The 449775-nt window shown below is 43.4% G+C and overlaps 5 protein-coding genes, 1 long non-coding RNA gene and 1 pseudogene across 55 annotated transcripts; 4 read left to right on the forward strand and 3 right to left on the reverse strand.

Moving 5' to 3' along the window:
- The first annotated feature begins 9017 nt into the window (after window positions 1–9017).
- On the forward strand, window positions 9018–23986 carry LOC110507704 (annotated as a pseudogene).
- Window positions 23987–28664: 4678 nt separating this feature from the next.
- Window positions 28665–57994, forward strand: LOC110507705 (max-binding protein MNT). Of its 3 annotated transcripts, none has more exons than XM_021587866.2 (6): window positions 28666–28949; window positions 35086–35758; window positions 36235–36276; window positions 36836–36947; window positions 51935–52127; window positions 54821–57994. In XM_021587866.2, the coding sequence occupies exons 1-6, from the start codon at window positions 28877–28879 to the stop codon at window positions 55636–55638; spliced, it is 1911 nt and encodes a 636-aa protein (XP_021443541.1). In that variant the 5' UTR covers window positions 28666–28876; the 3' UTR covers window positions 55639–57994. The 3 variants fall into 3 exon arrangements, with proteins under 3 accessions (XP_021443542.1, XP_021443541.1, XP_036821487.1); XM_036965592.1 differs by lacking the exon at window positions 28666–28949 and adding an exon at window positions 29112–29450; XM_021587867.2 differs by lacking the exon at window positions 36235–36276 and having other exon boundaries at window positions 28665–28949.
- A 480-nt stretch (window positions 57995–58474) lies between these two features.
- On the reverse strand, window positions 58475–128718 carry LOC110507706 (septin-4). Of its 7 annotated transcripts, XM_036965595.1 has the most exons (12): window positions 77931–78026; window positions 76469–76593; window positions 72667–73056; window positions 72051–72234; window positions 71834–71957; window positions 71473–71607; window positions 70636–70753; window positions 68906–69007; window positions 66582–66678; window positions 64568–64730; window positions 62732–62831; window positions 58475–60401 (listed from the first exon to the last, which is right to left on the reverse strand). In XM_036965595.1, the coding sequence occupies exons 2-12, from the start codon at window positions 76568–76570 to the stop codon at window positions 60333–60335; spliced, it is 1584 nt and encodes a 527-aa protein (XP_036821490.1). In that variant the 5' UTR covers window positions 76571–76593; window positions 77931–78026; the 3' UTR covers window positions 58475–60332. The 7 variants fall into 7 exon arrangements, with proteins under 7 accessions (XP_036821490.1, XP_036821492.1, XP_036821491.1 ...); XM_036965597.1 differs by lacking the exons at window positions 72667–73056; window positions 76469–76593; window positions 77931–78026 and adding exons at window positions 121385–121392; window positions 128348–128718; XM_036965596.1 differs by lacking the exons at window positions 76469–76593; window positions 77931–78026 and adding an exon at window positions 84587–84712.
- Window positions 76632–78134, forward strand: LOC110507707. Its single transcript, XR_002471169.2, has 3 exons — window positions 76632–76730; window positions 77156–77220; window positions 78009–78134. It is a non-coding gene; the product is annotated as an uncharacterized LOC110507707 (long non-coding RNA).
- A 971-nt stretch (window positions 128719–129689) lies between the features above and the next one.
- LOC110507118 (LIM domain kinase 1) lies at window positions 129690–212720 on the reverse strand. Of its 5 annotated transcripts, none has more exons than XM_036964951.1 (16): window positions 212487–212720; window positions 203106–203205; window positions 165674–165812; window positions 146899–147008; window positions 146079–146270; window positions 143571–143676; window positions 143101–143297; window positions 140737–140926; window positions 140174–140260; window positions 138551–138682; window positions 138175–138234; window positions 137599–137664; window positions 136147–136720; window positions 135304–135359; window positions 133997–134154; window positions 129690–133689 (listed from the first exon to the last, which is right to left on the reverse strand). In XM_036964951.1, exons 1-16 carry the CDS (start codon window positions 212542–212544, stop codon window positions 133500–133502), a joined length of 2415 nt encoding a protein of 804 aa, XP_036820846.1. In that variant the 5' UTR covers window positions 212545–212720; the 3' UTR covers window positions 129690–133499. The 5 variants fall into 5 exon arrangements, with proteins under 5 accessions (XP_036820846.1, XP_036820849.1, XP_036820850.1 ...); XM_036964954.1 differs by having other exon boundaries at window positions 136147–136405; window positions 212487–212717; XM_036964955.1 differs by having other exon boundaries at window positions 136147–136300; window positions 212487–212716.
- A 325-nt stretch (window positions 212721–213045) lies between these two features.
- LOC110507708 (elastin) lies at window positions 213046–331192 on the reverse strand. 38 transcript variants are annotated; one of them, XM_036965321.1, is made up of 59 exons: window positions 330846–331191; window positions 314743–314811; window positions 311840–311890; window positions 310099–310194; window positions 309880–309906; window positions 289581–289718; window positions 288697–288729; window positions 286712–286798; window positions 286570–286617; window positions 286333–286395; window positions 286037–286147; window positions 274353–274400; window positions 274142–274231; window positions 273962–274018; window positions 273779–273874; window positions 273463–273498; window positions 273284–273376; window positions 273115–273150; window positions 267462–267644; window positions 265614–265649; window positions 265354–265452; window positions 265202–265237; window positions 265045–265086; window positions 263314–263346; window positions 263076–263129; window positions 262789–262830; window positions 262605–262691; window positions 262274–262390; window positions 262037–262174; window positions 261837–261908; window positions 261565–261588; window positions 261388–261423; window positions 261190–261279; window positions 260988–261053; window positions 258469–258675; window positions 257777–257812; window positions 257534–257662; window positions 257255–257380; window positions 257070–257159; window positions 256896–256928; window positions 256551–256706; window positions 256347–256388; window positions 254971–255021; window positions 247900–247920; window positions 247698–247724; window positions 247414–247437; window positions 246834–246881; window positions 245239–245268; window positions 244797–244832; window positions 244337–244372; window positions 244033–244089; window positions 243086–243175; window positions 242752–242799; window positions 242182–242253; window positions 241658–241699; window positions 237731–237823; window positions 233994–234038; window positions 214999–215067; window positions 213046–214900 (listed from the first exon to the last, which is right to left on the reverse strand). In XM_036965321.1, the coding sequence occupies exons 1-59, from the start codon at window positions 330919–330921 to the stop codon at window positions 214851–214853; spliced, it is 4068 nt and encodes a 1355-aa protein (XP_036821216.1). In that variant the 5' UTR covers window positions 330922–331191; the 3' UTR covers window positions 213046–214850. The 38 variants fall into 38 exon arrangements, with proteins under 38 accessions (XP_036821216.1, XP_036821217.1, XP_036821214.1 ...); XM_036965322.1 differs by having other exon boundaries at window positions 257534–257653; window positions 261190–261285; XM_036965319.1 differs by having other exon boundaries at window positions 244797–244829; window positions 261190–261285.
- A 107880-nt stretch (window positions 331193–439072) lies between these two features.
- Window positions 439073–447748, forward strand: LOC110507712 (protein NipSnap homolog 2). The gene is made up of 10 exons (XM_021587911.2): window positions 439073–439386; window positions 441312–441451; window positions 441678–441723; window positions 442786–442880; window positions 443922–443992; window positions 444281–444421; window positions 444726–444757; window positions 445765–445859; window positions 446048–446131; window positions 446235–447748. Exons 1-10 carry the CDS (start codon window positions 439265–439267, stop codon window positions 446297–446299), a joined length of 891 nt encoding a protein of 296 aa, XP_021443586.1. The 5' UTR covers window positions 439073–439264; the 3' UTR covers window positions 446300–447748.
- Window positions 447749–449775: the final 2027 nt, after the last annotated feature.

Here is a 449775-nt window from a genome sequence, read left to right on the forward strand (position 1 = left end):
GGCGCACCTATCTACAGGGTCCGTAAAATCTTGGACATGCGTCCTCGGGGCCGTGGTCATCAGTACCTAGTTGACTGGGAGGGGTACGGTCCTGAGGAGAGGAGTTGGGTTCCCTCTCGGGACGTGCTGGACCGTGCGCTGATTGATGATTTCCTCCGTTGCCGCCAGGTTTCCTCCTCGAGTGCGCCAGGAGGCGCTCGGTGAGTGGGGGGGTACTGTCATGTACTGTCATGTTGTCTTGTCTCTGTCCTTTCCCTTCACCCTGTCTCCCTCTGCTGGTCGTGTTAGGTTACCTTTTCTCCCCCGCTTTCCCCCAGCTGTCCCTTGTCTCCTCTAACTACCCATTCACCCCGTTCCCCACCTGTTCCCTTTTTCCCTCTGATTAGGTCCCTATATCTCTCTCTGTTTCTGCTCCTGTCCTTGTCGGATTCTTGTTTGTTTGTGTCATTCATGCCTGAACCAGACTGCCGTCATGTTTGCTGTAACCTTGTCCTGTCCTGTCGGAATCTGCCGGTCCATCTGAGCCTACCTATGTTTGGTAATTAAAGAAGCTCTGTTTAAGTTGATTCGCTTTTGGGTCCTCATTCACGCACCGTAACAGAACCAGCTTCAGTGGGGGATGGACACCTTGGCTCTGGGGGCTCCCATTCGGAGTAGGTGTCACTGAGCCCTGTATCAACAGGTATAATAAACAGATATATATAGAGTACAGGGAACATAAGGTTTAATATATTATGACAGACCTGCTAGATATACTGTCTCATTTATATTATGACATTTCATCTAGCTCTACTGTCTCTATTATATTATGACAGACCAGCTAGATCTACTGTCTTTATTATATTACAACAGACCAGCTGTATCCACTGTCTCCATTTCACTTTGGCCATTGTTGTGGGCCTGAACTCCCCTCAACAGCCTCAAATAGGCTATTTCATGTCATAAATAATATTTTATATTATTAATTTCAAACAACGGCATTAGCATGAGAAGAACCAGTCCAAAACTATGTCCTCTCCGTTCAAAAAATATTCCTCCATTTGGGAATCGCTAAATTAGTCGTCCTCGATCAATTTCTTCTAAATTGTGTGTACATCTGTATATCTAGACTTAGATTTAGCTTTCCCTGACTTAGTCTCCATGCTGATTGATATATAAACAGCTGAATATGCGCTTTACCAAAACAATGCTGTGCGCAACATGCGTTGCTCCTTCCGGTATGAAACTTCAATGGCGAATAACCCTCTCTACGCCGGAGTTTACTACATGGGTTGGTCTTCCAACACATAAACATTACATATTGCCGTTTACCTCAGCTCATTGGCTATCTACCCAGCTAGATTTCAAGTCGATCAGTGGTCATTGGGTTAAAATACAGTCAATCAACAGCGGGCAAATCATTGGTGCACAATGATGTCATTACTTGTTGTCTTCAAATCGGTTTCTTTCAGTCAATACGTCCCCCGAAATGACCCATCAGGTTTGGTTGTGTTACAAACAAACCAGTTGATTGCAATGAAACCAAATATGACTGGAAAAGTCACGTTTTGCGTGTGTATTTACCTCGAGTGTGTCGTCGAAAATGGAATGAGACGGAATTCACGACACAAGCGGTTCACAAAATGTTTCGTGTTAGGCTATAAAAATTGATTTTATCAAACAATAGACCATTCATTGTGTAAAAATGAGCATTGGGATTGCAAACCGGAAGATCGTCAAAGGTAAACAATTTATTTTATTGCAGTTTGTGATTTTGTTACGCTTGTGCTGGTTGAAATAGTTTTTTTTTTTATGGGGCTCTATCCTCAGATAATCGCATTGTATTCTTTCGCAGTAAATCCTTTTTTAAATCTGACAACGCAGTTGGATTAGCAAGATTCTAGGCTTTCGAAACATGTGAGACACTTGTATTTTCATTCATGTTTAATATTACTATTTATGTAGCGATCACCGTTTGTTGTCGAATTTCATCCCGCTACCGGGTTCCGTGCACAGAGAGGTTAAATAAAGGTGTTAAAAAATATTTTAAAAATCGGCGTCCAAAATTACCGATTGTTATGAAAACTTAAAATCGGCCCTAATTAATCGGCCATTCCGATTAATCGGTCGACCTCTAGTGTGTACACCCCTCTCATTCGTACTTCAGGAAATTATTATCCAGCCTCGTCTTTGTGGTGAAATTGCCAACGGTCTGTTCAGTGTGAAAATGACATTGTGTAAATGCAGATGATTGCAGACACATATGCCGATGTCACCACCAGGTGCAAGCATCTACTGTGTGAGTGAAAGCATATTGGCATGGGTTGTGGGTATTTTCATTGTGAATGTGCAGCGCGTGTGAGGTAGTTAGTTTATCAGCAATCTGGCGTGGCTTTTTTCGTGAATATCTGGGGGAGCAGTGAGGCAGAGGAGAGTTGTTTAAATGTGCTTGATGTCCATCTGCAACAGCCAGGTGTTGATTACAGAAGAGAGAATCATTACTATACAGTACATGACAAACTGACAGAAGGACAGACGGATAGAGATGACTCGCTGACAGAACTAAAGACACTGACAGACAGAAAGAGCTTCAATACCATACTGATGGACAAAACGACAGACCCGAGAGGGAGACGACAAACGACCTCTTTCTCTAGAGTTTGCTCACTACCAGACCCGCATGGGTTCAAATATTATTTGTTTTCTTTCAAATATTTCAGCTGTGCCTTTTTGAGCTGGCCTGGTGCAATGGAACAAATGTAATAGTCATAAAAGTGCAAGATCCTTCAACTGAAAAAAGACCTACCAGTGAGACAAGTCTTCATCCTGAACAGGGATGGGTGGGAGATGATTGAAAGAAGTTGAAAGGGGGATGTGGGGAGGGTGGGAGTGAGAACTTTGGCGAGAGGGATGCGAGAGAATTAGCCTTTAGAAGTGAAAGTAGATATACACTGCTCAAAAAAATAAAGGGAACACTTAAACAACACAATGTAACTCCAAGTCAATCACACTTCTGTGAAATCAAACTGTCCACTTAGGAAGCAACACTGATTGACAATAAATTTCACATGCTGTTGTGCAAATGGAATAGACAACAGGTGGAAATTATAGGAAATTAGCAAGACACCCCCAATAAAGGAGTGGTTCTGCAGGTGGTGACCACAGACCACTTCTCAGTTCCTATGCTTCGTGGCTGATGTTTTGGTCACTTTTGAATGCTGGCGGTGCTTTCACTCTAGTGGTAGCATGAGACGGAGTCTACAACCCACACAAGTGGCTCAGGTAGTGCAGCTCATCCAGGATGGCACATCAATGCGAGCTGTGGCAAGAAGGTTTGCTGTGTCTGTCAGCGTAGTGTCCAGAGCATGGAGGCGCTACCAGGAGACAGGCCAGTACATCAGGAGACGTGGAGGAGGCCGTAGGAGGGCAACAAACCAGCAGCAGGACCGCTACCTCCGCCTTTGTGCAAGGAGGAGCAGGAGGAGCACTGCCAGAGCCCTGCAAAATGACCTCCAGCAGGCCACAAATGTGCATGTGTCTGCTCAAACGGTCAGAAACAGACTCCATGGGTGGGTCCGACGGGAGGGTGGTATGAGGGCCCGACGTCCACAGGTGGGGGTTGTGATTACAGCCCAACACCGTGCAGGACGTTTGGCATTTGCCAGAGAACACCAAGATTGGCAAATTCGCCACTGGCGCCCTGTGCTCTTCACAGATGAAAGCAGGTTCACACTGAGCACATGTGACAGACGTGACAGTCTGGAGACGCATGTCTCGCTCCTTCCACCAACGCCACGTTGCACCACAGACAGTCCAGGAGTTGGCAGATGCTTTAGTCCAGGTCTGGGAGGAAATCCCTCAGGAGACCATCCACCACCTCATCAGGAGCATGCTCAGGCGTTGTAGGGAGGTCATACAGGCACGTGGAGGCCACACACACTACTGAGCCCCATTTTGACTTGTTTTAAGGACATTACATCAAAGTTGGATCAGCCTGTAGTGTGTTTTTCCACTTTAATTTTGAGTGTGAATCCAAATCCAGACCTCCATGGGTTGATAAATTTGATTTCCATTGATAATTTTTGTGTGATTTTGTTGTCAGCACATTCAACTATGTAAAGAAAAAAGTATTTAATAAGAATATTTAATTAATTCAGATCTAGGATGTGTTATTTTAGTGTTCCCTTTATTTTTTTGAGCAGTATATTTTGGGGGTTCTCGTCAAGGAGAGGGAGGGAGGGAGAGCAATAGAAGATACATGGACAGTAAAAAGACCAAGACCACAGAGCAAAATTTGTATGAATGGAGTGAATAGTAAAGGGGAGATGAGAGAGGGGTGAAGATGAGTACAGAGGAGATGGATAGATGGGACTCAGATGGCAGAGAGAGATGGGATTAGGAATCATGAACCAGAAAGATGACCCAGCCCAGGCGTTCCATCATGGCTGTCTCTGGCTGGCTGACGACCCTTGATGCCACGGCAGTAGGGGGAGGAGGGGACATTAAAAATTCAACGCTCTCTGGGTGACATTTCATTTGGCTGTCATTCTTTTTTTGGGGGGTGGGGGCAGATATTACCAGCAGAGAAATCATCCATGGTGGGTAGAGGAGTTTTTCCCTTCCTTTAATAAATGGAGTAATTGAACTTTCCATCTCACAGTGGGTTCCTTCCTGGTGCTCTGCTTGCTCTGCATTATTAACACAGTGGAAGGCAGGAGGAGGTGAAATGAGAAATATGTATGGATCAGTCTGAAAACGAGCCCCTAGCTAGACCAAATATGGTACCTTCAGAAAGTATTCACACCCCTTTGCTTTCTCCATATTTTGTTGTTAATCAGAATTTAAATTTAAGGTTGTGTCACTAATCTATACACAATACCCCATAATGTCAAAGTGGAATTTTGTTAGTACATCTCTAAGATGAAATGTCTTGTCAATAAGTATTCGACCCCTTTTGTTATGGCAAGCCTAAATATGTTCAGGAGTAAAAATGTGCTTAACAAATCTCATAAGTTGTGTGGACTCATTCTGTGTTTAATAATAGTGGTTACATGGTTTTTGAATGACTTCCCCCATCTCTGTACCCCACACAGAATTATCTATATAGATCCCTCTATCGAGTAGTGAATTTCAAGCACAGATTCAACCACAAAGACCAGGGAGGTATTTCAATGCCTCGCAAAGAAGGGCACTGATTGGTAGATGTGTTTAAAATAGAAAAGCAGACTCTTAATATCCCTTTGAGCATGGCGAAGTTATCAATTAGATTTTGGATGGCGTATCAATACACCCAGTCGTTAAAAATATTCAGGAGTCCTTCCTACTGTAACTCAGTTGCCGGAGAGGAAGGAAACTGCTCGGGGATTTTACCATGAGGCCAATACTGATTTTAAAAAGGTTATATGGTTGTGATAGGAGATTACTGAGGATGGATAAACAAACATAAATGAGTGAAAAGATGGAAGCCTGTACAGAATAAAAATATTACAAAACACGTATCCTGCAAAAAATGTGGTAGACAAATTCACTTTTTGTCCTGAATACAACGTGTTTGGGGCTAATCATCAAAATCAAATCAAATGTATTTATATAGCCCTTCGTACATCAGCTGATATCTCAAAGTGCTGTACAGAAACCCAGCCTAAAACCCCAAACAGCAAGCAATGCAGGTGTAGAAGCACGGTGGCTAGGAAAAACTCCCTAGAAAGGCCAAAACCTAGGAAGAAACCTAGAGAGGAATCAGGCTATGTGGGGTGGCCAGTCCTCTTCTGGCTGTGCCGGGTGGAGATTATAACAGAACATGGCCAAGATGTTCAAATGTTCATAAATGACCAGCATGGTCGAATAATAATAAGGCAGAACAGTTGAAACTGGAGCAGCAGCACGGCCAGGTGGACTGGGGACAGCAAGGAGTCATCATGTCAGGTAGTCCTGAGGCATGGTCCTAGGGCTCAGGTCCTCCGAAAGAGAGAATTAGAGAGAGCACACTTAAATTCACACAGGACACCGAATAGGACAGGAGAAGTACTCCAGATATAACAAACTGACCCTAGCCCCCCGACACACAAACTACTGCAGCATAAATACTGGAGGTTGAGACAGGAGGGGTCAGGAGACACTGTGGCCCCATCCGAGGACACCCCCGGACAGGGCCAAACAGGAAGGATATAACCCCACCCACTTTGCCAAAGCACGGCCCCCACACCACTAGAGGGATATCTTCAACCACCAACTTACCATCCTGAGACAAGGCTGAGTATAGCCCACAAAGATCTCCGCCACGGCACAACCCAAGGGGGGCTAATCCAACTCAACACATCACTGAGTACCACTCTTCATATTTTTAAGGAAGCTGATGGCTGCATCATGTTATGGGTATTGTCATTGGCCAGGATTAGGGATTTGTTTATTGATTACAAATAAACATAATACAGCTGTGAGAACAGGGAAATCTTGTTCAATCTGCTTTCCAACAGACACTGGGAGACAAATTTGCCTTTCAGCAGGACAATAACCTTAAACACAAGGCCAAATCTACATTGGAGTTGCTTACCAAGGCGACATTGAATGTTCCAGAGTGGCCTAGTTACAGTTTTGACTGAAATTGGCTTAAATCTATGGCAATAGTTGAAAATGGCTGTCTAGCAATGATCAACAATCTTGACAGAGCATGAATAATTTTTAAAAGAATAACGGGCAAAAAATGTTCAATCCAGGTGTGCAAAGCTCTTAGAGACGTACCCCAAAAGACTCACAGCTGCTTCTACTAAGTATTGACTCAGGTGTGTGAATATCTAAATTTGATATTTCTCCATTTCATTTTCAATAAATGTGCTAACATTTTTAAAAACATGTTTTAACTTTGTCATTATGAGTTATTGTGTGAAGATGGGTGGAAAATTATATATTTAATCCATTTTGAATTCGGGCTGCAACATAACAAAATGTGGAATAAATCAAGGGGTATGAATACTTTCTGAAGGCAATGTACTAACCTTTCAGATTTGAATGAACTGGATAGGTAGCTTATATGGTGGAAGTGCACTAAATCACCTCAACCTCCTTGATTGGTCGACTGGGTTACTGATTACAGCCAACTGATTACCAGGACCTCTCTGATTGGTTCGCTCGTTAACCGATGATACCCCCTGATCCGCATGGGCTTGGATTGGTAGAGCGCTTTACTGAAGATAAATGTGGCTTCTTTGAATGGCTTCAACTTCCCCTTGGAATATTTTTTTCGTTATACCTAATGAGCTCTTCTACATACTTAGAAGTGCCTTAATTTAAAGTGCAGTCTTGGCTACACCTCTGAATGAGGAACAGTCAATACAGTTTGTGTTCAGTGCACAACCTGAAGTGGGAAGAGGAGCTGCTAATCTGTAAAATAATTATACTGTGCATTCAGAATAAAAATGAGTTTGCCCTGAAGGTCACCTCTCCATCTCTCTCTGTGCTGATGGACTACGCTAGCGGAGGGTGGAGGCGTGGGGCTTACTTGCTGCTGGCTTCTTCAGCTGCGGCAGTTGGTTCCCTAGGTAGATATGGGTTTGTTCATCTCACTGCCCTAGGACTGTTCTAGTGCTCATCAGTTTCACTTCCCTCATATTTTTCTTTGTCTCCCTCTGCTGTTATTTTGCTCTCTCTCACACTTTCTGTCTCACACACACACACACCATCCCACCCCCCTCCCTTCTAATTGATGTACTCCCTCTTTCTCTTTGTTACTGTCATCTGTTTCTCACAATCTGTATTTCCTAATGCAGAGAGAAATTGCTGAGTTTGCCTCTCTGCCCAGGCAGTTTGGAGTCCGTAGGGAGACCAGAACTCTCCCTGTCCACTCATCCACCACAGCCCACAACCTTCCGAAGATTTCAACCTACCTCCCTCGCACAACCTTTCTCTGTTTTCATTACGAAAAGTTCCCTTAGGCCTCCCTTATCATTTGCCATCCACCTCACTCATCTTATTCCTGTAACACCTGCACACCTACAAGATTAATTCTCTCATAAACATGTTTTACCGGGTTTGTCCCATGCCCCACACCGTCCATCGCCACCACCGCCTGGTGCACAAACATCCACCCTACAATGTGTGTCTCGATCTCGTGCACGCTCACGCTTCTTCCGGTATCAGCCATATTGCTCCAGCGTGGCTGGATTTACGTGAGCTGACTGCCTGTGTGTGCCGGTGGGACCGGGTGGTTGCCATGGAGACCTGCCGTTGTAGTGTTCTGCAGTACATACGTGCACACTCGTCACGGTCTAAAAATAGGGGGCTGGGCAGGCAGGCTCTGAACGGCCTCGTTCTCTGCATGTTGATCATTAGACTCTGAGAAGAGCGGAACTGTGAGACCTGAAGACACTCTGAGCTAGTGGATAGGCTTTAGCTCAGCGGGCTAACACCATCTTGAGGGACACGGGTTCGATCCCCGGTCTGTCACATATGTACTATATAACTCAGGCTATGTGCCTTTTGGGGAAACTAACTCGTCCTCGCCCTGTAGTGCTGCTCGTCATCAGTGATAGTCTCTCCTCTCCGCCGTAGTTGTGGTGGATACACTCTCCTTCTTGTCCCCCAAACCCAGCAAGGAGGTGCCAGACAACCTATCACCAGGAGGTGTCTAATTGCTGTCTGTGGAGGTGTGAATGCAGACAGACTGGTTAATTACACATCTGTCCCTTCTCTTTGTCTCTCAAACCCAAAACATGCTTTCCAGGCAGTGTCTCTGTCTGTGTGTTTCCCAAACCCAAAACGTGCTTTCCAGTCAGTGAAAATCATAGAAATGTAGAGAAGGAGGTGTGGGGGTCTGTTTGGTGGGGGTCTGGTTAATGCTGGAAAATATTATTTCTGTATCATTAAGTGAGGAAGTGTATATTGATAAGCTCCTTATTTAATTTGTCATCGGGTTTCATTGTGGTGGTTGACGTGCGATGAGCAGTAATTAGGGGGGAATGGACGATATGGAGCACTGGGCTATGGGCGATCTGGGGATATGGGCGATATGGAGCTATGGGCGATATGGGGCTATGGGCGATATGGAGCTATGGGCGCTATGGGCGATATGGAGCTATGGGCGATATGGAGCTATGGGCGATATGGAGCACTGGGCTATGAGTGATATGGAGCTATGGGCGATATGGAGCTATGGGCAATATGGAGCTATGGGCGATATGGAGCACTGGGCTATGAGTGATATGGAGCTACGGGCGATATGGGGCTATGGGCGATATGGAGCTATGGGCGCTATGGGCGATATGGAGCTATGGGCGATATGGAGCTATGGGCGATATGGAGCACTGGGCTATGAGTGATATGGAGCTATGGGCGATATGGAGCACTGGGCTATGAGTGATATGGAGCTACGGGCGATATGGAGCACTGGGCTATGAGTGATATGGGGCGATATGGAGCTATGGGCGCTATGGGCGATATGGGGCGATGTGGAGCTATGGGCGATATGGAGCACTGGGTTATGAGTGATATGGAGCTACGGGTGATATGAAGCACTGGGCTATGAGTGATATGGGGCGATATGGAGCTATGGGCAATATGGGGATATGGGCGATATGGAGCTATGGGCGATATGGGGCTATGGGCGATATGGAGCTATGGGCGATATGGAGCTATGGGCGATATGGAGCACTGGGCTATGAGTGATATGGAGCTATGGGCGATATGGAGCTATGGGTGATATGGAGCACTGGGCTATGAGTGATATGGAGCTACGGGCGATATGGAGCACTGGGCTATGAGTGATATGGGGCAATATGGAGCTATGGGCGATATGGGGCGATATGGAGCTATGGGCGATATGGAGCACTGGGCTATGAGTGATATGGAGCTACGGGCGATATGAAGCACTGGGCTATGAGTGATATGGGGCTATGGGCGATATGGAGCTATGGGGCTATGGGCGATATGGAGCTATGGAGCACTGGGCTATTGGGTGATATGGAGCTATGAGTGATATGGAGCTATGGGTGATATGGAGCACTGGGCTATTGGGTGATATGGAGCTATGAGTGATATGGAGCTATGGGTGATATGGAGCTATGAGTGATATGGAGCTATGGGTGATATGGAGCTATGAGTGATATGGAGCTATGGGTGATATGGAGCTATGAGTGATATGGAGCTATGGGTGATATGGCGCACTGGGCTATGAGTGATATGGAGCACTGGGCTATGAGTGATATGGAGCTATGGGTGATATGGAGCACTGGGCTATGAGGGATATGGAGCTATGGGTGATATGGAGCACTGGGCTATGAGTGATATGGAGGAAGGTGTGAATGCAGTCTAGTGCTGCCTGGAAGATTGGTGGTTTATGTGACATTGTGTCAGTGGAAGCCTGTAGGGTGGTCTTTAGGAGAAGCAGCAGTGGCAGGGTAGTCACTGTTGGGGTAGAATTGATTTGCCATTTCTATTTAGGGCTTGTGGTTAGTAGCTCTTTGTGAGTTTCCAAAAAATGTGTTACGGCTGGGTTTATAGGTGTAGTTACTTGTGGTTTTGGTTTATAGGGGTAGATACTTTAGCATTGTAACTGTTCCCCCCCTCTCCTGCAGGCTGAACTTCAAGGAGCCAGAGGCGGTGCGAGCCCTGACCTGTACCCTGCTGAAGGAAGACTTTGGGCTGACCATGGACATCCCTCTGGAGCGTCTCATCCCCACCGTGCCTCAGACTCAACTACATCCACTGGGTGGAGAACCTGGTCGGAGGCCAAGGGGAACCACGCAGGGGCATCGACATCGGTAGAATTATGACCTCCAATAACCACTATAAATATGGCCCCTCTGCCGATCCTGTTCTCTCTCCCTTGAAATGAACCCAAATGAACCATCCATGTTGGTTCAACCATAATTGCTAGGATGCATAATTACCACCACTCCGATCCTATGTCCTGTTTCTGTAGAAGAATAGATGGCTTTTATATGGCCTGTCCCTTTAATCCCTCCACTGGTTCTTAGTTGTTACATCAGACGGTGGACGGATAAAGGTATTTAATGTGTGATCGTGTTTGTTTGCTCAGGGTATATTCCTCCAGCAGTAATCTTTCTGGGTATGACTCATCGTGGTTGCATCCCAAATCGCACCCTATTCCCTACAATGTGCATTGACCAAAGCCCAATGGGTCCTGGTCAAAAGTAGTGTGCTGTATAGTGATTGGGGTGCCATTTGGGACATAGCCTATAAGGGCAGCTGCCTGACGATGCACTTTTCAGGCCGGGAGAGAGGTGCTGCCTGGCGCAGGTCTAGCCCAAGACACATATTTGAAGTCTTAGAGTAGTGCTGATATAAGATAGGTTTTGCCTTTGAGATCATAATAAGATTGATCCTAGATCTGTACTCCTACTCTGAGACATGTTTTTAATACAGGCTGACTCTAACTAGTCCCAGAGCAGCTGGCTGCCAGTTGGCATTACAGACTGGCAGAGAGGGGCTGCATGATTGTTGGCACGTCCACCTTCAGATCCCACATCTATTTCCTGTTGATCACTGGCCAAATCCCCATCCACATGTCATGGCTGGTTTCCTGCTCTATCAAAGACTGTGATGTGTGTCAGTTAGCTCATTAGAGAGAGAAACAGGTTAGTGATTGGTGACCCTGGTCCATTCTGTAAGCTGATTGGAGATGTCACTCTCCTGATGGATATCCACAGGGAATTACTCTCCCAAGCCTTAACCTGGCCGGGGGCCATCTCACCCATCTCTACTGTCCCAGGGGACCTCACTGTGGTCAGTTAGATTAGAGGCCCTGGTCTCTGTTAGGCCTGGATGATCTGATCATGGCTGTCTGGCTCACCTCTTATTATTCTGTTATGGACAATAGGAGACAGCGGGATTGGCATTAAAAAGACTGCCACAGACACTAACACTCAGACACACACCCTGTTCCTCACGTAGTGTGTTATATCCCCAGATACTGGAGCGTCCTGTATCTACCCCCTGCTGGGAGCCTCTATGAATGGCTGGCATTACCTGGCTACTGAGGTAGATGACATCTGCTTTGATTACGCCACCAGGAACGTGGAGCAGAACAACCTCTCAGACCTCATCAAAGGTGAACTGTTTCATTATGTAGTGCTATGAGAGGCTATAACTGATTTATAGCTTATAGACACTAGGAGCATAGAGCAGAACAACCTCTATGACCTCATCAAATGTCAACTGTTTCATTATGTAGTGCTATGAGAGGCTATAACTGATTTATAGCTTATAGACACTAGGAGCATAGAGCAGAACAACCTCTCGGACCTCATCAAAGGTCAACTGTTTCATTATGTGGTGCTATGAGAGGCTATAACTGATTTATAGCTTATAGACACTAGGAGCATAGAGCAGAACAACCTCTATGACCTCCTCAAAGGTCAGTGGCAAGTTGGCCATTGGTAGCCGTAATGTAATGTACTACTGAAAGGAAGATGGCTTGAAACCTTGTTGATAACGTGTCCTTGCCCTGTCTCAAGTTCCCCAGAAGACCCTATTAATGGACGCTCTAAAGTCAGCCATTGTCTATGACTTCTGCATTTGTAACCCTCCCCTCTTCGCCAACCAACTAGAGGCTAAGGTAAGGCCTATTTTAGATTGAAAGTGTTTTGAGTATCTGGACTAACTGCTTTATTCATCTCCTTTTCACAGATCATTTTTTTCTCATTTTCCTTCTTTTCCTTTCTTTTCCTGTCACGTTTCCTCTTTCTCTTACCCTTTATTTCTCTCCCCATGACCCTCTTTTTTTCCCCTCCCTTCTTCCTCCCCTCCCTTTCTGTCCTCCTCTCCCCAGGGGGTAAATTCCAGGAACCCTCGTCGTCCTCCCCCCAGCTCAGTGAACACAGGTGGGGTGACAGAGATCATGGCTGAGGGCGGAGAGCTGGAGTTTGTCAAGAGGATCATCCATGACAGCCTGCAACTCAAGACACGCCTACTTGTCACGCACGCGCATATTGTGTTCACAAACACAACATTTTGGTCCCCATCAGTACACTGAGCATTCACAGAAGGAAGTGGGGTAGCGTTCAAGATCGTTTCAGATTGGTTTCGGATTGCTCATGCTTCATATCTGCGCCACTTTCCTAAACCCCAAATATAATATAGAACAAGCTGATGGTTATGTGTTGGTGTTGTTGGGTGTTTGTTCATTACCTTCTGTTACAAATGCACCTTTTCCATTTTGGATGAGAGGAAAAGTGAGAGATTGAAGAATGAGAGGACTACTGATGGAGGAGAGCAGGACAGATGGGATGCAGGGATGGAGCTGTCACCCAGAGTTTGTTTAATGAATTGGCACCAGGAGTAAACAGTCACCCACCCCCTGGCAGTATCCGCACGCCCACAGGGAACAGCTGTGTGTGGGGCGTGCAGATCTCTTCCACACACCACCACCACCATTACAAGGCCTGTCAGTGGTGCAGTGGAGTGAGACATGGATGCAGTGGGAGAGATACGCACTATTAGAGTTAATCAGACCGCACGCATGCGTGGTGACTGGGAGACAAGTGGCTGACATGAAAGGTGTGTGTCACTACCATATTTTTGTGTGGAAAGATGATTGTCAACCATGTGTGTGTGTGCGCGTCGGTGTGCACATATGTTTCAGTGGAAAGATGAGTGGCCCTCACAGGGGGAAAAGTGTCTGTCTCCCTCTGTCTGTTTGCCTGGCTGTGCATGTGTCTGTGTGTTCACACTTGGTGGTGCGCTTGGCTTGTGTAAAGACCATAGATGAGTGTCTGCCACAGGGGAAGGCGTGCCCGCCCTAGTCTCCCTCTCTTCCGACTTTTGTTCTTTCCTGTCCTCCCTCTCTCCTCTCCTGCCATGTGTGTAGTGTGTTTGGGGCCAAGGCAGCAGTAAGCAGGCTGTCACTCCACACACTGCATGCTGGGACAGCAGAGCTACTGCCAGGTGTCCACGGAAACCAAGCCAGTCCCTCTGATTGGTCCTCTGAGACCCACCATCCCCTCAACCAACCCCCCCCCCCTCCCTTTCAACAACACTGAGCTGTAATTACTCTCACCAGACTATCACACACAGATATACACACACACACACACACACACACACACAGTCAAGCACACCCCAACCACCAGCCAGGAAAAGGAGCTGATTTCCCCCTTGTCAAAGTGATGCCCTCTGCTAATTATTGTCTTTTATTGATATGATAATCACTCTTGGAGGGGTTTGCTTGAAAATAAATTTAAAAAGAAATATACGACTTTGCCAAGAATCTAAATGCTTTTGTCTGACCCCCATGAGAGTTTTGTTTTTTGGGGTGGGAAGATCTTTCTGGAGGAAGGAAGTGAGGAAGCTGTTTGTGTGTTAACATGAATGTTCAGCCCCTCCTCGCTGCATGACAAAGTGGGGAACATCTGGGGATATTACAGGTCCTCAATATTTCATAGTGCCACTTGAGGCGAGGCTTTTGCCCCCCAACCCTACCCAAAATCCTCTCACCCCCAACATTCCCACCCTTACCTCCATTCTGCGGGCGCTTCTCTGAGTGGGCTCTTCCCCAATCTTTCAAGGCTTTTAGTGAATGCCATCAAGCTCATCCGGCTTTTTTTGTTAGTTGATATTTATCTAGCCAGATTGGTTTTTGTGTTGTGTTGCCCTCAAACACAGTGGACACTTTTCAGAGAGGGCTTGTTTCCTGTTCCCATTCCCAAACCTTTCAGTGCTTTCAATGAATGGCATTTAGGTCACCAAATTCTTATTTCATTTTATTAAACCTTTATTCAAAACCTTGTTCAAATCTGGTTGGCTGTAGTAGTCTGTGCTGTATAAAGGTGTTCTCTCTCATTTCAACCCTTTAAACTTGTGAGAATTGGCCTATATGGATAGGGCTACATTGAAATATTTTTTACAGAAGAAATATTAAAATAATATGCATAACTATGGTAGCAATTGATTAGGAGCAGTTTGGAGAGAATGTGTTAATTAATACACAACAGTTCACCTGACAAGACTGAATCCAAACATTACACTGATTATATCTGCATTTTACAATTACTGTACTTTTTGCGAAATTTGTTGATAACAAAATAATCTGGATACCTTGAGTAACATAAGAATATTCCTGGTAAATGTGGGGTATCATAAGACTAAACAATGACAAGTGTTTGAGTGAGAGGACTAACTGGTGTCTCCAAGTGGTCACACAGGACACAGTTTCTAAGTAATTGTAATCCACTTTTATGACTCAAAGAAGAGTCTCAACTATAAGGTGCTTTTTTGAGCTCTCCTAGCTGTGCAAACACACTTGTAGTTGTTTCATTTGGAACACAACACTATCCCCGCCATCACACAGTTACAGTTGTTAACGCAATCGAAAAACTGTCAATTATAAATCGCAATCTGGGTCACTGGGCATGACAAGGATTTGAAAGCTTGTTCTATTGCCAACATGACTAGCTAAGTTATAAAATATGTTCTTAGTGTTAAGCATTCACAAGGAAATTCAGAGAAACGGATCTTAATTTAGGTGAGCATTGAAAGGAGTCATGAGTGCATTCAGGTGTGTGCACCCCGGCGAATTCTCTTCACAATAAACAAACACAGCCTCATTCTGTTCAGGACAACTCGGGGTGTGACGACATGTCATCTTGTACATTAAACACAGTGATACATTTTTCAAGACATTCTTTTTTTTGTATACTTTTTGGCCAATAGTTCTTTAAGTAGTGCTCTGCTCTGTGTGCATGATGTGTTGACACTTGACATTCACATAACAAACACTCCATCCTCACCATACATAGCATTGCTCATAGATATATACTATCTAGGCCTAATTAATCTAGACAGGAAGGAAGGCAACCTAACCAGACAAGGTTTGTCATGCATTGTTAGTTTTCCTATCCAGATTGACTCCCTGCTAGGTTTCTCTTTCTCCTTGCTGGTTAATACTGAAGCTCTATATGCTGTTGTATCGATTACAATAGACTCATCTCTTCATTGCAGAGGAGATATTGATCTGCTCTCCTGCTCAGGGCCAAGACATCAAAGCTCTGCACCTCCATAGAGACTCATACTGGTCTCGTTGTTGTTCTAGCCCTCTCTCTTTCGCTCTCTCATTTTTTATATATATATATATATAAAATAAGAGGGAGAGCTAGAACAACAATGAGACCAGTATGAGTCTCTATGGAGGAGCAGAGCTTTGATGTCTAAAAATATATATATTAAAACTACAGTTGAAATCGTAGTTACCCACTCTGCCTCAGAACTACAAAAACAGAAAGTCCGTTAGGCTCTTTTTCCCATAGAGTCAAGGAGGGAGATCCAATATCTGCGGCTTGTTTGATCTTAGACAGGAGTTCATACCCAGGCTGCTGGACACACACTCCTAAGATTATTTTTCTTCCAGATGGTACAGTTGCATGTTGGGAAAGAAGTGCAGCCTGGCACCTTTGAAGGAGGAGTTGAGACACTTGTCAGAATGGGAGCTCCGACGAGACGACATTAGATGCTCATACATGGTCTTATACACACAGCTCACGCAAATGGATACAAAACACATATGCACTGTACCAAGCCCTGGCGTGAGTTAACATACTTGAATACCCCATACATACCCAATGACAAGGTGAGGTAATGGAGGGTTGAATGAGTTCCCTCCTACCATCTAATACCTCCTCTGAGACGGAAGAGGGGGATCAGATACCTTCTGAACCGTAACGGATCAAGCCTGGCTAATACGCTGGCTAAACAATGTCACAGCCCAGACCTGATTGAGCTGATTTCTATTAGTGTTGCATGACTGAAACGCATGGCAGGGCCCACACACACACAGTAGGTCAGCGCCGCTAATGTTCATTAGCGCCATTATCCTAGCTATTAGCCCCTAGCGCATGACTGCTAACTGACTTGACTATCTGACTATAGAGGTTAGTCTCCAGCCTGTACCAGTCGCTTACCTCAGATTATCAGACCAATTCAGTGGGGATGACTGGCAGCTGGCACCAGAATGGCATCACAGCAGCTCCCAAGGGTGTTAACCACACACACACCATGTCAATCACTGGGGGAGGACCATCCCACAATCCTCCAGAGGTGTCAGAGGGCTGTCGCTGCGTGTCACTGCTCATTAGTGTGAGTGCATCCTTGGCCAACGTCCAGCGCAGGCAAGAGGGTGGGGGTGGAATAGGAGACCTAATTAATATGCTAATGATATTTGCACCTTATCTCTCTCGCGCACTTTTCTCTATCTTCCTCGTTCTCTCTCGCTGCTTGGTTAATTTGGTGAGTGTTTAGGGGTCAACATGGCGCTCTCATAGAGGGATGTGTCTTCTTTCCTCTGGGATCCATTTCCCTGACCTTTGACATGTATCTCTGGGGCACTGAAACCCACCACATATTGATTGTGAGTGTGAAGGGAGGTGGTATCAAGTGGATAGTGAATACTATTGAAGAGTCTTTTACACTGGTCTCACCCCCCCACGTTCTTCATGCTTATTGGAGGCTCTTCACACAAGTGCTCAGCTCTGGCACTGTGTGTAAATGTGTGCTGTTCACACCTTGAAGGACGTAGTGCAGCTCTCCATCACCTGGACATGCTGGAAATGTGCCTCTGCAGAGCTACGTGTGTATTGCTAACGCTTGTTGGTGTTGTCTTCTCTATTAGTGGTGTCTAATGTTCTGTATCGGTCTGTTTCTGTTCCCAGGTGCCCAAAGTGAACCACACAGAGTTCTGCCAGGGACGGACAATGCACTGGGCTCTGGCCTGGAATTTCTATGATGACGTTACTGTTCTGGTAAGCTGGCTCTGGTGGGCGGTGTGGGCAGTACCCCTCGGGTCCTCTCCCAACCAGTTCATCTATAGTGGGAGAGTAGAAGAGGAAGGCATAATCATGGCATCTCGCTCTCTCTAATGTTCTCGCTCTCTCTTCCCCAGTCATCTAAGGGCATGTCCTAACTATACCCCTGCTGCTTTTCCAGACGTTCCCAACCTCCACACACTTCCTTAATAATGCATTTGCGGCCCATCCCACTCCACTCTCCAGCCCATTCCTTTAGAGAACGCAGGCAGCACTCAACCCGCCCTCTGTGTCCCTACCCTAATTTGCTGTATCCAGGCAACCATTGCTGGGGCAGGAGTGTGTGCACATGCACGCCATGCCATTAGGCTTTTGGGCCGCTGAAGGAGTGATAGAATGAGATGAGAGAGAGCATCATAGAGATCAATGTGAGAGTGTGGAAGCTGGTAATATTGGGAATAAGAGCGAGAGTTAAAGGGAGCTAGAGAGGTGTGGGGGTGGGAAGTGGAGTGTTACAGTATCTGAAGGACTTTGGTCTTTGTGTAATCTCGTTTGCCTTTCACCACAAAGGCAGTTGAGCAGAAAGATTGGCCTACATTTTACTGCCCTCTCCTCTTCTCTCTTTACACAGTGGAGCACTGCATCATTACCAGGCAGACTGGGGAGGAGTGTGTGGATGACCCCACACCTGAGGGAGGGGGGTCTGTCTGTCTGTCTATGTATGAATTGTGCATATGACTGGGTGTTGGTGAGTGTACATGTGTCTGTGGCCTACTTAACCCATGGATTACTAGAGCAGACACCTGTGTACTAGTAACTAGCTCCTCTCTGGCATCACAGCCTGTGTTTTTAACACATCCTGGTGATTCAATAAATAGCTCTGAGATCACACATCTGACTGATGTGTAATGCAGTAAGTGAGTCTCACCAGGCACATGGACAGAATCAGATCCCTTCACAACAGAGCGAGGGAGGGGGAGAGAGACAGATCGAGGATGATGGAGAGAGAGTGAATGAAGGTACAAAGACCATAAAAGGAAACTTGGGGAGAGAATTAGAGGGAACAAGACATGAGAGAATCAAAGAGAGAGCGTTAAGGGGAGGCCAGGCTATTTCATGGCCTTCTAGCTTCTGTTGTTGGTCTCTATTCTCTGACTGTCATGTGACACTGTGGGCCCAGTACAGGGGGGGGGTGTCTGGCATGCAGCCAGTCAGAAGATTTACAGCAGGGGTCAGAGGTCAACAGGAACAAGAGACCCTGGTATTGAGGTTCTGGTGGCCCCACAGGGAGAGGAAAAGTGGGGTGGGGCTATCCCTATCTAGGTTAAATGGTTAAATGGCCATCTCTCTTCTGCTGATCTGTCTGTTTGTGGTCAGTAATTGAATAATGGCCTATTATCTGGGGAGCCATGCTGAGGCTCTGTTCAGCTGATTTCCCAGGCTTGAGTCCTAGTTGGACAAATGGGGCTGACTGGCTGCTAGAGAGGGAGAAACAGACAGACTGGCTACGCTAGACGACTAGAGCGAGGTGTGGTCAAAACAGAATACAGAAAGCCATCTTTCTTGTGTGTGTGGACTGAGCACACATTTGAGTGCATGTGGGAGTGGGTGAGTCAGATTAATAATAGAGAGAAAGACTGAAAGGGAGGGAGAGAAAGAGTAAAGATGAATCAATGGAGACCGAGAGTGGATTTAAAGCTGTACACACATCAGACTAGATGAGGAGAGGTGTCCTTTCCTGTCTGTGCTTTCTGTTTATTTGCTTGTGGGCATGTGTAAGTGTTTTCCTGTGTGTGCTTTTGTCTGGGAGTGTATGTTTATTTCTTTGTGTATAAATCTGTGTGTGTACGTGCATATGAGTGCGTGTACTGCGTTGATGTGTGTGTATCTATGTCAACGATGTGCTGTACAGACAGGCTGCAATCCTTGATGGATTGTATAGATTTTTTTCCTCTTCCTTTGAGCTGCAGGGGCTTACTGAGCAGAGGGAGAAGGGCTGGGAAACAATCAGAAACACACGAAGCAGCTATAACAAGGCCTGGCTGGTATAGACTCACTAGACAGACCTGGGTTCAAACACTATTTGAAATCTTTTGTTTGCTTTAGCTTTCCTGGAGTGCCAGATGGGCGGGGGCTTGTAGTTTTGCGAATGTTCTATTGGTTCCTTTGATCCATGCAATCTTAATAGAGCCCAACTAAATTATAAAAAATGATTACATTTTTTTTTTATGTATTTGAACCCAGGTCTGAGTCTAGACTAGACACATTCCATTTTTTTCTTCTATTGACCAGTCTGCTACCTTTTTTCTATGGAAAGAGAATATGTGAATTAAACATGACTGTCTTCATTAGTCTTTAATACAGTAAGTATACCACCACACAAATTACATTATCTCATAGGATAACAGAGAACTGATCTAGGACCAGTCTGAAGGTCGTAGTCCAGTCCTCCATTCCGTGCAGGTCAGTTCGCCATGTTGTCTGACTGATTACAATGTCATTGTTGCATTGTTTCATTGCAGACCCGATCTGGCAATTGGGTGCATTTAAATAAAATGTTATGGACCAATACGGTATGTTTGTATAAGGTAGAGCCCCGTGGCATCATTATGTGTGGACTTGCTTAGATAAGGAATGCTTCCACCATAGCAGCATGGCACCAGTAGCAGCTCTGAGGCAAGGCACAGCAGGGCCAATGTCATTGCAGGGACGTAGGACTAAATCATGTGGAAGGAGCGCCCCTTTGTGGTGTATTTTGATATTGCATTTACAATTCAATGTGTTGACAATAAGATGAGCAGCAGATGAAAAAGAGCAGAGTCACGGGGAAGGACAGAAGAGACCGAGAGAGAAAAGCAGTGAGAGAGGTATGCAGGCCGTGACTCATCCGTGGCGTGAGCTGGTCTAAACAGACAGGAGTCCTCATAATGGTTCCAGGAATCCAAGACTCTCTCCCTCTCTCTTCACTTCCTCTGGCTCTCCATCAAGCCCCCTTTCATTCACTCATTGTCACACAGAATGAGTGAGCTGAAGTATTTTACTTCCTCTCTTCTCCTCCCGCTCTGTTTTTCTCTCCTCACTTCATCATCATACCCCAGGCGTCCAGAGGGGTTTCCATGGTGAATAGGACAGTGAGACTTTTACTAGCTCACGTTGTCAATGTCTAAGCTTGTTTGTGTGTGCGTGTTTGGTCAGAGTGAACTTGAGTGCCTCAGGTGTATAATGACATGCAGTATGAGTGTGGAACTGGGACAAACTTGTCTTTTAGCACCTTCAGGTTCAGGAATGCTGTCCCAGTGAACTCGTTTATGACTAACATGCCTGTCTGAACAACATACTGTACGTGTGGGTATTGATATTGTGCATTTACCAGCAGTCTCCACACTGTCATCATGAATCACCCTTTATTAGTCTGGGCAGGTGGATTCACATTTTCCAAATAAGTGTTTTACATACTTCAATGTATGTGAATACATCTTCACCGGAAGAGAGGAATATTATGACAATGGTACCTGGGTAAATCCCACATACTCTGTCAATGGATATTTCATTATTTCCAGCTCCCTCATCTCAGTCTCCCCCCAGTAAGGAGAGGAAACTGGAGAAGTCTCGTAAGCCACTGTCCTTCATGCTGCTGCAGTCCCAGGCCTCCTCTATAGGCTGACCCTCCAACCCCAGGCCCGTGGAGGCCATCACTGCCTGGCTAGAGAAGACACTCAGTGACCTAAAAGGTAAACACACACAGGGTTGTTTCTGGATTAAAAAGGGGCTTAGGTGGTGGTCGTTCCGTCCATGCATACCTGCGGGCAAGAATTTAAAGCACCAATCTTGGCAGGGGAGAGCAAATGTAGCTGTTTTTTTAAAGCAAATTTTCTGCAGCTCAATACACACTTTGCCATGGAGCTGAGAGAATTTTGCTGTTTTAAAATTATTTTCCTGCAATTCTATGCATTTTGCCCTGGCTTATTAGTGCTTTCTGAGGTCTGTTCCGGTTAATTATTTTGTCACATTTTGGATTCGATTTGGTTTTAAATTACATTAAATGCTATAACACAATAGAACCACGAATGAATGTCCCATAATGGTAGTGACTGCCCATTAACCATCAGTTACTCAAATTACTTGAATAAAATATTTCAGTTGTGTATACCTATAGTCCACACCCCCTTTAGCTTTTTTCACATTTTGTTGCATTAGTGGGATTAATGTACTATACACATATGGACCCCTTCAAATTAGTGGATTCAGCTTTTTCAGCCACACCTGTTGCTGACAGGTGTATAAAATTGAGTGCACAGCCATGCAATCTCCATAGACAAACATTTGCAGGATGCCAACTTTCCAACAAGTCAGTTTGTTAAATGTCTGCTCTGCTAGAGCTGTCCTGGTCAACTGTAAGTGGTGTTATTGTGAAGTGACAACGGCTCAGCCACGAAGTGGCAGGCCACACGAGCTTGTTCTCATGCTCAAACATTAAGGAAATGTCATTAAGTTTTCAATGTTGATCTTATACAACAAATATAGGTCCCTTATCTATCTGGTTTTAGTCATTTCATATTTACGCTGAAAAACCATTTTCCACCCCCCCCCAAAAAAATGTTTGGTTCACATACACTTTTGTATTACTGTTTGGACTTAGTCCACCCGAAAAAAACACTTAGGTGACCCGCCCAATACTTTTATGTGCAGAAAAAACCCTGACACATACAGCAAGCACCACACACACTTAGGAGCCACACACAGACAACTAAGCATTTACATGTACACAACTCATTCATGGACATACTTTTTCTGCAAGCACACACCCTAACCCAATTTCTCCAACAGAGGTATACAAATCATAGATTGTAGACTCAAAATACACAGCAACTGTGTCATCTGTGTTCTGCAGGTGCTACACAAGCGTGTCCCTTGTGGGAGGAAGGAGCAGAGTCTGTTCCTGACATCTGTGGAGAACACCTGGATCCACAGGAGACAGAGATGCAGAGACCAAGGCTGACACCTCAGCTGCCCAGAGCGCCCCCCAGTGGTACTTCCACCACTCTTTCCTCAGCCACAGCCCAGCACCCACAGAGCCTGCAGCACTCCACTACACACATCCCATATAGCTCACACTCAGATTTACACTCCCACAGCAGCACAGGGGCCAGGCAGTGTTCCACAGTCCGGGACCAACAGGGCAGATGGAGTCAACTCTCAGGGGGTCAGCTGTGTCCCAATAGAGGACAGCGGAGGATGTCATCATGGAGTCTTCTCCTACCTCTACAACACCCAATATCACATTGGCACAGACAGCACTACCCACCACGACACAAACAGGAAACCACGCCACAGGAAGTACCTGCTGAAACACAGGAAGAGGAAGTCGGTACCACTGGATAGGAAGTGATGCAGCCACAGAGCCCCAGTGTTGTACAACACTTCCTATTCAAGTGCTTGGTGAACATGAAGGCTGAGGAGCAGGACGTTGCTGTGGAGATCCACTGGGTGGAAGGCCAAAACAAGGACATGCTGAACCAACTGGACCTACCTGAAGAACACTGCTTAGAGTGGTGGCCAAGCCACTGGGGATATAATGGAATATAGTTGACCTGTAGTACTGGGTCGCGTTCACTCAGCGAGAAAATAGAAAAACAGGCAGGGACTTTGAGAACATAATTTACCGATATTGTTCTGTCGTGTCCAGTGTTTGTGTAAGATATACTTATTTGCAGGTCCAGTACAGTTTCACTGCAAGTCTCCTTGTAAAGGTTGTAATGACTAGAGCAATGTTTTTGATAAATGTATGTTTTAGTACCATGTTGTGTATTTCCATGTTCAGTCAGTGTTTACACACAGGTAGTCTATCCCAGACATTTGTCTAGGATGCAGCTTCCATAAGCAACCACAAGAGGGCAGTCCATAGCTGCAGCTCATCCACTTGTATCCTGTTGATGAAATATAGCTTTTCTGGGTAGCCACCTATTAGTGGCCTGTCTTAGTATCACAATTAGACGGTCGGTCGTATTGACTTGAGTCGGTAATGAATGAACTTTGCATACACACACTTTAGCTAAAACAAAACCTAATGCAGGATGCCCAGTATTTCGTGTGCCTGTACGCACAATTGTCACATGAGGTCGCAGCCGAACAGACAAACTTCCTGAAAAGGGATTTAGTGGTAAATACCAGGAAAAGTGGACCCAAAGTTCATTTGCCACGTGCACAGGATACCACGGGTGTTAAACACTTCCATGAAATTCTTACCTTGAGAGCTCATTCCCAACAATGCAGTGATAGTAATAATATATAAATCAATGAACAGCAGCGTTATGGTAGTAATAAATGTAATCATTATAGCAGCAGCATAGGTGTGAGGGGGTGTGTGCGTGTGGCTGTAAGTGTATTGTGTCAGTTGGTAGAGTCCTGTGGATCACCTGAGGGAGAGCAGTAGTTAGCCATTTACCAGTCTTATGGCCAGGGGATATTAGCTGTTTAGGAGTCTGTTGGTCTGAGCCTTGAAGCACCGGTACTGCCTGTCTGACGTGAACATGGTAAACAGTCCATGTCTCTGGTGGCTGGAGTCCATGGCAATTTTTCTGGCCTCTCAGACACCGCCTGGCATGTACGTCCTAGGTGGCTGGGAACTCGCCCCCAGTGATGCGCTGGGCCGTCCGCACCACCATCTGTAGGGCCTTCCGGGCAGTTGCCATACCAGACAGGATACAACCAGTCAGGATGTGCTCCATGGTGCAGTTGAAAAGACAGTGTATATGTATGTTTGAGTTCACAGCTCTGTGAGTGCAACTGTCACTATCACAGTAGTGCTTTAAAAAAAAATATATATATATATATATATATATACACATACATACATTTTAAGGCCATTATTGACTTCCTGCTCGATTTTAGCATCTTGGGGGGGGGTTGTAACTTGGGATGCATGCCAGCAAAGCCACTAAACAATACAATAATTGCACTATAGTGGTGACAAACGGTGCCCACAAACTGTTAGGGCCTCCATAAAGCTGTCCCAACACCTTACTACTGCTACACCAGGCTTTCAGCGGAGCCTTGTCTCAAATCAAAGTTTATTTGTCACGTGCGCCGAATACAACAGGTTCTAACCAATAGTGCGGAGAAAATTTTTAAAAAACTGTTTGTAGGTAAGTAAAGAAATAAAACAACAGTAAAAAGACATTTGAAAATAAGAGTAGCAAGGCTATATACAGACACCGGTTAGTCAGGCTTATTGAGGTAGTATGTACATGTAGGTATGGTTAAAGTGACTATGCATATATGATGAACAGAGAGTAGCAGTAGTGTAAAAAGAGGGGTTGGCAGGTGGTGGGACACAATGCAGATAGCCCGGTTAGCCAATGTGCGGGAGCACTGGTTGGTCGGGCCAATTGAGGTAGTTTGAACCTGAATGTATAGTTAAAGTGACTATGCATATAAGATAAACAGAGAGTAGCAGTAGTGTAAAAGAGTGGTTAGGGGGGCACACAATGCAAATAGTCCGGGTAACCATTTGGTTACCTGTTCAGGAGTTTTAAGGTTTGGTGGTAAAAACTGTTGAGAAGCCTTTTTGTCCTAGACTTGGCACTCCGGTACTGCTTGCCATGTGGTAGAAGAGAGAACAGTCTACGACTGGGGTGGCCGGGGTCTTTGACAATTTTCAGGGTCTTCCTCTGACACACGCCTGGTGTAGAGGTCCTGGATGGCAGGCAGCTTTGCCCCAGTGATGTACTGGGCCGTAGGCACTACCTTCTGTAGTGCCTTGCGGTCGGAGGCCGAGCAATTGCAGTACCAGGCAGTGATGCTCTCAATGTTGCAGCTGTAGAACCTTTTGAGGATCTCAGGACCCATGCCAAATCTTTTTAGTTTCCTGAGGGGGAATAGGCTTTGTCATGCCCTCTTCATGACTGTCTTGATGTGTTTGGACCATTCTAGTTTGTTGTTGATGTGGACACCAATGAATTTGAAGCTCTCAACCTGCTCCACTACAGCCCCGTCGATGAGAATGGGGACGTACTCGGTGCTCCTTTTCCTGTAGTCCACAATAATCTCTGTAGTCTTGGTTACGTTGAGGGATAGGTTGTTATTCTGGCACCACCCGGCCAGGTCTCTGACCTCCTCCCTATTGGCTGTCTCATTGTTGTCGGTGATCAGGCTTACCATTGGCAGAGAAACAATTAATTCAGCCTCATTTATGGACTTAAAAAAAAACATGGCTGACTTGCTTAATCAAATGTGGTTTCTACTGACAATTGAGATGTACAAACTATGGCATAAGGGAACGACAAGCAGATGAGGCAATCTGTAATTTCAATTAAGACATTAATGAGCGAGCGACGATGGACATAGTCATAACTATTTGTTCAACACTTTTACAACGACAGAATTCAGAACATGGGCCGTTCTTACAGTGTACTCCCTGTACAACAAGTCAGAACCGTAAGATAAGTAAAGGGGGCATATAAACATTGAAAGCTCTTACAATATTCAATGATTACATTTCTCTAAAACAGGTGAAATTAAGGTGAAAATAGACTATTTAGGGTGAGGCACATTGACATGCAAAGACCCAAATGGCGTTCAAAAAAGGTACGTCGTAATAACATTTGACGCGTTAAATAATGTGTACTGAATTTGCACGCCCCCACTACTATCAGTAGCACTAAAAGCTGTTCAAAAAAAGTTAGCAAACAAGCAGACACCGGCCACGAACGATGTTTACAATACCGCATTGGTGAAAATAGACAATTATTAGGCTAAGGCACATGGGCTACTAACATCTTACTACACAACATACACTTAGTATTACTTTCTTAGCTACAGTATACATATCTCCCTTGCATATTACATAATTTATGCAACAGCATACAGGTCATTTTTGGACTCACCTTGTGAAGGTGGCGTGGTGGTCTTTTGTGGGCCATCAGTCTGGCAATCTCTGGATTTATTGTGGGAACTTGTGGGGGGGACACAGCCACTCCATTGAATAGCAGGCTCACATTAGTAGTTACTTTACAATGCATGCAGTTAGCCACTGATTCCTTCCAGACGACTGATTGATGAACTTGCAATTTCCAATTTGTTGTGTAATCTTTGACCGATGAGCACAGATATGTTTTATCTATCATTTCTCTTCATATGACAAGGATTTAAAAGGATTTGCCAGTAGATTATCGACTTGATTCATGATGACTGCTAGTTAAGACTTTGAAAGTAAGATGTTGACATGATCAGTCCAATCAAAGCTGCTGTACATAACTTGATTTGATGTCATTTCATCTGTGGTCAATGACAATGAGCCTTCTTGGAATGGCACTTGTAATAATTATATGGCAGGACCCAAAGGGCTGAAATTTTGGATGTCTACCCTTACTGAGGACTAAAACTTGGTGATGAAGTACTGTCCCCATGAGTGACAGAACACTGAGCCAATCACGGTGCAATGCTCCCATTTTCTGCTGGCTCTCTACCACCACAGAAAGCACTGAGCTAGGCTGAAACACCTGCCTTTTGGAGCTGCCTTACTCAAGAAAACAGTGTGTGTATGCAGCTTTATTAACAATTATATATATATATTTTTTACATTGTTTGCAAACTGATGTGACATGTATTAATGCCAAAATAACATGCAAAACAGGCAAGCCCCCCAAAATGTGGTGTGTATGTGTAACAGTTTAGCCTCTGTCTCTCTCCTCGCCTGGGCTTGATTTCACATTGGTTACATACATATAATTTTATTTTTTGCCCTACACATGTGGGGCTCAAAACAGGTGACCTGCCCTGAATGAGAGGTCACCACTGCATACACAGCAGGACTTTGACTTGATCAGTTCCTGTGTGTGAGAATCATGGGAGGTCAGTGATTTTTGATACATCATGGTTGCTTCCATTCACAAGAGGTGCCACTTAAATTATTGGTTTGGATTTATGGTACCCTTGGTCTTGGAAAACAGTTAAAAATAGCTGTCAATCCAGTAAAACCCACAAACAAGCATAAAGATACATGATTGTTAATTACCTAAGTGCAAGAGGTATGCTGTCCACAAAGTAACAGAGCAGTTACTGCTCAGAGTTAAACTGAGGAAAATTACTACTCACCCAACAGCCAGCCAGTTGGCCGAGTGTCCACGACCTTGCGCCATGTGGAGAGAAAAGCGTACCATCTCTTTATATAGCAAACGTTTTAATTGCTCTTGTTTCAAGCCGCTCTGCCCAGTACCACCTTGTTTATTAATGAACCATTCCACCATGCCCTTTGTCTGACTACTTGTACCTTTATGATGGCAACTACAGCAAATGTTTGCAATACGGTCAATAAATGACATGTTTCCCTTTACATTACTTTAAACAGACATTTCTGATGACTAATACATGTATGGTGGTAAATATTTGGTATTTTATTAGGATCCCCATTAGGCTGTTGCAAAAGCAGCAGCTACTCTTCCTGGAGTCCACACAAAACAGGAAACATTACATAATACAGAACATCATTAGACTAGAACAGCTGAAGGACAGAACTACATTAAAAAAAAATGGCACACGTAGCCTACATATCAATGCATACACACAAAGTATCTCGGTCAATGATGGCTGGTTGCTAAGGCCACTGACCCAGAGACCGGATCATAATATGAGAATGATGGCTACTCTACTAGTTTGCAAGCTCAATACTTTGTTGTTCTCGGCTGGTGATTAGCTATTAGGCAATGATATGTTAATAATATATAAACGTGTTGTCGTGAACGGACACAGACAAATCGTGGATTAGGAGTCTATGAGAAAACGTGTAGTTTGTGATGAGAAAACGTGTAGTTTGTGTTGTAGCATTATGAAATTCAATGCCTGTATGTCAAGTCATTGCAATACTCCATGTCGTGTTTTATTTGTTATTTTAGTGTATGGGAGGGAATACATGTGTGGGCGGTCTTATGTTGTATGCTTTTGGCCCTGATTTGTTACCTACTATACTCAGCGCCATCTTGTTGCAACTCCTCTACGTATGTGGAAGAGTTTCTACGAGGGGTATCCGATTACCTTTTTCTTCAATTTTGCTGACTGAAGTACTGGATCCTTACACTGAAAAATAAAGTGCATAGCCTGTAACATTCGCTTAATTTTTGCTTGTAACGTTTAGTTTCCAATACGTAGAAGAAATGAGCATCGAGACGCTTTTAGAAGCAGCCAAGTTTTTGGAATTGCAAGCCCAGCAACAACAGAAGGCACGTGGTATGTAAAGGTTACAATCAATTATCTTTTTTTTTTTTTAGATGCTTTCAACGTTACGATTGGAAAGGATCAAACTAATTCGTTATTTAGATGTGTCAAATCTATAAGATTATTCTCCTGGGAAAAGATCATCTGCATGCATTTAACCTCAGTCATTTTTTTCTTCATAATTAAACATTTGGTTCATAATGTAAGATTAAGTGCACAGTTGATTTGTATTGCCTTTGTTTGCGTTGGGGGTCGTGACTAATCAGACGTCCTTGTCTCAAATGTCTTGAGCAATTGGAGGTGTGATTTCAAATAGTAGTCTATTTCAGATTGGATCGTTGTGCTAAGAAGTTGGCTACAAATATATCATTTGGATGTGTGACAGGACACAATGTAGCCATGTGAATTCTACTGCATTACAAACTCGTCGATCGACGCGCCTCCTATCAAATCTTGAAACGATCGTGTTTATTTGCAGCACTGTTTCCAACTATGAGCTTTCGGCCAAACCATGTAAGTTTAACATCTAGCGACGACTTTTAAAGTCGTATAGCAACCTTCTTCATTATTCTACATAAAAATGTAAAAAACTCATCTCAGTAAAGGGCGGTGGCGACGCGAGTGCTGAAGACGTTTTACATCATCTGACCTGACATATCAGGGGATCATATGGCAGATTCAGGTTTCCCTCTGTCTTGTGGCGCTCATTCTTTTGAATTCCTAAAATTGCTGTATGAATACACCATTACATGTATGTGATTTCGTACATGACACTTTTTAAACTGATATGTAGGCTAGATAGAACATGCCTAGTAAAGAAACCTTCGGCTAATCGCTGAATGTTTTTTTTGCTTGTTGCTGGTGACGTGTCCAAGTTGACCACGCCCCATCTGCAACGGGGACCGCCCCTTTCACCACGTGCATGCTTGGCACTCCTACACTCGGAGGCCCCCTCGTTCCCTCCCTGTTCTCTTCTCTTTAGTGCTGCTGCTAGATCAGTATGGAAGAAAGTAGGGCAGTGTTTCTCCCCTTCTACTGTACTCACTCCTCTGCTATGTGCTTTGGTTATATAAGCGGAACTACACATGTTTTTATCCCCAACCTATCAAGGCCATAGAGCTAAACACAACCAGACAACATTTCAATAGATCTTTAGTAGTAAGTCAAGCAAGCAGTGCAAACATTAATCAAGTTTTTCCTGTACCTTGAAAGGGTGTATGTTATTAGATAAGAACACGTGGTAGGTAGTCTTGAGTCAACCAATTTACCAATGAAAATAGTGTTTTAATTGACACACTAATGCAGTAACGTTATACCAGACTTGACTCTCGCCTGGATTCACAAAAGTATCTTTATAAATAGCACGAGAACGAGGCTATCCTCAACTATGCCCCCGATCTTACCGGAAACCATGGAGTGGGTGTCATTCTCTCACACCTTAGGTCAATGCTTTCACATCTGATTACTCTTTGGTTGAGAACCAAAATGGTGAAAGAAACGAAAACCCCTTCCTCTACCTTATCCATAGCTGTGTATTCACCAGTCATTCATTTGCAGAGAGAGGACAGGAGTTATGACCTGTGTACATAGTCAATAGTCATTAAAAGCTGGTGACTTTAATGTTTCCATAGTGTTTTACCCACTTCATACTGTAACCAAGTCAAGACTCATCCTATATAACTACTGTTGTACACACCATTTATATTAATATGTCTATACACACCATCATATACACTGACCAGAAATATCAACGCCACATGCAACAATTTCAAAGATTTTACTGAGTTACAGTTCATTTAAGGAAATCAGTCAATTTAAATCAATTCATTAGGCCCTTATCTATGGATTTCAAATGATTGGGAATACAGTTACCCCAGAGAGGGGTGTGGATCAGAAAACCAGTCAGTATCTGGTGTGACCACAATTTGCCTCATGCAGCACAACACATCTCCTTCACATAGAGTTGATCAGGCTGTTGATTGTGTAATGTTGTCCCACTCCTCTTCAATGGCTGTGCGAAGTTACTGGATATTACTGGAACACACTGTCATACACGTCGATCCAGAGCACCCTAAACATGCTCAATGGGTGACATGTCTGAGTATGCAGGCCATGGAAGAACTGGGACATTGTAGCTAATGCATGTCCATACCATAACCCCACCACCACCATGGCGCACTCTGTTCACAACATTGAGATTGGCTAACTGCTCGCCTACACAATGCCATACACGCGGTCTGCCATCTGCAAAGTACAGTTGAAACCGGGATTCATCTGTAAAAGCACACTTCTCCAGAGTGCCAGTGGGAAAATGCTCACCTTCAATGAAGTTGGTTTCGTCTCTGAACTGCAGTCAGGTCAAGACCCTGGTGAGGATGACAAGCACGCAGATGAGCTTCCCTGATACGTTTTCTGACAGTTTGCGCAGAAATTCTTTGATTGTGCAAACCCACAGTTTCATCAGTGGGCAGAGTGGCTGGTCTCAGACAGATGTGGAGGTCCTGGGCTGGTGTGGTTTCACATAGTCTGCGCTTGAGACCAGTTGGACGTACAGACAGATTCTCTAAAATGAAGTTAGTGGAGAAATTGACATCCAATTCTCTGGCAACAGCTCTGGCGGACATTCCTGCAGTCAGCATGCCAATTGCACACTCCATCAACTTGAGACTTCTGTGACCATTGGGTTGTGTGACACAACTGCACATTTTTCGTGACTTTTTATTGTCCCCTGCACAGGGTGCAATTGTGTAATGATCATGCTTCTTGATATGCCACACCTGTCAGGTGGATGGATTATCTTGGCAATGGAGAAATGCTCACTAACAGGGATGTGAACAAATTTGTGCATACAATTTGAGAGAATATTTTTGAGTTTTGGAAACTTCCTGGGCTCTTTTATTTTAGTTCATGAAACATGGGAGCAACACTTTATGTGTTGTGTTTTTCAAATATTTTTGTTCCGTGTATATTTATATTCTCGGACTCTGACATTTCTCATTCTGATATGTGTGTATTGTTAGGTATCACTGCACTGTTGGAGCTAGGAACATAAACATTTCGCTACACTCGTGATAACATCTGGAAAATATGCGACCGATACAATTTGATTTAGGAGTTTTGACACCACTGCCTGTTCAACAAATGACAAGCTCACGACACTCTGCACTTAAACGATGGTTTAAGTATGTCATGGGTTTTTAAAGGACCATCCTTCTCAGATGCATGTAGAGGAGGACTTATTCCTGTCTCTGTTGTTAACTAATACTGTGTTTGACCTTTGAATCCTACCCTGGGACTGTGACCGAGCAAGGCCTAACCAATCCAGTCCTTCGGGGGTTTGGCCTAACCAATCCAGTCCTTCGGGGGTTTGGCCTAACCAATCCAGGCCTCCTGGGTTTTTATGGGTTGTTCTTGAATGTGGGAGAAGAGCACTTAATGGACTGAATCTTCTCAGGGCTGCTGAACTTTGAACTCTGACTGCACTTTGTCACTATTGAGTGTACCAGATATGCCTGAGGTAGAGGTTAAACACTGATGACTGTGTTTACACTGATGACAGTGCTACAGTGTGCACTAATGAATACAACCCCGGGTCTTGGACATTTTCATTTTCACTAACTTAAGTAGATCTAGTTCAGGTCAGTATAAAGGCAAATTGTTTCTTTCTAGACAAGGAACAAACATACGAAGACCTCTTCTGATCAACAATTTACTAGTGTTATAAAAGGCCAACCAAAATGTAGTTTCAGTTTGAGCCGTTCTGTTTAATCTTAGTAGGCAGTATGTAGAACATCATCAACTCTTCATATCTAAGACCGAGGGGGCTTTCAATGTCACCGTGACGATCTAGCCTCTGCTGTGCTGGGGAGAGTAGAGCTGTTGCTTGTTCCTATTGCCTGGCTCTGAACAACAAATGACCAATGTCTGTGTTAACTGCAAAATCATGTTCCGTGTGTGCCTTGGCCTCTTTTGGAAGATGCACAGCCAGATAGCATTATTATGACAGACACACACACACACTGTTATTTATTCTTTGAGACTTTTTGCTTTTGTCAATATCTTCGACTACATGTAGCTTCACCCTCCCTGTAATCAGGTAAATTACCACAGCTTGGGCCCAATCCACACACTGTTGCATGTCCTCAATTTATCCCACGCTTCTGAGAAGTTCTCTGAACAACCCAATTGAATCAAGTCTCCCACTGAACTGGATATGGTGGTCTTGTGTAGCTAACGTGCTGTAATGGCCATGTTTAGCTCGGATCTGCTCAGCCTCTTATCGATGTAAAGGGTGGCTGTAAAGCTCTCTTGTGTCTGACGGGTTCTAACACCACTGTTACCATAGCAACTGGACAACCCCCTTCCCCCGCCCCCATAGTATCTACACATTGAAACGCATGCTGTTGGTGATTCTCCAATCCGATTGGATGAAGAGAGATAAGGTCGTTGCTAGAACTCAGGGATTCAACCCCCCTCTCTTCCTTTGTCTCTCTGGCTTGTCCAGGTTGTCGTCTTTTCTCCCCCACTCTAAGACGGGAATGTGTTGAAGGAGCTAGGAAAACGCAATTGGAGCTCATTCTCCAGGACCGCACGTGGACCTAATGTTAAGAGCATCAGTACTGAAACGTTCTAACAAACCAGTTGCTTCCTAAATAACAGACGAGTTCACGGAGCGTTTTGCGCTTCAATTGTTCAATGTCTTCAATCTCAGTACTGCGCTAACATCAACACAATGTGTTTGTTCAGTTTTCAGTCACAACATTGGGTTAGAGGGCTGAATAAAAGCTTTGTCTAATTGATTTGCTGCCACAATACATTTTCTGATGTGTTTCCAACCGCGTCCTGCAGCTCTCTCTCTGAGGGCTTTCAAAAGATGTGGAGATATCCCACATGGAAGTTTCTCAGAAAAAACTATTCTGCTTCAGCTCAAAGTTACAAATACTTCATTACAGTATTTAGGCCTACACATATTACAGTCGTTGCATATGGGTCCCCAGTAAGAAGATTAGTTTGGGGAATTACGGAAGCTTGCAATGTCCCAACAGAACATATCCCTTTTTACATGCCAGTATGACCTGGATTGGGCAAGAGGCATAAAACCTGCTTTTACTTGAACACACTGACCTTGGAATATACCCCACTTCCTCTTCAAAAAAAAAAATGTCTCGCACTGAGCTCAGCCCAGCTTTTACCACACATATTGTCAGTCCTCCTGTCATGCTGCAGACCTGTAAGTGTGTAAATCCACTCATAAAAATAATAAACAGAATTTGAGTTTTGTCTTGTAGCCAGCCAGTGCCAACAAGAGCAACGTTGTATAAATATAGGACTTTGGCTGCCTCGGAAATGGCACCTATTCACTATATAGTGCACTACTTTTGACCAGGGCCCACAGGATTCCCTCAAAGACGAGCTGCTTTAATATGTCAATTCTTCTAACTAGTCTCAAGGTTCTGGCTGGCAAGGCATTGCGGCTGCATTATACGGCTCTTATAAGCTGGCAGAGGTCCAGGAGGCAGGATGAGGTCTGGCTGCAGGTCTGGTATGAATGTATGTCAGCATTGTAAAATCCCTATTTAGGTGTCTGGCATCATATTTCATTTCAGAACATGCAACATAAGCTGTAAACATAGTGTGCTAGCTAGGTGAATGGATGGCAGAATGCTTCCTTCCAGCCACCCCTAGTGTTCCTCCCCTGTTTTTGTTTATTGATTGTAGTATTCATTGGGAGTGAACCTGGCTCACTAGATGGAGATTAGTCAAATGACTCTGGAAATGTTGTCAGACATGTTTCTGCTGGTACCTAACCTATGCTGCTTGACCTATTTGAAAACGATGTTCTCTGGTCATGGCAGAGGTTAGGGGTCATTGCTTTCAACCCAGTGGGTGGTGAAGTCTACGTTACCAGTGGGTGGTGAAGTCTACGTTACCAGAGCTAACCTAACTGCAGTCCCAGAGCTATGGAGGAGTTTCCTTTTTTAGACGGTCAAATGTTTTTGCACTTACTTTTCAGATGTTCCTTTGTTGACGAAGCTAGTACAATCAAAATATTTATTGATAAATTGAATGAAATTCTGGTAACATTCTTGGCTCTTACGGTTGCTAACGTGCTCTAGCCTGTAACCATGCCTTCTTTCTCTCCCCACAGAGGAGAATGAGCTGGGGGAGAAGCTTCGCCTCCAACAGCTGTCTGACCACACCCACAGGCGCAATGATGTCACTTCCTACTCCCCCATCCAGATGAACCATGTGACCCGAGCAGAAGAGCCCTGCCCCCATTCGGAGCGCCGCCCCGCCCCTGTCCTGCCCCCACTGCCACCCCCCTCCATGCCCATTACTGTCATCCCTATCCCCATGATGACCTCCAACCACACAGGTCTGCCCCCCACTGTCCCAACCCCCTCCTCCACCACCCTGTCCCCCCAGGCCGGGGCAGCACCCTACCTGGCCTCCCCCAGGAGGGACCCTCACTCCCCAGGGCACGACCACCAGGGACAGGGTGCACTTTTGGCTCTCTCTCCTCAGGTGAAGACAGACCACTCCCACCACTTGCCTTTGACCCAATCTGGCAACCACAAGCAGAATCGCCACCACCATCACCTTCCGCAGATGGTTTCCCCCAAATCTGGCAACCATAAACTGCTGCAGCAGCAGTCGCCCCAGCTGGTGCAGCCCTACCCTGGCTCCATCGTCTCAGCCCCCCAGCTGCATGCCTTACTTCCCCAGCCAGGGCCCCCCCAGACACCCCGTGGGGCCCAGACCAGCCCTTTTGGGGGCCGAGGCAGCCCCCCTGACCTGGATGGGAAGAAGAGGCCTGGAGGGTAAGTGGCCAATTTTGTTATTTATAGGAGAGATGGTTTGCACTTTGGTTAGATTTTTTTTTTTATCTCCTTTTGCATTTTTAGTTTTCCTGTTTTTGAGGGGGGGGGGGGGGGGGGGGGCTATTTTGTAGCAAAGAGTATGTGTAGATGTGATTGTAAGTCACATGTTGAGTGGTAAGATAAAACGGTATCAGAAATCACAAACCATGAAAAGTCCCTACACTGAAAGATTTTTGGACTAAATAACTCTTGGATTATGTACTCTATAATGAGTGTCCTGATTGGTCAATTGAGCGGTAATCAGATCCAATTAGCTGCCTGTGCATATTATACAGTATATTGTTAAAGTAAAGTAACAGAGATGATGGAGTACTTTTATATTTGTTGGTTGATTTGATTCTTGTTCAGTGAGTCTCGTCGTCTTGCCCATTCTGGACACCCAATCTTATAATGTGCTCCGATCTGTGCTTTTACAGGGCAGGGACAAGAGAAGTACATAACAAGCTTGAGAAAAACAGGTGGGTGCATCTCTCTCCCATGGTCACCTTTTATTAAACAGTGGATTGAGCTCTTTGCACAGGGCAGTTTAAGGTTACGGTGAGATTAGGTGTACACTATTATTGCCCACGTCTTTTTCCAACCGACTTGCTTGCTTACTTCTCTGTCCTGTTCTAAGAAAAAAATGATACTCTCATTTATTCACTGTCTAATCTATAGATATGGCATTTGTCAGACAATAATTGGTCATATCTTGGACTTTTTTTAATGGCTTTCAATATTCTGATTGTACTTCCCTGTACTGTAGTATTAGGGTTATAATGTCCAAAAACAGGACCAAGCAGAGGAGTTGTTGCCTTACCCCTGCCTGTATCCTTTAACACAGACGTTTTACCACGAAAACAGAAACCTGTTCAATATGTCTCATGTTAGTAGTAATTATTTATTAGCCCTAAATGGGAAATTGGTTTGCAACATTTATTTCTTTAAAGAAGCTGAATGTGTGAAATCAGACCTCATCCTCCCTCTCACTAAGACTTCTCTCTCTACCCTTCTTTCATCCCTCCATCCCTTACGCAGACGGGCTCACCTGAAGGAGTGCTTTGATACCCTGAAGAAAAACATCCCCAATGCAGATGAGAAGAAGACCTCTAACCTCAGTGTCCTGAGGAGCGCCCTCCGATATATACAGGTAAGCAAGCTAAAATAACTGCATGGTTGAGCAAAGGACTACGATGGAATTGAATTCGCTGTTGAATTAAGTGTAGATTTTCACTCTGCGTTTTCACCATCTGAATGTGTGGATTTTCCAGTTTTCTAATGTTACTTCTTTCCCTGTCATGGGAAGTAGAGTCAGTTTTGTGTCGTATCTCGTAGGCTTTGTTTGAAGAAAGTTGAGTGTAATCATTAGTGGTTTCGACTATTTCAGCCACACCCATTCTTGACAGGTGTATAAAATAGAGCACACAGCCATGCACTCTCCATAGACAAACATTGGCAGTAGAATGGCCGAACTGAAGAGCTCAGTGACTTTCAACGTGGCACCATCATAGGATGCCACCATTCCAACAAGTCAGTTTGTCAAATTTCTGCCCTACTAGTGCTGCCCCGGTCAACTGTAAGTGCTGTAATTGTGAAGTGAAAACGCCTAGGAGCAACAATGGCTCAGCCCCGAAGTGGTAGGCCACACAAGCTCACAGAACGTGACCGTTGTCTCATTTACGCGTAAAAATCGCCTGTCCTCGGTTGCAACACTCACTACTGAGTTTCAAACTGCCTCTGGAAGCAACTGTAGCTTGGCTACTCAGCAACATTCACTGTCTTCTTGATAAGCAAATCCAGTGTAGATTTGGCTTTATGTTGTAAGTTATTGTCCTGCTGAAAAGTGAATTTCTCTCCCAGTGTCTGGTGTAAAGCAGGTTTTCCTCTAGTGCTTAGCTCCATTCTGTTACTTTTCATCTTGTAAAACTCCCCAGTCTTTGCTTATGTCAAGCATACACATACCATGAGGCAGTTGCTCATTGATTGGTTGTTGGCTTTGCATTTAGGCCAGGTTATTATTTTTTTTACAATATTACTTCAGTGCCTTTTACACACGTTATTCTGTATATTTTAGTTTTTTTCACGCTGTCATTTAGGTCATTATTTTGGAGTCACTACAATGTCGTTGATCCATCCTCCGTGGTCTCCCATCACAGCCATTGAACTCAGTAGCTGTTTTAAAATCACCAATGGCCTCATGGTGACATCCCTGAGCAGTTTCCTTCCTGTCCTGCAGCTCAGTTCAAAAGGACGACTGCATATTTGATGTGTCTGGGTGGTTTAATACATCATCCAAAGCATAATTATTAACTTAACCTTGATAAAGATATATTTAATGTCCTTGATTTTGGAATGAGATATTCGACAAGCCGGTGTCCACATACTGTTGGTCATGTAATGTGCCTTTTTTTATGTGTGTGAATACTTGAACAAATTTACTAAATTAAACCCATTTTTTTGCATAATTCCTAGTGATATTTGTAACCTACTTTTATGTCATTTTTCTTTTTCAGGTACAAACTTTTTACACTAACTAACCCCCCCCCCCCCCCCCCCAACCGGGACAGTTTTGTCCCTGTTGCTGACCCTTGGTTCACTGTCTGGTGGTGTTGCTAGGAACCATCTGAGCATTGAACTTTTCTGTTGCTTCTTCATTGTCAAGTGAAGATTGCCTAGCCCTTTGTCTCCTGCTGATTGTGTGTGAACTACTGTATGCCTGATCCACCACTCCTACAGGCTTGTGTGGGAAAACTGCCTGGGACAAAATTGGTATAAACGGCAATTCATTTCAGATTAACTAAGATGATAACAATTCTTATTTGTTTTAGTGCCAGTAGGCTATTGGAGCTGCTTTGTATATCCTTAGCTCCTTGGTGTTCTTGGCAATGTCATTAGGTCTGGTCAGGTTAGTCCAGGTGAGGACTGGGGAGGAAAGGGAGTTTCTAGTCTCTAGCAGAAGGCTAAACTGCCTGGGGTATAGACAGACCAGAGTCTCCAAAATGTACCAAGAGTTCATTAAAACCCCTTTGAAAAAGTATTAAAGCTCATTTTTTATATACACTTTTTATTTACATTATTTTTACGTGATTAAAACCTTTTTAATAGACTTTTGTGGTTGAAAAGGAATGGCTGTAAGTGGTTCAATGATGTGTGATACAGGCAGGTAGCATATCGAAAGCTATGTGCGAGCAGGGGACTGGTGTACAAAGGTCTTGAACAAACCTAATTTAACTCTGGAGTGATGTGATGGAGTTCCTGTTGCTATGTTCGCTGTGTGTGTGCTTGTTCAAAATATATGCAGTACCAGTCAGACATTTGGACACACCTACTCATTCAAGGGTTTTCTTTATTTGTAATAGTTTCTACATTGTAGAATAATAGGGAAGACATCAACTATGAAATAACATTAACTATGAAATAACACATGGAATCATGCACCAAAAAAGTGTTATACAAATCAAAATATATTTTAGATTCTTCAAAGCAGCCAGGCTTTGCCTTGATGACAGCTTTGCACAGGCTTGGCATTCTCTCAACCAGCTTCACCTGGAATGCTTTTCCAACAGTCTTGAAGGATTTCCCACATGCTGAGCACTTGTTGGCTGCTTTTCCTTCACTCTGTGGTCAAACTCATCCCAAAGCATCTCATTTGGGTTGAGGTCTGGTGATGGTGGAGTCCAGGTCATCTGATGCAGCACTCCATCACTCTCCTTTTTGGTCAAATAGCCCTTACACAGCCTGGAGGTGTAATGTGTCATTGTCCTGTTAAAAAAACAAATGGTAGTCCCACTAAGTGCAAACCAGATGGCATGGTGTATCGCTGCAGACCGCTGTGATAGCCATGCTGGTTAAGTGTGCCTTGAATTCTAAATCAATCAGACAGGGTCACCAGCAAAGCACCATCACACCACGACCTCATGCTTCACTGTGGGAACCACACGTGCAGGAGATCATCCATTCACCTGCTCCGCGTCTCACAAAGACACGGCGGTTGGAACCGAAAAATCTCATTTGTACTCGTCAGACCAAAGGACAGATTTCCACCAGTCTAATGTCCTTTGCTCGTGTTTCTTGCCCCAAGCAAGTCTCTTCTTATCATTAGTGTCCTTTAGTAGTGGTTTCTTTGCAGCAATTTGACATTGAAGGCCTGATTCATGCAGTCTCCTCTGAACAGTTGATGTTGAGATGTGTCTGTTACTTGAACTCTGCAGCACAAATAAATGCTACAATCTGAATTTGGTAACTCTAATGAACTTATCCTCTGCAGCAGAGGTAACTCTGGGTCTTCCTTTCCTGTTGTGGAAAGCGCTTGATGGGTTTTGCGACTGCACTTGAAGAAACTTTCAAAGTTCTTAATTTTCCGCACTGACTGACCTTCATGTCTTAAAGTAATGGTGGACTGTCGTTTGTCTTTGCTTATTTGAGTTGTTCCTGCCATAATATGGACTTGGCCCTATTTGGTAAAATACCATCTTCTGTATACCACGCCTACCTTGATTGGCTCAAATGCATTAAGAAGCATAGAAATTCCACAAATTAACAAGGCACACCTGTTTTAATTTAAATGCATTCCAGATGACTACCTCATGAAGCTGGTTGAGAGAATGCCAAGAGTGTGCAAAGCTTTCATCAAGGTAAAGGGTGTCTACATTGAAGAATCTCAAATATAAAATATTAACTCAGCAAAAAAAATAAATGTCCTTTTTTTCAGGACTCTGTCTTTCAAAGATAATTCGTAAAAATCCAAATAACTTCACAGATCTTCATTGTAAAGGGTTTAAACATGGTTTCACATGCTTCATTAATGAACATGCACCTGTGGAACGGTCGTTAAGACACTAACAGCTTAGATGGTAGACAATGAAGGTCACAGTTATGAAAACTTAGGACACTAAAGAGGCCTTTCTACTGACTCTGAAAAACACAAAAAGAAAGATGCCCAGGGTCCCTGCTCATCTGCATGAATGTGCCTTAGGCATGCTGCAAGGAGGCATGAGGACTGCAGATGTGGCCAGGGCAATAAATTGCAATGTCCGTACTTTGAGACGCCTAAGACAGCACTACAGGGAGACCGGATGAACAGCTGATCATCCTCACAGTGGCAGACAACGTGTAACAACACCTGCACAGGATCGGTACATCTGAACATCACACCTGCGGGACCGGTACAGGATGGCAACAACAACTGCCCGAGTTACACCAGGAAAGCACAATCCTTCCATCAGTGCTCAGACTGTCCGCAGTAGGCTGAGAGAGGCTGGACTGAGGGCTTGTAGGCCTGTTGTAAGGCAGGTCCTCACCAGACATCACCAGCAACAACGTCGCCTATGGGCACAAACCCACCGTCGCTGGACCAGACAGGACTGGCAAAAAGTGCTATTCTCTGACGAGTCGCGTTTTTGTCTCACCAGGGGTGATGGTCGGATACGCGTTTTATCGACGAAGGAACAAGCGTTACACAGAGGCCTGTACTCTGGAGGGGGATAGAGGTGGAGGATCCGTTATGGTCTGGGGCGGTGTGTCACAGCATCATCGGACTGAGCTTGTTGTCATTGCAGGCAATCTCAACGCTGTGCATTACAGGGAAGACATCCTCCTCCCTCATGTGGTATCCTTCCTGCAGGTTCATCCTGACATGACCCTCCAGCATGGCAATGCCACCAGACACACTGCTTGTTTTGTGTGTGATTTCCTGCAAGACAGGAATGTCAGCGTTCTGCCATGGCCAGCAAAGAGCCCGGATCTCAATCACATTGAGCACGTCTGGGACCTGTTGGATCAGAGGGTGAGGACTAGGGCCATTCTCCCCAGTAATGTCTGGGAACTTGCAGTTGCCTTGGTGGAAGAGTGGGGTAACATCTCACAGCAAGAACTGGCAAATGTGTTGCAGTCCATGAGGAGGAGATGCACTGCAGTAATTAATGCAGCTGGTGGCCACACCAGATACTGACTGTTACTTTTGATGTTTATTCTCCCCCCCTCCTTTGTTCAGGGACACATTATTCCATTTCTCTTAGTCATATGTCTCAAATCGATCAATTTTATTGGTCACATACACGCGGTTAGCAGATGTTAATGTGAGTGTAGCGAAATGCTTGTGCTTCTAGTTCTGACTGTGCAGTAATATTCCACAACTACCTTATACACACAAGTGTAAAGGAATTAATATGTATATATGGATGAGCGATGGCTGTGCGGCGTAGGCAAGATGCAGTAGGTGGTATAGAGTACAGTATATACATATGAGATGAGTAGCAGCCACTCAATGTTAGTGATGGCTGTTTACCAGTCTGATGGCCTTGAGATTGAAAAACAGCTTCTGTCTCTCAGTCCCATCTTTGATGCACCTGTACTGACCTCGCCTTCTGGATGATAGCGGGGTGAACATGCAGTGGCTCGGGTGGTTGTTGTCCTTGATGATCTTTTTGGCCTTCCTGTGACATCAGGTGCTGTAGGTGTCCTGGAGGGCAGGTAGTTTGCCCCCGGTGATGCGTTGTGCAGACCTCACTACCCTCTGGAGAGCCTTACGGTTGTGGGCGGAACAGTTGCGGTACCAAGCGGTGATACAGCCCGACAGGATGCTCTCAATTGTGCATCTGTAAAAGTTTGAGGGTTTTAAGTGTTAAGCCACATTTCTTTAGCCTCCTGAGGTTGTTGAGGCTCTGTTGCGCCGCCTTCACCACGCTGTCGGTGTGGAGGACCATTTCAGTTTGTCCGTGATGTGTACGCCGAGAAACTTAACTTTCCACCTTCTCCACTACTGTCCCATCGATGTGGATAGGGGGGTGCTCCCTTTGCTGTTTCCTGAAGTCCACTATCATCTCCTTTGTTTTGTTGATGTTGAGTGTGAGGTTATTTTCCTTTGCACAGGGCGGAACTTGTCTGTGGAACTTGTTCAGTTTGTTTCCATTGTTGAATCTTATGTTCATACAAATATTTACACGTTAAATTAAATGCAGTTGACAGAGGACGTTTTTCTTTTTTTTTTGTTGAGTTTATTTGGATTTAACACTTTTTTTTTGGTTACTACATGATTCCATATGTGTGATTTTCATACTTTTGATGTCTTCACTATTATTCTACAATTTTAGAATATAGTAAAAATAAAGAAGAACCCTATGAGTAGGTGTGTCCACACTTTTGACTGGTACTGTACACACACACACACACACACACACACACACACCCCTATCCTCTGCTGGTGAGAATCTGATCCTGTGTGTGACAGCAGTGGGGTTTTACTCCCTGGGAGGCAGGGTTAGGAGCGCGGGAAACTAGGGCAGTGTGGGTCCACAGAACTCATGTCACCCAATCTCCCTCCTCCCCCTGCCTCCCTCTCTAGTGTGTCGTGCTCGACTAGCAGACTGACCCAGCACCCCCACCCCTTCTCGACAGCCAAGCTGGATTTAGGGTGTATTTAAAGCACATGTACCGGCCGGGAAACAAACAACTACAGACATTTTCCACTCGTGATGTATTTGCACTGCAGGGCAGTCTCCATTTTTAGCCGTAGGAATTTAGCTTGAGCTTATTTAGTGAAGAGGGAAGTCAGAATTTTGTTTTTTTGGATGGGGGAGATTGAGTTTATTTCCAGCTTAAATATTGAATGTTTGCTGGACCGAAATACTGGTTAAAATTTTTGAATTACTTGAATTACTTTTGAAGTTATAAGTATGTGACACAGGCCAAAATGTGTGTAGTTGCTTCATGTTTCCAGTGCTACAACACACCCACATTCTTTGGTCTTCCCTTTATTCATCAGTTTACTGTAAGTGGCTCCTTCTCAGTACTCATATCTATGGACGTCAGACTGAGACCAGGGTTTCCTGATAGACGAGCTGAGTACACACACTAACCTATTGCGGGCCTCTCTTCTTGGTAACAGTTGAGTTGTAGAAGTCGTGCTGAGTCACGCAGTTCTCTTCCCTAATAGTTATTGGTTGAGCTCCAATAGTGGTGGGTTGGGGGAGAGCGAGGGAGGGGTGAGAAGAAAAGGAGATGGAGAGGTGTTTAAAAGTGCAGCGTGTGATCGCTGTCGTTCAGACATGGACAGTACGGTGCAGGACAGACACGATTCCCGACTGCACGCACCTCTCTCCCCGCATGCTCCTTCCTGATCCCCTCTCTTCAACCTTTTTTGTTATTTAGGCTAGGGGCAGCATAGCGGCGGTATAGTCTGCTAATGTGACCAATGAGGGACCAGACCAGAGAGGTTGAATAAGAGGATTTGGGCAAAGGATTACTTTTCATTTGATTCATCTTTGGGCAGTGATGCTGGCAGCCCTGTGTGTCTGTCACCTTTGTTGAACAACATGGCCTCCTGGGTAGGAGTGCTGATCTAGGATCAGTTTAGCCTTTTGGATCATAATGAATTACTTATTTTGGTCAGAAGGGACTTGATCCTGGATCAGCACTCCTACTAGGATACACTTTATGAATACAGACTCTTATCTTCAGGCCGGGTGTCTTATCAGAGCATGTCTCTTGTTTTGCACTGAGGTTAGTGTCACTGTGAGGCTACTTCTCGCCAACAGCCACTCTGCTGAGAAGTCAAGTCACACTTCTGTTTAATTTCTTCCTCCTTTCATAGAAGTGACTGAGAGTGAGTAAGCTAGCAAGACCAAACCGAACGAGGAACTTGAATTTAACGCTGCCTGCCTGCATCACGTGTTAGAGGGAATCTTGTGGTATCTAAACCAACACTGGTGTGTAATGTTTCAAAGATTCTGCTACTTGCAAGCATTACTTCCGTATGCTTCACGGTTTGATGTTTTTCTCAATACTTTATCCTACAGTAGTTTGTTGTCCTATGTGTTACGCTATATTTTTAGATTTTACGACTGTCTAACGTGGGATGTGTTTCTCTATCTGACCTCATTGCTGCTGTCGTGTGTGTGTGTGTGTGTGTGTGAGAGGGAGAGAGAGCGGCTTTGTACTCTCTTCTGCGCCATGGCTGGGACTCATAAACGCTAACGTGCTCAGCACTGGGGCTCCTCCCTCTTCTTTCATCCCTCCCTCCATCCTGCCTCACTCTGCTCACAGGGCCACATGAGCAGAGAGCACATGGCTAGCCAGAGCGATATGATGTCACCCCGTGATGGGCCCCCCTCTTCGCCCCGCCCACAGCTACAGCCACAGCTCAGTGCTAGAGCTAGCTAGCTCCTCTCCTGGAACTGCCTGGGAGGGAGGCTTAGCCACTAACTGAAGGGAGAGAGGGAGGGTGAAAAGGGAGGGAGGGGACACGCGTAAACACCAGGCTCGTTTTAACCAGCCTATTAGATTTCACTGGCGGCAGAACGACTCTGACGGAACCTGTTTGGGATGCAGAATAGCTGTGTGTTGGAGGGCAAGTGTGCTTTTCCATGTGGTGGGGAAGCTGCTCATGTCTGCTACAAATCATATATTATAAATGTAATACAAAGTAATTGATTTAGCAAATATGTTTTAAAGAGTAGCTCATGTTTTGAGTTCGTCACAGGCAGAGATTTTAACCTAGTTAAAATCCAATTCTTTGACTCAATGATTTCAGTTGACATTTTTCTAATTAATTCAGTCTAAAGGAGAAATAACTGTTCTATTTAGAGGAAATCACAGGATTTGAAGTGTTAGTGTTTTATTTGTAAGGATTTACGTCATCAAAAGAAGTCTCTATAATACTGAAGTGGGTCACCTAGTTGGTCATTTCTGATTCTGAAAGACACGTCCTTTTAAAGCAGCACCAGATCCCAAGCTGGAATAGTGAACTATTACTTCCACTGGTCTGTCCTCATTGGGGTTTGTGTGTTTATTTGTTCCTTGGTCAGCTCCTATTCCATCTGTAAGTGGTTTAACACAGAGGGGAATTAACCCTGGCTGAACATTAATGCTATTTACTAGGACCTGGGGGAGCCTGGGAATGAACTCGGGGCACTTTGGAAATTCTTTGTTGGTGTTGATTTAGACTCCAATGAGGCTACTTGTTGAGGTAATGTAGGCAGGTACTCAAGGCAGACTTAGGTGTGTGTCCCAAATGACACCTTATTCCCTATATAGTACACTACTTTTGACCAGAGCTACTATGGGACCTGGTCAAAAGTATTCCCTGGTAGTCCTGTGTGGTGCTTGCAATGCCAAGGGTCGCGGGTTCGATTTCCCCCTGGGGTCACCCATACGAAAATGTATGCACACATGACTAAGTCACTTTGGATAAAAGCGTCTTCTAAATGGCATATTCTATTAGTGCACTATATAGGGAATAGAGGGCCATTTGGGACTGAGCATTCAGTATCTTCTGTTTGAAGCATTTCTATTGCAGTGTTGAAACCACATCTTGGTCAGGTCTGAGCCATCAATTTTCAAGAGCAACAGAATTGTTCTGCTCTTTTCAGTTTTATGAAAAGGTGCTGTTCCTTTACCCAAGCTGTCACAGCAATCTTACATGTTTTGTCATTTCCTCCAGCTCTGTCTGTATAAAGTACATTTTGACTCACAGGTTGCATATAACGGATGTTAGAGAAGTGTGTTTCCAGTTCAGTTCCACACAGCCGGTAATTACCACTCCATCCCCTGCCAACCGCTGAGGAGGTGAGAAGAGGGCACAGTTGCTGTCTGCAATGTTTGTATTGTTCATGGTGCTCTCATTCTAGCAAAGTACAGTGCCAGTCAAAGATTGATACGAATTTTGATAGTGGCCTTTCCTCCTCAGCAACTCTTCCTCATAGTGACTGACAACACTGCAGCAAGGTCTGGAACACTACGACTGTATAACTCATTACATGGCAAGCATTCTCAAATTAGGCCACTTACCACCCAGTTTGAACACAGATGCACGCACACAGCGCTTGCGCACACACACCCTAAAGTAGGTATTTTCCACTAAAAAGCGACTCCTTTGTTGTTTTTGCCTAGAGCAACTTGAAGTTTTCTATTCCAACTTGGGATCTAGAGAGAAGACAACACACAGGTTTACGGTTACTGATGATCACAACAAACGCTAGTGAAAAGACCGTTGTCCCCCAGGCTAATTACCAAGCGCCGTGCACTGAAGGAGTAGTTTGTCTGCAATGTGGTTGGCTGCCTGCTGCTCACGCTATCTAGCTTAGGCTAGCCTAGCGCAATCTGTCTCCGCTGTTCTGCAAAAGTGATTCAGTGAGTACAGCCTGGCTGCTCCCTCCTCCCCCGCTACTCTCCCTCCCCCTCGGTCTCCTCTCTCTGCGGGGCCATGTGCTCAGCTCCCGCATTGCATGTCATGCCGCCTGAGCTGTGTTTATACACACACACACACACACACACACACACACGGCACAGTGAAACCTGCTCTACTTTCTTTCACAAAAACAGATCTAAACGAGGCCCCACTACTCCTCGAAGGAAGGGCGGGGGGAAGGGAGGGAGTCATGTTTGTCACGTGCGAATGAAACAAAAGCTAATTGTAACCTCATCTCCCTTTCTCCCCCTCTTCCCTCGTCGTAGTGTGGACTGCCTTGTCGTAGCTGCAGAGCTCTTTTTCAGTGTTTTTTAAGGATGGTAGGGACTTAAGTGCTTTCGGAAAGTATTCAGACCCCTTCTCTCTCTCACACACACACACATTACCAGTTAAACGTTTGGACACCTACTCATTCCAGGGTTTTTCTTTGTTTTGACTATTTTCTACATTGTTCTACAACTATGAAATACCACATATGGAATCATGTAGTGACCAAAAATGGGTCAAACAAACAAGTAACAATATATTTGAGATTTTTCAAAGTTGCCACCCTCTGTCTTGATGATAGCGTTGCATACGCTTGGCATTGTCTCAACCAGCTTCACCTGGAATGTGTTTCCAACAGTCACCAGCAAAGCAACCACACACCATCATACCTCCTCCTCCATGCGTCACGGTGGGAAACACACATGCAGAGATCATCCATTCACCTACTCTGTGTCTCAAAGACACGGCGGTTGGAACCAAAAATCTCAAATTTGGACTCCTCATACCAAAGGACAGATTTCCACCGGTCTAATGTCCTTTGCTCGTGTTTCTTGGCCCAAGCAAGTCTTCCACATGCTGAGCACTTGTTGGCTGCTTTTCCTTCAGTGTGCGGCCCAACTCATCCCAAACCATCTCAATTGGTTTGAGTTTGGTTGATTGTGGAGGCCAGGTCATATGAGCTTTCTTGGTCAAATAGCCCTTACACAGCCTGGAGGTGTGTTGGGTCATTGTCCTGTTGAAAGGTACCAAAACAATTCTGCAGCATTGAAGGTCCCCAAGAACACACTGGCCTCCATTATTCTTAAATGGAAGAAGTTTACCAAGACTCTTCCTAGAGCTGCCCCCCCCCCCCCGGTCAAACTGAGCAATCGGGGGAGAAGGGCCTTGGTAAGGTTGGTGAACAAGAACCTGATGGTCTCTCTGAATGAGCTCCAGAATTCCTATGTGGAGATGGGAGAACCTTCCAGAATGACAACTATCTCTGCAGCACTCCAACAATCAGGTCAGATGTGAAAGGCACATGACAGCCCGCTTGGAGTTTTCCAAAAGGCACCTAAAGGACTCTAACCACGAGAGACAAGATGCTCTTGTCTGATTTAACTTTTTGGCCTGAATACCAAATACCATGTCTGGAGGAAACCAGGCACCACTCATCACCTGGCCAATACCAATGTTATTCAGTGGTAGGGACTGGGAGACTAGTCCGCATAGAGGGGAAAGATGAACGGAGCAAAGTACAGAGATATTTGATGAAAATCTGCTCCAGAGCGCTCAGGCGACGGTTCACCTTCCAACAGGACAACGACCCTAAGCACACAGCCAAGACAGCGCAGGAATGACTTCGGGACACGTCTCAATGTCTGGCCCAGCCAGACCCTGGACTTGAACCCGATCAAACATCTCTGGGAAGACCTGACAATAGCTGTGCAGCAACGCTCCCCATCCAACCTGACAGAGCTTGAGAGGATCTGCAGAGAAGAATGGGAGAAACTCCCCACTTAAGGTGTGCCAAGCTTGTAGCGTCATATCGAAATAGACTCTAGGCTGTAATCGCTGCCAAAGGTGCTTCAATAGAGTACTGAGTAAAGGGTCTGAGTACTTATGTAAATGTGACATTTCATTTTTTTATTTTCTTTATACACTTGCAAAAATGTCTAATCCATTTTTTTTTGCTTTTTCTTTATGGTCTATTGTGTGTAGATTGAGCGGGAAAACATATATTTTATCCATTTTAGAATAAGGCTGTAACTTTGTAAAAAAAAGTCTAAGTGGTCTGAATATTTTCCGAATGCACTGTAGTAGTAGGTGGATCAGTACAGGCTGATGCTGAAGAGGTGCGTCCATGCTTTCTCTGGTTTCTTGTCCTGTGTTCTGTAGTATCCATCTGCTGTTCTTGGCCTGTTTCAGGTACACTGTTCTTAGCTTGTCTCACCCTAGCTGTTGCTGTGTGTTCTCTGTTCTTGAATGGGGGCTGGGGCAGATATCCTTGCTTGTGTCGACTACGGTTCTAGGTGGTGGTGGTAGTGGTACATCTTGCCTGGCAGAGTGTTTTGACTTTCTCCAAGGACAGTATTGAACAGCCAAGTGCATACAAATGGCAACTACAGCTATTATAGCAAGCAGATGGAGGTGTATTAATGGCTAGAAGCAGCTAGCTACTAGATCGTGTAGTGACAGGGGTGGGGCCATAGTGGGTGTTGGTGTTTGTAGAGCAGTGAGTAGTACATACAGCATCTTTCTCACGGGTGCTCACTGTCTCTCTGTCTGTATGAGTCATAGCACTAGGCCCAGAATTCCACCGTGTGTTCATGAGCATGCTTGCAAAAGACATGCCCCCACACTCGCATTCACATATGACTGTCTCCGTGTTACAGCATGGGCTTTATGACTGCATTCTTCAACCGTTTTTTAAAACTTTGTTATAGCATTGTTTATTTGGTCGCTGATGTATGTTTCTGATGCCTTTTTAATATTCTACCACTGTACAACTGACGCACTGGGACAATGTGCTGCTTATCACCTGACATGTTGCCATGGAAACAATGGCGGTTTTCAGCTGTTGCCGTGACAACAAAACGAGGGGGGCGGTCTGATTGGAGCAGAGTGCTGTCATTATTCATACAGTTATGTTGGTGGTGAAGACCACCCAGACCGGCTGGGGTCTGTCTAGGACCATAGGTGACTCACCACCAGCCAGTCAGGGGAGTCTGCAGCAGTACTCCTTCTACTGGACTGATAGAGCCTATAACAACACCAGACTGGCTGTCTTAATCGTTTTCACTCTACCCTAACATTTAAATCAAGACCGAATGAAAGATCTGGTCTTCTTTAGCTTTAGTCTGCACAACAGTCTCATCTCATTATATATTACACACACACACACATATCTCCTTTCTGCCTTCCAAGGTAAGGAGCAGTTCACACGTAGATTTAGACAGGTCATAGGGTTTGGGTTGTGTTTCAGTGTGAGGGCCCTGAGTTTGTGTGAGTGACAGCACAGCAGAGCATCTTATCTGATCCTGGTTGAAGACCCGCAATTGGCCTTACATCTGTTTATACTTACATACTGAAAAGCAATTGTACAAATGTATGTGTACCTAGTCTCTCACACAGCTACATTATACACAGATACAGGAAGTCCAGGTCTGTGAGCACACAGCTTTATGGCTCTGAGTCAGCCTTGTTAGCCTTGTCGTGATTCTAGTCTTCTTAGTTTCGTCCCGATTGGCTAGTCGTGATTCCATGGTCTTCTGAACCTAGTCGATTGGGCAATACCCACTGGAGGAGGGGGAATGAAACTCAATGTCTTTGTCTCTCATAAAGTCAATGTAAAGGTTTCCTGTCCTGGCAGACTTCTTCCTAGTTGTTTTCTGTTTCCCAGGCAGCCTGACAGTATAATCTCTCTGTCCCGGCTGCGCTCCCTCCGTACAGACCTGCCCCGCCCACTACAGCCTGTTTTGTCAGGCCTTTGTCAGCTGACCAGGAAAAGATAAACTGGGTCAGAGAGCCACTGCCCAGCACCTCCCTCTTTCTGTACTCCTTCCCTCTATCCAGGTCTCTCTGTCTGTTTTTTCTTTCACACAGTCATGCTGCCTGCCCGGTCATGGTGTAGGTTAATGTCTGTTGCTTCTGCTCGTCCAGTCAAAGGAAGCAACAGACATGGAAATGGCTCTCCCAACACTTTATTTTAGACTGCTGTCAGTCCTATGAAATGGTCTTGATTAATGCTTCCAGAGTAGTAAATGAGTGTCCATGTGGTTTAGAAAGAACATTTTGTGGGGACTAGCAAGGTGAGCAAAGAGGATAATGGAAGGGACCCACATAAGGAGGCATACCCAAGCAGTCTCTAAGAGGATGTTGATGCTTGCGTCCAACAGTAGTACTACACTCCGAGTACTAGTTAGTGTTCCCAGAGGGGATTGTCCTTTGCTCCTCTGGAATCCTGCTCAGCCTACCGTGGAAGTGAAGTAGAGGCAGCAATGACCTTCTGAAGAAACTCTATCTATCGGCTGTTGTAAACACTCAGGATGTGGCCGTGGTGTCGTTTTGACAGTAATGTAACATTTGACATGTTTCTGTACAGGGAGAGAGAAGGATCTCTTGGTCAGTGTGTGTGTGTGTGTATAGCCCTGTCGCTGTCTCAACATTGACGGATGAAGTAGAGATCATGGGGTCAGGAAATCGTGTTGGTGTTATTGTTGGTTGTGTGACGTACTGTCACAGATAAGGAAGTGACCAGCATAACGAATACACTAAGGGATTAGAAGAGAAATGTTTTGTGCATGTGGTTCCGCGGATGTTGCTAAAACAACACAGGTCTGGATAGCAGCTTTTACTTTACATGAACGCAAATGGGGAGGTTTATGACATTGGTAGGTATGATTTTAATTATGACTAGGTAAACTCAATGTACACATTGAGGACCAATGACACCTGGGATAGAATCCAGCCAATATATTTAAATGTTTTAAACTAGGCAAGTCCGTTAAGAACAAAATCTTATTTACAATGACGGCCTATTACTGGTTCTATTGAAGAACTTGTGTGAAACTTCAGTTGAAAGTTTTATTATAGTCAAATTGCAGAATGCAGGCTCTCTCTGAAATATATTTGATTGCCCCATTTATAAATGGGTGTGTTCAAACTGTACTGAGCACTTTTCTCTCTCCCTCTGTGTCTTACAGACGTTGAAGCGCAAGGAGAAGGAGTACGAGCATGAGATGGAGAGACTGGCGCGGGAGAAAATCGCTACTCAGCAGCGATTGGCTGAGCTGAAGAACGAGCTGAGCCAATGGATGAATGTCATGGAGATAGACCGTGTTCTCAGACAGACGGTTCAACCAGAAGACGACCAGGCTTCTACCTCTACTGCCTCAGGTACGCTCAATCAATCGATTTAACCAAGCTATCAAATTAATTAAGAAAACCGTTTTGCTTATGAATAGATCTATGGACACACCGATCAAAATTGTTTGCATTGAACGAGAACCCTGATTCTCACCGACACAGGAGTAGGTCTCTTTTGCCTGTGTGAAGCAGGATGTGAATTCTGACACCACTTGAAGCTGGGATGTCCCTAGTATTTAATTTGCTCTTCCGACTGTCCAGAAACTCCTTGCTGAACCCTACATCTCAGCCACTAACAACACATATGCCTGGAATCCTTACATCATAGTGCAGCAGGAGAGAGGGGGTTTGTCGCAGTAGCGATCCGAGATCGATTTAGAGCCAGTAATCAAAAATAATTTTAAACAAATAGATTTCAAACAATTTTTGTCATATATGGCCACGATTTTAATATGAGATGAAAGGAGAGTTCAAGAAGCCAAACTAGAGCTCTGTGAAGTTCACAGCGATGGGGGCAGACGTTTTGCTCGAGACCGTTAGAAAATATGTATTTTACAGTTAAGGTGAAATCTTATAGTTAGTATATTCTAATTATAAAAACGACTATTTGTAGAAAGCATAAGTCATTTCAAGCCTTATTCAAACATTTTTTTTGTTGAAATAGGAAATAAACCCAGCAACAACAACAAAAAAAGTCCCTTTTTAAGGACCCTGTCTTTCAAAGATAATTTGTGAAAATCCAAATAACTTCACAGATCTTTATTGTAAAGGGTTTAAACACTGTTTCCCATGCTTGTTCAATGAACCATAAACAATTAATGAACATGCACCAATGGAACGGTCGTTAAGACACTAACAGCTTACAGACGGTAGGCAATTAAGGTCAAGGTTATGAAAACTTAGGATGCTAAAGAGGCCTTTCTACTGACTCTGATAAACACCAAAAGAAAGATTCCCAGGGTCCCTGCTCATCTGTGTGAATGTGCCTTAGGCATGCTGCAAGGAGGCATGAGGACTGCAGATGTGGCCAGGGCAATAAATTGCAATGTCCGTACTGTGAGATGCCTAAGACGGTGCTACAGGGAGACAGGACGCACAGCTGATCGTCCTCGCAGTGGCAGACCACGTGTAACAACACCTGTACAGGATCGGTACAGCCGAACATCACACCTGCGGGATAGGTATAGGATGGCAACAACAACTGCCCGAGTTACACCAGGAACGCACAATCCCTCCAACAGTGCTCAGACTGTCTGCAATAGGCTGAGAGAGGCTGGACTGAGGGCTTGTAGGCCTGTTGTAAAGGCAGGTCCTCACCAGACATCACCAGCAACAACATCGCCTATGGGCACAAACCCACCATCGCTGGACCAGACAGGACTGGCAAAAAGTGCTCTTCACTGACAAGGTGCGGTTTTATCTGATGGTCGGATTCGTGTTTATCATCAAAGGAATGAGCGTTACACTTGAAGCGGGATCGAAGTGGAGGGTCCGTCATGGTCTGGGGCAGTGCGTCACAGCGTCATCGGACTGCGCTTGTCATTGCAGGCAATCTCAACGCTATGCGTTACAGGGAAGACATCCTCCTCCCTCATATGGTACCCTTCCTGCAGGCTCATCCTGACATGACCCTCCAGCATGACAATGCCACCACGCACAGAATGAGCTGTATGGCTGATTTCCTGCAAGACAGGAATGTCAGTGTTCTGCCATGGCCAGTGAAGAGACCGGATCTCAATCCCATGTGAGCACGTCTGGGACCCGTTGGATCGGAGGGTGAGGACTAGGGCCATTCCCCCCAGAAATTTCCGGGAACTTGCAGGTGACTTGGTGGAAGAGTGGGGTAAACTCTCACAGCAAGACCTGGGAAATGTGCTGCAGCACTTAATGCAGCTGGTGGCCACTGACTGTTACTTTTGATTTTGACCCCCCCCCCTTTGTTCAGGGACACATTAGTCCATTTCTGTTAGTCACATGTCTGTGGAACTTGTTCAGTTTGTCTGTTGAATCTTATGTTCATACAAAATGTGTAAATATACGTTTGCTGAAAATAAATCCTCTCACTGTCAACGGAGTTTATCTTTTTTTGCTGAGTTTTCATATTTGTACTTAAACTTCTTCAAAAGTGATTATACCTCCAGCAATTGTTTTTATAAATGACCAGAAAGGTGATATTTGAACCTTTGTTGGAGTATGCAGCATTACTAGTTATTGTTTATGGCCCTCCTGATAAATAATTACCTTAAGGGATTATGTAGATCACATTTAACTGGTTTAAGATATAAGGGGGATCATAGCTATATAGTTCTATATTGGACCTTATAATTATAATCATTATAAATTGTATACCGTTTGAGGTTCTTGACAATTGCAATTAATTACTTGTAAAAAGTCCCTGAAAGTCCTTGAATTTGACTTGCCGGTGTCTGTATAAACCCTGTTTTAAAGGTTGTATAGTCCTAAACCTAGGTTGTTGTATAGGTGGAGTTATGGGCCAATTTGCACATATTCACTTTCATTCCTAAGTACACATGTAGAACTTCATGAAAATCCTTGTTGTTTTTGTTTCAAACTATTTTGAAATGTTGATCCCAATGTCACACTATTTATAGAAAGACCAAACGACACTAGTTCCTACACAGTGTTTTAAGAATGTACAAAGCGGTCATATCTGTGACGTTATCAAGCGTAAAGTTAATGTGTTCTTTCTGTCTGTCACACAGAGGGTGAAGACATCATGGATGACGACATGGATGAGGAGAATGTTCCGGCAGCCTTACCCACCGTGCCTCAACAAGCCATGCAACCCGAGTTGTACAAGACTGTGACCACCACTCCCATAACCCCCACCACCTCCATCCTCACCCAACACATCTCCAGCCAACACAAGGCCCAAACGTACCCCCACCCGCTGTCACCCCTGGCTGTCTCAGCTACATTCTCCACCCCAGCATCCAACATCACCACCACCACCCCTATCCAGGCACTCCTATCGCCTCACACACACATCGTAACCTCCCCTAGCACCCTCTTCCCGGCTCACACACACATGGTGACTGCCCACGCTCATACTCACATGGTAAAGGCCCCCAGCCTCCAGCCCACAGTCATTGCCCACGCCTCGGCTTCCCACGCCTCTGTCATCCAGGCCGTCAACCACGTCATCCAGGCTTCATCTGGAGGAGCCAAGCACATCACCCATCTAGCTCCCTCCTCCTCAGCCCCCATGCAGCTGGCCCCAGGGCACCACCACCAGCCCATCGGAGACATCTCCATCCACCCTGTTACCCACCTGGGCCAGCACCATCTACCCACCATCTACCCCCAGTCCGTGGCTGTCACCCAGCCAGCCATGGTGGGCCACATCACCCATACTCTCGCCCAGGTCAATGGTACTGCCCCCAGCCAGAGCACAACCACCATCATGGGAAAGCAGACGGCAGTTGGTGCCCAGGTGGTGACACATCACCAACAGCTGCTGAACCCTGTAACTATGGTGACCTTGCCTTCATTCCCCGTTAGCACTCTGAAGCTAGCCTGATCTCTGAACCAGGCCAGAGCCATCCTGAAGCTAGCCTGAGAACCAAGCTACATGAACAGGCCACACCCACCCTGAGGTGGCCAGAGTCAGGCTGAAGTCGGAGACAGACCTCCAGATCTGGAGACCATCGGCCTCAGAGCAGACCAGCCGGACAGGAACCAGCCCAGACTCCGAGCCCAGGGCGACTGAAGCAGGCCCAGAGTGAGGCAGGCACCAGGACTACTGTACTGACAAACAAATGTAAAAGCCTTCATACTGGACGCAAATCCTCATATTCACTGATGATTCTCAAACTGCATTATTAACTAACCTGATGCATTACAGCTGTCAATAAGAAGTAACTCAGAACATTCCCAAAAGAAACTATAAAAATGTAATTTTTTAAAAACATATATCTTTATAATGGTTATGAGAGGTGAAAGACAGCCTATGTTGTTGTTGTTGGGCTGAGTATGATGTCCAGGATGGTAATGTTGATAGAGTGTGATATTGTATAGGATGCAGTGGAGAGAATCACATGGAGACATTCTCTGTCTGGCCCTCCTCTGTGTTCATATCTACAGTAGCTAATAGTGCGAGACATCCAATGTCCAAGGCAGACAGACCTGCATATTTTCATTCAGGACCGGTTTTTATATTTCTGGTACAGGGTCACGTATTCCACAGCCAAGAGTATTTACAAACCACACTGCTAATGACTGTGGTGGTGCCACTATTTGCTATTATGAAAGCACCAAGGTTTTAGATTTAACCTACCAGAGTCTACCAGAGGCCAGGGCCTGTATTCACAAATCACCTAAATAGTTGTGCTGATCTAGGATCTGCCCGTATAATCTCATTCATTATGATTTTAGTCTAAACTGATACTAGATAAGCACTCCTACTCTGAGGCACTTTGTGGATACGGGCCTTGATGTGACCAGAAGGCAAAGCATCCAATTTCAGACCGCTGAATCGGGGTCAGAGAGACTGGCTCTCTGGCTGTGTGATTGGTAGGTGTTGGCACGTCAGCGTCAGCATGGGATCAGTGTGTGTGTGTGTGTGTGTGTGTGTGTGCGCGCGCTAACAACTAAGCGCCATAAAGGAGCACATTGAGGACATAATTGCTGGGACCTCCCCTTCCCACTACCCAGGCACATGGCTGTGAAGTGAAACCTAAAACACGGCCTGGCCGTTCTTCTCCCACTGCAGCGCTGTCATATTACTGCATGTTCCACAGGCTTCCCCTGCTGGTGGTAAACCACAACGGCATGTAAAATGGTCATTGAGTGTACTAGTTTGTAATAACATATATTGTGTGTGTGTGTGGCCCAAGCAGGAATCAAACCCAAATGCTGGCATTACCAGTTCCACCATGCACATCTGAAGCAGGTGATGTAAGTATAACTGTGATGACTTTTCACAAAACTGAACAACCACTCAGTTTAGCACAGGAGTAAAACTACAATACTCAAGTGGCTACATATTACCACGATTTATATATATTTTTTACTAATGGCAGAGCAGGAGCCATAGCAGGCACAATCACTGTAAATTGTTCCTGGAGTATCTATGTATGTGTAATAAAGTAGCTATATAGTGAGGCATATCTTGTTTGTGTTGCAGCAGTGATCTTGTTTAACTAAGGCCTTCGGCAGTGTCACGGTAGACCATTGAAGTGAATGTGGCAGTTTGGGGTTAAACGGCATGGTCAGGCAGTCACCTACGCCATTTTATCCTCTTTTTCCACCAACCATATGAATTATCTGGTATATCAATTCTTATCTAGATTCTCGTGTTGGCCGTCCACTGCACTATTACACGTAGCTGAGATTCAACTTTTAACTTCTAGCACTTTGATATGCTACTTAATAACCCCAATTAAAGCAAAACTGGTTTACAACTGTACATAGCACTCGCAAAGACAGCACGTGACTGTGTTCCTCTTCACTTAATCTGAATGGTTTTGTCTTTGGGAGGAAGAATGGACATGGTAGTCATAACATTTAAAAATATGTATTTGATCAATCTTTGTGTGGAATGGAACAGTATGTATGTATGTATGTACACATTCAATAATGGTTTTAGTGTATTTTAAAGATTTGCCTGTTTTTGCATGTAGATTGGTGATTTTGGTTCATATGTAGATTTTTATGCCAGCTGTTTTCTGAGACCATGTACAGTACTGTATACTGCGGGAGAGCTTTCAGAGCCCTTTCCACAAAGTTTGTTTTCCCTATGGAGAAAGTGGAAGTTCTATATTGCCTGTACATTTTGGGCTGCGTTTAGATTTAATTGTCCATTATGTAAAAAGAGAAATCATTTAAATGCATAAGTGGAAAATGCTTAAGATACTTAATAAATCTTATTACATTTATAACTTCTTGCTTTGGTCAATTTATTTGATCTACATTTTTAGGGTGTGTGTAGGCTCGCTTAGCAAGACTCTATCGCAATACAAAGTAGGAGTAGTAGAAAATGGCTAGAATGGAGAGACGAGATGTTACTTCCTTTATTGTATTACAATTCATTGCATCCTTTCTCTTCCTCAATGACTTTATAAAGTGCTGGATTCAATCCGAGCGAGCTTTGTCCACAATGCACTTTTTCAGAGCCCACATTCACGGTAAACGCTGCATATGTTGGCTCAATGGGAAAGTGCGTTTATTGGAGCGTTGCCAATCTGTGCTCAGATTGAATCCTGACAAGTTATTTATTACAAATGTATTCAGAAAAAGTAGTATGACAACATTCTTATTTCCTACTTTTGTTCTAGTGTGATTTTGGACTGGGTCTGTAGGTGAATCTCTAAGCTTTTGATGGATCAGAATAGAACAGGTCAATTGAACAATGTTGCTTACAATGTGAAATAAAAATATTTTATTCTGATTATTTCAAATCAATTTCTGGCACTCATACTAATAATCCAAACAAATGTATATTTTTGTCTCATGACTTGTTCCTTGTGAATGAACTGACATTTACACCTGAGGAAAATAAATACATATGCACAACTATTCATCTTCTTCATGAAAAAAAAAAGTGTTAAGTCAAAATTCTTGGGAGGAAACACGTAAATGATAAGTAATTATAATTTCTTGTGTTGAGTGCATAAAATCATCCACTCATACATATCTACTTAATGTACTTCAAAATAGAGGGTGCATACTTACTGTCCACAAACATAATCAAGAAAAATATCACCCATGAATGAAGGCCTGCTACATCAGGCTATAACAGACACTATACCCACAAACAACCTTACTGAAGTGACCCTGTCATTCTCTAGCCCCCTGACCGAATAAGGGCCTTGTCCTGTCTGCTTGGCTGGCACAGTTAGCTCAAGGCTTCTATTTTCTCCTCTTGGGTCATGTTCAGTGAAAAAAAAAATTAAATGGGGAGTTAATGCTGGAACTTGTCCATTTGAGCCAGGATTTAGTCAGATCGCAGGTTTTGCACTGCGGCTTTTAAAAGGCAATGTTCTCTGCGTTTGCAGAGATCCCATCACGTATGTCAGCTTAATCTGAAATTGCCTTTAAAAGTCGCAACGTCTATACTCGGATTGTATCCCAGTCTAAGAACTCATTTTCGCTGCAAAATGTTTTACTACGACCTGAGGACGAACCTGCAAGTCAACAATATTCCAGCAAACTCTCAAACTATCATTACAGATATCAGAACTGTAAGTAGTGGGTTTCCTTTTTAAGTAAAATACAAGAATGAACAACCCATGGTTGAGCATGCTGGAATTGGGAGAGTGAAGGACATTAGTTAGCCCTATTAACATACATGTCAAAAAAACACAACAGTACTTCAGTAACATTTGTTGAAATTAAAAATAAAAATGGTGAAAAAATTACTCATTCCACGCTATTCTGTGTAGCAATGCAAATAAAAGCAATAACAAGTGATAGATGCAACCCCGTAACAAAAACATTTACAAATGTAACATTGTAGTAAAAAAAGTATCACATTTTATCTGTATGACCATCTATAGTATTGACCTTTAACAAAAATGCTCTTGGGAAAAAATTGTGCATGACAAAAAAATTTATTTGGGCAGGCCAACCTCCTTCCCAACAGACCTTGTCTAGGGTGGTTAAGACCACACAACTACATTTGTTATGATAGACTTTCAAACACCTAGCAGAGGGACAGGACAACACATTCCCTACAGTCTACCCCTTAACCAATGTCAGGGTTAGAGTTCACTAAGGAGAAACATCAATGAACATTGAAGTGTTAACTTTTTGCCTTCCAGTTCATTGCTATCTTGAGAAGACCACAGGTAAACTATGAGTGGAAAGAGGGCAGGCAGGACCCGGCCGTAACCCTTTAAGGACAAGCAGGTGGTTAGGTCGGTGCTGTCCGGCCCGGTGTTGTGCTCCAGCAATGGCACTCGAAAGGAGTGCCCGTTGTTACTGTTAGAGTTTCCACAACATGTGTGGAGACACAGGACTTCCATGTTGTTGGAAGAGAAGGCAAATTCTCTCCACGCCACCTCCCGTCTGTGAATACCTCATGCCTGGTCGTGGATCAGTCTCTGATAGTGAGGGTTATTGACTAAATGAGGAGTGGTGGCTGTTGGGGTTGGATGAGCTGGAGTTGACAATGTTTGTGGACTAGAGTAGAGTGGTACTAGAGGTGCCCACCCTAGTAGTGGAAAGAGGGGGCCTGCATTTACAGAGGGGCAGTGGTTCTAGTAGTAGCCTGGGTTAATAGGCCTCCTTCTGCGTGTGCATTTGTTCCTGGATCTTTGTGAGCATCTCTTGCATTCGCCGCAACTGTGGAGAAAAGAGACAAGAGGCCGCTGTCAGTCAAACACCTGGGACATGAAGCAAAACACAAAAACACAGAATGAAGTAGGGACTGGGGAGATGCTCACAGGCTTTAGGAACTCTCATACCAATAACCAAGCGCTATCCAATCACAACAAAGCCAGCTATGTGACAACAGATAAATAGGATTCCCCATACCAGTCTACTCTCACCAGACTATCAGATTATTAAGTAATATTGATGGATTCCTATAATGCTAAACACTACTTCTGCATTTGCAGAGATCTGACACAGATCTGATTGTCTCAGAACAGTACACATGCGGAAGAAGTGATTGTCTACATTTCATGACTGCAATGTAGGTGGCCTGGAACGCAACCACTACTAGCACTGCTGGCTTAGTTGTGAATTGGATAGGGCTGCATGACTGCACCAATAACCAAGCCCTATCCAATTCACAACTAAGCCAGCAGTGCTGACAGACAACCGATCGATACCATTTGCCACCCCAGTCTATTCTGACTTTAGACCATGTGACCTGATGATGATGACGGATGCGTGTGTGTTCAGTCATGTATACAGTTGTAGTCTAATGAGTGAAAGACAGGCTGAAGGTGGCCTGGAACATGACCATTACTTCTACATCACTGCACCAATGACCATATCCAATGACTAACAAGCCAGCAGAGGACAACTGATTGATACAATTTGCCACCCCATTCTACTACTGTCTGGAGACCATGTGGCTGAGGCTGGTGACTGTGTGTGTGTTCAGTCATAATAGTAAATAATAGTAATAATAGTAAATAATAATAGTATTTCTGCAAGTGCCATATCTTTCACACTTATACGTCATATCACAGTATTGAATTATTAGGCTCTGTGTGTAGCAATTACAGAAATTAATGTGTATACCTGTATACACATTAATAGCATCCCCCCAATCCCACAAACATATCAAAATAGGATGAAATTAAGGTGACAGTTTTGTGTTTCCAACGTTTTAATAATGGGAAGGGTTACATACCAAAAATGAGGAAATAGCAGAAAATAATGTATTATGTTTTTATGGCTCATGTCATTCAGGGGGGGACCTAGCTTGAGATGCACAAGCTTAACTTTATTTTTGAGTAAATTATGTATTGATATCAATGGAAGATCTGCGCCAAAACTCAAGCTGCACAAGTGGGTTTCAGGGTAGGCTTCATGCATCAGATTCAAACCTCAGGTGAGGGTATTTTTGTTAAAGTATTGTTAAGGTTCTTTAAAGTCATCAGCTTTTAATCAGAAAATATATACAGTACCCGTCAAAAGTTTGGACACACCTACTCATTCAAGGGGTTTTCTTTATTTGTACTATTTTCTACATTTTAGAATAATAGTGAAGACATCAAAACCATTAAATAAAACATATGGAATCATGTAGTAACCAAAAAGTATTAAACAAATCAAAATATATGTAATATTTTAGATTCTTCAAAGCAGCCAGCCTTTGCCTTGATGACAGCTTTGCACATTCTTGGCATTTTCTCAACCAGCTTCACCTGGAATGCTTTTCCAACAGTCTTGAAGGAGTTCCCATATATGCTAAGCACTTGTTCGCTGCTTTTCCTTCACTTTGCAGTCCAACTCATCCCAAACCATCTCAATTGGGTTAAGGTCAGGTAATTGTGGAGGCCAGGTCATCTGATGCAGCACTCCATATGTGTTATTTCATGGTTTTGATGTCTTCACTATTATTCTACAATGTAGAAAATAGTAAAAATAAAAACCCTTGATTGAGTCGGTGTCCAAACTTTTGACTGGTACTGTATATAAATAATATAAATAAATAACTATATGAAATTGGCACGATGGTGCTTTTGGACAGGGACAGACTCAAACAGGGAGAAGAGAACCACACGAGAGCTTCTTTCCATTTACAACACTACTCTACCCAGGCAGCGTGACCTGGCATATTATATTCTACTGCCAGACCTGGGTTCAAACAGTATTTGAATATAAAACATTATTTGTACCCAGATCTAATCATCTCTTACAGGTCATGTGCACCTCATGGCTGGGTGCTGTTTTAGGGGTGCTGATGTAGGGGCCAACTGTCACCCCTCACCCTTCCTCAGACCAGAATTACCACACCTGACTGGGGTCCTCAGGGGCACCTGCATGTATTAATGGAATGTATATAAAATATGATTGACAGCCTGGAGGACTCAAGAGGCCTCAGGTTCAGGCCCTGGGTCTAGGCCTGGGTCAGAGTGGGGTTCTAGGGGTCGGTCTGAGTGCTCATCGTGACTGTGCTCTTGCTCTGGTTCATGCTCTGATTGTCGTCGTTGTACCTCTTCATCTTTCTCTCGGATCAGCTTCTCCGTCTCGGTGTCTGTGGTACTTGGTATCACAGGGATGGGGAAGTCTGTGCCGCTCTCCCTGGTCAGTTTACTACGGGAGTAGAGTGGAAAAAGACAACATGGTTGACAGTATGTGGGTGTATATTTTGTTAGAGTTTGTGACTATACAGTACCAGTCAAAAGTTAGAACACCTACTCATTCAAGTGTTTTTCTTTATATTATAGAATAATAGTGAAGACAACAAAACTATGGAATAACACATATGGAATTATGTAATAACGAAAAAAAGCGCTAAACAAATCAAAATATATTTTAGATTCTTCAAAGTAGCCACCCTTTACCTTGATGACAGCTTTGCACATTCTTGGCATTCTCTCAACCAGCTTCACCTGGAATGCTTTTCCAACAGTCTTAAAGGAGATCCCACAAATGCTGAGCACTTGTTGGCTGCTTTTCTTTCACTCCGCGTTTAACTCATTCCAAACCATCTCAATTGGGTTGAGGTCAGGTGATTGTGGAGGCCAAGTCATCTGATGCAGCACTACATCACTCTCCTTCTTGGTCAAATAGCCCTTACACAGACTGAAGTTGTGTTGAGTTATTGTTCTGTTTAAAAACACCAAGCACAAACCAGATGGGATGGCGTATTGCTGCAGAATGCTGTGGTAGCCATGCTGGTTAAGTGTGCCTTGAATTCTAAATAAATCCATCACAGGCCGTGTCACCAGCAAAGCACCCCCACACCTCCTCCTCCATGTTTCACGGTGGGAACCACACATGCAGAGATCATCCGTTCACTTACTCTGCGTCTCACAAAGACACGGTGGTTGGAAGCAAAAATCTCAAATTTGGACTCATCAGACCAAAGGACAGATTTCCACCGGTCTAATGTCCTTTGCTGGTGTATTTCTTGGCCTAAGCGAGTCTCTCCCTCTTATTGATGTCCTTTAGTAGTGGTTTATTTGAAGCAATTTGACCATGAAGGCCTGATTCACGGAGTCTCCTCTAAACAGTTGATGTTGCGATGGGTCTGTAACTTGTTCTTTGTGAAGCATTTATTTTGGCTGTAATTTCTGAGGCTGGTAACTAAACTTATCCTCTGCAGCAGAGGTAACTCTGGTTCTTCCTTTCTTGTGGCGGTCCTCATGAAAGTCAGTTTCTTCACAGCGCTTGATGGTTTTTGCGACTGCACTTGAAGAAACTTTCAAAGTTCTTGACATTTTCCGCACTGACTGACCTTCAGGTCTTAAAGCCATCATGGACTGTCATTTCTCTATGCTTATTTGAGCTGTTCTTGCCATAATATAGACTTCGTCTTTTACCAAATAGAGCTATCTTCTCTACACCCCCCTTCCTTGTCACAACACAACTGATTGACTTTTAAGGAGGAAAGAAATTCCATAAATGAACTTTTAACAAGGCACACCTGTTAATTGAAATGCATTCCAGGTGACTACCTCATGAAGCTGGTTGAGAGAATGCCAAGAGTGTGCAAAGCTGTCATCAAGGCAAAGTGTGGCTACTTTGATGAATCTCAAACATTTTTGTTTAACACTTTTTTGGTTACTACATGAGTCCATGTTATTTCATAGTTTTGATGTCTTCACTATTATTCTACAATGTAGAAAATAGTACAAATAAAGAAAACCCTGGAATGAGTATGTGTCCAAACTTTTGACTGGTACTGTATGTTAGTGTGAATTGTAGTTGAGCTACATTATGTTTGTATATGAGTAACAATACATGCAGTATTAAGATACCTGATCCAAGCTATAAACAACACGAGCTACAGTGAGTGAGATACTGGTCTGTGTGTGTGTCCATACTTGCGGTTGCGTTCTTTCACCACCATGCGGGTCATGCTCTGGATGCAGTGAGCCCTATAGTTCTCATAGTGGGTCTCCCGTGTCACATCCTTCAGGTCCTGCATGTGTGTCCTCACCAACATGTTCCTCAGCTTCACAAAGTCACAGTGTGCCGAGTTCTCCACTGTCAAAAGTAACAGTGTTATGTTAGGACAGTGTTTTTTTCTAAACCGTTCATGGCCACATCCCGGATTCAACCCCAACCCGAACCTAAACCCTAACCCTAGCATCATGTCCACATCCAGGTTCAACCACAAACCTAACCCTCAACCACAACTTCAACTCTAACTTCACGTCCACATCCCGGTTCACCCCTAAACCCCAACCCTAGCCACAACCCTAGGTTCATGCCTACATCCCAGTTCAACCCTAACCTCAACTATAACCCTAACCCTAGCTTCATGTCCACATCCCAGTACAACCCTAACCCTAGCTTCATGTCCACATCCCAGTACAACCCTAACCCCAGCTTCATGTCCACATCCCAGTACAACCCTAACCCCAGCTTCATGTCCACATCCCAGTACAACCCTAACCCCAGCTTCATGTCCACATCCCAGTACAACCCTAACCCCAGCTTCATGTCCACATCCCAGTACAACCCTAACCCCAGCTTCATGTCCACATCCCAGTACAACCCTAACCCTAGCTTCATGTCCACATCCCAGTACAACCCTAACCCCAGCTTCATGTCCACATCCCAGTACAACCCTAACCCTAGCTTCATGTCCACATCCCAGTACAACCCCAGCTTCATGTCCACATCCCAGTACAACCCTAACCCTAGCTTCATGTCCACATCCCAGTACAACCCTAACCCTAGCTTCATGTCCACATCCCAGTACAACCCTAACCCCAGCTTCATGTCCACATCCCAGTACAACCCTAACCCTAGCTTCATGTCCACATCCCAGTACAACCCTAACCCTAGTTTCATGTCCACATCCCAGTACAACCCTAACCCTAGCTTCATGTCCACATCCCAGTACAACCCTAGCCCCAGCTTCATGTCCACATCCCAGTACAACCCTAACCCTAGCTTCATGTCCACATCCCAGTACAACCCTAGCCCCAGCTTCATGTCCACATCCCAGTACAACCCTAACCCTAGCTTCATGTCCACATCCCAGTACAACCCTAGCCCCAGCTTCATGTCCACATCCCAGTACAACCCTAACCCCAGCTTCATGTCCACATCCCAGTACAACCGTAACCCTAGCTTCATGTCCACATCCCAGTACAACCCTAACCCCAGCTTCATGTCCACATCCCAGTACAACCCTAGCCCCAGCTTCCTGTCCACATCCCAGTACAACCCTAGCCCCAGCTTCATGTCCACATCCCAGTACAACCCTAACCCCAGCTTCATGTCCACATCCCAGTACAACCCTAACCCTAGCTTCATGTCCACATCCCAGTACAACCCTAACCCCAGCTTCATGTCCACATCCCAGTACAACCCTAACCCTAGCTTCATGTCCACATCCCAGTACAACCCCAGCTTCATGTCCACATCCCAGTACAACCCTAACCCTAGCTTCATGTCCACATCCCAGTACAACCCTAGCCCCAGCTTCATGTCCACATCCCAGTACAACCCTAGCCCCAGCTTCCTGTCCACATCCCAGTACAACCCTAGCCCCAGCTTCATGTCCACATCCCAGTACAACCCTAACCCCAGCTTCATGTCCACATCCCAGTACAACCCTAACCCTAGCTTCATGTCCACATCCCAGTACAACCCTAACCCCAGCTTCATGTCCACATCCCAGTACAACCCTAACCCTAGCTTCATGTCCACATCCCAGTACAACCCCAGCTTCATGTCCACATCCCAGTACAACCCTAACCCTAGCTTCATGTCCACATCCCAGTACAACCCTAGCCCCAGCTTCATGTCCACATCCCAGTACAACCCTAACATATTAAGACCCCCACACACAAGAGCTACATAACAATGGTGTAACAGGGTTACCTTCCACGATGCCCCAGGGGTAGAGACGACCCCGGACCCTCTTCCCTTTGGCCTCCACCACCGTGTTGCTGCCGATCACCGCAAAAGGTATACTGTCCTGGAGGAGGGAGACGGGGGAGGGAGAGAGAGCAAGAGAGGTGAATATGAATGACGTGAATAAAGTACAAAGTGGGGGGAATATATCTGTGGTTACGATGAGGTAATGCAGAGAGGGGAAAATGCTGCAATGCAGATCTACCCATTTCTCCATCTCTCGCTCTCTCAAATCAAATTATTGTTATTTGACACATGCAACGAATACAACAGGTGTAGACCTTACAGTGAAATGCTTACTTACAAGCCCTTAACTAACAATGCAGTTTTAAGAAAAATACAAAAAAAATGTTAATAAAAGTAACAAAAAATTAAAGAGCAAGGCTATATACAGGGGGTACCGGTACAGAGTCAATGTGGAGGCTATATACAGGGGGTACCGGTACAGAGTCAATGTGGAGGCTATATACAGGGGGTACCGGTACAGAGTCAATGTGGAGGCTATATACAGGGGGTACCGGTACAGAGTCAATGTGGAGGCTATATACAGGGGGTACCGGTACAGAGTCAATGTGGAGGCTATATACAGGGGGTACCGGTACAGAGTCAATGTGGAGGTTATATACAGGGGGTACCGGTACAGAGTCAATGTGGAGGCTATATACAGGGGGTACCGGTACAGAGTCAATGTGGAGGCTATATACAGGGGGTACCGGTACAGAGTCAATGTGGAGGCTATATACAGGGGGTACCGGTACAGAGTCAATGTGGAGGTTATATACAGGGGGTACCGGTACAGAGTCAATGTGGAGGTTATATACAGGGGGTACCGGTACAGAGTCAATGTGGAGGCTATATACAGGGGGTACCGGTACAGAGTCAATGTGGAGGCTATATACAGGGGGTACCGGTACAGAGTCAATGTGGAGGTTATATATACAGGGGGTACCGGTACAGAGTCAATGTGGAGGTTATATACAGGGGGTACCGGTACAGAGTCAATGTGGAGGCTATATACAGGGGGTACCGGTACAGAGTCAATGTGGAGGCTATATACAGGGGGTACCGGTACAGAGTCAATGTGGAGGCTATATACAGGGGGTACCGGTACAGAGTCAATGTGGAGGCTATATACAGGGGGTACCGGTACAGAGTCAATGTGTGGGGGCACCGGTTAGTCGAGGTAATATGTACATGTAGATAACAAGCAGAATGTAGCAGCAGTGTAAAAGTGTGGTGGGGTGGACAATGCAAATAGTCTGGGTAGCCATTTCATTAGATGTTCAGGAGTCTTATGGTTTGGGGGTAGAAGTTGTTTTAGAAGCCTCTTGGACCTCGACTTGGCGCTCCGGTACCGCTTGCGTGTGGCAGCAGAGAGAACAGTCTATGAGTAGGGTGGCTGGAGTCTTTGACAATTTTTAGGCCTTCCTCTGACACCAACTGGTATAGAGGTCCTGGATTGCAGGAAGCTTGGCCCTGGTGATGTACTGGGCTGTTCACACTACCCTCTGTAGTGACTTGCGGTCGGAGGCAGAGCAGTTGCCATACCAGGCAGTGATGCTCTCTGCTGTAGAACCTTTTGAGGATCTGAGGACCCATGCCAAATCTTTTCAGTCTCCTGAGTTGGAAAAGGTTTTGTCGTGCCCTCTTCACGACTGTCTTGGTGTGCTTGGACCATGTTAGTTTGTTGGTGATGTGGACACCAAGGAACTTGAAGCGCTCAACCTGCTCCACTACAGACCCGTTGATGAGAATGGGGACGTTCTCTGTCCTCCTCCTGTAGTCCACAATCATCTCCATTGTCTTGATCACGTTGAGGGAGAGGTTGTTGTGCTGACACCACATGGCCAGGTCTCTGACCTCCTCCCTATAGGCGGTCTCGTCGTCGTCAGTGATCAGGCCTACTACTGTTGTGTCATCGGCAAACTTAACAATGGTGTTGGAGTCTACTTAGAAATGAACAGAGCACATGAGGTCACAGACACGGTTCTATGAGGGGGAGTGACTGAGACACATTTATCTACCAAAATGCCATTCAGGCCTGGTCTGGATGCACAGCCACACCCTGCCCTCTAGTGCGCCAGTGCACACACACATCAATAGAATTCACAAACAGATAACTATTCAAGGCTGTGTGCTCAATAACAACACGGGTATGGACATTATCTCTAATCTAGGTTTCCTATCCCAGCATTTCTGTATTGCAGACAGGTTGCTTATGATGACCAGTGTCCTTTATGTTGTCATACTTCCTCAACTAGTGATGTGAGGTTTGGATAAATGTGGTTCACCTTGAGCTCCTGATCCTGCTGTTTGAAGTCCTCATCCTCATCAGAGTCACAGTCTGGGAACTGGTAGATCTTAATCCCATACTGCTGGATCTCCTCTCGGATCTACAGGAAGTTGGAGGGAGGGACAGAGAGAAGCAGATGGAACGAGGGAGGGACAGCGGGAGGGACAGAGAGAAGAAGATGGAACGAGGGAGGGAGGGAGGGACAGAGAGGAGAAGATGGAACCAGGGAGGGACAGAGGGAGGGACAGATAGAAGAAGATGGAATGAGGGAGGGACAGAGAGAAGAAGATGGAATGAGGGAGGGACAGAGAGAAGAAGATGGAATGAGGGAGGGACAGAGAGAAGAAGATGGAATGAGGGAGGGACAGAGGGAGGGACAGAGAGAAGAAGATGGAAGCAGGGACAGAAAGATGAACATGGAGGGAGGGAAAGAGAGAAGAAGATGGAGGGAGAGACAGAGAGAAGAAGATGGAGGGAGAGACAGAGAGAAGATGGAGGGAGAGACAGAGAGAAGAAGATGGAGGGAGAGACAGAGAGAAGATGGAGGGAGAGACAGAGAGAAGAAGATGGAGGGAGAGAGAGAGAATAAGATGGAGGGAAGGACAGAGAGAAGAAGATGGAGGGAAGGACAGAGAGAAGAAGATGGAGGGAAGGACAGAGAGAAGAAGATGGAGGGAGAGACAGAGAGAAGAAGATGGAGGGAGAGACAGAGAGAAGAAGATGGAGGGAGAGACAGAGAGAAGAAGATGGAGGGAAGGACAGAGAGAAGAAGATGGAGGGAGAGACAGAGAGAAGAAGATGGAGGGAGAGACAGAGAGAAGAAGATGGAGGGAGAGAGAGAGAAGAAGATGGAGGGAGGGAAAGAGAGAAGAAGATGGAGGGAGAGACAGAGAGAAGAAGATGGAGGGAGAGACAGAGAGAATAAGATGGAGGGAGAGACAGAGAAGAAGATGGAGGGAGAGACAGAGAGAATAAGATGGAGGGAGAGACAGAGAGAATAAGATGGAGGGAGAGACAGAGAGAAGAAGATGGAGGGAGAGACAGAGAGAAGAAGATGGAGGGAAGGACAGAGAGAATAAGATGGAGGGAAGGACAGAGAGAAGAAGATGGAGGGAGAGACAGAGAAGAAGATGGAGGGAAGGACAGAGAGAAGAAGATGGAGGGAAGGACAGAGAGAAGAAGATGGAGGGAGAGACAGAGAGAAGAAGATGGAGGGAGAGACAGAGAGAAGAAGATGGAGGGAGAGACAGAGAGAAGAAGATGGAGGGAAGGACAGAGAGAATAAGATGGAGGGAGAGACAGAGAGAAGAAGATGTAGGGAAGGACAGAGAAGAAGATGGAGGGAGAGACAGAGAGAAGAAGATGGAGGGAGAGACAGAGAGAAGAAGATGGAGGGAGAGACAGAGAGAATAAGATGGAGGGAAGGACAGAGAGAAGAAGATGGAGGGAGGGACAGAGAAGAATATGGAGGGAGGGACAGAGAGAAGAAGATGGAGGTAGTGACAGAGAGAAGAAGATGGAGGGAGGGACAGAGAGAAGAGGAGAACAATAAACTACTGTTTGGAATCCTGTGATTGAGGATGGAGCAAAAGCAAATCCATCAAAACAGTCACCTAGAAATCTAAATGATTTTAGAAACCAATGAACCCTGTCCATTTCTTATCTGTACACACCCACGGTATTCAGACAAGCAGACACAGATAGAAAAGCGAGTTTGAGAGGGCTTGCCTTGAATTTCTTTTTCTTGACCTCAGTGGGTGTGAGTGTGTCTGCCTTGGCCAGGATGGGCACAATGTTGACCTTCTCATGAAGGGCCTTCATAAACTCCACATCCAGAGGCCTCAGACTGAGACAGATACAAGACAACAAAATATGACATATATTTTTTGTGATTTAGTAGACTAAATGACCAGAGCAACATACAATTAGGGACAACAACTCAACACTAAGAAAACAACCAAAACACACTGTACATGTGGAAACACTGATAAAACTTGGATATGGTTAAGAGCTAAAGGGATAATTACGGTAATCCAAATGAAGGTAATCCTCATTAACCCATATTTTCAAGGATAGTAGTAGTATCCAATAGTGGTCAGCAGAGGGAGCTATCTCCTTATTACAGGTTTGCAGCAGTGCTTCAATGCTACTGATGGTGCAACTTACACACTGGTGTGAAACAGACCGTAAACTCAGACAAAAGTACCGCATCAGCATTTACCCCAACGATTGGAGAGAAAGTTTCGTATTGTAGCATCTGCCCTCAAAATGGATAGAACGTTGAAGGTTTAGCACTGCACGAGATGCAGATTTCCCTGGAGGCAGCAGAGCAAGGTGGTTCTAGATTCCAGGGAAACCCAATGCATTTAGAATGCATGGGACATGGTGCAAACCAACATGGTGCATAGTGGAAACCCTATCAGTGGTAGTGAAGGAAGGAAGGTAGAAGGGGAAAGGAAACTAATCTAAGAGTATTGAGACACAGCCAATATGTTTATCTCAACAGAAGAAAGGACTCCATTTAAAGAGTATTGAGACAGAGACGACATGTCGTAGCTGATGTACCCGTGTCCAAAGGGAGAGATGAAGTAGAGGCAGCAGTGGACTCTGTTATCCTGGATGTTCTTCCTGTTCAGTCCACTCTCGTCCCTGAAGTACTGCTCAAACTGCTGGTCGATGTAGTCCGCCACTGACTTCCAGCTAGGGCGGTGGGGGAGACACAGAGACACACCAGCACTGAGGCAATACTGCAGACACAGCCACCCTACAACCACTAATCATACCAACCCTAACCCACTGACCTCACGCTAGGGCGGTGGGGGAGACACAGACATCAGTCATTCTCCTACTATATACTGAGCTATACTGCAACTGTACCTCAAACTGACATCAAGAGTCCTATGGAGGAAGGATGTTTGACATATACCATTCAGTGTTATTGACAGCGTCTCCAAAGCCAGGGGTGTCTACGATGGTGAGCTTCAGCTTGACCCCCTTCTCCTCAATGTCCACTGTGTGTTTAGTGATCTCCACTGTCTGAGTGATCCGCTCTGGAGTTAAAACACACATTTCCTCAGCAGCTGGCCATTTAAAATCATGCATTCATTTATTCAGAAGATGAGACACCAAAATGGCCGCCTCACCCTCAGCGTTGAGTAGCTTCCTGTCCTTGTAGAGGTCTGTGAGGAAGAGGCTGTTGACCAGGGTGGACTTGCCCAGGCCAGACTCCCCTGCTACCATCAGGGTGAAGTCAAAGCCCTTCTTGACAGACTTACGGTGCACCTGGTTTGGCAGTGTGGCAAATCCCACATATTCCTTGTCTTGGTCCTAAGAAAGCAGGAGAAACACAAAGAGGCGCCATTTTAAACAATCTGCTAAATTCTGGTGGCGGCACATTGCGAGTTACAGTAATCTTTCCAAATAAAAAGGTAACACCTACCACACATAAATACATGTCTTTCAAACTTAAAGCCATTTTACCAGATGTAGGGTATTGAATGAATCCATTGTCAACACAACAGAACACACTACTGTCTTTGACCAACATACATTTTCAAAGCGAAAGCCACAAACTGAGTCATCGGTCAGACACAATCAAAGTTCCCAAGTAAACATCACTGGAAATGGCCTGAACCTGATGCTAAGTGCTCCTCTGAGGCTAAAGCACATACTATTTGGACTGGAGAGCTGATAACCCAACCCATGTTGCCCATAGTGTTGCCTCTGGTCTCTACACGGTCCCCCTGGCCTGAAGTTTACCTCTGGAAAGTCGTAGGGATCAAAGCGGCCCCAGGGGCTCTTGGGCCTGGTGGGACTGAGGGGAGACTGCATGTCATAATGATCCATCATCCCACCTCCACCCAGCTGCAGCCTCCCTACGCACTGGTTGTCTGACTGGGCCCTGCCACCTGCCGTGGGGGGGCGCAAAAACGGTGGGGTCCCAGAGGTGGGCGTCCCGGGGGTGTTCGGGGGGCTGTCGCCACCCTCCGCCTCCCTGTCCACCGGGTGGGGGTGCTCATGGTCGGGGCTGTGCTCATAGCCGGGAAGAGGCAGGTGGGGGTGTGGATGGCCCCCGTTGTGGTGGGGGTCTTGTTGCATAATGTTCTCCAACTCAGAGTCTTCAGAGTCGTCCTTGGAATGGCTTGAGTGCTAAGGGGGAGGGGGGCCAGGGAACGGTGCGGGTGGGTGTTTTCCGGGTGGGTGGGAGAGGTGATGCAGAGAAGAGTGGACAGAGGGGAGTAAAGGTTGACGCAGGAAGGAGGATAATATAGATCGGAAGGAAAACAAGGAGGAAGGTAACAGGGGCAACATAAGGATCAACAGAAAAGAAGAAAGTAGTGGTTAGAATCACTGAATGTTTTGATGGAGAGAAGGTACGAAAAAACAACCTAAGAAATCATTATAATAAGTGCAAGATAGGCCTAGTTCTCTAGGGGTTCGAGAAGATTTACACTAAGAGACAGTGAGGAAAGAAGATATTGATTGACTGATTCACTAGAGAGACCACCAGAGAAGCTACAAGATTAACAACATAAGAGGGTAAATATTTGTGCTGATTTGTGGAATGCCGATGTCAAATGCCGGGGAAGAAGAGATCCGTGATGTCCATCAAACTGATAACAAGCACATGGTCCTCCACTAGAGTAGATAACTCGTATCATAATTGTAGTATTAGTATTTTAATAGGATCCCCATTAGCTATTGCTGAAGCAGCAGCTACTCTTCCTGGGGTCCACACAAAACATGACATAACACAGAACATTCATAGACGAGCACAGCTCAAGGACAGAACTACATAATTGACCTTCATGAACTTGTAGGAAATGGGAGGATATATCTTGTTTAAAGTTCAGTGTCTTGGCAGCTGGCTGAAAAGATTCTCCCTGCTCAGCAGATTCAGACTTGGTGGCACCCTATTCCCTATGGACCCTGGTCAAAAGTAGTGCACTATATAATGAATAGGGTGCCATTTGGGACACAGGCTGGGACAACACAATTCAATAGAATATACGGTATTGTAGCCACGTGGATGATAAAGAGTGGAGGGAACCGTTTAATGGGTTACATCAGAAGTTCCACCACAGCAGAAGGACAGGAGGTACTGCCAGACTGCACAGATCACAGAAACATGTCGTGACACCACATCTGGGTGGCATTTGTGTGCACTTCGCTCTCCACAACCAAATGATAGAGTAGAGCTAAAGCAAATTAACCTCTAAGCGATTAATGAACCCTCTTGATTACTAGATGACTACTCAAATGAACTGCTGTAATGCATAGTGTGATACAACTTCAAACATTCACGAAAACACACTTTATTACATCAACAAGGACTTAACCTTGACATTATCTAATGGGTGTCTCTCTCAACATACTGGTATACAAAGGAAACCTGATAAAAACCTGTTGGTGTTAAACATGTCACCTCAAATGTCATTTACACAATGACTGATCAATTTGTGGCCCCAAGGTGGTGATTAGTAACAGTACTCTCATTTTCAAATCTACCTAAATCTGTCAATCATAATTACATTTTTCTTCCCTTCTCTGCTTTTTCCCAAACCACAAGAGTAAACCATCTACCTTACCTGATGACAATACCTACAATTCATGAGACCAACAAAGGCAGAGCCCCTGTGTGTAGCTGAACTTGTAAAGGGAATTCTGTCCCCGGAGTTCCCAGACTAGAGACGGGTGCTCATGTTACCACAGCTCTCCCTGTAGTTCCCAGACTAGAGACGGGTGCTCATGTTACCACAGCTCTCCCTGTAGTTCCCAGACTAGAGACTGGTGCTCATGTTACCACAGCTCTCCCTGTAGTTCCCAGACTAGAGACGGGTGCTCATGTTACCACAGCTCGCCCTGTAGTTCCCAGACTAGAGACTGGTGCTCATGTTACCACAGCTCTCCCTGTAGTTCCCAGACTAGAGACGGGTGCTCATGTTACCACAGCTCTCCCTGTAGTTCCCAGACTAGAGACGGGTGCTCATGTTACCACAGCTCTCCCTGTAGTTCCCAGACTAGAGACTGGTGCTCATGTTACCACAGCTCTCCCTGTAGTTCCCAGACTAGAGACTGGTGCTCATGTTACCACAGCTCTCCCTGTAGTTCCCAGACTAGAGACGGGTGCTCATGTTACCACAGCTCTCCCTGTAGTTCCCAGACTAGAGACTGGTGCTCATGTTACCACAGCTCTCCCTGTAGTTCCCAGACTAGAGACGGGTGCTCATGTTACCACAGCTCTCCCTGTAGTTCCCAGACTAGAGACTGGTGCTCATGTTACCACAGCTCTCCCTGTAGTTCCCAGACTAGAGACGGGTGCTCATGTTACCACAGCTCTCCCTGTAGTTCCCAGACTAGACTGGTGCTCATGTTACCACAGCTCTCCCTGTAGTTCCCAGACTAGACTGGAGCTCATGTTACCACAGCTCTCCCTGTAGTTCCCAGACTAGAGACTGGTGCTCATGTTACCACAGCTCTCCCTGTAGTTCCCAGACTAGAGACTGGTGCTCATGTTACCACAGCTCTCTCTGCCATGCGCCAGCCTGTGTAAAGAATCACCAGCCTGCTCCACTATAAATAATATAGTGGTTTTGAAAGGGCTAGGAGGCTGTTTTAGTTCTAAAGGAACAATAGTAATGAGTGTAAACTGGAGTTATGGTACCATATCTCTGCTCAATAGTGATATTACATTTTGAAAGCGGACAGTCATGATGATACATTGCTGTTCTTCCAGCTTTTAGCTCTGTGAACAGACACACAGCCCATTGGGCCTCCTTTCTTTGGATCAATAGTAAAGCACTCTGAACTTTTTTGCACAAATATCTGGTTCAAACAGGAACTAGTAAACTAGGAAGTAAACTAGTGAACTACAAAAGGGGTTCTAAAGCATGGGGACAATTAACTTAAACATTTTCATGTACGTGGTTGCCAGTCCTTGGTATGTATGAAAGTTAGATTGTCCTTCCACATAGTTCTAAGGATAATAACAGGAGATTATCCCTGCATGCCGACAATGGGCTGATTGTGGTTCCATATTTCTTTAAACTTTATTTAACTAGGCAAGTCAGTTAAGAACAAATTCTTATTTTCAATGACGGCCTAGGAACAGTGGGTTAACTGCCTTGTTCAGGGGCAGAACGACAGATTTGTACCTTGTCAGCTTGGGGATTCGATCTTGCAACTTTTCGGTTACTAGTCCAACACTCTAACCACTAGGCTACCTGCAAGGCAGGTAACAGGGGCAACATAAGAGCGCAGCGGTATGAAACATCCTGCCACAACAACATCACTGTGTTGTGTATGACACTTAAGAGTGGATAGGGCTTAGGAGGGGGGCGATGGGGATTTCTGGGGACGTCACTGAGAGACCTATACAAATATGTAAAATACTTCAAAGTATTTGAGGTGCACTTGATTTAGCTTAGAATTTTGAACTTTTTGGACTATTCCATTTGTTCCATTCATTGTGCCAGTCCAACTAAATCAAGCACAGCAGCTCAAATATTTGGAAAGTACTTGGCATATTTATTTGACCCATATCTGGTCTGATCACTGGTACCTGTTCGGTCTGATGGTGGTGGTCCCTGGTGTGGCCAGGGGATGGCGGGGCAGAGTCCTGGTCATCTGATGATGAGTGAGCCTCACGGTCACTGTCCTCCATTGCTACTGGGGCTACAGTGCACTCTGCAATCTCCAACCAGGAGAGAACATGTATTTGGAGTGGAGAGGGGCAGGGCAAGGAGCAGGGGCAACAGGGAAGTAAGGATTGGAAGGACCAAACAGAACGAGGCATGGGGAATGGGGATGGAGGAAGTGGAAGGGTAGGTTGGCGTGACAGCAGGATAGCGTTGCGTGATGGTGTTTTGTGTAGAACAGACCAGTACAAAAGGGTTGAAAGAAAAAAAATAATAATAATAAATAAATGAAATGATTAAATAAACTTGAATTAAATGAACAACGAGTGTGTAGTGAGACACAGACGTCTGGATCCAGCTGTAGAAAATGACATGGCTGTTGGATGCCAGAGTAAGCAACATGGCTGTCCGCTGGAGTAGCCCACAGGGTGATTGAGTTGTATTCAGAGTGGTGTGTGGAAAGAATTGTTTCAGCAATGTCCAGAAATAATGTTGGTATGGGCAGGGATCTATTCTGTCTGGTCATTCCACTCCAGCAGTACTCTCAGCCTAATGTTGTTTATTTGTCCAGCTGCACTTAGTTTAACTGATTCTGACATCTTCCCATTCAGGGGGTCTAACAAAGCACTGTTACTGAAGCAGATGACATGAACTGATCCGGCTGCAGTTGCATCAGGTAGAGTGGAAATGTCTTTACTGAAAGTAAAAACTGAAATACGCATGCATACTAACACTCAAAGTTCACAGCAAGGCCATGCAGGGTTTTCAAGACAAGGATTTCCAAGTCATCCCAACAAGGTTTTCAAAGTCATCCCAACAAGGTTTTAATTACACAGGGATTGGGATTAGGAGCAGAGAGGACAGAGAGGAAAGGAAATTAATAGTCTCACAGATTAGAGGACAATTGACCTGTTTTCCTCTGGTCTGCTTTTCTCTGACCAAACCACATGGATCAATGTCCAATCTATTGCCCAACATGGACAACCCACCATGTGACCCAGTTAACAGCGTCCCAGGTCAATAACAACCAACACTATCAACTCTGGAGCAGAGATGTGTGTGGAATGGTTTTCAGATCAAACATTTCTAAATCTTTTACTTGCCACACAGAGAGGATAATTGTCAGATTCTGAACACTTCTCTGCTCTACCATTTAAAAACCTGAAGGACAAGTCTGATTGATGACATATATCTAAAGATAATGCAGTCTTTGTAATCAATCTTTAAACAATTAAAAGACAATCCAAACTTACAAAAAAGTTTACTTTATAAGAAATGAACTAATCCTGGGTGTACTCCAACTAGACTACATTTATATGATGTCCTTAACAACAACAAAAAACTCAGACTCAATTTTAAAAAATCATCTTCAGAACAATAACTCACCTGTTCTCCTGCAGTACCTCACCTGTGTTACCCTGTATGAGATGTAACAGCCTTGCTCTCTTGCCACCTCTCAACCAGCTCTTCATGCCCTCACCGGGAAATGGTCCGGAGTGCCCAGCATCCCCTGCCTATATACCCCCTCTGAACCAGGACACTGTGTCCTTCAGCCCCATCGAGCTGCCTGGCTGTCCCACCGCCCTGGGGCTCCTAGTCCTATCAGCCACATAGACATGAAATCCATCCACGGCCCACGCACCCATCACGGTTCACAGGATCAGGCTGTCCAAACCACACCATCCCAATAACACCAACTTCCTAACTTTTGAGGCCACTCATCTCTGGTTACACTGCCTGAAAAGCCCAGGTGTATCAGTTGGGCTGTCAAACACTGGATTGTGTGATTATCTTTAGCATTAAAGTCTTAAGAGACCGCAGCCACAGCTGAAAGGATTTAAGGGATGATGATCAAGGAATTCCCCTGTAGATGGATGGAACTCTCCTCTCTTTACCGGCCTGCATGGCTGGCTGCCTCGCTTCCAAAAGAACACTGTCTCATGAGCTCTTTATTCAACAGTTTGACATAAAGTGAGAAGAAAAGAGATGGCATATCAAGGGAGGGAGAGAGAGAAAACAGATAGAAACCAATAGTGAGAGAAGAGAGATAAAGAGAGGGATAAAGAGGAGGAATCTCAGATTATACTGAATATAAGAGCCTTAACACAGACAGCAAAACAATAGTGGTAGTGACGGTCAGGGAGCAGAGTTGGACTGGTGACATCACCCAGTCAGTCAGCCTGGGCAGCATGTCCATCAGGGCTACTTGGCATGCCTGGCACAGAGTACTCTGGAGTGGGTTAACCTTGGGATTACTGGCCCCCTTTCACCCTCTTGCATTGCTGCAGGATATGAGGATGGAGGGAGGAGAGAGGGCGAACAGGATCATGTATCCTGCTCTCTGTTAATGAACAGCTCAATCTAGAGAGGTAGGGTAGCATCAGTCACAAATACAGTTCCAAGTGTTTCGTCACCCACGCATGCTTTCCTTCTGAGCCTTCATCTCCCGATTCTCTACCCTGTCCCAAGTGTGTACTTATTCACTTGCCTTCATGGGAGACACACATACACTAATGACTTTACAGAGTTATGCATTGAACTGCTGCAACCTCCCTAACATAACACTAGGCCTATTACGCAACTGTGTTTAGAATTATTCCATCCATTTATCTCATGTACGTACCGTGCTTTGTTGGGAAAATACGCTGGACATTTATTTCTCATGGGACTTTCCATTAGATCACTTTGATGTGCTTATCATGGGTTCAACATAATAAGACAACCTCAAATCCTTAAGAAAGAAAGGAAGGGAGAGCAGACTACATACAGTCATACATACAGTCAGAGAGAATCAGTCAAACTGAATTCATCACAACTAACAAGAATAGACAAAGAGGCTGTCATAATGAAAATGATAGTCACGTTGACCAAAATTTGTCTTGGTAAATTAAGTCACATAACTCTACAGTTTACATCTTCATTTAACTTCTTATTCCATTGCATTCCATTTGATTTAAATCACATTATTCCTGGGAAAAGGAGAGGAGAAATCTAAAGCATACAGCCAGAAACAAATTAGGCTATATATCTGAACGCTCTCTTGACGTATACCTGAAACAACCCAGTCAGCCAACAGGGCTACAGCTGAGCATCTGAACTCAACATAGTTCCAGAGGCTGATGCACCAATAAGCTTAGGAAAAAACACTGTCGACTAGCTATAAAACACCCAACCTATGGTGGAGCTGAGCCAGACCAACACAGAAATCACACCACAGGAAACTAATACAATGACACCTCCAGTAAGATTAGCCTGGTGGTCTCATATGCTGTACTGAGTGCCTTCGGAAAGTATTCAGACCCCTTGACTTTTTCAAAATGTTTAGGTTACAGCCTTATTCTAAAATGTATTAGATTGTTGTTGTTTTTTCACCTCAATCTACACACAATACCCCATAATGACAAAGAAAAAAATAGGTTTTTATAAATGGCTAAAAACAGAAATATCACATTTACATAAGTATTCAGACCATTTACTCAGTACTTTGTTGAAGCACCTTTGGCAGTGATTACAGTCTCAAGTCTTCTTGGGTATGACGCTACAAGCTTGGGACACTTGTATTTGGGGAGTTTCTCACATTCTTCTCTGCAGATCCTCTCAAGCTCTGTCATGTTGGATGGGGAGCGTTGGGGCACAGCGATTTTCAGGTCTCTCCAGAGATGGTTGATCGGTTCAAGTCAGGGCTCTGGCTGGGCCACTCAATGACATTGTCCCGAAGCCACTCATTGTTGTCGTTGTCCTGTCGGAAGGTGAACCGTCGCCCCAGTCGCCCCAGTCTAAAGTCCTGAGCACTCTGGAGCAGGATTTCATCAAGGATCTCTCTGACTTTGCTCCGTTCATCTTTGCCTCGATCCCGACTAGTCTCCCAGGACCCTGCCAATGAAAAACCTCCCCACAGCATGATGCTGCCACCACCATGCTTCACCATAGGGATGGTGCCTTGTTTCCTCCAGACGTGACACTTGGCATTCAGGCCAAAGAGTTCAACATTGGTTTCATCAGACCAGAGAATCTTGTTTCTCATGGACAGAGTCTTCAGGTGTCTTTTGGCAAACTCCAAGCAGGCTGTCATGTGCCTTTTACTGAGGAGTGGCTTCCGTCTAGCCACTCTACCATAAAGGCCTGATTGGTAGAGTGCTGCAGAGATGGTTGTTTTCCCATCTCCACAGAGGAACCCTCCCTGAGCAAGGCCCTTCTCCCCCGATTACGCAGTTAGGCTGGGCGGCCAGCTCTAGGAAGAGTCTTGGTGGTTCCAAACGTCTTCCATCTAAGAATGATTGAGGTCACAGTGTTCTTGGGGACCTTCAATGCTGCAGAAATGTTTTGGTACTCTTCCCCAGATCTGTGCCTCGACACAATCCGGTCTCGGGGCTCTATGAACAATTCCTTCGACCTCGTGGCTTGGTTTTTGCTCTGACATGCACTGTCAACTGTGGGACCTTATAGACAAGTGTGTGCCTTTCCAAATCATATCCAATCAATTTAATGTATCACAGGTGGACTCCAATCAAATTGTAGAAACATCTCAAGGATGATCAATGGAAACAGAATGCACCAGAGCTAAACTTAGAGTCTCATAGTAAAGGGTCTGAATACTTATAAATAAGGTATTCAATTATTTTATTATTGGCAAAAATTTCTTAAAACCGGTTTTGGCTTTGTCATTATGGGGTATTGTGTGTAGATTGCTGAGGATTTTATTGTATTTAATCCATTTTAGAATAAGGCTGTAACGTAACAAAATGTGGAAAAAGTCAAGGGGTCTGAATACTTTCCGAATGCACTGTATATAGTGCAGTCGGTGCATACCAACCAGATGAAACCAGAAAGTTTCTGGTTCAAGTCCAAGGTGGCATACTGCTGCAGTGGCCAGCCCCTTGAGCAATAACTAAGGCACTTAACTGCAAAATACTTCCACAGATGTTGTGGAAAACTCAACAGCTGCAGTCAGAAACGTGTAGTATGTCAGCTGTTTATGATTTGTATGAAGGTTTGTGATCTTGTGATCTTATCTTAAAAGTTTCATTCCACAGATTTTACAGAGCAGTCAGTCCAACACAACAAAATATTTCTCTGCTCTAAAGAAAATGTCATGGGTAAAAATCTCTACAGTACAGAATCAGACTTCTCAGCCAGGCAATGTCCTGTCACAATAACTACACGTGACAACAATTGGTGATCTCAAACTTTTCTATCTGTATAGTTCAGGTCATTACGAGTAACAACATGCCATAATGAAGCCAGCATATAACAATTCCACTCTGGTCCGTGGGCACATGATGCATTTTACTCTGCACCCACTTTGGTGGAAGGTACTTAACTCTTGAATGAGTTGTTATAAGCCCTTTTGAATGGCATGTTATGGGGTTCCTTCACATGCTTATTGAAGAAGCTAATGTTCACCTTTAGGAGGGTACTTCAATCAACTCACTGTCTGTCTGCCCTCAAAGGGCCCATTGTCAACATACCACCAACTCCAAAAAAGGGCAAGTCCAAAAAAGGGGAAGAAATGATGGGTTGTGGGAACAAACTTTTTCCCCTGACCGACGGACTAAAAGGTGGATGGTTGGTTAGACTATATAATACAGTCTCAGAGAAACAATAAAAGGACATGAAACCAAATTGAACATAACAGTAGTTGTGGTTGGCAACAATACCCTGCTTTGTTACTGATGGAGCGAGGTAGAGGGTTTACCTGCCACTGTGCTGACCTGCCACTGTGCTGACCTGCCACTGTGCTGACCTGCCACTGTGCTGACCTGCCACTGTGTTGACCTGCCACTGTGTTGAGAGATGAGGAGGAGTAGCATGTAATGTTACACTCAGGGGACCAGGCAGCTAAGTGCTTTACATAGGACATGGTGTGTGTGTGTGTGTGTGTGTCTTTTCCTGGAAACAGAACCAAGACATTTCTCTTTAGATAGGCCAGCTGCAAAGTCGAAATTGGCTATATCGTAAAAATGTATAGAAACAAAAATGTGCTTTTTGGTCTTAAAGGTTAGGGCATTAGGGTGTGTGGTTACGGTTAAGATCAGATTTTATGACTTTGTGGCTGTGCCAGCTATTGACCACTCTGCAGAAGTGTGTGCAGACATGGGAATTGCTATCACAAGCCCCAGAGAGCCATAAAAAAAAACTGTACAGTATGTTGTTATTGACCTGGTGTGATGAAAACACATTTCTACTGCAGGAAATTCAAATGTCAGTCTAGTTATTTCTATCTACTAAAACTACAGTATGGTAATTATGGTGTCATCATTCAATGTCCGGTTGTGAAAACAACCTTCTTAAGTGGGAGTATAGTCATAGACTGGGCATTTACTTCAGAACATGTTCATTTCCCCTCCTTCTGGAGGTCGTGCTTTATTTTCCAGTGTCTTCAGTGAAAGGAGAGGCTTCAATGCCCCTGTGAAATCCAAACTGTATTTTACTGGGATGTTCTGCAGACTAGACGGGAGATGCCCCATTGGCCACCCAAGTCCTGCGAGTCTGTTGTGACACATTCAAACATACAGTAGACTCAGAACATCCAAACAACATCTAAATATAATGAGTTCTTGTTCTGTGGGATTCACCTATAAACACTCATTTTGGAACATGGAACAAGGCTATTACCCCAATCTCATTTATGAGCGAATTCCCTTTATAATGTCTGCACATTGTGGAGTGTTTGGTTTCATGTTTGTGTAGAACACCAGTGAGGTTCACCCTTGTGACTCACCCAGGTGCAGGTGGTGATGCAGTGAGCATGTGTGCTTTTCTCTGCTCTATGTGAATGCTGTGGTTGTTTAAATCAGCACAGCAGGGCTCTGTGTGTCTGAGTGAGACTGGGCTATTAATGAGACAGAATGGAGAGATGGAGAGAGCGAGAGAGGCAGGAAGGCAGAGAGATAGATGGGGGGAGGAGAGGAGAGCTGCCAATACATACACACACACACACACACACAGATCTGCCAGAACAGCCAAAGGGAAGTCAGGTGCTCATCTTAGTTGTCATACATACAGAGGGGGCCATGGAGTGTATAAAGTATTGTAATCAGTAACATAACTTTCGGATTACCCAAACTCAGTAACGTAATCTGATTATTTACATTTGGATTACTTTCCCTTTAAAAGGGAATGGAAGACAAAAACGATTCATCAGACACATTTGGTGTGTCATCATAGTGATCTCTGAGATTTAAAACCTTTTTAAATGCAGAATTGAATGTTGAGAAAACAGAAAGATGTCAACTTATTTTTTCAAACAACCTTTCTGAATTTAAAATAATCCAAGAAGTAATCAACTAGTTTTGCAAAAGTATCTAATCTGATTACAATATTTCTGCTGGTAATGTTAAAAAAAAGAAAATTGTAAATCCGATTACATGTAATCAGTTACTCCCCAACCCTGGAAATACCCATATTGACTACAGTACATCTACAGTAGACTGGTGCTCTAAGACTTGAGCAAAATGCCATTCAACTGACACTATCAGACAGGCAGAGAGCCCCAGTGCCCCAGTTAATAACATCTGCAGCATCAGCAGCAGGTAGGCTAACTCTCCAAATCCAAAACACTCACAGTGCATTCAGCTGTTACTACATCTAATCAACATTGACATCCCTATGGAAAAGTGATGGTTCCCCTCTCACAACAGGCAACAAGCACCCAACAATAACACATGGTAACAACAACCAACATGTGTTTACAGTAATAGGAAGCCATGCATATCAAACCAAACACTTCACAGTATAAAGCTGAGTTGAGAAAAAAAAGATCAAGCCTAATGCAGAATTATGTTCACACAGAGAACACACACAGACTGATATTTATACCAAACTGACTGAATGCAACTTGTAGTGTTGTGTTGCAGACTGTGTGATTATAGTGGTGAACTTCAAGTATATACTCAGGGGAGAAACTGGCATTGCTGACAAGACAAATAGTTTCATTACAATACTCTAGCAGAGAATGAAGATGTAAACACTACACACCATTAACTCACTCACTCTCACACATATTTATGCAGAGTGCAACAGACAAACACAACAACACATACCTCGTAGTCGCTGTTTGTTTCAGAGTTTGCTGCCATTTTCTCCTTTAGGACCACAACGACATGCAAATAAAAGCCCCCAATAAGAACAGACAGATCAGAGGAGGAGGAGACAGTAAACAGGCCTTGAAAAGCTCCTCCGTCCTGCGGTCACATCACCTCTCGCAGAATACACCTCATTACATAAACACACCCATTTTTCCTACCCTCATCCAATCAATTGATATCAAATCTGCATAACCAGACCCCTTGCTACAGACTTTAGGTCTCTGTTTTGCATAGACATGCCCCTTGACTCATTGCCAACCACTCTGTGTGGTGTATATTTGAATAATCCCACCCCTTTCTCAGTTCTGACCACAGTGTGCAGCCCATGCAGATTAGATGCAGATGTAGAAGTAGTGATGTCCTCTCCCTTCTTCCTTCAGGAGAGATGCTGCTGGAAGCTTTACAACATCTGCCCTGTCGCCTTTTAAACAAGCCCATGCTGTCCTCATTCTACACAGCCACAGCTGTGCTCCACAATGCACACACAGATGTTGTGCACGCATGTGCATCCACGTGCACACACACACACACGCACACTCTTGTGTATAGTCAAACTGTCAGGAAGGAAGAGTTTAATTTAAGCACAGCTCATCCCTTAGTGCTCACACAGGCTGCAGGCGCCTCATGCTCTGGCACCACTCTCTGCCCCCGTCCAGCCCCCCTAGCTTCTCAGCTGCCAGTACCAGGGCCAGACTGGTACTGCAGCAGGGCAGAAGAGTCTTTCCAGTGTGTGAGTGTGTGTGTGTGTGTGTGTGTGTGTGTGTGTGTGTGTGTGTGTGTGTGTGTGTGCGCGCGCATGTCACAGGCATCTGTGAGGGGACAGGGCATACTGCACAAAGGGATGCACACACTCAAATACTTTTTTGAAATTGGAAGATCCATAAAAATACATGTCTGCAATGTGGACACAATGCACACACACAAAGAGGCTTTAGTCAGTCACCGTACTGGGCCATAGTACAAAGAGTTCCCATAATCTGGCTGGGAGGGTACACATCGCTTGCCCAGTAATAAGAACTCATTCTTAGGGAATTAGGTTTGTCCGATTACGCTATTCCCTCCCATTTTACAGCGAGGTTTAAAGTCAAATGAATGGGAACAGCAGAAAGACTGAGCCACATACATTTTCTCTGTCTTTTGTAATGCCTTAGTAAAGGCAGCCCAGGACTGAAGCAGGAACATGATTCTCTCAGTTCAGCAGCAGTCAGACTGAGATGGTCTCATAGGCTTAACCAGAGTCATTGTTCTAAATATGTAGATTAAGAAGCACAACTCCTCGGGATTTCAGCTAATCTGAGTGAGTGAGTGAGTGAGTGAGTGAGTGAGTGTGAGTGAGGGCAGGGAGTCAGATGATACACATTCATCTTCACTTGACAGATTTGCTGTGTGGAATTCACACAGTCAGCCTCCGAGAGGAAAGACTGTCTGGATTATTATTATTATTGTAGACCACTACCAGATCCCAACCTATATGATAATCACTGTCAGCGACTAACATATAGACAATGTAATGAATACTGTAGGCAGTATCCCCTTTAACAGACCATACAATATGGTAAAAACCCACTAAGATCCTGTTAAGCTCAGAGAAATATGCAGGGCTGGCTGGAGGGAGAATGAGGGGGACATTCCCATTTCCATGCAGACTGGAGTGTCATGCCCAGTTTCCTGTGGTGTCAATAGTATTGTCCTGTAGTATTCAAAATCTGTTGAAAGGAGTCCAGGTCCCGTATTTACGAAGCGTGCTGATCCAGGTCTGCCCTCTTATTCATTATGATTTAACAGGCTGAACTGTTCCTAGATCAGCACTCCTACTCTAAGACACTTTGTGAATATGGGCCCTGGTCCTCTCAAATACTCTCTCAGGGACTGATAATCAGGGTTGTCTGAAGGAGCTGACAGCATGTCCCAAGAGATGGGATGACACACACACACACACACACACACACACACACACACACACACAATAATAAAAAGCTGACTTCGGAGGCTCAGCCGGATCATATTCCCAAACACAATTAAAATGCCTGGCTTCTCCCAGTTTACATTGTAGGGTCAGCCGGCAAGGGGCCAGAGGGTACAGAATGGCTTCCCTGATGATAAAACTACTATTCACAGACAAACAGGGTACATGCTACTGGAACTCCCAAGTCTCCAAAATGGCCTCTGCCGGTTTGTGACAAGAACAGTCTGGTTTCCTAATTGTAACAGTAGGGAACAAGTCAGATGTAAATCAGATGCACTTAGATCAGATAAAAATGTGAGTCATTGACTGTGTAAACTTTTTGTCAACAGACCTCCGTCAACTGGAAGACATATGATATAGGAAAACACATGGTTGCTCCAACTGTGCTGAGGCACGTAGCACTGTAGACATTCGATCCTCAGACTCCCCTGGATACCACAATGACGCCAGTGTGAGCTGGCAGATAGAGGGGGGCGCCATCTGGTGCCCTCCACATGGAACAGCTTGACACACACGAAAGTGACGACAACCCCATGTCATAAAATAACAGCTGATGCCAAAGGCACACACTGTGTTTGTTATAAATAGCAGAGCTTCATTGCATCACACTAGTGGGACAATAATTGTAATGAACACAGCAATCTAACTGTGCTACTGCTCTGTAGACAAGGACAACTACCACCCCAAGCATGATTCAGTCATATGTGTGACAGGGTCTCTCTCTAGGTGCAGCCGTCACTGCAGCCTGGCTCTTATAAAGCCAGGCTTTGCCAAATAGGCTCAAAAAGGCACTGATATTCTCCACGGAGGTTAATTCAGGACAGGAAAAGCATTCTGAGAACATTTCAGCACCAAGGCTGGTGACTGAAAACAGAGTTTTTCACAACAGACACCAAAATGCCTTAACAGCGTCGGCTTTCTCAGAACAACTCAAATAATTGAAACGCATTGATCACAAGATGGAATGTTGCAGAATCTTAAAGCTCTCACTGAACTCCAACATCACCCGTTATCTACCACATCTGCAGGAACAAAAACATCAGTTCACAGCAGCCCTAGCCCCCACATGAGGAGAAGACGTTAGTGCCGAACCTACACTTCCTACACTTCCTCCTCCATTCAATTAAGGTCCTTTATCTGACCCAGCTAAACGTTCCTGTTGGAACCAGGCTGCACAAGCAGCATTCCTCCACCCTCAGTTTGGTTTTATCCTCGACAAGCCGGTGCGGAGAAACAATCGGCTTGTGAGGTCGTGAAAAGGAGGTGTTCCGTCAGAGGGCTGAGGAAACGAAAGGCAGAGGCCATCAGAGATGAAGAGAGAGAGAGATGGATGGATGGAGACCTATAATCAAATGCTTAGCGACAACACCCAGTATATATTCCAGAGGAAAAACAAAGTGGGAAGAAGTGAAAAACGGCACATGCCCTCAGGTCTTTAAATGTATTTCTCTCCTCGAATGCTCAGTTGAATAGTGATCTATGAAAGCAATGGCCTTAAGATGGATGCAGGCTTCTGGATAGTTCCCGCTAGGCAACAATAAACCACTGCACCACAATCAGTGTGCCTACCCAGTCCCTACAGGGAGTGTAACATTTAAGGGCACTCATCCTCCTGTGCAGGGTTGGGTAGTGTGGCTCCTGTCATCCACCCATACCTCCTCTGACCACCACAACATGTCACTGCCCAAAACGGGGGGGGGGGGGGTCTCTCTCCCTCTCTCTCTCCCTCTCTCCCTCCCTCCCTCCAAGCAGAGAGACAAATTATACCTCTACACGGTAGAGCTGTGATTTCCAGCAAGGCAAAAGGCTGTCTGGGCTGTTTTGAGCTGCTTTATTATTTTGCTGACGTCTCGAGAGAGAGAGAGCTACTATGGAATGAGCGGAGAAAGACACACAACTGTATATAATAGGGCAATTACAGTTGGCCATTTGAACTGCATTTGTTACGAGTCTGTTATTCAAAAGATGTATATATTTTTGTGGCTGTTTCTACTGTTTTATGTCCCATCCAATGCTGCGGGTTAAGAAAACAGCACAGCAATCAGAACTGCTCCATTAACAGAAGCATGAACACCGTGCAGCTAACCGGTGGCCTCACAGCATTGAGCCTCTGAAGCTTTTCGTATCATAAAAAGAATCTCACAGAAATTGCACCCATAAGGTATTCATACACAGGCGAGAATGTCTTTATAAATCTTTTGAAATGACATTTAACATCAGTTACAGAAGCCAAGCTGAACAAAAGGTCTGCGTTTCCATTTATCTAGAAATAAATAGTCCTGAATTATCCTCATCCCTACACCTTTAGTCAGACTACTGCTTGACCATTCACTCTACTCTCACCCATTTAGCCAAAGCTGGGGAAACCAGAGATTATTACTTTTATTGGTTTTCAATGAACCCCGGATCACTGTAACGTTTAAACTACAGCTGGATAATTACTTTTAGTTTCAGACAGAAAACAAAACCCTTGATTGTAAACCAGCATGGGAAGGTTTTGTTCAAGTTTATCTAGACTAGCTATGGTCTGTTAGTACCCAAACAGTGATGTTGATGTTTATCTAGACTAGCTAGGGCTGCTTTACCAAAGTACTGCAGGTCTGCTGTACCCAAACAGTGATGTTGATGTTTATCTAGACTAGCTAGGGCTGCTTTACCAAAGTACTGCAGGTCTGCTGTACCCAAACAGTGATGTTGATGTTTATCTAGACTAGCTAGGGCTGCTTTACCAAAGTACTGCAGGTCTGTTGTACCCAAACAGTGATGTTGATGTTTATCTAGACTAGCTAGGGCTGCTTTACCAAAGTACTGCAGGTCTGTTGTACCCAAACAGTGATGTTGATGTTTATCTAGACTAGCTAGGGCTGCTTTACCAAAGTACTGCAGGTCTGCTGTACCCAAACAGTGATGTTGATGTTTATCTAGACTAGCTAGGGCTGCTTTACCAAAGTACTGCAGGTCTGCTGTACCCAAACAGTGATGTTGATGTTTATCTAGACTAGCTAGGGCTGCTTTACCAAAGTACTGCAGGTCTGCTGTACCCAAGCAGTGATGTTGATGTTTATCTAGACTAGCTAGGGCTGCTTTACCAAAGTACTGCAGGTCTGCTGTACCCAAACAGTGATGTTGATGTTTATCTAGACTAGCTAGGGCTGCTTTACCAAAGTACTGCAGGTCTGCTGTACCCAAACAGTGATGTTGATGTTTATCTAGACTAGCTAGGGCTGCTTTACCAAAGTACTGCAGGTCTGTTGTACCCAAACAGTGATGTTGATGTTTATCTAGACTAGCTAGGGCTGCTTTACCAAAGTACTGCAGGTCTGCTGTACCCAAACAGTGATGTTGATGTTTATCTAGACTAGCTAGGGCTGCTTTACCAAAGTACTGCAGGTCTGTTGTACCCAAACAGTGATGTTGATGTTTATCTAGACTAGCTAGGGCTGCTTTACCAAAGTACTGCAGGTCTGTTGTACCCAAACAGTGATGTTGATGTTTATCTAGACTAGCTAGGGCTGCTTTACCAAAGTACTGCAGGTCTGCTGTACCCAAACAGTGATGTTGATGTTTATCTAGACTAGCTAGGGCTGCTTTACCAAAGTACTGCAGGTCTGCTGTACCCAAACAGTGATGTTGATGTTTATCTAGACTAGCTAGGGCTGCTTTACCAAAGTACTGCAGGTCTGCTGTACCCAAACAGTGATGTTGATGTTTATCTAGACTAGCTAGGGCTGCTTTACCAAAGTACTGCAGGTCTGCTGTACCCAAACAGTGGAGGAAGAGAAAATATGCAGCCTAGACGACAGACACCTGAGACTGCAAATAACCACGTCAGACAAAACAATGTATGAACATCTGGTTAGTAGCAAGGCTGTGAACTGTGTGAAAATGTGGACTATTACTAAACTGTTACATTGCATTCCATCCACCCGGTCTGTCGTCCTCATTACATTAACATACTACTTACTACCTTGTGTGATCTCAAGCTCCAAAACCGGCCTTAATACAATGTTGACTCTAAACAGGGGCCAGGAGAGAATTAGGACTGATGGTTGCCGTTGGACACAGTGTTGACATTGTGTGGTGAGCAGATTCAATAAGGGGGGGGGAGTTGATGTCAGCGTCTGGACTGGACTTCCTGTCTTGCTCAGTAGAGGAGGGTCTTGTATAAATGAACTGAAGCACACAGGTATCTGTTGTTGGTCACAACAATAGACAAACACCGTCTGCTTAAACTATTTACACACAAACAATTATACGTTTTCATGTCTTTATTGAAAACGCAGTGTAAACAGTAACAGTGCAGGGTGGGAAAAGTATGTGAACCCTTGGATTTAACTGGTTGACCCTCCTTTGGCAGCAATAACCTCAACCAAACGTTTTCTTTTGTTGCGGATCAGACCTGCACAACGGTCAGGAAGAATTTTGGACCATTCCTCTTTACAAAACTGTTTCAGTTCCGCAATATTCTTGGGATGTCTGGTGTGAACTGCTCTCTTGAGGTCATGCCACAGCATTTCAATTGGGTTGAGGTCAGGACTGACTGGGCCACTCCAGAAGGCGTATTTTCTTCTGTTGAAGCCATTCTGTTGTTGATTTACTTCCATGTTTTGGGTCGTTGTCATTTTTTAAATTTTGCCGTCGATGATAGCAAGCTGTCCAGGCCCTGAGGCAGCAAAGCAAGCCCAAACCATGATGCTCCCTCCACCATACTTTACCGTTGGTATGAGGTTTTGATGTTGGTGTGCTGTGCCTTTTTTTTCTCCACAGACAGTGTTGTGTGTTCCTTCCAAACAACTCAACTAATTTTATCTGTCCACAGAATATTTTGCCAGTAGCGCTGTGGAACATCCATGTGCACTTTTGCAAACTTCAGACGTGCATCAATGTTTTTTTGACAGCAGCTTCCATGGTGTCCTCCCATGAACACCTTTCTTGTTTAGTGTTTTACGTATGGTAGACTCGTCAACAGAGATGTTAGCATGTTCCAGAGATTTCTGTAAGTCTTTAGCTGACACTCTAGGATTCTTCTTAACCTCATTGAGCATTCTGCGCTGTGCTCTTGCCGTCATCTTTGCAGGACAGCTACTCCTAGGGAGAGGAGCAACAGTGCTGAACTTTCTCCATTTATACACAATTTGTCTATCCGTGGATTGATACTTTTGTAACCCTTTCCAGCTTTATGCAAGTCAACAATTGTCACGCCCTGGCCAGAGAGGCTTTTTATTCTCTATTTTGGTTAGGCCAGGGTGTGACTAGGGTGGGCATTCTATGTCCTTTATTCTATGTTTTGTATTTCTATGTCTTGGCCTGGTATGGTTCTCAATCAGGGACAGCTGTCTATCGTTGTCTCTGATTGAGAACCATACTTAGGTACCCTTTTCACCCACCTGTTTTGTGGGAAGTTAACTTTGACTTCTCCAATCTTGTCTCATCGATTGGACTCCAGGTTAGTTGACTCCTGACTCCAATTAGCTTTTGGAGAAGTCATTAGCCTAGGAGTTCACATACTTTTTTCAAACCTACACTGTGAATGTTTAAATTATGTATTCAATATAGACAAGACAAATACAATAGTTTTTGTGTTACTTAGATGAAGATTTTTGACTTAGATGAAGATCAAATTTGATTTCCAATTTATGCAGACATCCAGGTGTTTCCAAAGGGTTCACATACTTTTTCTTGCCACTGTACATATTCATCTCATCCCTGTCATAAGTGGAGGTTGTACCTGCTGACCCAGCATGCTGGCTTTTTCTGTCTGGCCACACATATCTCATTGAATACCTCATCGTATTCGTGGGTCACCCAATCCCTACTAAAGCACTCTTATTAAAAACATGTTTTCCAGGACCAGTATCCAGCTCAGCAGCAAAGCAACTCTGCAAAGTACCAGTCACCCTGGCCTATTACACAGCAGCATGGAAAGACGGATGCTCAGCTAGACGTACAGTAGCCTAGTTATGATCAAATACGTCTGGAGAGGGAATCTGCACTCTTGTGTTTCTCTATTCTGAATGTTGTTCTCTCTGCTCATATGGCCAGCACCCATCCCTCAGTGTATCCTCTCACCGATTATCCCATTATGTCATTAGAGAGAGCGGAGAGATGAGCCCAGATTAGTCTGCTGAAGGCCCGGCCCATCGGGGGGGGCAGGTGAGGTCCTTACTACAACATTATGAAGTGCTTATTACCACTTTATTGGCTTTCTCACCTTCAATTAGAATTAGGCATGCTAGAGTACTTGAATAAACTACAAATCACACTGTAGGTCCGTAGTAAAGCGGTTTGGAACGGAAAATGAACATCTGTGTTCTTATTGGACAAACTCAGGTAGTACCACCCGTTTCCCTTTGCTTCAAAAGGTGTTCTGTCTACTAAACTCATCCCACATTGTGGATCTCCAAGAGGAACAGATAAGAATCCCTGGCAGTGTTTTGTGTCTTGCCACAGCACAGAAAAATAGTTTAGGATTCAGAGCCACACCTTGTCCCTTGACGTCGTCTGTCTGTCTGGGCCAGAGTGTCTGGGCCAGTGTGTCTGGGCCAGTGTGTCTGGGCCTCTGCTGTGCTAGCAGCATCTTCCAGTGAATCAACACATTGACTACATAGACTACTACTATCTCTCATTTCCATTTTTACAAGACAGGCAGTCAGCTCTAGAATGGAAGAAAGGCTTTTAAGAAGGACACTCCAAAAGGAGACAGGAAGAACATGTATATGTTAGAATGGAATCTGTGGGCACGACGTAGAATAGATCCCTTGTCTGTAGACCAGGGCTGTTCAATGTTGTTCCTGGAAGGCCAAAACACTTCTGGTTTTCATCCTCTCCTTCTAATAAGGGACTAATTCAGACCTGGGACACCAGGTGAGTGCAATTAACTAGCAGGTAAAAACAGTTTCGGCCCTTCAGGACTGGAATTGAACAGCCCTCCTATAGACAATGCTGGTAACAGCCTGTGATATGCAAGATAATGTAATAATATCAGGGTTGGTCCGACATATGATTCAATCGAATATTGTGATATTTGACATTGACAATATATTGTGAAGTGCAAGACGATGTATCTTGAAATGCAAGACTACACTTTATTTGAACTTTACAAATCAAAATGGCTCAGTTTTATCAGTTAGGCTCTATCAATATGTTGAAAATTAAGTCTAAATGAATTAACTAAGATTAATTATTTTGCCATACGAAGATAAGGAAATGGTTTTCATTTTCAATGTGGGTGCACATGCATGTTTGTGTGCTATATTATTTAGGGTTGGATGACCTCTTCTACAATATGCTACTCCAAATATCGCGATATCCAATAATTGTTTTGTGCCATTAATGACTAAATTACACCAGTCTGTGCAATTTGTGTGCATATTTCTGATATTATAGTCACATTTTCATTAAATCAACGGCGCAAAACAATTATATTGGATATCGCGATATTTGGAGTAGGATATTGTAGAAGAGGTAATCCAAAATATCACCCAACCCTAAATAATACAGCACACAAACATGCATGTGCACCCACATTGAAAATGAAAACCATTTCCTTTCACAGGAAGACTGAATGTCCGCTGGGATTTTGGTTAACAGGCACAGAGAATAGAAATACACCTAATGGTAGGTTCTCTCTCAGGAAGGGGCCTCAGTCTGTTTGGAATGCCTGCCTTCTAGTGGTGAACAACACTGTATTTCCTCATATAGTACACTAAGTAAGGCCAGAGAAATCAAAGTAAAAGGCAAAAATAAGACAAAAGTTCATATCCGTTCATATAATATTGAGTTCCAACGTGAGGAAATACTTGGTTTGGAGATGAAAGTGATTTGGCTCTGGTGTTTGAATGCTACAGCCTAGTAGTGATTTGGCTCTGGTGTTTGAATGCTACAGCCTAGTAGTGATTTGGCTCTGGTGTTTGAATGCTACAGCCTAGTAGTGATTTGGCTCTGGTGTTTGAATGCTACAGCCTAGTAGTGATTTGGCTCTGGTGTTTGAATGCTACAGCCTAGTAGTGATTTGGCTCTGGTGTTTGAATGCTACAGCCTAGTAGTGATTTGGCTCTGGTGTTTGAATGCTACAGCCTAGTAGTGATTTGGCTCTGGTGTTTGAATGCTACAGCCTAGTAGTGATTTGGCTCTGGTGTTTGAATGCTACAGCCTAGTAGTGATTTGGCTCTGGTGTTTGAATGCTACAGCCTAGTAGTAGAGATGTGCAAAGTCTTGAACGCACACATACACACGCATGTACACAGGCAGACACACACTTCCCCCGGATAAGAACAGGGCAGAACCAAAACAGATGCTGAGATTAGAGAACTTGAAAAGCTCAGTCTCTGCCTCTCTAAACACTCCATAAGAGCTCTTCTGACTCAAACCAACTGCTGCTAGCTCACAGCATTTCATAGAAATACTAAACAAGTGCTAATAATGATATGCTCCTTCATCTAAACAGTAAAATGCATGTGCTCAATGGGCTGAACTGCTCAATGACTAGCCTAACACGAGCTCATAATGTGACTGATTTCTAGTCACACAATATTCAGTTGCACAGATACCTCCATTTAACACAAAGTCATGTAGACTCATTAGCACAGACTCACCCAGTCCCTAATAAAATGACATCCAAATCTGCATCCAATAACTGATTTGTCAAGTATAAGAGGTGTGACATCCGTTGTCCATCTTGTTTTGAACTGGTCACTCATTCCCTCTGACCTCCGACCTCCAGCTTCCTGACGCCCCTCCTGGCTCATCTGCCAAGCGACTGAGTCCATTCAGGGTTCCTCTCCCAGGCGACCGGGGATTTTGTCCATAACAATGTGAGTGACGTTCCTCAGCCTGTGATGAGGCTGTTGGAGTTAATGATTGACAGGTCAGACATTACACGCACGCACGAACACAGACTCCTGGCTTGTGTGATTGACAGGTCAGACACTACAAGATGTACGTCTCTCTCTCTCCCCCCCAGCGACAGCCATTATGAAGCTGTTAGCATAATAAGCAACAGGTCTCAAGTCCAATCCTCCCCTGACCTTTATGTAGTCACAGAGTCTTAGTAAAGACACCAGGCTCAGACATGTAGTAGAGACTCCAGGGTCTTTGACTTAAGACAGAGCAACGACATTTCAGCTGTAAGTCAGGTGCTAAAGACCTCAGGGTATTGGCCTGTTAAGCCTTCACTGGGGAACAGTCATAACATCTGGAGTCTGGGCTTCACCTGTGACTAACCAACTGGAACATTATCCCAAGCTTATGACCCTAGCCAGCAGTCAATTGGTTGTTAAAGTCTTGCTCATATATATTGTGACTGGACAAGCAATATCCTGACCTGTACCCAGAGGAGTTTGCATGCTTGGATTGTTTTCTATGTGCATTCTTCAGACATTGCTGAACTTGCAGATTCATATAATGCTAATGGTAATTTGGCCTACTACTTTTGTGCAACTTTTACCCACAGTAGGCGTATGGGGTCCTCTAGGGAGGCACATCTTTGGCCTGGCCATTTGGACCAAGGCTAATTTTCCAACTTCCTCAGTCACGTTTTCCTCATCAGCCCATCAGTAAACTGTAACATCTACAGTAGACCATTCCACTCCTATAACATCAGAGAACAAATACACAAAAAGCCATTTGGAAAAACACACATGCAAAGAATGCATGCCAACCAACACACTCTAGCAGAGAAACACACATTACACTTGGAACAATTTTACAACTTAAAAAGGCTTTATAGGGCATTCATAGACAACACTTGAAGACTTGGCATCTGTAGTGGTCATGAATCTACGTAAAATTCCCCCACGCACAGACCCTCAAGCATACCAAGTTATCAGCTCCTGCACTAAAACCTCCAATCAATCATCAGACTGCCATATAACAATCAGGTAGCTGCAAATTAACAATGTCCCTTTGACCTTATTTTTAAAACAAGTACCCACAACAGAGACTGACCAGTCATAATGTGACACACAAGCTATATATGGTACACGTTAGGTTCTAGTTCCACACTTCAGCATGGTCCTGTTCCCTGCTGATAGGCAGGCTGAATGCATCGCAGACAGAAACAAGCAGTTAACCAGATGTCAAGCCAGACTACCAGATACAGACATATTTTCAGCTAATAGGTCAGAGCTAGCTTTGTCTCATGCCCTCTATAATAAACAGCTGCAGGTTAAATAGCTGCTGCAGCACCTGCCCCCCCCCCCCCCACCCCCCCTCCCCCCTCCTGTAGCCTAGTTTAGCTGAAGCTCCCTCTTGCTGGCCAACAGAAAGCAGGCTAGTACTTACTTACTTACAGATTGCCAACAGGGACAGTGAGCCGCTCCAGGAATCTTCTGCACCGCTAACTAGTCTATCATGAGCCATCATGTATGCGGTGCGCACACACACACACACACACACACACACACACACACACACACACACACACACTTGGCGATATGGCCCAAAACTCATCTCTTTTTTTCAAAATTATGGGGGATTCAAAATATATATATATAGATTTTAAAAAATATACGTTTTCTCTAAATAAGCTTTGTGGTCCAATTAAATATCAAATCCACTGCATTTAAACAGTCAGCAATACTCCAATGAATTCTGAGCTTGTGTAATTATACCTCAGCTGAATATATTCCTTCCACAACCATAAGACCCACTAATAATGTCATTTTATCAAAATAGTTATACCTGCTTTTTTGCAGCAGCAGCAGTCACTGATCTGTCTTTCAGGTCTTCTATAAAAATGCTTTTTTTGTAACAGTTTTAACCAGAACCATACATAATAATGTAGCAGGCATTGTGGAAAATTACCACCGGTCTCAAATAATCTCTCAAGCACAAGTCCATGTGCTAGTGAGTACCCAGCTAATATTAACCAACTTGGATCTAGGTATAATTTCACAAGATCTAAATTCAGCTAACAAGGCAAAACAGTTGAAATCAAGTGGCCTGCCTTATTTCTCAGAATGAGAACGAGTTGCCAATTCCTTCTATCAATTGTTTTATGCTTATTGCACATTTATAAAACATAGACTAAACAGCTAGCATAACGATATTTATTTTACTAAAATGCTACCAGCAATACGTGGTACCATAATGCACGCATGACAAACTGAGCACTCATTTTCCAGAATCAATGTTTATTGTTTATTATCTGTTTTAGTAGTGTCTGCTCTTCCTGAAATGTGAGGAGTTGAAACATAAACAGGGTATGGTTCGAAAGGTTCACTTCTCCTCTTATTGCAGTAAAATAATGTCTAAATGTTTTTGGTGTCCATATGACCGATGCTGTTGGACCAAACCTCAAATGCAAATAGCGAGTTGAAACCGTTTGTCAGAGAGGAAGAAGTGATCTCTCATCTTTGTTGTTGTGAGTGGTAGGGGAGGGGCTTTGTAGAAAAGAGGCGAATCTGTCCAAAATAAGCCCAATGCGTTTCTATGTGCTTATTTTTAACCTAAGCTTGGTCGCCTGCGTTCCCACCTTTGGGACAACGTCTCCCAATTCTAGGGCGGAGACATGAGCATAGACAGTATATACAGATCTCTGGTGTAAATGGGAAGGTGCACAGCACAGAAGGAGTGAACGAGACCAAAAAGACAACATGAGAACAAGCAGACAAATGCTCATAAAAACAAACAAACTAGATTCTGCAATACAGGAATTTGGAATATTGCGCAAAAACAAATTACTTAAAATTGCCCAGCTAGAGCTGTAGGAAATCAAGCTGCCTACACATGAGGAGTGAGAGAGAAAAACACAGAGGGGAGAGAGAGCAATTCGGGGGGAAAAAAGGGGAGGGAGAGAGAGAAAAAAAAACAGAGGGGAGAGAGTGTGAGTGAAAAGGAAAGAGAGGGAAAGCTCTGGGATGAGAGATCAAGCTTTCCCCAGTACAATAGACTTCAGGAAATTCCATCAGAAGCTGGGAACTCCAGGCAGAGTAGACTGCGAATGTGGCTACAGGGAAGGAGAGAGCGGGTCTACCGGAGGAAGGAGGAAACTACACACGACCATCCACCAATAACCTTAGGGTCGGTCCACTGTCAAATATTATGTTGTGATCTCCATGCTTAGATACAGAGCTAGAGAGAGGGACTATAGGAGGGTCTGTCTGAGGAAAGTACACAGATACAATAACTTCAGGGTCAAATCCTACCCTGATCTCCATATCTCCATGCATAATCCTGACATATCCACATTTACATCAATGCTTGATTTGTGGGAAAGGTCAAGGTATGCATGAGGATTCAACCCGTGTGTGGAAAGTCAGTTGCAGATGTCCAATGATTTTCAGGTTGACTCTTTAATCCAACACAGAACAGTTACCTATAGACAGGTTTTTCCACTTAATGTAGGAGCGGGCATAGATAGCCAATGATGTCATGGTAGTGAGTTGAAAGACCTGGTTAAACGATAACACGGCATTCCTTGAAATATATGTTTTTGTTTTATTATTTCTCTGCCATACTGTGTTGGATCTTGTCTAGCCATCTTGTCTCAAGAGGACCACAATGAGAAAAAAGTCCCAGACTTCATTGTGCGTTATCCTCGATGATTTTGTTAATGTGCATGTATGGCTTTTTCAAGTTTTATGTGTGCTTGTTTTTTTTTAAACGGTCAAATTAATAAACTAAACTAAAAAATGTGGGTTGAAGACCAATCGTTAAAATGGTTGAGATATTGAACAATGGTTCTTCTTGCTTCAGCTGATCCCACTCTAAACTCTGGTAGTATAGTTTACTTGTTTATTTTCTGTAACCTTTATGGAACTAGGCAAGTCAGTTAAGAACAAATTATTATTTACAATGACGGCCTACTCCGCCAAAACTGGATGACGCTGGGTCAATTGTGCGGCGGCCAATGGGACTCCCAATCACGGCCGGTTGTGATACAGCCTGGATGAACTGCAGAAACAACGTGACACGGTAATAAAGTGGTGTTTTTGAGGACCGGGGACACCAGACACTGCTAATACATCACACTCCGTGGTTGACTACTGTGGTTGTAGATCGGGGCAGAGCCCCGTCACCTCACCTCCAGTTTGTTTGTTGAGCTAACTGGTCTGGTACAACAGAGGCCCTGTTTGGGTACATGCAGTGGGGCATGATGGTATTTACTCAGGCCTGCCTGGTCATGGCCTCACTCATACACACCAGTCTCTCTCCCTTGCACGCACTCACAACCACACGCACGGACACACACACACAGGACAGTAGGGTTGTCACGATACCAGTATTGCGATACCCAATTTTCCTTGGCAAAAAGGAAAACACAAAGCAGACTAAACTATGTTGTCCTTTAAAAAAAACGACTGTATGTAACGTGTGCTATAGCTTGTTAAAGAAACTTGTGATTCTGGGTGACAACATAAGACTGCTTGTTTCCAACATTAGGACTGTTATCCTACAGGACAGTGAAACACTCTTCCTACAGGGTTAGTGAGAACACTCTTGATAGTCAGTATAACGCCCATTAGCTCTTTCAGCAAAACTCTCAAACTGTACCCTGAAATGACTGTGTGTGTGCCATGTCTTACGTAAATACATTTCACTTGTGCTTGTTGTTCATCAATCAGCTTTTACAATCCATGCACTATTTCGTCAACGTTTTCTTCAATTAATAATTTATTAAGACGAAACAGAGAAAGTGAGAGAAAGGAAGAAGGCAAAAGGGCACAGAATGTGAGAGAGAGATTGAACACTTACCACACACACACACACACATACACACACTTATAGAGGTATTACAGTTCATCAGTAGAAGGAGAGGAGCCAGCAAGAAGCCTGACATTCAACAGGACCACATAGAGGGTGACATTTACACACCTCCAGGGGGAAAAGCCATACATGCACAATAATTAGGGCCCAGGGGGCCAAAAGAGGGCCCGTCCAACTACATACGTGTAAAATAAAATGAATAGCCTATGATTAGATCTCTGTCAGAAAAAGCTTAAGACATCAACCTTCTCAGAGTATAAGAGCTCAACTTCAGTGACTCACTGCTTATCAGATAGATCAGTGTCTATCAAGCACAGAGAAACTCCAACTGGCTGAATGATAGACTGATATACTGACTCTCATTCAGCTTTCAAGTCAATTAAACTTTTAGTTAGAAAATACATCCTTTCTTTAAAAAGGTCTGGAACAGTTGATTTTCCAAGTGAGTATCAAAGCATAGACATTGGTTCCAAGCAGGACCTTTGATGACATCCAAAGCAGTCCCCAAACCCTTGCTCTGACTAGCGGCCAGCCACTCGCCTGCCAAGGGGTCAGTGGCTGTCATGGCAACCTTTATATTGAGATGGAGGCTCAACTGATTGGAAAAGATCCACAGTGACCTGAGAAGTGGGTCATGGTGCCACTGGTTTGTGTGTGTGTGTGTATGTGAGCTCTGTGCTGGATCACCCCAAACGTGGGAGTGGAAGAGGGCATTGAGGACACACACACACACACAGTCTGAGGGGGAGAGCATGGGTGAGGGGTGGGCTGGGTCTGTGACCGTCAGTTTCGTACACACATTCATGAACCAGCTCTGTTAACTTGTTCAAGGTTCTGCTCTTTCTCCATGTCCCTCTCATCTTTTTTTCTACACCTGCATCATCCCTTCATTGAAAAGCAAAGAATCTCTCTAAATTCATTATTAGATCAATTAAATTCAGCCTGTCCCCTAAGAAACCCCTCTATTAAACAAGTTACACAGACTGCAGTAGATAAGAAGAGTTTCCTATCTGGGTCCAAGAAAAGGCCTGACTACAGAGAGGACACACAGACAATGAAATAGAAAAAAGTGGCGACATGGAGCCTGTGACAGAGAAAGCCTCCAGCTAAACTACTGTTTATATCCATTACATTATACTGTATGTCCTTGTGGATTGTTTTTCTATGGAGGCTGTTTTAACTCCACCACTCCTTTACAGGCAAGACCACACAGGGATGGAAGCTCGATTACCCTGGGCAAAAGAGAGGAGTGTAGGATGGAGGTTGAGAGGGTGGAGAGTGTGGGAGAGAGTAAGAGAGTGTGTGTGTGAGAGAGTAAAATAAAGAGAGAGAGAGAGAGAGAGAGAGAGGAGACCTGGGCCTGTACATATCATCTATACTAGGCCTAACCACAACCTCCTCAATTTCCATCTCCACACATACAGCAGCAGTACCATAAACATATGGAGCATATAAATAGTATACTGAGGCTATATTGTTACTTATCCTCTGTAGCAGAAGTAACCCTGGGTCTTCCTTTCCTGTGGTGGTCCTCATGAGAGCCAGTTTCATCATAGCGCTTGATGGTTGTTGCAACTACACTTGAATAAACTTTCAAAGTTCTGGACATTTTCTGGGTTGACTGACCTTCATGTGTTAAAGTAATGATGGATTGTCATTTCTCTTTACTTATTTGAGCGGCTCTTGCCATAATATGGAATTGGTATTTTATCAAATAGGGCTAGAATCTGTATACCTCCCCTACCTTGTCACAACACAACTGATTGGCTCAAACGGAATTAAGAAGGATTGAAATTCCAAAATTGAAATTAACAGAATCCAGGCTGCATCACATCCGGCCGTGATTGGGAGTCCCATAGGGTGGCAGGAAGCCAAGTGGTTAGAGTGTTGGGCCAGTAACCGAAAAGGTTGCTAGATCGAATCCCCGAGCTGACAAGGTAAAAATCTGTCGTTCTACCCCTGAACAAGGCAGTTAACCCACCGTTCCTAGGCCGTCATTGTAAATACTAATTTGTTCTTAACTGACTTGCCTAGTTAAACAAAAGGTTAAAAAAACAAGGCACACATTTGAATTGAAATGCACTCCAGGTGACTACCACCTGAAGCTGGTTGAGAGAATTCCAAGATTGTGCAAAGCTGTAATCAAGGCAAAAGGGTGGCTACTTTGAAGAATCTCAAATATAAAATATATTTGAATTTGTTTAACACTTTTTTTGGTTACTACGTGTTATTTCATAGTTTTGATGTCTTCACTATTATTCTACAATATAGAAAGTAGTAAAAATAAAGAAACCCTGGAATGAGTAGGTGTGTCCAAACTTTTGACTGGTACTTAAAGTTTATTAGGTACACTACCCCGTTCACGAAAATGGAGGATCACTCCTACAGACATTGAATCACGTGGCCCTGGCTTGCGAAACAAAGCAGGCATTCAGTTATTGTTTGATTAAAAGTTAGAATGGGCAAAACGAGTGACCCAAGGAGACTTAGTATGATCATCGGTGCCAAGAATGCCGGATCCAGTATATCAGAAATTGCGCAGTGTCTAGGGTTTATAGAGAATGGTGAGACAAACAAAAAACATCCAGTCAGTGGGAAGTACTGTGGCGAAAACAGCTTGCTAATGAGCGGTCGAAGGAAAATGGCAAGAATCGTGCAGGCTAACAGACGGGCCACAAACAGGCAAATAACGGCGCAGTACAACAGTGGTGTGTAAAATGAAATCTCGGAACTCATAACTCATCGATCCTTGTCATGGATGGATTATCGCATTAGACGCCCAGAGCGGGTTCCACGCTTATCGGCTAAAAACACAAAGCGTCTCCAGTGGGCACGCGATCACCAACAGTGGACAACTGAGGTTAGGAAAAACATTGCCTGGAACATGAGTTCAGTTTACTTGAGTGGCCTGCACAGTTCTCAGACCTCAACCCAATACAGCATCTTTGGGGTGAGATGGAACAGGCTGTTCGCAGCATGAATGTACCAGCACGTACCAACAATTGGTCAGCACGGACCAACATCCCTGTGGAACATTTTCAACACCTTGTAGAACGCCCCAAATAATTCAGGCTGTTCAGGAGGCAAAGGGGGGTCCGACCACGTACTAGATGGGTGTACCTAATAAACTGTGCACTCAGTGTGTGCATGCATGTATGTATGTAAACTCAGAAAAAAAAGAAACATCCTCTCACTGTCAACTGCGCTTATTTTCAGCAAACTTAACATGTGTAAATATTTGTATGAACATAAGATTCAACAACTGAAACATAAACCGAACAAGTTCCACAGACATATGACTAACAGAAATGGAATAATGTGTTCCTGAACAAAGGGGTGAGGGGTCAAAATCAAAATTAACAGTCAGTATCTGGTGTGGCCAACAGCTGCATTAAGTACTGCAGTGCATCTCCTCCACATGGACTGCACCAGATTTGCACATTCTTGCGATGATAGGTTACCCTACTCTTCCACCAAGGTACCTGCAAGATCCAGGACATTTCTGGGGGAGGGGGGGTGGCCCGAGCCAAGACCCTCCGATCCAACAGGTCCCAGACGTGCTCAATGTGATTGAGATCCGGGCTCTTCGCTGGCCATGGCAGAACACTGACATTCATGTCTTGTAGGAAATCAAGCACAGAATGAGCAGTATGGCTGGTGGCATTGTCATGCTGGAGGGTCATGTCAGGATGAGCCTGCAGGAAGGGTACCACATGAGGGAGGAAGATATCATCCCTGTAACACACAGCGTTGAGATTGCCTGCAATGACAACAAGTTCAGTTTAATGATGCTGTGACACACCGCCCCAGTCCATGACGGACCCTCCACCTCCAAAATCAATCCCACTCCAGAGTACAGGCCTCAATGTAACACTCATTCCTTTGACGATAAACGCGAATCCGACCATCACCCCTGGTGAAACAAAACCGCGACTAGACAGAGAAGATCACTTTTTGCCAGTCCTGTCTGGTCCAGCGATGGTGGGTTTGTGCCCATAGGCGACGTTGTTGCCGGTGATGTCTGGTGAGGACCTGCCTTACAACAGGCCTACAAGCACTCAGTCCAGCCACCCTCAGCCTATTGCGGACAGTCTGAGCACTGATGGAGGGATTGTGCGTTCCTGGTGTAACTCGGGCAGTTGTTGTTGCCATCCTGTACCTGTCCCGCAGGTGTGCACCTATCCTGTGCAGGTGTTGTTACATGTGGTCTGCCATTGCAAGGACGATCAGCTGTCCGTCCTGTCTCCCTATAGTGCTGTCTTAGGCGTCTCACAGTACGGACATTGCAATTTATTGCCCTGACCACATCTGTAGTCCTCTTGCCTCCTTGCAGCATGCCTAAGGCACGTTCACGTAGATGAGCAGGGACCCTGGGCATCTTTCTATTGGTGTTTTTCAGAGTCAGTAGAAAGGCCTCTTCAGTGTCCTAAGATTTAATAACTGACCTTAATTGCCTACCGTCTGTAAGATGTTAGTGTCTTAACGACCGTTCCAGAGGTGCATGTTTTGGGCCATTCCTCCTGACAGAGCTGGTGTAACGGAGTCAGGTCCTTGCTCACACACACCTTTTCAGTTCTGCCCAGAAAATTTCTGGATTAGGATTGAGGATTGATTAGGATTGATTTAGGATTGAGGTCAGGGCTTTGTCATGGCCACTCCAATACCTTGACTTTGTTGTCCTTAAGCCATTTTGCTACAACGTTGGAAGTACGCTTGGGGTCATTGTCCATTTGGAAGACCCATTTGCGACCAAGCTTTAACTGGATGTCTTGAGATGTTGCTTCAATCGATCCACATAATTTTCCTGCCTCATGATGCCATCTATTTTGTGAAGTGCACCAGTCCCTCCTGCAGCAAAGCACCGCCACAACATGATGCTGCCACCCCCGTGCTTCACGATTGGGATGGTGTTCTTCGGCTTGCAAGCCTCCCCCTTTTTCCTCCAAAAATAACAATGGTCAATATGGCCAAACAGTTCTATTTTTGTTTCATCAGACCAGAGGACATTTCTCCAAAAAGTGCGATCTTTGTCCCCATGTGCAGTTGCAAACCGTAGTCTGGCTTTTTTGGCAGTTTTGGAGCAGTGGCTTCTTCCTTACTGAGTGGCCTTTCAGGTTATGTCAATATAGGACTTGTTTTACTGTGGATATAGATACTTCTGTACCGGTTTCCTCCAGCATCTTCACAAGGTCCTTTGCTGTTGTTCTGGGATTGATTTGCACTTTTCGCACCAAAGTACATTAATCTCTAGGAGACAGAGCGTGTCTCCTTCCTGAGTGGTATGATGGCTGCGTGGACCCATGGTGTTTATACTTGCGTACTATTGTTTGTACAGATGAACGTGGTACCTTCAGGCATTTGGAAATTGCTCCCAAGGATCTACCAGACTTGTAGAGGTCTACAATTTTTTGAGGTCTTGGATGATTTCTTTTGATTTTCCCATTATGTCAAGCAAATAGGCACAGAGGTTGAAGGTAGGCCTTGAAAAACATCCACAGGTACACCGCCAATTGACTCAAATTATGTCAATTAGCCTATCAGAATCTTCTAAAGCCATGACATCATTTTCAAGAATTTTCCAAGCAAAGGCACAGTCAACTTAGTGTATGTAAACTTCTGGCCCACTGGAATTGTGATACAGTGAATTATAGGTGAAATAATCTGTCTGTAAACAATTGTTGGAAAAATGACTTGTGTCATGCTCAAAGTAGACGTCCTAACCGACTTGCCAAAACTATAGTTTGTTAACAAGAAATTTGTGGAGTGGTTGAAAAACGAGTTTTAATGACTCCAACCTAAGTGTATGTAAACTCCCGACTTCAACTGTATGTACAGTCTGCATCCCACAGTTGCACTGGATCCTGCTTTAAGTGGATTGTGGTTGCTGTAACTGGGAGGTCGTTGAGCCAAATGGTGAATGAACTAATATGGTACGTAAAGATCAGAACAGGCCATCTGACCAGAGAACACAGAGCTCTCAGACACGGAGATAAAACCATGAGGAACCACTGGAAACAGAAAGGTCTTGCTGGTATGTGTGTGTGTGCTAAACGTGCAATCTCTTTCCCTCACATTATGTGCCTTCTTCCTTTCTCGCACATTCTCCATTTCATCTTAATGAATTATGTATTGTGTGTGTGGAGTGCATGCATGTCTGATTCAACCAGCTAATTCAAAAGGTCACGCTCCCATGCTAAATGTGCATGTAGAGTCAGTACGGGGTCTGTCTGGCTACGAGTGTCTGTTTGTCTGTATTCTGTCAGTATTCACAGTGTTACATTTCCAGTAGAAGAATGCTGATAAAGAAACCCTTGTCTTATTAGCATAACACTGTTCATAGCCAGAGAAATGAAGCAATTCATCCAGGTTCTAACAGCAGGTCAACAGATAAAGAGAACCAGAACTAATTTTAGACAGCGAAATAAATGACATACCATCCCTCTAAGATTAAACAACTACTTGTCTGTCAAACGTCTGGTAACGAGAGGGAAGTTACAGCAGTAAGATCGGAGGGTGTCTACAAGTGTTTTTCTTTCCATTATTAAAATGAAATGTGTTTTAACAAGCTGTTTTTGGACAGGTTAAAAGGGATTAAGTTGGATGTTCAAACAGTCTGCCAACATTCATGATTTTCAGTTCCAGATTTGTCATATTTTCTTACCAACCGACAATGGAAAATCGACAGGGTCTTAGAGGTGCTAAGCTCCACCGTCAGATATAATAATTAACATGACACAAAGTACTGTTAGTTAGTCTTGAACTATCTTCCTTTTCTTGCTTTAAAAAAACCCATTGGAACCCCTTATGTATATAGGCTAGGGATCACTTACAAAATACCTTAGCACACGAAAAAGGGAAGCATTTTGCTTGGTTCTAGGCCACCCGGTGAGTAGACTCCAAAATAAGTACGCTCTGAGAGGGACATCAACTCACTCACTTTGAAATCCATCTCATCTGTAAAGTCTCTCCACAGGCATGGTACAGTACAGGTGAGTAGACTCCAAAATAAGTACGCTCTGAGAGGGACATCAACTCACTCCCTTTGAAATCCATCTCATCTGTAAAGTCTCTCCACAGGCTTGGTACAGGAAGGCACATCCCACACACTTTAAAATCCCTCACCTCAAATTAAAAAGGCATGATTTATTTTCGTCCTTTGAGGACACATAGGCTGAAGTATTTTCCACTGCAGAGGGCTAGTGGGCTGAAGTACTTTCCACTGCAGAGGGCTAGTGGGCTGAAGTATTTTCCACTCAGAGGGCTAGTGGGCTGAAGTATTTTCCACTGCAGAGGGCTAGTGGGCTGAAGTACTTTCCACTGCAGAGGGCTAGTGGGCTGAAGTATTTTCCACTGCAGAGGGCTAGTGGGCTGAAGTATTTTCCACTGCAGAGGGCTAGTGGGCTGAAGTATTTTCCACTGCAGAGGGCTAGTGGGCTGAAGTATTTTCCACTGCAGAGGGCTAGTGGGCTGAAGTATTTTCCACTGCAGAGGGCTAGTGGGCTGAAGTATTTTCCACTGCAGAGGGCTAGTGGGCTGAAGTATTTTCCACTGCAGAGGGCTAGTGGGCTGAAGTACTTTCCACTGCAGAGGGCTAGTGGGCTGAAGTATTTTCCACTGCAGAGGGCTAGTGGGCTGAAGTACTTTCCACTGCAGAGGGCTAGTGGGCTGAAGTATTTTCCACTGCAGAGGGCTAGTGGGCTGAAGTACTTTCCACTGCAGAGGGCTAGTGGGCTGAAGTATTTTCCACTGCAGAGGGCTAGTGGGCTGAAGTATTTTCCACTGCAGAGGGCTAGTGGGCTGAAGTATTTTCCACTGCAGAGGGCTAGTGGGCTGAAGTATTTTCCACTGCAGAGGGCTAGTGGGCTGAAGTATTTTCCACTGCAGAGGGCTAGTGGGCTGAAGTATTTTCCACTGCAGAGGGCTAGTGGGCTGAAGTATTTTCCACTGCAGAGGGCTAGTGGGCTGAAGTACTTTCCACTGCAGAGGGCTAGTGGGCTGAAGTATTTTCCACTGCAGAGGGCTAGTGGGCTGAAGTACTTTCCACTGCAGAGGGCTAGTGGGCTGAAGTATTTTCCACTGCAGAGGGCTAGTGGGCTGAAGTATTTTCCACTGCAGAGGGCTAGTGGGCTGAAGTACTTTCCACTGCAGAGGGCTAGTGGGCTGAAGTATTTTCCACTGCAGAGGGCTAGTGGGCTGAAGTACTTTCCACTGCAGAGGGCTAGTGGGCTGAAGTATTTTCCACTGCAGAGGGCTAGTGGGCTGAAGTACTTTCCACTGCAGAGGGCTAGTGGGCTGAAGTATTTTCCACTGCAGAGGGCTAGTGGGCTGAAGTACTTTCCACTGCAGAGGGCTAGTGGGCTGAAGTACTTTCCACTGCAGAGGGCTAGTGGGCTGAAGTACTTTCCACTGCAGAGGGCTAGTGGGCTGAAGTATTTTCCACTGCAGAGGGCTAGTGGGCTGAAGTACTTTCCACTGCAGAGGGCTAGTGGGCTGAAGTATTTTCCACTGCAGAGGGCTAGTGGGCTGAAGTATTTTCCACTGCAGAGGGCTAGTGGGCTGAAGTATTTTCCACTGCAGAGGGCTAGTGGGCTGAAGTACTTTCCACTGCAGAGGGCTAGTGGGCTGAAGTACTTTCCACTGCAGAGGGCTAGTGGGCTGAAGTACTTTCCACTGCAGAGGGCTAGTGGGCTGAAGTATTTTCCACTGCAGAGGGCTAGTGGGCTGAAGTACTTTCCACTCAGAGGGCTAGTGGGCTGAAGTATTTTCCACTGCAGAGGGCTAGTGGGCTGAAGTACTTTCCACTGCAGAGGGCTAGTGGGCTGAAGTACTTTCCACTGCAGAGGGCTAGTGGGCTGAAGTATTTTCCACTGCAGAGGGCTAGTGGGCTGAAGTACTTTGAACTGCAGAGGGCTAGTGGGCTGAAGTACTTGTGGAACCGGTATGGATTCCGTTGTCTTTCGTCTATGGAGCTATAGTTGCAGGGGCTCTCTCTGCCTACTTGCAAAAAGTATCCTACAACATCATCATGTATAAATAACTCAACAATTTAAAAAATGCATCATATCATATAAGAGTGGGTTTTCCCTCCCTCTCTCGCGCTGCTGGAGGAATCTCAATGCTGCTGACCTCAGTCTGAATTCTCAGGCTTTAACTCTATTAATAGTTTAAAGTCCAGACATTATAGTTTGAGCAAGTCTCTCTCCCAGTCCCAAGCAGACCTGGCACGATGGACCAAGCCAGTCCCGGCCCAAGTAGAGCAGGCAGACGGAAGCAGAAAATCCATCTTGCTAATTCACTCCAAATCTGCCTCACTGTCACACTTATACAGCTGCCGTTTAAAGCCAAAGTGTCATGGTCAAGGAGGGCAGAGAGGGAGGGAGAAGTGCAGAGCAGAGGGCTTTGTGCCTCACATCAAAGGCAAAATAACTTAACACTGCCAAAGGATATTCTGGGAATATGCATAGAAGAATAGCTAGTGGGTAGCTCCAAGTGAAACAGAAGAAACTGTTAAATCAGTTCAACTTAGCCAAAGATGTTAAATTCAGTCAAAGACGTTCAACTTGGCATAGCAAGATGTCCCAAAACAACCTGGGGCCATATTCACAGTCAGGGATGTTTTTGGAACAGAAAAACTTCCCAAACTGTTATTAACGCATAAATCTCCCTCGTTTTATTGTGACAGAATAAATATTTAACTGCTTCTTGGTATCACACAGGAATCTTGGTCATGTATGAGTATGAGGTTTGCTTTGTTTGTGTAATGTGTGGTTGACACCCACCGTCTGTCTTATGATGTGATGTTATGCAATGCCAGGCTCTCTCTCTCCAAGCCAACTCATGCTACAACTATTCAGAGAGAGAACAATGTCACAAGACAAAGCAATAGTTGTAATTTTACAACTATCATTTTACATTAGCATCCAGAGCTGTGTCTTACTATGTTATAAAGAATGCCCAATTGACCAAACCCAACGGTCATTCCTAACCCACAATCAGTAACTCTATTGTCCCCTGTGGTCATGGGACAAAACACACGCACAAAAAATAATAATCAGTGCACAGTAAACTTCTATAGACCCTCCTCCTCTAACTTACTCTGTCCATAATTTATACACGGCTTGCCAGTTGGGTTTCATTCTCTACTCAACACTAACTGGTCACATTCCATGGTTAAATAGATATCGTAGATGGCCCGGGCGGCACAAGGGGGCAGGTGCCAGTCTTCCGTTGTCGTGACAGCAGTGGAACAGAACAGGTGGAGAGAAGTCTGACTGTGGAGAGGAAGAGAGTTGTACTGCAGTAAGATGCTTATGGAATTCTATTTACTTCTCTGCTCATTGAAAGCTTTAATCCTGTTTCCATGATAGAGGAACAGTAGAGGGCATTCCAGAACACTTGAAATACCAGAGTTTCTTGAAATACAGTAACTGAAGGCCGTGTGATGTTATGGTTCTGGATGGCCAGATAGCTAGCAATGACAAGAAACTGCCATGTGGTGAATTGTAAGTGGCTCGATTCAGCTCGTTCGATCATGTTCTTGATAAAAGTCATATTTTGAGGTGTTTTTGACTGATGTCATGTCCATGCTAATATGGCTACAATTTGCTAGCTAGTTAGCTAAACAAAAACTGTAAAGATGAGTTTGAGAGAAGTGCTCACTGTACAACTTTGTTTTTAATAAACATTGGAAACAAAATATTACATGTTGTCAACAATCTAAGCCAACCTAGTCTGTTTTGCCCCATAGTTGCGTACGCATTGGTTTTGTTGATAAACAACCAACTCGTCTATAGGCTAACAAGTTGTACAGCGTTCTTCAGACCAGGTTTAAAATCAAACCAATTTGATCAATCATATTCTATCAAGCTGTTCGTCAAACACTTAACATCATTTGCACTTTCCTAAGACATTCCCTTTGAAACTGACTTGGGAGGACATTGAATTGGACAGAGACCAGAGAACAGCAAAGGTAAGTGAACGCCGGGACCTTTTCTTTGGTAAACAGACAGCGCTCCGCTGCTCTATTCTCTTGATAAATTCATTAAAGGGTTGCCCAGGGCAAGGCCTGACCCTAGACCTAGCAGTCGTTCTCCTCCCCGGATGTTTTCCCAGCTCCCCTTAAATGACCAGAGTCTAAAAGGAGATGGAAGAGGTTTTACTGGTAGAAATGAGGAAGTCATTAGTTGAATATGGTCTTTAGTAGCCGTTTAAAAATGTAAACCCCGGAATGGGCATCCATGGTGTGTCCTCGCTGTACCCTTCAAAGAACCAACATCATCTCACATGAATTTGCGTGCCTACACACACAAGTCTGATAACCGATGTGTGTCTGTAATTAGCTACAGTATACCTCACAGAGAATAAGTAAATGGAGCAACCAAGGACATAAATGAGCTGTTACGTGTGTGTGTGTGTGTGTGTGTGTGTGTGTGTGTGGACCATGAAAGAGGGCTGGAATCTGGGAGTGATATAGAATGTGGTCAGGGTTGTACTACCAGATAACAGGGAGGTTAAGATGCCACAGACATCTCAGGGTGTGTGTGTGTAAAATAATATCTTCCATTTCACACAGGACAAAAAGATTGAGAGGTGGAAATGAAATGAAGAGGGGAGGGAGGAGGACAGGTAAAGAGGAGGACAGGGTTTGGAATGTTGTGTTCCTGGGAGGTAACAGGAGCAACATGTCTCCTCCTCTTTCATCTCTCAATAAGACATGTTGAGTGTTGTTGTTCTGCGCCACAGTCCCTCAGTACCAACACACACACACACACTACGCCCCTGGCTCCATCACACACACAGTCAGTAGGAAAAACATGTGTGTGAATCCAAAGTCTCTTTGGATTCATATGTTCAAATCAGACACCGGGACAGACACAGGACAGGTAAAACTACTAATGTGGTCCTCACTCACATAATGCTAACATCTCATACTTGTCAGCACAGAGCTTCAGACAGGGATGGTGCTATGAAAGATGATACATACAGTATTGTTATTACAGATGAATAGAACAGTAGCCAGAAGGAGCAGATCAAATTCCTATTGATAGTAGAGTTCTGTTGAAATAAAGACTATCATACACTCACAGCTCAAAACTGTCTGTGGCAGGGCATCTGTCCAAGTGAGTAATATAGACAATTACAGTAATGTCAACTATTATGAAAAACCAACTGTTAAATGACAGAAGGACATAGCTGGGACTAGGTTGGCCACTAGCAATTTATGACAAAGTAACCCTGCAGTAGCCTGCCCTGCATGAACACTACATATTGAGACGGCCCTGAATTTTTCTGAACCGTCTCAGTGCTTCTCCTTCTAATAGTGCGCTTTTCCTTTAATTCCCAATTAAATAGCCAGCATCAGCTGTGCAAAAGTGGGGTTGTGATGGAGCAGTGAATGAGGATGTGTTCAACCCTCAGTTCCCGAAGCCTCTCTATTCCGTTTGTTTTGTTGCCGTTAAACGTGTGTTTTGTAGCCTAATAGAGTTTACCCAGGATCGGATATATTAACAAATGATATAAATATTAACAAATGATGGCTTTGTGTTTGTAGTTTGGTTTCGGATGTCAGAATGTGTGTGTGTGTATATAGGTTTCAGAAGTGAAGTGTAAGGTTTAGTATTACAAACCCACAGTCAGTCTCGTACACAGAGACAAACCTACAGTAGTACAGGCAGGGATACAGTTCTGAGACAAACCTACAGTAATACAGACAGGGATACAGTACTGAGACAAACCTACAGTAATACAGGCAGGGATACAGTACTGAGACAAACCTACAGTAATACAGGCAGGGATACAGTACTGAGACAAACCTACAGTAATACAGGCAGGGATACAGTACTGAGACAAACCTACAGTAATACAGGCAGGGATACAGTACTGAGACAAACCTACAGTAATACAGACAGGGATACAGTACTGAGACAAACCTACAGTAATACAGACAGGGATACAGTACTGAGACAAACCTACAGTAATACAGGCAGGGATACAGTACTGAGACAAACCTACAGTAATACAGGCAGGGATACAGTACATGAGACAAACCTACAGTAATACAGACAGGGATACAGTACTGAGACAAACCTACAGTAATACAGGCAGGGATACAGTACTGAGACAAACCTACAGTAATACAGGCAGGGATACAGTACTGAGACAAACCTACAGTAATACAGGCAGGGATACAGTACTGAGACAAACCTACAGTAATACAGACAGGGATACAGTACTGAGACAAACCTACAGTAATACAGGCAGGGATACAGTACTGAGACAAACCTACAGTAGTCCTACAGGAAGAGATAGACTGTTGGAGAGTCATGGACTAGATGTAAACAGTGTGTGAGATCTATCGCATGTATAATGGAATAGTTTTGAGCCGTGTGTTTGAGGGAGTGAGTGGGATGGAGTGGTGTGTGTGTGTGTGTGTGTGTGTGTGGGACGGAGGGTGGGTGTGTGTTTAGAGAGATGCTGGGGTCTCCTGCTTATTTTGGCTGTGTCTAAATGACAGGGTGGGACAGGGAGGGTGGTGTGGTGACTTGAAGGAAATTAAGTATCAAAAGGGCAGCTGTTCAAAGCCCAGGAAATAGGGAACAACACGGATCACACGCACACACCTCACTGACCAACCGTCTGGCTTCTAATACTGCTACCGCTGCGGCCCCGCTACACACCTCACTGACCAACCGTCTGGCTTCTAATACTGCTACCGCTGCGGCCCCGCTACACACCTCACTGACCAACCGTCTGGCTTCTAATACTGCTACCGCTGCGGCCCCGCTACACACCTCACTGACCAACCGTCTGGCTTCTAATACTGCTACCATTGCGGCCCCGCTACACACCTCACTGACCAACCGTCTGGCTTCTAATACTGCTACCGCTGCGGCCCCGCTACACACCTCACTGACCAACCGTCTGGCTTCTAATACTGCTACCGCTGCGGCCCCGCTACACACCTCACTGACCAACCGTCAGGCTTCTAATACTGCTACCGCTGCGGCCCCGCTACACACCTCACTGACCAACCGTCTGGCTTCTAATACTGCTACCGCTGCGGCCCCGCTACACACCTCACTGACCAACCGTCTGGCTTCTAATACTGCTACCGCTGCGGCCCCGCTACACACCTCACTGACCAACCGTCTGGCTTCTAATACTGCTACCGCTGCGGCCCCGCTACACACCTCACTGACCAACCGTCTGGCTTCTAATACTGCTACCGCTGCGGCCCCGCTACACACCTCACTGACCAACCGTCTGGCTTCTAATACTGCTACCGCTGCGGCCCCGCTACACACCTCACTGACCAACCGTCTGGCTTCTAATACTGCTACCGCTGCGGCCCCGCTACACACCTCACTGACCAACCGTCTGGCTTCTAATACTGCTACCGCTGCGGCCCCGCTACACACCTCACTGACCAACCGTCTGGCTTCTAATACTGCTACCGCTGCGGCCCCGCTACACACCTCACTGACCAACCGTCTGGCTTCTAATACTGCTACCGCTGCGGCCCCGCTACACACCTCACTGACCAACCGTCTGGCTTCTAATACTGCTACCGCTGCGGCCCCGCTACACACCTCACTGACCAACCGTCTGGCTTCTAATACTGCTGCCGCTGCGGCCCCGCTACACACCTCACTGACCAACCGTCTGGCTTCTAATACTGCTACCGCTGCGGCCCCGCTACACACCTCACTGACCAACCGTCTGGCTTCTAATACTGCTACCGCTGCGGCCCCGCTACACACCTCACTGACCAACCGTCTGGCTTCTAATACTGCTACCGCTGCGGCCCCGCTACACACCTCACTGACCAACCGTCTGGCTTCTAATACTGCTACCGCTGCGGCCCCGCTACACACCTCACTGACCAACCGTCTGGCTTCTAATACTGCTACCGCTGCGGCCCCGCTACACACCTCACTGACCAACCGTCTGGCTTCTAATACTGCTACCGCTGCGGCCCCGCTACACACCTCACTGACCAACCGTCTGGCTTCTAATACTGCTACCGCTGCGGCCCCGCTACACACCTCACTGACCAACCGTCTGGCTTCTAATACTGCTACCGCTGCGGCCCCGCTACACACCTCACTGACCAACCGTCTGGCTTCTAATACTGCTACCGCTGCGGCCCCGCTACACACCTCACTGACCAACCGTCTGGCTTCTAATACTGCTACCGCTGCGGCCCCGCTACACACCTCACTGACCAACCGTCTGGCTTCTAATACTGCTACCGCTGCGGCCCCGCTACACACCTCACTGACCAACCGTCTGGCTTCTAATACTGCTACCGCTGCGGCCCCGCTACACACCTCACTGGGCTGAGACTCCACGGGAGTTCTGTGGCTGGCCTGTGAATCAGTCTACCCTCCAATACCTGTCATCACATTGAAGACAACATGTTATCTATGTGACTATTGACATGCATCCTAAGTGTGGTAGCTCAACCAATTTCTACCACATCACATCATTCCCATACACCACTTTCCCTCTCACCCCTACCTCCCTCCTGTCATTTAATAAAGAGATGCTCTGCTTTGACACCACATTCCAAAAAGCAAGTTCTGCAGGCTATAGTTTTGTGTTATCTTGATTATTGTCCAGTCGTGTGGTCAAGTGCTTCAAGGAAAGACCTAGTTAGGCTGCAGCTGGCCCAGAACAGAGCGGCACGTCTTGCTCTTCATTGTAATCAGAGGGCTGATATAAATACTATGCATGCCAGTCTCTCTTGGCTAAGAGTTGAGGAGTGGCTGACAGCATCAGAAACATTAATGAATTGAAAATCCCAAATTGTTTGCACAGTCAACTTACACACAGGTCTGACACACACACACACACTTACCCCAGACATGCCACCAGGGGTCTTTTTTTTTTCTCTTCCCCAAATCCAGAACAAATTCAAGAAAGTATACAGTATTATATAGAGCCCTTGTTGCACAACATCCCATCTCATATTGCTCAAATAAACAGCAAACCTGGTTTAAACCCCCCCAGATAAAGCAACACCTCCCGGCACAACGCCTCTCCACTATTTGACCTAGATAGTTTGTGTGTATGCATTGATATGTAGGCTACGTGTGCCTTTTATTTATTTTTTCTGTCCTTGTCTATTAATGTTCTGTATTATGTCATGTTTCATGTGGATCCCAGGAAGAGTAGCTGCTGCTTTTGCAACAGCTAATGGGGTTCCTAATAAAATACCAACCAATTCCATCCGTCAACATGTCACAGCAAGCTACTGCATTCCATGGTACAGTTACTACATCAAGCCTCTAAATCCTCACCATGCAGCAGCAGCCCTCTTGTCTCTCGGTCGGTCTCCGATGGATGGCATGACTATTGAGTAACTAGTGGTTTGGTCCAGTCTAGACACACTGGATGCCAGTGGCTGAGTTGGCGTGGTCCCTTGTCTGTCTCTCCTCTGCCCTTTACTCTTCGTCTCCTTGTCTGTCTCTCCTCTGCCCTTTACTCTTCGTCTCCTTGTCTGTCTCTCCTCTGCCCTTTACTCTTTGTCTCCTTGTCTGTCTCTCCTCTGCTCATCTGCCCTTTACTCTTCGTCTCCTTGTCTATCTACTCTTCTCCTCTCCTATTGCCGTCTCATTTATCATTCCCTCCACTCTTCCCCTCATTTTATTATCCTCTTCTCTTCTACCCTTCTTCTCCTCCTCTTGGCTCGCCTGGTATTTCCTCATGCTGACCTGGTGCATCTTGGGGGCATCTGGAAGAGTTCAGGGGCACAGCTGCACCTGGGTAGCATTAAGCCTCGACCGTTGCGCTGGTTCCAGAAGCACTGTGTCACCTCGTCTCGCACGCCCTTTGGCTGAAGCAGAGACGCCACACTTGGGCTTGTTGTTTTGAGGTTTATTCCCGAGAGGCTGAGACCAAAGAAAAATTCTCAGAGGTCATTGTCACACCGTTGAGTGATCTTTGTGGAGCAATGAAACCTGAGAACATTGTTTGGCTCATGAACAACCATAGAGAAAGATCTCAGTAACGGTTCTACACCAACTGCTAAATCTTCACAAGTCTTATTAGCTAATACAGGATCTCAGACAGTCAGGTGTAGTTACCATACTGCAGATCAGATATACCACTGCCTCAGTCTGACAGGGAGGGACTCAGTCAGTCTGCTCTGCTTCATTTAGTTGGAATGATAAAATGTCTGGATGTTAGAATGCAGAGAGCAGCATTGTAGTTAGTGTTCCATCACACAGCAGACTGACAGGATCGGGTGTCTGTGTCAGAGCCTCAAATTCAGCACAAACACACAAGTCAATCAATCCTCACATCTAGGCTGTGTATCACAGAGAAAGCTAGATGGGAATTCAGTCTACAGTAGATAGAAGTCAGCAGAACTCAGCGATAGCATATAGGCAGGGAGTTTGTCAGAGAGAATGAGAGCCCAGAGCCCAAAGCATGCATGCAAACGATTAGGGATCAGTGTCTGTCTGTTGGTTTGCAGTAAGCATTACATTACAGTTGCTGGGATTGAAAAGGATTCCCCCCCATATCTAGAAGTTACTGGGAATTTAGCATCTGTTGTGTGCGAAAATGCAGCAACTACTAAACAATTGTAACACTCTAGAGAAGAGAATTCAGCTCAACACAGAATAGATGACGATTCACACGCAGACCTGGCATGCTCTTTTTCTGCAGCTCCAAATGCAATCTCGGTGTCAGAAAACTACCCAACATATTGAATGTCAACAGGGATCATCTCTAGGATGGACAGCAGACAGGTTTTAAGGCTCGTCCTTAGAAAAAGGAAAGAAGTTGACCACTAGTCACATTTAAACTGTAGAGGATTTACAGGACCTTTTAATCCTATCTGACCCCATTCAACATCCACCCCTCCCCCATCCTCTTGCCCCAGGAGCCTCATCCTTTCTGAGGTAGTTGGAGCAGGATAGTGGCTTCTCTGGTCCAAGCCTGGTGGTGCCCCCCCCCTCACCCTGGCCAGCTGGGTGACTGCTGGGACCCCAGTAGGGGCCATGGGAATCAATCTGGGGTATATTTATAGCCAGGCCCCTCTCTGTTGGAGGGACAGAGGGGAGAGAGAGGCTTGGCAGGGCCCATTTCTTTGGAGGTTCCGAGGAATGTCCGGGTCACCTTCTGACCGACTGAAAGCTTGGGGAATGGAGGCTTAAGGAGGACCAGAGGGTGGCCACCAACTGACATGGAACATCTGTGGAGCTGGATGGGGACCGAGCCCTGAGTCTGCTGAACTAACAGGACCTAGTCGGGACAGGAAGTAGTGACTGATCACAGGAAGTGAAGTTATAGAGTATTGAGCCTTCGTCTGACTTTACATCCGTCTTGACTTGGAATTTCAAATCTGTAGCGTACCACTTCCATATGGAAACAAATGAGGAACATTTATAAAGACAATGTTTATTGACCATTAGGACGATATTATTTTAGGTGCTAGACACAGCAACATATCCACGACAACAAAACATCCTTCAAGCCGTTGGAAGGTAAAGGGTTAAGTGCTCTAGCATCAAAACAACCTGAGGTGGTTATTAGTGTCAACTCTCATTACCCAGCATCCCCTGGGGTGGATTTATGGGGGGTGGGGGGGGGTAGAGAGAGAGAGAGGAAGAGAGTGGGGGTGTGGGGGGGGGGGGGGGGGGGGGGGGGGGGGGTGAAGAAAGAGAGAGATGGGAGGAAAGAGAAAAGGGAGGAGGGGCAAACAGATAGATGTAGATCTGCACTTAATAAGTGTAGTGCTTTCTCGTAATGGATGAGAATGAACAGCCCATCCTGACTTAAGCAGGGACAGAACATCAGTAACATAGAACCACAGCCACTCTGCTAGATGGAGGCTAGAGGGGCGGACAGGAGACAAGGAATAGTGACGCCCGTGTACTGTAGTGTAGTAGATCATTGTAAGTTCTACATTGACACATTCTTAACTCGTGAGATGAGAGAGGCAGATAACTTCAACTGAGCACCCATTCAGACTCCCGGAGAGCTGATTCGAAGTTCTTCACAGACACTCATTCTTAACTTAGTTTCACTCTGCTCTTGACTTCCGACAGCCTTGGGTGTCGCAGTGGGGTGTTGCGTGTCTTACAGCTCCCTAACTCAATTGTGTCCCTCCCCTCTTGTCAAACTGAGAGCCTGAGGGTGGTCTGTCACAAAATGCCACCGTCACAGCTAGAGACTTGGTGTCCGAATTAAAATGTCACAATCACACACCACATTTCCCCAGCTGAGAGAATAATTAATCCCAAGCACTTCCCCACTGAGCTTAATACACAATGACAACTCTGGTTGCAGTGACACAGTACGCCACCCACTTAGCTAATAACCCAAAGTTTGGTGATATGATGAAGAATGGCTCCATTACTTGGCATGGGTCCTCAGATAAAGGGAAAGCTAGGATAATGTACTGTATTGGATGATATAATTCCATCCATGCAGTGAATCAACTGTACTGTATATAATCTATTATTCTATAACTTTGGATATGAGCATGAATCAATTACACTATAGTGGTTGAGGCTTGATCTAGATCACAAAGTACTTTTGAGTAGTTGAAAAGCATCAAAAGCAAATCATGATATCAAAACCAACCCGTACCACCCATCCCTAGCCAGGCCTGCTTGGTGGCGACACCCCACACATCTATTTTTACAGGCGTTGTCATTGTGTTAACTGGCTTCACTGGCTTACCACGGTCAATCATGCGAGGGATGGACAGGGTGGGGCTACACACACACTTGACGTCCGGAGGATACCCATTGGCACGCATGTAGGCACATACGGGGAAGGAAAACACCCAGCTTCCATCCACTGAAGTAGCTACGTACTAGCTGCTAGTTAATAGGCTAATAAAGTCTAACGATAGCCTCGTCCTTCCACCATGGCCACAGTGAAGGCGAGGGACATAGGCCGAATGCTGGGTTGGCTAAAAGCCACAGACAGACAGAGACAGAGAGAGCGAAACCCTGGTTTCCTCGTTGACAGTGAAGAAATCTGTGATTACAGTTGCTGTGCTTCCCTGCCCAGAACTGGCACTGTCCAGGGACAGTGATGACATCATCACTCAGAGAGAGAGAGAGTGTGTGTGTGTGTGTGTGTGCGTCTTTTTCAGACTAGAGAGAGAGGAAACCACAGCCACCCTCTTTCCCACCACATCCCAGAGTCCAGCATGTGCTGGGCTGAAGCCAGGGATGGTCACAGTGGAAGAGGATAGGCTACACAGAGCTGAAGTTTGCACTTTATGCTTTGTGGTCAAACCATCGGTGACGTTGAATGAACAGGGAAGACATTCATGGATCTGAAGACCTCATTGATCTTCTCTCATATCTACGAGGGGTTGTTACATAAACCTAAACCCCAGTAGATCCAGTGGCTCTCTAGCCTCTAGCCTCATCACTCGATCACGTGGCTCTGTACCCTCTTTGTAGCTCATGACTGGATCCCGTAGAGAACTGAAAATTCCTCTCTGGGCGTTCCCTCTTGGTGCTGCAGCAGTTAGTCGCTTTGTGTCCCAGGGGTAAGGAATGCTGCTTAGAGGAAGGAACAGCTCTGTCACACACCCATACGGATCCACTCCCCTCCTCAGCTACCCGCTACTCTTCTTTCCCTGTCCTCCTCCCTCCTCAGAGATGTTTGTCTGCTGTGTTTGGAGACCAACCTCCCCCTCTTCCCCCAAAATTCCATGGGATGTAGACAACACTGAGATGTGTGTTTGTGTGACAGGGCTCCATCACTCACTGGGTGCCCTCATGGGAAGCTACTGACAGTGGAATTGTAGGAGTGGAAGTTGGCACCGTTAACACACGCGCACACACACACACATATGGGGTCAAAAACAGACCTGTCGCTCCTTCAGTGAGATGTCTCAGCTGTCACTTTGCGTGGGACATGAAACTAGTCAAACTGGGTTCAACAGCAGACCACACCCACTTCCACACAGCAGTACACCTGCTACCCTGTCAGGTATGTGGCGGCCAACACAAATCCTCACAGCAAACATTCATTACCCAACTCAACACCTTTCACTATAACAAAAATAACCTTTTCACAAAGAAAGAAAAATAATGTCTTCTTACCTCATCATCTGTCCAGAGGAAGATCGGATTGGATGGCAGAGCAGGAGATGGTTCCAGATTGCACACACACAGGTTGAAGGAGGTCGATTGGATACAGGAAAAGGAAATACATTATTTACAACACTACAAATTAAAACCATCTGAAATTCCATAAAATCCTGAGATGTCCAAAACATATTACAGCATAACACAATTCTATAAATATTTTATTATCTAAACACTTCATTTCACACCTGTGAGAATGGGCCTTTAAGCGAGTGAGAAATGTGTTAGCAGTGGTCCGGGATGAACAGATGGATGTTAATCTCAATCTGTGTTTGATCTGGCTCATGTATTATACAATCTGGTTAGGTTCAGATTGTGGTGTTGGCTTGGCTGGGAAGTACAGGAGATGAATACCAGGTTATTTCACTGAGATGTTATCATAATACCGATCTACCTCCTAGCCTGGTTTGTTCTTGGATAGCCAGACCCAGGGAGACAAGACGAAAGCATCTTTATCATCGCTATCAAGGTCGCTGACACTGAATGTCTGACTAACCAGCTGTTGATGCCTATTAAAAGACCCCCTGGCTGTTAAAAAACTGCAATGTGTGAGAGTGTGAGTGAGTGAGTGAGTGAGTGAGTGAGTGAGTGAGTGAGTGAGTGAGTGAGTGAGTGAACACAAGGGAGTGCCAGAAAGCAAGTATGTGTTTGTGTGGGTTTGCGTGTGTGTGAAAGAGTGTTTGTGGATCTAGGAGAGTGATTGCGTGCGTGAATACATCAAATGTGTGTTAGAGAGGGAGAGAAAAGTATACACATACTTCCGTGTGTACTAGAGACTGTGCGTGCTTGTACACAGTGCATGCTTACTGCTTATACAATACACAGTATACTACGTCAAAAGGGGCAGTGGCTTGACATAAACCCACAAGTCCTACCTAGGCCTTCTCAGGAGATGTGGCCTGACTGAAAGCAAGGCACTGACAGAAAGGAACATACAGCACACGGGTGATCTAGATACCACATAGATTATATAGAGCATCAACGTCACCAGTGTGCTGGAGATTTTCTATTCAGTACAGTTTTCCCTCCATGCAGTAATACTTTTTCAATGAAAAGCAAGGCAGAGACAGGGCTGCTAGGCTTACAGAGAGGCTCCAGAGCAGAGGGGACATGTGGAGCTGGTATAAGGAGATTATAGACTCACACCACCACCATGTATGTATGCTATGATCACTTCAGACACAGCCATTCCTAATCCACACTCACTTAATTATCCCCACAGCCGACCAAAGGGCTGCATGTTTTCATTATTTTTAAAAGAAGTTACAGTAAAACCCCATTTTAGGTCAAAGACCCTCTGCAATGCCCGGCCAAGTGACTTCCGTAAGTGGCGTCCGTCTACCCTTTCACCGATTGAAATGCATTACTTGAAAATCGGCAATCGGCAATTGGCAAGGCATGTCACAAAATGTCTTCCAAGACAGTAGACAAGTAAAATATATAAGATGGGGAAGCCTATTCAGACCACATTACTTTTCCCACATTTTATTATGTACCAGCCTTATTCTAAAATGGATATAAAAAAAAAATATTGAATCTAAACACAATACCATATTGACAAAGTGAAGAAAAAAAAAAAACAGGCTTAGAAATGTTTGCAAATGTATTTATAAAATTAAATTAAAGTTAAAAATATATATATGTTTTTCTATTAGTATGAGAAACTAAATTGAGCTCAGGTGCATCCTGTTTCCATTGATCATCCTTGAGATGTTTCTACAACTTGATTGGAGTCCACCTGTGATAAATTCAATTGTCTGGACATGATTTGGAAAGGCGCACACATGTCTATATAAAAGGTCCCACAGTTGACAGTGCATGTCAGACCAAAAATCAAGCCATGAGGTTGAACGAATTGTCTGTAGAGCTCCAAGACAGGATTGAGTCAAGGCACAGATCTGGGGAAGGGTACCAAAACATGTCTGCAGCATTGAAGGTCCCCAAGAACACACTGGCCTCCATCATTCTTAAATGGAAGAAGTTTGGAACCACCAAGACTCTTTCTAGAGCTGGCCACCGGTCAAACTGAGCAATCGGGGGAGAAGGGCCTTGTTCAGGGAGGTGACCAAGAACCCGATGGTCAGTCTGACAGAGCTCCAGAATTCTTATGTGGAGATGGGAGAACATTCCAGAAGGACAACCATATCTGCAGCACTCCACCAATCAGGCCTTTATGGTAGAGTGGCCAGACGGAAGCCACTCCTCAGTAAAAGGCACATGACAGCCCGCTTGGAGTTTGCCAAAAGGGACCTAAAGGACTCTGACCATGACAAACAAGATTCTCTGGTCTGATGAAACCAAGATTGAATTATTTGGCCTGAATGCCAAACGTCACATATGGAGGAAACCTGGCACCATCACTATGGTGAAGCATGGTGGTGGCAGCATCATGTGTTGGTGATGTTTTTCAGCAGCAGGGACTGGGAGACTAGTCAGGATTGAGGCAAAGATGAACCGAGCAAAGTACAGAAAGATCCTTGATGAAAACCTGCTCCAGAGCGCTCAGTACCTCAGATTGGGGTGAAGACAACTTAGTAGTGGCTTCGGGACAAGTCTCAATGTCCTTGAGTGGCCCAGCCAGAGCCTGGACTTAAACCCGATCTAACATCTCTGGAGAGACCTGAAAATAACTGTGCAGCGACGCTCCCCATCCAACCTGACAGAGCTTGAGAGGATCTGCAGAGAAGAAAATGGGAGAAATTCCCCAAATACAGGTGTGCCAAGCTTGTAGTGTCATACCAAAGAAGACTTGAGGCTGTAGTCGCTGCCAAAGGTGCTTGAACAATTTACTGAGTAAACCATCTGAATACTTATGTAAATGTAATAATTCAGTTTTTTTTAAATATTTTTTAAACCTGTTTTTGCTTTGTCATTATAGTGTCATTATAGTGTGTAAATTGATGATGGAAAAAAACACAATTTATATTCATTTTAGAATAAGGCTGTAATGTAACAAAATGTGGAAAAAGTCAAGGGGTCTGAATACTTTCAGAATGCACTGTGTGTGTGTAATATATAATATTAGTACCAGTCAAAAGATTGGACACACCTACACATTCAAGGGTTTTTCTTTAATTTTACTATTTTCTACATTGCAGATAATAGTGAAGACATTAAAACTATGAAATAGCACATATGGAATCATGTTGTAACCAATAAAGTGTTCAACAAATCAAAATATATTTTATAGCCACCCTTTGACTTGATGACAGCTTTGCACACTCATGGCATTCTCTCACCCAGCTTCATGAGGTAGTCACCTGGAATGCATTTCAATTAACAGGTGTGCCTTGTTAATGTGTTTGAGCCAATCAGTTGTTGTGACAAGGTAGGGGTGGTATACAGAAGATAGCCTTATTTGGTAAAAGACCAAGTCCATATTATGGCAAGAACAGCTCAAATAAGCAAAGAGGAATGACAGTCCTTCAATACTTTAAGACATGAAGGTCAGTCAATCCTGAAAATTTCAAGAACTTTGAAAGTTTCTTCAAGTGCAGTCACAAAAACCATCAATAGCTATGAGGAAACAGGCTCATGAGGATTGTCATAAGTAAAGAAGACCCAGAGTTACCTCTGCTGCAGAGAATAAGTTCATTAAAGTTACCAGCCTCTGAAATTGCAGCCCAAATAAATGCTTCAGAGTTCAAGTGACAGACACATCTCAACATCAACTGTTCAGAGGAGTTAGGCCTTCATGGTCAAATTGCTGCAAAGAAACCACTACTAGAGGACACCAATAAGAAGAAGAGACTTGCTTGGGCCAAGAAACACAAGCAAAGTACATTAGACTGGTGGAAATCTGTCCTTTGGTCTGATGAGTCCAAATTAGATTTTTGGTTCCAACCGCCGTATCTTTGTGAGACACAGAGTAGGTGAACTGAGGATCTCCCGCATGTGTGGTTCCCATCGTGAAGTATGGAGGAGGTGTGATGATGCTTTGCTGGTGACACTGTCTGTGATTTATTTAGAATTCAAGGCACACTTAACCAGCATGGCTACCATAGCATTCTGCAGCGATAAGCCATCCCATCTGGTTTGTGCTTAGTGGGACTATAATTTGTTTTTCAACAGGACAATGACCCAACACACCTCCAGGCTGTCTAAGGGCTATTTGACCAAGAAGGAGCATGATGGAGTGCTGCATCAGATGACCTGGCATCCACAATCACCTGACCTCAACCCAATTGAGATGGTTTTGGATGAGTTGTACCGCAAAGAGAGGGAAAAGCAGCCAACAAGTTCTCAGTATATGTGGGAAAATCTTCAAGACTGTTGGAAAAGCATTCCAGGTGGAGCTGGTTGAGGAAATGCCAAGAGTGAGCAAAATTGTAATCAAGGAAAAGGGTGGCTACTTTGAAGAATCTAAAATATATTTTGATTTGTTTAACACTTTATTGGTTACTACATGATTTCATGTGTTACTTCATAGTTTATGTCTTTACTATTATTCAACAATTTAGAAAATAGTAAGAATTAAGAAAAACCCTTGAATGAGTAGGTGTGTCCAAACTTGACAGGTACTGTATATAGCTATTTTGTTATAACAATGGCTGTACTGATAATATAATGGCTGGCCTTCTTGATTTCAGTGTGGGTTTTGTGATGATCTACATGGAGTGCCTCTCTAGCCATGATGCTTTTAGTGAAGCCACAGTGGTCTTGGATGGCTGCGTCTCTCCAACAAGCTCTCACTGAGGAATGTCCACCGCTAGCCACTATGACTGGGCCTGGGTTCAAATGGTATTTGTTTAATTACAAATACCTTTAGCCACGCTTGATTGAGCTTGCTTGGTGCAGTGGTCAATGGGAGTCACAAAATTGCCAAATCCTGCCCATATGGCACTTCAGACAGGCTCAATCAAACTCTCAAAGTGTTTGTAAGGTTTGCAATACTATTTGAACCCAAGTCTCTGCTCAGTCTCCTCTGTCTCTACCACTACTGGCTGTTTTCCCAGCTGGACTACAGAGGAGAGCCGCTTTCTCTACTTTAACTTCCTACTGTAAAATAGTAGGGTTCCTTCCCATTGTTTTGGGTATCACAGGTTGGGTTGGTCTGAGATTTGTCCTTGTTTGAGAAAGATACCTTTTTTCATTTGTTAAATCAGTTCAAATGGGTTAATTACACTGGCCTAGATTCCAATTTGAGCTACTATAAACAGGGACAGTCGACAGCTAAAAACGGTAGGAGGAAGGCGACCAAATTAAAAACTTTGCTCAGTCTCAGAAAGTAATAGAATTTAGTGAGGATCGTGGAGTTCACAGAAACCTACAACCTGTATTTGGAAAAGGGACAATGGACACTAAGAAAAAGCCACTGTTTCAGTCTACTTATACCATATAAAAAGGAATACACTACCGTCAGCTGACTGGGCTGGCTGCTGTAAAGTACATCCATATGAGCCAACAGCATGGAGCCCTCCCTCACAAATCAACACACTGATCTGATGTCAGACTTGTGTCTGTCTCTCGCTCTCAAGGGTGGGACTCAGAGGACAGGCTGTTTTTGCTGGTGTAGATCAGGCTCTGTATATCCCCCTTTCTCTCTGTTACCTATTTCTTTGAAGGCTGGACTAACCAGATGTTTATCCGTGGTGGCATCATTGGGGCACAGAGTTAAAAATGAAAATAATTAGTTGGGCACAAGTACACACAATCAGCGTGCAATTGTGAATGGTTCATTCACTCCATGGCTTCTGTTGTATGCAAAATAAAAAAACGTCAGGTCATCGTGGTCAGGCCATCATCATTGGATAAGGCCTTGTCAGACGGCAAGCTACCTGTCACTCAGCAGTAAAAACAATGCTCATCTTGATACAGAGATTATCAGTGTAGACACAGATGAGCCAGTTTCTCAGAGTCTGGCTGAAGAATAAAGCACTTTTATGCAATTGGAGGAAATATATTCTCAGTCAGTGCAAGTGGTCATATAGGTTTGGTCAAACAGCACCATACCTGTGATGGAACTGGACTGGAGGCATGTTGTTTTGTCATTGCTATGACAGAGTTGTGATTATATAAACAGGGTTCATGTAAAGGGTAAACGGAGTCTCAGGTATATATGAGCACTAGCTAGTCCCTGTCAGCCGACCTCATCCTGAGTGAACTATACATGCGCATAGCCTATGAGGTAATTTGCATAACAACATAAATACACACAACAGAAGTAAACTTTTGACCATGAGTTTTGGCTTAGCCCTATAAAACCTTTGGGTTTATCACATCATTTGATGGATGAGGTAACCAATAATGTAATCAATATGCTGATTAGACAAGCAAATTATATATCCACCACCTCTTGTGAACTGCATAGCCTATCACTTGGATGTATGGCTCTTTCATCTACTTTCCTGCCTTAAAGGGTAAAACTCAGCCCAAAAGGACAGCATGGGCCAAAAGTCTGTGCCAAAAGTCTGGTTTGTGACCTCTGTTTAAAGTAAATATGCAACGACTCTGGGAGCAGGTTTTCGCGGGAGTTTGACATGGGCAAACAAACTCCCCTCTATTGTCAAACTGACAGGACACTTTAAAAAAAGATGAGCAAATTATCTTTAGAGCAAAATTATCTAACGTCCACAATATAGACATATCCATTTGGGTTGCACACTGTAGCTGTTTTGGTTACTTTCTCGTCTCCCTGAAACTTCAGCTGACACTGTTTAATCAATTGAGGACACCACTTTAACAAGCAATACTCGTGCGACTTGCAATATGTGCCCCAGCCTAGATAAATACGAGCCCAAAACAAACCAATACGGGAGTGAGAGCGCACGAGATGCTGCAGGGCGCTGAACCCCCTACGATGCAAACCAACCAACACATTTGGAATTGTTTTCCCGACGTTCTCCTCCGAGATAGGATAGGATACTTGCATATGATACTTATTGGCACATTCCTAGAGAGACTAGATTGACTACTCACCGTGGTTGAACATTGTTGTCCTAAACCGGTTGTTGGAAGACGAATTTTCCATTTTGCAATTGCCGTATGAATGAATGTTATGCCAACACTCTTCAAGCCTCCGTTTGGGAGTTACGTGGTGTATTTATTGTGCAGGACAATGGTGATTCTGAGAGGCTTGCGACCAACCTACCCTATATTAAATGTTACTCTTCGTCTTCCACTGCTGTTCCTTGCACCGATGCCTATTCTAAAGTGCAAAAACACTGAATGGCAGCTTCAGATTTTAACAGCGCACTGTTCAGTAGCAGTACTGCCCAGCCAGACTCACCGTGACGTCAAGCGGCACAGCCTGCACCACCATCGGAATGAAAACAATCGCACATGGATGCGCAGGATGGATATGGTCACGTGTGCCTGAGAAAGGTACGGAAGGGAGGAAGGTTGCATTGTCCAGTTTGCGTTCATTACATAATAAGAGAGTGTACATGTAGGTTAGGCTATATTGGGGCGGTAGGTAGCCTAGTGGTTAGAGTGTTGGGCCAGTAACCGACATATTTCTGCATCAAATCCCCGACCCGACAAGGTTAAAATCTATCGTTTTGCCCCCCTAAACAAGGCAGTTAACCCACTGTAGGCCGTCATTGTAAATAATAATACATTTGTTCTTAATCAACTGATTTGCCTAGTTAAATACAATAAAAACTAGCCCGACCGTTCGATTCACACTAACTTATTCCATGCTCGGTCGTTCGCTATATACGAAACCAACGTCCGTGAGCGTGGCATACTGTTTGGCCGGAGTCTGGGTAGCCAGTGTGGCACAATTATTGTCTTATTTTGGATAGTCTATTGACATTTTATAATGACTGCTTCATTATAACAAAATGTTCAATAATGGATATGAAATACTTAATTATCAATCACAGCTGCTCACCAGGAACACGATTACTGTAGCTGAATAAGATGTCTTAGAGCAGGACTAGAACAAAAGCATACACACTCAGTGGCTTTCCAGGAGACATGGCCATCTCTGTGTATGAAAATATAACCTGTTGGTAGAAGAGAATTTTTTTTTCAGCTATTCAGGTCATTTAAAATGAGTTCATTCTTGAGCGCAAAAGCAACATTTATTAATTACATTAAGTCATACAGTAGCCTACTTAACTTCAGTGAGAAAGTGAAAGTATGGCACTGAGGAGGGGATGTCTGATCATCATCATCTGGGGTTGATGGGATGAAAGGTAGGTCTTGTCCTCCATTGCATACACAATCTCCTCCTCCAGTAGTACTTTTTTTGTATATTAGTCATATCAAATGTAAAGGATATAAGTAATTATACAATAAATCACACACTGATCAATTTCATTAAAGGAGCAACACGTTTATTCCAGCTGTGATGAAATACAGTGGTCTCCTAGGGTTCTCAATGTTCACGTTCAGGATTAAAGTGCAGAAAGGTTCACAGCTTGTGTTGTTTTTGTTTTTTAAATAAAAGGAAAATAAAATGAACCATAATCCCTAAGATATCAAAAATGGAGAAATATGGAAAATATAAATATGATATACAACAAGAGGAAAATCTCATAATAAAACAAAAGATCAGCAAGGATGTTAAATCCATTCATTATCATCAGGGTTGAATTTTACACAAAAAATAAGTTCAAACAAACGCGTTTCGAGTCGAGTCGTTGGCAAGGCTAGCTTTAAAACAAAGGCACAGCATATTGTTCAGCGGTAAGGATACTTTGCAAAGAAGTGCTGCTGACACATTCTCATCCATACATCCATACACATGCTTGACAATGTGGCTTTGACATACATGGTGATACATATTTACAAACATGGCAAAGTCCCATACATACTTCAATTGAATTCCCATACATGCCCATTGATAAACACATTAGCAGAAGATGTGCATAAGAGAGATATTTTCTGTACTGATTTATACATTGACAGGTAGGTAGAGGACTGCATGCTCATTGGAGGCTTATTGTACTACTGTGATTTTGGTGATTGAATAGGCCAGTAAGTATACCCTTTTCACACAACTGAGCCGATTCCATGACAAGGCAAACAGATGTGTACTACACTGGCCTTGTTTCACATCCAGCCTAGTTTCTGGAATCGTTTTGGAAAGGAAGATATCTAGCCAGCTCAATACTGTTCGGGTTGGCACAATAATGTGAAAAAGGCACCGTACAAGTGCTCTCTTTTGATGACAGACTAACAGTGGTTTAACCCTCTCTGGACATCACCGTAAGGTGAAACAGTCAAGAAGACACAGAACTTCATTCACAAAGGATCGGTCTATAGGCAGTAGACAGACCATGGTTATCTCATCCCCTCTGTAGCAAACTAGAAGAATTTGAAATAACTAGGCTGAATAGTTTAGACAATTAGAAGGTAGGGCTGGGAGGTATCTCTTTTGAACCCCTCAATGTCGCATGTACCATGTTTTTAAAGTTGAGGATATGTCTGAAATGAGAACCAAGTTAGACACAGACATACTGTGACATAGTTATCTAATAATAAATACCTGCAGGCATCAGAATGGCCACCTAACTCTGGTTTGCTACAAAGAAGGAAGAATTTCCCAGGACACGTTTACAATTTAATTGAAAGGCTCCATCAGTGACTTGCATTCATATTATCAACCGTCATTTTAGTTCTTTATCACAAGTAACCCAAAATTGAAAGTGCAAATCAAAGTACTCAAATCTATACAAAAAGATTTCAGTCATTATATATAAAAAGAGATGCTGTGTTTTTTAAAATGTCTTTTGTCATTTTTCCTGTCTCTGTCTGTACACTCTTTCCTTTCTCTGTCTGTACACTCTTTCCTGTCTCTGTCTGTACACTCTTTCCTTTCTCTGTCTGTACACTCTTTCCTTTCTCTGTCTGTACACTCTTTCCTGTCTCTGTCTGTACACTCTTTCCTTTCTCTGTATGTACACTCTTTCCTTTCTCTGTCTGTACACCCTTTCCTTTCTCTGTCTGTACACTCTTTCCTGTCTCAGTCTGTACACTCTTTCCTGTCTCTGTCTGTACACTCTTTCCTGTCTCTGTCTGTACACTCTTTCCTGACTCTTTCTTTCTTTCCTTTTAATCACAATTTTAGCTTTAAAATGAAAAGAATAGCCTGGTTATACAGCAGAAGTGATCGCAATAGCAAGTACACCATGCAGCTCATCTTCAAGTGGAAAAGAGGGAATAGAGAAAATGTTTGATGGAAAAAGAACACGCGTGAGAGAATGAGAGTGACAATGTGTTCAAGAGAAAGATTCACATACAGTGAGAGATTATTTTCAAGAGAGTGTAGTATGAGATGCATAACAACAGACATACAATATAGATATTATTTACAGCCAGTAGTTTGTGTGTAAACAGAGGGCCTCCCATAGGGAGTTCCATGTAGAGGAGACTTGTGTTGTGACTAAGTTTGTCTCCATGTACTGTAGGACTGAGAGAGGCTTGTGGTCAGAGAGACACTATGATGTGACTGTCTGGCTGTCTCCAACTTCCACAACACATCCACCCTGCTATGGATGACTAAAGAACTCTATAGTAACAACTAACAAATTATCCTCAATTTCTTTTGAGAGGAATAAACGGTAAATGTGGCTTGGCATATAATGCCAAACTACATAACCTTCATTTTGTGACTCTGTGTTGATTCTCTTGTTATGGTTGCATTCAATTGAGGCGATACCCACAGAGTAGTTATATTCAAGGTCATTGTCAGGGCACTCTCTGGAGTCTAGACCAGATCAAAGGCTGCTGTAAACAAAACAACTTGATATGCAGAGAGGAGACGACAGGAGTAAATGGGACACATCACATCACATCGACAGGAAGTCATCATCCCTGTCGAAAGTTATCTGCTCCATATCAGCTACCACTGCCTAACTTTTCTTATTCTCCTTCATTCAACAGGTAGCCCAATAAAAATATGGCAATGTAGCATACATTATAAGTATACAAAATATGTCTGTACATTTAGAATATTTAAAACATTTACAATATGATATTATCACCGGCTATATACATTGGGTGGGTTGAGTTTGAATACATAAGATTTCACCTGGATGTGAATGAGAAGGAAAGAGAGAGTAATAAACATATGAAATGGAAAAATGTATCAAAGGTGTGAAAGAAGTTTACCTCAAAGTCAAGTCAGTGCTGCACAGTGAGAGAAGGAATAGTCATTCATGGACCATATGTTCTACACTACCAGGGGCATCACTTTAAGAATGCATCCCAAATGGCACCCTATAGTGCACTACTTTGGTAATACGCTTTAGCAACTGGTCTTAAGCAGTGCACTATAAAGGGAACAGGATGCCATTTGTGACACAACTGTCACCAGTAGAGGGGGAGGGGAGGAGACAACAGACAAGGCTTACTGGACACAGACAGGGCTATTTACAGTCATGCAGTGTTTAAAAAGCTTTTTGTTTATGCTCAAAAGCGTTTGCTCTATTATATTGTACATCTGCCTGTGCGTCTCAACTTATGTGTTTCGTATTATCCACATAAAAGGCCCCTCCTTTAGCATTTCAAAAAGTGGTTTTGATATCATCAAATTAAATCAAACCAAAGTCACACAGAGGAATACTTTTCAAACACATGATATTGTACAAATACTCTGGAGGAGGGACCCCTACCAATGAGGCTGAAGCATCTTTTTTTTAAAAGTGACATCTGAAAATGCTTGAACACCATCTCAATAAGATAAAGATGACATGAGTGTTAAAATGGATGTTTTTACAGCTGGGATTGACTGATACTGCTAGCTAGCAGTTGCCAGCCTGACATTCAGCTAAGGTACAGCAATCATGAGACTGAAGCTATGATAGTGGTAATGGTAGTCTGAGTGAGTCTCTCTTGGTTGGAGTTGAATGAGTGAGTGCCTTTAGGCAAGGCTGGCTTTTCCCTTCCTCGGTTCCCCCTGAGTCTATACAGCCCATCGACAGCTCACTGTTAGCCTATATGACCACTGTGACTGCTGTGGCATGAGGAGGTACGTACAGAGCTCTTGCCTCACCCCTCCCCGGACAATGCAATGCAACTACTCCATTGCCAGAGGCTCTACTACCCTCCTCAATGACCACCATAACCCCCTCTCTCATGGGCTGAGACCAGCAGCATTCCACTCTGTTACAGATCCCATCTACTCCGGAGTCTCGGGGTGTGGGGGCAGGCCGTTCTCGGACCGCATGGCGGTGCAAGCCATGGTGGGGGCGGTGTGGTTTCCCCAAAACGCTTTGTGTAGCGTGTCGAGCTCGGACACCACCGGCAGGCGGATCTCCAGGTGCATCTTCAGGTTCTCCAGCCACCCCTCCAGCTTGATGAAGGCGGGGCTACAGACAGAAGAGCCAATTAGTCATAGGTTAGTGATGTCAAGCTAGATCACATAAGTCAGTTACCGTGGCAGCAATGGGACAGGAGACTTATAATAAACCAACACTCAACATGTATAGTATTATCAAACAATCAAAGTTAGAATACAGTTTACACTCATAAGTAACTTTATAGACAAATAACTGGAAAAGTGTTCCTGTTTACATAATCCGTGTACAGAAAGTAAACTTGCGTAATCTACACGCCAAAAAATCTCACACAGCATGGTGATACATGACTCAGGTCAGTGTCAGACTACACACTCACCGTTTCTCAGCATCCAGGTCACAGCAGAGGGCAGCCATAGGGAAGAAGGCTGGGGGACAGTCTGGAGGACAGAAGTGCTCTAAGAAGCCTGTCACATTCAGCCCAAAGTCATGGGCCCTGGGCAAGTAGTCTGGGTCTGCATTCACCCTACCGATGATCTGGAGGGGGAGGTAGAGGTAGAGCGAGAGAGAGAGAGAAAGAAAAAGAGAGCGAGAGAGAGCGAGGGAGTGAGGGAGAGGTACACAGTAAGGAAAGGGCAAAAGGCACTGTTGTATATGCTAGGGCAACAACCTCAGACTAGTTATAACAAGCTGGATCATTAGTCATAAACTAATATCAGACATCACGACTGCTCGCCAGATTCTCATTTTATTATAATATTTTTGTTATTTAACCTTTATTTAACTAGGCAAGTCAGTTAAGAACAAATTCTTATTTACAATGACGGCCTAACCCGGCCAAACCCTAACCGGGACGACGCTGGGCCATATGTGCGCCGCCCTATGGGACTCCCAATCACGGCCAGTTGTGATACAGCCCGGAATCAAACCAGGGTCTGTAGTGACACCTCTAGCAATGAGATGCAGTGCCTTACACCACTGCGCCATTCGGGGAGGGCCTACAGATGTAAGATCTTAATTCGATCACTCTTTTGTTGCTGAGATTTTTCATGCACTGTAGGAAATGCAATAGAACTTTGTGATTGACATAAATTCACTGAAAACCCACACTAACAGATCGTTATATTAACAGTATGTCACGTTCCATGTAGCCTGCTTTTGGCCTAGCCACCAATCAAGCAACATTATGGACTAACCGTTCAAATCCTGTTGCTGCAGGATTATTTTTCTGTGACAATATAGGTGAAATTAAGATGCTACATGTACATCTGACTTACTGTTGTGAGACTCCAGGTCCAGGGGAAAGGGAGTCCCCAATAACAGAGTATACCAATCATAGAGGGACTGAGGGTATGCCCAATGGGACCACCAAACGGCATCAGATCAGCTAGCTAGACTACAGGTAGCCCCAGTCCCTATCAGTCACCCACCACATAAAGAGAATTTCCCCTCTGTAATCCTGCCTCTGTGGAGTCCCTGCCTAATGACATCCATGTGGAGATAGACTCACTGCATCTCTGACAACAGAATAGTTCAACCCAGTGCTGCTAGGACCAACCCTAATGGTTACCATACTGATTGGTCTCTCTATTTTAACATAACTAATGAGGAATATGAATACTTTCGACTATTTTACTTTCTCAGCAGCAGGGATTACTTCCATATTCTGCTGTCACGGGCACTCACCTCACAAAGCATGATCCCGAAGGAAAAGATGTCCACTTTTTCATCATAGCTTTTCCCTGTGAGAGAAGACACTTGTGAGGCTATTGGTTTCAGAGTACTGACAATGTACTGAGTACTGACAATGTATTACAGTATGTGGAGTTGAAACAACTGAAGAATTCACATTTTTCTGTTTAAAAGCCATATGGTTGTCATTCGATTTAAGTGCAATTCAAGCAATGGTTAAAATAGGTTGACCCTGAACCAGTGGTGTGAAGTACTTGAGTAAAAACACTTTAAAGTAGTACCTAAGTAGGTTTTGGGGTTATGTGTACTTTACTATTTATATTTTTGACAACATTTACTTTACTACGTTCCTAAAGAAAATAATGTACTTTTTATTCCATACATTTTCCCTGACACCCAAAAGTACTTGTTACATTTTGAATGCTAAGCAGGAAAGGAAAATTGTCCAATTCACACACTTATCAAGAGAACATTCCTGGTCTTCCCTACCGCCTCTGATCTGGCAGACTCACTAAACACACATGCTTCGTTTGTGAATAATGTCGGAGTGTTGGAGTGTGCCTTTGGCTATGTGTAAATAAATATAAAAACAAGAAAATGGTGTTTGCTTAATTATTTGCTTAATAAAAATAATTTGAAATTATTTATACTTTTACTTTTGATACTTAAGTATATTTAAAACCAAATACTTTTACTCAAGTAGTATTTTCTGGGTGACTTTCACTTTTACTTGAGTAGATTTCTATTAAGGTATCTTTACTTTTACTCAAGTATGACAATTGGGTACTTTTCCCACCACTGCCCTGAATACACACACACACACGCCTACATACACACCGTGGATCATCTCCGGGGCCATCCAGTAGGGATTGCCCACTACCGTGTATCTCTTCCTGCGGTCAGGTTTCTTCTGCAGGAGACTCTTGTCCTGGATCTTGTCTTCCACCATCAGCCGAGCCAGCCCAAAGTCTGCCACCACCACACTGTTATTCTGCAGGGAGACAGAGAGGTGACAAACAGAGCAGACAGAGTTACATCTAGTACAACACAATACTAACAACACCAGCCCAAAGTCTGCCACCACCACACTGTTATTCTGCAGGGAGACAGAGAGGGGACAAACAGAGCAGACAGAGTTACATCTAGTACAACACAATACTAACAACACCAGCCCAAAGTCTGCCACTACCACACTGTTATTCTGCAGGGAGACAGAGAGGGGACAAACAGAGCAGACAGAGTTACATCTAGTACAACACAATACTAACAACACCAGCCCAAAGTCTGCCACTACCACACTGTTATTCTGCAGGGAGACAGAGAGGGGACAAACAGAGCAGACAGAGTTACATCTAGTACAACACAATACTAACAACACCAGCCCAAAGTCTGCCACTACCACACTGTTATTCTGCAGGGAGACAGAGAGGGGACAAACAGAGCAGACAGAGTTACATCTAGTACAACACAATACTAACAACACCAGCCCAAAGTCTGCCACCACCATACTCATATTCTACAGGGAGACAGAGGACACACAGACAGTGTCACATCTAATGAATGACAATACTTAGACTACCAAACACACTGCAAACCTACCTACAAGACTATACATCTTACCACAGACATGAAGACAAATGCCAGTTAGAGAGAGAGAGAAAGATAGAGAGGGCACACTCAACAACATAGAGGAATAAAGAGAGTGAATACTATGACTGTTGACTATGAGAGGTAAAAACACAGACAGACAGACAGGAAGACAGTGTGTCAGTGAGATAACAACACCTGTCAATACAGTATACCCCAGAGACCCCAGACTAGTCACCTGCTTATTCAGGTTCAATATAAACCCTATCAGATCTCCGGGTTAGTGTTTTATCAAATACTATACAGGACATAGGAATCCTCATCCTGGTTTGTTTATCTAATACTTTAGGACACAATATCTTTATCCAGTGTTTTCTTCAACATGGATGTTTACCTTGTCAGTTCATAGAAATTGATATATTTTCTACCCTCTATTTGAACAGGTCTAGGTGAAGAAGTGTACAGTACATGGCATGTCACTTGTCCTGTAAGGCCTCTGATTTAAGAAGGGCGGATCTACTGTCCAGTACTTTACCCTAACAAAGGTTTCTCTGTTTTCTAACGTCAAGGAATCTCCATTGTCACATCTCTCTCAACGAGAGACAAACCTGTATGTGATCTAGACATACAGGTGCAAAGTCTTAATCCTCAAAGAAAGCACACACCCTTTAGAGAGAACATACCTAACATCTCTTTACTCACCTCTCTGACAAGACAGTTGTATGAGTTCAGGTCGCGGTGGATTATGTTCACGGAATGCAGATATGACTGGAAGATGGAGAGAAGAGAGAGAGGGATGGAAAGAGAGAGAGAGAAAGAAAGAAAACAAGAGTTGGGTATTAAGCCTAAACCTCAAACCAGTGCCTAGTGGAACAAATATGCATTGTTGTTGCTCCTTCTCTCGAACCCTTTTCAGAGTATAGCCTTTGTAAATTCACTAATCTACAGTCATGTGCTATATTCATCACTGTAAACCCAAATCAAAGGCAACACACTATGACTACCCACGATGCCCTAATCCAGAAGGAATTCAAGATGTAATTTTCATATAGGGAAATTCTTCTACACGTGATCAACACTGCTGTTACTCTTCCTCTAGATCTCCACTAGAGGGCAGTGTGAGCATGGTTAGTTTGACTGCACTGTCTGATATTGTATTCACCACCACTGCACTGCAGTTTCTCTGACTGCAGCAGTGAGCCCATGGTGCCCTGGTCCTGAAAAGACCCATTCTAGAGGCATTCTATACATTTTATTAGGCATGGATCATTCACTCACCATTCCTGCAGCGATGTCTTTAGCAAAGCTCACTCTCTGGTTCCATGGGTAGTTGGTGTCCTGTTAGTAAGACAAAACAAGGATAGAATCAGACTCTGGATGTTTCACAGAACATAAACACCAGTGATTAAAACTAAAGAGAGGCTCTCTAATCCTAAATCCTCTGATGAATCTGAGACACGATGTACAACACGCAACTATGCACTCATGGGGACACATAGCCACCCAACCACACACACACAAGCTGGTGCGATGGCACACCCATACAGAAGTGCATGCAACAAAGTACTACAATCCTACACACACACACACACACACACACACACACACACACACACACACACACACACACACACACACACACACACACAATTACCATTTTCTTGATTGTCTCCCTCAGGGTTCCTCCTTTGATGTACTCTGCGATGAAGTTGAGTCTCTTATCTTTGTAAAGGACACCGATGAACTTCAGCACGTTGGGGTGCTCCAGACAACGCATCACCTTCACCTGGAGAGGGAGGAGGGTATGTTAGTTATTGTCCTAGCCCTGACTCCTCATAAAGATCAATCATCTAGGAGCTGTGGGGAGTGGTTGTGTGGGTTTAGTAAAGGCAGTATTTAGTTAAATGAACTGGGTGGGTAGCTAGATAATTAGTGAACGACCTAGACCTCCTTGTCTCCCGCCCTGAGGGTCTCTGTGAGATAGAACGTCCTCCATCCAGAACTCGATTTTAGTCTGTAACCATTTCTTCCTGGTCTAAAACATACAAGATGTCTCCTCTCTTGTCATTAACTTGACATAATTGTAACAAGAAAGAGGAGTAATATGTGGTTATTACAGCCTCCCAGAGCGAGACGAACTGATTAGCTCCTAAAGCAGGTACACATTACATAAGCTACTGTGAAGTCAAGGAAAGGAGAAAACTCTTTAAAGGCTTTGATTTAAAATGGCCGCCAAGGTTTTAAAAATAACTACTATGTCTCTACCATAAGGACCAGACTCCAATCCATCGATCAAGTTAAAAACATCTTGAACTTAGAAACTCAGGAAACCATTCCCAAGGCAGTGTTTGTGTTTTGTGTGATTAGATTGCGAGAGATTGTAATTGGAGTGTTATGCAGGCTAGACACTAATAAAAGAGTTAGAAAACAAACCGTAGTCTCCATTCCTCTAGCTGTTTGTTTGTGGGTGGTCATGGCCTGATGTTTTTACTGTTTACAGAGCTATTAAAAGGACTACGGGTGTTAACCTGCACACCTCAGTGCTCACATTGTTTCCTGAAGAGGAGAGTAGAATGCAGGGTAGAATAGTGTGTGTGTGCGCGCGAGCGAGCGTGCATGTGATTGTCGATGTAAGTGTCTGTGTATCTGGGAGGGATGCGGCCAAGGGTGTATACCTGTGTATACCTGTAATGACTGTCTGTCCACCCCTCACAGCCTAATTATGGTGGTGTACTTTTTACGAGCTGTAGGGGTATGTATGACGATCATCTAAACATGACATTCAGAGTTTGACAAACTACATTATGTGGTAAACGTAGCCCAGGAGGGTTAACAATAGTGGCCAGGGTTGGAAACATGGTAGGTGATCTCTGTCAGTAAACTAAGCCAAAGCATTGTTGTTGATGACACATGTGCTGTAGACACATAGCAAAGGATTGTATTGTTCTTAGAAGAAGTGGGAGCTCTTTGGGACAAGCACAAAGTTTGTCATTGACTGTGGTGGTTCATTCAAATCATTGGAGTAAGGGAAAGAGATGGATGGTGTGCCTTCATAAACCGTTAATATATAAGACCAATTTAAAATCTTCTGAAATCATTCTTAAGCAAATGGAATTTTGAATATGAATGTATCTTCTGAATTGATCCCGTTGAACCCTGATGGTGACACATCAACAAAGGCAAAAGAAGTCAAGGGTCAAATAGAGTAATGTCACCCACCTCTTTTAGGAATGTCCTCTGTGTCTCATCAAGGGTCAAATAGAGTAATGTCACCCACCTCTTTTAGGAATGTCCTCTGTGTCTCGTCATCAAAACGAATCAGCTCCTTCATCACCATCACCTCCCCTGTCTCTCTGTGGGTCACCTGCAGAAACACACACCCCGTGATGTCATCAGCCTGCGCAACAGGGCATGGGGACACTTTCCGTTCAAAGCTAATTTCACCCCAACAGGCAACGTCTGGGAAGTTGTTAAGAACTGCTACGGTATAAAAACTCTAGCTATATGTTGTCCCCCTCTCAAAGCTGATATTTGCTCCCTGCTTGAGTGCATCTTCCAAGCAGCAGATGCAGACATATAGTACATTCTGGTTACTTCAGAGGCCATTCTGTAAAACACCTCAATGCTGCCATCTTCTGGAACTTTTGAATACAGAACGTTTGACACACATTTAGTAGTGTGAAGTGGGATTTTTAAGGTGTTGGAACTGTCCCCCAAAATTAGTTTCTTTTCCATGGTCATCTTTAACAGAGAGGACAGTTGAACAGACAATGGCCGCGTCATACCCAAGTCATCAGTCAACAAATCAAAACCAGAGTGTGTAGAGGTTGGTGTGTTAACCTTGATGGCCTGTCCAAAGCAGCCTTTTCCGAGCACCTCTCCATGGATGAGGTCTGAAGGCCGGAAGATCCGGTGCATTCGACTATTGGAGACGACTCGCAGTGACTCGGAGCGGTTAAAGTCCTTCCTCTGAGAGAGAGGGGATGCTGCGTTACTGGAGCACGGAGACTTATCAATACTGTAGCTCCGCCTGGAGAGAGAGGGCCGAGAGGAAGATAGAGAAACAGAGAAAGAGAGGGGGAGAAAGAGATAAAATAAGAGTGAGGGAGTGAGTGAGGGGCAGAGAGAAGGAAAAAGAGAGAAAGATGGAACAGGTGGAGACAAAGCAATCATCAGTCAGTCTCACAGTGTAACTGACGCACATCCATATTGTGTTTCACAGTGTTAAATGGTACTGCCAGGCACCATTCTAGCAGCAATTATTTTTATAGACTAATTAGGAAATGGGAGCGACAGCGTGACTGCAGTTACATATGTAATTGCTCATCCATTTCACTGAAGAACTGAAGTTCCTTGAAATGTTCCGGATTGACTGACCTTCATTACCGTAATGATGGACTGTCGTTTCTCTTTGCTTATTTGAGCTGTTCTTACCATAATATGGACTTGGTATTTTACCAAATAGGCCTATCTTCTGTATATAACCCCTACCTTGTCACAACACAACTGATTGTGTTGAACAAGGCACACCTGTTAATTGAAATGCATTCCAGGTAACTACCTCATGAAGCTGGTTGAAAGAATGCCAATAGTGCGCAAAGCTGTCATCAAGGCAAAGGTGTCTACTTTGAAGAATCTAAAATATATTTTGATTTGTTTAACACTTTTTTGGTTACTACATGATTCCATGTGTTATTTCATAGTTTTATTTATTTATTATTATTTTTTATTTAACCTTTATTTAACCAGGTAAGCTAGTTGAGAACAAGTTCTCATTTACAACTGCGACCTGGCGACACAAACAACAACACAGAGTTACACATGGAATAAACAAGCGTATAGTTAAGTTAATAACACAATAGGGGAAAAAAAGTTTATATACAGTGTGTGCAAATGGTGTGAGGAGGTAAGGCAATAAAATAGGCCATAGAGGTGAAGTAATTACAATTTATAAAATTAACATTGGAGTGATAGATGGGCAAATGGTGATGTGCAAGTAGAAATACTGGTGTGCAAAAGAAGAGAAAAGTAAATAAAAACAATATGGGGATGAGGTAGGTAGATTGGGTGGGCTATTTACAGATGGGCTATGTACAGCTGCAGCGATCGGTTAGCTGATGTCTAAAGTTAGTGAGGGAAATATAAGTCTCCAGCTTCAGCGATTTTTTGCAACTCGTTTCAGTCATTGGCTGCAGAGAACTGGAAGGAAAGGCGGCCAAAGAAGGTGCTGGCTTTGGGGATGACCAGTGAGATATACCTGCTGGAGCGCGTGCTAGGGGTGGGTGTGGTTATCGTGACCAGTGAGCTGAGATAAGGAGGAGCTTTACCTAGCATAGACTTATAGATGACCTGGAGCCAGTGGATCTGGCGACGAATATGTAGCGAGGGCCAGCCGACTAGAGCATACAGGTCGCAGTGGTGGGTGGTATAAGGGGCATTGGTGACAAAACGGATGGCACTGTGTTAGACTGCATCCAGTTTGCTGAGTAGAGTATTGGAAGCTATTTTGTAAATGGCATCGCCGAAGTCGAGGATCTGTAGGATAGTCAGTTTTACGAGGGTATGTTTGGCGGCGTGAGTGAAGGAGGCTTTGTTGCGAAATAGGAAGCCGATTCTAGATTGAATTTTGGATTGGAGATGTATAATATGAGTCTGGAAGGAGACTTTACAGTCTAGCCAGACACTTAGGTATTTGTAGTTGTCCACATATTCTAAGTCAGAACCGTCCAGAGTAGTGATGCTAGTCGGGCGGGTGGGTGCGGGCACCGAATGGTTGAAAAGCATGCATTTGGTTTTACTAACGTCTAAGAGCAGTTGGAGGCCACGGAAGGGCATTGAAGCTTGTTTGGAAGTTAGTTAACACAGTGTCCAAAGAAGGACCAGATGTATACAGAATGGTGTCTTCACTATTATTCTACAATGTAGAAAATAGTAAAAAATAAAGAAAAACCCTTGAATGAGTAGGTGTGTCCAAACTTTTGACGGGTACTGTATGTTTAAAATGTGTTTAGTACACGTTGAATGTTTTTATTTATGTATATATCTCATTTAGTTGAAGATTTCATATAAATCTGTATTTTGTTGCGTAATTATTTCCTTTTCTATTCTATTCATACTGTATTTGAGGTTGAAATAAAACAAAACACCATGACTACAACAGCCTGTATTTGTGCGCCTGTAAACGTCACCGAGATTAGTCCTTACGTGATCATTCGTGAGCGCAGGTTGTTGATATCTGGGTGTGGGGGCTGAGTGATGGGGAGGATGGGGCTTGGACCGTCAGACAGGGGGGTGGTCAGGGGTCCGCCCACTGTCTCACCCTCTAAACCCCCCTGGTCGTGGGGGTCGTGCTCTATGGTCAGCTGGAGCAGACGACTGGTCTCCTGGATGAGCAGGTCAATCTGGTGGAGGAAAAATATGATCAGTGTAGCATTAGCATGTAGCATAACATATAGAATGTAAAATAGCATATAGCATAACATGAAGTATGGCTAAGAGTGTTGATGTTTTCCCCTTAGTGTCCATCAACTCCATGCTCTGATGCAGTAGAATAAACAAGAGTAAGGACTTAAACTTGTATCTTGTAACATCAAGACTCAAATTTTATTAACATCTAAAATCAATGTCATTGATGTCTATCAGCAACACAAGTAAAGAGATGTCAGCTAGGTTACCTCATCAAGAGGAACATTCCTGATGGGTGTTCCGTTGATCTCCAGGATCCGGTCTCCGACATGTATGGAGTTCTTCACATCTGGACTGATCAACTCAGAGTCCACCCTGGAGAAGGAATGAGAGAACAGCGATAAGCAGTTGGAAATACAGTTGAAGTCAGAAGTTTACATACACCTTAGCCAAATACATTTAAACTCAGTTTTTCACAATTCCTGACATTTAATCCTAGTAACAATTCCCTGTCCTAGGTCAGTTAGGATCACCACGTTATTTTAAGAATGTGAAATGTCAGAATAATAGTAGAGCGAATTATTTATTTCAGCTTTTATTTCTTTCATCACATTCCCAGTGGGTTAGAAGTTTACATACACTAAATTAGTATTTGGTAGCATTGCCTTTAAATTGTTTAACTTGGGTCAAACGTTTCAGGTAGCCTTCCCACAATAAGTTGGGTGAATTTTGGCCCATTCCTCCTGACAGAGCTGGTGTAACTGAGTCAGGTTTGTAGGCCTCCTTGCTCGCACACACTTTCTCAGTTCTGCCCACAAATGTTCTATGGGATTGAGGTCAGGGCTTTGTCATGGCCACTCCAATACCTTGACTTTGTTGTCCTTAAGCCATTTTGCCACAACTTTGGAAGTATGCTTGGGGTCATTGTCCATTTGGAAGACCCATTTGCGACCACGCTTTAACTTCCTGACTGATGTCTTGTGGTGTTGCTTCAATATATCCACATAATTGTCCTGCGTCATGATGCCATCTATTTTGTGAAGTGCACCAGTCCCTCTTGCAGCAAAGCACCCCCAAAACATGATGCTGCTACCCCCGGGATGGGATGGTGTTCTTCGACTTGCAAGCCTCTCCCTTTTTCCTCCAAACATAACGATGGTCATTATGGCCAAACAGTTCTATTTTTTGTTTCATCGGACCAGAGGACATTTCTCCAAAAAGTACGATCTTTGTTCCATTGTGCAGTTGCAAACTGTAGTCTGGCTTTTTTTATGGCGATTTTGGAGCAGTGACTACTTCCTTGCTGAGCGGCCTCTCAGGTTATGTCGATATAAGACTCCCTTTACGTGACAACGTGTCTCCTTCCTGAGCGGTATGACGGTTGCGTGGTCCCAAGGTGTTTATACTTGCGTACTATTGTTTGTACAGATGAACATGGTACCTTCAGGCGTTTGGAAATTGCTCCCAACCAGACTTGTGGCGGTATACAAAAAAAAAAATCTGAGGTCTTGGCCGATTTCTTTTGATTTTCCAATGATGTCAAGCAAAGAAGCACTGAATTTGAAGGTAGGCCTTGAAATGCATCCACGGGTACACCTCCACTTGACTCAAATGATGTCAATTAGCCTATCAGAAGCTTCTAAAGCCATGACATAATTTTCTGGAATTTTCCAAGCTATTTAAAAAGGCACAGTCAATTTAGTGTATGTAAACTTCTGACCCACTGGAATTGTGATACCTTGAATTATAAGTGAAATAATCTGTCTGTAAACAATTGTTGGAAAAATGACTTATGTCATGCACAAAGTAGATGTCCTAATCAACTTGCCAAAACTATAGTTTGTTAACAAGAAATGTGTGGAGTCGTTGAAAAATTAGTTTTTATGACTCCCACCTAAGTGTATGTAAACTTCCGACTTCAACTGTAGATTTAACCTCGATATCCATCTTTCTCATATTCCATTAGCCGAGTGATTACATCATAAGTCTAGGAAGTATGACAATGTGAGACTATAGAAAATCTAGCATGTACAGAATGGTATACTGGTCCACTGGAAAAATAGAAGACAGAACAGCGTACCTACTGCTAGATCCTTTCCATCCCTTTTGTTGTACAAGGACATGGGTATAGTATTTCATCTACACTGGATTTAAATAACAATGTCCTCACTTTCCCTCACTTCCATTCTGAGTCTCTGACGTCCATGTCTCCCATTCAGTCATCTCCCATACTTCCGTTAGCCTCCCGATCCATCCCCCTCTCCCTCCCCACTCCATCCCCCTCCCCTCCATCCCCCTTCCCTCCCCACTCCATCCCCCTTCCCTCCCCACTCCATCCCCCTCCCCCCTCCATCCCCCTCCCCTCCCCCCTCCATCCCCCTTCCCTCCCCACTCCCTCCCCCTTCCCTCCCCACTCCATCCCCCTCCCCCCTCCATCCCCCTCCCCTCCCCTTCCCTCCCCACTCCCTCCCCCTTCCCTCCCCACTCCCTCCCCCTTCCCTCCCCACTCCATCCCCCTTCCCTCCCCCCTCCATCCCCCTTCCCTCCCCACTCCATCCCCCTTCCCTCCCCACTCCATCCCCCTTCCCTCCCCACTCCATCCCCCTTCCCTCCCCACTCCATTCCTCCCTTGGTGTATTTATTACAATTCTATTCAATAGTTAATTAAACCAGGAAGTCCCACTGAGATAAGGAATATTATTTTCCATCTCTCTCCCTTTCCCACCATATCTCAACCCTCCATCACTCCTACCCCCCTACCCCTTCTCTATACTCACTGTGATACCCTGACAGTGCGTTCGGGGCCGTAGCCATTGGGGCTGACAGGCTGGTTGATGGCGACTGAGATCCCTCTCCGCCCGTCTGTGGAGGCTGGGATGGACACCAGGGTCACCGTGTGGGGAATCCTGGCGCATGGTGAGTCTGGAAGGGACACCGGCGTCACGATAGTCCGGTAGTAACAGAGGCCACTGTCAAGGGAGAAAGGGGAGAGAGGCAGGGGGAGGTCAGCATAGATAGAACAGAAAAGTGTATGAATATCCATAAAGCAATATTAATACGGAGAAATAGGAATGCAAATGTGATATGTTCTTACACAATGTCATGTTCGCATATTACACATTTTATTTTGGACATAAGTGACAATTTACATTTCTGTGTGCATCACCTGATAGAATTAAATTATATTTTTAACATCGTGCCAGAATGTCAAGTGGCAGAATAATGATCTAGTCAGCCTCCCATCACACACACACTTCCATTCAGAGCTGACAGCACAATGACTGCTTTGTATTTCAACATCCCTTCCTCCCTCCTCGTGTCAGTGTGTGTGTGTCATACAGTACCCCCTTCCTCACCTCATGTCAGTTGTTTCTCTATCCAGCACTACCGTTATTTCCACATTTCTAGTTCTGCTTTAGGCTACAGTGGCCAGGCTGCACAGCAATGGTGTTACTGTAATAACATTCTGAACAAATTACAACCTCTCATCTCAATGATAAATAATGCCCTTGCCTTGAGTCTACTGAATCTCTACACCCTACGATTATGTATGAAGACCATTTTATAAATAACGTTTTTATGATCATTATAATGTACCAGTATAGTTTGGACCTCTCCACCAGTGCGTAGGTGTCTCCGTCTCCGATGAAGGCTCTGCAGTTCAGACAGGTGAAGCATTCTGGGTGGTACTTCTGTTCCCCTGCGACCTGGAGGACACACGCAGAGGGAGGGTCAGGGAACGATTCCTAGGTAGGGTTAAGAGTCAGCTAAATAACACAACCTTTATTTCAGCAGGTTGGTCAATTGCGATCCAAATTATTTTCTTGCAATGACCATCTGTCTGACGTCAAGACAGAAAAGCAAGGCAAAGAGAAATCTACAAAACACAACGATAGGTCAAACGTTAAACAAAACAAAGAGAATATACTACAAGTCAACTACAAGTTCACTACTTGTTCAGGTCAGTAGATGCATCACATCACAAAAACAGCAATAAACAGAGCAACAAACTAGGGCAGATGCAGGTTAACCAGTACAAGTAGGGCTAGATTGCTGTGGTTGATATCATCGTTATTAGCTTCCGGGTAGTTTCTATCTAGCGCTATCCAATCACTGGCAGAAGGATAGAGCTGATAATTGAATAACGGCCAAAAACAGCACAACCAACGACCAGATGAATGTAACAGCCAGAGTTAAATTACCGACCACAAACAGATTTGTAAACGAACAGATATCACAATCGATGACCAGATGAATGTAACAGCCAGAGTTAAATTACCGACCACTACCAGATTTGTAAATGAACAGATACCACATTCACACATGCTCCTTATAGATGCTTAACGTAGTAACCAGGTCTAAAATGGTCCCACTTGAGAAAGCTTTTGGCACAGGGTTTACTGGTAATCGATTGAAAGATGTAAGATTCCCACTAGAGGCTGATTTACACATGGAATGCTAATCTATACATAAAATCCCCCCAGGTAAAATGACCTTAAATGCAAATGACCAACATCGCTGGTTGGACAGGTCTAGCAGGGCTTTACTTAAACAAGAAACTGGTGACCTCGTAACTCCTCAGAGACAGATGTTGAAGAGCTCTCTCTCTCTTGCTCTGCTCTGATCAGAGGCACTCAAGAGCTGCAATGATCTGCAATTCAAATTTTACTGGGGGGGAGTTTCAGTTTTCTGGGATGAACAAAGAATAGTAATCTATGAAATATGAGGGGGAAAAAAGAAAAACAATTCAAGGGGGGATTTTTCAGACACTATTAAGGAAACTTTAAAATAATACTGCTCTTATGAGTTTGGAAAATACTAGCAATTCCCTTTAAGAGTGGCACAGTGGTCGATAATATAGATAAAACTACATTCCGGGTAATCAACAAAATCTCAATCTCACATGTTCCATGTTCTCATGGAAACCAGAGAGAGAGACAGAGAGAGAGAGAGAGAGAGAGAGAGACAGAGAGAGAGAGACAGAGAGAGAGACAGAGAGACAGAGAGACAGAGAGCCAGAGACAGAGAGAGAGAGAGAGACAGAGAGAGAGACAGACAGAGACAGAGACAGAGAGACAGAGAGACAGAGAGAGAGAGAGAGAGAGACAGAGACAGAGAGACAGAGACAGAGACAAAGAGACAGAGAGAGAGAGAGAGACAGAGAGAGAGACAGAGAGAGAGACAGAGAGACAGAGAGAGAGAGAGAGAGAGAGAGAGAGAGAGAGGAATGAGAGAAATGGGTTGACTCCCTGACCTAATTGTGTACCTTTTGAATCCTGGTTGTTCATGTTAACAGAGCAGATGGACTCAGATAGTGAATGAGAAGAGAGAAGGTAATGAATGTGTAATTGGTTTCCATTAGCTCTGGAGCAGATGGAACACAGAATGAGTTGGTAAAGAGAAGCAGCCTCAGGGACTTGGTGTGTCACAGTCACTGTATTTTGCAGTAGAGTAGAGTAGGAAGGGTAAAACATGGGCTGTAAACAATGATAAGTGGCTGAGTTCTTTATGTCAGTTATGATCACAGTGTGTGTAAACACCACATCACAGTCACTCAGAGGGACGGAGATGAAATTAAAACGAAGTACAATGAATTACAATTGAAGTACAATGAATGATGAAAGATAGGGGTCAAAATGTCTTCTAGTTGATAATGAATAAGCATACGCTGTAATGTCAACCATGCTATCCTTGTGTTAAGGTATGTTATAGAGTAAAGTAAAATAGTCAAATATGCATGTGCTTGTGTGTGTGTGTGTGTGTGTGTGTGTGTGTGTGTGTGTGTGTGTGTGTGTGTGTGTGTGTGTGTGTGTGTGTGTGTGTGTGTGTGTGTGTGTGTGTGTGTGTGTGTGTGTGTGTGTGTGTGTGTGTGTGTGTGTGTGTGTGTGTGTGTGTGTGTGTGTGTGCGCGCGTCTGCACAAAACATTGGCCAGCGTTACCTAGCGTTGATTTTTCAATAACATTTCTAGTGGTGATTCAGGTGTTGAATTAACTCTGTAAGTGAACCCGTGTTGGTGTTAACCAGTGTTAAACCAAAAGCACAGCCAACATTAGCATATTTCACAGCATGCTCTATTGCAGGTAGATTTAAAAAAATGCTTGTTTCAATATCTATGTTTTTGCAATGGACATTGATTGATTGATCATATGCTACTCAAATATAAATAACATACATTTTTCTAAACTAATCCAATCTATTACTTTATTGCACACGTTATTGCCAAGTCTAGGTCCAAGAGGCTCCTAAATAGCTTCTACCCCCAAGCCATAAGACTAACAGCTAATCAAATGGCTACCCAGACTATTTGCATTGCCAGTGCACCCTGCTCATGAATGATTTGCTATTCTTATCTCTTATTTTCTTAAAACGGCATTGTTGGTTAAGGGCTTGTAAGTAATCATTTCACTGTAAGGTTGTATTCGGCGCATGTGACAAATAACATTTTATTTGACTTGATTTATTGAAATGGTTGTTCCGGTTTAGATAGTCTCATATCTTAGTCTTCCCAGCCCGGCAGTCATTCTGAATACAGGTTGCGGCATTCATGTTGGATATTCCCACTCGAGTTGGATTCCAATAGGAATTACAGAATTACAGTCGCATCATAATGTGGCTTGCAGGCCTGAAAACCATGAGTTTCAGGCCACTGTATAGGGTAAAACTAGGCCCTCAAAATAAGGCCTTATTAAATACTTGTTGTATTTGGTTAAAGAAACATTTTTTATGACAATATATTCACTTAGGATCTCACTTGGTGGAGGCCACTGAACTGAAAATGGAATACAGTCAACAAATACAGTCATGGGTGTTAACTCTGGGTAATATGCAAATAAGGCTTTACACTAAGCGGTGTGTTAATTTAACACTGCAAAGTGTGGACCTGTATAGACACTGGACCAGTGACACATTTAACACTGCCAGTGTTGATTTAACACTGTAGAATTGTGTGTGTGTGTGTGCATGGGTGTGTGTGTAGCAGGCAGTGGCCAGTCTCAGGTGTGAGCCCCCGCGTGGAGGAGAGGAAGGACATCTGGACGTAGAGGAAGAGACAGTGCGACGCCTGACACTCTGACACTGTGGCTACTGCCATTTGTCGACCCCCGAAACCTCTTTCCTACACACAAACACATCTCTCCAACCACATCTGACAACTGCTACTGCCGCACACACACAAAGAAAAAACAGAGCAGAAAGAGAGAAAGAGAGAGAGAGAAAGAAAAGATAGACGCTAACAATAGCCCTGTGCATATCTTATGGGTGGAATGTTCTATTATCTTTCTCTCACTGCTAATTTAGCTCATTTACAATTACTCAGAATGAAACTATGCGGCATGAGACCACCTGATCTGGAAATTCCAAGAAACCTGCCCAAAACATTGGTTAAAAATCTTCCATTTACAAATGAGCGGGGATAACTTACAGCACATACTGTAACCACCCACAGCTGGTGTCCCCCGCCTCTGTAGTCATGCGTATGTGTGTGTATAAGAGAGCAGTGTGGCTTGGCATGTGGCGCACACAGGACCTCTGTGACAACAATCCAAATTATCAGCACGTTTCCTTTGAGGGGGCGGACAGTACCCAGGAAGAACTGGGTCGGTCGCCATGGAGAAGCATCTGGAAACAGTGTGTGGGTCTGTTACCATGGTGAGGTGGAGGGAGGCGGTCACATATTAAGCATGATCCTATAATGAACACTAACTGCACCAGCTGGGGACTTGTGATGAAGATACAGTGGTGAGAAATGCAACTAATCTCAAAATAGAAAGCAGGAACCTGCCTGAAACTACTCATATATATAACCAGGCAAATCTTTACATTTTCTTTGTCCAATAAATCATCTCTCTTCCTCCTCTTTCTACACTGTAAACCAAATTAGTGCAAATAAATAGAAAACAATTCCTTGAGGCCTCTCTCAAAGCACGAGTGATAATGGAAATGAGTTCGCACTAGTGTAATAAACTGAGTTCTGTTACACAAGAATGAGGAAATTCCCCTGGTGATGATGAGACAGCCATTCAGAAGCTGTCATTTCAGTACTTAAATGTGTCATTAAAGTTTCAACTTTAAGTGTTTGACGACCAATAAGTTGGGAGGCTAATCCGTTTAGTGGTGTGTGTGTGTTTTCAGACAGCCTATGGAATGTGTATGGCCCCTGTTGGACCAATCAGAGGTATGTATGACCCCCTGGTGTCACTACGATACTCTCAGGTTCTCTAGTGTAAACAACAGATGAGAGGGGAATTCTCCATATTGAGTTTAGGTCATTTTCAGTTCCCAAAACTATTGCATCTTAGTTTTTTTAGGATTCATTCTAAAAGTTGAGTCCAACCATGTAAACTAGGTGAATTGGAGCCAATGCTACAGTATATTCTAATATCCATACTAGCATACCATTTAGAATGCTTGCCCATTGCCCACTACATTGCTTATTAGTGTGGTGGATATTGGAACTTTAGCCGGTTGCTTACTTCTGTTTCCTGTATGGACTTCCAGTTATACTGATGCATTTTGGGCCTGTAAAGGGTCTTGCCGATTTAGTGATATGGACCATGTGTGGAGGGTCATGGGGACTATAAAAAACTAGTAACATAGGGTATGACCCCTTGCGTCAGTTAACCTGGTATTAACACTACACACGCACACACACGTTGTCAGTTAATCTGATATAAACATTGCACACACACCGCCATGACTTCACTAACCCATCCCAGGCAGGATAAATCTGTAACAGTGATTTAATTGTAACGCACAGCACCTTGAGGTGATGCAGAGCTGGCACAGAGGGGATCTGGTTGGTGTAACTAACCACTTTATGGGAAACCTGGAGATGACTAGCTATTCCAGTGACCTATTGAGGTTCAATGGAACTGTTGCAATAGTTTAGCTCAGGGCGTCAACATGTTCTGTTGTTGAGGCCTACTGAGACTGCCAAGTACACATAAAACCAATGGAAAAGGAGTACTTTTCATGCTACACAAGCTGATGTTGACATCAGGAATTGATTAAATCAGCAGCACATTCAGCAGGTAATAGATACTCCATGAGAGTTAATTCTAGGTCAAATTCCAAAAATGATTCATGGGGGATTCCACATTCTAAATCCATTTGATGAGGTGCTGGGGGATCAGGATCAGTCAAATCTCCATACAACAGATGGGTAGAACGTCTATAATATAGAAACCTGCATTTAAATCAATTCATCACGCAATGAAATTTGGCTTTTCAATTTCCAAACCAAACCTTAACTGTGGAGAGAAGAGAAGTGGAGCATGGCCTGGATCTTGAGTAGAAAAAAGACATCTGTATCCTATCCACACACAAGAGTGTGTGGATAGGATACACAGGCAACACAAAGCCTGTTTTGCCAATTGAGATCTAAGTAGGAAAGAAGGCAGTGAATGGGGAAAGCCTAATGGTGTTTGGAGGTGCTATCTAGAACCATAATGTGTTATTCGGCTATCTCAATAGGATAAACCTTTTTGGTTCCAGGTAGAACCCTCTGTAGAAAGGCACTACAAGGAACCAAAGTGTTATTCAAAGAGTTATCATATGGGGACAGCCCCCCCCAAAAAACATTATGGTTCTATATAGTGCCTCCAATCACCATTAGGCTTCCCCCGTTCACTGCCTTCTTTCCTACTTAGATCTCATTTGGCAACACAGGCTTTCATTTGGTTTCTGATTCCGACTCACTTAGAAAGAATAAACTGGGAAAATATGATTAGACCAGACCAAGTTGCAGAAACAGCACCCAGCAGTCCCAAACAGGGCTAGAATGAAGCGTTGAGTTCCCTCTGATAGATAGGTGGACATCCGGTAGAGGCACACTTGTGTGTACATGATCATGTGTGTTTATACTGTGCATATGTACAGTGCAGGGCTGCAATCATCTCAGCATTACAATCAAGCTTTAACTAGCCTAGCCTACTGTAACTGGGGCTCTGGGCAGGACCTACTCTAAATATAGACCATGTGCCTGCCCCGGCTCATTTCTATTTCATGAAACAAACAAAAAATGTATATCATGGACCCAGTTTCTTAGAGATCATTTCAACCCTTTCAACATGAAGATATCTCTTAACAACATCATTTTAGGGAACGATACAATATCAATACTGATGTTCTATTTCTACTAAAACCATGCAATAGAGAGAGACCTAAAGCACAAACGCAGCAAAATCAAGCCTGCCCACTCAACACAAGCTGAAGCTAGCCAAGCCCTTTCACTCAATCACAGTCTACAGAGGGAAAGCCATTTTACCTTTTTGTCCCTTTTCCACAGCTTGAGACAGCAAAATCCCCAGAAAAATAAATCTGACACCATGGCAGCCTCCCTGCTGCTGCTTTCCTATACAGTCCACTCTACTCCCGGCAAGACTAGTTCATTCTGGTGAGCCCACACCGCTGTCACAACACAGAGGCAGCGGCCAAATTAGAGAGAGCGAGGAGCTGCCCACGCCTTTGCCGCTGAGCTCATCTCTGAAACGACATCACAGGCTGCTCTTCCCCCTCCCTCCCTCGTTCTCTATCTAACTCTAACAAGCGGCAGCCGCTCTCGCTTTCTGTTTTTATGACCTCATCGTTTCCTGCCTGGCCTGGCCCACCCATGCGCCTGCTGGCTGTGTCTCCTCTCTGATGTCTTCAGAAAATACCCCCTCCCATATTTCTTCCTCTCTCTTCCCCATCCCCCTTTCCCTAGTTCCCCTGATTCCAAAGCTCCTCTAGCTGACAGGCAATCATATTTAATCCTCTGTCTGAAATGTCAAATTAAAAAAGGGGGCTAGCCAAAGCCCTCACGCGACACCATCATGTCATCCAACATTGGTTGTTTTAGAGGGCCTACTGTACTAGTGGGGAGGATGACAGACTGATTCTACAAACGTAGGATCTTAATTTGAGCCAGTTTGCTACAGCTGGAAAAGAATCCTGCAGCAACAGGAAATGTGAATTATTATGTGGATTATAATGAATGGACATTTTTGTTGGGGTTGATTCATTTTTCATAAGGGAAAATCAAGTCTGAAATTTCAAAGTGGAAACTACAAACTTCTGAAGCCATTTTAAACCTCAAAATTACAATACACATTTAACATTTCCTCTGTGATAAAATGAAGGTCCTACATCTGTAGCCACTGCTGCGTTGTCTCGGCTGTGTGCTTATGGTGTGCTTATGGTTGTTGTACTGTTTGAAGGTGAACCTTTGTCCCAGTCTGACATCCTGAGACCTCTGGAGCAGGTTTTCATCAAGGATTTCTCTGTATTTTGCTCCGTTCACCTTTGCCTCGATCCTGACTAGTCTCCCAGTCCCTGCCTCTGAAAAACATCCTCACAGCATGATGCTGCCACCTCCATGCTTCACCGTGGGGATGGTACTAGGTTTCCTCCAAACGTGACGCTAGGCATTCAAGTCAGAGAGTTCAATTTTGGTTTCATCAGACCAGAGAATCTTGCTTCTCATGGTCTGAGAGTCTTTAGGTGCCTTTTGACAAACTCCAAGCAGGCTGTCATGTGCCTTTTACTGAGGAGTGGCTTCCGTCTGGCCACTCTTCCATAAAGACCTGATTGGCGGAGTGCTGCAGAGATGGTTGTACTTCTGGAAGGTTTTCCAATCTCCACAGAGAAAATCCATTGCCCTGTTAGAATGACCATCAGGTTCTTGGTCATCTCCCCGACCAAGGCCCTTCTCCCCCGATTGCTCAGTTTGGCCAGGCGGACAGCTCTAGGAAGAGTCTTGGTGGTTCCAAACTTCTTCCATTTAAGAATGATGAAGGGCACTGTGTTCTTGGGGACCTTCAATACTACAGAATTTTTGTTGGTCCCCTTCCCTAGATCTGTGCCTCGACATAATCCTGTCTCAGAGCTCTACAGACAATTCCTTCGACCTCATGGCTTGGTTTTTGCTGTGACATGCACTGTCAACTGTGGGACAGTTGTGTGTGCCTTTCCAAATAATGTCCAATTAATTGAATTTACAACAGGTGGACTCCAATCAAGTTGTAGAAACATCTCAAGGATGATCAATGGAAACAGGATGCACCTGAGCTCAAATTCGAGTCTCATAGCAATGGGTCTGAATACTTATGTAAATAAGATATCCGTTTTTTCTTTTTTATATATTGGATACAATTTCTAAAAACCTGTTTTCGCTTTGTCATTATGGGCTATTGTGTGTATATTGCTGCGATTTTTTTAATTAAAAATAAATAAATTTTAGAATAAGGCTGTAACGTAACACCATTTTTGAAAAAGTTATCTTCAGGGTCAGATGCTTCCAAGAGGAAACAGCATCACTTTTCAATACAGTCTTCTCTTGGAAATGACTGACCCTGAAGAACAATAGAACATTAAGCAAAAATAGAGTGCCAGACAGTATTACAATGGTTGATCAATGGCACCTCAGCCAATAGAAACGCTACATAACAGTGTAGTAAGGTGGCTGTGTTATTGGAGATAGTGTAGGTAACCTAGCGGTTAGAGAGATGAGCCAGCAATCGAAGGGTTGCCAGTTCAAATCCTGGGTCAGACGGGTAAAATCTTTTTGGAAGTCAGCTGGCAACCGGAGGGTTGCAGGTATCAAATCCTACATGCCTGCCGTTGTGCCCTTGAGAAAGGCACTTAAACTAGAATTTCACTAGTAGGGAAATAAAATAATTTCCATGGAGGTCGTTTCTATTTTTAAATAAAGCAGAAGTGGTCAAAAAGTCATTAGATAGAGGTTTCTATTGGGGAGGAATGTGAACATGCCACCACAAGTATAATAGAATTGGAAAACCCCACTAAAAAGCAAAGAATATTGGATCTGAAAAGGTACCAAAATGTTATTAACGATGGAGTTTTCAAGACGTTCATCAAAGTGTCAGACCAGGTTGAAGTTCATATTGTTATGCGTGGATACGTGTGAATATGTAAAGATCTCTCCATTCTATGGTGTGGGATGGAAAATGTTGACAAAGTCATTGTAGGCAGTCAAACAAGACTAGGCAGGCAGGTCATGGTAAATAAATTCCACCTCACTAAAACCTTAGCAGGAAGGAAGTGTAAGCCCCCTTTCTGTAAATACACATTCCTGCTACCTTTCCAATGTTGCTCAACCTCTACGGTGACATGCTGAAACCCTTACAGTAATTCAAGTCTACTTTCCAACACTCACCCCCAGGCATATCTGACCAGACACAAACAAACCAGCTCCCACCCTAATTTCAGAATCTGACATGTTGTTCACTGACTATTGCTCAATCACCATGGTGACAAACTGAAAATCGTACAGTCTTAATGTCTGAAAGTGAGTGTCTTGTGGTCTCACACCAGTGGGAGTTGTTATAAGAAGTTGCTAAACTGTGACTGTCCGTGAAAGGGAGGGACATATCATGTACTGTAAAGTTTCTTGAAAATATGTTAATTTCCCAATATCCATCCACTCATAACAATACTGAAACGACCCTGGCCTTTAAATGCATTATTAACCACCCAAGGGAGTTCATTCTCTTGGGGCTGTGGTTGGCATGCTTGCCTTTGGGTCATGGCGACCCCGTTTGAATACCTGCAGGGACATAGCCTACCTACTCCCGCAGGACACGCCAACACTATACCAGAGTGGAAGAAATTAACCTAAGCGGTTTGAGAAACGGCACAATTCTTTACTGCTAACTAATGTCCAAATTATCTCTGAGGTTTTTCTGTAGTCAGCAGTGAGGGAGGTAGAAACCAGGGAGGCAGGAGAGAGGGAGGCAACGGGGAGGGAGGCAGCAGGACAGTGGATTCAATTACTGCACTTGGCTCTGTATCCAAGTCATAAATCACCTTGAACAGAATAGGCGTTATAAATTACTGGCCCCTAACTCTGACCACTCATCTGATCAAGGCTGCAGAAGTCAATGGCGAAAACAGAGAGATAGAGAGAGAGGTGGCGGGTGGGAGAGAGAGGAGCTCATCCTACATGAGGAGGATTCTGTGATCATGGTTGACAGAGGATAGGGCTTACATAAAGATGTAAGTTCAAGTGTTAAGCTTCTTGAAAATGTACAAGTCCGCCATATAATCTCGTGTGTAGGGTGAGTGGCACTGGTTCGCAAATCCAACCACAAACAGTGGTTGAATGAGGCTTTATGGCTGCTTCCATTGATCTGAGGCTCTGGACTCCTTATAGGAAAACCTCACCGAAAGCAGCGGCACGGTGAGAAATGTCTCAATTCATTCTGTTCTCTTGTCCGACCAAAACGACCTGATCAATGTGACATTTCAATCAGCAGACTGAGTCACAGCCACATTGCATCACACGGTTTTGGAGTGCTTTCTCTATCCCGGCTCCAACAAACAAAACCCAAAATGCAGTCAGCCCTGTTTGGCTGGCCTGATGCCAAGAGAGGGTGTGTGGGATTGGACTGCATCACGTCATATGTCCAAGGCGCAGGGAATGAAAAGCAGCAGAGGAAGTTGACCTTGTCTGCCGTTCGGTTCGGTCGGTCAGTTGGTCCGTCCATCTATAACACCATTGGTCTGACATCTTTGTGATAACGTGATTGCCTGACTGTTTTAGTTGGACTGAACCATGGTCGGACGTCAGTGGGTTCTTTACACTGTAAGGGAAATGTGAGTGATACATCTGGCCCTGTAGAGGACTCTGGGTAATGGGTAGCAGGTGGCAGGGCAGGGAAGGGCGAGCTCTAGCTGCCATCTCTGATTCCCTTTTGGCTCTGCTGGCCTCCGCTGGGTGGGTGGTTAATTACTAAGATTGCACTGCAGAAGCCTGGCTGTGGGTTGAGTGTAAATGAAACACACTCTTGCACGGATGCATAGATACAGAGAAGGACATACACATACAAATCCTGGCTGTAAATGGTAGAGAGCCAAAAACATTGAATGAGTGTGTGTGTGTGTGTGTGTGTGTGTGTGTGTGTGTGTGTGTGTTTGCGCACGTCAAAGAGGTCTGCTCCAGGATATAAAAAATATATATATTTATTCCTAACTAAGCGACCACAACAAGCACTAACTCTCTCTTAGAGTTACTGAACATATTACCTCAAAACAGGGTTCAACATAAGCATTAACAATATAGAGTAGAGTGCCTTTCGGAAAGTAATCAGACCACTTGATTTTTTCCACATTTTGTTAAGTTACAGCCTTATTCTAAAATTGATGAAATATTTTTCCCCCCCCTCATCAATCTACACACAATACCCCATAATGACAAAGCAAAAATAGATTCGTAAAAATGTTAGCTAATATAAAATAAAAATGAAATCACTTTTACTTAAGTATTCAGACCCTTTACTGAGTACTTTGTTGAAGCACCTTTGGCAGAAACTACAGTCTCAAGTCTTCTTGGGTATGATGCTACAAGCTTGGCACATCTGTATTTGGGGAGTTTCTCACATTCTTCTTAGCAGATCCTCTCAAGCTCAGTCAGGTTGGATGTGGAGCGTTGTTGCACAGCTATTTTCAGGTCTCTCCAGAGATGTTTGATCGGATTCAAGTCCGGGCTCTGGCTGGGCTGGGCCACTCTGGCTGGGCCACTCAAGGACATTCAGAGACTTGTCCCGAAGCAACTCCTGCGTTGTCTTGGCTGTGTGTTTAGGGTTGTTGTCCTGTTTGAAGGTGAACCTTCACACCAGTCTGAGGTCCTGAGCGCTCTGGAGCAGGTTTTCATCAAGGAGTTCTCTGTATTTTGCTCTGTTCATCTTTGCCTCAATCCTGACTAGTCTCCAAGTCTCTGCCGCTGAAAAAACATCCCCTCAGCCTGATGCTGCCACCCCCATGCTTGGTGCTAGGTTTCAGCCAGACGTGAAGCTTGGCATTCAAGCCACAGATTTCAATGCTGGTTTCATTAGACCAGATAATCTAGTTTCTCATGGTCTCAGAGTCTTTAGGTGCCTTTTGACAAACTCCAAGCAGGCTGTCATGTGCCTTTTATTGACGAGTGGCTTCCGTCTGGCCACTCTTCCATAAAGACCTGATTGGCGGAGTGCTGCAGAGATGGTTGTACTTCTGGAAGGTTTTCCCATCTCCAAAGGTACTTCTACAAAGTATTGACTCAGTGGTGTGAATACTTATTTAAATTAAATATTTCTGTATTTCATTTACAATAAATTTGCTACATTTCAAAAAACACGTTTTAACTTAGTCATTATTGTGTGTATGAATACTTTCTGAAGGCACTATAGCCTACTCTACGCTCTCTCCTTTTGCGAACAGTTATTGAGTTGCATTATTAGCCAAAATTATGACTATCTACTCTACTCATCACATTAGGAATAGTAGGCTATCTAACATAACTCTGCAAATGTGATGATGCATGGAATGCTTTATTCTAAAGGTGCATTTTCATGGTGAGAATTAGCTTCCCCAAACTTAAAACTCATGTGCTGCCTATGCCGCCTGTCTACTGCTGATTTGCAATACAAAATACCTATTTACATTTTTATCTATCTGGGTTGGAAACCCTGATGGCACACTGAGCATACCACAGCTCATAAACAAGGATTAAGTCACTGTAATATTTCACCCTTTTTGACATACTAAAGAGAGAAACCAGGCGAAATCACACTTCAAATGGCTTGATGGTAAAATACCACATTTCAAAGTGTGACATGCTACTGCTGGGGAGAATACAAATGGTTACCGCACAATTAACATTATTTCTCACAGGCTACACTCACGCGTGGATTTTTCACAATGTAGACTGATATATTTCCAAGAACTCTTAGTGGAAGCTTTAATCTGTCTATTGATAATTCATATTTGACTATGTACTAGGTGTCATGCCCTGATCTTAGTTCCTGTTTTCTGTCTCTGTGTTTCAGTGTTTAGTTATCAAATAAATCTAACATGGACACTTACCACGCTGCATCTTGGTCCTCTCTTTCCAACAGCCTGTTACACTAGGAAACTGTGATGATTACTAGAAGCTAGTGATTACCAATGAAAAATACCTATGTAAAGAAAATTGGAGGTGAATGAACAGCAATGCAGTTAATGCATATTGCAAAGTGTGGAATCATTTTTGTTGAGCATTGAAAGTGCATGAAACAATCATCAACAAAACATGAATGCACTCCCACTAGTGCAGGGGTAGGCAACTAGATTAAGCCACCATTTTGCCTGAGCAGATGGTCGGGTGCCGAAACATAATTATAAACAATTGTACCCAGAAAATTGACCACAAGTAAGCCCAAAAATAGATTGTATTTGAAAATAACATAAAATAACATAAACATGTCATACCTTGATTACATTGAGGCACAATCAGGTCTCTCGTTTTATTTGTAGGAATATTTGGGAACAGATTTTATTAATTAAAATATTTTTTAACTGAATTCTTGGTGATTTAGTATTTAAAAATAAAAAAACAACCACATAAATCGTTCCCTAAATTATAGTTTTAACAGTAAAAAGATATTAAAAAAGAAAACGTCCTCTCAGTGTCAGCTGCGTTTATTTTCAGCAAAATTTACATGTGTAAAAATGTGTATGAACATAACAAGATTCAACAACTGAGACATAAACTAAACAAGTTCAACAGACATGTGACTAACAGAAATGGAATAATGTGTCCCTGAACAAAGGGGGGGTCAAAATCAAAAGTAACAGTCAGTATCTGGTGTGGCCACCAGCTGCATTAAGTACTGCAGTGCATCTCCTCCTCATGGACTGCACCAGATTTGCCAGTTCTTGCTGTGAGATGTTACCCCACTCTTCCACCAAGGCACCTGCAAGTTCCCGGGCATTTCTGGGTAGGAATGGCCCTAGCCCTCACCCTCTGATCCAACAGGTCCCAGACGTGCCCAAAGGGATTGATATCCGGGCTCTTCGCTGGCCATGGCAGATCACTGACATTCCTGTCTTGCAGGAAAACACGCACAGAATGAGCAGTATGGCTGGTGGCATTGTCATGATGGAGGGTCATGTCAGGATGAGCCTGCAGGAAGGGTACCACATGAGGGAGGAGGATGTCTTCCCTGTAACGCACAGCGTTGAGATCGCCAGCAATGACAACAAGCTCAGTCAGATGATGCTGTGACACACCGCCCCAGACCATGATGAACCCTCCACCTTCAAATCGGTCCCGCTCCAGAGTACAGATCTCGGTGTAACACTCATTCCTTCAACGATAAACGCAAATCCGACCATCACCCCTGGTGGGACAAAACCGCGACTCGTCAGTGAAGAGCAATTTTTGCCAGTCCTGTCTGGTCCAGCGACGGTGGGTTTGTGCCCATGTCTGGTGAGGACATGAGCACAAATGATGTCTGGTGAGGACCTGCCTTACAACAGGCCTACAAGCTCTCAGTCTTACAACCGATCCTGTGCAGGTGTTGTTACAAGTGGTCTGCCACTGCGAGGACGATCAGCTGTCCATCCTGTCTCCCTGTAGCGCTGTCTTAGGCTTCTCACAGTACGGAAATTGCAATTTATTGCCCTGGCCACATCTGCAGTCTTCATGCCTCCTTGCAGCATGCTTAAGGCACGTTCACGCAGATGAGCAGGGACCCTTTTGGTGTTTTTCAGAGTCAGTAGAAAGGCCTCTTTAGTGTCCTCAGTTTTCATAACTGTCACCTTAATTGCCTACCGCCTGTAAGCTGTTAGTTTCTTAACGACCGTTCCACAGGTGCATGTTCATTAATTGTTTATGGTTCATTGAACAAGCATGGGAAACAGTGTTTAAACCCTTTACAATGAAGATCGGTGAAGTTATTTTGATTTTTACAATTTATCTTTGAAAGACAGGGTCCTGAAAAAAGGGACTTTCTTTTTTTTGATGAGTTTATATACAGTACCAGTCAAAAGTTTGGACACACCTACTCATTCCAGGGATTTTCTTATTTTCACTATTTTCTACATTGTAGAATGATAGCTTCATGAGGTCGTTACTTGGAAAGCATTTCAATTAACAGGTTTGCCTTGTTAAAAGTTAATTTGTGGAATTTCATTCCTTTTTAATGTGTTTTTTTAAACCTATATTTAACTAGGCAAGCCAGTGGTATACAGAAGATAGCCCTATTTGGTAAAAGACCAAGTACATATTATGTCAAGAACAGCTCAAATAAGCAAAGAGAAACGACAGTCCATCATTACTTTAAGACATGAAGGTCAGTCAAGTGCAGACGGAAAAACCATCATGCGCTATGATGAAACTGGCTCTCATGAGGACTCCCACAGGAGAGAAAGACCCAAAGTTACCTCTGCTGCAGAGGATAAATTCATTAGAGTTACGAGCCTCAGAAATTGCAGCCCAAATAAATGCTTCACAGAGTTCAAGTAACAGACACATCTCAACATCAACTGTTCAGATGTGACTGCTTGAATCAGGCCTTCATGGTCGAATTGCTGCAAAGAAACCACTACTAGAGGACACCAATAAGAAGAAGAGACTTGCTTGGGCCAAGAAACACGAGCAATGACCATTAGACCGGTGGAAATCTGTCCTTTGGTCTGATGATTCCAAATTTGAGATTTTTGGTTCCAACCACCATGTCTTTGTGAGACGCAGAGTAGGGGAACTGGCTTCTGAGTGGCACAGTGTTCTAAGGCACGACATCTCAGTGCAAGAGGTGTCGTTACAGTCCTTGGTTCGAATTCAGGCTGTATAACATCCGGACGTGATTGGGAGTCCCATAGGGCGGTGCACAATTGGCCCAGCGTTGTCAGCAAGACAATGCTCCATGCCACACAGCCAAGACAATCAAGGTGTGGATGGAAGACCACCAGATCAAGACCCTGTCATGGCCAGCCCAATCTCCAGACCTGAACCATTGAAAACCTCTGGAATGTGATCAAGAGGAAGATGGATGGTCACAAGCCATCAAACAAAGCTGAGCTGCTTGAATGTTTGCGCCAAGCGTGCATAAAGTCACCCAACATCAATGTGAAAGACTGGTGGAGAGCCTGCCAAGACAGATGAAAGTTGTGATTGAAATTCATGGTTATTCCACCAAATATTGATTTATGAACTCTTCCTAAGTTAAAACATTAGAATTGTGTTGTTTAAAAATGAATATGAACTTATTTTCATTGCATTATTCGAGGTCTGACAACACTGCATATTTTTTGTTATTTTGACCAGTTGTTATTTTCTGCAAATAAATGCTCTAAATGACAATATTTTTATTTGGGATTTGGGAGAAATGTTGCCAGTAGTTTATAGAATAAAATAAAATTAAATAATAAAACAGAATTTAAAAAAAGTTAATTTTACCCAAACACATACAGTGGGGCAAAAAAGTATTTAGTCAGCCAACAATTGTGCAAGTTCTCCCACTTAAAAAGATGAGAGAGGCCTGTAATTTTCATCATAAGTACACTTCAACTATGACAGACAAAATGAGAAAAAAAATGCAGAAAATCACATTGTAGGATTTATAATGAATTTATTTGCAAATTATGGTGGAAAATAAGTATTTGGTCAATAACAAAAGTTTATCTCAATACTTTGTTATATACCCTTTGTTGGCAATGACAGAGGTCAAACGTTTTCTGTCAGTCTTCACAAGGTTTTCACACACTGTTGCTGGTATTTTGGCCCATTCCTCCATGCAGATCTCCTCTAGAGCAATGATGTTTTGGGGCTGTTGCTGGGCAACACGGATATTCAACTCCCTCCAAAGATTTTCTATGGGGTTGAGATCTGGAGACTGACTAGGCCACTCCAGGACCTTGAAATGCTTCTTATGAAGCCACTCCTTCGTTGCCCGGGCGCGGTGTGTTTGGGATCATTGTCATGCTGAAAGACCTAGCCACGTTTCATCTTCAATGCCCTTGCTGATGGAAGGAGGTTTTCACTCAAAATCTCACGATACATGGCCCCATTCACTCTTTTTTACATAGATCAGTCATCCTGGTCCCTTTGCAGACAAACAGCCCCAAAGCATGATGTTTCCACCCCCATGCTTCACAGAGTAGGTATGGTGTTCTTTGGATGCAACTCAGCATTCTTTGTCCTCCAAACACGATGAGTTGAGTTTTTACCAAAAAGTTTTATTTAGGTTTCATCTGACCATATGACATTCTCCCAATGTTCTTCTGGATCATCCAAATGCTCTCTAGCAAACTTCAGATGGGCCTAGACATGTACTGGCTTAAGCAGGGGGACACGTCTGGCACTGCAGGATTTGAGTCCCTGGCGGCGTAGTGTGTTACTGATGGTAGGCTTTGTTACTTTGGTCCCAGCTCTCTGCAGGTCATTCACTAGGTCCCCCCGTGTGGTTCTGGTATTTTTGCTCACCATTCTTGTGATCATTTTGACCCCACGGGGTGAGATCTTGCGTGGAGCCCCAGATCGAGGGAGATTATCAGTGGTCTTGTATGTCTTCCATTTCCTAATAATTGCTCCCACAGTTGATTTCTTCAAACCAAGCTGGTTACCTATTGCAGATTCAGTCTTCCCAGCCTGGTGCAGGTCTACAATTTTGTTTCTGGTGTCCTTTGACAGCTCTTTGGTCTTGGCCATAGTGGAGTTTGGAGTGTGACTGTTTGAGGTTGTGGACAGGTGTCTTTTATACTGATAACAAGTTCAAACAGGTGCCATTAATACAGGTAACGAGTGGAGGACAGAGGAGCCTCTTAAAGAAGAAGTTACAGGTCTGTGAGAACTAGAAATCTTGCTTGTTTGTAGGTGACCAAATACTTATTTTCCACCATAATTTGCAAATAAATTCATTAAAAATCCTACAATGTGATTTTCTGGATTTTTTTTCTCATTTTGTCTTTCATAGTTGAAGTGTACCTATGATGAAAATTACAGGCCTCTCCCATCTTTTTAAGTGGGAGAACTTGCACAATTGGTGGCTGACTAAATACTTTTTCCCCCACTGTACCTATAAATAGTAAAACTGATAGTTTTGCAGTGGTCTTTAGATTTTTTTCCAGAGCTGTATATACAGGCGGGCTCACAAGTGATTTATATATATAGATCTTTTTTTACTCTTAAGACTTTGCGGGCCCCAAAAAAAATCACTTGCGAGCCCGCCTGTTACCGACCCCTGACTAGTGAAATTCAATTCATTCCACACCAACCCAACACCCTTTATCAGAGAAGGGCAGATCTCATGTACATCCTCCACTGACCCACATGTCCTTTCACACCTCTCCTCTCAGACTGTTCTCTTTACTGAAACAGTTAATGCCTCTCACCGTAAAGCTTATAGGGATGTGTAAAGCATACTGTCTAATTACAGGTAATGTAAAGTGGAGACCAGTGTTTCTGTGTGGATGTTGTTGCGGAAACCATATCCGACAGACTGTAACAGGAGTGTCGTATCAAGTCTGTGGCTGATTGGAGAGATTGACTGGTGAAGACAGAGAGGAGAGGGAGCTCTAGTACTCTAGTCAGGAGGATCTAGTTACTGTGCTCTTTGTGGCGGTAGACTATGTTACCATAATCAGTCCGGTGGTGATGGGGTCATTGCATCCATGGCACAGCTCTCCAAACTTGGCCCAGTAATCCTTCTTGCAGAAGAGCCGGCCCTCCTTCTCATAGTACCAGTGGGACAGGGAGGCACTGCACTCACAGCATCTGAACAAGGGGAGGGGAAGAAAGAGAGAGAGAGAGAAAGAGAAAGAAAGAGAAAGAGAGAAATTTTAAGCACAGCTGACTTCTTAAAACTGGCTAGGTCTTTGAAGTAGGCTACTGCTCACTGTTGGGTAACTCCAAATTGTTTGCTCTAATACAATTGAATGGCAGAGGCCTTCTTTACAGCTTCTGAAGGCCTAACCAATGGCTGGCTGAGTTTGCTAGATTTTTCGACCCAGAAACCACCAAAGAAAAATCTATTTTTAACACAAACTGATGATGGAATCAGAAAATCAGAAAAATTATTCAAAAGATGAAGTAGATATGAAAAATAAATTGTATTTAAAAAATATATATACGTTTTTATATAGTTCCCCACTAATTTTAGCCCATCACGGGGCTAAACCAGTGAGATGCGTCTTACTGAAGGTAATGCAACAGATAAGAACATTTAAGTTGAATAACTTTCAGATCCATGACGCGTTAACCACTAAGACTAAAGGAACACTTTCACATACAATAGGTCTTAGACCAAAGTGAGATCACAGACAAACCCCAACACTGTGACTAATAAATAAACAACAAGGATGTGATGAATGACACCTACACATGTCAATGCTGTCCAAACACAATATCCAACTATAACAACATGGTTGTTACTCCAGTGGCTTTTGATCCACCCGATTGCAAAGTGATTTTATGCGCTCCAATATCATATGATTTAAAATAAAACATCTCAGATATATAACCACGTTTATAAACTGGGTGGTTCAAGCCCTGAATGCGTATACCATCGGTACGACAAAACATGTATTTTTACTGCTCTAATTATGTTGGTAACCAGTTTATAATAGCAATAAGGCACCTCAGGGGTTTGCGGTATATGGTCAATATACCACGGCTAAGGGCTGCATCCAGGTACTCCACGTTGCGTTGTGCATAAGAACAACCCTTAGTCATTGTATATAGGCCATATACGACACCCCCTCGGGGCTTATTACTTAATTATATCATAGACATAAGGGGCTATCTGCATGTGGAGATCTTAAGGAATGAACTTATCGCTGTCAGTAACAGTGGATTAAGAGAGCTGATAGTGAGATATCTCTCTCAAGGAGAGGACAGAGCTGAATGATTGGGTAGTGGTGTCAGGCAGATAGAGATCATTGGCTGATAGACAGGCTGAGGACTGAAGGGGAGAGGAGATGACAGCACAGACGACAACACAGTCAATAATACCAGAGACACACACACCAGAGGAGGCTGATGTTAGAAACTATAGAAGGACATACTCATTGTAATGGCTGGAATGGAATGAATGGAAGGGCTCCAAACACATAAAACACATAGAAACAACGTGTTGACTCCATTCCATTGATTCCATTCCAGCCATTACAATGAGCACGTCCTCCTATAGCTCCTCCCACCAGCCTCCAATGACAAACATGCGCACACACATACACAGACACGCACGATACTGAACATACCAGATAGATGACACAACATTGATCTAGCTCAGGGTGGTAGTCAGCTTTCCAACTCTCTGCAACCATGAATCAAGATAAAACAAGTTCCAGAGGAAGTAGTTTAGTTGGCTATTCTAACCCACAACAATACCACTTTAATTAAAAAATATATATGTTTACCTTTATTTAACTAGGCAAGTCAGTTAAGAACAAATGTTTATTTACAATGACGGCCTACCAGGGAACAGTGGGTTAACTGCCTTGTTCAGGGGCAGAGTGACAGGTTTTTACCTTGTCAGCTCGGGGATTCAATCCAGCAACCTTCCTGTTACTGGCCCAACACTAACCACTAGGCTACCTGCTGCCCCATTTCTGTTCCAGCCAAGCTCTATGTTGAAATAAGACAAACAAATGTCATCAGCTCTCCTTCGCTGAGCTCTTGAAATGAGGACAGGAGTTTGAGACTGCTCTGTGCCTTACCCTTTTCATAGAAATGAGCTGAGCCAAGTTGAGCTGAGCTATAGCCTACTGGGAGGACCTGTTTGCTGGCTGGGGCTATGCTGTATAGGACAAAGTGATGGTCTGAAAAGGCTGTGTGAGACATCCATGACTAACTGAGTGTCTCCACTCCATCCCAGTGGACCATCATCCATCAGCCCTCCTAGTCCTTCCTCTGCCAGACAGCCAGGGATCAATAGGAACAGATCTGGGGGAGTCAGGGGGACTTTTGGTCATCAATCCCCATCTGATGCCTCTCTGCTGGGCTACAGAACATCCAGACCAGAGGCCTAGGAGGGAAAAGGGAATGGGCAGTGGGGTAAGGGTATGGGGTGTAATATTAACAGATTAAGTTTAGGGGCCTGGGAACTGTTGGGAGGGAGGCCTAGGGAGAGGGAAATGAGGATGAGGACGTAGATAGAGGCTGATTGGGGTTAGTGAGTGGAACAGATTGAGCAGGCACTGGAGGAGAGGACAGGTCAATTCTCATGGGTTTCAGCAGTTATCAGACTTCTTGAAGTCAAGCCAGGACACACACGCATGCGCCCATGCAGAGACACACACACACATGTACACACACTAAACCTCCCTCTTTCTGATATGCGCATGTGCTCACATAGTGAACATCTCTGTGTTAAGAGCTCCCACTACTACAGAGCTCCCACTACTACACTCTGATCGTGCTGCATGCAATATGCTGAGCATGTGGTGTGATGATAGGAGGCAGAAGAACTGGGTCAAGGGTAGTCAGAGGACACAGACACACTACTCTACCTAGTCAGCAGTCTTGTCTTCCAGCTACACATCCCCCTCTGCAGAGTCAAAGTCATACCTGGGCCTGCTCTTTACACAGCAGGCATATCAGTCCACACAGGGCTTCAATGCTCTCGAGCTAAATCCAAGCTGAAGTCACCTTATCAGGGAAGGGCATGTAGAGCTGAACTGTACTGTAACAGAAGACCATATGACTATGACTAAACAGTTAGTTCTCCAAATATAGTCTTATGTTACCCACAGTAGCAGGCAACAGTAGTAGGATTACATGCAAGTGAAAGTGTATGTGTTTGTGAGATACCCTTTGACAGGGTCTGTCTGGTGCGACGTTTGGTGGATTTGTGCCTGTGCGCGTGTATGTGTGTGTGTGCACATTCATGCCTGTGTATGTGTGTGTGTACTAGAGGTCGACCGATTAATCGTAATGGCCGATTAATTAGGGCCGATTTCAAGTTTCATAACAATCAGAAATCTGTATTTTTGGGCCGATTTGCCATTTTTTATACTTTTATTTAACTAGGCAAGTCAGTTAAGAACACATTCTTATTTTCAATGACGGCCTAGGAACGGTGGGTTAACTGCCTTGTTCAGGGGCAGAACGACAGATTTTCACCTTGTCTGCTCGGGGGATCCAATCTTGCAACATTACAGTTAACTAGTCCAACGCAATAACGACCTGCCTTTCTCTCGTTGCACTCCACAAGGAGACTGCCTTTACGCGAATGCAGTAAGCCAAGGTAATTTGCTAGCTAGCATTAAAACTTATCTTGTAAAAAACAATCAATCATAATCACTAGTTAACTACACATGGTTGATGATATTACTAGATATTATCTAGCGTGTCCTGCGTTGTATATAATCTGACTGAGCATACAAGTATACAAATATCTAAGTATCTGACTGAGCGGTGGTAGGCAGAAGCAGGCGCGTTAACATTAATTCAAACAGCACTTTCGTGCGTTCAAGAGTAACAACATAACACAAACACTAGGTCATGACCCATATATCTACAGGCTGAACATGAATCCCTGAACAGGACCAGTGGCCCACCATCCACCACAGAGAAAACACAATGGTAAATATAGATGTGATAATGTGAGATGAGTAATAGCAAATGGTCTGTGGTGAAGACCAGAATGAGATAAAATGCTGATGTTAACCACAGGAATGGCTACAGAGAAAAGTGGGTACTGGATATGATACTGATGAACTACAAGGCAGACCTCATATCTATTCATATGAAATGGTCATGCCTTTTTCTTTTCCACGCAGCACAGAGTAAGCTAAATGCAGGGCTCGCTGAAAGCATCGAGAGAGAAAAGAGATAAGAAAAAAAGAGCACACGTAAGGATAGAGTAAAGCAGGAGATGAGAGATGAGAGAAAAAGAGGTTTAGCTCTGCTGAAAGAGATAGGAGAAGGAAAGGATATGCCGGGACAGGGAGAGGAGGCAATGCCTCCCCTCCCTGGATAGATGGGTTTTTACTTGATTAGGTGAGCTTTGGGTGACAAGTTCCTAGGGCTCTGTTATCAGGGCCGGAGGGGAGAGAGGGAGAGAGAGAGGGTGAGGAGGAGAGAAAGAGAGAGAGAGCGAGAGAGAGGGGAAGGGAGAGAGAGAGAGAGAGAGAGAGAGAGAGAGAGAGAGAGAGAGAGAGAGAGGGGAAGGGAGAGAGAGAGATGCAGTGAAAGGAGGGATGAGCTGGGGGAGGAGTGGAAGGATGGAAAGATAAATAAACAAAAAGGATGACAAATGACTATTCCACAAGCGAACAGACAAGCAACTAGGAAAGATCCCAGGTTCTGAGATGTCAGACACCCAGCTGCAACCACCTACGGGCCTAGAAACATCCAAAGAAGGGGGAGGAGAGGTGGAGGGAGTCATAAAATCTGGAGACCCCTCTCTAACCCCTCTATTGCCAAATGGAATCAGCCAAAGTGCCTTGTAATAAAATTCCACTCCACTTCATTCTCCTTGACCCCCCTCCCCAGCCCTAGAGAAACCCATGTCATATTAAATCACCACTCACAGGCAGAGACAGAAAGACTGGTCAAAACACTGCATTCATAGAGACAACTGTTCCACCAAAACACTGGATTCATAGAAAAAGTGAGAAGAAATGTCACTTTTCACATCATCCATTCACTTTAGATATACTGTATATATATATATAAAAAATATCGATATGTAAAACACACTGTGTAATCAACATAGTTCGCCAAATGATTTGCCTAGCATTGACTCTATGATCACAGTGATGCTCTTATTTAGAGATATTAGATTCGGAGATTATTTAATTAGCTTGATGTTTGTATACTGTAATTATCTTTGAACTGCCTGCTGTGTATCTTATTTACAGGGCCGGTTCTAGCCTTTTGGGGGCCCTAAGTGAGATTTGTCACCTCTCTGCAAAACATTTTAGTGGCCCCTATCTTGACAGCGGTTGAGAAAAAAATGTAGTTTTAAAAGTACATTTTCTGCCATTTTACACGTTTTTCCATGGTGGAGAGAAAATGTAGCAATTTCATAAAAACATTGCAATTCTACACATTTTGCCATGGGGTGGCAAGAATTTGTATCAGTTTTAAAGGTCCTTGGTGTCCACATTACCAACAAACTAACACGGTCAAAGCACACCAAGACAGTCATTCCCACGACAAAACCTATTCCCCCTCAGGAGACTGAAAAGATTTGGCATGGGTCCTCGGATTTTCAAAAACTTCTACAGCTGCACCATCGAGAGCCTGGTATGGCTACTGCTTGACCGCCGACCGCTAGGCACTACAGAGGGTAGTGCGTACGTCCCAGGACATCACTGGGGCCAAGTTTCCTGCCATCCAGGACCTCTACACCAGGCGGTGTCAGAGGAAGGCCCTGAAAATCGTTGAAGACTCCAGCCACCCTAGTCATAGACTGTTCTCTCTGCTACCACATGGCAAGTGGTCCTGGAGCGCCAAGTCTAGGTCCAAGAGGCTTCTAAACAGCTTCTACCCCAAGCCATAAGACTCCTGAATATCTAATCAAATGGCTTCCCAGACTATTTGCATTGCCCCCCCCCCCTTTTACACAGCTGCTACTCTTTGTTGTTATCATCACTTGAATAACTCTACCTCCATGTACATATTATGTCAACTAACCGGTGCCCCCACACATTGACTCTGTACAGGTACCACCACCCTGTGTATAGTCTCGCTATTGTTATTTTACTGCTGCCTTTTAATTACTTGTTACTTTTATGTCTTATTCTTACTCATATATGTTTTGTTTACAATAATAAAATGATGCCAATTTGACCTGTCACGACAGTAGGTCACTCTTTGAGTGTATCCTTGTGGGTACTTCCATTCAAAATGATATTTTCCCTAACCCGTAACCCTAACCGTATGCATATCCATATCCATAACCCTAAACCTAACTCTAACCCTAATTGTAACCCTAACCCTAAATCTAACCCCTAAATTTAAAAGATTATTTGTCCTCATAATAAATGTCCCATGATGGAGAAATTTCAATGGTTTACTATCTTTGTGGGGACATTTCCGGTACCCACAAGGATAGTAACACAAGCCCACCCACCAAAGTTTCAGAATGAGTAGACGCACAGATCTCTGTGGTTTCCCCAGTTCTGCAGGGGACAGACACATCTAGCTGGAAAGTTTCCCACACAGAACCACTAACTCCAACACCAACCTGCCATCTCAGCTGTGTACTGTGATGTATTGGTCACCCTCTAAAACCAGTACCATAGTCTCTAACTAAACAACAGCCATACGTTAAGCTGTGTTTCCTGTTTCTTGTATTACTGTTACCGCAGCAGTCAGATCACATAGAATGTGTCGACTTCACTGATAACCCCTCACATGACTGTTGAATGGAGTATTGCTGGAGATGACATTTCAATGCAAAAAGGTATTCATAAAGATTAAAAAATACATCACAAGTCAACCGTGCAAACTATTGAATCCAAAAGGAATTGTCTGTTTAATACTCAGACTTTCTGGTGGGACTCTTCAAAATGTCAGTCTGGTCATCCGCTCTCTCTGTCTGGAAGACAGAGGTCATGGTATGACGTGGGCAGAGACACCTCTGAAGGAAGTGAGTCATGTCTACAGGAAGGACCCTCTGTACTGGGCAGGGGAGGAGAGGACGAGAGGAGAGAACCTCCAACAAGGTGTTGAAAGATTTTAAGTTTGAAATATTTTTTACGATGTAGCATCACGAAAAACGCAAGAAATCATGTGCCATACATGTAGCCTCCAAATCTCTCTCTCAATTTGTTTTTAATCAGTCGGCCGGACTAGTATCTAAAATGTAATTTGTGTCTATATTACATACAGTGCTTGTTGTTCTTGTGAGTGGGTATTGCTGGCAAGACTGCAACCCACACCAAGCATGTGACTATGAGGAAATATGACATATGTCTTATGAGAGGGGGGAAAGAAAAGAGAAAGAGAAAGAATGAGACAGAAAGAGTGAGAGGGCAGATGAAGGCAGAGCGTGAGAGAGAGAGCGAGAGAGAGAGAGAGAGAGAGAGAGAGAGAGAGAGGGAGAGATAAAGAAGAGGCCAGAGGAGAAATGCATAGAGAGAAGAAAGAGAGTGAGAGAAAGAGCGAGAGAGATAAAGATATACAGAGAAAGAGCGAGAGAGATAGTGAAAGATATACAGAGAGAGAAAGTGAGAGCGTTAGAGTATGTAATGGAAAACAAGTTGAGGAAACGATAGCGTCAGGGAGACCAGGGAGACCCCTCTCCTGTTCGCATCTTGTCAACAAGCCAGTGACTATCCCACTGGAAGGGAATACCGAGACAGGAATAGAGGGGGGAATTCCTGGCAGGAGGCAAAGTTTTCCTACAAATCTTCCTCAGTGGAACAAAATAAAATGTTACATTTCCCCAACCAGACAGGGGAAAGGGAATTCAGCAGATTACAACAAGATTAAAACCAGTTCTGATAATAACATAATTTAAACAATATTTGCGCGCTGGGAATAGAGTAGATTCTACAGTGAGATGATTAGGATGGATGTAAGGATTTCCCTACTACTAAGTAGTATACGGATGTGTAGTGAGGTAAGGATGTGCATTATTGGTGCAGAAAGAGAGAGAGCAACCCACAAAATGAGACACATTTATCACGATCCCAACCAACTCCCCCCTCTCTGCACCCCTTTATTATCATTCCAATCTTTTTTTATCATTCCTTCGTTGCTGTCTCCCCAGACCCCCAAGCCCTTGATGTCACTCCCAAGAAAAAGCATGACCTCATTATCTTAGTGGCCCCTCCCCATTGGGTGTTTTCAAATCCTCCCAGGAAATCCCACAGCCAATCAGACGCAGGTCGAACCCCCTCCCCTCGCAATTGCAAGCTCAGTAAAGAGCCGGCATTAACCCCCTCAGTGCCGGACTCAGCCATCCCTGTGTTTTTGTTGTCTGCAGCTCTCAAGAACAAAAAGAGCAGGGGAAAGCTAGTCTGTGCATTTTTAACACAGTAGCTGGTTGGCTGGGTTCAGATCTAAGATGGCTGCTGAACGCTTTTGTCAATGGTGAACAGTTTTTGTTGTAGCACCGGCAGTCTATTGGTCTATTGAGCAGGGGCATGGCAGGTAACGGAGCTTTGTTGAGCCATGTGGTGGCTGTAGGCTGTGGGGTGAATAGTGTAGATGGAGGCAGATTCCTTTGTGCTCGCTAAGCCCTGTCTCTGTCTGGCTTTCAGCACGGCTATCTATGCACATTCTGTCTGTCTGGGGCAGACTGGACTGGAAAAAGAGAAGTTCATTCTCCAATGTTCCATGACCACGGGAAAAACAAGACATGAGTGATGGAGACTATCAGGGGCCCAACAACATTGGCTGTGGTTCTGTCCTAGCATCAGTGAATAGTCACTGTTCAGAGGACCACAACGCATAGAAGAAGTTGTACAACTTTTTGTGTTATCCTCAAATATTTCAAATACAGTGTATCCACTTGTGCAGCTAGAGTTGTGTTTTTAAATTGTCAAATAAAATCTATTTATCTATTCAGTTCAGCATACAAACATTTTGAGTCCTGGATTTTGGACACTGTTGGACTGATATAACTGGTACAGTGAATGAAAAAGTGTAGGAGTGAAATAGTGAATACATTCTATATACATTGAGAAAATGGAGGTGAAATATAATTTCTGAAAGTCTGATTAAAGGCTTTTATTGAGGTCAAAGGTATAAAGCTCGGGAGTTTGAACCTACATGTACATGTCCCCTTTCCTTTGCAAATGTCATCGTCTCAGATTAACAATGGAACGTTGCAGTCGGTTTGCAAAAATACTTAATTAAACTGCACTGTGTGTCCTTGGTTCTGGAGACAGAACAGAGACAGTGTGTCAGTCACTGACCTCAGTCTAAAAATGGGGGGGAGAAATAAACCTGCACCACATTTTCTCTATAATCTTTAAATCCACAAACCAGATGAGTTCCTGAAGTCGATCATTTTATAAGGAGCTTTCTGGCAAGCTAGCCCTGAGCCATAGCCATAACCAGAGCCCTAAGAATACCCAACTGCAACTGCCAAACCTAGCCATTGTCCAACTAGATAAGAACTGTGTGGCAAGCTAGGCCTGGGCTAGGAGATAAGCCAAAAGCTAACCAAAGAATTCATTTGAAATTTGCTCTGGACTAATATAATATATTTAGGTGAGCAAAGCCAGAGAAAGGAAACAGACGGTGTCTCTGACCCCTACAAGCTCCTCAAGGACAAATAGAGTAACGGCAGAAGAGGAGAGAAAGAGTGATGGAATGATGGACGATAAATTTGAGGAGAGGAGAAGAAAGAAAATGTTGATAGAGTGATGGAGGATGAAGAGGAAGAAAGGAAAGAGGGGAAGGAGGGAGTAGAAAAGAGAAGCACCCAGTGTCACTGTCATGTATTGTCATGTTGTGTCTTGTTTCTGTCCTTTCCCTTCACCCTGTCTCCCTCTGCTGGTCGTTATTAGGTTACCTTTTCTCCTCCTCTTTCCCCCAGCTGTTCCTTGTCTCCTCCTAACTACCTCGTCACCCCTTTTCCCACCTGTTCCCTTTTTCCCTCTGATTAGTCCTCTATATCTCTCTCTGTTCCTGCTCCTGTCTTTGTCGGATTCTTGTTTGTGTTATTCATGCCTGAACCAGACTATCGTCATGTTTGCTGCAACCTTGTCCTGTCCTGTCGGAATCTGCCGGTCCATCTGAGCCTACGTTTGTTTTGTTATTAAAGAAGCTCTGTTTACGTTAATTCGCTTTTGGGTCCTCATTCACGCACCGTAACAGAAGAATCCGACCAAGAATGGACCCAGCGACTTCGGATCCTCTCCACTCAGCCGTCGAGATCCAGGGAGCGATGCTAGGCAGACACGAGCAGGAATTGTCTGCTGCTCGACATGCCGTTGAGACCCTGGCCACCCAAGTCTCCAACCTCTCAGAACAGGTTCACCATCTCCGCCTCGATCCACCGGCCACTTCCAGGGCTTTCGAATCTCCGGAGCCCAGAATCAATAACCCGCCGTGTTACTCTGGGGAGCCCACTGAATGCCGCTCGTTCCTCACCCAGTGTGATATTGTGCTTTCTCTCCAGCCCAACACTTACTCCAGGAGCACTGCTCGTGTCGCCTACGTCATATCTCTCCTTACTGGACGGGCTCGTGAGTGGGGCACAGCAATCTGGGAGGCAAGGGCTGAGTGTACTAACCAGTATCAGGACTTTAAGGAGGAGATGATACGGGTTTTTGATCGATCTGTTTTTGGGGAGGAGGCTTCCAGGGCCCTGTCTTCCCTATGTCAAGGTAATCGATCCATAACAGACTACTCTATTGAGTTTCGCACTCTTGCTGCCTCCAGTGGCTGGAACGAGCCGGCTTTGCTCGCTCGTTTTCTGGAGGGTCTCCGCGCAGAGGTAAAGGATGAGATTCTCTCCCGGGAGGTTCCTTCCAGCGTGGATTCCTTGATTGAACTCGCTATTCGCATTGAGCGACGGGTTGATCTTCGTCACCGAGCTCGTGGAAAGGAGCTCGCGTTCTCCGTTGCCCCCCTCTCCGCATCACTACCATCTTCCTCTGCCGGCTCGGGTGCTGAGCCTATGCAGCTGGGAGGTATCCGCATCTCGACTAAGGAGAGGGAACGGAGAATCACCAACCGCCTCTGTCTCTATTGCGGTTCTGCTGGTCATTTTGTCACTTCATGTCCAGTAAAAGCCAGAGCTCATCAGTAAGCGGAGGGCTACTGGTGAGCGCTACTACTCCTGTCTCTCCTTCAAGATCCTGCACTACCTTGTCGGTCCATCTACGCTGGACCGGTTCGTCAGCTTCCTGCAGTGCCTTAATAGACTCTGGGGCGGAGGGCTGTTTTATGGACGAGACCTGGGCTCGGGAACATGACATTCCTCTCAGACAGTTAAGGGAGTCCACGGCCTTGTTCGCCCTGGATGGTAGTCCTCTCCCCAGGATTCAGCGTGAGACGCTACCTTTAACCCTCACTGTTTCTGGTAATCATAGCGAAACCATTTCTTTTTTAATTTTTCGTTCACCTTTTACACCTGTTGTTTTGGGCCATCCCTGGCTAGTTTGTCATAATCCTTCCATTAATTGGTCTAGTAATTCTATCCTCTCCTGGAACGTCTCTTGTCATGTGAAATGTTTAATGTCTGCTATCCCTCCTGTTTCCTCTGTCTCTTCTTCACAGGAGGAGCCTGGTGATTTGACAGGGGTGCCGGAGGAATATCACGATCTGCGCACGGTGTTCAGTCGGTCCAGGGCCACCTCTCTTCCCCCACACCGGTCGTATGATTGTAGTATTGATCTCCTTCCGGGAACCACTCCCCCCCGGGGTAGACTATACTCTCTGTCGGCTCCCGAACGTAAGGCTCTCGAAGATTATTTGTCTGTAGCTCTTGCCGCCGGTACCATAGTCCCCTCCTCCTCTCCCGCCGGAGCGGGGTTTTTTTTTGTTAAGAAGAAGGACGGGTCCCTGCGCCCCTGCATAGATTATCGAGGGCTGAATGACATAACAGTGAAGAATCGTTATCCGCTTCCTCTTATGTCTTCAGCCTTCGAGATCCTGCAGGGAGCCAGGTTTTTCACTAAGTTGGACCTTCGTAACGCTTACCATCTCGTGCGCATCAGGGAGGGGGACGAGTGGAAGACGGCGTTTAACACTCCGTTAGGGCACTTTGAATACCGGGTTCTTCCTTTCGGCCTCGCTAACGCTCCAGCTGTCTTTCAGGCATTAGTCAATGATGTCCTGAGAGACATGCTGAACATCTTTGTTTTCGTTTACCTTGACGATATCCTGATTTTTTCACCGTCACTCCAGATTCATGTTCAGCACGTTCGACGTGTTCTCCAGCGCCTTTTAGAGAATTGTCTTTTTGTGAAGGCTGAGAAGTGCTCTTTTCATGCCTCCTCCGTCACATTTCTCGGTTCTGTTATTTCCGCTGAAGGCATTAAGATGGATCCCGCTAAGGTCCAAGCTGTCATTGATTGGCCCGTCCCTAAGTCACGCGTCGAGCTGCAGCGCTTTCTCGGCTTCGCGAACTTCTATCGTCGTTTCATCCGTAATTTCGGTCAGGTGGCAGCTCCTCTCACAGCCCTTACTTCTGTCAAGACGTGCTTTAAGTGGTCCGTTTCCGCCCAGGGAGCTTTTGATCTCCTCAAGAATCGTTTTACATCCGCACCTATCCTTGTTACACCTGACGTCACTAGACAGTTCGTTGTCGAGGTTGACGCGTCAGAGGTGGGCGTGGGAGCCATTCTTTCTCAGCGCTCCCTCTCTGACGACAAGGTCCACCCTTGCGCGTATTTTTCTCATCGCCTGTCGCCGTCGGAACGTAACTATGATGTGGGAAACCGCGAACTGCTCGCCATCCGCTTAGCCCTAGGCGAATGGCGACAGTGGTTGGAGGGGTCGACCGTTCCTTTTGTCGTTTGGACTGACCATAGGAACCTTGAGTACATCCGTTCTGCCAAACGACTTAATGCGCATCAGGCGCGCTGGGCGCTGTTTTTCGCTCGTTTCGAGTTCGTGATTTCTTATCGTCCGGGCTCTAAGAACACCAAGCCTGATGCTTTATCTCGTCTCTTCAGTTCTTCAGTAGCCTCCACTGACCCCGAGGGGATTCTCCCTGAGGGGCGTGTTGTCGGGTTGACGGTCTGGGGAATTGAGAGGCAGGTAAAGCAAGCACTCACTCAAACTCCGTCGCCGCGCGCTTGTCCTAGGAACCTTCTTTTCGTTCCCGTTCCTACTCGTCTGGCCGTTCTTCAGTGGGCTCACTCTGCCAAGTTAGCCGGCCATCCTGGCGTTCGGGGTACGCTTGCTTCCATTCGCCAGCGTTTTTGGTGGCCCACCCGGGAGCATGACACGCGTCGCTTCGTGGCTGCTTGTTCGGTCTGCGTGCAGACTAAGTCCGGTAACTCCCCTCCTGCCGGCCGTCTCAGGCCGCTTCCCATTCCCTCTCGACCGTGGTCTCACATCGCCTTAGATTTTGTCACCGGACTGCCTTCGTCAGCGGGGAAGACTGTTATTCTTACGGTTGTCGACAGGTTCTCTAAGGCGGCTCATTTTATTCCCCTTGCTAAGCTTCCTTCTGCTAAAGAGACGGCACAAATCATCATCGAGAATGTTTTCAGAATTCATGGCCTTCCGTCAGACGTCGTTTCGGACAGAGGTCCGCAATTCACGTCTCAATTTTGGAGGGAGTTTTGCCGTTTGATTGGGGCTTCCGTCAGTCTCTCTTCCGGCTTTCACCCCCAGTCTAACGGTCAAGCAGAACGGGCCAATCAGACTATTGGTCGCATCTTACGCAGTCTTTCTTTTCGCAACCCTGCGTCTTGGTCAGAACAGCTCCCCTGGGCAGAATACGCCCACAACTCGCTTCCTTCGTCTGCGACCGGGCTATCTCCTTTTCAGAGTAGCCTCGGGTACCAGCCTCCGCTGTTCTCATCTCAGTTCGCCGAGTCCAGCGTCCCCTCCGCTCAGGCTTTTGTCCAACGTTGCGAGCGCACCTGGAAGAGGGTCAGGTCTGCACTTTGCCGTTATAGGGCGCAGACTGTGAGGGCTGCTAATAAGCGTAGAACTAAGAGTCCTAGATATTGTCGCGGTCAGAGAGTTTGGCTCTCCACTCAGAACCTTCCCCTTAAGACCGCTTCTCGCAAGTTGACCCCGCGGTTCATTGGTCCGTTCCGTATTTCTCAGATCATTAATCCTGTCGCAGTTCGACTTCTTCTTCCGCGATATCTTCGTCGCGTCCACCCGGTCTTCCATGTCTCCTGTATCAAGCCCGTTCTTCGCGCCCCCGCTCGTCTTCCCCCCCCCCCCCCCCATCCTTGTCGAGGGCGCACCCATCTACAGGGTCCGTAGGGTTTTGGACATGCGTCCTCGGGGCCGTGGTCATCAGTACCTAGTAGAGTGGGAGGATTGGGAGGGGTACGGTCCTGAGGAGAGGAGTTGGGTTCCCTCTCGGGACGTGCTGGACCGTGCGCTGATCGAGGATTTTCTCCGTTGCCGCCAGGTTTCCTCCTCGAGTGCGCCAGGAGGCGCTCGGTGAGTGGGGGGGTACTGTCATGTATTGTCATGTTGTGTCTTGTTTCTGTCCTTTCCCTTCACCCTGTCTCCCTCTGCTGGTCGTTATTAGGTTACCTTTTCTCCTCCTCTTTCCCCCAGCTGTTCCTTGTCTCCTCCTAACTACCTCGTCACCCCTTTTCCCACCTGTTCCCTTTTTCCCTCTGATTAGTCCTCTATATCTCTCTCTGTTCCTGCTCCTGTCTTTGTCGGATTCTTGTTTGTGTTATTCATGCCTGAACCAGACTATCGTCATGTTTGCTGCAACCTTGTCCTGTCCTGTCGGAATCTGCCGGTCCATCTGAGCCTACGTTTGTTTTGTTATTAAAGAAGCTCTGTTTACGTTAATTCGCTTTTGGGTCCTCATTCACGCACCGTAACAGTCACCCCTTTAAAAGTCATTCCCCTTTCTCCTTTACTCGATATCTCCCCACAGAGTTCTGTCATACTATCCAGGTCTGTGCCAAACAGCTCGAGCTTCTACTTTTAAAAATCCACCTTTCCAGAAATAAGTCTCTCACTTTTGCCGCTTGTTATAGACCCCCCTCAGCCCCCAGCTGAGCCCTGAACACCATATGTGAATTGATTGCCCCCCATCTATCTTCAGAGTTCGTACTGTTAGGTGACATAAACTGGGATAAGCTTAACACCCCGGCCATCCTACAAACTAAACTAGATGCCCTCAATCTCACACAAATGATCAAGTAACCTACCAGGTACAACCCTAAATCCGTAATCATGGGCACCCTCATAGATATCATCCTGACCAACTTGCCCTCTAAATACACCTCTGCTGTCTTCAACTAGGATCTCAGCGATCACTGCCTCATTGCATGCGTTCGTAATGGGTCTGCGGTCAAACGACACCCCACATCACTGTCAAACGCTCCCTAAAACACTTCAGCGAGCAGGCCTTTCTAATCGACCTGGCCCGGGTATCCTGGAAGGATATTGATCCCATCCCGTCAGTAGAGGATGCCTGGTTGTTCTTTAAAAGTGCTTTCCTCACCACCTTAAAAAAGCATGCCCCATTCAAAAAATGTAGAACTAAGAACAGATATAGCCTTTGGTTCACTCCAGACTTGACTGCACTTGACCAGCACAAAAACATCCTGTGGTGTACTGCATTAGCATCAAATAGCTCCCACTTGGCTACCCAGCTTTCCACCTGGCTACCGATACCCCGGCCAACAGCTCTGCACCCCCCGCAGCGTATTGCCCAAGCCACCCCCTGCTTCTCCTTCACCTAAATCCAGATAGCTGATGTTCTGAAATCTGGACCCCTACAAATCAGCTGAGCTAGACAATCTGCATCCTCTCTAAAATTATCTGCCAAAATTGTTGCAACCCCTATTTCTAGCCTGGTCAACCTCTTTTGTATCGTCTGAGATCCCTAAAGATTGTAAAGCTGCCACGGTCATCCCGTGGCAAGGGGGTGACACTCTAGACCCAAACTGTTGTAGACATATATCCATCCTGCCCTGCCTTTCTAAAGTCTTCGAAAGCCAAGTTAACAAACAGATCAGCGACCATTTAGAATCCCACTGTACATTCTCCACTATGCAATCTGGTTTCCGAGCTGGTCATGGGTGCACCTCAGCCACACTCAAGGTCCTATATCATAACCGCCATCGATAAAAGACAGTACTGTGCAGTTGTCTTCATCGGCCTGGCCAAGGTTTTAGACTCTGTCAATCAAAGCATTCTTATCGACAGACTCAATAGCCTTGGTTTCTCAACATGACTGCCTCGCCTGGTTCACCAACTACTTCTCTGATAGAGTTCAGTGTGTCAAATCGGAGGGCCTGTTGTCCAGACCTCTGGCAGTCTCAATGGGGGTGCCACCGGGTTCAATTCTCGGGCCGACTCTTTTCTCTGTATACATCAATGATGTCGCTCTTGCTGCTGGTGATTATCTGAGCCACCTTTACGCAGGAGACACCATTCTGTATACTTCTGGCCCTTCTTTGGACACAGTGTTAACAAACCTCCAAACGAGCTTCAATGCCATGCAACACTCCTTCCATGGTCTCCAACTGCAGTTAAATGTTAGTAAAACTAAAAGCATGCTCTTCAACCGATTGCTGCCTGCACCCGCCCACCAGACTAGCATCACTACTCTGGACGGTTATGACTTAGAATTTGTGGACAACTACAAATACCTAGGTGTCTGGTTAGACTGTAAACTCTCCTTCCAGACTCACATTAAGCATCTCCAATCCAAATTAAATCTAGAATCGGCTTCCTATTTCGCAACAAAGACTCCTTCACTCATGCTGCTAAACACATCCTCGTAAAACTGACTATCCTACCGATCCTTGACTTCGGCGATGTCATTTACAAAATAGCCTCCAACACTCTACTCAGCAAATTGGATATAGTCTATCACAGTGCCATCCGTTTTGTCACCAAAGCCCCATATACTACCCACCACTGCGACCTGCATGCTCTCGTTGGCTGGCCCTCGCTACATATTCGTCGCCAAACCCACTGGCTCCAGGTCATCTATACGTCTTTGCACGGTAAAGCCCCACCTTATCTCAGCTCACCATAGCAACACCCACCCATAGCATGCGCTCCAGCAGGTATATTTCACTGGTCATCCCCAAAGCCAACACCTCCTTTGGCCTTCTTTCCTTCCAATTCTCTACAGCCAATGACTGGAACGAATTGCAAAAATCCCTGAAGCTGGAGACTTTTATCTCCCTCACTAACTTTACGCATCAGCTGTCAGAGCAGCTTACCGATCACTGCACCTGTACACAGCCCATCTGTAAATAGCCCACCCAACTACCTCATCCCCCATATTTGTATTTATTTTTTGCTCTTTTGCACCCCAGTATCTCTACTTGCACATCATCATCTGCACATCTATCACTCCAGTGTTAATGTTAAATTGTAATTATTTCACCTCTATGTCCTATTTATTGCCTTACCTCCCTAATCTTACTGCATTTGCACACACTGTACATAGATTTTTCTATTGTGTTATTGACTGTACGTTTTCTTTACCCTTTGTGTAACTGTGTTGTTTTTGTCACACTGCTTTGCTTTATCATGGCCAGGTCACAGTTGTAAATGAGAACTAGTTCTCAACTGGCCTCCCTGGTTAAATGAAGGTGAAATAAAATGTATCAGGTTTCAGCTCCTAATCTGAGTATTCATGTCTACTTCAAAAGGAATGCACCTGTTGGATTAGAGTGTATGATGTGATTCAAATGAGGAAGCTCCTGCACACAGTTTGGAAATGATCACCGTTATGAACATTCCTACCACAACTAACTTAGCCTACCTCAGTAACACATAAAAGGAGAACTCCACCAAAAAACAATCTTTTGGTATTTGTTTCATTAGTCCATTGTTGATATAGTCCCAAAATGTTTTGCATGTCAGCAATCAAGTTTTCAAGATATATAACTTACAAAATACAGAAATCTGGCTGGTATTATTAATTTTGCATCATATGATGAGAAAGTGACAACGCTAAAGAGTGTTTACACAACATGTGTGAAAATGTGTGAAAGCATGAAGAATAACTCATAAGCTACAGTTCACCATAGTATTCTCCAAAATCCATGGAAGACAACACACCCATTCACAGCTTTGTGATTATAGGACCCACTATTTATAAATGATGAACAATTTCCCCTAAGATGGTCTGGCTGTCGTTCAATAACATGCGTACAGTATCTGACTACTCACACAAGGCAGCACACGCACGCACACACACACACAAGCTGGAGTCAGTGAACACAGGAAAGGTTCTCTACATCCCTAATCCAGTTTATTCATAATGTGGTGTACTCACTGGGCCTGACACACTGCAAACAGCTGAGAGGCTGGGAAATCATGCTTAGGGTGGACAGGGAGTTATGATCAAAGTCAGATATGGTGAGTTAGAGAGACACAGGCAGAGTGAGGGAGAGTCAGTACTGTGACAGCCTGAATACAGTCAACATGTGTACTAGACTCAACAATGTACACTTCTGCACACTGGGTGAGTGGTAGACAAACAAACAGAGATTGTAAACACATACTGTCACATAAAAGGGACGCACAGTAGAGACATGGTCTAAGTTCATAAACACATAGCCTAACAAGCACTTATCAAATTCATTCTGGAATAAGCCATCTGTAATATTTCTGGTCACGAAAGTGAGAAAAGCGGAGATGGAAGTTTTAAAGGTTTAAAAATAAGGAAGTGAAACTTGTAACGGGCCTAACATATTTCACAGACCCACCCAAACCACCCTTCTGTCAGGTCTGCGATGCTAACAACATGCTATCTGCTATCACTTCTCCATCAGTAAGCAAATGCATCCAACTCTAGTCAAGTGAAAGGTATTCATGACTTAACTGCGAGTTGTTTCAATTAAAACATTTAGAAATTCAGAAACATAGTTCATAAACTACAGCCAAGAGGAACCAAGTACCCCAATGAGTCCACTACAGGCCACACAAATCTGCACCATATAACTTCCCATCCTAGCCCTTTATGTACATCCATCCAACAAAAGGACTTACTTCTTGCCCTTAATGCGATTCCTGTATCGCTGGTCCCTTCGTGACATGTCTCCCTTCAGAGACAAGGCCTTGCTATGACAATCAGGAAACAGGCTCATCTTAACAGCAGCGTATTGACCCGATAGGCTATAGCGTAAAGAGGAAACCTGTCACTGCAAACCACACCACCCCACAGCAGCACTGTCACAACCATGAATACCTTTCTCTCTTTCTCTCACGCTGAAGCTGCATTCTGGGGCCTCTTTTTTCTTTTTTAGTCACGTGTTTCCTGTCCCTGCTCTCTCTCCCCCAGCTTCCGTTGGGAGTGGTGGTGACCCTGTGACATCATAGCCTTTCCCATCCCCCCTCCTCCTGTCTGACCTCCCTTCATCCTTCTGTCTGCCAGACGGCTGGCCCCTCAGTCAAATACAACTGGCTTCTCAGTCAGTTAGCTACAACCAGCTCCTCATATTCAACCACAGTGGGATAGCCAATACTACTCAATAAATGGTCCCCCATCTCCCTAACTCTTTCTACTCATTTCCATCTCCTATTCCAGAAAGATGCCATAGGCAGGCAGAAAGGTCATTTTCCAATCGATTAAAACCCTTCTAACACACTCCCTTTTCAGTTTACCAACCTTTTCCTGCGACTCCGGTATTCCATTTTGGATGGAGGAGAGAGACAGAAGCCCCTCAGCGAATCAGGTGAGGGTTTAGAGGGAGATAACATTTCCTTTAGCCAATTAAGATGATCCTTGAAGAGGAGTCTGTGTCCTAATAGGAATCCTAACAACTCAGGTGATCTTTACAAAGGAAATGGTGTCTCTTTGTTAAGAGCTTCTGTGGGCAACCTTGTAGCTACCGCAGCACCGAGAGATAGTGTTATAGGCAGGACACAGAACAGTCCTATCAGGATACGCATGCTGTTCTAGCGCATACTGCTCCCTTCAGGTTTCAAGGTTAGGTGTCACGCTTCTCAGCTCCTTACTGATCCCCCTGCAAAAAATCCCCACTTTTAAAACACAAAAGTTTCACATCAGTGGCATGGTCAGGAGGGAGAGACAATAGAGCCTAACACATTTCAAATGAAGCGATTGGGTGACGTAAATAGTTACCAGAGCCATACATTACAGTTACAGTATACAATATTATATAATACATCATTATGTAGTTAAGAATTTAATCTGCTGTGCTATCCATTAGTTATGATTTAAAACAGATCACGTCACATGAGTCCCATTATAAACTCGGTGGTTCGAGATTTTGATGCGGATTGGCTGACAGTCGTGGCATATCAGATCGTATATCACATGTATGACAAAACACTTATTTTTACGGCTGTAATTACGTTGGTAAACAGTTTATAATAGTAATAACGCACCTCGGGGGTTTGTGATATAAGGCCAATATACCCCGGCTAAGGGCTGTCGAGGCACTCTGTATTGCGTCGTGCTTAAAAAGCATATACCACACTCCCTCGGGCCTTATTGCTTAATTATACTACATCAGTTATATGGGAAATAACACACTGACATCTAAGGCCATGCAGCAAACAGCCTTAATCCTTGTTCTAGACAGAACACTTGTCTCTAAACCCCCTGCTGGCATACTGCACTCCCCGTCACTAGGCACTTGTCAGACTGCAGGCATCAGGCAGAAGTGTTGACTCACTGTGGCTCTTTAACAGAATTCTAGTCCAACAGCATCACGCAGTGCACGGTTCGATTCTCCTACGGAGGAAAACTTCAAGTGTTTTCTCTCTCTCCCCCTCTCTCAAAGACACTCTCTAACCTTCTCTCCTCTCTCTCACCCTCCTTTCCCTCTCCTTAATCATTTCATGGCCTTGAGAAGCTGCAAGCAAAGCGCAAAGTTGATAACAAGAGAATAAAGCTACCGTAATCTAATGCTACGCTAGTAAGGCTATGTGATTGATGTTAGCTTTCAAGCATTTCAGCTTGAATGAGTAAAGCTTTTATTTTCACTTTTAACAGTGTGTCTCTTTCACAGAGATGTCAAAGTCTTTTAAGGTGAGTCTAGCTGTTATAAATTGTTGCATTTGTAAATATTGTAATTATTTCGCCACTATGGCCTATGTATTGCCTTACCTCCCTAATCTTACTACATTTGCACACACTGTATATAGATTTTTTTCTATTGTGTAATTGACTGTACGTTTGTTTATCCCATGTGTAACTCTGTGTTGTTTGTGTCACACTGCTTTGCTTTATCTTGGACAGGTAGCAGTTGTAAATGAGAACTTGTTCTCAACTGGTCTACCTGGTTAAATAAAGGTGAAATAAATAAATAAATACAACATTTAAATACTGTATATGGCTACATACAGTGAATGCATCACTTTTCAAATCAAATGTGTAGACCTTACAATGAAATGTTTACTTACAAGCCCTTAAACAACAATGCAATTTTAAGAAAAATACCCCCCAAAAATGTAAATAATAATAATTAAAGAGCAGCAGTAAAATAACAATAGCAAGGCTATATTGTCACGCCCTGCCAATAGAGAGCCCTTGGTTCTCTATGGTGTAGTAGGTCAGGGCGTGACTAGGGGGTGTTCTAGCTCAATATTTCTATGTTGGTGTTTTGTATGGTTCCCAATTATAGGCAGCTGGTAATCGTTGCCTCGCCTATTGAAATTGAACTTCAGTTCATGAAAATAAATAGCTATCCAGCTACTTAAGCCTGTTGCCCAAAGCTAACGTTATAAGTATCCAGCTAGCTTCATCTGGCTAGTGAGGCTCGACCCGACCGGGTTATGTGTTGTGAATAATAAAAGTATCTCTTTGAATGAGATGCCGACACTTACAATCAGTGGAATCATGCCATATTTAGACTAGATAATGTTAAACAAGGTTGGAATGTGAAGCAATGAAATGGGTTACCAGTCTACTTGATGACACCCACAGAACACAACTATGAAGAGTTTATGCAAATATTAGTGTTGTAGCTCTTATCGCGGGACTGTGACTGTGTGAAATCCCCTCCCCAGTCAGCCTATTGTGTGTATTGACATTCATATTACACTGTACAGCTTTACCTAAGGATTGGGGATCAATGAAAGGGGCTAACAGTCTAATCAATACCCAATATATTTTTTCTCAACGTCCTCCTCAGAGTTATCAGACTCCAAAACATCCACACAGTATTGTTTTTCCTATGGAATAGTGTTCAATACATATAGGTTGACAATAAATGTGGCTCAATTCACAGTTGTTTCAGAGTCCCGCAGTAATAGCTACGATGCTAATGTTCTCTGGGTGTCCCTGAGTAGACTGATACCCCATGTCATTGATCCACAATCCATAGGTAAGGCTGTACAGTGAAATAAGTATGCCCCCAATGCAATTCTAAATTGTAATACATCCAGTGTGATTTCAACAGATTGTTAAATGAACAAATTATTGTCTTTTGCTGATTTTATATAACAACATTCCAACCTCATTTAGCAAGATCTATTCAATTATGGCATAATTATATTATTTGTATAGTAGAATTATAGTAATTATACTATTTGTCATTTGCATCACTGTCAAAGACATACTTTTATTTTGAAGGCTAACCGCAAAGTCCACCATTGTGGCTAGCTTCACATAGATGGGTCCGATCACCATCAATCAAATAAGAACGGTCTTATAAATTAGGGTAATTTTAGATGATGACACCTAGCTATATAGTTAGCTAGTTAACGATAGCTACTGAAACAGATGATGTCATTTTGCTATGTTTTTGGGGAAGAACATTGTTTGCATCCATGAGCTAGCTAGCTTTTTTTTATGACCACCACTGTAGGTGCGCGAGACAACTTTACCAGCAACATAGCATACGTATTGATGATACGAGTGATAGTGTAATCAATGTGTAATAACTACGTAAAAAATGTATGAATGCGTTAAATTATGTGACGTGCAGTCATATTCAGGTCCTGATTGGTCAAAAAGCTTACTTGACACGTCAAATAGTGTTATTTGATGTGTATCTTTTTTGACCCAAATGGCATTCCATTTGAAACAGCACAGCAAGTAAGCTGCTAGTGGCTGGAGACTTTAATGCTGGGAAACTTAAATCAGTTTTTCCCTAATCTCTATCAACATGTTAAATGCGAGAGAGAAAAAATATCACTTGTACACCACACACAGAGACGCGTACAAAGCTCTCCCTTGCCCTCCATTTTGTAAATCTGACCATAATTATATCCTCTTGATTCCTGCTTACAAGCGAAAATTAAAGCAGGAAGCACCAGTGACTCGGTCACCAAATTCCGCCATGCCCTCTGACGAATCATCAAACAGGCAAAGTGTCAATACAGGGCTAAGATTGAATCGTACTACACCGGTGCCAACGCTCGTCCTATGTGGCAGGGTTTGCAAACTATTACAGACTACAAAAGGGAAACACAGTCGCGAGCTGCCCAGTGACAAGAGCCTACCAGACGAGCTAAATCACTTCTATGCTCGCTTCGAGGCAAGCAACACTGAGGCATGCATGAGAGCATCAGCTGTTCCAGACGATGGTGTGAACACAATCTCCGCAGCCGACGTGAGTAAGAACTTTAAACAGGTCAACATACACAAGGCCAGACGGATTACCAGAATGTGTGCTCCGTGCATGTGCTGACCAACTGGCAGATGTCTTCACTGACATTTTCAACATGTCCCTGATTGAGTCTGTAATACCAACATGTTTCAAGCAGACCACCATAGTCCCTGTGCCCAAGAACACTAAGGCAACCTGACGAAATGTCTACAGACCCGTAGCACTCACGTCCGTAGCCATGAAGTGCTTTGAAAGGCTAATAATGGTTCACATGAACACCATTATCTCAGAAACCCTAGACCCACTCCAATTTACATACCGCCCAAACAGATCCACAGATGTAAAATAGAGATTGCATCTCCACACTGCCCTTTCCAACCTGGACAAAAGGAACACCTACGTGTGAATGCTAATCATTGACTACAGCTCAGTGTTCCACACCATAGTGCCCTCAAAGCTCATGACTAAGATCCCTGGGACTTAAACACCTCCCTTTACAACTGGATCCTGTACTTCCTGACATGCCGACCCCAGTTGGTGAGGGTAGGTAGCAACACATGTGCCACGCTTATCCTCAACACTCAGGGGTGCGTGCTCAGTCCCCCCCTGTACTTCCTGTTCACCCACAACTGCGTGGCCAGGCACGACTACAACACAAGTTTGCAGACGACACAACAGTGGTAGGCCTGATCACCGTCAACAACGAGACAGCCTATAGGGAGGAGGTCAGAGACCTGGCCGGGTGGTGCCAGAATAAAAACCTATCCCTCAACGTAACCAAGACTAAGGAGGTGATTGTGGACTACAGGAAAGGGAGGACCGAGCACGCCTCCATTCTCATTGACGTGGCTGTAGTGAAGCAGGTTGAGAGCTTCAAGTTCCTTGGTGTCCACATCACCAACAAGCTGGACTGTCCAAACACACCAAGACAGTCGTGAAGGAGGGCACGACAAAGCCTATTCCCCCTCAGAAAACTAAAAAGATTTGGCATGGGTCATCAGATCCTCAAAAGGTGCTACAGCTGCACCATCGAGAGCATCCTGACCGGTTGCATCACTGCCTGGTACGGCAACTGCTCGGCCTCCGATCGCAAGGCACTACAGAAGGTAGTGGGTATGGCCCAGTACATCACTGGGGCTAAGCTGCCTGCCATCCAGGACCTCTATACCAGGCTGTGTCAGAGGAAGGCCCTAAAAATTGTAAAAGACCCCAGCCACCCCAGCCCTAGACTGTTCTCTCTACTATCGCATGACAAGCAGTACCGGAGCGCCAAGTCTAGGACCAAAAGGCTTCTCAACAGCTTTTACCGCCAAGCCATAAGACTCCTGAAGAGGTAATCAAATGGCTACCCGGACTATTTGCATTGTGTCCCCCCCCAACCCCTCTTTTACACTGCTAGTCACTTTAACTATACATTCTACCTCAATTAGCCCGACTAACCGGTGCCTCCGCAGATTGACTACCCGGATTATCTGCATTGTGTCCACCACCACATTGTGTCCCTCCGCCAAACTCTCTTTTACGCTACTGCTACTCTCTGTTTATCATATTTGTATAGTCACTTTAACCATACCTACATATACATACTACTACCTCAATTAGCCCGACTAACTGGTGCCAGTATTTAGCCTCGCTACTGCATATCGCCTCGCTACTGTTAATTTTCACTGTCTAATACTGTTGTTTTGTATTTCTTTACTTACCTATTGTGAACCTAATACCTATTTGTTAATAAAAAAAATTGCACTGTTGGTTAGGGCCTGTAAGTAAGCACTTCACTGTAAGGTCTACTACACCTGTTATATTCGGCGCATGTGAAAGAAATAGGTTTTGATTATATTTTACTGGTAATGTCGACATATGTAAATGCCAACAAAATAACGTATTGGTTAGTGTGGTGTGTGTGTGTGAGTAACCTTTAGGCAAGTCAGTTAAAAACAATTATTATTTACAATGACGGCCAAACCAGGACGACGCTGGGCGAATTGTGTGCCGCCCTATGGGACTCCCAATCACAGCTGGATGTGATACAGCCTGGATTCGAACCAGGAACTGTAGTGACACCTTTTGCACTGAGATGCAGTGCCTTAGACCACTGCGTCCATGTGTGTGTGTTAACGAATTTAACTAGAATGCTTAGAAGGCCGCTAAAATGTTAAATATTGGATATCGGTATCGGCCTAAAATGTCATATCGGTGCATCACTAGTTAAGAGCCCATAAAACGGCAGCCTCCCCTCTGGAGCCATCTTAATAAGAGGTCTTTTAAGATGAGTCCTCTGTTACACTGTAACAGTCCTTCTAGCGGTGTTGTCCTTGCTGCAGATATGAGTCAGGGTGTAGCCAGATGAGAGAAAGAGAGAGAGACACACAGAGAGAAAGAGATAGAGAAATGAATGTGCCTTATTAAGAATCCCTTACCAACATGAGACAGCATAGTGTAAAGGCTCTGGGGGGCTTTGTGTTGCACATCCTTGAGAAATGTACTTCTTTCAGCCTCGATGTGTGAGTGTACAGGTGTTTGTTAGTGTGTGTTTGTGTACATGAGTGTGTGTGTGGGTGTGTGTCTGCACGTGCATACAGTACCAGTCAAAAGTTTGGACACACCTACTGATTCAAGGGTTTTTCTTTACTTTTACTATTTTCTACATTGTAGAATAATAGTGAAAACATTTTTAAAAAACAGGTAAATGATGATAGCATCATGTGTATGAAAATCATATACAGTATGATGGTTAAAAGCCAAATAATTTGACCCATGTAAAGAGACAAGTTACCATGACTGCAGAGTCATTTATTTTTACAGTATACCTGTGGTGTGCATTCCCAACTTCTCAAGTGTCGAATGCCAAATACAAAACTCACTCCATCTACATTACATTCAACAAAGAAATCCAATTCACCCAAGAGCCAATTTACCTTAAAGTCCTTCCACTGAGGGGTATCCAAAGAGTCAAATAGTAGAGATCCAATTCACGAGGGAGAACTGAAGCTTCAGTCAATGCCATGGATGGCGACCTAACAGACCAAGTACACTACTAGGAGGAATCTTGTCAACTGGACTCTATTATCGATTGTAACATAAAACGCCTCTCTCTGAGTTCTGGGAGTGGGGTCAACAGCGAAATCTCCTTACCGGTTTTTAAAAACATAAATGAAAACTCAATAAAGCATGGTTCTGAACAGTAGGCTCCTTCACTGGCAGTGTTTGGGGAATGCTTTAGCTGCCCTCCTCCCAGGGTGCTTTGCGGTCTCTGGTTTCTCATGGTGAGCCTTGGGACTGCTGGGACGTCCCCATGCTGAGAGAGTTGGAGGATTGATCAATAGGAACAGGTCACTCCGTAAGAGCGCCACAGTATTTTCCCATGAAGCTGCTGTTATAGCTGCCGCTAGCTGCTGTTACAGCTGCCGCTAGCTGCTGTTATAGCTGCCGTGAACAGGGCACACAAACACTCTCTGCTGGCGCTCTGTGAGGACCGTGGAGTTTTTCCAAACCTGAGAATCCCAACAGCCTCCAAATAACCAATTCCAGCTATTTTCCCCCATTTTGCTTTTTTCTTCCTCCTCTTTTTTTAAATGTTTTATCAAAATTGTATAAAAATTAAAACACTCACTGAGCATTCAGTTCTATTCTATTTCAACAAGCTGACGGGACAGTGTGTTTTCATGATTTTCTTATGAAAACCTATTTTTCCTGCTGTGTTGCTTGAGGGTAGAAGGGGGACGCAGGTGGCTTTCCATAGACGTCTCCAATCAGGAAAGCAGTCTTAACACCCCCCCTTTTTCCTTTTCATGACAATCCCTTCCTCACTAAGGAGAAGGATCTGGGTCAGAAATCTATTACCTCCATATTCCAGACAGACAGGGAGAATTAGAATGTGTGACAGCACGCATAGTAAGTACCAGAACACTAAGCACAATTGGCTATAGAATTGGTAAAAAATCCCTAGCTATTCTATCTGAAGGAAGCAATTACTGTTTTTATGTTGTGGTGGTATTGAACGGATAGGACAGTGAAGGGAAGACAGGAAAGGTAAGAGGAATGCAAGTCAGGTTACAAGTTACACAGTTGAAGTAGTGGTAAATCTTGTATCTGACTTGTATGTCCCAAAAAGGTCAATGACAGTCAGATCTTCTCAAAATAACATTCGGTAGAGACTGAAGGATTTCTTACATTCCATCCACACTGGGCTCAGGTGTGAATTACATTCGGTGCTTTACCAAGTGTGAGAGAAATGTGACCTCTTTTCTGTCCTAGCCTCTTCGCAACACACATATTATGAAGATACACACACACACACACCCTACCCCCTCCCTTACCCCCCCCCACTGAAACGCAGCACTGTGGAGTAGCCAGATGTGTCTCTCCCTCTCATCTCCGGCCCATCTGTATTCTCTCTGACTCACACACACGCACACACAAACACACACGCACACACTAGTGCTGTCCCCGACAAAAAAAAAATCTTGGTCGACCGAGAGTCGTCTGCTCATTAAAACAATCGATTGGTCAAACTTTTTAAATGTGTATTTTTCTATATATAGACACACCCTATGTTTGAATAAAATTAACTATATGTAGGCTACTGAGCTTGTCCGATGCTTTAAGCACTGCGATTAAAAATGAAGACACACAAATGATTAAAGAGGGAGCCAGAGACCAACCAGAAGAAAAAAACCTGTTCCTGACCTTCCTCCCCCCACTACTGCTGGCCTTCACAGATTCTGCAGTTATGCTCCTGAAGTTGCTGGTAATAGTCAGTGGTCGGCAACCTGTGTTCGGCAACCTTTTCCATTTTGGAGTGCCAAGTTATCGTACCATTTATACAGTTTTCATATGCACATGATTTTCATATGCACATTTTCATGGAACAGCTTAATTTAATTTATAATAAAGTCTTCATATCTCAAAATATATATCATGTGGTTAATCAAAATTCTAAATTAGGCCTCCCGGGTGGCGCAGTGGTTAAGGGAGCTGTATTGCAGTTGTATTGCAACTGCACTGTTCAATTTACGGTAGCTATTATAGTGAAAGAACACCATCCTATTGTTTGAGGAGAGTGCACAGTTATGAACTTGAAAATGTATTAATAAACCAATTAGGCACATTTGGGTAGTCTTGATACAACATTTTGAACAGAAATACAATGGTTCATAAAATCTGTCTAAAACTTTGCACATACACTGCTGTCATCTAGTGGCCAAAATCTTAATTGCGCCTAGATTCCTAAGTCATATATTGTCCTTTATCTTGCATTTCAAAGATGATGGTACAATTTTTTAAATTTAAGTAGCAATTTGATGACTTGTTTGTTTAATTATTACAAGTTTTGATTTGGTGCATCGGTGGAGAGAAGACCACGAAGTCTCTTTTCCTGTACTATCATCGGATTATAGAGGTGAGTTGTCTTTGCAATGTCTGACAGTGAGAAGTTTTGAGGCAGACTTAACTCATTGCCCAGAGCTATGGTCTTTCCCCCTGTTAGGTATAGCGCCGTGTTCCCACTGGGGGCACGTTGTGCATTGTTTGTTATTTTTGTGTGGTGATAACGGTCAGAGCAGATGTCTCGGAAGCATCTGTGGTTCGGGGTTAGTTACCAGCTGGTTCCACCGTGACAGCAGGCTCTAGTGCATCAATACCCGCCGCAAAGCCACCGAAGACTAGGGTTAAGTTTAACAATAGGATTTGGGGAAACTCAAGTCATACTCATCTGTTTTTGCACTGTTAAGTCAGCTATGTACTTGTTCTGTAGTCAATGTACTCATTAAGGCAGTTCAAAGTTTGGGCTACTAATCTGTTCATTTGATAGCAGCATTATGGCGTCTATTGAGGATTTTGTCCATGCTCCTTCTGAAGAGTTGCTTATGCAGTTTACAAGGAGCAGCTTTTGAAGTTGAGTGAGTATTTTGTTGAGATTAGTGACAAATGTCTCAAGGATACAGTGAAGTCGATTCTGTCAGCTATTTTGCTTTCAGCTGGTATTTTGAAGGCAGAATTGAGTGAACCTAGTCCAGCTGTATTGGATGTACCAATTGTGTCTAGTGCTGGTTTGACATTTGAGTAGAAAAATAGTTACTTTTATTGTAGCTAAATCATGACAAAGATCCGGAAAGGTTGAAGCAGGATACGGAACAAGCTAAACTGTGGTTACAACATCAGTCAGAGAAGGCAAGCTTTCAGGTGAATTTTCTTTTGAGAATGGCTACTCAACCTCCCCAATGGGACGCTCTTCCCTTGGTCGTTCTCCACCATTTGATGTTGCTGGTAATCTCCGGGTGTTGCCTATATTTACAGAAAAATATCCTCATCTATTTTTTATGTTATTTGAATGTGTAGCAGACTCTCGGGCTTGGCCTGATGCAGACCGTACTTTGATGCTACAGTGTGTTTTGACCAATGAGGCTAAGGAGGCTAACTCATCTCTTAGAGCTACAGAGGGTGACGATTACCTAAAGGTTAAAACTGCTGTCCTGCATGCTTACGAGTTGGTCCCTGAAGTGCATCGACAGTATTTCAGAATGTTGAAGAAAGGTGAAAACTCAACATGGGACTGTTTCTCACGGGATTTGTTAACTCAATTCATCGTCACTTGTTTGGAAGATTTGTGCAACCTGGTTGTCCTTGAACAATTTTAAGAATCTGTCCCTGATCGTCTTGCTACCTATATAAATTAGTGCATCTGAAGCTGCTGTTTTGGCAGATGAGTACGTACTGACCCACAAAAGCAGTTTTGGAGCATCCCATATGCGAGATGGGGGCAAAGGAACAGTTCAAGTGGATTTCGGTCAGCAAATTCCTTTGGTTCTGGTAATGACATATACATCTAGATCCGAACGTGGTTCATGTGGACAGAATGATGTAAGTAAAATCTGTAATTATTGTCAAGGTAAAGGCCACTGGAAGAACGAATGTCCTGTCCTTTGGTAAAACGGTCAGCAGATTGGCCAGAACAAATGTAAAACCTGTTGCGTTAGCTGGGCCTGTTCCTCATCTTAATTCAGTTGCGCAAGCTCAAGAATTGTCCAAACCTTTTAGTACTGATTATTCGCCGTTTGTCACAGAGGGCTATGTTTCACTATTGGGAAGTGATGTGCAAGTGCCAGTAAAGATTCTGCGAGACACTGGTGTCTCTGAATCGTTTGTTTTGGAGTCTGTTCTGCCTTTTTCTCTGGAGACAGATACAGCAATCAGTGTCCTGATTCAAGGGATAGGTTTGAATACATTGTCTGTACCCTTGCACAAAGAAAGACATTTCCGCTTCCCTCAAAACATGCCATGTTTGTCAGCTGACTGGGAAGCCTAATCAGATGTTAAGGCCAGTCCCGCTACAACCTATTCCTGTTACAGGCCAGCCATTTGAGCATTTGATTATTGATTGTGTTGGACCCTTAAAGAAGTATCACAAGAGAGCACTGGATTCAGTCCTAATGACCTTGTTTTTTGGTCATACTCTGCGTGGTCCCTTAAAGGATAACTCCTTAAAGGAGGATTAGAAGGTGGTTGAGCCTCCCCCAAATAGGTGTTATATGTTAGTGGTTTCTGACACAGGTTGTATGCAGCTTGTGAAATGGCTTAAGAAAAACTAGAATCCTCTCAGGTGAGGATGAAAAGGTTGTTTGACCGGCGAGCTGAGCCTTGACAATTTAGTGAGACCAAAATGGAGCTCTTTGAATACTTATTTCCCTCATTAAAATGCTAATTTTATCAATTTAAAATCAATTTATAACATTTTTGACATGCGTTTTTCTGGATTTTGTTGTTGTTGCTATTCTGTCTCTCACTGTTCAAATAAACCTACCATTAAATTTTAGACTGATCATTTCTTTGTCAGTGGGCAAATGTACAAAATCAGCAGGGGATCAAATACTTTTTCCCCTCACTGTACGTCCCTTGGACTTAAGTACATGCTAAAGTACATTAAGTGTATGATTAAGTACATGCTAGTTAATGATATCGCTGTTCCATCATTCTCCAGTTAGGCCTCCCCATGTCTCTTGGTGAACAAGTCAGATGGTTCCCTTAGATTTTGCACTGACTACCGGAAGGTTAAGTGTAACAACCTGACTGTTACCCACTCTCAAGGATGGAAGATTGTGTTGACCAGGTTGGTTCTGCCCGGTGTGTCAGCAAGTTTGATTTGCGGAAGGGTTACTGGCAGGTGCCTTTGTCATCAAGAGCTTGTGAAATATGTTTTTATTACTCCTTCAGGTCTTTTCTCCTATACGGTCATGAGTTTTGGCCTACGCAACGCTCCTGCTACGTTTCAGAGTCTTATGAATATGGTGATCTCTGACCTTGAAAGCTGTGCTGTTTATCTAGATGATGTGGTTGTTTAAAGTGACACTTGGGAGTGACATCTGGTGCGGATACGGACTCTGAGTGTTTAGCTGATGCCTGTCCCACTGTGAACATAGCCAAATGTGAGTTTGCCCAGGCAACAGTGACCTACCTCGGCAGAGTGGTCGGGCAGGGTCATGTTGTCCTGGTGCGGGCTAAAGTGGCCGCTATCGACCTGTTTCACCGCCCACCACCAAGAAGGAGCTGCAACGCTTCCTAGGTATGGTTGAGGATTATCGGGGGTTTTGCTGCAACTTCTCCACAGTTGTAGCACCTCTGACTGATCTGTTGAAGAAGAGGGCTGATTTCATTTGGTCTTCCTGCTGTCAGAGTGCTTTTGAAAATGTGAAACTGCTTCTTAGTTCTGACCCTGTGTTGGCTGTCCCACGATTGGTACAGCCTTTCAGCCTATATGTGAATGCCAGTAATGTGGGGGCAGGTGCCGTGTTGCTTGAAGCAGGTGGAGGTGTTGAACATCCTGTTAGCTATTTCTCCTGAACGTTTAACAGCTATCAGTTGAATTATTCAGTGGGGGAGGAGGCCCTTGCCTTAATCTGGGCGTTGCATCATTTTGAGGTACAGTGCCTTGCGAAAGTATTCGGCCTCCTTGAACTTTGCGACCTTTTGCCACATTTCAGGCTTCAAACATAAAGATATAAAACTGTATTTTTTTTGTGAAGAATCAACAACAAGTGGGACACAATCATGAAGTGGAACGACATTTATTGGATATTTCAAACTTTTTTAACAAATAAAAAACTGAAAAATTGGGCGTGCAAAATTATTCAGCCCCCTTAAGTTAATACTTTGTAGCGCCACCTTTTGCTGCGATTACAGCTGTAAGTCGCTTGGGGTATGTCTCTATCAGTTTTGCACATCGAGAGACTGACATTTTTTCCCATTCCTCCTTGCAAAACAGCTCGAGCTCAGTGAGGTTGGATGGAGAGCATTTGTGAACAGCAGTTTTCAGTTCTTTCCACCGATTCTCGATTGGATTCAGGTCTGGACTTTGACTTGGTAATTCTAACACCTGGATATGTTTATTTTTTAACCATTCCATTGTAGATTTTGCTTTATGTTTTGGATCATTGTCTTGTTGGAAGACAAATCTCCGTCCCATCTCAGGTCTTTTGCAGACTCAATCAGGTTTTCTTCCAGAATGGTCCTGTATTTGGCTCCATCCATCTTCCCATCAATTTTAACCATCTTCCCTGTCCCTGCTGAAGAAAAGCAGGCCCAAACCATGATGCTGCCACCACCATGTTTGACAGTGGGGATGGTGTGTTCAGCTGTGTTGCTTTTACGCCAAACATAACGTTTTGCATTGTTGCCAAAAAGTTCAATTTTGGTTTCATCTGACCAGAGCACCTTCTTCCACATGTTTGGTGTGTCTCCCAGGTGGCTTGTGGCAAACTTTAAATGACACTTTTTATGGATATCTTTAAGAAATGGCTTTCTTCTTGCCACTCTTCCATAAAGGCCAGATTTGTGCAATATACGACTGATTGTTGTCCTATGGACAGTCTCCCACCTCAGCTGTAGATCTCTGCAGTTCATCCAGAGTGATCATGGGCCTCTTGGCTGCATCTCTGATCTGTCTTCTCCTTGTATGAGCTGAAAGTTTAGAGGGACGGCCAGGTCTTGGTAGATTTGCAGTGGTCTGATACTCCTTCCATTTCAATATTATCGCTTGCACAGTGCTCCTTGGGATGTTTAAAGCTTGGGAAATCTTTTTGTATCCAAATCCGGCTTTAAACTTCTTCACAACAGTATCTCGGACCTGCCTGGTGTGTTCCTTGTTCTTCATGATGCTCTCTGCGCTTTTAACGGACCTCTGAGACTATCACAGTGCAGGTGCATTTATACGGAGACTTGATTACACACAGGTGGATTGTATTTATCATCATTAGTCATTTAGGTCAACATTGGATCATTCAGAGATCCTCACTGAACTTCTGGAGAGAGTTTGCTGCACTGAAAGTAAAGGGGCTGAATAATTTTGCACGCCCAATTTTTCAGTTTTTGATTTGTTAAAAAAGTTTGAAATATCCAATAAATGTCGTTCCACTTCATGATTGTGTCCCACTTGTTGTTGATTCTTCACAAAAAAATACGGTTTAATATCTTTATGTTTGAAGCCTGAAATGTGGCAAAAGGTCGCAAAGTTCAAGGGGGCCGAATACTTTCGCAAGGCACTGTATATGTGGGGTCGGGTGTGGTCCCTATTGTGGTTTACACTGACCACAACCTCTTTCCTGCACACCATGCTTTCCCAAATGCGCTGGTGTTTGTTCCTGCAGGGCAATAAATTGCAATGTCCATACTGTGAGACGCCTAAGACAGTGCTACAGGGAGAAAGGACAGACAGCTGATCGTCCTCGCAGTGGCAGACCACGTGTAACAACACCTGCACAGGATCAGTACATCCGAACAACACACCTGCGGGACAGGTACAGGATGGAAACAACAACCGCCCGAGTTACACCAGGAACGCACAATCCATCAGTGCTCAGACTGTCCGCAATAAGCTGAGAGAGGCTGGACTGAGGGCTTGTAGGCCTGTTGTAAGGCAGGTCCTCACCAGACATCAACGGCAACAACGTCACCTATGGGCACAAACCCACCGTCGCTGGACCAGACAGGACTGGCAAAAAGTGCTCTTCACTGATGAGTCGCGGTTTAGTTTCATCAGGGGTGATGGTCGGATTCTCGTTTATCGTCAAAGGAATGAGCGTTACACTGAGGCCTGTACTCTGGAGCGGGATCAATTTGGAGGTGGAGGGTCTGTCATGGTCTGGGGCAGTGTGTCACACCATCATTGGACTGAGCTGGTTGTCATTGCAGGCAATCTCAGCGCTGTGCGTTACAGGGAAGACATCCTCCTCCCTTATGTGGTACCCTTCCTGCAGGCTCATCCTCACATGACCCTCAGCATGACAATGCCACCAGCCATACTGCTCATTCTGTGTGTGATTTCCTGCAAGACAGGAATGTCAGTGATCTACCATGGCCAGCAAAGAGCCCGGATCTCAATCCCATTGAGCACATCTGGGACCTGTTGGATCAGAGGGTGAGGGCTAGGGGAGGGCTAGGGCCATTCCCCTCAGAAATGTCTGGGAATTTGCAGGTGCATTGGTGGAAGAGTGGGGTAACATCTCACAGCAAGAACTGGCAAATTTGGTGCAGTCCATGAGGAGGAGATGCACTGCAGTACTTAATCTCGCTGGACGCTAGCGTCCCACCTCGACAACAGCCAGTGAAATTGCAGGGCGCAAAATTCAAAACAACAGAAATCTCATAATTACAATTCCTCAAATATTATACACCATTTTAAAGAGAAACTTATTGTAAATCCAACCACAGTGTCTGATTTCAAAAAGGCTTTACGGAGAAAGCACACCATGCGATTATGTTAGGTCAGCGCCTTGTCACAGAAAACCATACAGCCATTTTCCAGCCAAGGAGAGGGCTCACAAAAGTCAGAAATAGCGATTAAATGAATCACTAACCTTTGATGATCTTCATCAGATGGCACTCACAGGACTTCAAGTTACACAATAAATGTGTGTTTTGTTCGATAAAGTTAATCTTTATGTCCAAAAACCTCAGTTGAAATTGGGGAGTTATGTACAGTAATCATTGTCTCAAACAAACATCCGGTGAAAATGCAGAGAGCCACATCAAATTACAGAAATACTCATCATAAACATTGATGAAAGATACAAGTGTTTAACATACATTTAAAGATAAACTTCTCCTTAATGCAACCGCTGTGTCAGATTTCAAAAAGGCATTACCACGAAAGCACACTATGCGAATATGTTAGGTCAGCGCCTAGCCACAAAACCATACAGCCATTTTCCAACCAAGGAGAAGTGTCACAAAAGTCAGAAATAGCGTTACAATTAATCACTTACCTTTGATGATCTTCATCTGGTGGCACTCCCAGGTCTCCATGTTAGACAATAAATGTTTGTTTTGTTCGATAATGTCCCTCTTTATGCCCAAAAACCTCAGTTTTGTTGGTGCGTTTAGTTCAGAAATCCAAAGGCACAATACGCACTCTCAACATCAAGACGAAAAGTTTAAAAAGTACAATAAAAGTTAGCAGAAACATGTCAAACGATGTTTAAAATCAATCCTCAGGTTGTTTTTTGTCATAAATAATCAATAATATTTCAACCGGACAAAAGCTTCGTCAATAGAAAAGGAGATACAAGAAAGGCGTGTTCCCGATCACGCGCGTTCCAGATCCACTGGCCTCTCATTGAAAGTGCTGTATCTCCCTCATTTTTTCAGAGTAAAAGCCTGAAACAATGCCTAAAGACTGGCCACATGTAGAGGAAGCCATAGATATTGTTAACTTGTATGGTGGATAGGCTTTCAATGGAAAAATAATAGTTTTTCCTGGTTGGATTTTCCTCAGGTTTTCGCCTGCCATATAAGTTCTGTTATACTCAGACATTATTTTAACAGTTTTGGAAACTTTAGAGTGTTTTCAATCCAAATCTACTAATTATATGCATATCCTAGCTTCTGGGCCTGAGTAGCAGGCAGTTTAATTTGGGCACGCTTTTCATCCAAAATTCCGAATGATGCCCCCTACATCTTGTTATGTTCATACAAATATTTACACATGTTAAGTTTGCTGAAAATAAACACAGTTGGCAGTGAGAGGATGCTTCTTTTTTTGCTGAGTTTACTTCAGAAATCATTGAGAAATGCTGCTGATCATGTGCTGCTATTTCGACTGCACCCCCTTTGTCTATAACCACCATGGTTATTATCTGCTCCTGCTGGTCATCTTTGAATCTTTGAACGTCTTAAAATATGTACTCTTAAATATCAACCCGCTACAGCCAGAAGAGAACTGTCCACCCCTTGGAGCCTGGTCCTCTCTAGGTTTCTTCCTAGGTTCCTGCCATCGAATGAGTTTTCCTATCAACTGTGCTTCTGCCTCTGCATTGCTTGTTCTTTGGGGTTTTAGGTTGGGTATCTTTAAAGTACTTTATGCTGATGTAAAAAAGGCAATACATTTATTTGATTGATTGATTGATTGAGAAACAAACGTCATGTTATAAACAGCCTTTAAATTATTTGTGAACGCTTTATAAAGTTGTTTCATTTAAAGTAGGACCAGATGGAGTGACTGGACTCATAGGCCAGAACATATTAGTCACAACATCCGTCTCCAGGTAAGACACATGTTCTGACTTTGTTCAATATTGTGATTGGATCAATAAGCATTCCAAGCATGCAATGAGAGACATCAAACAGGTGTGGTTAACTGTAATCCACCGTTAATCAGTAAAGTTTAGATAAATATCCGAGGAGGAATCAGGAGTGTGTGTTTGGTTAGTACTGGAATGCTGGAAAGTGCCATTGCAGTGCATCATGCACATTACCTACTAAAGGAGCAAGTTAAGAAGGATGTATGTAGAGCAATAATGCCACCTGAAAAAACAGAGATCTCATGTCTGTCAAAGACAAATCCAAAACTGGTTATTATGAATAAAACAAGCAGCATGGATATCAGTTGTCTGTTAGAAGATTGACAGGAGAATAGACTGATTGATCAGTGAGAGGACACTGTTGAAGCAGCACTCACCTGAAGCAAACTGTGTGCCAGTCAGTGTTGAGTGCCTGGAGATACTGTTCATCATAGATCCGCTGTCTGCATCCAGCACACACGGGCAAGCTTCTGCCAGCTGTAATACAGTTAGTGGACAGATCAAAGGATGACACATACAGTTGAAGTCGGAAGTTTACAAACACTTAGGCTGGAGTCATTAAAACTAGTTTTTCAACCACTCCACAAATTTCTTGTTAACAAACTATAGTTTGGCAAGTCGGTTAGGACATTACTTTGTGCATGACAAAAGTAATTTTTCCAACAATTGTTTACAAACAGATATTTCACTGTATCACAATTCCAGTGGGTCAATTCCAGTGGGTCAGAAATGTACATACACTAAGTTGACTGTGCCTTTAAACAGCTTGGAAAATTCCAGAAAATGTCATGACTTTAGAAGCTTCTGATTGGCTAATTGACATCATTGGAATCAATTGGAGGTGTACCTGTGGATGTATTCCGAGGCCTACCTTCAAACTCAGTGCCTCTTTGCTTGACATCATGGGAAAATCAAAATAAATCAGCAAAGACCTCAGTCTGGTTCATCCTTGGGAGCAATTTCAAAACGCCTGAAGGTACCACATTCATCTGTACAAACAAGAGTACGCAAGTATAAACACCATGGGACTACGCAGCCGTCATACCGCTCAGGAAGGAGAAGCGTTCTGTCTCCTAGAGATGAACGTACTTTGGTGCGAAAAGTGCAAATCAATCCCAGAACAATAGCAAAGGAACTTGTGAAAGAGGTACAAAAGTATCTATATCCACAGTAAAACGAGTCCTATGTCGACATAACCTGAAAGGCCGCTCAGCAAGGAAGAAGCCACTGCTACAAAACTGCCATAAAAAAGCCAGACTATGGTTTGCAACTGCACATGGGAACAAAGATCGTACCTTTGGAAAAATGTCCTCTGGTCTGATGAAACAAAAATTGAACTGTTTGGCCATAATGACCATCGTTATGTTTGGAGGACAAAGGGAGAGGCTTGCAAGCCGAAGAACACCATCCAAACCGTGAAGCACGGGGGTGGCAGCATCATGTTGTGGGAGTGCTTTGCTGCAAGAGGGACTGGTGCAATTCACAAAATAGATGACATCATGAGGCAGGAAATTTATGTGGATGTATTGAAGCAACATCTCAAGACATCAGTCAGGAAGTTAAAGCTTGGTCGCAAATGGGTCCTCCAAATGGACAATGACCACAAGCATACTTCCAAAGTTGTGGCAAAATGGCTTAAGAACAACAAAGTCAAGGTATTGGAGTGGCCATCACAAAGCCCTGACCTCCATCCCATAGAACATTTGTGGGCAGAACTGAAAAAGTGTGTGTGATCAAGGAGGCCTACAAACCTGACTCAGTTACACCAGCTCTGTCAGGAGGAATGGGCCAAAATTCACCCAACTTATTGTGGGAGCTTGTGGAATGCTACCCGAAACGTTTGAACCAAGTTAAACAATTTAAAGGCAATGCTACCAAATACTAATTGAATGTATGTAAACTTCTGACCCACTGGAAATGTGATGAAAGAAATAAAAGCTGAAATAAATCACTCTACTATTATTCTGAAATTTCACATTTTTAAAATAAAGTTGTGATCCTAACTGACCTAAGACAGGGAATTTTTACGAGGATTAAATGTCAGGAATTGTGAAAAACTGAGTTTAAATGTATTTGGCCAAGGTGTATGTAAACTTCCGACTTCAACTGTACATTAGCTTCACCATTTGCATGGCTCATATACTTCATGATACATCACCACCACCACCAGTGTTATTACATGAGATATGTGATAACCACTTTTAAAGAGGGAGGTGGGAATTAACTAACTGATCAGCTTAGCTTCAGAAATCCAGTAAGAGCAAATTGATGTATCAGACAGCAACCCATCAAATCTCTTATCACTACTGGTGGTAGAGGATGTCAATTGATTATTGATCAAGGGTTGATATCTCTGTTTCAGTAGAAAATTCTGTAAGTCTGAAAAGTACTCTAATACTGTAGGATTGTAATAATGTAAGATCACTGTTGACCCCAAATGACACAAATAGTTTCTATACAAACTAAAACCATAGCATCAGTTAGACAGCAAAAACAAATTCATCAACGGACACTCATTAGCTCAAACGCATACAACCTCCCCAATTTCAAAATGGAGATAAATTTACCTATTCTTAGTTCAACTGAGTATTAGAAGTGTGGGATATTTTCGGGGCATGCAAATGTGGCTTTTTTTCTTTTACTTTAGTTCTTAGAAGTAGAGCTTTGGAGCGGTGCATTAACACAGAACCACATTCATCTATTCTACACTGCTTTTGCTTGTAGGAGGATTTAGGTGTGTGTGTGTGTGTGTGTGTGTGTGTGTGTGTGTGTGTGTGTGTGTGTGTGTGTGTGTGTGTGTGTGTGTGTGTGTGTGTGTGTGTGTGTGTGTGTGTGTGTGTGTGTGTGTGTGTTGAGAAGGATCACAAGAGCATTTGTTATCCCCATGTAAATCCAGAATGGGAGAAGGGTGGTATGCAAACAGGAACATGGTGTCAGAAAAATAAATACTATTAATTTGTATATAGAAGAACCACAATATACGATTCTGTTTCATATGTGAGCAAAAGAAAGTTTTGTCTGAGAGAGAGAAAGAGAGTGAGAAAGCAAGCGAGCAACCGAGTGAGAGAGAAAGATTGACAGAGAGCGAGAGAGCGAGAGCGAGAGAGCAAGAGAACAGCGAGCAAGAGCCAGAAAGCTGCAACAAAGTGCTTGGATCTTTATAAATCAGTTTCCTTGTTTTACATTTGTCAATGTCACTTGTCACTGACTTTTAGGGTTCAGTGAGTCCATTCAACCTTATTTCAGAGGTCTTGGCAGCCCTTATCAAGTCAATGGCTTCATCACAAATAGCACCCTATTATTTATAGTATATAGTGCATAGACCCATAGGGCTGTGGTCAAAAGTGCACTACTCCCTATATCAGTGTTACCTAAACCTGGTCCTCGAGAACACCCAACAGTGCACATTTTTATTGTAACCCTGGACAGTCACTATTGTGCTGGGTTGGGAAACACTGCCCTATATAGTGCACTACTTTGACCAGAGCACTATGGGCCATGGACAAAACGAGTGCTCTATAAATGGAATAGGGTGCCATTTGGGACGCAGTCCCAAGATAGTTGGTTCCAAAATTATTGACATCATTGATAAAAATCAGCAATTGTGACTGTATAAAATAATTTATTAAAATACTGAGCTATATTGTAAAAAACAAAAATAACTCAGGAAATTGTATTCTTTTATACTAATATAATTGCTCAGAGAAAGAGATTTGGTTTAACCCCAAGATATTACCCCTGTTACTGTTAATGGTAATGGTGAGAGGTTAGCATCTTTGGGGTCATTTCATTTGTCACATGCTTTGTAAACAACAGGTGTAGACTAAGAGTGAAATTCTTATTTACAGGTCCATTCCAACAATGCAGAGAGAAAGATAATTGAGAAATAAGAGAGAAGTAATAACACATAATAATAAAAGTAATAATAAATACACAATGAGTAAAGATAACTTGGTTCTATACACGGGGTACCAGTACTGAGTCGATGTGCAGGGGTAACGAGGTAATTGAGTTAGATATGTACATATGACTAGGAATAAAATGACTAGTCAACAGGATAGATAATAAACAGTAGCAGCAGCGTATGTGATGACTAGCAGTAGGGGTAAAAGCTGTTCACTATCCTGTTGGTTCCAGACTTGGTGCATCGGTACCGCTTTCCGTGCGGTAGCAGAGAGAAAAGAAAAGTCTATGATGGGTGGCTGAAACATCATATTTACTTCAGTATTCAGACCCTTTACTCAGTACTTTGTTGAAGCACCTTTGGCAGCGAATACAGCCTTGAGTCTTCTTGAGTACGACGGTACAAGCTTGGCACACCTGTATTTGGGGAGTTTCTCCATTCTTCTCTGCAGATCCTTTCAAGCTCTGTCAGGGTGGATGGGAAGCGTCACTGCCCAGCGATTTACAGGTCTCCAGAGATGTTCGATCATGTTCAAGTCCGGGCTCTGGCTGGGCCACTCAAGGACATTCAGAGGCTTGTCTCGAAGCCACTCCTGCACTGTCTTGGCTGTGTGCTTAGGGTCGTTGTCCTGTTGGAAGGTGAGACTTCGCCCTGGTCTGAGGTCCTGAACGCTCTGAAACGGGATTTCATCAAGGATCTGTACTTTGCTCTGTTTATCTGTCCCTCGATCCTGGCAAGTATCTCAGTGCCTGCTGCTGAAAAACATCCCCACAGCATTTTGCTGCCACCACCATGCTTCACAGTAGGGATGGTGCCAAGTTTCCGCCAGACGTGACCCTTGGCATACAGGCCAAAGAGTTCGATCTTGGTTTCATCAGACCAGAGAATCTTGTTTCTCATGGTGTGAGAGTCCTTTAAGTGCCTTTAGACAAACTCCAAGCGGGCTGTCATGTGCATTTTACTGAGGAGTGGCTTCCGTCTGGCCACTCTACCATAAAGGCCTGATTGGTGGAGTGCTGCAGAGATGGCTGTCCTTCTGGAAGGTTCTCCCAACTCCACAGAGAAACTCTGGAGCTCTCTCAGAGTGGCCATCAGATTCTTGGTCACCCCTCTGACCAAGGCCCTTCTCCCTCTATTTGGCTGGGCGGCCAGCTCCAGGAAGAGTCTTGGTGGTTCCAAATTTATTCCGTTTAAGAATGCTGCAGAAATGTTTTGGTACCCTTCCCCAGGTCTGTGTCTCGACACAATCCTGTCTCTGAGCTCTACGGACAATTCTGTCAACCTCATGGCTTGGTTTTTGCTCTGATATGCACTGTCAACTGTGGGACCTTATATAGACAGGTGTGTGCCTTTTCAAATCATGTCCAATCAATTGAATTTACCCCAGGTGGACTGAAATAAAGTTGTAGAAACATCTCAAGGATGATCAATGAAAACAGGATGCACCGGAGCTCAATTTCGAGTCTCATAGCAAAGGGTCTGAATACTTATGTAAATAATATGTTTTTAATTTTTAATACATTTGCAAAAAATTTGCAAAACCTGTTTTCACTTTGTCATTATGAGGAATTGTGTGTAGACTGATGAGGGGAAGAAATAAATAAATAGATTTTAGAATAAGGTTGTGGAATAAATGCTGAAAAAGTCAAGGGTTCTGAATACTTTCTGAATGCACTGTATACACACAAATTAGGGCTGACCCCAATAAGTCGACTGGTCAATTATTTGGTTGTTAGGCTGTTGGTCAACCAAGATTGTTTTAGTCAAATATATATAATTATGATTTATTTATATATAAATATATATATATATTATTAATGCGTTTGAGCCAATCTGTTGTGTTGTGACAAGGTAGGGGTGGTATACAGAAGATAGGTAAAATACCATATTATGGCAAGAACAGCTCAAATTAACAAAGAGAAACGACAGTCCATCATTACTTTAAGACATGAAGGTCTGTCAATACGGAAAACGTTTGAACATTTCTTCAAGTGCAGTCACAAAAACCATCCCCACAGGAAAGGAAGTCCCAGAGTTACCTATGCTGCAGAGGATATGTACATTAGAGTTACCAGCCTCAGAAATTGCAGCCCAAATAAATGCTTCACAGAGTTCAAGTAACAGACACATCTCAATATCAACTGTTCAGAGGAGACTGTGTGAATCAGGCCTTCAAGGTCAAATTGCTGCAAAGAAATCACTACAAAAGGACACTAATGATAAGAAGAGACTTGCTTGGGCCAAGAAACACAAGCAATGGACCGGTAGAAATCTGTACTTTGGTCTGATGAGTCTACATTTTTAGTTTTTGTTTCCAACCGCTGTGTCTTTGTGAGATGCAGAATAGGTGAACAGTTGATCTCCGTATGTGTAGTTCCCACCGTGAAGTATGGAGGAGGAGGTGTGATGGTGCTTTGCTGGTTACACTGTCAGTGATTTATTTAGAATTCAAGGCACACTTAACCAGCATGGCTACCACAGCATTCTGTGGCAATATGCCATCCCATCTGGTTTGCGCTTAGTGGGACTATCATTTGTTTTTCAACAGGACAATAACCCAACACACCTAGTGTATAAGGGATATTTGAACAAGAAGGAGAGTGAAGCTGAAGGAGGAGAGTGAAGCTGGTTGATAGAATGCCAAGAGTGTGCAAAGCTGTCATCAAGGCAAAAGGTTGCTACTAATTTGGATTTGTTTAACACTTATTTGGATACTACATGATTCCATTTCATATTTCATAGTTTTGATGTCTTCACTATTATTTTACAATGTAGAAATTAGTAAAAATAAAGGAAAACCTTTGACTGGTACTGTATATGTTTGTGCCCATATCAGTGAACCAATCCATTGCGGAGGCCTAAACTTAAAGCCAATTTATGCTTGATTAGAAAATGTGGTCGGAGCCGCATTGCCAGGTGGTTTACCTGATAAAATGACAGCATATCTACTGTGGAAAGACCAAAATGACAGAGTTCCTCAGAGAGTAATTAGAGACAGGTTGAATCCTGTTGAGTTTTATGATAATTATGAGTTTTCAAGGAGATACCACTTCTCCAAGGACTCTGTAATGCAACTGGAAAGAAAGGTTGCACCAACCATTAAGCATGGGAGTGATAGGAGCGCGGCTGTACCCACTACTTCAGCTCTTAGTGGCCCTACGGTTCTATGCAACTGGATGTTTCCAGATGGTGGATGGGGATCTTTTTGGACTCCACAAGTCAACCATCTGCAGGATTGTAGTCCGCGTCTAGTGTTATTGCTGGTCTGAATAATCTGTACATAAGGTTCAATCCCAAAGAGGAATCAGCAGTTGGATTTTACAGGAGAGATAGATTCCCAGGTGTACTAGGGGCAATAGACTGGACACATTCCTATTCCCAACCCTGGTGGCAAGAATGGAGAACTATTCCATAATCGGAAAGGTTACTGCTCCATCAACGTGATGACAAAGGTCAGCTTACCAACATCGTAGCTAGATGGCCAGGATCCACCCATGACAGCAGAATCTTTGACAATAGTCGTCTGTGTGCAATGCTGGAAAGGAGGGGCATTTGAAGGCCACCTACTAGGTGACAATGGATATACTTGTCATGGGCACCTTATAACATCCCTTTTAAAACGCCCAGACACCAGACAAGAGGAAATACAACACCTCTCATCCTGACAAGAGGATAGACTTTTTGGAGTGTGGAAAAAAAAAATTCCCGTGCCTACAGGAGGGGTTCTGCACAAAGATGGACACGACCCTGACAATCATAATTGCAGTGACAGTTCTGTATAACTTTTGCAAGAGACAAGGAGACGAGCTACATAAGGAAGACCTACCTGTCCCCTATCAAAACTTTTTTAAATGTATTTTTTTACTTTTGGTGCCAGCGAGAATGACATTAGAAAATAGTCAAGACAACTAGCTTGATTGAGCCTCCGTCTTGTATAACTCACTAGGTCAGGATATTTAAGCCCCCATATATCCACTAGTTCCAATATATCCATGATATTCGTCATTTCCTTAAGTGCACAAGGGTGCTAGTTTGTAGAGTAATTTCCTTTACGTTCCATTGAGGTATTTAAAACCGTATTATAATCCCCCACCATAATAATAGAGTCTTGTACTGCTTGATCAATTATTATATACATTTTCAAAGAAGTGTGGATCATCATTATTTGGACCGTATAGATTAAAGAGCCAAATCTGTTTATGGTCCAATAACATAATTACAATAATCTGTCTTGCGGATCCGCTTAAACAATTTGCACATTCGAATCAAAAAGGATTGTTTATTAATACCATCACCCCTTTTGAGTTTCTTTACCCATGGGAGAAGTATACCCCCCCATCTAACATTTTTGAATGAGTTTCCTGTAAACAATAGGTATTATATTCCTTCTCTTTTCTTATCTGCTAAGCCATTACAATTATAAACTGGCTATACTTATTTCACCATTTACCATAATGCGATACAAGTTTCAATTCTATTTATCATAATATATGCTTGTAAACTCACCATTAGAAAGTACCATAATGATTGTGTCCATATAGCTGTACCATGATATTTGCACTGCTAAACCTAAACCTCCAATTGTTCTCCACTATTCCACCCTCTAAAACCTACCCCCATCCCAAGTTAGGTTGTCATCCCAGTGACTGGCAGACCACCCTTGTCCCCCTGGATCCTAGGTCCTTTGAGCGATTGGAACACATCCTTTAAAAAGAGCACACAGTGCCAGCCACAAAAACAGATCAACCAACCAAAGCATTTCCAATGCCCTCACCTTGATTGTATTATATACAGTTGTAAAAAATGTATACAGTACCAGTCAAAAGTTTGGACGCACCACCTCATTCAAGGGTTTTTTGTTATTTTAACTATTTTCTACATTGTAGAATAATAGAGAAAACATCAAAACTATTAAATAACACATGGAATCATGTAGGAACACACACATGCTGGTCCCCTGTTGTGACCATTTCCCAAGCATCTCTGTGCAGTCAGACCTCTGATTATTTTGTGCCACCAAGACCACAATATTTTGCCCCCTCTGATTGTCCGAGTGTGACCCTCTTCCCATGGGTTACTGCAGCTAGTGTTGCCAGCACTGACACTGCCTGGGTTGGGGCACCCCACCGGCTAGGTACAAGGTCGTCAGGGTTCTCATTAATAGCTTTGATAAATTCCTTGTATATTATGCTCAACCATCCAGGGGTTTTGGCTTTGAAACAGCTCATGAAACATGGGACCAACAATTTACATTTGCGTTTATATTTTTGTTCAGTGTAGTTACATTGAAAGTAGGTTAAACGAGGTCATGGATTCACAGGAATGGAATGACAAGGAAAGGTATTGTTTCAAAGAAAGTGTAACTGTATCAGTTGTGTTGATCTAGGTTAGAGCAGCGCTGCAGTTTCAACACCCCATTTAATTTTGATTTAATTAGATTGAACTAACCAAAACATTGGCAGTTGAAATAGACACATTATTATACTTCTAAACACCATCCCAGCCTTGTTAGCATTATGCAGCGGGCTTATGTTACTCGGAAATAAAATAGAACGACTAAGGTTACCTACTTGGGTTATTGCAGCAAAACAAGGACATACGGGACATTCTTTATTGATCATTCTCACAGAATACTTTTCATAAAGCTAACCCTCCAAAAACACCCTAACACAATGTATCTATTGTTTATTGTGTATGGTGTCGTTTATTATGAATTCAATGGAGCATCTCTGTTCTCGAGCGCGGAAGGATGCACTGCGCTCGCGCTAATAACATCTCCCGCCCTCACACATGCTTCAAGGCACCCGCTATCATGGTTCCAGAGAAAAACTGCGTATCGAAAACTTAAACTCACCTTCCTCCTCTCCCATACGTTCGTCCTTCCAGTCACAACAGAGCAGCATCAACCTCATTCACTCTCCGATTCCGAGCTCTATGAGAGCCTGACTCTGATGAACAGATAACCGGTCTCACTTCGACCAAAGCCCCGCTATTCGTGTTGTGTGTTTATGAAGCCGGATAGACTAGATCCTCACTGCTGGATACTACTTCGATTCATTCGATGAGGAGAGAATGGGCGATTTGAAACAGTCAGGCTGGGGGACCGGAAAATATGGGTTGGCCAACCGACAACAAACCCTGGAAATTTGGTCTGTGTAGCACAATCAAAAGCAACTGAGGGCAGAGAGACGAAGCAATGCGCAATGCACCCATCACAGAAATAGGAGATGTATCAGAATAGCTGTATTAGAATAGTCATCTAGTCTATGAGAGCATGCTGGAATACGCTAGTGGCAGTAAAAGTCTACATTCAGACATTTTAAAGTTCCTGAATAACATTTGAGCCATTGATTCATTAGATATGTTGGTGCAGTTTGGGTGCAGGTGGAAAAAAGCGGATACCTGGGCACAAATGTGTATTTATTAACCATTTTATTTCGTTATTTTACTTAAGCAAATAAAATGCCGGGATTACCGGGAACAAGTCACATGTGCGTCATGAAAATGTAAAAGTGCAAAACCCCATCGTTCCTCCTTTTTTGCCATTTAAATAAGATTAATACTATCCCACTGCATGGAAGACACGGTGCGGCGTGCCCCGGATCCGAGCGGCTCACACACAGTTCAGAAAAAGCCCTACGGGTAGGAGTGAGAGTCATGATAACCTAGGGCAATTACTACAACATATAGTCCACACAATCCCTAAAGATTCATCGTAGTGTAACTTCATAACAGAGTGAATCCATCTTTGGTCAGTAATGTCTAGTGAGTCTTATTCAACTGTAACTAACTCAAGTAAAGAGTGAAATGGGAGCTCACTCTCACAATTTACACAGACTAGGGGAAGCCTACACACAGACACATATTAAAAAAGCCCTTACACATACAGTATAACAATTCTCATCAGTGATTAAATGCATTACCCAAATATATATATTTTTTTTAACAAACATGTTTTGCCTTATTCAAGATTACACAAATATGGTGATAGTCTACTTTCATGAGCGGAAACATTTGAAACTTGAATAATGAGCGACAACTTGCATAAATGAAACTATAACTGAATGTGAAACTAGAATGATTTCAGATATAGATATGCATAACATTCTGGCCCCTAATCTAGCACACTAGAAAAATTATACGTAATTAATAAAACAAAATGTTCAATTCATACATACATAATCTACAATACATGCCAGAGCAGTATCGAAAGAATTTCAGTTTTACTTTTACATTTTTGTAAAACTAAAAACATACAAATCACTTAAAAAACAAAAAACACTGTTTCAAAGGTATTGAGTACAAACCAACACAATGTATGCTATGAATATCACTCACGATATCACCTACAAATCTTTTGAACACCTTTGGATTGATTGTCATCAGCTTTACCACATTCAGAGCAACACCTGCTCATCATACTTCACAAGTTTGTCAGAAATCAAGGTAAGAAGGCTACTTACACCATGGCCCTTAAAATATAGTCAAAGTTGAAGATGGCAGATGGACTGTGAAACCTGTGCCCACACACACACATGCTATGCCACTGCTATTTCATCCAGGGATATAAATAGCAGCAGAGATGATAGAAAGCCAGAGGAGGCAGTTCTGAAGATACATGGCCAAAGTTTATCAGCACTTTACTAACCACACCCCTTGAAGCTCAACCCTTGGTTTGACATGTCAGTATGCGAAGAGCTCCAACTTTGGTACACACAGACACTAAGCACATGGAGAGGGATGTACAGTTACAGGAATGGTGCGGGTTTTGACTTGGAGCACTTCTCTGCATTCAAAGCATGCTTAATGGCTCTAGTTGGATAATCTTTCATATTCTCCTATATACCCAAACATCTCTGGCAGCATGTGCAAGCTCACAAGCACATAGAGAGACACACAGCCACATATCAACGCCCACACACATGCATGCACACACAAACACTTGGTAACTACTAAAAGGGGAGCATCGTAGGCATGTCAGTAAGAGCTGATGAACACCACGAACAATGATAAAGGCACAATCAAAAACACTAAGTCACATCAAATGTGTGCAAAAGTCTGGGTCGGTGGGTTTGTATAAAAAATATATTGAGTCAAATAAAGTACAACATATCTTTACATACTCTAATGGGGGATTTTGTGCATATAAAATGTACATTCTAGATCATGCAGTAGCACCATTGTTTCTTGAGGTTCAACTTCTTCTGAAGAACACCCTCTACTTCTGCCTTCCACAGTATTTGCTTTGGCATCCAGCAGCAACTCCTCCTGTAGAGAAACAACATTGGAAGAGAGGACATTTTAAATGCATGCATTTGTAAGAGGGTTTGCATTTGTACTTGGTTCGGTATCAGATTTATACCTACCTGGTCTGTAGCCTCCTCCTCCTGCCCCACCAAGGAAGCCCTGGAGTAGGCCATACTTGGCTGCTTTGGCTGCAAAAAAAGTTAGTTAATCACAGGTGTTTTTGTGATCACTAATTATAATTTTTTAAACAGTGTTGGCAAGTCATTTTCTGAGCAGCTTTAATATGTTTTTCTAACCACACTGCACAGATGAGTAAACTTTCTGGAAATCTGTTGCTTGACCACAGCAGCCAAGAGCCCCAGGAAGCCTTGTGAGTGAGTTAGCATATGCTAACAGGTTGTCAAACAAGAAAAATGCTAACAGGTTGTATTTGTATTTATTATGGATCCCCATTAGCTGCTGCCAAAGCAGCAGCTACTCTTCCTGGGGTCCAGCAAAATTAAGGTGTTTATACAATTTTAAAAACATTACAATACATTCACAACACACTATGTGCCCTCAGGCCCCTACTCCACCACTACCACATATCTACAGTACTAAATCAATGTGTATGTATAGTGCATATATTATCGTGTGTGTGTGCATGTGTCTTTGCCAATGTTTGTGTTGCTTCACAGTCCCCGCTGGTCCATAATGTGTTTTTTGATCTGTTTTTTAAATCTGATTTTGCTGCTTGCATCAGTTACTTGATGTGGAATAGAGTTTCATGTAGTCATGGCTCTATGTATAACTGTATGCCTCCCATAGTCTGTGCTGGACTTGGGGACTGTGAAGAGACCTCTTGTGGCATTGTTTGTTGGGTAAGCATGGGTGTCTGAGCTGTGTGCCAGTAGTTTAGACAGACAGCTCGGTGCATTCAACATGTCATACATCTCATGAACAAAAGTAGTGAGGAAGTCAACTTCTCCTCAACTTTCAGCCAGGAGAGATTGACATGCATATTATTAATATTTGCTCTCTGTGTAAATCCAAGGGCCAGCCGTGCTGCCCTGTTCTGAGCCCATTGCAATTTTCCTAAGTCCTTTTTTGTGGCACCTGACCAAATGACTGAACAGTAGTCCAGGTGCGACAAAACTAGGGTCTGTAGGACCTGCCTTGTTGATAGTGTTGTTAAGAAGGTAGAGCATCACTTTATTATAGACAGACTTCTCCCCATCTTAGTTACTACTACTGCATCAATATGTTTTGGCCATGACAGTTTACAAACTAGGGTTACTCCAAGCAGTTTAGTCATCTCAACTTGCTCAATTTCTATATTATTTATTACAATATTTAATTGAGGTTTTGGGTTTAGTGAGTGTTTTGTTCCAAATACAATGCTTTTAGTTTTAGAAATATTTAGGGCTAACTTATTCCTTGCCACACACTCTGAAACTAACTGCAGCTCTTTGTTGAGTGTTGCAGTCATTTCAGTCGCTGTAGTAACTGACGTGTATAGTGTTGAGTCATCCTCATACATAGACACTCTGGCTTTACTCAAAGTCAGTGGCATGTTATTAGTAAAAATTGGAAAAAGCATGGGGCCTAAACAGCTACCCTGGGGAATTCCTGATTCTAACTGGATTATATTTGAGAGGCTTCCATTAAAGAACACCCTCTGTATTCTGTTAGACAAGTAACTCTATATCCACATTATAGCAGGGGGTGTAAAGCCATAACACATACGTTTTTCCAGCAGCAGACTATGATCAATAATGTCAAAAGCTGCAGTGAAGTCTAACAAGACAGCCCCCACAATCATTTTCTCATCAATTTCTCTCAGCCAATCATCAGTCATTTGTGTAAGTTCTGCACTTGTTGAGTGTCCTTCCCTATAAGCATGCTGAAATTCTGTTGTCAATTTGTTTACAGTGAAATAGCATTGTATCTAGTCAAACACAATTTTTTCCAGAAGTTTACTAAGGGTTGGTAACAGGCTGATTGGTCGGCTATTTGAGCCAATAAAGGGAGCTTTACTATTCTTGGGTAGCGGAAAAACTTTAGCTTCCCTCCAGGCCTGAGGGCACACGCACTCTAGTAGGCTTAAATTGAAGATGTGGCAAATAGGAGTGGCAATTTCATCTGCTATTATCCTCAGTAATTTTCCATCCAGATTGTCAGACCTCGGTGGGTTGTCATTGTTGATAGACACTATTTTTTTCACCTCTTCCACACGGACTTTACGGAATTCAAAAGTACAATTATTGTCTTTCATATTTTGGTCCGATATACTTGGATGTGTAGTATCAGCGTTTGTTGCTGGAATGTCATCCCTAAGTTTGCTTATCTTGCCAATGAAAAAGTAATTCAAGTAGTTTGTATTATCAGTGGGCTTTGTGATGAATGAGCCATCTGATCAATGAATGAATGAGCCGAGTTGGCTTTTTTCCAGAAAATGTATTTTAAGGTGCTCCAGAGCTTTTTACTATAATTTTTTATATAATTTATCTTTGTTTCATAGTTTAGTTTATTTTTATTTAGTTTAGTCACATGATTTCTTAATTTGCAGTATGTTTGCCAATCAGTTGGGCTGCCAGACTTAATTGCCACCTTTTGCCTCATACCTCTCAACCATACAATTTTTAAATTCCTCATCAATCCAAGGGGATTTAACCGTTTTTACAGTAATTTTGTTAATGGGTGTGTGCTTATTTGTAACTGGTATAAGTAGTTTATGCGTCAAGTGCAGCGTCTGGTTGTTCCTCATTACAAACCACAGACCAGCAAATTTTGTTTACATGATCAACATATGAATCACTACAAAACTTATTGTATGACCTCATATACACTATATTAGGCCCAGCCTTTGGAACTTTGGTTTTCCTAGATATGGCTATTATATTGTTATCACTACATCCTATGGATTTGGATACTGCTTTAAAGCAAATATTTGTAGCATTAGCAAAGATGTGATCAATACATGTTGATGATTTAATTCCTGTGCTGTTTGTAACTACCCCGGTAGGTTGACTGACAACTTGATCCAGGTTGTAGGCACTGGTTACAGTTTGAAGTTTTTTCCTGAGTGGGCAGCTTGATGATAGCCAGTCAATATTTAAATCACCCAGAATATATACTTCTCTGTTGATATCACATACATTATCAAGCATTTCACACATATTATCCAGACACTGACTGTTAGCACTTAGTGGTCTATAGCAGCTTCCCACAATAATTGGTTGGCTAGCCGCATATGCTAAATATAGAGGAGCTATTGATATTCACTTGTGCTGCGACTGCATAGGATGCCCTAAATCGATAGTGTTAATGAATAATTCTTAGCTATTACAAATGTAATGATTTGAACTGCAGGTCTCCTACAGTAGGGGTGCAGGGTGTACTCAGAGGTGTGATCAGTATGTGTGTAATATAATGTGAATAATACTTGATCTATGCACCATAAAGGGGCCTACATTGATGACTTGATGGCATGAGGGCATGATGACAAGTCATAACAACCAGTCATAATAATTTATGATACTGCATTAGCACAGATTATTGGCAATAGCACATCATTTGGCATTTGTAGATTTGCCATTGTAAATGCGTGAAAGGTTAAAATAGTTATATAAAAACACACCTCCCACCTATGTGAGCAAAAGGCTGACGACTATCTACTAAGTACCAGTCAAAGGTTTGGACATACCTACTCATTCAAGGGTTTTTTCTATTTTTTTTGACTATTTTCTACATTATACAATAATAGTGAAGACATCAAAACTAGGAAATAACACATATGGAATCCTGTAGTAACCAAAAAAGTGTTAAACAAATCAAAATATTTTAGTAGCCACCCTTTGCCTTGATGACAGCTTTGCACACTCTTGGCAATCTCTCAACCAGCTTCACCTGAAATTAGTGATGCACCTATATGACATTTTTGGCCGATACCGGTATCCGATATTGTCCTTGCCAAAGAAATCGATACCGATACCCAATATTTTACATTTTAGCGTCCTTTTAAGCATTCTAATACAGTTAAATAGTTAACACACACACACCCAGCACTCTAAGGCACTGCATCTCAGTGCAAGAGGCATCACTACAGTCCCTGGTTCGAATCCAGGCTGTATCACATCCGGCCGTGATTGGGAGTCCCATTGGGCGGCGCACAATTGACCCAACGTCATCCGGGTTTGGCCGGGGTAGGCCGTCAATGTAAATAAGAATTTAATCTTAATGGTGGTCGGACCCATCTATGTGAAGCTTGCCACAATAAGGATTAGCCACAATAGTGGACTGTGGTTAGCCTTCAAAATAAAAGTATGGCATAATTCTACTATTTGTATTCATTTGCAACACTGTCAATGACATACCTTTGAAGGCAAACCGCAAATTCCACTGTTGTGCCTAATCCTTATTGTGGCTAGCTTCACAACACATAACTAAGTCCGGTCGAGCCTCAATAGCCAGATGACACTAGCTGGTTGCTTATAACATTAGCTTTGGGCAACAGGGTTAAGTAGCTGGCTAGCTATTCATTTTCATGAACTGAAGTTCAATTTCAATAGGCGAACAACAAGTGGCAATCTAGCTAATACTTACTCACAAGGATTCCTAAATCATTGCGAAGAATAATGAAAATGACTGCAGTTTCTACTGGTCATTGTTTTCAGGCTGGTTGTATTGGTGCTAGCTAGGTACCAAGCTAAAGCTACCTACTCCAGAAGTTGCGGTCGAACAAATGATGCTTAATTATCAACGCGGTATTGTAAACACATCGTTCATGACCGGTATTTGCTTGTTTGCAGACTTTTTTGTATAGCTTTGACAGTGCTACTATATATTTTTTGACATGCAAAGACCCAAACGGCATTCCATAGTAGGTGTGTCTTGAAGATAATAGCAGTGACACTATTACTGTATAACTCCGGTAGAACAACATCGGAAAAATAGCGCACTTGGTAGTGTGTACCGGTGCTCGACCAGTCGGCGAAAGCCAACATCATCCACGACAGAGAACGGTTGAGTGTCAAGGGCAATGAATTCCATTATCTTGGCCTTAAAGGATTTCGCCTTTTGAGTCGTCTCGCTGAAATTTTCTTACTCTTTCAAATGACTGCTCGACTTGTTGACTGCTCGATCAACACAGCAGCCATTGTGGGCTAGGTTATGAATGCTGTGTTGCATGTGTAGCGCAACATTTTATGTGGCGTCATTACGGCACGTACCTACGTTATATAGGTATGCACATCAGCTTTGACATTGGTGTTGCACATCGGTGTTAAAGTAGACATCGGCCGATACCGATGTTGGCATTTTTAGCTAATATCGCCCAATTCCAACATTTTCACCGATATATTGTGCATCCCTACATGAAATGCTTTTCCAAAATTCTTGAAGGAGTTCCCACATATGCTCAGCACTTGTTGGCTGCTTTTATTTCAATTTGCGGTCCAACTCATCAAAAAAACATCTCAATTGGGTTGTCGGGTGATTATGGAGGCCAGGTCATCTGATGCATCCCTCCATCATTCTGCTTCTTGGTCAAATTCCCTTACACAGCCTGGAGGTGTGTTTTGGGTCATTGTCCAGTTGAAAAACAAATGATAGTCCCACTATGCGCAAACCAATTGGGATGGGGTATCACTGCAGAATGCTGTGGTAGCCCTGCTAGTTAAGTGTGCCTTGAATTCTAAATAAATCACAGACAGTGTCACCAGCAAAGCAACCCCACACCATCACACCTCCTCCTCCATGTTTCACGGTGGAAACCACACATGCAGAGATCATCCATTCACCTACTCTGCGTCTCACAAAGACACAGCGGTTGGAACCAAAATTCTCAAATTTGGACTCATCAGACCAAAGGACAGATTTCCACCAGTCTAATGTCCATTGATTGTGTTTTTTGGCCCAAGCAAGTCTCTTCTTATTATTGGTATCCTTTAATAGTGGTTTCTTTGCAGAAATTCGACCATGAAGGCCTGATTGACACAGTCTCCTCTGAACAGTTGATGTTGAGATGTGTCTGTTACTTGAAATCTGTGAACCATTTATTTGGGCTGCAATTTGAGGGGCAGTTAACTCTAATGAACTTGTCTTCTGCAGCAGAGGAAACTCTGGGTCTTCCTTTCCTGTGGCGGTCCTCTTGAGAGCCAATTTCATCATAGCGCTTGATGATTTTTGCGACTGCACTTAAAGAAAATGTTATTGAAATGTTCCGGATTGACTGACCATGTCTTAAAGTAATGATGGACTGTAATTTCTCTTTGCTGATTTCAGCTGTTCTTGCCATAATATGGACTTGGTCTTTTACCAAATAGGGCTATCTTCTGTATACCACCCCTACCTTGTCACAAAACAACTGATTGGCTCAAACACATTAAGGAGGAAAGAAATTTCGCGAAGTAACTTTTAACAAGGCACACCTGTTTATTGAAATGCATTCCGAGTGACTACCACATGAAGCTGGTTGAGAGAATGCCAAGAGTGTGCAAAGCTGTCATCGATGCAAAGGGTGGCTACTGTTAAGAATTTCAAATGTAAAATACATTTGGATTTATTCAACACTCTTTTGGTCACTAGATGATTCCATATATGTTATTTCATAGTTTTGATGTAGAAAAGAGTACAAATAAAGAAAAACCCTGGAATGAGTAAGTGTGTCCAAACTTTTGAGTAGGACTGTAGCTGAAAAAGTGGATTCTGATTAGACAAAAACAGTAATACCTTATTTACATAAGTATTCAAACCACTTGCACATACTTCCATTGTGACGCCATTTCCGGTCACAACTTGCAGACTTGTTTACGTGTTGCTGTGCGTTTTGTTGCCAACCTTACTTTGCTACCTGACAACTTTACGGTTTTTACTTTTTAATTACCGTTTATATTTTTGTTTTTTCACTCAACTTTTTATTTTTATTCAACTTTTTCACTCCGGACGCTTTACCTGGACGTGGTTCGTCAGGACCTCCAACAGCCGAAGCTAAGTAGCAACATTAACATGATGCCTTCTAATTGCAGTCGCTGTACTCATAATATACAGGAGAACGATTGCCTTACGGCGAGGATAGCTGTGCTACAAGCCCAGCTTCAGACGCAATCGTTAGGCAAGGGTAATTTCAGTGTAGGAAAGGATGAAACAGCGTCTGTGCCACCAGTAAGTACAGATAGTAACGTTAGTATAAATCCCCTCGCACGGTCCACGCAGCCGGACAACTTTCTCACAGTTTCTGGAGGGAAATGCTGTAGGAATGCTCAACCGGTGTCGCTCATTCAGCCAACCGGTTTTCCACATTAAGCAGCGAGTCTGAGGCCGAGCCTTCTCTGGTCTCTACTCCTCCCGTTACGGGGTCTGAGGCGCCGAAGCTTCCCACCATTAGCTCTGATAAAGTGAAAACTCTAGTCATTGGCGACTCCATTACCCGCAGTATTAGACTTAAAACGAATCATCCAGCGATCATACACTGTTTACCAGGGGGCAGGGCTACCGACGTTAAGGCTAATCTGAAGATGGTGCTGGCTAAAGCTAAAACTGGCGAGTGTAGAGAGTATAGAGATATTGTTATCCACGTCGGCACCAACGATGTTAGGATGAAACAGTCAGAGATCACCATGCGCAACATAGCTTCAGCGTGTAAATCAGCTAGAAAGATGTGTCGGCATCGAGTAATTGTCTTTGGCCCCCTCCCAGTTAGGGGGAGTGATGAGCTCTACAGCAGAGTCTCACAACTCAATCGCTGGTTGAAAACTGTTTTCTGCCCCTCCCAAAAGATAGAATTTGTAGATAATTGGCCCTCTTTCTGGGACTCACCCACAAACAGGACCAAGCCTGACCTGCTGAGGAGTGACGGACTCCATCCTAGCTGGAGGGGTGCTCTCATCTTGTCTACCAACATAGACAGGGCTCTAGCTCCACAATGAAATAGGGTGCAGGTCAGGCGCTACACCAAACTGGAAGTCTTCCGACTAGCTTGGAAAGACAGTACCGTGCAGTATCGAAGAGCCCTTACTGCTGCTCGATCATCCTATTTTTCCAACTTAATTGAGGAAAATAAGAACAATCCGAAATTCCTTTTTGATACTGTCGCAAAGCTAACTAAAAAGCAGCATTCCCCAAGAGAGGATGGCTTTCACTTTAGCAGTGATAAATTCATGAACTTCTTTGAGGAAAAGATCATGATTATTAGAAAGCAAATTACGGACTCCTCTTTAAATCTGCGTATTCCTTCAAAGCTCAGTTGTCCTGAGTCTGCACAACTCTGCCAGGACCTAGGATCAAGAGAGACGCTCAAGTGTTTTAGTACTATATCTCTTGACACAATGATGAAAATAATCATGGCCTCTAAACCATCAACCTGCATACTGGACTCTATTCCAACTAAACTACCGAAAGAGCTGCTTCCTGTGCTTGGCCCTCCTATGTTGAACATAATAAACGGCTCTCTATCCAGCGGATGTGTACCAAACTCACTAAAAGTGGCAGTAATAAAGCCTCTCTTGAAAAAGCCAAACCTTGACCCAGAAAATCTAAAAAACTATCGGCCTATATCGAATCTTCCATTCCTCTCAAAAATTTTAGAAAAGGCTGTTGCGCAGGTTCTGTTCCATAAGGTTCCGTTTTGGGACAACTATTGTTTTCACTATATATTTTACCTCTTGGGGATGTCATTCGAAAACATAATGTTAACTTTCACTGCTATGCAGATGACACACAGCTGTACATTTCAATGAAACATGGTGAAGCCACAAAATTGCCCTCGCTAGAAGCATGTGTTTCAGACATAAGGAAGTGGATGGCTGCAAACTTTCTACTTTTAAACTCGGACAAAACAGAGATGCTCTTTCTAGGTCCCAAGAATCAAAGAGATCTTCTGTTGAATCTGACAATTAATTTTAATGGTTGTACAGTCGTCTCAACTAAAACTGTGAACGAGGCGGTCTTCTGGTCAGACTCCGGAGACGGGCACATCGTGCACCACTCCCTAGCATTCTTCTCGCCAATGTCCAGTCTCTTGACAACAAGGTTGATGAAATCCGAGCAAGGGTAGCATTCCAGAGGGACATCAGAGACTGTAACGTTCTTTTCTTCACGGAAACATGGCTCACTGGAGAGACGCTATCGGAAGCGGTGCAGCCAGCGGGTTTCTCCACGCATCGCGCCGACAGAAACAGACATCTTTCTGGTAAGAAGAGGGGCGGGGGCGTATGCCTTATGGCTAACGAGACATGGTGTGATGAAAGAAACATACAGGAACTCAAATCCTTCTGTTCACCTGATTTAGAATTCCTCACAATCAAATGTAGACCGCATTATCTACCAAGAGAATTCTCTTCGATTACAATCACAGCCGTATATATCCCCCCCAAGCAGACACATCGATGGCTCTGAACGAACTTTATTTGACTCTTTGCAAACTGGAATCCATTTTTCCGGAGGTTGCATTCATTGTAGCTGGGGATTTTAACAAGGCTAATCTGAAAACAAGACTCCCTAAATTTTATCAGCATATCGATTGCGCAACCAGGGGTGGAAAAACCTTGGATCATTGTTACTCTAACTTCCGCGACGCATATAAGGCCCTGCCCCGCCCTCCTTTTGGAAAAGCTGACCACGACTCCATTTTGTTGATCCCTGCCTACAGACAGAAACTAAAACAAGAGGCTCCCACGCTGAGGTCTGTCCAACGCTGGTCCGACCAAGCTGACTCCACACTCCAAGACTGCTTCCATCACGTGGACTGGGACATGTTTCGTATTGCGTCAGATAACAATATTGACGAATACGCTGATTCGGTGTGCGAGTTCATTAGAACGTGCGTTGAAGATGTTGTTCCCATAGCAACGATTAAAACATTCCCTAACCAGAAACCGTGGATTGATGGCAGCATTCGCGTGAAACTGAAAGCGCGAACCACTGCTTTTAATCAGGGCAAGGTGACTGGTAACATGACCGAAAACAAACAGTGCAGCTATTCCCTGCGCAAGGCTATCAAACAAGCTAAGCGTCAGTACAGAGACAAAGTAGAATCTCAATTCAACGGCTCAGACACAAGAGGCATGTGGCAGGGTCTACAGTCAATCACGGACTACAAGAAGAAATCCAGCCCAGTCACGGACCAGGATGTCCTGCTCCCAGGCAGACTAAATAACTTTTTTGCCCGCTTTGAGGACAATACAGTGCCACTGACACGGCCTGCAACGAAAACATGCGGACTCTCCTTCACTGCAGCCGAGGTGAGTAAGACATTTAAACGTGTTAACCCTCGCAAGGCTGCAGACCCAGACGGCATCCCCAGCCGCACCCTCAGAGCATGCGCAGACCAGCTGGCCGGTGTGTTTACGGACATATTCAATCAATCCCTATACCAGTCTGCTGTTCCCACATGCTTCAAGAGGGCCACCATTGTTCCTGTTCCCAAGAAAGCTAAGGTAACTGAGCTAAACGACTACCGCCCCGTAGCACTCACTTCCGTCATCATGAAGTGCTTTGAGAGACTAGTCAAGGACCATATCACCTCCACCCTACCCGACACCCTAGACCCACTCCAATTTGCTTACCGCCCAAATAGGTCCACAGACGATGCAATCTCAACCACACTGCACACTGCCCTAACCCATCTGGACAAGAGGAATACCTATGTGAGAATGCTGTTCATCGACTACAGCTCGGCATTCAACACCATAGTACCCTCCAAGCTCGTCATCAAGCTCGAGACCCTGGGTCTCGACCCCGCCCTGTGCAACTGGGTACTGGACTTCCTGACGGGCCGCCCCCAGGTGGTGAGGGTAGGCAACAACATCTCCACCCCTCTGATCCTCAACACTGGGGCCCCACAAGGGTGCGTTCTAAGCCCTCTCCTGTACTCCCTGTTCACCCACGACTGCGTGGCCACGCACGCCTCCAACTCAATCATCAAGTTTGCTGACGACACAACAGTGGTAGGCTTGATTACCAACAACGACGAGACGGCCTACAGGGAGGAGGTGAGGGCCCTCGGAGTGTGGTGTCAGGAAAATAACCTCACACTCAACGTCAACAAAACTAAGGAGATGATTGTGGACTTCAGGAAACAGCAGAGGGAACACCCCCCTATCCACATCGATGGAACAGTAGTGGAGAGGGTAGCAAGTTTTAAGTTCCTCGGCATACACATCACAGACAAACTGAATTGGTCCACTCACACAGACAGCATCGTGAAGAAGGCGCAGCAGCGCCTCTTCAACCTCAGGAGGCTGAAGAAATTCGGTTTGTCACCAAAAGCACTCACAAACTTCTACAGATGCACAATCGAGAGCATCCTGGCGGGCTGTATCACCGCCTGGTACGGCAACTGCTCCGCCCACAACCGTAAGGCTCTCCAGAGGGTAGTGAGGTCTGCACAACGCATCACCGGGGGCAAACTACCTGCCCTCCAGGACACCTACACCACCCGATGTTACAGGAAGGCCATAAAGATCATCAAGGACATCAACCACCCGAGCCACTGTCGGTTCACCCCGCTATCATCCAGAAGGCGAGGTCAGTACAGGTGCATCAAAGCTGGGACCGAGAGACTGAAAAACAGCTTCTATCTCAAGGCCATCAGACTGTTAAACAGCCACCACTAACATTGAGTGGCTGCTGCCAACACACTGACACTGACACAACTCCAGCCACTTTAATAATGGGAATTGATGGGAAATGATGTAAATATATCACTAGCCACTTTAAACAATGCTACCTTATATAATGTTACTTACGCTACATTATTAATCTCATATGCATACGTATATACTGTACTCTATATCATCGACTGCATCCTTATGTAATACAGGTATCACTAGCCACTTTAACTATGCCACTTTGTTTACATACTCACCTCATGTATATACTGTACTCGATACCATCTACTGTATCCTGCCTATGCTGCTCTGTACCATCACTCATTCATATATCCTTATGTACATATTCTTTATCCCCTTACACTGTGTATAAGACAGTAGTTTTGGAATTGTTAGTTAGATTACTTGTTGGTTATTACTGCATTGTCGGAACTAGAAGCACAAGCATTTCGCTACACTCGCATTAACATCTGCTAACCATGTGTATGTGACAAATACAATTTGATTTGATGATTTGATTTGTCACTTCTAGGTTAGACTACTGCAATGCTCTACTTTCCGGCTACCCGGATAAAGCACTAAATAAACTTCAGTTAGTGCCAAATACGGCTGCTAGAATCCTGACTAGAACCAAAAAACATTGATCATATTACTCCAGTGCTAGCCTCCCTACACTGGCTTCCTGTCAAGGCAAGGGCTGACTTCAAGGTTTTACTGCTAACCCACAAAGCATTACATGGGCTTGCTCCTACCTATCTCTCTGATTTGGTCCTGCCGTACATACCTACACGTACGCTACGGTCACAAGACGCAGGCCTCCTAATTGTCCCTAGAATTTCTAAGCAAACAGCTGGAGGCAGGGCTTTCTCCTATAGAGCTCCATTTTTATGGAATGGTCTGCCTACCCATGTGAGAGACGCAAACTCGGTCTCAACCTTTAAGTCTTTACTGAAGACTCATTTCTTCAGTGGGTCATATGATTGAGTGTAGTCTGGCCCAGGAGTGTGAAGGTGAACGGAAAGGCTCTGGAGCAACGAACCGCCCTTGCTGTCTCTGCCTTCCCCTCTTTCCACTGGGATTCTCTGCCTCAAACCCTATTACAGGGGCTTAGTCACTGGCTTACTAGGGCTCTTTCATACCGTCCCTAGGAGGGGTGCGTCACTTGAGTGGGTTGAGTCACTAATGTGATCTTCCTGTCTGGGTTGGTGCCCCCCCTTGGGTTGTGCCGTGGTGGAAAACTTTGCTGGCTGTACTCGGCCTTGTCTCCGGATGGTAAGTTGGTGGTTGAAGATATCCCTCTAGTGGTGTGGGGGCTGTGCTTTGGCAAAGTGGGTGGGGTTAAATCCTTCCTGTTTGGCCCTGTCCGGGGGTGTCCTCGGATGGGGCCACAGTGTCTCCTGACCCCTCCTGTCTCAGCCTCCAGTATTTATACTGCAGTAGTTTATGTGTCGGGGGGCTAGCTTTGTTATATCTGGAGTACTTCTCCTGTCCTATCCGGTGTCCTGTGTGAATTTAAGTATGCTCTCTCTAATTCTCTTTCTTTCTCTCTCTCGGAGGACCTGATTCCTAGGACCATGCCTCAGGACTACCTGACATGATGACTCCTTGCTGTCCCCAGTCCACCTGGCTGTGCTGCTGCTCCAGTTTCAACTGTTCTGCCTGTGATTATTATTATTTGACCATGCTGGTCATTTATGAACATTTGAACATCTTGGCCATCTTCTGTTATAATCTCCACCCGGCACAGCCAGAAGAGGACTGGCCACCCCACATAGCCTGGTTCCTCTCTAGGTTTCTTCCTAGGTTTTGGCCTTTCTAGGGAGTTTTTCCTAGCCACCGTGCTTCTACACCTGCATTGCTTGCTGTTTGGAGTTTTAGGCTGGGTTTCTGTACAGCACTTTGAGATATCAGCTGATGTACGAAGGGCTATATAAATAAATTTGTTTTGATTTGACTTGCTATGAGACTCAAAATTGAGCTCAGGTGCATCCTGTTTCCATTGATCATCCTTGAGATGTTTCTACAACTTGATTGGAGTTCACCTGTTGTAAATTCAATTGATTGGACATGATTTGGAAAGGGACAGAACTGTCTGTTTAAGGTCCCACAGTTGACAGTGCATGTCAGAGCAAAAACTAAGTGGAGGTCGAAGGAATAGTCTGTAGAGCTCCGAAAAAGGATTGTGTCGAGGCACAGATCTGGGGAAGGGTTTCTGCAGCATTGATGGTCCCCAAGAACACAGTGCCCTTCATCATTCTTAAATGGAAGAAGTTTGGAACCACCAAGACTCTTCCTAGAGCTGATCAATCGGGGGAGGTGGTTAGGGGTCACCAAGAACCCGATGGTTACTCTGACAGAGCTTTAGAGTTCCTCTGTGGATATATGAGAACCTTCCAGAAGGACAACCATCTCTGCAGCACTCCACCAATCAGGCCTTTATGGTAGAGTGACCAAACGGATGCCACTCCTCAGTAAAAGGCACATGACAGTCTGCTTGGAGTTTGCCAAAAAGGCACCTAAAGGACTCTGTGTTACGGTGCGTGAATGAGGACCCAAAAGCGAATTAACTTAAACAGAGCTTCTTTAATTACCAAACATAGGTAGGCTCAGACGGACCGGCAGATTCCGACAGGACAAGACAAGGTTACAGCAAACATGACGACAGTCTGGTTCAGGCATGAAACACAACAAACAAGAATCCGACAAGGACAGGAACAAAAACAGAGAGAGATATAGGGGACTAATCAGAGGGAAAAGGGGAACAGGTGGGAGAAGGGGTGACGAGGTAGTCAAGAGGAGACAAGGAACAGCTGGGGGAAAGCGGGGGAGAAAAGGTAACCTAACAACGACCAGCAGAGGGAGACAGGGTGAAGGGAAAGGACAGAGACAAGACACAACATGACAGTACATGACAGTACCCCCCCACTCACCGAGCGCCTCCTGGCGCACTCGAGGAGGAAACCTGGCGGCAACGGAGGAAATCCTCGATCAGCGCACGGTCCAGCACGTCCCGAGAGGGAACCCAACTCCTCTCCTCAGGACCGTACCCCTCCCAATCTACGAGGTACTGGTGACCACGGCCCCGAGGACGCATGTCCAAAATTCTACGGACCCTGTAGATGGGTGCGCCCTCGACAAGGATGGGGGGGGGGGGGGAAGACGAGCGGGGGCGCGAAGGACGGGCTTGATGCAGGAGACATGGAAGACCGGGTGGACGCGACGAAGGTATCGCGGAAGAAGAAGTCGAACTGCGACAGGATTAATGACCCGAGAAATACGGAACGGACCAATGAACCGCGGGGTCAACTTGCGAGAAGCCGTCTTAAGGGGAAGGTTCTGAGTGGAGAGCCAAACTCTCTGACCGCGACAATATCTAGGACTCTTAGTTCTACGCTTATTAGCAGCCCTCACAGTCTGCGTCCTATAACGGCAAAGTGCAGACCTGACCCTCTTCCAGGTGCGCTCGCAACGTTGGACAAAAGCCTGAGCGGAGGGGACGCTGGACTCGGCGAACTGAGATGAGAAACAAGTGTTGGGTCCATTCTTGGTCGGATTCTTCTGTTACGGTGCGTGAATGAGGACCCAAAAGCGAATTAACTTAAACAGAGCTTCTTTAATTACCAAACATAGGTAGGCTCAGACGGACCGGCAGATTCCGACAGGACAAGACAAGGTTACAGCAAACATGACGACAGTCTGGTTCAGGCATGAAACACAACAAACAAGAATCCGACAAGGACAGGAACAAAAACAGAGAGAGATATAGGGGACTAATCAGAGGGAAAAGGGGAACAGGTGGGAGAAGGGGTGACGAGGTAGTCAAGAGGAGACAAGGAACAGCTGGGGGAAAGCGGGGGAGAAAAGGTAACCTAACAACGACCAGCAGAGGGAGACAGGGTGAAGGGAAAGGACAGAGACAAGACACAACATGACAGTACATGACAGTACCCCCCCACTCACCGAGCGCCTCCTGGCGCACTCGAGGAGGAAACCTGGCGGCAACGGAGGAAATCCTCGATCAGCGCACGGTCCAGCACGTCCCGAGAGGGAACCCAACTCCTCTCCTCAGGACCGTACCCCTCCCAATCTACGAGGTACTGGTGACCACGGCCCCGAGGACGCATGTCCAAAATTCTACGGACCCTGTAGATGGGTGCGCCCTCGACAAGGATGGGGGGGGGGGGGGAAGACGAGCGGGGGCGCGAAGGACGGGCTTGATGCAGGAGACATGGAAGACCGGGTGGACGCGACGAAGGTATCGCGGAAGAAGAAGTCGAACTGCGACAGGATTAATGACCCGAGAAATACGGAACGGACCAATGAACCGCGGGGTCAACTTGCGAGAAGCCGTCTTAAGGGGAAGGTTCTGAGTGGAGAGCCAAACTCTCTGACCGCGACAATATCTAGGACTCTTAGTTCTACGCTTATTAGCAGCCCTCACAGTCTGCGTCCTATAACGGCAAAGTGCAGACCTGACCCTCTTCCAGGTGCGCTCGCAACGTTGGACAAAAGCCTGAGCGGAGGGGACGCTGGACTCGGCGAACTGAGATGAGAAACAAGTGTTGGGTCCATTCTTGGTCGGATTCTTCTGTTACGGTGCGTGAATGAGGACCCAAAAGCGAATTAACTTAAACAGAGCTTCTTTAATTACCAAACATAGGTAGGCTCAGACGGACCGGCAGATTCCGACAGGACAAGACAAGGTTACAGCAAACATGACGACAGTCTGGTTCAGGCATGAAACACAACAAACAAGAATCCGACAAGGACAGGAACAAAAACAGAGAGAGATATAGGGGACTAATCAGAGGGAAAAGGGGAACAGGTGGGAGAAGGGGTGACGAGGTAGTCAAGAGGAGACAAGGAACAGCTGGGGGAAAGCGGGGGAGAAAAGGTAACCTAACAACGACCAGCAGAGGGAGACAGGGTGAAGGGAAAGGACAGAGACAAGACACAACATGACAGTACATGACAGTACCCCCCCACTCACCGAGCGCCTCCTGGCGCACTCGAGGAGGAAACCTGGCGGCAACGGAGGAAATCCTCGATCAGCGCACGGTCCAGCACGTCCCGAGAGGGAACCCAACTCCTCTCCTCAGGACCGTACCCCTCCCAATCTACGAGGTACTGGTGACCACGGCCCCGAGGACGCATGTCCAAAATTCTACGGACCCTGTAGATGGGTGCGCCCTCGACAAGGATGGGGGGGGGGGGGGGAAGACGAGCGGGGGCGCGAAGGACGGGCTTGATGCAGGAGACATGGAAGACCGGGTGGACGCGACGAAGGTATCGCGGAAGAAGAAGTCGAACTGCGACAGGATTAATGACCCGAGAAATACGGAACGGACCAATGAACCGCGGGGTCAACTTGCGAGAAGCCGTCTTAAGGGGAAGGTTCTGAGTGGAGAGCCAAACTCTCTGACCGCGACAATATCTAGGACTCTTAGTTCTACGCTTATTAGCAGCCCTCACAGTCTGCGTCCTATAACGGCAAAGTGCAGACCTGACCCTCTTCCAGGTGCGCTCGCAACGTTGGACAAAAGCCTGAGCGGAGGGGACGCTGGACTCGGCGAACTGAGATGAGAAACAAGTGTTGGGTCCATTCTTGGTCGGATTCTTCTGTTACGGTGCGTGAATGAGGACCCAAAAGCGAATTAACTTAAACAGAGCTTCTTTAATTACCAAACATAGGTAGGCTCAGACGGACCGGCAGATTCCGACAGGACAAGACAAGGTTACAGCAAACATGACGACAGTCTGGTTCAGGCATGAAACACAACAAACAAGAATCCGACAAGGACAGGAACAAAAACAGAGAGAGATATAGGGGACTAATCAGAGGGAAAAGGGGAACAGGTGGGAGAAGGGGTGACGAGGTAGTCAAGAGGAGACAAGGAACAGCTGGGGGAAAGCGGGGGAGAAAAGGTAACCTAACAACGACCAGCAGAGGGAGACAGGGTGAAGGGAAAGGACAGAGACAAGACACAACATGACAGTACATGACACTCTGACCATGAGAAACAAGATTCTCCGGTCTGATGAAACCAAGATTGAACACTTTGGCCTGAATGCCAAGCGTCACATCTGGAGGAAACCTGACACCATTCCTATGGTGAAACATGGTGGTGGCAGCATCATACTGTGGGGATGTTTTTCAGTGGTAGGGACTGGGAGACTAGTCAGGATCGAGGGTAAGATGAACAGAGCAAGGTACAGAAAGATCCTTGATAAAAACCAGCTCCAGAGTGCTCAGGACATGAGACTGGGGCAACGGCTCACCTTCCAACAGGACAACAACCCTAAGCACACAGCCAAGACAGCGCAGGAGTGGCTTTGGGACAAATCTCTGAATGTTCTTGAGTGGCCCAGCCAGAGCTTGGACTTGAACCCGATCAAACATCTCTTCAGAGACCTGAAAATAACTGTGCAGCAACGCTCCCCATCCAACCTGACAGAGCTTGAGAGGATCTGCAGAGAAGAATGGGCTGTACTCCCCAAATACAGGTGTGCCAAGCTTGTATCGGCATATCCAAGATTCGATTCTGTAATTGCTGCCAAAAGGGCTTCAACAAAGTACTGAGTAAAGGGTCTGAATACTTATGTAAAATGTAATATTTCAGTTTTTTTATATAAATTAGCCCCCAAAAATAAAAAACTGTTTGTCATTATGGGTATTGTGTGTAGATTGATGAGGGAAAAAAAACAATTTAATCAATTTTAGAATAAGGCTGAAACGTAACAAAATGTGGAAAAAGTTAAGGGGTCTGAATATTTTCCGAAAAAGCACTGGATGCTGAGCAGTTTCTCTCTTGGCAGTGCTAATATAAAGTGGTGTGCTCTTAGCGAACATATGCACTGACAGAGGAGGCTGGTGGGAGGAGCTATAGGAGAATGGGCTCATTGTAAAGACTAGAATGGTATAAATGCAACGGTATCAAACACAAACTTATGGACTCCATTCCAGCCATTACAATGAGCCCATCTTCCTATAGCTTCTCCCACCAACCTCCCCTGGCTCTGCACTACAAATACAGACGGACAGTGACTTGTGAATTTACATTGGGTTAATATCCCAGAGATTTCCACACGATATCAGCACAGCACCACTGGAGTAGGACAACACATTCTCTAAATCCTGACATGTCATAGGTCTTATTAAACTAGCTCTGAAAAACCTGCCTTACTTTATGAAACATAATCCCACTGTCAGTAATCTTCCCTGTGCTCAGGAAAATTCAGATTATCGGACTTTAATAGACACCGGTTGGTACACCATCTACACTGACGACAAGTACTCACTGTTCTATCAAACCCCATCCTCTCATCACGTAAGATTATTTGGATGAGATTAGAATGTCATCCTCCGCTAAGAACAGACTGATTATAATAAAATAGGAAATGTACTAACAGAAAATCGGATTATTTCAAGCAAATTTCTCTCCCATGCATTGACTGTGTGGTGTAAGGTTTGACTGAGTAGGACGACAGATACCTTACAACAGGGGGGAAAAGGAAGACACCAGTACCTTGTTGAGGAGTCAGTGGTGCCGTCTGGCCTGCTCCATATGCTCCTAGTAGACAGACAAACGTTTAAGAAAAAGTATTTGGAGTTTGGAAGGGATGAGATGATTTTTGCTAAGGGTGTTTCATGTTTAAAATAGCATAATATAGAAGAATCTTGAAAAACTTTGATCAGAGAGTTTTTGGATAGAGAGTGAGAGAGCTGAAGACCATTTCTTCATTGTGCATTGGAACACACAAAGCAACCAAAACACACTTGTTCAGATAGATAGAACACAACCAATGGAAAGTGGCTGTGTTTTGGTGCGTCATGAACTAGGATGATCAGTATGGGTCTATTCTCAGGACTCTCTCAAAACAAGTTTAGTCATAAGCACACTATCGATCTGATCAGAAAACTGCAGACATCGCATAATCACAAGGGGATTTTCCTCATTTAATGAGGTGCTTTGGCAATTACATAATACAAAACTTAAAGACTTTTGAAGAAAGTACAATTACGGTTTAACATTATCTGATAGAGTATCAACCACATACTTTTACTAATACTGCAGTAGCAAAAGACCATGTTTTGGTCTCATTACTGTCTGTGTAAACCAATAGTAAACAAGTAATAGATATCTAGTAAACATATAGCAAATAGTAAACAAGCACACTGCAAGGGTAAAGCGTTCACTGATGCCAGAAATAACATTCGCCATCTGTATCTGTTTTGTCAGTGAACAGTCTGCATTTCAGACTAGACAGGAATATGCAGCAGAGCTAATTAAGTCATCCAAAAAACGTTTAATTATTCCCAAGGGTGGTCACACCATTGAGACATCCTGAATTAAATTATGACGTTTAATCATGTCAAGTGTAAGAAATTGTAAAAGAAAAAAGCCTCTAATAGAGATTTGGTTCATTTCAGATATAATGCTAGACATCATCATGTTGCCAGACAAAAGTCAATGACAATTCAAATTAACTCTATATCATCAGTAATAATAGGAATTGGGACCTTTCCATTTTAACCTATAAATTGAGGAGGTTACCAGGAGTGTTTGATGTTTTCTGTGTACAGTATTTAGTCAGACACCAATTGTGCAAGTTCTCCCACTGAAAAAGATGAGAGGCCTGTAAGTTTCATCATAGGTACACTTCAACTATGACAAACAATGAGAAAAAAAAATCAAAAAAATCACATTTTTCATGAATTTATTTGCAAATTATGGTGGAAAATAAGTATTTGGTCACCTACAAACAAGCAAGATTTCTGGCTCTCACAGACCTGTAACTTCTTCTTTAAGAGGCTCCTCTGTCCTCCACTCGTTACCTGTATTAATGGCACCTGTTTGAACTTGTTATCAGTATAAAAGACACCTGTCCACAACCTCAAACAGTCACACTCCAAACTCCACTATGGCCAAGACCAAAGAGCTGTCAAAGGACACCAGAAACAAAATTGTAGACCTGCACCAGGCTGGGAAGACTGAATCTGCAATAGGTAAGCAACTTGGTTTGAAGAAATCAACTGTGGGAGCAATTATTAGGAAATGGAAGACATACACGTCCACTGATAATCTCCCTCGATCTGGGGCTCCACCCAAGATCTCACCCCGTGGGGTCAAAATGATCACAAGAACGGTGAGCAAAAATCCCAGAACCACACGGGGGACCTAGTGAATGACCTGCAGAGAGCTGGGACCAAAGTAACAAAGCCTACCATCAGTAACACACTACGCCGCCAGGGACTCAAATCCTGCAGTGCCAGAAGTGTCCCCCTGCTTAAGCCAGTACATGTCCAGGCCCGTCTGAAGTTTGCTACAGAGCATTTGGATGATCCAGAAGAAGATTGGGAGAATGTCATATGGTCAGATGAAACCAAAATATAACTTTTTGGTAAAAACTCAACTTGTCGTGTTTGGAGGACAAAGAATGCTGAGTTGCATCCAAAGAACACCATACCTACTGTGAAGCATGAGGGTGGAAACATCATGCTTTGGGACTGTTTTTCTGCAAAAGGACCAGGACGACTGATCCGTGTAAAGGAAATAATGAATGGGGCCATGTATCGTGAGATTTTGAGTGAAAACCTCCTTCCATCAGCAAGGGTATTGAAGATGAAACGTGGCTGGGTCTTTCAGCATGACAATGATCCCAAACACACCGCCCGGGCAACGAAGGAGTGGCTTCGTAAGAAGCATTTTAAGGTCCTGGAGTGGCCTAGCCAGTCTCCAGATCTCAACCCCATAGAAAATCTTTGGAGAGAGTTGAAAGTCTGTGTTGCCCAGCAACAGCCCCAAAACATCACTGCTCTAGAGGAGATCTGCATGGAGGAATGGGCCAAAATACCAGCAACAGTGTGTGAAAACCTTGTGAAGACTTACAGAAAACGTTTGACCTCTGTCATTGCCAACAAAGGGTATATAACAAAGCATTGAGATAAACTTTTGTTATTGACCAAATACTTATTTTCCACCATTTGCATTATTTGCAAATAAATAAATTAAAAGTCCTACAATGTGATTTTTCTGGATTTTTTTTCTCATTTTGTCTGTCATAGTTGAAGTGTACCTATGATGAAAATTACAGGCCTCTCTCATCTTTTTAAGTGGGAGAACTTGCACAATTGGTGGCTGACTAAATACTTTTTTGCCCCACTGTATGTGTGTAATATTTTGCACCATGCTTGTAAAACATTAAAACCTGATTTTCATGGTCAAAGCATGGTCAGAGTAGCTATCGGATTCACAGAAGCTACAGTATAAGTGAGAGTAACTAGCATCTAGTGACTACGCCGAGAGAGCGAGTGAGAGAGAGAGAGAGAGAGAGAGAGAGAGAGAGAGAGACTTACATTCCCAGCATCACCTCAATTCTTTTATTTTCATTGAGTGCTTAGAGCACTCAATGTTCCCCATCAATTAATTTAATGAGGGGAAACTAAACCAGGTATGGGGAAGTTGGCTGTTCCTTTCAATTGTTTCTAGATCTGTTCCCCTCTCTCTTTCTCTCCCAGATGTTAGCTCTAATACCAAAGCAACAGGCCGGAGGCTGCTTGTCTGTCTGTCATTCTGGGTTACCTGTCTGTTGACAATTCAGCTTTAGTCCACCTCCTGATCCAGGCAGAAATGGGGTGAACATGGGCAGTTAAAGAGCCACCAGCGCGTGGAGTAAGGTTGAATTTTTGTTGTTTCGATTTTTGTTTTGTGTTGATCTTTTGTCAGTACAGCAGGAAATGTAGAGAGGGAGACAGATAGTAGGGGCATAGACAGAGGGTAGCCGAGACAAGGCTCAAACCCCTGTCACCAGGGGGCAAACAGTATGTGGTCCGGATAAGGGATCAGGTTAATTTACATCTATTATCTTGATGGTTATGTTGAGTGGCTAGCTTATTTGACCTTGATATAACTGTTGGTGACTATTTCTCAGTATTTAATTCAGTTTGCAAAATGATGTCAAGTTTGCCAAAAGTCTAAACTTATGGCCAATCGACACTTTTCTACATTTACTGTAAGTGAATGATTGGCACATGCTTACAAAGGGGAACTCAAACTACTGAAGTGAATGCCCTTGCTTCCTCTGTCCTCCCTGGACAGTAAAGATGAACAGATATTAACAACTATCAACTTGGTTCTACTCTAAGCTCTTTTTGTTCTACTTTTATCTTCATAGTTCCTGGGTCACAACATCCCATTTTCTATAAAAGCATACTGTACACACACTGCATCTGATTTTCACAGATCGAGGTTCTACACGTTACCTGGGTAGGGTTGCAGTGGGTAGCCGCCACCTTGCTGTGTGTAACCCCGTTGTTGTGGGTAGCCACCTTCGTAACCTGGGAACACACCAGCACCTGCAAGGGTAACACAGCAAAAATGTACAAAACAACAACTACAAACACAACAACACTATACGTATTCATTGTATACATTTACAGTGCCTTGCGAAAGTATTCGGCCCCCTTGAACTTTGCGACCTTTTGCCACATTTCAGGCTTCAAACATAAAGATATAAAACTGTATTTTTTTGTGAAGAATCAACAACAAGTGGGACACAATCATGAAGTGGAACGACATTTATTGGATATTTCAAACTTTTTTAACAAATCAAAAACTGAAAAATTGGGCGTGCAAAATTATTCAGCCCCTTTACTTTCAGTGCAGCAAACTCTCTCCAGAAGTTCAGTGAGGATCTCTGAATGATCCAATGTTGACCTAAATGACTAATGATGATAAATACAATCCACCTGTGTGTAATCAAGTCTCCGTATAAATGCACCTGCACTGTGATAGTCTCAGAGGTCCGTTAAAAGCGCAGAGAGCATCATGAAGAACAAGGAACACACCAGGCAGGTCCGAGATACTGTTGTGAAGAAGTTTAAAGGCAGATTTGGATACAAAAAGATTTCCCAAGCTTTAAACATCCCAAGGTGCACTGTGCAAGCGATAATATTGAAATGGAAGGAGTATCAGACCACTGCAAATCTACCAAGACCTGGCCGTCCCTCTAAACTTTCAGCTCATACAAGGAGAAGACTGATCAGAGATGCAACCAAGAGGCCCATGATCACTCTGGATGAACTGCAGAGATCTACAGCTGAGGTGGGAGACTCTGTCCATAGGACAACAATCAGTCGTATATTGCACAAATCTGGCCTTTATGGAAGAGTGGCAAGAAGAAAGCCATTTCTTAAAGATATCCATAAAAAGTGTCATTTAAAGTTTGCCACAAGACACCTGGGAGACACACCAAACATGTGGAAGAAGGTGCTCTGGTCAGATGAAACCAAAATTGAACTTTTTGGCAACAATGCAAAACGTTATGTTTGGCGTAAAAGCAACACAGCTGAACACACCATCCCCTCTGTCAAACATGGTGGTGGCAGCATCATGGTTTGGGCCTGCTTTTCTTCAGCAGGGACAGGGAAGATGGTTAAAATTGATGGGAAGATGGATGGAGCCAAATACAGGACCATTCTGGAAGAAAACCTGATGGAGTCTGCAAAAGACCTGAGACTGGGACGGAGATTTGTCTTCCAACAAGACAATGATCCAAAACATAAAGCAAAATCTACAATGGAATGGTTCAAAAATAAACATATCCAGGTGTTAGAATGGCCAAGTCAAAGTCCAGACCTGAATCCAATCGAGAATCTGTGGAAAGAACTGAAAACTGCTGTTCACAAATGCTCTCCATCCAACCTCACTGAGCTCGAGCTGTTTTGCAAGGAGGAATGGGAAAAAATTTCAGTCTCTCGATGTGCAAAACTGATAGAGACAGGTGGCGCTACAAAGTATTAACTTAAGGGGGCTGAATAATTTTGCACGCCCAATTTTTCAGTTTTTGATTTGTTAAAGTTTGAAATATCCAATAAATGTCGTTCCACTTCATGATTGTGTCCCACTTGTTGTTGATTCTTCACAAAAAAATACATACATACAATACATACAAAAAAATACATATCTTTATGTTTGAAGCCTGAAATGTGGCAAAAGGTCTCAAAGTTCAAGGGGGCCGAATACTTTCGCAAGGCACTGTAGTCTACATTTAGCTAGGGTTACATACCCTACTGTAGCTTTGGCCACAGACTCAACTTATGCATTACTTTTTTCTGAACAATCAGCCCAGAACACAACCAGTCAAATGTCAACATGCAGTATGAACTGAGAGGTCATATGCATTATGTATGCAAATTTACCAGGCCAGTGTGTTTTTGCAAATATTCTAGCTACAGTATTTATCAAAAGGCTAATGGTGCTGAATTCTCTTTGGGAAACAACATTTGCATACAGTATTAGCAAAGTTGTACCATATCTGATAGCACGAGAAACAGGCAGTATGTTGTACTGTGGGATGCTCTGCTCTCTGTGTCAGTGAATATTTGACCAATGGGAGGTGGATAATAGCCTGCAGGCATTGGCTAGTCTGTATCCATGGGGTCTGGGGCAGAGAGCAGAATCTCTCCACTGCTAGACCAGCGTGATAACACTCCAACCAAACATCAAGGGAGAGGAGGGGATGCTGAAAGCTCCACAGCCTTGGTAATACACTTCCAAGTATAATCCTGAACATAGGTCAAAACCCTGCCAATGTGTTAACATAAACCTACGACGAGGATGTCGATTAAGGCAGCCCACCGCACCTCTCTGATTCAGAGGGATTGGGTTAGATGCAGAAGGCATATTTCAGTTGAATCCATTCAGTTGTACAACTGACTAAGTATCCCCCCTTTCCCTTCCCATATGAAGACATGAATTGTGCCATGCTTGTCTTGCAATGCCTGACTTGTCATAGAAGACTTTCCTTCACAGTGTTTTGACAGTGGGTCTTAGTGGGGTGACACTGTCCTACTACCTACAGTGCATTCGGAAAGTATTCAGACTCCTTGATTTGTCCCCCACATTTTGTTACGTTACAGCCATATTCTAAAATGGATTACATTTCAAAATTCATCAATCTACACACAATACCCCATAATGACAAAGTGAAAACAGGTTTTTAGAACTACCTTATTTACATAAGTATTCAGATCCTTTGCTATGAGACTCGAAATTGAGCTCAGGTGCATCCTGTTTCCATTGATCATCCTTGAGATGTTTCTACAACTTGATTGGAGTCCCACCTGTGGTAAATTCAATTGATCGAACATGATTTGGAAAGGTACACATCTGTCTATATCCCACAGTTGACAGTGCATGTCAGAGCAAAAACCAAGCCTTGAGGTTGAAGGAATTGTCCGTAGAGCTCGGAGACAGGATTGTGTCGAGGCACAGGTCTGGGGAAGAGTACCAAAAAATGTCTGCAGCACTGAAGGTCCTCAAAAACACAGTGGCCTCCATCATTCTTAAATGGAAGAAGTTTCAAAACACCAAGACTTTTCCTAGAGGTGGCTGTCCGGCAGAACTGAGAAATTGGGGGAGAAGGGCCTTGGTCACCATCTCTACGGTGAAGTATGGTGGTGGCAGAAAAATGCTGTGGGGATGTTTTTCAGTGGCAGGGACTGGGAGACTAGTCAGGATCGAGGGAAAGATGAACAGAGAAAAGTACAGATCCTTGATAAAAACCTGCTCCAGAGCGCTTAGGACATCAGACTGGGGCAAAGGTTTTACCTTCCAACAGGACAAAGACTCTAAGCACACAGCCAATACAATGCAGGAGTGGCTTTGGGTGGCCCAGCCAGAGCCCAGATTTGAACCAGATCGAACATCTCTGGAGAGACCTGAAAACAGCTGTGCATTGATGCTCCCCATCCAACCTGACAGAGCTTGAGAGGATCTGCAGAGAAGAATGGGAGAAGCTCCACAAATATAGGTGTGCCAAGCTTGTAGTGTCATACCCAAGGAGACTGTAATCGCTGCCAAAGGTGCTTCAACAAAGTAGAGGGTCTGAATACTTATGTAAATGTAATATCAGTTTGTTATTTGTATTACATTTGCAAAAATTACAATAACCTGTTTTGTCTTTGTCATTATGGGGTATTGTGTGTAGATTGATGAGGAAAAACCACAATTTAATACATTTTAGAATAAGTCTATTACGTAACATTTTCTGGAAAAGTTAAGGGGTCTGAATACTTTCTGAATGCACTGAATGTGTGTGCATTTTTACCAGTTTATGAACATGAGGATGAAACCTCGCAGTTAACTTCAGTAAACTACAGAAATTACAGCAGGACAGTCAGTCTCACCTGGACTATAACCAGCACCACCCGCACCTAGGTTACCATAACCTATTGAACAGGAGAGAGTGGAGCATTACTGAAGAGTTGATATAGTTGAACAATTTCAAATACTATTTGAACCCATGTTTGCTGTTGAAATTGGCTACGCTGTAAGCAGGAACATCTTGTATACAATGACGGAGTCCTACTTCCAATTGCAGAGCACACGCTGTACCGTTATAGGCAGAGTAGGCCAACTCTTCAGAGGTCCATGCTGCTATAGTATCTCTAAACCTTCACTCTGCCTGTGACGGTAATCAGTCTCCACTGGTAGTGTTTGTTGCCTCATTCTTCTGTCTTGCCCTACAGCTCTCTCTGGCTTTGATATGACTTAAAAATCAAGATTTCTCACTACTTTTACGAGAACTCTACTCCAAAATAAAGATAACATCACTATGATATGTTGCTCAGATGTGGTAGTATATGTACATAAAAGTAAGAGTAAAATATGTATTAGTACAAAGCTGGGCTTTAAGTGTCAGGGTTTTTACCTGGGGGTTTGGGTGCTTTTTGACCTGCTCCTGCCCCTGCTCCCAGACCTTCACCAGTGGGATACCTCGCACCTGAAACATGAGACTGGGTTAGTTCTCATATAGCCTCGTACCAGGCCTCTAGTGGGTGACACTAGTCCTCCACTAAGAACATGACTGACATTTCACACACTAGATAGTTATTATCTGTAGCTTTATATGATCAGCTACTGTCGATGACAGTTGAACCTATCTAGCTAGACTTGGCAGTTAAAAACAAGGACAAGACATTTCCCTGGCTATGGTCAAGCTTTGTGTTGTTACAAAGCTACAACCACAGAACGTCCCAGAGGTCGTTGTTTGAGGTGGCATGAGAGTTTCAACGGTTTGGTTTGGAGAGGGTGTTTCTAGCTCAGTTGGCATTGGGGTTTCAGACACAGTCCCATTGGCATCTCATTCCTGGCTCTGGTGTCTGTCACAGTCACCTCTCCAATCGCCTCATTGGTCATAGGAAGTGCAAGTCAATTACATTTCCTGGACAACGGTCACTCTGAAAGGCCAGCTGGCCTGCTTCCCCTCTCTCATACATACCCTGTCCCTGTCCATAACCACCTTGACCATAACCATACGGGTATCCCCCTGAATCATGATGGAAAGAAAAGCAGCTTTATTCCTGACATGATGACTTCATTGCCTAGGGAACACCAGAAATTGTCTCAGCAAGATGTATGTAAAACAATGTTATACAGAGTTGACCTGAGGTAGAGAGTACGGAGTTACAATAAGCCATTGAAGTTATGGGATGGGGTTGAACTCAACATGTCTCTTTGTACGGCACCATTTTGGGGACATTGTGGATATTAATTGTTCAGTTACACAGAAAGCTTATTTATTTCCTAAGACCGGTACGAAAGTGATTCCATACCTGCACCACCACCTGCTCCAGTAAGAGGAATACCTGCTCCTCCAGCCACACCGCCTGCTCCTCCAGCCACACCGCCTGCTCCTCCCACAACTACAGGAGAGATACAAAACACAGTGAGTGAGATCATATACAGTGAGCTCCAAAAGTATTGGGGCAATGGATTTGAAATGATACAATGACCACGAGGTTAAAGTGCAAACTATAAGCTTTAATTTGAGGGTATTTTCATCCATATCGGGTAAATGTTCCGAAATTACAGCACTTTTTGTACATAGCCCTCCCATTTTAGGAGACCAAAAGTATTGGGACAAATTCACTTATATGTGTATTAAAGTAGTCAAACATTTAGTATTTGGTTCCATATTCCTAGCATGCAATGATCACATCACACTTGAGACTCTACAAACTTGTTGGATGAATTAGCTGTTTGTTTTGGTAGTGTTTCAGATTATTTTGTGTCCAATATAAATAAATGGTAAATACTGTATTGTGTCATTTTGGAGTCACTTTTATTGTAAATAAGAACACAATATGTTTCTAAACACTTCTACATTAATGTGGATGCAACCCTAATTATGGATAATCCTGAATAAACCATGAATAATGATGAGTGGGAAAGCATAAATATCATACTACCCCGCCCTCCCCCCCAAAATGCTAACCTCCGCTGTTATTGTAGTGGTGAGAGGTTAGCATGTATTGGGAGTATGATATTTGTGCGTCTAACTTTCTCACTTCTCATTATTTATGATTCATTCAGGACTATCCGTAATCATGGTAGCATCCAAATTAATTAATTTTGAGAAACATATTTTATTCTTATCCAATGTGCTGGAGTACAGAGCCAAAACAACAACAAATGTGTCACTGTCCCAATACTTTTGGAGCTCACCGTACTGTAGCTACATCTTTAATAAACACTTCTTATGGCACACTCTGACACACACCTGGATGTTTCAGGGGCTTGGCTCCAGGAAGTTGTCCAGCTCCTGCTCCGTATGGATCTGAGGAAATACAGAGAACATAAACGTAATTTGCACAGCCTATTTTTACTCTCTACTCAACAGTGACTGTAATGCAATATCACCAGGGATACGGACATGAGATTATATTAATGGACAAATACCTGAATAAACCAATTACAGTGATGGGGATTTAGTCTGAGTAGAAAGTAACCCAAGGCCGCACATGGCCATAGTGAATTAAGTTTGAGACTCCATTACAAGGATGCAGACAGAGAAATTGGCTTACTTCCATATCCTCCTCCATAGGGATATCCACCAGCACCTGTGGAGCAATATATGCCATTAAAACCCCATGGACATAACATATGGTTGGGTGTGGGGCTGTTGGATGGTTCACTGATCTGAATGATGGTCACTGATCTGAATGATGATCTGAATGTCACACTCAAGCTTGTCCTAGCTTGTCCTAGCTCTATCAACAATATTCTCTTCAACATGACCTTGTAATTTGATAGTGAAGACCTACAGACAGTGTGAAGCTTTTAAAGTGATGACATAAGAGGTTTACTGTAAGGTCAGCCTAGAGGTCAGAGTTCATGATCCAGTACATCTGGTATAATTCAAACTAGATTATTTGAATTAGGTTGTTTTCTTTCTTTGTCTAGAATACTAGTTTTAAGAGGCTGTGGTGGAATGGCCTCCTATCATCTCCTCCTATTTCCTTCTCTCCCCTCTCTCATACATACCCTGTCCATAACCTTGACCATACCGGAGTTGTCCTGCTGAATCATGACGGAAAGAAAAGCAGCTTTATTCCTGACAAGGGAGCACCAGTGAGTGGCTCCGTCAGGTCACGTAGCTAACATACTAATTCCAATAAAGCTAGCTGCTTCCTGCTTATATAATAAACTTTAAAATGTCTTAAAACATATCAACATATTACACCACTTATCCCTGGCCTGGCCATACAATCCTTTTTGTTTTTTTTATCAGACCTCTGATTTATTCATTTACAGAGAAGAGGCTAACACAAGCCAAGGTCATATCTCAGTGAAGTCATGCAGTAGTTTGAAATAAAAACAGATATGTGTGTGTGTGTGTGTGTGTGTGTGTGTTTGTGCGTGTGTGTCTGCTACTAGTGTAGAGATGATAAGGTTGTGGTCTGCTCTTCTCCTCTCTCATACATACCCTGTCCATAACCACCATACGGGTATCCCCCTGTATCATGATGACAAAGAAAAGCAGCTTATTTCCTGAAATTATGACCTCATCACCAGGGCACCCAAATGAATGGCTCCGTCAAAAATGTTAGTGAAGACAATAAATCAGAACATCCTAATGCAGATTCAGTCATGCAAGGGGCCTTTCAGGTTTAAGACCTCATACATTTATTTTGCGCTCTCATCTAGTTTAAGATTCTTTGTTGACCAATAGCCATACATCTGCCTCCATTTTATGTTCTAATCAAAATATGTATTTGAATGCTCAATAGAAATGTTTCACAAAGATATATATGCCTGAATTGTTTTCTTTTTGCCTCTAGTGAAGGAACTACCCAGCCAGCTGAGACAGTTATAACATATTCAACACATTCACAGGACTTCAGGTGTTACGCCCCTGAAAAAGGGGAGAAATAATCACGAGAGTGATATGGTGTTGTTTTCTCAATTAAACTTTTAGTGCAATGAGAAAAGACCGCGATTTCCCCGGGAATATGGGTGGAGACCAGAGCAATCGATCTCAGGCTCATAGATTAAGAGCATTTAGTAGATCACAGATTAACACTTTTAGGCACCACAAAATAAAGTAATCAATATAACGTTTACACATTACTCTCACAATTCGTACCCTTTGTACGCTTGACGGATTTGAACTTTAACACAATTATATGAATGTTATCAATCTCTATCAACTAATACTGAATGCATGATCTTTTTAACCTTAGATGTTTTAAGATCCTCACATACTATGAACTTACAAATACTTTTTAATGTATAACAGGTTATGAATATTTCCTTTAACCTGTCACACAGGCAGTTAAATTAATTTGAGATTGATGGTGCAGAACTGTCTATCATCCTGATGCAAATCGCTTCGCCCTAACGCTTTACCTCATACGGCATGGGTTTAAAAAAATGCATATAACATGCATTTGAATGTATATAGATGACTGCTTCCACGTGTCTAGATTCGGTCAATTCTTTAATATTACATGTCCTAACAGCACCTTATAAAGGCCTGAGACTACTAGCAAATCTAACTGCACCTTTTACTATCATATACTGTTGACTTGACCTTATCTCTGTACATTTCTAATCAATATGACTGTCTTGCAATGGCTAACACGTTTTAGGTACGTCAACAAATTTGTGGCCTGGGTTAGCATTATGATCAGTCTTAATTGTATGTTTTGGTGCATTAGACCAGAGAAAAGAGCTGATGCTGCTGTTCATTGTGTGTAAACAACTCTTGCTATTGACTCACATGAAGAAAGTAATAACATCCTTATCTGATCAATAACAAAGCATATTATTCCTAATCGTGTGTGCATAAGGGTTGGAACATCACTGTTATATGAATGTGCATAAGGGTTGGAACATCACTGTTATATGAATGTGCATAGGGGTTTATTAATTATATTTATATTGGCATGTAAAAGTGTTCAATCACATTAATGGATGGGTTATGGATCTGAGTTGATGGTGTCAATTTGAAGTTGTAAACAACCAGTTCTGTAATACTACTGCAATAATATGATATTAGCAGGGTTTCAGAATCCTTACCTGCACCAGGGGGTTTAGGAGCTTTGCCACCTGCTCCGACACCCACACCTGTAAATAATATAAAGCCTAGAGGTTAGAGCGTTGGTCCAGAAACAAAATCGGTCACTAGTTTGAATCCCCAAGACGACAATTTGATAAATCTACCGATGTGCCCTTAAGCAAGGCACTTAACCCTAATTGCTCCAGGGTCGCCGTTGATAATGGCTGACCATGGCAGTGTCCCCACTCTCCAAGGGTGTCTCAGGGGGAGTTGGGATATGCAAAAACACATTTCCAATTCAGACATTTGTATAATGTAAGTGTGAAATTGGACAAATTTAAACATCCACTAAATTAATATTATTAATTATTAATCATGTCACTACACAACTGGAAAACAAACTACTCAACAGCATCGCCTGCAGGAAATTGTCACCATCATGTGGCTAAACAATGTCACATACTCTGCTCCTTATAGTCTCCACTATCGAGACACTTTACCTCAAGGCTGCTGTTCCCCAGTTGCAACTACATGAGAAGTATTTGAAAGTAAACCAATAGTAATTGAACCCAGGTCTGCTTTGGTGGACACAACACTCACCAGGCTGAGCTGGGCCTGTACCAACTGGAAACAAAGAGAAGTTTTTAACACACAGTTACAGAACATATTGGTTCAAATTGATGATAAATGAAAACTCTAATGTTTGATGTACAGTAAATACATTTAAAAAAATCACAGGTCAACAATAAAGATGGAATCTAATATTGCTCTTCAAAGATAAGAAAAGATAGTAAAGTACAGGAATGTTGATAGGTACAAGTAGGACGCCATTTTCATGCAGAAGGATTTTTACATTTTCAGGAGAATCTATTTAAATGACTTACCACTAGGTTGAAGAACCCCAGCCCCAACTGTGAAGGCGATCATGCTAACTATTACCAGTTATAAAAAGTCTCCAAAATAGAATAACTTACCACTCAAAAACCTCTAATAAAATGTTCAGTGATTCTAATGACAAAATGTTGCAAAACTAGTGAGAATAAATAATTGATGTTGGTTCAATAAAAAATATGGTCCAATACATACCTCCAGTTACTCCTGTGGCACCTGCAGCAAACCAAAATAAGGTTAATCAATGACGCGATATGTTAATAATATGAATTTCCATGAAAATGAACAAGAAAGTGCTGTATCAAAGTACTCTATCCGAGATGCAACAAGACAGAGAAAAATCACACAAAATAAAATATCGTAAAGATATATAAACATTTTAGTTTCTAGACTGAAGAACACATCTAAAGCAGGGGCTCCAAAAAAATATGTGCTGGAAGAATGACACAGCAATATGTATTTTTGTGTCCATTTTATCATAAAAACATTTTCAAACAATGTGGGATTTCAAATACAGTACCATAAGTAAACATCAGGTAATAACAAGGATATGATCCCCTGCTGTAGAAGATGCCGCAGAGGTGGACAGTTCCAGTCCTCGAGGGCCTGATTGGTGTCACAGTTTTTCCCCAGCTAACACACCTGACTCCAATCACCTAAACATGTTTAAAATGCAATTTGATTAATCAGCTGTGTTTGCTAGGGATGGAGAAAAAGTGACACCAATCAGGCCCCTGAGGACTAGAGTTTCCCACCCCTGAAGGGAGATAGGACTTTAACTACCAAGGAGAAAGGATGAGTGCATACAGTAAGTATCTACAGGTCTTCCAGGCACAATCTCCATAGGAGCAATCTTTATTGTGGAGGACATTAACAGTAACTAGTAATATTACAGAATACTGTAAGTCAATCAAGTATTGACAAGTGTCAGATGAATCTAATTGGTTAAAAAGCGAAGGGAGGGAGGAGAGAGCAGAAATGGGAGATATTTCAAGAGCAGCAAGTTAGTTGAGGGAAAGAGAGGAAGAGTGTTTAAGAGGACAAACAACTTCTAGAAAAGACCTGAGAGACACTGGCAACACATTATCTTGTCAACACCCACATGAACATTACATTCCTTCATTTTTTTGTTGTTGCAGAAGGCCAAAAAATTACAATGTTTTCACAAAGGAATCTAACCGAATCAACTAAAATGAATTGTTTATCAAAAGCCAATAAGTAATCGTGTCAAATGTTATGAAGTGCTTATGTAAGGAATTGTAAAGAACATACAGTACGAGTCAAAAGTTTGGACACACCTACTCATTGCAGGGTTTTTCTTGATTTTTACTATTTTCTATATTGTAGAATGCTAGTGAAGACATCAAAACTATGAAATAACACATATGGAATCATGTAGTAACCAAAAGAGTGTTAAACAAATCAAAATATATTTTATATTTGAGATTCTTCAAAGGTGCCGCCTTGACAGCTTTGCACACTCTTGGCATTCTCTCTTCATGAGGTAGTCACCTGGATCACATTTCAATTCACAAGTGTGCCTTGTTATAAGTTAATAGTGAAGACCTCAAAACTATGAAATGACACATATGGAATCATGCAGTAACCAAAAAAGTGTTAAACAAATCAAAATACATGTTAGATTCTTCCAAGTAGCCACCCTTTGTCTTGATGACAGCTTTGCAACCTCTTGACATTCTCTCAACCAGCTTCACCTGGAATGCTTTTCCAACAGTCTTGAAGGAGTTCCACATATGCTCAGCACTCGTAGGCTGCTGTTCCTTCACTCTGCAGTCCAACTCATCCCAAACCATCTCAATTGGGTTGAGGTCAGGTGATGGTGGAGGCCAGGTCATCTGAGGCAACCTGGACAGGAAGATCACATCAGTGACTCAACCCACTCAAGTGACGCACCCCTGATGCAGCACTCCATCACTCTCTTGGTCAAATAGCCCTTAAACATCCTGGAGGTGTGTTGGGTCATTGTCCTGTTGAAAAACAAATGATAGTCACCACTAAGCGCAAACCAGATGGGATGGTGTATCGCTGCAGAATGCTGTGGTAGCCATGGTGGTTAAGTGTGCACCGGAGGAGATGTCTGCCGTTTTACGGTCTCCTAACCAATTGTGCTATTATGTGTTTTTTTTCGCGATATTTGTAAATTATTTTGTACATAATGTTTCTGCAACTGTATCTTTTGGCAGAAAAAAGCTTCTGGATATCAGGACAGCGACACTCACCTCGGATTATACAAAGATTTTTTCAACAAGAAGCAGGACTCACACGACATTCTCCAAACAACCCACAGGGCAGACATCCCAATTATTCGCAAAAGGAAGCGACACAGAGGACAAAGAGCCAGATGCCGCGTCCGGACCCGCAGAAGGCGAGTAGGAAAGCTGCCGTTACCGTCAATATTACTCGCCAACGTGCAATTATTGAACAATAAACTAGACGAGGTACGATCACAAATATCCTACCAACGGGACATCAAAAACTGTAATATCCCATGTTTCACGGAATTGTGGCTGAATGACGACATGAATATTCAGCTAGCGGGATATACGCTGCACCGGCAGGATAGAACAGCACACCGGTAAGACAAGAGGGGCAGTCTGTGCAGATTTGTAAACAACAGCTGGTGCACGAAATCTAAGGAAGTCTCTAGATTTTGCTTGCCTGATGTAGAGTATATTGTGATAAATTGCAGGCCACACTACTTGCCTAGAGAGTTCTCAGCTATACTTTTGTGGCTGTTTATTTACCACCACAAACAGATACGGGCACTAAGACCACACTCAGTCAGCTGTATAAGGAAATAAGGAAAATGGAAACCGCTCACCCAGAGGCCGGAGACTTTAATGCAGGGAAACTTAAATCAGTTCTACCAAATCTCGATCAACATGCTAAATGTGCAACCAGAGGGGAAATAAATTCTAGATCACCTGTACTCCACACACAGAGACGTGTACAAAGCTCTCCCTCGCCCTCCATTTGGTAAATCCGACCACAACTATATCCTCTTGATTCCTGCTAATAAGCAAAAATTAAAGCAGGAAGCACCAGTGACTCGGTCTATAAAAAAGTGGTCAGATGAAGCAGATGCTAAACTACAAGACTGTTTTGCTATCACAGACTGGAACATGTTCCGGGATTCTTCCGATGACATTGAGGAATACACCACATCCGTCACTGGCTTTATCAATAAGTGCATTGAGGACGTCATCCCCACAGTGACTGTTTGCACATACCCCAACCAGAAGCTATGGATTACAGGCAACATTCGCACTGCGCTAAAGGGTAGAGCTGCCGCTTTCGAGGTGCAGGACTCTAACCCGGAAGCTTACAAGAAATCCCGCTGTGCCCTGCGACAAACCATCAAACAGGCAAAGCGTCACTCCAGGGCTAAGATTGAGCATCAGCTGTTCCGGACGTCTGTGTGATCACTCTCTCCATAGCCGACGTGAGTAAGACCTTTAAACAGGTCAACATACACAAGGCTGTGGGGCCAGACGGATTACCAGGACGTGTGCTCCGGGCATGTGCTGACCAACTGGCAGGTGTCTTCACTGACATTTTCAACATGTCCCTGATTGAGTCTGTAATACCAACATGTTTCAAGCAGACCACCATAGTTCCTATGGACAAGAATACAAAGGCAACCTGCCTAAATGACTACAGACCCGAATCACTCACGTCCGTAGCCATGAAGTGCTTTGAAAGGCTGGTCATGGCTCACATCAACACCATTATCCCAGAAACCCTAGACCAACTTCAATTTGCTTACCGCCCAAACAGATCCACAGATGATGCAATCTCTATTGCACTCCACACTGCCCTTTCCGACCTGAACAAAAGGAACACCTATGTGAGAATGCTATTCATTGACTACAGATCAGCGTTCAACACCATAGTACCCTTAAAGCTCATCACTAAGCTAAGGAACCTGGGACTAAACACCGCCCTCTGCAACTGGATCCTGGACTTCCTGATGGGCAGCTCCCAGGTGGCGAGGGTAGGTAGCAACACATCTGCCACACTGATCCTCAACACTGGAGCTCCCCAGGGGTGCGTCCCCAGGGGTGCGTGCTCAGTCCCCTCCTGTACTCCATGTTCACCCACGACTGCATGGCCAGGCACGACTCCAACACCATCATTAAGTTTGCAAACGATACAACAGTGGTAGGCCTGATCACCGACAACGACAAGACAGCCTATACTGAGGAGGTCAGAGACCTGGCCGGGTGGTGCCAGAATAATAACCTATCCCTCAACGTAACCAAGACTAAGGAGATGATTGTGGACTACAAGAAAAGGAGCACCGAGCACGCCCCCATTCTCATCGACGGGGCTGTAGTGGAGCAGGTTGAGAGCTTCAAGTTCCTTGGTGTCTACATCAACAACAAACTAAAATGGCCCAAACACACCAAGACTGTCGTGAAGAGGGCACAACAAAGCCTATTCCCCATCAGGAAACTAAAAATATTTGGCATGGGTCCTGAGATCCTCAAAAGGTTCTACAGCTGCACCATCGAGAGCACCCTGACCGGTTGCATCACTGCCTGCTACGGCAATTGCTCGGCCTCCGACCGCAAGGCACTACAGAGGGTAGTGCGTACGGCCCAGTACATCACTGGGGCAAAGCCGCCTGCCATCCAGGACCTCTACACCAGGCAGTGCCAGAGGAAGGCCCTAAAAATTGTCAAAGACCCCAGCCACCCCAGTCATAGACTGTTCTCTCTACTACCGCATGGCAAGCAGTACCGGAGAGCCAAGTCTAGGACAAAAAGGCTTCTCAACAGTTTTTACCACCAAGCCATAAGACTCCTGAACAGGTACCCAGACTTTTTGCAGTGTTCCCTCCCCCCAACCCCTATTTTATGCTGCTGCTACTCTTTGTTTATCTTATATGCATAGTCACTTTGGCTAACCGGGCTAACCGGGCTATCTGCATTGTGTCCCACCACCCGCCAACCCCTCTTTTTACACTACTGCTACTCTCTGTTCATCATATATGCATAGTCACTTTAACCATACCTACATGTACATACTACCTCAATAAGCCTGACTAACCGGTGTCTGTATATAGCCTTGCTACTCTTATTTTCAAATGTCTTTTTACTGTTGTTTTATTTCTTTACTTACCCACACACATACCTTTTTATAGCACTATTGTTGTATTCGGCGCACGTGACAAATAAACGCTGATTTGATTTGATTTGAATTCTAAATAAATCCCTGACAGTGTCACTAGAAAAGCACCCCCACACCATCACACATCCTCCTCCATGCTTCACGGTGGGAACCACACACATAGAGATCATCAGTTCACCTACTCTGCGTCTCACAAAGACAAAGCGGTTGGAACCAAAAATCTCAAATTTGGACTCATCAGACCAAAGGACAGGTTTCCACCAGTCTTATGTCTATTGCTGGTGTTTTTTTTTAGCCCAAGCAAGTTTCTTCTTCTTATTGATTTCCTTAAGTAGTGGTTTCATTGCAGCAATTCAACCATGAATGCCTGATTCACACAGTCTCCTCTGAACAGTTGATGTTGGGATGTGTCTGTTACTGTACATGTACTCGTTGAAACATTTATTTGGGCTGCAATCTGAGCCTGACAACTCTAATGAACTTATCCTCTGCAGCATAGGTAACTCTGTCTTCCTTTCCTGTGGTGGTCCTCATGAGAGCCAGTTTCATCATAGCGCTTGATGTTTTTTGTGACTGCACTTGAAAAAACGTTTAATGCTCTTGATATTTTCCGTATTTACGGACCTTCATGTCTAATTTCACTAGGGCACTATTTTCACTTCCGGATGAAAAGCATGCCCAAAGTAAACTGCCTGCTACTCAGGCCCAGAAGCTAGAATATGCATATAATTGGTAGACATGGATAGAAAACACTCTAAGGTTTCCAAAACTGTTAGAATAATGTCTGTGAGTATAACAGAACTGATTTGGCAGGCAAAAACCTGAGAAAAATCCATCCAGGAAGTGGGATTTCTTTATGTTTGTAGTTTTCTATTCAATGCCATTACAGTATCCATTGACTTAGGACTCAAATTTCACTTCCTATGGCTTCCACGAGATGTCAGCAGTCTTTCAGGCTTGTATTCTGAAAAATGAGAGAGTAAGACCACTCTGAATGAGTGGACACTGCAGTGTCCCAGAGATTTTTCATGTGCACGACCGAGAGCGCGCCTTTCTTGTTTACCTTTTATATTGATGACGTTATTGTCCGGTTGAAATATTATTGATTATTTAGGCTAAAAACAACATGAGGATTGATTATAAACATTGTTTAAAATGTTTCTACGAACTCTACTGATACTATTTGGATTTTTCATCTTCCTGTTGTGACTGAGTTTGAGCCTGTGGAATACTGAACAAAACGCGCAAACAAAACTGAGGTTTTTGGATATAAACAGGGACTTTATCAAACAAAACGAACATTTATTGAGTAAATGGGAGTCTTGTGAGTGCAACCATATGAAGATCATCAAAGGTAAGGGATTCATGTTATCTCTATTTCTGACTTGAGTAACTTCTCTACTTGGCTGGTAACTGTTTGTAATTTGTCTGTTGGTCGCTGTTCTCAGATAATCGCATGGTATGCTTTCGCCATAAAGCCTTTTTGAAATATGACACCGTGGATGGATTAACAAGAAGTTCATCTTTAAACCGATGTATAACACTTGGATGTTTTATTAATTTTTATAATGAGTATTTCTGTACCCTAGTAAGGTTAAAGTAATCATGGACTATAGTTTCTCTTTGCTTATTTGAGCTGTTCTTGCCATAATATGGACTTGGTCTTTTACCAAATAGGGCTGTCTTCTGTATACCAACTGATTGGCTCAAACACATTAGGGAGAAAATACATTCCACAAATGTACTTTTAGCAAGGCACACTTATTAATTGAAATGCGTTCCAGGTGACTACCTCATGAAGCTGGTTGAGAGAATGCCAAGAGTGTGCAAAGCTGTCATCAAGGCAAAGGGTGGCTACTTTGAAGAATCTAAAATATGCACTTTTATGGTTACTACATGATTCCATGTGTGTTATTTCATAGTTTTGATGTCTTCACTATTATTCTACAATGTAGGAAATAGTACAAATAAAGATTAATCCTTGAATGAGTAGGCTTGTCCAAGCTTTTGACTGGTACTGTATGTGTATATTACACTCTTCAAATGAAGTGTAACTATGTCCTTTGTCAGAAAGGGTTTGATCATGCAAACACAGACAGCAGCAAGTCTTACTGGGCTCTGGCTCTGGGGCCTCTGTGGCCTGTGTGCCAATAGGTGTGGGATCTGCCAAAAGACAACAGGTTCCAGTTTCATCCATTGCAGTTGAAAAGGACACAGGGTAGGGGAAACTAGCATAGGGCAGAAGACATTATGGGGATCCTTGGCACTGCCATGGCAGGAGGGAAGGGGATAAGCTCCAGCTCCAGGTGGTGAATAGCTATTTTGGACTGTACAACAATGCTAAAGGGGACAGCACTAGCAGAACAGACATTAAGCTGTATCTTGTTTGAGGGTTTAGGGAGAAGAGAGGGGGGGCAAAGAGGTTTGGGGTTTGGGAGGAGATAGGGCAGGGGACTGGCTTGCGCGATACTGCCATTGCTGTTTGATACACCTGCAGTGGAGCGCAGTTAGCCAGACAGCAGTGGTAGTGGTAGAAGATGTGGGAGTTAGCTTGGATGCTAAGGCTGTGTCTGTAGGCCATTGAAGTCCTGATGAGGCCTGCTGGAAAAGTCTGATGGGGCTTTGTCGGATTATAAACAGGTTATATACATACAGCTCATGAAACAAAAAAGGAAAAATAAAAAACTATAAACTTGCATTATAATCAGTCTCTATCATTGATTTTTTATTCTATGTCTATGGCATTCCATGGTACAGTAACTACCCCTTTTTTAACAGCTCTGTAAAATACAGTGCATGTTTCAAGTACAGTAACTCAGGGGTTCTCAAAATGGGGTCTGAGGTACTGTAGGGGGATCGCGACCAGATAGTATTTTTTGTTAATGAATAGTACTAACAACAACAGATTAAACTAATTTTGGCCAAGGGATCTGTGGAATAAGTTTAGGGGGTCTAATACAATACAATGTAATATTGTTAATCTACAATGTATTTTCTTAATCCTGGGCAACATGGGCCTGGGAGGCTCACAGGGATATTTGTATCCACAGTGTTCCACCAATTACCAAGTTTTGAACATTATACTTCTTGTATTCCTTTAAAAAAACAAAAACATAAATGGACTGTAATTTAAGCTTTAAAACGGCAAAGTTTTCTCTCTGCCCCATGACAAAATGTGTAGAATTGCAGGAAAATGTTCCTTCCCAGGGTCCGAGACTTGGTTTGTACGGCCATGCACTGCCAACGTCATAGTTTACTACACTTCTTGTATGCTATTCGTAACTCACTCGAGCGGTGTTCTGATTATGAGGGGGTCCCTGATTAATTTTCTATCACATAAGGGGTCCTCGGACCCCAAAAAGTTTGAGAACCCCTGCAGTAACTAAGTCTTACTATGTAGCTTTTGATATACATAATTTGTACTGATCAATGAGAAAACAGGTTAATTAAATCCAAAGTCTTGTTGAGTGCAAAACTTGTGGTTCTACCTGGGATGGGAGTTCCACCGGGTTCTAGAGATGAATCCTCTGCTGTAAAGGTGTCATAGTGTCACATTAGGAGCTTTGTGGATTTTCTTTAAACCCTTCATTTTGGACCTACTTGCGTAGTACTAGCAATTATCCTGAAGGATCTATCTAGGCCAGGTAAAATAAACCAAGCAAGAATCAAAGGTGAAACTAGTATCTATTTACCTGGTTTGCCTGCGATAGGTATCCCTGTGCCCACTGGTATATCAGTGCGCTCAATGGCAGTTCCTCCAACACCACCACCCACGCCCACACCTGGTCTTGGCGTCGCTATAGGCGCTGGAACACCTTCTCCACCGATGCCCGCCCCGCTTGGCATACCTGCGGGTAGGTAAGAACATAGGTGAAGGTATAGTATAATCTGTTGAGCCATAGTGAAAATCTTGATCCAGCTAACAAGAGAGAATAAGTACTGTACAGAGACTGCACAGAACAGACAAACATTATTGTTCTTCCACTGGTCTGCATTACATAGACTAAAAGTTATGATACAACGAGAGAGGCTCTTACCATATTTAGCAGCTTTGGCTGCGGGATCATATCCTGCAATCACAAGCATCACATAATTCATATTCCTATTGCATGTTGCATCACCTTGATATCGCATAGAAGGACAGACTAGACCATGATGCTGTTTGAGCTCTTTCTGATGTCTTTACAATTCATACACATCCTCTGACGTACCTCCAGCTCCTACTCCTCCAGGTACTCCTCCCTGTCCTCCTCCTCCAAGTCCTCCTGCTCCTAGGCCTGTTCCTACACCTCCTGGGACTCCTGTTTAGAGGTTCACAAGGAAATTATATGATTTCAAAACCAGCATGAATGAGCATGAATTCAACCATAATACCAGCTCTGATGAGTAATCTTACCATATTTAGCAGCTTTGGCTGCAGCGGGATTATATCCTCCAGCCCCAGGTACCCCCCCTCCTCCTCCCCCTGGTAATCCTCCTGCTCCTCCAGCTCCTATGCCTGCTCCTGCACCTCCAGGGACTCCTGTGGTAGAGGGCCACAAGAAAACAATTGTCCAACTTCAGAACTGCCAAAGACAGTAGACTTGTTACACCACAATTTAAAAAGCCAAAAATGGATGTAAATTCAACCAATGTACCAACACTGAATTAGATTGATTGTTTTGAGGGATTTTACCATATTTAGCCACTTTGGCCACTGCAGGGTTATATCCTCCAGCCACTGGTACTCCTCCTGCTCCTCCAAGTCCTCCTGCTCCTCCAAGTCCTCCAGCTCCTAGGCCTGCTCCTGCACCTCCTGGTAATCCTGTAGTGGAGTGTCACAAAAAAATTATAATTAGTTAAAAGTGGACAGGGGTTTCAGTATGAATTGAACCAATGTACTAACTCCGATGTTGTTGTTTTGAATGTTTTTCCTCACCATATTTAGCAGCTTTGGCCGCAGCGGGATTATATCCTGATATGCAAAAAGTGTATAAATTAAAATACATCCTCCCTGATTTATGAACTCACTAAAACAATTGGGGGCGGTTACTAAAAAGCAAGCTCAATTGAGAATGTCCAATGAAAAGGTTTTCTATTCCAGGATTAGACTTAATCTGTGTCCAGGAAACCACCCTTTACAGAGATCAATATAATGTGATACATCCACAGGTACACATCCAATTGATTAAAATTATGTCAATTAGCCTATCAGAAGCTTCTAAAGCCATGGCATAATTTTCTGGAATTTTCCAAGCTGTTTAAAGGCACAGTCAACTTAGTGTATGTAAACTTCTGACACACTGGAATTGTGATACAGTGAATTATAAGTGAAATAATCTGTCTGTAAACAATTGTTGGAAAATGTACTTGTGTCATGCACAAAGTAGATGTCCTAACCGACTTACCAAAACTATAGTTTGTTAACAAGAAATTTGTGGAGTGATTGAAAAATGAGTTTTAATGACTCCAACCTGCATGTTAACTTCGGACTTCAACTGTATTTCAATTGAGTGATTTCCTTATATGAACAGTAACTCAGTAAAATTGTTGAAATTGTTGCATGTTGCATTTATAATTTTGTCCAGTATATTACAGTACATTTACATGGCAAAAGCATTTCGGACTCACCTCCATATCCAGCCCCAGGTACCCCTCCATATCCAGCCCCAGGTACCCCTCCATATCCAGCCCCAGGTACCCCTCCATATCCAGGCCCAGGCACCCCTCCATATCCAGCCCCAGGTACCCCTCCATATCCAGCCCCAGGTACCCCTCCATATCCAGCCCCTGGCACTGCTCCTGCTCTCCCCGCCACGCCAGCTCCTCCTGGAACTCCTACAGATCAGGCTCAGGATTCAGTTATTCCTTGGTGGTTTAAACAACAGTAATATCTAATGGTTGCTTCTATGCAACCCAGTGAAAAAAATCTAATATATTTAGGGGGATTGGCACCACCGGCAGTATATCAGTACAGTATATACAGTTGAAGTCGAAAGTTTACATACACTTAGAAAGATGTGCCTTTAAACAGCTTGGAAAATTCCAGAAAATTGTGTCATGGCTTTAGAAGCTTCTGATCTGCTAATTGACATCATTTGAGTCAATTGGAGGTGTAGCTGTTGATGTATTTCAAGGCCTACCTTCAAACTAAGTGCCTCTTTGCTTGACATCATGGGAAAATCAAAAGAAATCAGCCAAGAGCTCAGAAAAAAATTGTAGACCTCACAAGTCTGGTTCATCCTTGGGAGCAATTTCAAAACGTCTGAAGGTACCACGTTCATCTGTACAAACAATAGTATGCAAGTATAAACACCATGGGACCACACAGCTGTCATACCGCTCAGGAAGAAGACGCATTCTGTCTCCTAGAGATGAACGTACTTTGATGAGAAAAGTGCAAATCAATCCCAAAACAACAGCAAAGGACCTTGTGAAGATGCTGGAGGAAACAGGTACAAAAGTATCTATATCCACAGTAAAACGAGTCCTATATTGACATAACCTGAAAGGCCGCTCAGCAAGGAAAAAGCTACTGCTCCAAAACCGCCATAAAAAGCCAGACTATGGTTTGCAACTGCACATGGGGACAAGGATCTTACTTTTTGGAGAAATGTCCTCTGGTCTGATGAAACAAAAATGTAACTATTTGGCCATATTGACCATTGTTATGTTTGGAGGAAAAAGGGGGAGCCTTGCAAGCCGAAGAACACCATCCCAACCGTGAAGCATGGGGGTGGCAGCATCATGTTGTGGGGGTGCTTTGCTGCAGGAGGGACTGGTGCACTTCACAAAATAGATGGCATCATGAGGCAGGAAAATTATGTGGATATATTGAAGCAACATATCAAGACATCAGTTAGGAAGTTAAAGCTTGGTCGCAAATGGGTCTTCCAAATGGACAATGACCACAAGCAAACTTCCAAAGTTATGACAAAATGGCTTAAGGACAACAAAGTCAAGGTATTGGAGTGGCCATCACAAAGCCCTGACCTCAATCCTATAGAAAATCTGTGGGCAGAACTGAAAAAACATGTGCGAGCAAGGAGGCCTGCAAATCTGACTCAGTTACATCAGCTCTGTCAGGAGGAATGGGCCAAAATTACCCCCAACTTATTGTGGGAAGCTTGTGGAAGGCTACCCAAAATGTTTGACCCAAGTTAAACAATTTAAAGGCAATGCTACCAAATACTAATTGAGTGTATGTAAACTTCTGACCCACTGGGAATGTAATCAAATAATTAAAAGCTGAAGTAGATCATTTTCTCTACTATTATTCTGACATTTCACATTCTTAAAATAATGTGGTGATCCTAACTGACCTAAGACAGGGAATTTTTACAAGGATTAAATGTCAGGAATTGTGAAAAACTGAGTTTAAATATATTTGGCTAGGGTGTATGTAAACCTCCGACTTCAACTGTATCAGTCAAAGGTTTGGACACACCTACTTATTCAAGGAAAGGGTGGCTACTTTGAAGAATCTACATTTTTTGTTGTTGATTTTTTTTAAACACTTTTTTGGTTACTATTGTACATGATTCCATATTTGTTATTTCACAGTTTTGATTATTCACTCTTTTTCTACAATGTATAAAGAAAAACTCTTGAATTTGTAGGTGTTTCCAAACTTTTGACTGGTACTGTATATTTGTACTTTTACCACCTTTTTCTCCCCAATTTCGTGATATCCAATTGGTAGTCTTGTCCCATCGCTGCAAGGCGAAGGTCGAGAGCCATGCGTCCTCCGAAACACAACCCTGCCATGCCGCACTCTTCCTTGACACAATGCTCGCTTAACCCGGAAGCCAGACGCACCAATGTGTCGGAGAAAACACTGTACACCTGGCGACCGAAGTCACGCCCGGTCAGCCACAAGGAATTGCTAGAGTACGATGGGACAAGGATATCCTGGCCTGCCAAAACCTCCCATAACGCAGACGACGCTGGGCCAATTGTGTGCTGCCTCATGGGTCACTCAGTGATGGCCTGCTGTGACACAGCCTGGGATCGAACCCGGGTCTGTAGTGACGCCTCAAGCACTGTGATGTAGTACCTTAGACAGCTGCACCACTCGGGAGGACCAGTACAGTATATTAATATAAAGGTTAGGCAATACATTTTTCTAAATCATGGAGAGGATAATGTACCATATTTAGCAGCTTTGGCCGCAGCAGCAGCCCCTCCTGCTGGTACCCCTCCATATCCTCCATAGCCTGCAATACAAAACAAATAGCAATGTTTATAAATGACCTCATAAATAGTTTGATAAGACAGACCAAAGGCTCCCAATCGTAAACCAACAGTATTAACTCTTCCAGATGACATTAGATTTCAACTTCTGGTGCAAACCTCCATATCCTGGTCCAGCCCCAATCCCTGGTACTCCTCCTGCTCCTCCTAAGCCTGCTCCTCCAGCTCCTAGGCCTGCTCCTCCAGCTCCTGGGACTCCACAAGAAGAAAATTATTAATTAAATGAAGTTATTATTTTGAAATAATGTCTCCATTCAGAACTGCTTAAGATACAGTAGACACATCTCTTCTTCTTACCATATTTAGCAGCTTTGGCCGCAGCAGGATTATACACTGAAATTGAAAAATGGAATAAATTAAAAACACCACTCCTGCTCCCCAAGCCTCATAATACAGTAGTATTACTAACACTGGTTTATGCTTATGTTTATCAGTTCATGATATTATATCAAATTGGCGTCATTGGAAACGTACCTCCAGCTCCTGCCCCTCCATAGCCTGTCAATCAAATCATGGAACATCATCAACCTAGTAGCGCTATAAGGCAATGTACCCCACTTTACCTTAAAACCAACCCTCTGCTCAACCCAACTATCTAACTCCACTGCTTAAACCAATATATAAAACCAACTCTACCCCTATGCAAAGTTTGCCAACTACATATTGTGTGTGTGAACACTGCCCTTACTTCCACCCCTCCCCCAGACCCTTCCATCCCACATGGGCATCCCCTTTGGTGTACGTACCCCCAGGCCTGGGATATCCTCCAGCAGGCACGCCACCATATCCACCCCGTGGCCCACCAGCAGCCCCCTGACCTATAACACAGGAGAGGGCATGTCATGAGTTGACACATGGTCATGTAAAGACATTTACAGAAATTTGATAATGTACCAATATGTACAGAAATTTCACCATGAATTCAACCAATGTACATTTTTCTTACCATATTTAGCTGCTTTGGCTGCAGCAGGATTATATCCTCCAGCCCCAGGTACCCCCCCTGCTCCTCCCCCTGGTACTCCTCCCTGAACTCCTCCAAGTCCTCCTGTTCCTAAGCCTGTTCCTAGACCTCCTGGAACTCCTGTGTGTTCACATGGTTTATATGATTTCAAAACCAGAAATGTCAGCATGAATTCAACCAATGTACCAATTCTGATGTTGCTGTTTTGAATGATCTTACCATATTTAGCTGCTTTGGCTGCAGCAGGATTATATCCTCCAGCCCCAGGTACACCCCCTGCTCCTCCTCCTGGTAATCCTCCTGCTCCTAGGCCTGCTGCTGCACCTCCGGGGACTCCTATGGCAGAAAATGTTAGGATTTTGCCATTAAGTCATGGCTAACTTAACTGAAAAGATATAGTACACTTGTCACATTTCTTTGTACCATATTTAGCGGCTTTGGCAGCGGCGGGATTATATCCTACAATGAAATAGGGGTCTTAGATTCAAAACGTGATTTTGGCATACAAAACAGTGTGAAAGCATTGGAGAAGTCAAGCATCATGACTTACCTCCAGCCCCAGCTCCTCCAGCTGGTACCCCTCCTGTTCCTCCAAGACCCCCAGCTCCTAGGCCTGCCCCTGCACCCCCTGGGACCCCTATGGTCAAGGAAAAAATAAAGAACATTGGATTTCAAATTCAACAATTGTACAAACACTGAACGAGACTGGCCTAACATCGAGTGATTTTTCTAACCATATTTAGCAGCTTTGGCGGCGGCGGCGGCAGGATTGTATCCTAAAATAGAAAACAATTCAATTAATTTACAGCCTACCTCCTGATAACTGCGTTTCTAGCCCCATAAAGTAGCAGTAGACAGCACAGTGTCTGGAAGGTAGAAATTACTGTACATCTTTATGATTCAAATGAACATTTGTCTTACCATGAATTTCAGTCTCCTCAAGCAGTAGTTAATGCTATGAATGAATTAATGAAATTGCTACAAGCGTGAGATACTATAGTGCAATGCTTAGATAAGCTACCTCCAGACCCTGGAAAAGCTCCTGCTCCCCCAAATCCAGCACCCCCTGGAACACCTACAGGGAGGGTGACATCCATACAGTATATTATATGATCATTTCTATTATTAAAATAAGGCCAATGTGAGTTGGAGCTGACTAAGCCAATGAACGAAGCCCTTCAGTGAGTGATGGTGTCTTAACAGCATTGTAAAGGCTGTGGCCTGGGCAGCTTTGGGATGTTTTGGTTAGTTATCCTCACCGTAATAGGGAGGCCTGGCTCCCGCTCCATAGCCTGTACAGAGATGATGAAAATGGTGATGTGTTAAAGATATCTGTTACATTGAGTTTAAAGCTGCACTGCTAATCCAGGTTAGTACACTTGATAGGAGTCAAGAAAATACAGTATTATAATGCATGTTTGCACTGGTTACTAACTCTCAGATTGGGGTGTGTTTGAGCAAGGCACATCACCTTCATAACAGCTTCCTGGAGAGCCCAGTGGTTGGCATAATATACAGTGGGGTACATCATTATTGCATCATTATGAGCATCATCATTATGAGCAAAAAATACTATTAAATAAATCATACAAATACTCAGCTATGATGTATGCTTCAAAAAATGGTGGGGATTATACTATTTTATATTAATACAATTGACAATTGCTCAGAGAATTAGATTTTGTTTAACAAGTAATCAAATCAAATAAAAAGATTGGAACCTCTGTTTTCAATAATCTGGCACTGAGTTTTATAACGACACAGAGTTTTATGAGCTTGGAGAACATGTTGGGAGGGATCTTAGACCTTTCCTCCATACGGAATCTTTCTAGATCGTTAATATCCTTTGTCTGCGCTTATAGACGGTGCTCTTCAATTTAAACCACAGGTCTTCAATGGGGTTCGAATGCTTCAGACAGATGGCCATTGCAAAATGCTGATCTTGTGGTCAATTACACATTTCCTTGTGGATTTTGATTAGTGCTTCAGATTATTGTCTAGCCAAAGATAGCAAAGATCCACCACCATATTTTACTGTAGGTATGAGGTACTTTTTTGCATTTGCTTCTGTTTTCAACACTACACCCTCCACTGATGTGCATGGCCAAAGAGCTCTATTATCATGTAATTTGACCATAGCACCAATTCAAATCCAAGTGCCAATGCTGTTTATCAAACTCCAGGTGGTGCTATAGTCATTTGACATGAAAATAGAGCACTTTGGCCATGCACACCACTGGTGGGTTTGGTATCAAAAAACAGAAGCATATGCAGAAAAGCAACTCACCAAATTTTTTATGATATACTAGTCCTGTGGCTCTTGTTAAGGTCAACACCATCGTGAACTTTATCACGTACCAGGACATTTTAGCCAAAAATCTGGTTGCCTCTGCCAGGAGGCTGACGCTTGGCCGTAAGTGGATCTTCCAGCAAGACAATAATCCCAAGCAAACATAAAAATCCACAAAGAAATGCTTAATTGACCACCAATTCAACATTTTGCAATGGCCATCTCAGTCTCCAGACTTGAACCCCATTGAAAACCTATCGTTTGAATAGAAGAGGGCAGTCCATAAACGCAGATGAAGGATATCATGGATCTGGAAAGATTCTGCATGGAGGAATGGTCTAAGATCCCTCCCAATGTCCATTCTTAGAAAATATTTTTGAAAAAGGCTCAATGTCGTTATCCTTGCAAGGGGAGGGTGCTGAAGCATTGAAAACAGGGGTGCCAATACCTTTGATCACTATCTTTTTAAACAAAATCTCTTTCTCTGAGCAATTATATTAACATAAAACAATATAATTGTTTTGAGAATTATTATATGTTTAACAAACGAGTTTGAATGACTTCCGACTTCAACTGTAACTCAATATTTATATTATTTATTTCATACAGTCTTTTTGCTCATCTTTATCAAGGGTGCCAATCATTTTGGGCCTGACTATACCTTAGTTAAATCTATAGGTGTTTGGTTACTATAGCCTACCTCCAGCTCCTCCTAACCCTGCACCTGCTCCACCTGGAACTCCTGTGGTGGAGGTTGACATGAAAACAATGCTTAGTTAAAAGTGGACAGACACTTCAGCATAAGTTACAACCAATGTTGCAACTCTGATGTTGCTGTTACGAGTGACGTTTCTTACCATATTTAGCGGCTTTGGCCGCAGCAGGATTATATCCTGAAATGTAAAACATGAATACATTAAAAAGGAAATTCCGCCAAGCCATTAGGGTACACATACAGTAAAGTCAAACTACATTACATCCTGCACCCCAATGGTGCTCCTTTCTGTACCTCCAGCCCCAACCCCAGCCCCAGCTACTGGTACTCCTCCTGCTCCTCCTGCGACTGAGCCAGCACCTGGGAGCCTGCCTGCACCTCCTCCTGGGAGTCCTGTGTAGAGGGACACAAGGAAACCATTGGATTTCTGAGGCATGTCTAACTAACTTCAGTTAGTTAACAGTGGAACTAAATGAGATAATAGTGGAAGTACATTTCAGCATGAATTCAATCAATGAACCAATTCTGATGTTGTTGTTTGAGTGATGATTTACCATATTTAGCTGCTTTGGCTGCCGCAGGATTATATCCTGAAATGCAAAGCATGAATCACTTGTGATTTTTATAGTCTAAAAATCATTATAGATTTGCCAAATATAACCATCTAGTTCACAATATCATATCTGAATAACGTCCTTAATATACAGTGCCTTGCGAAAGTATTCGGCCCCCTTGAACTTTGCGACCTTTTGCCACATTTCAGGCTTCAAACATAAAGATATAAAACTGTATTTTTTTGTGAAGAATCAACAACAAGTGGGACACAATCATGAAGTGGAACGACATTTATTGGATATTTCAAACTTTTTTAACAAATCAAAAACTGAAAAATTGGGCGTGCAAAATTATTCAGCCCCTTTACTTTCAGTGCAGCAAACTCTCTCCAGAAGTTCAGTGAGGATCTCTGAATGATCCAATGTTGACCTAAATTACTAATGATGATAAATACAATCCACCTGTGTGTAATCAAGTCTCCGTATAAATGCACCTGCACTGTGATAGTCTCAGAGGTCCGTTAAAAGCGCAGAGAGCATCATGAAGAACAAGGAACACACCAGGCAGGTCCGAGATACTGTTGTGAAGAAGTTTAAAGCCGGATTTGGATACGAACAGATTTCCCAAGCTTTAAACATCCCAAGGAGCACTGTGCAAGCGATAATATTGAAATGGAAGGAGTATCAGACCACTGCAAATCTACCAAGACCTGGCCGTCCCTCTAAACTTTCAGCTCATACAAGGAGAAGACAGATCAGAGATGCAGCCAAGAGGCCCATGATCACTCTGGATGAACTGCAGAGATCTACAGCTGAGGTGGGAGACTCTGTCCATAGGACAACAATCAGTCGTATATTGCACAAATCTGGCCTTTATGGAAGAGTGGCAAGAAGAAAGCCATTTCTTAAAGATATCCATAAAAAGTGTTGTTTAAAGTTTGCCACAAGCCACCTGGGAGACACACCAAACATGTGGAAGAAGGTGCTCTGGTCAGATGAAACCAAAATTGAACTTTTTGGCAACAATGCAAAACGTTATGTTTGGCGTAAAAGCAACACAGCTCATCACCCTGAACACACCATCCTCACTGTCAAACATGGTGGTGGCAGCATCATGGTTTGGGCCTGCTTTTCTTCAGCAGGGACAGGGAAGATGGTTAAAATTGATGGGAAGATGGATGGAGCCAAATACAGGACCATTCTGGAAGAAAACCTGATGGAGTCTGCAAAAGACCTGAGACTGGGACGGAGATTTGTCTTCCAACAATGATCCAAAACATAAAGCAAAATCTACAATGGAATGGTTCAAAAACAAACATATCCAGGTGTTAGAATGGCCAAGTCAAAGTCCAGACCTGAATCCAATCGAGATTCTGTGGAAAGAACTGAAAACTGCTGTTCACAAATGCTCTCTATCCAACCTCACTGAGCTCGAGCTGTTTTGCAAGGAGGAATGGGAAAACATTTCAGTCTCTCGATGTGCAAAACTGATAGAGACATACCCCAAGCGACTTACAGCTGTAATCGCAGCAAAAGGTGGCGCTGCAAAGTATTAACTTAAGGGGGCTGAATAATTTTGCACGCCCAATTTTTCAGTTTTTGATTTGTTAAAAAAGTTTGAAATATCCAATAAATGTCGTTCCACTTCATGATTGTGTCCCACTTGTTGTTGATTCTTCACAAAAAAATACAGTTTTATATCTTTATGTTTGAAGCCTGAAATGTGGCAAAAGGTCGCAAAGTTCAAAGGGGGCCGAATACTTTCGCAAGGCACTGTATACACACAGTAAAGAGCAACACTACTGAGATGAGAGTAGTGTTCACTGCGTAGTACACTTTTAGGCTCACCTCCAGCCCCAGGTACACCTCCTCCTCCTCCTGGTACTCCACCAAATCCTCCAGCCCCAGGTACACCTCCTCCTCCTCCTGGTACTCCACCAAATCCTCCAGCCCCAGGTACACCTCCTCCTCCTCCTGGTACTCCACCAAATCCTCCTGCTCCTAGGCTTGCTCCTGCACCCCCTGGAACTCCTGTGTGGCAAGACAAGATAAGAACAGTTAGTTAAAGGGATGATCTGCAGTTCAAACAATAACAAAGCATCAACCCTAACACTTTTTTGGTAAAAAGCTGAGGAATGGGGTTGGAGAAATGTTTGCACTCTCATCTCAAATGTATAGACAGCGATACAGACTGACCATCCATGATATCAACATAATAGTTTTAACTCTGTTCTGAGGATATGCAGTATTTGTTTGCAGTTACAAGGTTCACAAACAAAAGAGTAAAACAAGTTTATATTTGGGATTCTGATGGTACGACAGTTCAACTAAGCTAAGCAGGCAATAAGTTCTATTCTTCAAGAATCAATGGGTATATTTCATTAATTTAAAAGTCTAAACATGAATGTAGCAACTGCTGTTTGCCCCTTTGAAGGTTAACATAAATAAAAAATCTACAGTTGAAGTCGAACGTTTACATACACCCTAGCCAAATACATTTAAACTCGATTTTTAACAATTCCTGACATTTAATCCTAGTAACAATTCCCTGTCTTTGGTCAGTTAGGATCAGCACTTTATTTTAAGAATGTGAAATGTCAGAATAATAATAGAGTGAATGATTTATTTCAGCTTTTATTTTTTTCATCACATTCCAAGTGGATCAGAAGTTTACATACACTCAATTAGTATTTGGTAGCATTGCCTTTAAATTGTATGACTTTTGTCAAACGTTTCGGGTAGCCTTCCACAACCTCCCACAATAAGTTGGGTGAATTTTTGGCCATTCCTCCTGACAGAGCTGGTGTAACTGAGTCAGGTTTTGTAGGCCTCCTTGCTTGCACATGCTTTTTCAGTTCTGCCCACACATTTTCTATAGGATTGAGGTCAGGGATTTGTGATGGCCACTCCAATACCTTGACTTTGTTGTCCTTAAGCCATTTTGCCACAACATTGGATGCATACTTGGGGTCATTGTCCATCTGAAAGACCCATTTGCGACCAAGCTTTAACTTCTTGACTGATGTCTTGAGATGTTGCTTCAATATAGCCAAATAATTTCCTGCCTATGATGCCATCTATTTTGTGAAGTGCACCAGTCCCTCCTGCAGCAAAGCACCTCCACAAAATGATGCAGCCACCCCCGTGCTTCACGGTTGGGATGGTGTTCTTCGACTTGCAAGCCTCCCCCTTTTTCCTCCAAACATAACGATGGTCATTATGGCCAAACAGTTCAATTTTTGTTTCATCAGACCAAAGGACATTTCTCCAAAAAGTATGATCTTTGTCCCCATGTGCAGTTGCAAACTGTAATCTGGCTTTTTTTATGGCGGTTTTGGAGCAGTGGCTTCTTCCTTGCTGAGCAGCCTTTGAGGTTATGTCAATATAGGACTTGTTTTACTGTGGATATAGATACTTTTGTACCTGTTTCCTCCAGCATCTTCACAAGGTCATTTGCCGTGGTTCTGGGGTTGATTTGCACTTTTTGCACCAAAGTACGTTCATCTCTAGGAGACAGAACGCGTCTCCTTCCTGAGCGGTATGACGGCTGTCCCATGGTGTTTATACTTGGGTACTATTGTTTGTACAGATGAACGTGGTACCTTCAGGCATTTGGGAACTGCTCCCAAGGATGAACCAGACTTGTGGAGTTCTCCAATTGTTTTTCTGAGGTCTTGGCTGATTTCTTTTGATTTTCCCATGATGTCAGGCAAAGAGGCACTGGGTTTGAAGGTAGGCCTTGAAATACATCCACAGATACACCTCCAATTGACTCAAATTATATGTCACGCCCTGACCATAGTTTACTTTGTATTTTCTATGTTTTGATTGGTCAGGGTGTGATCTGAGTGGGCATTCTATGTTTCATGTCTTGTTTGTCTATTTCTATGTTCAGCCTGATATGGTTCTCAATCAGAGGCAGGTGTTCATCATTGTCTCTGATTGGGAACCATATTTAGGTAGCCTGGGGTTCACTGTGTGTTTGTGGGTGATTGTTCCTGTCTATGTGTTTTTCACCAGATAGGCTGTTTTAGGTTTTCGTTACGTTCATCACGTTCTTTATTTTTGTAGTGTTTGCATTGATTCGTGTTTTACGTTTGTTTCATTAAAACATGGATCGCAATCTACACGCTGCATTTTGGTCCGACTCTCCTTCTCACGAAGAAAACCGTTACAGAATCACCCACCACAAAAGGACCAAGCAGCGTGTCAACAGGCAGGAGCAGCGCGAGGAGATGCGCAATAAGGATTTCTGGACATGGGAGGAAATCCTCGACGGGAGAGGACACTGGGCTAAACCAGGGGAGTGTAGCCGCCCAAAGGAGCAGCCCAAAGAGGAGGTATGGACATGGGAGGACGAATTAGAAGGAAGAGGACCCTGGGCTCAGCCAGGAGAATATCGCCGCCCCAAAGAAGAACTGGAGGCGGCGAAAGCGGAGAGGCGCAGATATGAGGAGGCAGCACGACGTAGCGGATGGAAGCCTGAGAAGCAGCCCCAAAAATTTCTTGGGGGGGGGCTAACAGGGAGTATGGCTACGCCAGGTAGGAGACCTGGGCAGACTCCCTGTGCTTACCGGGGGGCTAGAGAGACCGGACAGGCACCGTGTTATGCAGTGGTGCGCACGGTGTCTCCAGTGCGGGTGCATAGCCCGGTGCGGTATATTCCAGCTCCGCGTGTCTGCCGGGCTAGATTGAGCGTCGAGCCTAATGCCATGAAGCCGGCTCTACGCAGCTGGTCCCCAGTGCGTCTCCTTGGGCCGGTTTACATGGCACCAGCCTTGCGCTCGGTGTCTCCGGTTCGCCTGCATAGTCCAGTGCGGGCTATTCCACCTCGCCGCACTGGCAGGGCGACCGTGAGCATTCAACCAGGTAAGGTTGGGCAGGCTCGGTGCTCAAGAGCTCCAGTGCGCCTGCACGGTCCGGTTTTTCCAGTACCACCTCCACACCCCAGCCCTCCGGTAGCAGCTCCCCGCACTAGGCTTCCTGTGCGTGTCCTCGGCCCAGTACCACCAGTGCCAGCACCACGCATCAGGCCTATAGTGCGCCTCGCCTGTCCAGCGCTGTCGGAGCCTCCCTTCTCTTCAGCGCTGTCGGAGTCTCCCGCCTGTTTAGCGCTGTTAGAGCCTGCCTTCTCTACAGCGCTGCCGGAGTCTCCCGCCTGTTCAGAACTGCCAGTTAGCATAGAGCTGCCAGTTAGCATAGAGCTGCCAGTTAGCATAGAGCTGCCAGTTAGCATAGAGCTGCCAGTCTGCAAGGAGCTGCCAGTCTGCAAGGAGCTGCCAGTCTGCACGGAGCTGCCAGTCTGCAAGGAGCCGCCAGAGCTGCCAGTCTGCAGGATGCCGCCAAAGCTGCCAGTCTGCAAGGAGCCGCCAGAGCTGCCAGTCTGCAAGGAGCCGCCAGAGCTGCCAGTTAGCATGGAGCAGCCAGGGCCGCCAGTCAGCATGGAGCAGCCAGTCAGCATGGAGCAGCCAGGGCCGCCAGTCAGCATGGAGCAGCCAGTCAGCATGGAGCAGCCAGTCAGCATGGAGCAGCCAGTCAGCATGGAGCAGCCAGAGCAGCCAGTCAGCATGGAGCAGCCAGTCAGCATGGAGCAGCCAGAGCTGCCAGTCAGCATGGAGCAGCCAGTCAGCATGGAGCAGCCAGAGCTACCAGTCATCATGGAGCAGCCAGAGCAGTCTGCCAGCATGGAGCAGCCAGAGCTGTCAGTCAGCATGGAGCAGCCAGAGCAGCCAGTCTGTGTCGACCAGTCTCTTCCAGATCTGCCAGTCGTCCAGACTCTTCCAGATCTGCCAGTCGTCCAGACTCTTCCAGATCTGCCAGTCGACCAGACTCTTCCAGATCTGCCCGTCGTCCAGACTCTTCCAGATCTGCCAGTCGTCCAGACTCTTCCAGATCTGCCAGTCGTCCAGACTCTTCCAGATCTGCCAGTCGTCCAGACTCTTCCAGATCTGCCAGTCGTCCAGACTCTTCCAGATCTGCCAGTCGTCCAGACTCTTCCAGATCTGCCAGTCGTCCAGACTCTTCCAGATCTGCCAGTCGTCCAGACTCTTCCAGATCTGCCAGTCGACCAGACTCTTCCAGATCTGCCAGTCGACCAGACTCTTCCAGATCTGCCAGATTCTCCCAGATCTGCCAGTCGTCCAGATTCTCCCAGATCTGCCAGTCGTCCAGATTCTCCCAGATCTGCCAGTCGTCCAGATTCTCCCAGATCTGCCAGTCGTCCAGATTCTCCCAGATCTGCCAGTCGTCCAGATTCTCCCAGATCTGCCAGTCGTCCAGATTCTCCCAGATCTGCCAGTCGTCCAGATTCTCCCAGATCCGCCAGTCGTCCAGATTCTCCCAGATCCGCCAGTCGTCCAGATTCTCCCAGATCCGCCAGTCAGCCAGGATCTTCCAGAACCGCCAGCCAGCCAGGATCTGCCGGATCTAACCACCTGCCAGCCAGGATCTGCCGGATCTAACCACCTGCCTGAGCTTCTTCTCAGTGCTGAGCTTCTTCTCAGTGCTGAGCTTCTTCTCAGGGCTGAGCTACCCATCTGTCCCGAGTTACCTCTGTCCCGAGCTGTCCCTCTGTCCCATGTTATCATTGTGGTGGGTAACCTATTTAGGGACGTTTAGGAGGGGGATTAAAACTGTCATGGAGTGGGGTCCACGTCCAGCGCCAGAGCCGCCACCGCGGACAGATGCCCACCCAGACCCTCCCCTATAGGTTCAGGTTTTGCGGCCGGAGTCCGCACCTTGGGGGGGGGTACTGTCACGCCCTGACCATAGTTTACTTTGTATTTTCTATGTTTTGATTGGTCAGGGTGTGATCTGAGTGGGCATTCTATGTTTCATGTCTTGTTTGTCTATTTCTATGTTCAGCCTGATATGGTTCTCAATCAGAGGCAGGTGTTCATCATTGTCTCTGATTGGGAACCATATTTAGGTAGCCTGGGGTTCACTGTGTGTTTGTGGGTGATTGTTCCTGTCTGTGTTTTTCACCAGATAGGCTGTTTTAGGTTTTCGTTACGTTCATCACGTTCTTTATTTTTGTAGTGTTTGCATTGATTCGTGTTTTACGTTTGTTTCATTAAAACATGGATCGCAATCTACACGCTGCATTTTGGTCCGACTCTCCTTCTCACGAAGAAAACCGTTACATTATATCAATTAGCCTATCAGAAACTTCTAAAGGATTGAGGTCATCGTTTTCCAGACATCATTTTCTAGGCTTTTTCAAGCTGTTTAAAGGCACAGTCAACTTGGTGTATGTAAACTTCTGACCCACTGGAATTGTGATATAGTGAATAATAAGGGAAATAATTGTTGGGAAAATGACTTGTGTCATGCACAAAACAGATATCCTAACCGACTTGCCAAAAACTATAGTTTGTTAACAAGAAATTTGTGGAGTGGTTGAAAAACTAGTTTTAATGACTCCAACCTAAGTGTATGTAAACTTCCGACTTCAACTGTATGTACCACCTCTGATATTGCTGTTTTGAGAGATCTTTCATACCATATTTAGCAGCTTTGGCGGCAGCAGGGTTATACCCTGAAATGCAAAAGTTTATAGATTAGAAACCCAGATTTTTATAGTCAAACTGCAATCACAAAAAAGCAGAATTTTGAACTCACTGTAAGAGGCCTATCAGATTTTGATGTTGTACAGTTACTTTCATATGTACCTCCAGCTCCTCCGGATAACCCTCCAGGTACTCCTCCTGCTCCTCCTGCTACTGATCCAAAACCTGGGACGCCACCCGCACCTCCTGGGACTCCTACGGTGGAGGGTCACAAGAAAACGACTCAAATTAGTCTTATTAGCTAAAACTCTGATATTGGTGTTCTGAGTGATATTTCTTACCATATTTAGCAGCTTTGGCTGCAGCAGGACTATATCCTGAAATGTAAAAAATGTCAAATCTAATTTAAAAAAAATCTACCTGACCCTTGGCCTTACTCTGAAAATCTTTAGATATACTCTCTCACAAAAAGCTAAATGTTTCACTTGTATTCTCATATTCTCTCGTATTCTCTTTCACTTGTATTCTCTGAATAGTAGTAATTTCAACTGTGGCTGTCCTGTCTAGTAGATTTGTTTGGTGGTACTGTACACTGTCAGGTACTGTCCAGTAGAAGGTCAGAGGTGTCTTTATCACACACTCTCTTTCTCCCCTCACCTCCAGGGTAAGCTCCTCCTGCTCCAGGGTAAGCTCCTCCCGCTCCAGGGTAAGCTCCACCTGCACCGGGCACACCACCCAAACCAGCACCAGCACCTGAGGGTAAACACTTCAAGAGTTAGTACTTGAAGTTAACACTGTGTCAAAAAGTCCAGTTTAATTAGCCCTGATAGCGATCACTACCATATTTAGCAGCTTTTGCCTGAGCCTGGGCCGGGTTAAGACCTCCTGTCCCAACACCTGCAGAGAGTGGGGGAACGCAAACATTAGAGTTACAGTTCTCAATTCAAATTAATTTATGTAATAGAGCGCTCTTAAACATATTTTCCCATATATTTGTGTAAGTGTTCTCCAATTCCCTACCAGTTCCAATGGGGTATCCAGGCTTGGATCCAGGACCACCTTTGCCACCAGGAAGGCCTGCTCCACCACCACCACCAAAGCCCCCATATCCTGAACCAAGTGGAGAGAACCATGTACTGTACCGTACTGCTTATACTACACACACATGTACAATCACACATACATGCAGACACACTACTTAAAACATTTACATATTAAAAACGTTCTGTACCAAATGGAAGTTTGCCTCCAGCTCCTCCAACTTTCGCTCCATAGCCACCTATAGAAACCATGGCGACAAACAAACGGTATCAGTCTTGTATAGAGTAAAGGTTTTGAACTGACACACAGTCAGAAAATCCATTACTACTTAATTGTTTGTGAACGGACCTTCGTTTAAAATTATTGACTTATTACTGATTTATTCAATTTCATTCCAGATCCACCCAAGAAATAAAACCACACAATTTGAATCTATTCTGTTCAGCAGTAAACATTAATACATCTACTGTAGATGGGTTAGTAGTTCTACATCAGTAAGGTTTGAGCCCAGTAGGTCATAGCTGAAGCAGTTTGGGTTTTTATCATGTGTAAACACAGCTACATTTGTTTCTCATCAAGCAGGTGTTGATTTGATTCAGCAGTATAACCTAGCCTGCGCCAAACATCGAGAAATATTCTTAAAACTAACCTACGGAACAGACAGGGAGGATTGGTCAGTCCACTCAGATCTTACTATTGCCCCTGAGTGACTACAGATCTGAGAGGAGGCCAAAGGAAAGCTCTAACTTACTGTATGCTTTTGGCTGCATGACACTCTTTCCTGTGAGGGACCACATACGGTAAATAGCTAACTAAGACCATGTTGTCTTAACACATATAACATTAACTGACATTGATTGAAGTGGTGGTCCCTTACCGGGAGTGGGTGTGAAGCAGCTAACTTACATACAATAAATGACAGAAGCAGTCACAGTTTTAGTGGGTTAAGGTTCAGAGCTTTTGCACTTTTCAGATTTTTAAAGTGTCTTAGAAGGGAAGGTGGTAGAAGCATCGTTCTGATTTTGAGGTCTTCCTAGAACGTGATGATGTGACTGCAACATCACATGGTGAAAAGGGCAACAACTCAGTTTTGAAGAGGAAAGAAAACACCCTTGTTCCAAAGTCAGGACCTGGGCCTCAAAAAGAGAACATTTTGATTCTCAGCAGCCAATTCACATTGATAAACCCACCATACATAACCTGAGGCCTAGGAGGGGGGTAGCCATAGAACTGCCTGTGACCATGGCTGCTCATGTGACCGTGACCGTATATGGGGCTATGCATGTGGCCATAATGGGGGTGATGGGGATAAGACACTGTGCACTGGAGGGAAAGGAACTGTAACGAACTGTCAACATTGTGTCAACTTACAGACCGCAAACGTCTGACGTTTAACATCCATTAAACACTGGGATAAATGACGTTTAGGGACAATAAGATAGTGATTTGTTTTGTTTTTGTGATCAACATTTAATTTTTATTTCACAATATACAACACACAAGGCCGGATCACTTTACAAATACTAGCCAACATGACAACATTAACATTCAATACAACTATTTACATACTCTCAGGAGTCAATTATTTGAGTGCACAATATGACATCTACAGAAAGGAAGTAGAGTTTACAATAAAACATATTCTATATTATTCTCAGAAAATAAAATGTTGTCCCTCCACTCCCCTACCATGTAGGACCATTGCTTGGTCAAGAGTTGTTCATATCTGATCTAATTTTTGCATAATACATCCCATGCCTCAACTATATTTGCCAGAGCTTTGTTTATCACAGCCACTGATCGCTCTATATGAACACTATCTTGAAAATATGATAACCATGTCTGAGGCGAGAGGATTGTAGGGGTAATCAAAGCACTAAGGATAACCCTTTTTACTGCTGTTAACCCCATATATATGATTATTTTCTGAACCAGTTGCAATACAATTGAAGAGTCATCATTCAACAAAAATAAAGGTGAATCTTTGACCAGAGGGAAACCCATAATTGTTGTAAGGAAATCTGAAAAGTGACCAGAACTGGGACCCCACAGGACATTCCCAAAACATGTGACCAGAACTGGGACTCCACAGGACATTCCCAAAACATGTGCATTAGTACTCCAACAGCATTCATACGGCATCTATCACAGATTGGAGTTGGAATCAGCTTAATCTTAAAACGTCTAAATGGGGTTGCATAACTTCTATGTATAGCCTTATAATGTATAAGCTGGTGTACTGGGTTTTTAGAGGAAAAAATACATTTTCCCAAATGGCATCCCAGTTCAGGTCGTGCCCCAATCCCTGCATTTCGCGGTTCTATACTAGAGTGACACCCAATGTAGCGCATTTAACAGACAGCAGGCAATCATAAGTGGCAGAGACTATTTTAGAAGTTAATGAAGGGTCTATCCATGTAAGCATTATGTGGGATGTTAACGGGGCATCCCATGCTACACCATAAGTTTTTAACAAAAATCTTAACTGTAGGAAAAGGAACCATGAAAGCCTGGAAGTGGATACATTTGTTTGAGGTCCTGGAAAGGAATTAGCCCCTTATCATTATACATGTCTCGCAAGGTATGCACACCCTTATCCGCCCACAATGGGTACAGAAAATACTTGTTGTTTGTCAGCAGCTTATAGTTATGCCATATAGGAGAAGAATCACAGAACGTCTTAGTGTTGCCTATGTGTTTCTCAGCATAGTAACATACTTGTAGTGAGTTGGAAATAATTTAACAAAAAAATGTATATGCCATTTTTATCTTGATGCCCCCCAAAAATAGATCTGTAAGTCTATGTGGTGCAACAGGTGCTTCGTCTATGCCTCTCCAAGATGCTGCAATAGAATCATCAGACCATACACTCAATGATTTTATTTGGAAAGATGAGTAGTATAATTTGTAATCTGGAAGAGACAAACCTCCTGTTCCCATTAACCGTGTAGGAGTATCATATCAAATGCATGGCTTTTCGTCATTCCAAATAAACTTGACTTTAATTCCTCAAAGTATTTTGGTGGAGGTGGTATAGGCACCTAACATTTAGTCGACCGAGTACGTTCATTTTTTACTATTGCAATCCTACCTTGTAATGAGATTTAAGGGGAGGACCATCTCTGCAAATCTCCTATTTTAATTTGACATAGTTCCTTCTGCAAACTTGGGAAAATTTGGTGGGTATGCATATGCCCAAATAACTAAAGTCTGCCTCGTGCCACTGCACTGGAGATGCAGCAGGCAAAGTAAGCAATTTCACAGGGTTGTTAAGGGGAACCCGTATAGATTTTTCCAGTTTATTTTATATTCAGAGAATGAACCAAAAATAGTAAATAATGTCAGAATCTGTGGAAGGGAAATTGAGATGTCTGAGAAATACAATAAGGTGTCATCGGCATAGAGTGACACTTTATTCTGGGTACCTTTAATAGTGATGGGTGAAATATGTGGGTCCAATCTAATTGCAGGAACAGGGGGCTACAAAGACAGTGCAAAGAGTGTAGGTGATAATGGACATCCTTGTTATGTGGAACGTTGTATACAGAAAGTCTTGGATAGAATGTTTCCCATCTGCACAACTGCTTGGGATGCAGAATACAATGTTTTTAACATGAAGATAAATCCTTTACCAAAACCAAAGGCCTCCAAAACACACCATAAATAGTTCCATTCTAGCCTATCAAAGGCTTTTTCTGCATCCAAACTAAAAAGTGCAGAAGGGACTGGGTCGTTTTCGGACTCATTTATGATACGGAATACACGTCTAATATTGTCTGAGGCTAAACGACCCTTTATATACCCAGTTTGATCATTGCTAATGAGATGTCCTACAAGCAGTTCTAATCTGATTGCAAGTAACTTTGCAAACAGCTTGAGCTGTGTTGTAATTAAGGCTTAAGGGCCTATAACTTTTACAGTCTAGGGGAGATTTGCCCTTTTTTAAAACAAAACTATAATCAGTGAGGTGTTTTGGTCTCTATGGAATTCTCCATGTTTTAATGCATGATTGATATAACCAAGAATCAGTGGCCCAACAATATCCCATGCTTCAAGAAACAGCTCAGGAGGGAAACCATCAAGTCCTGGTGATTTGCCTCTTTTCATAGACGTTAATGCATTCCTGAGTTCTTCAAGATTAAGTGGGGAGTCAAGGAATCCAGATTGTTCTCTGTCGAGTTTGGGAAGGTCCAATGATGATAAGAAGTGTGTCATCTTACTATGATCAGGGTCCGCCTCTGATGTATATAATTGGGAATAAAACTGCCTAAATGTATCATACATTTCTGACGGGTCATGTGATATCTTACCAGATGGTGTTTTTTAATGTTGTTCAAATCTTCCCCTTTTGCTATGTAAATGTTTGTTTCTGCTCGTTTTCAACCAGAGCAATCTGTATTTCCAGATCTACTACTTTTTTTTTTTACTGCGAGTTGAGTTAAAATGTGAGACAAACGAGGTAGTTTCCCCTCAAAAAACATTTTGCCACCTCTCAAAGTGACCGAGGGGATGTGGCTGTATCTGTATTAAACAATAACAATTATTTCAACTTTGCTGACAGCTGTGTAAAAAATGCCATATTCTGCAGTAATGTTGCTTTGAAGCGCCATCTTCTGGCACCTTTATGTTTGTAGCTGTCAAGTAGGATACTATATACGACAGCTCCATGAACAGAAATGACTATGCGGAGCAGCTCGGTTGTCTGAATACACCTGTTTATATAGGGATATACAAATATGTAGTCTATCTGTGAAAATGTATTATGTATTGAAGAAAAGAAAGTACAATCTTTAACAGTCAAATTCCTTAGACGCCAGGCGTCTAAAATATCAAACTATGCAGTTCCGAGATCACCAGAAGCCTGATCAATTTGAGCGTGCGATGAAACATGAGACCAATCTAACTGAGAATTACATACCTGATTAAAATATCCTCCCACAACAAATTGGTATTCTGATAGATCTAATAATCTTTTCGAGATAGAACTAAGGCAATATGGAATCAGGGGCAATATATTGAGGCAAAACACATCTGCGTGTGATTTATAACTGTAGTTACAAATACGAAACGTCCTACATCGTCATTATCAGAACTGTCAACCAGAACGCGTAGTTTTCTATCAAATAATATTAAAACACCTTTGGTTTTGTTAGTGGCTGAGGAGTGAGCTACACATTTGTAGTTTTTGTAGTATCTGTTTCGGAATCTATTGACATCAGAATGTTTGAGTTGGGTTTCATGTATTAGGGCGATATCAACCTTTTTTGCGTCTAATGTATTCTAAGCATTTGGTAAGCTTGATAACGGAATTCAAACCACTGGGAATTTAGCGACATCTCAATGAGCTCACGGTTCATTAAAAACATCTGTCATATAGAATGTATGGTTAAGTGTAGTACAAAATGAACAATACATTTAATGAACTCCTACTTCAATATAAACAGGGAGAAAAAATGACGCCCCTTTATAAATATGTGTGAACAAACTCTGACAGCTGGGTTTGAACAATAATAGAAACAAATACAGTACACCCGCAAGAGCGGAAGTCTATAGCTTCAACCGCTCTCTTTGGCTGGTAGGAACTCAAATTCGCTAACATCAGGAGGCTCCCAAACAGCGGCGCACGTCCCAAATCCAGTCCCTGGTTGCGGTCCAAACACTGACAAGACACACCCTCGTCCAACTACCCTCGCTTTATGCCCTTGGGTGAATAGCCGTCGCCATCTTGGAGGATGGTCCAAATGATTAGCCAAGCAAAGGAAATTTGCAACGACCCTCAGCCCTCGTTTTTAATCTGCTTTCCAATTGAACAATTATGTTCACTCCGGGCCAGAAAATACCCATAATTCAATTCGCGACAATTGTACATCCACTAAGAAAAGTCTGCAAAAACTTAAAAACAACATAAATGGAGAAGTCAACATACATGTAAGTAAAAAGGAATGCAAATAAGTTGTAATTTTGCAACTGTGTAAAAAGTAAATATGTTTTTGTTTGGTTATCTTTTGGAAATTGTAGAAATAAAATATTTCCCTTCTTCAGAAGTTCCAGCTAGGCAGGCAAACGTTAGTTAGCTAATGAATTTGCTAGCTATCATACAGTAGGCATATATTAATAATTCTATATTTAATATAAGTAGACATGCACTCAATTGATATAAAGCACCCTCAAGACACCAGTGGCTGAAAACACAATCATCGCTGCATGAACGAGTGACGAATTTCCAGCCAAGGGTGTCCATAAAAATCATTCCTTCCACCCTCGCCCCTTGCCCTGCAAGTGTATACTCGTCAGACGTCATGATACTTCATCAGAAGTGTTCACTTAATTTGAGGGACGAGGTGATAGGGTGTGCTTATAAGTGTTTGGACCGTAGCCCCGTTATGATTCACTATATTGGATCACTCCAATATTTTGGTATCACTCCGCGGCGGAGGGATACATCCGAGGTGTGGATTTACAGATTCACTCCCGTGTGTCACGGCTGTGTCACGGCTGGGGTCCGCCCCTATATATAGACAAGATGGTTGCAATACACGCCATAAGGCGCTGTTTTATGCTTGGATATTAAACCGGCTAGGTAATATTGCAGTTGGCGTAAAACAAAAACATATAAATCAAATCCATTACCTGGTTTCTGTGTTGCAGAGGTACTGGGTTATTTATCCATTACCCGGTTGAATTCCTCCAAGCGGGTCAAAACATAGCTCTCCCAGGGCGTCGGACCCCTGCTTCATGGTCTTGTTGGCTTGGCTGAGCTCATGGCTTCCCTTTGTGACAGGTGTGATGGGGGCATCCCCCTGGGGATCCACATACCTTGTCTATGCACGGCCTGGGTTTGAGCCATGCGGAGAGGGTGGTGGAGAGCTCTCCTGTTTTGTGTGGTGTTCTCAGAACGCCTGCACCTGTTACGATTGGAGGCAGGCACGGACTCAGGCTGGGGACGAGCTTACTCCTTCAGGAGAGGTGCAGCAGCGAGCTGTTAGTCCCTCTACTGGGCCCAGTACCCCTCGCAGGAAGAGTGGCCGGAGCCGTCACGGGCAGAGCCCATCTGCTGCCAGTCCTGGATGGGGGCATGACTCGGACCGCTGGGACCACCTTGAATGGAGGGTGCATGCCCTGCTTCAGGAGGTTGATAGCTTCGACAGCGACGACAGCTGTTCCCTGTTGGCCAGTGATAGGCTGTTCCTGGGGGACGATGCTGGCACTGTTCACCACCGTGAGCGGGGCTACCAGGCTGACAGGCCATCAGAAGCCGCCAGCAGGGCTTCATCGCCCCAGCGGCTCGAGAGGCTATGAGGAGCCTACTCACTTGGGTAGCCACTGCACTGGACATCAACTGGTGGAGAGTGATGACTCGCCATCTGTTCCTATCTCTGCTGAGTTCCGCGAGGCCTTGCAGGAGAGCTGGGCCTCTGCCAGGGCGGAACCCGCAACTTTGCGGACTTGAAAGCTACATATGGGCCCCTCTGCTCTCTTGGCCACCTTACCAACATAGCCATGCTGCTGCAGGCCTACCTACAGACTCTGTTTTCCCGGCTGCAGGAGGGCACATAGGAGCTCCTCCGGGAAGAGATGGAGGTCTCTCGCCTGCTCCTCTCTCTGTCTTCAAGCGACGTAATTTTATCCCGCAGTTGCTTCACTGCATCTCGGCAGGTGGCTATGTCGTCTGTAGTAGTCCTGGCGCTAACCTGCATCTCATCACAACGCCACTCCAGAGATTTGCATGTGACAGATTGGCTGGCAATGTCGTTTGAGAGTTTTAAGATAGATGTGTTGGAGGCTTCCACCATATACTTGAGTGATTTAATTTATCCTGAAAGCAGTTCCTCCAGGGATTCCTTAACTGCTTGTTTGACCATTGTCTGCATCAAAGTTTGTTGTTGATTCAGAACATTCAATATGGCGGCGTTGGATGTATCCTCACTGGTATTTTTATTTTCTATTTATTTTTCCTCTGTGGATCAGCTTTAATATTGTGGATAGATTGTTACTTCCATCAATGTAATTGTCTGCATCATTTCCAATCCCCCATATATTATTTTGGTAAATATATACACTACCATTCAAAAGTTTGGGGTCACTTAGAAATGTCCTTGTTTTTGAAAGAAAAGCATTTTTTTGTCCATTAAAATAGCATCAAATTGATCAGAAATACAGTGTAGACATTGTTAATGTTGTAAATTACTATTGTAGCTGGAAACGGCAGATTATTTATGGGATGTCTACATAGGCATACAGAGGCCCATTATCAGCAATCATCACTCCTGTGTTCCAATGGCACGTTGTGTTTGCTAATCCAAGTTTATCATTTTAAAAGGCTAATTGATCATTAGAAAACCCTTTTGAAATTGTTAGCACAGCTGAAAACTGTTGATCTGATTAAAGAAGCAATAAAACTGGCCTTCTTTAGACTAGTTGAGTATCTGGAGCATCAGCATTTGTCAGTTCGATTACAGACTCTAAATGGCCAGAAACAAGACCTTTCTTCTGAAACTCGTCAGTCTATTCTTGTTCTGAGAAATGAAGGCTATTCCATGAGAGAAATTGGCAAGAAACTGAAGATCTCGTACAATGCTGTGTACTACTCCCTTCACAGAACAGCACAAACGGTCTCTAACCAGAATATAAAAAGGAGTGGGAGGCCCCCGGTTCCCAACTGAGCAAGAGGATAAGTACATTAGTGTCTAGTTTGAGAAACAGACACCTCACAAGTCCTCAACTGGCAGCTTCATTAAATGGTAACCGCAAAACACCAGTCTCAATGTCAACAGTGAAGAGGCGACTCCAGGATGCTGGCCTTTTAGGCAGAGTTGGTAAGAAAAAGCCATATTTCAGACTGGCCAATAAAAATAAAAGGTTAAGATAGGCAAAATAACAGACACTGGACAGAGGAACTCTGCCAGTAGTGTATATACAGTGGGGCAAAAAAGTATTTAGTCAGCCAACAATTGTGCAAGTTCTCCCACTTAAAAAGATGAGGCCTGTAATTTTCATCATAGGTACACTTCAACTATGACAGACAAAATTAGAAAAAAAATCCAGAAAATCACATTGTAGGATTTTTAATGAATTTATTTGCAAATTATGGTGGAAAATAAGTATTTGGTCAATAACAAAAGTTTATCTCAATGCTTTGTTATATACCCTTTGTTGGCAATGACAGAGGTCAAACATTTTCTGTAAGTCTTCACAAGGTTTTCACACACTGTTGCTGGTATTTTGGCCCATTACTCCATGCAGATCTCCTCTAGAGCAGTGACGTTTTGGGGCTGTTGCTGGGCAACACGGACTTTCAACTCCCTCCAAAGATTTTCTATGGGGTTGAGATCTGGAGACTGGCTAGGCCACTCCAGGACCTTGAAATGCTTCTTACGAAGCCACTCCTTCGTTGCCCGGGCGGTGTGGATCATTGTCATGCTGAAAGACCCAGCCACGTTTCATCTTCAATGCCCTTGCTGATGGAAGGATGTTTTCACTCAAAATCTCACGATACATGGCCCCATTCATTATTTCCTTTACACGGATCAGTCGTCCTGGTCCGTTTGCAGAAAAACAGACCCAAAGCATGATGTTTCCACCCCCATGCTTCACAGTAGGTATGGTGTTCTCAGCATTCTTTGTCCTCCAAACACGACGAGTTGAGTTTTTACCAAAAAGTTATATTTTGGTTTCATCTGACCATATGACATTCTCCCAATCTTCTTCTGGATCATCCAAATGCTCTCTAGCAAACTTCAGACGGGCCTGAACATGTACTGGCTTAAGCAGGGGGACACTTCTGGCACTGCAGGATTTGAGTCCCTGGCTGCGTAGTGTGTTACTGATGGTAGGCTTTGTTAATTTGGTCCCGGCTCTCTGCAGGTCATTCACTAGGTCCTCCCGTGTGGTTCTGGGATTTTTACTCACCGTTCTTGTGATCATTTTCACCCCACGGGGTGAGATCTTGCGTGGAGCCCCAGATCGAGGGAGATTATCAGTGGTCTTGTATGTCTTCCATTTCCTAATAATTGCTCCCACAGTTGATTTCTTCAAACCAAACTGCTTACCTATTGCAGAATCAGTCTTCCCAGCCTGGTGCAGGTCTACAATTTTGTTTCTGGTGTCCTTTGACAGCTCTTTGGTCTTGGCCATAGTGGAGTTTGGAGTGTGACTGTTTGAGGTTGTGGACAGGTGTCTTTTATACTGATAACAAGTTCAAACAGGTGCCATTAATACAGGTAACGAGTGGAGGACAGAGGAGCCTCTTAAAGAAGAAGTTACAGGTCTGTGAGAGCCAGAAATCTTGCTTGTTTGTAGGTGACCAAATACTTATTTTCCACCATAATTTGCAAATACATTCATTAAAAATCCTACAATGTGATTTTCTGGATTTTTTTTTCTCATTTTGTCTGTGGGAGAACTTGCACAATTGGTGGCTGAGTAAATACTTTTTTGCACCACTGTATATAACATTCTATTGATTGCAAGAATTTAGAATAATCGTTTAAATAGAAAAATGTTTTTTGAACTCGGCGTTGTCTCTGCGTTGTCTCTCAAGACTCTTCCCAACTATTTTGCAATTTATATGGCACAGCTGTCAATTTTTGGGGTCCATAAATTAAATTGGTATATGTTTTTATTTATCACAATTTTCTTCAACCATTTATGGTCTTTAATGCAGGGCCGACAGACAAGGTCCTTACTTTTTCCCCCTTCTACTTGCCTCTTCCATTTTTTGTGGTAATGCTGCAATTAGTTAGTTGTAATTTTGGGTAGAATACACATTTCCATATGTCTGCGTTAGCTGCATGTGTGACAACTCTATGTATGGTATCATTTACAAAAATGTTACCTTTTTTAAACATTTTATCTAAAAATATGTTTTTTAGTATATTTGAGTTCAACCACTATTTGTTGTATTATTTGTTCTGTCTTTTCAGGTGGATTAAAACTGAAATTGCAACAAACTTTCTAAGGCTTGTTTAACAAATAATGATATTTTGGAGATGATTTTGTTTTCGAACAACCAAAAGTGAGCAGTTGTAATCTGAATAAAGGGAAAAGGCCATTGAACATGGGGTAAGACATTCCTACTAATTTACTAGAGAACCATTTCGGATTTAAGTATACTTTTTGTATGACTGATGCCTTTAGTGAGAGGTCTAATGCTTTAATATTTAATCATCTATTCCCTCCGAATTCATATTTGTTGCATAAGTAGGCCCTTTTAATTTTGTCTGGCTTGCCATTCCAAATAAAATTGAATATTTTTTGTTCATATCATTTAAAAAGCAGGTGTTGGCAAAACCATAAGCAAATAGGTAAACTGATATGACTAAAGAGTTAATCAGGGTGATTTTTCCACAAATAGACAGGTATTTTCCTTTCCATGGTAGCAAGATCTTATCTATTTTTGCTAAATTTCTATAAAAATGTATTGGATTGAGAATTTCTTCCTTTCTATCCTCACTGGTATTAGTTGTCTCGGTGTCTTCCTTTGTTTGGGAGGCTTCCCTATACCTTAGTTGAGTGTCCTCAGCCGCGTAGGTCCATGTTATTAAGCATTTTGATGGTTCAAAGGTCAGTTTTCTGGAGTTTATTATGAATTTCGGACTTTTGAGACGGTACTCAGAACTATACGTGCATCTCTGACAAAAGGCCACCAGAAGTGTTATAGTTGTTTTTAAGTAACTAATGGAAGATTGCCACCTCCAGTTTACCTGCACGCGCCAAATGATAATACACTTGTTTTAACACTAGCTATGTGTCCATCTCTATAGATTCCATGATGGCAATGCAAAGACTCAAAAATGTAGCTTCATTATCAACATTTTAGCTGTGAATTGATAGTAGAAAATAAAGTAGTAGTCATTAAATTGTCCGATGACAAACCTTGTGTTTTGGGTGTTTTGAGTGGGTATCCATGGAATACTCCTGGCTGCATTGGTCCTCCATAACCAACACGACCCGAGCCTCCTGGTCCCTGTTGTCCTCCACCTGGCACTGTAGAGGACAAATCATATCAGACAGACAGACAGACAGGTGACAGACAGGCAGGCAGAAAGACAGACAGACAAGACATGAAAACAATGTGATCTGTAGATGCATGCATGTTACAAGTATCCCAATCAAATGTCATGTCATCAAATATGTTATTGCATGTTTTATTAAAAGCATGATTGACTTACATGATTTGGGATTGAGTCCGTTCCCAGTGGCCACACCGGGCAACACTCCACGACCACCAAACCCTGCAGATATGAAAAGGGGATCAGATAATTAGCAAATGAATGGATATCACAGCATGCAAATCCCTGAGTTACATCAACCTGTATTAAATCCATGAAGGGAGGATATGGTTAAACATTATTTGATATAATGTGATTTATGTGGGTTTGACTTTCAGAGAAAGAGAATAGGCACACCTTGTCCTGGCACCTGGCCACCTTGGTAAAGTCCAGGCACCCCCACACCTGCAAAGACCAATGCAATCAATGATTTTATACGGCATCCAATAGCATTCATCATATTTTGTACACGTGCATAGTTATATAAACACTCACTCACCTGGTACTCCTCCTTTTGGAGCCTTTCCTTTTCCGGCACCTGGTCCCAGCCCACCTCCAGGTTGGCCAGTCTGAGGAAAAGCAGGGGCTGAAAGAGACACATAGTAGAGACATTACATACTATAGTAACAACTAATCACATACTAGTGAGTCCCGCGTCAATATTGTGAATCAGCATAGCTAGTGTACATTACACTTCTAGAGGATAATGATAAAACATTGAACATTGTCAAGAGAAAAGGTAGGACTGGATGGCATGATTTCAGCTTTGTGTGTGTCTCTTATTTCCTACGGGCACTGCAGCTCCTGTTCCTGCACCTTCAGGTCCCCTTGAGTTTGTCATCATCATCATCATCATCATCATCATCATCATCATCACAGTGATCAAAGAATGTGGACAATGCAAATGTTTATCCAGAGTTGTTCTGAGAGGCAGAGAGGCTCTATGGCACTCTATTCTGTGTAAAGTGCACAACGTTTGACCAGGGCCCATAGGGCTCTGGTCTAAAGTAGTACACTATGTAGGGAATAGGGTGCCATTTGGGACACAGACCACAATAATGCATGGTATTTGTCTTGCCTCATCAAATGCTTCATTTCTTTGGCTCTTTGGTTATCCCCTACGCAGGAAATTAGCTGTCAGCTCTGGCTCTTGAGGGCTTGGCAGTCGGGATAAAAGTTTTAATTTATTTGTTTAACCTTCTCTTTCTATATTAAAATCCACCAATCCTTCTCTCCAAGGAACAGACATTACGCAGTGCCTTTTGTATGCGGTGAACGAACGAAGGGATTCAGAGAAACAAGGGAAGACTGGCAACAGAGAGAATGGAGAGGAATGCTGCTGTTCTCACTGAAAGGGGTTTGGATGGAATGGGATTGTTTTGTTGGAATGCCATGAAAAGAGTCAAGATAGGGTTGAGGAGCATTGCACGAGCTGTATCGGCCTGTGACTGAGGGCCTTGTCAACTGCCAACCAATATTTAAACACAGGCTCTTTGCCATAATGCTAGGCCATGATACCCTTCATTGAACATACTCTAATAGGCTGACCACACCGCTCGCGTCGCGTGCACGAGCGTTGCAAAATACATTTTGAAATCTGTCATTCAATTATTGCACCCACACTGCTCGCGCACGTCAACGAGCGTCTGCGTTGCCAAGGGCTAAAATAGAATTCCTTTCTATTTCTGATGCAGATCGCGCTGCAAGTCCTGCCTCTCCCATCTCCTCATTGGTTTATTGAATCAGGTACCTACGTGCCATCTCCTCATTGGTTATACCCACGTGGGTGATTGAAAGACGAACTGTGTTGCCAGTTGGTGTAGTAATACTATAAAAGTTTAGATGCCAATCACCATATAAGTTCAAAGATGAAAAAGCCTGGAAGGAGGAGAGATGACTAGAAACGATTTGGTTGACCGTTTTATGTGTGGATTAATTGTCGGAGTAGAGGACCTTGTGCATTTCAGGTAAAATAACAACTCAATGTTTATATCCCAGGACAAATTAGCTAGCAACAGCAAACTAGCTAAATATGACAAATTAGCTAGCAAGTGCAAGCTAACTAGCTAAATTGCCATAAATGTTTAATGCTTTTCGACCTGTCCCCAAATTAATATAATTGGTTCAGAGTTTGTTTTGATATTTTAACCTGCGTGTCCTGATCACGTTTTGGTGTGGGGGAACAAAATAAATGAATGCACGATGGCGCACACGTGCAGCCGGTTTGGGTTCCATGTAAAACAACGTAGTTCAGGCAATATTGTTTAATATTAACAATCTACACCAATCTATAAATCATGTCAAAAGTTTGGATGCAATTGATGTGACATTTTTTCTCACAGCATGTGAGCACACAAACCTATATAAGTTATTGAAAGCTGTACAGTTCGAGAGTGTTAGATCACTAGTTCTAAAATGGCTGCTGCGACTAGGATTTCAATTTCAGTTCACCCTGGGTGCTAACATGGTGCCCATGCCACTCACCAAGACCTGGCTGTAATCCACCACCGCCATAGCCTGTAGAGAAACACAGAAACAAAATGTAGGTTGGTTTATAGTTTGTTGTGATTTATGTGTGTTTGGTTGTTTTATAGCTTTACACAACACAGATAAATCCATAGCAACATTATTGAATGGCAATAAAATGTTTGTTTTTTATACAAAACATCTTACCTAGCTATCTAAAGATGAAAGCACTAATTGTAAGTCACTCTGGATAAGAGTGTCTGCTAAATGGCTAAAACGTAAATTGCAATACTATCACGTAGACAAATGCTGGTCCATCCCTCCCGGAGGACAATGCCTCAGGACTACCTGGCCTGATGACTGGTTGCTGTCCCCAGTCCACCTGGTCGTGATGCTGCGCCAGTTTCAACTGTTCTGCCTGTGACTATGGAACACTGACCTGATCACCTGACGTGCTACCATCTCTACCGCACCTGCTGTCTCTAACTCTGAATGCTCTGCTATGAAAAGCCAACTGACATTTACTCCTGAGGTGCTGACATGTTTCACCCTCTACAACCACTGTGATTATTATTATTTGACCCTGCTGGTCATCTATGAACGTTTGAACAACTTGGCCATGTACTGTTATAATCTCCACCCGGCACAGACAGAAGAGGACTGGCCACCCTTCAGAGCCTGGTTCCTCTCCAGATTTCTTCCTAGGTTCCTGCCTTTCTAGGGAGCTTTTCCTAGCCACCCGGTCTTCTACATCTGCATTGCTTGCTGTTTGGGGTTTTAGGCTGGGTTGCTGTATAGCACTTTGTGACATCTGCTGATGTAAAAAGGGCTTTATAAATACATTTGATTGATTGATTGATAGAGAAGCATGGATTTGAAAATGTCTTCTGTCTGTACAGTACCTGGTTGTAGTCCACCTCCTGCCCCATAGCCTGGCTTGGGTCCTGCCTTCTGTCCCAGCCCACCTCCAGGGAAGTAGCCCCCAGCACCACCTCCTCCATACGGCGAGCCTCCATACGGCGAGCCTCCTCCATAACCAGCTGAGGAGAGGGGAGAGAAGCCATGTGTGGTTATTAATCCAACCCAGTATTAGTGAACATAATTTCAGATCCACATGAAGTGCGTAGGTTGTGCACAGAAAATAGAGGTTTGACTTGGTTGTATATAGTAGGTCTCAAGGAGTGCTGGTGGTGGTAATGTCAGATTGTGCCTACTAGAGGGAGTCAGAGGCTGAGAGAGGAACAGCTAATCTCTAGTGGCTGCTGCAGCAACAGGTTTTTGGCATGCTGCAACAGTCTCTATGGGGATAAAAATGTATTCTTCCCACATGGTAATCATACATAAATTAAGTCATATTCCAGCTTGGGTTTCTTATTGTTGACAAGAACAGCGGGAGAGAAGAGGGGAAAAGGAGGGTAGAGAGGAGGCAGATGATTCCGGACATGGCCCAGCTGTCCGCGGACAGCAGTGGAGAGAGAGAAGAGAGGCGAGGAGGAATGCAAAGGGGTAGCGATAGAACAAGACAGGGTTTCATCCTCTAGTCAAAACAATTGTGGGCAACGTCCTGCCAAGGCCTTGACATCCCCACCACACTAAGCTAGGTCCTCCAGATCTCCTCCTATCCGTGCTCCACCTCCCGTTGCTCAACCAACAGCTGACACGTGGTGATGAGAGTAGAGAAAGAGGAGGAAGAGGCGAGACAGACGCTAAGCTAAACAGCCTCGTACTAATCCACCTCCTTTAAACCTTTTCATTCCATTGCTCAACCAACGACATTCTTAGAAACAAGGAGGTGATGAGGAGGAGGCAGCACAGGGCTGAGGAAGAGGCAAAACCAGGTCGTTCATTAGTCTAAATGGTACAGTACACTCCCTTGGCCTGGGGTTGGACAGCCAGTCTATCTCAAAGCTGTTGGTTTTTCATAGCTCTCAGAGGAGACAAAAGACCAGCACAGAGGGTTGGAATGTCTCACTGGCAGCTCTCTGTTTAGGAGAGGAGCACGGGCCAGTCTGAGGTATGTGTGTGTGTGAGAGAGAGACACACACACATTCTCTCTCTTTCTCTTTGGCTGTGTGAGACTCGCTTAGCGCTCAGGGTTGACCGCCACCTGCTACGCTGCTCTGAACCCTCTGATCACAGACCAGGAGACGAAAGGCAGACACCACCAACCCTTCCTGTTAGGGAACACTGTGTGTGTGTGTGTGTGTGTGTGTGTGTGTGTGAGCAAGAGAAAGCGAGAGAGAGCATCATTACAACACTGTATATATGACATTTGAAATGCATTTTTCTTTTGGAACTTTTGTGAGTGTAATGTTTACTATTCATTTTGTATTGTTTATTTCACTTTTGTTTATTATCTATTTCACTTGCTTTGGCAATGTAAACATTTGTTTCTCATGCCAATAAAGCCCCTTAAATTGAAATTGAGAGAGAGAGAGCACGAGAGAGAGGGGGGAAGGCAAGGAGAAAGAGAAGAAAGAAAGAAAGAGTGGGCAGACTCTCACACCAGGTTCAAAGACAGTAGAGACAGCAAGGCCTTCCCAGTCACCACAGGACTCCATTTTTTTCTGGCTCCAACATCACTGGATCTCACTTGTATAAAACAGCTGAAAGGGAAGCTACTCTACAGTAACTGTAATGCCCTCAAAGTCATGTATTTTTCTCTTTAAGAGAACATGCTCTGTCCGGACCATTGCTCACTGGCAACCCTCTACAAAATGTATCATCGAGACACATACGAGCTCAGTACAAAAGTTGTTTTAGTCATATTTACCCAAAGCTGTCAGCTCCAACAGGCAGGCCTTTGTCTGAGGCATAATATTACAGCATGTCAGTTCACACACATATGCCTGTCTTGGCTCACACATTAACTTGTTGGAAGCAAGTGTACTGCAAGACCCAAGTTTGTTTGCTGTAATGAACCGCACACATGGAAACTCCGTTGACCTGACCTTGACTAGCTGTGAAACACACTGTTTCTCCTCCAAGGTACTGTTATTTGATGTAAAGACATTCAATTAGCAGATTACTGACAGGTCACTATAGTGTACGTGAGACAAAATGGCTGTCTGTCTTGGTGAGACATGCAGAGCCATAGGGCTAATGGAAACCAAACCGGCAGTGGACCCGAGAGCGAGAGAAGCTGTGAAAAGGTCAAAGACATTAAATACAAGACAGATGGGACAGAAAAACAATCCTGCACAGCACAGGAGAGAGAGAGAGTGGCAGAGCCAGAAAATTATAAAGTGATAATAATGCAGTTTAATGCATCATACTTTCGCTCTGTTTGAATGACAAATTGGTCCAATGTCTATGTAGTATGTGATAGGTACATTGGACCAATTTGTCATTCAAACAGAGCGAAAGTATGATGCATTAAACTGCATTATTATCACTGTAGCTGGCCAGACAAACTGGCGAAACAAATGAGTGCTTTCAGGTCATCGATTCTGTTGCTACAGTATGGGTCATGTAACGGAGAACAGTGGGTCTGATTTCAATAGTGTTTCTAAAACGCTGTCCTATTCTCTCCTATCTGTTACCACATAGTTTAGGCAAGGCAATCCAACAATCAAGAGTTCTCGTCTGTCTGTCTGTCTCTGTCTCTGTCTCTCTCATCTAGTCTAGTCTGGTGATCGGGTCACAGCAGCTCTGCAGATCAGGCCTGTTGTGTTAAAAGGGGCAGGCAGAGGGAGGCAAACATGAGAAGGGAAAGAAAGATGGATCCACTCTCTCACTTCTAGCCTGTGATATCCCCCCTCTCCCGGAACCAGCTGGAGCTGGTGAAGAGTTTAATTTAAGAGAGTGGAGAATTCCATGGCAGCGTTCCTCGGTAACTGGCGGCAGGCAGGGCGGTGAGAGCGGAGAGCGAGACCTGGGATAGGAGCTTCAGAACTCCGGAATGCCCAGGAGATCTCTGGGACCTCTTCCTCGCTGTCTCTGTCTCCAGCGGAGTAGAATGACCTCACAAACATGACAAGAGTGTGAGACTGGAGTCATGGTAGATTATCGAGGCCAGAGATTATAAATGTAGAGCCAAACAGAGCTATAGGCTTCTACTTTTCCAGCCCTGGCTCTGTATGAGCATGTTGAGCAGCCCGATCGCTATAGAATAGCTAGAGAATGTGGAAGGATGTGGATAGATGATACGGTAGGATAACCAGGCTTACAGTCAGCCATGATCTAAAACCAACACTAGTAATGACACAGTCTGAGATTGTCCTCTGATGTTCTGATAAGATGTGAGTCTGAAATCATTTGGATGTCTATTACATTAAAGCTACAATCTGCTCTCATGTCCTTGGAGAATCTGTGGTTAGCTGTGACTGACAGGTGGACTCCAGCCCCCAGCCTCAGGTGTGGACTGATGTAAAATTCCACTTTATAGGCACATTACACATCATAATAGATGTCTTGCGCTGTCATTACAGCCGATGGTATCAGTAATCAAATGATCATGATGTAGGATGATGTAGTGGGTATGGTGCATTCTAGCGCACAATGAAGGACAAGGAAGAGTGACGTTAGGTACAAGCGGTGATTCCAGATGGTGTGAGTGGGACACCCCGTAGCTCCCCCATCATCTCTCTTCCCACCCCCCTTCTCTCCTCCTTAATCCCCCTTTCTCTCCCTCTGGTGAACTCCCCTGCTCCTTGTCACTTCCAGGTTCTCCAAGCTGTCAGTCATGAAGAAGCTATGTGGAGCGGATCTAAGAGGCATGCTGGATTGATTAAACACACACGCACACACACACACTACCCTGGTCGGTGACAACAAGCCAGGCTCTTAGTTGGCGGTGAGCCCTTCGTTTTCTCCTTCCTTTCCATGGAGATGTCCCAAAGCCATGTCCCTGCCAGAGGACCCCAAGTACTGAACTGTCAGGGAGTTTTGGCTTCTACAAACAGGCCAGGGTGGTGGTGGTTTCAGACCCAGGGCTCTGGGCATCTCTCATTCAGTTTATGTCTATGCCTTAAGCCAGTGTTTAGGCCCAAATGAATGGAATAAAAGCTGGAGGAATTGGAGGCATTTTTTTGGACCCCCAAGCCTATTTTCTGGTTATTTACATTTGGTCGTTATAAGAATTGGTCCAGGTTCGGATTTGTTTGTCCTGCGGTTGATGTATACTCTGTGCCGAGCCTGGCAGTGACACACGTGTTTGCATAAACTAGCTAATACCCACCCAAATACACCAAGACACACATTTACACACACACTCTGAGGGGGCGAGCAGCTCTTTCGGAATGCTCCAATTTACAGGCTGTTGTAAAACGATCCATTGTACTTATGTGGATTACAGAGAAGCCACCGGGCCAAGCCTAGCCCTGCCTAGTGACATTCACTCGCTCACACACAAACACACACACTTACATATAAACTTTCACGCCAGCACCGCCTGCTTTTAACTAACCTTCCCACCAAACCTCCATCCTCCATTTCACCATGACAACATCTGTCTAATCACATGCCTTCATGTAAAGAAGTTATTACACTTGATTACCGTTTCGCTCATTCACACAGAGCTGCGTGAGTCATGAGTCATGACATATCCACTCATTGAGTTTGCGATGAATGACATCATTGTTTATGCCACAATTCATATAGTATGTCACCCCGTTGCTCTTTTCCCATTCAAACAGACCACACAGCCTCCTGCTCTCCCCCTTTTTTTTTAGCTCTCCTCAGACTTTCTTTAGGCTCTGTACAGGAGAGAGTAAGAGGTTCTGACGTGCCTCTATCCTGGTACGTTTTCATCCTGGTCCAAAGGAATCAAATCAAATCAAATGTATTTATATAGCCCTTCGTGCATCAGCTGATATCTCAAAGTGCTGTACAGAAATGCCAGGAATGCCATAGTTGCTGTGCCAGGGCTGAGCACTGCAATAATATCATAATAAACAGGTAGATGTGTTGGCCAGTATGAGAGATGGGTCTAGGGATATACAGTAGTATACTCCTGAGATATTATTATGACCCATCTCTCATACTGGGTAGCGTGGCCGACCAGTCTAAGGCACTGGATTAATGCTCCAGTCTCTACGGAGGTGTGGGTTCAAATCCCACTGCCACGATCTAGGGGCGGCAGGTAGCCTGGCGGGTAGGAATGTTGGGCCAGTAACTGAAAGGTGATAACATCAAGTTAAATTATCTAGTTTAACTATGATTGATTCATAACATGCTTATTCCAGGCTCCATTGTCTTGCACTTTGTTGATGAGCTAACAGAAGACTCAGGCCTGTGGTTTAGGGCTCTATTTAATCTGGATCGCTGAAGCATTAAAGATTGTGCGATAGAAATGCAAAGGTTATTTCTGATTGAGCTGACATATACACTGTAACGTTGAACTTCAGCGATACGGATTGAATAGAGCCCCTAGTCTGACAGTGACTGTTACCGAGGTCGTTCCAGTGACAATTTAGCTTAATGAACGTCTGGGGAAATGGGAGCAGAGAGATTTCTCCATCTCTGCATAAACAACACTTACGCTGCTCGGCCAGATGGATGTGGAGAGTGCTGCTCGCTTCAGACCAGAGCCACTGGCAGACAATGTGCAGGGGATAGGTTGGGGCTGCACAGACAGACACACTGGCAGGGGTAGGAGAGGGGGAGGGGAGGGAAACAGTAAAGGCAGGGGAGAGGGCTGCTCGCTCCAGACCCACTGGCAGCAAACCGTAAAGACTTGGGAGAGGTGGAGGCTTCAGTCCAGAACCCCTGGCAGACTGTGCATGGGAGAGAGGTTGAGGAGACTTGGCCAGGAGACACATGGGGAGAGTCATCTTCCACTGACCGCAAACTGCTAATAACTGTGAGAACATGGTCAGCACAACGAACAAGACCACAGGAACACAACTACAAAGAGACCATCATGAGAACACAGCTGGTACTGAATATAGTAACTTGTAGCACAAGGAAGTCAACTTTTGTCATAATCCAGCATTCAGTTTCATCTTTAAGATACATTAAAGCAACAGATAAAATTCAGTGAGAAAACTCATCAGAATCGATAGTCCTCTGAATTAAAAGTCCATCTTACTGGGGCTGGACACAGTGGACTCATTCACAAGGATAACAAACAACTTTTGAAATATTTTTTTTACTCATTTATTAAAATGTTCAACGACATCACCCCTGCACAGACCCACATGCTCCCACCGCCTCCATCTCCAGGGTCCAGCCCATTGTGTCTCTCCGCACCCTCATATGCCATGCCTTGAAACTTCTGACAGCCAACTTTCTAACTCTCTAACTAACAACAAACACAACTTGAGGGATGAAAAATATTGGGGCTATGTTCCCTTTTAAGCCTACTGATATGAAAATCTTGTCGTCTCTAGTATTGGCCTCAGTGTCTCAGGGCTGGAGGCCTGGCTCAAGTTCTGGCTGGTGGAAGGCCATTCCAGGAAAAGATAAATAGGGAATGGGGGATGAGGGGAGGGGAGCGGTGGGAGAGGATAGGGAGGTGATGAGAGGGGAAGGAGAAGCAGGGGGTGAGGAAAGGGCTCCTTTAAGGAGGGGACGGAGAGGGGATGGGGTGAGGAGGAGAGGGGAAGGAGGGGTGGGAAGGGTTGGTGGAGAGTAAGTAAGTACAAAGGGGTGAGGAGGGGAATGATGGGAGATAGGGCGAGGTAGGGCCTTCAGGGGGATGTGGTCTGTGACAGTGTGGCCAGGGTGTCTCTGACAAGATGGGCTCATTACACACCCTCAGGGGCCAAAGGCCATCAATGTGTTCCCAAACACGCACATTCCCTATGACAGCTCAGAGGACAGGTCTGAGCTCTGCTAATGTGAAAAATGTGCACCAGGAGACAAAGGATACATCCCAATTCCAATTATAGTGCACACTTTTGACCAGTGCACATAGGGCTCTAGTCAAAAGTGCCCATAGGGCTCTGGTCAAAAGTAGTGCACTATATGGGGAATAGTGTGCCATTTGGGAAGTAAACAAAGCCTAGCATCTCCCAGCTCGTTTTCTGTTGGCTAAGCACTCTCATCCTCAACTCTATTTCTCTCACTCACTTTCTTTTTCTTGGTTTGACTAATTTCTTTAATTTCTTTCTTACTCCCTATGTTATTTTCGTTATTCCGTTATTCTCTCATTTCTCTCTCTCAATCATCCCTCTATCTATGGAACAGCCCCCTGACTCACCTATTTCTGCTCTTTTGACCATATGATCACTCGGCTACACAGCTTATGCCCCCTGGACTGTTTCAATAACACTGTACCTCATTGTGTTTACCTGTCGGCCCCAGCCTCGAACTCAGGTCCTGTATGTACCTAACTGACCCGCTCTGCCCGTTCATCGCCATTTACCAAGTTGTTAATTTAGCTCTCCTGATCAACACCTGTGATTGCCTCATGCTTCTCTCTAATGTCAATATGCCTTGTCTACTGCTGTCTTGGCTAGTTTTTACTGTTTTATTTCACTGTAGAGCCTTCAGTCCCGCTCAAAATGTCTTGGATAGCTCTTTTGTCCCACCCCACACAAATGCAGAGACCTCACCTGGCTTAACTTGTCCCTCTAGAGACGAAACCTCTCTCATCGTCACTCAACGCCTAGATTTACCTCCACTGTACTCACATCCTACCATACCCTTGTCTGTACATTATGCCTTGAATCTATTCTACCATGCCCAGAAATCTGCTCCTTTTATTCACTGTCCCCAATGCACTAGACGACCAGTTCTTATAGCCTTTAGCCGTACCCTTATCCTATACCCCCTCTGTTCCTCTGGTGATGTAGAGGTTAACCCAGGCCGTGTAGCCACTAGTTCCACTCCTATTCCCCAGGCGCAATCATTTGTTGACTTCAGTAACCGTAAAAGCCTTGGTTTCATGCATGTTAACATCAGAAGCCTCCGCCCTAAGTTTTTTTGAATCACTGCTTTAGCACACTCCGCCAACCCTGATGTCCTAGCCGTGTCTGAATCCTGGCTTAGGAAGGTCACCAAAAATTCAAACATTTCCATTCCTAACTATAAAATGTTCCGCCAAGTTAGAACTGCCAAAGGGGAAGGAGTTGCAATCTACTGCAGAGATAGTCTGCAGAGTTCTGTCATGCTATCCAGGTCTGTGCCCACCTTTCCAGAAATAAGTCTCTCAATGTTGCCGCTTGTTATAGACCCCCCTCAGCCCCCAGCTGTGCCCTAGAAACCATATGTGAATTATTTGCCCCACATTTATCTTCAGAGTTTGTACTGTTAGGTGACCTAAACTGGGATAAGCTTAACACCCCGGCCGTCCTACAATTCAAGCTAGATATCGTCAATCTCACACAAATTATCATGGAACCTACCAGGTATAACCCTAAATCGGTAAACACGGGCACCATAGATATCATCCTGACCAACCTGCCCTCTAAATACACGTCTGCTGTCTTCAACCAGGATCTCAGCAATCACTGCCTCATTGCCTGCGTGCGTAATGGGTCCGCGGTCAAACGATCACCTCTCATCACTGTCAAAATCTCCCTAAAACACTTCAGCGAGCAGGCCTTTCTAATCGACCTGGCCCAGGTATCCTGGAAGGTTATTGACCTCATTCCGTCAGTAGAGGATGCCTGGTTATTCTTTAAAAGTGCTTTTCTCGCCATCTTAAATAAGCATGCCCCGTTCAAAAAAGGAACTAAGAACAGATATAGCCATTGGTTCACTCCAGACCTGACTGCCTTGACCAGCACAAAAACATCCTGTGGCGTACTGCATAAGCATCAAATAGCCCCCACGAAATGCAACTTTTCAGGGAAAAGCCCCCACGATATACACAAGCAGTTAGGAAAGCAAAGGCTAGCTTTTTCAAACAGAAATGTGCATCCTGTAGCAAAAACTCCAAAAAGTTCTGGGACACTGTAAAGTCCATGGAGAATAAGAGCACCTCCTCCCTGTGACCCACTGCATTGAGGCTAGGAAACACTGTCACCACCGATAAATCTACGATAATCGAGAATTTCAACATGCCTTTTTCTACGCCTGGCCATGCTTTCCACCTGGCTACCCCTACCCCGGTCAACAGCTCTGCACCCCCCGCAGCAACTTGCCCAAGCCTCGTTTCTCCTTCACCTAAATCCAGATAGCTGATGTTCTGAAAGAGCTGAAAAATCCCTACAAATCAGCTGGGCTAGACAATCTGGACCCTCTCTTTCTAAAATTATCTGCTGCAATTGCTGCAACCCCTAGCCTGTTCAACCTCTCTTTCGTAGTGTCTGAGATCCCTAAAGATTGGAAAGCTGCCGTGGTCATCCCCTTCTTCAAAGAGGGTGACACTCTAGACCTGTTACGGTGAGTGAATGAGGACCCAAAAGCGAATTAACTTAAACAGAGCTTCTTTAATAACCAAACATAGGTAGGCTCAGATAGACCGGCAGATTCCGACAGGACAGGACAAGGTTACAGCAAACATGACGATAGTCTGGTTCAGGCATGAAACACAACAAACAAGAATCCGACAAAGACAGGAGCAGAAACAGAGAGAGATATAGGGACCTAATCAGAGGGAAAAAGGGAACAGGTGGGAAAAGGGGTGGATGAGGTAGTCAGAGGAGACAAGGAACAGCTGGGGGAAAGCGGGGGAGAAAAGGTAACCTAATACGACCAGCAGAGGGAGACAGGGTGAAAGGAAAGGACAGAAAGACACAACATGACAATACATGACAGTACCCCCCCCACTCACCGAGCGCCTCCTGGCGCACTCGAGGAGGAAACCTGGCGGCAACGGAGGAAATCCTCGATCAGCGCACGGTCCAGCACGTCCCGAGAGGGAACCCAACTCCTCTCCTCAGGACCGTACCCCTCCCAATCTACGAGGTACTGGTGACCACGGCCCCGAGGACGCATGTCCAAAATCCTGCGGACCCTGTAGATGGGTGCGCCCTCGACAAGGATGGGGGGGGGGGGGGGGAGACGAGCGGGGGCGCGAAGAACGGGCTTGATACAGGAGACATGGAAGACCGGGTGGACGCGACGAAGGTATCGCGGAAGAAGAAGTCGAACTGCGACAGGATTAATGACCCGAGAAATACGGAACGGACCAATGAACCGCGGGGTCAACTTGCGAGAAGCCGTCTTAAGGGGAAGGTTCTGAGTGGAGAGCCAAACTCTCTGACCGCGACAATATCTAGGACTCTTAGTTCTACGCTTATTAGCAGCCCTCACAGTCTGCGTCCTATAACGGCAAAGTGCAGACCTGACCCTCTTCCAGGTGCGCTCGCAACGTTGGACAAAAGCCTGAGCGGAGGGGACGCTGGACTCGGCGAACTGAGATGAGAACAGCGGAGGCTGGTACCCGAGGCTACTCTGAAAAGGAGATAGCCCGGTCGCAGACGAAGGAAGCGAGTTGTGGGCGTATTCTGCCCAGGGGAGCTGTTCTGACCAAGACGCAGGGTTGCGAAAAGAAAGACTGCGTAAGATGCGACCAATAGTCTGATTGGCCCGTTCTGCTTGACCGTTAGACTGGGGGTGAAAGCCGGAAGAGAGACTGACGGAAGCCCCAATCAAACGGCAAAACTCCCTCCAAAATTGAGACGTGAATTGCGGACCTCTGTCCGAAACGACATCTGACGGAAGGCCATGAATTCTGAAAACATTCTCGATGATGATTTGTGCCGTCTCTTTAGCAGAAGGAAGCTTAGCAAGGGGAATGAAATGAGCCGCCTTAGAGAACCTATCGACAACCGTAAGAATAACAGTCTTCCCCGCTGACGAAGGCAGTCCGGTGACAAAATCTAAGGCGATGTGAGACCACGGTCGAGAGGGAATGGGAAGCGGCCTGAGACGGCCGGCAGGAGGAGAGTTACCGGACTTAGTCTGCGCGCAGACCGAACAAGCAGCCACGAAACGACGCGTGTCATGCTCCCGGGTGGGCCACCAAAAACGCTGGCGAATGGAAGCAAGCGTACCCCGAACGCCAGGGTGGCCGGCTAACTTGGCAGAGTGAGCCCACTGAAGAACGGCCAGACGAGTAGGAACGGGAACGAAAAGAAGGTTCCTAGGACAAGCGCGCGGCGACGGAGTGTGAGTGAGCGCTTGCTTTACCTGCCTCTCAATTCCCCAGACAGTCAACCCGACAACACGCCCCTCAGGGAGAATCCCCTCGGGGTCAGTGGAGGCTACTGAAGAACTGAAGAGACGAGATAAAGCATCAGGCTTGGTGTTCTTAGAGCCCGGACGATAAGAAATCACGAACTCGAAACGAGCGAAAAACAGCGCCCAACGCGCCTGACGCGCATTAAGTCGTTTGGCAGAACGGATGTACTCAAGGTTCCTATGGTCAGTCCAAACGACAAAAGGAACGGTCGCCCCCTCCAACCACTGTCGCCATTCGCCTAGGGCTAACCGGATGGCGAGCAGTTTGCGGTTTCCCACATCATAGTTACGTTCCGACGGCGACAGGCGATGAGAAAAATACGCGCATGGGTGGACCTTGTCGTCAGAGAGGGAGCGCTGAGAAAGAATGGCTCCCACGCCCACCTCTGACGCGTCAACCTCGACAACGAACTGTCTAGAGACGTCAGGTGTAACAAGGATAGGAGCGGATGTAAAACGATTCTTGAGGAGATCAAAAGCTCCCTGGGCGGAAACGGACCACTTAAAGCACGTCTTGACAGAAGTAAGGGCTGTGAGAGGAGCTGCCACCTGACCGAAATTACGGATGAAACGACGATAGAAGTTCGCGAAGCCGAGAAAGCGCTGCAGCTCGATGCGTGACTTAGGGGCGGGCCAATCAATGACAGCTTGGACCTTAGCGGGATCCATCTTAATGCCTTCAGCGGAAATAACAGAACCGAGAAATGTGACGGAGGAGGCATGAAAAGTGCACTTCTCAGCCTTCACAAAAAGACAATTCTCTAAAAGGCGCTGGAGGACACGTCGAACGTGCTGAACATGAATCTGGAGTGACGGTGAAAAAATCAGGATATCGTCAAGGTAAACGAAAACAAAGATGTTCAGCATGTCTCTCAGGACATCATTGACTAATGCCTGAAAGACAGCTGGAGCGTTAGCGAGGCCGAAAGGAAGAACCCGGTATTCAAAGTGCCCTAACGGAGTGTTAAACGCCGTCTTCCACTCGTCCCCCTCCCTGATGCGCACGAGATGGTAAGCGTTACGAAGGTCCAACTTAGTGAAAAACCTGGCTCCCTGCAGGATTTCGAAGGCTGAAGACATAAGAGGAAGCGGATAACGATTCTTCACTGTTATGTCATTCAGCCCTCGATAATCTATGCAGGGGCGCAGAGACCCGTCCTTCTTCTTGACAAAAAAAACCCCCGCTCCGGCGGGAGAGGAGGAGGGGACTATGGTACCGGCGTCAAGAGCTACAGACAAATAATCCTCGAGAGCCTTACGTTCGGGAGCCGACAGAGAGTATAGTCTACCCCGGGGGGGAGTGGTTCCCGGAAGGAGATCAATACTACAATCATACGACCGGTGTGGAGGAAGAGAGGTGGCCCTGGACCGACTGAACACTGTGCGCAGATCGTGATATTCCTCCGGCACCCCTGTCAAATCACCAGGCTCCTCCTGTGAAGAAGAGACAGAGGAAACAGGAGGGATAGCAGACATTAAACATTTCACATGACAAGAGACGTTCCAGGAGAGGATAGAATTACTAGACCAATTAATGGAAGGATTATGACAAACTAGCCAGGGATGGCCCAAAACAACAGGTGTAAAAGGTGAACGAAAAATTAAAAAAGAAATGGTTTCGCTATGATTACCAGAAACAGTGAGGGTTAAAGGTAGCGTCTCACGCTGAATCCTGGGGAGAGGACTACCATCCAGGGCGAACAAGGCCGTGGACTCCCTTAACTGTCTGAGAGGAATGTCATGTTCCCGAGCCCAGGTCTCGTCCATAAAACAGCCCTCCGCCCCAGAGTCTATTAAGGCACTGCAGGAAGCTGAGGAACCGGTCCAGCGTAGATGGACCGACAAGGTAGTGCAGGATCTTGAAGGAGAGACAGGAGTAGTAGCGCTCACCAGTAGCCCTCCGCTTACTGATGAGCTCTGGCTTTTACTGGACATGAAGTGACAAAATGACCAGCAGAACCGCAATAGAGACAGAGGCGGTTGGTGATTCTCCGTTCCCTCTCCTTAGTCGAGATGCGGATACCTCCCAGCTGCATAGGCTCAGCTCCCGAGCCGGCAGAGGAAGATGGTAGTGATGCGGAGAGGGGGACAACGGAGAGCGCGAGCTCCTTTCCACGAGCTCGGTGACGAAGATCAACCCGTCGCTCAATGCGAATAGCGAGTTCAATCAAGGAATCCACGCTGGAAGGAACCTCCCGGGAGAGAATCTCATCCTTTACCTCTGCGCGGAGACCCTCCAGAAGACGAGCGAGCAAAGCCGGCTCGTTCCAGCCACTGGAGGCAGCAAGAGTGCGAAACTCAATAGAGTAGTCTGTTATGGATCGATTGCCTTGACATAGGGAAGACAGGGCCCTGGAAGCCTCCTCCCCAAAAACAGATCGATCAAAAACCCGTATCATCTCCTCCTTAAAGTCCTGATACTGGTTAGTACACTCAGCCCTTGCCTCCCAGATTGCCGTGCCCCACTCACGAGCCCGTCCAGTAAGGAGAGATATGACGTAGGCGACACGAGCAGTGCTCCTGGCGTAAGTGTTGGGCTGGAGAGAAAACACAATATCACACTGGGTGAGGAACGAGCGGCATTCAGTGGGCTCCCCAGAGTAACACGGCGGGTTATTGATTCTGGGCTCCGGAGATTCGAAAGCCCTGGAAGTGGCCGGTGGATCGAGGCGGAGATGGTGAACCTGTTCTGTGAGGTTGGAGACTTGGGTGGCCAGGGTCTCAACGGCATGTCGAGCAGCAGACAATTCCTGCTCGTGTCTGCCTAGCATCGCTCCCTGGATCCCGACGGCTGAGTGGAGAGGATCCGAAGTCGCTGGGTCCATTCTTGGTCGGATTCTTCTGTTACGGTGAGTGAATGAGGACCCAAAAGCGAATTAACTTAAACAGAGCTTCTTTAATAACCAAACATAGGTAGGCTCAGATAGACCGGCAGATTCCGACAGGACAGGACAAGGTTACAGCAAACATGACGATAGTCTGGTTCAGGCATGAAACACAACAAACAAGAATCCGACAAAGACAGGAGCAGAAACAGAGAGAGATATAGGGACCTAATCAGAGGGAAAAAGGGAACAGGTGGGAAAAGGGGTGGATGAGGTAGTCAGAGGAGACAAGGAACAGCTGGGGGAAAGCGGGGGAGAAAAGGTAACCTAATACGACCAGCAGAGGGAGACAGGGTGAAAGGAAAGGACAGAAAGACACAACATGACAATACATGACAAGACCAAAACTGTTACAGACCTATATCTATCCTACCCTGACTTTCTAAAGTCAGGTTAACTGTTTCGAATCCCACCGTACCTTCTCCGCTATGCAATCTGGTTTCCGAGCTGGTCATGGGTGCACCTAAGCCACGTTCAAGGTCCTAAATGATATAATAGCCGCCATCAATAAAAGACAATACTGTGCAGCCGTATTCATCGACCTGGCCAAGGCTTTCGACTCAATCACAGTATTCTTATCGGCAGACTCAACAGCCTTGGTTTCTCAAATGACTGCCTAGCCTGGTTCACCAACTGCTTCTCAGATAGAGTTCAGTGTGTCAAATTGGAGGGCCTGTTGTCTGAACCTTTTTGTATACTTCTGGCCCTTCTTTGGAGACTGTCTTAACAAACCTCCAGACGAGTGTCAATGCCATACAACACTCCTTCAGTGGCCTCCAACTGCTCTTAAATGCTAGCAAAACTAAATGCATGCTCTTCAACCGATCACTGCCCGCACCCGCCAGCCCGTCTAGCATCACTACTCTGGACGGTTCTGACTTATGTGGACAACTACAAATACCTAAGTGTCTAGCTAGACTGTAAACTCTCCTTCCAGACTCAAGTTAAGCATCTCCAATCCAAAATTAAATCTAGAATCTGCTTCCTATTTCGCAACAAATCATTCTTCACTCATGCTGCAAAACATACCCTTGTAAAACTGACTATCCTACCGATCCTCGACTTTGGCGATGTAGTTTACAAAATAGCCTCCAACACTCTACTCAGCAAATTGGATGTAGTCTGTCACAGTGCCATCCGTTTTGTCACCAAAGCCCCAAATACTACCCACCACTGCAACCTGTATTGTCACGTCCTGACCTTAGTTCCTTTATTATGTCTCTATTTTAGTTTGGTCAGGGTGTGAGTTGGGGTGGGCGCTGCCAGAGTCTCCCGCCCGTCAGTCAGGCGCTGCCAGAGTCTCCCGCCCGTCAGTCAGGCGCTGCCAGAGTCTCCCGCCCGTCAGTCAGGCGCTGCCAGAGTCTCCCGCCCGTCAGTCAGGCGCTGCCAGAGTCTCCCGCCCGTCAGTCAGGCGCTGCCAGAGTCTCCCGCCCGTCAGTCAGGCGCTGCCAGAGTCTCCCGCCCGTCAGTCAGGAGCTGCCAGAGTCTCCCGCCCGTCAGTCAGGAGCTGCCAGGGTCGCCCTTCTCTCCGGCGCTGCCAGAGTCGCCCTTCTCTCCGGCGCTGCCAGAGTCGCCCTTCTCTCCGGCGCTGCCAGAGTCGCCCGTCTATTCGGGGCTTAAGTGGGCCAAGACTATGGTGGAGTGGGGTCCACGTCCCGCGCCACCGCGGACAGATGCCCACCCAGACCCTCCCCTATGGGTTTAGGTTTTGCGGCCGAAGTCCGCACCTTTGGGGGGGGGGGGGGTACTGTCACGTCCTGATCTTAGTTCCTTTATTATGTCTCTTTTAGTTTGGTCAGGGCATGAGTTGGGGTGGGCATTCTATGTTTTGTGTTTCTATCTCTATGTGTTTGGCCTGGTATGGTTCCCAATCAGAGGCAGCTGGCAACTTAGGCAGCCTGTTTTCCCACTATGGTTGTGGGTAGTTATTTTCTGGTTAGTGTTTGTTGCACCTGTCAGAACTGTTTGTTTATTGTTTTGTTGTTTTTGTTCGTGTATTGATTTTTGATTAAAAGTATTATGGATACGTACCACGCTGCACTTTGGGTTTCTTCACCTTATTCCACAAATGAAAATCGTTACATGTATGCTCTTGTTGGCTTACCCTTGCTACATATTCGTCGCCAAACCCACTGGCTCCAGGTCATCTATACGTCTTTGCTAGGTAAAGCCCCGCCTTATCTCAGTCACCATAGCAGCACCCACCTGTAGCACGCACTCCAGCAGGTATATTTCACTGGTCACCCCCAAAGTCAACTCCTCTTTTGGCCGCCTTTCCTTCCAGTTCTCTGCTGCCAATGACGGGACCGAAGTGCAAAAATCACTGAAGCTGGAGACTTATATCTCCCTCACTAACTTTAAGCATCAGCGATCAGAGCAGCTTACTGATCATTGCACCTGTACATAGCTCATCTGTAAATAGCCTACCCAACTACCTCATCCCCATATTGTTATTTATTTTTTTGCTCCTTTGCTTCCCAGTAACTCTACTTGCACATTCATTTTCTGTTTAATTGCTGAATTGTAATTATTTCACCCACTATGGCCTATTTATTGCTTTATCTCCCTAACCTTACTACATTTTCACAAACTGTAAACGTACTTTTCTATTTATTGACTGTACGTGTGTTTATCTCATGTGTAACTCTGTTTGTGTCGCACTGCTTTGAACTATCTTGGCCAGGTCGCATTTGTAAATGAGAACTTGTTCTTAACTGGCCTACCTGGTTAAATAAAATATGATAAAAAATATTTTTCTCAAACCCATCCTCTCTCATCTCTCTGAGCCTCTCCTTTTCTCTTCCACCATTAAACTTAGTTTCACATGGAGCTGAAGTCATGTTAGGACACTCATCCCTGCTTCTACAAACATCCCTTCTTCAAAGGATAAAGATAGAGCTTAAGGCCGGTCTTTGTTTTTCAAAACCAAGGAAGCTCACAAGCAGGGAAACACCCTCCAATGTTTCACTGCTTCATTTTGCAATATCATAATGTGGAGTCTTTTGAGTCAGAAGTTCCTTCCAGACTAAAAGAGACAGTAGGTCAGCCCAGCTGTGTACAGTACAGTCTGACCTGCAGCCTTGACCTATGAGGAGTGACCTGCAGCCCTGACCTATGAGTGACCTGCAGCCCTGACCTATGACGAGTGACCTGCAGCTCTGACCTATAAAGAGTGACCTGCAGCCCTGACCTATAAAGAGTGACCTGCAGCCCTGACCTATAAAGAGTGACCTGCAGCTCTGACCTATAAAGAGTGACCTGCAGCCCTGATCTATTAGGAGTGCCTGCGGACCTATGAGGAGTGCCTGCAGCCCTGATCTATTAGTAGGGACCTGCAGCCTTGCCCTATGAGGAGTGCCTGCAGCCCTGATCTATTAGGAGGGACCTGCAGCCCTGACCTATGAGGAGTGACCTGCAGCCCTGACCTATTAAGAGTGACCTGCAGCCCTGACCTATTAGGAGTGACCTGCAGCCCTGACCTATTAAGAGTGACCTGCAGCCCTGACCTATTAGGAGGGACCTGCAGCCCTGACCTATTAAGAGTGACCTGCAGCCCTGACCTATGAGGAGTGATCTGCAGCCTTGCCCTATTAGGAGGGACCTGCAGCCCTGACCTATGAGGAGTGATCTACAGCCTTGCCCTATTAGGAGGGACCTGCAGCCCTGACCTATGAGGAGTGATCTGCAGCCTTGCCCTATTAGGAGGGACCTGCAGCCCTGACCTATGAGGTGTGATCTGCAGCCTTGCCCTATGAAGAGTGACTTGCAGTCCTGACCTACAGTATAAGGAGAGAATATACAGAGAGCCTGCAGCACATCGCTTCCTTCGAGTGTCACCCTTAATCCTTCAGTCCACCGAGAGTTAACCTTTGATAAACATTCTATATTTTTCCCGTAGTGAAATTACAGTACTACTGTAAAAACACCGATGTTGTCCATCTTTCTTGTTATGCAGTCTCAAAACGTGTAAGAAGTTTTGTCCAGGTTTGGCAAAGCAACACGGTATGTAGGAGTAATTCACCTTAGCTTTAGGGGGGAATGATGAGCCCAGGTCCAGGGCCCAGCTGCTCTCTTTTCTCTGGTCCGACTCGTCCAATGCACACACACTCGTCAAATGTTAATGCTGACAGGATTCACAATTCATTTAGTAGTCTAGCGTTTTACAAGGCTTGGCACGCGTCTGACAATGATTCAGCTGTCACGCCACTTTGATCACCAGCTGCTGTTCTCTGTCAGGGCCAAGGTGTGTGTGTGTGTGTGTTGTGTGTGTGTGTGTGTGTGTGTGTGTGTGTGTGTGTGTGTGTGTGTGTGTGTGTGTGTGTGTGTGTGTGTGTGTGTGTGTGTGTGTGTGTGTGTTTGTGTGTGCCTGAGTATGTGCCTGAGTGTGTGCCAGGGCCAAGGTGTGTGTCTGATATGTGCAGCTGATGCTCCACTTCAAGCTTCAATCACCAGAGAGGTTATGATGAGAAATGGGTCTCGGCAGGGGAAAGAATCCACATGAGAATACTAGAAAGCAACAGGTGTCTGGTTTAAAAGCCACATTGTTTTAGCTCAGGATAGAATCATCGTTCAACAGGTCAATGGACAGGGTAACCCTCCCCTTGCCTGCATGCCTTTCTGCGTTCGGTTTCCTTAAACGTTGTCCCTGTTAGTGTGTAGCTACAGTACCTCAGCTAACTATCAGAACACATTACCATCTAAACAAAGGCTAAATGATCTGTATGGATCCAAACCGCCCTGGTTTTGTGAGACCTCAACTTAGGGAAACGTTGCTCTGTGTTTGTAATGGAAACTTGATTTCTTTGTGTAGAAAGTTAGCTGGTTCCAGCCCATGTGCCCTCGAGTGAAACACCAAATCTGGATTGCTTCAGTCAACACCTCAGCTGTTGGAATGGATACATCTCAAATGTAAAAAAGTCACCTTGCATGAAAAGCCCTTGCAGAGCAAAATATTTAACAAATTACAGCTGTAAGGTTGTCTCTTGTTCTCGTTCAAATGGACAGTTCCTGTTCGACCTGCCCCATATATTTTCCCACATTGCCTGTTTGAAGGGACTGGGAGCAATAATCTAATTTCGGCCTTAGATGCCCTGAGAGAGAGGGAGGGAGGGAGGAAGAGAGAGAGAGAGAGAGAGACAGAGAGAGAGAGAGAGAGAAGCGAGAAAGAGCGAGAGAGAACTCTAACTCTTACAAAAGCCAAAGCATTATACTTCCCAAGCCGAGCTCTGCAGCGCTGGCGACCCCAGCCAAAGTCAACTTCTACCTAATATCCAATATTAGGATGCTTTCACAAAACAGATTTCTGAAACTCAATGACTTGTTCGAGAGACGGAGGAAAAAACTCAGTCTTCAAGGAGCCTACAGCAATCTGTTCTAAATCTTATCAGACTTTAAGAATATTATTCTATTCCTTATCTCTCTAAGCACACAGCCGCGGTAGTGGCCTAGATGTAATCACCTCTGGTTTAGGAAATTAAATAATGGCTTAACATGACTAATCCCCTAATACTGTGCTCCACACTGGAATAGCGCAAAAACAATATTTACAGTACACTATCAGTAGAGAGGGCAGTGGCAAAACTTCAACAAGGAGGTTTCCAGATATTGTGTCGGCCTAACGTTACAAAAATATTCATCAACACGTTGGCACCATTGTGTTGGGGCGGCGATGATGGGAGTTCACACCACCAATCATCACTCAGTCTGGGACATCTAGGGGTTGAGGAAAGGGTGATGGGATATAGTGTTGGAGGGATGGAAGTGTGGAGCAGCGGTTGAGGGATGGAGGAGACGTGGAAAGCACCGGGTCACACCCTAGACAGGACTTCCCAAACAGCTGCCAAACCAGGGAGACTCAGCCACGATTAAAACATAGGGGTGATAAGGGAGATGTGGCTGACAGTCCGTCAAGAGAGGTAGCCCTTCATTGAACAACAGTATGCAATACGCTACACTTCAGGTTTCGCCCGTCATTGACATGCACTCTAATGCATTCTATACATACAGTATTAGCAAATAACTACACCACCCACTTCCTCCTATCAGTAATAACTCTAATTCCCTTCCTTTTTAAAACACTTCAGTAAGATTTCTTAGACAACAATGTACTAGAGGAATTTTCCTAGTTAAAAGCATAACAGGATACTCTGACTTGAAACTACCAGAATAGTCTGGTACAGTACTGGTACCTGCCTTGTGACTTCTACAGAACTGTACAAAATGGTTGGAGCAGATAGCTTACCAGGTTTGGGGCCTTTTCCACCGGCTCCTGTTGAACAAAGCACCAAATAATTAATCTACAAATGATCCACTAAAATAAAAATACACTAACGTTGAATAAACATATTTCATTTCATCATTGACACTGCACAGTCAAACATAGTGCTATAGTTGACAGTGCAAGGGCTTTAAAATACATGTTAAAGTCTCAACTTTCAATGTTCTGTAGATGAGTACACACCTCCTCCTCCGAGGCCTAACGCTCCTATGCCTCCAGCCCCGCCACCAGGGACCAGACCTCCAGCACCAACACCACCCCGTCCTCCATATCCACCAGCTAGGGGAAACATAAGGTCTGGTTAGGCAACAGGTTTTTGTAATCACTATCATCTTTGTCACCTTTGTCATCACTATCATCATCATCATCAATAACACTTACAGTATGTAAGCTTATAACTCAACACTTCCCTCACTCCATAGCCATTCCCTGACAGCAACACAGAACACACCCAGATGGGGACCATGACAGCACACTGTGGTTTTATAGGTGTGAGGAGAACAGTCTAACTCCCTGAACACCTTGTTAAACCAGACTTAATGACAGTGGTTGTTTCTGAGCACTGTGTTTACCCAACAACAAGAGTGTCATTAGAACCAACACAATAACTAAACTATTAGCTTAGCTTCTGGCCATGTGGTGGAGTGGAGGAGAACTCACACTGTAGGCTTTCCGAGATGGAACGAGAGTCATTTCGCAGATGTAGGCTAAACCATGCAAAACTATGCCTATTCTATTCCAGCAGTTTTGTGAGATAGCTACACACTGACTTAAAAAGTGTGACGTTGTGGTAGTTAATGTGGTGTACTGTAGTGGTCAGGGTGTTCAGCATGCATGTCACGACTTCTGCCGAAGTTGGTCCCTCTCCTTGTTCGGGCGGTGTTCTGCGTTCGAAGTCACCGACCTTCAAGCCATCGCTGATCCACTTTTCATTTTCCATTGGTTTTGTCTTGTCTTCCATCACACCTGGTTCCAATTCCATCAATTACTTGTTGTGTATTTAACCCTCTTGTTCCCCCCCATGTCCTTGTCGGTAATTGTTTCTTGTAGTGCTTTTGGAAGGCATGCTGGTATTTACCGGGTTTTGTTTGACCCATTTATTGTATTGTTCTGTTGACCGTTGACCGTTGTAAATCGGTTTTCTCTCTCCTGCGCCTGACTTCTCTGCCGCCAGTACGCACCTCACTACAACGCATGCTGCTGTCTCTGTTCTGACAGCGTAATAAGACCAGATATAGTAGCCACTCTCGATATCTCTCTATGTGAGTGGCTGTGATGAGAGTGGCCCTGGTGCATGTAACCCAGTTTAGTCCCCTGGCCTGCACGCAAGACAGGGAGCTAAAGCTCTGTGACAATGTTGTGGTTGTGAAAACCCTAATTACTGTAGGTCTCAGCAGCAGCATAGATGGCGTCTGTCACACCCTGATCTGTTTCACCTGTCTTTGTGCTTGTCTCCACCCCCCTCCCGGTTGTTGTCCATCTTCTTCATTATCCCCAGTGTATTTATACCTGTGTTCTCTGCTTGTCTGTTTCCAGTTCGTCTTGTCAGGTCTTACCAGCGTGTTTTCCTGTCTCCGTGCTTTCTCAAATTCTGTTTCCTAGTTTCCCCGGTTTTGAACATTCTGCCTGCCCTGACCCCGAGCCTGAAAGCCTTTCTGTACCTGGCCGACTCTGACCCATTTACGAACCTCTGCCAGTCCTGATCCCAAGCCTGCCTGCTGTTCTTTACCTTATTGACTGCCCTGGATTACAGACCTCTGCCTGCCTTTGACCTGCATTTTGCCTGCCCCCTGTTTGGGTCAATAAACATCTGTGACTCTAGCTGACTGCATCTGGGTCTTATCCTGAGTTCTGATAGTCTCTCTTAGTCCAGCTAAGTGACAACTATTAGAGGAGGATATTAAAGTAAGTATTTTCTACTCACCCCCAGTTTTAGCTGATTTGTAGCCTGCTCCTGCGGGTATCCCACCAGCACCTGTTGGTAAAACAAGAAAAGAAAAAGAAACAGAAAGAGAAGCAGAAAGAGAGTTGTGATACAATGGATAGGTTGACGTTTGTTTTAGTTCTCCCCCTGGATCCTCTATACCTCCATCAATCCCTCCCTCCTTTCCTCCATTAATCCATCCGTCCTGCTGTTTGGGCCTTAGATCATCTGCTAGCTCTGGGTCCTCCGGTCTCTGACCTGACCAGATACAGTTTCTCTACACAGAGACTAGACCACTGTGGTGGGTAGGAGGCTCTAAATCTCTACAACTCTAAATCTTCAAAACGGTGTCCCAAATGGCACCATATTCCCTATATAGTTGTACTACTTTCGACCAGGGCCCTGGTCAAAAGCAGTGCACCATGTGTGGAATAGGGTGTCATTTGGGACACACTAAATATCCAACAGTATCCCAGAGACACCTTTTAACCTCTCAGAGTGAAGAGAGGAATGCACAGGGTCGGTGTGGCAACTCACGCTTCCTCACACTGTATTTCACTGTAATTTATGGCCTCAATGCTGTTACAGTGAAATCCTACGGTACAGCTATGCTTATGGGAAATAGTATGGAGTACAATGGGAAATAGTATGGAGCGAGAGAGAGAGAAAATACAAGGGATATTGGGTTTCTGTATATGGCAGTAATGATCAAGAGAGCCACATATGAGTCAGCCGTTTAGGACCATTTCAAGTTGCCTGCCTTGTTTAAGGCTGTTTTTAAGGCTGGAGGTGTGTGGTTCAACTGTCCTGGTGATAGTTAATGTTTTACGTGCTGAACACTAGTGAAAGCCAATAGCCACGGGGGGCTCTTAGTGGGTTTGGAGAGGGAGTGCAGTGGTGATCGTTGGTTGGTTTGTGGTTGAGATGGAGACATGGAGTACTGTACACTACAGGCTCATGGCTAATGGTTAAACTGTGGGTTGCAATAGACTGACCCAACATGTGCTTTTTTTTCTTCAGTACGTAATGCTACAGTAATTTAGTTGTACGGGTTTTGTGTTGTATGCTGGGAAACAGGAAAGGTGTATTTGGTACATTATATGATCTATGTTGTGTGTGTTGTATACATATTTATGTGTGTGTTGTATACCTGATTTTGAAATTGAGACATGCTGCCGTTTAATTGATTATGTACTACTTTATCAGTGATGTGTGGTCAGGGTGTGGTCAGGGTAGGCGTCCTACCCTTTGAAAATTAATGATAAATGAATAATAAAGAATATACATGTTACTACATGATTCCATATGTGTTATTTCATAGTTTTTATGTTTTCACTATTATTCTACAATGTAGAAAATAGTAAAAATAAAGAAAAACCCTTGACTAGGTCTGTCTTTTGACTGGTACTGTACATGTATCCCATTCCCAATATGTCCCATTTAATAATAAATGCGCATGCATATTAGCGCAAAAGGCAGAGCACTATTCTGTCTATGGATGACACACATCATCTGCTGCCTTTTGGTGCTTATGTTCATTTTACTGCTAGCTAAAAGTACGCTGATCAGGATGGCTAACACATTGCATCTGAAACATCTGATTTTCTAGCGAAACAAGGGGTGATACGGGATGGAAGACCAACACTTGAGCTTAAGGACTTACATCAAAGGAAGGGACAGAATAATACCAAGATCATTTAAATCTGAGTGGTATCAATGGAAATACTGGCTCTGTGGACAACATCTGTTGAGAGGACATTTTCTGCGCTGAAAGGGAACCTGATCAAGAACAACTCTCATCCCTTGCCATCATCGAGACCGAGAGACTTTTAAAACTGAGGGCCAACAGGGAGGAGTTTTACAGTTCAGTCACTGATGTCTTCAACCAGAAGGATAGACACCAGGCGGTTGGGCTTCGTTTACAAGTAGGCCTAAATGTACAGTAGCGCCGTCTACTATTATTAAATTATGGTGTCTGGCCATTCTACCATGAAGGCCTGATTGGTGGAGTGCTGCAGAGATGGTTGTCTTTCTGTAAAGTTCCCTCATTGCCACAGAGGAACTCTAGAGTTCTGTCAGAAAGACCATTTGGTTCTTGGTCACCTCCCTGACCAAGGCCCTTCTCCCCCGATTGCTCAGTTTGGCCGGGCAGCCAGCTCTAGGAAGAGTCTTGGTGGTTCCAAACTTCATCCATTTAAGAATGATGGAGGCCACTGTGTTCTTGGGGACCTTCAATTTTTGGTACCCTTCCCCAGATCTGTGCCTCGACACAATCCTGTCTCGGAGCCCTACGGACAATTCCTTCGACCTCATGGCTTGGTTTTTGCTCTGACATGCATTGTCAACTGTGGGACCTTATATAGACGGGTGTGTCCCTTTCCAAATCATGTCCAATCAATTGAATTTACCACAGGTGGACTCCAATCAAGTTGTAGAAACATCTCAATTTCAAGTCTCATAGCAAAGGGTCTGAATAGTTATGGAAATACCGTATTTCTGTTAAAAAATATATATCAATTTGCAGACATTTCGAAAACCTGTTTTTGCTTTGTCATTATGGGGGGTATTGTGTGTAGATTGCTGAAAAATGTGGGAAAAGTCAAAGGGTCTGAATACTTTCCGAAGGGAAAGGATTGGGATATAGCTAGCTATATCCCAATCAGTAACGCTGACTACATTTTGTGTAGTCACAGTGTAGCGCTGTGAATGAGTGTATTTTTGAAAGTGCTGTTTTTAGATGGGTTGTGGATGTTTGATGATTATCTTTGAGATCGTGTCATACAGATGAGCATAGTCACAAAAATCTGCTTTATGAGTGCGTGTGTGTGTCACTGTACTTCTATCTAAAGAGACATGTTGTGTAATGAGTTGCGCTGTGCAGTCGTAGGTAGCTGATATATTACCTGGGTAGAGACCAGCACCTGGTCCAGCACCTCCTGCTCCAACTCCAGCACCAGCCGGCACGTACACACCTGGAGAGACAGAGCGGTAACATACCTGGTCAGTGACAGCTCTGTATGACTTCATGACACTAATCTAATGGTCCAACATTTAGACTGTAATCCGTAGTTTTTAAATGACTATATTCCAAACCTCAGTCATGACCAATACTCAAACCCATGACGAAACTACGGAACAGTAAGAGGTCAAGGCAAAGTCGGATTATCAAAAAATGCATTGTTTTAAGCAAGCATTGAGATGAGGTACTGCAGTTGGAGGAACAAGGAACATTTTAGTGCATAGAGGGAGGTTTGGCCATGGTTTTACGTAACATGCTGTGACATTGTAAAACGTTTACTGCCACCATTGCCACATCAATGTTCTCTCTCTCTCAGCCACTAGGAGAACTTTAGCAAGTGATACGTCAGTGCTACTCAACAAGGGAATCAGCAAGAATGTTTGTCTCCTACAGGCTACAGGATTCGGAAATATACTGTAAGAACCCTCTAACTGTAAAGAAAGAATAAGGGAGAGAGAGAAAAAGAGACGGGGAGAGGTGTGTGTGTTAGAAAAGAGAGTGAATTATAATAGAGAAAGAGAGAAAAGGAAAGAGAGAGAAAGAGAGACAGAGACAGAGAGAGAGACAGAGAGAGACAGAGAGAGAGAGAGAGAGAGAGAGAGAGACAGACAGAGACAGAGAGAGAAAGAGAGAGACAGACAGACAGAGAGAGACCGAGAGAGAGAAAGAGAGAGACCGAGAGAGAGAAAGAGAGAGACAGAGCGAGAGTGAGAGAGAGAAAGAGAGAGAGACAGACAGACAGACAGAGACAGAGAGAGACAGACAGACAGAGACAGAGAGAGACAGAGAGAGAGAGAGAGGGAGAGAGAGAGAGAGAGAGAAAGAGAAAGAGAGAAAGAGAAAGAGAGAGAGAGAGAGAGAGAGAGAGAGAGAGAGAGAGAGAGAGAGAGAGAGAAAGAGAAAGAGAAAGAGAAAGAGAAAGAGAAAGAGAAAGAGAAAGAGAGAGAGAGAGAGGAATACAAAAGGGGAGACTTGTGGCATCCCCCAGCCAAAGAAAGCTATGAAGAAATGGAACAAAGCACATTAATAATTCAGCTCATGTAGTCGTGTTTCTGGTGGAAAGTAAACTGTGAAAATCTGCACTGAAGCATGACACTGTGCCTGCCGAAGACCACACTGAGTCACTCATCTGGACAGAGAGGTTAGCGAGGACAACAGAGTCAGTCATATTCACATAAATCCCCCAAATCGCATACCAAAATCTGATTAGCAGAAAGGGAAAATATTTAGTCTATCTGGTCTGTTTTTGTTTAACAGAGAACATCTATTCTCAATCAAACTTAGTACATGCCATCAGGGATTTGTATGGTTATGCTATGAAGCTAGAATTCTTAACATGGTTTTTATGACGGTGCATGTTGTTTTAAAAACACAATGCTTAGGAGTGTAAATAGGGGTCGGTTTGAGTGATGGTTTATTTGAAAGAGTTTGGCGGTCGTGTCCTTGGAAAACAAATGAGCTCACAGTTGAAGCGGTCTGAGACAGATCAGAGAGAGGATGCTCTCTAGCCCAACTGCTCTTAATTGAGACGGTGAGGGAGTTGGATGATGGGAAGAAGAGGCGATCGGGTTTCCTTACAGTTTGGCCTTGTGGTCTTAATGACTGGCTGAGTAGTAAGAACTTGCTAAACAGACAAGGCTCAAGGTCCTAAGGGAAATAAGAGGAAAATGTGCACATGGCTGAATGGTCAGAGAGGGCTGTCCAGGGCACAGCATTACACTCTTAGAAAAAAAGGTGCAATCTAGAACCTTTTACACAGAGGGTTCTACATGGAACTCAAAAGAGTTTTACCTGGAACCAAAAAAGGGTTCTACCTGGAACTAAAAAGTGGGGACAGTCAAAGAACCTATTTGGAACCCTTTTTTCTGAGTGTACAAAGTTTCGCAAAATGACTGCATACTCTGAGGATGATGTACATTACCAGTCAAAAGGTTGGATACGCCTACTCATTCAAGGGTTTTTCTTAATTTTTTACTATTTTCTACATTGTAGAATAATAGTGTAGAATAATAGTGAAGATATCAAAACTATGAAATAACACATTTAATGCATTTGAGACAATCAGTTGTGTTGTGACAAGTTAGGGGTGGTGTACAGAAGATAGCCCTATTTGGTAAAAGACAAAGTCCATATTATGGCAAGAACAGCTCAAATAAGCAAAGAGAAACGACAGCCCATCATTACTTTTAGACATGAAGGTGTCAATGCGAAAAATTTCAAGAACTTTGAAAGTTTCTTCAAGTGCAGTCGCTAAAACCATCAAGCGCTATGATGAAATTGGCTCTCATGAGGACCGCCACAGGAAAGGAAGACCCAGAGTTACCTCTGCTGCAGAGGATCATTTCATTAGAGTTAACTGTACCTCAGATTGTAGCCCAAATAAACTCTTCACAGATTTCAAGTAACAGACTTATCTCAACATCAACTGTTCAGAGGAGACTGCATGAATCAGGCCTTCAAAGAAACCACTACTAAAGAACACCAATAAGAAGACTTGCTTGGCCCAAGAAACACAAGCAATGGACATTAGACCGGTGGAAATCTGTCCTTTGGTCTGATGAGTCCAAATTTGAGATGTTTGGTTCCAACCGTCATGTCTTTGTGAGACACAGAGTAGGTGAACGGATGCTATCCGCATGTGTGGTTCCCACCGTGAAGCATGGAGGAGGAGGTATGATGGTGTGGGGGTGCTTTGCTGGTGACACTTTCTGTGATTTACAGTGCCTTGCGAAAGTATACGGCCCCCTTGAACTTTGCGACCTTTTGCCACATTTCAGGCTTCAAACATAAAGATATAAAACTGTATTTTTTTGTGAAGAATCAACAACAAGTGATTCTTCACAAAAAAATACAGTTTTATATCTTTATGTTTGAAGCCTGAAATGTGGCAAAAGGACGCAAAGTTCAAGGGGGCCGAATACTTTCGCAAGGCACTGTATTTAGACATCAAGGCACACTTAACCAGCATGGCTACCACAGCATTTTGCAGCAATACACTATCTCATCTGGTTTGAGCTTGACTAGCCTTTGTTTTTCAACTGGACAATGACCCAACACACCTCCAGGCTGTGTAAGGGCTATTTGTTCAAGAAGGAGAGTGACTGAGTGCTGCATCAGATGACTTGGCCTCCACAACCTCCCGAACTCAGCCCAATTGAGATGGTTTGGGATGAGTTGGACCGCAGATTGAAGGAAAAGCAGCCAACAAGTACTCAGCATATGTGGGAAATCCTTCAGGACTGTTGGAAAAGCCTTCCAGGTGGAGATGGTTGAGAGAATACCAAGAGTGTGCAAAGCTGTCACCAAGGCAAAGGGTGGCTACTTTGAAGAATCTAAAATATTGTGATTGAACACTTTTTGGGTTACTACATGATTCCTTATGTGTTATTTCACAGTTTGGATGTCTTTACTGTTATTATACAATGTAGAAAATAGTAAAAAATGTCCACTCCAGTCTATTTGGCTATATGAGTGTGTGTTTGTGTTCCACCCTCCTTCCTCAGCTCAGTGGATGCCTTGCCAGCTCCATGACAGAGCCCCCAGGTAGTGTCCTGTACTTTACCAGCAGGGTGGAATGATTGTTCTCCACTTCAACCCAACCTGACAGACTCTCATTTCACAATCAAAGGGAGGATTTCCTGTCCCAGGGTTGAGAGGGAGGGCAGATGGAGTGAATGTAGTGCCTGCTCCAATTTTCCCCTGGTCATAAGCCCATCATATCGTAACTACTGTACTGTAGCTACCCCACCATACTACTGGGCAGGGCGGAACCCAGTAAGGGGCACTGGGTTCACAAGAACCAACCCAATTAGGTATTCATTGACCTGAGCTAAGAAATGTGAACTATGCTGACTTACAGTATCAAGTCATTGATTTCTTATCACTGTCGAGCTCAAACTCAAAGTGTTCTCTAAGAATTTTTTGATCATGGGAGTCTTTTGGAATGCATGTCTTTGTAGGTCATTCCAGAGGCAAAAGAGACTGGCAGAGTTAGAATGCAACATGCAACAATTTCAACGATTTTACTGAGTTACAGTTTATATAAATCAGTCAATAGAAATAAATCAATTAGGCACTGGGAAGGGGTGCAGACATGGGTGGGCCTTGGAGGGCATAGGCCCAGCCACTTGGCAGCCAGGCCCATCCACTGGGGAGCCAGGCACAGCCAATCAGAATGAGTTTTTCCCCACAAAAGGGCTTTATTACAGACAGAAATACTCCTCGGTTTCAATCAGCTCTCTGGGTGACTGGTCTCAAACGATCCCGCAGGTGAAGAAGGCGGATGTGGAGGTCCTGGGCTGGCGTAGTTACACGTGGTCTGCGGTTGTGAGGGCGGTTGGACGTACTGCCAAATTCTCTAAAACTATGTTTGAGGCGACTTATGGTACAGAAATGAACATTAAATTCCCTGGCAACAGCTCTGGTGGACATCCGTGCAGTCAGCATGATAATTGCACGCTCCCTAAAAACTTGAGACATCGGTGTTGTGTGACAAAACTGCACATTTTAGAGTGGCCTTTTATTGCCCCCAGCACAAGGTCCACCTGTGTAATGATCATGCTGTTTAATCTGCTTCTTGATATGCCACACCTGTCAGGTGGATGGATTATCTTGGCAAAGGAGAAATGCTAAATTTAAGGGATGTAAACAAACTTGTGCACAAAATTTGAGAGAAATAAGCTTTTAGTGTCTATGGAACATTTCTGGGATCTTTAACACTTTACATGTTACGTTTATATTTTTGTTCAGTATAAGTAACCATAAAGTTACCAGTAACCTGATTTAAATCCCATATGGGTGGTAAAGTAGTTTCTATCTGGTCTTCACTGTGAACATAACATGCAATATTCTGCATTAGCAATCTATATAGTTTATAAGCCAAACATGGGAGAAACAAAAGCACACGATTTCATGGTTTCCCATGAAACGGATCTGCCTTACCTCTGAGGCACTGGAAAAAACATTTTATTTAGTCTAGAATGTTGAACGATGTTTTGGCATCCTCCGTTAGTCAATAACATTGTTCCGATTGTTTTGAGTTCAAGTTGAATGGGCTCGTTTTGTCCACGAGACTCAAGCGAACAGATTTAACTCTATAGGGCGTTTTTGCTCTGCTTAGTTTACAGTTTGAGTATCAGCCAGAGGAATAAGCACTGACATGTTTACCAACCATTAGCTGGCCATGAATTTTAATAAAACCAGACCAAACAAATCCATAACTCGAGAGCCGAATACAACTGAAAACCTCTTTTACAAGCCTGTGTGTCTGATGGTCTGTTCATTGAAAACCTATGCAGGCCTATTAGGCCCGAGTTTATTGCAAAGTTGTAAAGCAAAAAAATGAACTGTAATGACTGGATGGCAAACAATTAGTGATTTAATAGAGCAGAACTTGTTCTCCAATCCAAAGTCGCACGGAAACACTTAGCTAATTGCTAGTACTCCCCACCACTTGTTAAAACCTTAGTGAACCATTACGACTCCTCTCCCGTCTCCAACCTCTGGCTCTGAGAGCTTTCAGAGATCTTTAGGCTAAGCCTGAACAAGTATCTGGGGAGAGGAGTAGACAATGAATATGACGAGTCTCCTCTCCAGTCCAGTTAGCTACCATTAATTTCCCATTAGACACCTCTGCAAGCTTTATAATGGCAAAATAAGTTTGTTAATTAACAAATAACGTAATTCACTGCCATCATGCCCGGTATGAACTTCCCAAAAAGTTCTAAATGTACAAGCAACCGGAAAAATGTATTGTCTGGAAATAATATATTGTTTTGACCAAGTGCGCACATGCCAAATTCACCTCTTCGGAAAGATCACTATAAAATTGTACCCTATATTGTCTACTTAATCTATAGTGCCGTCAGAAAGACACAGGCATCCTTCTTAATTCAGTTGCCTGAGAGGAATGAAACCACTCAGGGATTTGACCATGAGGACAATGGTGACTTTAAAACAGTTACAGAGTTTAATTCCTGAGATGGGAGAAAAACTGAGGATGGATCAACAACATTGCAGTTACTCCACAATAGTAACCTAAATTAATGAAAATATTCCAAAACATGCATCCTGTTTGCAATAAGGCACTAAAGTAAAACTGCAGAATTGAATACAAAGCATTATGTTTGGGGCAAATCCAACACAAGACATCACCGAGTACCGCTCTTCATATTTTAAAGCATGCTAGTGGCTGCATCATGTTATGGGTATGCTTGTCATTGGCAAGGACTGGGGAGTTTTTGGGGGATAAAAGGAACCAGAATAAAGCTAAGTACAGGAACAAGAGGAAAACCTGGTTCAGTCTGCTTTCCAACAGACACTGGGAGACAAATTCACCTTTCAGCAGGACAATAACCTAAAACACAAGGCCAAATATAGACTGGAGTTGTTTACCAAGACGACATTGAATGTTCCTAATTGACCTAGTTACAGTTTTGACTGAAATTAACTTGAAAATCTATGGCAAGACTTGAAAATGGCTGTCCAGCAATGATCAACAACCAATTTGACAGAGATTGAAGAATTATACAAATTATAAAATGCAAATTTTATGCAATCCAGGTGTGCAAAGCTCTTAGAAACTTACCCAGAAAGACTCACAGCTGTAACCGCTGCCATTGACTCAGGGGTGTGAATACTTATGTCAATTAGATATTTCTGTACTTAATTTCCAATACATTTGCAAAAATGTTGACTTTGTCATTATGGGGTATTGAGTGTAGATGGGTGACCCAAAAAATATATTTAATCGATTTTGAATTCAGGCTGTAACACAACAAATATGGAAAAAGTCAAGGGGTATGAATACTTTCTGAAGGTACAGTATATCACCAAAAAAAAAACAGTTTGTGAATTAAATTAATTATACAATGAATGATGTACCTTAACTCCAGTTGATTTAGTCAATGTGTAATAAAAAATGGATCCTATGAGTATTTGACAGCAATGATCAGACTGGCGTGTTTTCTTCTATTCCCTTTTCCTTGAACGTAAGACAAATGATGTCGAGCTATTTAAACCAACTGGAATTGAAAAAATAAACAACAATTATTGGGCCATATTTTTACTGCAGGCTATGATTAGCGTAACCTTGGGCCTTCACTGAGGCACATTTCATTTCTTCCCAGACCATACATAAAATACACACCTCTACAAATCAGATGGACATGTCTCCATATCACATTTTGTTGATTAGTCAGGGTTTAACAATGAGAAATAAAATAAGCACGCCATAAAGCATTTTTTAAACTAAGCAGTTACACATTTCTTTCAGATTCCTCAATACAATGCTATGAGCTATTCCCAAAAGTGTGATCTACTGCTCAGGTTTCCACACTTCAATTAGTGTATTTATCTAAAATCATTCATGTCTGTCATCATTTTATGCACTGATGTTTAACAGTAAAATGCTTTCTAATGACCTTGGAGAACTGTCTTAGAATCACATTTTAACATCACTTTCCCAGTTTAATGTGAAGAACACTTCAAAACGGAGATATAATTAGATATTTCTCTGTCGGTGTTAAATACACAAAACAAAACAAATAATTGGGTTCAATACGTTTTTGGGGGCCATTTTGGGATGTTGTTGACTTTGCACATGAGTGCCAAATTACTCTCATGTGGAGACAGCGTTTTGCCACATGCCGTCAGAGCAGAATTCCATGACAATGTCAGAGTCATTCATCTGGGAAGACTTCCCATAACCTCCATGGAAAACCCTATCGGACAGGAATTACGTGTCTCTGCAAAAAACACTAACAACCGTAAGAATGTATGAATACTTTCTGAAGGCATTGTAATTACATGAAATATGATTGCATTACGTGTAGCGCATGAAACGACAGGTTGATATGACATTCATCCACTGCTGTAAGTGATAAAATGAATGATCTTTCGGGATACTGTACTGCTGCTGGATCAGCCAACCTGTACATGGAAGTAATGACTGATTTTATCGGAGGCGCCGATGAGGTGGATTTGGCGCATGCACACTCGGTCAAAAACAATACAGATTCTTTCCAGACAAATCATTTTTTCAGTTGCTTGTCAATTTTTATTTAGAACTTTTTTGGGCGGTACATAACAGTGGTAAATGACGATAGTTATCTAAAAACCTAAAAGGGTTCTTCGGCTGTCCCCATAGGAGAACCAGTATCTGGGCAGAGAAACTGGTTCCAGGTACAACACTTTTGTGTACTATGTAGAACCCTTTACACATAGGATTCTACATGGAACTCAAAATATTTCTCCCTGCAACCAAAAGGGTTTCTAGCTGGAACCAAAAAGAGTTATCCTATGGGGACAGCTGAGAACCCTTCTGGGACCATTTTTACTAAGAGTGTGGGCTAGAGAGGAAACTTGTCATATTCGTCATCTCTTTCTTTGCCCAGATACTGGTTCAGGCTTAAATAAACTGTGTCTAAATATGTTTGGAGTGTTCCAGAAACCTGCCATTTACGGAATTAACACCTTCCATCTGTTTATTCATCACACCATCCATCCCTCCTATAAATGAAAGTGTGTCTGTGTCTGTTAAAGCTTGTGCGGCCAGCAGCAGGCCCAGGTCACCCTCCTTCCCAGAAGGTTCTCTTAATATCAGCCTTCCTATTCTGACTGCAGTGAAAAAGGAGGCTGACATCCTGAGACCAAGATCTACAGAGCAGTGCAGCAGAGCAGATTGGAGCAGACTCCCTCGTTCCTGGTACTAAGCATCCACAGCTATCGGACATGTTGCGTCTGGCCTACATTTTGTCACATTTTAGCATTATATTTTCCAAAACATTTAGCGAGAAAAGGGAGGGGGGAGGTGGGTCAAAGAAAGGAAAGTGTGAAAAGAGTACATTTTGATGACAGAGAACTCCCTGCCTCTCTTCCTCCCCTCCCCTCCCCTCCCCTCCCCTCCCCTCCCCTCCCCTCCCTCCTACAGAACTCAAGGCACCAGCCTATCTGACACACACATCTGTGGAGCAGAGCATAAATGTAAAGTATGCAAAGTCAAATAAACAAACGACATACAGACTGTTTTAAATGGAGGCAGAATTCTGATCTCATAATCGCCACTAATTTTCAGCCTTCCAGTGTCTCTTGGCTGAGACAGAACCTACCTACCTACCTACCTACATAATTGCAAAAGGGTTTTCTAATGATCAATTAGCCTTTTAAAACGCTAAACTTGGATTAGCTAACACAACGTGCCATTGGAACACAGGAGTGATGGCTGCTGATAATGGGCCTCTGTGTGCCTATGTAGACATTCCATAAAAAATCAGCTGTTTCCAGCTACAATAGTCATTTACAACATTAACAATATCTACACTGTATTTTTAATCCATTTGCTTTTCTTTCAAAAATGTGCTTTTCTTTCAAAAACAAGGACATTTCTAAGTGACCCCAAACCTTTGAACGGTAGTGTAGGTAAATTGCAGTTGGTCCAGAACAGAGCAGCATTTAGATTTACACTCGGGGCAAATGTCAGTAACATGCAGGTGATCTCTCCTGGCTCAAAGTTGAGGAGAGATTGACTGCATCACTTTTGGTCTTTGTGCAAGGTGTTGATGTGTTGAAGGTACCGGAATGTCTGCTCAAGTAGTTGGCACACAGTTCGGACACTCATCGGTACCACACAAGACATGCAATCATAGTTCCCAGGTCCAGAACAGAGAAACGCATAGTATTAAATAGAGCGATGACTACATAAAACTCTCTGCCAGCCCAGGTAACTCAAGCTAGCAAAAAAACCAGATTAAAAATCAGATAAAAGTACACCGTTACGGCAGAATGGTAACTGTGAAGAGACACAGACATGTTGATATATTTTGAATTGTAATTTTCACTGTATTATATATTGTCTTATGTAGGCGGCTGGCCTTGCACAAGCCTTTGTTTCTGTTAGCCAGAATGGATCATAAGGCAGGAGACATCTGAGTATTATGTAGTATTATGTAGTATTATGTAGTATTATTTAGTGTTATGCATATTATGTATTTTATTTGTTGTTTTGTTTCCTGTTTGGAGCCCAGGAAGAGTAGCCGTTGCCTTAGCAGCCGTTAATTGGGGATCCCAATAAAATACTAAATGCTATTGATTCCATTGCAAAAGGCATGCTCAATCAAGCCCAGCTAAGGTATTGTAAATTATTTGGAACACTATTTGAACCCAGGTTTGGGGGCCGGGCCTGCTACTCACTGTACTGTTCAGTCTGGTCGGAATGAATCATCTGGGTTAACTAAGTATGCTTCATTGTTGAGCATTTAGCACCAGTTGCCAGCAGACCAAACATCTCCAGGGAGATTCTTGTGTGGTTGACATTTACCCACAACCGAAACCATGGTCATAAACAAACCATGTAACAATGCTTGTTCCCTCACCACGGTAAGGACTTATGGGCAGTGATTATGGCAGTGCTGTGTAATGTTGTAGTATTTTTTCCCGAAGATTTCATGTCAAGTCTTTACGATCAACCTGTGACATTACAGTAGTGAGCATGTTAAAGCATAAATAGTATAACGTCAGACATACATTTGTAAGTGGGTTGCATTAAACATCCCATCTGTGTTACATACTGTAGACACACATAATAAAAGTGTGTGTTGCGTACAGAACAGTCAGGGAGCTATGGTACAGCCTGGACATTTCCAGTGCTCTCCTTTTGAAATATGCGTCTATTAAAACAACTCATCCATCCCAAATCTGGTTTGGTTTCTACAACACTCATAGTTACAAAAAATTGTGATGCTCAGAATCTATAACCAGCGTGTAAGTAATCACTCCATGCTACATGTTCTGTAAGCGCTTCAGATGTTTGGATAAGTGATTTCCCAGCCGCAATATCCTGTTCTAAAATGGCTTCGGGAGAGAAAGTGCAGTAGTGAGAGAGCATGTTTTAATATAAAACTGCCAAAGATGGAGAGAATGTCAGAGCAGTTAACAGTCCTGCCAGTGAGTGTGTGAGAGTAATGAATAAACACAGCAGAATGAGAGTCTTATCTCCAGGAGCCCCTGCTCACTCCAGCGCTGAAAGGGGTCATGGAGCAACATTGTACACACGGCCTGGTTCTCAGAGTGTAACTCAAGACCAGGGTTGCGCAAAGGTACCGGTAATTTACCAAAGGTACCGGAACATTCAGTAATTTTGGTTATTAACAAATAATGTATGGCAATCTATTGTAACTTTGGTAATTTATACTTGAACATTTTTGCATTTTTCCCATATTGTACATGAGTGGTAACACTTAGCCTAATGAATAAATAAAAAATAATCTAATCAACAATTGACTTGTTTCACAACTGCCACCAGTTTGGTGCCAAAACATTAACAACAAAGACATATTGACATAGTAAAAAAGTAAATAAAATATATAAATGACATTTCATGCTGAACTCATATTAAACACCAATGATATTCACTAAGTTGATATTTAGGAAAATGTTTTACAGCTTTGTTATTCTATAAAAAAATACATATATCTTATTTTATAATTTTATATATTTGATGTGTGAAAAGGCAACACAGAGGGCCAGAGATAATTACAGACACCTGTGATAATCTGAAGTACCCAAAAGGGCCACTAGATGTCTTGCGACCAATTACATAAAATCCTTGAAAGATACAAAATGTCTGGTAATTTACTGGTAGACTTAGAAAGTTAGCAGTAATATACCCTCCCTTTGAACACTACTCAAGTCCCAATCAAGGTATAATGCAGATGGTGTATCCATTCCTCTAAAGAGTCTAAAACGTCATTTTTTTACTGTTAATAGTTTTAAGTGGATTCAGTTGTTTCAGTTTTGAAGAAGATGTGATCCGATCATATTACTTTTAAGTCTTCCCCTAAGTAGGTGCCCCATGGCACTGAGCAGTAGCCCCTCTGCCAACGGGCCACGAGACACCAGGGTGTCAATTTAATCCTGTTATCCCTTCCTGGCAACCCACCTCATACAAAGGGATTAAGCCCAGAAAGGTGGTTCGCTCACAAACACACGTCTCCAATAAAGAACCAGAGAGCTGCTGCAAAGCTCAACAAAGTAGAGCAGAGTTGAGATAATCAGATTGGGAATCTACCAACCCAACCAGTGGTAAAGCAGGGGCGACACAACACAGCAAGCCAGGGCAATTCATCACCAGTCTGCCCGACTGACAGGCGAGGTGTGCCATTCGATCTGCCATGATTTCCTTCACCTTCAACTGCGGCCAGGAGAGTGTCATTGACGGAGAGAACTAATGGATTAGAATCCTCTGAAGTCCTGAAGGCCTGAGCGTCAACGCCAAAAGAGGCAAACTGGCTTCCAGGGCATCCAGGCAGCACTGCATGCAGGACAAATCTAACCGACTCAGGCTTTTAATTCTATTGAGACTGGCTGGAAGGAAATGAACAGAGTCGGTGGAACTTTTGTTATTTTTAATCCTCTGCAGGCCTCTGCATGCTTGTCAGGGTTATGTCATTAACAGTGTTTGTCATAAAACAGAAACTAATGACTCTGGCACGGTTTTTGAAATCCGTCATTGAATGGAGTTGCCTGGACTAAAGTAACATAGTACACTGAGGTGTGAAATGAAACACTGACATCTGATACCCTTCTTGGCAATTTAACATGCAGAAGAGTGAACAAACTCTGATTACATTACTTTGTGTGACTAAGTACAGAAAAGTATGGGTGAGAGAAGAGTTTGTCGAAGGCCAGGATAGTTATTATTCTCAGAGGGGATTGGCAGTAGGATTGGAAGCTGACAGAATGTTTGGTCTTTCCTTCACAAGCCTCATACTATCCAGACACTTCAAGGTAAACATATGATGGAAGTGGATACCACAGGAAACGCCATTAATGAAAAGATAATTAGCTAATTTACATCAAACAGAATGTGCTCAGAGCAGGCAGTCATACAGAGAGATCTTTATTCAACTGTAGTCTCTGCATTCAATTTAGTCAGACTAGGGTGCATCCCAAATGGAACCCTATGCCCTTTATAGTTCAGTACTTTTGACAAGGGCCCAAAAGTAATGCACTATGTAGGAACTAGGGTGCCATTTGGGACTGTGTCTTTGAGGAAGAGGCCACTTAACCCCAGCTGTCCTCCTCAGATTTATTTTGATCAGAATAACATCCCATCCTCAATCTATTCGTCTGACAGATGGTGTTTGTTTGTGGGAATGTTTAAAAAAAACTTGAAGTAAGACAGAGCAGCAGTCTGCCACAGTACAGTACCTGCTCAGGGATACCAGACAGAGTTATACTGACAAGCTGCATATTTATTAACCAACTCCTTTCCTGACTTTCCCTCATGCATCATAACTCATTTACACTCACAAGAAAACAGTCTCCAATCCCATTCTCATGATAACTGTCCAAAGTATGAGCAAGCAGAGTTTTTTTTTCCGGTGCCGAACCCTCTTAAAAAGGAGATTGGGTGTTAATGGGGTTTGCATTTCTTTCAGATAATTGACACTTATTTGGAACGAGATAGAGAGTGGTTTCTTAACCTTCCACTCACAGGGAGACAGATGGAGCTGGTTTCAGCACCTCAAAACAACTTTGATAGGGATGGATTTTATATTCACTGAAGATCAAAGTTTGGCTCCTAAGCCAATATTGATATTCGCTGGCTCCTCCATCTGTACGCTGTACATTCTGCCTGAGCTGAGCTGCTCTCGAAAGCTGAACTGAGCTCTGTTTGTTTCGGACGAGGCAATTGGCTCACCGGTTTAGGTCAGTGCAAAGAAGAGTTTGAAGAAAACTGCTGTGAGGGCAAAAAGGGAAAACACAATATTAGATGAGTAAATATCTTATCTAAGAGATCCGCTTTCAAATATCAGAGGTGCTTAACAGGAGAATGGGGTTTCTATTGACATGCAAGTTAACTTGCTATCCAATAAAGTCTAATAAAAAGGAGATAGGTTTTCACGTTACTTTGTGGTTTTTCCAACCTATGTATCAAGCATCAGAAATGCTTATGTCGTGTCAAAATGAGATGAATTTGTCATAAGGTGGTTATAACAGGTGTCTGACATGTCACATTAATGATGCATTACTGTATGTAGAGTTTATGATGCATCACCTCAATTAAGTTTGACCATATACTTCCATCACACTTATTAACATTGCACATCCAGCCACCGATTAAGATACAGTTAAATATAAGACTATATAAGGGCAAAATATTCCAGTCATGGGTTTTAATATGGACTGTATCAGCTCCACCATCTATAACTCCATCTGACACAGTTTAGAGAGAATAATAGCTTGGACTCAGACACTAACAGCTGGGGAACAGAAGATGATTTCATTATTTTGAGGGAAAAAAATACATCTTTAAAAGTGCTGTGGAACAGAAGAATGGGAATTCACATGGGAATTCATTATTGGGAATTCACATGGGAATTCATTATTGGGAATTCATTATTGGGAATTCATTATTGGTCAATTCTACATGATGTACTGTAGCTGACTGAGAAGAGCGACCCTCTCATGCACACTGACATGCTGTAGTACTGTAAGGGACTGGGCTTTACATTACACTGGCTAGCTACACAGACAACTCCCCTCCGGGGCCTGACGGAAACCGTTTACCGTTTTTAGAACCAAACGGAAGCAAACAGAGCAAAATGAGAGTTTCTATTGGACAAATTCAGTTAGGTCCCTCCCTGTTTCGTTCCGTTTGCTTCTGTTTTGCCACAGAATCAGCGTAATGAATATGCCCCTGATTTCACTCACACTCAAAAACACTGAAACCTGTTGGAAACTGTCCTGTCTAGAAACCAAACATACGTTACTTTGTACTAAGCCAGGTCGCTTAGATTTCTGTATTTATAAGTGTAGGATGATGACTACATCTTTTATAGTTCACTCCTCCTGAAGAGCACTTCCAACACAAGCCCGTTTTTGGCCAGTTCCTCCTGCTTTATCTGATATCGTATAAATTAAATACAATTTATGTTTGTTTTATAACCTCCACAATCCTTTCATTTCACTTTTAAATTTAAGCTATTATGTTGTTGTTTAAGTCATCAAATAAAATCAAGTTGAAAATATTGCTGGAGATCCAATTATTGGATCAATATTACCATGTGTGACACAAATTTTCGCAATGACTAGCTTTTATATATCCTCAATATAAATCCTTTACAATTCTTAAAAGAGAAATACGTACCTTGGATAGAAACGAGCCAGACTGCATAAAGCACAGTTATGATATCTGTATTTAGACACTGAATCTGCTGACATTGACAATGCTCTCTAAAAATGCCACAACAACCACGCTAAGCCTGCAGGCATAAATACTGTATCTGGTCCAAAACCTGGACAATATTAGCCACAACTACAAGAATTCAAAGCACATGCTAATATGGAGCATATTACCATTGTGTTTTTAATCATAACCGAGACAGTGAGCGGTGCATCTGCAATGCAATGGAACAGAATGTTGTTATCTTGAACTTTAAGTGCAATGGAAAGTTGTGGTTTTTAAAATCTTGTTGCTAACCTTTGACACTTGTACAGACAGTCAGATAGAATAAAGACTACTGAATCGTCATACTGTAAGCGCAGCTTTCAAAAGTAATATTCAGTTAGAATTATGCTATATATTTTAGATGTAAACATTTTAAGGGTATTTGAGAGAGAAACATTTTTGCTTTTATATGGAGAAAAGGTTTTGCATAGGATTTGTGAGAATTATGCCCAGAAATGAGTTATCTGAATTGCTTCCTAGACAGGTCTTCTTCAGCAGGGATTGTAGACAAAATAAACAGACAAGACAGGGTCAGTATATATCAATGCATGCATGACAAATATACCATACACTTTATGAAATAGGCAGAACTGCACACACAACAAATAGGTTGGAGTGATTAAAGTGACTGTGTAACAACTGAGAAGCGTAAAGAGAAACACGGAGACAGACCTGCACCTGTTCTAAAATACCTGCACCCTAAGCCTGCTATCTAGGTAGCAGAGGTCATGGCTGAGTTCACCTAGGCACACACCTACCTCCTTGAAGTGAGGGCTGAATCAGAGCTAGGTAGAAGAATCCATGAAGGAGTGATAGAACCTTTCTGTTAGCCATCTCGCTCCACAATGCACCACCCCTCTCCTGATCGGCTGTTTTTATTCTCCTCAAGCTAATTACCAATAACCAGAGGTCTTTACGTACAGAAGAAAGAAAAAAAAGGAAAAACAAGTGAAAAAAAGAGAAAAGATATGGGACACTACGTAATTAAGAGAGGGCAAAGACTTTCAGTTCAATGGATCACTTCGTTTTTTCCCCTCCCCTATGTCTGGTGTTCCTGTTTTTATTCTAGTGACTCCTGCCAACAGAGCAAGCTCTGCTGCCAGAGAGAGAGAGAAGAGAAGAGGGAGAGAAGAGAAAGAGAGAGGGAAGGAGAGCGAGAGGGAGAGACAGAAGGAGAGACCCCCTCCTTCCCACCCCCCTCATGTCTGCCAGACATTTGCATTGATTCAGGGAAGACTTATCTTTTAAAGTACACAGTGAGAGAGACAGAAAGAGAGAGAGACAGGGAGAAAGAGAAAAAGAGAGACTAAGGAAGAGAAAGAGAGTGAGAGTAAACCAGTGAACAAATCTTGGGAAATTACCTGTTTTCCATGACTGTTTCTTTCAGTAAAAGAGTAGTGAGTTTTCAGCAACACAACATTGCTTCTTGAGTTTTTTTTTCTGCAGGTTCAGTGGTGTACCGATGACCCTAAATCCATTCAGACAGAGGGAACAACTATCAAAGAGTTTAGACCTCATTTCAATAACAAACTTGCACCAAATATCAAGGCAGAAACTTAACAGAGACAGTAGGCAGTCTGCAGAGGCTAGAAATAGCAATGCAGCCTGCCCGCCGGGCCAAGTGTGAAGAGCGGTTCTAGAAGGGCAGTGACAACACCATCAGCGTCACAGATAGAGACATGGCAGTCGGAGAAATGCCTTCTAACAAACATCAGACTGTTGTTCTGAATAGCCTAACAGCTAGGCCGGCCGGGTCAACAGCGTAAATGTTTAAACATACACATACAATTACATCTCCAACTGTGACCCCCTATGGAGAAACGAAGCTTGAAGCAGCCCATTCCGATTCACAACCTTGACATAGTTTGACAATCTACTGTCCTGAGTTACCCTGCCAGGATAAGGACAGACCTCTGAGCTATTAATCAGCTTGAGAGGCATTCCGATAACGTTTTGACGACAGACCCTACCCTATGGGGTCTCCATGGAAGCAGAGAGACTGCTGGGTAGATATCGCCTGTTGCTGCCCCTGGATCTCAGAAAGCATTCTGCTCATGGCCAAAATTCCTCTTTTATGAGAGTTTCCAAAGTCAGCATATTGTACAGGCATTAGGAGAGAAATAATTAACTGAGCTGCCCCCCTTTCTCTTACAGGTAATATATGGATTGCTGTAACACAATCTCAGCGTATCTCCTACCTCCATTGCAAACAGGTTTATTTTAATGGAGTGTGGGGGAGCCCTCTCCATCCCTTTAAGTACTTAATGGTAAACATTTGCGTTCAAGTGCTATGGCTTTAGTGTCACCCGCAATACGAAATGCTTCTTCGGCAATGGAAAAATGTATTTAGCTAGCCAGCTCATAAAGTAAAAGCGGAACCGAACCTCCTGTTTGCTTGGACCTTCCATCCAAAACTTGGGTTGAAATTTCTCACTTTTCAGTCTGCCATGACTCTCAGGTTAGAGCTCTGTGCCATCTCACTAAACCAGTGCTACTAAACCATGACTTTGGCTAGCTCAGCACTGCACCAAAGAGGCCCCTAATGTCAATGATTACCAAATAGGGTCTCATTTCTAGGGTTCACTGTGGGGTCAACATATTCTTCCTACAAGGGGGAGATTACCACAACTCAAGTCGTCGGTTTCAGACTTGTTGTGTCGGTTGGAGTTTGTGTTGGAGGTACAGTAGATCACTGGCAGGTGACTCACAGGTCACTTCCTCTCCAAACACCTGTGAACAGCTTCACTTCAACACAGCAAGTGCAGCCTATTACTTTACAAACAACTCACCGCTGACAAGGCTGCCATTGTCCATCCTTCACTTGTGTCTTGGGACACATATTTTGATTTTGAGGTGGGAAGGGGGGGTTGAACAGGGTCTCTTTCTCTGGCAGGAGTCGGGGCCAACACTCATTATTCTTTCAGAAATAGACTTGACACAAGCTGTAGCACACATGCAAATAGGGCCTGTTGCCCAAGACAAACAGTATTCTTTAAGGTGGCGACATATTCCATTAGCGTCAAGATTCGCTGATGTTGATCCCCTCCAAGTCAGGCTTGCCTCAGGTTACCTACTGTTTTCCAGTTGCAAGGGGCCTTTGGCGATTCACAAACAAACTTATCAACCTCAGTGGATTTAATTGTTCGTTTTTTTCAGATTTCTTTGGGTGCAGAATCATCTTGGCTTGTACTGTATAGAGGCTTCACAATAGAGAACATAAGGTCAACAAATTAGAGAACATAAGGTCAGCAAATAAAGAAGTGTAAAAATCCAGGGGGTTCCTTCAGGTCAGCCAGTGGGAATAACTTGAACAAAACCTATATCAGATAAGACATTTATTTGCTTATAAACAAGTTCTTATCCGCGTAATAATCTTTTTTTGTGGGCGGAATGGTATTTCTCAAAGCCTTTGTGACTAAAATAATAATAATAATCTGTTTTCTTTGTTGCCTCAATGGACTCGGTCATACTGAATAAATAATGTAAAACCCTGTGTTACAGAAAAACAGTTGTACAGTTAGTTCCCTTCTCTCTCATTACAGTAAATCATTAGTTACCACCCTAAGCATTACGAGGACATCTGACCTCATACTGTATCACGAACGACACTATTCTTCCAATGTTTAATTCAAGACTAATAGCCCCAACTGACGAGTCTGTTTGGGAGGTAAAGAGTCTATTCTGCAAGGAAAAAAAATAATTCCCCCAAAAATGTACATGTCTAAATCTCTATTTTAGCTCATGTGTGGTGCTCCTCCTTTGGGCTTGGTTGCTTGGCGATTTTGCCAGAAAGACGGAAGTTGTTTGTAGACAAGTCCTCCTTGGGGGAGGACAACTGGGGGCCACGTAGACCTGAACGTCAAATAAATGAATGAGTGACATACAGTATTAGTCATAAGATTTTCATTTTGGAAGTACAGAGAGATATGTATTTGATTTGACTATGATTTTCAAAAGGTAATGTAGTGTAGTAATGACAATCTTATTCAGGGAACAGCAGTGCATTTACATCTTAGCTAACCATTTCAGACCTCTTTGCATCATCATAGGCAGAAAAACAATACAGAGAAGTTTAACAGGTAATTAAATCTATCATTTGAAAATTAGCTTAGTTAAGCTTAATCAGCTTTATAAGCAAGCATAGCTGACTTTTTAAAAATTAATACATTTATATTTTATTTCAGAGCACTTATGGCAATGAGTGCAATCACAAATAATTTGTTTATCTTAATCGGCATGTGTTCCAACATGTCGTTGATATTTAGAATGATTATGAACGTAGTTGTTTTGGACTAGTTGGCAAAAGTGTATGAAGTATACGAATCAGCCGTTAAACAACTAAGAAATAGATCGGTGAAGAATCTGAAAAACAAACAGACAAAGCTAGATGTGTTAAAATGCAGGTCAATAATCTAGATATTGTCAGTTCTGAATCACCTACATCTTGAGATCAAGCTAATGCCATGCATCATTTAAAAATTCTCTCTACCAAACACAGTCCAGAAGCAACAACTGCTCCATTTGCCCAGGCTCAAAATAATAATAATTAGCTTGGGCTGTCATCTGTTTTCTTTGGCGTTCATTTGTCAGTGTATCTAAAAATATGATTAAGTCATGTCTTTATATGAACATGATAGTTTTGTGAGGGCCCCAAAACCAGAAGGATTTTAACCTTTTAAATGCATATTCAAATGCTTGAAATGGATCTGCGTTAACGTGTGGATACATGGTGATAGATTGTTCACATCGACTCCCCTTCACCCATACACATTTTCTCCACCCCCCTCCCAACTCCAAGATCTAGTCTGTGCTTCTGCACCATTACACTGCACAGCAGACTGGGTGTTAGGTCAGACAGAACGAGTATAGCCCCAGATTCCCATAGTTCAATGCCTCTGAAGTCTGGATAAACTCGTATTTCAATGTTACAAGCTTTTTCTTAATAGCTAGATGCTGTATCTCCAACAGAGAACAAAGAGTGGAATTGAAATAATATGGTGGCACTGTCCTTGTGCTAATACAATGAAAGTCCAGTAGATGATCTATAATGAATAGGCATGAAGCACTATACAGTAAAGCAATGTTATTTTGAACATTTAACACAATCAGAATGACTGCAACAGCATACTGTACTCTCACTCACTTGGATGAGAAAATGACAGCATGATTAAGTGTATTTTGTATAATGATGCCTGTATTAGACTAGACTTGTCCAAACCAAGCATTCAGAGAAAGTTATTACTTTGCTTGAATTGCCTGAAAACCTGCAAACTCTCCGATAGAGCTTGATACACATGTACTTTTTCCACCACTGTAAATTACAAGATACGATTATCTAGCTAGATGTACACAATATACGGTAGTTCAAGACGTTGAGACAATAACAACACACTATATATTAAAGAAAAACTCCACCCAAAAAGTATATTTTGTTATTTGTTTCTGTCACGTTCGTTCTAATGAATGTCGGACCAAGGCACAGCGTACTTTGAGTTCCACATAATTTATTAAAGAAGTGAAACTTTAGAAAAGACAAAACAATAAAGAATAAACGAACCGTGACGACAATGCAGTGCTAACCGGCAACTAAACATAAACAATATCCCATAAACCACAGGTGGAAAAATACAACTTAAATTATGATCCCCAATTAGAGACAACGATTACCAGCTGCCTCTAATTGGGAATCATACACAAACCCCAACATAGAAAATAAAACCTAGAACCCCACATAGAAAATATAAACTAGACTAAAACCCCTAGTCACGCACTGACCTACTCTACCATAGAAAATACAGGCTTTCTATGGTCAGGACGTGACAGTTTCATTAGTCCGTTGTTGATATAGTCCCAAAATGTTTCCCATGTCAGTAAAAAAGTATTCAAGATATATAACTTTCAAAATACCGAAATAAATTTCGAGGCCAACGGAGTTACAGCGTAGGTCATGACTGCACCTTAAAATGACCCGTATCTGGCATATCTTCCTGTGTTGGCTGCTAATGTCCATGCTAGCACAATCAGGATAGCAATGTGATTAATTAGGCTAACAAATGAGTAATTGCAGTGGAATGTAGATGCACTCCAACCTGCGAACAATCCATTACAGATCTTGACCTACACAAGACATCCAACAGGGTGTGTATGTAGCTTCGAGAGGAATAACAATGTTACTGTAGATATTACTTTAGTTATTTGATACATTTTAATATTGTAGTCTAGGAATAGAGTTAAACACTTTGAATGCATTCAGTGTTAATTAATAAATGTACTGGTCATCGCAATAAAATTACTAACACTTCTCAGTCCCAGACATAATCATTACAACGGACAGACCTGTTGAAAGCTTAGTATTATTGTACACAAAAGGTAGAGGTCATAAATGTCTATTTGATGTATGTTTAACCCATACAATATTATGTGAAACAATTGGGCATCCTATGGCCTCTGGGGTCGACAGAGACTTAAACAATATTAGATACATTTCTCAAGTTAAAGTCTACTTAAATATTTAAGCTATGTACAACCCTTGACTATTCTATTCCAAGCCACATACAGTGCCTTGCGAAAGTATTCGCCCCCTTGAACTTTGCGACCTTTTGCCACATTTCAGGCTTCAAACATAAAGATATAAAACTGTATTTTTTTGTGAAGAATCAACAACAAGTGGGACACAATCATGAAGTGGAACGACATTTATTGGATATTTCTAACTTTTTTAACAAATCAAAAACTGAAAAATTGGGCGTGCAAAATTATTCAGCCCCCTTAAGTTAATACTTTGTAGCGCCACCTTTTGCTGCGATTACAGCTGTAAGTCGCTTGGGGTATGTCTCTATCAGTTTTGCACATCGAGAGACTGACATTTTTTCCCATTCCTCCTTGCAAAACAGCTCGAGCTCAGTGAGGTTGGATGGAGAGCATTTGTGAACAGCAGTTTTCAGTTCTTTCCACAGATTCTCGATTGGATTCAGGTCTGGACTTTGACTTGGCCATTCTAACACCTGGATATGGTTATTTTTGAACCATTCCATTGTAGATTTTGCTTTATGTTTTGGATCATTGTCTTGTTGGAAGACAAATCTCTGTCCCAGTCTCAGGTCTTTTGCAGACTCCATCAGGTTTTCTTCCAGAATGGTCCTGTATTTGGCTCCATCCATCTTCCCATCAATTTTAACCATCTTCCCTGTCCCTGCTGAAGAAAAGCAGGCCCAAACCATGATGCTTCCACCACCATGTTTGACAGTGGGGATGGTGTGTTCAGCTGTGTTGCTTTTACGCCAAACTTAACGTTTTGCATTGTTGCCAAAAAGTTCAATTTTGGTTTCATCTGACCAGAGCAGCACCTTCTTCCACATGTTTGGTGTGTCTCCCAGGTGGCTTGTGGCAAACTTTAAACGACACTTTTTATGGATATCTTTAAGAAATGGCTTTCTTCTTGCCACTCTTCCATAAAGGCCAGATTTGTGCAATATACGACTGATTGTTGTCCTATGGACAGAGTCTCCCACCTCAGCTGTAGATCTCTGCAGTTCATCCAGAGTGATCATGGGCCTCTTGGCTGCATCTCTGATCAGTCTTCTCCTTGTATGAGCTGAAAGTTTAGAGGGACGGCCAGGTCTTGGTAGATTTGCAGTGGTCTGATACTCCTTCCATTTCAATATTATCGCTTGCACAGTGCTCCTTGGGATGTTTAAAGCTTGGGAAATATTTTGTATCCAAATCCGGCTTTAAACTTCTTCACAACAGTATCTCGGACCTGCCTGGTGTGTTCCATGTTCTTCATGATGCTCTCTACGCTTTTAACGGACCTCTGAGACTATTACAGTGCAGGTGCATTTATACGGAGACTTGATTACACACAGGTGGATTGTATTTATCATCATTAGTCATTTAGGTCAACATTGGATCATTCAGAGATCCTCACTGAACTTCTGGAGAGAGTTTGCTGTACTGAAAGTAAAGGGGCTGAATAATTTTGCACGCCCAATTTTTCAGTTTTTGATTTGTTAAAAAAGTTTGAAATATCCAATAAATGTCGTTCCACTTCATGATTGTGTCCCACTTGTTGTTGATTCTTCACAAAAAAATACAGTTTTATATCTTTATGTTTGAAGCCTGAAATGTGGCAAAAGGTCACAAAGTTCAAGGGGGCCGAATACTTTCGCAAGGCACTGTATTTTACATGATCATCTTATGATTACTTTAGGGAGGAATTCCTAAGGTCTTGGTCCTACTGAACAATGGAGCTAGTGGTTTCTGTTGGATGGGTTTTCTTTGGCCCGGCCCTAACTGACTGAATCAATTTAAAGAAGTTCAGTAATCATCTGACACCTAAGGCCCCCCCCCCACCCCCTCCCCCCACTCACACAGATCATACAATTGGGCAGCCAGAGTCTCAGTATCCGTTCTCCTATCAGAAACATTTAGGCTTTATCAGTAGCATGTAGAGTGAAGTGGCTCAGCTGCCTTGAAGAAGGATTCAGTTTCAAAGAGATAAAGTACTGACACAGATGGTGTTGTTTTCCTGCGTATTTCTTGAAGCATGAAGGCGAAATTTACGGCTGAATACACTGTTTGCAAAGTGATACAATGATCCTTTGTTCCAGTTGATTGATGGAGAAGTGTTTTACGTCTCTTCTGTGGGGTTCTGCAGCACTGGCTCTGTACTGAGATAGTTATCGGTCCAATAATCACAGATTGGGCTTGGCCGATCCTTTCAGGTTCTCCAGACGTTGCAAATGCGCGCCCTAGTTGCAAGCAGTTTATCTTAATTTGATTCAGTGGTGATGACATTGTCCAGACAGACTTAAAACACATGTATGAGTCGCAATTGACCAACAAAACTGGCAGGATCAATGTCTTCTATTCTATTTGGGATTGAAGGAGGTTGATCACAACCTGATGCTTATAGTTTCTCACAAGGTTCATCTGAAATGTGTTAAAGACTTTCCATTTCAAGCTTTCAAGAATCCACCTCCATGATCCCTGTCCTGTCTCCTGGACTGTCCTGTCAATAAGTAAGACTGGAGAGTAAGTCAGAACCCCACCGGGGTTCTCCCCAGGATTTTTTAACAAGGTGGTACTGTTGAGTACTGTGTTTTTGAACACCTGCAACCACAATTTCCCTCAATCTAGAACCTTACATGATAACAAATAAAACATTTTTATAGATTTTTTACATAGTGGCGTGGGAAGTCCACAAGATGGCGCAGCGCCACTCTTACATTCTTTGGGTAGAACCCTGCCTACACATGTGCAAAGAGTTCCAGAGCTCCAGCAAGTTCCAGAGCCCATGGCCATGGTGCAGATGGTTGTTCCTTCCAGTTAGAATGTCAACATAGAACCCCACTGTCACTGTTGGACGAACACAGCAGAACAGAGCAGACCAGGGCTGAACAGAACAGGGCCCACTGGCAAGCCTCCAGAACTCTCTGGAGACGCCCAGACCACACTCCAGATGTTGTTCCTCTGCAATGACATTACTGCCTCCACAATATAGGGCCCGAAGTGTTTCATCAAGCATCCAAGCCCAGGTGGGCACCATGAAGAGGGCGATGAATACTGGTCAGAGTAGAACCTGGACTAGGCAACAGAATGGGTGAGTCATGTTTGAAAGGAAATTGTACAAGAATTTTAGGTTTAAGTCAATTTCATCCATCTTATCCAATTCAAAGTGCATGTAGCAGCTCATGCTCTTGTTTGAGTTTTTTCCCTCTTCTACTTCAGCCTTTGTGGTTACATTTTGGTCATACTTTCAATGACATGAACATTCAGGTCTAAGCCTCTTAGGGATCATGTTCTCATAAACCAATGGCAGGTGTTGGCCCTCAAAAACATAACCTGAAGGCCTGTAGGCTAATTTATTAATGAAAAGGTTTTCTGAAGAATATCTGAGTATTTCTGCAGTCCAACCTTAGGTTTAGATTAATCTTTGGATAGTAACCACAGTACAAGACTGCTAAACTTTGGGGGGTCGGTGACTGCTATAGTAGGTCACTGTAGTTGATGACCCTGTTTTCCTCTACAGGAAATCCTACTCTGGGTCACATTCAGGGTATTCAAACCTCATCCGTTTCCCAGGGCTATGGGAACTAAATAACGAGCTTATCAACTTCAGATTTCAGCATGGCAGACATTTCTGCCCTATGATTTAACACACTAGTTCCCTTTGAAACAGTCTCTATGAACCGACCAGTCTTTCACATTGTTTTAGCTCAAGAACGAAGCTGCCAGACAAGAGAAGTAGATAAGTGCATTATATGTCATGGTATTACAGTACAACTAATCTGCTCACCTCTGACCTCATAATATACATAATTCCACTTGACCTTTGACATTTCCCGTCTACAAAACCCACAATATTTTCATGGTATTCCGCCTACTTCATACTGCCCTGCCACACGTCTCTCTCTCTCCATCTAGCCTATTCCTCCATCCCATCCCTTCCCAACAAAAATAACATAATTGGCAAACTGAAGCGAAGCGATGATATCAGATTCATAACACTAATAATGATAATATTAGAATGTTTGGGGAATGTTTGAGCTGGGACTTATCAGCAGATTTCTTAGGGCTTCTAGAAGACACGCAGGCATGCTGGTCCGGCAGGGTGCCACCAGAGAGAGGCCAGGAGAGAAAGAGGGAGCGAGGAAGAGAGAGAGGGAGAGGGAATCACTGCTGTATAAAGTACCTCCTGACCCATTATACTGTACCGCCATCCATATGCTTAAGTGGACCTCGTCTCATAGCCTTTCATTTCTGATACATACACACTTCCTGGACATTGTTACTACTTCCTTTTGTCCCCCTTTACAGTCTGCCCCCAGAGCGAGATACAGCGCAATGAATGGATGGCGATGGCTGACTTTCATTAACACCAATGTGGAACAAGAATTTGAAAAACAGACCCAATCACCGGATAAACTGGCATATTCTCACACTAGACCCACTCCAAGAGGAGATACAGTACTTGCCAACAATCTGCCTCACAGAAACAATCACGAAGGAACTGCCACATCCACCTTGGGAACCAATTAAGGCCACACCAACCACAATCCTTCTCTCTCTTTCTTTCCCTCTCTCCCCCATCTCTTTCTCTCTCTTTACCCTCCGGAATGCTGGGGGTGGGTGACTGCTATAGTAGGCCACTGTAGATGACCCTGCTTTTCCTCTACTTCGGAGGAAACTTACAGTACAATAGTCCTTCCAATAAAATAAAAAACAATGGGGGAAGTTGTTTCCTTCTCTCTCTCCACTTATAGTTAGCAGAGGAGGAAAATTATTGGAGGATGAAAAAATTGCAACAGTCCGTTTTGACCCATTTGAGATCTGCATGTCAAATGTTTTAGGATTTTATAAGTTCTGACGAAAGCTTCAGAACAGCCCCTTTATCTGAGAACTTAAGGGATACTATCAATGTTATTACAACCCATCGTTTTAAAGGGCATCAATCTTTGTGAAGTTAGTTGTCCATTGGATGACTGTTGCAGCAATAGGCCATTGATTTCCCGAATTCCCTGTGCACCTTCGTTAATGGTCCAATTTTGTGAGGCTTTTTATTCTGTCATGAGAAATAGATTTAACTGCAGGGGATTGAGCTCTAGGTATATTTTAACTAGCGAAAAACACCCTATTATCATTTTAAATAGGCAAATCTATTTCCTTCTGGCATTGACTTCATATTTCTATTCTCTCCAGAGAAAATATCAAACGAAGGTCAAAACATTGACAACACAGTCTCACGCCATGCCAGTACCAGACCATACAGACCAAGTGAAAGAACCCATGGCAGTATTCCGTTATACTGTATGTACCTCAATATTTGTTATCTGGACTAGCACATGAAAGAAACGAGAAACCCGCACACTGCTTGTGTTACTATCACTGTTCTTTATTAAGCTTTATGTGTAGGCTTCTTGGCCTTCGTCTGAGCTTTTCTCTGGACTGGCACAACAATGATTCCTAGAAATATGACAACCTAATCAAGGCATTGTTGTATTTGGCAAACTAACATAAAAACAGACTTTGAAATTCAATCTATGGTGCAGAAAATAAGTTGGGAATGGCTGGCTTTAAGAGAATTCCCAGGCTCGATTGAGTGATCTCACCAGAGACTGCCATTAAACTCAAGCCAAGTGAAGTGACCAATTTTGTGGCATTGTAAACTGTATTAGTTTAATAATACTGCCCACAGTATTGAGCCACATGTTTCATGGTGACACAAACCCACCACTGTGATGTACTGAAACCACTCTTGGTTATGCTGTTGGACATGTTGATGTCTGATGGCCTTTCAAAGGCTCATCAAAAAGACATTTGATCCCTGACGCCAAGAGGAAAAGGTAACATAAACAAAAGATAACAGGACTCCTAATATTGCCAAATAGATTGGAGTATCAACACAAAGCTAATGATGGTTATAAATCACAGTTTCTTAAAGAGACAGTGATGGACAAAAAGGGTAGGTAGTCTCTGTTGTGACAGAAATTACTCGCTATAATCCAGTGCTCTTATTACATTGGGACATGTTGGCCGCCGCCAATTTACAAACAATAGTTGATGTAGTGTGAAAATAATATGTTGCATATTGCAGGTATTTTTCCTTCAGAGTAGTGTTTCCAATATTATGAAATATAGCCTGGTTTGGCAGCCCTTTTACCATGATGCATCCATTTCTGTCAATCAGTTTATCCCACAGTGCTGGAAGTCTGGTGTTGGATAGTATGATGAAATGGTAATCAAACCTTGACTAATAAGATGGATGCTTAACAGATGAATTGTGGGAGGCCAGCGTCTCATCTGGATATATTTAGAGCCTTTAAATCTTTTGATTCGGACTCTGACAATAGACGAAGGCATTCTGACATGAACTCTGTTTACGTAAGTTGCAAAAACATGATTAGCCCAATGATCACACAATGCAGTTTTTTGGCCATCGGAGGCCAAGATTTCCTGACTGGTTTATCCAGCTGTGCAGACACCTTGAAAAACCTTTTCCTCCCGAGACCTTGGATTAGAGTGAAGGCTGGCTATAGGCCGTGGACCAGTTAGGCTGTTTTAGCCCCCATGGACTACAGAGAAAGGGAGTCAAGAATTTGTGTTTCTTTTGCTTCACGAATCACGAACTACAGGTCCTGTTCCACATAAAACATCTCTCTAACAAGCCCTGATGTTTTATCCAACAGTTGTAAAATTCATGATTTCAGAATTTCACACCACAACCCAGTCAGAAGTGAGGTTAGACTGGAGAGTTTACAGTGTCTGGGGTGATGTTTGGCATGCTACAGCAATGGAAAGGTAAACTACAATAATGATTGTGTGGTTGGCTGTCGGTGACAGACTTATGAGACGGACATGACCATTTGACCCCTTCCCAATCCTTGCAAACCGCTATAAACATGTCAGGAGGGAGCAGGTCTGGTTGGGAAGCATGTCTTCAGGCTTTATCTTGGCTTGAACAGTCCAACCCCCAAAACAGCAGGAATACTGTCCAAAAGCCAACTGTGCTCCCTATTATGTTAGGCCCATTTAAGCTGTCAGGAAGCCCCATGGTGACTAAAATAACTGCCCCAATAACCAATCATTATTAAAAAAAATAACCCAACAGAAACATCTCCCTTCGTATACTCGTGCCAAGGATTGGAAATAGTGGGTATAAAGGGGAAGGTGGAAGGGACAAACGTCATATTGACAGGTGTCACACCCTGACCATAGTTTGCTTTGTATGTTTCTATGTTTTGGTTGGTCAGGGTGTGATCTGAGTGGGCATGTTGTGTGTCTAGTTTGTCTGTTTCTGTGTTTGGCCTGATATGGTTCTCAATCAGAGGCAGGTGTTAGTCATTGTCTCTGATTGGGAACCATATTTAGGTAGCCTGTTTGGTGTTGGGTTTTGTGGGTGATTGTTCCTGTCTCTGTGTTTGTTTGCACCAGATAGGGCTGGTTCGGCACGCTGCATTTTGGTCCTCTCTTTCGACGGAAGAAAACCGTGACAACAGGTGATTGAGTCACTTTTATTTTTCGGGTAATTTAATTAAAGACATACACATTCACATGACATTTTTCATGTTTCTGCCAACTTTTATTTGTATGTAAACTCAAGGGGCCATAGACGGCATGTGTTACATACCAATGCAGTCATCCAACTGTCAAAATTAATAGGCCACATTTCAATACCATTTGATTTCAACTTTGTTGAACTCCATGTGAGCCAAGTTTAACAACCCCTTACAGAATTGAATGAACAACAAAATATACAACATAAATATAAGATGAATCTTATTGCAATAAGATTAATTAATCATAGTGTAATCTATTCGCATAAATATACAGTTGAAGTTAACATACACTTGGGTTGGAGTCATTAAAACTCGTTTTTCAACCACTCCACAAATTTCTTGTTAACAAACTATAGTTTTGGCAAGTCGGTTAGGACATCTACTTTGTGCATGACACATGTAATTTTTCCAACAATCGTTTACAGACAGATTATTTCACTTCCGGTCACAACTTGCAGACTTGTTTACGTGTTGCTGTGCGTTTTGTTGCCAACCTTACTTTGCTACCTGACAACTTTACGGTTTTTACTTTTTAATTACCGTTTATATTTTTGGTTCTCCCCCCCCCCCCAAAAAAAAATAATTCAACTTTTTACTCCGGGCGCTTTATCTGGACATGGTTCTTCAGGACCTCCAACAGCCGAAGCTAAGTAGTAACATTAACATGATGCCTTCTAATTGCAGTCGCTGTACTCATAAAATACAGGAGAATGATCGCCTTACTACGAGGATAGCTGTGCTACAAGCCCAGCTTCAGATGCAATCGTTAGGAAAGGATGAAACAGCGTCTGTGCCACCAGGTTAGTATAAATCCCTTCGCACGGTCCACGCAGCCGGACAACTTTCTCATGGTTTCTGGAGGGAAATGCTGTAGGAATGCTCAACCGGTGTCGCTCATTCAGCCGACAGAAACTTTCAACCGGTTTTCCCCAATAAGAAACGAGTCGGAGTCAGAGGCCGAGCCTTCTCTTGTCTCTACTCCTCCCGTTACTACTCCTCCCGTTACGGGGTCTGAGACGCTGAAGCTTCCCACCATTAGCTCTGACAAATTGAAAACTCTAGTCAGTGGCAGCTCCATTACCCGCAGTATTAGACTTAAAACAAATCATCCAGCGATCATACACTGTTTACCAGGGGGCAGGGCTACCGACTTTATATAGTATAGAGATATTGTTATCCACGTCGCAACATATCCTCTCTAGGTTTCTTCCTAGGTTTTGGCCTTTCTAGGGAGTTTTTCCTAGCCACCGTGCTTCTACACCTGCATTGCTTGCTGTTTGGGGGTTTTAGGCTGGGTTTCTGTACAGCACTTTGAGATATCAGCTGATGTACGAAGGGCTATATAAATAAAATTGATTTGATTTGACTTATAATTCACTGTATCACAATTCCAGTGGGTCGGAAGTTGACTGTGCCTTTAAACAGCTTGGAAAATTCCAGAAAATTATGTCATGGCTTTCGAAGCTTCTGATGGGCTAATTGACATAATTTGAGTAAATTGGAGGTGTACCTGTGGATGTATTTTTAAGGCCTTCCTTCAAACTCAGTGCCTCATTGCTTGACGTCATGGGAAAGTCGAAAGAAATCAGGCAAGACCTCAGAAAATAAATGGTAGACCTCAGTCTGGAAGCAATTTCCAAACTCCTGAAGATACCATGTTCATCTATACAAACAATAGTATGCAAGTCTAAACACCATGGGACCACGCAGCCATCATACCGCTCAGGAAGGAGACGCGCTCTGTCCCCTAGAGATGAGCGTACTTTGGTGCGAAAAGTGAAAATCAATCCCAGAACAAGAGCAAAGGACCTTGTGTAGATGCTGGAGGAAACCGGTACAGAAGTATCTATATCCATAGTAAAATGAGTCCTTTATCGATATAACCTGAAAGGCCGCTCAGCAAGGAAGAAGCCACTGCTTCAAAACCGCTATAAAAAAGCCAGACTACGGTTTGCAACTGCACATTTTAATTTTTTTATTTCACCTTTATTTAACCAGGTAGGCTAGTTGAGAACAAGTTCTCATTTACAACTGCGACCTGGTCAAGATAAAGCATAGCAGTGTGAACAGACAACAACACAGAGTTACACATGGAGTACATAATAAACAAGTCAATAACACAGTAGAAAAATAAAAAAATAGTCTATATACATTGTGTGCAAAAGGCATGAGGAGGTAGGCGAATAATTACAATTTTGCAGATTAACACGAGTGATAAATGATCAGATGTTCATGTGCAGGTAGAGATACTGGTGTGCAAAAGAGCATAAAATAAAATAAATAAAAACAGTATGGGGATGAGGTAGGTAAATTGGGTGGACTATTTACCGATGGACTATGTACAGCTGCAGCGATCGGTTAGCTGCTCAGATAGCAGATGTTTAAAATTGGTGAGGGAAATAAGTCTCCAACTTCAGCGATTTTTGCAATTCGTTCCAGTCACAGGCAGCAGAGAACTGGAAGGAAAGGCGACCAAATGAGGTGTTGGCTTTAGGGATGATCAGTGAGATACACCTGCTGGAGCGCGTGCTACGGGTGGGTGTTGCCATCGTGACCAGTGAACTGAGATAAGGCGGAGCTTTACCTAGCATGGACTTGTAGATGACCTGGAGCCAGTGGGTCTGGCGACGAATATGTAGCGAGGGCCAGCCGACTAGAGCATACAAGTCGCAGTGGTGGGTGGTATAAGGTGCTTTAGTAACAAAACGGATGGCACTGTGATAAATTGCATCCAGTTTGCTGAGTAGAGTATTGGAAGCTATTTTGTAGATGACATCGCCGAAGTCGAGGATCGGTAGGATAGTCAGTTTTACTAGGGGAAGTTTGGCGGCGTGAGTGAAGGAGGCTTTGTTGCGGAATTGAAAGACTCTAGATTTGATTTTAGATTGGAGATGTTTGATATGAGTCTGGAAGGAGAGTTTACAGCTAGCCAGACACCTAGGTACTCATAGATGTCCACATATTCTAGGTCGGAACCATCCAGGGTGGTGATGCTAGTCGTGCGTGCGGGTGCAGGCATTTGGTTTTAATGGCGTTTAAGAGCAGTTGAAGGCCACGGAAGGAGTGTTGTATGGCATTGAAGCTCGTTTGGCGGTTAGATAGCACAGTGTCCAAGGAAGGGCCAGAAGTATACAGAATGGTGTCGTCTGCGTAGAGGTGGATCAGGGAATCGCCCGCAGCAAGAGCAACATCATTGATATATACAGAGAAAAGAGAAAAGAGTCAGCCCGAGAATTGAACCCTGTGGCACCCCCATAGAGACTGGCAGAGGACCGGACAACATGCCCTCCGATTTGACACACTGAACTCTGTCTGCAAAGTAATTGGTGAACCAGGCAAGGCAGTCATCAGAAAAGCCGAGGCTACTGAGTCTGCCGATAAGAATATGGTGATTGACAGAGTCGAAAGCCTTGGCCAGGTCCAGGTTTTGCAGCTCTTTCAGAACATCTGCTACCTGGATGTGGGTAAAGGAGAAGCTGGGGAGGCTTGGGCGAGTAGCTGCGGGGGGGGGAGCTGTTGGCCGAGGTTGGAGTAGCCAGGAGGAAGGCATGGCCAGCCGTTGAGAATTGCTTGTTGAAGGTTTCGATTGTCACGGATTTATCGGTGGTGACCGTGTTACCTAGCCTCAGTGCAGTGGGCAGCTGGGAGGAGGTGCTCTTGTTCTCCATGGACTTTACAGTGTCCCAGAAGTTTTTGGAGTTATAGCTACAGAGCTACATGCAAATTTCTGCTTGAAAAAGCTGGCCTTTGCGTTCCTGACTGACTGCGTGTATTGGTTCCTGACTTCCCTGACCAGTTGCATATCGCGGGGACTATTCGATGCTATTGCAGTCTGCCACAGGATGTTTTTGTACTGGTCGAGGACAGTCAGGTCTGGAGTGAACCAAGGGCTATATCTGTTCTTAGTTCTGCATTTTTTGAACGGAGCATGCTTATCTAAGATGGTGAGGAAGTTACTTTAAAAGAATGACCAGGCATCCTCAACTGACGGGATGAGGTCAATATCCTTCCAGGATACCCGGGCCAGGTCGATTAGAAAGGCCTGCTCGCAGAAGTGTTTTAGGGAGCGTTTGACAGTGATGAGGGGTGGTCGTTTGACTGCGGACCAGTAGCGGATACAGGCAATGAGGCAGTGATCGCTGAGATCCTGGTTGAAGACAGCGGAGGTGTATTTGGAGGGCGAGTTGGTCAGGATAACGTCTATGAGGGTGCCCTTGTTTACAGATTTAGGGTTGTACCTGGTGGGTTCCTTGATGATTTGTGTGAGATTGAGGGCATCTAGCTTAGATTGTAGGACTGCCGGGGTGTTAAAAGCATATCCCAGTTTAGGTCACCTAACAGAACAAACTCTGAAGGAAGATGGGGGGCGATCAATTCACAAATGGTGTCCAGGGCACAGCTGGGAGTTGAGGGGGGTCGGTAGCAGGCGGCAACAGTGAGAGACTTATTTCTGAAGAGAGTAATTTTTAAAATTAGTAGTTCGAACTGTTTGGGTATGGACCTGGAAAGTATGACATTACTTTGCAGGCTATCGCTGCAGTAGACTGCAACTCCTCCCTCTTTGGCAGTTCTATCTTGACGGAAAATGTTATAGTTGGGTATGGAAATCTCAGAATTTTTGGTGGCCTTCCTAAGCCAGGATTCAGACACGGCATGGACATCAGGGTTGGCAGAGTGTGCTAAGCAGTGAGTAAAACAAACTTAGGGAGGAGGCTTCTGATGTTGACATGCATGAAACCAAGGCTTTTTTGATCACAGAAGTCAACAAATGAGGGTGCCTGGGCACATGCAGGGCCTGGGTTTACCTCCACATCACCCGCGGAACAGAGGAGGAGTAGTATGGGGGTGCGGCTAAAGGCTATCAAAACTGGTCGCCTAGAACGTTGGGGACAAAGAATAAAAGGAGCAGATTTCTGGGCATGGTAGAACACACATAATGCACAGACAGGGGTATGGTGGGGTGCGGGTACAACGGAGGTAAGCCCAGGCACTGGGTGATGATAAGAGAGGTTGTATCTCTGGACATGCTGGTTGTAATGGGTGAGGTCACCACATGTGTGGGAGGTGGGACAAAGGAGGTATCAGAGGTATGAAGAGTGTAACTAGGGGCTCCATTGTAAACTAAAACAATGATAACTAACCTGAACAACAGTATACAAGGCCAGTATACAAGGCATATTGACATTTGAGAGAGACATACAGCGAAGCATAAAGTAATCGCAGGTGTTGATTGGGAGAGCTAGCTAAAACAACAGGTGAGACAACAGCAGCTAATCAGCTAACACAACAACAGCAGGTAAAATGGCGATGACTAGGCAGAGAGGGTCGGATTAACTACACACAGAGCCTGAGTTCGCGGCTGGGGCCGACAGATAAAAAAATAAACAGAATGGAGTACCTTGATTAATGGACAGTCCAGCAGGCATCAGCTACTGTATATAGCCAAGTGATCATAGTGTCCAGGTGGCAGCAGTAGATGGAACAGGGAACCCGCCACTATGTTAGCAGGCGACAAGGCGTTTAAAGTTAGTAGCCCTCCGACAGAGGCCGGTTGGAGGCACAGCGGATGGAGTATTCGTCGGCAGACCAGTCGTGGTGGTGCGGCGGGGTGCCGTGTCGACAGAGAATCCAAACGGCGAAAGAGGTATTGTAGAATTTAGTTTGCTGGCCGGGAGATGCGCCTGGCTCACGGCTAACTGGTGCTAGCTTCGTGGCAGTGGCGTTAGCCACTATAGCCAATTGGTAGCAGCGGTGATCCGGTGCCAAGGTCCAGAGTTTACAGCAAGGATCCGGTGGAGTATCGGGCTCTAGCCGTGTATGAGTGGGGTTCGGGTGAACAGCTGAGTAGGCCGGAAGGTGGCTGAATAGCTAATTAGCTGGTTAGCTTCTGGAGGTTCTTGAATGTGTTCTAAAATTAAAAATAATAGCGATACTGTATCATATTGGGTGAGGCAGGTTACCGGAAGGTATAATCAAATTTCAAATCGAAAAGAGATTGAAAATAAAATTGAAATATATATATATACAAAAAATACAAAAGTACACGAGACACGAACAAAATACGTCTTCACTGCTACGCCATCTTGGACAAATGGGGACAAAGATCTTACTTTTTGGAAAAATGTCCTCTGGTCTGATGAAACAAAAATAGAACTGTTTGGCCATAATGACCATCGTTATGTTTGGAGGAAAAAGGGGGAGGCTTACAAACCGAAGAACATCATCCCAACTGTGAATCACGGGGGTAGCAGCATCATGTTGTGGAGGTGCTTTGCTGCAGGAGGGACTGGTGCACTTCATAAAATAGATGGCATCGTGAGGAAGACAAATTATGTGGATATATTGAAGCAACATCTCAAGACACCAGTTAAAGCTTGGTCGCAAATGGGTCCTCCAAATGGACAATGACCCCAAGCATACTTCCAAAGTTGTGGCAAAATGGCTTAAGGACAACAAAGTCAAGGTATTGGAGTGGCCATCACAAAGCCCTGATCTCAATCCTATAGAAAACTTGTGGGCAGAACTGAAAAAGCATGTGTGAGCAAGGAGGCCTACAAACCTGACTCAGTTACACCAGCTCTGTCACGAGGAATGGGCCAAAATTCACCCAACTTATTCCACTGGGAAGCTTGTGGAAGGCTACCCGAAATGTTTGACCAAAGGAAAACAATTTAAAGGCAATACTACCAAATACTAATTGAGTGTGTGTAAACTTCTGACCCACTGGGAATGTGATGAAAGAAATAAAGAAATAAAGAATACAACCTTCATTCTGTTGTGAAGGTTATGTTACAGTGGGAAAACATCTGTACAAATCCTTAGGGTTGCATATCTATCTTGTCATTATGGACAATTAAGCCAACTAAGAACTAATTAACAATTAAGCCAACTAATTAAGCCAACTAACAAAACAATGTTTTGTTCAGTGCGTTTGGCTTTTAGAAACTGAGACTGTCCTCAAAGATTGTAGTTGGAGGTGGATTTATACTAAAATGTTATACAAACTGTCACACCTGTTTCACCTGTCTTTGTGCTTGTCTCCACCCCCCACCAGGTGACTCCCATCTCACCTCATTATCCCCTGTGTATTTATATCTGTGTTCTCTGTTTGTCTGTTGCCAATTTGTTTTGTTCGTCAAGCCTACCAGCGTTTTCCCCCTTGCTCCTGTCTTTTCTAAACTTCCTGTTTTCTACTTTTCCCAGTTTTGACCATTCTGCCTGCCCTGAGTCTGCCTGCCGTTCTGTACCTTGTCCCACCACAACTGGATTATTGACCTCTCCCTGTCCTGACCCTGAGACTGCCTGCCGTTCTGTACCTTTTGGACTCTGATCTTGATTACTGACCTCTGCCTGCCTTTGACCTGTCGTTTTGCCTGCCCCCTGTTCTAGTAATAAACTTTTGTTACTTCGACACATCTGGGTCTTTCCTTAAAACATGGTACAAGCTAAAACCAACTGACTAGCCAGGCCAAAGATAAACATAAAATATGAAATGTTATGTCAAGCAGTGGAGGCTCCTCAGAGGAAGAAGGGGAGGACCATCCTCCTCAGTGAATTTCATAATTCAAAATGTAAAACACTTAAAATTATCCTTTTTCGATCAAACTAAACTAAATATAATATCGTCACCAAATAACTGATTGCGGCCATGCGGCCTCAGATGCCACAGAGTTACCCCAGCCTGAGACAGCAAGTCCGGTCTCAGGGGAAGTTGCCAAGGTGGTGTCCCAGACAACAGGTACAGGAGAAGGCTGAATCAGTGTCATCTGGGCCAGTATGGGGCCATCAGAAGCAGACGATGCTTTGCCATCCTGGTCTTGTCCAGCACAGCATGGATCAAGGGAAAATAGGGAATGCGTAAAGCTCCAGCCCTGGCCAATCATGAGTCAGAACAGCCAAGCCCAGAGGCCGGGGTGGCTCCGACATGGAGTACCACAGGGGGCAGTGTGCATTGTCCAGGGAGGCAAACAGGTCCACCTGGACCCTCCCAAACTTGTCCTACACCTGGGGATGTAGGTTCCAGTCCTAAGGTGGCAGGCCCTCCGTTGCCACACTCAGAATGTCAGGTACGTGCGCTGTGCATAGAGACGCTAGACATCCCTTGAGCCCAGAGAAGGAGCTCCCGTGCTATAAGATTGAGGCGGTGGGACCTCAGTCCACCCTGATGGTTGATGTAAGCCACCACTGTGGTGTTGTTCATTCTCACCAGGACATGTCTTCGTTTCAGATGTGGAAGGAAAGACCGCAGGGCCAGCAGTACAGCTCAGTGCTCTAGTGTATTGATGTGCCTGCGGCTCCTAGAGGGTAGCCAACAGCCGCTGGCCAACCTGCCCTTGGTCACACCCCCCCAGACGATCTGGGAGGCGTCTTTGCTGACCAGCTCCTGGTAGCACATCCTCAGCATCTCCACCCCACCTGATAGAAAGGAGTGAAAGCTCCACCTCAACAATGCCCTGTGTGGTCACCTGCAGCTGGCAGTGACGGTGGTGCTTCGGGTGTAGCCGGGGGGAGTTGAACAACCTTGAAGAGGCCAGAGATGGAGCAGGCCTAGAGGAATCTTCAATGAGGCCGCCGTCAGCAAGCCCAACAGGCGTTGGCAGGTCAGGGCGAATACCACCCGCCCCTGCTGAAAGTGGTCGAGGCAAGATAAGATCGCCTGAACCCTTCTGGTGGGCAGGCATGCTCTCATGAGGACTGAGTCCAGTTCCATGCCAATGAAGGCCACCCTCTGGGTGGGCGTCAGATGACTCTTCTTGTCATTTACAGTAATGTCCAGCCCACCGATGTGGGTCAGGAGCATGTCTCTGTCTGACAGGACCTGGGTCCTGGTCGGGGCACAAATCAGCCAATCGTCCAGGTAATTGAAGATCAACAATCCTCAGGATGTGAGAAGTGCCAGGACAGCATCCATGCACTTTGTGAAAGTGCGGGGTGCCAAGGAGAGGCCGAAGGGAGAACCATGAATTCGTAAACCGTCCCTTTGAAAGTGAATTGGAGGTACTGCCAATGAGCTGGGTGAACAGGAACATGGAAATACGCATCCCTCAGGTCCAGCGTCACAAACTACTGGTCCATGGACACGGCCTGCAACATGCGGCTGGGGAGAACATGTGAAACTTCCGTACCTTCAAGTACCCATTGAGGTTGCAAAGGTCCAGAATCGGTCGAAACCCTCTGTCTATTTATAGGACCACAATATAAGTGGAGTAGAACCCACCTAGCCGTTCTGATGTCTCGATGCTGCAGATGGCATTTTGTTGAGGAGTGAGGACATCTCCAGCCGCAGGGTTTTCTTCAGGGGGGGGGGGGGGGTTGGCCACCGGGGTGACACGAAGGCCCCTGAAGGACGGAGGAATTGGAGTCGGTACCCCTTGGGCATTGTGGACAACAGCCAGGGGGACTCCACACCCTCCTCCCGCTTTGCCCTTTGCGACCGGGAGAAGCGGCCAAGGCCGATGAAAAGTGTGACAGGGGTCCTGCCGGGGCCTGACTCTCCTCTGGCTCCCAGAGCGCCTGGGTCTCCCAGGCACGTCCCTATGCCGGTGACGGTTGACACCATCACACCTGTCACAAAGGGACGCCATAAGCTCAACCAAGCAAACAAGGCCATGGAGCAGGGGTCCAACGCCCTGGGAGATTTTATGTTGTGACCTCCTTGGAGGAATAGGAACCCAGTGAGGGATCAATTGCCCAGTACCTCTGCAAAAACCGGGGAAGACCCGTGTGAGAAAAACAGGCTGTTGCTTCACTTCACGCTGTGCCCCTCCCCGCTCTTGTCCGTTAACATGAGGCAATGTGGCAGGAGAGGGACCCCACCGTTATTCGGATGCAGGTGGGTGGCATTGGACCCGGGGCCTGAGGACGCGGCATGAACCGTCTCAGGGTCTCCCGGTACCTACAAACCTTATCAGTCTGCTCTAGAATGTCATCAACCCCTGGGCCAAATGTCAGCCCTGGGGTGAGGGGGTGAGTGGAAAATATGCTCTGGAGAGCAGGTGTTAGACGGGATTGGGCCAGCCAGAGATGGCATCGGGAGGTTACCACCTGCAACATGGCCCATCCATTGGCGGGGGCCACATCCCTCTGGAGCAGGGAAAGCAGACGAGCACCTCCATCACTTCCTGGAGGAGCTCCTATGTGCCCTCCTGCAGCCTGGAAAGCAGAGTCTACAGGTAGGCCTGCAGCAGCATGGTCGCTTTGGTAAGGCTGGGGGCGATGAAGCACTGCTGGCGTCTTCTGATGGCCTGTCAGCCTGGTAGCCCTGCTCACGGTGGTGAACAGTGCAAGCATCGTCCCCCAGGAACAGCCTATCACTAGCCAACAGAGAACAGCTGTCGTCACAATCAAAGCTATCAACCTCCTGACGCAGGGCATGCGCCCTCCATTCAAGGTGGTCCCAGCGGTCCGACTCATGCCCCCGTCCAGGACTGGCAGCAGATGGGAGGGGGACTGGGCCCAGTAGAGGGACTAACAGCTTGCTGCTGCATCACTCCCGAGAGAGGGAGTTCATCCCCAACCTGAGCTTGAGCCCAGGTGGGCATCTGTCCGCGGTGGCGGCTCTGGCGCGGGACGTGGACCCCACTCCACCATAGTCTTGGCCCACTTAAGTAGCGCCTTTGGAGCGGCGACCCTCGCGGCCGACCTCGGACAAATAGACGGGACCTCGGCCGACCTCGGACCGAATAGACGGGAGACGCCGGCAGCGCCGGACTGAAGGGCGGCTCCGGCGGCCCCAGAATGACGGGCGGCTCCGGCAGCTCCTTACTGACGGGCGGCTCTGGCAGCTCCTGACTGACAAGCGGTTCTGGCAGCTCCTCACTGACGTGTGGCTCTGGCAGAGACAATGATAAACAGCTGCCTCTCATTGGGAACCATACCAGGCCAAACACAGAAATACAAAAACATAGAACAACACATAGAATGCTCACCCCAACTCACGCCCAGACCAAACTAAAATAGAGACATAAAAAAGGAACTAAGGTCAGGACGTGACAATAACTCTGTTTACGTGTTATCAGGCGTGTATTCATTCCGCCGATTCTGTTGAAAAATGTTTCTTAAACGGTAACAAACGGAACAAAACGGGGATAAACATACCTGAATTTGTCCAATAGACTGTTTGCAACTGTTGGACTACTAATTACACTCTATATCAGCTAGATGCAGGCAAGTGTGTGCAAGGCAGTATTGAATGTCATTGTCAAATTTGTCTCTCGACCTGTGTGCACCTATGTTGTAAACTTTCATTCATAGGCTAGGTTGTAGCAACCTCATGAGGGGTATAGGGACAATTTGAGTATCATGTCGTAGCCTAAACCCATCGCTGTTACATTGAACTTGGTGAATGGAATATGATTGAACCATCCAACATGCTGTAATAGAAATAAGGCCATGCTCATGAAAGAAAATCTCCCTCACTGACCACCACTGATGTCAAAGTAAGTAGGTTTTGATATTTTCACCAAAACTGTAGTTGTAATTACTGGTTGACATGACAAATCGAGGGCAGCAAGTTGTTACCTGATTGGTCAGTATTATTGTAACAGTACCATTTTCGTCAGTCTATTTTGGTATAATCAGGAGGTGGTGAGAGGGTGCTTACAGTATCTCTACATCACTGTCTACATGTCACAGGAATCTCTGCTCCAGTGTTAGCATAACCTCCACAAAAGACCTGCTGAATATATTAGAAAAGGCTTTTCTGGCCCTCAAGATGTTTACTACATATCATGCTACTTTCTTCATAGACCAGAGGGAGAAAGCATAGCAGATGCTTGGCAAGCCCCTTATTTCCTTATTTTATCCTCTACTGAGAACGAATCGTGCTGTACTTTTGGTTAGATCTATGCTAGAGTTGAGTTTCAGAGGTCTTCATTTCATAGGGAAGTTTCAGTGATAAACTAAATGATAGACACACAATTGTAAATTTGTGAAATAAAGTATTGATTTACGGCCCTAGTCCGACAACAAGGTCCTTATCATAGAAAGTGGCTTTACTCACTCAGCAGTGCATAAGGAGATCGCAAATTGTTGTTAATAGGTTGAAACAAAGCAGCTATAAAGCTTTGTTCAAAACACGATTACGATAAAATGTACTATATCACATGTCCTTTTAACAGTCTGCTAGCTATTTCCAGTAACACTGGAGCCATTGTCTGTTTGGACCACTTATTGCATTCTTTGGCCAGAAACTTTAAAGTCAGTTGTTGGTCAGTTTAATGTCAGAGAGTAATGAAGGCAAACTGTAAATAAGAAACATAGGAAACATTTCTTGCAGGAAAGATGAATAAGTCAGGAAACTAAAACACCACTGACCATAAAACAACAAATATGCAGAGGACATGATGGAAGAATGGGAGCAGCTGTTGTGCTCTGCAAGTTCTGGACCGCACAGGTGGACTTAAACTGTTAAGTGTGCCGGACTGTTTATCATTAACATCCTGTTAGCATTCACAAACTACACGTCTCATATCAGAGAAAATTTGACAATCATTCGCTTTTTTCACGTTCTGGGAAAACAATGTGAAAACATGAAAGAAAAAAAAACTAATTCCAGGGGAAGTGATCTGATAGCTTGTTTGACTTATCACTCTGAACTATAGGCTATTCCTTGCATATACCGGTGGCAGAACCACAAACATGTAAAGCAGAGCCCCCTGAGCTTCTCTGAGTATTCAACGGCAATGTGAGGGAGAAAAGTGTCTTGAGTAACTGTTGACCAAAACGGGACACTACACGATTGAAGGAAAGGCTGGTAAAATTAGGGTTAGTGCACTAGGAGGAAGTGCATTAGAAGTGCATTAGTGTCAAGTCAAATTCAGAAGTGGAAATATGCTTCAGAAATAACCTTGGAGTTTCTTTCTTTACTTTTCCTGCTTTCCCATCTTCCCCCTTCCCCACTATTCCATCTCCATCTCCTGTATTTTGTCCATTTAAGAAGTCAGAAGTGTCTCTGATGGTGAACCCAAACCTGGCCCAGTTCAGTGCCCATTGTGTATCTGTCTTCCCTCCCTCGGCTCTGCGGGGCAGCAGAACATTCCCTGGGCAGCTGCTAAAAGTCACACGCCAGGTCGGATGTTTGCCTAGAGTCTGAGATCACATCAGATAAAACACTGGCACTCCCTATGCAGCGCTCTCGGGTATCACAGGCTCACACAGCACAGGTCGGCCATCCGCTGTACTTTGAGGATACACAGCCTTTTGAATTGAGATTTCCCCCCTGGTTGCGTATTAACATATGGGTCCGACTCCAATAAAAATTCCACAGGCCCCGATCGACGCCGATGAGCCCCTGGTTTGTGTCAGATCCAGATTCCCACAGCTTTCCTTCAGCAGACCCACCACTCCAGGGAATGCTGGAGCTGGCTGGTGGGATGCCATGCTATGCATTTCCGTGTTAATCTATCTTTATGTTCTGGTTCAACCATAACAACAGAGGTATTTTCCTCCTGTTCTTGCGATCGACTGTGGTCTCTGTCTGTGTGTTCTCTGAAGTCTTGGACGACAGAATAACTATTAAAATTGGTAACGATGTGTTAAGCCTATAGCTGAAACTTTTGTCCAAAAGAAATGCAACCTTTGCTTGCCAAGAGATTGAACTGAACAAAAACAAGAAGTTTGGACGGGCTTTGCCTTGTCAATCCATTTAATGGATACAAATTCAGTGCAGGGCTACAGATAACAGGCACGTTGAGTTGGAATTGAACACTGATCCTCCATAAAGTAGAACTTTTCTCTAGTGCTGCTGATGTGCATTCCAGACAACATCAGCTCTCTCCATATAACCTTCCCCTGTGTCATTTTCCAGACTGCAGACAAAAAAAACAAACAAGACAAACTTTGCAAACACACATCACAGAAATAATGCACTGTTGGCTACGGTATGTATAGGTCTTTCTACCGGTCAAGGTAACCGATTCCCTAACTGAAAAGATTTAGTTGAATCACACTTCCTCTGCAATGGTCGAACACTTATGAGGTAAAAACCAAAACCAATGTTGCATTCGTACAGTAGGTGTTGAGTTCTAATGGCGTATCCAGACACTTGTTACTACAGTTGGCACTCATCCTTCTCCCTAGACTTGTTGTTCTGGCCGCTTGAACATAGTGTAACTCAATATGAATAAAAAACAACACTGTCAGAAAACCAGAGGGTGTCCTCCCAACCCTTTAAGTGGTATTACAGACCTTAAGCTATGAGCTTGTCTTATCTACAACAGTAACTGTGAACGCTAAATGTACTTGACACAGACTGGGATGCATTAAAGGTGCATTTTGTTTATCAGCAGCTGAACAACTCCAACAGTCCGGGAAGGAGTTTTATGTGCCAGCATTCATTTTGGCTTACACCTCAAATCCAAAACCCTCCTGATATAATTGCTTCAATCCCGTGATAAAACCTCCTCACACTCCTGGGTATATTGAGTTGGTGACTGTAGGTTGCCATGAACAGCTGTTGCAGTGGAGATGATGACTGAGTTGGCCAGGAAGTTGGCACAACACCTGCAGTGCTAAATTAATCACCTCTCATATAGTATCACACACCCACACCCACACATATTTGTAAATGAGCTAATTGACAACAGCCACTATCCGTGTAGGTAATACTGTAGCTTATCCAACAGGTATTGAGATTAGTTATGCAGATCACATATTAACACAGGAGGACCGGCCTGCCAGCACCACCAGGAGTTTCTATTTCGTCAGAATATAGAGCGATGCATTAGCTCCTTGGCTGCTTCTCACTGAATATAAATTTAACATTCTCACGGTTCTCTGCAAAAGTGTTCTTGTGCATTCATTTCCAGAACCAGATAAAAAGTCTGAAATAAAATATCTCAAATCATGTGAGAAAGATGGCCTACAAAGCAGCAGGAACCATTGTCTAATTCTACATGGTATACTTTAATTTCAGTCATCATATTGTAGCATGAAAGTCCAAGTTTAAGGCCATGCTCTATGCAACATATCAAATACCGGAAAATAATTTGACAATAGTCCTAAATTAACAGTGTTTATTGACGTAAATACACTACATGACCAAAAGTATGTGGACACCTGCTCGTCGACCACCTCATTCCAAAATCCTGGGCATTAATATGGAGTTGGTCCCCCTTTTGCTGCTATAAAAGCCTTCGACATTCTGGGAAGGCTTTCCACTAGATATTGGAACATTTCTGAGGGGACTTGCTTCCATTCATCCACAAGAGCATTAGTGAGGTTCGGGCACTGATGTTGGGAGATTAGGCCTGGCTCACAGTCAGCAACCATCCAAATCATCTTGGTTTCTGAACTCTGTCCACACATTTCAAGGCTGCGTTGAAACAATGTGTCACGACTTCCACTGAAGTCGGTTCCTCTCCTTGTTTGGGCGGCGTTCAGCGGTCGGCGTCACCGGTCTTCTAGCCATCTCCGATCCACTTTTCATTTTCCATTTGTTTTGTCTTGTTTTCCTACACACCTGGTTTCCATTTCCCTCTGAATTGTTGAGGGAAATGTTCCCTCTGTTCCCCCCATGTCTTTGTGTGGAATTGTTTGTTGTAAGTGCTTGTGCACATGTTTACTGGTGCGCGTCGGGTTTTGTACCCATGTTGGTTATTTCTTTATGCCGTTGGTTTTGCAATTAAACTGCTCCGGTTATTACCTAGTTCTGCTCTCCTGCGTCTGACTTCCCTGCCACCAGTTACGCACCCCTTACACAATGACATATCAATGACCCAAGACCAGCTCATTTAATCACTACCATTGTGACAATGAGTCGTCATAACGCTGCATCAAATGCGCATTATCCTAGGGGCGTTGGCAGACACAATGTCAAGTAAATTAATACATGTCTCCCTGATTACCTCTGTTGATAATAAAGCTATTGTATGTGGTAATCAAGAGTCTGTGAACTAGAGTTACACTGTTAGGACTGAGGCGGTGTGCCCTAGTTGGAAGACCAATGTGTGCAGCTCACCCTGCACTATCAGCTCCAATATAAATAACATGAGCAAGTCTACTTATGATAAGCTTCCAAGTAAAGCATTAAACATAATCAAGCAACCCAGAAAAGTGCTAAAAATAGCCCATATTAACATATGCAGCCTGAGAAACAAGGTCCACTTGTAACAGATGATATTCATATTCTGACTATCTCTGAAACTCACTTAGATAATACCTTTGATGATACAGTGGTAGCATTACGTGGTTGTAACATCTACGAAAAGACAGAAATGCCAACGGCGGCAGTGTTGCGGTCTATAGTCAGAACCACATTCCTGTAAAGTTTGGAGACGATCTTATGTTAAATACTGTTGAAGTAATATGGCTACAGGTTCATCTGCCTCACCTAAAGCCCATTCTTGTGGGAAGCTGCTATAGACCACCAGGTGCTAAAAGTCAGTATCTGGATGATATGTGTGAAATGCTTGATAATGTATGTGATATCAACAGAGAAGTATATTTTCTGGGTGATTTAAATATTGACTGGCTCTCATCAAGCAGCCCATTCAAGAAAAAACTTCAAACTGTAACCAGTGCCTGCAACCTGGTTCAGGTTGTCAGTAAACCTATCAGGGTATTTAATTTAAAAAAGCAAAGGAGTGAAATCATCAACATGTATTAATTACATCTTTACTAATGCTGCAGAAATTTGCTTTAAAGCAGTATCCAAATCCATCGGATGTAGTGATCACAATATAGTAGCCATATCTAGGAAAATCAAAGTTAAAGAGCCTGAGCCTAATGTCCTGTAGTGTATACAATACGTTTTGTAGTTGTAACGATCGTCTGTGGTGGAAGAAGGTGAGGACCAATGCACAGCGCGGTACGTGTTCATCTTTTTAATAAAGTAAACTGAACACTGAATAACAAAACAACAAAGAAACAACCGGAACAGTTCTGTCTGGTGTAGACACACAAAGACTGAAAACAACCACCCACAAAACACAATCGAAAACAGGCTACCTAAATATGGTTCTCAATCAGGGACAACGATTGACAGCTGCCTCTGATTGAGAACTATACCAGGCCAAACACAGAAATAGAAAATCATAGAAAACTAACATAGACAACCCACCCAACCCACGCCCTGACCATACTAAAACAAAAGACAAAAGACAAAACAAAGGAACTAAGGTCAGAACGTGACAGTAGTGATTCATATGTTGATGATGTAAAAAATATTTGCTGGTCTGTGGTGTGTAATGAGGAGCAAGCAGACACTGCACTTTACACATTTATGAAATTGCTTATTCCAGTTACTAATAAGCACGCACACATTAAGAAAATCATGATGAGGAATTGAAAAATGGTATGGTTGAGAGGGTTTAGGCAAAAGGTATGGCAAATAAGTCTGGCAGCCTAGCTGATTGGCAAACGTACTGCAAATTCATGAATCATTTGACTTAAATAAATAAAAATACAAATAAACTATACTATGAAACAAAGATAAATTATAGAAAGAATTATAGAAAAGAGCTTTATGGCACCTTAAATGACATTTTGGGGAAAAAAGCCAACTCGGCCCCATCATTCAGTTATGGAATTTCTTATTCCAGTTACTAATAAGCATGCACCCATTAAGACAATTACTGTAAAAACTGTTACCTCCCCTTGGATCGATGAGGAATTGTTAGACTTGTTAGATTTCAGTGCAGCTTTTAACATTATCAATCATAGTGTGCTGCTGGAAAAACATATGTGTTATGGCTTTGCACCTCCTGCTATAATGTGGATGAAGAGTTACTTCTCTAACAGAACACAGAGGGTCTTCTTTAATGGAAGCCTCTCAAACAATCTAGGTAGAATCAGGAATTCTCCAGGGTAGTTGTTTAGGCCCGTTACTTTTTTCAATAAGTTAGTCCTAAATATTTCCAAAACTTGAAGTATTGTATTTGGGACCAATCATTCACTAAACCCTAAACCTTATTACATCTCATAATTAATAATTTGGAAATTGAGCAAGTTGAGGTGACTAAACTGCTTGGAGTAACCCTGGATTGTAAACTGTCATGATCAAAACATATTGATACAACAGTAGTTAAGAGAGAAGGGAGAAGGGAGAAGTAAAGCACTGTCCATAATACAACTCTGCTCTGCCTTCTTAACAACGCTATCAACAAGGCAGGTCCTACAGGCCCTAGTTTTGTCGCACCTGGACTACTGTTCGGTAATATGGTCAGGTGCCACAAAGAGGGACTTGGGAAAATTGCAGTTGGCTCAGAACAGGGCAGCACAGCTGGCCCTTAAAAGTACACAGAGAGCTAACATTAATGACATGCATGTCAATCTCTCATGGTTCAAAGTGGAAGAGAGATTGACTTCATCACTACTTGTTTTTGTAAGAGGTGTTGACAAACTACATGTACCAAGCTGTCTGTTTAAAATACGAGCACACAGCTCGAACACCCATGCATACCCCACAAGACATGCCACCAGAGGTCTCTTCACAGTCCCCAAGTCCAGAACAGGGAGGCGCACAGTACTACATAGAGTCATGACTACATGGAACTCTATTCCACATCAGGTAACTGATGCAAGAAGTAGAATCAGATTTAAACAACGGGTAAATATACATCTTATGGAACAAAGCGGACTGTGAAAAGATACACGCAAATGCATACGCACACATTGTGATATTGTTGTATGGTGGTATTAAACATTTTGTATTGTAGATATGTAGTGGTGTAATAATGTTATATGATGTACTGTTTTATATTTTGTTTTATATGTAATGTAAGTGCTTAAATATGTTTTGACCCCTGGAAGAGCAGCCGCTGCCTTGGCAGCAGCTAATGGGGTTTCCTAATAAATACAAATATAAATACAAATTCATCCCAAAGGTGTTGGATGGGGTTGAGGTCAGGGCTCTGTGCAGGCCAGTCAAGTTCTTCCACACCGATCTCGACAAACCATTTCTGTTTGGACCTTGCTTTGTCCACGGGGGCATTGTCCTGCTGAAACAGGAAAGGGCCTTCCACAAACTGTTGCCACAAAGTTGGAATCACAAAATAGTCTAGAATGTCATTGTAAGCTGTAGCATTAAAATTTCCCTTCACTGGAACTAAAGGGCCTAGCCCGAACTATTAAAAACAGCCCCAGACCATTATTCCTCCTCCACCAAACTTTACAGTTGGCACTACAGTATGCATTGGGGCAGGTAGCTTACTCCTGGCATCTGCCAAACCCAGAGACACCAGAGAACGCATTTCCACTGCGCCAGAGTCCAATGGCGGCGAGCTTTACACCACTCCAGCCGATGCTTGGCATTGCACATGGTGATCTTAGGCTTGTGTGCCGCAGCTCGGCTATGGAAGCCCATTTCATGAAGCTCCCTGACGAACAGTTCTTGTGCTGACATTGCTTCCAGAGGCAGTTCGGGACTCGGCTTTTATGTGCTATGCACTTCAGCACTCACTGTTCTGTGAGCTTGTGTGGCCTACCACTTCGCGGCTGAGCCGTTGTTGCTCCTAGTCATACCCACAATAACAGCCCTTACAGTTAACCAGTGCAGCTCTAGCAGGGCAGAAATTTGACGAACTGACATGCATGTACTACAGCCTTAGAGAAAGTTAAGTATATTTCTGCTTCTTGGTCCTGAGAACCCAGTTGGATTATTCCCATCTGAGCATTCAGTTATGTAGGTATTACTTAATTTTGGGGGATCAGTTTTCTAGCAAATTAAATAAGTCAGTCAGTAAGGAATGGGGAAGACGCAAAATGACGTCCCGATGTCAAGTGTCAGTGTGCAGCAGGTAGGACGGAGTCAGGCGCAGGACACAGAACTGAGTAACAACGTACTTTACTCGGAAAATCATAAACAAATTCCATACAGGGAAAATATTACAGCTCGACACAACAGAGCGACTACTTAACAAAGAACAAACACGCACAAAACCATGTGGGAACCAGAGGGTTAATAGCGAATATAACGTAATGGAAACCAGGTGTGTACAATCAAGACAAAACAAATGGAAAAAGAAATGTAGATCGGTGGTGGCTAGAAAGCCAGGGGGGTCGACCGCCAACGCTGCCCGAACAAGGAGAGGCACCAATTTCGACGGAAGTTGTGACACCCGAGTACAATGTGACACCAACAATACGGCAGCCACTATCTGTGCTCATTGCAATCCCATAACAAACATGTAATTATTTTGTAATTATCAGATTTAGTCATGGAGAACCTAGGGTAGGTACACTGGCATAACAATATTCCAGTAAAAAAACATTTTTAACCTGCATGAAATTTGTTTGATTATTTCTTAGCAAAGCAGTGAAAACACCTGTAGCACACAGTATACAATGTTTCCATGGCCCAAAGCATTCAATGTCTCAATGGTTTTCAGCATTCTAGTCAGTCTTTAGAGTTTAAAAGTCCAACATCCAGGCATTTCAGATGCAGTATGTGTTGATCCATTTTCCAAGCAGAGGTCTGGTGCTTTTATTAACACAATTAAGAGTTTCTGTTGTGAGAAGACCAATGCCATAATAAAAAAAATATCCAAAGCCAGAGTTAATAGATGCCCAGTTATGCAGCTCAATTTTAATCAGCAAGTAAAAGGTCAGAGGGAAAAAACTTAGGGATTAGACCCATTACAATTCCAAAAACTTGTTCTTCCAAGTTATGGAGTGAGTCATGGAGAATGGTCAAATCAGCCTAAAACTGTCACGCCTGCTCCTGCTCTCCCTCCCTGTCACTCGAGGGTGCCAGGCTGCTCTGCATTACGCACTCCTGCCACCATCATAACGCACACCTGCTCCCCTTGTCACGTGCATCAGCGATTCATTGCACTCACCTGGACTCAATCACCGGTGTAATTTCCTCCCCTATATCTGTCTGTTAGCGTTGTTCCCCGCTTCAGCATTGATTTTCATGTCTTTGTTTTACCCAGTTCTGATGCTGTTCCTGTCCTGTTCCATGTCTGTGTAAATTAAATGTTCACTCTCCGTATCTGTTTCGCATCTCCAGCGTCGGTTCTTACAAAAGTGTATGTTTCATCAACATCATTAAGTCTCAAAGGAGTCAGAAATTTAATTTCTGCCATTGTGTATTATTTCTTGTATTAACTCCAGTTTGCACAACTCAACATTGAGATATATGTAACTCCTGTATTCCAGCCCTGGTGTTAATTACTACCCCTGTTCCTACACGTCCCCAAAAGGAGCTGAGACTGATTTACACCATGTTCATGAAGAACAAGTGGTGCACTGTGCATCATCTACTGTGCTGCTCAGTGTGTCTGGATTAACACCGGCTCTAACAACTACCATCTGTGGGAGGCCAGATTAATCTTTAACAACTTGACCCCACTGAGGAGGGCATTTTAAACATTAGACCAATCAGATCTTAATTACAACATCTGACAGGGTTACTCTATGTTTCTGCAGGGAGCACTTCCCTGATGCATGGTGTTATGATGCAAGTGTGAGCTCTGTACTCCTTCACCAGAACACCAGTGTCTCGCTAATTTCTGAAGCCAAATGAATACTCCCACAATATTTTTACCTTGTTTTCACCTACAGTCCCAGCCACACGCAATTCCTCTTCGTAAATGTTGGGGTTGCAGCAAAGTGGGGGAAAAAACACTTGTGCACAAGCAAGTGGAAAATAAGTCTACTGTATGAAATTCCCAATAAAATATTGTATATCAAAAGTATTAACGGTAAACTGATGACAGGTGCTAAGGGACACAGTAATCTGAGGAACTTTACATGAAGTCTTTAAGTTTTTAGTCTTGCTCTTGCTACCAGCCTAAGGGACTCCACAGTCAAACCTGGCAATTACAGTATCAGATGAGATTGGAATCATCTTTATCCAATAATCACTTTATCTTATTACACATTTATGTGAATTCCAGATACATGCTGAAAATATCTTAAATGGTTCCTGATTATTAATATATATTAGTCATTCCTTGATTTCATCAACTTATGACATCCTAAAGATGGGTTTTTTCAGACACACCTTTGTGGGCCGGCACCCCTACATCCTTCAAAGCTTGGGTTCTGTTCTTCAGAGCTTGACCTCAAATAAAACAGGAAACAAGGGGTTTTAGACTGAACACTTCAGTGCGAAACAGATATGGAACTCAGCGGCCTGCTCCCTGAGGATCCCTTCGGCACATTGCTGAGGAGTGACCTCACTGCAGAGCAAGCCTACATATGGATAGATATAAGACGGGACTTTTTTTTGTTTTTGTGGATCAAGAGATTGTTAATTGCTGGCTGTGGTTCTTGGCGTGAAGCTGTGGGGTTATTTTATGGTGCGAATCCACTGCGTAATGTCTGTAATATGTCCAGTGAACCTGCTAGGCAAGGGCTTGCCATTATTTTTGGTGTGAGAGCTAATGAATCTAACCACTGCCAGCCATGGACACTCACAAAGAAAGAGTGGGTGCACGGGGAAACAAAAACACTCTCCCTCTCTCTTACTCTGTCGCCCAAATCCTCCTGGAGCACCTCCTGTTGCAGCAGCTGTGCTCACTTGGGAAGGAATGAGAAGGGGAAAATTTGAACCGAAGCTGGTGTCTAGGATGTGCCAGCCCTTAACGGTTTTCATTTTCAAACTTTGTGATCCCTTCTCTTTTCACTGTGCCAAATCCCCCAAAGTGCCCGTTGTCATGTATCCTGAATAAGGGCTGTCTACACAACAGGTGGAGGGAGAATGTCTTCTCATTAACATCATCAACTGTTCTGGGAGCTTTGGGAAATTCAGTCTCTTTCAGTTGACTGACAACATAATCACTCAAATCAAAATGCAACATATTTATGTCTCTGCCAATGTCTTTGCCCTCATCATAGAAGTCAGCAATTTCATCACTCACTTCTGAGAGAAACAAAATACCTTAGATTCTTCAAGGACCGTATTAAACCATATGAAGACATTCTCTTGGCAGGGTTCTTAGAATCCTTTTCCATGATGCTGTCTTGGAAAGCATGATGCTCTATCCTTACACACCCTTCCATTCTGGTTCAACAGGTGAGAATTTGAAGGAGGGAGGACCTTAGTGTTATTGGTGTAAAGTCATCACAATAGTTCATGAAGTCACATTGTGACACAAAACATCTGCTCTTCCCTCAACCCACAACAATTACCTGTAGACGTCCGCACTTCAAGGAATGTCTGTAATAGTGTTGATGAAGACTTTCGCGCCTCCGCTTATGGGCCTAGGAATCGAGAAAACATCTGCTCGCTCCTCGCCATGTTTTTCTAATTATGGTGAATGTAAAATGTGACCACACAGTGGCCAGGTCCACTCTCGTATTCTAAGGAAGCTTCATTAAGATAAATGGTAAAGCAGTGTGAGCTCAATGGCATGTAACTGTGGCCAAAACAACTCAAGGAAAGCCATTGTTTTTATGTAAGCATGGTCAGAAAAAAAATTCATTTGGGGATATGGAAGTAAAGAGAGGGCTGTTATGTGGGGACTGGAAGAGAGACAGACTTGTCAGGGGTTTATTGCTCAATGGAAATAATCTAAAAAATAAAAATAAAAAAAATAATTTGATACGCACAAATTTGGACCGTTGTCCAAAAGTAATTATGCCATATATCTAAGGTTCTAGCTGACTGATTGCTGGTCCACAAACACATTTTCATTTTGTCCCATTCTCTGCTCACATCACACAGTCCAGCACACAAAGTGCCATTGGCACGATAGGCCAACCACCGGGCCAGCAACTGAAAGGAGAGACTGTTTGAGTTGTAGGGGGCAGGTGACTTTTCAGCAGACACATGGGAGCTTACTCGTGTCTGTAGTCCTGAAATTCTTTCCACTCCTGCTCATGCATTCCCTTCCCACTTTAGTCTAAGCCAAAGGATAAAACACCATTTGTTTTTGGTATTTATTTTTAATCCACCAGTCCTCCTTTTAATAAAGGATAATTGACTAAAGCGAGGTCAGCCTCTTCTGTGCTCTCTTGTTAAAGAGCATCGTTGATGCCTAAATTTTGTTGCTCCTAGCAGACTTGTTAATGGTGAGGCATGCCAGCGGAGCAGTTTGGCTTGTCCTGCAGGTCGTGTTTGGGCACAAGGTTCTACCTCTTCACGGGACTCAGAGGCAGAGTTAGCTCTCATGCCGGAGTGATAAATCCACAATATCTTTCGGCTGACATTCCGACAGGGAATACTTAACATTTCCATCTTCATCTGTTTCTCAGCAAGGGTGATAAAAACCTTTATACAACCCAAGAAGGTTGGTGTGTTTCGAGACGTGGCGCCGATGCTCGGATCTGTTTTGACATCTCCATGAAAAATTAACTGGTCCATCTCGACCATAGGTGGATGTAATGCTAAGGGACATGGCGTGCTGCTCGAGTCCATTTTCCCATCTCCATTGAAAAACAAGTGGTCCAAAAAAGAATGCAAGCTTGTAAAATATGCTGTGTCTTTTACTGGTCCTTTGAACAATGCTTAATTTTTGTTATCGTTTACTTGGTTTTTGTTTTCCATTCCATTGATGGCCTAGGCATGATTCCAGGTAGTATAAGGGCACAAGGCAAGACCCAGATGCAGACACAGGAGGCAGATGGTCATGGACAGGCAAAAGGTCAAAACCAGTTCAGACTCCAGGAGGTACAGAGTGGCAGGCAGGCTTGAGGTCAGGGCAGTAAGAATGGTCAGGAAGGCGGGTACGGAGTCCAGAAAACATGCAAGGGTCAAAAACCAGGAGGACTAGCAAAAGAGAATTGAAGCAGGAGTACGGGAAAAACGCAGGTTGACTTGAAAAACATATAAGACAAACTGGCACAGAGAGACAGGAAACACAGGGATAATAAGTGACACCTGGAGGGGGTGGAGACAATCACAAGACAGGTGAAACAGATCAGGGTGTGACAGGTAGATTTGGTCTGAGCCAAGTAAGTGCTGTATCAATCAATCAATCAAATATATTTATAAAGCCCTTCCTACATCAGCTGATGTCACAAAGTGCTGTACAGAAACCCAGCCTAAAACCCCAAACAGCAAGCAATGTAGATGTAGAAGCACAGTGGCTAGGAAAATAATCCCTGGAAAGGCCAGAACCTATGAAGAAACCTCGAGAGGAACCAGGCTATGAGGGGTGGCCAGTCCTCTTCTGGCTGTGCCGGGTGGAGATTATAACAGTACATGGCCAAGATGTTCAAATGTTCATAGATGACCAGCAGGGTCAAATAATAATAATCACAGTGGTTGTCGAGGGTGCAACAGGTCAGCACCTCAGAAGTAAATGTCAGTTGGTTTTTCATAGCCGATCATTCAGAGTATCTCTACCGCTCCTGCTGTCTCTAGAGAGTTGAAAACAGCAGGTCTGGGACAGGTCGCACGTCCGGTGAACAGGTCAGTGTTCCATAGCCACAGGCAGAACAGTTGAAACTGGAGCAGCAGCACGGCCAGGTGGACTGGGGACAGCAAGGAGTCATCAGGCCAGGTAGTCCTGAGGCATGGTCCTAGGGCTCAGGTCCTCATCCTCCTCCTCCTCCTCCAGAGACAGAGAGACAGAGAGAGAGAGACAGAGAGAGAGACAGAGACAGACAGACAGACAGACAGACAGACAGACAGACAGACAGACAGACAGACAGACAGACAGACAGAGAGAGAAGAGAGAAGAGAAAAGAGAGAAAGAGAGAGAGAGAGAGAGAGAGAGAGAGAGAGAGAGAGAGAGAGAAAGAAAGAAGAGAGAGCGAATTAGAGAGAGCGTACTTAAATTCACACAGGACACCGGATAAGACAGGAGAAATACTCCAGAAATAACAAACTGACCCTAGCCCGCCGACACAAGCTACAACAGCATAAATACTGGAGGCTGAGACAGGAGGGGTCGGGAGACACTGTGGCCCCATCCGAAGATACCCCCGGACAGGGCCAAACAGGGAGGATATAACCCCACCCACTTTGCCAAAGCACAGCCCCCACACAACTAGAGGGATATCTTCAACCACCAACTTACCATCCTGAGACAAGGCCGAGTATAGCTCTCCACCACGGCACAACCTAAGGGGGGCCATCAACCCGGACATGTAATGCTTTGTAGCAGTAAAACCTTGAACTTAGCCCTTGCCTTATCGGGAAGCCAGTTTAGAGAGGCTAGCACTGGAGTAATATGATACATTTTTTTGGTTCTTGTTAAGATTCTAGCAGCTGTGTTTAGCACTCACTGAAGTTTAACAATTAAGTTGGATAAATAGGATGATCGAGCAGCAGTGAGGGCTCTTCGATACTACACGGTACTGTCTTTCCAAGCTAGTCGGAAGACTTCCAGTTTGGTGTGGCGCCATTTCCTTTCCAATTTTCTGGAAGCTTGCTTCAGAGCTCGGGTATTTTCTGTATGCCAGGGAGCTAGTTTCTTATGACAAATGTTTTTTGTTTTTATGGGTGCGACTGCATCTAGGGTATTGCACAAGGTTAAATTGAGTTCCTCAGTTAGGTGTTTAACCTATTTTTGTACTCTGATGTCCTTGAGTAGGTGGAGGGAGTCTGGAAAGGCATCTAGGAATCTTTGGGTTGTTCGAGAGTTGATAGCATGACTTTGATGATCCTCGGTTGGGGTTTGAGCAGATTATTTGTTGAGATTGCAAACATAATAAAATGGTGGTCCAATAGTCCAGGAAAATGAAGAAAAACATTATGATCCACAACATTTATTCCACGGGACAAAACTAGGTCCAGAGTATGACTGTGTCAGTAAGTAGATCCAGAGACACGTTGGACAAAACCAACGGAGTCGATGATGGCTCCGAAAGCCTTTTGGAGTGGGTCTGTGGACTTTTCCATGTGAATATTAAAGTCACCAAAGATTAGAATATTAACTACAAGGTCTGATAGGAATTCAGGGAACTCAGTGAGGAATGCTGTATATGGTCCAGGAGGCCTGTAAACTGTAGCTATAAAAGGTAATTGAGTAGGCTGCATAGATTTCATGACTAGAAGCTCCGAAGACAAAAACCTCTGGGTTTTTTTGTAAATTGAAATTTGCTATCATAAATGTTATCAACACCTCCGCCTTTGCGGAATGAGTGAGGGATATGGTCACGAGTGTAACCAGGAGGTGAGGCCTCATTTAACACAGTAAATTCATCAGGCTTAAGACATGTTTCAGTCAGTCCAATCACATCAAGATTATGATCAGTGATTAGTTCATTGACTATAACTGCCTTGGAAGTGAGGGATCTAACATTAAGTAGCCCTATATTGAGATGTGAGTTATCACAATGTCTTTCAATAATGGCAGTGTCGTGTCTTTGGCTATGGCAGATTAAGAGATATGACATGCTATTCTATAAAAAAAAATCTCTGTAAATAATATTACCTGATTGAGCTAATCATGTAAATGTAATTAACTAGAGAGTCGGGGCACCACGAAATAATATTTATAGAGCTGTTATCTTCCAAATAAACTCTTAAAGACCTAGTAATATTTTACATCAATATCAGTCAATATTAATCGTCACCTTAATTCAGTCTCATCTGAAAGTTGTAAATTCTTCACGAACCCTGGCTAACAAGTTGAATTAGCAATACAAAATTGGGTTTAATTATTTATTTACTAAATACCTAACTAATCACACAGAATTACACATACACATAATTAATCATAACTTGATTACAAATTACGTAATAAAGGAAAACGTCCCTAGCGGGCGGAACAGATATGGCAGCTTGTTACACAAAAGAAAAGGGCTGGGTTTGACTGAATAAGTGGGAAGACTCAGGAACAAAGGGCGAATCTGTGCTATCGTAAATACAGTATCTTATGCATTCTAAATTACTGCCCATTTGGAAAAGGGAAATAAATATTTACTCTGAGCTGTGCTTCGGTAGGTTGGTGGTAGATGGAAGGCCATGTTGTCCAACCGAGTCCTTTGTCCTTTGAAGAATGCCTCTGCTGGTAAATTGGTTACGTTGTAGTAACGTCATTGTGTGATAGACGGGATACTCTGTCTGTTCCTTCCTAACCTGCGTTTGCAGCTGCTGTTGCTAACTCAACGGCTAGGAGGTATCACTTCTGTAGTGAATAAGAGTTCAAAGTTCAAACCATTCGCAACCAAAGCACACGCTCATGTTGGCTTCGTTCTGTAGTTATTATCTGAACCATTCTGACATCGGACCGTCGTCCTCACGTTCTCGGAACAGGAGGTTACATTGTCGTCAAGGCTTTATATAGGAAGGGAGAGGAGGGCGTGTTTGAACAGTTTTATAGCCCATGTCCCTTCACAGGGGCGGGCCACTGATTGAGCATAGCCCTAACCTTATGAAAACCCAAATCTCACATTTAAGAAGATAAAATCACATTTTATCCCATCACGAAGAATTTCATATTCAAACATTTAAATTGAACAACAATTCCATGTGAATCCGATAACTCTGATGTGTAGACTTTCCACTGTAGAGTTTATGTCATCTTATCATTGATGAGAATGTCCCAGATGACAACCGAACTGACATCATATTCATTAAGTACCACCGCATATGTTCAATTGGTCGGATTACCAGAATATAGTTAATTTCCCCCCACTTTCTGATGTTCCCAGAATCTCTATGTTAACCAAAGGGGTTTGCAAATGTAACATCAGTAGGGTAGAGAGAGGAAAAAGGGGGGAAGAGGTATTTAGGACTGTCATAAACCTACCCCCAGGCCAACGTATTTCGAAGCACAGACACAGTTTCAATGGGGATAGCTGAGCTGACTACACTGTAGGCGGGAATGGGGTAAGTTAAGCCATTTTTTTTTACATTCAGCAGCACTCCGTCAAGGGAAATATATCTTTCTAACAAAGATACACTATATATACAAAAGTATGTGGACACCCTTTCAAATGAATGGATTTGGCTATTTCAGCCACACCAGTTGCTGACAAGTGTATAAAATTGAGCACACAGCCATGCAATCTTCATAGACAAACATTAGCATTAGAATGGCCTTACTTTCAATGTGGCAACGTCATAGGATGTCAAATTTCTGCCCTGCTAGAGCTGCCACGGTCAACTGTAAGTGCTGTTATTGTGAAGTGGAAACGTCTAGGAGCAACAACGGCTCAGCTGCGAAGTAGAAGGCCACACAAGCTCACAGAACAGCGAGTGCTGAAGTGCATAGCACGTACAAATTGTCTGTCTTCGGTTGCAACACTCATTACTGAGTTCCAAACTGCCTCTGGAAGCAACGTCAGCACAAGACATGTTCGTCTGGAGCTTCATGAAATGGGTTTCCATGGCCAAGGAGCCGCACACAAGCCTAAGATCACCATGTGCAATGCCAAGCATCGGTTGGAGTGGTGTAAAGTTCACCGTCATTGGACACTGGAGCAGTGGAAAAGCATTCTCTGGAGTGATAAATCACGCTTCACCATCTGGCAGTCTGACGGACGAATCTGGGTTTGGCGGATGCCAGGAGAACATTATCTGCCCCAATGCATAGCGCCAACTTTAGTGCCAAGTTTGGTGAAGGAGGAATAATGGTCTGGGGCTGTTTTTCATGGTTCGAGCTGGGCCCCTCAGTTCTACTAAACGGAAGTCTTAACGCTATAGCTTACAATGACATTCTAGATGATTCTGTGCTTCCAACTTTGTGGCAACAGTTTGGGGAACGCCCTTTCCTGTTTCAGCATAACAATACCCACGTACACAAAGCAAATTCTTTACAGAAATGGTTTGTCGAGATCGGTGTGGAAGAACTTGACTGGCCTGCACAGAGCCCTGACCTCAACCCCATCAAACACCTTTGGGATGAATTGGAACGCCGACTACGAACCAGGCCTAATCACCCAACATCAGTGCCGACCTCACTAATGCTCTACGCCTGGGAAGAAAACACTTGCCATTGGCTCAACAATCACTCAACTTATCCCATTGCCATTAGCTCAACTTACCCCACGGTAAACATTTTGACTATATTAGTCCACACACCTTCTAGGCAGAGTTCCTCTGTCCAGTGTCTGTTATTTTGCCCATCTTAATCTTTTATTTTTATTGACCAGTCTGAGATATAGCTTTTTCTTTGCAGCTCTTCCTAGAAGGCCAGCATCCCGGAGTCGCCTCTTCACTGTTGGCGTTGAGACTGGTGTTTTGCGGTTACCATTTAATGAAGCTGCCAGTTGACGACTTGTGAGGCGTCTGTTTCTCAAACTAGACACTAATGTATTTGTCCTCTTGCTCAGTTGTGCACTGGGGCCTCCCACTCCTCTTTCTATTCTGGTTAGAGCCAGTTTGCGCTGTTCTGTAAACGGAGTAGTACACATCGTTGTACGAGATCTTCAGTTTCTTGCCAATTTCATGGAATAGCCTTCATTTCTCAGAACAAAAAAAGACTGACAAGTTTCAGAAGAAAGAAAGAAATGTATTTCTGGCCATTTTGAGCCTGTTATTCAAACCCACAAATGCTGATCCACCAGATACTCAACTAGTCTAAAGAAGGCCAGTTTTTATTGCTTCTTTAATCAGAACAGTTTTCAGCTGTGCTAACACAATTGCAAAAGGGTTTTCTGATGATCAATTAGCCTTTTAAAACGATAAACTTGGATTAGTTAACACAACGTCCCATTGGAACACAGGAGTGATGGTTGCTGATAATGGGCCTCTGTATGCCTATGTAGATATTCCATAAAATATCTGCCGTTTCCAGCTACAATAGTCATTTACAACAATAACAATGTCTACACTGTATTTCTGATCAATTTGATGTTATTTTAATGGACAAAAAATGTGATTTTCTTTCAAAAGCAAGGACCCCTATGTTTTGAACGTTAGTGTATGTCCGAACTCAGAATCAAATAGGCATCCGCAAAATCATGTGTGTCATGTCTGTGGCAGAACGTTTATTTTGATTGCCGTTTTTATGCATTTATCAAAATCCTGATTTCAGATGTGTCATGTAAACAAGATAAACCATTATTCTTGCATACAGTAGCATGTAGGCTAACTGTTTAAATTGAAGTAATCTGTCAATTCACAATAATCATACTATTGTGTGCATACTCTGTGGTGGCTGTGTTCCTTCTGGTCATTCACCGGGATCAGCTTGTAACACCAGATACACTACACAATAAAGGCAAACAAATCGGACACTTCTAGAACTTCGTTCGAACCTACGACCGCACATACTGTAGGGGTACTTAATCGGCAGACCTAGACCCTGTCACACTGAACAAGCCAAGACATCCGACAATCGTTTACGACCAAATAACCTGCCCACGATGTGGCAAAATCGTGGCATAAGACGGCTAAAATTGTACAGTCTGCAAAGGTCTTATAACAATTACTTAATTTGACTCTGTGAAAATCACATTTTTACAACTTTTCCCATGTGGTTTCTTCCTTTTTTAAAAATGTTATATGACCTTTTCCGTAGTATTTTGTAAAATTATACATTTTTTGCATGGTTTCCTAAAAACAAGGGCGGCTCAACTTACCCCTTTGGCTCAACTTACCCCATTCTCCCCTATGACTATTTTGTAGGGTATAGAATGAATAAGAAGGAGCAGTGCTCATCAGATCAGAGGGAATTGATTGGTCAGATAGATTAGTCCAACACAACAGTTTGCCTTCATCTTCTTCTACAGAAAAAAAAGCTATAAATGGGTAGATGGACAGAAATCAAATCAAACACATGGTTATGCATACAGAGGAGTGAATTTAAATAATCAGTAAGATTAATCTATCATCATTACCAGCTTCAACTCATTTTGATAAATACAAGTGGAATAACAACAACTCAGAAAAACTATTTTGGGATGAGAGATGAGAGAAACTTTTGCTAAATGTGGTGGAATCACGCAATCTTAAGTCATCCCTAAATGCATATCCAGAAATGCACATGGATTCATTTTCGGTGAAGATGTGATTATTCCTGTCATCACTGTAAAAGTGTCTTCCTTCCAGCTGGATTCAATTTTTGCCTGAGATTTCTGATCACTGTCTCTCTTCCTTCTTGACATCACTCGCACCCAATCAGGTGCGAGTTCTGCTTTGCATTTCTGATAGGATGGCATTTGAGATTGGCGTATAACTGTATATCTAATTAAGAAATGCAAGTTAGTATGTGGTCTGGCCACTAACTAACTTGTTCCCTTGCTCTCGCTTGGTCTGGTGTGCACACTGCACTACCTCTCCACTGAGAGCTGCTCCTGTTCCCTTTATCTTATCGGCTCGGAGCGCTTGGCAGCCTGGGGGGCTGCTGAGGCCTAGCGTCTGTTACACTGTACACTCTTAGAGAAAAGGGTTGCAAAAGGGTTATTTGGCTGTCCATGGGAGAACCCTGCTTGATTCCAGATAGAACCTTTTTGGTTCCAGTGTCACGGATCCCTCCGGAACTTTCATTACGCACACCTGGCCCCTATTCCCAGTGATTAGTAATTGTATAAGTGTGCCCTTGGTTTACCAGTGTCCTGTCGATTATTGTTACAATGTCCGTTGGTTTGTGTGAGTACCTGTGCTGTGTGTTTTGGCTTTCGTGCCATTGTGGATTGCGCAGATGATTGCGGGTCTCATCCTGTGTGTTAATCATTGTGCGCTTGTGTTATTTATTTGAGGCACTCCTCGCTCTTTTGTTTGGGTTTCTAACCTGTGTTTTGTATAGTGTTTGTTTGGTCTTTGTCCCACTGCCTTTACACAGCACGCTATACTTTGGGTATAATAAAAATCCCTATTACGCATTCCTGCACCTGTCTCCCGACCCCATCCAGGTAGAACTCTTTTGGGTTCCATGTAGAACCCAAAAGGGTTCTATGTGGAACCAAAGGGTTCTCCTATGGGGACAGCTGGATAAACCTTCTAGGTTCTAGGTAGCACCTTTTTTCTAAGAGTGTAAGACTCCTTAGAAATGCCTGTAGCTTACGAGGGGGATAGCTCTAATCAGCTCAAGGATACTTGCCTTCCCCTGTGTAGGTCACTATGGAATTTCTTAATATATGTTTAAAAATATATATCTATCAATATATTGTCACATACACCGGATAGGTGCAGTGAAATGTATTGTTTTACAGCGTCAGACATAGTATAACAGCACCCCTGGACCAAATTAGGGTTAAGTGCCTTGCTCAAGGGCACATCAACAGATTTTTTCACCTGTCAGCTCAGGCATTCACCGCTAGTCTACCTGCCACCCTGTAGTTAAGGAGAATGGGAAAACAAACATCGAAGTACAGAAGTCACCCCAGTGACCAATAACTGTTTATCAGTGGGAAAAACATCCCCATTAATTCCTGCTAGTCATTAGCAACTCAGCTTATTATATTTGTGAAACATCTAATACAGATCAAGTTCAAGTTCCTGTTCCCCATCAATTTGTAGGAAGACAATAAACATTTAAAAAACGTCTTTAAAAGGGTCTGAACAATGACCAAACTCCCAATGAAAGGCAATTCCTCTGACAGGAATTATATCTTGCCGAAATGTTGAAACAGCTTGAGAAAATTCATTTTAACTTTCAACATTTCTGTCTGCCATTTTCTAAATTATTTTAGAGTTTGCATTCTCCATTAAACTGATATAGCACACAGCCTATCATAGAGGTATGTTGTGAAGCCAGATTTGGATATTGAGAACAAGCCACCTGGGTTCATTTTTCAATGCAAGATTAAGCAGAACTGATCATGGGCTATGCCAAGTACTCAATTCACAGAGACGCATAGCCATGACAAATGGTGCATGAGCAGTTGCACATTGACACTACTATGATAGCTACAGTATGTGGGCTGTCGCCATGTTAATGAATCCTTTTACACTCTTGTTTTTTCTTTCGCTAATTTCTGACAATTACTTTAAGCTGTTACTTGTGGATGAAAGGTCTATCTCTGAGCATTTGTTTTTCCATAATGTCATAAAGATTGGTTCATTACCAACAAAGTCAGGTACAAGGGTGCTAAGAAATGTAATGAGCTAATATTGAGTCAGATGTCTCTTTTTAATGTTTCTTTCATCATAGATTAAAATGCACTTTTAAAGTGGCAACACTCAGAATGTGTGCTGACAGTGCTGATAGCTAGGAGACATATCTGCTTTCCTTTCCCTTCCACCTTCAACCACCCCTAATTGTATAGCACATGACATTTCACAGGAGAGAAGTAGTACAAGTTTGGACAAGGTTATAGTTTAAGCATTTGTAAGACATTATCTGTATGGTAACTTTGTGGACATATGAATTGAAAGATTAAATCATTTGTTTGTAACTCTGCTTTTACTTCCTCAAATGTACGGACTACATTAACTCTGGGTAAGGACTGGGACGCAATAGGCTCACCTACATTAGCTAAAACTACAGACCCAGCTTATGTAACCACACCAGCTGATACAACATTTACGTGTCTTGATTCAAGAAATGCTTTACCTTGAACAAATTGATTACAGCAGACGAACGTGGCCAAGAGAGAAAAAAAACATAAAACACTGAGAAAAGGCATCAGTTGTTTTCAAGAAAATAGGCCATTCTTGCTACTCAGTCCTCTTCTTATTTTAATTGAATTACCTCTCCTGTCATGTTTGGATCCAGGAAAGTGTTAAGTGTCTCACTACATTCCCCAAGCACTGTGATTCAGAAAAGGCCATGTGTGGGCTCATTTGGATTGACAGCTCTCTGATGTCTGATATTCAGAAGAAAAACATCCTGGCACTTCATTGTCTTACCTCATATAATAAAGATCCCATACAATAAAAGAAGGTGGAGCTTTTAGAGGAATTGAGGAATAGGGATAATAATTGTTTGCAGATGCAATGCAAATCATTGAGAAAACGTGCTCATGTGTTAAACTGTACCGTGAGAGAGGAACAGTGGAAACTGGTCAAAAACATCAGAGAGAGATGGGAGAATAGAAATAGAACAACTGCATCGTTCCTAAACATGTGACATATTTGGCCAGCCGTATATTCTGTAAAGTCTAAAATAAGAAGTTATGTATTTGATGTCAACGTTGTACAATACCCAAGAGTGAGTGCTGCATTGTAGTTTGTCAGTATCACTGTTCACCTAACACTACTGACTCACCTTTTGGCAAGTCTCTCTGTCAGCAATACCATCTGAACAGACATATTAAGGGTAGGATGAATAACGTATGACTAGGCCACTAGGCATCCACCTGGACATGCCTGAGCTCAATCCAAAATGTCTGTCTAATATTTCAAAAGGCTTTGTCAGTGTGTAATTCAGGGAAAGTACAATTGGAGAACTACCAAAGTAACTAGTGCACTGCAAACTGCCACAGAGCAACATATTTTGTTGCACATGATTAAAAACATGAATAAGCAAGAATGAACCACAGTTAGAGGTGTAGAGGCAGACATTTATTTTTTACTAGAATAAAACGAGTTGTTTGGAAAGCCAATCCTTTCTCTAAAGATACTTTGTCAACCCAAAGATACCTGACATATACTGTACATACATTCGAATTTACAAACATTCATTACTCATTATATAAGTCTATAGAATAAAATGCCTTTTACATTCAAATCTCATAAGGTACTCTCATAATAGTTTGTGATAAAAATGAAAGGTTTTTGAACACTAATGACTGCTGTGTTTATGTGAACAGTATGTAATGTAATGTAATGTAATGCTTAAAATGAGGTGTTGGCAATTCTCAACAGTATTCCATCACAATGAAATGTGCACATAGGTCATGTCTGGAGGATATGTGAGTTGGCTATTCCAAGCCAATCAAATGCCATTATTGTCCTGTAACCTAGTGATTGGCCAATACACATTAAAACATGACTAAGGTGTACGGGGGGCAGGGAAAGTGGTGGTGCAGCAAGGCAGGGCACTGGGGCAGCACTGAGACATCATGTTGCCTTTAAGACAGGGAGGAGTGCACACACACACACACCCTTGACAGGTCTTCTTCTTACAGCGACCTACCTCGTAAAAGCTGTCCTTCCTCCTTCTCTGATAAGGCCTCCAGTTTGCTTTGCTCGTTGACATAAATATTTTGGTTTGGCCCAGTGCTGCGCTCTCCATGCCTTCTCCCTTACTCATGCTGTTATCGAGGTGCTTTATAACTGCTTTTAGTCTGGCCTAATCAGTGCCTTCAGCCTCTCCAGACTGATCTGCCAAGAGTGCTGAGCTCCGAGAGGGAGTGGCGACTTGACATAGAGAGAAGAGCTGTTGGCTGACAGACGACTGCGCACGGCTCAGGGTCAGAGACGAGACGGCTCAGTACAAAATATGGCCTGTTAAAGTCTGTCTGTCCATTACCACATCTTTACAGACTGAGTGATGCGATTGCATGTCTACTATTAAACCTGACAACTTGTGTGGAAAGAACCTACAAAGACAAGTTAAATATTTTTATATAATACTATGCTTTTTGAGTGACTGGCTACATAAATGATTGTTGTAAAGTAATGGAGTGGTTCTCTCTTCAAGGGGATTGGGGCGTGAGAATATCTATCAAACTATGTGTTATTTAACTTATATTTTGAAGGAAACATTAGGCATGGAGGAGCCTCCCTCCCAGGAGTGGCACTTCCACAGACATGGCCAGGAAAACAACATCAAATCATTTCTGTGAAACAATGGCGTGTCAGGCACGTGTGTATAGCCTTCGTGCTCAGACAGACGGAGATCAATCTGTTGGAGAGGAGGTGAAGGGTTTGATGGGCCTTGGCAAGCCCCCACGCCCTGTAGTCTTTGGATACCACGTCTGGGAGTTCTCTCTCCCTCATGTGGTTTTGGAGTGTTCTTGTAAAATGTGAAATATTTATTAGTACAGTCCAAAAACCTTAGCCGTAAATATCGTAATTGCCTTGAGATGACGGAAGGGACTGTAAATTCTGTAATGCTGCTTCAGGGGTAAAGACTAATCCAGTCTGGTCCATAGTGGGTTGTGTTTGGCGATATTCTTCTAATTGTAACATTTACTGTATTGTAACCATCACTTACAGGGCACATTCTGAATGAATAGTGGGGGTTGATACACCAGAATCTGCTAATTCGCTAATAAATGTGGCTTGCAGCAGCCACACTTAGAAATTGTAAAAATTTTACTTTTTTGTTCTCCATCCACTTTGATGGGATTTCCTTAGCTTTCCCTATAGCTCCCATTGTGACATCATCACTCCCAACATTCTATTCTATTCACTGTAAACAATAAAACTTTTGATACAAATCCGATACTTTGACCACAAAAAGTTAGAGTGTATGACATCTTGGTCTACTTCTCAATATTCAAATCTGAAGTCGGAAGAAAAATATATCCTACAGATCTAACAATACCGGTGTTTTAGTAACGACATTAAGACTTTTTTTTCAAACTTTTACCAAACAACTGCATTTTTGACCACTTCCAACACTTCAGACCAAAAAGTTGTTACAGCTGTTTGTAGGAGCTTAGAATGATGAAAAGAAGCTAGCTAATGTCAGCTAACAGCTCTCTCATGTCTGAACATCAAGCAGCCCAAACAGAGACATTGCTATGGATAACAATGCATTTCATTAGAAAAAAAGGGCCATAGACTAGAATGGTAAAACAATTAAAAAATCTATTCTTCAAAAATATCTTCTTTCCCCATTTAAACTATCAACTCCAAACCAATGTTGAGATGTTCAGACTTCCCCCACTTTGTTTGTCAAAAGATTGTTGATACTATCTACAGTGGCAGTAAAATGTTTGGACACACCTAATCATTCAACGGTTTTCCTTTATTTTTACTATTTTCTAGATTGTTGAATAATAGTGAAGACATCAAAACTATGAAATAACAGTAACCATATATTTCAGATTTTAGATTCTTCAATGTAGATACCCTTTGCCTTGATGACAGCTTTGCACACTCTTGGCATTCTCTCAACCAGCTTCACCTGGAATGCTTTTCCAACAGTCTTGAAGGAGTTCCCACATATGCTGAGCACTTGTTGGCTGCATTTCCTTCACTCAGCTGTTCGACTCATCCAAAACCACCTCAATTTGGTTGAGGTTGGGTGATTGTGGAGGCCAGGTCATCTGATGTAGCACTCCATCACTCTCCTTCTTGGTTAAATAGCCCTTACACAAATGATAGTGCCACTAAGCACAAACCAGATGGGATAGTGTATCACTGCAGATTGCTGTCACCAGCAAAGCACCCCCACACCATCACACCTCCTGCATGCTTCACTGTGGGAACCGCACATGCGGAGATCATCCGTTCACCTACTCTGTGTCTCACAAAGACACAGCGGTTGGAACCAAAAATCTCAAAGTTGGACTCATCAGACCAAAGGACAGATTTCCACCAGTCTAATGTCCTTTGCTTGTGTAGTTATTGGCCCAAGCAAGTCTCTTCTTATTATTGGTGTCCTTTAGCAGTGGTTTCTTTGCAGCAATTTGACCATGGCCTGATTCACGCAGTCTCCTCTGAACAGTTGATGTTGAGATGTGTCTGTTACTTGAACTCTGTGAAGCATTTATTTGGACTGCAATTTCTGAAGCTGGTAACTCTAATGAACTTATCCTCTGCAGCAGAGGTAACTCTGGGTCTTCCTTTCCTGTGGCGGTCCTCATGAGAGCCAGATTCATCATAGCGCTTGATGGTTTTTGCATCTGCACTTGAAGAAACCTTCAAAGTTCTTGAAAAGTTCCTGATTGACTGACCTTCATGTCCTAAAGTAATGATGGATTGTCATTTCTCTTTGCTTATTGGAGCTGTTCTTGCCATAATATGGACTTGGTCTTTTACCAAATAGGGCTATCTTCTGTATACGACCCTTGCCTTGTCACAACACAACTCATGGTCTCAAATGCATTAAGAAGGAAATAAATTGCACAAATGAACTTTTAACAAGGTACACATGTTAATTAAAATGCATTTCAGGTGACTACCTCATGAAGCTGGTTGAGAGAATGCTAAGAGTGTGCAAAGCTGTCATCAAGGCAAAGAGTGGCGACTGAAGAATCTACAAGATATAAATATATTTGTTTATTAACAGTTTTGGTTACTACATGATTCCATTCATGTTATTTTGGTAGTTTTGAGGTCATCACTATAATTCTACAATGTAGAATATAGTCTAAATAAAATAAAAAACTTGAATGAGTAGGTGTGTCCAAACTTTTGACTGGTATTGTATACTTTTTGAGTTATAAGCATTTCACATTTGCATAAATTAACATGAGTTTGACTGAGAACCATAACTTCAAAATTCTTCTTTCTTAATCAATGATAATGTCCATACATTTGCATAAAATAACTCACCAACATAAATGTTTTAACCGTTCAAGCTAGAGACACCAAACCAACTGTTACATGTTCAGACTAACCTAACTTAAAATAAAAATGCATGAACTATGACTATTAATATGTGTGTAAATTAGCATAAAATAACAAACCAACAGTAACTCTGGAACTGCTCAAGCTACATACACCAAACCAACTTTCACATATTCAGGCTATCCTACATTTTTAAAAAGAAAAACTGAAATGGGCCTATTTTCTACCATCAGCATTTTATTTTCTATTGATGGGGAATTATCAAATGGTATGATTGTTACTGTACCAGTAATTCCAAATACTCTCTACAGGGAAGGATCCCAAACCAAGCAATATTCCCAATCGCCAACTGCAAAACAGTGACCTAAACTTGAGGTTACCAAGTCAAATACTAGAATGCAAGCCTTTTTTAAATCTGACACAGTGGCTGGATTAACAAGAAGTTGAGCTTTATTTTGATGTATAATACTGAATTTTCATGAATGTTAAATATTTATATTTCTGTCATTTGAAATTCGCGCTCTGCAATTTCACCGGATGTTGGCCAGGTGGGATGCTACCGTCCCACCTGCCCAGAAGAAGTTAATCCAACTGCGTTGTTAGATTTCAAAAAGGCTTTACGGCAAAAGCATATCATGCGATTATCTGAGGATAATCCCCCACATCAAAATACTTTTTCAACCAGCACAGGCATCACAAAATCACCAATAGCGATGAAATAAATCACTTACCTTTGAAGATCTTCCTCTGTTTGCAATCCCAAGGGTCCAAGCTACACAATGATTTTTTAAATTTTTTATTTATTTCACCTTTATTTAACCAGGTAGGCAAGTTGAGAACAAGTTCTCATTTACAATTGCCAAGATAAAGCAAAGCAGTTCGACACATACAACAACACAGAGTTACACATGGAGTAAAACAAACATACAGTCAATAATACAGTAGAAAACTAAGTCTATATACGATGTGAGCAAATGAGGCGAGATAAGGGAGGTAAAGGCAAAAAAAAGGCCATGGTGGCGAAGTAAATACAATATAGCAAGTAAAACACTGGAATGGTAGATTTGCAGTGGAAGAGTGTGCAAAGTAGAAATAAAAATAATGGGGTGCAAAGGAGCAAAATAAATAAATAAATAATTACAGTAGGGGAAGAGGTAGTTGTTTGGGATAAATTATAGATGGGCTATGTAGAGGTGCAGTAATCTGTGAGCTGCTCTGACAGCTGGTGCTTAAAGCTAGTGAGGGAGATAAGTGTTTCCAGTTTCAGAGATTTTTGTAGTTTGTTCCAGTCATTGGCAGCAGAGAACTGGAAGGAGAGGCGGCCAAAGGAAGAATTGGTTTTGGGGGTGACCAGAGCGACATACCTGCTGGAGCACATACTACAGGTGGGTGCTGCTATGGTGATCAGCGAGCTGAGATAAGGGGGGACTTTACCTAGCAGGGTCTTGTAGATGACCTGGAGCCAGTGGGTTTGACGATGAGTATGAAGCAAGGGCCAGCCAACGAGAGCGTACAGGTCGCAGTGGTGGGTAGTATATGGGGCTTTGGTGACAAAATGGATGGCACTGTGATAGACTGCATCCAATTTGTTGAGTAGAGTGTTGGAGGCTATTTTGTAAATGACATTGCCGAAGTCGAGGATCGGTAGGATGGTCTGTTTTACGAGGGTATGTTTGGCAGCATGAGTAAAGGATGCTTTGTTGCGAATTAGGAAGCCAATTCTAAATTGAACTTTGAATTGGAGATGTTTGATGTGAGTCTGGAAGGAGAGTTTACAGTCTAACCAGACACCTAGGTATTTGTAGTTTCCACATATTCAGAAGTCAGAACCGTCCAGAGTAGTGATGCTGGACGGGCGGGCAGGTGCAGGCAGCGATCGGTTGAAGAGCATGCATTTAGTTTGTAGGGGTCCAGATTTTGCAGCTCTTTCAGAACATCAGCTGACTGGATTTGGGAGAAGGAGAAATGGGGAAGGTTTGGGCGAGTTGCTGTGGGGGGTACAGTGCAGTTGACCGGGGTAGGGGTAGCCAGGTGGAAAGCATGGCCAGTCGTAGAAAAATGCTTATTGAAATTCTCAATTATAGTGGATTTATCTGTGGTGACAGAGTTTCCTATCTTCAGTGCAGTGGGCAGCTGGGAGGAGGTGTTCTCATTTTCCATGGACTTTGCAGTGTCCCAGAACATTTTTGAGTTTGTGTTGCAGGAAGCAAATTTCTGCTTGAAAAAGCTAGCCTTGGCTTTTCTAACTGCCTGTGTATATTGGTTTCTAACTTCCCTGAAAAGTTGCATAACACGGGGGCTGTTCGATGCTAATGCAGAACGCCATTGGATGTTTTTGTGTTGGTTAAGGGCAGTCAGGTCTGGAAAGAAAAAAAGGCTATATATGTTCCTGGTTCTATATTTCTTGAATGGGGCATGCATATTTAAGATGGTGAGGAAGGCATTTAAAAAAATAAACCAGGCATCCTCTACTGACGGGATGAGGTCAATATCGTTCCAGGATACCCAGGCCAGGTCGATTAGAAAGGCCTGCTCGCTGAAGTGTTTCAGGGAGCGTTTGACAGTGATGAGTGGAGGTCGCTTGACCGCTGACCCATTATGGATGCAGGCAATGAGGCAGTGATCGCTGAGATTTTGCTTGAAAACTGCAGAGGTGTATTTAGAGGGCAAGTTGGTTAGGATGATATCTATGAGGGTGCCCGTGTTTACGGCTTTGGGGTGGTACCTGGTAGGTTCATTGATAATTTGTGTGAGATTGAGGGCATCAAGCTTAGATTGTAGGATGGCTGGGGTGTTAAGCGTGCTCCAGTTTAGGTCCCCTAGCAGCACGAGCTCTGAAGATAGATGGGGGGGAAATCAGTTCACATATGGTGTCCAGAGCACAGCTGGGGCAGAGGGTGGTCTATAGCAGACGGCAAAGGTGAGAGACTTGTTTTTAGAGAGTTGGATTTTTAAAAGTAGAAGTTCAAATTGTTTGGGTACAGACCTGGATAGTAGGACAGAACTCTGCAGGCTATCTCTGCAGTAGATTGCAACACCGCCCCCTTTGGCCGTTCTATCTTGTCTGAAAATGTTGTAGTTAGGGATGGAGATTTCAGAGATTTTGGTGGTCTTCCTAAGCCAGGATTCAGGAACGGCTATGGCATCAAACAAACTTCGGGAGGAGGCTTCTAATGTTAACATGCATGAAACCAAGGCTATTACGGTTACAGAAGTCATCAAAAGAGAGCGCCTGGGGAATAGGAGTGGAGCTAGGCACTACAGGGCCTGGATTCACCTCTACATCACCAGAGGAACAGAGGAGGAGTAGGATAAGGGTACGGCTGAAAGCTATGAGAATTGGTCGTCTAGGATGTCCGGAACAGAGAGTAAAATGAGGTTTCTGGGGGCGATAAAATAGCTTCAAGGTATAATATACAGACAAAGGTATGGTAGGATGTGAATACAGTGGAGGTAAACCTAGGCATTGAGTAATGATGAGAGAGATATTGTCTCTAGAAACATCATTGAAACCTGGTGACCAGGCATGTGTGGGTGGTGGAACTGAGAGGCTGGATAAGGTACAATGAGCAGGGCTAGAGGCTCTACAGTGAAATAAGCCAATAAACACTAACCAGAACAGCAATGGACAAGGCATATTGACATTAAGGAGAGGCATGCTTAGCCGAGTGATCATAAGGGTCCAGTGAGTAGTGAGGTTGTTTGGGGTCACTGCGATTCAGGCAGCTAGCCGGGGCATCTGTAGCAAGCTGGCTACCTCATGCGTTTCCGTCGGTAGATTAGTGGGGTTTCGTTGTGGTAGAGGGGACCAATCCAATTGGCAAAATAGATATAGTTATAGTGACCCAAGAAAATTGTCCGATAGACCTATTCAGATAGCAGCCTAAAATAAAGCTAACGATTAGCGGGTCGCAGATGGGCGTTCAGGTAACATTGCGACGGAGGGGCGATAACGTCGATAGTCCAGTCGTCCGGATAGGTGATTGTAGCCCAGGAGTGGCTGATGGAACTCTTCAGCTGGCTAGCTCCGGAATAATTGATGTTTCCACCGGGACCGACATAAGCAATAGTCACTCGGATAGCAGCTAGCTAGCTGCAAGATCCAGGTATATATGTCCAGAGCTTGCGGTAGAAATCCGGGGATATGTAGAGAAAATGCGTCCAGTATGCTCTGGCGATAGCTTTTCGAGCTAAAGGATAGCTGATGACCACCAACCGTGGTTAGATGAATACTAACATTAGCCAGTAAACTGGCTAGCTTCTGGCTAGCTTCTATTGTGGATTTCAGATTTGAGGTGAATAATACTTCTTTTTTTTCATTGGCGAGGTGGGTTGTAGGAGAGTGTTTTGAAGTTGAGATTTTTAGAAAAAAAAATATATAAAAATAAATGGGCCTATTGGTCGTGTTGTTCGATAAAGTCCTTCTTTTTATCCAAAAAAGTCAGTTTAGTTGGCGCCAATGATCTCAATAATCCACTCGTTCAACATGCATACAAACGAATCCAAAAGGTTACCGGTATAGTTTGTCCAAACAAGTCAAACGATGTTTCTAATTAATCCTCAGGTACTCCAATATCAAAATAAACGATAATATTTAAGATGGAGAATAGTATATTCAATAGGGAAGATAAATAACAAAGAGCGTGCACCTCATTCAGGTGCCAACAAGACTACTTTTCTAATGAGAGACACCTTGTAGTTTTTCCAACTACTTGCTCATTGTTCAAAAAACAAGCCTGAAACCCTTTCTAAAGACTGTTGACATCTAGTGGAAGCCATAAGAACTGCAATCTGGGTCCTATCTATTTGTATTTCCCATAGGCTAGCACTGAAATGGCCTGTGACCTCAAAAAAAAAATTATCTGGATGGATTGTCCTCGGATTTTCGCCTGCCATATCAGACATGATTGCAACAGTTTTAGAAACTTCTGAGTGTTTTCTATCCAATGCTACCAAGTATATGCATATCCTAGCTTCTCGGCCTGAGTAACAGGCAGTTTACTTTGGACACGTCAGTCATCCGAAATTCCGAACAAAAACAGTCTCCAAAACAGGTTAAGGCCATGGGAATGGGTCCATATCAAAAACATGTAAATCACTGTACTAATAGGGATATAAAAATGTGAAAAGCCAGTGAAAGAAAATGCTCGACATAAAGGGAATGTATTTCCCAAGAGTTGGGTAAAATCCCCCTGGTAGTAGGATTAAAAAAGCTATTGTTGTTGAGTGGATATAGGGCAGACTAAGACTGGCATATTGTCAATTCTGCTGGAGTGGGGCAGTCTGGTTAGTGTTGGGCATACTGGCATTGGTAGTGACAGTTCGGGGGAATGTTCGAGAATGAATCCAGACAGACTCTGGGAAGGAACCTTTTTTCAGAACAGTTTCAAAACATGCTGGTATTTAACAGGATGCCTACAGTCTGCAACATGGCAGAACACTTTCGGACAAAGACTTGTTATAGTTTCATGGAGAACGAGGCCAGGAAATGTGGCGACTGCAAATTATTGCATTTGTAATAGAGCAAAGAACCATGAACCATTGCACAGACGGAATTACAGTGGGGCAAAAAAGTATTTAGTCAGCCACCAATTGTGCAAGTTCTCCCTCTTAAAAAGATGAGAGAGGCCTGTAATTTTCATCATAGGTACACTTCAACTATGACAGACAAAATTAGAATAATTCTTCTCCAGAAAATCACATTGTAGGATTTTTAATGAATCATTTTACATTTTTATTTGCAAATTATGGTGGAAAATAAGTATTTGGTCACCTACAAACAAGCAAGATTTCTGGCTCTCACATACCTGTAACTTCTTCTTTAAGAGGCTCCTCTGTCCTCCACTCGTTACCTGTATTAATGGCACCTGTTTGAACTTGTTATCAGTATAAAAGACACCTGTCCACTACCTCAAACAGTCACACTCCAAACTCCACTATGGCCAAGACCAAAGAGCTGTCAAAGGACACCAGAAACAAAATTGTAGACCTGCACCAGGCTGGGAAGACTGAATCTGCAATAGGTAAGCAGCTTGGTTTGAAGAAATCAAATGTGGGAGCAATTATTAGGAAATGGAAGACATACAAGACCACTGATAATCTACCTCGATCTGGGGCTCCACGCAAGATCTCACCCCGTGGGGTCAAATTGATCACAAGAACGGTGAGCAAAAATCCCAGAACCACACGGGGGGACCTAGTGAATGACCTGCAGAGAGCTGGGACCAAAGTAACAAAGCCTACCATCAGTAACACACTACTACACTGCCAGAAGTGTCCCCCTGCTTAAGCCAGTACATGTCCAGGCCCATCTGAAGTTTGCTAGAGAGCATTTGGATGATCCAGAAGAAGATTGCGAGAATGTCATATGGTCAGATGAAACCAAAATATAACTTTTTGGTAAAAACTCAACTCGTCGTGTTTGGAGGACAAAGAATGCTGAGTTGCATCCAAAGAACACCATACCTACTGTGAAGCATGGGGGTGGAAACATCATCCTTTGGGGCTGTTTTTCTGCAAAGGGACCAGGACGACTGATCCGTGTAAAGGAAAGAATGAATGGGGCCATGTATCGTGAGATTTTGAGTGAAAACCTCCTTCCATCAGCAAGGACATTGAAGATGAAACGTGGCTGGGTCTTTTAGCATGACAATGATCCCAAACACACTGCCCGGGCAACGAAGGAGTGGCTTCGTAAGAAGCATTTCAAGGTCCTGCATTCAAAAGTGACCAACAGCATTCAAAAGTGACCAAAACATCAGCCAGGAAGCATAGGAACTGAGAAGTGGTCTGTGTTCACCACCTGCAGAACCACTCCTTTAAGGGGGGTGTCTTGCTAGTTGCCTATAATTTCCACCTGTTGTCTATTCCATTTGCACAACAGCATGTGAAATTTATTGTCAATCAGTGTTGCTTCCTAAGTGGACTGTTTGATTTCACAGAAGTGTGTGCCTTAGACCGCAGTGCCTTAGACCGGAGAGCCACTCGGGAGCCTTTGACATGAGACAAGAAGATGTACTACACTAAGCTCTATCAAACTAACACAACACTACAAGAATGATAAAGCTTCAGTTTGTTTAACCGATGCCTCATATGCAAAGCACGGAGGTATCATCTGAGATAAGACAAGGGAGCAGAAATCATCCTTGATGCATATTTGGTCTCAAGATGGGATGAGATGAACCGTCCACTGAGGCAATGTAAGAAGAATGCAAGAGACCTGATGAAATGTAACATCGTATCAGCCAGTGACAGTATCATGTGCATTTCTCAGTGATTTTGGTAAGAAAATACCACTAAAGCTGCTGTGTATTTACAATTTACTTTGCGTTATAAAAGTAAGATTTACTACGTTAGAAGTGCAGATTGTCACACCAGTCTTACTGGCAGACCAGAGCTGGAATAATGATTTATAGCCCTGATATGTTGGTGTTGGTTTTCAATAATAAAACTCTATGGCAACATAATATTCCTACATATCATTTACCCATGACAGGTTTGGAATTGAGTGGTCTTTTTGAGACCTAGACATTATGTTTTAAAGGTGTCCAAACAAAATGTTTGTGGGCACACATCCCAGCTCTTACTGCAACTTGTCTGAGTGAAAAATGTATTTTCAGTCCTGTTAAGAGTGCTGTTATCAACTCGCAAGACAGCAGCTATACCACCCTGCATATTTCTGTTGGCTTTAGTCTGAAGCAAAGCTGGTTTTTACCTGGTCAATCCCTGGATGGATTGCCTAGGCTAGCCTAAAAAGATAGGTAGTCTTGATCACCTGCCGTGTCGAGAACTTACAGTAGAAGGCTATCCTCAGTTACAGCTGCAGGTGAAGGGGCAGGAAACAATATACCACAGTAATATTTCTGGGAGTATTCAACACTATATACTAATGCCATGTAAATCAAAATATAATTCAGTGAACTATTAAGAAGTGGATTAGTGTCTCATACAGTAAGAATGTGAATTATGCAGTCCCCATTGACGGGAGAAGTCATGAAAACGCATCAACCTTGAAAAGGCACCAATAATGTTACACTATCAGTGTTTACATTAAGCCTACAAATCCAGAGACCCCTCATGTGCCAAAGTAAAGAGTAATTCTAATTAAGGTGTCTCTTGAATGTGAAGTGTTACTGGAACCTAATCCTAACAAACACAGTACAGAGCACAAACTCAAATCCTTTGCTCCAAGCTGTACTAATATTAACAAATCCCTATGGGGCCCTGGTCAAGAGTATTGCATTACATAGGGAATAGGATGCCATTTGGGATGCAACCCTAAAGCTTCATGGTCTTGAGAACAGCAAGGCGGAGGGATATGGACGGTCTCTTGGGCCAAAAAGCCTGAATAGAGACTGCATTACCAGAAAAAAATGTGCAGTTTAGATTGAGATATATGTATATACTAAATGGAAAGATAAATGAGTCCATAAACATGTGATTTAAAACATGCCCATATGATGGGGACATTTCAACAAGTACGATACAGACAACAGTGATTATTAGAGAGAATTATCACCCGGACCTAGAGCACCAGAAAGTCTGAAACGGTTGTCAACTCTGATTGGTGATGGTGGTTTTTCCACACTGCACTTTCAGATGTGTGCTTTATTTGTACAGCAGCGTATTAAGAATGGAGGGATTAGACATGATTTATGAAGCAGAAGTCCTGTTGCATCCACTGGATGTCTTCTTATATAGATGAACAGTTTGAACAAGTCATACCTGGGACTGGAAACTTAATCAACTTGATCAATAATCATCTTTCTCCATCCCAGACAGTTATAAAAGCCCAGTATGAAAAGGTCCTCATCTGCAAAATTTGAATTCCAGTCTATGACTGTGCTCCCATAACAAGCTATCCAATGTGAAGAGTAATGTACTGTAAAGTTAAAACAAATGGGTCTTCTGTGATGATCAAATATGGAGTTTTAGGTTATCTTTGCTGACTTGAATCGATGGAGACAAGACTTAAGTTGCAAAGCTGTCGGTAATTTACAAAAGTTACCAGAATCTTCTGTAATTTTGGTAATAAATAGCAATGGTAACGTTGGTAATTTATTCTTCAATAATGTAAAAAAAAATGTTTTCATGTATACTATTCATTTTTTGTATCTGTTTCCAGATTGTCCATGAGGTTCTAGTGTATAGAACATATGTTTCAGGAGAAAATATTTTAATTAATGAAAAAAGTATTGCATCAACAATGCCATTATTTTCAAATAACTCTGCAACTCTAACTATTGTCTATATCCACAAATTTCACCAGTTTGGCTAACAAAAAACATTTGACCCCTTGACTTTTTCCACATTTTGTTATGTTACAGCCTTATTTCAAAAATAGATAAATCTACACAAAATACCCATAATGAAAAATCAAAAACTGTTTAAAAAAAAAATGTTGCTAATGTAAAAAAAAATAATGATGAAATATCACATTTACATAAGTATTCAAACTATTTACTCAGTACTTTGCTGAAGCACCTTTGGCAGTGATTACAGCCTCGAGTCTACTTGGGTATGACGCTACAAGTGTGACACAACTGTATTTGGGGAGATTCTACCACTTTTCTCAGCAGATCCTCTCAAGCTCTGTCAGGTTGGATGGGGAGCGTCACTGCACAGCTATTTTCAAGTCTCTCCAGACATGTTAGATCGGGTTCAAGTCCAAGCTCTGGCTGGGCCACCCAAGGACATTCAGTGACTTGTCCCGAAACCAACCCTGTGTTGTCTTGGCTGTGTGCTTAGGGTCATTGTACTGTTGGAAAGTGAATCCTCTCCCCAGCCTGAGGTCCTGGAGTAGGTTTTCATCAAGGATCTCTCTGTACTTTGCTCCGTTCATCTTTCGCACATTCCTGACTAGACTCCCAGCCTCTGCCTCTGAAAAACATCCCCACAGCATGATGCTGCCACCACCATGCTTCACCGAAGGGATGGTGCCAGATTTCCTCCAGACGTGATGCTTGGCATTCAGACCAAAGAGTTCAATCTTGGTTTCATCAGACCAGAGAATCTTGTTTCTCATGGACAGAGTCCTTTTGGTGCCTTTTGGCAAACTCCAAGCGGGCTGTCATGTGCCTTTTACTGAGGAGTGGCTTCCGTCTGGCCACTCTACCATAAAGGCCTGATTGGTGGAGTGCTGCAGAGAAGGTTGTCCTTCTGGAAGGTTATCCCATTTCCACAGAGAAACTCAGGAGCTCTGTCAGAGTGACCATCCGGTTGTTGGTCACCTCCCTGACCAAGGCCCTTCTCCCCCGATTGCTCAGTTTGGCCGGGCAACCAGCTCTAGAAAGAGTCTTGGTGGTTCCAAACTTCTTCCATTCAAGAATGATGGAGGCAACTCCTTTTCTTTGTGAATTTCTGAGGGACGTTATATAGACAGAAGCGTGCCTTTCCAAATAAACTCAGTTTTTCACAATTCCTGACATTTAATCCTAGTAAAATATTCCCTGTCTTAGGTCAGTTAGGATCACCACTTTATTTTAAGAATGTGAAACGTCAGAATAATAGCAGAGAAAATTATTTCTTTCAGCTTTTATTTCTTTCATCACATTCCCAGTGTGTCAGAAGTTTACATTTACTCAATTAGTATTTGGTAGCATTGCCTTTAAATTGTTTAACTTGGGTCAAACATTTGGGGTAGCCTTCCAAAAGCTTCCCACACTAAATTGGGTGAATTTTGGCACATTCCTCCTGACAGAGATGGTGTAACTGAGTCAGGTTTGTAGGCCTCCTTGCTCGCACGCGCTTTTTCAGTTCTTTCCATAGGATTGAGGTCAGGGCTTTGTGATGGCCACTCCAATACCTTGACTTTGTTCTTCTTATGCCATTTTGCCACAACTTTGGAAGTATGCTTGGGGTCATTGTCCATTTGGAAGACCCATTTGCGACCAAGCTATAACTTCCTGACTGATGTCTTGAGATGTTGCATCAATATATCCACATAATTTTGATGCCTCATGATGCCATCTATTTTGTGAAGTGCACCAGTCCCTCCTGCAACAAAGCACCAGCACAACATGATGCTACCACCCCCGTGCTTCACGGTTGGGATGGTGTTCTTTGGCTTGCAAACCGCCCCCTTTTTCCTCCAAACATAACAATGGTCATTATGGCCAAACAGTTCTATTTTTGTTTCATCAGACCAGAGGACATTTCTTCAAAAAGTACAATCTTTGTCCCCATGTGCAGTTGCAAACCGTAGTCTGGCTTTTTTTTATGGCGGTTTTGGAGCAGTGGCTTCTTCCTGAGCGGCCTTTCAGGTTATGTCGATACAGGATTGGTTTTACTCTGGATATAGATACTTTTGTGCCTGTTTCCTCCAGCATCTTCACAAGGACCTTTGCTGTTGTTCTGGGATTGATTTGCACTTTGCGCCCCAAAGTACATTCATCTCTAGGAGACAGAATGCATCTCCTTCCTGAGCGGTATGACGGCTGCGTGGTCCCATGGTGTTTATTCTTGCGTACTATTGTTTGTATAGAGGAACGTGATAGCTTCAGGTGTTTGGAAATTGCTCCCAAGGATGAACCAGACTTGTGGAGGTCTACAACTGTTTTTTTCTGAGGTCTTTGCTGATTTCTTTTGATTTTCCCATGATGTCAAGCAAATCACTTAGTTTGAAGGTAGGCCTTGGAATACATCCACAGGTACACCTCCAATTGACTCAAATTATGTCAATTAGCCTATCAGACGCTTTGAACGCCATGACATCATTTTATGGAATTTTCCAAGCTGTTTAAAGGCACAGTCAACTTAATGTATGTAAACTTCTGACCCACTGGAATTGTGACACAGTGAATTATAAGTGAAATAATCTATCTGTAAACAATTGTTGGAAAAATTACTTGTGTCATGCACAAAGTAGATATCCTAACCGACTTGCCAAAACTATAGTTTGTTAACAAGAAATATGTGGAGTGGTTGAAAGCGAGTTTTAATGACTCCAAACTAAGTGTATGTAAACTTCCGACTTCAACTGTATATATATTTATACACACAGTACCAGTCAAAATTTTGGACACACCTACAAATCAAATATATTTTACATTTTATATTCTTCAAAGTAGACACCCTTTGCCTTGATGACAGCTTTGCACACGCTTGGCATTCTCTCAACCAGCATATGAGTTCCCACATATGCTGAGCACTTGTTGGCTGCTTTTCCTTTACTCTGTTCCTTTACTCTCCAACTAATCCCAAACCATCTCAACTGGGTTGAGGTCGGGTGATTGTGGAGGCCAGGTCATCTGATGCAGCACTCCATCACTCTCCTTCTTGGTCAAATAGCCCTTACACAGCCTGGAGGTGTGTTGGTTCATTGTCCTGTTGAAAAACAAATGATAGTCCCACTAAGCGCAAACCAGATGTGATGGCGGATCGCTGCAGAATGCTGTGTTAGCCATTCTGGTTAAGTATACTTTTAATTCTAAATAAATTGCTGACAGTGTCACCAGCAAAGCACCCCCACACCATCCCATCTCATACGCCATGCTTCACGGTGGGAACCACACATGCAGAGATCATCCGTTGACCTACTCTGCATCTCACAAAGACACAGCAGTTGGAACAAAAAATCTCAAATTTTCTACTCATCAAATCAAAGGGCAGATTTCCACCAGTATAATGTCCATTGCTCGTGTTTCTTGGCCCAAGTAAATCTCTCATTATTATTTGTCTTCTTATGTGGTGGTGTCTTTGCAGCAATTTGACCATGAAGGCCTGATTCACGCAGTCTCCTCTGAACAGTTGATGTCTGTTACATGAACTCTGTGAAGCATTTATTTGGGCTGCAATTTCTGAGTCGGGTAACTCTAATGAACTTATACTCTGCAGCAGAGGTAACTCTGGGTCTTCCTTTCCTGTGGCGGTCCTCATGAGAGCCAGATTCATCATAGAGCTTGATGGTTTTGCAGTTGAAGAAACTTTCAAAGTTCTTGAAATTTTCCGGATTGACTGACCTTCATGTCTTAAAGTAATGATGGACTGTGGTTTCTCTTACTTATTTGAGCTCTTTTTGCCATAATATGGACTTGGTCTTTCACCAAATAGGGGTATCTTCTGTATACCACCCCTAACTTGTCACAACACAACTGTTTGGCTCAAATGCATTAACAGGGAAAGAAATTCCACAAATTAACTTTTAACAAAGCACATCTGTTAATTGAAATGCATTCTAGGTTACTACCTCATGAAGATGTTTGAGAGAATGTCAAGAGTGTGCAAAGCTGTCATCAAGGCAAAGGGTGGCTACTTTGAAAAATAATAAATATAAAATATTTATGTAATCTGATAAAAATGTCATATATTCCTTGAAAGTTAACAGGATTATGGCAGTTTACTGGTAAACTTGGTCATTTTTCCATTAATGTACCTACCCTTTCCAACCCTGTCTGTTGTCCCATGTGTCTACTGTGTCTACTGATGGCCAGTGAGTTTTTCAGATATTAAAAGATGACTGTGGCAGAAGATGTTTTCCCAAAATGCATTTGTCATTGTGAGTTAACATTTTTGTGATATAGAGATATATAGAGATGTACATCTCTTTTTCAAGTGAGCCCTGGATGCAGTGCATTTGTTCTGCATCCAACAAGCCATCTAATGTAAAGGTTTACAAAATCCTAAAATGTGCATGTGTAACAGTATAATTTTAGACCGTCCCCTCGCCCATACCCGGGCGCGAACCAGGGACCCTCTGCACACATCAACAACAGTCACCCACGAAGCATCGTTACCCATCGCTCCACAAAAGCCGCAGCCCTTGCAGAGCAAGGGGAACTACTACTTCAAGGTCTCAGAGCAAGTGACATCACCGATTGAAACACTATTTAGCGCACACCACCGCTAACTAAGCTAGCGTTACACATGGAGAAGAACAGTACAGAATTTCTATAATTTTCTGAAAAGGTATGTCACAATGGTCTCCCATTAGAGCACTATAAAATTCAGGAGACTATAAGAGAACGAACCTGCCAAAGTTTGTCTCAGACAAACACGAATAGGCAGAGAATGTATGGCTGTGCTGACATTTTACCACCGACTCAGAGCATGAGGTGGGCATAGGGCGGATGTGATATATTTTCAATGTCAAGCTTTCTTAGCAACGACTAGACTTTTGATTTCAAGTGAAACTTAATCTTGGATAAATCAAATCGTCTGGACCTTGAGCGATGTTTTTTTACAGGGTGTGTGTGTGCGAACGTGTGAGAGGTGTGTGAGGTATGTGTTGTCATAGAGCTAAAAAAGTGAGTAGATATGAGAATCGATGTGCACAATGTTCTTTTGATCGGTGGTCCAAAGTAGTAATGATGACTATGTCCTCGGCATCCAACACTAAGTGAAACAAATGCATTTCATTGAAACTTCCCTGGCAACAGCATCTATAATGACAGTTATGACATATTGCCTCTTTCTGTCCAACTTTCAAAAGTGGATGTGGTAATGTTTCTGTGCATTAGACATGCAAATGTCCACACATTAGAACTACAGCGTCTTCTTCTTCTGATGGACAAGTGAAGTATGGCCTGGAAAGACTTTCTTCTCATCTCTATGGTATTCAAGAAGCATGTTTATTTATGGGAACAGTCCAAGATTGATATCTTGGAAGTGCAGAAGGGCAGTACAGAAGTGCAATATTTTCTGGTTATAATGTCTTCGCGGGATGTCATTGATAGATGTAATTGAGTATTTTCATCTTCAACTGTCGATTAAAATAACTATACTAAGCAGCCTCAGTGGCTGTCAGGTCACGACCAAAGGTTGTCCGGATTTCCTTTTAGCTAGCTATGGTGCAGGCAATCTGGTTATTATGTCTAGCAGGATATTATTGTCAATTTATCTGGTTCTTGTAATGGGTAAATGGGTAAATATATAAAAGCATAATAAATACATAATTCCCACCTGCATTATCCAATTCAATCTCATTTCTAGCATACCAAATTGTTGGCAAAAGCTGACTAAGTAAGCAGTAGACAGATTGACAATGGTGTAATGCTGGCCTACAGAGTACAGTAGAGTTGCTTCTAGAGGGAGAAGTCAAGTGCATGTACAGTCAAAAGTTTGGACACACCTACTCCAGGGTCTACATTGTAGAATAATAGTGAAGACAAAATATATTTGTTTGAGCAGCAACAAGTGCTCAGCATATGTGAGAACTCCTTCAAGACTATTGGAAAATAATTCCAGGTGAAGCTGTTTGAGAGAATGCCAAGAGTGTGCAAAGCAGTCATCAAGGCAAAGGGTGGCTACTTTGAAGAATCTAAAATATAGCATACAATTTCATTTTCAACACTTTTTTGGTTACTACATGATTCCATGTGTTATTTCATAGTGTTGATGTCTTCACTATTATTCTACAATGTAGAAAATAGTCATATAAAGAAAAACCCTTGAGTGAGTAGGTGTGTCCAAACTTTTGATTGGTACTGTATGTAAAGCAAGTAATTTCAACCATGTTCAGTTCCGTGATAACCCACGTTTTTTTCTGGATCACAAAAGGGGCTTAGGTGGTGGGCATGGCAGGGGGCGCGGTTGGCCCATTGGCACGGCTGAGTTCTAGAAAACATTTTGGAGACCCTCCATCTTGGCGTTGAAGAGAAACTTTTGCATTTTTAATTAAGCCCATTTCCAGCAATTCTACAAATTTCTCCATGGAGCTGAGAGAAAAAAGGTTGCAGTTTTAAAGTACATTTCCAAAATTTGGCATTTCATGCGATTCTACATATTATGCCATGGAGCTGAGAGAAAATATTGCAGTTTTAAAATTAATTTCCTGCAGTTCTTTTGCTCAAACATAATAGCACAATGTATACTGCTAAATTCATTGTTTTGGGATTTTTCAATTCTTTGACTGTCTATCTTTTATTTTGGTGACTGTTAGATTATATTATTGAAAATATAAAAGGTCCATTATCTTTTCTACATACAATAAATATGGTTTTAGCCATCTAAGTTTACACTGAAAGTGTTTTTCCATCCAGAAAATTCAAAAACAAAATGTTTGGACTGTTGAAACCGTTTCAAACCATGATGCTAACGCAAGCCTGCTTTCTAATTAAACTTAAACAAATGACACAGGATACATAACACGACAGCCTCTGTATTTTCACATGATCTTTGGCATACCAGAAAATCAATCAATCCTCTCAAAACTATGAAAAGTTCCCATGAAACTCTTGAAGTCAAAGGCAACTTAACAAGAAGCACAGACAGAACAGCACCGCATTGCAGACTCTACCAAAAATTCAACAGCACTGGAGTTTGTCATATCTGTCTTCAAGTTGGCATTCTGACAGGATCCATCATTCTCTTGTTAACGTTAGAGACTAACATTCCCACAGAGGAGCTGCTAAAGAAATGTTTTGCAGACAAGAACATATGAGTGACAGGATAACTCCCAGACTGAGATACAGAGCATCTTAAATCACAGTTCATAGACAGGTATACTGTTTCACTCGCTTGGAGAAGGACTGAACGTACTCCATGTTGAAGGAGAACAGTATAGTACCTCTGGGAACAACACACCCACACCGACGGAAAACTTTGCTCTTAGTTCCTTGTATCTCAGTCATATTAGGACACTCTTAAAAAGTAATAACCAGAAGTCTGTTAAGGGAGATCCAGAGTGATCCCACGCATATTACTTTTAATTGATAATACATATATTACCAGAAGATGAACATTTTCTGTTGAAACCTAGCCTCCACAGACCGCATGTTTCTCAAATATTCTGTCAGACTATGGTGGCCCCAGAAAAGCACTGCTGATGGGATTCGTTAAGAAAACAGAGGAAGCAAGCTTGTCAAACGCTCAGTGATATGTACCCAACACGGGCACCATTGTTTGTTTAATTACATAGGAGAGTACAATGTGATGTATGCTGCCCAGGCCTGGCAGAGGGTAGGTAGGGTGCATCAGACTTCAGAGATCAGACCAAATAATACTTCATCAAAGAGTAGGCCATCTTTCTCGTTTTCCTTTGCCATGACATAATTGAAAAATAAAGGCGTTGTAAGAAATCAAGCCTGCTGTTGTAGCTAAGATGATTGATATAAAGCACATAGACTATAAATAGGATGCTACAGAACTGTGACCGTAGACACATCCTTTCATGATTGGCATCAACCCCTTTGTCTACCTCATCTTGACCAGATGTAGCTGATTATCAACATCACGATGGGTGCCACGAGTTTAAAGCCTTGCAGTTTAGATATTCTTTCTGCTTTCGACTCGATCACATTCATACAACCTGTTCTCTCTCTCTTTGTGCATACATCAACACTGTGAATGTCCCTGTTGGCACAAAATAATCAAAGGTCTGACTGGAGAGAGACGCTTGGGAAAATGATCACAACGGGGGACTCGCGTGTGTGTGTGTGTTTCAGGGCAAGGGGGTGTATCTGAGTGCCATCAGCTAAGACTTGACATTGGTTAGTCAAATCTCCCCATTCTTGCTCAACTTTGCATTCCTTCTCAAACAGCTACAACTGTATATGCATTCGCACATCAAGTCCTTTCTTGAGTTGGGCTCTGGGATGGAACAACTGTTGAACACCTGAGTTTGTTTGTGGGGGAAGGGTGGGGAGTGTGTATGTGTGTTTATTCCACATCTGTTGCTATGTTGGTGACAGCATAGTATGAATCACAATAATTGCTTGCCAAAAATGTAATTTTTGTAATGGCATCCTGGTTATTGGCTACATTGTTATGCATGTCATTTGTTAATTGTGGAAAGATACTCAATATGTTTTGATTTACACTACCGTTAAAAAATTTGGAATCACTTAGAAATGTCCTTGTTTTTGAAAGAAAAGCAAATTCTTTGTAACTTAAAATAACATCAAATTGATCAGAAATACAGTGTAGACGTTGTTAATGTTGTAAATAACCATTGTAGCTGGAAACGTCCGATTTTTTATGGAATATCTACATAGGTGTACAGAGGCCCATTATCAGCAACCATCACTCTTGTGTTCCAATGGAACGTTGTATTAGCTAATCCAAGTTTATCATTTTTAAAGGCTAATTGAACATTAGAAAATCCTTTTGAAATTATGGTAGCACAGATGAAAACTGTTGATCTGATTAAAGAAGCAATACAACTGGCCTTCTTTAGACTAGTTGAGTATCTGGAGCATCAGCATTTGTGGGTTCGATTACAGGCTCAAAATGACCAGAAACAAAGAACTTTCTTCTGAAACTCATCAGTCTTTTCTTGTTCTGAGAAATGAAGGCTATTCCATGCGAGAAATTGGCAAGAAACTGGAGATCTCGTACAACGCTGTGTACTACTCCCTTTACAGAACAGCTCAAACTGGCTCTAACCAGAATAGGAAGAGGAGTGGGAGGCCCCGGTGCACAACTGAGCAAGAGGACAAGTACATTAGAGTGTCTAGTTTGAGAAACAGACGCCTCACAAGTCCTTAACTGGCAGCTTCATTAAATAGTACCAGCAAAACACCAGTCTCAACGTCAACAGTGAAGAGGCAACTCCGGGATTCTGGCCTTTTAGGCAGAGTTGCAAAGAAAAAGCCATATCTCAGACTGGCCAATAAAAAGAAAAGATGGGCAAAACAACACATACACTGGAAAGAGGAACTCTGCCTAGAAGACCAGCATTCCGGAGTCACTTCTTCACTGTTGATTTTGTGATATTCCATTTTTCTTTTTAAATCAGCCGTTTCCAGCTACAGTAGTCATTTCAAATCAAACTTTGTCACAAGCGCCAAATACAAGTGTAGACTTTAACGTAAAACACTTACTTACAAGCGCTTAACCAACAGTGCGGTTCAAGAAGAAAATATTTACAAAGTAGACTAAAATAAAAAGTACTAATAAAAAGTAACACAATAAGAATAACAATAGCGATGCTATATACAGGGGGCACCGGTACCGAGTCAGTGTGTGGGGGTACAGGCTAGTTGAGGTAATCTGTACATGTAGGTGGGGGCGAAGTGACTATGCATAGATAAAAAACAAACCGCGAGTAACAGCAGTGTACAAAAGGGAGGGTCAATGTAAATAGTCTGGTGCCGATTTTATGAATTGTTCAGCAGTCTTATGGCTTGGGGGTAGAAGCTGTTGAGGAGCCTTTTGGGACTAGACTTGGTGCTCTGGTACCGCTTGTAGCAGAGAAAACAGTCCATAACTTGGGTGACTGGAGTCTCTGACAACTTTATGGGCTTTCCCGTCAGGACGTCCAGGATGCAGTTGCAGAGGGAGGTGTTTAGTCCCAGAGTCCTGAGTTTAGGGATGAGCTTCGTGGGCACTATGGTGTTGAATGCTGTAGTCAATGAACAGCATTCTCACATAGGTTTTCCTTTTGTCCAGGTGAGAAAGGGCAGTGTGGAGTGCGATTGAGATTGTGTCATCTGCGGATCAGTTGGGGCGGTATGCAAATTGGAGTGGGTCTAGGGTGTCCGGGAGGATGCTGTTGATGTGAGCCATGACCAGCCTTTCAAAGCACTTCATGGCTACCAACGTGAGTGCCACGGGGCAGTAGTCAGTTAGGCAGGTTGCCTTTGCTTCCTTGGGCACAGGGACTATGGTGGTCTGTTTGAAACATGTAGGTATTACAGACTCGGTCAGGGAGAGGTTGAAAATGTCAGTGAAGATACTTGACAGTTGGTCCGCGCATGCTTTGAGTACATGTCCTGGTAATCTGTCTGGCCCAGTGGCTTTGTGAATGTTGACCTGTTTAAAGGTTTTGTTCATGTTGGCTACCGAGAGCGTTATCACACAGTCATCCAGAACAGCTGGTGCTCTCGTGCATGCTTCAGTGCTGCTTGCCTCGAAGTGAGCATAAAAGGCATATACCTCGTCTGGTAGGCTCGCGTCACAGCTCGGGTCTGGGTCATCGATGCGTCTGATGTCATCGATGCACTTATTGATGAAGCCGATGACTGTATTCCCCAATGCCATTGGTGAATCCCGGAATATATTCCAGTCTGTGCTAGCAAAACAGTCCTGTATTGTAGCATCCACGTCATTTGACCACTTCCGTAATGAGCGAGTCACTGGTACTTCCTGCTTTAGTTTTTGCTTGTAAGCAGGAATCATGAGGATAGAATTATGTTCATATTTGCCAAATGGAGGGCAGGGGAGAGCTGTGTATGCATCTCTGTGTGTGAAGTAAAGGTGGTCTAGGATGTTTTTTCCCTGTTTGCAATTTACCACAGGTAAATGTACTTTTTTACATTTTGTTACGTTACAGCCTTATTCTAAAATGGATGAAATATTATATATTTTTTAACAATCTACACACAATTCCCCATATTGAAAAAGTGAAAACAGTTTTTTTGAAATGTACATATAAAAAAAAAACAGAAATACCTTATTTACATGAGTATTCAGACCCTTTGCTATGAGACTCAAAATTGTGCTCAGGTGCATCCTGTGTCCATTGATCATCATTGAGATGTTTCTACAACTTGATTGGAGTCCACCTGTGGTAAATTCAATTGATTGGACATGATTTGGAAAGGCACACACCTGTCTATATAAGGTGCCACAGCTGACAGTGCATGTCAGAGCAAAAACCATGCCATGAGGTCAAAGGAATTGTGGGTAGAGCTCCGAGACAGGATTGTGTTGAGGCACAGATCTGGGGAAGGGTAGAAAAAAAAGTATGCTGCATTGAAGGTCCCCAAGAACACACTGGCCTCCTTCTTAAATGGAAGAAGTTTGGAAACACCAAGACCGGCCAAACTGAGCAATCGGGGAAGAAGGAGGTGACCAAGAACCCGATTGTCACTCTGACAGGGCTCTAGAGTTCCTCTGTGGAGATGAGAGAACCTTCCAGAAGGACAACCATCTCTGCAGCAATCCACCAATCAGGCATTTTTGGTAGAGAGGCCAGACAGAAGCCACTCCTCAGTAAAAGGCAACTGACAGTCCACTTGGAGTTTGCCATAAGGCACCTAAAGACTTACACCATGAGAAACAAGATTATCTGGTCTGATGAAACCAAGATTGAACTCTTTGGCCTGAAAGCCAAGGGTCACATCTGGAGGAAAACTGGCACCATCCCTACGGTGAAGCATGGTGGTGGCAGCATCATGCTGTGGGGATGTTTTTCAGAGGCAGAGGCTGGGAGTCTAGTCAGGAATGAGGGAAAGATGAACGGAGCAAAGTACAGAGAGGTCCTTGATGAAAACCTGCTCCAGAGCGCTCAGGACCTCAGACTGGGGGCGAAGGTTCACCTTCCAACAGGTCAATGACCCTAAGAACACAGCCAAGACAACGCATGAGTGGCTTCGGGACAAGTCTCTGAATGTCCTTGAGTGGCCAAGCCAGAACCCAGACTTGAACCCGATCGAACATCTCTGGAGAGATCTGAAAATACCTGTGCAGCAACTCTCCCCATCCAAGCTGACAGAGCTTGAGAGGATCTGCAGAGAAGAATGGGAGAAACTCTCCAAATACAGGTGTGCCAAACCTGTAGCGTCATATCCAAGAAGAGTCGATGCTGTAATCACTGCAAAAGGTGCTTCAACAAAGTACTGAGTAAAGGGTCTGAATACTTTTTATTTGTAATAAATTAGCAAAAAATAAATTAAACTAGTTGTTGCTTTGTCATTTGGGGTATTGTGTGAAAATTCATAAGACAAAAAAAAGCTGTTTAATCCATTTTAGAATAAAGCTGTAACGTAACAACATGTCCCGGGGTCCGAAAACTTTCTAAAGAGAATGTATATTATGATAAATATAATTCAAACTTGTATCTCATTATGGTAAATGGTGAAATAAGTATAGTCAGTAATAATTGTAATGGCTTAGCAGATAATAAGATGATCATTACCTGACTAAAAGAGAAGGAATATAATATTTATTGTTTACAGGAAACTCATTCAACAATTTTAGATAGTTGTGAGGGAAAAAGGCCAGGTGGGCAAAATATACTTCTACCATGGGTAAAGAAACCCAAATGGGGTGATGATATTAATTAACAATCATTTTGATCTGAATGTGCAAATTGTCCAAACAGATCCGCAAGGTAGAGGGATTATTTTAAATACACTACATGACCAAGAGTATGTGGACACCTGCTCGTGATTTTGGGCAATTATGCTTGGCTCGCAGTCTGTGTTCCAATTCATCCCAAAGGTGTTCGATGGAGTTGAGGTCAGGGCTCTGTGCAGACCAGTCAAGTTATTCCACACCGATCTCAACAAACCATTTCTGTATGGACCTCACTTTGTGCATGACCATTCTAATGCTGAAACAGGAAAGGGCCTTCCCCAAACTGTTGCCACAAAGCTGGAAGCACAGAATCTTCTAGAATGTCATTGTATGCTGTAGCGTTAGGATTTCCCTTCACTGGAACTAAGGGCCCTAGCCATGAAAAACAGCCCCAGACCATTATTCCTCCTCCACCAAAATGTACAATTAAAACTATGTATTGGGGCAAGGGGTTCTCCTTGCATCCGCCAAAGAAACGTGATTCATCACTCCAGAGAACGCGTTTCCACTGCTCCAGAGTCCAATGGCGGCATGCTTTACCCCACTCCAGCTGACGCTAGGCATTGCGCATGGTATTTTAGGCTTGTGTGCGGCTACTTGGCCATTGAAACCCATTTCATTAAGCTTCCTGTCACGCTGTATAAAGGATTGGAGACAGGCGCAGGAATACGTAATAGGGGGTTTTAATACTCCTCCCAAAAATACAACATGCCATGAAGAGCATGGGGATGAAGCACAAAACAAACATACAAAACCACAGAGATGTAACCCAAACAAAATAGCGAGGCAAAACCTCTAATAAATACACATGACGAGACCCGCAATACACTACACGGGGCGAGACCCGTAATAACAAATGCACAACAATACACGGGACGAGACCCGTAATAAGGAGTACACAATACACACAGCACGAAAGCTGAAATAACAACGCACAGGTACTCACAGACGAACAGACATGGGAGCATTAACTGAGAAGACAATGGTGAACAGAGGGAACATGGATACAATTACTAATCAGGGGAAATGGAATCAGGTGTGCGTAATTAATCTGTTCAGTGACGCCTATAGGCCGGTGACGTAGACCTCCAGAACTGGTGCACGAAAGAGCAGCAGTACTGGAGGAATCTGTGACACTACTGATGAACAGTTATTGTGCTGAGGTTGCTTCCAGAGGCAGTTTGGAACTCGGTAGTGAGTGTTGCAACCAAGGACAGACAATTTTTACCCGCTACGCACTTCAGCACTCGGTGGTCCCATTCTGTGAGCTTGTGTGGCCTACCACTTCGCGGCTGAGTCATTGTTGCCCCTAGACGTTTCCACTTCACTGTAACAGCACTTACAGATGACCGTTGAAGCGTTGAAGGCCATTCTACTGCCAATGTTTGTCTATGGAGATTGCATGGCTGTGTGCTCGATTTTATACACCTGTCAGCGATGGGTGTGGCTGAATTAGCCGAATTTGAGGCATTTATCCATACAGTCCAAATAATGATGATCCACGCTTCTTTGAAAATATATATAATAATGTATAAAACCTACAAGCAATACAAGATTCTATTATTAGGGTGCGAGATTATAATAGGGTTTTAAATACCTCAATGGACCATAAAGGAAATCACTCTACAAACTAGCACCCTCATGCACATAAGGAAATCATGAATATCATGGATATATTGGAACTCGTGGACATATTGTGGCTTCAATATCCTGACATAGAGTGAGATGTACATGGCGTAGGCTCAATCAAGCCTGTCGTCTTGAATACATTCTTATGTAATTCTCGCTGGCACTAAAAGTTTTAAAAATGTGTTGATAAGGGATAGAATGCATTCGAACGATGAAATAATTGGCATATACATTACTCACTGAATTTCCATGTGTATATTGGATATTTTATCAAAGCCTATTGGATGATAATTTGTTTTTAACTAGGACAGAATAATTTATAATGGACTTTTTCTGACATAACATAGGTACAACAGATCCCCTTATTCTCTGGGACACTTTTAAATGTGGCCATGCAATTGAATACTAAAACCAAAACATGCACCCAGGGAGGGCCCCTGGACAGAGTTTGGGAAACCTTGCTTTAAAGGACCTTTTCTGCTGCCTTCAAATCTCTCCCAGTGCAATGCCTGTGCTACTGAGTTGCCAACAAATCGTGTGTTACCGGCTGTCGGCATGGCAGGTGGCACAGTGAACACCATACCCAAAATGCACCCACACACCCAACCATGATTAGAGGAAGTGCTAGAATATTTCCAGGCTAGAGCCTGCTTCAGCCAAACACCTGGAGAAAGAAAAATGAGTAGACATAGAACATACCAGCGTTCATTATTTTTATAAAGGGAGGATGTCATTTAGTGCTTATTTCCAAACATATTTTATGCAAACAGTCACATTTGTAGACACTAATAACTAACCACTAGACAATAATAACTAACCACTAGACAATAATAACTAACCACTAGACAGAATAACTAACCACTAGACAGAATAACTAACCACTAGACAGAATAACTAACCACTAGACAGAATGGCTAAGCACTACACAGAATGACTAAGCACTACACAGAATGACTAACCACTAGACAGAAAAACAAACTTCTATTCAGTGATTGCATTCAGTCCTTGCCAAAGGACTAAAAGTGGGGATTTCTTAAATGCACTGTTCTGTCTTGAGTTACCCAAATCAGGAAGAACAACTAGGTTGGAGGACCATGAGGACGTGTCCATTGGAGCCTGACCGGTTTCAAGGCACACATGTTTATCATAGCCGGCTTGCTAATATGTGAACCTACTCTCTACGATTTCAGGTGAAAAAATCTCACAACATGACCGTGACGTATAGCAGATGTGGCAAGGCCAGACATCAGTGAGCAAAGCTGTCCAAAAGAACAAGTAACATTTCAAATAAATCTGATGTAGGCCTACAGTAATAACATGGATAAGAGAGATTGCACACAGTTGCCAACAACAGCATTTTTGATAATACACTTTCTATTGACGTGTTAAGCACCCAATCTTGTCCAGTCCAATCTTAACTCCAGAGGTTAAGCATTCAGAGAGCTTTGGTTCCCCCCAAATGATCACGAGAAGGTCAAACTGGCACAAATTAAACGCTTATCCAACTTGCAACATAGTCTGATAGACATTCTGTGCTTAGCAGTCATTGACTTTTCACTAAAATAATAATGATTCTTACTTGTTCTGGTGACCTCTGACTGTTGGTTCAGCTGAAGTATTGTAGTGAAAGACTCTTGAGGGATGTTGTGCTATGATGAATGGTGAATGTGCTGTACATTTCAATTACAGAGAACGTCAACATGTTGACCATCCATTCCACACTAGTGATGGGAATTTAGCGCTTTGACACAGTCTCACTTTGACCTGACCTCTCTTTAGACTAACACCATTTATCACAAGAGGGAAGAATAATCAGTTAACACTTGGTTTAACATATTTGAGAAATCATTTTAGGATACAATGAAATGTTCCGTTTGGTGATAGCCTAATAATTGTGAGTTTTTGATCCCTTAACGAAGTAAGAACATGTGTCGGAATGAGTCTGGTCTATGCACTATGCCAATACAAAATATCTCCTTTCAACATGGCCTCCTCATCACTGTACTGGTCCTTAGAACCTTACACAGAGCAGTATCACCAAAGCCTTTTTATTAGTTACTGTGAAGCTATTTGTGAACTATTAATTGATTTTCAAGACGTTTACAAGCAAGGATCAACTTTTAATGTTTGTTGATTAATTGTATAATTATTATTCTTAATCTAATATGATCAGGAAACTCACTGTCAGAGTGACCACTGCCTTTCATTGTTCAAGAGTCACAACAGGTGCATTTTCACAAAATCAACATGGTAGTAACAGAGAGGTGATCAGCAAAATGCAGACATGAAGTGCTACGGGGAGAGGGTCTACACGCTGAGCTAATGTAACCTGAAGGAAGTTCTTTGCACTGAACATGCAAGTCTAAGGAATGGGTATAGGCAACCTAGACCATTGCCTGGGGAACAAAGCTGTGAATGAGTAGGCCATAAATCTACAGCATACCAGGGACTGACTATACACTGACTACTACAGCTCAACCAAGAAGGGGCACTAATGTGGATTGAGTGCATGGAACACATCTAGATACAAACTAATTAGAGAGAGAGTTCTCAAAATGTTCATGCCAAATTAATGCATGAAATCCAACTTAATTGGGATAAATGAGGTCACTGAATTGTAACTGTAGCTTAGACGAAAACAAATGATGATTGTGATGAAAATACTTCCTCTAATGAAACATTTTCACCAAACACCGATCATGTTTAGGCGACAAAGAAAAGACAAACATAGGAATTTCAAACAGCGATATCTGCCAAACGACTATGTCATTGTGAACATGAAAATGATTCACAGCTGGGTAGCATAATTTCATAAACCCAGAGAACGAATCAACCTCCTATAAATTCAAGGTCATGTTGGCACATAGTACACACCATGATTACATCTGTGGTTTCAATGAATACTTCACATCCCGTTGGACAGATCAAAGCTGCATTGGCAGAAACGAATGCCCCAAGCAACAGTAAGAAAGCGAGCACCATTCAGCATTAGTGTTTGTGAGAAATTAATGCTGCATGCATGTTGACAAGCTGACCTGCTCAATTGTTCTAATGCTTGCATTTGTTCTGAGAAATAATAAGGATCGTCTTCATGATTCAAAGTTGGTATGGTTGTGATTTCACTCCCACAAGTGTACACGCAACAGTCATGCAACAGTCACGCAAACTAGGCCTAAATTGTGTGTTGTAATGACTAGATTAATCATTTATGTGGGCAACGGTGATGCTGAAGTCAGTCCATCATATTAATGCATGAACTCTCCAGTTAAAGTTCCTTTCACATAATCAGGGCAATGTTCTCTCTATGCTGCCACACGCCAGAGTGCAATAGCCCAAGACTGCCGAGAATCTCCCCTGGGACTGCCACACACAATAAATATCAGCCCACAGAGAGAAGCACGAGGTTGAACTATACTCAACTTTCGAGAGCAGTGGTCACCAACCGATCGATCGGGATCAACTAGTTGATCGTAGTTGATTGCTAGTTGATTATTATTTTAGGGTCTCGGGATGTTGGCGGTAGGTGCACCCGAGTCAGCTGCCCTGCACGCTGGGTAGGTGAACTGTTGCCATTTTAAACCATTTCATGTGTCTGCAGGTACAAACTATGCCTTCACAGCGGGCCGGAGGGCAAAACAAGTGCACTATAGGCCTACCGCTGGCCAATCGGATGGCTCAGATTACCCTGTCTGCAGTAACGTATCAGGCATAAAAGAAAGCTACAGCAAAGTTGATACTATGAGATTTCAAAACGTTTAAAACTATGATTAGAGAGAGACTGTCAATGAATACAGCAAAGAGCTGCTGTTTATATGACTGAGTTAAAGTTCTTACTCAGCACTGTCAACGGTTTTGTATTCAACACTTTTATAACCCATGAAATGTGCATTCTTCCTATTTCCACTTAGCGCTACAACAAGTAGTGCAGCAGCAATGAATAAGTAGGAAAGTGTATCGATAGGCTTGCGTTGTTATTATTAGTGACTTGGGTCTTTTTTAATATTGAGGAATATTTATTTAACTTTCTCTGTTCATAAGAGTAACAACATGAATGTGTGCATGAGGCAGAACTAATGCTGTGAGACTCGCATCTCGCCATCAGCTGGAAGACAGTGTCCCTTTTTGGTCAGTGTCAGTGGAGGAAAGGGATGTTGAGAGGGGGACCCTCATTCTCCTCTCTTCCCTCCGCTGAGACTGACCATCAGATGCAGGCACCATCAGCCCAGTAAAATAAAAAGCAAATTATTTAAATGTATGCTCACTCAGCTGTGCCTCACAAGTAATACAACAACAGATCTATTACCGGTGAAATCATATAGCTTACCTAAAATGTTGAAATCAAATGTAAATCAACGGCCAGAACATTAATACTTTGGCAGGGCAATTCAAGCAAAGCCAATATGCGGTGATAATGTATTGGGCCTATAGTTTACTGCACAAACCTCATTGCTACAGTACTGTTTTAAATTGGTTTATGTTGCATAGGCTTACATTTTTTAAGTCATGTTAAAACAAAACCGAGCATTAGATCTTGGCTTGCATTTTGACTCAAAAAGTGATCTTGACTCAGAAAAGGTTGGTGACCACTGTTCTAGAGATTTCCCTGATAACCCTATCAACGTTTCCCTTTACTGTGGCAATTTTGATCGAATCAACACAATATTAGTCACTTTCAATGCAACATACTGAAACAACTATGCAAACTATGCAAACGATTTTGTTGTATTAGGATTCTATTGCATTGACATGCACAACTCAGCCTGTACCCTACACAGACCTGTGCGGCATAAACAATCAGTGATGCAGTAGGCCTATATGCAAATAGACCATTGCCGTATATGCACCTGTGCCATTTACTTTGAACTGGACTGTGTTTACAGCATGAGCAGTCGTGAGTAGATGCGCTTGTTTTGAGATCCAAGCCAGAGCTGCATGTAGCCACTTGTGCACATTTTGTTCATATCCTCTGCTAGTTATTGGCCCAGTTATAGATCATTTGTAGTCCGCAATAGGGGAATGATTGCTACTTTTTCTTCACTATTATTCTACAATGTAGACAATAGTAAAAATAAAGAAAAACCCTGGAATGAGTAGGTGTGTCCAAACTTTTGACTGGTACTGTAGGTGTCAAAATTATTGACACCACTAAAGATTCTTATAAAGAAAGTAGTCAACAGTTTAGTATTTGGTCCCATATTCCTAGCACGCAACGCCTACATCAAGCTTGTAACTCTACAAACTTGTTGAATGCATTTGCAGTTCATTTTGGTTGTGTTTTAGATTATTTTGTGCCCAATAGAAATTAATGGTGAATAATGTATTGTCACTTTGGAGTCACTTTTATTATAAATAAGAATGATAGCATCCATATTAATGTATACGTGTTTATAAACATAGTCTATTATTTTTTGTGATAAAAGTTACTCCAAAATTACACAAAACATTATTTACTATTAATTTCTATTGGGCACAAAAAAAGTATGAAACACAACCAAAACGAACTGTAAATGTATCCAACAAGTTTGTAGAGTAGAATAAGAATAAGATTAGAATAAGGTAACAAGATGTGGAAAAAGTCAAGGGGTCTGAATACTTTCCGAATGCGCTGTATGCTGACAGGATTTAAGCCTATGGGTCACCAATTAAGTGGATAAGAACGTCGTCCTGAGATTCAACCTCTGTCCTCTTCATGAGTTATGACTAACTTTACTGGCTTCATCACTTGTAAGTTATTGAACCCTTGTCTGGTATTTAAACAAGCACTTAGAGATGCACCACTGTAGAACTCAGGTTGACCTGTTTCCCTGAAGACAGTTTTATGTGATATATGGGCAGGCACTTTGTGAGATATCATGTTACCTTCACTTGAGATTTTAGGCTCCAACCGCCGTGTCTTTGTGAGATGCAGAGTAGGTGAACCGATGATCTCTGCATGTGTGGTTCCCACCGTGAAGCATGGAGGAGGAGGTGTGATGGTGTAGGAGTGCTTTGCTGGTGACACTGTCTGTGATTTATTTAGAATTCAAGGATCACTTAACCAACAGTGTCATCAGCAAAGCACCCCCACACCATCACACCTCCTCCTCCACGCAGTCCAAAAATGTTTTTAATGTTGCATTATATATTTTTTGAGGGCATGGATGTCATGGACTGTTTTCAAAAGATAAAGAGGGTTTCTAACTCAGATTAGCATGGGAAGCTAATTTAGATGTTGCAGTGAATTAGTCTGATTGAGGAAGAGAGTGCAAAGCCCATGTTATTTGATACATTACAACTTTAGAGATTATTAGAGAATCCATACGTTAAAAGGAGAAAGGAAATCTAGTAGCTGGTTTGAGTTTGAAAGAATACCCTCTCTCTTCTAAGTATCTCTTTCCTAAGTATATACTTGATTGAAGTGTTTGATAACATTCTTATGGTTGTTCTTGTTAGTTTGCAGATTCATGTCATTCCAGGCCGATAGGATCATCCACGGAGGTTATGGGAGGTCTCTGACATTGTCATGGAATTACGCTCTGACAGCAAATGGCAAAAAGCTGCCTCCATAAGAAAATATGTGCAAAGTCAACAAAGTCACACACAAAAGAATGTGCCCCCAAAAAGTTATTGAATCCAATTATTTGATTTGTTGTGTAAATTTAACACTGACAGAGAAATATCAAATTATGTATCTGTTTTGAAGTGTGGAAAGAATGCATTTGGTGGAAAAACTAACAAAGTGATGTTAAAATGTATTTGTAAGCCAGTGCTCCCAAGCCATTTATTGAAGGTCCTTAGAAAGCATTATACTGTTAAAAACCTGTGCAAAAAACCTAATTGAGGAATGGGATATTGTATTTTATTGCATACTTTTATTGCATACTTATTTTATTTCTCATTGTTAACTACAGACTAAACAACAAAGTGTGTACTGTCCAACAGTACATCTGATTTATAGAATTGTTTTTTCTATATATAGTGTGGGAAGAAATTAGATGTGCATCAGTGAAGGCCCAAGGCCACGCTAATCATAGTGTGCAGTGAAAATACGGCCCAATTATTTTTGTTTATTTTTCAGTTCCAGTTGGTTTAAATTGGAATGCTTTTCCAACAATCTTGAATGAGTTCCCACATATGCTGAGCACTTGTTGGCTGCTTTTGCTTCACTCTGCGGTCCAACTCATCAAAAACCATCTCAATTGGGTTGAGATCGGGTGATTGTGGAGGCTAGGTCATCTGAGGCAGCAATCCACTCTCCTTCTTGGTGAAATAGCCCTGACACAGGCCTCCCGGGTGGCGCAGTGGAGCTGTGCCACCAGAGACACTGGGTTCGCGCCCAGGCTCTGTCAGAACGGGCCGTGACCGGGAGTTCCGTGGGGCGACGCACAATTGGCCTAGCGTCGTCCGGGTTAGGGAGGGCTTGGCCGGTAGGGATATCCTTGTCTCATCGCGCACCAGCGACTCCTGTGGCGGGCCGGGCGCAGTGCGCGCTAACCAAGGTTGCCAGGTGCACCGTGTTTCCTCCGACACATTGGTGCGGCTGGCTTCCGGGTTGGATGCGCGCTGTGTTAAGAAGCAGTGCGGCTTGGTTGGGTTGTGTATCGGAGGATACATGACTTTCAACCTTCGTCTCTCCCGAGCCCGTACGGGAGTTGTAGCGATGAGACAAGATAGTAGCTACTAAAACAATTGGATACCACGAAATTGGGGAGAAAAAGGGGTAAAATTCAATAAATAAATAAATAAAATAGCCCTGACACAGCCTGGAGGTGTATTGGATCATTGTCCTGTTGAAAAACAAATAATACTCCCACTAAGAGCAAACCAGATGGGATGGCATATTGCTGCAGTATGCTGTGGTAGCCATGCTGATTACGTGTGTCTTGAACTCTAAATAAATCACAGACCGACAGTAACTTTAATGAATTTATCCTCTGCAGCAGAGGTAACGCTGGGTCTTCCTTTCCTGTGACCTTCCTTATGAGAGCCAGTTTCATCACAGCACGTTATGTTTTTTGCGACTGCACTTGACGAAACTTTCAAAGTTCTTAAAATGTTCTGGATTGACTGACCTTCATATCTTAAAGTAATGATGGACTGTCATTTCTCTTTGCTTATTTGAGCTGTTCTTGCCATAATATGGACTTTGTCTTTTACCAAACAGGGCTATCTTCTGTATACCACACCTACCTTGTCACCACACAACTGATTGGCTCAAACACATTAAGAAGGAAAGAAATTCCACAAATTAACTTTTAACAAGGCACACCTGTTAATTGAAATTCCAGGTGACAACATCATGAATCTGGTTGAGAGAATGCCAAGAGTATGCAAAGCTGCCATCAAGGCAAAGGGTTGTTACCATGAAAAATATCACTACGTTTTTGGTTACTACATGACTCCATATGTTTTATTTGATAGTTTTGATGTCTTAACTATTATTCTACAATGTAGAACATAGCAAAAACAAAGAAAAACCCTGGAATGAGTAGGTGTGTCCAAACCTTTGACTGGTACTGTATATCTTTTTTTATCAACCTAATTCAGGGCAGATTCCTGAAAATTGTTTGTAGATAGGATATTATTAAAACATTAATGTCATCATTTTTTAAGCTTTTTTCTCTTCTTAAATAAAAGCCAGGAAGAGATCCTGGCACAAATGCTGCCTAACTTTTGTAACTGTTTAATGCCTCAATCTATGTGGTTTATTAAGTGATTAAAAGCAGAAATCTCAGAATAATGACACTGTCATACCCAGATGAATCTCTGAAGTGGAATGCTCTCATCTTTTTTAACTCAGATACCCTTACACAAAAAGCTGAGTATGTAGTCATCTGAGCCCTCAGCTAAAATATAAATTCTTCCTATTCCCACTCACAGTTCACAGATTCAAAGGGTAAGCTTTGTCCATGTCAACTGTTATTCAGGACAAAAAGGCTATTCAAATGAAAATAATTACATTTGTGGCTCAACCCATTGGCTTGTTTGATCCAAGCTTCTTTGTTTTCCAGATCAATTGCTGGTCCAGGAAACATGCACTGATAGAAATCTTGTTATTAACAAAATGGAATAACAATGTCTCCAACCACATAAGAGATTATTCTCCGCAGACATTGAGACATTCTGCCTTCACATAAGCAAAATAACATTTTCGCAAGATTTACTTAGATGTTTCCCTCATGGCTAAGGGAACTGGGATGGCCTGATTTGGTTAATATCCTACAACAACCAGTGACATCAGTGTCTGTCGTTTTGCTTAGAGAATGTTGGAGCTAGGGACATATATACAGTCATGGCTGAAACCAGACAAGGACAAATCACAAAGGAAGACAGGCTTGAATGGGGAGGAGGACGATTCACCAAAATAGAGACATGTTAATGTACCAACACATGACCTCGTACAAACCACATTAAGTATCGGTGTGGTATACATTCATGGGACATGCTTTTCTGGTGACAACACCGGCTTCCTGACAGCACATCCTGGGACACCCAAGTAGATCAGTGGACCAAGGTTCGACAATCTTGTGTCCACTGGCTTGATTCAATCAAGCAGGCTATACAGTGGCTTGCGAAAGTATTCACCCCCTTTGGCATTTTTCCCATTTTGTTGCCTTACAACCTGGAATTAAAATAGATTTTTGGGGGGTTTGTATCATTTGATTTACACAACATGCCTACCACTTTGAAGATGCAAAATATATTTTATTGTGAAAAAAACAAGAAATAAGACAACAAAAAAAGACTATTCACCCCCCCAAAGTCAATATTTGTAGAGCCACCTTTTGCAGCAATTACAGCTGCAAGTCTCTTGGGGTATGTCTCTATAAGCTTGGCTCATCTAGCCACTGGTATTTCTGCCCATTCTTCAAGGCAAAACTGCTCCAGCTCCTTCAAGTTGGATGGGTTCCGCTGGTGTACAGCCATCTTTAAGTCATATCACAGATTCTTAATTGGATTGAGGTCTGGGCTTTGACTAGGCCATTCCAAGGCATTTAAATGTTTCCCCTTAAACCACTCGAGTTGCTTTAGCAGTATGCTTAGGGTCATTGTCCTGCTGGAAGGCAAACCTCCGTCCCAGTCTCAAATCTCTGGAAGACTGAAACAGGTTTCCTTCAAGAATTTCCCTGTATTTAGTGGCATCCATCGTTCCTTCAATTCTGACCAGTTTCCCAGTCCCTGCTGATGAAAAACATCCCCACAGCATGACGCTGCCACCACCATGCTTCACTGTGGTGTTCTCGTGGTGATTAGAGGTGTTGGGTTTGCGCCAGATATAGCGTTTTTCTTAATGGCCAAAAAGCTATATTTTAGTCTCATCTGACCAGAGTACCTCATTCCATGTGTTTGGGGAGTCTCCCACATGCCTTTTGGCAAACGGGTTTGCTTATTTTTTTCTTTAAGCAATGGCTGTTTTTCTGGCCACTCTTCCGTAAAGCCCAGCTCTGTGGAGTGTACAGCTTAAAGTGGTCCTATGGACAGATACACCAATCTCCGTTGTGGAGCTTTGCTGCTTCTTCAGGGTTATCTGTGGTCTCTGTGTTGCCTCTCAGATTAATGCCCTCCTTGTGAATACATATACACCCACCACTTTTCAGTTTTTATTTATTTTAAGTTTTTTTTATTTTTTTCACTTCACCAATTTGGACAATTTTGTTAAAGTCCATTACATGAAATACAAATGAAAATCTATTTAAATTACAGGTTGTAATTTTTTTTTTAAATGAAAAAACGCAAAGGTGGGTGAATACTTTTGCAAGGCACTATATAACCTTATGTGCCAGAACATTATACCAACCTAACCTGATTCAATTGCTCTCGTCTGCAATTGAATAACCAAGCAACCCTCATAACCCTCATATTAAAACCCAATCAGTGACACAACATGCAGATGAGACAATGAGTTTGACCAATGTGTCACAGAGAAACAGTGAAAACTTCTCTGGAGAGGAAAACATCCTTTTACACGCATCGTTGTAGCCTTTGCCTGGCAAGAATGACTGAAACAATTCCCTAGAATTCCAGAACAGATTTACGAGACTCGAGAGGGCATGTTAAGGGATACTTTACCCCGACAGAACATAGAAAATGAGGTCAAACAAGAGTTTAATCCACCCAAACGTCCACACTAAGTCGAACCTCAGAGTTCCAGACTGACCTTCAACTGAATGAAAAGTATCACACCAGAACTTTTATTAGATGCAAAAACAGATCTAAAAAGAATGTGTACCCTATAAGCAATGCAGACCATCTAATGCACACCATTTATTGATCAATGTCAGTCACTGTTACCCTGGGAATGCCATCTGCTGATAATCAGTGCTTGTTAAAGGTGGGAGTAAGCACTCAATACAAAGAGTCCGTATCCAATCCACTACTGAGATGTGCATCAATGGGAAAATATCTCCCTTGAAATGACAGCAAAAAAAGTGAGAGTAAGAGAAACTAAAGAAAGAAACTATGTACCATTCATATGTCAAACCACAGCATGTTCCCTGTCAAACCCACCCAGTGGAACGAGGAAGACAAGAGCCAGTTTGGGCTACGCAACGTGTCTGCCATTTCATTGAATCAAAACACTGTAGCCGTAGCCATATTCTCATCAGCCAGGCAGCCTGTGATGCTTGGCTCTGAGAGAAAAGCACTCCGCTGCCGATCTGTTGGATACCTGTCAGTATGCCACGAGACATGATCTATAGGAGAGATTCCTCCCAGGCAAAACAGACCCTGAGCAGGAGCTGGGTATGAGGCCCATTTTCATTCCTCCACATAATCTTATTTTGGCCTTGGGACATTGACCAGTTAATTCTTCATTCGCACATCTGACCTGTTGTCTTGAGCGTTATGGAAAATGGTTGGAGCGTTTCGGTAGATTTGGACGCCATGAAAATTCCTCAGCAGTTACAAAGAACTTTGAAATCTTTGTATGACTTGTGTCATACTGTCATTCGGCATTCTCTCAGAGGAGCGAGAGATAATGTTTGTGAAAATAAATCACCATTCTTTAAACACGTTTTATGTAAGCTTTTCACTGAGCCTCTTGGTACAACGGCAAACTATGCTGCCTTTGTTCAACGCTAGGCCCAGATTGATTTATAACTGGCATTATGGCAAATATACTTACTTTTAGGGAGTGGTGATGAAGATGTAGCCTATTCATTACATTAATACATCACTACAGAGTGTTTCTAATAACCTGATCCTCCGCGACAAAATGTCATCTATGGTAATTACCAAGTTATTTATGCTCCTATGCTTCTGGAAGGCTTGCAAAGTTGGCATGATGTCATTAGCTATAGAGCCATCAGACATTCAGGGCAGAGCCCCACCTGTTTTGAGCCCCACATTTTTTTCAAAACAAAAACCCAAAAATGTTTTGCATGTTATTTTGGCATTAATAGTGTCACATATCAGTTTGCAAAAAATAAAAAATAAATATATATATCGTTGAGTTAATAAAGCTGCATACAAACTAGGTTTATTTTTTGTTTTCTTGAGCTTTCAGCTCCAAAATGTAGGTGTTTCAGCCTTGCGCAGTGCTTTCTGTGGTGGTGGGGCAAGCCAGCAGAAAATATGAAGCATTGCACCGTGATTGGCTCAATGTTCTGTCACTCATGGGGACACTATGTCACCGCCAAGTCAAATCAAATAAAATTGTATTAGTCACATGCGGCGAATACAACGACCTTACAGTGAAATCCTTACTTATGAACCCCTAACCAACAATGCAGTTTAAAAAAATAAGAATAAGAAATAAAAGTGACAAGTAATTAAAGAGCAGCAGTAAAATAACAATAGCGAGACTATATACAGGGGGGTACCGGTACAGAGTCAATGTGCTGGGGCACCGGTTAGTTGAGGTAATATGTACATGTAGGTAGAGTTATTAAAGTGGCTATGCATAGATGATAACAACAGAGAGTAGCAGCGGTGTAAAATAGGTGGGGGGGGGGGGGCAATGCAAATAGTCTGGGTAGCTATTTGGCTAGATGTTCAGGAGTCTTATGGCTTGGGGGTAGAAGCTGTTTAGAAGCCTCTTGGACCTAGACTTGGTGCCCCGGTACCGCTTGCCGTGTGGTAGCAGAGAGAACAGTCTATGACTAGGGTGGCTGGAGTCGTTGGCAATTATTAGGGCCTTCCTCTGACACCGCCTGGTATAGAGGTCCTGGAAGGCAGGAAGCTTGGCCCCAGTGATGTACTGGGCTGTTCACACTACCCTCTGTAGTGCCTTGCGGTCAGAGGCCGAGCAGTTGCAATACCAGGCAGTGATGCAACCAGATGCTCTTGAGGATCTGAGGACCCATGCCAAATCTTTTCAGTCTCATGAGGGGGAATAGGTTTTGTCGTGCCCTCTTCATGACTGTCTTGGGGTGTGCTTGGACGATGTTAGTTTGCCTAAGGGTAGAGCTAGAAAATTCTAGCTCCTTGGGTGCTGCCATAGAGTTACAATAGAAGTGCCTATCCAAGAAGGCCATTGGCCACAGATAAAATTAGGTCAAATCACGTTATATGTACAGTAGCTTTGATTGGACTGATCATGTCAACATCATACTTTCATCATGAATCAAGTCGGCAATCTACTGGTAAATCATTTTTAATCCTTGTCAAATGAAGAGAAATAATGAAGAGAAATTATAGATAAAATGTATCGGTGCTCATCGGCCATTGGACATAAACATTACACAACAAGTTGGAAATCTCAAATTCAACAATGAGTGGTTTGGTAGGAATCAGTGACCGTGGCTAACTGCAAGCATTGCAAAGCAATCAATAGCCTGCTATTCAGTGGAGTGGATGTGTGGTCCCACATTTGGGATTAAGGTACTTTTTCCCAAGTTGACTTCAGCGGGTTCAAGACAACTGGGAAATACATTTTGAACAGACATCCAACTCGGAGCTACGACCTGAAGATCAATGACGTCATCATGATTCGACTGTCATGCCCTGACCTTAGAGCATTTTATGTCTCTATATTCTGGTTTGGTCAGGGTGTGATTTGGGTGGGCATTTGGGTGGGCATGTTATTTTCTGTATGTGTTTGTATTTCTTTGTTTTGGCCGGGTATGGTTCTCAATCAGGGACAGCTGTCTATCGTTGTCTCTAATTGGGAACCATACTTAGGTAGCTTTTGCCCACATGGTTTTTGTGGGTAGTTATTTTCTGTTTAGTGTTTGCACCTTACAGGACTGTTTCGGTTTAATTTATTCTCTTGTTATTTTGTATTAGTGTTCAGTTCAATAAAAAAAACATGAACACTTACCACGCTGCGCTTTCATCTGACGACGAAAACCGTTACATCGACCTTGTTTTTTTTCTGAGTTCCCAGTTGTTTTGAAAGCACCATAAATCCAGAGAATGTCAGACTTTGATGATAAAATTAGCCCACAAAGGACCGCCGCGCCACCTTCCTGTTTAAGTGAGTACAGCACAACAAGGTCAGTCCAAAAATGTATTGTATGCTGCTGCATAAATTATTAATGCCAGGGAGAAATGTATACTGTAGATAAGAAAGTAATACTAAGTGTATGTTGTGTAGTAAGATGTTAGTAGCCAATGTGTCTCACCCTAATCATTTGGTCTATTTATCCCTCTTAATTTTGCCTACTTCTCTGACTTGGTGGTGCACATGTAGCCTACAACTTGTTTTAGAGAAATGTAATTATTGAATATTGTAAGAGCTTTCATTGACTGCTTATATGCCCCCTTCATTTATCCTACGGTTCTGATTTGGTGTACAGAGAGAGCACTGTAAGAACGGCCATGTTTTGAATTATGTCACTGTACATTTCAAAAGTGCTAAACAAATAGTTATATTGACTACGTCCGTCCGAGCTCGCTCATTAGTGTCTTAATCGAAATTACGGATTGCCTCTTCTCAGCATTTCGTCCCCTTACGCCATAGTTTGTACATCTCAAATGTCATTAGAAACCACATTTGTTTGAGCAAGTCAGCCATGTTTTTTTAAAGGCAGTAAATGAGGCTGAATGAACTGTTTTTCGCTGACAGACAAGGCTCCGCTGATAGCCAGGTGTAGCAGTGGTAAGCTTTTGGGACTGCTGTTGGGACAGCTTTATGTAGGCCCTAACAGTTTGTGTTTATAGTGGAATTAATGTATTGTTTAGTGTAGTGTAGTGGCTTTTTTGGCATGCATCCCAAAAACATTGTTTTGCCCCTCCAAGATTTACATTATAAAATCGCCACTGTATAGAGCTAAAGAGATGCAGACGGCACAATGCAACACAGGGTGATATATCCCAGATATACAGTACAGTATATCACAAAGACATATTTATGGATTCTTATTACTTTTTTTGATCGTGTAATAACATTAATAGGTCACAGGGCTATGTTCTGAGATTGATATGATCAAGCACTTGAATGTCTAGGCTAGTTCTCACAAAATCTGACAGGGTTTTGTGAACTATGGGCCAGTTACGCTGACAAAGACAAAGCCTTCTCCTGGACTGGTTGATCCTGGACACGTTGCTACTTTGAAGTTTCAGAAAGGGTCCTATGATGGATGTGTATTACCATATAAACACCACAGGACTGACAAGTGAAAACATTGTTTATAGTAAAAAGTTTTGTTATAACTATGCAAATAATATATTTTATAATTTATGATTATTATCAAGAAGATCTGATATGTATTGTTAAACTACAGTGAGCAGGCCAGATCAGGCCACCAGAGATACTTTTTAACTCTCTTTAACTTTGCCATTAGGTACAGATGTCTGCTTCCAGAGCTCTTTGTTAAAACGAGTAATTAAAGCTAAAACAGGAATTTCTGAAGGTTACTTACTGCCACCAGAGGAGGGAGAGAGAGGGGGAGGGATAGAGAGAGCGCTTCCCACCTCCAATCCCAACAGCTTGAGCAAATCCCCTTTGGAAAACTTTAGGGTTTTCTAAAATATTGAGACTTACACAAACACTCACAAAAAACAAACAGGCCATAAGAGTAGACTCCAACAGACTGCATGAGGTTAGGGCATTGTTCTGAAATTGCATTCAAAGAAATGTACAGAAAAGGCAAAGCAGCCTTTTTGGAACAACACTCAAAACTTGAGCACTGATTTTGAAAAACTTTACTCTTGGGCCTTGAAAAGGCAGAGTGAAAGTGTTTCCTGGTGAAAGATTTTTGAAGAAAGGATGATGATGATGATGATGATGAGGAACCCCTCAGTAATTCCTGTGTGTGAGAAAGGCCAAAATGGCTGACACCCTGTCCCATCTGTTCTGTCAGACACCTCCAAGACATTTCCGTTACCTTCTCACCAGGGTGTCAAAACAAGATTCTCCTCAGTACTGTACCAGACAGGAGACACCCCATTGGGCTGTTTGTCTTAAAGCGTCTGGATGGCTGCGGTCCAATGTCGACGCTCCTCATATATATCTCACTTGTGGTTTATTTCATAATCTTAGTGTAAGGGGTGGTTAATCGGTGGCAGGGAAGTCAGACGCAGGAGAGCAGAACTTGGTAATAGCCGGAGTAGTTTATTATCAACACCCACGGCATAAAAAGAACAAGAATAATTCGGTACAAAAACCCGTCGCGCACCAAACAACACGTGCACAAGCACTTACAATAAACAATCCCACACAAAGACATGGGGGGAACAGAGGGTTAAATATACAACAAATGATTGAGGGAATTGAAACCAGGTGTGAGGAAAAACAAGACAAAACACATGGAAAATGAAAAGTGGATCGATGATGGCTAGAAGACCGGCGATGCAGAGCGCTGCCCGTACAAGGAGAGGACCTGACTTCGGCGGAAGTCGTGACACTTAGTTGGTTTTTCTTCCGCACACTTGTGCTGTGCATTCTGGAGTTGAAGAAATCTGAATTTGACTGTGTCTGTATGAGTATCTGATCTAAAAGGGGAAGACACTAAAGCATAATGTAATTCAAAGCAAATTCTCACTATCAATATGTTACTACATAACATCAACCAAATGTTATACTTTAAAACTTGTCCCATGAGATAAAGCATAGGAATCGTCTTAGGTATCTCACATGACTGGAATCAAACAGCTCAATGGTTATTTTTCTTAACAGGTACTCCCCTTGTTAGATCATTTTCGAGGTGACATTGGACATTGGACAATCGTGAAGTCCAGTCAGTAATGAGGCGTAGAATACTTATATTCTGCACCGCACCCCAGCTGCAAAGCATCACCAGACGACCACAGGCTATTGAGCAATTACTTCTCAATAGATGATCCTCACCTGTAATTATGCTCTTCAAACTCCACAGTAGAAATGGTAGGTGAGAGGACTTTCATAAATAATAATCACTCCCGTTTAAAGCAATTAAGAACTAAAAACCAGCAGACCAGGTAGCTAACCAAGAGACAGTTTAAAGCTAGTTAGGTTATAACTAACGGAAATGTATCAATAAATATTAACACATTTTCTTAGCCTTATAATCCATGTAGGAACTGTAAAATATAACTTTTTTTTAGATCTTGATGCCGATCTCAACCGGTTTCAATCATGTAATAAAACATTCAAAAGCACCGTGTGTGGCTATGTCAGCAGTTAGTCTCCCTATCTGATGAAGACAAAAAGACAGTCCTGAAATATTTTGTCCACAGCACTCTCGCAACTCTGACAAACATTTTTTTGGGGAGGCGATAACAGTCATCATGCGATCCATGGAACAAAGAAAACAGAAAGAAAGAATAGGGAAAATATAAAGACAGTCATGAGACATTGGACTTGGAGTTGTCCAATTTGCCCAATATCCACCCAGGGCATCAATCAGTCAATCAAATGTATTTAGAAAACACTTTTTACATCAGCTAATGTCAAAGTGTTTACAGAAACCCAGCCTAAAAGCCCAAACAGCAAGCAATGCAGATGTAGAAGCACGGTGGCTAGGAAAAACTCCCTAGAAAGTCCAGAACCTATGATGAAACCTAGAGAGGAACAAGGCTCTGAGGGGTGGCCAGTCCTCTTCTGCTGTGCTGGGTGGAGATTATAACAGAACATGGCCAAGATGTTGAAATGTTCATAGATGACCAGCAGGGTCAGATAATAATAATCACAGTGGTTGTAGAGGGTGCAAATGTCATGGAGTAAATGTCAGTTGGCTTTTCATAGCCGATCATTCAGAGTTAGAGACAGCAGGTAGAGAGAGAGTCCAAAACAGGACAGGGACAAGGAAGCACATCCAGTGAACAGGTCGTGGTTCCATAGCCGCAAGCAGAACAGTTGATACTAGAGCAGCAGCATGACCAGGTGGATTGGGGACATGCCAGGTATTCCTGAGGCATGGTCCTAAGGCTCAGGTCCCCTGAAAAAAAAAATGAAAAAAAAAGAGAGCGAGAGAGAGGAGAAATACTCCAGATATGACAGACTGACACTAGCCCCCGACACATAAACTATTGCAGCATAAATACTGGAGGCTGAGTCAGGAGGGGTCGGGAGACACTGTGGCCCCATCCGACGATACCTCCGGACAGGGCCAAACAGGCAGGATATAACCCCACCCACTTTGCCAAGGCATAGCCACCACACCACTAGAGGGATATCTTCAACCACTACTACCCTGAGACAAGGCCGAGTATAGCCCACAAAGATCTTCCCCCCGGCACGAACCCGAGGGCGCGCCAATCCGGACAGGAAGATCACGTCAGTGACTCAACCCACTCAAGGGGCGCACCCCTCCTAGGGACAGCATGAAAGAGCACTAGTAAGCCAGTGACCCATGTGTGGGGGGAACAAGAGACATCAGCAATGACCGTTTTTTTGCACCTCTTGATAGATAGCAGTCCAGACTTTCCTGTGCTCTTTTGGGGGAGTTATTGTATCAGCTGTTTTCACAGCTGTCGCTGTTTGGAGGCAAGATCTGGAGACATCCGTTTAACTCAGAAACTTAAAGATTGAAAACGAGATTTGAATATTACAAATTACTGTATATCATTCCATGTAAATCCTGGTGCAGTAAATATTTCTGATTTGAATTAATTCACTCCATTTATACCACGTCCCCTCAATAAATTGATGCCAAATCCATGTAAATCAGTTAAGAAAATAAACTAGGAAAGGCTATTCAGAGTAATGATAACATCTCTGCAAACATCTATAAAATCCAGACAACATCCCTCAGGGAGTATTCATTAGGCTTCATTACATTTTTTTATGAATTAATACTTGCAATGACTCACCCAATGCTACACTAATATATTTTTTCAACACTGGAAAGTTTTCTCCATAGCGGCCTCGCCCATAAGGTTACCTCTACTCCTTGCCTGCTTAGTCATTTCAACTACAAAACACGATCCCCACATGAGGGAAAGAATGATGCATCTCTTCGGCTGCTATGTAAACAACAAGAGTGATGAAGAAAAAACAAGTTCAGCAAAGGACAGATCCGGCTGGCCACCTAAAGTTTGGACATATAATATCAGTAGGCTACTTAGATGAAATACACTCAGTGGTTGGTTTATTAGGTACACACAATCTAGTACCCCCTTTGCTTCCAGAACAGACACAATTCTTCGGGGAAGGGATTCTATAAGGCGTCGGAAATGTTCATTGCGCAATTGGTATTAAGGGACCTAACAAGGGCCAGGAAAAAATTCCCCACACCACCACCATCAAATCAAATCAAATCAAATCAAAATCAGTGTTGTCCAGTGTTGGTGATCGTGTGCCTGATTCTTCTTGTTTTTAGCTGATAGGAGTGGGACACGATTGTCTGTTGCAATAGCCCACTCGTAACAAGGATTGACAAGTTGTGCATTCCGAGAGGTCGTACTGCACACCACTGTTGTACTGCGCAGTTATTTGTCTGTTGTTGGCCTGCCTGTTAGCTTGCACAATTCTTGACATTCTCCTTCGATCTTTCTCATCAACGAGCCGTTTTCACCCACTGGACTGACGCTGACTGGATGTTTTGTTTTTTGCACCATTCTTGGTAAACGCTAGACACTGTCATGATTGAAAAGCCCAGGAGAACAGACGTTTCAGAGATACTGGATCTGGCAGGCCTGGCCTGGCACCATACCACGCTGAATGTAACATAGGTCACTCATTTTTCATGAACGGGGTGATGTACCAAATAAACCGGCCAAAGAGTGTATGTTTGTGATCATATCCATTTTGGGCGCTTTAACAGTGTGCAGGCCTTCTTGTTCTTTACTGGTATTCTTCATTAGCCTAGCACCTATGTTTTTAAGGAAGTGCTTATGACCACAAACTTTTTATCTGTTAATATCACATTGCTTAGCTTTTAATTTCTAGAACAAACCATGTCATTCATGTGTGTGTGTGGCTGCAATACAAAGTATGGTTTTGTCTCTCCAGTTATTTGAATCTGTTAAATTAAACAGCATAAATGTGTTGAATCCTATTACTGTGATAGGGTACTTCATGAGAAAGTGTTTTATTCTGTGTCTGTGTGTTTATGTATTCCACAGACACATAATTTGATAAGTTATTTAAAACTCTGGCAGGGGTCTGGCAAAGGGCCATCCGTTATATAATTTGAATCTTTGAAACAGTCCAAATACAGATGAATTATAATGAAACTTCCTGGTTGCTAAAATTCTAATAGATTGTGTGACAAAACAAGCAAGTGTACGGTAGAGAATAGGGCTCCCGAGTGGCGCAGAGGTCAAAGGCACACGCTGAGGAGCGTCTCCAGCCTTGAGTTTGATTCCGGGCTGTGCCACAGCCGGCTGTGACCGGGAGACCCATTGGGTGGCGCACAATTGGCCCAGCGTTGTCTGGGTTAGGGGAGGGTTTGGCCGGCTGCGATTTCTTTGTTTCAATGTGCTCTAGTGACTCCTGTGGTGGGCCGGGTGCCTGCAAGCTGACTTCGTTCGTCTGTTGGACGGTGTTTCCTCCGACACATTGGTGCTTCCAGGTTAAGCAAGCAGTGCGGCTTGGCAGGGTCGGGTTTCAGAGGACGCATGGTTCTCGACCATCGCCTCCTCTGAATCCATTGGGGAGTTGCAAAGATGAGACAAGATCGTAACAACCAACTGGATACCACAAAATTGGGGAGAAAAGGGGGGTAAAAAAAATGGTATACTGTAGAGAATTATGTACCATCTAAACCGCTGGGAAATATATTTTCCATAATCAAAAATATTGTATTTTCATCTGTTTGAAGCTGGCGTAAGAAAACAAAAGTATAAGGCGCAACAACAAAACTTAAGAATGGGACACATAGAAATAGGACACATAGAACAGATCTACCGCTTCTTTGACTTGCTTTCAAAGAGAAAGAAATGTTAGTTATAGATCTTTCAATGTGAATTTGGTCAGGTCGCCTTACATGTTGCAGCTTTAAGATAAATTACAACTTGTTTACCACATTTGGCTGGTGCCTTGTTGTCTAGGTCTCACCCATCCTCACCCCTCTCACCCTGGGTTGTGATGGGACAGCCAGCCCAGCCCATGCCCATGCTCCTCTGTTGGATGGTCTTTTTCCTTCCCAGTGTAATTACTTTTGAGAGTGTGGTTGAATTTATGGCTTTATTTATGGATTTATGGCTTTCTGGGACATTAAAAAAATCCTTATTTTAGAATACTCTGGAGGTTGTATTGTCGCTCTAATATGAGATAGGTGTTAGTTAGCCACAGATAAGCTGATTCTGGAGATTCTACCTCACAAAGTGGTCATTTGAGGCGGATTTGTGCCATAAAATATGGCAACCTCTAGATAGGGGTGCGACGGTAATGGTGAAAGTGCATAAAATGGCTGCCCCCATGTGCTTACCACAAATGCCTCGTTTGCTCAGTTCGACGTATTGTACATTGCTCTCCATTACTCTTTTATGTATCGGCATTAGCGCAGTATTCTTGATCCCAGTTCTAGCTCCAAGATGGCAACAATTTGAAAAAACAAAAAAGTAGGCTGTGCTGATTTACAGGCACATTAAATGATGTTTTGCATAGTAATTTATGAACTGTGGGGTAGTGCTAAAAACAATGACGTAAAATCTTAATTCCTTAGCCATTGAATAACCGTGTAACTGGTGGTTATGAATGAAGACCAGCAGGAAAATAAAATAACAGTCAAAGCCATTCAAATACACCTACACACATTTTTGGAAAAACATATATATTTTTTAATGTAGATAAACTTTACCTAATAGCTGGACTGATTACTTACTTATGATTATAAGTAATTGTTTTGCCAACTCTGTTTATTAAACTGTACATCTCCTCTTTCCTCTTTTCTCTGTCGTTTGATGCTAGAGCAGCTAATCCGCTAGATGCACATGGGTGTAGAAGGCAGCATTGCATTAGTGGAAACCAAGACTGTTCTCAGGGCATGCCTGGTTGTAGCTAAATGTGTTCAAGATGTGTCAGGGACAATTGTAGCATTTTAGCTAACCCTAACCTTAAACTACTTCTCCTAACCTGCCAGTTAAATTATCCTAACCTGGTGCTTAAGTTCACCTAACATGCTATGAAAAGTAACTTCTGCTAGTCAAAACCGGCAAACCTGCCCTGAAAATAGTCTTGGTTTCCACTAATGCGATACAGCGTGTACAGTTGAAGTGGGAAGTTTACATACACCTTAGCCAACTACATTTAAACTCAGTTCTTCACAATTCCTGACATTTAATCCTTGTAAAAATTCCCTTAGGTCAGTTAGGATCACCACTTTATTTTAAGAATGTGAAATGTCAGAATAGTAATAGAGAGAATGATTTATTTAGTCTTTTATTTCTTTTTCACATTCCCAGCGGGTCAGCAGTTTATATACACTCAATTAGTATTTGGTAGCATTGCCTTTTAATTGTTTAACTCGGGTCAAACGTTTCCAGTAGCCTTCCACAAGCTTCCCACAATAAGTTGGGTGAATTTTGGCCCATTCCTCCTGACAGAGCTGGTGTAACTGAGTCAGGTTTGTAGGCCTCCTTGCTCACACACTCTTTTTCTGTTCTGCCCACAAATTTTCTATAGGATTGAGGTCAGGGCTTTGTGATGGCCACTCCAATACCTTGACTTTGTTGTCTTTAAGCCATTTTGCCACAACTTTGGAAGTATGCTTGTCCATTTGGAAGACTCATTTGCGACCACACTTCAACTGATGTCTTGAGATGTTACTTGAATATATCCACATAATTTTTCTACCTCATGATGCCATCTATTTTGTGAAGTGCACTAGTCCCTCCTGCAGCAAAGCACCCCCGCAACATGATGCTGCCACACCCGTAACATGATGCTGCCACCCCCGTGCTTCATGGTTGGGATGGTGTTGTCATGACGTTGGCCTGGGGGTAGGTTTATAACAGTCATAAATGCCTCTTCCCCCCTTTTTCCTCTCCCTACCCTACTGATGTTACATTTGCAAAACCATTGGATAACATAGAGATTCTGGGAACATCAGAAGGTGGGGGGAAATAAACTATATTCTGGTAATCCGACCAATTGAACATATGCTGTGGTACTTAATGAATGTGATGTCAGTTTGGTTGTCATCTGAGACATTCTCATCAATGATAAGATGACAAACTCTACAGTGGAAAGTCTACACATCAGAGTTATCGGATTCACATGGAATTATTGTTCAATTTAAATGTTTGAAAATGAAATTATTCGTGATTGGATGAAATGTGATTTTAGCTTCTAAAATGTGAGATTTGGGTTTTCATAAGGTTAGGGCTATGCTCAATCAGTGGCCCGCCCCTGTGAAGGGACATGGGCTATAAAACTTTTCAAACACGCCCTCCTCTCCCTTCCTATATAAAGCCTTGACGACAATATAACCATCTGTTCCGAGGATGTGAGGACGACGGTCCGATGTCAGAATGGTTCAGATAATAACTATAGAACGAAGCCAAATTCAGCGTGAGCTTTGGTTGCAAATGGTATGAACTATGAACTCTTATTCACTACAGAAGTGATACCTCCTAGCCGTTGAGTTAGCAACAGCAGCTGCAAACTAGGGTTAGGAAGGAACAAACAGAGTATCCCGTCTACCACACAACGACGTTACTACAACGTATTCACTTTACCAGCAGAGACATTCTTCAAAGGACAAAGGACTCGGTTGGGCAACACGGCCTTCCATCTACCACCAACCTTCCGAAGCGCAGCTCAGAGTAAATATTTATTGCTTCGCCCTTTGTTCCTCAGTCTCCCGCTCTTTCACTCAAACCCAGCCCTTTTCTTTTGTGTAACCAGCTGTCATATCTGTTCCGCCCGCTAGGGACGTTTTCCTTTATGACGTAATTTGTAGTCAAGTTATGATTTAAATATGTGTATGTGTAATTATGTGTGATTAGTTAGGTAAATAAATAATTAAACCCAATTTTGTATTGCTGATTCAACTTGTTAGCCAGGGTTCATGCAGATAACCAAGAAATTAAGATGACGATTAATATTGACTGCTATTGATGTAAAATATTACTAGGTCTTTAAGAGTTTATTCAGAAGATAACAGCTCTATAAATATTATTTTGTGGTGCCCGACTCTCTAGTTAATTACATTTACATGATTAGCTCAATCAGGTAATATTAATGACGGAGAAATGATTTTATAGAATAGCATGTCATATAACTTAATCCGGCATAGCCAAAGACACGACAGTGTTCTTCGGCTTGCAAGCCTCCCCTTTTTTCCTCCAAACATGACAATGGTAATTTTGGCAAAACAGTTCTATTTTAGTTTCATCAGACCAGAGGATATTTATCCAGTTGAAAACCGTGGTCTGGATTTTTTATGGCGGTTTCGGAGCAGTGGTTTCTTCCTTGATGAGCGATCTTTTAGGTTATGTCGATATAGGACTCGTTTTACTGTGGATTTAGATACTTTTGTACCTGTTTCCTCCAGCATCTTCATAAGGTCCTTTGCTGTTGTTCTGGGATTGATTTGCACTTTTCACACCAAAGTACGTTCATCTCTAGGAGACGCGTCTCCTTCCTGAGCGGTATGACGACTGTGTGTTCCCATGGTGTTTATACTTGCGTACTATTGTTTGTACAGATGGTACCTTCAGGCGTTTGGAAATTGCTCCCAAGGATGAACCAGACTTGTGGAGGTCTACATTTTTTTTCTGAGGTCTTGGCTGATTTCTTGTGATTTTCCCATGATGTCAAGCAAATAGGCACTGATTTTGAAGGTAGGCCTTGAAATACATCCACAGGTACACCTCCAGTTGACTCAAATGATGTCAATTAGCCTATCAGAAGCTTCTAATGCCATGACATAATTTTCTGGAATTTTCCAAGCTGTTTAAAGGCACAGTCAACTTTTTCTACGTAAACTTCTGACCCACTGGAATTGTGATACAGTGAATTATAAGTGAAATAATCTGTCTGTAAACAATTGTTGGAATAATTACTTGTGTCATGTACAAAGTAGATGTCCTAACCGACATGCCAAAACTATAGTTTGTTAACAAGAAATTTGTGGAGTGGTTGAAAAACAAGTGTTAATGACTCCAACCTAAGTGTATGTAAACTTCCGACTTCAACTGTAGATCTCAGGCAAATGTTAGCCAAGCGGCCCAATCTTCTGCTTAGTCCAGACATTTCTAAATTTTGCCTCAACCCGAGGCAGCTCTGGACAAAAATGTCGGCCTTTGATGCATTCACATGATTTAAATCTCGGGATTAAAAACAAATCCCTCTTAAGAGTCATGCTGAATTCCAGGAGTGGTAAGCATTCTTCTAAAGCAGAGAACACAAAATCTTCTCCTTTTTTCTGTCTTTCTTCACATGATGAATTAATCTGGTTCATCCATACATCCTTTTCCACCACCCATGCCATGCCCACTCCACTCTTTCCCCCTTCACTTGCCCATATCTACAACATTTGAAACAGGTCTCTTCAACCAATAACTCCAGAAAAGGATGTAATGTAGTGTACTGAAGCAGCTGATACCAAACAAACAAAAATACGACTTCACAGCAAAAATGCAGCATGTCTGACTGAATATACCTCAGTGTTAGGTTATCTGTGCATCTCCACACAGAGGAAAGGAAACTCCACTGGAATGTGTATCTGCTGCTGGGCCTGGGCTTTTCACTCTGTTATAATCCAGTAATGCAGTGGAATGACCAGTTTTGGATTTAGTTTTGTGTGGTGCTATATACAAGTCTATGCAATTTGGGAAAGCAATTTTGAAGAAGGGAGGAAGTGGGTTGGATTTCAGCATCGCTTTTATAAAGATCATCTTCCAAACCAGTATTATTGGCTATATTGCTGTTCTGGGCACCGTCAGATGAATTTTCCATAATGTTCTGTCACAGTTTTTCAAATGCAGACTCGAATTGAAGCAAATGTAGACTCAAATTGGAGCTAAGGGCTGCTTTGAGCAATTAAAGTCCTTGTTAATTCTGTTTGCATTAAGACGAAGCAGCGTTTGGATGTTCAGAGAGCATCATGGCTTCCAGCGTTTCAGTTTAAGCACATAATCTTGAGCTGCTAACACTGGGATTCTCTATAAGGATAGGCCTACTGTACATACAGTATAGCAATAGGGTCTGGGAACATTTTAATTCACCTGCCTAGTCTAAATCTCCTGTGGTGATATTCAAATGCAGTATTGCTACAAGACCCCATCAACAAGAGGAGATAGATTTAGGTCAACTTATTTCGCAACACATCCAAAAAGACGATGGCAGAAGTTTACAGAAACCAGCATGTTTTTATGTACTGTACTGATTATTGTAATTCATCACAGATGAATCATGAGATTGATATACAAAAAAATATTCCTAAAACAAAACAATGGCATAATGAGAAAATTGCTGCACAAATTAATTGTTGAACTAGCATAGGACTACATGTAACATAAAACTAAAGGAGTAAACTACTTTAACTCACACATTTTGAAAAATAACACATGCCCTATAAATGCATCATGCATCATCATCAAACCAATTTGGCCAGTGTCTCAGCACTTTCCCCTTTGGATTTGTGCACGAATCCATTCTATACAAATCAACATTTGAATACAATACATGCAGCAAAGAGGAAATACTGTAACCTATCTAGGAAGTGAAGGCCAAGATCCCTGATCTTACTCACAAGACACTCCAAAAACCATCAAAGATTAGAATGACAGGAATTCTAGAATCCAGATCAAATCTCTCATACAGAAATAAAACCACAAGCAGACATGCTTCCAACAACCTATAAAACTCTATTTTATGGGGAGGTAAAATACTCAAAAATTAAAATAAAATAAAATGTATACTGAATGTTTACATGACCTTGACACCATCTCACTTTCCATGTTATGTAAACAGCCTTAACAGACAAACCATTGCTAATTTCCTCTTGGCATTGTAAAGTTGAATCACACAGAGTTTTCCATCATTTGTGGCATTCAGTCATGAGATTTGAAAACACAACCATCAGCTAAGATCTACTGTGAGTACCAAGGCTAGAGTGAACTTGAAAGCAACCACAAGGTGGGAGAAGCCAACTTGTGATCCAGTTTCCTAAAACAATTCACAGTCAGACTACAGGGTCTGTTTTGCATTTCTCCCACTGCGCCGTGCAAAACAATAGATATTTAAAAAGGTGATAATAGATCATTACTATCCACCATAACATGAATGGTAGAAGAAATAAATTGAACTCATTTTTATCCAAATGAAATATTTTTTTTATTTTTGTGTTATTTTTATTGCATTGAAAAGCATGTCACTGAATACTGAAAACATATTCCACTCGGAGAAAGAGGCAGCCTAGGCCTAACTGTTCCCAGGCTTGCAGAGAGGCCTCCATGTTTTGGGAGGGCTATGTGGGCCCTCATTCCCAACTGTGAGCTGCCTTTGGCCCCTGTCAGGACCATGATTGAGGCCACTGGTGCTATGTGCCAAGAATTACAACCGCGAGAACGCCTGGACTCAAACACCTCCCATTTCTTTTGTTAATTACACACACCAAGTGACCATACAAGGTTGAGACTCGTTCGAAAGAACCACAATATAGTTTTTTGAATGTTCAGGAGTCAAAACTGTTCACTACACAGTTGAGGTAGCATTGATAAGAAGTTAATGCATGTTTCCCAAAAACTCAACTGGGACAAACATAGTATCCCCAGGCAGACAACTTCCCTCCCACATTAACAGTGTTCCAGCATACACGTCTGGTAAAAGCTTTGGTTGGGTTAGGCGGAAATAGACGCGCAGGAAATACATCCAGAGCCTTATTCATTTGTGCCCTGGCATAAACATCCTCACCGGACACAAAATTGGTATCTAGCTAAATGGAGCTCAGAAAGGACATTTTAAATGAGTGTATTTTGCACGTACCGTGACAGCTAACTTTAGCGTAACAAGCTTTCAACTGCTGTGGCTAGCTGTGGCTATAATTATCCTAGCCAGAAATACTTTAAGAAGCTAGATCATCTTGGGCCTAGTGTCTTGGGTCTAGCTATCTGCGTCCGCATTGTGTCCTCTCTGTCATGTTGCTCTCAATTTAAGCCCCGCCTACCCAAACTTGTGATTTGCAGGGAGAGTTGTCTGTGTACTGTCAGTGTGGTTATGCAGCATATATACAGTACCAGTCAATAGTTTGGACACACCTACTCATTCAAGGGTTTTTCTTTATTTTTACAATTTTCTACATTGTGGAATAATAGTGAAGACATCAAACTATGAAATAACACATACGGAATCATGTAAATAAAAAAGTGTTAAAGAAATGAAAATATATTTGAGATTCTTCAAAGTAGCCACCCTTTGCCTTGATGACAGCTTTGCACACGCTTGGCATTCTCTCAACCAGCTTCATGAGGTAGTCACCTGGAATGCATTTCAATTAACAGGTGTGCCTTGTTAAAAGTACATTTATTTCCGTCTTAATGCGTTTGAGCCAATCAGTTGTGTTGTGAAAAGGTAGGGGTGGTATACAGAATATAGCCCTATTTGGTAAAAGACTAAGCCCATATTATGGCAAGAACAGCTCAAATAAGCAAAGAGAAACGACAGTCCAGCATTACTTTAATGGGATCTGTGTCCCTAAACCAGGACAGTTGTTGCTCAATATGCGATAATGTGACTAGAATGATGTTGTAAACATCAGCAAATTCCGGGACATAGGCATGTCCTATATGGGCAGAAAGCTTAAATTCTTGTTAATCTAACTTCAATGTCCAATTTACAGTAGCTATTACAGCAAGAAAATACCATGCTATTGTTTGAGGATAGTACACAACAACAAAACACTTTTAGCACAGCAACTGGTTTGATACATTCACCTCTGAAGGTAAGTAATGTACATACATTCAGTAATCTTGCTCTGATTTGTCATCCTGAGGGTCTCAGAGATAAAATATAGTGTAGTTTTGTTTGGAAAAAAAAAATATATATATTCAAATATAGGAACTCGGTTCTACAGTTTGACCTCATTGCTGTCTTTGGCTCCACATCCACCCTGCCCGGCCATCTAGATGTGTGAAGGTTAGTGTCTTTTCTGTATGGAAGCTAATGATCCATCATGTATGACATTCCTGGGAGTGTGTAAACATGAAAATGTAGAAATTGACCAATTCAGCATATTTGGGCAAACTCCTGGCAGACTTGATACAAAATGTTGTGTAGTAATGTAATTCTTCTTTAGATCAGTATGAAACTTTGCACACCATCTTGTGGACAACATATAAATTATACCTTGAGTCCTATCTCAATGCATGGCACTTTTCTTGTATTTCAAAGATTATGAGAAAAACAAATGTTCAAAGCATGTTTTTTTATTTGTATAATCTTTTACCAGATCTAATGTGTTATATTCTCTTACATTAATTTCACATTTCCACAAACTTCAAAGTGTTTCCTTTCAAATGGTATGAAGAATATGCATATCCTTGCTTCAGGTCTTGAGCTACAGGCAGTTTGATTTGGGTATGTAATTTTAGGCAGAAATTGAAAAAATGGGTTTGATCATTAATTTAGACAAGGAGGTCAGTCAATAGGAAAAATTTCAAGAACTTTGAAAGTTTATTCAAGTGCAGTCACAAAAACAATCAAGTGCTGTGATGAAACTGGCTCTCTTGAGGACCGCCACAGGAAAGGAAGACCCAGAGTTACCTCTGCTGCAGAGGATTGCAGCCCAAATAAATGCTTCACAGAGTTCAAGTAACAGACACATCTCAACATCAGCTGTTCAGAGGAGACTGCGTGAATCAGGCCTTGAGGGTCGAATTGCTGCAAATAAAACCATTACTAAAGGACACCAATAAGAAGAAGAGACTTTCTTGAGCCAAGAAACTTGATCAATGGACATTAGACTGGTGGAAATCTGTCCTTTGGTCTGATGAGTCCAAATTTGAATTTTTTGGTTCCAACCGCCGTGTTTTTGTGAGACGCAGAGTAGGTGAACGGATGATCTCCGCATGTGCGGTTCCCACCATAAAGCATGGAGGAGGAGGTGTGATGGTGCTTTTCTGGTGACAGGATCTGTGATTTATTTTGAATTCAAGGCACACTTAACCAGCATGGCTACCACAGCATTCTGTAGCTATACGACATCCCATCTGGTTTGCGCTTAGTGGGACTATCATTTGTTTTTCAACAAGACAATGACCCAACACACCTCCAGGCTGTGTAAGGGCTATTTGACCAAGAAGGAGAGTGATGGAGTGCTGCATCAGATGACCTGGTCTTCACAACCTCAACCCAATTGAGATGGTTTGGGATGAGTTGGACCGCAGAGTGAAGGAAAAGCCGCCAACAAGTGCTCAGCATATGTGGGAACTCCTTTAAGATGGTTGGAAAAGCATTCCAGGTAAAGCTGATTGAGAGAATGCCAAGAGTGTGCAAAGCTGTCATCAGGCAAATGGTGGTTCTCTTTGATTTAGTTCATATTGCAACTCAAACAAATGACAGAATGGATGACATACTGACTGACTGAACTGAATGAAGGATGAATTAAATGATCAAATAAGTTTGAATGATGAGTTGCACACATCATGCATGCTCTGCACTTTATTTGGCTAGTAAGCAAATAAGCCTACATTAGGGTATAATGACTATGGCTGCATGCATCCAGAAGGGGATCTTCTAAGGCTGAGGGGTGCTTTTCTGAAGACGAATGCTGCTGTGGTGCTGCATGGAGATCACAAGCTCTTCAACTGGGCAGCAGTGACATGCTGGAGGGAATAGCCCATACGGAGACGACCTAAGACCACAGCTAGCAGAGTTATTGTAAAGTGTGGCAATAAACTTATGCCAGACTTAGACTACATTTAACCTCTCCCTTGTTCATTTCAAAGTCCATATGTTCATGACCGGATTCAAATAAATCATGTCAAATTATTTTAAATTCATATTAACCCCTCCTACAGAATATGCTTTGGCAAGATTTTGAGTGATTAAATAAATGTGAAATATTCTATACAAAAACATTTTGAGTAGAAAAGACTCCAGTGGTCATACATAATTTGTAGATTTACCAAACATATATTATTCTATGTACACCTAGCAAACTGAAACGTCCCTGTTGTAGGCATAATACAACTAGTGCTGTCTAGACAACAAATACATTACATTAGCTACCTAAATGTGAAGTAAATTCAATTCAGAAGTAATAGAGAATTGAGACTTATAACTTGAAAACGTGCAGGACAACTCTTTCCGGTTTCCCTGACTTCCGTTTGTTTTATACTGTTAGGCTTGTTCGTGTAGCACTCCTCACAGGCAGTGTGGTGTACAGCTTTTTTTGTTGGTGAGATGAAACTGCCAAAACTCTGAAAGGTATTATTGTACATCAGAATTGCAACACAAGGTTTGTTCAAGCCTAAAATGTTAGTCTGTAATCATAACATGGTTTTTGTATGCTCACAGATTAAATTTCACATTTATGTTTCACACATGGCTTTTCTTGCGATCCGAATGATACGTACCTTCAACCTTTTGGCAGCTATCTGGCTCCATAGCTTCATCTCTGGTTTTAGCCAGAGGTTGTTCTGGATCCAGTTTGCTTGCCTTGAGTTTGACATGTAGAGAACGTCATTCCCGTCAACTGATGTGAACTGTCTTGGAGGCACGGGAATTTAGAACAGGCATGTCATCAAAGATGTTAGATTGCATGAATAAAGTCTTCAATTTATCCCCAATCATAGAAAAGAAGGTAGAAATATTCAGTCAAGCAAAAAAAAGAAGTGAAGTCTACAAAGAAGAGGAACACACACATGCTCCATTTCATGGTTCTATGGAAAAACTAACAAAACTAGTACCGAGGACAAGTGGTCCTCCACTGTTCACACCATTAATTTGTTGGTGTTTTACTACCGCCTGGTGGCTACATTATAGACTCACAGACTCCACTTTGTTTTTGCATGGAGGACAGGGGTGTATTCATTATGGAAACCGTTTATCGTTTAATAGCCAAACAGAAGCAAACAGAGTAAAACGAGAGTTTCTTTTGAACAAATTTGGGTACGTCCCTCCCCGTTTGCTTCCGTTTAAGAAACGTTTTGCAACCGAATCGGCGTAATGAATACGCTCCAGTGTTATCAATGGAAAATGGCGACCCGAGTCCTTCAGAGATTTGGCAATGGCCTGAATCAGGCTAAAAACACGGCCCAGTCGACAGGACAGATCTTCGTTTTAAGCAGGTGTGACTATTATTACTTTGCACGTTTAAAGCGTTGGGGTTCTGACTTTTGTTTCATTGACGATTTTTGAGAATAGAGGTTCCTACTGACTCGTCTATGCTGCAAGTGTGCAGGAGTGAACCTGAAAAAGTGACTGTTAGCAAGCTAGCATAAATAGCTAGCCAGTCAACTATTGGCATGTAGTCGATTTTATAAACTACAAATTAGTGCAACTTCTAATTTGAGCTATTCTAAAATGGTTAAACTGTTGAAGTTAATACACAGCATATCCAGTTACTAGTGTACTTGTCTGTCTAATAGGGAATTATTATTACACTTGCTCAAGGTCATTATTATAAAGCTAGGGCTACTGTTGTGGATAAACACTACATGACCAAAAGTTTGTGGACACGTGCTCGAACATCTCGTTCCATTAATATGAAGTTTGTCCCCCCTTTACTGCTATAACAGCCTCTACTCTTCTGGGAAGTTTTTTCACTAGATGTTGGAAAATTGCTGTGGGGACTTCCATTCAGCCACAAGAGCATTAGTGAGGTTGAGCACTAATGTTGGGCAAATAGTCCCGGCTCACAGTCGGTGTTCCAATTCATCCCAAAAGTGTTCGATGGAGTTGAGGTCAGGGCTCTGTGCAGGCCAGTCAAGTTCTTCCACACCGATCTCGACAAACCATTTCTGTATGAACCTCGCTTTGTGCACTGGGACATTGTCATGCTGAAACAGGAAAGAGCCTTCCCCAAATTGTTGCCACAAAGTTGGAAGCATAGAATTGTCTAGAATGTTGTTGTAAGCTGTAGCGTTAAGATTTCCCTAAAGCGGAACTAAGGGGCCTAACCCGAACCATGGGAAAAAAAGAAAAAAAAAAGCCCTCCACCAAACCTTACAGTTGGCACTATGCATTGGGGCAGGTAGCGTTCTCCTGGCATCCGCCAAACCCAGATTAGTCCGTCGGACTGCCAGCTGGTGAAGTGTGATTCATCACTCCAGAGAACACGTTTCCACTGCTCCAGAGTCCAATGGCGGCGAGCTTTACACGCTTTGCATTGCGCATGGTGATCTTAGGCTTGTGTGTGGCAGCTCGGCCATGGAAACCCATTTCATGAAGCTCCTGACGTACAGTTCTTGTGCTGACGTTGCTTCCAGAGTCAATTTAGAACTTGGTAGTGAGTGTTGCAACGAGGACAGACAATTTATACTCGCTTCAGCACTCAACTGTCCTGTTCTGAGCTTGTGTGGCCTAACACTTTGCGTTGTTGCTCCTAGATGTTTTCACTTCACAATAACAGCACTTACAGTTGACCGGGGCAGCTCTAGCAGGGAAGAAATTTGATGAACTGACTCTGATGGTGCCACGTTGAAAGTTACCGAGCTCTTCAGTAAGGCCATTCTACTGCTAATGTTTGTCTATGGAGATTGCATGGACGTGTGCTCAATTTTATACACCTGTTAGCAACCGGTGTGGCTGAAATACCCGAATCCACTCATTTGAAAGGGTGTCCACATTCTTTTGTATATGTAGTGTAGCTTACTGTATTTTACATGACATAAGTATGTTACTACATCGACATTTATTTACCTTATAACGTCAACATTAGCCAATGATATATCATTTGTATTTTAATACTGGTGCAGCAGGGGTGTTCTGTGGCTAGCTGTAACTGTCACTGCTTATTGTTTACTTCGTGAAACAGCCAGGTACATGCAAGAACTGGCACTGCATGTAGGAGACCAGTGTGCATTTTCTCAAACATTGTGTGAGCTTAGGCAACAACATCATGTTACTGTTATTATTCTGCATGGGCAGATCTGACTTCAGCTCACTACTCAGCAGTGAAATCCTTTGCTGCAGGAATAGATGAGTCACTAACTTCATAAGATGTCTCCGTTCACATATGTATTAACACTACCATCTGTATTTTTTTCTCCAGGGGCTTGTCGGCATCAAACCATAGGAATCGTGAAGATAGCTGGTTCAAGTCACTATTTGTGCGTAAAGTTGATCCCAGAAAGGATGCCCACTCCCACTTGCTTACCAAGAATGAGGAAAGCAACCTCTACAAAATCCAGTGTAAGTTGTTCTTTACTGTAACTTGTTTACTTCAATTCCAAATGACTTTTTATATTTTAGAATTGAGTGCAGTGTAATAACTATAGTGTAAGTATAATGTAGAAATGAGTAATTACAATACTTGTTTCACTGTACTTACGGACCTTGACTGTAATGTAAAGTGTGACCAATTTAACCCCTTCCAACACAGAGGCCACTATGTCTAATAGAGCTTGTTCTGTTACAGTCCATAATGTGAAGCCAGAGTGCCTGGATGCCTACAACCAGCTTTGGTAAGTAGTATGGACCCTGTTCAGTCTAGTCCTTTATACCTAAAGCCCCTCAAATGGGGCGGCAGGGTAGCCTAGTGGTTAGAGTGTTGGACTAGTTCAAACCCCCGAGCTGACAAGGTACACATCTGTCATTCTGCCCCTGAACAGGCAGTTAACCCACTAGGCCGTCATTGAAAATAAGAATTTGTTCTTAACTGACTTGCCTAGTTAAATAAAGGTAAAAAAAAAAAAAAATTAAATAGTAGCCGTACTGAGGGTAGTACCGTCCCAAATTATTGTTTCATTTGGTTGTTGAGTATGTGTGATATAAAGTAAAAAGTAGTAGTGGTGATATTATGGCTGGTGTCACCAGTGGGTTGTGCATGTGAAAACATGTGTTTTTGGAACATTTCACGTGATCACATTAACTTCACATAAGATCATGTGAAATTCATGTGTTTTTTGCATAAGGGCAGAGTTTAGACAAAATGTTTTATTCCTGTGATGCAATTGATATACTGGCATGACAACGCTGTGTAGAATAATTTATCTATGCTCATACTTAAGATGACTCAGTCATAATACCTTTTACTTATCATAGAATCTGCACAACTGGTTTAGACACAACACACAGCCAAACTGCCTATTTTAAACATTTGGGATGGGGATTGTTATAGAACATTTATATTTAGCTTGGAAGTATATGTTGAAATCCTAAGAGAAATCTGACAAGAAAGCTGCAGTGGTGTCAGTGCTAACGTCAAATGATTGCATCCAGGCATCAACAATAACAGTTAATCTGTTATAGTTATAATAATGGTCATATTATATATCATACAAGTATTATTATTAGGGGAAGGCGAAAGGTGGCACCTAGTCAGTTGCAGAACTGAACACATTCAACCAAAATGTGTCTTCCGCATTTAACCCAACCCCTATGAATCAGATTCAAGGGCAGAACGGCAGGTTTTTCCAGCTTGACGGCTCAGGGATTTGAACAAGCAAGCTTTCGGTTACTGGCCAAACGCTCTTAACCGCTAGGCTCCCTAGTAGAATATGTTTGTTATTGCTTTCCCTTGACAGTGAGGAGACCCTGCCATCTATCCATAATGATAAGTACTATCCCTGTGAGCTGGTGGGTACCTGGAACACCTGGTATGGAGAGCAGGACCAGGCTGGTAAGAATGCTGGCAGCAGAGCACACACTAGTTGAAATGCACATACACTTCGAATTGACACACCTGCAGGGATAGGAAAACTTAGTTTAGGAGATATGGGCTTCATTGAACCAGTTTTGCTAATTTTCCTCATGAGATGATGATTCAATTAAGTTGGTGTTACACCTACCTGGCAATAATAACAAAAGCCTGCAAACATTAGTGCTGAGCAATTAACCTAAATGTTGGTTATTTTTTGTTTTTTAAACAACTAATTGACCGACGTTGGTTCAATTATTAGAATTCCATTTCGTTAGGTTTTTAGAGACAATCAGATCCAGCCCAAACTGTGCAATGTAGTAGGGAGTTGTAGTTTCCAACAGGCCAATATTGTACATGGTTTAGTCCTTAAAATGTGGTAGTTAACTACAATGACCATAATCCATTGTGCATATACTTGGCTGGTCTCTGATTCTTTTACGCCTGCTACAGAAGAGAGAATGTGTGATCATGAGGGGATATAGAGAGCAGCTGTTGCTTCGCGAGGTATCGCCCTAAAAATACATGAACTACGTGATTAATAGTTGATATTCAGCAGTCATAAAAGTATGCCTTGTTTACTTTGAAGAACTACAAAATAGTGATTTTGGCAGACAGCATAGGCAGCAGCGCTATAGAGATGAGATGTTTACTTGGAATTAAATAAAGTCATCATATGTTATATACACAACAACTGAAATAATTTATTCAAGTAAAGTCATGTCAATAAATGTTTATTAAGGGATAAGCATTAATGGACAGTCACTACTACCATCATAGGACTTTTATGAATTGTTTATCCTGTGTTACAGCAATTAATCGAAAGCAAAATCGAAAACCGTGATTTGTGTTGCCTAACCCTAGCCTACCCATGTCATGTTCACACATGTTGCCAATAGTTCCCTGGCTGTTAGTTTTGCATTACTGAAATAATGCCCTTACACTTCAGAAGGATTATGGATATGTCTCTGAATATGCGTATTATTGCTTTGCAAATAATGGCTGGTGTGTGTGTTTTTCCAGTCCATATGTGGCGGTATAGAGGAGGTTACCCAGCTCTGACCGAGGTCATGAGCAAACTCAGGCAGAACAAGGTAACCAAAATGTTCCATGACTGTCATTTCCTCCCCGGCAGCATCTAGAAGCCTTCACTTTGAATATAGTAGTCTTGAATATAGCTTCATATGCTAGTATTGTCTGAGGTCGCCTTTCACATTAACTCATATACCTGGTGGCTAAGCTTCCTCCCGAAGATCTACTGGGTGTGCTGGCTTTTGCTCCAGCCCTACTATAACCCCTGGCTTATAATCTACAGCTAATGAACCCTTCCCTAGATAGACAGTGAGGGATCAGATTTGCTTATTGATGTGAGGTTGACACAGGAGTTCATGAAGTACCGGGAGGAGAGAGGAAAGATGCTGTTGTCTCGTAGGAACCAACTGCTCCTGGAGTTCAGCTTCTGGAATGAGCCCATTCCCAGGAAGGGACCCAACATCTACGAGCTCAGGTCCTACCAGCTCCGAGTGAGTACTGAGTGACTGAACCTCATTAACCATAGCACTACTAGGGGTTTAGTTTAGGATGGTGCTACATTGCTGAATAAATATGAATCACTACCAGATGATACAAAGGGTGGGCAATTGTTGACATGGACATTGGAGAGTTTGTGTTGGTTCTATGGAAACATTATGCTAAAAAATGTAGGTCTATATTGCAATCTATGTGAAAGGGCCATTATGATTCATTTTTAATCTTGGAGGAAATTGTCACACATTTATATTCCTGTGAAATACAAAAACTTTTTTTCTCATGTGTTCTTTTTTTCAGCCTGGCACCATGATTGAGTGGGGTAATTACTGGTAAGGCAACCTGATTACATTTGAATTTCTCATCTTTACTTACAGCATATAGATTATTTTTAGCTTGAAACTTCCTTCCCCATTTTCTCATTAGTAAGAGCTATTCCACTGAGAGACGCTATTTTGATACTCTGTTGTTAGATCCCAGAGTGCACAGGGAGATTCTACTGCTGTCCTTGCTATTTTCAGATTAAATTTAGTTGTTTACTTTCAACAGGAGCCTATGAGCCTGGATGATTCCATTCTCTCAGGTTTATGTTGAAAACATTTTTGTTCCTTTATGACAAATATTCAATATTTCAATATTAATTCATTGTTCTGAATTCTTCAAACTTGTCTGCCAAAATAAGTTTAATTTGTGATTTGTGCATACTCTCTCTGATTATTTGGTTCAGTAATTGATCAGAATTACTCATTCTAATTGGGGGGAAAAAGTCATGCCACATTGTTAAAGCAACATGAAATGCTGACAACGGGAATTAAGTCAGTATGATTTGGCTAATCAAAATAACTGTACATGATTGTAATTTATATGATTGTATATACTATGACTAATGGGACTGGTTCAGAGCCAATAATGACATTTCTCCAACCCCACACCGTACAATTAGCAGTCTCGATGCATGAGTACATCCAATCCAACTAATCCTGGCACTGTGCAGCTACTGTCTGTATAGCCAACCAGTTCTGCCAAACTGGAATGATAGTTTTAAAGCAAGTTCAATCAAACAGTATGAATAATAACATTTGTTGGTCAAATTATCATCAGTGGTTGAGACACCACATGGACAGTAGCCCATTATAATTGTATATGGCAGCTGTGCTTGACTCTTTGACAGGACATCATGACAAATAATATGTTCTTAATTGAATAATTGTATAAATAAAATTTAAATGGATATAACAAATCATCTGCATGGGGTGGCCTTCAGCCAATGTGAAGAAGATGAAGCATTGGTTGTGGGAAAGTGTTGTGACTGTTTTGATTGGCCTGTTGTTTTCCCAAGGGCCAGAGCTATTGGCTACCGCCAGCACAACAGTGAGGCTGTGGGAGGGTTCTTCTCCCAGATCGGAAACCTCTACATGGTGCACCACCTCTGGGGTGAGGCCAGGCAGATGAGCTTTATCGCTCTTCTCTCCTTTCCTCCAGTCTCGTTCATTCACACAGATCTAACATTCATGTAGCGTCTCATACTAGGTTTTTAGGCTATCTTATAGACAAGGCTGTTATTCTTTTTCTAAAAGAAGACTAATATTCATTTTATAATAGTGCTTCATTGTTGATTTCAGCTTACAAAGACCTTGAGGCCAGAGAAGCCACAAGGAATGCAGCTTGGCAACATGAGGGTTGGGATGAGGTTGTGTATTATACAGGTGAGCAAAATCAGTTGTTATGAAGTGTACTTTCACATAGCGTGCACATTTTTTAAAGATGAAATACTTTGAACTCTCCTCTGATCTTGTATCTCTGTTGCAGTTCCTCTCATTCAGCACATGGACTCTAGAATCATGATCCCAATGAAGGCTTCCCCACTGCAGTAACCTATGAGAGAACACAGAAGGCCGAACGCCAAGCCTCACCGGTTTTTAAATGTAACAAAAAGTCAAAAATCTCACTGCCGTGGTCTCAACCTCTTCATTATTGTTGCCAACTAACTACCCTCCGATTTGATTTGACTTTTACTTGACCCATTTCTGACTTTGTACCAGCAAGCAATATTTGGTACTTTAAAAACATCACTGAGACACAGGTGGTTAAAGTATCATCGTATCCCATATTGAGTCTGTGGGCTAAAACACTCTTTCCATAATTGGAAGATCTGTAAGGCAATGGCACAAGAGCTCACAACTGCTTTTTTGTTTTTGGGAGACAAGATGGGAAAAATCAGAATATTGAAACCTCCTGATAGTGGTTGGGTGGAGAACTGATGTCCAACATACTGGGTCATATTAACACTGGTCACATTGCCACAGTTGATCTAGTCTATTTTTACAACCAAAGTGCTGTTTTGAAAGAGAGCTAGCCTAGCAGTGTGTTCTGTTTGCAGTGAATAAGAATTGAGCTTTGGGCAACTATGGCATGACTTGACAAAAAAATCACGATAGATGCACAATGTGTGATTTTGTGGTTATTTCATTTATTTAATGTAAATATTGAATAAATATATAAATCATATTGTTAAATTGCTAAATCAAGCTTTTGGGTGAAATCTGATTTAAAAATGTTACTGACTCAAACAGAGCGCTAGAAAAACTGGTAAAATGGTATAAGTGAATTGTTACTGTATTTTGTCAGCGGAGAGAATATCTACTAAATAGTCAAATATTGAAACTTAATTGAAGTGAAGGCATTGAGCGTGAACATTATTTATTGGAATCATTTGTGTATTAGTATTGTACTGTTAGACATTTAGTGCACTGTTGGAGCTAGAAACACAAGCATTTTGCTGCACCTGCTTTAACATCTGCTGATCTCTGTACGTGACAAACTTTGATTTATTTGAGAACTGGTATGAATACAGAGCTAAAGCCATGCCTATTTTAACCCTAAATATCCTCTCAGAATTTTTAAAGGAAATGTATTGATTGCAATTGTGGGCATTCTCTCCCCATTTCTTTCCCATCATCTGCATTAAGCTTGTGTTTTTGATGTACTGGTATAGTGAACATGGCTTGTATTATCTGCATGTCCAGTTTTTCCAGACATGTTTTATCAGATTTAACATGTTTCCGGTTGGGCATAATGAATAGCCTATTCCGTAAACATTTGATCTAATACTGTCATGGAACATTTGTGTGCCCAGGTACAACTACCAATGTACTGAAATGAAAATCTAATTGTGGAGTCATGCTGCTACTCATTGTGAATTTAAAGAGGTTTCAGTGTTGGTAGTAGCATGCCTCATCCTAGTTTTATTCCCTGATTTACAGGGTATTTATGGCAAAGGTGGCAAGAATGTCAGCACATAAATAAAGTTATTCAAAGAGAAACTGTGGTAATGCTGCTCTTTGTTGCCAGATTATGTGCTAACCAGTACAGTGTGTGAGAGTTACAGTGAGCTCCAAAAGTATTGGGATAGTGACACAGTTTGATTGTTTTGGCTCTGTACTCCAGTGCTTTGGATTTGAAATTATATGGATATAAGATTAAAGTGCAGACTAATTTGAGGGTATTTTCATCCATATCGAGTGAAGCATATAGAAATTACAGCACTTTTTCTACAATGTCCCTCCCCATTATAGGGGACCAAAAGTATTTGGACAAATTCACTTACAGTGCCTTGCGAAAGTATTCGGCCCCCTTGAACTTTGCGACCTTTTGCCACATTTCAGGCTTCAAACATAAAGATATAAAACTGTATTTTTTTGTGAAGAATCAACAACAAGTGGGACACAATCATGAAGTGGAACGACATTTATTGGATATTTCAAACTTTTTTAACAAATCAAAAACTGAAAAATTGGGCGTGCTGTAGGTGTTCATACCAAGAGTCCTAAGCTTGGTGAAGAGCTTGGAGGGGATAATGGTGAACACTGAGCTGTAGTCAATGAAGAGCATTCTCACATAGGTATTCCTCTTATCTAGGTGGGTGAGGGCAGTGTGGAGAGCAATTGAGATCCGAGTTATTTATGGATCTGTTGGGGCGGTATACAAATTGGAGTGGGTCTAGGGTGGCAAAGTTAATGTGTGCCATAACCAGCCTCTCAAAGCACTTCATGATTACAGAAGTGAGTGCTACAGGGTGGTAGTAATTGTGGCATTAGAGTTCTTAGGAACAGGGATGCTTGTGGTCATCTTAAAATGTGGGGATTACAGCAATCGTGCTGTTTTCTGTTATTTTCTTTTCATTACACAGAAAGTCAACCGAAAGTCTTTTATTTTTTACAACCATTGTGAGTGACAACAGTTCCTCTCTCAAAAATATTTTTAACACTCCCCCTCGATAACCACCAAACCTTGGTGTGAAATAAAGCATTGTCATGCTCTGATCCCATGTCTCCACAGTTTTGCAAACAGGCGTGCGCGCATTGGACATGGTTTGATGTAGTTTACAATGGAAGTTACCTGCTGCAGTAAATCTCTGAGTTGTGCTCATCTCTCTTGCCGCCAGTTGCTCTCGGTATATCATACTATACATCCATTTGGCAGAGGAAGACACACAACTAGAGTGCAGAGGCCCACCGTCCGGTGATAGACTGAGCCCCAAATAGCCATATGGAATCTGTTTTTCGTCAATATAGCCACGCAGCAAACTGAACATCCCATATGCCATTTCATGCTTTGGAAAAATGAGACAGAACAATGTCCTCATGAATAGCATCCCCCACCATGTATAGCGAACAAAAGTCAATGCATGGGCATCTTGGCCCTCACAGCTAATGTCAATTTGGAGAGCATAAGCTAGGGAGTTGAGTCATTCAGTCGGAGTTTCCTCTTGATTGCTAGCAATAGCATAAACTATTTGTTTAACAGTGTTATCTGACAAAGGTATTGATGTGAGTTTCTGTGCCTCTGACTCCCAACACATTGTTTTCACCATATCAATTGCGTCCGGTAATAAGTCTCTGCAATAGTGTGTGGTTTCATAGCATTGAGGGCCTAGTCATTCCCCGTGGGAATTCTCATGATCTAAGGGCGCTCACTGCTTGAATTTCATCTTTTAGATTTGAATAATTTTCATTTTTAAAAAGTTAACCACATTACAATGATTTTGAGATACAGAGACAATATAATATACATACTGTATATATATTTTTTCTCAGGGTTTTGGAAATTCTCTTGCGACCCGATTTTAATATCAGGCGACCCCTAGTTTGCGAACCGTTGGGTTAGCATGTCTTGGGGGTATCATATTTGTGCCTCTAACTTTCTCACTCATCATTATTCACAATTTATTCAGGACTATCTGTAATGTACAAGTGTTTAGAAAACACTTAATGTGCTAGGAATATGGGACCAAATATTAAATTCTTGACAACTTTAATACACAAGTGAATTTGTCCCAATACTTTTGGTC

The sequence above is a fragment of the Oncorhynchus mykiss genome, chromosome 27 (assembly GCF_013265735.2).
Source record: "Oncorhynchus mykiss isolate Arlee chromosome 27, USDA_OmykA_1.1, whole genome shotgun sequence".
NCBI classification, from domain to species: Eukaryota; Metazoa; Chordata; class Actinopteri; order Salmoniformes; family Salmonidae; genus Oncorhynchus; species Oncorhynchus mykiss.

Coding starts and splice junctions, on each gene's coding strand:
- LOC110507705 (XM_021587866.2), top strand. CDS start 28,877: ATGAGCATCGAGACGCTTTTAGAAGCAGCCAAGTTTTTGGAATTGCAA. Junction 28,950..35,085: donor GCAACAACAGAAGGCACGTG/GTATGTAAAGGT, acceptor CTCTCCCCACAG/AGGAGAATGAGCTGGGGGAG. Junction 36,948..51,934: donor GCGCCCTCCGATATATACAG/GTAAGCAAGCTA, acceptor TGTGTCTTACAG/ACGTTGAAGCGCAAGGAGAA.
- LOC110507712 (XM_021587911.2), top strand. CDS start 439,265: ATGAATACGCTCCAGTGTTATCAATGGAAAATGGCGACCCGAGTCCTT. Junction 441,724..442,785: donor GATGCCTACAACCAGCTTTG/GTAAGTAGTATG, acceptor TTCCCTTGACAG/TGAGGAGACCCTGCCATCTA. Junction 444,758..445,764: donor ATTGAGTGGGGTAATTACTG/GTAAGGCAACCT, acceptor TGTTTTCCCAAG/GGCCAGAGCTATTGGCTACC.
- LOC110507706 (XM_036965593.1), bottom strand. CDS start 76,702: ATGCCTCGTTCTGTTTGGTCCTTCCAATCCTTACTTCCCTGTTGCCCC. Junction 73,057..76,468: donor ACCACCATCAGACCGAACAG/GTACCAGTGATC, acceptor CCTCCCCCTTAG/CACTCAAGCCATTCCAAGGA. Junction 70,754..71,472: donor ATCTCTCCCTTTGGACACGG/GTACATCAGCTA, acceptor TATCTGTCTCAG/TCTGAGGCCTCTGGATGTGG.
- LOC110507708 (XM_036965318.1), bottom strand. CDS start 330,921: ATGGCTAACAGAAAGGTTCTATCACTCCTTCATGGATTCTTCTACCTA. Junction 265,238..265,353: donor GGCTGGGGTTGGGGCTGGAG/GTACAGAAAGGA, acceptor TTTACATTTCAG/GATATAATCCTGCTGCGGCC. Junction 242,800..243,085: donor TGGAGCAGGTGGTGGTGCAG/GTATGGAATCAC, acceptor ATCATGATTCAG/GGGGATACCCGTATGGTTAT.
- LOC110507118 (XM_036964951.1), bottom strand. CDS start 212,544: ATGAGGTTGATGCTGCTCTGTTGTGACTGGAAGGACGAACGTATGGGA. Junction 147,009..165,673: donor TCACCACCGGACTGATTATG/GTAACATAGTCT, acceptor TGTGTCCTCCAG/GTCGCAGGGGAACAGAAGTA. Junction 138,683..140,173: donor AGAGGACATTCCTAAAAGAG/GTGGGTGACATT, acceptor CTCCCTCTCCAG/GTGAAGGTGATGCGTTGTCT.